The 522,388-nt window shown below is 42.5% G+C and overlaps 21 protein-coding genes, 3 long non-coding RNA genes and 2 other non-coding genes across 88 annotated transcripts; 11 read left to right on the plus strand and 15 right to left on the minus strand.

The window, feature by feature from the left end:
• Positions 1–1,226: 1,226 nt before the first annotated feature.
• On the minus strand, positions 1,227–3,796 carry KRTCAP2 (keratinocyte associated protein 2). Its single transcript, XM_014837052.2, is given in 6 exon segments — positions 1,227–1,379; positions 1,617–1,683; positions 3,018–3,081; positions 3,219–3,373; positions 3,698–3,743; positions 3,746–3,796. Coding segments are annotated over 6 exon segments (489 nt in total). The 5' UTR covers positions 3,782–3,796; the 3' UTR covers positions 1,227–1,258.
• A 557-nt stretch (positions 3,797–4,353) lies between these two features.
• TRIM46 (tripartite motif containing 46) lies at positions 4,354–14,092 on the plus strand. Of its 4 annotated transcripts, none has more exons than XM_014837050.3 (10): positions 4,354–4,531; positions 5,913–6,174; positions 6,409–6,752; positions 7,388–7,531; positions 7,642–7,737; positions 8,432–8,685; positions 8,955–9,076; positions 10,097–10,399; positions 11,272–11,569; positions 12,923–14,092. In XM_014837050.3, the coding sequence occupies exons 1-10, from the start codon at positions 4,469–4,471 to the stop codon at positions 13,314–13,316; spliced, it is 2,280 nt and encodes a 759-aa protein (XP_014692536.1). In that variant the 5' UTR covers positions 4,354–4,468; the 3' UTR covers positions 13,317–14,092. The 4 variants fall into 4 exon arrangements, with proteins under 4 accessions (XP_014692536.1, XP_070353713.1, XP_014692535.1 ...); XM_014837049.3 differs by lacking the exon at positions 4,354–4,531 and adding an exon at positions 4,765–5,147; XM_044758726.2 differs by lacking the exon at positions 4,354–4,531 and adding an exon at positions 5,296–5,436.
• Positions 14,093–15,005: 913 nt separating this feature from the next.
• Positions 15,006–20,356, minus strand: MUC1 (mucin 1, cell surface associated). Of its 3 annotated transcripts, none has more exons than XM_070497611.1 (8): positions 20,321–20,356; positions 19,481–19,553; positions 17,284–18,980; positions 17,136–17,191; positions 16,859–16,992; positions 16,589–16,710; positions 16,356–16,505; positions 15,006–15,385 (listed from the first exon to the last, which is right to left on the minus strand). In XM_070497611.1, exons 2-8 carry the CDS (start codon positions 19,539–19,541, stop codon positions 15,317–15,319), a joined length of 2,289 nt encoding a protein of 762 aa, XP_070353712.1. In that variant the 5' UTR covers positions 19,542–19,553; positions 20,321–20,356; the 3' UTR covers positions 15,006–15,316. The 3 variants fall into 3 exon arrangements, with proteins under 3 accessions (XP_070353712.1, XP_044614656.2, XP_014692534.3); XM_044758721.2 differs by lacking the exon at positions 20,321–20,356 and adding an exon at positions 19,725–20,065; XM_014837048.3 differs by lacking the exon at positions 20,321–20,356 and adding an exon at positions 19,715–19,733.
• A 1,672-nt stretch (positions 20,357–22,028) lies between these two features.
• On the minus strand, positions 22,029–32,479 carry THBS3 (thrombospondin 3). Of its 3 annotated transcripts, XM_014837046.3 has the most exons (23): positions 32,324–32,477; positions 31,097–31,303; positions 30,292–30,548; positions 30,084–30,186; positions 29,011–29,037; positions 28,720–28,802; positions 28,578–28,629; positions 28,303–28,451; positions 27,791–27,931; positions 27,474–27,551; positions 26,943–27,095; positions 26,617–26,727; positions 26,415–26,522; positions 25,947–26,106; positions 25,485–25,603; positions 25,295–25,347; positions 24,814–25,007; positions 24,446–24,624; positions 24,288–24,336; positions 23,913–24,109; positions 23,490–23,662; positions 22,433–22,572; positions 22,029–22,344 (listed from the first exon to the last, which is right to left on the minus strand). In XM_014837046.3, the coding sequence occupies exons 1-23, from the start codon at positions 32,400–32,402 to the stop codon at positions 22,286–22,288; spliced, it is 2,871 nt and encodes a 956-aa protein (XP_014692532.2). In that variant the 5' UTR covers positions 32,403–32,477; the 3' UTR covers positions 22,029–22,285. The 3 variants fall into 3 exon arrangements, with proteins under 3 accessions (XP_014692532.2, XP_070353710.1, XP_070353709.1); XM_070497609.1 differs by lacking the exon at positions 28,720–28,802 and having other exon boundaries at positions 22,031–22,344; positions 28,585–28,629; positions 32,324–32,479; XM_070497608.1 differs by lacking the exons at positions 31,097–31,303; positions 32,324–32,477 and having other exon boundaries at positions 22,031–22,344; positions 28,585–28,629; positions 30,292–30,346.
• On the plus strand, positions 24,911–30,400 carry LOC123280880 (uncharacterized). The gene is made up of 5 exons (XR_011498226.1): positions 24,911–25,045; positions 25,664–25,713; positions 27,849–27,956; positions 28,616–28,768; positions 30,262–30,400. It is a non-coding gene; the product is annotated as an uncharacterized lncRNA (long non-coding RNA).
• Positions 32,480–33,304: 825 nt separating the features above from the next.
• Positions 33,305–38,382, plus strand: MTX1 (metaxin 1). Its single transcript, XM_014837045.3, is given in 10 exon segments — positions 33,305–33,544; positions 33,546–33,672; positions 33,675–33,853; positions 34,868–34,937; positions 35,070–35,149; positions 36,694–36,786; positions 36,972–37,154; positions 37,282–37,358; positions 37,798–37,952; positions 38,048–38,382. Coding segments are annotated over 10 exon segments (1,404 nt in total). The 5' UTR covers positions 33,305–33,319; the 3' UTR covers positions 38,263–38,382.
• A 487-nt stretch (positions 38,383–38,869) lies between these two features.
• Positions 38,870–54,875, minus strand: GBA1 (glucosylceramidase beta 1). 7 transcript variants are annotated; one of them, XM_014837042.3, is made up of 12 exons: positions 54,692–54,875; positions 43,752–43,831; positions 43,280–43,367; positions 42,576–42,767; positions 42,306–42,452; positions 41,849–41,982; positions 41,458–41,630; positions 40,982–41,219; positions 40,215–40,439; positions 39,639–39,802; positions 39,130–39,246; positions 38,870–39,039 (listed from the first exon to the last, which is right to left on the minus strand). In XM_014837042.3, the coding sequence occupies exons 2-12, from the start codon at positions 43,776–43,778 to the stop codon at positions 38,934–38,936; spliced, it is 1,611 nt and encodes a 536-aa protein (XP_014692528.1). In that variant the 5' UTR covers positions 43,779–43,831; positions 54,692–54,875; the 3' UTR covers positions 38,870–38,933. The 7 variants fall into 7 exon arrangements, with proteins under 7 accessions (XP_014692528.1, XP_014692527.1, XP_014692530.1 ...); XM_014837041.3 differs by having other exon boundaries at positions 43,752–44,005; positions 54,692–54,873; XM_014837044.3 differs by having other exon boundaries at positions 54,681–54,864.
• On the plus strand, positions 43,976–45,294 carry LOC139042033 (uncharacterized). Its single transcript, XR_011498227.1, has 3 exons — positions 43,976–44,171; positions 44,253–44,298; positions 44,572–45,294. It is a non-coding gene; the product is annotated as an uncharacterized lncRNA (long non-coding RNA).
• Positions 54,876–57,273: 2,398 nt separating the features above from the next.
• Positions 57,274–63,465, minus strand: ENTREP3 (endosomal transmembrane epsin interactor 3). 4 transcript variants are annotated; one of them, XM_014837035.3, is made up of 12 exons: positions 62,341–63,465; positions 62,087–62,143; positions 61,780–61,890; positions 61,554–61,673; positions 61,286–61,393; positions 60,549–60,721; positions 60,320–60,419; positions 59,930–59,999; positions 59,125–59,673; positions 58,451–58,519; positions 58,095–58,348; positions 57,274–58,003 (listed from the first exon to the last, which is right to left on the minus strand). In XM_014837035.3, exons 1-12 carry the CDS (start codon positions 62,563–62,565, stop codon positions 57,830–57,832), a joined length of 2,010 nt encoding a protein of 669 aa, XP_014692521.1. In that variant the 5' UTR covers positions 62,566–63,465; the 3' UTR covers positions 57,274–57,829. The 4 variants fall into 4 exon arrangements, with proteins under 4 accessions (XP_014692521.1, XP_044613673.1, XP_070353914.1 ...); XM_044757738.2 differs by having other exon boundaries at positions 60,549–60,724; positions 62,341–63,420; XM_070497813.1 differs by lacking the exon at positions 62,087–62,143 and having other exon boundaries at positions 62,341–63,160.
• Positions 63,466–63,685: 220 nt separating this feature from the next.
• Positions 63,686–68,388, minus strand: SCAMP3 (secretory carrier membrane protein 3). The gene is made up of 9 exons (XM_014837039.3): positions 68,169–68,388; positions 67,757–67,834; positions 66,974–67,099; positions 66,768–66,888; positions 66,202–66,330; positions 65,601–65,760; positions 65,398–65,499; positions 64,443–64,560; positions 63,686–64,144 (listed from the first exon to the last, which is right to left on the minus strand). Exons 1-9 carry the CDS (start codon positions 68,232–68,234, stop codon positions 63,998–64,000), a joined length of 1,047 nt encoding a protein of 348 aa, XP_014692525.1. The 5' UTR covers positions 68,235–68,388; the 3' UTR covers positions 63,686–63,997.
• A 483-nt stretch (positions 68,389–68,871) lies between these two features.
• CLK2 (CDC like kinase 2) lies at positions 68,872–78,093 on the minus strand. 5 transcript variants are annotated; one of them, XM_014837036.3, is made up of 13 exons: positions 77,781–78,080; positions 75,709–75,878; positions 74,830–75,058; positions 74,053–74,137; positions 73,636–73,702; positions 73,343–73,459; positions 72,372–72,538; positions 71,497–71,591; positions 70,724–70,853; positions 70,534–70,616; positions 70,287–70,366; positions 70,018–70,108; positions 68,872–69,463 (listed from the first exon to the last, which is right to left on the minus strand). In XM_014837036.3, exons 2-13 carry the CDS (start codon positions 75,876–75,878, stop codon positions 69,278–69,280), a joined length of 1,500 nt encoding a protein of 499 aa, XP_014692522.1. In that variant the 5' UTR covers positions 77,781–78,080; the 3' UTR covers positions 68,872–69,277. The 5 variants fall into 5 exon arrangements, with proteins under 5 accessions (XP_014692522.1, XP_044613676.1, XP_014692524.1 ...); XM_044757741.2 differs by having other exon boundaries at positions 68,925–69,463; positions 74,053–74,140; positions 74,830–75,055; positions 77,781–78,093; XM_014837038.3 differs by having other exon boundaries at positions 68,925–69,463; positions 74,830–75,055; positions 77,781–78,078.
• A 2,181-nt stretch (positions 78,094–80,274) lies between these two features.
• HCN3 (hyperpolarization activated cyclic nucleotide gated potassium channel 3) lies at positions 80,275–90,018 on the plus strand. The gene is made up of 8 exons (XM_014837031.3): positions 80,275–80,759; positions 83,610–84,039; positions 84,959–85,120; positions 85,540–85,758; positions 86,177–86,323; positions 86,747–86,987; positions 87,820–87,984; positions 88,476–90,018. Exons 1-8 carry the CDS (start codon positions 80,476–80,478, stop codon positions 89,174–89,176), a joined length of 2,349 nt encoding a protein of 782 aa, XP_014692517.2. The 5' UTR covers positions 80,275–80,475; the 3' UTR covers positions 89,177–90,018.
• On the minus strand, positions 89,992–98,831 carry PKLR (pyruvate kinase L/R). Of its 2 annotated transcripts, none has more exons than XM_070497513.1 (11): positions 98,204–98,423; positions 97,409–97,591; positions 95,088–95,179; positions 94,859–94,990; positions 94,523–94,709; positions 93,882–94,152; positions 93,608–93,758; positions 93,172–93,324; positions 92,911–93,077; positions 91,988–92,169; positions 89,992–91,354 (listed from the first exon to the last, which is right to left on the minus strand). In XM_070497513.1, exons 1-11 carry the CDS (start codon positions 98,208–98,210, stop codon positions 91,248–91,250), a joined length of 1,632 nt encoding a protein of 543 aa, XP_070353614.1. In that variant the 5' UTR covers positions 98,211–98,423; the 3' UTR covers positions 89,992–91,247. The 2 variants fall into 2 exon arrangements, with proteins under 2 accessions (XP_070353614.1, XP_014692519.3); XM_014837033.3 differs by lacking the exon at positions 98,204–98,423 and adding an exon at positions 98,732–98,831 and having other exon boundaries at positions 89,994–91,354.
• A 6,330-nt stretch (positions 98,832–105,161) lies between these two features.
• Positions 105,162–123,529, plus strand: FDPS (farnesyl diphosphate synthase). Of its 3 annotated transcripts, none has more exons than XM_070497886.1 (11): positions 105,162–105,440; positions 113,728–113,978; positions 115,134–115,296; positions 116,600–116,740; positions 120,398–120,478; positions 120,627–120,749; positions 121,128–121,216; positions 121,303–121,375; positions 122,476–122,553; positions 122,658–122,792; positions 123,272–123,529. In XM_070497886.1, exons 3-11 carry the CDS (start codon positions 115,156–115,158, stop codon positions 123,470–123,472), a joined length of 1,062 nt encoding a protein of 353 aa, XP_070353987.1. In that variant the 5' UTR covers positions 105,162–105,440; positions 113,728–113,978; positions 115,134–115,155; the 3' UTR covers positions 123,473–123,529. The 3 variants fall into 3 exon arrangements, with proteins under 3 accessions (XP_070353987.1, XP_014692511.1, XP_014692508.1); XM_014837022.3 differs by lacking the exon at positions 105,162–105,440 and adding an exon at positions 114,843–115,058 and having other exon boundaries at positions 113,812–113,978; XM_014837025.3 differs by lacking the exon at positions 105,162–105,440 and having other exon boundaries at positions 113,767–113,978; positions 115,155–115,296.
• Positions 123,530–123,747: 218 nt separating this feature from the next.
• On the plus strand, positions 123,748–132,962 carry RUSC1 (RUN and SH3 domain containing 1). 6 transcript variants are annotated; one of them, XM_070497877.1, is made up of 11 exons: positions 123,748–123,884; positions 124,622–126,073; positions 126,351–126,761; positions 127,792–127,890; positions 128,025–128,107; positions 128,210–128,384; positions 128,470–128,575; positions 128,767–128,813; positions 129,447–129,996; positions 130,586–130,714; positions 132,230–132,962. In XM_070497877.1, exons 2-11 carry the CDS (start codon positions 124,708–124,710, stop codon positions 132,396–132,398), a joined length of 3,135 nt encoding a protein of 1,044 aa, XP_070353978.1. In that variant the 5' UTR covers positions 123,748–123,884; positions 124,622–124,707; the 3' UTR covers positions 132,399–132,962. The 6 variants fall into 6 exon arrangements, with proteins under 6 accessions (XP_070353978.1, XP_044614523.2, XP_070353979.1 ...); XM_044758588.2 differs by having other exon boundaries at positions 128,025–128,101; XM_070497878.1 differs by lacking the exon at positions 126,351–126,761.
• Positions 132,963–136,780: 3,818 nt separating this feature from the next.
• ASH1L (ASH1 like histone lysine methyltransferase) lies at positions 136,781–336,778 on the minus strand. 9 transcript variants are annotated; one of them, XM_070497868.1, is made up of 29 exons: positions 336,693–336,778; positions 325,041–325,194; positions 310,691–311,210; positions 273,389–277,952; positions 257,902–258,003; positions 245,240–245,978; positions 234,449–234,628; positions 199,483–199,577; positions 176,053–176,126; positions 174,492–174,537; positions 174,265–174,373; positions 168,868–169,074; positions 168,593–168,739; positions 153,120–153,228; positions 152,297–152,461; positions 152,044–152,138; positions 149,935–150,092; positions 148,572–148,724; positions 146,672–146,726; positions 146,457–146,589; positions 145,150–145,398; positions 144,206–144,292; positions 143,174–143,264; positions 142,591–142,729; positions 142,300–142,472; positions 140,549–140,715; positions 139,316–139,356; positions 138,101–138,402; positions 136,781–137,753 (listed from the first exon to the last, which is right to left on the minus strand). In XM_070497868.1, exons 3-29 carry the CDS (start codon positions 311,108–311,110, stop codon positions 137,662–137,664), a joined length of 8,892 nt encoding a protein of 2,963 aa, XP_070353969.1. In that variant the 5' UTR covers positions 311,111–311,210; positions 325,041–325,194; positions 336,693–336,778; the 3' UTR covers positions 136,781–137,661. The 9 variants fall into 9 exon arrangements, with proteins under 9 accessions (XP_070353969.1, XP_070353970.1, XP_070353967.1 ...); XM_070497869.1 differs by having other exon boundaries at positions 336,486–336,702; XM_070497866.1 differs by lacking the exon at positions 336,693–336,778 and adding an exon at positions 336,092–336,230.
• DAP3 (death associated protein 3) lies at positions 335,873–373,033 on the plus strand. Of its 12 annotated transcripts, none has more exons than XM_070497889.1 (15): positions 337,093–337,291; positions 345,018–345,075; positions 345,191–345,375; positions 355,370–355,451; positions 360,198–360,320; positions 361,806–361,907; positions 364,036–364,144; positions 364,278–364,370; positions 365,105–365,235; positions 365,906–365,986; positions 366,075–366,233; positions 366,817–366,876; positions 367,359–367,448; positions 370,133–370,250; positions 371,197–373,033. In XM_070497889.1, the coding sequence occupies exons 4-15, from the start codon at positions 355,410–355,412 to the stop codon at positions 371,280–371,282; spliced, it is 1,194 nt and encodes a 397-aa protein (XP_070353990.1). In that variant the 5' UTR covers positions 337,093–337,291; positions 345,018–345,075; positions 345,191–345,375; positions 355,370–355,409; the 3' UTR covers positions 371,283–373,033. The 12 variants fall into 12 exon arrangements, with proteins under 12 accessions (XP_070353989.1, XP_070353991.1, XP_044614528.1 ...); XM_070497892.1 differs by having other exon boundaries at positions 337,133–337,222; XM_070497887.1 differs by having other exon boundaries at positions 337,139–337,222; positions 366,808–366,876.
• Positions 373,034–381,508: 8,475 nt separating this feature from the next.
• MSTO1 (misato mitochondrial distribution and morphology regulator 1) lies at positions 381,509–385,911 on the plus strand. Of its 4 annotated transcripts, none has more exons than XM_070497883.1 (14): positions 381,509–381,703; positions 381,816–381,951; positions 382,406–382,475; positions 382,571–382,646; positions 382,903–382,957; positions 383,044–383,182; positions 383,336–383,453; positions 383,531–383,665; positions 383,773–383,925; positions 384,477–384,608; positions 384,682–384,866; positions 385,094–385,198; positions 385,286–385,398; positions 385,697–385,911. In XM_070497883.1, exons 1-14 carry the CDS (start codon positions 381,620–381,622, stop codon positions 385,909–385,911), a joined length of 1,716 nt encoding a protein of 571 aa, XP_070353984.1. In that variant the 5' UTR covers positions 381,509–381,619. The 4 variants fall into 4 exon arrangements, with proteins under 4 accessions (XP_070353984.1, XP_070353983.1, XP_070353985.1 ...); XM_070497882.1 differs by having other exon boundaries at positions 381,546–381,703; positions 382,903–383,017; positions 383,095–383,182; XM_070497884.1 differs by having other exon boundaries at positions 381,546–381,703; positions 383,095–383,182.
• GON4L (gon-4 like) lies at positions 385,483–453,134 on the minus strand. 10 transcript variants are annotated; one of them, XM_014837009.3, is made up of 34 exons: positions 451,670–451,793; positions 450,115–450,249; positions 449,251–449,781; positions 444,389–444,580; positions 430,626–430,819; positions 429,840–429,914; positions 429,593–429,643; positions 427,158–427,208; positions 426,738–426,833; positions 425,719–425,838; positions 424,953–425,123; positions 420,088–420,280; positions 412,557–412,658; positions 410,176–410,216; positions 409,472–409,575; positions 406,797–406,995; positions 405,904–405,990; positions 404,830–405,001; positions 403,213–403,357; positions 401,978–402,128; positions 397,334–397,450; positions 395,241–396,929; positions 394,420–394,675; positions 393,612–393,793; positions 392,489–392,686; positions 391,207–391,350; positions 390,499–390,642; positions 390,273–390,392; positions 388,973–389,086; positions 388,200–388,410; positions 387,111–387,738; positions 386,920–387,022; positions 386,347–386,492; positions 385,483–385,924 (listed from the first exon to the last, which is right to left on the minus strand). In XM_014837009.3, exons 2-34 carry the CDS (start codon positions 450,215–450,217, stop codon positions 385,918–385,920), a joined length of 6,837 nt encoding a protein of 2,278 aa, XP_014692495.1. In that variant the 5' UTR covers positions 450,218–450,249; positions 451,670–451,793; the 3' UTR covers positions 385,483–385,917. The 10 variants fall into 10 exon arrangements, 9 of the variants coding, with proteins under 9 accessions (XP_014692495.1, XP_014692494.1, XP_044614649.1 ...); XM_014837008.3 differs by having other exon boundaries at positions 393,612–393,796; XM_044758714.2 differs by having other exon boundaries at positions 393,612–393,796; positions 451,628–451,701.
• A 181-nt stretch (positions 453,135–453,315) lies between these two features.
• On the plus strand, positions 453,316–471,898 carry SYT11 (synaptotagmin 11). 2 transcript variants are annotated; one of them, XM_014837007.3, is made up of 4 exons: positions 453,316–453,636; positions 459,093–459,919; positions 467,790–467,913; positions 468,510–471,898. In XM_014837007.3, exons 1-4 carry the CDS (start codon positions 453,603–453,605, stop codon positions 468,818–468,820), a joined length of 1,296 nt encoding a protein of 431 aa, XP_014692493.1. In that variant the 5' UTR covers positions 453,316–453,602; the 3' UTR covers positions 468,821–471,898. The 2 variants fall into 2 exon arrangements, with proteins under 2 accessions (XP_014692493.1, XP_044614653.1); XM_044758718.2 differs by having other exon boundaries at positions 453,322–453,636; positions 467,790–467,910.
• Positions 460,943–466,623, minus strand: LOC139042080 (uncharacterized). Its single transcript, XR_011498301.1, has 3 exons — positions 466,519–466,623; positions 466,059–466,187; positions 460,943–463,197 (listed from the first exon to the last, which is right to left on the minus strand). It is a non-coding gene; the product is annotated as an uncharacterized lncRNA (long non-coding RNA).
• Positions 471,899–477,159: 5,261 nt separating the features above from the next.
• RIT1 (Ras like without CAAX 1) lies at positions 477,160–486,716 on the minus strand. Its single transcript, XM_070497895.1, has 6 exons — positions 486,580–486,716; positions 485,995–486,142; positions 485,772–485,828; positions 483,271–483,344; positions 482,857–483,048; positions 477,160–480,973 (listed from the first exon to the last, which is right to left on the minus strand). Exons 2-6 carry the CDS (start codon positions 486,098–486,100, stop codon positions 480,743–480,745), a joined length of 660 nt encoding a protein of 219 aa, XP_070353996.1. The 5' UTR covers positions 486,101–486,142; positions 486,580–486,716; the 3' UTR covers positions 477,160–480,742.
• A 1,030-nt stretch (positions 486,717–487,746) lies between these two features.
• KHDC4 (KH domain containing 4, pre-mRNA splicing factor) lies at positions 487,747–503,999 on the minus strand. Of its 3 annotated transcripts, none has more exons than XR_011498302.1 (14): positions 503,860–503,999; positions 503,201–503,417; positions 500,239–500,367; positions 499,807–499,886; positions 497,878–497,930; positions 497,458–497,621; positions 496,470–496,681; positions 495,605–495,665; positions 494,052–494,109; positions 493,576–493,829; positions 491,683–491,862; positions 490,686–490,770; positions 489,916–490,007; positions 487,747–489,020 (listed from the first exon to the last, which is right to left on the minus strand). XR_011498302.1 is itself a non-coding variant. In XM_044757709.2 (14 exons), the coding sequence occupies exons 1-14, from the start codon at positions 503,895–503,897 to the stop codon at positions 488,821–488,823; spliced, it is 1,851 nt and encodes a 616-aa protein (XP_044613644.2). In that variant the 5' UTR covers positions 503,898–503,999; the 3' UTR covers positions 487,747–488,820. The 3 variants fall into 3 exon arrangements, 2 of the variants coding, with proteins under 2 accessions (XP_044613644.2, XP_070353995.1); XM_044757709.2 differs by having other exon boundaries at positions 490,686–490,798; XM_070497894.1 differs by lacking the exon at positions 487,747–489,020 and having other exon boundaries at positions 489,871–490,007.
• LOC123280939 (small nucleolar RNA SNORA42/SNORA80 family) lies at positions 492,766–492,900 on the minus strand. The gene has a single exon (XR_006520240.1). It is a non-coding gene; the product is annotated as a small nucleolar RNA SNORA42/SNORA80 family (small nucleolar RNA).
• On the minus strand, positions 497,036–497,164 carry LOC123280941 (small Cajal body-specific RNA 4). Its single transcript, XR_006520242.1, has one exon. It is a non-coding gene; the product is annotated as a small Cajal body-specific RNA 4 (non-coding RNA).
• A 14,173-nt stretch (positions 504,000–518,172) lies between the features above and the next one.
• RXFP4 (relaxin family peptide/INSL5 receptor 4) lies at positions 518,173–519,777 on the plus strand. Its single transcript, XM_070497812.1, has one exon. It carries the CDS (start codon positions 518,297–518,299, stop codon positions 519,353–519,355), a length of 1,059 nt encoding a protein of 352 aa, XP_070353913.1. The 5' UTR covers positions 518,173–518,296; the 3' UTR covers positions 519,356–519,777.
• The last annotated feature ends 2,611 nt before the right edge of the window (positions 519,778–522,388 follow it).

Here is a 522,388-nt window from a genome sequence, read left to right on the forward strand (position 1 = left end):
CAAAGCTGACTAAGGCATTGTTCGTGCCCTAAAGCTCACACCATCCAGCAGGAGGGAGGGTGCCTAGGTGCCCCAGAGGACAGGTACTCTGGACAGAGGCGCTCCTCACGGCAGGGCATGGACAGAGTAGTTCCTGAGAAACCACATCCCTCATTTCCATCAAGGCTGGCTCAGGGGTTGGCCTTGTGCCTACTGTTTTATATACAGTCATGGACCACATAACGATGTTTCAGTCAACAACTGACCGCATATACTTAATCCCCTCAGATTAGTACCGTATAGCCTAGATTTGTAGTAGGCTGTACTATCTAGGTTTGTGTAAGTACACTCTACAATGTTTGCACAACAGAATCGCCTAATGACACATTTCTCAGAATGTATCCCCATCATTAAGCAATGCATGACTGTGCTTTGCTAAAAATTAGGAAGTTCCTAATCTCTACGAGACAGAGAAAAATGAAGCACCAGAACAAAGAAGATGACAGGGCAGTGATCAACCTTGGAGTTCTAAACACACGCATATGTCCGTGGTGGAGTAGAACAGATGCGTCCACGAGGGCAACATCAGTAGGGGATTCTCAGCCCCGGGCTTAGAGCAGAAGCGGCTCATTTGGTCATGGTGGGGTGGAGTAACAAAGCCCCCACAGGTGTAAATGGAACCCTATGGAAAGGTGTGGGGTGAGTGGCCCTTCCTTCCCTTCCTCCTCTCTTCCAAGGTCTACTTCAGTTCTGACGGGCAGGCCTTCCTGTAGTGAAAGGTCAAGACTGCAGACCATTCGTGCAATTTTATTCCACGATGAGGCTCTTACAGAAGCATATACCAGGGGCCGGTCCCGTGGCCGAGTGGTTAAGTTCACGCAGTCCGCTTCGGCGGCCCAGGGTGTTGCTGGTTCAAATCCTGGGCGTGGACATGGCACCGCTCATCAGGCCATACTGAAATGGCATCTCACATACCACAACTAGAAGGACCCACAACTAAAACATATATACAACTATGTACTAGGGAACTATGGGGAGAAAAAGGAAAAATGAAATCTTAAAAAAAGAAAAAAAAGCATATGCCAATCCTGTGCCTGGCACTGACAGCACTCGATAAATATTTGAAAAAATGAACCTTGCAGGAAGGAAAGCCCCACCACCCCCAAGGTACCCATCTGCCCTAGCATTCTGCACACCCATGCAGGCATTGGCAGAAGAGGCCCACAGCATGGCACAGCTCACAGAGCTACAAAGAAATCAACTTTATTGGACAGTCAGGTCAGTTTCTCTTTTTGCCCTTGCCCGTGACCTTGGCTGGTGTGAGGACTGGAGCTGTTGCCTGGTACAGAGTGGAGGAGATCTTGTTGATGTAGTACAGACCAACCATGGAGAAGATGAAGCTACCAGGTGAAGACAGAAAGGTCATGGCATCAGTGGGCATGCTATCAGCCTGGTGCCTCCTAGGGCAGACACCAGCATCAGGGAGAGAATCCAGGTTCAGGTTGAGGAAATGGGGACGGGGAAAGGAGGGAGAACAGAAGGGGACGGAGTTATGGGGAAGGTCTGGAACCACCACAGGAGGATCCAGTGTCAAAGAACAGGGTGCTGCACCCCTTACCCAGCTGTCAGACACATACCAGGTGGTGACACACACTCGGTGGATGAGGCCGGATGCAAACAGAGCCAACAGGAGGCAGAGGAGAACTGGGGAGGCAAGAGGGGACAAGAAGGGTGATGGTCAGAAGGGAAATACTAGGCATTCATATGTGGAGTCTAGAGAAATCTGGGGCCCTCTGAATCTTGGTGAACCATTGGAGTATGGCATGACAAGAACAAGAGGACGGCCTTAATGATGCCCAGGACACAGACGTAGGAGATGCATGTTCATTACTAGCTCCGCCCTAGGTAGCACTTAACTTCCCTCTCGTGGCTTTCCTCTGATAAAAAGGAAAAGGAAAGGTGATAGGAGAGTCTGAAGGGCATGGCTTGGGGAAGAGGGTCAATGCCTTTCCAACAGAAGCCAGCCAATGGGGATCAATTCATTAAACTGGCTGGCCAGTGGTGGAAGTTGAGGTCCTCACTCCCTGGACACAGGTTGGAGGGCAGTGTCTGGATATACACACCCAAGAGGGCAGGAAAGGGTCTCAGGATATCTAGAGTAGGACTGGAGAGAAGGTGAAAGGGCAGAAAGCAAAGGCAAGCCCCACCTGCCCAGTTGGGGAGGGCAGGCAAGGAGAGCCAAGAACCCCGCCCCGCAAAACATACGGAAACAAAATCTAACAGAGGGAAGTCCTGGGGCTGATGGAAGGAGCTCTGGAAGCCTGCAACAGGGCCAAGTGGAGAGAGCAAGCCCTGGAGGAGGGGAGAGAGTGGAGGACAAGGGTGACATGTCTTTGTTCCACCAGATGAAGACTTCACATGAGGTGGCATCTGCTGCCAATTTGAAGCATGTGGCATTCCTTAGGTGATCTGGCCTTGATGCCTAATTTGCTTTACGAAAATTCTCCATAAGTAACTAAATCATCAATTTTGATTACATGGAGCAAAAACAAGGATCCTTTCAAAGAGAAAACAACCTAACAGATACTCTATTTTGGCCAGGATTCCTGCTGACATAGAAATTTGGTGTATCTAATAGCTAGGCTCTTCACAATCATCTCAAATAAACAGAATTCTCTAATATTGGGTCAAGTTCACATCAGAACCCCTCAATGAACTCGGTCCTGCTGCTGCTTCTGGTGGGGAACAAAGAACGCCTCCCCAGAGACGTATACAAAATACGCCCAAACTTGTCTGTTCCTCTCAAAATTTCCCCAGAAACTGGCCAGAAAGTACTGAGCTTCTCACTTTCAGAGGCCTGCTCTTCCCGCTCCAATTCCAGGAGCTAGATAAGGTGCTGGATCCAAAAGAGTCATCTACCTCCAGACAGTTTTAGTAAATACATTTCCTTCTCCTAAACAACCTTTACCATGTAAGCACCTGGAAATTCAGTACCGTATCGGGGGAGGTCAAATACGCAACGCCCAGTTTTCACTTACTCTCTGGGAAAATCTTTGCTTGGAAGCCTTTGCCAAAGACAAGATTCTCCAGATTATTGAAGGCCTGGGTCGCGGGAGTTAAGGAGTGGGGCGTGCAATGGGAGCACGGTAATGTGGGTAATGGGAAGGGCACAAGCGTGCGTGGCCCTCCACCCTTCCTACCCTCAAACCCCTCTCCCCGCTCCACCGCAGGGAGGATACAGTGAGAGAGAAGACGAAAAGGCCGGAGCCAAGCAGGCCCCCCTGGATGGTGAGCCACTCGGTGGAGGCCAGCTGGCGGCTGTACATCTGCATCCCAGCGAAGAGCAGCAGGGACAGGAGGGAGGAGAGCGCCAGCGAGGTGCCCGTACCCACCACTGGAGGGGAGGAGAAAAGAGACGGAGAGTCAGGCCCGGCCCTCCCTCCAGGAGCCGCAGGCAGATTCGGCAGGTCCCCGAGCTCGACGGCCCGACATCTTCCAAGCACTCCGGGACGAAGCCACACTCTCCGACTCCCTACACCCCGCGGCGACCCCCAGGAATTCCTCAGTCCCAGAGGCCCTGAACCCTCCCGTCCCGTGGAAATGCCCGCCCGCTGCAACCCAGGACACGTCAGCTCTGTGGGGAGAGGACAGAGAAAGTTGGTCCGCCCCAACTCCGACGCCCACTACTCCGCCAGGGGAGATCCGCCGGTCCCGTTACCCATCCTGCCCAGCCCGCGAGTCCAGTCGGCGCCTGTGGCCAAGAAGAAGTGGAGCCGAACCGGGTGCAGCTGCCTGTGCGCATGCGTCGGCGCTCCTTGCGAACTTGCTTCCCTCAAGTCTTCCTCTTTCTCTCTCTTTCTCGGCGCCTGCACGCAGCGCCCTCTTCCGGCAGGGAGGAAATATTGTGTCTAAAACCATCCTTGGCCACCGCCCTGGTCCCCCACCCTTCCCCGCATCCCAAGCATCTGCTGCCTCTCGATGAAAGCTGCACTTAACTCTTCAAGTCACTGGGACCATGGCCCATAGCCTCTAGCCCACCACTGTCTTCTTTGCCATTTATGTCATCTCTAATGCCTGTTCCTCAGTCCTCCCTCTCCCATGATCATTGCCTCGACATCTCCCCGAGACTCTTGGCCAAACGAAAATTTAGTCCTCGCATCCTGGAACCTATCTTTCTCTGAAACTATCTTCCCGCTTTATATTAGTAAAATTAGGAGCCAATGAAGAATGTGAACATAAGAAGTGGCTCTCCCCTCAAATACCATTCCATGTTACCCAACCCCCAGACTGCCTTCTGAGAACCACGTGGGGAGAACTATTTCCCACCTCCCACCCCGACCGGCGCTGTTCGAGGCTGGTCCCTGGAGCATGCGCAGTGACATCTCACCCCCACCCCTCCCCACACCCCCATCGGGCTCCTGCATTAAGCCCCGGGTTCGCAGCCGCAGCCGAGATCAGGCACCCGGGGGCGGGCGGGCATGGTAGGGCCATGGCTGAGGGTGAGGATATGCAGACCTTCACTTCCATCATGGATGCACTGGTCCGCATCAGTGTGAGTTAAGGTGGGGTCGAGGGGAACGGGAGCGGGAGTATAGGGGTCCGGGCAGGCCCAGACCTTGAACAGGTGGGGATCTGGCAAGATGCTGGGATGTAGACAGGGGGCTAGTGATAGCAGAAAGGACTGGGAGGGTCAGGATGCAGGTATGAGAGGGTAATCCCTGAGGCAGCCCGGAGGTGAGTGCCGTGAAGGCGTCCATCTGCTGGGGCATGAGGAACAAGGAGCTGCCCGGACGCAGCGGGTGGGCTGGTGTAACCGCCAGCAGTGCACCAGGGCTGGGGCTGCAAGGCAATGGGGCTATGCTATGAGGAGGGGGCGTGTGTGAGCTTGGAAAATTTCCAAGAAAACCGAGGACAGGTGGGAGGCGATGAAGGAGTCGCCCCAGGGTGCAGTTCCCAATTTGGACCCCTCCGTGAGACCCCACCCCACCGCACCCCCACTCAGGGCTGCCTCCGAGCCTGTGGTTGTCATGGAAACCCGTGCCCGGCTCTCCCAGGGGCGGTGCCAACCCTGCTCCCCCCCACCACTTCCTTCCCCCTCCCTCCCTGTCCCTCCCTCCTTTGTGTCAGCTGCGCCCCTGACCGGGATGGCTGCGAAGAGAGGGACCAAGGTGAGGTGTGGGGGTGGGGCATAGCCTGAGGACCCCTGCCACCAAAAAAGGGAGGGGTACTTCCGGTGGGGAGGGGGAGAGTAGGCGGGGCGCTTGTTTCTCCCTTGATGGGGGAGCGGGTTGCGGCTAGCCAGGTTTCACCAAGGAAGGGAGCCGGATTGCCGGCTGGTAGGGGGCAAGGGGAATGGGCTAGTATCGGACGACAGGAGGAGACGGACGGAGAAGTGAAGATGGGGGATGGAGGCTGGGGGCGGCCGCAGGCCAGAGCCGCGGCAGGAGGACGGATGGGGTGAGCAGGAGGATGGAGAGCGAGCGGCGCCTGGCTATAGGGAGGAGTCACGCGGAGGGGGGCTGCAGAGGAGGACGTGGGGGTCCGCACCGAGCTGCAGAATGGGCGGTGTCCATGAGAGAAGTGCCAGGGGCAGGCTGCCCGGAGATTGGGGGATGGGGGCAATGGCCAGGTGAGAAGGACTGCAGGCCCTGCTGGGGCAGTGGGGGTGAAAGGGGTGGGGCTTGAGGCTGGGGGAGGCACAGCTCCAACCACCCCTCCTCCATAGACCTTTAGTTCTGCAGAAGGGAAACAGGCAAGAGACAGAGAGCTGAGAAGGTCTGTGAAACAGGCTGAGGCTGGTGTTGGGGAAAAGCCATAGATAGCTTGTCTTTCCCCATCCTGAGACCCCTTGGGTCTCTTAAGGGCAGCTGAGGGGCCTGTTGAGATGTGCCCAGGTGTCCAAGCTCTGACCCAACCTCCTGATCCCTCCACAGACGAGCATGAAGAACATGGAGAAGGAACTACTGTGCCCAGTGTGTCAAGAGATGTACAAGCAGCCACTAGTGCTGCCCTGTACCCACAACGTGTGCCAGGCCTGTGCCCGGGAGGTGCTGGGCCAGCAGGGCTACGTAGGCCATGGTGGGGACCCCAGCTCCGAGCCCACCTCTCCTGCCTCCACCCCTTCCACCCGAAGTCCTCGCCTCTCCCGAAGAACCCTCCCCAAGCCAGATCGTTTGGACCGGCTGCTTAAGTCAGGTGGGGCTGGGCCCTGTGGGGTGGGGGTGAGGAGGCTGGGATGTCCATCAGGAAGATGGAAGAGGTCCATCACTGGTCAGGGGCATCTGTCTTTCAGGGGCTGGAGATACTGCTCATCCAGGCTCTAGTGAGAGAAGAGCTCTGGCACAATAAAAATTAATTTTTAATTGAACCGATTTCCCCCACCCCAGACAGCTCTAATGTTCAGCTCTCTACCTCCTGGCCCATCCACAGGCTTTGGGACATACCCCGGGCGGAAGCGAGGTGCTTTGCACCCCCAGGTAATCATGTTCCCGTGCCCAGCCTGCCAGGGCGATGTGGAGCTTGGGGAGCGGGGCCTGGCAGGGCTGTTCCGGAATCTGACCCTGGAGCGAGTGGTGGAGAGGTACCGCCAGAGTGTGAGTGTGGGTGGTGCCATCCTGTGCCAACTGTGCAAGCCCCCGCCACTAGAAGCCACCAAGGGCTGCACCGAGTGCCGGGCCACCTTCTGCAATGAGTGCTTCAAGCTTTTCCACCCCTGGGGCACCCAGAAGGCCCAGCATGAGCCCACCCTGCCTACTCTCTCATTCCGCCCCAAGGTGAGCCAGCCCTTGCAGAACCTGGGAAGGGAGGGGCACAGTAGCGCTGGGTGGGTGGGAGTGCCTGGCATTGTGGGCTTCCAAAAGGAGATGGGCAGGGGTGCAGGCACTGGACAAATCTTTGAACACCTTTGAGCCTCCATCTCATCTGTTGAATGAGGATAATAACATCTGCCCTGCAATATCCATACCCGCAGGGTGGTTGAGAGATCACCTGAGATAATGTTTGTGAAAGTTATCTGTATACTAAAAAAGTCTGTATGCATTCATGCATTGAATTGAACAAATATTTATCAAGCACCTATGTGCCTGGTGCTATTTTAGGTGTTGGGATATGGCAGTAAACAAGGTGGGCAAGGTTAATTATTAGCCACGAGGCTAAGATTAATTATGATCCTTGTTATTGTTGTTACCACACATCTTGAGGTGGATGATGGGAGGAGCAAGGCCTGGAGAGTGCAGGAAAGGCTCTCTCTGATGCCAGTATGTACCACCAGGTGGCACTGTGTGACCAGCTGAACTCCCCTCCTCCCCCATCAAGCCAGGGGAGGGAGAGGACCAAACTGCTCCAGTAGTAGGTCAGCACCTTTACACCCAGCATTGGCTGACTATGTCATTGCTCCTTCTGTCCCGAGGGCCTGATGTGTCCAGACCACAAGGAAGAGGTGACCCACTACTGTAAGACGTGCCAACGGCTGGTATGCCAACTCTGCCGAGTGCGGCGCACTCACAGTGGGCACAAGATCACACCAGTACTCAGCGCCTACCAGGCCCTCAAGGTGAGAACCCCGCCTCACTCAGCCCCAGTGCTAACCCACACTTGCACCTGCTCTTGACTGCTGGCTTCTGCCGAGCCAGGCGTGATGCCCACCTCTTTCTTCCCCCTCAGGACAAGCTGACAAAGAGCCTGACATACATCCTGGGAAACCAGGACACAGTACAGACCCAGATCTGTGAGCTGGAGGAGACTGTGAGGCACACCGAGGTGAGGGAGGGCATGGAGGTGGGCCCTGGGCCCTGCCTGGGAGTGAAAGCAGGAAGAGGGTGTGGATGGGCATGGCCCAGTCACCTGGTTGCAAGCTCAGGAAGCCCGTGTGGGGCCCATGGATATGTTGAGGTTCTGGTTAAACCAGGTTGGCAGGAACATCAGTGCCCCAGGCCAGGCTGTACCTGGGGCTGCAGTGGAGACACCGTGGCTATGCCCAGGACAGGAAGAGCTTGAAAAGCCCCAGGGACATAGCTTAGATGCTCTCAGGCTCAGCTGCCTGCTGAGGATGGCACACATTCCTGGAGCTAGGGTGAGGTGGTGGCTCTGACACCTTCTGCCAGATTGCTTGAATCAGCTGACTTGGGGATGGGCAATAAGGATGGCATCAACGCTGGTGGACATTAGTGCAATCCAAGTGGACATTAGTGCAGTCATGGCCTCTTTTATTTGGGGGAGTCCTTAAGGGGTCAGGATTGTGGGGTGGGCATCCAGGAAGGTTGGCACAAATGGTCAGGAGTTGAGCCCATCTGGGTGTACAGGTGCTTTTGGAGCCATGAGCCTGGCCTTATTGGAACAGGTGGGTAGGATTTCCCCAGATCCTTTGTGATCCTAGCCCATGGTGTGGTGCCCCAGGAGGCTGGCACAAGTGCTGCCTTCAAAAAGAAGATAGTAAGTGTTGTTCTCTGGGCAGGTGAGTGGTCAGCAGGCCAAGGAGGAGGTGTCCCAGCTGGTGCGGGGGCTGGGGGCTGTGCTGGAGGAGAAGCGGGCATCACTGCTTCAGGCCATTGAGGAATGCCAGCAGGAGCGGCTGGCCCGTCTCAGCGCCCAGATCCAGGAGCACCGGAGCCTGCTAGATGGCTCAGGTCTGGTGGGCTACGCCCAGGAGGTTCTTAAGGAAACAGACCAGCCTTGCTTTGTGCAAGCAGCCAAGCAGCTGCACAACAGGTACTCAGGGGCATGGCGTAGGGGCACGGGCTCCTGGGGCCAGGGGTATCATGGGTTTAGCCAAGGTCCAAGACAATGTCTAGAGTACTGCCTGATGGAGAGCTGGGCCCTGAGGATTTTCACCAGGCCAAACTCATACCCAGCTTGCCTAAAGGATAAGGAAGAGACCCAAAGCAGATGCCAAGCCTCTAGGGGCAGGCAAGGCAGAATCAAGGGGAAAGGTGGCTGCCCAGATGGCAGAGCCTGACCCTTGGCTGCCCACATCCCAGGATTACCCGAGCTACGGAGGCCCTCCAGATGTTCCGACCAGCTGCTAGCTCTTCCTTCCGCCATTGCCAGCTGGACGTGGGGCGTGAGATGAAGCTGCTGACAGAGCTTAACTTCCTGCGAGGTAAGGAGATGGCCAGGCCCCATGCCCAATTAGAGCTTTCCTCCCTTCTTCCTCAGCAGCGGGCCCGGGGGGCAGTGCCCACCGGGGACCTCCCTGGCCTCCTGCCCAGCCTGGCCAGCCACCCCTCCCACCTAGCCCACCCGGCCACACCGTCCCATCGCGCTCAGCGCTGCTTCTCCCTCTCTTTGTTTGTAGGCCGTGGCCACCGCGGACTCTGCTCCGGAGCACCCCAGGCAAGTCAGCGGCCCTGCCCCGGGGGACCTGCCCCCCGCCGGGCCCCCTGCCCCAACCCTCCCTGCCGCTCCCACGCAGCTCAGCCACCCACTCATTGCCTCCTTCTCTGTCCTGCCCTGTCCAGACGCTCGGTCCTCCCCCGACCAGTGCCCTCCGTCTCTCTTCTACCTTCCTTAGATGCTTGCCTAATCCTTGCCCCTTTGACCTTTTGTCCCTGTGACCCTTGCCCTCTGGACTTCCTTTTCTTCCCCTTGCCTTTCGACCCCTGCTCTCAAGCTTTTGCTTGCCCTCTTTTGTCCCTCATTTTCTGTCTTACTGACTCTCATACCTATCTCCCTCCCGCTCTGTCCCCTCCTTCCTGTTCAGTGCCCTCTTGCCTGGGTTCCAGTGGCCTTTGCCTGCCTTTCCCTGGGGCTCCTCTTTATCCATAGAATAAAAAGGGTCAGAGAAAGAAGGGTCCCCGTCCTGTCTGATACCCTCGTTTGACAGAGGAGGAAACTGAGGTCCAGAAGGGGAAAGTGACTGACCCAAGGCCAGCGTGAGAGAGTGGCAGACCAGGACTAGCACGCAGGCCTCCTGCCTCCCGCCCAGTGCGCTCCTGCCTCTCTCCTTCTCCCCTGGGCTCTGCCCTGTCTGTCCCTGCCCAGCGCCCAGATAGGTCTTTTTCCCACTTCCCTCTCACCCACACTCACCCCCCCGGCTCCCGCTGCTTTCCCTTCTCCTGCCTGCCCTCCATGCCAGGCCAGCGGCCAGGCCCTGACTGATCCCCACTGTCTCTTCCAACAGTGCCCGAGGCTCCTGTCATTGATACCCAGCGCACCTTTGCCTACGACCAGATCTTCCTGTGCTGGCGGCTGCCCCCACACTCACCACCTGCCTGGCACTACACCATTGAGTTCCGGCGCACGGATGTGCCTGCCCAGCCGGGCCCCACCCGCTGGCAGCGGCGGGAGGAGGTGAGGGGCACCAGTGCCCTGCTCGAGAACCCTGACACTGGCTCTGTGTACGTGCTGCGTGTCCGTGGCTGCAACAAGGCCGGCTACGGCGAGTACAGTGAAGATGTGCACCTGCACACGCCCCCAGCACCTGGTGAGTGGGCAGGTGGGTGGGCACAGTGTGGCATGCCAAGCGCACAGCGTATGCTGGGAGCCAGGCACTAACAGCTGGTGCTGGGTGGACTGGAGAGACAGTATAACACAATGGGTTATGCTCACTAGCTCTGGGGCTAGACTGCCCGGGTTCAATCCCAGCTCTGCCTCTTGCCAAGTGGGTGGCTTTGGGCAAGTTATTCACCCTCTCGGATCTTCAAGTTCCCCTTCTGTAGGGATAATAACAACACTTACCTCATAGGGTTGCTGTGAGAATTGACACAGCAGCACTTGATAAGTGAGATGATACATGTAATGTCTTAACAGAGTTTCTGGCTCCTAGTAAGGGCTCAATAAATGTTACTAAAGTGACTCTCCAGAAAATAGTGTGGGGCATAACAGAGGAGGATGACCACCCCAGTAGGGGGCAGAAGAGTTAGGGGTTGGGTGTAAGTACCAGGTGTGAGCACCAGAGTGTGGGCTGGAAGGTGTAGGTAGATGGTGGTGGGAATGTCACCAGGTGGAACAGAATAGTGAGGATTGTCCACAGGGCCAGCATGGGAAAGGGGTTGGAGGAAGCACTATGAGTCAAGTGGGTCTGGGAGACCAGTTTCTGTGCCCACCAGTCATCACTGCAGTTCTTCCTGGGGTCCTCTGCCCATCTGGGATGCCCCTTCTGTTTTCTCTATGCCCCCATTCCAGTTCTCCAGGCCCTGTTCCCCAGAGCCCCCTGCCCAGCCCTTGGCAACGTGTTCCATGTTCTGAAATCTCCTAGTGTCTTGTGCTAACACCTCACAGTCGCCAGTGCCAGTGTTTGTCCCTGAAGTCCTTCCTTCTGTCCCTTCCTTCTGTCTCAACCCTCCCCAACTCCAGTGCTGCACTTCTTCCTCGATGGCCGCTGGGGTACAAGCCGAGAGCGGCTGGCCATCAGCAAGGACCAGCGAGCAGTGCGGAGTGTTCCAGGGCTGCCCCTGCTGCTGGCTGCTGAGCGGCTGCTGACTGGCTGCCACCTGAGCGTGGATGTGGTCCTGGGCGATGTGGCTGTGACCCAGGGCCGCAGCTACTGGGCCTGCGCCGTGGACCCAGCCTCCTACTTGGTCAAGGTGGGCGTTGGGCTGGAGAGCAAGCTTCAGGAAAGCTTCCAGGGCGCCCCTGATGTGATCAGCCCCAGGTCAGGCCTCTCTGGAAGGGAAGGGGTATGGGGACCCTGGGTGGGGGAGCTGGGAACAGGGTGGAGGTAGCAAAGAGAGCACAGACTTGCTGGGGGGGAGCTTGGGAGGAGATTGGGAGGAAGCAGTAGGAGCATGGGGGCCGGCTGGGGGGGCTTGGGGCCAGGGGAAATGTGGGCTCAGCGAACGGGCTTTGAGGATTGATTTTCAGAGTGAGTGGCTGGGGAAAGGGATAATAGAAGAGGGAGCCATCTCCACTTCCTTCCATCTGTCACTCAATACACCATCTCTCCAAGCCTCTGTGTCCTTTCTCCCTAATATCCCATTTCCAACATCCTTCCTCCACAAAACCTTTTCTCTCCAAACCTCCTTCACCCACATCTTTTCTGAACATCCTAATACTCTTCCCTTAAACTTTCCATCTCCATACCTTTTTATCCCCAGCATCCTATTTAACACCCTCCCACATATGCTTTTCTCCCTGAACCCCTTCTCCCCAGCACTCTATCCCCCAACACCTCATTTCTTCAAAATGCTTTCTCTCCAACACCAATTCTTCCTAAACCCTATCTTCCCCAAGCCTGCATCCCTCTAACATCCTTCATCAGTGACACCCATCCCCCTCATCTCTCTCCCAACATTCACCTTCCCAACATCCTTTCTCTGCTCTTCCCCTCTCCCCAGCCCCTCAGTCACCAACCCCTCGTTCTTCCAGCATTCCCTAACCCTCAAAACCCTCTCCTGGCGTGATATCTCCAATACCACTTTTCTCACCACCTTCCCATCTCGCTAAGAGCTGTGTTTTTCCCTTTTTTTTTTTTTTTGGAGGAAGATTAGCCCTGAGCTAACTACTGCCAATCTTCCTCTTTTTGCTGAGGAAGAATGGCCCTGAGCTAACATCCATGTCCATCTTCCTCTATTTTATACATGGGACACCTACCACAGCACGGCTTTTTGCCAAGTGGTGCCATGTCCGCACTGGGGATCAGAACCCACAAACCCTGGGCCACCAAGAAGCGGAACATGCAAACTTAACTGCTGCACCACCGGGTCAGCCCCTAAGCGCTGCTTTTCTTGAATCTCCTTTATCAATACCTTGTCTTTCTTCCCCTCCCCACACCTCTCTTGCCAATATGCTTTCCTCTCAATTCCCCTTTCCCACAAAACCAAACCCCCAACCCTATATTCTAACCTTTGTCTCTTCAACGTGTTTTCTCCTTAATACCCACATCAATCCTTTCAACCACTTGCTCCCCAATACTCCATGCTTCCAACATCTCAGCCCTCTGGTACCCCACCCCCCCACTCCCTTACTCACCCGTCAACTTCCTTCTACCCAATGCCGGCTCCTGCAGGTATGACCCGGACAGCGGACATGATAGCGGTGCTGAGGATGCCACAGTGGAGGCGTTGCCACCCTTCGCTTTCCTAACCATTGGCATGGGCAAGATCCTGCTGGGGTCTGGGGCCAACTCAAATGCAGGGCTGACAGGGAGGGATGGCCCTGCAGCGAGCTGCACAGTGCCCTTGCCGCCCCGCCTGGGCATCTGCCTGGACTACGAGCGGGGCCGGGTTTCCTTCCTAGACGCCGTGTCCTTCCGCGGGCTCCTGGAGTGCCCCCTGGACTGCTCCGGGCCTGTGTGCCCTGCCTTTTGCTTCATTGGGGGTGGGGCAGTACAGCTACAAGAGCCTGTGGGCACTAAGCCTGAGAGGAAGGTCACCATTGGGGGCTTTGCCAAGCTGGACTGACCCTTTCAGGCCTCTCCTGGACCCTGGGTTCCCAAGCCTCCTAGAGCCGGGTTATTCCTCCGGCAGCTTCTCCCCCAAACTCTTCCTACCATGTGGTCCTGTCCCTTACCCTATGTCTGTGTCTTCCCAGGGCCTTCTCTTGACCAAGGGACTCTCCTCTGCTCACCTCTCTGGATGTCCCCCATTCTCTCCATTGCCTGTTAATCCAGGCTCCCACCCTCACCAGGTCTCTGCCCCATGCCCTGCCCTTGGCATCTTACCCAGGTCATGGAGAGAGCCCCTTCCCCATCCCTGTCCTGTGCTCCTCCCCAGGCTGTTTGGGAGGGAAGGCACCTGGAACACTGGGCATGATCCCCAGCTCTACCCTCTGCCCTGCCAAGCTCCCTGCCCCAATGATGCTGAACTACAGCCTTGGGGCGGGCAGCCTCTTTGGCCAGACACTGCCCAGGCACTTCCTGGTGAGGGGAAGGGGACCCTATCATCCTGCTTTATTTATTTGGGTCCCCATACCCCTCAGCCGCATGCCTCTTATGTCCCCCTTCTCTCTTTTGCATGCTTTACCTGCCCCACACCCATGCCAACGTGCCAAGTCTCCCTTGGGACCCCAGCTGAGGTTGGGTGTCCCCGGTGGGTTGGGCCAGGCAAGGCCTCTGGTGCCGGCAGCTGCCCCCCTGTGGTGGGCACTGCTAGGCCTGTGCCAAGCAACAGCTATTACTTTCATGGTTTATAAACAATAAACTGTGATGGCAGGCACATCTCTGCCTTCCCTGAGCCTGACCATTCCTCTCAGTTTCTGTGATGGACGTGGCAGGTGGGAGGGATTCAGGGTCCTCTGCTATTGCTCAGAACAGGAGTGCCCGATGCATCTGCTGCCACAAGGAAGGAAGTCCCCAAGCCAGACGTTCCGGAGTCTCCTGCCACATCTGTAACCGGCCTAGACCCGACCATGGCCGCCAGGGGGCGCATCCCTCTGGTGGTTACTGGCGCCAACCCCTAGACGGGGAAACCTGCCGGCGACGCCCAGGTCCCAGGGGAATGTGGTTGAGGGAGCGGGCACCGTGCCTGGACCCAAAGGGGTCAGGGAACCAGAACCACTTCCCCATTCCAGGGTGCGGGGAAGCAGACCCCAGAGCCAACGGACGGGGGGCAGCCGGCGGCCAGGGAGGGGGCCGGGCCTGGCGCCAGTTCCCGGATCTGACACGGCACTTATCCCAGCCGTGTTGACTCTGCGGCTGTTATCGCTGCTTGAGGACTTGCCTCACACCCGGAAAGCTAAGAATAGAGCTGCCTGGGGCACCATGCCAAGGGGAGAGGAGGGGCGGGCCGCCACCAGCCCCCAGCCAGAGTGAAACCCAGGCCCCCAGGCCCAAGGAGAGGGGAGAGCTGCAAGAGCCGGGCAGGTGCGCAGGTGGAGTCGAGTCACGGTGGCCTGTGACCCGCAGAGCCGGCCTAGGTTTCGTTTCCTCCTACCTCCTGTGCAGCCATCGACGGGAGAGAGGTGACTCAAGTTCTTCCGCCAGCCACTCCTGCGCCCCAAGTCATCTCCATGCCTCCTGCTTCTCAAATGAACTCTGCTCCTCCTCGCTTTCTTTCCTCCCTGTCTCACCCCCAAAGGCCCCTTCCAGACTCCCTCACACACACATGCTGACTGCTCCTCTGTCTCTGAGTCACAGATGAAGGATCAGAAGTTGGTGGTCAGGGCAGAGGAGGCCCACGTTTTATTTAGCCACGTTCAAGCTCCCACTCCCATCTCGGGGCTTTCTGAAACAGTCCTCCTGGGAGCCACTGCTCCAGGCATGTCTCCAGGGGCTCAGATGGGCTCCACCAGGGCTAAGATGAGTCGGGATTTGGTGGGGCCTGGGAACTGTGCCAGCCCACCTGAACTTCCAGTTCACCAGCCCAGAAGGGGGTGGAGGGGTTTGGGGGGGGGTTCTGGCAGTGAAGAACCTGAGCGAGGCAACTGGCACTGGCTGGACAGACGCTCAGCAGGCAATGTGCCCCTACAAGTTAGCAGAAGTGGCTGCTGGGTTCGTGTAAGAGAGGCTGCTGCCACCGTTGCCTGAAGAAACCTAGGTGGGAAGAAAAGGGATCCAGGGTGAGGGCAGAAGCTTTCCTGGGAGGAGCTCCTTCCCCAGGGCCCCTGGAAGGTCCAAGAGCCTGGCAGGCTCTTAATGGGTTAATTCGGAGAGAGCACCTGCTGGGCACCAACAGCAGCCAGGTGACTGTAAACAGGGCCCAGGGCCGCTCCTCCTCCCTCAGCTCCCCTTCACCCCTCCTCTTGGCTCTAATCAGCCCCCTTGCCCTCTCCTCCTGCCCTTTCCCTCCTCCATTATCTGCTCCCCTAGCCCAAGGAGGTGTATGTATATCTGTGTAAAACTGGGAGAAGGAAGTCCCCAGGCGAAGGAAAAACAGGGTCAGTTAAAGGAAACTCCTCCCTCCCCCACCTGGAGTGGCGTTCCAGCCCTGGGTGGCCCAAGTAATTATTTACTAGGTCCTGGAGAGAAAGGCCAGGAGAGGAAAGAGGGAGGAGGGGTCCTTGCTTCCTCCAGACTCCCAAGAACTTCACGGGCACCCAGACTCACCTGGCTTGGTGAGACTTCTTCCTCCACCTCAGAGACCTCCCTCCTGCCAGCCTTTCACAATCTACCCTCCATTCTTAGAACTCCAGTGGGAGCACAGGTGCTCTTTCCCTGTGAGTCCTGCGTGAGGGCTCCCCTGGGCACAGTGCCCCACCCATTTCGCCTCTGGGCATCCCAGTGAGCGGCTGTGGCGCCAGTTCAGCTGAGCAGGGACTGCTGTTTTCGAAATGCTAGGAGTCTGGACACTCCCTCTTGAGGTCCTCTTTCTTCCGTGGTCTCCTCCCCAGCTCTTTCCCCGAGAACTCCTCTGACCTCCACCCCCATCCTTGCCAGGCCCTCCACCGCTTACTTCATGCTGCCTCTCACCTCTTCTAAGTTCTCCGGGCTTTCCAAGCACCCTTTCGGAACCCCTGCCCAGTCAAAGCTTCTGCCTCCCTCAGCCCATGGGGGCCATCCTCACCTCCTCATAGGGGCTACGTCTGGTACTGCCAGGGGGCACATAGCGCCCATGGGTGTGGTAGGTGGGGTACTCGCTCATAGGATGGTAGGCATCACGGGTTGGAAAGATGTCCAGCTGCCCATAGTTCTTTCGGCGGCACTGACACACAGCCTGGGGAGAGAGGAGGTTATGCGGGGCCATGGAGTTCCTTCTAGCAGGGGAACTCTGGGCAAGGCTAGAGACTGAGCACTTACCAGGGCAACGAGATAGATGATGGCCAACGCGACCAGAACACAGACCAGCACCAGCAGGGCGATGCCCCAGCCAGGTACCCCAGACCCAGACTGGGTAGAGGAAGGAAATGGCACATCATTCACTAAAAGGAAAAGCAGTGGTCAGGGCAGTCTCCCAAAGGAGGGACCCTCCTCCTACTAGCATCAAAGGGAAGTGCAGGAATCCAGATGCTGCAGACAGAGGGGCCCTGGCAGCATGGTGCTGGCCCACAGCTGGGGAAGTGGGCTCACCACTAACTCTTGAGATGTCCAGGTTATATCTGGCTGCTTCTGTTGCACCCTTATCAAACAGTGTCTTCACTTCCTGGGCATCAGTGGTACCCTCTTGGAAGGCCAAAGTTGATTCTACCACCACGGATCCTGGGCTGATCACAGGGAAATGGGCAGTTCAGCCACGGGTCCCAGCTTCTGGGTCAGCACTTCCCCCCAACCATGAATGCACCAGTCCCTCCCCACAGTCACGACAACATCCACCCACCCTACACAGAGTCCACACCCAGAACTGTACCTGAACTTCATAGCAGAGAGGCTCAGAAAATCCTCTTGTTTATAAATTTCCAAAAGCTGGGGTGAGAGGGAAAGGCTTGATGCAAGGGGTTCGAGCAGCTCCGAAGGCTGCTTCAGGGTGCTTGGTGGAGGAAAGGGCAGGTACTTACCAATTGAGAAATGTTTCTCTGCAGCTCCTGGTAGTAGTTGGTGCTGGGATCTTCCAGGGAAGAGTTAAACTGGAGGTTCGAAATGTAAAAGGACAGGAAGAAGAAGGAGGCCCTAACAGGAAAAGGATTGGAGGAGGTGGGAGATACTATGCTATGGTTAGTGCTACTGGCAGCAGTCCTGGTACTATGGCTGGCAGAGGTGGTGGGAGTATCAGAGTGGTGGCTGGGAACTGAGGATGGAGTGCCCTTGTTGACTGTAGTTGTGGTAGCCTTGGTAGAGGTGCTCTTGTGTGTCGGAGTGGCAGCTGAACTTGAGGCAGGGCTGGTGGCTGGGGCTGAGGTGACATGGTGGACGGGAGTGGTGGTCGAGCCTGGGGCAGGGCTGGTGGTCAAGGATGAGGTACCATGGTGTGCTGGAGTGGTGGCAGAGCCTGGGGCAGGGCTGGTGATCAGGGATGATGTGCCATTGGTGGCCAGGGCTGAGGTGACATTGTGGACTGCAGTAGTGGTCGAGCCTGGAGCAGGGCTGGTGATCAGGGATGATGTGCCATTGGGGGCCAGGGCTGAGGTGACATTGTGGACTGCAGTAGTGGTCGAGCCTGGAGCAGGGCTGGTGATCAGGGATGATGTGCCATTGGGGGCCAGGGCTGAGGTGACATTGTGGACTGCAGTGGTGGTCGAGCCTAGAGCAGGGCTGGTGATCAGGGATGATGTGCCATTGGGGGCCAGGGCTGAGGTGACATTGTGGACTGCAGTGGTGGTCGAGCCTAGAGCAGGGCTGGTGATCAGGGATGATGTGCCATTGGGGGCCAGGGCTGAGGTGACATTGTGGACTGCAGTAGTGGTCGAGCCTGGAGCAGGGCTGGTGGTCAAGGATGAGGTGCCATGGTGTGCTGGAGTAGTGGCCAAGCTTGAGCCAGGGCTGGTGGCTGGGGCTGAGGTGACATTGCGGACTAGAATGGTGGTTGAGCCTGGGGCAGTACTGGTGGTCAGGGATGAGGTGCCATGGTGTGCTGGAGTGGCGGCTGAGCTTGAGGCAGGGCTGGTGGTCAGGGATGAAGTGCCATTCGTGGGTGGGGCTGAGGTGACATGGTGGACTGGAGTGGTGGTCGAACCTGGAGCAGGGCTGGTGGCCAGGGATGAGGTACCATGGTGTGCTGGAGTGGCGGCTGAGCTTGAGGCAGGGCTGGTGGTCAGGGATGACGTGCCATTTGTGGCTGGGGCTGAAGTGACATGGTAGACTGGAGTGGTGGTCGAGCCTGGAGCAGGGCTGGTGGCCAGGGATGAGGTACCATGGTGTGCTGGAGTGGCGGCTAAACTTGAGGCAGGGCTGGTGGTCAGGGATGACGTGCCATTCGTGGCTGGGGCTGAGGTGACATGGTGGACTGGAGTGGTAATCAAGCCTGAAGCAGGGCTGGTGGTCAAGGATGAGGTGCCATGGTGTGCTGGAGTGGCGGCTGAGCTTGAGCCAGGGCTGGTGATCTGGGCTGAGCTGACATGGTAGACTGGAGTGGTGGTCGAGCCTGGAGCATGACTGGTGGTCAGGGATGACGTGTCATGGTGTGCTGGAGTGGCACCTGAACTAGAGCCAGGGCTGGTGGTCAGGGATAAAGTGCCATGGTCTGCTGAAGTCATGGTCCAGGTTGAGGCTGAGCTGGTGGCTAGGGTCGGGTTGACCTGGGAGGCTGTAGGGGCAGCTGTAAGAAGTTGAGGTTACAAGGTTGGGTGGAGGGACAAATCAGAACAAGGAGAAAATACATCTTCTGACATCTGGAGAAGTAATGCCAGGAGGATTTGTGGAGTGGACCCCTGGGTCAGCCTTCCTCCTCCTTCCCCACTGGCAGCCTCCCTCTCTCTTCCCACACCCCTCTGCTCCTGGCTTGTCTATTTCTCTATTCCTAAAGCTTCACCTCTCCTAACTCCCCCGCCACCGCCACCACTCCGACTTCTCTTCAGGACATCCACACACACACACACACACACACACACACACACCCGGCACCCGCTCTCCTGGGGTTGGGGGGGCATCTCCTCTCAGCCTGTCTTTAGCCTCTCTCCTTTATTCTGGCACAGACTGAGCCATCCCTGTCTGCAACGTCTGCCTCTTGGGGTGCCATCTGCCAGGAAACAAAACCCCCAGAAAGGCTGGGAAGATGACTCGAGAAGGGCAGCCCCCTCCCCACCTTGTGCCCCTCACCTGTAAGCACTAAGAACAGCAGCAGCAGGAGGAAGAAAGGGGCCTGGATGCCCAGTGTCATGGTGGTGGTGAACTGGGTGGGGAGGGGGCAGGACAGACTCAGGCAGGCACTGCGTGTGAGGTGGAGCAGGCACAGGCGCCTGCTGCTTTATACCGGTCCCCCGCCTGCCCGCCCTAGGCTCAGCCAGAGCAGGTGACAGGTGACAAAACCCCACCCCCTCCCCCTTTCCTTACCTTTTCTTACCTCTTCCTCCTCCTCCCCAACCACTCCTGGCCCCTCAGGTAGGGTACATGGGCTCCAATCACTCAACCCCCTGACAACCTGTTTGTTCTCCAGTTGGCCTCCCCCTTTCACCAACCACTTCCTGGCTCCAGAAGGCTGTGTGGGGGAGGGGTGAGGCTGGGGTGGGGGGCAGTCTGGGACCTGGCTCCCCATGACTCTAGTTTTAGCCTCAGGGCAACAGCCAAGGTGAGTAAAGGAACTGAGAAGTGGGCTAGGTTAAGGCCGGGAAGTTCAGCCTCAGGTCCCCCACTCCACCTCCCCATTCTCACTAGGTCCCTTGGAGCCGCACCCTGGGAGGCTGAGAAGAAATGGGAAGGCTTGCGAATGAGTGGTCTAGATGCTAGTTTTGGACCCCCTCCCCCCACCACTTCCCGGAATAGCCCCACCCTTCTAGCCGCTCCCTGTCCCGTTCCACCCGCAGTTCTACCCTGAAACCCACAGTCCCCGCCCCTGCTGGACTCCCTTGGCCTTCTCCCGAGAAGGGGACAAGGGAAGAAATTTCCGCTTAAACAAGGACGAAACCTGGGCTCCGCCCAACCCTAGGGTCTTTCCTCCACCTTGTAGCGGCGGCCAGCCGGCGTAGCTGGCGGGCTGTCCCGCCCTCTAGCGGTCACCCGGAGCCTCACAGGGCCTGCCCGAGCGGCTGAGGGGCTGCCCCGGTCGAGGGAGAGGGGGTTGGGCGGCGCTGCCAACGAGGGAGCAGATCGAGGCTGGGGAGGGCAGGACCCAGGCAAGAAGAGCCAGTGGCTTGGACAGAGAAGGGGAGCAACGCACTGTACCACGGATGGAGGGGCTGGGAGCTTTAAGAGGGGACTCTCAAGCGAGTGGGGGTGGTGTCTGGAGGAAATGGCGCTAAGTGGGTGGGGTCCTGAGGTACGTGGAAGGGGCACCGAGGTATGTGGGTGAGGACATCGGAATGTGGGAGGGATAATGGGGCACGTTAGTTACGTTTTTCACAAGGCAGAGAGTAGGCCCGGCGACAGAATGGTATTTGGGGGCACAGAATTATCCTTTGGGGAGCAGAGCGGTATTTGGGGCAGGTAGGCACATGGTTGGGAGGGGGTAAAACTGTATGTGAGGGTGAGTAATTTGGGGGGACCGAAAGGTATTTTGAAGGGCAGAAATATGTGGGAGCAGGGAAATATTTGGGGCCAGAGCGGCACATGGAGCATAGGGTATCGGACCCCATCCGGAGGTCCTGGGTTGAAGTCTAGGCCGACGGAAGCAGTTACATCCGCATTAGGAAAACAATTCTTAGCCCCGATGAATAAAGAATGAAGAAGGAACGCTAAAAACACTTCAGAGCGACGGGATTGGAGGGGAGCCGGGTCAGGGAGGGAGGCAGCCCTGCTCCCCTGCTCGCGCAGCTCCACCAGGTTAGCACGGCTTTGTGCGGCGGCCAGCGGGGGGCGGGCGCGGGGCGGGGCGGGGGCCGTTGACGTCAGCTTGTCCCGGCGCGCGGGCCGGAAGGCGGGGACGCCCCCCACCTGCAGCTAGTGAAAGCGCGAGTATCTAGGTGGGCGGCCCCACAACTTCAGCCCGGCGTTACCAGGCAACAGCCATTCATTTCGGTTGCTGGGACACGCGTCACCATGGCGACAGCTCCGCGCCGCGCAGTCTGAGTATTTAAAGAGCAAGCGCGCTCAACGCCCCGGCATCGGATAGCGACCTTCCGGGATCCCGCGGTCTCCCTTTCTCCCTGCCTCCCTCCCTTCCCCTTACCATCCCCTTCACCCTCTTCCGGACGCCAAGTCTCTCTGGCCTCCTAGGTGAACCCAACTCCCCAGCGAGCCCCGGGTTCTTGGGTTGGTCCGGCTTCAAGCAGTGGGGAGCGGGATCCCGGGCCCCGGGCGGGCGGGAGGGACGGGACGCGGTGCAGTGTTGTTCTTTCCCCCGCCAATATTGCACTCGTCCCGGCCTCCGGCCCCTTCGGCCCCCCGGCCTCCCCCTCACCCCGAGCGGGGCAGTCCCAGCCCTCCTGGCTCTCGATCCCGGCTGATCTAAGATAGACTGGAGTGTCGCCGCTGCCACCGTGAGTAAGAGGGACTGGGAGGACTTTAGTCATCCTCCGACCAGTACCTCATCCCTCACCTAACCCCTAGCCTTCACCTAACCCCCATCCAGCACCTTCCTCATCATGTCCCAAACTCAGCCAAACTTTCTGTAGATCTCTAACTACCATCCTACCAGTCCTCTCCCTTACCCCCCTCAGGTTCCTTCCTGCTCCCACTCTATCCCGGATTACCCCTAAAATAAGCAATTGCACTGGCTTAGAAAACAACTGGAACTTTATGGCAATGTGCTGTTATCTTTCGTGGGGTTAGTGCCTGAGAAATACCCCTTGAAAACTTCCCATCTCCTGAACAGTGGGGTCACCACCCCTCGGGAGCTGAACTCCTGGTGGGTGCCAGAGGAGGGTCTGTGTTTGGCTGAGGGGCTGTATATTAGACCCCAGGGTCTCCAGAATGGACCCCAAGGCCAAAGGGTCTAAAATCAGGATTCTGAGTCCGGTGGCCACATCTTCACACTCTTCCCTGGAGCAGCTGCCTCCGGAATGGCTCAAAATCCTCGGGCACTGTGTCTGAGGAAGGAGAAATGATTAAGGTCCGAAGATGTGGCTCTCCCAAGAGGGCATGAGAGGTCAGGCTGATCTCAGTCTAGAGCCTCACCATTGCATCGATACTGGAGATTGGACCAAATGATGTTTTCTTGGGAGAAGCAGAATACACCAAGACGCCCCCCTCGCATGGATGTGTCAATGATCACCCCAGAATCCGCCACTAGCTGGGGACCCTCATAGAGCTTCACCCTGTCCAGGATAGGGGTGTCCATTGGTGCTAGGGTGTCAGTGGGCACTGTGCCACCATGCCTGGCCCCTGTTCAACCCCAACCCCCCTTGAGCACACCAGGCCTGAGAGAGAAGGGAGGGGGGAAAAGGGAGGAAGGAAAGGGGAGGGAAGGGGGTGCTTTTCTCAGGCCTGGGGCCCCTGGCTCTTTGTCCATCTCCCTTTGCATCTCAAAGCACCAGCCACATTCCAAGCGAGGATTGGGTTGCCATGACGATGAGCACAATGGACTGGGGGGTGAAGTCACCCGCTTCCCAGGCTCTAGTCCACCCCCCCTTATCCCCTGCCCTGGCGCCCCCGCAGCCCCAGGCACCTTAAAGGGGAACCAACCCAAGTCCCTGGACTCGGCTCTTGGCCATTTCCCCTCCCTTCCCTGTCATCCCTACCAAGTAGGAAATGTGAAGTTTGGATAAAGTGCTGAACTGAGAGGCCTCAGCTCTGCGACTAAGAGGCGTGAAGTCTGGGGCTCAGTTTGCTCTTCTGTAAATGATGATCCCTTTGATGAGGCAAGTTCTGAGCTGTCCCCATGAAGGGGCTGGATGTGATGTGCCTCTCCACAGACTGGCCTGGGGTTTGGAGGTTCCCAGAGGTGCCCTCATTTGACAGAGGGGAAAACAGAGCACAGAAAATGAAGGACTTGCCCAACACTGCCTATAGGTCCTCGGCAGCACCAGCACCAGAGCCCAGGCTGCCTGATGTTAGGAGGAAAGCAGGGCTGAGGCAGCAGGTCTGTGGTGAGAGGGGAGATGGAGAGAAGTCCCAGTCCAGGCCCATGGCACCAAGGCACTGAGTAGAGGGGAGGTCACTGGTGAATCCCAGCTAAAAGCAAAGGACAGGCTGAGCCTGGGGTACCTCAGGAGGGCTCAGCCCCTCCCCTCACCGAATGTAGCCAACTTGAGGCCGGTGCAGCAGCTGCCAGCGGTAGGAGGTCTTGTCACGCCAGCCCACATTTCGTGGGTCAGTCCACAGCAGTCGTACCTGATCAGGGGTGTGGCCAGTATGCCACAGAGCATTCCGGAGGTGCTCACCTGGGCCAGACACTGATGTCACTGCCTGGGGGACAGTGGCAAAGACAGCCGGTCAACCACAGGACCCAAGTGAGGGGAGACAACAGGTTGATAAGTGCAGGTGGAAAAGGAAGTCTAGGTGGTCAGGAGAATGTTCTGGAACCCCAGGGAGCCAACCTCCAGGCCAGAAGTCTGGGTAAGAGGGTTCCCACTCAGGCAGCGGGGGAGGCCGTGGGGTTGCCGGGGGAGACTTTGGGAAAGGGCCCAGGATTGGGGAATCTGGGCAGCTGCGAGACCTTGAGCTGCAGCCCAGGCTGGGCCACAGCCCGGAAAGGTGTGGCCTGCCAGTAGGTCTGTTCCGTTTGTTTCCACATGACCACGTAGAAGCGGCCGCTGTCCTGATAGCTGAAGAGAAAGCCTGCATAGTCATCATCAGTCACTGTGTTCACATGGAAGGTGCCTTCAAAGTCCACACCATTGAAGGCTGTATATCCTAGGGGTGGGTGGGATCAAGGTCAGGGGCAGCAAAGCTACTGGTGGCCCATTGTGAGGTGGGGGTGGGAAGGGATGCCTGCTATATGTGTGGCCAGTTTGCTCCCCACCTACTCCCCTGGTAGGATTCCTTTGTTTAGAAATTACTGAAATTACTGAACTGGGTGTCCCTTACATACCAACTGCCAGGCCGGGATCACTATTCATGGTTTGAACGATTTCCATGCCCTGGTGGTGTGCAACAAAGAAGAAAGCCCTGATCCAGGTGCGCTACCCCACCAAGGCCCCACCTGGGAGTCTGGTCTGACAGCACCCGCCCAGCCCACTGCCCCAGTACCTGGTTGAGCACGACCCAGTTTGGGTCAATCTGAGCATCACCCTCAGGATCCAGGACGACGGTCTGATAGGCCCGAAAATCTGTGAGGGTTACCTCTGCACTTTCAGGGCACACATCCAGGGGGTCAACGACTGCATCATTGTCAAAGTCATCCTCACACACATCACCAACGCCATTGCCTGGGCAGAGTAAGGCTAGGCACTCAGAAAGGCCCTGGCCACTGGCATTAGCCAGCACTACCATCTCTTGGGCCTTGCATTCCTGACCTCTCTCCCCATTCTGCCTTTCCTCACTCCCCAGCAAGGCCTGTTACCCTTCCCTAAGCAAAGCCCACACCAGTCCAATCCTCTGTGGGACCCCAGGCTTACCATCTGAGTCCTTCTGATTTGGATTTGGTACCAGGCGACAGTTATCAGGACCAGGAGGCACATAATCTGGGACACCATCATTGTCATCGTCCACATCACACTCATCTCCAAGTCCGTCATTGTCTGAGTCCAGCTGGGAGCTGTTGGGCAGCTGTGGGCAGTTGTCCTTTGTGTCCTGATGTCCATCCCCATCGCTGTCCAGAAGAACAGGCACCAAATAAACACTCTAAAGGTACCACATCCTTCCCCCCTCTTCTGCTTAGGAGTCTTTCTGGGGTATGCCCTCCATTCAACCAGACCCCTTACAGTCAGCCAGATGAGGTGAAGGTCCAGCAATAAGAAAGTAGGGTAGACTATGGGAATGACTTCCTGTTCAATAGTAGTGGAGATTTAAGACTAAATCATAGAGGGAATTGAGAATATGCTAGAGGAAAGTAAAGGATCCCCTGTAAGACCTTCCATCTCTTGGCCAAGACCCTACCTGTCTTCATTGGTGTCACAGACATCCCCCACCAGGTCGCTGTCTGCATCTGTCTGAGAGAGAGGGGCCTGTTCTCACCATCTCTTCTTGATAATTCTGAAGAGGGTGACCTGACCACTTCCCGTCCAAAAGGCCGGGGCTTCATCCACTAGGCCCCCACCCCTTCCCTGCCCTCTCCATTCCCCTGTACCTGGGTAGGATTGCTCATTTCAGGGCAGCTGTCGCAGGCATCTCCCACCCCATCCTCATCCCTGTCTGTCTGTAGGGGATTGGGGACTTTAGGGCAATTGTCCAATCCATTGGGGATGCCTAGAAGACATGGGGGTAGCACAAGGTTGTCACTAGAACCTGTCACACTCCCTCTTCTAGGTTGGTGAAAGCCCCAATCTTTGCCTCCCATCCAGAGGACAGCTGGTCAGGTAATCTGCCTGTACTTGTCTCACCCTCTTACCCACTCCCTGCCTAACTTTACACATTACCTCACGTTCCCACCGACACCCGCCACAGTAATCTCTCACCTAGGCTGACTTCCCTAAGCACCGCCCTGCCCCCCCACCCCAATTCTCAGACTTCCTAGTCTCCCTGCTTCATTCCCGCCTGTATCCAAGTTCTGACAGGTCTCCCAGACACCCCCTCAACCCCAGGCCTGCACCATCCCCATCCACGTCGTTGTCACAGGCATCTCCTTCCCCATTGCCATCTGTGTCCTTCTGGTCATTGTTGGGAACATTGGGGCAGTTGTCACAGGCGTCACCAAATGAATCTGTATCTGAGTTTTGCTGGTCCTTGTTGGGGAACAGCCGGCAGTTGTCCTGGGGTGGGAGGGAAAGAGTCAGGCCTCCCTCGAACCACTGGCCACCTAGCACCCACCTTGTCCCTGTACCCTTGTCTACAATCACCTCCCCTGTGATGGTCCATGTGCTTAGTGCAGTCCCACCCATCCAACCTCCAGGTAGTCCACCTCATCCTGGGCACCAGGCTTATGCCTTTCTAATTTTGGAGCACTTGGGCTCTTCTGGGAGAGCTGCCCAGGGCCAAGAGTGGCAGGGTTATATGACAAGGCAACAGAGATGTGGAGGAGAACAGAGGAGCTAGAAGGGGCAGGATGTCTGGAAGCTACCTCAACATTCTTGATCCCATCCCCATCAGCATCATCATCACACTGGTCCCCCACACCATCATTATCAGCATCTTCCTGCCCAGAGTTGGGTGTCAAAAGGCAGTTGTCCTAAAGGTCATGGGGAAGAGGAGGATGGATGAATTTTGGCCTGCCCCAGCCTGGGGCGCCCTATCCTGTTCACTTGAGCACCTGCCCCCTGTACCTGTTTGCAGTGTTTGTTGTTGTCCATGCAGGGCAGCGCCTGGTCTGGGTAGCCATCAATGTCCGTGTCAGGCCCACACACGTTCCCATTCCCGGCCCAGCCCACATTACACTGGGGCAACACAAAGCGTGGGAGTTAGTGGTCTGGACTGGCTCCTCACACACACCCTTTTCCCTGCTTCAGGCTCTATTCTCACCAGCCAATTCCTGGGCCCAGGCCCACCTCCCTCTCCCGTGAAGGCCCCCATTCCAGCCCATAAACATGTTCACTAGCTCTGCACTAGCCCAGATTCTCCCTTTTCCTTCCAAGCCCCAGGCCTAGCTCACCGAGCAGGACACTGCACCATTGCGTTCAAAGAGACAGTGTGCGTGGACATGGCAGGGGCTGTGGGCTGGGCTGCGGCACGTCCGGGCTGGAAGGCAGCCCTGGCTCTGGTTGCCCACGAAGCCCAGGCGACAGGGACCACACTTGAAAGAGCCCTAGGAGTAGGGAAGCAGTGTCTGAGGAAGGAGGGTCAGCCCGCCAGGTCCCAGGACCAGCACTGTCCCCCTCGAGGTGTGTAAGATGGGCACTCACAGCTCTATGCCAGGTCTATCAGTTATCTCCTTTAGGTTCTCCTGACAACCTTTCAAGGTAGACAATGGCCCTATTTTTCAAGTGAGGATGCTGAGGCTCAGAAAAGCTAAATAACTCGCTAACAGTCACAGCTAGAAAGAGACAGAACCAGAACTCCAAATCAGGTCTGTGTGGAGCACCTACTATGTGCAGTGCCCTAGGAAAGGGCGAGGGGGAGCAGGGAATTTGAGGAGGGGGTTTCACATTCCCACCTCCCCAGACACACTCAGTACTCAGCTCACCACGGTATTGGTGCAGATGGAGTTTGGGTCACAGCCACCATTGTTACCATCATTGCATTCATCAACATCATTGCAGACCTGAAGGGGCAGACTTTGGGTAGAACCAGACCTATGGTGGGTCTCCTCAGATACAGGAGAGGGCACTGGTGTGGCCTTATCTGTGAACATTGACATGAAGCCCAGACCCAAACCAATGCAAAGCCAGCAGATGAGCCAGTAGCCTCATCCCATTTATCACAAAGACCCCAGGTCCAACCCAGAAGCCCCCAGCCCCTACAGGCCAAGATCTCTTGTCCACACCCTCTACCCAACCTGACCTGTTTGCTGGCCCGGGCGTAGTCAATGCCCACACCAGACACCCGGGTGCCTTTGTAGCCTCGAGGACAGGCCTCGCAGTGGAAGCCAGGCATGGTGTTGATGCAGCTGGAGCCCGGAAAACAAGGGTCAGCATGAGCACACTGGAGACCAGACGAGAAGGAAGAGGTCAGGCCTCTGCCTGTGATCTTAGGGTCACTGCTCCCGGTCTCCCTTGTTTGTGGCCCTCCCCCACCAACCTCGTTGTGCTCTGATCCCCACCCCAGCCTCCGTCCAGGTTCCCTCCTGGCTAGCTATCTCAAACTGCTCCTGTCACTCCCCCAGCTGTTTCCCTGTGTGGCCCTTCAGTCTTCACCCCAGGCCTCTGTCCCTTCCTTCTCACACTTCTTTTATGGTCTCCAACCTCTCCTAAACCCCAGGTTCCTCTGCTTCTGACCAACATTCACCCCACCTTGGGCCTCCTAACTCCCTCCCCGTAGCTTTCTGTGCCCTTCCAGATTCTGCCCTCCCCCACCTCATTGATGTCAGTGCAGTGGGTGCCGTTGCCCTGCAGGCCAGGGGGACAGGGCCCACAGCGGTAGCCGGGGTACTCATACACTTCCATGCAGTCCACGCCGCGGAAGCAGGGGTTGGGGCTGCAGTGGGAGCGCTGCTCGTGGAAGCCTGGGGGACGAGTACAATCAGAGCCACCCAGAAGTCACCATTCAAATCACCAGAAGTGGAGGCCAAAGCCATGGGGTGGGGAGCACAGTAATGCCACCTGGAGCCCTCCCTTACTCGCCCACTCACCGCACACCTGACACTCCATGATGGTGTTTCGGATCAAGGACATTTCCTTCACCTGGCAAACAGAAGGATGGGGAGGAGTCAGCTCTTGGCATCTGCCACTCCACCCCAGAATCAGTGCCACCCTTTGCTGGCCCACTCAAACCTGGTCTCGGATATCATCCCGCAGCTCCACCAGGATCTGGTTGAAGAGGGTAAGTTGGGTGACCAGCGCCTTGGTCTGCTCTCCTGTCAGGGCCCAGGGTGCAGAAGGGCTCAGAACTGGGGCATCAGCCCTCGTCTCTCTCTGGGTAGTGAGCCAGCTCCTGCCACTACTCCCCCCCCCCTTTAAACCCCACCCCATTCCCAGCTGAAGAGGACACAGTTTCAGGCAGCTGCCAAAGCCTGGTCCCCTCTCCACTCTCCTGCCCCTTCCACCTCATCGCAGCCTACTCACCGAGGATGGAATGGAGTGCATTGGTCACTAGAAAGAAGAAGAAAACACAGAGAGTGGAGATGTGAAGAGGGGCCTGGCTGGTGAAGAGGAGGAAGAAAAAGAGGGGTGGGACAAAGGGCTGGAGCCTTGAATAAAGATGGAGTGTTGGATAGTAGGGCGGCAGAGGTGACAGGCAAGCAGCACCAGCTCTTTCCACTAGGTGAGGGACCTTGTAAGGAAGTCGCCTCACAGACAGTCAAAACCCAAATCCTCCTGTTCCCCAGGCATGCTAGTGGCAGAAGGGATCCAAGTGAGAGGCAACCCAAAGCAGGGCCAGGGCCCCAGAACATTCCATTTCCACCCTCCTAAGCTTCTACTGCAAGAGCCCTTTCTCTGAAATATCTAGGAGAAGTGGCTGTTTTATTTAGGTAAGAGCGTCCAAACATCCCTGTCAGAGACCAGGCAGATGGGCAATGCTCAGAGAAACTGCTGCTAAGTGATAGCTGCCACAGGGAGCTAAAAAAGACCCAAGACCCTTATCCCAGGCAACCAAGACCAAGTAGTTAACTTCCTCACCCCCACTCAGAGTTCTTCAGAGTTATATTCTTCCCTTGGATCATTTTATTTTTCTGGCCACCCTGGTAGGCGGGATGACCTGAACAGGGAAATTTAAAAAAATTTTTTTTTATTTTTTTGCTGTGGAAGATTCACCCTGAGCTAACATCTATGGCAATCTTCCTCCATTTTATACATGGGTTGCCACCACAGCATGGCTGACAAGTAGTGTAGGTCCATGCCCGGGATCTGAACCTGTGAACCCCGGCCGCCAAAGCAGAGCACACCAAACTTGACTAGGCCATGGGGCTGGCCCCTGAACAGGGAAATTTTTTTGACCCACCTCCTGGGATGGCTGTATTATTTGGAGATTATAGAATCAGAGGTGAAGGAGATTTGGGTTAACAGGGTCAGAGGCCCCAGGAATAGGTGAGCCAAAGGAATGAGTGTTAGGGGGAGGGAGGTCAAGAGGATGAGAGTCACCAATTATCACAGGACCTGGGGTCCAGGATGTCAGCTAACAGAAGTCACTGTGTTACCTGCACTGTGGATGGATTCATCCCCCTGGAACGGACACTCACTCAGGGCTCCAACCCGGGCCATGGACCCACCCAGAATCATTTTCATAGATTCCACGAAGCCCTGGGGGGACAGGAGCAGAGAAGGGTGGAAGGACCTACCAACTCCTCCTCCCATTGGTGCAAATTGTTTTCACAGCAACTCAGAGGGTCTTCCCTTCCTGCTCACCTGCATCCTCAAATAAGCCTTCTGTCCAGTCCTAATCTCCAGCCCATCAACCTCCGCTGGAGGAATGGGGGCCAGTGCCGGAAGGCCAGCATGCTGGTCACCCAGTTTGCAGTCCACATAGAGCTGCAGGGCAGGGCTGGGGCGGGACGGGCCTCGGAGTCGCAGGAGAGCCGTGTGTGTGCGCCCGTCGGCCAGGCCTGCTTGCTGTAGGTTCACTGCATGGACTTTGCCATCCTCCCGCTGGTACCGCACCAGCACTGCCCAGGAGGGGAGGTCAGTATGGGCGCTGTCCCCCACCCCTGTCTCCCAGTTGAGGCTTGGATCAACTCTGCTGTGTACCACATCTCTGAAGCTGTCATCCCTTATTCAACTATGTATCTTTCAACATCTTGCACATAATAGGTACACAATAAATGTTTTTCAAATTGGTTTAGAGACTAGGACTTCTGAGTCTTCAGTGGCATCAGATCACTCTATCCCCTCCTAGGGTGGCAGCTGGTTCTGTACCCACTGAACTGTCCCAGGAGTCTGGGGACCTCTCTATACCACTGCTGGGGCACAGAGACATGCCTCTCCTCCCCCCAGGCATCCCCAAGTACAACACCTGGTCCCTACAAATACCAGGCATTATGCTATTGTTTGGGGCCTGGCCTCCTAAGACACCTCCTAAGCACCCCATAGCAGGTGCCCCTGGTGCCTGGGCACAGCCTGGTGGGTCCATGGTCCTTAAGAGGGATCTGGGAGTGGGGATGAGGGAGTGCTCAAGGGGGTCACTGCTGCAGGAAAGGAGATGCCCACCAGTCACCTTTGTTGATCTTGCCTACAACAGAGGCCTCCAGCCATCGTGTGTTGTCTTGGCGAGAGTAGAGGCCAAACAGGACACCACCCTGCTTGGGGGGCAGGCGGAAGGTGGACAAGAGGTAGATGTCCCCAGCGGTGAGCAGGGCTGTCCGGATCTTCTCCGCCACAGCTACCATCTGCCGGGACTCGCCCACAGTCAGCAGGTCAATCACTGGCCAGGATGATCAAGGTCAGAGAAAGAGGTCAAATGCTAAGGTCTGCTCTCTTCCCTGAGCCCTCAAGGGTGGGGCATCCTTCACCCCCCAACCCTCCCCAGACAGTATTAGTCACCTTTTCAAAATTCAACCCTTGTGCTGTTAGAGGACAAGGCATTGTGCCTTCCTTTCCCTAAATATTGCCTATTGCCAATCTGTGGGAACCGGCAGGCCAGAGGCTCGCTTGGGAATACAGAAACAGCATCCCACAAACTTGAGATGCTCCCACCAGGTGGCGCAAAGGAGTCACTGTGCTGATCCCAGGCAGGGGTAGCACCTGGTGCCCACAGCGCAGAAATGGGAAGGCAGTTTCTCTTTACACTGCTGAGTTTGGCTCATTCCACACCCTAGTGCCCCTCCTCCCATCCTGGGGGCTCAGCACACTCGCTCTGGATGGGAACAGCTGCCTACTGAAGGCTCTGACCCTCCCACTGTCTGGCTCTCTCCCACGGGAATGTGGGACCCAGCTCCTCTGCCTCCTGTGTCCTGGCCAATCTGTGGTTTCCCTTCCAGCCTGTAAAGAATCTGTGCCTGTGTCATCTCCTCCAACTACCTCTCCCACACCCACAGGCCCATCCCACCACCAGACCTCCAGGAGAGTCCAGACCTCTCCGTCCCCACCCCAGCCCTGTCCTTGGGCAGCCAGGAGCCCAGGAGTTGAAGAAGCCCACCTCCGAGCTGCTCTCCCAGACCCCAGGGTGCCTGTGGATGCTAAGACACCAACATAGCCAGGCAGCCCTAGCATCCAGCTCCCGAGTCCTCTGCCCTGGCCTCATGCTGACCCTGGCCAGTTCCCACTCACCCACCACCCTCTAGTGTCAACTCCTTCCCACAGGGCGGTAATTTCACCAACTCTTCCCTCCCACTTGATTTCAGGACTCTTCCCCTTTCCCCTTGCCCACATGTTCCCTGCTTCTAGCCTGGGGGCAAATGGGGAGGAGACAGAGAGGGGTCTAAGAGGATGGAGACAGGCTTACCCTGCAGGTCCTGACTGGCAGATGCGAAAGTGCAAAGGAGGAGAAGAGCCAGGGCCCCCCGAAGTTCCTGCGTCTCCATGCCGCTCAGCCGGCTCACTACCCCTGGCAGGCAGGCGGCTGGGAGGGGAAAAGGCTAGGCGGAGAGAACAGGAGCGGGGGGCGGAGGGACTGGAAGGGGGAGTTGAAGGGGGGGGCCAGCAGGCGGGTGAGGGGGGGCTGAAACAAAGAGCTGCCAATCACCCTAGAGGCATCCCCAGCTCCTGGAACCAGGGGCACCGGGAAGAGTCCTGGAGGCCTCTCTACCTCCTCCCTCTCCCTAATGGTCCTCTCCCCCAGGAGCCTCTCTCTCTCCTGGCATCTGGTTGTTGGGGGCCACTACCGAATGCTACTGTTTTCTGAAAGCCACAGTTGGGAAAGGCAGGAACCCCTGGCAGGGGCAGTGCCAGACAGGAGCATTATTCCACAGCTGGCATGAGAGGATGCCAAGGGAGTGGCCCAAACTAGCTCGCTATAGTGCCCAGGGGTTGTCCACATGGCATGAAATTTGTTGCTCTGACAGAGCAAGTGCGCTTTCTTAGGGTGGGGTGGGGGGTCCTTCACATGTGCCTGTGCCTCCATTTTCCCTCATTCCTAGGAAAACTTGGAGTATGGAAGCGTCCGATGGGAACTGGAGGGAGAGTCTAAAACAGTCGTCAGGTTAGAGTGAAGAAATCAGGCAAGAGGAAAGGGACACCAAGGGCAGTAGACCGGCGGACACGCCAGGGGCCGGGGGCCAGACTGGGAACACTGGGGGTACTGGTGGGCAGGCCGTGACCCGGATGAGGCGGAGGGGCGCCACAGTTCCCGTTACCAAGGCAACAGCCAGCGAGCCCCACCTCCCCTCCCCCACCCAGGCTCCAACCAGGCCTCGCTCCGGCCGCCGCCACCGCCCCTGTTTTGTTTCCATGGCGACAGGCGGCGCGGGGCCCGCTCCAAACATAACGCGCTGTGGAAAACATGCGGCTCGGGGGACCCCCCCCCCCCCGCAGCTCCCGCTCGGGGCTGAGCCCTGAGGGGCGCTGGAGCAGCCCAGGCCACGTGCAGATTTGCGAGAGCCCCCAGAGCCCGTCCAGGCGCACAAGACCCCCTTCCCGTTGGGCCTCCTTTGCCTTCGGGGGTTCGGGGCTCCCTCGGCCGAGGCGCCCTGACCGTCAGAGGCGCGCCTGGCCGAGAGCCCTCACCCCCCTTCGGGAGCCGCCTCTGGATCAGGCGGCTGCAGCCCTCCCCCGAAGCCCGCGGCTCCGCCCCGCGCCATCCGGCCGCCTCTCCGGCCGGGCGAAGCCGCGCCTCCCCGAGGGCCTCCCCCGGCCCCCGCCCGGAGCTCCCAAAGTGGCGGTGGCGGGAGGCGGGTCCGCGCCGGGGAGGGCAGAAGCGTGGAGGGAGGTGCTTCCGGGACAGAGGGCGGGCAAGATGGCGGCGCCCATGGAGCTGTTCTGCTGGTCTGGGGGCTGGGGGCTGCCGTCAGTGGACCTGGACAGCCTGGCCGTGCTGGTGAGGGGTGGCGCCAGCGCCCTCTGCTGCGCCCTGGAGGACTGGGGAGGGGGCCTGAACTAGCCGATCGTTCCGAATTTTGCCAGGGCGCCTCAGCACGGGTGCAGTGGGGAAAACTAAAGCCATCAAAGAACGTGCCTGGCCGGTACGGGCTCAGTGTCCTATGCTGTAGCAGCCTGGGGTTTGTGCAGCAATGGAAAGAGGTCTGGTCTGGGGTTCAGGAGATGTTGTTTTAGTCCTTGCACATCCATTTACTGGCTGTGTGACCTTGGGGCGATCTCTTCTCTGTGGGAGCTGTTTCTTTATCCGGAGGTTTACTAAAGCTGGACGATCTCAGGGTTCCCGGGCTTGGCATTCCTGTCTTCTTCTCAGCCTTCCTTTCCTCCTCCCCCTTTCCTCCTTCTCCTTATTGAGGTTATTGTTTATTGAACCAAAAAGCCCACAACCAGGTTCTATAGAAAGAATTTTGAAGTCAGACAGACTGTTTCCTTTCACTCATTCACTCCTTCATTTAAAAAGCATGTATTAGGCCTCTTCCAAATACCAAACATTGGCATGTAAAGATGAGTAAGACTTGGTCCCTCCCCAGAATTTGTTTATCAAAAGGTAGACGTGTAAGCAAATAAATGTAATAAAATGTTGAGGTGCTAAGATCTAAGTAGGAACAGGCCATGGAGGCTGCCAAAGAAGGGCATGGCCAGTGCTTCCAAGAGGGATATACTGGTTAGGAAAAACTTATGAGGATAGGTGTTCACCAGGTAGATGTCAGGAGAGGAGGCAGAGCGAAGGATTTTCTTGGCTGACCTGTAATCACGGATATGTCCATAATCTCTCTCTGAGCCCTGTGTTGCCCATTGTAAAATGGGAAAGGTAATGTCTACCTCTTTTTTTGGGAAGCAAGTACTAAATATAGAGCATAACAGGAAAGGTATTCAAAAAGTGTTACTTCTCTTCCTGATTCTCCTGTGGGGGCCATTTCCCTGGCCTCTCTGCCTTCTGCTTCCTTCCCTGCAGACCTATGCCAGATTTACTGGTGCCCCACTCAAGGTGCACAAGATCACCAACCCCTGGCGGAGCCCTTCAGGTACCCAGTGTCCCTGGGGAGTGAAGAAGGGAATGTACAAGGGGAGGAGCAGGAGACAGACAGGGATGTGGTGCAAATATGCATGGATAGGCAGCTAAGGGTCTGGTGGGCATACTTCTTTCTCAATGTCAGGAACTCTGCCTGCCCTTCGGACCAGTCATGGAGAGGTCATCTCGGTACCACACAAGATCATCACCCACCTTCGAAAAGAGGTAGGTGGCTCGGGTAGGGGGGCTGTCAGTGAGAGTTCAGTCAATTCAGTCAGTGCAACACACATTTATTGAGCACCAAGTACATGCCAAGCTAGACGCAGATGACCCAGAGCTTCAAGGAGCACAAAGCCTGATGGGAGAGACGCACACAATGTTGCTGTGAAGCAGGAAGCAGTAGGCAGAGATTAAGCTGGGGCACTGTCAGGGCATCTGGAAGCACAGTGCCCTCTGCCTGCTGGGCGGGGAGGGAGAAACGAATAGGCTGATGACACATGGAAGGGAAAGTGGAGTAGAAAAGAGCAGTTGGCTCAGATGATGCCCTCAAAGGTGGGACCAGAGAGGGACTTCTAAGGGCCATTGCCCTTTTTTTCAGGTTGGGCTGGATATGGGGCTCAGGATGGACAAGGCTTAGAACCAGGGTGGGGAAGTTTAAAGAGTATTACAAGAGGAATGGGGAGACCTAGGCTCTCCTCTTCATTCTGTTCTTGACTGTGTGACCAACTCACTTAACCTCTCAGAGCCTTAAGTTCCTTATTTTAAAAACTAGGGAGGCTCAGCTAGGATGCTTTCCAAAGGTTCTTCTAGCTTTCCTAGTTTGGTTCCAAAAGGGAACACCTTGTCAGAAGTGGGCCCTTCATCTTCATTTCTACTTTTCCAAAGGTGAAGGAGCTGGAGAATTAAGGCAAGCTTGAGAGGCATGGAGAGGGGATCCAGGTAAAAGCCAAAGTTCCTGGCAAGGACTAGGTCACTCTCTTGTTTCCTTATATGTGAACACAGCTTTTCCAGTTTCCAGAGTTTTCTCCTAACACAGCCACTTTGAGAGAAAAGAGACTATTACTTTCATTCCACAGGGGAGAAACTGAGGCTCAGAGAGATTTAAGGATCATGCTCAAGAGGTTATTTGGGGACAAAGCTTACTCAGGATGTAGACAGGGGTGCTGAGGAGCAGACGCTGGAGCCTAGGAAGGTGTGGCAGGCTGAGACATGGGGGTGCGGTTGGAATGTGTGTGTGGCGGTGGCGCCTGGGCCATGGAATGAAATAGAAGAAATAGCTAAGAGTTAGGCATTGAGAGAACAAGCCAGGGGCCCTGGGCATGGGTTCCCTGGGTCCTGGGAGCATGAGGATGGCGTCCCCTAGTTCCTGAGGCATGGACTGAGGCCCGAACTGCATCTGAGCTCTCCTCTGCTAGCTTTGTGGTGCCTGGATCGGGGAAGTTACAGTTAGAAAGTTGCCGTCAGCAGGCATGCTGCCAGCTTTCCGTGGAAACTCTGGGAGCTGCTCCTGGTTTGCGGCCGGGCCTTCCTTCCTCCCCCAACTGGGCGTGAGACCTTCACGGCCAGCAGGCTCCAAGACCCAGGCTTTCTGCCAACAGCAACAGGCTACTGGCTGGGCCCAGGCAAGGGGGCCTCAGTGGGAAAAGCTGCTTGCTCTACCTCTGCTACACTCAGAGGCCAGTGAGGGTGGTACCAGTCAGGATGCCTCCTCCTTGGGGAGGTGCCCCCGGAGTCCCCCGGCATCCACCTCATGGACATTTCCTCCACAGAAGTATAATGCTGATTATGATCTGTCAGCCCGGCAAGGGGCAGACACTTTGGCCTTCATGTCTCTGCTAGAGGAGAAGCTGCTCCCAGTGCTGGTGAGTGTGTCCAGCCCCCCCACCATTCATGGCCAGCAGGGGAGGGGGCCAGGCGCACACACACTGCCCATTCCCCACCCCCCCACCCAACAGGCTTGGAACAGCATGGGGATCAGAAGCCTCCTCTGAGTCAGGCAGGTGCACTGGCTCAGACCTGCCTCTTCCTTCCTACGTACCCAATCCAGATACATACTTTTTGGGTAGACACCAAGAACTATGTGGAAGTGACCCGGAAGTGGTATGCAGAGGCTATGCCCTTTCCCCTCAACTTCTTCCTGCCTGGTCGCATGCAGCGGCAGTACATGGAGCGGCTGCAGCTGCTGTGCGGGGAGCACAGGCCTGAGAATGAAGAAGAGCTGGAGAAGGAGGTACCTCTGGGACAGGGGGCTATTGTATGAAAGGAGCCCCAAGGATGATGGCCAGGACTGGGAGTGCCTAGGAGGGGAGGCAGCACTGTTCCCGCAGCCACAAGCCTACCTTGTGTCCTCCCTATAGCTGTACCAAGAGGCTCGGGAATGCCTGACCCTTCTCTCTCAGCGCCTGGGCTCTCAGAAATTCTTCTTTGGAGATGCGTGAGTCTGACTCCAGGGGAATAATAGGTGGCTTGGAAGAAGATACAGGTTCAGATGTAGCTGCAGGGGCTGGGGTGAGCTCAGGCTCTGGATAAGAGCTCCTCGGGACAGACACTAGGTCCGATGACAGTGGGGCTGTGTGTGGGGTCGGAGCCTCCTCAGTGGTGCAGGAGGGTGGGAGGGCCGCCAGGCACAGGAGGGGCCTGCAGGGCTGTGGGGCACTCAATGTGCCCTTTGTGCAGCCCTGGAATAGAGTCCCATTCAGGGCCAGGCTGGCGCCACCTGGGGAGCCCTTCCCACACCAGGTCCAGAACTGTGTGTCCTCTCTTCCCCTGGTGGCCCTCTGCTGCCCAGGGCCCCCCTTCCAGGGCCGACTCTTCCTCTGATTCTATCTCTACCCCTTCTGCCTCTCCATCCCACCCTTCTCTCTCTACTCCAGCCCCGCCTCCCTAGACGCCTTTGTCTTCAGCTACTTGGCCTTGCTGCTGCAGGCAAAGCTGCCCAGTGGGAAGCTGCAGGCCCACCTGAGGGGGCTGCACAACCTCTGTGCCTACTGCACCCACATCCTCAGCCTCTACTTCCCCTGGGATGGAGGTAAGGGGTAGATGGATGGTGGGCGCCAGCCTTGGGGAGAGTGGGCAGGGATCCAGGAACTAGCCCCCTGCCTACCTTCCTTCCTTTCCCCTCAGCTGGGGTGCCACCACCACGTCAGACACCAGCAGGCCCAGAGACTGAGGAGGAGCCATACCGGCGCCGGAACCAGATCCTATCTGTGCTGGCAGGGCTGGCAGCCATGGTGGGCTATGCCTTGCTCAGTGGCATTGTCTCTATCCAGCGGGCAACGCCTGCTCGGGCCCCAGGCACACGGGCCCTGGGCATGGCTGAGGAGGATGAAGAGGAATGAGTCATCCTCATGCTCCCAGGACTGATTTTTCTACTGTATGCATTCCCGAGGCCCCTGTGTCTCATTATTGGTACGGCCAGAAATGGGGTGCTACCCCCGGAATAAACCTGCTCACACTGACTAGGATCAGACATTCTCTCCTTTAAGGGGCTGCCATTTTTCCTAGCTGGTGCCAAGGGGGCCATCTGGGTGCTTGAGCCTACACACTGGTGCTTGGCTTCTGTAGCTGCCTGTGCCCTGATGCTGACATCTTCTGCAGAGGCCCAGTTCCGCATTGCCAAGAAAGACAAACAGTCCCCAGTTTTGGGTCCAGCTTTCCTAGTCTCTTCCTTTCCTTAACCTCCCCCCCACCCCCATCTTGTGCTTGAACAGACAGTGAGCTCACCCTGGGCCTGGGCCCACTTTCCACAGGCAACCAGCACAGAGCACACGCTCACACAAGCATGGGGGTGGGGGGCCACTGGGCTGCCTGATCCTTTCCCTAGGGGCCTCTAGCCCCTGGCACCAACTAGAGGGGAGAGTGAGTCACGCAAACCACTGCCCCTGGGCTTATGTCACTTAAGCTCACCCCAGCCCTGCTGTACCCTCTTTAGCCATAGACAGCATGTGAGCTGACTCTGTCCTTTTAATGCCCATGCTAAGCCCAGGCGCCTGCTTGGGTATCCACTTCATCACTGGCGACGCCACAGGTAGGTGTGAATGGAGTAGCCAGGTGAGACAGTCTCCAGGAATCCCACGGCAGGATCCTTGATGGTGAGAGGCACATCCTTAGAGGAGCTGGGGAGGGGGGAGGAGAAGCTGAGTGCGTGATCCTGCCAAGCCCACCATCTCATCTTCAGCCCAGTTCCCAGGCCCCGCTGCTCTCACCGGTTTAGCACGACCACAACTGCAGAGCCATCGGGATGCATCAGTGCCACTGTGTCCAAGTTGGTCTTCTCACTGGCATCCAGCCCCACTCTCTGGGAGCCCTCAGGAATGAACTTGCTGAAGTGGGAACAGGTATTGTTAGGGACCCCAGCCTAGCCCCTCTGGCCCTGAGGGCTGCTCCCATCAATCCCTCATCTAAGAAGTCACCCTTCCCATCGCCCACCCCTGAGAACCCTTGTGAGAGTTCTGCCCTAACTCTAAAGGCCTTGACCTGCGCTGCTGGGCATGCCCTGCCCACCTGTCTCCCAGCCCAGCATCGGGCATCCAGGGGTTGTCTGTGTCTTTGATGCCATCTAGTCACTTCCTGTCTAGATGGTGCAAGAGGGACAAATGTGCCTCTCCCAAGGTTCCCACCCTAAAGGCCTTCCTGCTCCCTCGTGTAGGGTGATGTAAGCCCAGTGCAGGAGATGCTAGGCCTGTGTGGAGCGGGGGGCCCACCCTGCACTCACCTGAAGTGGCCAAGGTGGTAGAACATGGGCTGTTTGTAAAACGTGTCCTTGGCGATGTCCACGATGATGGGGCTGTCGACAAAGTTGCGCACCCAGTTGGGTCCCCCTTCAGGGTTCAGGGCGAGGTTCCAGTCGGTCCAGCCAGCCACATGGTAGAGGAGGTTCTAGGATGGGAACAGGGCAGAGAGACAAAGGCTCAACCCTGGGTTCCCAGAGAATGTAGTTAAGGGTCACATGAGGGAGACGGGCTGTGGTGCCTCAGCCCTGTGAGAAGGGCGCTCTGTATCCTCCATATCTAAGGAGAGAGGGATTCTGAGGAGGAAGGCATCACAAGAGAAGCTGAGAAATCCGAGGCAGCTGTAACTGTCTGAGAGCCCAGCATTCGGAAAAAGGGTGATGGGGTCTGCAGATCTGTGAAGGGAAGGCAAGATAGGGAACCGTGATATCCCAGAATGTGCTCCAGCAAGCAAGCCGTCTGGGGAAAAGTTGGAGAGGAGGGCCTTCCGTCCGCCTTTGGTGAGAGCAGGAGGGGTCTGAGGTGGTCTGCTTTGGGGAAGGGGCACTGAGGTGGCTCACCGTGATGATGCTGTGGCTGTACTGCATCCCTCGATCCCAGGAGCCTAGGCGCACACTCTGCTCCCAGAACTTGGAGCCCACACAGGCCTCTGAGGCAAAGAGCATCATGTCAGGGAACAGGCGGTGTGTCTCCCCCAGGGTGGCTTTTGCTGGAGCCAGAAAGTCCAGATACCAGTGTACAGCAATGCCATGAACGTATTTGGCTGCCTCTGGGTCCGCCAGCACCTGTACAGGGAAGGGGAAGGACACTTGGGGAAAGGGAGCCACTGAAGTTGGGCCCTGCACGGAGAGTTCTGGAAGAGGCACTAGGGGACCTGAGACATGAGTGGAGGGATGAACACAACTAAAAGGGGTTAAAGTGACAATCGGGGATCCATGGGGTCCTGGAGATCCAGACTGGGTCCTTACCACCCCCAGCACCCCAGGGGTGGCACCAGGCCCCAGCCTGGGATGCTCTAGGAATCAAGAGTTGGGGCAGGATGGCCAGCCCAGTGGTGTAGTGGATCAGTTCACACACTCTGCTCCGGTGGCCTGGGGTTCATGGGTTCAGATCCCCAGCACAGACCTACACACCGCTCATCAAGCCATGCTGTGGTGGCATCCCACATACAAAATAGAGGAAGATTGTCACAGATGTTAGGTCAGGGACAATCTTCCTTCCTCCCCAAAAAAAGAATTGGGGCAGGAGAGGCATTCTGTTCGGGAGCAGTCATTTGGATGCTGGATTTGGAGGTCACTGGGGTACCCACAGAGGTCCTGAGCCTTACCACCTGGGCCCAGCGGGGCAGCAGCAGGCGTTGGTCATCCAGCATGAGCACACGGACATTGCGGTGCGTACTGTTGGCAAGGGTGGGACCCAGGTCACGGGCGATGAAGTCTCGCTGGTGTTCAGGGGTGAAGCCCAGGCACTGGAAGGGGTACCCACTAATGAGCCCTGCAGAAGGCTCGTTCTCAGTTGTTACCGCCCAGAACTGTAACTTGTGCTCAGCATAGGCATCCAGGAACCTGGCAGGAGGAAAGGTGTGAGTGATCATGGCCAAGAAAGGGGACCAAGACACTGGGGAATAGGAGGCCCAATAGGTGGGGGAAACCGAGGAGCCCAAGTCTGAAAGGCCCAGAAGGTAGAAAGATGAGCTGAGGAGAGTCAGATCTGGAGGCAAAACTAGGTTGAGGGTTGGGATATAGACCGGGGTGTCCAAAAGAGGAGGTTGATCCAGACCCCATGGCCTTGCTGCTCCCTTACTTGACAAAGTATTTGGCCCAGGTCTGGTGGTAGCGATCTCCCGGCTGACCCTTGAGTGACCCCTTCCCATTCACTGCCCCATTGGTCTTGAGCCAAGTGGGTGATGTCCAGGGACTGGCGAAGAGTGAGATGGGGCGCTGGGCCAACTCCAGGGCCTGGTGAATCAGGGGTATCTAGAAACAAAGGTAGTGAGGAGAGAGACACCCAGAGTTGGAACATAGACAGACTGGCCCAACCAGTGCATCAGGCCTAGCCATCAGCTCCTGCCCTCCCACACACAGGACAAAACAGCAGGGGGCAGATTCTATGTCTCTGCAGGTTGCTCTAGCATGAGGCTTCTCGACCAGCAGGCATCAATGCCACCACAGCCTGAGGCGGCCAGAGTGCCCACCTTGAGCTTGACATCTTCCTCTGGGAGGCTGAAGTTGTGCAACTGGAAGTCATCAGGGGTGTCGGCATAGGTGTATACACGAATGGAGAAGTCACAGCTGGCCATGGGTACCCGGATGATATTGTATTCGATTCCTGCAGAGAAAGAAGACCAAGATATGGGACTCTGAGTCAATAGGAGAATGTGGGACCTGGTCTACCACTTGCCAGTCCTGAATTACGTCCAAATCAGGACCAAAGGGAACTTGGACTTCTGGGTTGGGGCCTGTGGAGCCAGGCACATGGGTGAAGCACAGGCCTCTGAGCCTGAGAGTTCCCAAGACTCAGCAGAAGATGGGTAGGGCAATTTTATTCCACTGGGCATTAAGAAAGGACTCAAATGTTAGGAATGGGTGGAAGTCAGGGTCAAAGGAAAGGTCAGTGTCAACTGCACTATATCATCTTGCCCCCCTCCTCACCTTCTTCAGAGAAGTATGATTTGAGTAGCAAATTCCGGGCAGCAGGTGACAGGGCAAGGATGTTGAGAGCAGCAGCATCTGTCATGGCCCCTCCAAATCCCTTCACTTTTTGGAACTTCTGATCTGGCTGCAGGGTCAGTAGCAACCCTAAGGACATCCACAGGCAATAAAGGGTGTCAGCGCACAGGGGAGAAACTCTCTGATGGTCACTGGCACAATTCAGTTCCAGCAGGATCCCAGCCTGGCTCGGGGTGAGGAGGGTAGCGTTACCTGTGCCTGTGCGGTTGGCCTGGATGGTCCCCAGACTCAGCTCCATTCGGCGACCACTGCGTGTGCTCTCATAGCGGCTGAAGGTGCCAGGGGCAGGCAGGGTCAGGGGGTCAAGAGAGTCACAGTACGTGGCATTGCAGACACAGACCACCGAGCTGTAGCCAAAGCTTTTAGGGCTGCAGGGGCGGGCACCTGGCAGGGAGGATGCACAAGCAGAGGCAAGGGCTGAGGGATGAAGATGGGGAGGAGGGGCACACTGGTTGAAAGGAGAGACCTAACACTGGTTCCAAAAATCCTCTTGCATGGGGCTGGCCTTGTGGCCCAGCAGTTAAATTTGCACGTTCTGCTTCGGCGGCCCGGGGTTTGCTGGTTTGGGTCCCAGGTGGGGACACAGCACTGCTTGGCAAGCTATGCTGTGGCAGGTGTCCCACATATAAAGTGGAGGAAGATGGGCACAGATGTTAGCTCAGGACCAGTCTTCCTCAGCAAAAAGATGAGGATTGGCAGCAGATATTAGCTCTGGGCTAATCTTCCTCAAAAAAAAAAAACATCCTCCTGCTGTACCCTCACCCCAAGGTTGATCTCAGTCACTCCAAAGGGTTGACTGAACACCTGCTGAAGTCTGCCACCAGTATGCCAGAGGCTATCAAAGGACCATAAGGCAGAAGGGAGCCTCGGGCTACCTCCCTCCTTGACTCACTCACCTGATGCCCGTGATACTGCCTGAAGTAGAAGCAATCCCATGAGGCTGGCAGCCATGATGCCTACCCTGCCCGGGCACTTGAGACACCCCTGAGAACAGAATAAGAAGTGGCTAGAAGGCAAGTCCCTCTCCACCCTTCAGCTCCTCTCTTGGGCAAGGCTCGCTGCCTATGGGCACCCACAGCCTAGTCTCCATCTTTAATAGGGATGGAACAAGGCCCACAGACACCTGGGTGCAGCCCTCCCTCCAAGCCCTCTGCTAGTGACAGCTCTCTGCCCACCCCAACCAGGACCCTCCTCCACCCCTCTTCCCACCCATTTCTTCCCTGACCACCCCCTTATCTGTTCCTCCATTAAAGAGCCATGATGGCCTGGGTTCGAGGAGGGCCTGTCATTCATTGAATTCCAGAGCCTGGATGGCCAAGATTCCAGAAGCAGCGTGACAAGAGCAGCTGGGAGCCCTGGCCCACTTACCTCTCTGGAAGGACTTGAAAGCTCCATCACTAGATGAGAAGACTGCAGGGTTCTCAAGCCTCGGAGGGACAGAGGATCCACTAAATGAAAACAGATGCAAGCACCTGCGGTAGCTATAGACGCTGGGTTAGCCCTGCGGGTTAATCCGGCATAATGGAGTGGATGGGTCACATGATGACGACAGGAGAGTCACATGATACAGGAAATGAGGCAACTGCAACCATACTGGTAAAGGGCGACTGGCTTCTTCCGGGCTGTTGGCGATTATACACCCTGTGAAATTCTGGGAGGCGTGTGTGGATGACAACTTTAGGAAGAATCTAGATCAAAGATCTGAGTGGAGGATTGGGTAGAGGCTCCTGAATCTGAGAGGATGGAAACCACAGCAGGCACATTGCTTTCTTGAGAAAAAAATTTAAGGTGATACTAATAAAGGTGAACTAATAAAAGAGGTTCACTGTGCAAAACGCTGAGAGAATTAAGACAGTCTTTGTCCTACAGAGGCTCGTGAGGCGGGGGAGTCACACGCTTACACAGATAGTTACAGGTAAAGACAAAAACAGTAACAGGTGTGCATGGAGGGAGGCTGGCGGGGGCGGGGGGGGGGGGGGGGGGGGGGGGGGGAGCGGGGAGTTACCCTGGAAGTCTTCAAGGAGGAGAAGGGGCGGGGATTATTAACCAGCGAAATGCAGGGAGGATGGGCCCGGGGCAGAGGGACGGCAGGACTGAAGGGAGGGAGTCATCAACATGGCGCCTCTTGAGACCTCCCTTGTTTCATCATCACATGCAGATTGTAATAACTGTTCTTCGTTTCTCACAGGACAGGGAGGTTGTGTAAAGTAGTTCAGAAACTGGAAAGTGTTGTACAAAGCTGCATCCTCCAGGATGCGAGAAGAGGGTTGTCCACGGTGTTGCCTCATGGACCACATCGCATATGAGTTAGTGGGAGTGACACACGCACAGTTGTGACCTGACCAACTCCAGCTCTCTGAATCTGTTTCCTCACCTGTAAAACAGAGGCAGTCCCACAACCTCACGGGTCATTACTGGGATCTGAGATGAGCACAGTGCCGGGTGCATAGTAGGTGCTCAGGAACCACTTGTTTGTTGTTTGTGTCCCTTTGTTTTCTAAAATTATCTCAGTGAGTCTTTTCCAGACTCACTCCAGGCAAAATTGATCATCTCTTCTAGGTTCCTATAGCACTTAAGTATAGTCTCAGTGAGGGGCTGGCCCCGTGGCCGAGTGGTTAAGTTCGCATGCTCCGCTGCAGGCAGCCCGGTGTTTTGTTGGTTCGAATCCTGGGCGCGGACATGGCACTGCTCATCTAAACCACGCTGAGGCAGCGTCCCACATGCCACAACTAGAAGGACCCAGAACAAAGAATATACAACTATGTACTGGGGGCCTTTGGGGAGAAAAAGGAAAAAAATAAAATCTTAAAAAAAATAAAAATAAAAAAGTATAGTCTCAGTGAGACGAGCTGGGTTTGAATCCTGGCTCCACCATTCCCTGGCTGTTTGACCTTCAATAAATTAATCACTCTAAGCCTGTGTTTCTCATCTCTAAAAGGGAAGTGATGACTCCTACCTCCTAGAGTTGCTGTGACATTTGAGTGCGATAATGTGTGTATCTAGTACACTGCTTGGCACCAAATATTGCAACAAGTTAGGTCTGTGTTTACAGAGGGAGCTTGGACTTCCGTGAAGGAGTGTCTTACTCATTCTGTGCAGACAGCCTGGCACAGAATGGGTAGGTACCAAACTGCTGAACTGAAGTGAACCATCATCACCATGTCAGTATCTGCCCCACGCGGACTTCCTGTTTTCCCGGGAAAGGTGATACAGGGCTTGTTCTCGGCAGGTGGGCGGGCGGGTGAGACCCAGGACCTTACTTCCCTCTAGTTCGTCATTCCACAAGTATCTGTGAAGCACATACTACCTTTGCCCCTGCCTGTTCTGGTGGGTGGAGAGCCCCCATCCCTCTCTGTTTCGCTCTGCAGGCACAGAGTTTATGAGTCTTTTTTCTTCTGTTTAACCTTCAGTTTGCAAAAGGTTTTCCAGAGTGGATACCATCTCATGGTCCACATTTCTCTCACAATGTGATTTGCTTTTATATTTTGTTTTCTAAATAAAGTCGGTTACAATAAGGGCCAATACGTATTGAGTACTTATTCTGTGCTCTTTTATGTTCATTGTCTCATTTCATTCTCACAAGACAGATACTATTATTTTCCTCATTTTAGAGAGGAGCAACCTAAGACTCTGAAAGGTCATCAAATTGCCCGAAGTCCCTCAGCTATTCAGTGGCGGAACATGGATTCATATCCAGAGTCATGTGACACACATCATATATTTAATGAGTGTCTCCGGTGTGCCAAGTGCTGTGCTAGGTGCTGGTTATTTTCAAAAGCTGCTGTGCTGGTCTGCAGTGTCTGCTTTGTTTTAAAATCATCCCTTGTCTTTTATGGAGTGTTCTACCTGCCCCAGGTGAAGCCCAAGTTGGTTTGTTTTTTTTTTTTGAGGAAGATTAGCCCTGAGCTAACCGCTGCCAATCCTCCTCTTTTTGCTGAGGAAGACTGGCCCTGAGCTAACATCCACGCCCATCTTCCTCCACTTTATATATGGGACGCCTACCACAGCATGGTGTATCAAGTGGTGCCATGTCTGCACCCGGGATCCGAACCGGCGAACCCCGGGCTGCGGAAGCAGAATGTGCGCACATAACCTCTGGGCCACCAGGCCGGCCCCCCAAGTTGGCTTCTGAAGTGCGGGCTACGTGGCAACATTTCTGGATCCATGTTCTCCAAGGGTATTAGTCAGGGGATACCAACTGAATAATAAAACAAAATCAAGAACTCCCATGTTGGGCAAGAATGATTGATTTTCAGTTGGGGTGGGGTGGCCCTGACTCTGTCCCTGAGCTTCACTCTCCTCACCCTGGGAGAGCTCAGCCCAACAGCCCCAGTGCCCCCTTTTCATAAAAAGTATTTTCTAACATACTCTTTACTACCCTGAAATGAACGTATAGATGATATGACTTACCTACACACATAATTTAGAAGAATCAATACAGTTGCCTTAATTGGAATATAAAGGAAAAATAATAGGACTATTTTTTATAATAAAATATGTTTTCAATGAGTAAATGCTTAGGCATGATTACCTAGAAGACATAATGTAGTCAGATCTTACACTGACTTAAATAGAATAAATTAAGATTGAAAAGAAGCGAAAAAGGCCCATGAATTGATAAATAACTTCAATATGTCACTTTCACTATATGTAATTTTCACAATACGTAATTATCATTGTGCTGCAAAAACATAAAATATATGCTAAGTCAAAATGGTTAAAAGCCAGTCTTCATGAATAAGATTTAGTACATTCCACATGTCTCTACAAATTTAATACTTGATTCTAAGCCTTGGCAATTCAAAAAGGAAAAGGATAGTCTTTTCAACAAATGGTGCTCAGAAAACTGGATATTCACATGCAAAAAGATAAACTTAGACCCTTACCTCACTCCATAACCCAAAATTAAAGCAAAATAGATCATAGACAGAAATGTAAGCGTTAAAACTATAAAACTCTTGGAAGAAGGGCCAGCCCAGTGCTGTAGTGGTTAAGTTCGCACACTCTGCTTTGGCAGCCTGGGGTTTGCAGGTTTGGATCCCAGGTGCAGACCTACACACTGCTCATCAAGCCATGCTATGGTGGCAACCCATATACAAAATGGAAGAAGACTGGCACAGATGTTAGCTCAGCAACAATCTTCCTCAAGCAAAAAGAGGAAGATTGGCAAGAGACGTTAGCCCAGAGCCAATCTTCCTCACCAAACCCCCCCCCCCAAAAAAAACCCAAAAAGACTCCTGGAAGAAGCCATAGGCATAAATCTTTGTAACCTTGAAATAGGCAATGGTTTCTTTTTCTTTTTTTTAAACAACAACAAACATTTATCATCTCTCATAGTTTCTGTGGGTCAGGAATTCAGCAGTGGCTTAGCTGGACAGTTCATATTTGAGGTTTCTATGAGACTATAGCCAAGATATTGGTCAGGGCTGCAGTCATCTGTAGGCCTGACCGGGCCAAGGCTCTGCTTTCAAGATGAGCTGCTAACTAACATAGGTGGTCAACTGGGGCTGGCTGTTGGCAGGAGGCCTCAGTTCCTCACCACAAGGACTTATCCATAGGACCACTTGAGCATCCTCACAACATGCATGGCAGCTGGATTCCTCCAGAGTGAGTGACCTAAGAGAGAGCAAGGCAGAACCCACAACATCCCAGCCTCAAGAGTAGCACATCATCACTTCTACAATATCCTGTTGGTTACACAGATCTTCCCTATACAATGTGTGTGGGGTGGACTAAACAAAGGCGTGAAGACCAGGAGGTGGGGAGCATTTGGGGCCATCTAGGAGGCAATCTGCCACAGTCCACCCTCTGGCCCCCAATAAGTCATGTCCCTCCACATGTAAATACTCTTACTTCCTCCCAAGGTCCCCAAAAGTCTCATCTTATTATAGCTAAAGTCCAGAATCTCATTAGGCAATGGTTTCTTATATATAATTCCAAACCACAAGTGACAGGAGAAAAAAAAGATAAATTGGACTACACCAAAATAAAAAGTGTTTGTGCTTCAAAGGATGCCATCAAGAAAGTGAAAAGATGACCAGCCCAGAGAATAGGAGAAAATATTTGCAAATCACATATCTGATAAGGGCCTAGTATTCAAAATATAAGAACTCTTACAACTCAATAATAAAAAGATAACCTAATTTAAAAATGGGCAAAGTATTTGAATAGACATTTCTCCAAAGATAATGTACAAATGGCCAACTAGCACATGAAAAGATGCTCGACAACACTAGTCATTAAGGAAATGCAAATCAAAACCACCATATCACTTCACATGCCCTAGGATGGCTATAAGCAAAAAGACAGACAACAAGTGTTGACAGGATGTGAAGAAACTGGAATGCCCATATGTTACTGGTGGGAACGGACAATGGTGCAGCCACTTTGGAAGAGTTTGGAAGTTCCTTCAAAATGTCAAGCATAGTTACATATGACCCAGCAATTCCACTTCTAGGTATCTACTTAAGAGAAATGAAAATATATGTCCACACAAAGACTTGCACGTAAATGTTTATAGCAGCGTTATTCATGGAAACAACCTAAATGTTCATCAATTGGTGAATGAACAAACTGTGGTATTCTCATGCACTGGAATACTATGCAGCAATAAAAAGGAACAAAATATCGATACATGCAACAACTTGAATGAACCTCAAAAACATTATGCTTGGGGCTGGCCCTGTGGCTAAGTGGTTAAGTTTATGCGCTCTGCTTCGGCGGCCCAGGGTGTCGCTGGTTCAGATCCGGGGCACGGACATGGCACCACTCATTAGGCCATTCTGAGGCGGCATCCCACATGCCACAACTAGAAGGACCCACAACTAAAATATACAACTACGTACTGGGTGGCTTTGGGGAGAAAAAGCAGGAAAAAAAAACCCCATTACGCTAGGTGAAAGAAGCCAGACACAAAAGATCACATATTGTATGATTGCATTTATATGAAATACTAGCCTAGGCGAATCTAAAGGGACAGAAAATGGATTAGTGGTTGCCTGGGGCTGGGGTGAGAATGGAGATTAACTGTTGCGCAAATCAGTAAATTTACTAATAAATCATTGAACTGTACACTCAAAAGGACAGACTTTTATAGTATGCAAATTACACCTCAATTAAGCTAGTAAAAGACTTTATTACATATTTGCAGTTGATTCATTGCTTTTGCAGGACCTGCACTACTGCACTCTCCAACTAAATATATTACACAGTTGGAAATGCTCTACCACACGAAGTAGACGGATGCAATACTTTCAACGTATTTTTTTTATTTTTTATTTTTTATTTTTCCTTTTGCTCCCCAAAGCCCCCCGGTACGTAGTTTTGTATTTTTAGTTGTGGGTCCTTCTAGTTGTGGCATGTGGGGACGCTGCCTCGATGGCTTGATGAGCAATGCCATGTCCGCGCCCAGGATATGAACCGGCAAAACCCTGGGCTGCCGAAGCGCAGCGCGCGAACTTAACCACTCAGCCACGGGGCCGACCCCTCAATGTATTTTATTTAAGCTTCCTTGTCTATAATGATCTCCTAAATGATTGGGCTTTTTCAAAAACCAAGTTCTTGTAAAACTTTTCTGCATTATTATATATTAAAGTCCTGTTGATTTATGTTTGATTTTATATTTGCATATGTTATTGAGCAGAACATTCCAAAGTCAAATAGAATAAGGGACAATTCTTCCTTGTGCAGGACTGCCCTGCATGTTACAGAACATCTACCTTTCCTGCCCTTCATCCAGGAAATCCTCCAAGCGCTTCCTAATCGTAGCCTCCACTAAAGACACAAGTTCCAAAGATGCCCCCTAGGGGGCGACTGAGAACCACTGCCCTAGGGGCGTCACCTCAAACACCAGGCCTCGCTGCAGTGGCCACTAGGGGAGAAGTAGGTGGCCACAAACGCGTTCCTCTGTCTGCTTTGCACAGCACTTTTAAAAGACTTAGCTAGACACAAGAGGAGGACAACCGGGAAATAAATGTAAGCGAAACGCAGAAGTACGGAAATAGTTTGGCTGACCCAGCACAGGAGTTCTGATCCCACTTCAGCCAGCCCTGTGCCAGGCTGTAGGTTCCGCTCAGCAAACAGCAGCCCTGGAGACTGGCAAGTATCATGTCACAGGCTCCTTGCTCTAATTTAGGCCTCAGACCAACTCCCCAAGGAGGACGCCCCCTCCCAGTCCCACGGTCACCTCCACGGTCAAGTCAGAGAGACACTTTCTCATTCCATGCACAGCAAGGTAGGTGCTCAAAAAATACATACTAGATAAATGAATGAATAAACCTCACCAGCCAGCCTAGAGCCTGTCCTTTCAGCTGTGGTTTCTGATTTGAAGATACACCACTCCTGAATACTGACATAAAAATGACTTCCTCCTCCAGTGAGACCCTTCCATCCCTCAGGCACTAGGATGTGGCTCCACCATTGGAGTCATCTGATTAACCAACTCTTTTTTTTTTTTCCAGCTTTAGCAAGATATAACATTGTGTAAGTTTAAGGTGTATCATGTGATGATTTGATACGTGCATATATTGCAAAATGATTACCACAATAAGGTTAGTTTGATTAACTGACTCTTAAACAATAACCACAGCATTCACTGTAAAGCCCAGGGCAAATGGAAAGTACTTCTTCCTCGAATGCTATCCTATAATTTTTCTCAAGACAACAAGAGCCAATCTTTCATAAGTGCTAACTACATGCATTAGCCTGACAACTCCATGTTACAGATGAGAAAACTGAGACCTAGAGAAGTTAAGTGAGTGGCAGAGCCAAGCCTAAATTCAGATCTGTCCTACTTTGACATCTTACTCTTAACCATCTCGCCACACAGCCTCCCAGATATTTCAGTAATGTATTTTTAGTCTTCTTTAAAGGTTATAAACAATTGCAGGACAAATTTCATGGTTCCTATTTCTTTGAATCCTCAAAACTCTTCACTCAGAGGCAAGCAGCACAGAATCGGGGCTCCATGTTTGCCGAATGAATGAATGGGTTAAGTCATCAACGACACGCGGGTATTCAAGGCCCTGCTTCTCTGTTTCAGAGACTTCCTTGGTGTGGTTTGAAGCAGAGGAGTGGTGAACTTCAGGGGGAATGAGGTTAACTCTGAACACGACTATTAGAGCTAAAGTGAGACCTAATGGAGGGGACTTGGGTGCGGAGACAGGAAGTACGGATTCACATACTGAACACCTGTGAGCCTGCTCACACATTCCTTACTGTTTTGGGCCTTCCGTGCAGGGCGGTACTGAGGCTCACAGAAGACAATAATGTCTGTGAAGATGTTCCTTGTGAACTGGAAAGCTCCAGTAGATGGCAGGAATGATTACTGTTATTGTTATTCAGCCTTTCTCTCTTCCCTCCAGGTATAGTTGAAGGAGTCTTCTGGCCAATACCTCTACCTCCACCCTTGCCCCCTCCGGCCGCCGCCATTTCTCTCGTCCCCTTAAGGAGAGGCAATATGGAAGGATGTTTTAGCATGGACACCAGAGTGACTACACAGGATTTAAATCCTTGCTTCATTACTCACTAGTGCTGATTTATAGGGAAGTTACTTAACCTCTCAGAGCTTCAGTTTCCTCATCTCCAAAACTCTTGCCTCGGTTGCTATGAGGATTTAATGCAACAATGCATGTAACATTATTTAAAGTCAAACTTCTGGAATGAGTTGCTACACTTGATGAGTCCTCTCTCACACTTCCTACATTCCAAAGGCCACCTCTGGACCCTCTCTGCTCCAAAACTGCTCTTGCCAAGGTCAACAATGATCTCTTTGTCGCTAAGTGCAGGCGATAATGTGCAGTCCTTATCTGACTTGACTCTTTACCTCAGTTGACACAGGACCCCTCTCTTCTGTTTTCATGACTCCACACTCTGCTGGTTTGAGTGTCCTCCCACTTCTTTGGCTGTTCGTTCTCTTTTGTAGGCTTCCCCTCCTCTTTCTGTCTGTGGGTGTTCCTTTGGGTTTTGTCCCAGGCTGTCTCTTCTCATACATCATGCTCTCTCCGAAAAGACAACCCCATGGCTTGACTACCTTCTAGTTGCTTGTGGTTCCGAAATCTCCACCTCCAATCCCAATCCTTCTCCTGGGATTGCTTCTGTGACATGACTCTGCCCTCCAGACCTTTCCTCCAGGCGACTCACAGACACCTCAGCAGGATCATCCGGAGATCCTCACCTCCCCCAGCCCAAATCGCTCTTGCTCCTGTGTTCTCTCTCCCCATGAATGGAACCCCTTCCTCCCAGACCCTGGGACTCATCCTTGACTCTGTCCTCTCCCCATTATTTCTCTCCTAAACCACTGAAACATCTCTCTCTCGGTCCCCTAACCTCCACTTTTCTCCTCCAATCCATTCTCCAAGAACTGGATCTAACTAACATACAAATTCTGAAGCTACCACTCTCCATCCTAAAATCCTTCAATGGCTCTACACTGCCTTTATGATGGCTTATGGGACCTGGCATCTTTGTTCCACCTTCACATCTCACCTCTCCACTTGCACCACATGCTCCAGTCACATTTCCTCTAATAGGCTGCATTCCATCTTGCCTCTGCTCTCCCCTCTGCCATGAGTACTTTCTTCTCTTCCTCTCTTGAAAAAAATGAATAATTACTCTTGACAAATAGAAATGGCAAGCAATAGGATATATTGGAGTATATGAGGAAGCCATTTAGTGTAAACTTAATTCGGCCTGACTTTGTTTTTTCCAAAAAGGCCTGACATAGCCATCGAGCATGCACTGTATACCTGCTTCAAACATTTCCTATGGCAAGAACAAATGCCCTTGAGATAAAGGTGCAACTTCCCCCCACATTGGCATTTCCTTAAGGATAAGCATCTCTTCCTAGGCTAGGAACTGATTGCTGCTCTCACCTTTGACCACCCAGCTCACCTGTGACCACCCAGCTCAAGACAACAGACCTGCCACCCTGCTGTGTTCACCAAGACAGCAGACCTACCTGCTGTGTCCACCAATCGCTGTGCCGACAGAGCAGTCTCAAGACTATTGTAAAAAGGACATTTCAATCCTATGTGAAACATCCTCTCTGGGGGTATATAACCACTCTGTCCACCCCACTTCCTCGGTGCCCTTTCTTCCTTTAGCTCAGAATAAACTCATCCAAATTTTCATTTATAGATTGGTTATGGATTATTTTCATTGACACTCTTTTTCATCATTAAGGCCTCAACCTTAATGTCATTGTCATCAGGACCATTTTCCTGACACCCGCTTGCTATGTGCTCCCAAATTCACACATTCAACAAATAATAATTGAGTATCTACTATGTGCCAGGCACTATTCTATGTCCTGAGGATACAGCAATGAATAAGAGGATAAAGTCCTTGGCTGTACAGAACTTATGTTCTAGTGGGGGTAGTACACAGAAAACAGATAATTTCAGACGACCATGAGAACTATGAAGCAAAATAAAGGGGTAGGGCATGATGAAGAGAGCAAGTGAGGGGGAGAGTGTAAGATATGAGTTTGGAGAAAAAGGTCGGGGGCCAGATTCTGTAGGGCCTTGGTGGCCACAGTAAAGAGTCTGTATTTTGTTCTAAGATGGAAATTCACTGGAGAGTTTGGTGCAGGGAAGTGACAAGATGAGATTTATATTTTTAAAAGATCACTTTGGCTGCTGTGTAGAAATCAGACTATAGGGGGGAAGTGCCAAGCCAGGGAGAGCAGCTTCCAATTACAGTTGCCGGGGACTTGCCTTTTCTACATTCGTTCTGCCTCAGTCCTCGCAAAGGCTCTTCCTTCAGGATGCACCACTCTGCACCTCCATTTAGCCTGGCTAATGCATATTCATCTTTGAGAACTCAGCCCAGATGTCATCTTCTCCAAGAAATTATCTCCCTTCACACACACCCCTCCTGTAAGACAAGCTCATGGTCCTTACGTCTCCTTTGTAGCTCTTATCATAGTCGTGATTAATTGTACAAATAATGTCCGTTATAGTGTCCAGTGGCCTGCTAACTCGTTTGCTTGCTGATCTGTCAGTGCGTAAGCCCAGTAGCGTAGGGGCCAGTGTGTCCTGGCTCCCTGCCATATCCCCCGTGCGCTGGTCCCGTGCTCAGTGAAGGTTTGTCAAATGACTTAAGAATGGATAAATCATACAGACCTTCTTCCCACTCCACCCCTCAAAAAACCAAGTGGATAGTGGAAGATTTGAAAATTTTATCCCCTCTTCTTCATTAGTAAAATATGACCATCCATACAATTAATAACAATGATGATGAAAAGGTGAAGTGCAAACGCAGGGAGGGGAGAGTTAAGACCCAAACAGTGCAACATACATTACGCCTACCGTCAGCGAAGCGAAATAGCAGCCCCAACCGGAGGCAAAAGGAAATCCCCCAGCACCCTGCAAAGCGGAATGGGCGGGGCGAGAGCAGGGGCCCGGCGGAGCGACCGCGGAGCGAGGCTGCAGACCCCCGACGCGCAGCCGCGAGACGCGCAGCCAGAGCCGGCGGGGGCGGGGCCTCGCTCGGGCGGGGAGAGCGCTAATCGTCAGAAGGCGGGACGCAGGCCTCTTCCGCACGCCTTATTGGCCTTTCTGGGGACGGGCTGCTCTCTCTGACCAGCCACAGTCCAGATGGGGCGCAAGCGTATTCGGGGATCTTCCCGGGAAGAGGGCGCGGGAGTCGAGAAGCACGCATGCGCCTCGACGTACGCCCGGCCCCACACTGCAACGCGTTGGGGGAAATTGAATTCCCTGAATGAGTCCAGCCCACGGGGGCTGAGGTGGGTTCTTAAACTTTGTCCTTTGGGAGCCTCAGGATAGGGAACATTCAATGCCCAGAAACTTCCCCGTTGGGAATCCCAATCTCCACCCCCTCCTATCTCGTTTTGTCGTCTGGCCGCGCCCTAACCCTCCCTGAGACTAGGTTGTTATGATGGTGAATTATTCAAGAAGGCTTGCAGCCTGACGCCATCTCTGGGCAGTGCCCTTCCATCCTCCCTTCCTTCCCTGTAGCGCACCATGGCTCTCCCCAAAATCACAGGGTCCCGAAGCTGTTTACAAGGCCCTACTCTGCCACTTTAATAACTTCACGAGTTTGTTGAGGATCTACTGTTAGACCCAGTGAACTAAGCAAGTCCCTGCTCTTAGGAGCTGACATTCTATGGGACGACACAGACAAAAACAAAGGAGACAATTTTAGATAGTGATAAGTGCTGAAAACAACATGGCAATGTGATAGACCGACTGGGGAGTCCTCAGTGAGAAGGTGTGAATGGAACTAAGACCTCAATTAGGCAAAGGCAACAGCCATAGGGAAGACCGCGTCATGCTTGGGAAAAAGCAAGTGCAAAAGTTCTTATGTGAGGCGATTTGAAGCAGAGTGGACCAGATTGTATTTGACCATGGTCTTTTAAGGAGTTTGGAATTCTTCTAAATAAAATGGGAAGCCAGAAGGTTTAGGCAGAACCTTGATGTGATGTGATTTCTTATCACCTTGCTGAGTGGAGAATGGATTGTTCAGAAGTGTGGAAACAGATCAGTTCAGAGGCTGGAAGAGAGGGTGGTGGCTTGAACTAGGTAGCTGGTGAGACATGGATGAATTAAGGATAGAACTGGGTGTGTTGGATGAGGGAAAAGAAGAAATCAGGATGATTCCCAAGCTTCTGGAATGTGCAGCTGGGCAAATGGTGGTGCCATTTATTGAGATGGGAGCAGTGGAAGAGGAACAGGGGCCGGGGGCTGGGAATGAAGAGTTCAGTTGTGGCCATGTTGAGTCTGAGGTGCCCATTAGACACTGAAGCAGAGATGTCAAGTTGGAGGTTGGAGCTCATGGAGAGGTCAAGGAGGGAGTTATCCACGAACACATAAATGGCATTAAAGCCGTGCATTCTGGTAGGGCTACCTACAGGCCTAGTGGAGGCAGAAGAGAAGAGGGCCAAGGGGAGAGGCCTGAGGGCCTCCAGTGTAAAGTGATGCAGCAGAGGTGGAAAAGCTGGGAAAGGATACCGGGAGAGTGAAATAGGAGGAAAAATAGGAGAATATGATGTATTTAAGGCAAGAAAGGGAAAAAATTCAAGAGGAAAAATGCCGATTCTCTGGGTTAAATACTTCTTAGAGGTCAAGTGAGATGCAAGCCAAGAAATGGCCACTGGGTCTGATACCTTTTTGGTTACTGAAAACTTTGTCAAGAGCAGTGCCTGGAGAGAGGTAGGGGAAACAGCCTGATGGGAGTAGGTGAGGAGAGAATGGATGTTCAAGCAGAAGGAGGGAAGAGCAAATAGCTTGAAATAAAAAGGAACAGAGATACAGTGTGGTAGCTGGAAGTAAATAGGTGTCTTGCAAGAGTTTTTTTTTTTTAATTAAAGATTGGCTAACATCTGTTGCCAGTCTTTTTTTTTTTTCCTTTCTTCTCCCCAAAGCCCCCCAGCACGTAGTTGTATATTCTAGTTGTAGGTCCTTCTGGCTCTGCTATGTGGGATGTTGCCTCAGCATGGCCTGATGAACGGTGCCATGTCCATGCCCAGGATCCGAACCTGTGAAACCCTGGGCTGCCTAAGCGGAGTGCACGAACTTAACCGCTCGGCCTAGGACGGGCCTGCGAGAGTTTTCTTAACCATGAGAGATGCTAGAACAAATTTCTTTCTTTTTTTTTTAAAGATTTTATTTTTTTTTAAAGATTTTATTTTTCCTTCTTCTCCCCAAAGCCCCCAGTACATAGTTATGTATCTTCAGTTGTGGATCCTTCTAGTTGTGGCAGGTGGGACGCTGCCTCAGCGCGGCCTGATGAGTGGTGCTAGGTTCACACCCGGGATCTGAACTGGTGAAACCCTGAGCCACAGTAGCAGAGCTCACAAACTTAACCACTCGGCCACAGGGCCGGCCCCACTAGAACAAATTTCATTGATGATAAAGAATGATCCAGAAGAGAAGGGGAAAATTGAAATTTATTGAAGGCTTATTTAGTATGTTAAGAGCTTTACAAACATTCGTCCTCACAATGTTTTATGGATCAGGCAACTGAGGTTAAGTAACTTGCCCAAGGTCATGCAGCTAGAGGTAGCGGAGCTGAATGGCCACCCAGATCTTTCTCATTCTTCAAGCCTCACCACCCCATTGCACAGGCACACAGCCCCCTGAGCTTAAACACCCGAGACATGCCTTCGCCCTGGCCATAGTGCCCCTGGCAAATCAGTGCTCCTCTCGTGCTGGGGGTCAGGACTTTATCTTCCTTCTCAATGTTGTAAGCAGGGGCATCTCTCCCCACAGCCTGCATACCCATGCCGCACAGGACAGAAGCTCTCCCAGACCGAGGGGCAGAGGCAAGCAGCAGGAGCCCCTGGAGGTAGGAGGGAAAGGGATACTTCTGGGGGTGTTCAGCAGGTTTTTTGTGTCAGCCAGTGCAAGGGGCCGCTGGTCCCAACCAGCTGGTGCCTGTGGCCCCAGCATTCATCTGGATGTGTTCAGTGTGGCAAGAAGCCCAGGTCAGAGCCCAGTCTCCCGGCTGCCCCCATTGAGGCTGAGGCTGTGGGGGCGGGTACCACGCTCCAGCCGTCGGGCAGACAGGAGGCGCCGCAGGGAGGAGCCGGAGCTCAGATCGCCGCAGCTTCGAAGGTGGAGGCTCTCTCGGCCTGGTCGGCCCCACGGGCTCCGGGGCACCTACAGGGGGACACGGGAGAGGGCATCAGTGTGGCCCAACCTGAAGCTCCAGGCTTTCCTGGCTATCTTCCCAGGCTCCCCTAACTCCTACCTGTTTATGCCCATGGGCTCCAATCCCACTGGGGTCTGGGGCCTTCCTGGACATCTGGAGGAAACGCGTGACCAAGCCCCGGCCTGGCCAGCTGCCCTTCAGATCCCCCAGGGAGTGGGCAGGTGCAGGGCCAGAGGGCAGGGGGACCTTCTGGAAGGTGGGCACAGGGCGCCGTTTCTCGGCTGAGCGGGCACGCAGCAACTTGGGGGAAGGGCAGCGGGCTAGACGAAAGAGGCAGGCTTCAGAGCAGAGCCCTGGAGAGAGACAGAGAGGGAGAGTGGTGGAATGGGAGGTACAGAGAGGGCCCGGCAGCATTCCCCCAGCCCCGACCCCAGGGCACCAACCACACGCCTGACCTGTATCTGCAGAGGAAACGGAAGCAGCTTCTTCCTCAAGCACTTTGGTATAAAGGTCCCTGAAGTCAGCTGGGGAGAGAAAGGGACAGGGACTAAGTAGGAGAGCTCAGTGGACACGCCTGCCTATCCCATCACCCTCCTGTGAGATCTCAAGCCCAGAGGAGCTTTCACAGCTCCCACTCCCCATCCCCAACCAAGGGGGCATCATCTCTGCCCATATCTGCCAGCAACTAGACTGTACAATCCACTGAGACAGGGACAAGGCGGTATCCTTCACGGCTGCATGCACTCCAGGACCTGGCCCATCATGGTAATAGTGAGCACTCTCTGTGCCAGAGCTGAACACTTTACTTGCATGATCTCATTTCTCAGTAACTCTATGGTACCTCTGGTTTGGGTCCTATTATTATACCTGTTTTACAGGTGAGAATGAGGCTTGAAGAGGGCAGGTAACTAGCCCAAGCTGGGAGCTATGGAATTGGGTTTCAAAAAACAAATCCTCCTCTTTCAGCCACTAAGCTATTGCTGTGATTCTAGGAGGTGAGCATTCCAGAAGTGTCTCCTGCAAGAGTGAACTCACCCCTTCTTCCTCCTCAGGGACCTCAACAGTCACTGGCCCTCCAACTCCCAGTGCCTACCCTTTCCTGAACCTTGCGGGGGGAGGGGGTGCTCACCGGTGGCGCTGGAGGTGGTGATGCCTGGGTCACTGTGGGACCGTGGCAGCAGCAGCGGTGGCGGGGGAGCCGGATGAGGAGGCCGGTGCCCCGGTGGTGGGGTGAGGGAACCTGAGCTATCGCTGAAGCGGCGAGTGGGGGCTCGGGTGGGAGGGGCCGCAGCTGGCTGGCTGCCTCCCCGGGGGACCCGCCGCCTCAGCTCTGGGAAGCAGGGTCCCACCCAGGGTGGCCAGCCCTCCAGCCGGTGGCAGCTGCGGGCGGCTGTGGGGGTACCCAGTGTGGGTGGGGCCTCAGGGGCAGAGCAGGAATAGGAGCGGGCAGCCCGCGGGGGCCGCCGTGGCAGGGGGCTGTCCTCAAAGGGGCCCCGCAGGCCACAGTCCAGGCTGAGGCAGTAGCCGGCGCGGCTGCGCTGAATAGAGCGGAAGAGCACGTAGTCAACGGAGCGCACCGAGCCCTGCAGCTCCAGCAGGCACGAGTCCTCCGACGGGCTCGAGCCCCCGGGGAGGTCACCGATGGCTGACAGCACCAGGGACCCGCTGTCCATGGACACTGTGGGCGGCAGGGGGTGCTGGGTAGCACCAGCCTGGCCAGGCCCAGGCAGTTCCTCTTTTCTCAGGCCTAGCCGCTCAGGGGCCACTCTGTCTCCAGTTTTATCTTCAAGGAGACAGGTAAGTCCAGGGTCTAAGAAGCCAGAGCTCTCACTTGTCCCTAAACCATCAGCCTTGTCTTCCCCTTCTTTGCCCCCATCCAGCTCTGCTACCCCAGGTAGGCTGGCCCTTGTCCACACTCCCCACTTTCTGCTCACCGTCTACAATGGAGGCCACCCGCTCACAGATGCAGGAGCTGTCATGAAGCTGAGGGTCAAACAGAGTGGCCTGCAGAAGATACAAGGGTCGGGGGTCTAGCCCTGCACACTGATATAGTCAGACCCATGTGCTAGACGAGCTCTGGAGAGCTAGATTCCAGTCCAGCTTTGTCACTGATGTGGGCCTCAGTTGCCACATCTGTGACATAGAAATAATAGTTCCTACCCCACCCAGCTCACCAGGCTCTAGGGAAGATCAAAGATGACAGCAGATGTGCGACTGCTATAAAGCTCAGGAGAACTATTATTATCTCTCTCCAGTGACTGCAGCTCACTCAGCTTTTCGGGCTCTATCCCTGGCTCCCCAGCTCACACCAAGCCCTCTCTCACCTGGCTGTCTCCTCGTAGCCCCATGACGGCCTCATAAGAAGGGGGGCAATCAGTAGGGTACAAAGGCACCGGGCTGTCCATGGAGCCATTGTAGGTGATGCTGGCAGGACAAGGGAGAGAATCAAAGCCTGGAAAAGAACTCCTCCTCCACAAAGATCCCTCCCCAGCAAGCCAGGCCACAGCCGCAGTCCCCTCCTTAGTTCCCCTACAGGACTCTGCCAGGCCTCACCTCTGTGCGTCTGTTTCTGAGCTGCAGGTGTACTCTGGGGGATAGTAGGGTGGTGGGGGCACAGGCGGTACAAATTCCTCCAAGTCCAGCATGGTGTGTAGGAGAGGGGCTGGGGGCGATGATGTACAGCCCAGAGGCCCCAGTGGGCCTGACACTGAGCGCTCAGGGGCCAGCTGCTGAGGAGCAAGCAAGTCAACAAACCTGGTTTCTGGGAATACAGCTCCTTGGCTCCCAAACTCCTCTCTGGTCTGCATTTTTCTGGCCCCGTCCTCTCCAAGAAGCCCTTCCCACAGCCAGAACCAGCTCCTCCTCTAATCCTGCCCCCCACCCAGGATCTCCGGCTCTGACCCTGCCCATCTAGAAATTCCTCCTTTTTATGGCCCCATCTGCACCCAGAATTGTCCCCTGTTCTCTGTTCCCACCAGAACATCAACACTTTGTCCCCGTCCCCATCTAGGACCTTCTTGACTCTGCTCAACTTCCAGTCCCACTCTCTGATGCCCCCTCTTCTGGCCCCAGACTAGCATCACATACTTCTCTTACTCCTGTCATTCCCCTCCTCAGTCTTCCTTGGACCTCCTACCCATCCCTACAATAGACACATCTAATAGATGACCCACAGCCCCTGGTGCTCAGAAGCCAGCACTGTAGCTACCACCCCCTCAAGCCTAGTTTGAGCACACACACCCGTACCCTCCATCATCCTTCCTTGGCCGTGACCCCAGGTGCCCCCTCACCGTGTGAACGAGGTCCAGGGAGAAGATCTGGATGCAGCAGACAATAGCTGAGAGGGTACAGATTATAGCAGCACAAATGGTGAGCCCACAGACACTGAAGAGCAGGTTCTGGGGAAGGAAAGAGAGAAGAAGGATGTGACAGGGGTCTGGGGAGTGACAAAGCCCACATGTTCCGGGCCTGTGAGGACCCCAGGAGGGGAGGAAAGGGTGAGAATCAGGAGGATGGTGGGGGAGGAAGGAATGGCAGAGGTGGGAGGTGCATGCTTACCTTGAGGGCCCCTCGGGCTTCATCACAGGTGGAGTTAGGGGCAATTTTCAGTTCCTGCCCTGACTCTGGACAGGGCCGGAGTAGGGGAACAGAGGGGCAGCACACACAGACCTTTCCTTCCTGAGTGGGAGTGGAGAGGGTGAGGTAGCCCGAGTCAGGACAAACCCAGGTGTCCCGTACACCTCCCCCAACCAGTTCTTTCTGGCTCTGGCTCCTCAAATCTCACCATGGAGCAGTCTCGGAAGTCTCGGGCCAGCTGAGCATTCTTACAGGAGAGAACAGAGCCAGCCATGCTGAGCATGACACAAAGCACCGAAAGCAAGGAGAAGAAGGAGATCTGGGGAAACAGGGCGCAGACTCAGGGTTGGACCCTCAGGAGTACCCCTCTACCACGGATGGAGCCACCCTCCTTCAGACATTTGTGCCTGGCTGGCATAAACTGGAGAGCCAATTCCCTTCTTGAGGGCATAAATGGGCATCCCCTCAGGTGCTGGGCACCTGCCTCCCAGTGGGCACCAGACCCTGGCACCTACCACTAGAGTGAATGGCCGCTTCCAGGACACAATGCCAACCACCCCGGAGAACGCCAGCTGGGGACAGAGTGGGCACAGGCTCAGCCTGGCAGGGGAGGCACCTGAGTGAGCCCCTCACCACAGGGTGCACCCAGCCCTATAAGGAGGGAAAGGACCAGGAGAGGGAGGAGAGGCCAGGATTTGGACTGGCAGCTGGTGTGGAGGGGTGGGGCCCAAGGAGCCTCCCCCACCCAACGACTGTGCACCCAACTCACCGAGAATCCAGCCCAAGACGGGCAGGACCTCTTGATGCTCTCAGTGGTGGTGACGGAGGAGGCCACCATGCTGAAGGTGACTACCAGGATGCCCAGGAGCACCTGGGCCAGCCCCAGCGTGAGCAGGGCCTGCAGCCAGGGTCGGTGGAGGCGAAGGTGGGTAAGGCCCCGGGTGCTGGGCCGGCTGGTCAGCGAGCGGCTGGAGTCACTAGGCGAGGGCATCATGCCTGCCGCCCGGTTGCCTGAGCCTCGCTCGGCACCCTCTGGCGCTTGGGAGCATCTCAGAGGCGCCCAAGGCCCCGTCCTTCCTTCTCTCCACCCACCTCGCTCTAGAGCCCACCCTCTGGCTGGGTCCCCTGGGGCATGGCCCAGGGACTCCAGCTGCGGGGGGCCCCAAAAGAGGGGCGTCACGGAGGGGCCGCGGAATGCTCCCTCCCCACCACAGGCACTGGACGGGCACCGTGCCCGGGACGGCGAGGAGGACGCGGGGGCACCGGCTCATCGCATCTCCCTGGGGAAGAGGGGCACCGCCGAGAAGGGCCGGTTCGGGAGTGAGGAGAGGGCGGCGGTGCGGAACCCAGGGAAGGGTGGGGAAGGTAAAGGCGAGAATGATGGGAAAGAAGTCTAGAGAAGAGGGGAAGGGTCGGCGTGGGGTGACTCTAGAGGCGCGGTCGGTGTGCCCTCAGAGTGTCCAGTGGGATCCGAGGCCGCCTGGTGGGGAGAGGCCGCGGCGCCGCCGTCTTCTGGGTCGCCCGCCCTGGTCCCCTCCCCACCACGCTCCGCTCTCCCAGCTCGGGTTGCAGTAGGTCGGGGTCTGGAGGCGGGGGATGGCGATCTTGCGGGAGGAGGGGCGTGACGGCGGGGGAAGGCGCGGTGCACCTCGGGAGTTGTTGTCCGGGCCAGAGATTCCGTGGGGCGGGGAGCAGGGGTCGGCGGCAAGGCAAGCTGGCCTTCTCTTCCCATTTGGCGAGCGGTCCCCAGCCCCTGCCTCTCTCCGGATTCACACTCGAGTTAACAACCCTTTCGGCACCCCCTCGAGACCCACCCAGCTTCTCAGACCCCTGGGCCCGCTTCGTTCCCGGCAGAGGCAGCGGCTCTTTGCCCGTCATTAATGGAGAGGGTGGGGAGCACGGACAGCAGGCGGATCCCGATTCCACGACTTCCCTCCCACTTCCTGCGCCAGCCACTAGGCTCTGCTGCCCCGCCCTCAGCAGCTCTCAGCTTACGCCAAAGCCCAGTCCCACCTTCCCTCTGGTGTTCACATTCTGCTTCCACTCCAGTTTCCTCCACACTCTCCTTTTCTTCCGTAAGGCCTAGTTCCCAATAAAAATTTCAGAAACGGAGATTTGAGTTCCAGTTCCACTTTCTTTTTATTTAAATAACCGAAGCAACAGGCTTGGCACAGCAGAGGGAAGCTGGGTTGGGGCATGTGAGAGGGCAGCAGTGCAGCGTGATTCGGGGGTGGTAGGGGGAAGCAGTGACTAGGTCACAGTGGGCTCCACACACCCCTAAGTCAGTTTCAGCAGTCATGGCCCTGGGATTGGGAGCACTACGGAGGAGACATCAAGTAGTGATGTCTCACCAAGTCCCAAAGGCCTCAGGGATGGGGGCCAAGTCAGCTCCCTCAATGGCAAGGCCAGAGCATCCCAGTCAGGGATCACGGGGTCCGGAAGGCATTTTCGGCAGCCCCAGCGGCTGCATTGGCAGCTGCGGTTCGCACCGCAGGGTTGGAAAAGACACCAGCAGCAAATTCTTGCTGGGCCTTCTGAAAGCTGGCACCTGTGCGGCGGTACAAGGAGTGGATCTGCAAGTAGAGGGCAGAGATTACAGCATGTTCTGGCCCCTGTTACCCCACTCTGACCTAAAACCAGCACTACCACTCACCAGTCTGCTACTCTAGCTTTTCCTTTTTGGCTTCCTCTCAACACACACACACACACCACAAAACACACTCACCCGCCCCCCCCCCCCCCCAAGAGGTCCATTAGCTGAGAACCCGCCCATCAGCCTGGCTCTCCCCAGTTCCTCCTGAATGTTCCACCCAGGCCCCTAGGGACACATGATCTCATTCTCCTGGCCCCACCTTCCACATAGCCTCTCACCCGCTTTAGCATCACAATTCCCAGCACAGCGATGCCAGTGAAGAACAGGGCAACCAGCAGCATGAGCACAGCTACAGCTGGGTTGGGCCCCACCAACACCAGAGCAGAGATCCAGCCACTATCAGGAAGGGAAAGCATACAGCAGTGAAGAGGGGCTGCTCACAGCTGGGTCTCTGTCGTCCCAACTTCTCTATCAGTTATGTTGCAAACATGCCTGTTCCCACGCATCTCATCAGGGGTCGCTCCCCTGTCAGTCTGGCAGCTTTCCACGTACCCCAATCTCAAACTACGTCCACTCTCTTCATAGTTTAATTCTAGCTTCTGAACCATTAGCTCCTAGCTCTCCAAGCTCTTCCAGACATCCTCACTCCAAAGAGACCCTTCTAATCTTTTTTTTTTGAGGAAGATTGGCCCTAGGCTAACATCTGCTGCCAATCCTCCTCTTTTTTTTCCTTCTTTTTCTCCCCAAAGCCCCCCAGTACATAATTGTATATTCTAGCTGCAGGTCCTTTTGCTTGTGTTATATGGGACGCCACCTCAGCATGGCCTGATGAGTGGTGCCATATCCGCCCCCAGGATCTGAACTGATGAAACCCTGGGACGCCAAAGCAGAGTATGTGAACTTAGCCACTTGGCCACGGGGCCAGCCCCCCACAAAAAGACCTTTTTGTTGAGGATTCTCCCTCCCCTCTTCAACCACACTTACATATGCCTCCTCCAAAAGGCCTTCTCAGACTGACCACAGGCAGCCTTCTTCCCCTCAATCTACATCTCTCTAGAGTTCCGTCTGGGCTCTCTCCGCCCTAGAAGAACGTCCTGTCTCCGGTGCTAAACTAGCACCTCCCAAGAATAAAAACTGCATTTCCTTTCTCTGAACAACTTCTACCCCAGCATCCAGCGCTGACTTGGTCTAGAGCGGGAGGAAGGGGTGAGGGTAGACGGCAGCCTCACAGACCTGAACCCCCAACCTGGGATGCCAATGGCCTGCAGGACAAAGATCACATCCTGGACGAAGAAAATGAAGAAGAAAACGAAGAAATTGAATGAACTGTCACTCCTGCAAGGAGAAAAAATTGGGAGGGTGGGAGAAGAATTAGGGCTGGAGGAGCAGACGGGGGCCGGCCCAAGGTCCTGCTTCACCCCTGTCCCCCAACTTACCGGAAAGCCTTATACATGGGGCGGTACCAGCAGACGAAGGAGCAGGGAGTGAAAAGGAGGATCCAGAGGATAGAGAGTCCAAAGCCTGAGCCATTGCTGGTCTCCACACAGAAACTGGCCAGGCAGGCGAGGAAATTCAGGAGAAGAGCCAGAGTGCTGCCTAAGGAACAGAGGGACAGGCTGATGGGTCCTTCTGGACTGCAATGAAAGCTCCTTCCCACATAAGCCCACCCCACAATCCTCACTAAACATGGCAGAGTCAGGAAAGGAACACAGCTTCTGTCTTCACAGAATCTCAACTCAACAGGGGAGGCAGAGCGAGCAAATCTCAATCATGTGTGATCCCCTTTGCAGACATTTAAAGGATTCAGAATACATTTATGCATGAGGACAAGGAAAGGGGGAGAGGGCAAAAGACTGGAGGATAAGTCCTAAATACTATAAAAGGAGTAACCCAGGAAGATACCTGGAAGAATGAGCCTTAAACTCGAATGCTGAGAAGAGGTGAAGTGTCTGGTTCTGGGTGAGTGGGCTCCAGGGCAGGAAAGATGTACAAATTACTACCTGTGCTTTTCCTCCCAAAAGGCTTCTCACTACTCACATATCCAGAGGTAGTACATGGTGGATACTGTCTTCTGAAATTCGTGGGGGATCTCCATGGAGATGTCCTGGAAAAAGCACGGCTGAACTGGGCAAAACGAAGGTAGAGGGGGCCAATTGTTCTGTCGAGCTGTAAGGCACAAAGAGAGCAGGAGGACCCAGGAGTGAGGGAGAGACCAACAAAGGAATCACTCCCCATTCCTTCCACCCCCACGTCTTCTCTTCTATCTCCAATTCAGGTCTGAGGAGACAAAGGAGAGTGGCAAAAATAATACTGTTTATTATTATTTATAACTTTTAAGCACTGTGCCAAACACTTTGTATAGATGATCTTGTTTAACCCTCACAACAATCCTGTCAAACAGGTACAAACATTATTCTCATTTTACAAGCAAGGAAATTGAGGCACTCAAGATTAAGTAACTTGCCTAAGAGCTCACGGTTAGTAAGCAATAGCACCCAAATTGAAACCCAGCAATCTGGTTCCAGCACCCACGCTGTTAGGCCCTTTTATGCTCCTTTGAAACTGTCAGATGCCTTCCCCTACCCTACCAAGGATACACTTACGAGCTGCGCCCCCCAGGGCAGCATGCTGCAGCTCTCTCTCCCTCCGGTCCAACTCCTCTGCCTTCCGGTTGAGCTCCTCCTGCTTCTTTAGCAGCTCAGCTGTGGCTGCTGCAGCTGAAGCCTGCCCAGAATGAGCAGAAGGAGAAGTGAGTCCTGGGCCCCCAGGCTGGCCCCTCTCCCCAACCCCCACCAGACACCCCCTTTACCTGGGTGCTGTAGGAGCCGTAGTTCTTGGGTTCTGCGGGGCTGAGCTTTCTCGAGGATTGCAAGGAGGGAGCCACGGGTGGAGGCAGCGGGGCAGGGGCAGAAGAAGGCTCATAGGCTGGCGGTGGCTGTTGGGTTTGGAAAAGACCTTAGGGATCATCTAGCCCCTCTTAACACAGGGATCTGCAGTCTGCCGGAACACCTTTAGACGCACAACTTACTACCAAAGGCAGCAGCCTCTCCTCCAGTGGTTAGAAGCTAATTCTTGTGTTTAGTTTATAGCAGAGAACTTTTACCATCTGCAGCAGCCCTTATCACACCTTACGTCAAATTCCTTAGCCAGGACTCAAAACACTTCTACCCTATCTACCTCCTTAACTTTTAAAAACTCTTACCATTTTCTATTCCAGTAGGATAAAAAGGGCTAGCCGTCCTCATTCCTCATCTTCTAATTGCACACCTAGGCATAGTTTGTTTTCTCCTCAACTCCAACCAACCCCATCTTTTAATTTCTTTAAAGCAGCCTTCCCAGACAGGGTCTTGGTTCAGGCCCTGCCAGACTCCAGGTCTTCCTGGGACTGACATTTAGGACTCAAACCGGATGGATCGTTGGCTCTGCTGTCTTCAGAAGGATAAGGCATCCCATGGCAGACTAGCCACTCTCAGGGAGATAAAATCCTGGTGCTTCTCCCTTTGCATGCAGAACAGTCCCCTGTACTCCAACAGAGTGGGCTTCCTGACACACCCTACCCTTTCTTGCCCTCCTGTGCTCTCCAGAATCTCACCTCCCGGGTCTCAAAAGGGTTGTAGACGTCAAGCGTAGCATACTGCGGGCTGGGTCGGTGCTGGATCACAGCTGGGTCCTGCGGGGAGAGACCTGGGGCTCAGCTGGCACCTGGTGCCTCTGGGGGAACTCACAGGGGCCTCTTTCTAAATTGTTTGTGGCTCCAAGGACTGCATTTTGTGGGCCACGCTGTTGTCCCAACATTTGCCCCCAATCCTTCACCCCACACTATCAGTACCAGCTCCTTACAGGGGCAGGACCCGCCCCCCAGGGTGCTCACTGGTCTGGAGTGACCATCACCCCCACGTGGCTATCCTTCCTCGGATCGAATGTCACGAAAGGGAAAACAAGTTAGCCCGACCCTCCAGAACCGAGAAGAGTCAATCCAGCTGCCAAAGACTGGCGCAAGTCACCTGAAAGGGGTTGTCAAGCTCGCCAGGATCGGCGAAGGGGTTTCCACCGTCTCTGCTTTGAGCCATGTTACCAACTACGGCCCGGGCCGCCCCCTGCCCTCCACGCCCCTGCCGCGGCAGTGGCGGCAGCTCTCAGAGCTCCCTCCGCTCCTCTCGGTCCGCCCCGCTTCTCTCTGCAAGGATTGGTTATACCCACCGGAAGAGTCGCAAGGATCCCCGCAGCAGCAGCGGGTTGCGCCTGCGTCTTAGCTAAAGGCAAAGACGGAAGTGCTCCCTGTAACACCTCCAACTTCGTCCCCGTAGCCAAGTACCGCCCCTTCACCCCGTGACTTCCCTCCACCAGCGAACTACGCCTCCCAGCAAACCTCGCGTCAGAATCCCGCTCCGTCCTGTTTCCCGAGATGTACGACGGGAGTACTCCGGCCGGTAGCGGCAGCCTCCTAAGAGCCCAGTTGATGAAGTTTTTTTACCTAGCTTTCTGGCTCTATCCTGGGGCCTAATGCTATAGTAGTTGGACCTCTTTCCCAACCTCATTATTCCAGATCAGAGAAGTACCACCTTATAACCCTTCTCCACTCTAACCTGCAAGATATCCTATCCATCACTACCCTCTCCTGAGACAAACTGGACAGATAAACTGGTGGCCAGACTCTAATTTTGGAGGGTAAGATGGGACTCCCTTGATAACCAAACTCAGAAGGTTGCAAATCTTCTCATCCCTCCACCCCACCATCCCCAAACCTCAAACCCTAGGGATGGGGGTCAGATGAAGCACGTCATTTTATTTCACAAAGACTGTACAAAATTCCTTATAAAACATGGGATAGGTGCCACCTGGTTACCTCATTCTGCGCCCATCCAACTCAACTGTGAAGGGGCAGGTGAGGGTGGGAAGAGTGCAGGATGGAATAGCATTATGTACAAGGCAGGAGTTGAAGCGATAGGTACAAGTTCTTTCATATTTACACTATTTCACATATTCACAGGTATATAGGGAGCCAGGAGGAAGGAGCAGGCTCCGGCTCTGTTCTCTTGTATAAAAAAGCACCAGTGTCCTGGACTGGACACCCACTGCTGTTAGAGATGCAGGGGGGCCCAGGGCCTGATCGTCACCGACTGATATCCCGACTGGAGTCCCACAACTTGGCGCTGGGTGGCTCAGCCCGAAGGCGGGCGAAGAAAGGATGCTGAAGGGCTTCACCCAAGGTCAGTCGCTTAGCAGGCTCATACTCTAGCATGCTTTCAATCAGATCGAAGAGCTGGTGGTGTTCCTCTGCCTCTGAGGTCAGATATCGCTGGTGATGGAGGGCAGGAAAAAGGTGAGGCAGGATGCCTTACAAACCCTACCTTCTTCTTCAAGGCCCTAGCTTTCAATCGTGGAGGATCAAGGCTCTGCTTGCAACTATTATGAATGCTACCTTACCACGACCACACCGTGACCAACGTTTCTGATATTATAGCTCAACCTACCTTCCCACTAGCACAATTACTCCTTCATACTCTTTGAAAGTTCTTTCTACTTGTATATCCTTGTCAACTTCATGAATCTTCTTTAGCTCCTCATTAAAATGTAAGCTCTTCAAAGGTAGTTTATTCTTTTCTGTCTGACCTAAAGAATCCAGGACATTGCTTTGATCTCTGGTTGGCTGAGGAAAGACATGGCTGTCTAACCTCCTTCCCTCCACAAAATCACTTTTCTCTCTCTTCTATTAACAAAAGAAGTTTTCTTTCAGTTTTGACTCCCCTTGTTTCCTAACCCTCTGCTTGTGAAACGCATTCCAGGGGCAAAACACCTTCAGAAGGAGTGACCTCTGGGTGGTGGGCACTATTTATCCCCAGCTGGGCTCACCCGCAGTGGTTTGCAGTTTTCTCGAACGTAACGCCCAGCTGATGTGTTCTCATCCCAATCCAGGCGACCCCGATAAAAATATTTCTGCTTCCTAGAGGGGAAGGAGGAGTTGAGGAATCAGGAGGTTCCCCTTGTTGTGGGGTAATTCCCTTATTCCCTCATCTGAGAGTAGCTGGGGGAAGGGGAGGTGTCAAAGAAGAAAGAAAATAATGTGATAAAGGCCAATTTGTGGAAAGAAAAGGGTAAAGTCCCTCCCACTCAAGGTTCACCTTGTCTTTCGAATCATCCGGGAAGGGATAGGACCCAAGATCCTTTCCATCATGGCTAGATGCTCTCTGTTGTCATGGGTCTGAGAAACAAAGACAGAACTGAGCATGGGACTAGGAAGGGGATGCTGAGGACTAGCTGCCAGGAAGATAAGCAATGTGGAGAAGCAGGCAGGCACGTCCTGAGCAGACAACAATGAAATCAGGTACAAGAATGCCAGATGGTCACATAAGACAACCCACCACTTACTTGGAAGAGGGTGAAGCCAACATAGTACTCGAAGATGATGCAGCCTATGCTCCACACATCACAAGGCTGTGACCAGCCCAACTCTGGGTAGGAATGGGAGGGAAAAGGAATTTAGAGGCTTAGGAGAGGTCCCACCCTCACCACCATACCCCCTCACATACTTGGACAACCTTGTCCTCCCCCACCTTACCAAGGATGACCTCTGGTGCTCGGTAATGGCGAGTGGAAACAATGGTACTATGGTGTTCATGGTCAAAGGTGGCACTGCCAAAGTCTACCACCCGCACAGCTGTGCTCTTTACACTGCGCTCATCTCGCTTCTAGGAGCAAAGTAGGAAGAGAATGAACTTCTGCACCACACACTGAGATTCTACCACTATTTTCTAAAGTGCTTCTGAACCTTAAAAAAGCAATTCTGACCTCCTGCCTGCTCCCAAATATGCCGGAGAATCTCCTGCTTTACAGCCTCCCCCATACCCAGCAGAGTGCTTTAGCAGCTGGGAAGGAAGAGGATTAAGCAATAATTATGGCATAGCATGCAAGTCTCTATGTATCTGAAAACTATACCCAAGCGACTGGTGTACAGTTTTTCTGAAAATATCTAACAGGTATAGGAGGGGAAGGAGGGCTTCCTTAGCTGAGATCTCTAATATCTCCAGTTAGTCAAGGCAGCTGAGCTTTCTGTATAGAAAAAAGAAAGAAGACCAAACCAAGAACCTTAAAAGCATTTTCACTCTATTGGAAAGTTAACTGAGCTCTTTTTTCCCAGTTCTCTTCCAATTTAAGTCTTCTTAAATCTCTCCCTTTCAATCTATTCTGGTACTCTGGTTTTACTGAGTCGGAGCCAGAGTGGGAGAAAATGTGGAGAAAGTAGTAAAAGGGAGGACAGAAAGGGCTACGAGAAAGGCACAGCGGCACAGCTGCCTGCCCTCAGTGGCCAAGGGGTAGGCCTGTCCATCATACCTTCTCTAGGTTGTAGGTGAGCTCGTAGTCTGAATTCACAAACAGAATATTTTCAGGCTTGAGGTCCGTATGTGTCAGCTTGTTATCATGGAGGACTGCAGGGGAGAAGGCCAGGTCAGGGTTGGTCCAGGCAGCCAGGGCTAACTGGCACCAGCTGACCCCACGCTTCGTCACCTAGCACAAAGCTGGTGAGGAGGCAGGTCCAGAATCACTAGGCTGCTTTCCGTTCTACATCCAAATGAAATGCCTGGTCTAAAAAGCCCTGCGTTCACTAATGTAAGATACATGTATGTCGTTCTCCACTGAAGTAAAAGGATAGCTTGCTATGGGTTGTATTTTTGTACTAACTTTGACATATGTGTGTATCAGACATTCTGTGAAATCAACTCTGCGAAAGTGTACTGTGATGAAGACTCAAGAGGAATTATGTACTGGTCTGGATTCCCTAGTTGGCCCCTTGGCTGAACTAAATTCTCTGCTCCCACCTGCTGTGCTGGTAATGGAGAGCATCTCAGCTCAGACAAATGTCAACCTGTAGCTTGAAGAGTCCTTCTGTCTCTTTGTGCTTGCTACCTGACTTAGACTTTCCCAAGAAAGGGGAATGAAGAAAAAGAGAGGTAATTAAGTGCTTTGATTTCAAAAGCTTTCTCTTGCAGCTCCTGCTAGGTTGGATGCGGAGTAAAAGCAATCAGTGATGGTGAAGACATCAGTCAAGGAGTGAAGTCAGAAGAGGAGATGTCAACATGACAGTGAATAAAAGGACTGCAGATAATCGAGGTGACTGTTTAGGGGCTTCACCAGTGCACAGTTGAGACAGAAGAGGTCCAATGGAGGGAGGGGCTGCCCCAGAGTCCGCCTCGGCCCGCCCCACTCACACTTGACGGCCTGGCACAGCTGGAAGGCCATGTGGCGCACTTGGTGGATGGGGTAGGGCAGGTAGTTGTTGTCTTTGAGGAAATCGAAGGTGCTAAGGCCCAGAAGCTCAAAGGAGATACACATGTGGCCATGGTAGTCAAACCAGTCAAACATCTGGACACAGAGGCTGGGAAGAGAGATGGGGGAGGGAGATGTCTGATGAGCTCCCAATTGCCCACCACCCCTCCAACAAGGAGGACTGCATAGCTGTTGATTCCACATACTTGTGTAAAAACATGCCAGCTAGTATTAACAACAAAATTCAGTTCAGGTAAGGAATGGCCTTTCTGGCAGACCCAAGAAGAGAGGTATTATGTGCCAAGCTTCAAACCATTTTCCTGCAACATTTTAAATAGTTAAAAAAATTCCAATTTGTGAAGAGCTACTGAGTGCCAGGCTCTAGTGTGGACCCTCAATCATCAAAGTGTCACTCTTAAATCCCTACCCCAGCCCTCACTCCAGAAATTCACTCACCATCAGCAACCACTGGGTCCACTATACCTGTTGTCTTCTTTTGTCTTTGTTTAATGCTCTTATTCCGTATTTGGTTTATAAATGTGTGTGAACAGAAATGTTACATATAAATGGCTGTTTACATTAAATTACATATAAAAAACTCAATTAATTTTTTGATGAAAATGTTGATTCTCAGTCTCAGGGCCATTTCCCTGAGTATATCCCCACAAAGGCCATCCTGGGCTGGGGTCAAACTGCAGAGCAATCTAACTGCCCTGAAAACAAGGGGAATGGATTAGAGAATGTCACACAGCCTCCCTTCCTGCCCTAATGTTCTACTGCTCTAAGATGATGAACCAAAAAGGAATGAATGAGGAGGTCTAGGAATCTCCTGCCTGCCTAACCCAGGTCTGGAAGATTCTCCTGTGCAGGTGTGGAGCCTCTCAGACTCCCCCACACTCCTTTGCTTGCTTACTTCTTGTTGTCAGGGTCCTTCTCATTGATCTTCTCCAGCACGTTGATTTCAAGTCGAGCTGCTTCCTTGTACTTTTCCACATTCTTAATGATCTTTAGGGCAACTCGAGCGCCACCCCTGTAGGTTGGCAGAAAAGGCTTTTGCTGGGTTCTCAAGAACATCTCAAATTGAAAAGGGCTGTCTGGGGATTAAGAAATCCTACCTTTTGCTAATTAGCAAAAAAAACCTCCAGATAACCCTCACTACCTCTTCATGCCTAAGAGGTGTGGAGTAGAGAAGGGGCTGACAATTACCTGCGATGGTCGACACATTGTACAACTCGGCCAAAGGTCCCCTCTCCCAAGGTGCTTACAATTTCATCTGAAACGAAAAAGAGCAGGGTCGGGGAGAGGGAGGGAGAGAAGAAGGGGAATGAGCTGAGTTGGAAGAAGAAAGGGCACAGCAACCTGGGGTGAGATGAAGGAAGGGGGAACAGATACAGATGGTCACAGGGGAAGAAAACCCCTGTGTGATTCCCACCACCTTTAACCCAGGGGCCATGAGAGCTGGGAGTGGACAGCAGAGGTCAATTCTCAACAGCAACTCAAACCACCCAGATAAACAACACCACTGAGAAAAGGCAAAAGAGGCTGTGACTTGGGTTGGCTCGGGACGTTAGGATGGCTATGGGACCATTACAGGCTATAGGATTGTTACGATTTGGCTTGTACATCGCTCTTGTAGCCAGTCCCCGACGTGGTAGATGAGGTGGCCCTCAGCGTCGTCCTCTACACTCTTGGCTCTCCGGCTGCTGTGCTGCTGTCGGGGGGCGGGGGGGGTCGGAGCAAGCCAGGTGTCGGAGCGGGGGCCGGAGGGAGGCGGGGTGGGTGGTGGAGGGGTCACCGGTCACAGGCGCCCAGCCAGGGGGGACAGACGATGATGGGGGACAGTGGAAGGGAACACGTCAGATGCAGTAAGGCGGATTGGGGTGAGAAGAGAGAGCGGCGCATAATCCCAAGTCCCAAACCCAAAACAGGAACTGGGAGAGGCACGGGCAGAGCAGAGAAGTGGTGTCGTTGCGAATGTCACCCACAACCCCATGCTCTACACAATGCCCTTCCAGGCGGGCACAGATCTCCCCTTGCCCCCACCCAAGCCCACCTGCTGAGGGGGCCATGGAGCCCAGGGCTTGGGAGAGAAAGGCAGTTCACAAGCAAGGTCCCCATTAGAGTGGAGGCCTCTGGGGTGGAGGAGCTGCTCCCAACACAATAAGCCCAGCATGCCAGGGAGGGCACTGGGGTTCACGAATGCTCTGTGCCCGTCCATCTCCAAAGCAGATTCCAGGGCTCTCCAAGAGTTGGAGAGCTTCCAGGAGAGTAGACAGACTCAGTGCCCACCTCAGTGTTCATGCCCCAATGCTCAGCTGAGAACAAGGACGCCTCTCACTTACCAGGGTTCTAGAGGCCTGAAGGAGGGTGGGGAGAGGAAGGGCCTGGGCTGGCACTCACCGAAGATGAGCGGCTGAATGTCCGGCTGCGTCGCCTCCGCCGTCTGTGCTTCCTCCGGCTGCTGCGCTGGCTGCGGTAACTGCTGTTCTCCCGCTGATACTCGTAGGAATGCCGGTAGTCTGCATCATAGTAGGCTTCTCCCCGATCCCGGCTGTAGTCGTTGCGCCTGTAGCTGCCACAGTATCGCCGGTCATATGCCCTCCGGTCTGATGAACGGTCATCATAGCTGCTGTTGAACAACAAACACCCATTAGGTACATCTGTTCAGGCCACATTCCTTGCCACACCATGTGACAAGTCTTCCCTCAGTGAGGACAAGGAGTAATGCTAGAAAAACTGCTCTCAAACACTCATCAAGTTGCTCTGAGAGGACCAGAGAAATAACTAAGCACAGAGGAGGAACCCCACACCCGTGTGTCACCACAACCTCTGCAAAGAGATGTGCAAAACAACTCCCTCTAGGGCCTCCTCCTCCTCTCCAGTGATTCAGTCGAACAAAGAGCCATTTCTTTCTCGAGCCTTTCCCAACTGACATCCAGCTTTGCTCCCAACTATCCCTAGCCCATCCCTCCCACTGAACGTGCCCCTAAGTTATGAAAACCATGCAGACCTAACTTTGTCTTATTAGCTCATTAGCTCCCTCTGGCCCCAAGTCTTTTGCACTTGTTTTCCCTTTGCCTGGGACACTTCTTTGTGCTTCAGACAAGCTTAGATGTCATATTCCCTGGAAAGCTTTCCCTGAAGTACAAGTGGCTTATTTTGATATCCATCTGGAACATCCTCTTCACCCAGCTGCTTAGCATGTAACCACTAAATCTTTGCTAAACAAATGAATGAGTGAGTGACCCTGAGTATGAATTTCCCTTCCTGAGGCCTCACCTCCGGGAACGGACATGGTAGCTGTCTTCCCGCCGGCGCCGTCGTGTCCGGTCACTGCTACTTGACCAGGAGCGGCTTCTTCGTCTCTTATGCTTTCGGCTCCGATAGTGTTCATGGTAACTCCCCCGGCTGCCTCGCTCTGAGGAGTGGTACCTTCGGGGATGAGGCATCTGCAAGGGAAGGAAAAACAGAAATAGTGGGAAAAGCTGAGTTTTCACAAGTCCCCTCCAAGGACTGGCTGCTCCAGAGATGCTAAGCTGCTTTCTGCTTTCATTTATTTTTAAATTTTTTTTTAAAAAACTCAGAAAGTCTCATTTTTTTTGTTTTTAAAGATTTTATTTTTTCCTTTTTCTCCCCAAAGCCCCCTGGTACATAGTTGTATATTCTTCGTTGTGGGTCCTTCTAGTTGTGGCATGTGGGACGCTGCCTCAATGTGGTTTGATGACCAGTGCCATGTCCGCGCCCAGGATTCGAACCAACGAAACAGTGGGCCGCCTGCAGTGGAGCGCGCGAACTTAACCACTCGGCCACGGGGCCAGCCCCTCTGCTTTTATTTCTACCTCTTTTTACCACCCACAACGTCCTTCGTCTTCCTCTCTGCTTACAATTCCTGCTCAATGGACTACCTATCCAGGGTGAGTGAACCTACTCACTCTGGCAACAAACTCTGGGAAGCCTCCCTCTTGCCCCCAATCGCTAATTAACCCCCCCGACTCAGCTCACTGCTCTACTCTGATTTTCCTCAAACATGGCTCCAGGAAGACCTTCAGGTCTGGGTCACAGCTCATTACAGGTGAGACTGTGCAAGTGATGGAGACTGCTGGGATCTAAAATAGACTGCGCCATGTTGAGTTCTTCACAACGCAACAAAATAAAGCTTTAGTATACACTATTATGATACATGTTATCAGTCATTGAGTGTATATTATCTCCTCAACTAGACCATCTAGGTCCCGAGGGCAGGAATCCAGTTTACCAGGTCTCTACATATAGCAGTGAATACCAAATATAAGCAAAGCAAGTTCCAGGGATCTGGGTCTGGCCCTTCCAACTAACTTAATCATCCCTCACATCTCTGGCCAAATCCCCCTGGAGAGATTTTAATACAGCAGGCCCCAAGCTGCAGTCAGCTGCCCATCTGGCCTCTCCTCTCTTGTGCTTAGGAAGTACAGAATAACTGGTTTTTCATTAATGTCAGAACTATGTGGCTAAAAGCTGGCCACTTTCCAGTTATTGAATGGCATGGTGCACAAATCCTTTCTTCCCTTCAAAGAAAGAATCAAGAGAGAAATCACTGTCACAATCCAGGAAGATGAGAATAGGAGGACAGAATAAAATGAAACGGGGCCAGGGACAGACGTCTTGGTGAAGGCTGGTGAGAGGAGAAGGTGTGGAAAAGGCTTAATGACTCCCACATCTGGCTCCCATTCTGAGCTACTTCTTCCCAACCTCCTCAAACTGAGGAGGAGGGTGACATTTGATTCATTCCTGACCTAACAGCACACTAAGGAACCAAGGAAACGTAAGTACAAGATTCTCCCAGGTAATCTAACCTTGTCAAGCATAACCACATAAATGTCACCATATACATACTGCCACGGAAGTTCCTCACAGGCCTCTCCCCAATCCAAACCATCTCCAGCCTACATCCTTTCTCAACTTCCAAATCTTCTTTTCTCTTTCTCACTCAGAAAACCCAGAACTAACTCCTAGAGTCAAACTCTTGCCATAACCTCCAGGTGACACGGTGGTGTCTTCCCTCTCTCCAGCCTTAGTCCAACTTTGACATTCTGCTCTCTCTCATCTCTGGAGACACTCCTATCCCTACTCCATCACCCCTTCTCCTACTCCGATCCCTCCCAAGTTACCTATAGGTCTTCCGGACACATCTAAGGCAGGCCGATCTTCCACCTTATCTCCCCACTCCTCACCTCTGCTGCTTCACAGGTCTCAACCCTCCTCCTTTCCTAATCTCGCCCCAGTCCTTTGCCCCCAATCCAATCCTATCCCCGCCCGCCCCGCGGTCGCCATCTTTCCGCGCGGCCCCGCGGCCCGCCAGGCTGCGCGCTCACCGTTCTGGCGGCGAGGCCCGTGCGCTTGTCCCACAGGAAGTCCGTGATGGCGGCGGCACTGCGGCCGGAGTCCCGGCACCCCCGCGGCGACGAAGTGCGACTCCACCCCCTCAACCCGAGACCCTGGGACCTCCCGCCTCGTTCCCGGGCTCCGCTCCAGTCCCGCCCGCCCCGGCTCCGTCCCCGCCCCCAGGATCCGCTTGGCGCCACTCGCACCGCCCCCGCCCGGGGCCCGATCCCAGCTCGGTCTCCGGCTCTGGCCTCTCCGATCCGCCGCCGCCACCGTGAGCGAGCACGTACGTGCGCACGCACGTCCTGCGTCGCTTCCCAGCTACCCCCTGGGCTCCGCCTCCAGGGCCGCGCACGCCACCGCCGCGTTGCGTAGCTCGCGGGCGTCCTCGGGTGTGAGCGGAGGAGGTGCTGGGGGCGGAAGTTCATGAGGGTGGAGAGGCCGCCGCCGGGGCTCGCCAGGCCCTCTACGCCCCGCCTTGAGTCGTTCCCTATCGGTGAACTTTTTACCTTTTTCGTGGACTTCTGTGGCTTACTGAGTTAGGTTTGAAGATGTAAAAGAAAGTGGTGTCATTTATGGAGTGTCGCCGCTCCGCAAACCTTTTGAGGCTTGGCGCTGAGGTCTGACTCTCCTGCATAGCCTGTAAATGTCTAGTCCTTAAAACGGTTTGGCTGCCTAACCGCACCAAAGAGGGCCTTCCACCCTTTGTCCTGAACAAAAGCTATGCACATGTGGAGTCGGGGGCATAGCCATGGGGGGAAGATCTGGGAAATGGAGGGATGGAGATTCAAGTGCCAAAAAGGGGAAATCACTTGAGAACTGTATGTTATGTACTTACACGTGATATATGAGATGTGTAAGATGCTGAATTGGAAAAAAGGAGAGGAAAGAGAAGGAGACCTTCAGACAAACTGGGCAGAGTTAGAGACGCCATAGAAAGAATCGAGAAATAAAAAGGGAAATGAAAAAATAACCTGAGGCTAACTTTATTAAAGTCAGGGAATATCAGAAGGGAGCTGGGATGGAGGATAGTCAGATGGAGATTAGATCAGTTGGCTAGAAATTATTTAGGAGAAGTTCCCTAAAGTAGACGAGGAAGGGTAGTGAAGGGGTTGAGTGGAAAGAGTGGAGAGTTCACTTCTTCCTCCATGAACACTTTCGCAGGTCAGTGATTCATTCAACAAGCATTTACTGAATGTCCACTATGTGTCCAGCATTGAGCCAGGCGCACAGCTCCTATTCTTCAGAACTTCACAGTCTAATGGGAGAGAAAGAACTGTAACCAAATAGTGGCAGTCTATGTTAAAAGCTGTCATAAACAGTAGTGCCCTGGGCGCTGTAAGAAAGCTCTAGACTAGATCATAGCTGGGAAGAGGAGAGTTGGAAAGGCGTTTTTAGGTTTCCTAGAGGAGATGACATCTGAACCAACTGCTGGAAAGTGAATTGGAGGAGAATAATACCACGCAGAGAAAATATGTGCAAAGGACTGGAGACAAGGCAGAACAAAGCATTTCAGCATGATTGGAGTCCTGGCTTTCAAGAGAGAGACTATCAGAAGAGAGACTGTTGAAACTAGGTCCAAATTTTGCAAGACCTTGTACGTCATTCTAAGGGGCTTAAATGTAATCCTATAGAGGATGGGGAAGTTTAAATGACAGTGAGCAAGTGATTTAGTTACATTCAGATTTTAGGAAGGTAACTCTGGCAGACTATGGAAATAGAATTGACCTGGGAGAGTTTAGAGACCCTTTTAGAGGTTTCTGAAATAATCTAGGTGAAAAAATGCTGAGGGCTTGAAATAAGGCAGTGGCAATAAGAAAGGGAGATGAGGGGTAACTTTGAGATATTTAGGAACTTACAGCACTTAACATCACATAGCACTATAGTTTACCTGTTCTGTCTGTTTGCAGGCACAGACAAGCAGTGGCTTTATGGCTAGGAGTTTTGTATTCATCTTTGTATCCTCAGCGTCCATTCAGTGACAGGCAGTCGCACATGGTGAAGGTTAGCACAATGAATTCGTAAGTGAAGTACTAACAGGAGCAGTATGGAGATCAGAAGGAAGGAATACGCCTAGGAGAGTGCCGAGAGGGAGAAAGTGGAAAGCAGAAAGTCCATGAGCGAGAGTGGGGAAGAATCTCAAAAAAGCTATTCCCCACCTTTTCCCTTGGTCCCCAATCCCTTGCCTTCCCGATTCTTATGAGCTACAACCAGCGTCCGGTTTTCCCGCCCTTCGCCGGCGGCTCCACCTCCCTGGCGCTCAGTGGATAAAAGCCCATCAACTCTAGGCCACGCCCTCTCCATGGCTCTGGCTGTTTCCCCTCCTTCTTCTACACTTGGAGAACGTCCCGTATATGCTAAGCCACGCCCACCTCAGAGTCCTTCCAGGATACAGGCTTTGTTGGCCCTGCCCCCTCCCGGGATGGCTTTCGGACGGCCACGCCCCCGCCGGTCCTACCCAGCCTTCCCGCGGCCCTCGCCAGGGGGCGCAGCGCAAGCCGCCCGCTGCCCGCCGGAGTGTCTGTCGCACACACCCCCTCCGCCCCGCGCGCAGGCAGTTCCCAGCCGACTACGTCTCCGCTCTGAGCCCGAGGGGCTGCGCCGGCTCCGGCTCCGGGAGGGGTCGGGGGTCCCAGATGGCCGTGGTAGGGTCTGGGAGGCCAAGCGTGTAAGCTGGCGGGCGTCATGGAGGCGGAGCAAAGGCCGACCACCCCGGCCGGCGACGGGGCGACCCCTGGGCTGGAAGCGGCGCCTCCTGCTGCACCGGCGTCTGCGACCGCGGCCTCGGGTCCGACCCCTGGGTCTGGGTCCGGGCCCGAGCCCAAGAGGAGGCAGCTCGGGACGCTGCTCCAGCCCACGGTCAACAAGTTCTCCCTTCGCGTGTTCGGCAGCCACAAAGCAGTGGAAATCGAGCAGGAGAGGGTCAAGTCAGCAGGGGCCTGGATCATCCACCCCTACAGCGACTTCCGGTACTGGGGGCCCGGCAGAGAGGGCGGGGGACACAGATCCCACCTTCACGGGCAGCCACACGGGGGCTGGGTCCGCCGCCCCACCCTCCGCGGTCACTTCATTTCCGGCCCAGGGGTCCCTGGGTGGGGCGAGAAAGGCATTTCCCCCAACCTAGCCTGGGAATTCTTGGGCGAGGGATCCCCAGCCAGAGGTCCTCGGTGACTTCACAGGCTGGGGCTACCAGAAAGGACAAGCGGAGATCTGGATTTCCCGTTTCAGGAACCCGGCATCTCCCCATGGAACACAGGGACTACTGGAATTAGGAACCCCTGCCTTCTCCAGTCCTGCTTGCTGGGGATCTGGGAAATTATGTCATATTCCAAGGCTCGGAGTCAGCCTGAGGGGAAAACCGAGCCCCGCTATTTCCCCTCACCCCCCCCCCCCCCAGGACCTGCCTGGTTCAGCAGGGCAGGCTACCAGGAAAATTAGGGACGCTGGGAGGAGAGTGGGGGCGGGGGGCGGGTCTGGACAGTTCTGTCGCTGTCCACGGTGCTGAAGGCGGGATGCGGCGGGGCCGGGCCGAGACTCGGATTGAGGCAGCAACGCAGGGGCATGGCCACCGCCCAGGTGACTACCAGAGAGAAGGGACCGAGGGTGGGGGTGGGGCCATTTCATAGTCCCCATCAGGCTGTACCTCTATATCAAGGTCGCTAGGGGAGGAGAGCAGCCCTGTCCTTGGAGGAAATGAAGGACAGCTTTTGGATGAGGCAAGGATGTGTGTAAAACACCTAACCTGGGGAGAGAAATGAGCAGAAAGGATGAGGTGTGAATCAGGAGCCTGGAAACACAACTGGGGACCTAGACATCATTTTGAATCCACAGACATACACACTCCCTAAATGTTCCTCTTTCTCTCATTGTTCCTTCCACTCCCCTCTTCTTTATTGCCTCATTCCCACCCCACCAATGCACCTTTTCTAGTGTCCTGTGGATCTCCCTCCCCTCCCCCGTTTCACCCTCAGATGTATACCCTAGAAGCCTTGTATCCCCCTTATTATCGTGCTTTTTCTCCATCCTCTCTACTGCATCACCAGCCAGGCTTGTGACTGCCTGTGAGTCAGGCTGTGAAGATGCTGGATGGCTAGGCAAACCCTCTTTCCCTCTCCTCTCCCAACTCACACTACAGGATTTCTCCAGTGGCCCAGGAGTGAGAGCAAGAGTGGGTCGAGGATTTGTTGTTGATTGAAAGCACACAGTCCCAGGGCCTTCCTGGAGGCCTGGACTTGGGGACCATCAAGCTTCTTTCAGTGGCTGAAAGGATTGACTTTGTAGTCAGAGTCAGAAGGGATTGGGTCCTGGAGTCCTAACCCAGCTGGGTCGTGGGTTGATGCTGCAATTAGGTGTGTCCTGGAATTAAAACCATCATAGCTAATTAGGACCCTCAGATTGTCCAGTTATTTTCTCTGAATGAAGGCTTCACCTAGCTCCCTGCTGACCTCTTCTTTCCACAGCTTCCAGCACAGCAGTGCGACTTCCCCCTGCCCATGCCCTTGCCTGGTCTCAACCAGAGTCCCAGTGGGCACAGGGAGGCTAGAGGAGGAAAAGAGTGTAGAACTTCAAGCCTTGCCTCAGAATCTCCTATGGAGCATCTCTGTATGTGCAGCCCTGTTTGAGGTGCTGTGCAGGGGATGGGGGTATCCTTGAAAAGCTTAGTTCAAATGGGAGGCAGGACAGACCACCCCCACCCTGGGACACAGATGAGCAGATCCCAGCAGAGAAGCAGGAACCATGGGTCCAACTGTGCTGACGAGGAGAGATGGGGTGGGGAAGGCTGGGGAGGGCCTGAAGTCCTAGACTAAGAATGGGCAGAGAGCTGGAGATGGGAGAAGCAGCAACCTCTTCAGAAATCTGGGGATAAAGGGTGGGTGAGTCATAACACCAATTAGAACTTGTACAGCACTGTCACATCCATTGTCTCAGTGGCTATTTTTCAGCAACTCTGTGAGATTAGCACAGAGTACTTTATCTTTTTTTAACATTTAAAATATTTAATAATAGTGACATAGATCATACCATGTAAGAGAATTATGTATATATTTTATACATATTAAGAAGATACATATGTATATATAAAGTAGGGATAATTAGGATATATATTTACATGGTAGAGTGATATATAGTAGTATAGTATATAGCAGGCCATATATATATGAAAAAGTAATTATAAAGCAAACTCTCATGTAACAACTATCTAGGGTAAGAGAGACTACATTGCTGACACCCCAGAAACCTCCCCACAGCTCTCATATTCCTTTCCCAAACCCAGTACTCTAACTTTTCTGGAACTGATTTCCTGTTTCTGAACTCTGTACAAGTGGAATCATCCAGCATGTATCCTTTTGTTTCTTATTTCTTTTGCTCAACATTAAATTTGTGAGATTCATCCATACTGCGGCATGTAGCTGAAGTTGGGGGATTTCTCAGTTGTATAGTATTCCAGGGCATGAATACATCACAGTGTATCTAACTACTGTGTTTATCTTATTTATCTACGTTTTTCTACCGATGGACATTGGGCTTTCCAGATTTAATGCTGCTATTCCTGTATATATCTCCTGGAGCACATGTTTCCCATGAGTGTGTATATACCTAGGAAGGAGCTGCTGAGTTGCAGGGAATACAAATGTTTAACTTTACTAGATAATGCCAAACTATTTTCCCAAATAGTCTTCCCAATTTATACCTCCACCAGCTGCAAATGGTCATTCCATTATTCTGTATCCTTGCCCACTCTTGGCTGTGTCAGACTGCTGTTTAGAGGCTGGTGAAATATCATCGTGGTCTTATTCCCCATCCTATCCCCACCTTAGGTTTTACTGGGACCTGATCATGCTCCTGCTGATGGTGGGGAACCTCATTGTGCTGCCCGTGGGCATCACTTTCTTCAAGGAGGAAAACTCCCCTCCATGGATCGTCTTCAACGTCCTCTCTGACACTTTCTTCCTGCTGGATCTGGTGCTCAACTTCCGCACAGGCATCGTGGTAGAGGAGGGCGCTGAGATCCTGCTGGCACCACGGGCCATCCGCACACGCTACCTGCGCACCTGGTTCCTGGTTGACCTCATTTCCTCTATCCCTGTGGACTACATCTTCCTGGTGGTAGAGCTGGAGCCACGATTGGATGCCGAGGTCTACAAAACAGCGCGGGCTCTGCGCATCGTGCGCTTCACCAAGATCCTCAGCCTGCTGCGGCTGCTCCGCCTCTCTCGCCTCATCCGCTACATACACCAGTGGGAGGAGGTGGGGCGGGGAGGTGGGCAGGGGGGCTCGCACACTCCTCCAAGACAGGGATATGGGTGGCGCTTCTGGTGACTTTAGGGGGGCGCAGATGGGTGAGGCTTCTGAGGGTGGGCTCTCTCCAGAGCTGTTTGGGGAGAAGCAGAGACACAATAAGTGTTCAGGGAATAGGGTCCCAAGGTGAGAAGGGTGGTGCAGGAGGCTGGGGCGCAGCTGCTGGACAAATACTTAGCTGGACTCTGGGAGAAGATGTGGGAAGGGAGTTAAGAATTGCGGGGGGTGGGAGAGACTGGAATTTCAACTGCAGGGCAGCAGAGTTTAGTGGTTCAGAGTGTGGGCTCTGCAATTTCATTGCCTGTGGTCAGATCCCAGTTTTACTATTGACTATATGAGACTTGGTTTCCTCTTCTATAAAGTGGAAATGGTGAATATACTTGGGTGATAAGGATTAAAGGAGTAATACCTATAAAGCACTTAGAACAGCGCCTGGCTCACAGTATGTTCTCAGTGAATTACCTCTTGTTGTTATTATTGGAGAGGAAGAGGGCTGCCGGCATTACTCCTTAAACACATGCCCTGGGGACGTTACACTCTGAAATGCCCTCTCTCCTCTTTTCCAGGCTGCATCTGGGCAATTTGTACAGTAGACCTTTTTGAGTTTCTACTGTGACACTTACTGTGTGATTCTGAGTACATGATCTTGTCAATTTTCCTATCTATGAGAGTAGAAACACAACCTACTTGTGTTAGCTATGTATGTGCGCTGTAAAGCTCTATACAAATGAATAAGAGCCACATTTAAAAAACTCATGGGGGCTGGGGCTAGAGAGAAGTTCAGAGAGAGCATCTGCAAGGTTGGGAATGGAGGAGGACCGGCAGGGAGGGGTTCCTGTCCACAGTAGCCCCTCCTCGGACTCCTCAGATCTTTCACATGACCTATGACCTGGCCAGTGCCGTGGTTCGCATCTTCAACCTCATCGGGATGATGCTGCTGCTATGTCACTGGGATGGCTGTCTGCAGTTCCTGGTCCCCATGCTGCAGGACTTCCCTCCCGACTGCTGGGTCTCCATCAACCACATGGTGGTGAGCACTCCCCACGGCTCTGCCTCTCCTGGGCCTTCCAAGGGCTCTTCTGACCGAGTAGCAGGGATGACCACAGCGGGCAGGAGGTGGGAGATGATGGAGAGATGATCAAGAGAGAAGACAGGAGTGAGGAGGTGGGGAGGTAAGAGGAGAGGGGAAAGAGACTCAGGAGAAGTGTTTGTGTGTTGGAGGCAGCAGGCTGGAAAGGAAAGCTAGGCAGAAACTGAGGCCCTCCGAGCTGCAAAAGAGGCCCCTTCTGCCTCAGGCTCCCCAGAAGCAAACTTAAGTGTCTTCCTGCGAGGCAAGTCTGAAGAAGAAGGGGGCAGGTAGAAGGACTGAAAGAGAGAGAGAAGGGGGCAGAAGGACATCGAGGCTCTGAGGGGCCTATGCCCAGCTCTGCAATACACTCTGCCCCCTAGAACCACTCGTGGGGCCGCCAGTATTCCCATGCCCTGTTCAAGGCCATGAGCCACATGCTCTGCATTGGCTACGGGCAGCAGGCACCTGTTGGCATGCCCGACGTCTGGCTCACCATGCTCAGCATGATCGTGGGCGCCACGTGCTACGCCATGTTCATCGGCCACGCCACCGCCCTCATCCAGTCCCTGGACTCTTCCCGGCGTCAGTACCAGGAAAAGGTCAGCAGGGGCAGGAGAAGGAAGGGGTGGGCATGGAGGGAGCTGGAGGCTGGGTAGCTCAACTTGAGGCCCGTTCTGACACATGCCCCTGTTGGATCTCTGTGTCCTTTTTTGCCCCATGTCCATGTGTCCCGTGACCTTGTGTGTACTTTTCCTTGTTTGGACCTGTGCCCCTGTCCTTGGACCCCTCCTCTGCCCATTTCTGGGTTTTCCTGTGACTGTGCTCTGTGTCCTCCCTGTATCCACCGTTTTCCATGTGTCCCTCGGTGGCTGTGTGTATCCCCGTCTGTCTCCATGTTTCACCTCTCTGGGTTTGGCCCTTGTCTGTGATCTTCCTCCACATACACCCCACATGCTGTTCCTGCCCCACATCTGTCTCTGTGTCCCCTTGCCTGCTGGCCTTCGGCTGGCCCTCCAGTACAAGCAGGTGGAGCAGTACATGTCCTTCCACAAGCTGCCAGCTGACACCCGGCAGCGCATCCACGAGTACTATGAGCACCGCTACCAGGGCAAGATGTTTGATGAGGAGAGCATCCTGGGCGAGCTGAGCGAGCCGCTGCGGGAGGTGGGACTGGGCAGGGCCCTGGAGGGGGGCTCTTCAAGGACCTGGGCTTCTGGGATGCTGTGTAGGGTAGGGGCTATTGGTCAGCAGGTGCACCTATACAGAATGGGGCCTGCAGTGGGCCCCATGGGAGGCCAGGCCTTTGGGGGGCTTTTAGGGGCTAAGGTCTTTCTTGAAGCTCTTATGGGGGTGAAGTATACATGGGGAGGGGCTGCAGGGTTCTCTATTTGGGGGGGATGGTCCTGCAAGGGCTCACGGGAGAGCTCTGAGGTCAGGAGCTTAGGGATGGTCCCAGGCCCACTGGAGCATCCCCATCCTTTGGCAGATCATGACCCCAGGGGTGGGGCCTCTGGAGACAGATGAGCTCAATGGGGGCACCTCGGGGCAGGGGGCACAGCCTGCCTAACAGGCCCCTCCCCTGCCCAGGAGATCATTAACTTCACCTGCCGGGGCTTGGTGGCCCACATGCCGCTGTTTGCCCACGCCGACCCCAGCTTCGTCACGGCAGTGCTCACCAAGCTGCGCTTTGAGGTCTTCCAGCCAGGGGACCTGGTGGTGCGTGAGGGCTCCGTGGGCAGGAAGATGTACTTCATCCAGCATGGGCTGCTCAGTGTGCTGGCACGTGGCGCCCGGGACACCCGCCTCACTGACGGATCCTACTTTGGGGGTCAGCAGGCCTCAGGGCGGGTGGGGGGACTGGAGCAGAGGACAGAGGGCGACTGCTCCCCTGGATCAGGGTCCCTGCCTGGCTGTGCTGCAGAATCACAGAGTTCCAGCCCCTCCCCAGGCCTGCTTAATCAGAATCTCTGGGCCTGGGGCCTGGAGCTCCGTATTTATAAAAAGCTCCTTAAGGGATTCTAATGTACAGCCAGGTTGAAAATTTCTGGGCTAGTGGGCATTTTAGAACCCTTAAGCAGTGAAATCTGAGGATCCTATGAGATGAGGGAAAGATAGGAATAAAGCAGTGCTGTTCCAGGGGCTTGAGCTTGGTGGCTCCCTGGTGGGACCCAGCTTGTGGCAGTGGGGGCAGTTCTGCCAGCTGCTGCCCCAAGTGACTTGAGGCTCATATAATCTCTCAGTCCCCAAACCTCTGGCCCCCTCCAGCATCCCTATTGTGTTGCCCTTTGCCCTTTGGCATTACTTTTCTCTTGGGTTGCCCTTGGCATTCATTCAAAAGGGTGAGAGTTGAGAGTACATGCCCCAAGCCTACCCCTTGGGACAGAGCAGTGGAGGTGGGTGGGAATTAAAGTGCAGTAGGAGTGTGCGGCCAGCAAAACCTCCTGTTTGTCAGCTTCAGTATGGAGAGAGTGAGAAGGATGGTAATTGTGCGGGTCTGGAGAGGGACAATGCTTGGAGCATTTAAGGAGCCTGGGGTGGGTTGGTAGTCACTAATTTCCCCGTCTGGGGGGAGCCTGAGGAAGCTGGGTCAGCTGCCACAGGCCCAGTGAGAGGGAGCTCTGGGAACAGTGGTTCTGAAGGTCTCCTCCCAACTTGGGCAGAGATCTGTCTGCTGACTCGGGGCCGGCGCACGGCCAGCGTGCGGGCCGACACCTACTGCCGCCTCTACTCGCTCAGTGTGGACCATTTCAACGCGGTGCTCGAGGAGTTCCCCATGATGCGCCGCGCCTTCGAGACTGTGGCCATGGATCGGCTGCGCCGCATTGGTGAGGCCTGTCTACCCTGTCTGCTCTGGGTCCAGGCTGTGCCCTCACCCTATCTCCAGGGCAGGAAGCCCCCAGCGTCCCAGGGCCGAGGCTCTAGTACCTCAGCATCACACCCTAGTCCACCCCAGTCCCAGCAAATACCCCCAATAGGCCTTTCAACACTGCGGCTTGCTGTCCTCATCACTCAGTATCTCCTTCCCCTGGAGGTATCGCCCTGAGTCCCCATGCCCTGAGTCCTTCCTCCCTGAGTACCAGTCCATGACCCTCACCATCTCTGATACATACTCTCATCCCCAGACCCTCCTCCTCCAACCCCCATCTCCCAATCTCCATCCCCCAACCCCATCTCCATACTCTTGACTCCCATCCTCTACCCTCATCCCACCGCCATCCCTTCACTCCATCTTGTTCCCCTCACACTCTTTGATGTCCAACCTTCATGTTGGATTTCTTCCCTATGCTTAACTCCTCCCTCCTGGGAAAATTTCTAGGCAAGAAGAATTCCATACTACAGCGGAAGCGCTCTGAGCCGAGTCCTGGCAGCAGTGGGGGCATCATGGAGCAGCACTTGGTGCAACACGACAGGGACATGGCTCGGGGTGTTCGTGGCCTGGCCCCAGGCACAGGAGCTCGGCTCAGCGGAAAGCCAGTGCTGTGGGAGCCACTGGTGCACGCGCCCCTGCAGGCAGCCGCTGTGACGTCCAATGTGGCCATTGCCCTGACTCACCAGCGGAGCCCTCTGCCCCTCTCCCCCGACTCTCCAGCCACCTTCCTTGCTCGCTCTGCTCGACGCTCAGCAGGCTCCCCAGCCTCCCCTCTGGTGCCTGTCCGAGCTGGCCCTCTGCTGGCCGGGGGGCCATGGGCATCCACCTCCCGCCTGCCAGCCCCACCTGCTCGAACCCTCCATGCCAGCCTATCCCGGGCTGGGCGCTCCCAGGTGTCCCTGCTGGGGCCCCCCCCAGGAGGAGGTGGAAGGCGACTAGGACCTCGGGGTCGCCCACTCTCAGCCTCCCAACCTTCTCTGCCTCAGCGGGCAGCAGGTGATGGCTCTCCGGGGCGGAAGGGCTCAGGAAGTGAACGCCTGCCCCCCTCAGGGCTCTTAGCCAAGCCTCCAGGGACAGCCCAGCCCCCCAGGCCACCAGTGCCTGAGCCAGTCACCCCCCGGGGCCCCCAGCTCTCTGCCAACATGTGAAACCCTTGGGTGCGGTAGTGGGTGCCCGAGGGCAGGTGCCTCTTGGGGAAGGCTGAGGGGACCTGAAACAATGCCCTATGGGATATTTCCCCTTACTACTACGAAGATGGTCTCTGTCCTCAGCTCAGGCACCCTGCAGCCTGTTTGACATCCTCCTAATCCATTCACCCATCCATCAAATGTACTGAGCGCCTACTGTGTTCAAGGCACTGTGCCGAGTGCTGTATGTCTCCACTGCCAAGTAGAAGTGACTCCAAGCCCTTTGACAAGGGTGTTTCCTCGGCCATGGTCCTGCCAGGTGCAGGCCTGGACCCGTGATCCCACTTTACTAAGCACAAGTACTTGCCACCACCATCACTGCCAAGTAACTAGATGTCTCTGTTTCCCTGCCCATGACCCTGCAGGTTCTGCCTGGCACGGTTATCTTTCTGTCCCCCTAGCATAGCTGGGCACTGCCAATTACTTGTGCCCCCATTACTGTCAACAAATGTCATAAGTCCCCAGTATGGGCATCACCTTCACTGCCATGTGTGGACCCTCCCTGTCTATACCACCAGAGTGGAACACACATCTCCTGCCAAGTTCCCTGCGCTCTTTGTCTCTGTGGGAGAACTGTCTTTTTGTAAACTGGGAGCCACCTACTCCCTGTGCCCCATGCATGGGGATGGTTGGCACCTCCTTATTTAGTGTGCCAGCCTAGATCCCCCCGGGTGGGGAGCTGGTGGCTGAATCCTTAGATGGCTTTTTTTCTTTCCTTCCTCCTTTCCTCCTTATTTATTTATTCTTAATTGTTCAATCATTTAATAATTGTATTTATGTATTCATTTGCTAATTTAATTTATTATCCATTCATCTTATTCACTCATTCCTTTATTCATCCCTCCCCTCCCCTCCTGGTAAGGAGATAGGAAGGCACAGGGCCCCACCATGCCAGCTCTTGTGCTCCTTGCCCATTTCCATTGGCAGCAGTATTGGAATCCTCTCCCTATCTGGGTAGGGGTAGGACGGGCCCCCCAAGAGGGGGAGCAGGACTGTTTTTACTTTTAGGGTTTTTTTTCCCTACTGAGTTTGCTGGTGGTTCAGGAGGGCCCGAGCTATCCAAGCCTGGGGAAAGGCAGGCCAGCCAGCACCTCTGCCTTCTCAGGGACAAGAGAAATCCCTTACCACACCCTCTGTCCCCACACCTACTCCACAGCATCAGAGAACGTGGGGCCGGGATCCTAAATCTCCTTTTCTCCTGGGTGAGGAGTTCTGGGGTTCTGGGTGTGTGGGAGAAGTTTTATAATTGCTTCCAAACAGCTGGGTTTAAAAAGAAAAGAGAGACACTCATTTGGCTCCTGGTGTGTGTGTGGAACAAAGTGGGCACGAAGGAATTTCTGGGTGCAGGGGGAGGGAGCAGGGTGTCCAACCCAGCGAGGCATGAGGTGGGCATGACGGCAATCGGGGAGTGGCCTGCAGGCCCAGCAGAGGCTGTAAAGATAGTGACAAGATGAGTCCCCCACTCTCGGCTCTCCCAGGGTACATCTACCCTGGCTTTCCCAAAAGGGGGGTGCTTTGATGTCACTGTTAGTCACAACGAAGGAAGAGGTGGCACTCCTTGGGAGATGCGCAGTTTAGCATGAGGGCCACGTATGAGAACGTCAGACTGCCTGGAAATGGGATATTTTTAAAGTAGTGATTTTGTGGGGACTGTGGACAGGATCACTCCATTCCCCTCTCCCCGCCTCCCGCCAGGCGTGGGAAGCCTGGGGGAATAGAATTAACCAGTTTAGCTGAGATTAAAGGCTCAGAGCATCTTAGGGCTCAGCTGAGAGCATTGGGTGCAGGGAATCTACAGTTGGTGCAGCTGGATGGCCAGTGCTTAATTGGACACAGACTTTCAGGGCCTGTGTGAAATGGAGAGGGGGAAGGGGCGCCCTGGAATGGGGTTAGATGGCAGATGTGGCCTTGGGTAGGGAGAACTGGGGGTAGACAAGACTTAGATATGGGGCTGTAGGAGGGGTGTGAGGTGGAGGGAGTGGGTAGAAGGGATGGGATCCAGGGCTGGCTGGGTCAGAGGGGGAGGGGCATCTCAGGATATGCTCAGCACCCGCATGATGTTGGTATAGCCAGAGCCAGGCCGCCAGCCTGTCACCACAATCACCAGGTCCCCGACATGGAGGAAACCACGGAGTTTTCCTGGGATGGTAGGGGGAGAGGATGACAATCAGCCATTGAGAGACCCAGGCCAGCCCTGTAACAAGAACCAGCCACCACCCTCCATCTCCTTAAGGCCATTCTGTAGGGAATAAGGGGCCTGAGGCAAACCATACAAGGTGTCCCACAGGTCGCACCACAGGGAATGTGACCACGGCAGTATATTAGAGCAGCAGATTTGTGTGTGGGGTGGCATGGGGTGTGTTCCTAAGTAGCAAGTCTGTCCGCCTGTGTTGCTATCAGATAGGAAGGGGTGGGGTACAGTCATAGCCAGTTGTAAATTAAATTTTAGTTCCAGCTTCAGGGGACTGGGTCCCCCTTTCTCCTCTCACCTCTTGCTCCTTATGTCACACCAGGCTCTAACCACCTGGTGTAGACAGCAGGTGGGCTGACTTCTTAGGGATGACCCTGACCTCTCTCTGCCCTCCTCCCTCAGCATCCCCCACCCCCCCCGCCCCTAGAGGCCAAAATATCTCTGAGTCTTAGTGAATCTCACAGAGAAAATCTAGGACGAGAGGAGAGACGCAAGGCCCTTTTGAGGGGTGTGGGAAGTGGGATTGAGGGAGTCATGATACAAATCCAGGGGCGGGTTGGGAGGAAGTCTAGGTGGCTCACCACTTTCAATGCCAAATTGGACTCGGCGATCCACATCGTCTGCCCAGATGGCCTCTGGAGGTTCATGGTAGAGCAAGGGGAAGACTCCTCGGCATAGGTGGGCCTGGCGGGCAACCTGAGCGGAGCGGGTGACAGCAATGACTGCTGCCCGAGGTCGGTACCGAGACAGAAGCTGGGCTGAGCTGAAGGAGACACAGAAAGTCAGCCCAGAACAGAGAAAAGACTGTTGAACCAAGAAACAAGAGTTTGGGTTCTGGTTCAAGTGTCACCCACAAGCTGTGTGACCCTGGGTAAATCATCATCTTTTTCTGGGCCTTGGTTTCCTCACCTGTAAAATGGGTGTAAGAATGCCTGCCTTCTTACCACCCAGGAAGATATGAGATCATAAAGGATACATCAAATGAGATAATAAGAAACCTCCTTGAGAAACACAAAACCCTTCTGAGAATGTACCTTTACATAGTACTCAACTTACAAATGTCTCCTGTTAATCCTCACAGCCCCCTGAGGAAACACAGGAGGCTTACAGAGCTGGGCTGACTTAGCTAAGGGGTCATATCTAAGTTTCAGAGCAAAGACTTGAACTCAGACCTTCTGGGACCTTCGGCAGCACCTCAGCATTGTAAGGCTTTGTGGGCTAAACGCAGAGGACTTGCCTCTGAGCCTTAAGAGCCCAAATGGCCTGAAGCCAAAGCACGCAGTGATGCCGCCTTCTCCTTCCAACCCCCTAGAGCTCACCGGCACAATTCCTAGTGTGCTCTAAGACACGCCTCTCCTGGCCTCCAGCTCTCATAGCTACCTCTTCTCTCGTGCTAGAATGATACTCTTCATCGCTTATGACGAGACAAAACCCAAGCCTGTGGCCCATCCCAGCCTGCCCCTGACCCAAAGCCTTGTCTTAGTGTTCCCAGTATCCCCCTCACCGGCCAGTTGTGGTCAGGACAATGATGGCAGCAGCACAGCACTTGAAAGCAGCCTCCACAGCGCCGATGGCGACTACCTCAGTGGGATCACGGCTCAGGGGTGCTGCCCGGCGCAGCTCCTCAAACAGCTGCCGGTGGTACACTGCAGCCTCTGCCTCCCGGGCAATCTGCAGGCACCAGGAGGTCAGGCTGGGCAGGGGCCTTGGCATCTGGAAGGGGTTTGGTTTTCCGACCCAATTGCCTTGCATTCTGAGCTCCTACCGCATGCTGCATCTTTACGGCCTCCACAGGAAAGTTGCCCTTGGCAGTTTCCCCCGACAGCATGATGCAGTCAGCCCCATCCAGCACAGCATTGGCCACATCACTGGTCTCTGCCCGAGTTGGCCGGGACTTCGTGATCATGCTCTCCAGCATCTGGGGAACATCTGGATGTCAGAGCTGTAGGAGTCACACTCTGACAAGCTACTTCTCTGACATCCACACTCTCAGAGTGCCCTGAAAGCCAGAGTCACCGTCACAAACTGTGTGATCCTGGCTGTTCAGTTTCCTCATCTGAAAATGGGGGTCACGGTATTTCTTCCCAACTTTGTTGTTTGAGGACCAAACGCTGGACAGCAAGCCTGCTATAGGCCTAAGGTGGGGTATTCACCCTCAGGCGTCCCACAGAGGGCCCCAGCCCTGAGGGCTCACTCCAGACCTGTGTAGCACAGACAACAGGCTTGCCCGCCAAGTTGCAACGTCCGATTATCATCTTCTGAGCCAGGAAAACCTTCTCAGCTGGGATCTCGATGCCCAGGTCACCCCGTGCCACCATGATGCCGTCGCTCACCTCCAGGATTTCATCAAACCTGGGCGGTTGGGGGAGTCAGGGCTGGGGAAGAGCCAGAAGATGACAGGAAGAGGTAGGGGGAAGAAGAGGAGGAGCAGTGGGGATGGCTTAGGGCTTGATAGGGACAAAGACTGGGACTCACTTCTTCACTCCTTCGTGGTTCTCGATTTTGCTAATGATCTTGATGCCCTGTCCTTTTGGCCCCAGAGCAGCCCGGACGGCAACCACGTCGCTAGCTTTCCGCATAAAGGAGGCAAAGACGATGTCCACGCCATGCTCCACCCCAAAGCGCAGGTCTTGGACATCTTGCTCGGACAACCCAGGCAGGTCTACCTGGATGCCTGGCAAGTTCACGCCCTTCCGGCTGCCCAGAAGGCCACCACTCTCCACTTCAGTCTCCAGCCCCTTTGGGCCTGCGGGCATAGAAAGAGCCAGCCTAGGTCACGGGTGAGGCCTGGGGCATAATCGTGATAGAAGGAGCATGGGGCTTGGACCCTCAAGAGATCAGGAACCATGTCCTATTCGTCTCTTCACCCTTGGCCCGTGGTCTGCACCAAATAGCACTGGGTGGACATCTGTGGAAGAAACAACTAACCTGCCAGTCCAGCCCCAACTCAGGGTGAGCCTAGGAGTTGGGATGCTGGGGCTCTGGGGACCGAGATGGGTGGGGAAGGATGCTGGCCAGGGGAAGGTGTGGTGGATCTACAGGACAAGCGTGTGAGCCCAAGGGAAGAAAGTGCATTCAAGTTCTGTGCATGGCTAGGGTGAGAGGCGTATCCGCACCAATTTTCTTGACCCGTAGGGAGATGAGCCCGTCGTCAATGTAGATGTGGCTCCCCAGTGGCATGACCCGGACGATATTGGGGTAGTCCACCCACACGATGTTTGCGTTCCCCTGAATCTGGAATGCTGGGTCCACGGTCACCAGCACCTGGGAGCCCTTCACCAGCTCCACTTTTGATTCCAGGCCCTAGGGGCAGAGCCAGAGAAGTCTTGAGTTCTGCCCCATGCTGTCCTGGGTCAGCCTTTCCCCACACTCCCCGCACGGGCAATTGTCTCCGTGCTCTATCACCCCCTTCCTGATCCCCCAAGTGTGGCCCGGCCCGGCCTGCCTCTCACCCCCTGCAGGATCCCAGTGCGTATCTCTGGTCCCCTGGTGTCCAGAGCGATGGCCACGGGTCGGTAGCTGAGCGGAGAAGTTGCAAAGCTCTCTGCTGCCTTTCGGACATTGGCGATGGACTCAGCGTGGTACTGGGGGCAGGAACCCGAACAGGGATTTCAGGTGAAGTTGGCCAGGACCCTGGGGCATCCTCTAGCCCCGCCTGCCTCCCCTTGGCCCTGCCCCAACCTCATGGGAACCGTGAGAGAAGTTGAATCGTGCAATGTTCATCCCAGCTTTAATCATCTCCTTGATGAGCTCCACGGAGCGAGATGCTGGCCCTGGAAACACAGATCCCACTCAGACAACTTTCTCCCCAACCCTGAGAAAACCAAACCCATCACCACCCTCAGAGATGCCCCATACCACAGAAGTCCTGTTACCTGACCTTTATTCCTGACACAATCTCTGCTCACAGCTCAGAAACTCCGTTCTCCTCTCCAGCCAACACCTGCCTCCCTGGGGAGGCAACACTGGGGGGGTTTTGGAGGGGAGTGTCTTCAGCCAGGCCTGAGGTAACCTGGTTGGCAGTAAGTGCTGCAGTATAGGGGTAATCCGGAGGAGGTATGGCAGGGGATGGGTGCCAAGTGACAGCATTTGGGGTATGGGCTTTAGAGCTGGCAGGTGTCATGCTGACGGAGGAGAGCTGAGTTCTCTCCCATCCCTGCTCTGCCGATAGGGCAGCTGTGTAACTGAGAGCCAGCTGGCCAGCCTCTCCAGTCCCTCCCTAAAGCCAGTTCTTCCACTTGCGCGCTAGGTCTCCTTCTTACCCGCTCAGAGACAGAGTCAGCCATTCTCCAGTCCTCCGTGTTATCAATGTTTTCCTTTTTATTTGATCGTTCTCATCAATATGTCAACCTGCTGTTATTTCTTTCATCATAAAAAAATTCTCTTAATCCCAGTTCCCCCTCCAGCTGCAGTCCTATTTCTTTGCTCTCCTTTGCAGCAAAACTCATTGCAAGAATTGTCTGTGCTTGCTGCCTCCAGTTCTGCCCCCTTCCCATTCTCCGTTGTGTCCACTCCAGTCAGACATTGGCCTCCGTCTCTCTACTGCAGCTGTTCTTGTCAAGGTCACCAAGAACCTCAGTGTTGTTGCTAAATCTCATGGTCAGTTCTCAGTCCTCATCTTAGCAGGCCCCATGGCAGCATTGGACACACATCCTTGATGCACCTCATTACTCAGCCTCCGAGACGCCCCCCTCTCCCAGTTTACTCCTGTCTCGCTGGCTGTTCCTTCTCAGTCTCTCTTGCTCCTTCCTCCTCTTAACATTAGATGCCCCATTCTCTTCTCTGTCATCTTACCTTCACTCCCTTTGTGGTCTCAACCAGTCTCCTGGCTTTAAATACCATCTATGTGCTGACAGCTCCCAAATTTATATCTCCAGTTCAGACCTCTCTCCCAAACCCAGATCTGTGTGTCTGATTGCCTACTCTATATCATACTCAGATGTCTAGTATGCATCTCAAACTCAGCGTGCCCCAAACTGAACTCCTGATCTGCTCCCTGCCCCAAATCTTTCCACCACATCTTTCCTGCTCAGATGATAATGCATCCTTCTAGTTCCTCATGCCAAAAACCTTGGAGTCATCCTTCACTCCTTTCTTGCCCTCACCCCCATCCATATCCAATCCATCAGGAAATCCTGTCAGCTCTACCTTCAAGATACATTCAGAATCCGATCACTTCTCACCGCCTCCACTGCCACCGCCTGGTCTGAGCCAGCAATACCGTAGGAGCAGCATCTGCTCTTGCCTCTACCCTCACCCCCAACCTATGTTCAATACGGCAGTCAGGGTGGTTCTGTTAAAACACACATAAGAGTGTGTCATTCCCCCTGCTCAAAACTCTGCAGTGGTTTCCCATTTTTCAGGCAGGAAAACTCAACTCAAATTCTAAAAATGGCCTACTAAGGCCTCCATGATCTTCCATCCTCCCCAATCTCTTCATTTCTGCAATTCTTGCCTTTGATAGCTTCTGGCCATTCCAGCCTCCTTGACATAGGGCTTTTGCACTAACCATTCCTTCTGCCCAGAACTCTCTTCCCTGGACTTCTGCATGGCTTATTCTCTCATCCCCTTCAAGCCTTTGCTCATGTCTAATTTTCTGAATACTGGCTACCTTGACTCTCTATTTAGGACTACAACCTGCCTCCCACTCTCACATCCCTAATGCCCCTTACCATGATCTATTTTTCTTTTTTCCATAGTTCTCATCACTTTCTAACACACTAAATAACTTATTTATTTTTAATAATTTACTATGTTTATCATTTATTGTCCCAGCCAGCTAGATTGTCAGCTCCCCAAGCGTAAAGATCTTTGTTTATTTATGAATCTACTCCCAGGGCCCAAAACCTTGTCTACCAAGTGCTCAACAAATATCTGTTGAATGAATGACTCTGTCATATACGGAGGAGTCTCAAAAGAGACAAAAGATGGGGAAGCACCTTGAGAAGCACCCAAGAGGCCCTGTGGTGCTCTGGGTGGGGGGGGGGGTAGAGGCTGCTTACCGATGGTGGCAATGATGCTGGTACTGCGTGCGGCCAAGGGCTCGGAGTCAATGTCCAGCAGGCAGAGGTGCTCCAGGAAGGTGTCTGCCATAGCAGCTGGCAGCTGCTGCCTCTGGAAGAAGGCGGTGCCCAGCTCCTGGGTCAGCTGGGCCACGCTGGCCCGCCGCAGGTACCCCGCTTGTCCTGCAATAGAAGGTGGCTGCCTGGACCCCTACCTCTCCTCCCCATCCTTTCATCTCAGCACACCCTCTAGCCCTTCCCTCGGCTCTTCAGGTTTGTTGAGTCCTTCTTAGGAGCTGGGCATTATGCATACATTATCTTACTTAGTCACAAGGATCCTATGAAGCAGGTCCTGTTAAATGTTCTATAATTATTCCCATTTTATAGATAAGGAAACAGAGGCTGAGCAAGATTAAATAAATTGCCCAAGATCATACGGCTTCTAAGTAGCAGAGATGGGATTCACATCCATGTCTGACAAACTCTAGTTTCAAGTTCTCAACCATTCAGCCATCTGATCTCTCACAATTCCCGAACTTCTTGCCCTTCAGCTGCTGACTTCCCTCAGCCTCAGCCCCTATTTCTAGTCCACAGTGGCCCCTCATTATTCAGGCCCATAATCACCCAGTCCCCTCTCCTAAAGTCTCTGTTTTCTTCCTTCAAACCTCTGGCAATTGGCTGGACCTCCACCCTATCTCCTCTGAATTTCCCCATCCCCCTCAATGCTACTCCAGGTCCTGGGGTCCCTGTAGCTTGACCCAGGCCAGCCCAGAGGAACCCCACTTCCAGCCTCACCCTCCATGCCACTGCACGCCTGCCTGTCTCTGGGAGTCTGGTCCACACTGTCAGGCTGTCAGAGGCGTGAGGTCCACCTAGGCTGGGGATCAGTTCTGCGTACTGGTTAAAGTGTCACCAGTGTTTCCCCTGACACTGGAAGCCCTGTGCCTCAGGGGTCAGAGTCCAGGAACCACGGGAGTGCCCCATGGCTCCCATGCTGCAGGCTCCCCTCTGCTCCACCCCGTGGCCTCATGCTGCAGGCTCCCCTCTGCTCCACCCCGTGGCCTCATGCTGCAGGCTCCCCTCGGCTCCGCCCCGTGGCCTCATGCTGCAGGCTCCCCTCTGCCCTGTCTATAAGGGCTAGGAGAAGAGGCCCAGACCAGGGTCTACAACTTAACATGGGAGAACTCAGATGAACAGAGATCTTCCTCAAATGCCTCCTAGCCAGGAGCAGATATTGATCATTCGTACCCCCCCCCCCGCCCAACTCCTGATTCCCACCCTATATCCCCTCTACGTTCAATGGCTTCTGTTGCCCCTTCTTACCTCCTGGAGCCCCAGTCAGAATGGACTTTGCTAAGTCCCTTTGGGACTTAGAGATCCGTGACCAAGACTGCTGGAGTCGTTTGCTCCCCTTGGTTGACATGCTTTCAAAGTGTGGGACTGGGGCTGTGGCGACTGTGGAGAGAGGGGGAGAGGATAACAAAACTGCTGGTCTTATCTAAGGGAGCCAGACAAAAGGAAAGGGGCACACCCAGTAGGCTGCTTCTGTCCCCACACAGAGGCCCTCCCCCAGACCTGCTGGCTCTCTGCCCCTGTCTGTTGGCATTTTTCCTCTCTCATCCATTTTTCCTGATAAATTTTCAATCCATTCACATTGTCTGGTCATCAACCTAAATAGAGATTTTTTTTGCCGGTGATGCAGCCCCTTTTTCTTTGTACTTTACTGAAGTTAGTCCTGGGTGAAGCGAGGAAGCAGGGCATTTAGGGGAGAGCCTGGAGCCTGAAGAAATGGGATGGGGAGCACTTTGCCAGTGTGTGGGGATTCTCTGGAAGGACTGTGATAGCCTGACCATCATCATAACATTGGCTCCCATGCTCATTGACCGCTCTTCAATATTTATTGGGCACCTGCTGTGTGCCAGGTCCTGAGGATACAGTGGTGAGCAAAACAGATGGGACGTTTTCCCTTCTATGGAATTTACAGTGTGGTGGGGAGAGAGACTATAAACAAGCATCACACAAATAAATCTATAACTACAAACTTTGTAAGTGCTATTAAGGAATCGATCAAGGAGCTGGAACAGAGAAGCCAATGGGAAGAAGGGAAGGGAATATATTTTAGACGACGTAGTTGGGGAAGCCCTCTTTGAAGTGATCATATTTAAGTCGAGATTTCAAGGATGAAAAGGAACCAGTGGGGACAATTGGAAGCAAGGAGTTTTCCATGGGCTTGGAAATAATGCATGCCGAGGCTCTGAGGAAGAGAAAAGCCCGGTGGTAAGGAGAAGGAAAGCTGCCATGAGTCCATGTGCCCGGAGTAGAGGGGCCTGGTCTGTGGAGAAATTGGAGACTGAAGTAGGGCCATGCAGGACAGTGGGTTTGCCCAGGGAAGTGACAGCCAACTGATGCTTTTGAGCCCTGTGGCTGGCGGTAGAGGATGAGAGTAAGTGCAGGGAGACTGGTGAGAGGTTTCAGGAGTAATCTGGGTGGGAGGTTGATGGACTAGCACAGTGGCAGTGGAGAGAGGGAGGCGGATTTGAGATGTATTTGGAGAAGAGCAGACAGAGTGGAAGGACAGAGAGAAGTGGGGAGACGGAGAGGGAAGCTTCCATCCCCTGAATGGGGATGGCACTGAGGAGTCTGGCTTGAGCAGTTGGGCAGATGGTGCTGCTGCTCAGTGAGACTAGGGAAGAAATAGGTTTGCAGGGGGGATGGGGGACATGCAAGGGTTCAGCGTTAGACAGGCTAAGTTTGAGATGCTAACTAATCATTAAAATCAATAGGCAGACAGTAGGACCTGTTCATTGAGCATTTACCATATGCTGGAGCAGCATTCAATGCCTCATGTGCAGCCTTTGCTTTATCACCACGACAACCTAGAAGGAAGTTTGGCCTAATAGCCTGTTTTACAGCTGAGGGAACTGAGGCCAGCAGGGTGTGTGGGCATCTTCTGTTGCCACTCCAGATCCTTTCTCTACCCTTCTCCACTCTGCTTTGGGGCCAGGAGGCTGAAGGCCTTGCCCCACGGCCTCTGTAGGGCTTGGCCAGTGGAGACGGGCACCAATAGGAGATGAGACAGAGGAGAGGGAGGCTGGGCATTTGCCTGCCCCCTCCCCCGTCAGGTTGCTGTAGGCCCCAGCTCCTGCCTGGGGGCCCTCTCCAGATTCTAGGAACCATTCTCTCTCCATCCCCTGGGATCCCAAGGGTGGTAACTAAGCCCACTGTTCCTAGATCTGGAGTAAGGCCCCATCCCTTGTGGTTTAGTAACACCCTGCCCGCACCTTTGAATAGAATCCTGTTATGAAACACTCCTCAAATGATCTCATTTAAGAGAGCCCTCGGTTTCCTGACAAGCCCTGCCTGAGACGCTTGTCTGGGGCTAAAAATCTTGGTGGTGGTGGAGCTGGGATTTGGGCCCAGAGAGTGTGGTTCCAGAGCTTGAGCTGTAACCACCAAGCTCTATTCCTTCCTTCTCAGGACTGTTTCAGTGGAGGAGAAGAGGAGAAGCCTCAGGCTCTGCTTGGAAAAGAAAGAGGTTAGACAATAGGAAGGACTTCCCAAGGTAGAATGAGCTTGGGGTCCTAGGCTCTATGAATAAAAGTTGTAACCAGAAGGAACAAACTTCAGAGACTAGGGACTCAGGCATGGGGGTCGGAGAGGGACACGAGATGTTTAAGTTTGGCCTGGCAATTTTTTTTTTTTTTTAAAGATTTTATTTTTTCCTTTTTCTCCCCAAAGCCCCCCAGTACATAGTTGTATATTCTTCATTGTGGGTCCTTCTAGTTGTGGCATATGGGACGCTGCCTCAGTGTGGCCTGATGAGCAGTGCCATGTCCGTGCCCAGGATTCGAACCAACGAAACACTGGGCCGCCTGCAGCGGAGCACGCGAACTTAACCACTCGGCCACGGGGCCAGCCCCTGGCCTGGCAATTTTGAACTGACTCCAGGACCAGTTGGGCGAACAAGAATCCCAGAATCCCAAGTGGCCAACAGGAGGTGGAGGTTGGTGCCCCAGAGCAGCCCCTGTCCTAGCCAGCCAGGGACAGAAACTGACCAGAAATCAGGTCAAAGAGGAAGAGCAGTCTGGCTGACCCTGGGTCAGTGAGTGACCACGTGAGAGACGGTCTGCCCTTTGTCACAGGGTCAGGCGGCCCTGAGCAGGAGGCCTATGGGTGAGAAAACCGGGAGAGGGACAACAGGCTTCCAGGATCCAGACAGGACGAGAGTGTTCAGCTTTGTCAGGCGAGATCCCTCCCCAGCCCGGCAGATGCACACACTCCCAACCCTCCCGCACATACAGGGCCGCTCGCGGGACGTGGAACACACAAAGACACAGACGCAAGCATGGGTCGAGCCCCCACCGTGTGTTCTGTCCCATGCCGGACTCCGAGGGTGTGAGGTCACCAAGGTCGGGTCCCTGCTCAGACTGGGGAGAGACAGGACGGCCAGCAGTTAGGTTTAATAGAGTGTGTCGTGAGGGGGATGGAGTTGTGTTCAGGATACAGAGGGGCGCCAGGAGAGACTGAGCATTGTGCGTGAGGGACGCGGTCAGTGTGGCTTCACAGAGGCGGTGACACCAGAGCTGAACTGAGTCAAGGACACGGAGACTGCCCAGTGCTGGGACACGTGTACATGCACACTTGCACCACATGAGCGTGCACACACACTCCAGTTCCACCCATGCACACATCCCCTAACCCTAACACGAATACAGAGTCCACACTCACACCACAAGCACACACTCATACAACACACTCACACAATTAGACATAGACACTCCCGAACTTCACACACTTTTTCTCTCAGAGACACACACTCATGCACACACACGCACACAAAGTCCAGGCTCCGTCCCCCTTCTTAAGGCCACTGTATTCTGCAAGCCAGGGACCACCCTTCCCGCCTCGCACTGGGGAAAGGGCGGCTGGCAGGCCTGCGAGGGGCGCCCGCGGGCCGCTGGCCAGAGGGCGAGGGCGGGGCGGCTGCGCGGAGGAGGCGCCGCGGCACGCGGAAGCCGGGCGACCGGGAGAGGCACTCGGAGCGTCAGTTTCGTCATCTGCAGACCGAGATAACAAACCTTCGGGAGGAAGTAGTGCGATAATATACGTGGAAGTGCTGTGAGCGCTGCGGAATTGTGGTTGTTCTCCCGCGTGGATCGGTGACTCCTCTCTGACTTCAGTAACCAGAATATCGGGGCTGGGCCTCTGCATCTGTCTTTCCAAAAGTGCCATAGAATTTGTTCAAAATGTATTTACATTTATTTGAACAGATATTTGCATAATATACAAAATTCAGAGGTACAGACTGTGGGTGAAGAGTTTCTCCCTTCCCAGCTTCATCCTGCTTCCCAGACACTCAGTTCCCCCCAGCACGGGACTGAATTTTCTGTGTGTTCTCCCAGCAAAAGACAATGCAGACACAAGCAATATATAACCCTTCCCTTTTGAGGCAAATGTCAGCAGGTACTATACACACCTTCTGTACCCCCCCACCCCCGCTTTTCTATTCCACTTAGAGTAGATCTTGGACTCTGCATGTGAAGAGAGGCCTCGATTTTCCTCACAACTTTTGTAACGGACCCCCTGAAATCCATGTATGGAACCCTTCACTTGCAGGGGAGGAAACCAGCCAGAGAGGAGCCGGAGGGAGAGGCCAGTCTGGGCCCAGGTCTCTTTTTCTTTTTTTAAAAATTGTGGTAAAATATACATACGATAAAATTTACCATTTTAACCATTTTCAAATGTACAAGTCAGTGGCATTAAGTACATTCACAGTGTTGGGCAACCATCGCCACTATCTAAGTGAAATAAGCCAGTCACAAAAGACAAATTCTGTGTGAGTCTACTTACATGAGGCACCTAGAGTAGACAAATTCTTAGAGACACAAAGTAGAACAGAGGTTGCCAGCGGCTGAGGGTGTGGAGGGGGCACTGGGGAGTTACTGTTTAATGGTTATAGAGTTTCTGTTTGAGTTGATGAAAGAGCTCTGGAAATAGATAGTGGTGGGCTTTCTTGTCTCCTTCTGTTCAGTTAAATTTAAAATACTCATCAATAGCTACCAAAGCCATTAGATTTGGCACCACTAGAAGTGGACAACCGGGCCTGTGTGCCCCGATACCGTGCCACAGGAAGGACATGCCTCAGAAGAATTCCGATGCTAATGAAGCCTCAAACCTAACGACTGATTTACAGGAAACACAGGGAATAGATAAATGATTAAATGAAAACTGAGGATGCAATCAGCCAAATCCAGAATACGGGCAGTTCTATAAAAAAATGCCCTAGTTTCGTCAGCAATGAAATAGCATGAAAAAAAGGGGGAAGGAGGAACTGTTTATTTAAAAATTATTTAAGACACGTACCAACCAAATGCAACGTGTGGACCTGAATGAGATTCTGATTTGAACAAACCAATTGCAAAATACATTTTTAAGACAATCCAGGAAACTTGAACATGGATTGGACATTGGATAATATTAAAGAATTACTGTTAATTTTGTGTGTTGTGTTGAAAAAATTCCTTGTCTATTAAAGATATATCCTGAGATATTTATGGGTGTAGTGATATTGATGTTGGGGGTTTGATTGAAAATATTCCAGCAAAGGGGCTGGCCCAGTGGCACAGTGATTAAGTTCCTGGGCTCCACTTCGGCGGCCCGGAGTTCGCAGGTTGTGATCCCGGGCATGGACCCAGCACCGCTCATCAAGCCACGCTGTGGTGGCATCCCACATAAAATAGAGGAAGATTGGCATAGAGGTTAGCTCAGTGACAATCTTCCTCACACACACACAAAAGTTCCAGCAAAGAAAGAATGTGGTGTTTGGTGTGAGGAGAAGAAAAGGAGGGTAGTTTGATAAAATCAGATGAATAAAATGTTGACAATTGTGAAAGCCGGTTGACAGTTACATGGGGGTTCGTTAGAATAGTTCTCTACTTTTGGTATGTTATAAAAAACATCAAAACAAATTCCATACAAGTTTATTGTTGGGGTAGACCCTGTGCTGTGCTCTGGGTGACAACAACAAATATGTGTCCTGGTCCTCAAAAGGTCCCAAGTGGTGGAGAAGACAGGCAAGAATTCAGGGACTGTATTTAGTGATCAGGGTTACGATGGGGAGATATAGAGGGACACCTAAGTCAGTGAGAGAGGGTCTCCTAGAGAAGGACTCAGGCTTGGCCTCTGTAACAAGAGGTCACAGAATACAACAGCTTAAACTAGCCACTGTGCTAATGCTCTGGGGATGCAGCTGAAAGCTGTGATCGCTAGAACGTTGCTTGTACCATATGTGGGAGAATGCCTTCCATGACCCTTTGAGATGCATATTATCTCCATTTTAAGGAGGAGAAAAATGACGTTCAAAGAGGTTAGGGAGGGGGCTGGTGACTCAGCGGTTAAGTTCTTGCACTCTGCTTCAGCGGCCTGGGGTTTGCCAGTTTGGATCCTGGGCAGGGAACTAGCACCGCTCATCAAGCCATGCTGAGGTGGCGTCCCACACAGAAGAAGTGGAAGGACCTACAACTAGCATATACAACTATGTACTGGGGCTTTGGGAAGACCAAAAAAAAGAGGAAGATTGGCAACAGATGTTAGCTCACAGCCAATCTTCCTCATCAAAAAAAGAAAGAAAGCATAAAACAGTGGGCTAGTGGTCAGCCACCTTAAACAAAAAAAAAAGAAAAAGAGAGGCCGGCCCCGTGGCCGAGTGGTTAAGTTCGCGTGCTCCACTTCAGCGGCCCAGGGTTCAGATCCCGGGCGCAGACATGGCGCAGCTTGCTAGGCCATGTTGAGGTGGCGTCCCACATGCCACAACTGGAAGGACCTACAACTAGACTATACAAACTATGTATTGGGGGGATTTGGGGAGAAAAAAATTAAAAAAAAAAGGAAGATTGGCAACAGTTGTTAGCTCAGGTGCCAATCTTAAAAAAAAAAAAGAGGTTTGGTAATTAACCCCAAATCATACAACCAATAAGGATTTAAACCAGGTTTTGAACCCAGGACCGGTTGACTGCAAAGCTGTGTTTTTTCCGTGAGTACTTCCGTGAGGCTTCTCGGTGACTAGGGGAGGGCTGGCTGTGAGCACTTTCTCTCTTCCCAGGGACCTAGTGTGTTTAGGAGACCTAGGCCCCCCTTCCAAGTGTTTCCCGGTGGGGATTAGGCTGGGCAGAGGAGAGCCCAGGGACTGTTGTCCCAGCCAGACTGAGCCCAGATTGTCTCAAACTTCCTCTGAGTTCTGTTGGGAAGGTCACTTCCTGGAGGTCCCAGACCGGACTTGGAGAAGTGAGAGGGCTGTGGTTCTGGGAGACACTGCCTCGCCCGGATCAATCCTCTTTCCTTCAACCCCAGGTGACGTCCTCCATTTCCTTCACCTGGAGTTTGCAATGAGCGTGGATTACTAATTCCTTGGATTTAAATGAACTGAATATTTATAAAGACCTTTCCCCTACTTTGCCACTTTTGATTCTCAACTCTGCCCTATGAGTTAATTAGATCGGGCACACATTCATCCTTTGATTTGTTAAAAAAACACACAGAGGTCATCTAAGTATGCTAGTATCCTCAATTTGCATATTTGGAGTCCACTCAGAGCGGTCATGTGGCTTGTTGAAGTCCACCCAGGTGGCATTGAGACTTGAACCCAGGCAGCAACTAGGTCCAGGGAGTTCTACTTAGCTGGGCAAGGATGAAGAAGGACTGAGTCAACAATCAATTTCCCTTCCTGGCCTGTTTCAATTGCTCTTCTCTCTGGGGGTGAACTAGCTGCCAGCTGATCCCTGACTCCTATCAGACCACAGAAGACAAGCCAGGTGGATACTAAATCAGCTAGAAGCCCTTCTCTTGGCATTCTCACTCCTCCTTCGACCCATTACCTGGCAGTCTGTGCCCCTTCCTGAAGTGTCTTCCCCCAGTAGGCTTCCTGCTGCTCCTCTGCATGCCCCTTACCTGTATCCTTTGTTAATTCCCGCCCCCCCCAGCCCCACCCCCGCCCCCAGGCATTAAGTCAGAGAGAGAGAGCAGTGACCCAGGGCCTTGACAGATGGCAAAGGAAGGAAGAGGTGGGTCTGGGGGAAGAATGTACAGGCTCCCGTGGAGGTGTCGTTGCTGAGAAGATGATGTACAGACTTAAAGGCAGATGAAGTAGATTCTGGGTGTGGCTCTGATACTGAGCCTGGTATCAGTTTCCCCACATTAAACCCAGCATTTATGGGGTTAAAACCAAAACACTCATTCCCTGCTTACTCTCTGGCTTCCTGCCTCCAGAATCCGATAACCTCCATGGAGACAGACACCGTCAAGGACAAGCACCTGGACCATCTCCTCCCACAAAGAGATACGGGCTGGTGGGAAAGCTGCTGACCAGCAAGGTCACAAGCTCCCTCCTCTCTGCAAGTGTCTCAAGGCCAAAGACAGGCTGCTGGGAAAGCTCTGACCAGCAAGACCATATGCTCCCCCTCCCCTACCTAAAGCCCCAAATAAAAACCCTTCCTTTTAGCTTTTCGGGGAGTTTGGGATTTTAGCGTTAGCTGCCCTCTCTCCTTGCTCAGCGCTGTGCAAAAATAAAGTTCCTACTTTCTTCCACCACCCCCGGTGTCAGAGATTGGCTTGCTGCCAACGGGTGAGCGAACTCACTTCAGGTTTGGTAACAGCTCTGCCACTCGAGCTGCAAAGCTTTGACCTGGGCACTTAGGCCAAGTGGGAAATCGTACAGGCGAAAGTTTAATGAGATGATGTGTACATGAAACTGCAGATTTTAGGGTACAGGATGGGGAAACTGGAGTCAGAATTCCCTTTTCTTCAGCTTTGCGCCTTTCCCTAAGCTGTTTTCTAACACCCAAGGTGCTGAAGGCCTGATCTCTAAATTCCTTTGAGGTTTCTATTTTTCCTAATGGACTCCTTCCCCACGGTGGAGGCCGACTGACCTGGCAAACCCAACCCTGCCAAGTGACAGCAATGTCACACTCCCTCACCTGTATTGTCACTGATTGTACAATGACATTTTCCTGGACCTCTCTCTAGTTCCTCTCCAGGTAGGCACAATGACTTTTAGTTTTAATTTTTTTAATTGTAAAATATATATCACATAACATTTAACATTTTAACCATTTTTAAGTGTAAAGTGGCAGTAAGTACATTCACACTGTTGTATAACTACCACCAACTCCGTTTCTAGAACTTCTACAATTTTCTCAAACTGAAAGTCTATATCCATTAAACAATAATTCCGCATCCTCCCTGCCCTCAGCCCCTGGTAAGCACCATTCTGCTTTCTGTCTCTATGAATCTGAGGTACCTCATATTAGTGGAATCATACAGTTTTTGTTCTTTTGTGTCTGGCTTATTTCACTTAGCATAAAATCTTCAAGATCTATCCATGTGGTAGCATGTGTCAGAATTTCCTTCCTTTTTAAGGCTGAATAATATTTCACTTTATGTATATAAAACATTTCGTTTATCCTTTCTTCTGTTGGTGAATGCCTGGGTTGTTTCCACCTTTTGGCTATTGTGAATAATGCTGCAATGAACTTTGATGTACAAGTATTTGTTTCAGTCTGTATTTTCAATTCTTTGCGATATACACCCAGCATGGGAATTGCTGGGTGTATGGTAATTCTATGTCTAACATTTTGAGGAGTGGCCAAACTGTTTTCCACAGCGGCTGCACCATTTTTCCTTCCCACTAGCAAGATATGGGGATTCCAATTTCTCTACATCCTCACCAAGACTTGTTATTTTCAGGTTTTGTTTTTTTTACTATAGCCATCTTACTAAGTACAAAAGTGGTATCTCATTATGGTTTTGATTCTTTTTTCTGAGGAAGAGTATTCCTGAGCTAACATCTGCTGCCAATCCTCCTGTTTTTGCTGAGGAAGGCTGGCCCTGAGCTAACATCTGTGCCCATCTTCCTCCACTTTATATGTGGGACACCTATCACAGCACGGCTTGCCAAGTGGTGCCATGTCCACACCCGGGATCCGAACCGGCGAACCCCAGGCCGCTGAAGCCAAATGTGCGCACTTAACCACTGCGCCTCCAGGCCTGCCCTATGGTTTTGATTTTTATTTTCCTAATGACTAATGATGTTGAGCATCTTGTCATGGGCTTACTGGCCATTTGCACATTTTCTTTGGAGAAATGTCTACTCAAGTCCTTTGCCCATTTTCTTTTTCTTTTTTTTAAAATTACTTATTTATTTTTTTATTGAGTTAATGATAAGTTACAATCTTGTGTGATTTCAGTTGTACATTAATGTTTCTCATTTGTGTTGTAGGTGCACCATTTCACCCTTTGTGCCCACCCCCCACCCCACCTTTCCCCTGGTAGCCACTAATCTGTTCTCTTCGTTCACATTTTTAAATTCCTCTTATGAATGGAGTCATACAGAGATTATCCTTCTCTAACTGGCTTATTTCACTTAACATAATTCCCTCAAGGTCCATCCATGTTGTTGCAAATAGGATGATTTTGTTCTGTTTTGCAGCTGAGTAGTATTCCATTGTGTAGATATACCACATCTTCTTTATCCATTCATCTGTTGATGGGCACTTAGGTTGCTTCCATGTCTTGGCTATTGTAAATAATGCTGCAGTGAACATTGGGGTGCATAGGGCTTTTGGGATTGCTGACTTCAAGCTCTCTGGATAGATACCCAGTAGTGGAATGGCTGGATCGTATGGTTAGTTCTATTTTTAATTTTTTGAGGAGTCTCCATACTGTTTTCCATAGTGGCTGCACTAGTTTGCATTCCCACCAGCAGTGTATGAGGGTTCCATTCTCTCCACAACCTCTCCAACATTTGTTACTATTAGATTTAGATATTTTTGTCATTCTAATGGGTGTAAGGTGATATCTCAGTGTAGTTTTGATTTGCATTTCCCTGATGATCAGCGATGATGAACATCTTTCCATGTGCCTATTGGCCATCCGTATATCTTCTTTGGAGAAATGTCTGTTCATGTCTCCAGCCCATTTTTTGATCGGGTTGTGTGATTCTTTGTTGTTGAGTTGTGAGAGTTCTTTACATATTATGGATATTAAGCCTTTGTCAGATATATGACTTGCAAATATTTTTTCCCAGTTAGTGGGTTGTTTTTTGTTTCAATCCTGTTTTCATTTGCCTTGAAGAAGCTCTTTAGTCTGATGAAGTCCCATTTGTTTATTCTTTCTATTGTTTCCCTTCTCTGAGAAGACATGGTGTCCAAAAAGATCCTTTTAATACTGATGTCAAAGAGTGTACTGCCTACGTTTTCTTCTAGAAGCCTTATGGTTTCAGATCTCACCTTTAGGTCTTTGATCCATTTTGAGTTTATTTTGGTGAATGGTGAAAAAGAATGGTCAATTTTCATTCTTTTACATATGGCTTTCCAGTTTTCCCAGCACCATTTGTTGAAAAGACTTTCTTTTCTCCATTGTATGCCCTCAGCTCCTTTGTTAAAGATAAGCTGTCCATAGATGTGTGGTTTTATTTCTGGGCTTTCAGTTCTGTTCCATTGATCTGTGCTCCTGTTTTTGTACTGGTACCATGCTGTTTTGATTACTGTAGCTTTGTAGTGTGTTTTGAAGTCAGGGATTGTGATGCCTCCCATTTTGTTCTTTTTTCTCAGGATTGCTTTAGCAATTCGGGGTCTTTTGTTGCCCCATATGAATTTTAGGATTCTTTGTTCTAATTCTGTAAAGAATGTCATTGGGATTCTGATTGGGATAGCGTTGAATCTGTAGATTGCTTTAGGTAGAATGGGCATTTTAACTATGTTTATTCTTCCAATCCATGTACATGGAATGTCTTTCCATCTCCTTATGTCATCATCTAATTCTCTCAGAAAAGCCTTGTAATTTTCATTATATAGGTCCTTCACTTCCTTAGTTAAATTTACCCCAAGGTATTTTATTCTTTTTGTTGCGATTGTGAATGATATTGTGTTCTTGAGTTCTTTTTCTGTTAGTTCGTTGTTAGAATATAGAAATGCTACTGATTTATGCAAATTGATTTTATACCCTGCAACTTTGCTGTAGTTGTTGATTACGTCTAAGAGTTTTCCAATGGATTCTTTGGGGTTTTCTATATATAAGATCACGTCATCTGCAAACAGTGAGAGTTTCACTTCTTCCCTCCCTATTTGGATTCCTTTTATTCCTTTATCTTGCCTGATTGCTCTGGCTAGGACCTCCAGTACTATGTTAAATAAGAGTAGTGATAGAGGGCATCCTTGTCTCGTTCCTATTTTCAGGAGGATGGCACTCAGTTTTTGCCCATTGAGTATGATGTTGGCTTTGCGCTTTTCATATATGGCCTTTATTATGTTGAGGTAGTTCCTTTCTATGCCCATTTTGTTCAGAGTTTTTATCATAAATGGCTGTTGGATCTTGTCAAATGCTTTCTCTGCATCTATCGAGATGATCATGTGGTTTTTATTCCTCAGTTTGTTGATGTGGTGTATCACGTTGATTGATTTGCAGACGTTGAGCCATCCCTGTGTCCCTGGTATGAATCCCACTTGATCATGATGTATGATTCTTTTGATGAATTGCTGAATTCTGGTGGCCAAAATTTTGTTGAGAATTTTTGCATCTATGTTCATCACTGATATTGGCCTGTACTTTTTTGTGCTGTCCTTGTCTGGCTTTGGTATCAGTGTGATGTTGGCCTCATAGAATGTGTTAGGAAGTGTTCCATCCTCCCTAATTTTTTGGAATAGCTTGAAAAGGATAGGTATTAAATCCTCTCTGAAAGTTTGGTAGAATTCCCCAGGGAAGCCATCTGGTCCTGGGGTTTTATTCTTTGGCATGTTTTTGATTGCTGTTTCAATCTCTTTCCTTGTGATTAGTCTGTTCAAATTGTCTGCTTCTTGAGTGAGCTTTGGGAGATTGTAGGAGTCCAAGAATTTATCCATTTCCTCTAGGTTATCCATTCTGTTAGCATAGAGTTTTTCGTAGTATTCTCTTATAATGTGTTGTATTTCTGCAGAGTCTGTTGTTATTTCTCCTCTTTCATTTCTGATTTTGTTTATTTGAGCTTTCTCCCTTTTTTTCTTTGTAAGTCTGGCTAGGGGTTTGTCAATTTTATTTATCTTCTCAAAGAACCAGCTCTTTGTTTCACTCATCCTTTCTACCGCCTTTTTCGTTTCAATAGTATTTATTTCCGCTCTGATTTTTATTATTTCTCTCCTTCTGCTGACTTTGGGCTTTATTTGTTCTTCTTTCTCTAGTTCAGTTAGGTGTAGTTTAAGATTGCTTATTTGGGATTTTTCTTGTTTGTTAAGATGTCCTTTGCCCATTTTCTAACTGGGTTGGTTGTATTTTTGTTGTTGAGTTTTAGGAGTTTTTTAAAAATATATTCTGGATATTAAACCCCTGCAGATGTATGATTTGTGAATATTTTCTCCCATTCTGTAGGTTTTCTTTTCATTCTCCTAATAGTGTCCTTTAATGCACAAAAGTTTTAATTTTGATGAAGTCCAATTTATCTATTTTTTCTTTTGTTGTTTATGCTTTTTGTGTCGTATTTAAGGATCCATTGCCAAGTCCAAGGTATGAAGACTTACTCCTATGTTTTCTTCTAAGATTTTTGTGGTTTTAGCTTTTATATTTAGGTTGTAATCCATTTTGAGTTAATTTTTGAATATGGCATGAGGTAGGGGTCCAACTTCATTATTTTGCACATGGAAATCCAGTTTTCCTAGTACCATTTGTTGAAGAGACTGTTCTTTCCCTACTGAGTGGACTTAGTACTTTTGTCAAAATCCTATTGGCCGTGGATGTATGAGTTTATTTCTGGACTCTCAATTCTTTTCTTTTCTTTTCTTTTTTGAGGAAGATTAGCCCTGAGCTAACATCTGCTGCCAATCCTCCTCTTTTTGCTGAGGAAGACTGACCCTGAGCTAACATCTGTGCCCATCCTCCTCTACTTTGTATGTGGGACACCTGCCACAGCATGGCTTGCCATGTGGTGCCATGTCTGCACCCAAAATCCAGGCCCAAGAATCTGGGCAGCCAAAGTAGAACATGTGCACTTAACCACTGTGCCACCAGGCCGGCTCCTGGACCCTCAATTCTATTCCATTGGTCTACATGTCTATCTTTATGCCAGTACCACACGGTTTTGATTACTAGAGCTTTGTAGTAAGTTTTGAAATTGGGAAGTATGAGTCTTTCAATCTTGTTCTTCATCAAGATTATTCTAGCTATTCAGGGCCCCTTGCAATACCATATGAATTTGAGAATCAGCTTTTCCATTTCTTCCAAAAATTCTGTTGGAATTTTGATAAGGGACTACATTGAATCTATAGATTGCCTTGGGTGGTATTGACATCCTAACAATATATTAAGTCTTTCAACCCAAGAATGTGGGCTGTTTTCCATTTATTTAGGTTTTCTTTAATTTTTTTCAGCAATGTTTTATAGTTTTCACTGTATAAGTCTTTCACCTCCTTGGTTAAATTTTCTTCTTAGGTATTTTATTATTTTAGACATTATTGTAAATAGAATTGCTTTCTTCATTTCCTTTTTGAGATTGTTCATTGCAGGTGTATAGAAACACAACTGATTTTTGGATGTGGTTTTTGTACCCTGCAACTTTGCCGAGTTTATTAACTCCAGTAGCTTTCTTGTGGATTTTCTATATATAGGGTCATATCGTCTGTGAAATATAGATATTTTTACTTCTTCTTTTCCAATTTGGCTGTTTTTTATTTCTTTTCCTTGTCTCATAGCTCTGACTAGAACTTCCAGTACAACGTTGAAAAGTAGTGGTGAAAGTGAGCATTTTCCCACAATGATTTTTGTTCCATAAAAACAAAATCCACTTATGTCCTAGGTGGTTTGGAGTTCCAGGCATCTTTCCAGATGGGTCAAGTTACTACTGGGTTTTGGGAGGGTTAATGGAGAAAGAGTCGATGGGGTCGAGCCATGGTGGGCTCGTAAGCTCTGTGTGTGTAGGCCTGAGGCTTCTAGTTTCTGTTCTGAGTTTTATCTTTCTTGAGCCCTTAAAGCACTTTATATACATTGTCTCATGGTTTTATCCTCATTTAACAGACGAGGAAAGCCAGTTTCAAGGAAGTTAACTGAGGATCCGAGAAGTTAAATGATTTGCCTAAGTTAGAGAACCAATAAGTGGCTAAAGCTGGTCCCGCTGGGCTTTTACTAACACCCCATTCAGCAGCACAAGAAGATAAGGGAAACTGAAGTGTGTAGTAAAAATACGAGAATGGAGAACACGCCCAGCCCTCACTCTGCTGGTTCCAGCCCCACCCTCCGCCCACTCCCGCTTCTTCTAGGCTTTCTGCTCGGAGCGCAGCCCTTTCATTGGTTGTCCGTTACAGGGCACCATCCTCATACGATGGGAATCAGCCAATCAGCGCGGCTCGTCTCGGCCCAGCCAGCCCACGCTAGATTGCGTTTTCTTTGCCCTCCCAGTGTTATGTCGGGCATTGTAGTCTAATGAGGCATTTCAGCCTACGATGGAGGGATACTGAGAACTACTGGACCCAGCGAGCTGAGCGCGGCACAAGTGGCACGGCTTTTGGCAGCACCCCGCCAACAACCCGGAGCAAGAATTGACTGCAAGGAGCAGGTGAGAGAGGCGGCGGGCTGCGAATGGAGGCAGGGGTTAGAGACTTGGCCTTACCTCTGTAGCGATACTTTGAGGCACAGGTGGCCCCGTCTGTTGCGTCGGAATTCCCCCGTTTTAGGGGGTCAGTGGACAGCTGACCCTCTAGAAACTCCCGAGTGCGGAAACTCCCGAGCTCTGCCGTGTGCTTTCCTGGAAGCCACAATATGCCCGGACCCCAGTTTGCTCTTCTGCTGCAAACCCTCCCCACCCGCCCAGTGTTGCTCCGAGATTGTCTGCGCTCCCTGTGAAGCTCGGGACGCCCAGTCCCAAAGCCCCACGCCTGTCCGTAGTACCCAAGGGTTTCGGCTCCTATTCTTTTCCTCTTCTTGGGGCAGCTCAGAGGCTGCCCTCCCCTCTCCCCTCCTACGGGGGAGACCTGGGTTCTTGATTTGGTGCTGCCACTACCCACGTGTCTTCCTACTTCTAGAACCTCAATTTGACCTCTATAAAATAGGGTGATTTAAGGGTCCTCCCAGCCGCTAGTCCTGAAGTACTTTATTCTGGACATCTAGCTGTGCTTCAGGACTAGGGGGAAGAAGCCAAGAGTGTGGCAGTTCCAGATGCTCCCTGGAGGAGGAGTTGACAGTTGAGGAGGATGAAGTTAGGCGGCATTAAGTTCTAGCCATCTTATTTTAAGTGCAATCAGTTGAGTCTCAGTCACCCAGCAATACTTTTTGTTCCCTGCATCTTCTTCTTCCTGTAAATGCCCTCAAGCTCAGCCTAGAAGAGGGTGGGGCCTTCTGGGCCCGAGGTAAAAGTTTGGGGAGGTGGGGGTGACCTGGGGGGCTGCCACCATGCATCTGCCTGTGATGCTTGCCCCTGCAGGGAGTGCTTGGTGCCCCCTCCCTAGACCACCCCCGTGATGCCCCTGTCCCGCTGGCTGAGATCTGTGGGGGTCTTCTTGCTGCCAGTCCCCTGCTGGGCACCCCGGGAGAGGGGGCTGGGTCCCCTACGGCGGCCCTCCCTGGTGCACTGGTGCTCAGTCCTGGGGGCCTGGCATGGTGCCCGCTGCTGGTGCCAAGCATGGAAAGAGGAGCCTCGGTGAGTGTGGTGGGGTGAGGGGTCTTGGGAGGGGAACGGCTGGTCAGGTTTCTGACTTGTTCTCCCTCTTCTCAGAGCACTTTACTCCTCCCTCAGAATGAATGGAGACCAGAAATTGGATGTTTATGCTCAAGAAAAGCAGAATTTCATCCAGCACTTCTCCCAGATTGTCAAGGTGCTGACTGAGGATGACATGGAGCACCCAGAGAAAGGAGATGCTATTGCCCGGCTTAAGGAGGTGAGGGTCTTGCAACTTGAGAGAGTGAATCTTTGGTCACTCTGTCTATGTGTGGGGTGCAGCTGTGGCTTCTGGGGGACTTTTAACAGGTGCGGGAGGCGGCTTTTACCTGAGTGACGCTGGGTTGGCTCTGGGTGGGTTGGGCCCTGGGAGGCATACTTCCTCAGCCTGTCAGTCCTGCTCTGTGGCTCTGTTAGGCCATCCAGACTGCTTTGCATGGGGGTAGAGGCCCCCGGGGGGTGAAGGCCTTGAACCTAGTAAGTCTTTGATTTTGTTAAGAAAAGGGAATTAGGTGTCCATAAATCATGAGGTGCGGCCTGGGAGGAAGGCAGTCTAAGGAGGGCCTGAGTGAAGCTAGTGCATCGGCAGAAACTCCTGACCTAGGACAGGAGCTGATCCTGGGATAACTTAAGTTGCCTGATTTTTTTCATTCTTTTGGAGTATCTAGTAATTCTGTTTTATAAATGCTGCCTTATTTGTCTGAGGGGAACCGAGGAAAAGGAAGAGGTTTGTTTACACTTGGATGGAGGTCAAAAAGGAACTCTTCCCAGTGAATTAGATCTGATTGAGAGCGGGGCAGCAGAAGGCAAAATGAGAGGCCCCAGCAGGAGGAGTGGGAGATGGGTCACCCAATCTGGATCCCCTCCAAGCTCTCCTCTGGCCAACTTTGGGGCGGGGGGTGCGGAAAGAGCTGGTCTTTTTTTTTTTTTTTTTTTTTTTTGCTGAGGAAGCTTTACCCTGAGCTAACATTTGCTGCCAATCTTCCTCCTTTTGTATATGAGCTGACTCCATAGCATGGCTGGGCAGGGTGGGGAGAGGGTTTGTTTTTAATACAGTGAGAGAAGCTTTCCATTTGCACATAGGTTGAACTGTGGGTGGGAGGAGGTGGCTGGAAAATGAGGGATGGGTGAAGGGGAAATCTAGGAGTGGTGGGGATGGGGCAGGACCCTGAGATGGAGAGATCTGAACGTGCCAGCCGTTCCCACAGCGCATACAGAGTTTTCCCCAGGTTCAAGCCCTGTCCCGGCTTGGGAGCAGATTTTAATCTTTAGTGTAGAGCCTTTAAATTTACCAAGGAAGACAATGCGGAGAGAGCCTGGGGACTGGGGAACTCTTCGAGCTGTGCTCCAGGACTTAGGGGAAGAAGCCAAGAGAGTAGCAGTTCCAGAGGCTCCCTGGAGGAGGGGTCAGGTTGAGCAGGACAAAGTTAGGTCATGGTTGGAAGTGGGAGAGGGTGAGGTGAAATCTCAGAGTAGCAGCTTGGCAGACCTTGATGCCCTGTCGCTGTGCCCTTGCCCCACAGGTCCTGGAGTACAATGCCATTGGAGGCAAGTACCAGCGGGGTTTGACGGTGCTGATAGCGTTCCGGGAGCTGGTAGAGCCAAGGAAGCAGGATGCTGATAGTCTCCAGCGGGCCCTGACCGTGGGCTGGTGTGTGGAACTGGTGAGAGGGATGGGGGAAGGGCAGGAGAAGAAGTCCCCTAAATTTAACAAAGAAGAGATTTCACACAAATACCCAGATTTCTAACATCACTTGGAAAATTGCTAGATCTGGGTCCAGATTCCCAAGCAGCAACAATTGCCTGAAGTTGAATCGAGTCTCTCTCTTCTTTGCTCCAGTCCCCAAGTCTCCTTGTCTCCCATACCCAGCTCACTTGGCCCTTAAAGGTGTATGGTTTGCGGGCTTGGCCTAAAGGCTTCGTTAGTGACAGGGGGACAGGGTTCCGGGAGGGGTGCCAGGCCCTGAGGAGGATGGCAACGAGCCCAGAAGGGAAGACGCTCAGGACTTGGTGAATGATGGGTGATGCTGAGGCTGGTGTCCTGAGGAGAGTGGCAGCTGGCTCAAGGGAGGATGTGACGAGCTCAGAGTCAGCCATGCTGCATTCCTGGTTTGGGCAAAACAGGCAGAGCTGTCTGTCCCGTGGGTGTTGGGAATTCCAGTCTGGAGCCTGGTAAGCGAGATGAGGCTAGAGAAGAGGGATTTGCCTTCAGTGAGGTGAAGAGACGATGGCATCACTGACGGACAGAGCCCTGGGCGAGAGGAGTGCCACTGCAGCAAGTTAGGAGGGAAGGCAGAGGATGAGGGCAGAGCAGAGGAGCAGAGCTGTGAGGCCCAGGGCGATGAGAACTGGAGAGGCCAACACTTCCCTTGGCAGAATCAGCTGTTATTAACCCAGCTGCACCCTACATTCACCTAGGAGTGATTTTTTTTTTTTTTTTTTTAAGATGTGGCTGGAATGCTTTCACTTCCCCAGGATGCCGTTTGAGCTGCCCACCCTTGTTTTTACTTGGGTGACTTTTGTTATAATTTCTGCTTCTATCTTCTTTCTACTTCTGCCTCATCTCCTTCAACCTCTTATTTTTCTATTTCAGCATTTACCTCCTAAAAATAAGGACATTTGCGTCTATAACCACAATACCATTATCACATCTGTCTTAGTCTGTTTGGGCTCCTTCAACAAAATACTGCAGACTGGGTGGCTTATAAACAACAACATTTTTATTTCTCACAGTTCTGGAGGCTGGGAAGCCCAAGATCGAGGCACTAGCATGGTCGGATGAGCGCCGTCCTCCTGGTTCATAGCTGGCACCTTCTTGCTGTATCCTCCTGTGGTGGAAGGTGCTTGGAGTCCCTGTGGGGTCTCTTTTATAAGGGCACTAATCCATTCGTGAGGGTTCCACTCTCATGACTTAAGCCCCTCCCAAAGGCCCCACCTCCTAATACCATCATCTTTGAGGGTCAGGATTTCAACATAGGAATTTGGGGGCGATACCTTCAGGCAATAGCAACATCCAAGATGTTTAACATTGATACAATAATATTATCTAACATATATTCTGTGTTTAAATATTTCTAATGCTCCCCAAAATGTGCATTATAGGTATTGTTTTTAACATCCAGGATCCAATCAAGATGCATGGTATTTGTGAGCTTTTCTTCAATCTTTAATTCAGAATAGTCCCTCCATCATAGTTGACTCTTTAAGTTTCGGCCAGTTTGGTAGAGTGGCTGACAGTCCAATCTGGATTTGTCTGATTATTTCCTCATGATTACAGTCAGGCTAAACATTTTCGTAAGAATGCTACATAGGTAATGTGGTATATTTCCCATTACTTCCCACTATAGCACATAACTGGGAAAGTTATTTTTAAAAAACTCCAGTGTTGGGGCTGACCTGGGGGTGCAGCAGTTAAGTGCACCCGTTCTGCTTCAGCGGCCCGGGGTTCGCCGGTTTGGATCCCTGGTGTGGACATGGCACTGCTTGGCAAGCTATGCTATGGTAGGCGTCCCACATACCAAGCAGAGGAAGATGGGCACAGATGTTAGCTCAGGGCCAGTCTTCCTCAGAAAAAAAAAAAAACCCACCAAAAACACCTCTGTAGATTTCTCACTTAATTGATCTGGAATGGACTTTGGCCTTGGTATTTTTTTTTTTTTTCCCGAGGAAGATTAGCCCTGAGCTAACATCTGACACCAATCCTCCTCTTTTTTGCTGAGGAAGACTGGCCCTGAACTAACATCTGTGCCCATCTTCCTCTACTTTATATGTGGGATGCCTACCACAGCATGGCTTGATGAGCAGTGCTAGGTCCAAGCCTGGGATCTGAACCAGCGAACCCCGGGCCACTGAAGCAGAGCATGTGAACTTAACCACTGCGCCACCAGGCCAGCCCCAATGGCCTTGATATTTTTTTTTAAAGTTCCCCTAACAAATAGAAAATGCAGTTGGGTTAAGAATCCATGCTGGAGGGCAGAGGAAATTGAGGGAGGCCACAGAATGAGTGTGCTTTGGAGACAATCTTGGTCCGGGTTCAGAGGCAGTAGACTGGCAGCCTCAGGGGAGCCATGCCACCACAAATAAACACAATGTAAATAAAACACGTGCCTCCAGCGTGGAGAGCCCAGACCCCAGGCCAGGGCACGGCCAGAGGGAAAGGTGCACATGGACTCCTCCTTCCCCAAGAACTTTGCCTGGGACAACAGCCCCGATCACCATAGCGCTCTCCGCGCTGCCCACTCCTGGGCCCAGGGGCACTGTTGGGTGCTTACTCTGAGCAATACAGATCCACAAGAGCACACACACAAGATTTTAAAAAACCGTGTCTTGAAAAGCTGTTTTAAGGAACTAGAATGTGTAGCCTGACTCCAAGAAGTATGGTGGGGGACATTACAGTGTTTTTCTTTACTTATTAGGCAAGCGTTTATGACACACCCACTCTGAGACCAGCATGTGCGAGGCTGTGGGAATGCCAAGAGGCAAACATATCCAAACTCAAACTCCAAGGTGTTCACGGCTTAGAGGGAAAACCAACACGGTCAGGTGGCTTCAAGTAGGCTGGCACTCAGGACAGTAAGCCCTTTGCTGATGTTAAGAGTGTTTAGGGGGTCCGGCTCTGTGGCTGAGTGGCTGGGTTCGCGCGCTCTGCTTTAGAGGCCCAGGGTTTTGCCGGCTGGGATCCTGGGCACCGACCTAGCACCTCTCATCAGGCCATGCTGAGGCAGCCTCCCACATAGCAGAACTAGAAGGAAAAAAAAAGTGTTTAAAGATGTTTAAGACCCCTGGGTGAAAGTTACCACAGGTCAGACTTCTGTTGCATCCTATTAGACCTGCACCTCCAAATGAGCTCCCCCAGGTGGGGCTTTGTTCCTGGTCGTTGGAGGGTGTAGTAAGCAGTGCCCAGGAAGGGACGGGAACAGCCTTCTTTTGTTCAGAAGTCATGTAAAGTCAAGTTGCATGAAGAAATTTTACTTGAAGCGTTCACTGAAGGTTTTGGCAAGAGAAGAGAACAGTGTGTGAAGGCGTTTCATCATCTCTCCGTACCAGGATTATCTAGGGCAGCTTGTCTGGTGATGTCACAGATCTGTTGTAGTCTCTTACTCTGAAAACAAGAGTTTTAGTCCCATTTTGTAGTTGGGAAGCCTGAGCCGAAGAGATGATGTAACTTTCCAAAGGCCCAGGGCACAGAGCAGAAGTCCTCGGCTGCCCCATCTTGACCTTCCTTCCCGGCTCAGTGATTATCAAAAGCAGCCACTGTCACTGGTAGAAAGAACAGTAACTAGGAGCTCTGCGGTCTTATGCCGTCCTTCCTTCTCCTCCAGCTGCAAGCTTTCTTCCTGGTGTCAGACGACATCATGGATTCATCCCTAACCCGGCGCGGGCAGGTCTGCTGGTATCAGAAGGTAAAGTGGAGGGGAAGTAGCAATGGGCATGGGAACAAGCCACAGGGAGGTGGTTCCATATGGTCTATTGGGGTGTTCAGAGTGACCAGTTCTTGGTATGAGTCTAGGCCAGAGATTGATTACTTGTTTTTGTCTGTGTCCCTGACAGCCAGGCATAGGTTTGGATGCCATCAATGATGCTCTGCTTCTGGAAGCATGTATCTACCGCCTGCTGAAATTCTACTGCCGGGAGCAGCCCTATTACCTCAACCTGATCGAGCTCTTCCTGCAGGTGTGTTGCAGACCAGGGCTCAGTATTCAGAGGCTGCCCACAGTAGCCTTGGCCTTCATAGAGCACTGTCATCTAGCTGGTTTCAGAGCACAGGAGATAACTAGGTTTTCCTGGAAGGGGAAAAGAGTGAGGAAGGGTGTTGGGAAGGGGGGTGGTCATGGCAAGAAGGGCTTCTCTGTCCCTGTGTGATTGGAAGAAGGAGTGATAAAGGACTGTGTGTCTGTGTGAATATGGACCTGAGTTTTGGGGCCCTCTCTCCCTCCTGCTGCCTTTCTGACTCTGCCCACTTGTCAGCTGGTGGGGGCTGTGGGGCCCAGGATTTCAGAGTTGCCCAGCCCTGGAGAAAGCCCAGCTCATGGGCCATCTTCCTCTCTTTAGAGTTCCTATCAGACTGAGATCGGACAGACCCTGGACCTCATCACAGCCCCCCAGGGCAACACGGATCTTGGCAGATTCACGGAAAAGAGGTGAGAAACAGTGGGAACCAAATCTGGACAGTGAGGGAGGGCTCTGGGTGGGCATCGCCCATCTGAGTTTATCTTCTCCTGCTCAGGTACAAATCTATTGTCAAGTACAAGACAGCTTTCTATTCCTTCTACCTTCCTGTAGCTGCTGCCATGTACATGGTGAGTGAGCCTTCCCACCCCTTGTTGCCGGCTGATGTGGGCTTTTGGACAGAAAGGCACAGAGCAGACAGCTTTGGACAATCTTGTGCCCCCACTGAGTGGTTGTGTGACCTTGAGCAAGTTAGTCTCTCTGAGTCTATTTCCTCAGCTGTAAGATGAGGATAAAATCCCCACCTCATAGGATTACTGTAAAAATTAACCGAGGCAAGTGAAATGGAAGTGGTCAGCCCCTCATGGGGGAACAATAAATCCTCCATCTGAGTGTGGGTAGGAGTAGAGAGGAGGTAACTGAGGCCGAGTGGGGGAAGACTGGATTGGAAGGCAGCGGATGAACTGCCTACCCAGACCTTGCTTCTCCAAGTTCCCTTTTCCTCCTGAGAAAAGTTGGAAATGGCGAAAAGATTAGGGGGAGGGATTAGAGTGATGCAGGGACTAAGTCTCGTGAGAGAAGAGAGAGTCTGAGGGCCTGCAGGATGCATTCATCTCTGCTGTGACTCGCAGACGGCCTAGGTAAAAACAAGTGGGATAGAGGTTGGACCATCTACATCAGGGAAGCCAGGGATGTCTGAAAGGAGACAAGAGTGTTTTTTTGTTTTTTTGGTTTTTTTTTGAGGAAGATTAGCCCTGAGCTAACATCTGCTGCCAATCCTCCTCTTTTTGCTGAGGAAGACTGGCCCTGAGCTAACATCCACGCCCATCTTCCTCTACTTTATATGTGGGACGCCTGCCACAACATGGTTTTCTGAGCAGTGCCATGTCTGCACCTGGGATCCGAACTGGTGAACCCCGGGCTGCCCAAGCAGAATGTGTGCACTTAACTGCTGTGCCACTGGGCCAGCCCCAGACGAGAGATTTTGGGGCTGTAGTAGGGCAAGATTCCATGGGAGGAAGGCAGCCAGGAAGATGAAGCAACCTCTGGTGTTTGGCTTTTATTTTTTTTTCTTTTAAGATTGGCGCTTGAGATAACAGCTGTTGCCAATCTTCTGTTTTCTTTCTGCTTTTTTGCCCCAAATCCCTCCAGTGCATAGTTGTACATTTTAGTTGTGAGTCCTTCTAGCTGTGGCATGGTGTTTGGCTTATTAATCCCCTCTCCACCGTAGGCGGGCATTGATGGGGAGAAGGAGCATGCCAATGCCAAGAAGATCCTGCTGGAGATGGGCGAGTTCTTTCAGATTCAGGTAGGAAGGCCTGAGGCACTGGCAAAGGACAGGCTCCAACTTTCTTCCTTCCCTGCCTTGGGACTTCTGCAAGGAATTCCTTTTCTTCCTCTCCCCCCGCTCAGGATGATTACCTTGATCTCTTTGGGGACCCCAGTGTGACGGGCAAGATTGGCACTGACATCCAAGACAACAAATGCAGCTGGCTGGTGGTTCAGTGTCTGCAACGGGCCTCTCCAGAACAGCGCCAGATCCTGCAGGTGCCTGAGAGAGGGCTGTGGACCCCTGAGCGGAGAGAAAAGGAGAGCAGTGGTCCTCAAGGGGGGCGATTTTGCAACCTGGGGCATTTGGCAACGTCAGCAGACATTTTTTTGTTGTCTTGAGTTGATGTGTGTGCGTGTGCTACAGGTATCTCTCTAGTGGGTAGAGGCCAGGGATGCTGCCACACATCTTACAGTGCACAGAACAGCTTCTCACAAGTACCGGGCCCCAAATTTCAGTAGTGCCAAGGGTGAGAAACCCTGGGGCAAAGGAAGCTGAGGCCTGAGCCAGTATTTGAGCATTTGGGATGGGGAAGGGGAAGTTTAAGATCTTAGACACTCAGAGACTTGAAAGTGGAGTCAAGAATGGAGTGAATGATGTTGGAGACGTCCTGGAATATATGGATGAGGGGAGTGGAGCGAACCTGGTGGTACTGGGGGAAGGCTAAGCCTATTTTCCTGCCTCCAATCCCTTCCAGGAGAATTATGGGCAGAAGGAGGCCGAGAAGGTTGCGCGGGTGAAGGCAGTATATGAGGAGCTGAACCTGCCGGCTGTGTTCCTGCAGTATGAGGAAGACAGTTACAGCCGCCTTATGGGGCTCATCGAGCAGTACGCCACGCCCCTGCCCCCAGCCATCTTCCTGGGGCTAGCACAGAAGATCTACAAGCGGAAAAAGTGACCTAGAGACTGCGAGGGCGGGGAGGGGAGGTTCTCAATAAATTGTCTAACCTTCTTGTGGTTCTGTTCCTGTTTGTGCCAGCCTGGGGCGCAGCTCTCCAGAATGGGCAAGGTGGGAGGGTGGATGCACGGAAGCCGGGACTGTGGGCTTGGCTTCAGGACCCCTGGGGCCAAAAGCTTTGGACATATCAAAAGCTGCGAGGTAGGCCTAGGAGGGTGACACTAGCAAGACGTCAAGCGCTGGGGGCTGGGTCTGAGCCACGCCACGCCCATGCGTGAATGGGAGCGGCTGCGCAGAGCTAGCGGGCTGGCCGGTTGTCCTAGCGCCCCTCCCCTCCAGTCTGCGGGCCGGGCGGGGACCGTGAGAGCCGCGGAGGAGCCCAACGCAGGGGAGCGGTTGCTAGAGAACCCTGGTGAGGAGGGCTCGGGCCGGGGGTGTGGGTGGATGGATCCGGGCACGTGGGGTGGGGCAGGAGAAGGAGCAGTAAAGATGAATAGAGAAGGGGTGGGGTGGTGGCTGGATGATAGAGACAGTGCGGAGAGAATGGATAGACTCTGATATCCAGATAGGTTCCGAGCAGGATGAAGGTGCACCACGGCTGTAGGTTGGAGCCCGACAGGGTTTGTGTGGGGTCTGTCGGGCCGGCCTGCGATGCGGAGTTGACATGCTGACCGCTGCCCTGTCCTTCCTCCCACGCCCGCCCCTTTCAAGTATTAACCAGCCAGACGAGCCTCCTCCCTCACTCCCCCTTTTCAGAGCATCTGGGCGGGACCTCCCTCGTCCCTTTCGTCTGGGATGAGGGGCAGGCTAGGGGGCAGGGCCAGATTGCGGCAGTGAGGACTGGGTGCGCGCGGGGTGGGGGGTCTATTGTGGGCCCCATCCTTTTTCAAGCCCCCGCAGCTCCACAGAGATCCAGAGCGCAGCCGCATTCTCTGACCCTCCCCGCCCCATTCCCGGGGGGTTACGTTCGACTCCACCTGCAAACACTGCAGTGGAAACTAATGGCCAGTCTATAGCTATTTGCATCTCATTTAAATACTGTTCAAAGCAGCAGCGCCTTTCCAGGCCTGCTCCAGCCGTCAGTCACCTCGGTGTCCTTCCCGCAGCCCGCTCCCTCACTGGCTGGGTTTCACCATCCCTGTCTTCTAGGTCTGAATCTGCGGTTGCCAGGTAAGCGGATGTGAGAGGCCCAATCCTCCTGATTCTCTAGAGGTCATCCCGTCGTCGCCGGCACCATGCTGTCCCCTCAGAGGGCTTTACTCTGCAACCTCAACCACATCCACCTCCAGCACGTCTCTCTGGGCCTGCACTTGTCTCGTCGTCCCGAGCTACGGGAGGGGCCCTTGAGCACATCCCCTCCCCCAGGGGACACTGGGGGCAAGGAGAGCCGGGGCCCCTGCAGCGGGACCCTGGTAGATGCCAATTCCAACAGCCCAGCCGTGCCCTGCCGATGCTGCCAGGAGCACGGGCCAGGCCTAGAAAACCGACAGGACCCAGCACAGGAGGAAGAAGGGGCTGCCTCTCCCTCGGACCCGGGCTGCTCTTCCTCTCTCAGCTCCTGCTCAGATCTTAGTCCTGATGAGTCTCCCATCTCAGTCTACTCGCGGGACCTCCCTGGCGACGAGGATGTCCACCCTCAGCCCAGCATCATCCCCCTGGAGCAGGGCTCCCCACTGGGTTCTGCAGGCCCTGGCGCTTGCTCCCCCGACAGCTTCTGTTGCTCTCCTGATTCCTGCTCTGGAGCTTCCTCCCCACCGGACCCTTGCCTGGACTCCAACTGCAACGCCCTGACCACCTGCCAGGACCTCCCTTCCCCAGGGCTGGAGGAAGAGGACGAGGGTGGCGAGCAGGACCTCCCTACCTCCGAGCTCCCGGAAGCCGATGACGGGAAAATCGATACTGGGAAAACCGAACCCAGTTGGAAAATCAACCCCATCTGGAAAATTGACACAGAGAAAACTGAAGCTGCCTGGAAAATCACTGAGAACAATAACTCTGGTTGGAAAATTAATGGAAGTACTAACTCTAGCTGGACAACTGAACCTGGAAAACTCGACACCGGTAGGAAAACCTTCACAGGAATAATTGATTCTGGCTCGAAAACAGATGCAGGGAAAATTGATGGGGGATGGAGAAGTGACGTCAGCGAGGAGCCGGTGCCCCACCGGACAATCACGTCCTTCCACGAGCTGGCCCAGAAGCGCAAGCGGGGCCTGGGGCTGCCCCCCGTGCCGCAGGCCAAGAAAGACCGCAGTGACTGGCTCATAGTCTTCTCGCCCGACACTGAGCTGCCCCCCATCGGGTCGCTGGCCGGCTCCCCGGCGCCTCCCCGGGAAGTCACCACCTTCAAGGAACTCCGGTCCCGAAGCCGGGCCCCGCCCCCGCCAGTCCCGCCCCGAGACCCCCCAGCTGGCTGGGCCTTGGTCCCACCCCGGCCCCCACCCCCACCTGTTCCTCCTCGGAGGAAGAAGAACCGACCTGGGCTGCAGCCCATAGCGGAGGGGCAGCCCGAGGAGGGCAGGGCGGGCAGCCCCACGGCTGGCGAGGAGGCCCCAGCCGCGAAGGAGCCGGAGGAGCCCGGCGCGCAGGCCGGCCTTGAGGGTAAGAGGCCGCAGGACGAAGCGGGAGGAGGGCTGGGCTTCAGCCTCGCCCACGCCTCCAAAGCTTCCAACCCGGCCCCCTGTCTCCCCTCCATTCTGTGTCACCCATCCTCCCCGTCCCGTTCTACCAGGGAGCGCTCCGGGAAAGGGAAACTGGGTGGGTTATTGGGTTACAGGACTAACTCTTTGCTCCCTCTTTCTCCCGCCCCTCCTTGCCTGGCTGCCTGTCCCGCTGCCTTCCTTCCCCTCCGCACCTGCCCTGCCAATCCCGCCTGCAGCCAGTCCCCTCCTGCTCCCTCGGCCCCTGGTTTTCCGGTTCTCGGCCGACGGGCGCCCCCTGTTGGAGGGTGGGGGCGCTGGCGCAGCTGGGTCTCTGCTCCTGGCGCCTCTGGCCGGGTGGCCTGGCCCCGGGCTGCGGCTGCTGGGGGCGCCGAGTCCCCCAGAGGAGCAGCTGCTGCCTGCCCGCCTGTCCCCGGTGGGAGCCTATTCGCCTCCGGCTCGGGGGGCGCTGCCCTGCCTGGCCAGCCCTGAGCTGGCACTGCTGCTGTCCCCGCTCTTTCCCAGAAGTAGCACCTTCCCCGCCGCGGCTCCCCCACCCCGCCAGGTACCCGCCCCCCCGCTGCCACCGCCACCTCGTCCGCCGAAGGCCCCTCGCTGGACCAGGAGCCCACCGCCTCCGCCCAGGCTACGTAAGACGGACCCGGGCAAGCCCCGCAGGCCACGCCTCAGGCGGGGCCGCCCCACCCACTGTAGAGCCCCACCCATCCTCGCCCAGACCTCCGCTTTAGTTTTTTTCCCCCGGGTTACCCTGCTTGGCCCCGCCCTTCAACCTGGGCAGATGCCAAGCGAGTTCATTGGTACTGGGGAGTTTGGCCCTGCTCCCGGTGCTGGGGAAGGTTGCTGCTCTCCCCGCTGCGTGGCCCGGTCCCCCTCCCTCGAGGCCCAGGCGTAGTGGACGCGGGCTTATCAGGCTTCCACACACAGTTTAAGGGAGTCCCAGCATGTCCACTGTTAGGGACCTTGGGTCACACCCTCTGTGGAGTTCCCTGGCCAATGCGGTTCGAGCCTGACCCCCACCTTGCTCATTTGGGTGGAGGGTGAAGCTCCCTGAGCTCATTGGCTGAAGAGGTTCTGGTCATGCCTTCCCCACGAGGCCAGCCCCACGTGGGCTGCAGGGGGCGCCCTCCGCTGAGATGCTGGCGCGGGACCTGGGTTTCCCCTTTCCGGCGCCTTCCAGCCTCCCAATCCTTGGGTCTCCTCTCCCTCCGTCTCTCCTCCCATTCCCGTCTGTCCGTCTTTCCATTGGTCCTGGCTCCCCACGTGCTCCCCGGGTTTCTGTGGGCGGGCGCAAGGCTGCCCCTCCCTTCCCTCGCCCTGTCATCTCCCGCCCTACAGGCCCCAGCGGGGCGGGCGGGAGGTGAATGCGGCTATCCCGCTCCGGGGCTTCCGGGATCGAGGAGGTGGGAGCTGGGCCCCGAGGAAGGGAAATGAGAAGGAGGAAGGACAGGGAGAGGGGCGGCGAGTGCTGGGATGTGTGTAGGATTTCACTCTGGGGCGTCGTTCTAGCAGCCCCATGCTCCATCCAGCCCTGTGCCCCCGCTGCCAAGACTCCTCAGCGGCAGGGGCGCTGCAGACCCGCAGGAGATGACCTGTGCGGAAGCCAGAGCCCTCGGGGTAGCGCTTAGTAAGTGTCACCGCGTTCTTCCTCCCTTACCCCAGTGCGTAGTTCCTGGTCGTTCGCCGGTGTCCCCGGGGCCCAGCGACTGTGGATGGCAGAAGCCCAGAGTGGAACTGGCCAGCTGCAGGAGCAGAAAAAAGGTAGGACGCCCGGACTCTTGAGCCCTGACTTCTGAATCAACTGCCCCTCACTTCGACCCTCCTCTCTCAGGGTCAAACTGGGTATGCCCAGGGAGAGACAGGGCGCTTTGATGCCGCTTCCCTTCCCCTCCCAGGTCTCCTGATAGCTGTCAGCGCCTCAGTGGATAAAATCATCTCACACTTTGGGGCCGCCCGGAACTTGGTTCAGAAGGTGAAGGTGTCGTGGGGAGGGTGTTGGGGGTGAGGGGATGAATGTGGCTCTGGGGGCACAGGAACGTTGGAGGTATCTGTGGACCCATGCCCACTGTGCTGCCTCCAGGCCCAGTTGGGGGATAGCCGGCTGAGCCCAGATGTGGGGCACCTGGTGCTGACCACTCTCTGTCCGGCCCTCCATGCCCTGGTGGCCGATGGGCTGAAGCCTTTCCGGAAGGACCTCATCACTGGACAGCGCAGGAGCAGCCCCTGGAGTGTGGTGGAGGCCTCCGTGAAGCCAGGTGAAGGGGGAGAGTGTGGGACTGGGGGTGGAGGGTGGGGACTGGCACAGGGCTGGGGCCTGGCTGACGGTGCCCGTGTCCTCAGGCTCCGGCACCCGTTCCCTGGGAACCCTGTATAGTCAGATCAGCCATCTGGCGCCACTGAACAGCAGCCGTAGCCGATTCCACGCCTTCATCCTGGGCCTCCTCAAGTAAGTGGCTTTCTTTCTGGCGCCCCTCCCACGGCCTGGTGACCACAGGGGTGTCGTGGGTGGGACACAGTCGTGGTGCCCCATGTTCCCAGAGAAAGCTTCCCCACTTCCAATCTCATCTCCCGTCCCCCAGGCAGAGGCGCCTGGAGTCTTCACCGCCCTGAACTTCTGTTTCCTCCTTTCTCCCCCAGCACTAAGCAGTTGGAGCTGTGGTTTTCCAGTCTCCAGGAAGATGCAGGTCAGAGGCTCAAGTGGGAGAGGATGGGGTTGCTAGGCTCTGAGGGAGGGAGGAAAAGGGATCTCTTCTGTTGCTTCCCACTGATGCCAGAATGATCTTAATCCTGATCTACGATCTTATTACTCTCCTTCTTAAAACTCTTTCAAGGAGTCCCATTGCCCATAGGAGGAGAGACCCAAATTCTCACAGTAACCTCCCAAGTCTTGGTTGTCTGGCCTCTGCCTTCTTTCCCTGTCTCCAGGTCTGGGGATTTCCCTGGTTCTGCCACAGTCTTCCTTTCCAGTTTTTCCTGCCTCAGGGCCCAACTTTTGCTGTCTCTCCTGCCTTCTCATTACCTTTCCACCTTCTGACTAGGCTAACACCCACCCCCCATTTTGCTCCCATAGCCCTCATATCCTCCTTTCTGTTACTCAGTTTTTTGTCACCACGTGTTCTGCGGGCGTCTCCTTCTCTAGGCTGCGGTTCCACATAGGCAGGGATGTGTCAGCCTTGGACCCCATCACGTCCCCTTCTCTCTCTGCTCCAATGCCTGGCATAGAATGAGGCCTGAAAGTTTGTTGACTGGTAGGCTGATGCAGAGCGTCCTCTGGGACTAGGCCCGGCTGGGGCTCACGTTAGCCTGCTCTTTCCCAGGCCTGCTGTCCCTCCTGTACCTGCCCACCGGATTCTTCTCTCTGGCCCGGAGTGGCTGCCCCTCCCTGTCCACGGAGCTGCTGCTCCTGCTGCAGCCATTGTCGGTGCTCACCTTCCACCTGGACCTACTCTTTGAGCACCACCACCACCTGCCCCTGGGCCCGCCTCAGGCCCCTGCCCCCCACACCTCGCCTCCAGCCCTGCAGCAGACTATGCAAGCCATGCTGCACTGGGGGGGTCGGCTGGCCCAGAGCCTTCGGGGGGCTTCTGGGGAGACTCCTCCAGGCCCTTCAGCCTCCTCAAGCCCTCCTACACAAGGCAGCTGGTGGAAGCAGCTGACCCAGGCCTCCCGGGTCTACGCCTCTGGGGGCACCGAGGGCTTCCCTCTTCCCCGGTGGGGATCCAGGCGTCATGGGACTGCAGCTGAGGGTGCACAGGAGAGATCCCTGCCCGCGGAGGAAGCGGCGCCAGGCAGAGGCATATGGCTGGGGAGACTGTTTGGAGTGCCTGGGGGCCTCACCGAAACTGAGAGCGGAGCCCCAAAGTCCAGGTAATAGGGTACCTTGTCCCCCCTCCATGACCTCTGACCCCATCTCAAGAGTCCCCGGTCACCCCAATTTCAAATCTATAGTGATTCTTTAGCAGAGGCAGTCTGTTTTTCTACAGCTGGGAGCTAAAAATGGTTACTTTCTTAAGTAAGGTTATGTTATAATGCTTATATAAGTACGTACATAGTGTTCTGCATATTGCCTCTTGACCCTCAAAGCCAAAAATATTTACTATCTGGCTCTTCAGAAAAAGGAAAAAAATTGCTGACCCGTGCTCTAGGGTTTGACCATTGGTGGCTCTTTAATGGCTCAGGTACTCTCTAGCGAGCCTCTGGATCTCTCTGAGCCTGCTGGTTCCATAGGTCCCTTTGTAATTTTTGGTGTTGTAGACCTTTGTTGTTGCCACCTCCCTAATAACCCTAAAAGCACGTGTGTCCCACGACTGCCACTCTGTCCTCAGTGGTGACCAACTCCTTACCTTTTGAACCACAGTCAGGCCCCTCAGCCTCTTCCTCCCTTCAAAGCCCTGAGTTCTTGGGTTCTTTTTCTGGAGGTGGGGTGATCTCTGTGACCCTTCATCCTTTCTTCCAGGAGACCATCCAGCTGGCTGCCCCCGACAGTGAGTGTATTGACTCTGGTGAAGCGGGGGGCACCTCCCGAGACTCCCTCATCTCCTGAAGAGCTTGAGGCCTCAGCACCCAGCATGGTGCAGACCCACAGGTCAGGAGGATTGGGGAGCTTGCACTGGTGTGCATGTGTGTGTTACGTTTTCTATGTGTGTGTGTGTATTTCTGTCTTCGCAGAGTGGATGGGAGGTAGTGTAAAGGCCTTGGGCTCTAAAGTCAGACAGTGCTTAGCCTGCATTGCATCTTTGCTTTTTATTGATGTGACACTAATTTCTCTGGGTCTTAGTTTCTTTCTCTGTAAAAAGAAGATAATTTACACCTTTGTTATGGTTGTTGTGAAGACTAAAGATAGTTCTATAAAGGCATTTGGCACATAAGTACATGCCCGTTTAGTGGTAACTTTTATTACTGTGTGTGTACATGGGTGTGCCGAGGTGTGTCCACTGAGGGATTGTACTTCCCTTTAGTGGGGTCTTCTAATTTGCCACCAGGGGCTTCCTTTGGGTTTTCTCAGTCCACTGAATGAGACTTCTTGATTTTTCATTCATTCAGCAATATTTTGTAAGTGCTTATGCTTACTATGTGCCAAGCATTCTGCTAGGGGAGGGAATGCAAAGGTAAACATATTGGAGTCCCTGCCCTCGAGGAATTTGTAGCCGAGTGGAGATCCCAGTGAATAAATCAACAGTTACAATTCTGTACGGTAAAGACTAGGAAAAGAAGAGTGAGTCCTTTTGGGCCATACAGACAGGGCTTCTTCCTCAGGTTTGGGGACTCAGGGAAGGCCCAGTGATGGTGTGGGATGTGCCTCTGGCCCAAGGAACAGTCTGCAAAGGCAGTGAGGCCCAAATGTAGTAAGTTAGGAACTCTGGGTACATGATTGGCAGTGGCTGCAGTGGACGATGCTGGCAGCAGTGATGGGGAGGCTGGAGGCTTCACTGGCTGTAGGCCAGTGAAGGAACCTGGACTTCACTCTGAGGCAGTGGGAGCCATTAAAGAGTCTTAAGCCTGCAGTCATTCTTGCTTGTGTTTTAGAAGGATCTCTGACTGCTGTGTGGAGAATGCAGCTAGGGAGAGAGGCTAAGAGAGATTCAGGGAGACCAGTTGGATTATATGCAGTGGTCCAGAGAGAGAGGATGGAGATCTAAACTAGGATGGTGGCAGTGGGTGTTGAAGAGAGATAGATGGAGTAGTGGGAGATACGAACACCAAACAAGTTTTGGTGATTGATTGGATGTGAAGAGTGAGACACCCTGGTTTTTACCAGGAGCAAATGGGTGGAAGGTGGTGCTGTTTACTACTATAGGGGAGACAGAGGCTTTGGAGGGTTAAGATGAGTCATTTAGTTTGCATATGTCGAATCTGAAGCATCAGAGAAGTGCAAATCGTGTCAAATAAGCAGCTGAAGAGTGAGTTTGGAGCCCAGGAGAGGGCTGGGGCCCCAGATGAAATCAACATGTTGATAGATGGTCCCCGCATCTCTTCCAGAGCCCGGTGTTCACTGAGCTGAACCAAAAGGGATGCTTCACACAGTGGGAAAGTGTGGCCTGGGGACGGCTGGGCACCCCCACTTCACTTCACCCTAACATCTCCCTCTGGCTCCCCACAGGGCAGTCCGTGCTCTCTGTGACCACACAGCTGCAGGACCCGACCAGCTGAGCTTTCGGCGTGGGCAAGTGCTGCAAGTTATTACCACTGTGGATGAGGACTGGCTCCGCTGTGAGCGGGATGGAGTGGAGGGACTGGTGCCTGTCGGGTATACCTCTCTTGTTCTCTAGGCCTAGGATCTTTTCCTTTCCTGCATATCTCTCCCTTCTGTCATCTGGGAATGGAATGGCCTGTGAACACTAACCCGTGTAAACTGATCATCCTGGAAGCATTTTCCTTGTCTGCAAAATGACACTTTCCTCTCACGTCAATTTCTGCTAATACGTGAAATAAACTTTCCCTCCCACGCCCATCTGTAAGGTGAACTCTGCTCTTCTTCCAAATATATAAAAAGGAGTTTCCCTCCATGCACTCTCTTTCCTCACTCCCATTTGTATAAGAGACTGTCTCCCTTCCTATCTGCAAAATGGAAATCTAGCCCCCTTCTACCTTTTTCATCTCTAAGTGGACTGTGCCAGTACAGTGTATGCCTCAGTCCCCAAGACTGGAAGGGCCTCTAGTCTCCTTCCTGTGTATGGAATCTTCCCCCACTCCACCCATCCCACGTTGCCTGTATTTATTATGTATTCATGCTGTACTAGGTGCTGAAGTCTGGACACCCCTGGTGGGTGGGCCAGTGGTGTTGGTCTGCCTCCTTCCTCCTTTGTCCCAATAAAGTGTGGGAGTTGAATGTGTGTGTGTGTCACTGTCAGTTTCAGGACCTAGGCTGTGGGGGAGGGGAGGAAGGCCCCCACCCCCATGGGAAGCCCATCGGAGATGCTTCCTTCCTAGCCCAGGTTCAGTTCTTATTCCCTGAGAAACAGAGAAGTGGCCCGATTGGTGCCTGAATCTCAGAAGTGTGTCTCTATTCTGGGACTTGATTGCTTTGTTTTGTAAGACTGATATGGTAGAAGCCTGAGTAAATATGGGAGGGTAGGGAAGACTTACATGGCCCTTGAAATTGTACTCATTAGATTGATATCTGAGGTGAAGAGGAGGATTAAAGGGCTGCAAGAAGTGACACATTTTTTTCTATTTAATATCACCATTCCGTGGTGATATAATTTCAGAAAGTGAAATAACTTGACATCTATTACTTTACTAATGAGTTTCCTTTCAGTCTTTTGAAATGAGACTAGCTATGACGCTCTAGAGCTTTGAGGATGTTGTTGGAAATCACTATAAATGATTGCCTAGAGGAGAAAAGGTTAGAAGAATAGAAAACTATATTTGTAACCGGGCAACAGGAAAGTTAGGGGGAAGCTGAGAACTGAGGTGAAAACACAGGGGAAAGAAATCTGGAAGTTTTCCTGCAACTTTGGGAACTTGGCTGAAGAGCACAATGGGCTGATGACAGGAGAGGGGACTTGGGGAAATAAAAACCTCAGATCCAAAGCTTTGGAAATGCTCAGGAGCAGACTTGGTTACACTCAAATTTACTTTTGCCATTTTCTAAGGGTTAACATTCCACATTCCTGGCCAATTTGTTATTCGTCTGCTCCTTGCTTTAATTTTGCTTTTTGTGTTTGACTGCCCTCTCAACTTTAACCTGTTTGTATTTCAGGTGTTTTCTAGGGTCATGCTCCTCAAACTGGATTCTGAGGGCTATGGGGAATCCCTCATTAACAATCCCTCCTATTCTTAGGAGGCTGAGTACTCAAGTTTATGAAGCTTCTCCAATTGCAAATTATTATTGCAAAAGAAGTTTTTATTTTTATAATGTTTGACGTTTTAAAACAGATATGGAAGATTGCTATTATTTTGACTTTGGGACCAATATTTCTCAAAGTGAGATCTGCAGAGTAATCTTGGGGTGGCGCATGATTCCTAAAGTTCCAGAAATCTTACACTGACACAGAGCTTTCATTGCTCATGATTCAACCTGCCTTCTCCTTTTTCTAACTCCTCTCCCCACGTGCTTAGTTTTAGCACAGTCCTAGGATGATACCGTTAGAGCATAACCAGTGAGATCCAGCCTCAGGCACTATTTGCGGTCAGAGCCTGATGATGCTCAGGCTTGCGTAGGTGGTAACGGAGCAGTGGAACTTCCTTGCAGAACATCATGAAATAGACCAAGCGTTGATATAAAATTGTTTTGTACTTTTATTAGGTGTAGCAGATACCAAAAGGTTAAAAAACTTCAAGATAAAAAACAAGAAAAATTAACTAAAATTACTGTACTGTTTTGCAGCCATGAAGAGACTATTATGCAAGAGTAGGTGAACTCTTGTCCTTGTAGGAGTGGGATCGAGCTCTCACAGTCAGTTGTCTCAATGCTTCTGAGCAACTGTCTTCCAGCTGAACTCAAAGCCTAAACGTCCAAACCATGTCTGGAGCAAAATGCTGCTAGGTTTCTCAGTTGTTGGCAGGAGTGGATTTATCTTAGTAGGGTTACACTTTGGCTATTTCTGACACTTTCCTATTTGCGGATGAACATAAAGATTTTGGAGTTCTGGCTCCAACACTAGTTCCTGGGTGATCTCAGGCAAGTTACTGAACCTTCCTGAGCTTTGGTTTTCACTGCTACAAAATGAGAATAACAACTGCAGAGGGCTATTATGAGGATTAACTAACTAGCTATGTGATCTCGGGCAAGTTTCTTAACCTCTCTGTTGCTTCAGTTGCCTCACTTACAAAATTGGGTTTGGTCCCGACCTGAAGGGGCTGTTGTGAAGATTAATAAATAAATACATGTAAACTGCTTACGATGGAAATGGTCTAACACATGGTGGCCTAAAGTTACTATTGGCAAACTTGGAGGTTGCTAATGAATATTAAATAATGTATATATGTGCAAGAGATGGAGATACACATTATTATGTTGATCCATTAGGCTGGGCCCAGACCAAAAAGATCCTAGTATTGAGGAAAAGGCTTTATCCAATAGTCAATGGCAGTGAGTGTGCCCATGTGGGGACCAGGATGCTGATGATGTGGTTTTAAAAAGATCTCTTTGGAAATAGGATGGAGAAGACTGGAAGATAAATGGAGGATAGGAAAGGAGAAAAAAATAGCAAGCTCACCACTCTGCAGTTAGGAAAAGTTTTTTCCTTTTAATACTAGACTTTCAAGGATTGAGATGCAAGCTTTTTATGCAATTACATCCAATGTTAAAATTGGTAATACATAATTTACAAAGATTAACATCAAAACAATCATCTATTTAGATATGCTTTTGTAAAAAGGAAATATATTAGCAGCATTTATATTTTCCGCAATCACACAGCCTACAGACATGCAGACTAACTCTGTATCTATTTGCAGTGATGTAGTGCTTTGCCCCGCATTTCAAACACCAAAACCCACCTGGCAGCTAGGGGGTTCTTTTTGTTTCGTTATTATAAAATAACCGAAAAATAAAAAAAGGCATTAATTTCTACACCAGTAAGAAAAAACAAGTTTTTGCACTTACCTAACATTTGATTGTCTAAAAAACATTTCAGTTTTTAGTCTTTCAACAAAAGAAAGATAAAATGACAGAGCGTAGTGTCTTTTGCTTCTGTTCTCTCATTTTACAAAGTTTTTTTCTTTTTTTTTCTTTTTTAAAATTTTAGTGTTTAACACTATTAAAGGAAACATTGAGTTTTAATCTCTTTCTTGTCATTTTCCTGCTTTTGACTAAAAGGAGACCCCCAAAGTGCCCCTATTCCCACCTCCCTCCCACCCAGCTCCCTGCAATGAAAACCAAAAGAAATCACTCAAACGGGCTTGGACATGCGATTTTTCCAGCTCCACACGTGAGTATCTTATACCCAGGTCTCTTAGTAATGTACAGTGCTTCTCTACAGTAAGAAAATACTCCAAACTATTTTCTTAATTCTCTTTTTTCTTTAATAAAATATTTATTCTGCTTTTTCTCTGCTCAAGGGGATCTTTGGCATCCCCTGTCTCTTTTGTTTTGTTTTTTTTCCTCAAGATTGACACAGAAAGGAGAAAAAGAAAAAAAATTCAATGGAATGGAAGGTGGTCATTGTTTCTACCTAAACAAGTCAGAGCATCGTCATAAGGGGAAATGTACAATTAGGACAGCATTGGTCCAATATTAGAAAAAAGTAATGGGGACATGTTTACTATTGTATTGCTTACTAATTACGCAGCAGATATATATATATATATATATACATACATATATATATACACACACAACTTGGCACATTTAAAAACCATCTTTTCTCTTAAAGAACATCTAAAATGTATATGCATATGGATGTCTGAGAAGACAACAAAGCAAAGCTTTTTAAATTTTATTTTTAAAGAGACAGCCTTGTCTGGTAACTTCTGGTCAAGAGGATGGGAAGGAAAGAGACACCCTGGATATCCCTTCTGGTGATGAAAACATCAGGAGGGTGGAGGAAAGATGGGACTAGGGGTGGGGAGAACACACTGTCTCTTTAAGAGATGGACATTGAAAACTGTACAATTAAGAAAACAAGAGTAGTGTTTTCAATTGATAATCTACACTCACAACAAATACTCTGATAGGTGAATACTGCTCAACAGTTTATGTAGTGACTTTTGTTGGGGGGGGTTAGAGTTCATTTTTATGTAGGTTTTAGAATGATTTTATTTTGAAATGAATCTCCATTCGCACAGCACAGCAGACACACAAGAACCACAGCGCATACACAGCACATGTGCTGGCGGGGGCCTGGCCTTCTCATTAGAAAAAAATATGTTCGGCAGGTTATGAAGGTTAAAACAACAATAATTACAATAAGTACTATGCCCTTCTGACCCCATGGGGGCCTTCTCTATTCCATGATTCCATTTTGGGGAGGAGAAGTAGGGAGAGGGGCAACAGTTCCAAGTGCTTTGAGTTGTCAACTCACATTTTACTTTGACCTGGATGGGCAAGAAAGGAGAGAGAAACTTTCCTAGTCAGGGATCTGGAAAGAAGCCCCAGCTACTCTTTCTGTTTTAGGTTTCTGGGGGTAGCTCTTAGAGCCTATAGAGAACAGATGGGGTACGGGTGGGGATCCTGGCCCTATCCCTTTGGATTTTGAGTTTTTACCTGGGTATAGGAAGCAGCTTCTTAGCAGTGCCTGTGGCATCAGAGGATGACACAGAAAAACCCAAGCTGGGGGGAGGGGCAAGTGCTGTAAAGTACCAAAAGGTTCTGGTCATCCCCAATGTGCTCTGCCCTCCTCCCTACATTATTAACCCTCAGGGTAAAGCAATGGAGAGGAAAACAAGTTAAACTGAACTGTTTAGACAGATCCCGTTCCTCTTCCTCTCCACTAGCTCCAAGGTTTATTAAGTACCTAATGTCAACGACATGGCCCCATTCCCCTTGCTGGACGGACCCTTCCCACCCCTGTCTACACTCAGAGAACAGGAGGCAGGACTGTTAGCTCCACTGGATCCCAGATGCTTGAGGTTCTCATTCTTTGAGGTTCACTTCCGAAAGCTATTTTCTGGGATGAACAAAGTACGCCTTCGCAGTTTCCTGCCTGATCCTTCCTCTAGCAAGTAGGTCACATCGATGGCTGAAAAGAGAAACAAGGAGACTCCTCAAATACCACCCTCCCACCCCTTATTCCAGATCTGAGCTCTAAGGAGATCACAGGAGTTCAATGATTCCTTTTCTGACCTATAAGCAACTTAGGCCTTCATCTGGCCCTCGATGAAAAAAGTTGTTCTCTAGGGAGGAGATCCTCTCACCTCCCACAGTTTCATTCCCAAGATACAACTAAACGAAGGCCCATGAAAGAACTACACCATTTTCCTAGAATACTTTCTGTTCTGGGCAAGTAAGTAGAAGTTGTTTTTTCATTCTCTCTCCACTAATTTCCCATTTATCTTAAATCCTAGATATGAGCCTGATTCTTCTTACCATTTTTTCCAGGGATTTTTTCAAGGAGATTGAGCAAGATCTGGTTGAGTCGTTCCCGTTGGTTATGCCGTCTTTCTTCAGGGGTACAGGCTGGTTGGGGATCTTGACTGCTTTCCTCTGTTTTTTTTTCACCCTCACTGACTTCAGCAGTGGCCCTCTCCTGTTCTGGCTCTTCCAGGTTGGGCATCTCATTGGCTGCTTGCTCCTGACTGGCCAGTACCTCTTCAATCAAGGGCAGAGCATCATCCTCCTGGCCCAGGTCTTTTAGGGGTGGCTTTGAGCGCTCGGACTTCCAGGATGATCTGCCAGAAGGATATGTGAATTTAGAGCAAAGCTGAGCAGGGCACTTGGGGAAGAAAGGGGAATGAAGGGAAGAGACCTCAGATGGCTTGTGATCCTGGAGTCTAGCTGTTAGAGCTTGGCTCAAGAGGTAAGAACCTTGGCTCTGGTCTTCATTTTATTATTATTTGAACAAATCACTACCTTTCCCTGAAATTTAATTTCTATTTGTAAAATTCAATTTTTCTTCTTTCAGGAATCCAAGTAATCGATAAAATATACCAGAGCTGGTAAAATTGCTTAGTTAGTTCTCACTGATTGCTTCATGAGTACAGAGAAATATGGCACAACTATAATAAGTACTTAAATGGAGTTTTTACTTTGCTGGAATCTCTTTTCACATCTATTATCTAATATTTTTTCCCTTATGGTAAGCTATAGATGTAGGTAAAGCAGTTGTTATGCCACCATTCAAAAGAAAAGGAAATTCAAGTCAAGTCTTCAGTGCTCATTGTCCAAAAACATTCCTCATGTACAAAACAAGCAAAAATAAAAACTATAAACCCAAATTGTTCAGCTAAAACTGTGCACTTCTAGCTACTTCTGTTCCTTGAAAACAGAGGTCCCAAGAGCTGATATACTTTAGAGTAATGGGGAAAGTTTGCAGAAATCTAAAAAAGAGACCTTTATGAATCTGTCTAGAGTTCAGTTCCAAATCCTCTCTTCTTTACCTCAAATCTTTGCAAATTTCCCTCCCTGCCCCAATTAAGGCTCCATAATGAGACCACAGCTATTAAAGTCTAGTTCTTCCATATTACGGTTGGCTCTACAATGGGTTACTCTGTCAGAGAATCCCCAATCCTAGCAGTGGGGCTCTTGCTCCATTCAAGTTCTTGGTCAATCCTTTAGGCTCCTCACATTCCCCATGGGACTCACCGCCCTCCGTTCCTCTTGTAGTTGTCTGGGACATAATGAGGCTGCAGAGAAGAAAAGAAATGGTAAGTGCATTGCAGAAGCTGGCAAAGCTGGATCAGATGATCTGGGGCCAACTCAGGATAAGGGAAGTGGGGAGGTAAGGAGGTAAAGGAAGAAAAAATAGGGCTAAAGCCCTTACAGGCTGGGTGACTGTGTTTGAAGGTCAGAAGTTCAGTGCTTTTATTAATCTGTAGACCACAGTGGTTTTTAGCATTCTGTAAGCTTAGAATGACAGTAGAAGGGATAGGCTCATAATTCTCTTTGACTCATGTCAACTTTTAAGTAGTTAAGGTTGGGGTTTCAAAGCTAATCAGTGAGCTGCTGACTGCAAGCAAGACCAAGGAAGTCTAGATGAGAGGCAGGGCTTGGTGGCAGGCAGAGAGAACACAAAATAAATACTGTTAAGAGAAATCCAAAAATAACAGTAAGAAAAGTAGGGACATAAAGGTTTGGCTTTCTTGTTAGACCATTTCTAAGCATTCCAGGATGAGAACTATGAATTTTGATAGGCCCATTAAATAAAGACTCAAGGATGAGGAGCTTAGTCTAGGGTTTCATTATAGCAAATAGATGGATGGATGACCAAAACCTTTATGGAATGACGAATGGCACAAAATAATTGGAGGAGTATCTTCACAACAATTTCAAAGAAAAAATACAGGCTGAAAATGAAAATGTTAACTGATTATTTTCCAGGTAGTGGGATAATACACAATTTTTTCTTCTTAATGCATCTGTACTTTTCAAATTCTATATAATGATGATGTCTTACATTTCAAATCCAGGGATAAAAAGAAACAGCACTGAATTATTTTCACCAAAGGTTTCCTCAGGGTTCTTCCTATTCTTTCTACTTGCTTCTTAAAATTATGGGTGTGAAAAACAAAACAAAAACCTACAATATGGGGCTCAAGGACAAAGACTGAAAAGAAGGGGAGAGAGAAAAAAGAGGAAAACCTGATTAAAAAAGTGTAACCGAAATCAACAATTTCCTGAGACACAGCCCATGCCAGGAAATGCAGAATAAATGTATTCATGCTGTTCAAACATCCCAAATAGAGATGGAGATTTCCATAGTTTGGTATGGAAACAGGATGAAGAAGCAGAGAGCCACTTGAAAATTCTTATTCTATGAATTCCATCCATGAACTAGACTGTCCTGACACAGACAGTTAAGAGAGGAAGGAGACTTACTGAGAAATCTCTTTTGGGAGTGAGCTTCTTGGGGAAGTGATCAAAGGCATAGGGTTTGGTGCAGACAGGATAGCGGTTCCGGTGGATCTTGTAAAACAGGTGTGCTGACTTGTCAAGCCGATAATCACAGATGTACACATCTTGCTCCTTCACTCCTTTGGGTCTCCCTACGAGTCCAAACACTGTTAAAGAGTCCTCTGATTTTCCCTTCTCTCACCCTGAGCTGCCCAGAGACCACCACACACCATTGGGAGAGCAGCTAGACCTTTAAGAGGGAAACATTGTAGATTTTTTTTTTTGAGGAAGATTAGCTCTGAGCTAATATCTGCTGCCAATCCTCCTCTTTTTGCTGAGGAAGACTGGCCCTGAGCTAACATCCGTGCCCATCTTCCTCTACTTTATATGGGACGCCTACTACAGCATGGCTTGCCAAGCAGTGTGCATGTCCGCACCTGAGATTGAAACCGTTGAACCCTGGGCCACCGAAGTGGAACATGCAAACTTAACTGCTGTGCCACCGGGCTGGCACATTGTAGCTATTTTGAGAAGGAGAACAACTAAACATTTGGTGATTGCATAAAAAAGGAGTTCCGAGACACTAGTATCAGAAAAGGAGAAAGGGAATCTAAGAGTTGAAGGGCATATTATAGGATGGAAGGAAACCAGATATGCAAATTATTTGAGTGCTGCAGGGATTTTTGAGGGAACATTTTGAAGGGAAAACAGCAGATTATGGGGAAGTTATGAGAAAAGCATGGCAGTATAAATGAGGGAAGCACATTTGGAAATGGATACTTTATAACTGTGAGATGGAGGAGTCATCACTATCAAGGGGCTCCAAGCAGTTTTTGAATGAAATATATATTCTTCTGGACTATTTTGCTATGATACTAAGGGAGAGAGCTAGACAACTGAACTCTGCTTATCATGACAACTAACATACATTGAGCTTGTACTGTGAGCCATAAACTGGGCTAAGTGCTTTTGTAGATTATTTCATTTAATCTTTAAAAAACTCTCCAAAATAGATACTAATCCCTATTTTCAGTAGGTTAAGTAACTTGCCCAAGGGCACACAGGTAAAAGTGGTGGAGCTAAAAATTTGAAATTAGATTGCCTGACTCCACAGCCTACATCGTTAACTATGAAGCTTACAAAACTATTGTGCTTTTTTTGTTTGTTTAATGTATAGTATTGATGATCGCCTTAATGATTCTGGAATGGTGGGTGAAGGAACATATCTTCCCACAAATGCTAACAGAGCGCTAAGTACAAAGTATTAAAAATGTTGGTTAATTAAAAAAAGAGAATGAACACTTATTGAGTACCAAACACTAGGTAAAAGAAAGAAAAAAGACAGTATAGCTCTCTAAAGCTTCACAGCTGGCCTTGGATAATCTTTTTCTTTTTTGAGGAAGATTAGACCTGAGATAACATCTGCCGCCAATCCTCCTCTTTTTGCTGAGGAAGGCTGGCCCTGAGCTAACATCCGTGCCCATCTTCCTCTACTTTATATGTGGGACGTCTGCCACAGCATGGCTTGTCAAGTGGTGCCATGTCTGCACCTGGGATCCGAACCAGTGAACCCTGGGGCGCCGAAACGGACTGTAAGCACTCAATCGCTGCACCACTGGGCTGACCCCCCCTTGCATAATCTTTTATCAGATGGAGACAACAAGAATGGAATGGGCAATTGTAGACCAATGAATGGGGGATAGGAGGTCATTTCTTAACTAGCACAGATCACTTGCCTTTACAATACGTATAAAGGTCCAATACACAACAGGTCCCCACCACAGCCTCCAAGGGAATGATCTCATAGAGTGGCACCCGAAATAGTTCATTGTGATAGAACCGACGGGATGGAGAGTGGTGGGTTTCATGGGGACGGAAATAATGGTGACCAAAGGCAAACCGTTCCTCTCTAAAAAGAGAAAAAAAGAGAAGGGAGAGGTTTAGTTGATTTGCAAGATCCTAGTGAATATTCACTTTTTGCTGGTAGGGCACAGCTGGAAGAAAAGAGACAGGACCTCAACACATACTTTTCATTCTTCCAAAGCTTCTCAATGCGGAAGATGTCAAGTTTATCTCGGTTAATGTGAGATAACAGTCGATAGGACTGACGGACTGGGTGGCCATCAGGGGTGCGCCGACTGTCCCTCATCAGATACACACAGTCACCTAGGAAGGCAGAGAACACAGAAGAAAGTTAAAATGATTCCTATGTGAATTCTGTTAGGCATCCACTGGACTGACCCAAGGTCTACCTACATAGAAAGGACTTAAAATCTGAAACAATAAATACAGAGAGCTACAACCAACAGTCTAAATGTGATGGTAATTCTAGATTATGAGAATGACGTGAGAGACGTCTTCCATCTCTTAGACTTCCTATATGTCTTTCCCAGTCTTAAAATTAGCTTTATAATACTCTGGTCTGTCCAAATTAGTTTTATTTGGTGGAGGGGAAATGTATGCAAGTCTAAAGATTAAAGGATATAAAAACCTATATTCTATTGCTATTTAAGGTCATATGGAGAGAATGACTATTATGCAGATAGCAGATACCTCCTACTATTCAGAAAGGTCAGCTTTGAGACGCAGGGTCAGCTCCTGTGTACGCACCTTGACGAAGCAGCAAGTCATCTCGGAGCAAACAGATGAAGTAGACACAGCCAGGTTGGGCATAGTGGGGCCGAGGGATCATGGGTACCTCCTGATAAGAGCAGAAAGCCAATGGATAAGGCCTAGGACTACTACATCCAACCTACTGATCTCTATTCAAGAGGAAAAGAACTAAAACCTAAATTTCCCCACCAATTATGACTCATTGTTTAGTGATTTCAATACACCACCGATATAAAAAAAAGATGAAAGCAACCAGTTGTTAAACTTGGAAAATTGAAGGTAGGGGACAAAGGTGAGGGGCTAAATATCCCAAACTATATTCTATGAAGCACTAATTGTGTGGTCAGTCTGTGCCATCTAGGGGCATCTGAAAATACGTGAAGGGGGACTTTGATTGTTACAGTGATTGGGGGAGGGTACTAGCATTTAGTGTCCAAGAGCCAGGAAGGTCAAACTTTCTGGCATCCCTCACAACAAAGAGCTGTCCACTCAAAATGACAATAGCACCATTGTTAAGAAATATTGTCTAAATACTTCCTTTTATAGAGGTGACTTGCCCAAAATCACACATACAAATACAGGAGAACCAAGACAAAAACCCATTTAATAACCTGGGCAAGTTACCTAACCCACTGTCTCTCCTGGAAAGTGGGCCTAAGATGAACTTTTGTTGACTCTGAGTCTAGTGCTCCTTGCACTTAAACATTGCTTAACATATATGATACTTAAAGTACTCAAGTTCTGGACTTTACAAGCTACTTCTTTTATGGATAGTTGATAGTGTTTATAAAAAACATAGTTTATATAGATCCACTCCTTCCATAGATTTCTGAGTATTTTATTTTCCCTTTGATCACACTTCTGAGAAAAGGAAGGGCAGAATTTATGACTCTCAATGTAAAGTATAAGAAACTGAGGCCCAGAGAAATTGAGTAACTTATCAAAGGAAATTCAGTGCATCAGGAGCAGAGCAGGACATGTGCTACGTTTTCTACTTTTAGATCAGAATATTGTCAGAGGGCTGCTTACTCTGTCCACAGGCCTTGGATCACACTGCTCACAAAGGTAGTGCTCCACATCTGAATTCACTCCCATACAGTCACAGTGTTGCCACACCTGTAGAAAAAAAAGTGTGTGTGTGTGTGTGTGTGGGGGGGCACTGCTTAGATTTACTGAGACAAGCCCTCAGGGCTAAGAATAAAAACAATTAGCAATAGGACAGGGGAAAGGAAACAGGAACTAACGGATAAATGGGTGAGTGAGAAATTAGAGCTACATGGTAAAACAGGGGGAAAAAGAATAAGGACTTGTTTAAACACAAGTATATAGACTGGTTCATAATACATAGATCTGGGCAAATAAAATGGGGAGATAGAGAATAGGAAGATAAATGTATATAGTAGCTATTACTTGCTAAGTGACATACATCAATGATAGAACTATTGTGAAAGGCTTTACAGTTACAAAATGTTTTTATTTCCCTTATCTAATTATATCCTCCCAGCAATCCTATGTGTTACTCATATCTCTACTTTCTATATAAAGTAACAAGTTCAGATGTATCAAATGGGGATATTAGGGCTTAAATGCAGGCCTTGACTCCTTCATTAGGAGCTCTAAACATTGCATTTCATCTGTATTAATGCTACATAGATTATAGTACCTCTAATGTTTTTCACGATAAAGCACTATCCTAAACATTATCATTCTTCTTGATCCAGATTACTTAAGAGGTATGCAGTGGAAAGTGGGCAAAAAGAATGGGAGATAGAAAAAGAAAGGAAAGAGAAAATGAAACAGATATAAAAAACAAGAAAGACAGTATGGTGAACAGTGAAGGAGAAGAGAAACCAAGGCAACGTTAAAACTCATAAAAAGCCGTTAAGCGAAGCCAAAAGAGACATGGGCTGCTTCATGAATATGGTCACCATGTTCATCAGGACTAGGCATCGGCTTCATCTCCTGACCCTCACCATGCACTTGTCACACTGGATCATGAGGCCTTCATCCTTGTAGAGGCCACAGATACAGCGGATGACATCATCGTCCTTCTCATGCCCATTCTCCTTCTCAGAGACTGAGGTCTCACTGCTGTCTGCCTCACTTGCTGTCTCTCCCACAATCTCATCAATTTGGGCTGATGCCTCGTGCCGGGCATTGTAATAGGCCTTTCGTAGGCGGCAAACATCTCTCCCAATTGGGGATTTACGCCCGTAGTACTTCTGAAGAAAGCAGAAGAAAGAAATCATTTGGTTTTCTCAGTATGGCTTAAAAATATACCTGAAGAGATAGCAGGATTTTCTTTATCTTCCCATTATGGTTAACAGATTCTCAATACCATCAAATACAGTGCCAAAACAACTGAAAATGAACTAAAATGAATTAAAATTAGAATCTGCATGGTAATTTTTCCATTTGCTCTATTTGTTCTGTTATTCAATCCCTGTCACAGGATATATTGTCCACTAGATCAAATGCAAAATGACCATGGAATAAGAATTAATATTACAAGCACAATGTTGTGGAGAAGCTCTCCATTTACCTTTGTCTTGCAGGTATTAGGGACAGAGCTAAAAGTTTTAAATATATATGGAAGCTGGATTTCAGTACAAAGAATGTTATAATTCAAGTTTGCTCTAATTCTTCTCCCACTTGTCTGTGTTTCTCTCATTTCTTCTGTCTTCAACCTAAATTCTTCCTTCATCTGGTAGCCTCTTTTGTCCTTCAAACGCCTTTCCAAGGTATTTCAAAATCACCGAATAATCACCTCTCTTCTAGGCACCATATAACATTCCATCCTCTCCTTTAAATCAGTTCAAGGCCACCTTCTCTCCAATGAGCTTTACCTATACTACAACCCATTGGTGTAATACCTCTGAATTACATCCTTAAGGTGTATTTCTAACTATTTACCTACATGTATTTCATATGTACTTATTGTCTAGAGGAAAGAAACTACAGATATGACTTAAATGTAGTAAAATGTCTGTATTATGTAAATCTAAATGTTCAATATTAAATTAGGTTTTTACAAAAATTGTTTCTTTGGGAATATGATTTAACCTTCCATTCCAGTCACATCAATGTCTTCATTATACAAGATGGTACAATATTTAGTATACTGTAACCCTTACCCTAAGGGTACTCAATAAAAATTGTTGCCTTTCTTAGCCAGAAATACGAAGGTTGATAGGAGAAGAGGACAAAAATCTTAAACTTCTAGAATAGTTCTCTTCAGAACAAACTTCTTAAATTTGTGTTTGAAGTCAGTGAAAAATACCTCAGCATTCCGAAAGACCTTGAGCATATCAGCATCAAAAGCCTCCACTGTCTTATAATAACCAATGAGGATCTGCTTCTCTATGGTGACAAGATCTAGGGGATCAGAGATCTTCTCATAATAATCAGCATTCCTGGAACATAAAGCCAGGGTGTCAATCTGGTACATTTAGTACTTTTCTAAAGCTCAGATGATTCCCACCTATGTGAACTTACTTTTTCTTTGGGGGGAGGTTCAAAAGTGGTGCTGCCAGTGCTTGTTGGGAAGAATCTGCAAAAGAACGAAAGGTTTACTAAAAGCACAATAAGATGCAACAGAGGCAAATATTAACTCCTAACTGAAAAAGTAGAACCCTCAAAATTAAAAGTTAGAAAAAAAAAATCTAAGTTTTTTTTTGAGGCCTGTGAAAAATGCAAGGACTTTTCAGAAATGTGGGTAGTTAAAGGCAGGGATCAGAAGATACTTTCAGATTACCTACACTATGAAAGATATATATGTTTGAAATGGAACACAATGTTAGTTGAATATGAGAACTTTCTACAAGGAATCAGAGAGAGGAACTTATTGAGGTGGCTAGGCTGCTTAGGGCAAATTCCTGCTCAACAAATATTACTACAGCAAAGATCATCTCATCCAAAAAATGTTTTCTAGTTCTCATTAATGGCCCATAGTTAATATTACTCTTGGTTTGGATTCAATTACATTCCAGATAATAATGATTTAGTGTTGTAAATATTTTCTGGAATCTATTTTCTTGTAACAGTTACTTTGTGCCATGAAAGTAGAATTCATGCTGTGGGGATACTTCTTACTTGCTACTTTACTTACTTTCTAGTAACTTACTACAGAGAGAGAAGAAAGTCTGTTGTTTCATGCCCAGAATGTAGTGACATGCAGATACATCTACTGCAATTTCAAATTAGATCAGATGGGGATGGTTGAGAATGCAGAGTGTGATCTTTTGGGAATGTAAAGGCAATAGGTGCCACAAAACTTTACAACTTAGGACAGGCTGGTCCCCCCTTCCTTCTCTATCTCCTTAGGTTAACAAAACGGCAAAAAGCCACTAAAGTACAAAGATAAATAGCAGACAGAGAAAGAAAACCAAATTTCTCAGAATTTAGGGAAAGGAAGGGGGACAAGCCAAAGTTGATGACAAAAAGCTGCAATTATATGTTAAAATCTCTCATTTTAAATATCTCCAAATTTCCTGGTCAGAAAAAGTCATGTACATTACCGAACTACCTACCCCAAATTAAAAACTCTCTCCTTCCCCATCCTTACCCCCAACACACATCCAAAACACGTATCTTGGAAGAGGAGAGGAGTGGGGTAAAGGCGTTTGCACAAAAACACTTTTAAAGTAATTTTCTTGCAGCTTTATGTCTTTTTCCTTAATGCAGAGGTTAGGGCCTGTGAACCCTTCAAAATATATGCAAAATTTTGTATACACATTTTTCTGGGGAAAGAGTCCACAGCTTTGATTAGATTCTCAAAGATATCTGTCAATCAAAAAAGAACTACGGAAGTCATATGTTCATAATACTTTTTTCTTTCTTTCCTTTTTTTGCTGAGGAAGATTAGCCCTGAGCTAACATCTGTGCCAATCTTGCTTCATTTTATATGTGGGTTGCCTGTCACAGCACGGCTGATGAGCAGGTGTAGGTTCATACCTGGGTTCCAAACCCGTGAACCCGGGCCACCAAAGTGGAGTGTGCCGAACTCAGCTACTATGCCATGGGGCCAGCCCCCAATAATACTTTTTTCTTAAATTGCTAATTCACTGCCTCATTCAGGAAAATTATATCTAAGACAGAGACCTGCTTCTTTCTATCCTATAGCAAAAAAATGTGATTTCTAAATACAGTACTTAACTATAGTAAAATTCTAATAAATACAAAAAAACTGACATAATATCAAGAGATTTAAAAACAATAATCCCCCAAGACTACAATCAGTCCTATAATTCTTTACTCTGACAAAAGGAAGAACTAAGTAAACCTCCCAAATTCCTAATCTTAAACTGTCACTTGGTCTTGGATGTCTCAGGTGAGGCAAAGTGATATAATTTTTTTAAAAGGCTAAGGAGAATGAATTTGGGGTGGATATGGTTACCTTTATAAGAGATGATACCATCACAGATCTCTTTGAAGATCTGGGCTAGGCGGGCTGCCCGAGCCACTTCAATGTTTTCCTCTGCAGCTGCCAACCGTCTTGTTCGTACAGACCGAGCCGTCTGCAGGGCAGAGAACTGGGTCATGAAGACGTCTGGAAGGATAAAGTGAAAATTAGTTTCAGAAAAAGAAGAGTTCTATGTGGCTTTCTCTTCCCCAGTGGATTCCTGCCATTTGCTCTATTTTCCTTGAAATGATTTAAGTGGATTAGTGGTCATGGAGTTCTTTCTCTCCTCCTTAAAGAAAAATCTGGAAACACTAGAGTTTACCAGAGAGACAAATGCTGGAAGTTAGAGTTTCCTTATCTTAGTGGCAAAGTACTATACATTATAGTAGTTGCAAATTTGGGCTTCAAAACGAGTCTGTCTGCATTTGAATTTTGCCTGCACTAATGAGATGTATGATCTTGGGCAAGTTACTTAAACTCTCTGTGTCTCAGCTTCTCAATTATAAAATAGGATTAGTAGTAGTACTTCCCCCATGAGGTAATTGTGCAGATTAAATAAGATAATGCTTAATGTATTTATCCAATGCTCAATGTTTGACCACAATAAAGACTCAAGAAATAATAATTATTATTACCAGAAGATTTGACCTCAAAGAGATGTAAGTTCAGAGAATTTATGCCAATCAAATCACTGAGAGGATATAAGATTCTGGACAAACTTTGAAATCGATCTAGTTCTCACTCAGCATATTCCCTCATACATAACGCAGAATGATCCTATTTTTTAAGGAAAAGAATAAAAGAGAGTGTGAACTTTTGAACACTTTATTTTCAGTTAGAAAAGATGCTTGGACATGCTGGTTTCTCTGCTTCAGTCTGTTCTGGATAAAAGATCTGAACTCAGGAGTGCTGTTACATTATTTATTTATGAAGGTTAGAAAAAGGAAATCTGAAGGGTGTGTGTACAACACTGATGTGAATGTGGGCAAAAGAAGTCTTCAAATGAACACTGGTGTCATTTTTTCCTGCATTTGGCATAACTATTTACCCCGTCTGCAAGTTTCTTTCCAGGTAGGAAGGAACACAGAGGATCCACTACCTAGCTCACGTCTAGTGATTTTCGCTGTACGTAATGTTTGGGAGGCTGATGGAAGGGGTTTCTTCTGACTCCCTAGAGGAGAGGCAAAGAAGCTGAAGAGCTGGGATGGATAGGTTATCGCTGATTGATGCTTGTATGTCTGGATCTTAACTTTTTTGGTTCAGACTAGAAGGAATCTTTGAATAGACTGAAAGTAACTAAAATAATCACTTTGGAGACAATCTTATGGAATTAATAGGATCGTTTCTCAGGCCTTACCAGACTTGATGTTCCCATCATCTCGGCAGATGCCATTCCAGCGGGTATATAATGATGCTGAGTGAATATTATCACTGGTGTGCTTTACTTCTTCCTGTTTCTGCCGAATCTTCTCCCAGTTTCGGACCAGGAACACATGATGCTTTAATACAAAGTTCCTGAAAGGAAGGAAGAAGGAGTTCCTTTATTTATTAATTCAATAAGCATTTATTACATGTCTACTTTATGTCAGCCATTGTTAAGACGACATAAATGAATACTTATCAGTGAATTCAGCCATTGTAAAGAGAATTATATATGGGGAAACATTCAGTTTTGCATCCTGATTTTTTTTCACATAACAAAGAACACGTCCTTATATTATTTACAAATATCTGGCAAATAGCATCTAAAATCTGCAAAAATTTTGGTAATTGAAGCAGCCTGAATTGAAGGCAGAGCTTTATGGAGTATTTGTACAAATTGTAAAGGAAGTTGCCAAGATGAAGTATGGGCTTAGGGTCAGCTATAACAAGAAGAACTGGACTGGCAGATGAAGGCAAAGATATTTAAGATGGATATACACTGGGCACACTACATTAGGTGCAGTGTCTCCACATGGATCTCTAAACTTAAATGAGTTATGTGCATCTAGAGTGACCCTACACGATTCTGATGATTCCATAATTTGATTTTCACCCTAGTACATATACAAACAGATGTGATCTTGAGTAAGTCTCAAACCATGGGCATCAGGAATTGGAGATTCATTTTATAATTCCCGACTTTGGCTGCACACTGAAATCACCTGGGGAACTTTATAAACTATTGATGCCTGAGTTCCACCTCTGAAAATCCTGGTTTAAGGGGTCTGAGCTGTGGCCTGGGCATCACGAACTTTTAAAAGCTCCCTAGGCTAATACACAGCCAACTAGAAAACCACTGGACTAGATCATCTCTGTTTTACCAATGTTTAAAATTTCTATGACTTAAAGTGAAATAGGATGAAAGGGGCTAAAATTACAGTAAAGTTATAAATGAGGATGAAGATTTCTTTTTTTTTTTTTTTTAAGATTGGCACCTGAACTAACATCTGTTGCCAATATTCTTTTATTTATTTTTTTCATTCTTCTCCCCAAAGCCCCCCAGTACATAGTTGTACATTCTGGTTGTAGGTCCTTCTGATTCTGCTATATGGGACGGTGCCTCAGCATGGCTTGATGAGTGGTACTGGGTCCACAACAAGGATCCAAACCAGTGAAACTCTGGGCCACTGAAGCAGAGTGTGAGAACTTAACCATTTGGCCACAGGGCCAGCCCTGAGGATGAAGATTTCTAAAATACTAGAATGTATAGTCAGGGAAGATGTAGAATATGTCCCAAGACGATTTGAAAAATAGGACATAGATATTTACTTTGTTTGCTTCTGATGGACAAATCTTACCTGAGTATAGGGAAGACCAAAAATGACCACTAAAGATCCTTTTTATTGCTGTTAATACATCAACAAAGCAGGGATTCTTAACCTTTTAGTGCCATGGATTCTGTTGGCAGTCTGGTGAAGCCCATGTAACTCTTCTCTGAACAATGTCTTAAAAGTATTTTAAAATTCTTAAATTAATTAAAAATTTTAAGTAATTTTTAATATATAAGATTAAAAGGAAACTAAATATACTGAAATACACTTTCCTAAATATTAAAAAATACCCTGAAATTGTGATGTAGAAATAAACACAATTTTCAACACATGACAAGATCTAGAGATGGGTTTAATAGCCATAATAATTTTGAGGTAGAGATGAGTGTAAATATTTATAACACTGAAATATAATATAAAAATGTGAGTATTGGGGACAAAGTCATGGAAACTGTAAATACTACACATATGCTCACAAACATTTTTTTTTGCCTATAGTCACATTTGAAGGAAATGCTAAATTTCAGTTATAAATTAGGGAAAATAAACACATAATTTTTTCTCCCATCCAAGTTCACAGATCCCCTGAGTCCCTGGTTGAAGACCTCCTGCACAAAATAAGTGGCTCAACTCCACAGATGTTTAATAATTTTTAAACTGACAAGCAAAGCACATAATTTAAAGAGCTCAGGTAATAAAACCCCCTTTTTTACCTCTCTCGATTGGACATCGGCTTCATTTGCAACTGGGGTGTCAATCTTGTTGGAGTGTTGATGTTTTCACTGGGTTCCTCAGAGAGATGGCCTCTCTGAAAAACAGACAGATCAGATTGCAGGAAAAAAAAGACCAATCAGAAATCACCCTGAAGAATATTAAAACCACTCTAAAGATGTCACCCTTATTTCCCTCATTTCAGTAATTGCCTCTCAGCAGCTGTTTGGGGAAAGCCATGAGATCATTATTCACCCTTTTCTTCAGCTTGTGCTTAGACTTCCTCTTCTCTTTTGACCGTCCAGACTTTTTGTGTGTGGCCACAGGCTGGCTGCTTTTGCTACTGGTGAGTCCATTCATGCGTTGACTCTTGCCTCCAATGATTCCTCGACACTTCTCAAAGCCACACTTGCACAGTTGCTTTGAAGGGAAAGAGAATAATGCTTTTAGCCTGCAGTCTTTTTCCTTTTTTCTCCCCAAAGCCCCGTGCTACACAGTTGTATATTCTTAGTTGTGGGTCCTTCTAGTTGTGGCATGTGGGATGCCACCTCAGCGTGGCTCGATGAGCAGTGCCATGTCCGCGCCCAGGATTCGAAGTGATGAAACACTGGGCCGCCTGCAGCGGAGTGTGTGAACTTAACCACTTGACCACGGGGCCGGCACCCATAGCCTGCAGTCTTATTTACAAGTTCAAATAGGATGACTGAACCTCTGGACACTCAACAAGTTCGAATCAAGAAATTTTCATATAGAGGAAAATAACTGACTGAGAAAAAATAAATACAAATGAGTTTCCACTGTAGCAGAAAGGAAAGATTAAACGTTGGGAAAACTTCTTCATCAGAAAAGCTAAGAACTGACTGGAGACCAAAAATGATTTGGCAATCTCTTTCTACAGAGTTCTGAAAGAATAGCCGACCGAGACCTATGTATCTTAGATAAGTGGAGTAAAGAGTGAAAAACTGTATTTTCCAATGCACTTCTCAATGGCTACAAATCAGTAACGTTTACTGAAGGCCCATGTTACACAGAGCACTGTGACAAAGTTCAACCTCCCTCTTGGACTTATTATTCTTACCTGTTTTTCAACATTAAAGGAATGAAAGTTGTAATCGTAAGTGAGTTCGGTACCAGCTGGCATATCTTTAAGAGCATATAGTCCAATCCGGTACACTCCATTAACAGACCTATAGAGAAAGAAGCAGAGTTAAAGGCAGAGATTCTGAAAACTAGAAAAATTGGTACACTGATTACAAATTTGCCTTTGGTTCTGTATCCAATTCCTGGTCAGTATCTTCACTTTTAATCTGTCTTCTATTCTATCCAGCCTGTATAATACTGCCAGACTAATTGTCCTAAATCAGTTTTCTGGAAAGCATGCTCTATGTTGTCAGTAGAATAGGTCTTAACTTTCCCTGTTTGCTATTCAAAGTCCCTCTAAAATATGGCTTTAGTCTACTTATTAAATAAATGAAAATTACTTCCTCTAGCTTACCTACAAAAATCTTCTAGTTCCAACTGATCTCCATCTTTCTCGATTGTACATGAATATCTCTTTTGTTCTATTTTTTTTTTAAGATTGGCACCTGAGCTAACATCTGTTGCCAATCTTCTTTTTTCTTCTTCTTCTTCCCCGCAGTACACAGTTGTAGATTCTAGTTGTGAGTGCCTCTGGTTGTGCTATACGGGACGCGGCGTCAGCATGGCTTGATGAGCGGTGCCATGTCCGGCCCAGGATCTAAACTGATGAAACCCTGGGTCACTGAAGTGGAGCTCACTAACTTAACCACTTGGCCACAGGGCCGGTCCCTCTTTTGTTCTATTTCATGTAAATTATTAATGATTAATAATTCATGGTTATTAATTATGTACTCTTCTAGATGCTTTATATAATAAAATAATCATAGCTAACATTTATTGGATGCTTGTTAGCTTAATTATAGCATTTTGTTGTATTAAACCATTTAATCCTGTAACTGCATTAAAGGTACTATTTTGAGGCTGGAGCCATGGCCTGGTGGTTAAGTCTGGTGTGCTCCACTATGGCAGCTGGGGTTTGGTTCCTGGGCGCGGACCTACACCACTTATGGCAGCAACCCACATACAAAACAGGAAGATTGGAACAGATGTTAGCTCAGGGCAAACCTTCCTCAAGCAAAAAGAGGAAGACTGGCAACAGATGTTAGCTCAGGGTCAATCTTCTTCAGCAGGAAAAAAAAAAAGATACTATTTTTAGGTAATATTATAACCTTCATTTTCTAAATGAGAAAGCTGAGACACAGAGAGAGAAAACAACTTGTCCAAAGTCATACAGCTAATAACTAGGGGAATCAAGTTTCAAATCAAGGCAGTCTGGCTTCAAAATATTAACCACTATCACATACTGGTAATAGGTTATCTCATTAATCCTCAGAACAACCCTATGAGATAGGTGTTATGATCTCTATTTTACATATAAGGTCTATTTGTGGCTTAGAGAGTTTGCTCATGGTCATATATATAGCAATTAAGTTATACTCAAACCCAGGGCATTAAAATGGGCTGTTGGATTCCACAGCTTCTCTTCTTTTCCTTCTTGCCTCCATCAATTTGGAACATACCAAGGTTTAGCTTGGATATTATCCTACCAAATGTAAATTTCACTAACATCCTCAGTTTTTGGTACTCATTTTTCTCAATTTAGAAAGCATTTTTAGTCTATACCAGAGGTTGGCAAACTATGGCAGACAACCCTCCCATGTCTTTGTAAAATTTTTATTGGCACACAGCCACCCCTCAAAAGTTTGCTGAACCCTGGTCTACACCATAACATTGAAAATTTGACTGTATGCTGTATTGCATGAAAAAATTTTTTGGGGGGATGTAACTTACATGGAATAGAATACTAACTCTTTTATTTTCTTTTTTTAAAGATTTTTATTTTTTCCTTTTTCTCCCCAAAGCCCCCCAGTACATAGTTGTATATTCTTTGTTGTGGGTCCTTCTAGTTGTGGCATGAGGGACGCTGCCTCAGCGTGGTTTGATGAGCAGTGCCATGTCCGCGCCCAGGATTCGAACCAACGAAACACTGGGCCGCCTGCAGCTGAGCGCGCGAACTTAACCACTCGGCCACGGGGCCAGCCCCTAGAATACTAACTCTTAAGTAAGTGTATAGCTTGCTGAATTTTATGTGTCTATACACCTGTGCAGGCTCCCAGAAAGCTCCTTTCTCTCCTAGTCAGTACCCTCCCCACAAACGACTGCCATTATTCTACTATTCTGATCTCTATTACAATAGATTAGTTCTGTGTTAATCTCGAATAAATGGAATCATACAGAACATACTATGTATGTACAATTATGTGTCTAGCTGCTTTCACTCAATATTACACTGTAGTTGCAACTTATCTTTACACTCCTGTGCAACAGTCCATTATATTAGTATAGTACAATGTATATTCCTATTCTACAGTTGATAAACATGTGGATTGTTGCAGTTTTTAGCTATTAAAAAAAAGTTCTGTGGACATTCTTGCACATGTCTTTTGAACAGAAACACTCAGTTCTGTTGGGGATACACTGAAGAGCGGAGCTGCTGGGTTACTGGATATGTTTAGCTTCAGTAAGCACTGGCAAACATTTTTTGAAAGCAGTATACCAATTTACTCTCCCACCGCCATCTGAGAGCATTCATGTTGTGCTACAGCCTCGCAAACACCTGAACTGCTGTTTCTTGATTGCAGACATTTTGGAGGGTATATAGTGGTCTTTCAAGTTGGTTTAATTAATATTTCCTTCTGATAACTAAAGATACTAGCCACCTTTTTATATGTTTATTGACCATTTATATATTCTCTTTTGATATGCCTAGTCTTTTACCTTTTTAAAAAATTGGATTGTCTTTTTCTTATTGATTTGTAGATTCTGGATTTTATTCAGAAATAAGTCCTTCATCAGATAAACACATTGCAAATATCTTCTACCCAGCATACTGCTTGCTTTTACACTCTTTTAATGTTATCTTTTGATGAAGAGAAGTTGTTTACAGTGTTATTTATGTCCTATTTAAGATATCTTTACGTATCCGAGGTCTATAAAAATATTCTCTCACGTTTCCTTCTAGAAACTTGACTGTCTCAACTGTGCTATTTAGGTCCATGATCCATCTTAGATTAACTTTTGTGTGTGGACTGAGGTAGGAGACAACTGACTCAGCACTCATGGACTTATTACAAAATGCATCCTTTCCTCACTAATTTGCAGTGCAACCTCTGTCATAAATCAGGTGACATAACATTTACAGGTCTTTGCCAGGACTCTCCATTCTATCCCATTTGTCTATTAACATATCCCAAGCAAATACCTACTGTTTTAATTAGTGTACCTCTATAATAAGTCTTGAAATTTGGCAGTTTAAGCCCTTAAGTTTTATTCTTCTTCAAGATTATCTTGCCTTTTTTAGGTCCTTTGCAATTACATATATGTTTTAGAATCAGCTTGTCAATTTCCATAAAGATTGGATTTTGATTGAATTTGAATTTACAGATCACCTTGGTAAGATGTGACATCTCAAAAATATTGAAATTTCCAACCCATAAACATGGCATATTTCTCCATTAATTTAGAATGTCTTTTCTCCCAATAGTGTTTGGTGGTTTTCAGTATAGAGGTCCTACAAACTTTCATTAGATTTATTCCTAAGTGACAAATGTTTTATGAAGCTATTGTAAATTGTCTTTTAAATTTCATTTTCTACTTGGTTGTTGGTAATATATTGAAATACATTAAATATACTGACTTTACTTTGATGTTGTTTCTACCAATCTTGCTAAATTCACTTATTTATGGCAGTATGTAGATTTTTATTTCCATGTATACAATCATATCACCTGTGAGTAATGCTAATTTAGTTTTTTCATGTCTAATTCCTTTTCTTTTTGGAGAAAGATTAGCCCTGAGGTAACATCTGCTGCCAATCCTCCTCTTTTTGCTGAGGAAGACTGGCTCTGAGCTAACATCCGTGCCCATCTTCCTCTACTCTATACGTGGGACGCCTACCACAGCATGGCTTGCCAAGCAGTGCCATGTCCGCACCCAGGATCCAAATCGGTGAAGAACCCTGGGCCGCCGAAGCGGAACGTGCGAACTTAACCGCTGCGCCACTGGGCCGGCCCCACATGTCTAATCTTGATAGTTTATTTTTAAATTTTCCTAAGGCATTGGTTAGGATATCCAGTTCGAAGTGGTAATAGTGGACATTCCTATAGGTTTTTTATAGATTCCCTTTAGCAGACTGAGCCAGTTCTCTCTTATTCCTAGTTTGTTGAAAGTTTTTATTATGAATAGTGTTGAATTTTGTCAAATGCTTTTTCTGCCCCTATTGATATATGATTTTTTGCTTTTATTCTGTTAATGTAGTCAATTACATTGATTTTTGAATGTTCAACCAACCTCATTCCTGGAATAAACTCTCCATGGTCATGATGTATTAACCATTTTATATATTGCCAAATCTGATTTGTTAATATTTTATTTAGGAATTTTGTGTCTATATTCATGGAAGATATTGGCCTATATTTCTTCTTTCTTTTCTGTCAGGTTTTAGAGGAAAGTTATGCTAGCCTTACAAAATGAAAGAGTTTATATGAGATTGGTGGTACAGTTATTAGTTCTTAAGTATATGGAAGAATTACCAGTGAAGACATCTGAGCCTGGAGTTTCTTTTGTCAGAAAGTTTTAATTATAAATTCAATTTCTTTGGTAGACATCCAGATTTTCTATCTCTTCGTGTATCATTTTGGTAAGTTGTATTTTTCATGGAATTTGTTCATTTTATTTAACTTTTCAAACATAAGAAAGTTGTTTGGGAAAATGGATAAACAAACCAGTGAATTCATACAAAGGAACACTAATCCACAATAAAAATTAATAAACCACTGATGCACTCAACAACAGTGATAAAAAGCAAAAACATTATTGTAAGTGAAAGAAGCCAGACACAAAAGAGTATATATAGGGTGATATTCTACAATAGGCGAAACTAATCTGTAGTGACAGAAATCACATCATGGCTTTTTTTTTTTTTTGAGGAAGATTAGCCCTGAGCTAACTGCTGCCAATCCTCCTCTTTCTGCTGAGGAAGACTGGCCCTGAGCTAACATCCGTACCCATCTTCCTCTACTTTATACGTGGGACGCCTACCACAGTATGGCTTGCCAAGCGGTGCCACGTCTGCACCTGGGATCTAAACCAGCGAGCCCTGGGCCACCGAAGCATAATGTGCTATGCCACCGGGCTGGCCTCCACTGCTTGCTTTTGAGGTGGGGAGATTGAAGAGGCAGAAAGGAACTTTCTGAAATGATGGAAATTTTCTATATTTTTTGAGAGGTGTGGGTTATATGGATGTATACATTTGTAAAAATGGATGGAAATTTACATTTAAGATATGTATTTCTGTACCTGAATAATACCTAAATTAAAAGAAAATTACAAAAATGAATATTTTGTTCATATTATACTATTATCTTTTTTAAAATTCTGTTAAAATACACACAAAATTTACCATCTTACCCATTTTAAAGTGTACAGTTGGTGGTATTAAGTACATCCCCACTGTTGTGCAAGCAACACCAACATCCAACCCCACAACTCTACTCGTAAAACAAACTCAACTATTAAATAACAACTCCCTATTCCCCCTTCCGGCAGCCCCTGACAACCACCATTCTACTATCTCTATGATTTTGACTACTCTAAGTACTTCATATAGGTGGAATCATACAGTATTTGTCTTTTTGTGACTGGCTTATTTCACTTAGCATAATGTCCTCAAGGTCCATCCATGCTGTAGCATATTGCAAAATTTACTTCCTTTTTTAAGGCTAAATAATAATAATTCCACTGTATGTATATAACACATTTCGTTTATCCATTCATCCAATAATGGACACTTGGGTTGCCACCACATTTTAGGTATTACAAATAATGCCGCTACAAACGTGCAGTGCAGATATCTCTTTGAGACCTTGCTTTCAATTCTTTTGGGTGCAAACCCAAAATGGAATTGCTGGGTCATATGGTAATTCTATCTTTAATTTTTTGAGGAATCTCCATAGTGTTTTCCACAGTGGCTATATCATTTTACATTCCCAACAACAATGCACAAGAGTTCAATTTCTCCATACCTCATCAACGCTTGTTGTTTTCTGTTATTTTGATAGTAGCCATATTCTAACGGGTGTGAGGTAGTATCTCATTGTAGTGTTGATTTGCATTTCCTTAATGATTAGTAATGTTGAGTATCTTTTCATGTGTTTATTGGCCATTTGTATATTTTCTTTGGAAAAATGTCTATTCAAGTCCTTTGTCCACTTTTGAATTGGGCTATTTGTTTTTTGTTGTTGAGTTTTAGAGATTCTCTACATATTCTGGACATTAATACTTTATCAGATACATGATTTGTAAATATTTTCTCCCATTCTGTGGGTTGCCTTTTACTCTGTGGATAGTGTTTTTTGATGTACAGAATTTTAAAATTTTCATGCAGTCCAATTTGTCTATTTTTTCTTTGGTTACCTGTGCTGGTAGTATCATATCCAAAAAATAATTGCTAAGTCCAATGTTGTGAAGCTTTTGTTGTATGTTTTCGTCTATGATTTTTATTGTTTTAGGCCTTACATGAAGGTCCTTGATCTATTTAAGTTAATTTTGGTATATGGTGTTAGGTAAGGATCCAAGTTAATTCTTTTGCATGTGGATATCCACTTTTCCCAGCACCATTTCTCAACTATCTTTTCTCTATTGAACAGTCTTGGCATATTTACCAAAAATTATTTGACCATATATGTGAGGGTTTACTTCAAGGTTCTCTAGTTTATTCCATGGGTCTATACGTCTGCGTTTATGTCAATTCCACACTGTTTTCATTACTCTAGCTTTATAGTAAGTTTGGAAATCAGGAAGTGTGAGTCCTCCAGTTTTGTTCTTCTTTAGGATTGTTTTGGCTCTTCAGGGTCCTCTGAGATTCCATATGAATTTTAGGATGGGTTTTCTATTTCTGCAAAAAAAAGTTATTGGGATTTTGACAGGAATTGCATTGCACATGTAGATCTCTTTGGGTAATAATGACATTTAATAACATTATGTCTTCTAATCCATGAACATGGGATGTGTTTCCATTCATTTATGTCTTAAGTTCTTTCAGTAGTGTTTTGTAGTTTTCATTATACAATTCTTTCACCTCACTGGTTAATTTCTAAGTATTTTATTCATTTTGGTGCTATTGTAAATGGAAGTGTTTTTGTAATTTCCTTTTCAGATTGTTCATTGTTTGTGTACAGAAATACAACTGTTTTTGGGTGCTTGGCATCCTGCTACTTTGCTGAATTTATGAGCTCTAACAACTTGTCAAGTCTTTAGTATTTACTATGTATAAGACATATCACATACAAACAGATAATTTTACTTCTTCCTTTTCAATTTGGATGTCTTTTATATCTCTTTCTTGTTAACTTCTCTGGCTAGAACTTCCAATACTATGCTGAACAGAAGTGGTGAAAGGGGGCAGCCTTGTCGTGTTCCTGATCTTAGAGGAAAAGCTTTCAGTCTTTCACCATTGAGTATTGTTTGCTGTCAGTTTTCATATATGGCTTTTAACATGTTAAGGTAGTTTCCTTCTATTCTTATTTTGTTGATTGTTTTTACCAAGAAAGGATGTTGAGTTTTGTCAAATACTTTTTTTGTATCAATTGAGATAATCATGTGAATTTTTCCCCTTCATTCTGTTGACGTGGTATATATTACTCTGATTGATTTTCATATGTTGAACCATTCTTCCATTCCAGAAATAAACTCCACTCGGTCATAGTGCATAATTCTTATACTATGCTGCTCAATTCTGTTTGCTAGTATTTGGTTGAGGATTTTTGCATCAATGTTCATAAGGGATATTGGTCTGTAGTTGTCTTGAAGGGTCTTTGTCTGACTTTGGTAGCAGGGTTATGCTGACCTCAAAGAATGAGTTAAAAAGTAGTCCCTTCTCTTCAATTCTCTGGAAAAGTTTGAGAAGGATTGCTATGAGTTTGGTAGAATTCACCAGTGAAACCATCAGGTCCAGGGTTTTCTTTGTTGGAAGATTTTTGATTACTAAGTCATTTTCCTTACTAGTTATAGGTCTATTCAAAATTTCTGTTTCTTCATGATTTAGTATTGGTAGGTTTTGCATTTCTAGAAATTTATCCACTTCAACTAGGCTATTCAATTTTTTAGTGTACAATTGTTCATAGTACATTTTCATAATCCTTTTTTTCTGTAGAATTGGTAGTTAACGTCCCTACTTTCATTTCCAGTTTGAGTAATTTGAGTCTTCTTTTTTTCTTAGTCCATCTAGCTAAAGGTTTGATTTTGCTTACCTTTTCAAAGAACCAACTTTTGTTTTCACTGATTTTTTCTATTATTTTTTTATTCTCTACTTCTTTTATTTCTGCTCTGATCTTTATTATTTCCTTCCTTCTGTTAGCTTTGGGTTTAGGTCTAGTTTGCTCTTTTTCTAGTTCATTAAGTTGTCAAATTAGGTTGTTGATTTGAGATCTTTCTCAATTTTAATGTAAGCATTTATAGCTATAAACTTCACACTTAGCACTGCTTCGGCTGTGTCCCTAAGTTTTGGTACGCTATGCTGTCATTTGATTCATCTCTACATATTTTCTAATTTCCCTTGTGATTTCTTCTTTGATCAGTCTGTTGTTTAAAACTGTGCTGTTTAATTTCCACAGTTTTGTGAATTTTCCAGTTTCCTTTATGTTACTGATTTCTAACTTCATCCATTGTGGTCAGAGAGGATACTCTGCATGACATCCATGTTTTAAAATTTACTAAGACTTAATTTGTGGCCTAACATATGGTCTATCCTGGAAACTGTCCCATAATCACTTGAGAAGCATGCGTAGGCTATTGTTGGAGGGAGTGTTATGTACATGTCTTTTAGATCTAGTTGACTTATTGTTTTGTTTAAATCCTCTCTTGTTTACTTATCTTCTGTCTGGTTGTTCTATCTATTACTGTGAGTGGGGTTTGAAGTCTCCAACTATTATTGCAGAACTATTTATCCCTTCAATTCTGTCAGTTATTGCTTCATATGTTTTGATGGTCTGTCATCAGGTGTGTAAATTTTTTTTTTTTTAAAGATTTTTTTTCCCCTTTTTCTCCCCAAAGCCCCCCAGTACATAGTTGTATATTCTTCGTTGTGGGTCCTTCTAGTTGTGGCATGTGGGACACTGCCTCAGCGTGGTTGATGAGCAGTGCCATGTGTGTGCCCAGGATTCGAACCAACAAAACACTGGGCCGCCTGCAGTGGAGCGCACGAACTTAACTACTCGGCCACGGGGCCAGCCCCTAGTGTGTAAATGTTTACAACTGTTATATATCTTATCGCTGTACTGAGCCTCTTCTTAATATATAATGTCCTTCTTTGTCTCCTGTAACCTTTTTGGTTTAAAGTCTATTTTGTCTGATGTAAGTATAGCCACTCCTGCTCTCTTTTGGATACTATTTACATGGAATATCTTTTTCTATCCTTTCACTTTCAACCTGTTTGTTGATCTCAACTGAGTCTCTTGTAGACAGTATATAATTGGATTGTGCACTTTTCACTTAGTCTGCCAATCTTTGATATAGCTGACATATGACATTATATTAGTTTCAGGTGTAAAACATAATGATTCAGTATATGCATATATTGCAAAACAATCACCACAATAAGTCTCGTTAACATCCATCACCATACATAGTTATAGATTGTTTTCTGGTGATGAGATATTTTAAGATCGACTCTTTTAGCAAGTTTCAAATATTCAATACAGTAGTATTAACTATAGCCACTATACTGTACATTTCATTCTCAGGACTTATTTATTTACTTTAGACCACCTTCATGCATTTTGCCCGACCCCACCCCAAACTCCCAGCCTCTGGCAACCACTAACCTGTTCCCTGCATCTGAGTTGTTGTTTTTTTCTTCTTTTAAGATTCTGCATATAATTGAGATTATATGGTATTTGTCTCTCTGTCTGACTTAGCACAATGCCCTCAAGATCCATCCATGTTGTCACAAATGGCACGATTCCTTGTTTTTTTATGGCTGGATAATATTCCAATGTATATATACACCACATTTTCTTTAACCATTCATCCATCAATGGACACTTAGATTGTTTCTATGTCTCGGCTATTGTAAATAATGTTGCAATGAACAGGGGGTGCATATATATTTTCAAGTTAGTGTTTTTCTTTCCTTCTGATAAATACCCAGAAGTGGAATTGCTGGTTTACGGTAGTTCTATTTTTAATTTTTTGAGGAACCTCCATATGGTTTTCCATACGGCTGCATCAATTTATATTACCATCAACAGTGCACAAGTTCCTTTTTCTCCAAATCCTCACCAAGACTTGTTATTGTCTTTTTTAAAAAAGATTTTACTTTTCCATCTCCCCAAAGCCCCCCAGTACATAGTTGTATATTGTAGTTGTGGGTCCTTCTAGTTGTGGCACATGGGACACTGCCTCAGCATGGCCTGATGAATGCTGATAGGTCTGTGCCCAGGATTCGGACTGGTGAAACCCTGGGCTGCTGAAGCAGAGCGCGAGAACTCAGCCACTTGGCCATGTGGCTGGCCCCTTTCTTTTTGATAATAGCCATTCCAACAGGTGTGAGGTAATAGCTCAATCTGGTTTTGTTTTGCATTTCCCTGATGATTAGTCATGTTTAGCACCTTTTCATGTACGTGTTGGTCATCTGTATGTCTTCTTTGGAAAGATGTCTATTAAGATCATCTGTTCGTTTTTTAATTGGATTGTTTGGGTTTTTGTTCTTGTTTACCTGTATGAGTTCTTCACATATTTTGGATATTAATTCCTTATTAAATAAATGATTTTCAAATATTTTCTCCTATTTGTAGGCTGCCTTTTCATTTTGCTGATGGTTTCCTTAGCTGTGTAGAAGCTTTTTAGTTAGATTCAGTCCCACTTGTTTATTTTTGCTTTTGTTGCCTTTGCTTCTGGAGTCAAACTCAAAAAATCATTGCCAAGACTGATTTCAAGGAGCTTGCTCTCTCTGTTTTCTTCTACAAGTTTTATGATTTCAGGTCTTATATTTAAGTCTTTAATCCATTTTGAGTTGATTTTTGTGTATGCTGAAAGATCGTCTTCCAGTTTCATGTGGGTTTATTTCTGGGCTCTCTGTTCTGTTCCATTCATCTATGTGTCTGCTTTTATGCCAATACCATACTGTTTTAATTACTGTAGCTTTGTAATATAGTTCAAAATCAGGCAGCACAATGCCTCCAGCGTTCTTTCTCAAGATTGCTTTGGCTATTGGGGGTCTTTTTTGGTTCCACAGAAATTTCAGGATTGCTTGTTCTATTTCTGTTCAAAAATACCTTTGGAATTTTGATTTTTATTGTACTGAATTTATAGATTGCTTTGGGTAGAATGAAAATTTTAACAATATTAATTCTTCCAATCCATGACCATGGAATATCTTTCCATTTATTTGTGCCTTCTTTAATTTCCAGTGTCTTACAGTTTTCAGTCTACAGGTCTTTCACTTCCTAGGTTAAATTATTCCTAGGTATTTTATCATTTTTGATGCTATTGCAAATGGGACTATATTCTTAATTTCTGTGATAGTTTGTTATTAGTGCATAGAAACGCAAGCAACTTTAGTATTTTCATTTTGTATCCTGCAACTCTACTGAATTTGTTTATTATAACAGTTTTTTGGTGGAGTCTGTATGGTTTTCTATATATAACATCATGTCATCTTCAAATAGAGACAGTTTTACTTCTTCCCTTCTGATATGGATGCTGTTTCTTTCTTTTTCTTGCCTAAAAGCTCTGGCTAGGACTTCCAGTACTATGTTGAACACAAGTTGCAAGAGTGGGCATCCTCGTCTTGTTCTGATCTTAGAGAAAAGGCTTTCAATCTTTTACCATTGTATGATGTTAGCTGTGGGCTTGTCATATATGGCCTTTATTATGTTAAGGCACAATCCCTTACACTCACTTTGTTGAGAGTATATATATATATTTTTTTTCTGGGGAAGATTCGCCCTGAGCTAACATCTGTTTTCAATCTTCCTCTATTTTGTATGTGAGCTGCCATCACAGCATGGCCACTGGGAGATGAGTAGTGTAGGTCTACTCCTGGGAATCAAACCTGGGCCACTGAAGCAAAGCATGCCAAACCTAACAACTAGGCTGTTGGGGCTGGCCCATTGTTCAGAGTTTTTATAAATGGATGTTGAATTCTGTTCTTCATCTTTTGATTGGTGAGTTTAATTCATTTACCACTAAATTATTTACTGACAAGCAGGTAATTACTTACTTCTGTCATTGTGCTATTTGTTTCCTAGATGCCCTATAGTTTTGTTTTCTTTTCTTTTTGGTGAGGAAGATTATCCCTGAGCTAACATCTGTGCAATCTTCCTCTATTTTGTATGTGGGACACTATCAGCGTGGCTTGATGAGTGGTGTGTACATCTGTGCCCGGGATCCAAACCACTTAGTGCTTCACTAAGTGGCCCCAGGCCACTAAAGTGGAACGTGTGAACTTAACCACTATGCTACCGGGCCAATCCACCCTATAGCTTTTTTGTTGCTCATTTCCTGCTTTACTGTTTTCTATGGTACTAAGTTGATTTTTTGTAGTGAAATGTTTAAATTCTTTCTTAACTTCCTTTTGTGTATGTCTATAGCTGCTGTCTTTGTGGTTACCATGGGGATTGCATTTAACATCCTAAAGTTTTAACACTCTAATTTTAATTTATAGCAGCTTCACTGCAATAACATGTAAAGACTCTGCTTCTTTACAGCTCTGTCTCTACCCCTTTCGGGTGCTGACATCACAAAGTTACATCTTTATACATTACACGCAAAAAAATATAAACTAGTAATTCTTTGAAACGCATTAGTCTCCTAATTTAGAAAAAAAGATCTGGAATTATAAACCAAAGTTACCATAATCCTAGCTTTTGCACTAATAATTGCTTTTTTCCCATTAAAGGTATCAGTCTCTTAAATCATGGAGAAAACAAAAATTACAGTTACAAACCATTGTTACAATAATACTAGCTTTTATAGCTGCCTGTGTATTTATCTTTATTGAAACTTTTATCTAGTGTCTTTTCATTTCATTTTGTTGGACTCCCTTGAGCATTTCTTGCAGGGCAGGTCTAGTATTCACAAACTCTTTCAGCTTTTGTTTATTTAGGCATGTCTTGATTTCTTCCTCACTTTTGATGGACAGTTTTGCCAGTTACAGGAATCTCAACTGACAGTTTGTTTTAGCACTTTGAATATACTGGCCCTCTGTCTTCCAGCCTCCTAAGTTTCTGATAAGAAATTTGAAAATATTCTTATTGAGGATCTTCTGTAAGTGATGATTCACTTGTCTCTTGCTGCTGTCAAGATGTGCTCTTTGACTTTGTCTTTTGAAAGTTTGATTATAATGTGTTCTAGTATGTCTCTTTGAGTTTATCTTACCTAAAGTTCATTGGACTTCTTGGATGTTTATATTCATCTATTTCACCAAATTTGGGAAGTTTTCAACTATTATTTCTTCAAATATTCTGTCTCTTTTGCTGTCTCTTCTTCTGGGACGCCCATGATGCCTATGTTGTTTGGCTTAATGGTGTCCCAGAGGTCCCTTAGGGTCTGTTCTCTTTTCGTCAATCTTTTTTGCTTTTGTTCCTTAGGCTTGATAACTTCCATTGTCCTGTCTTCAAGTTCACTGATTCTTTCTTCTGCCTGCTCAAATCTGCCTTTGAATCCCTTTAGTAAATTTATCATTTCAAGTATAGTTGTCCCTCAGTATGCGTGGGGGATTGGCTCTAGAAACTCCAGTGGATACCAAAATCCATGGATGTTCAAGTCTCTTATATAAAATGGCATTGTATTTGCATAAACTATGCACACTCTCCCAGATACTTTAAATCATCTCTAGATCATTTATGATACCTAATACAACATAAATAGTTGATATATTGTATTGTTTAGGGAATAACGACAAGAAAAAAGTCTGTACATGTTCACTATAGACACAAGCAATGGAGGCATTTCAATCTGCGGGTGGTTGAATCTGCAGTGCAGAACTCATGGATATGGAGGGCTGGCCAACCATATTGTACTTTTTAGCTCCAGAATTTCTTTATGGTTTCTTTTTAGGTTGTCTCTTTATCGATATTTTCATTTTGTTCACATATAATTTTCATGACTTTCTAATCTTCCTTTAGTTCTTTGAGTATCTTTAGGGCAGTTATTTTAAAGACTGTGTCTAATATATCCATCTTTACATCATTTTAGGGACAGATTCTGCTGAATTATTGTTTTCCTTTGAATGGGCCATACTTTCTTATTTCTTTGTATTCCTTGTGATTTTTCGCTGAACACTGGACATTTCAATATAATAATGTAACTCTGGAAATTAGATTCTCCCCCTTCCCCAAGGTTTGCTGTTGTTATTGTTTTGTTGTAAGCTGTCTCTGTACTTAAGATCAGCCTGAGGTGTAAATTTAATGTCTTTTTTGAGCCTTTCCTTGGATATGTGCAGTCACTTTCTATTTTTCTGCATATATGCAGTTGTGTTTTTGAATGTCCTAGTTTTTAGCATCTGGCTCCCCAAAAGGGAAAAACAAAAAGTGAAAGGGGATAAAATGGGGCACCAGCCCTTTAAATCTCCTGGAAGTAACTTCAGCTGGAGGGAGAAGGGCTTGCAACAATGGTGGGAGGTGCAACAATGGCTGCCCACCTCTGCGGACCTCTGTGACTAGAAGCAGCAATCAGAGCATAGATCCCCAATATTTGAGGGATGGTTTTTTTTTTTTTACCTACCCAAGCTTCTGCAATCTGCGTGCAAGCTGTTCCAGGAACACTTGCACAGCTGCCTGCCATGTGGCTGTGGGTGGAGGATGGGCACCTACTTGTGTGCTAAGATCTCCAATTGACTGAAATGAATTGCAATTTACCATCTAAGCCTTCCCTTCTGGAAGTTGCAAGCCTTCAACAGATTCCAGAGTTCCAAAATAGTTGTATCACATTCTGCCAGTGCAACTCTCTAACAGGAAAGAGATTCCTGGTGCTTCCTACTCCACCATCGTCCCAGAATTCTCTCCTACTCTACTATCTTTTTCAAATTGTTTTTTAGGTGTAATTTTTTTCCTTCTCAATTAGGTTCTAATCTATTTCACTTATTTTTATGTCTCATTGTGAACAAATCCTGTGGGTATGCAATAAACGTGCTTAACGAACGGATATGAGAACCATGTAACACAGTTTGAAGTAAAAAAATGTTAAGTATTGTCATTATTATATATATTACATTTTTCTGCGAATGAGTGGCTAAGATGAAGTGAAAAAATAGCAGGAACTTACTCTCTGTCTGGAGGATATGGTATAATACGGAATTGCCTGAGCTGTTTTGTGTAAGCTGACTGACACTGTAGAAAGATCATTCCCTGTATGCCCTCAGTGCCGTCTGCTCTGTTGGATTCTTGGCTTCACCTTCCCCTGCTTCCTTACCATTTTTGCATTTCACAATTTGGGTCACAGCTGTGGTTGATGAACCGGGCCTCGTTTCCCATGCGGTAACTGTCAATCACCATTCCACTATCCAGGTTCAGACAATAGTGGTCACTGTGATTATGATACTGCTCAATCATTCTGTTCCTGAAGAGGAAAGAGATGATTGAAAGACAATTAATGAATAAGTTGAAAGTAAATTTCAGATCTTCCTTTTTCCATTCTAATCTGGTATCTTTGCCATTTTACTGGAGTATCATCATTTACCACTGTACCTGAACTCCTGTTCGCTGACAACCTCCCCTAGGTATTCAATGATGAACTGCCCAGCTTTTAGGGGTTCTTTGGTTCTGATTCCCCAACCTTTTTCCTCAGCTCGAAATCGTTCTAGACATTGCACCCACTCATGCCTCTGTATCCTCTGGTTACAGCATTGCTCACCACAGGGGCAAGTGTTGGGGGAACACTCAGCAAAGATCATTCTAGAAAAAAAAGGAATAATTGTATGTCAATTAACATTATATATGCCTTCATGAACCCATTTTTTTGTTTTATGGGATATTTTAAATGAATACATGAAATTAATTTTTATTTTAATACGGTCAGATTTGTTAACAAGGTAATAATTTCTAAGTTCAAAAATTAATAACACTGAAAATTTCCAAGTCAAGTTGCAAACACTGAGTGTTTCCTGTAGATTATTAAGCTAATTGTCCACTCAGCATCCTGGGTAAACACCACCATATTTAGCTCTAAGAATAAATGAACTGCAAGCCACAGAGGAATTAAGAATTTGATGATTATACACTGCACTCTTGTTTTGAAGTAGCTCATGGCCGTTCACGGATCTAAAAGAAAAATTGTGGTAGGTGCCAGCCCCGTAGCCGAGTGGTTAAGTTCGCACGCTCCACTGCAGGCGGCCCAATGTTTCGTTTGTTCAAATCCTGGGCGTGGACATTGTACTGCTCATCAAGCCATGCTGAAGCAGCGTTCCGCATGCCACAACTAGAAGGACCCACAACTAAGAATATACAACTATGTACCGGGGGACTTTGGGGAGATAAAGGAAAAAAATAAAATCTTAAAAAAAAAAAAATTGTGGTAAAATACACATAAAATTTACCATTGTAATCATTTTTAAGTGTACAGTTCAGTACATTCACACTGTTGTTGTTCTAGATAAATTTTGTATTTCATTAGTGTAAATGATATTTCCATATCGGAAATAATAGTCCTAGTCTATATGACTAGCTGAACCTATAATCTCTAGTGAATTAGTAAGTAAAAAATTCTGAACACAGTATACAAAAGTTGTTAGGCATATGTCATCTCACTGCTTTCTGTTTTTAAATTTCTAAGTCATTTATAGGAGCCATTTAGTTTTGGTGTATGGTGTGGAATCCCAACAAGGTTATCTAGCACGATTAAAACAAAAGAGGATCAAGAATAGAATGGTAGATCAATATCACATTACATTTAAAATCATAACTTACAAATCTTATAAAGAAAGTTTTCACTATTTTACAACTTAAAGTACTTTCAGAGTCATTTGATTTATTCATCAAAAAAATATTATGCTTATATAAAGGACAAAGAGTACAGAGTGACAAATCACATAAAGGAGCAGTAAGCAGAGAAAGTATCCACTGGATTATTCTTTAGCGTAAGACAATCGGCCAACTTGTGAAAAAGACACCGCCTTACTGTCAGGTTCCTCACCTCTATTCTTTCTTTTGTTGACTTCTTTGCCATATAAATACTGTTGAACACTCCTTGTGAAAATGCCCTCCTTTTCTGGGCTTTCTTTTTTTGCTGAGGAAGATTCTCCCTGAGCTAACATCTGTCCCAATCTTCCTCTATTTTGTATGTGGGTCACTGCCACAGTATGGCTGATGAGTGGTATAGGTCTGCACCAGCATCTAAACCCACGAAGCTGGGCCACTGAAGCAAAGTGCACCAAACTTAACCACTACACCACCAGGCTGGCACCTGGGCTTTCTTATCTTTCATGATAACAGATTTCCCACCTCTCCAATGAGAATTCCTGTCTCTTTTTTTTACAGGAATCCTTTTTTCCTCTCTACCTTCTGTGGCACATTTCTTGCTCCTCTTTTCTTTAGAAGGTTAATTCATTTTCACGGTTTTAATTGTAACCCCTTGTTCATAATACCCCCACCTACATTTCCATCATACATCATAACACACACAACAATAAACTTTAGGTGGATAAAAGAACTAAAACATATATAGCACGGAGTGCTGAGATGACAAAGATTTCAATTCTAAAAAATTTCTGCCAGAGAACAATCACCCAGAGGTCGCTAAAAATCTGTGGTTTCTAGAGGTGAAGGCATTTAAATATATTCCATTTGTTAATAAACAAGATAAACTCTTTAATTACATAAAAAGTAAAACATGGTTTTATTCATTGTATCTGGAAAACAAAATTGTAAACTTAACCAAAATCTGAAAGTAGATACTACAAACTAAGATGTGAAGTCTTTGTTTCAGCAATATAAATTGCCATTATCTTTAGGCAGATAATGCCTTTGAAAATCTAAGAGAATTTTTTCCCCTCTAAATATAGATCTAGACTGGAAAATTCTTTCAGATAGTGAGATTTAAGACTAAATAGTCATTGGGAAACGTACTAGTGTGATTGATTGACTTAACTAGCTGTGGAGGTCAGACCATTCCCTGTGAGTGAAGATGAGGTTTCATTTGAATGAAATGAATGTTCCCACTATGAATCACACCACGTCAGGAAGGCACAAGCCTTAGAGGCAGGGGAGAGGATCATCCCCACCTTTTGGGACCAAGAATCTGAGGACTTCTGGAGCAAAAGGCGAACTCTCCTAGAGGTTCTCATTGGTGGGCAAGTGGAAGTGAACTGCAATCAACAAAGAAGTATAGACAGGATCTAATAGGGAGTTAGACAAGGATCTTGATATTTATTTCAGGGCCTGTGAACTCAGAATAATCATCGTTGGTGGCATTATAAGTCTCACTAGGCAATACACTTGTATCTTTCCCTACGTATTCAGTTTTGTTATACACTATGTCTGTCCTTGTTGAGAGCTGAGGGAGTGTGCTCTGTACACGCTGTGAGCAAATGGGTATACGGTTAAAAGGCAGCTTGAAAAGAATCATAAGATTTTACGTTAGGGTATGAAGAATGTTCTGGAGAAATAATGGGTTTGATATGGTTGGTGTACGGAAACAAGAATCCACCATGGAAGATTTGTAGAATTTATAAACAATGTTACTCCTAGAAACAACGTGACTCCTAGAAATTGTTTGGAAGAGAGGAGGACAAGTTGTTAAAGTATTTATTTGAAGTAATTGTAAAAACTCATTACTTGTTTTTAAAAATAGGCCTAAATTAAGTTTTCCTCAGGCTACCTGCAAGTGAGTATAATTCTACCTGTGAGTCTTACATAAACATGAAGTGGATTATGCAGATACTTTAACTTTTCCCCCAAAATATTTACAAACCCTAGAATACAAAGACAGGCAAAACAACGCCACCCTACATTTTAGGTAGCACCATTTAAGCGAATCTTTATGTGGGTTACTTTTAAGTATATAAGGCAGCATTCATTATCATTATCACATCATTAGATGCACGACTATGTAATGATCATAGTCTCATCATATAAAGTTGGCAGGACTGTATCTGCAGATTTATTTTTTTCCTTATTTAGGGGTAAGTTTTTTGTGTTTTTGAAGAAAGGTAACACAATGGGAAGGAAAAATGTCACATCCATACTAACAAAAATGATACAAGACAACCAATGTGATTATGTAAAGGCAAATATCCCAATTTCAATTTTTAAGTGATTAAAAGACTAACTACTAATAAAAATAAGCAGTGTGGTACAGTGAAAAGAACATGTCTTTTGAATCAAACGCACGTGGGTTCAAATTCTGTCTCTGCTACCTAAGTGTTGTGTAATTTGGAGCACTTTACTATCCAAATTCCAGGTTCCTTCATCAATAAAGTGTAAATCATCTACCTCATTAAACTATTGTGAGAAAGAGAGGAACTAACCAATGAGGCAGCAACAATATTACATTATGATAATTTCACAGACAATAAAATATATTAAAAAATCACAATAATGTTAGCATCTAAAGAAATGCATTTTTAAACAACTTTAAGGATATGATACTCCTAAATATTAAACCAATGAAATATTAAAGCACCAAAAATGAAGCTAGATGTGAATATCTAAAGGATGTGGAACTATGGGGAAATAAGTATATTTATATATTGGTGGCGATACCAAAAATTAACTCAATACTTTACAAGAGCTATTGGATAGCATATAGTAAGAATTATATAAGTATTCATATAATTTGTGCAGGTAATTATTCTTCTGAGACTACATTCTAAGGGTTTAAAAAAAAAAAAAGAATCTACACAAAGAGTTCCACAGTAGCACCATTTTAATAACAAAACATTTGCAATAACTTGAATAATGAACAATAGGAGAATAGCAAACTATGGCGTATCAACCTTGTGGAAGACAGTATAGCTTCTAAAAATGATGAGCTTGTGGACCATGCTGATACATAAAAGTGTATACATAAAATATTTATGAGTGAAAAAAGTCAGTGCACAAAACACAGACTATCTACTGTATAAAACTATATGTGTGTATAATGACTAGAGACCAGGGAAGCAGTTGTCTTTGGCCAGGGAAACTATCTTGAACAGGAAGTATTGATGTAAAGTTCACTGTTTCTTCTTTGCCGTAAATTTGCTTACGCTACTAAAACCAACAAATTGTATCTCTTCTGTCTTTATTACAATTTCCATTTTGAAATCTCAATGTCATCTTAAACTCAATAGTCCCAAATCAAAATCATTATTTTTGTCTCCAAATTAGTTACATTCCACACTTCATATTTGTGGGCCACCAGCACCGCACGGCTGCTAACAGAGTGGTGTAGGTCTGCGCCCAGGAACTGAACCTGGGCTGCCAAAGTGGAGTGTGTTGAACTTAACCATTAGCACACCAGGGCTGGCTCAAGAAGGTACTTTTATTAGAGAGGTTAAATAACCTTCCTCAGGCCTCCTAAGTAAAAAAAGGATTTAAACCTGGGTATGCAAGATTCTAAATCCAATTCTTTTTCTATTATTCTCTTCAGCCTAAGTTTGTGTCCCTGTAAAATTCACAGTTGAAGCCCTAGCCCCCAGTGTGATGGTATTTGGAGTTAGGGCCTTTGAGAGGTAAACAGGTTTATATCAGGTCATCAGAGTGGGAAACTCATGATGGCATTATGGACCTTACAAGAGGAGGAAGATATCTTTCTCTCTCCATGAGTATACACTAAGGAAAGGCCATGTAAGCACATGGGGAGCAGGTGGCAGTCTATAATCCAGGAAGTGGGTCCTCGCCAGACAATGAATCTGTTGGCATCTTGATCTTGGACATCCCAGACTCCAGAACTGCGAGAAATAAGTTTCTGTTGTTTAAGCCACCCAGTCTACGGTTTTTTGTTATAGCAGCCCAAGCAGACCAAGATAACCCATCAATTAGGTTTTATAAATCTTAGTGCAACTTCTTGAGGGGATATGAAAGAGGCTATTTAACTTTTCCCTCCAAATGAAGTGTCATATATATCTTAAAGCCTATGCTTTTAGACGAATCAGTTTAGTACAGTACCTATTGAGGCAGTCATCCACACAGCCTTTCCTGGTATCATCATCTGGCTTCTTACAGTTACAGGTCGTAGCCTCATAACCAGAGAGAGGCTTGACATCAACGTAGACATCTTGAGAGAAGACAGAAAAGGAACATAAATGTAAATGTACACGATAATTTTTTAAGTGCCAGGCTAAGAAGAACATTAATGGTATGGAGATAGAAAAAATAGCTTCCAAGTTACTCACTTGAACGGATTTTTTTATATAGTGGAACATCTGGCTTTTTGTACAGCTAGAAAAAAAAAAGAAAAATCTTGATATAGCATTTAACTTCAAATGCCAGACAGCAGCAGCAATTACTAAAAACACAGAAAATTATCCATGTGCTCTGCTCATATGGAAATATTTACAAGACTTTCTGGGTTGGACACATTTGAGGAAAACTCTTGGTATGATCACTTTTTACCCTGAAATAAAAAGTGATTTATTAGATCAGGGTAAGAGAGAACTAAATTCAACAGAAGAAACATTAAATAAAGAAAATGCATTTTAAATTATACATTTCTTCAGCATGTTCTTAGATAGAATTAAATGAAAAATCACACCGCAGATCAAATCTATTCATTTGGATAAATTAAGATTGTATTTGCCTCCATGAAAAGAAAGGAAAATTTGCATAGGGCTTGTTTAGATGGTCTGGGTAGGTACACAAAATTAAAAAGATGAGTACTCTGGCTTTTTCAGGGTGGGTATTGTAGGAAAACACATTTCACATTTTAATTAAGGCAATTAAGTTAGTGAATAAAGGGGAGAAGGCAGGCAAGAAAACGGAGCTCTCACATTGCAATCAAGAATACATTTGAAAAAAAGAGAATGTATTAGAAGAGAGAAGTCAGTCGGCCAGTGGTTAACCATAGAAGACAGCACAAAAAATAGCAACTTGGTCTAAGCTGGAGTGCATTAATCTATAAGGATAATCCCTCCATCATTTTTCACTGGGTCTAGTCAAAGCAATGTCTCCATTGTCATGAACTCTCTGAGACAAATATCTAATATACTGATCCTCTAAAAATTCAAGAGAGGCCACTAGAGAAGAGAATGAAAAGGGGAACGTTCATTGCTTCTGGCTTTCTAAAATTAAATTGTGGTGGACTTTCGGCAAAACTCAGGATCCTATTCACCTTATTTGCATGATTACTTCTATTTCCCAATGGTTATTCTCAATATGGGGTCTGACGGCTATAGCCTAATACAAAAATTACTAGGGGAAACTTTGCAATTAAGGAAGCAAGAGAGAAAAACAGCACCCTGATTTTTAGTTCCCAATATATTTAAAGATGTTTTAAAAGTACAAGAGTGTTAAACATTTTCCCTGTTTCCTTTCATAGAAGAATCTCTTTCTTATGTGAAAACTAAATTCCAGACTGATGGGAAGGAGCCAACAAAAATAAAGCCCAAAATTTCTTAGTGCTGCTGGCAGTACATCTAAATTCTCCCGAGACCCGTATCAAACAGGATTCTTACAGAACAGAATTTTTCCTACCAAAATAAAAGTTCAGCACAATAACAGGAGGTTGCCTAGGGAAGCAGGATCTTACTGCTATTTTGAAGTATGAGTAAAGGCAAATAGGTCACATTAAATATGGATGCAAACTCATTTTTCTTAGTCTCTAACCTTCACAGGGACATTTTTCTATACTTCCTAAGATGACAGTGTAACATAACAAGGAGGCAGAGAAAGACCTGCATTCCTTCCCCTCCCCCCTTACCACTTCAGATGAAATGTGGTAAGATAGGCTCTTTGTACCTGATTATGTTTCCACTGCCAAAGGATGTCATAAGGAAGCTGGAAGTCAATTCTCTTCTGCCTTAGATACTTTCCTGAAACAAACAAACGAAAATACTATCAATTTCAATATCTACTCATACAAAAGGTCAAATAGCCACAGGATCTAATATGCACTGACTAGAAAAATAAAGATTTAATTTTTAATTTTATGGATTTTTCTACTACAAGTTTTTAATTTTAGCTACTCTTTTCCACAATGCTTCATGTGGTATATGCTAAAGGTCTATTTTAATAGTAACTTATATAAAACAACTAACACAGCAAATTTACTACCAAAAATACACAAAGTCATTACGAAGCAAACTAAATACTAAGAATTGTTCGATTATTAAAATTATTAACTAGAGCACCTGGTAGCTTCTCTCCATTACTGTACACAATCTAAGGTTGACTATAAAAAGGGGAAGAATAAGAGCTTCCTAAAACAGAAGTCCCTGATATTAGGGATAATAGAAGTAAAATATTTCAAGCGTATTTACACGCAAATTTATGATCTGTTAATGTTTCTTCACTACCAATTTAAATACTACTACTTTTTAAAGCCAATTTCCAAGCCCCGTTTCAACTGTAAAGTGGCCTCTTCAATTTCCTTACTCTAAATGACCTTGCTGTTCTTGAAGTGCTAGAATGCTAGACTTATTTCTTGCAGGACTTACACTTTTCTTTTTTAGCTGGATATCTGTCCTATCATTGTGTCTCTAGACCAGCAGGTCTGAAAGTGTGCTCTGCTAACCCCAGGGGGATATGAGAGATCAAAACTAGTTTACTAACACTACTAAGATGTTATATGCCATTTTCATTATGCTGTCATTTGTACTAATGGTGCAAAAGCAATGTTGGCTAAAACTGCTTGCACCTTAGTATGAATCAAGGCAAGTGGCACAAAATTGTACTAGTAGAATGAAATTAGTACAAATGAACTATGCCCGTATCGTTTAAGAATGCTCTTGGGGAGAAAGATAATCTGTGTATGACTCCACTCATATGAGGAATTTAAAATTATGGACTAAGAACAGTTTAGTGGATACCAGGGGAAAGGTGGGGTGGGGGGTGGGCACAAAGGGTGAAGTGGTACACCTACAACATGACTGACAAACATTAATGTACAATTGAAATTTCACAAGATTGTAACCTATCAATAACTCAATAAAAAAAAATTGGTATAGCAAAAAAAAAAAAAAAAAAAAAAGAATGCTCTTGGGGCCGGTCCTGTGGCGCAGCGGTTAAGTGCCCACGTTCCACTTCTGTGGCCCGGGGTTTGCTGGTTCAGATCCTGGGTGCAGACATGGCACTGCGTGGCAAGCCATGCTGTGGCAGACGTCCCACATATAAAGCAGAGGAAGATGGGCACGGATGTTAGCTTAGGGCCAGTCTTCCTCAGCAAAAAGAGGAGGATAAGCAGGACCTGTTAGCTCAGGGCTAATCTTCCTCAAAAAAAAAAACCCAGGAAAGCTCTTGATGAAGTAGCAAAAATTATATTAAATCTTGACCCACAAGTCAAAATTTTTAATATTCCGCATGACACAATGGAAGTACGCAGAAAGTACTTCTGCTGCGTACTGAGGTATGATGGTTGTCTCAAGGAATTGCACTTGTGCAAACATCTGAATAGTGAGTTGAACTAGTTGCTTTTTTCACAGAACACTATTTTTACTGGAAAGAACTGACAAACAACGATTATTTCAACTTAGGAACTGAAAATGAGTGAAGTGAAGAAACACAACTATGAAAATATGTTTGAGTTTAAAGCAACCATTGGAATTTTGGAAAACTTGTGTCCACTACCAAGAGATTCTCAGTTTCCCAATACTTAACTTGTTCTTATGAAATAAGTGGCAATATTAACAAAAGTGAGCTGTTTTGGATCCATAGAGGGATTGAAAGAACAATATAATTTAGTGAATCAGGATTTTTCAATGACCAATGCATGAAGGGATAAAATCACACATGAATAAAAAATGCATTTAAATTGCAAGAGAGACCAATGGATTTCAATGTAACAGAATACAAAAAGTTCATTGATTTCATACTGCACATTGCAATGCACCTTTAAGGAACTATTACATTTATGTTTTTGCTACAACACCAAAGAAGAATATCTACAATATATGAAATTATTAAAATATTCCTCTCTTTTACAACTTTTATCTGTGTGATGTCAGATTTCTTCATGTACTTAAACAAAGTAACACCTTAACAAAATAACACCACAACAAAATAACACCACAACAGATCGAATGCAAAAACAGATTAGAAAATCCAGCTGTCTTATATTAAGCCAGATATTAAAGAGATTTGGAAAAATGTAAACTAAAGTCACTTTTCTCATGAAAATTTTTTGGGGAAAGCTATTTTTCATTAAAAAAATGCTATTTATGTTAACACGTAATGTGTAATGAATTTATTCATTTGACAAATATGATGATACAGCAGCATGGATTACAAGTACATCTACAGAGAAATAACGTATGGAGCTAAAGTAATATAACAAGATTCTGGAGTACAGCTAATAGAAGACTAGAGGCCACTTGAGAGGGAATCAAAGGGAATCAAAGATAAATGTATAACTACAAAGTCTATAATGAAAATGTGGAAACAACTTAAAGCTTTAACCAATGAGGAAGTAAAGCTTTGGTACATTTAAATGATGAGATATGCAACTGTTAAAACAAAATGAGGCATACATTTACTTATATGGAAGCATATTTTCCAAGTTTACAGAATAATATTAAACTATGGGCTCACTTTTTAAACACTTAAAAAGATTAAATAGCTATATGGGGCTGGTCCCGTGGCGGAGTGGTTAAGTTCGCACGCTCCGCCGCAGGCGGCCCAGTGTTTCGTTGGTTTGAATCCTGGGCGTGGGCATGGCACTGCTCATCAAGCCACGCTGGGGCAGCGTCCCACATGCTACAACTAGAAGGACCCACAACGAAGAATATACAACTATGTACTGGGGGGCTTTGTGGAGAAAAAGGGAAAAAAAAAATCTAAAAAAAAAGAAGAAAAAAATTAAATAGCTATATATGGTGGGGTCTGACTGGGAAAGGGCATGAGGGAACTTTCTGGGGTGATGATAATGTTCTTGAGAAGAGTTTGGGTTACACAAGTTGTATGAAAATTTTGAAAAACTCAGCAAATGTACATTTAAGATTTGTGCATTTTATTGATCGTAAATTCACCTCAAAAGAAAAACCTATAGGGCTGGCCTGGTGGCACAGCAGTTAAGTGCACATGTTCTGCTTTGGTGGCCTGGCCCAGCAGATGTTAGCTCAGGGCTAATCTTCCTCAAAAACAGAATATTGAGGTTTTGCTTCTGATATGTATGCTGAAATGTTCAGGGGAAAGTATATCAATGACTGCAATTTACTTTGGAGTGCATCCAAAAATAAGATGGATTAACAGATGGATAGATATATGATAAATACATAAATCAAATAAAGTCAAATGTTATGGCAACATGTAGGTGATGTGATATTGTGTGTTCACTGTAAAGTTTTTCCAACATTCTGTATGCTAAAAAATTTCATAATAAAATATTGGGAAAAAACAGCTATCCATAGAGGAAAAAGTGTGAAAGGGTATATGCTAAACTATCATATCTCTGGGAAGGAACACACTTTCTTTTTTTTTTGAAGATTAGCCCTGAGCTAACTGCAGCCAATCCTCCTCTTCTTGCTGAGGAAGACTGGCCCTGAGCTAACATCCGTGCCCATCTTCCTCTACTTTATATGTGGGACGCCTACCACAGCATAGTGTACCAAGCGGTGCCATGTCCACACCCAGGATCCGAACCGGTGAACCGCAGGCTGCCAAAGTGGAATGTGCGCACTTAACTGCTGCGCCACCTGGCCGGCCCCTTTGTCATTCACTTTTGCCAGTTTCACTACTATATGCCTCGCAGTAGGTCCTTTTACATTGACATATTTAGGAGATCTGGTAGCCTCTCAACATAGATTTCCATCTCCTTCCCTAGGTTTGGGAAGTTCTCTGCTATTGTTTCTTTGAACAAGCTCTCAGCTCCATTCGCCTTTCTCTTCTCCTTCTTGAATACCTATAATTCTTATGTTGCATTTCCTAATTGAGCTGGATATTTCTCAGAGACTTTCTTCATTTCTTTTTAGTCTTAGTTCTCTCTCCCCCTCTATCTGGAGCACTTCAACATGTCTATCCTCAAGTATCCCAATTCACTCTTCTATGATGTCCGCTCCAGCATTCAGGGAATTGATATCTTGTTTTATTTCTTCCATTGTGCCTTTCACCTCTAATATTTCTGATTGCTTCTTCTGTATAATTTCAATCTCTTTTGTGAAGTAGCTCCTGAACTCGTTGAATTGTTTCTCTACATTCTTTTAACTTGAGTTCTTTTTGATGATAGCTATTTTGATTCTTTATCATTTAGATTACATATTTCTGTGTCTTCAGGACTGATATATGGGTACTTGTCATTTTCTCTCTGTTCTGGAGATCTAATATAATGTTTGATATTGCTAGTGGGAGTGGCTCTGTTTTTTCACATCCTGGTGTTATCTGGTTGCAGTTAACTCCTACCGCCACTGGGTGGGGGTCAAGAGCCATGTATTCTGAGCCCTCTGCCTTCAGCCCACATCCCAGGTGTGGGAGCTGGTGTTGGGTGGGCGGGGGGAGGGGTGCTTCTCCTGTGTAGTCCCAGGGTTTTCTCCCACTGCTCTTGCTATCTGCTCTCCTGGGGTGTTAGCTTGATCAGGTCAGCCCCAATGAGAGCTTCTGCCCTGGTAGAGGGCTTCCCTCTAGGCTGCCAGGGCCATTGGGGATCCTTGATGTTCCCGCAAACGAATGTCCGTCTCAATTCCTTCCCTCTTGCAGGCCACCCACGGCCCCTGGATCACAAAGTTTTCTCTTACCCTGTTCCACCTCCTCTGAGGGGGGCTCCAGCCTCTCTGCCCTCTGTTGTATGGCTGCATGTGTCTCTCCAATGTTTTTTTTTCCCTAAAGATTGGCACCTGAGCTAAAAACTGTTGCCAACCTTTTTTTTTCCTGCTTTTTCTCCCCAAATGCCCTCAGTACATAGCTGTATATTTTAGTTGTGGGTCCTTCTAGTTGTGGCATGTGGGATGCCACCTCAGCATGGCCTGACAAGTGGTGCCATGTCTGCGTCCTGGATCTGAACTGGTGAAACCCTGGGCCACCAAAGCAGAGCACGTGAACTTAACCACTCGGCCACGGGGCTGGCCCCTCTCCAACGTTTTTTGTGTTGTGGTTGGATGCCCTCTGTTGGGGTATGAATGTCCTTTTCATTGTATGTTGGAGGGGAGAGATTACTGGGAAAACTGACGTCACTCCTACTTTTTAAACTCTTTTGTTAAAAATTAAGACACAGACACACACATTAGCCTAGGCCTACATAGGGTGAGGACCATCAATATCACTGTCTTCCATCTCCACATCTTGTCCCACTGGAAGGTCTTCAAGGGCAATAACACACATGAAGCTGTCATCTCCTGTGATAACAATGCCTTGTTCTGGAATACCTCCTGAAGGACATGCCTGAGACTCTTCCTAAGGTTGTGTCCATTCTTTTCAGAAATATGTCCAAGGTGATTTGCTTAGCTTCTTTTTTTTTTCTCATAGACTTGCTTGTAAGCAGATAATACACCGTGAACATTCTGTTCTATTGATGAAAACCTCTTGGTATTGGGGTCTGTGTTTTCAAATTTTTTAAAGAGCTTGTTGAAGTCTGCAAAAGCTTCTGCCAAACCCTTTACTCTGAATTTTCTTGGGGATTTTTCTTCTTCCACAGTTTCCTTTTCTCTTGCCTCTTCTTCAGCCTTGTGTTCCTCTTCCAGCAAGAACTCCTCATTAATCAATACCTCAAGAACCACCTCTAGGAGCTCCTCAATGTCATCATCATCCACATCCAGGTTAAAGTTGTCTGCCATCTCAACCACAGCCTTGTTGATTTTTGCAATCTCCTCATCCTTGGTAAATCCTTTGAAGTTATGGATGGACCTCTTGAGTGTCTTCTTCCAGATGCCATTCATGCACTCCTTGGTGACATCACCCCAAGCCCAAGCAAGGTTTTTGATATACTCATAGATGTTGTAATCCCAGAAGTGCACTGGTGTCTTCCCAGTTTCTTCCTCAGTTGGAGCAACAGCCTGGGCAAAAGTCCTACTCAAGTAGCAGGCCTTAAAAGCTGCTATAATTCCTTGATCCACTAGTTGGTGTTTGGAAGGAGAAACACCACTTTAACATTGGGATGAAGATCACCAATAAAACAAGGATGTCTGGGAGCATTATCAACAATACGCAAAATCTTGAAAGGTATGTTATTCTCCCAACAGTAAGTCTTCATTTCGCTGGCAAAGCAACTCAGGAGGCATCTTGGAAAAGGAGCAATGACTTATTATTGCTCTTGTAGTACACTGGCAATGCTTGAAGGCCCTAGGGTTCTCACTATGCTAGATCACAAAGGTTTCAATGCAACACTGCCCCCAAATAAGACTGTTATCCTGTTGTTAAAAGCCTTGAAATCTGGCATTGACTTGGCCTTCTTATGGCTGAAAGTCTTTTCAGGCATCTATTTCCAGAATAGGGGGTTTTCATCCATATTGAATATTTGCTTTGGCAAGTAATTTTCCTCCACGATCAGCTTATCTAAGAGTTTCCAAAAATTCTTCAGCTGTCTTCACATCAACATTCACAGACTCACCACTTGCTTTCACATTATGTAATTAATAATTTTTGAATTGTTTAAACCACCTATAGCTAGCAGTAAATTCAATATTGTGGTCAGGGGCCAGACCCGTGGCCAAGTGGTTAAGTTTGCGCACTCTGCTTCAGTGGCCCAGGGTTTTGCTGGTTCGAATCCTGGACATGGACATGGCACCACTCATCAAGCCATACTGAGGCGGGGTCCCACATACCACAAGTAGAAGGACCCAAAACTAAAAATATACAACTATGTATCCGGGGGCTTTGGAGAGAAAAAGGAAAAATAGAATCTTTAAAACAACAACAACAACAAAAAACCCCATTCTGGTCAGGTCAGTCATTTTTTTCAACATTGCAAACAAATTTTCACTTTGGCCATGATAGTCATAGTGCTGAGAGGAATACGCTTCTGTGTCTGGTCTTCAATCCAGGTCATTACAAGTTTCTCATGTCTGATATAGGCTCTTCTCAAATTTTTGTTGGTCTCGTTGCCTTCAATGAAGCAGATGCTTTAACAGCTTCCATCACTTTGTTCTTGTTCTTCAAAATCACAGCTATGGTGAAATGAGACGTGCCTGACTGGCAAGCAATAACCATCATTGGTTTTCCACCTTCATAGTTCTTAATCACTTTTAATTGAGTTTCCAGGTCAAAAACTTGACATGGCCTGTTACTGGCAACATTAGCAGTGGATTTTGAATGCTTAGGGGCCATGATGAACAAAACAACACAAGATTAAATCAAGCACAAGAGAAAATGATGCAATCAAGAGGAGCAGTAACACGAGATGTACAAGGCTGCTACACATCTTCTGCTATCCATGCCATACCATTTCACAGCAACCTTTTTTTTATAAGTAGAAAGAGTACACTCTAAAACAACAATAGAAAGTATAGTATGGTAAATATATTAACTAGTAACATAGTCGTTCATTATCATTATCAAGCATTACACACTTACATAATTGTATGTGCTATACTTTTATTTTTTTGTGTGTATATTTTTGTGACAAGGAAGATTTGCCCTGTGCTAACATCTGTCACCAATCTACCCCCCTTCTTTTTTTTTCAGTTGAGGAAGATTAGCCGTGAGCTAACATCTGTGCCAATCTTCCTTTATTTTGTATGTGGGATGCTGCTGCAGCATGGCTGACAAGTGGTATAGGTCCACACCTGGGATCCAAACACATGAACTCGGACCGCTGAGGTGGAGCACGCTTTACTTTAACCACAATGCCACGGGGCCAGCCCTGTGCTATACTTTCATATGACCAGCAGGGCAGCAGGTTTGTTTATACCAGCATCACCACAAACATGTGAGTCATATATTGCACTATGATGTTACGACAGCTACAATGTCATTACACGATAGGAATTTTTCAGCTCCATTATAATCTTATGGGACCACTGTTGTATACGTGGTTCATCGTTGACTGAAATGTTCCATTATGTGGCCCAGGACTATACTTCATTTCTAAGAAGTGAGACTCACCTAAAGTGATTTCCTTGATCAAATTCTGGCAGAGATGATACCTCAAGGGAACCTATTCAGGAGTTCCTCATTTGGAAAAAATTATTCTTTAGCTAATCCTCATTTAAGAAATGGGATAAAAATCACTTTCTATCCATCTGAAAATCAGATGAAACCATATCTTCTGCAGATTTTTCTTATTGTGTGCTAGAATCTTGAGATCTCAAGGCCTGCCACTTATCACTAGGGAAGGAATAAAGAAATACTTTAATTTTCTCTTTGAAATAAAATTGAGGGGCCAGCTCAGTGGTATAGTGGTTAAGTTTGTGCCTTCCACTTTGGTGGCCTGGGGTTCAGAGGTTCGGATTCTGGGTGCAGACCTAGTACTGCTCATCAAGCCATGTTGTGGTGGCACCCCACAGAAAACGGAAGAAGACTGACACAGATGTTAGCTCAGCGACAATCTTCCTCAAGCAAAAGAGGAAGATTAGCAACAAATGTTAGCTCAGGGCCAATCTTCTTCACTCCCTCCAAAACAAAAGAAAAAGAAAAAAGAATTTATGGGCAACAAAGGCATTTTAAGGAAGAGACTACAGAAGTTCTAAGCTTATGTTGACCTTGAAAGTTAAAAGGAGAAAGTCCATGGCAATCTTCTTTCACAAAAAATCAATCCTAGAGGGCAGCCTGGTGGCGCAGCGGTTAAGTGCGCACGTTCTACTTTGGAGGCCTGGGGTTCACCAGTTCGGATCTCAGGTGTGGACATGGCACAGCTTGACAAACCTGGCTGTGGTAGGCATCCCACATATAAAGTAGAGGAAGAAGGGCACGGATGTTAGTTCAGGGCTAATCTTCCTCAAAAAAAAAAAAAAAATCCTAATATGCAGGGGAAACGAACAACAGGACTTGGAAGTGGAACATCTCTACAAAAACACTCTACAGTTAAACAGAGGCTAGGCAAATGAGGAAAACAAAGGAGAGGGAGGTACTCAACAAAAAGAAGAAATATAGCAATGGCTTTGTCTCTTTCCTTTTCAAGAAGATATATTAAAATCTGCCAAAAATTTTCCTTTTTTAAAAAGTAAGAGTAAGGTGACTGGCAATAAAAAGCTCAACTTGTTTATATATAATCTGAGTACTGCATTATAATATCACTCTACAAATAGACAGGAATTATTAATTTTCTCTTTGTTATTCTATGTAAATGCTGCCAATATGCCCCAAAGAAAAGCTGTAGTGGTAGTTCTTTGAGAGAAACTGGTAATGGTTGAATGAAATGCACGCCACCAAGGGAGTTATAATGATCAAAGACACTAAAATGAAACTGTTTAAATTTCAGTAAACAAAACACCAGTAGAATTCAGGTTTTTGGTTTTGTCAGCCTCAGGAAAAACAAGAGACCCCAAAAGAAAGGTACATTGTGATTTTTTCTGCCAGTGGAAGAATATCAGCTCCACAGAGGCAAGGATGTTCACCTATTTTGTTTATTGATGCATCCTGTATTCCAAGCATCTAGAAAACTGCCTGATCAAAGAGTGCGTATTGAATAAATATTTTCTGAATGAGTAAGTGGACGAAATATGTATTCCACGGGATAAGCTTTGAGGTACTCCACTTATTATTCTCTTTTAACCCTATTAAGCAATATCATCACCTTTTCTCACTATGTCTTTAATTCTACTCTTCCTAAGCACAATTTCTGGGTTTTTTTTTTTTGCTTGGTTTACTAGTTTATTTTCCCCTCAGTGTTACTGAGAAATAATTGACATACACCATTGTATAAGTTGAAAGTGTACAGCATAATGGTTTGACTTACATATATTGTGAAATGATTATTGCTGTAAGTTTAGTTAGCATCCATCATCTCTTATAGATACAATAAAAAGATAAAGCCAAAAAAGAATGTTTTTTCCCTTGTAATGAAAACTCAGGATTTTTACTCTCAACAATTTTCACACGTCATACAGCAATGTTATCTATAGTCATCACGCTATAGATTACATTCCTAGTACTTATCTTGTAACTGGAAGTTTGCACGTTTGACCACCTTTCTCCTACTCCCCCTTCCCCTCACCTCTGGTAACCACAGATGTGACCCCTTTTGCCATGAGTTTTTTTTTTTTTTAAGATTCCACATAGAGGTGAAATCACATAGTAGTTGTCTTTCTCTGTCTAACTTATTTCACTTAGCATAATGCCCTCAAGGTCCATTCGAATGGCAGGATTTCCTCATTTTTTAATGGTTGAATAATATTCCATTTTATATCTACCACAACTTCTTTCTCCATTCATCCCTCGATGGAGACTTGGGTTGTTTCCATGTCTTGGCTATTATAAATAATGCTGCTATGAACATGGGGGTGCAGATATTTTTTTGAGTTTGTGTTTTCATTTCTTGTGGATACATTCCCAGAAGCGGACTTGCTGGATCCTATGGTAGATTTATTTTTAATTTTTTGAGGATCCTCCATACTGTTACCTGTAACAGCTGTACCAGCACAGTTTGTAAACACAATCAGTTCCCTTCCATTTTTACATTCTCATGTGTCATTCTTCCCACCTAAAACTGAATCCTGTCCACCAAATTATGCCCTTTGATTCATTCTAAACCTTACTTAAAAATCTGTAATTTTACTGTAAACAACCACATTCAACCCTGATTACTAGAGCTGCTCTCTCCACTATGGTAGTTACTGTAATTAAATTTATCCACAGGATAAAGATATTCTCCTATTCACACACGTGAGAAGGAATTAATATCCAGAATACATAAAGAACTGCTAAAGCTCAAGAACAAAAGATAAATGACTCAATTAAAAAATGGAGGGTCTGGCCTGCTGTTGTAGTGTTTAAATTTGAATGGTCTGCTTCAGTGGCCTGGGGTTTGTGGGTTTGGACCACAGGCGTGTACCTACACACTGCTCATGAAGCCATACTGTGGTTGCACTCCACATACAAAACAGGAAGACTGGCACAGATGTTAGCTCAGTGATGATCTTCCTCAAGCAAAAACAGGATGACTAGCAACAGATGTTAGCTCAGGGGCCAATCTTCCCCACCAAAAAAAAAAAAAAAGAAAGAAAGAAAGAAAGAAAAAAGGACAAGGACTTGAATAGACATTTCACTAAAGAAGATATACAAATGGCCAACAAGCACACAAAGAGATGCTCGACACCACTTATCGCTAGGGAAAACCAAATTAAAACCACAATGTGACACTATTTCACACCTGTTAGGATGGCTATTAGGAAAAAAACAGAAAACAACAAGTGTTCTTGAGAATGTGGAGAAATTAAACCTTCAAGAATTGCTGGTGGGGATATAAAGTGGTGTAGCCACTGTGGAAAATAGTATAGCAGCTCCCCCAAAATTAAATATAGACTTATATGATCCGGCAATTCCACTTCTGGGTATAAACAAAGAATTGAAAGCAGGGCCCTCAACAGAAAATTGTAAACTAATGTTCATAGTAGCATCATTCACAATTAGAAAATGGTGGAAACAACAGAAATGTCCATCGATGGAAGAATGGATAAACAAAATGTGGAGCGTGTGCACGCGTGTGCCCGCGCGCACACACACACACAGGGGAATATTATTCAGCACTAAAAAGTAATGAAATTCTCATATATGCTACAACATGGAAGAACCCTAAAGATATTATGCTAAGTGAAATAAGGCAGACACAAAAGTGTAAATATTCTAAGATTCCACTACATGAGGCACCTCAAATAGTCAAATTCACCTAGATAGAAAGAAGAACAGTGGTTACCAGAGGCTGGTGGGAGGGATGAATGGGAAATTATTATTTAATGGGTACAGAGTTTCAAGTATGATGATGAAAAAGTTCTGGAGATGGACAGTGGTGACGGTTGCAAAACAATGTGAATGTACTTAAATGCCTTTATAACTTACACTTAAAAATGGTCAAAATGTAAATTTTAAGCTATGTATATTTTACCATGTTAAAAAAATTAATAATGTAATATACCAAAAACCCCTGTATGCTTTAAATGGGTGAACTGTAGGGTATGTGAATTATGCCTCATTAAGTTGTTAACAAAACAGCAGTGTTAACATTTTTTGCTACATCCATTAAAAAATTACGTAGAAGATTCAGAAGGGGAAGGAAAACCTATTGGATATGCCCATATTTTTGCTACTGTATTCTTTCTGCCTTCCTGATGTCCCAAGGTTCCTTCTCTTTCATTTCTTTTCTGATCAGAAAACTTCCTTTTCCTATAGGGTAGATCTGCTGACAACAAATTCTCTTAGTTATCTTTCATCTAAGAATGCTTTGATTCCCTCTTAATTCCTGAAGGATATTTTCACTGAGTATGGGACTCTGGTTTGACAGTTTTCATTTCAGCACTTAAAAAACGTTGTGCCATATAGAAGGAAAGTACCTCAACATAATAAAGGCCATACATGACAAACCCACAGCCAACATCATACTCAACGGACGAAAACTGAAAGCCATCCCTCTGAGAACAGGAACAAGACAAGGGTGCCCACTTTCACCTCTCCTATTCAACATAGTACTGGAGGTACTATGTATTATGAGATTCTGGATTTTATATAAATCTTCTATTTTGGCTGGCTTTTTCCAGAACTGTTTTAGCAGGAGAAGGGAGGAAGCTATCTTGTTATTGCCAGTTAGAATGTCCCACTCAGCCTGCAATGAAAGCTGAGTGTTGGTGGGTTGAGAGGGGCTCCTTCTTACTGCTAGGGGATGGTGGGAGTGGCCATGTTATTACTGGGTGATGGTAAAAGTCCTGACTCTCTACTAGACCTCCTCTAACACTACGCCAGTGGGTGGGGACGGGCGGACACCTTTTTACTGCTAGGTGGGATGGAAGTTGAAGCTCCCGACTTGGCATTTGCTGGTATGAGTGTGAGTAGGACAATCATTTTCTCTGTGACATTTGGCTAGAGTATGAAGGATACTGTCTAAAAGTTTTCTGTCTTGCTAAATTGCCCATTTCGTGGTCCTTTGGCTAGAAAAAGCAGGCTTTTCTTTGCTTGGTTTATGCCCAATGGCATTTCCACATTGCTAGCTGTTTTAGCTTCAAGTTTGGGATATGTGAGCCAAAAAGAAAATCCAGGGCACTCATCACCATGAAGTTCTTCAGTCCTGAGGTCCCTAGTTGGTTGGCTGCCTTCTCTCCGCCACTCAGTCTTACGTTTGTTAGGACATATAATATTTTAACACAACTTTTTGTTTTTACTCATACTTATCAGAACAGGGAAAAGTAACTCTACTTCATCTTCCCTGAAGCAGATGTATGTCAACTGTAAATATTGCTCCTTCTTACTGCTGGCTAATAGTCCGCTGTATGAATACACAACAGTTTGTTTACCATACATTCTTCTATTGGACACCTGGGCTATCTCTAGTTTACAGCTATTCTGAATGAAGCTTACAGACACATATACTAATTTCTCTTTTGTAGGTGTATGTTTAGTTTTACAAAAGCTGCCAGGGCTTTCAAAAAAGTTGTTAAACAATGTTACACTCCCAAAACTATTTATAAACATTCTGGTTGTGTCAACATTTGGTATTGTCTGTATTTTTAATTTTAGGCACTCTGTGGGTGTGTGGTATCTCATTGTGGTTTTAATTTGCATTTCCTTGATGAGTTATGATGCTGAGTTTTTTTTTCACGTGTTTACTAGCCATTTGTAGATTTTCTTTGGTGAAGTCTGTGTTCAAATCTTCATTTTAAAATTGGGTTGTCTTAAAAAAATTCATTTGTAGCCGTTCTTTATATATTCAGGATACATATAATTTGTGAATATTTTCTCCCAGTTTTTGCCCTATTTGTTTTTCTAACAGTGCCTTTTAATGAATACTTTCACATTTTGTCAAGGAATAATTTGTGAGTACTTTTTAAAATGGTTATTACTTTCTGTGTCCTATCTAAGAAACCTTTAATTACACACAGGTCTTGAAGATATTATCCTATGCTTTCTTTTAGAAGCTTTATAATTCTAGCATTTATGTTTAGATCTGTGACCCATGCCAAATCAAGTTTGTGTATGGTATGAGGTAGGTGTTAAAGTTTAGTTTCTTTTCATATGAACGTTTGACTGTTCAGCACCATTTGTTGAAAGGATGTTATTTTTCCCCATAGGCTGCTTTAGTGCCTGTGTACAAATCAAATGACCACAAAAGTGTCGGTCTATTTCTGGGCTATCTATCCTGTTTCATAGGTCAAGACTAATGCCAAAACCATAGTTTTGATCAAACTGCTTTATAGTAACTCTTTAAGTTAGATAATGTAAGTCTTCCAATCTTTTTATTTAAAGATCACTTTGAGTATTCTGGGTCCTTTGCATTTCCCTAAAAATTACAGAATCAGCATATCAATTTTTACAGAAAAGCCTGTTGGCAATATAATTTAGATTGCACTGAATATAACAAGAGGTTTCCAATCTCTGAACGTGGCATTTTTCTCCATTTATTTAAGGTCATCTTTAACTTCTCTGATAAATGTTTTAATTTTCAGTATAAAGGTCTTGCCTATTTTTGGATAAATTAAATTCTAATTACTTTAGTTTTTAAAAAACTAGACTTTATTTTTTAGAGCAGTTCTAGGTTCAAAGCAGTACTGAATAGAAGGTATAGAGATTTCCCATATACCTCGTGCCCCTAAACATGCATAGCCTACCCCATTATCAACATTGCCCACCAAAGTGGTACATTTGTTAAAAAATGATGAACCTAAATTGACACATCATTATTATCCAAAGTCCATATTTTATATTAAGATTCACTCGGTGTTGTATGTTCTATGGCTTTGGACAAATGTAAAATGACATGTATCCACTATTACAGTATCATATAGAATAGTTAGTTTCATTGCCCTAAAAATCCTCCATACTCTGCTGATTCATCCTTCCCTCCTCCAACCCCTGGCAACCACTGGTCTTATTAATATCCCCATAGTTTTGACTTTTCCAGAATGTCATATAGTTGGAATCATACCATATACAGCCTTATCAGATTGGTTTCTTTCACTTAGTACTATGAAGCTAAAGTTCCTCAATATCTTTTCATTGCTTGATAGCTCTCTTTTTTTTAGTATTGAATAATATTCCATTGTTTGGATGTCCCACAGTTTATCCATTTACCTAGTGAAGGACATCTTGACTGCTTCCAAGTTTTGGCAGTTATGAACAAAGCTGCTATAAACATCTGTGTGCACATTATTGCATAGGCACAAGTTTTCAATTTCTTTGGGTAAATACCAACGAGTGAAATTGTTGGATTGTATGCTAAGAGTATGTTTAGTTTTGTAAGCAAACAATTGATTTTTATATACTGATTTTGTTTCCAGTAACCTTACTACTAGTTGTAGCAGCTTTTTTGTGCACCTCTTTGGATTTCCCACATACATGATCATGTCATATGCAAACAGAAACAGTTTTATTTCTTCCTTCCTGATCTTTATGACTTTTATTCATCTTCTCGACTTACTACAATGGCTAGAACATCCAGAATAATGCCGAACATAAGTAGTGAGAGTGGACATTTTTATCTTCTTTTCAATTTTAGGAGGAAGCATTCAATAGTTCACCATTAAGTATGATGTTAACTGTAGACGCCTTTTATAAGACTGAGGAAATTTCCTTCTAGTGCTAAGAGTTTTTTGCCTATATGTTTATAATCAACTTTGTTCTGTAGTGGTTTTTTGCCCCTAATGTCTTAGTCAGGTTTTGTATCAGGGTTATACTAGCTTCATAAAAAGTGTTGGGAAGTGTTTTGCCCCTATTTTCTGAAAGTGTTTGCATGTTATGTCTTTCTCAAATATATAGCAGAGTTCACATTTAGCTCTGGAATTTTTTATGTAAAGGACTTGGTAAGGAACTCAGTTTCTTTAAATGATATAGATTATTCAGATGTTCTTTTTCATCTTGGATTAGTTTAAGTTGCATTTTTTAAGGAATCTGTGCATTTCATATACACTGTTAAATGTACTGGCATAAAGTTATTCATAATGTTCCTGTATTAGCCTCTTAATGACTGTAGGACCTATAGTAAGGATACTGGTAATTTTTGTCATCTCTTATTTTTTCTTATCAGTGCAGCTAGAGGTTACCAATTTTATTGCTCTTTTCAAACCTTTCTTTCCTTATTGTCTAACACTTTTATTTTTATTTTTTAAAGATTTTATTTTTTCCTTTTCTCCCCAAAGTCCCCTGGTACACAGTTGTATATTTTAGTTGTGGGTCCTTCTAGTTGTGGCATGTGGGACGCCGCCTCAATGTGGCCTGATGAGTGGTGCCATGTCCACGCCCAGGATCCGAACCGGCAAAACCCTGGGCTGCCGAAGCGGAGCGCATGAATTTAACCACTTGGCCACAGGGCTGGCCCCTGTTTAACATTTTATTGATTTATATTCTTTATTATTTCCTTCTTTCTACTTATACCTCAGTTTTCTAGAAATGAGTGGGATGGCTTTGCTCTTCTCACTGATATTGAGTACTTGGTTATAGTAAATCAAGGTGAAGGGGTATTCCCTCTGGAAGTACAAAATAAATATCACTTAATCCTCACAATTCAGATTGGAAATAGTCTCACTACATAGACGGAGATGCTGAGATGTAGAGACAATAAGTAACTTGTTCAAGACCATCCAGCTACAAGAGTGGAATGGGAAGAGGAGTCTCTATGTGTTTGATTCTAAGGTGTGTCAAGGGTCCCCAAGAACACCTTCAAGTTTAGTGACTCACAGGACTCAGCATATAGTCATACTCATGGCTATACTGTATAGCAGCAAAAGGATACAAAACAAAATCAGTAAAGGGAAAAACTGCATTGGGCAACATCTAGAGGAAACCAGGCACAAGCTTTCAAAAGTTCTCTCCTAGCAGAGTCACATAAGATGCAATCATTGGCAATGTACTGTGACAACACATGTGAAATACTGTCTATCAAGGAAGCTCATTAGAAACTCAGCGCCCAAGATTTTAATCAGCAGCTGATATATAGGTACTCTCTGCCTAGAATGTACCTAAATTCCAGACTCTTAGAATGAAAGCAGGTGTTCAGCTGAAACCATACAGTTTATACACAGTAGGCACAGTAAGACACTTTTACCATCTAAGGAAAGTTTTTCACCAATAGAGGGAATTGTTTAACTATTCAAGTTTCCAGATGCCAGCCAGTGGTCAACCTTGCAAGCAGGTCTTTCTAAGAATAGAAGTCTTAGGTCTGCTATTTTAATTCTTTTCTACACATAAGGATTATATTCTTGCCACTATATTAGGAAAAGCATTCAAGATTTGGCATAAGTCTGAATGACTGGCAGTGGCAACTGTCAAGAGCTATGCTGAGAAGGATTCTGAATTCTTTTCTGAGCTCAGCAGAAGAGGGTATCATGACAGATTTAACAATAAGTGCCAAAGTCAATAGAAGGAGCGTCTATGTACTATAATATTCTTGTTGACTGATAATCTACTGCAAAAACAACCTCAATTCAGCAACTGCCTTTTACTGAATGACTACTATGTGTTAGGTACTAGGTATTTTATATGCATTATTTTATTTAATATTTATGCTAATTTCTATTTTACAATAAAGAATCTCAGGACTTGAGATGTGTCAACATGTCCAAGGTCACATCAATAATACTTGGTGGAGATGAAATCTGAATCAAGGCCTGATTCCAGAAGCCAAATGTGAAAGACCACATCTTCCAATTTTTCAGTCCCATATTCCCCAGAAGAATTTTGAAAAACTATGAATCTCCTTATACATTTTCTTTTTATGGTGAGGAAGACTGACCCTGAGGTAAGATCTGTTGTCAAGCTTCCTCTTTTTGCTTGAGAAAGATTGTTGCTGAGCTAATATCTGTGTCAATCTTCTTCTATTTTATGTGGGATGCTGCCACAGCATGGCTTGACAAGTGGTGCTGGGTCCGCACCTGGGACCCAAACAGCCAAACCTGGGCCAGTGAAGCGGAGTGTGCAAACTTAACCACTATGCCACCGGGCCGGCCTCAATGACTTATGCATTTTTAAGTGTAAGTTTAAACAGATGCAAATAATGTAATATCTGGTTATATCATTTTAAAATGATGAATCTGCATATCATAAAGATTCAATACCATTATTCATTAAAAAAGGAATATTCTCTTCTTTATTTAGAGATTTAAATCATTTCTTTTTATCATTGAACATTATTTCTATTTCACTTATTCCAGAGAATTTTATCTTAATATATTTTTTGTTTGAAATTCCTTTATTGAATAATCTATCCTCCTACTACATAAAAAAGTGCTTAAATTAACATTGCAAAGTACCTGTGATCATGAGGCTCAAAGCATTAAAATTTTTCTTTTGCATTGTGTAATCATTATACTTCTTTTTGGAGGTGAGGGGGGAAGATTAGCCCTGAGCTAACATCTGCTGCCAATCCTCCTCTTTTTACTGAGACTGGCCCTGAGCTAACATCTGTGCCCATCTTCCTCCACTTTACATGTGGGACGCCTACCACAGCATGCATGGCTTTTGCCAAGTGGTGCCATGTCCACACCTGGGATCCTAACTGTCGAACCCCAAGCCACGGAGAAGCAGAACGTGTGAACTTAACCGCTGTGCCACTGGGCTGGCAAATTCACTTTTTCTAAGTGTACCATTCAGTGGGTTTTAGTATACAGAGTTGTGCAACCATCACCACCACAATGGTTCATTTATGTGCCAACGTGGCTAGGTCACAATACCCAGACATTTGGTCAAACATTATTATAGATGTGCCTGTAAAGATATTTTTTAGATGAGATTAACATTTAAATCAATAGATTCTGAGGTAAAGCAGATTATCCTCTATAACATGGGTGAGATTCATCCAACCAGCTGAAGGCCTTAATAGAAAAAAGACTGATTTCCCCAGAGAGAATTCTATCAGTAGACTGCCTTCAGACTCCTTGAGTTGTAACATTAACTCTTTCCTGGGTTTCCAGGCTGCTGGCCTACCCTGCATATTTTGGACTTGCTAGCCTCCACAACTGTGTGAGCCAAGTCCTTAAAATAAATCTGTCTCTATATATAGCTTATTGGTTGTTTCCTTGGAGACGTCTAACTAATAAAACCAACATCATTTCAGAACATTTTTGTCATCCCCAAAAGAAACCCTGTATCCATGAGCAGTCATTCCCCATTCTCCCCTACCCCCAGTCCCTGGAAACCATTAACCTACTTTGTGTTTCTATGTATTTGCCTATTCTGGACACTTCATATAAATGGAATCATATCCGAACATTTCATATAAATGGAATTATAAAACATGTGGCATTTTAAGACTGTCTTATTTCACATATTTGTGACTGTCTCCTTTAATATACTACAGTTTTTCATGGTTCACCCATGTTACTGCATGTCTCAGTACTTCAATTCTTGTTATTGCCAAATAACCTTCTATTGTATGGATACATCACATTTTATGTAGCCACTGATGGAATTTTGGGTTGCTTTGCTTCCACCTTTTAGCTATTATGAATATGACTGCTATGAACATCTGTGTGTAAGTTTTTGCGTGGATATATATTTTCAATTCTGTAGGGAATATACCTATCAGCAGAATTGGTAATATGGCAACTCTATGTTTAACTTTTTGAGGAACTGCCAAAATGTTTCCCAAAGAGGTTTATACCACTTCACATTCCCAGCAGCAATGTGTGAGGGTTCCAATTTGTTCACATTCTTGTCAATCCTTTAATTAAAGCCATTCTAGTGGGTGTGAAGTAGTATCTCATTATAGCTTTGATTTCTATTTCCCTAATGACTAATGATGATGAGCATCTTTTCATGTGCTTATTGGCCATTTGTCTATCTTTTTTGGAGAAATGTCTATTCAAATCATTTACCCATTTAAAAAATTGTATTGTTTATCTTCTCATTATTGAGCTTTAACAGTTCTTTATATGTGTGGATTTTTAGATACAGGTCTCTTACTTGATATATGATTTGCAAATGTTTCTCCCATTCTTTGGGTTGTTGAGTTTCTTGATGGTTCTCTTTGAAGCACAAAAGTTTTAAATATTGATGAAGTCCAGTTTGTCTCTTTTTTCTTTTGCTGCACATGATATAGCTAAGAAATTACAGTCTAATCCAAAGTCATGAAGATTTAATCCTATGTTTTCTTCTAAGAGTTTTATGATTTTAGCTCTTATATTTAGGTTAATGATACATTTTAATATTTTTATGTGGTGTGAGGCAGGGGTCCAACCTCATCCTTTTGTATGTGTATATCCAGTTATCAGAGAACCATCTGTTGAAAAGATCATGCTTTCCTCACTGAACCGTTGTGGCACTCTTGTCAAAAATCAATCTACTATAAATGTAAGGGTATCATAAAAAAATTTTATTTGACAAATAAGTATTATAAAAAAATTTTATTTGAAATGCATTTCTCTAATGAAATAAAGAAACTTGATTTCATTAGTTAAACATTTAAAAATAAACATTATTTTCCATTTACTGAATCTGAGTGACTCCATCAATGGTAAGATGCATTATTATTTTATTTATATAACTATTTTATTCACATAACTAATATAGCAAAGATAGAGATGAACCTAGGTCTGGCTGACTCAATGTCATCCTCTTTGTTTACAAGATACCAGAAGTGACCTGTTCAAAACAAATGACTGGCCTTCCCTCCCTATCCTAATCACAAAACATCATTTGAACACTAAAATAACACTGTCCAAAAAAAAAAATTCTATCCTGCAACAGCCTGATTTTAAGCCCTGTTTCACAGGAAAAAAGACCACTGCTTGGATAGGATTTCCCGTTATTTATTCACTCTGCAGACAGCTGAGTACAAATCAGTGTTAGTGAGAGACTAAAGTGGGGACTTAGAGATAAAATCTTTATTTAAATTAAGAGATTTCCATTCTAGACCTCTTAACCACTATTTATGCCAGAGATGTGACAGAAATATTGGCCTATCTATTATTCTTCCTGTCTCTCTTGGAATTAACTGACTCCTTTTTTTTCTTCTTTTTTGAGGAAGATTAGCCCTGAGCTAACTACTGCCAGTCCACCTCTTTTTGCTGAGGAAGCCTGGCCCTGAGCTAACATCCGTGCCCATCTTCCTCTACTTTATATGTGGGACACCTACCACAGCATGGCGTGCCAAGCGGTGCCATGTCCTCACCCGGGATCTGAACCGGTGAACCCCAGGCCGCTGAGAAGCGGAACGTGTGAACTTAACCGCTGTGCCACCAGGCAGGCCCCTAAATGACTCTTTCAATCCCCTTGAATAGTTAGAGCAACATTCCAAGATCTAAGTTAGCCAATTTCCCATCCAGGACAAAACCATAAGAGCAAAATGGTCATGTTTTCCTTTAAATGGGACTTTTAAGTTACCTCTTATTTTCAGTCTATTCATTAGTAGGTTCTAGGAAATAGCTAAATCTGCTGAGAATCTGCTCCCATTGCTATGACCTCACTAGTAAAAAGAAAGGCTCTTTCAAAAGAACTTTGGCACTAAGCCCAGAGAACATGGATTCTATTCTCACCTTCACTAAGTAAGCACTAGTACAGTTATCTAGGTGAGAATTAAACCCTGTAACTCTATGTTGTAGTTAAACCATTCTCCAGCCACCTGAAACAGAATAATTAAAGCAAAATAATCTTTATTGCAGAACTTATCTACACCTGCTGCTTTAAATACACCGCTGGTGCTGGGCCCTATAGGGAGAAAAAGGGGATTAGATAACCAGAACACAGAGAAGAGCCCCATAGTCAAGAGGGTCAAGAGAGTCATAGTTGAAGAGAATACGATAAAGCATAGGATCAATATCTACTACACAAATAAGTCGTTCCTGAGAAAAAAAACTGTCTTCTACATTCAATAATTTATTCTAAGTTCTCCTTTTCTTTCATTTGTATAACAAATATCTGCTAAATTCTATTACATACCAGGCACTGGAAAATCAAAAAGGAATAAGGAAGATAAATGATCCTGCATTCTTGGAGCTTATAATCTAATAGGGAGACAGATAACAAATGAGAAAACAAATATAGTAACTATAGATTACAGAAAGAAATGAACATGGTGCTGCAACATAGAATAAAGGGAGGGACCCTCTTTGGTGGGACAATCAGGAAAACGATTTTAAAGAAAATTATATTTAAGCTGATACTGACATTAAGCTCACCCTTAAAGGATAAGAAGAAACCAACCATGGGAAAAGAGTTTGAAGAGCTTTTCAGGCAATGGGAATAATAAGCATATTATTCTCTTGTGGGAAATAGCTTGGTATATTCTAGGATCTGAAAGAAGGGCACCACGACATAATACAGTGAATAAGGGAAAGATGGGCACAGATAGATGGGGAGTGATGGGGTAGTTAGGGATCACGTAATTCTTAAGAGTCAAGGTAAAGAGTTTATAGTTTACTCTAATGATACGCCACTGAAAGGTTTTAAGTATGATCTAGTTTAAATTATAAACTCACTTCTGTTTTTACTCTCTTTTTATTGTATGGAGAGTGGATTGGAAGGGAGCAAGAATGGAAGTGGATAGATATGTTAGGCTACTGCAGTAGTCTGAGCAAAAGACAACAGTGGCATGGACTTGAGTGATGGCAATGGAATTCGGAGAGAAGTAAGATATATTTCAAGAATGGAAATAACAGAACTTGGAGATGGATTGGATGAGGCACTGAAAGAAGGAGAGGAATCTAGGATGACTTCTAGGTACCTTTTACTTATCTGATAAGGTCAACAGTAGGATCCTAGAAGGTACTATTACCCACATGGTAAACCAAGCCTTGACATTTTTTTTCTAGAGTGAATAGAAAGATTAAACTTGCTCAAGCGGATAAATTTTCAAGCAGATAAATGATCAGGAAAAGCAGTGGGCCCCATTCCTTTGATTATTACATATCCATAAATCATCTCACTCCTTTTGAACATGGAAAACATTTGAAACTGAAGTGATGAATAGGTGGGTTTTCCTAGATGACATACTTACAGAATCAAATGCTACAGACAGCGTTGTTTATTTAAACTCTGCTGAATAAGGCTTATATCATTTTGACTCCTAGACAGCGAAGATTTTGCAGAATTCTTCAGATGAGTATAAATTTAATGGTAAAGAAAAGAGTTGACCCCACTGCAAATGTGGAAATAATAAGAGCACAAATACATTTCACCTACACTCAAGAAATACCATTTCTTGTCAGCAATATATTGTGTATACTGAGTACTCACCAACATGAATGGGGGCTGGGAATAATCCATATTCATGCTCTCCTGGAGTGTATTCCAGCTTCTCTTTCTTTAATTGGATCAAACGGCTCTTTGGGCTGTGGTCAGAAAAGAATTAAAAACAGTCAGAGGCAATGAAATTTCCTCCTGTGGTCAAATATAGAAAACAGATCACTCTATCAAGAGTATTTGTTTTATCAGTGACTTAAACCTTAAATGCCTATTTTTCGGGGGAGGGATACCAAGTACTTTCATATATTTTTAAAATTTACATTTCTGGAATTGCTTTTAGGAATTAGACATAAGAAAGAGCCTCATTAGCACTCTCTAGCAGTTTTGCAAAAGGAACCTAAATTTCAGATCTAATCATAATGATTACCTTAGATTTGGTTAATAATTTATAGATTAAAAAGTACTTTCACATATTATCATTTATAACAATCTGTGAAGCAGGTAAGAGGAAATGTTAGCTCTAGTTTACAGATTTGAAAACAGATGCTCTATGAGGTTAAGTGACTTGACTTAATTTTAGTGGCTGGTAAGGAGATTTAAGAAGAAAATCTCAGTTTCTTGTTCAACTCCTACTCACTCACTAGTCTATTTTATTTCACAATGTCCCTATAGGCTTACCTCTACCACTCTTCTTTCTTTTTTTTTTTGAGGAAGATTAGCCCTCAGCTAACTGCTGCCAATCCTCCTCTTTTCGCTGAGAAAGACTGGCCCTGAGCTAACATCTGGGCCCATCTTCCCCTACTTTATATGTGGGACGCCTACCACAGCATGGCGTGCCAAGCCGTGCCATGTCCACACCCGGGAACTGAACCAGCAAACTCTGGGCTGCTGAAGTGGAACGTGTGCACTTAACTGCTGTGCCACTGGGCCGGCCCCTCTACCACTCATTTTAGTGGTCTGTGTTCCTAATGTTTGGTATGAAATCAATCTCAGGAGATTTCACAAATATATACTAGGAAGGGGGAAAAAAAAGGAAAAAAGGAATTGAGAAAAACAAGGAAAGAAAAAAGGGCTTCAGGAGAGCCTCATTTAGTCTACTCTGATTTTATTTTGTTTAAAGCTCCAATAAATAAGGTAAGGCTGATATATTTCTTGTGTCTATGAATTACAGTATACTCCCTTTTAAAAAACAAGTCTAGTCTATTATATTTTGTAACAAATAGGTATACTAATATACATTTTGCAGATGAGAAAATTGAGGCCCAAAGAAGTAAGTTATTTGTAGAAACTCAAGTTCTTAAATTTGAAGACTGATTCTTTCTAGTGGATCATTCATTTATTTATTCAACAGTTACTGAGCACTCATTGAGTTCAGGTCGTGTTCTAAGTGCTAAGAAGCAGTGGGGAATAAGATAGTTTACATTCTACATGGGTAGACGGACAACAAGGAAATAAGAAAACAAAACAAAACAAAAATCAGAAAATAATAAATGCTGCGAAAATAATTAAAAAGTGATGAATAGAGAGTAATTTGGGAAGGTTTCTAAGGAAGCGACACTAAGCTAAGACATAATGTTACTGAGATATCAGTCATGAGAGGATCTGGGAAAGGAAGGAAGATCAGGCAGGGGAAATAGCTGGTATAAGATCAAAGTCAGAATGAGATTGGAGAATTAAGGAAAAGAAAATGAGGCTAAAGTAGTCCAGATGAAGTTGGAAACTAGGTCATGCAAAGTTTTTAAAGCAGTGGTAAAGAGTCTGGGAAATAGTTACAAAGAGGAAAAGGAAAGATAACAGATTGCTCTACTTATATCTAAAGACCACTTTTCTCATTTAAAAAAACTTACCCAAATAATCATTGTGAACAGAAAAACTTTTTAATCCAAGTAAAAGTTACATTTCTTCATTATCAGTCAAAGTCAAATAGATCAACAAAACAACTGTGTTTGGAACCAAGCACTCTGTATGAAAGAAAAGTTGGTCTATATCTTATTAGATTCAAGATTTACCCACACTAATTAAATAGAGAACATAAAAAGTTTCATTTAGCTAAACAGGAATGGAAGCAAAACTGACATTTTACTCTGTTGCTCTTAGGATAAGCAAGCACATAACAGTAGTCGAGGGAGAAAATACTTGGCACCATGAAGTGAATAAACACACAAAACCTAAAATTTAAGGTCAACTTGCATAGTTCTAGTCCCCAAAACAAATGAAACTTTGAATACATCCTATCAATTACTGACTGACTCCCTAACAAAACAATTTTATCCTTGACTTTGCAATGCTGATGTCTAAGATACATGATACCATATGGATATAATGATCATGTAAGAAATTGCTTTTTTAGTTCGTGGCCAAGTCTGATTTTGGTTTTCATTTAGGCATGGCTGTTTATTTCCCTGTTGGTGACAACAATATGGGAATCTCTCTCTTGTTTTTAATACTCTGTTCTTTGTGAGCTCTCTAGAGTGAGTGATTAACAGAGAGAATTTGGTTGTCTTTCTCAGTTTGTCTTGAAGCTTCTGAACACTCCTGGCATTTTCTGTGGCATTCACTTGCTTGTGTGCCACTTACTAGTTCAAATCACTCAGGAGAAAAATCTTCATACCTGCAGGAATGAAGAGTAGCCATTTCAGATACAGAACTGCCATAACTTATAGTAAGCCAGACAGCAGGTTTCTGTGATAGCTGTTTACTTTTGACCTATGGCTGAAGTTGCAAAAATGAGACTACTAGTTCTATGTATACATATATAAGTGAAAAAATCCTTTTGCTTTTCTTATTAAAAGAAGGTAAAGTTGCCTTTCATAATGTCCTATTTATAAGTAACCCATTCACTATTTGTGGCCAGCTTTCTTTCTCTTTGGTAGACTACTAGTTTTAATAATTTTATCATTTGGATGCAACACAGGGATATTTAATTCAAACACTGGTGGAAAATCCACCATCAAAAGGAGAAAAGTATATAACTATTTAAGAGAAAAATAGAAAAAGGTGAGGTTCCTAAGAATCATTGTTGATTGCTATTATGTTTATCTTAAAATATTGTCTATAACCATTTCTTGGCTTTAGGCATTTATCACTTTATTTTCAAATCTTGTCACCTATAACCTGGGCCCCAAACTCAAGATTATCAAGCAATTAAGATGTCTTCTATACTCAAACTATCTTTGAAGTTTCCCTGAGGGCTGCTGAGTCACAGCAAGGGCTTGCTCCCAAACTGTATAAAAAAGGAGGAAGGGGGGATTTCTGGTCACATTTTAATGAACATATCACTATTCTAAGAGCTGTCCTGTTTGTCAAACAAATAATACAAGGAATCTGTGAATCAAAAAGAAGTTCAAGTTCCCTAGGTTAATTAAATATAAAATATTTTCTTACTGTGAATACGTTTTAGCTATTGTGTACTTTTAAGGTTGGAGAAAAGCACAATAATGTTCCTATTAGTCCTAGTCCTACTGGACTGGAACAGAAACTGTCAAAAACTTTATCCTCTTTATCAAGGAAGAGTTTTCTTTTCTAGGTTTTAATATCCTTGTTAGTTGGTGATAATCATAACACACATTTTATTTGATGTATTAGAAGAATCTGGAGAATTGTCAGTCCCTTCTCTTTCTAGAATATGTTTTCATTCTCTGGTTAAATCTTTATGAATGATTATACAAAGACTCTTCTTCCATTCATTATAATATTATTGGTAATTATAATAGGTTAACCAAAGCTACTTATTCTTATCATCTAAAGGTGGTTTCTGATTTTTTCATACAATTCCCTAAAAGCCTCAACTACGAGCAAAATCTGAGAATGCTGGAAGAAACATCAAAAAGGCCTCAGTAAATGAGAAGCATGGGTACAGATCTCCCTGTATTAGCTGACACCATCACCTCAGACAACTGTTAGACTGTAAAGGTGAAAGAGAGAATTTTCAGGGAAAAGTAGATTGCTTAACTCAAGACCAGCAAAACAAGAATTAATTACCGAGGACTGAACAAACAGATTTAATTGTGGTAAACATTGTACTTTTAATGAGCGTATGATAAAGATCTTTTCTTTCTTCTTAATCTAGTTCTCCTCTACTATAAGTTTCTTTCCTGTGTGTCTTCCTTTACTTTTACACAGAACACCTCTGGTCAGCAAATATGAGGAGGTTTTTCCACACACCAAGCAATTCTCTGCAACACCAGCTGTGTGTCCTACAATTTAACTCAATTCTAACACCATCTACCTGGAGACAGTGTCAGATCACACAGGTTAAGGGCTGAGTCCCACAAGACTGCTCCCACTCTACTTCAGATGCCAATCGCAAGTATTAGGTCCCCAGGTTACCGACAACTTCTGTCCGATTTGGCTACAAATCCAAGATTCCCATGACACTCTCCTCAGGTTTGATTAATCTGCTAGAGTAGTTCACAGAACTCAGTGAAACACTTACTAACATTTGCCAGCTTATTAAAGGATGTGATAAAAGATGCAGATGAACATCCAGATGGAAGAAATGCATGGGGCAAGGTATGTGGGAAGGGGCGCAGAGTTTCCCTGCCCTCTGTAGGTATGTCCCTCTCCCTGTACCTTCAACTGTTCACCAACCTGTAAGCTCTCTGAATCCAGTATTACTGGGATTTTATGAAGGCTTCCTCACGTAGGCATCTTCAATTATTAACTCCAATTTCTAGACCCTCTCCCCTCTCTGGAGGATGGGGGTGGGGTGGGGCTGAAAATCCCAAGCTTCTAATCATGGCTTGGTCTTTCTAGTGACCAGCCCTCATCCAAGAGCTATTCAAGAATGCCTCATTAAAAGAAGAGATGCTCCTTGTGTTCTTATCACTTACAAAGTTGCAAGGGTTTTAGGAGCCCTGTGTCAGTGATGGAGTCAAAGACAAATATTAGAACAAGAGATGCTCCTTGTGTTTTTATTACACAGGAAATCAAGAGGGTTTTAGAAGCTCTGTGCCAGGAACTGGGGGCAGAGACCAATATATATATATTTTCTATCATCTCACAGTTCTTATACTTTTCATGACCATGTAGTTAATTATGTAGGTTCAATAAGATATATAATTGGATAAACTAAATTCATAACCATGTATAATCTTGTTTAATTTTGTATGACAAGATCTCCAATATGGAAAAGAAGTATACTTCACAAGCGTACATGACACCTGTAAAGTCCTCTAAGGAAACTGGCCTGCCATTTACTCTCTGGGTTATGAAATCCCACAAGTTAAAGGGAGTAAGTAACGTAACTTCTTAGCAGGTTCAGAACACTGACAAATCTGGAGACTTTAAAGAGGATTCCCCCACAGATATAGGTCCTCCATTTGAAACTTGATAGAGGTAAGTTGGAAGCTTTTTGGTTCCTGATCTTGGTAGGTGAGTTGATAAGGGCAATAAAATACTTTTTTTTTTGGTTTTGTTTGTTTTTTTTTGTGAGGAACATTGGCCCTGAGTTAACATCAGTGTGAATCTTCCTCTATTTTTTGTATGAGGGATGCTGCCACAGCATGGCTTGATGAGCAGTGTGTAGGTCCATGCCAGGGATCTGAACCTGTAAACCCCAGGCCACTAAAGTGGAGCACACGAACTTGACCACTATGCCACTGGGCTGGCCCATGAAATACTTTTGACACACAAAAGCAAATTAAAACTTTCATAAAGGTTTCCAAGCAAAAGTTGATTCTGAAGCCTCAGAAGTATGTTACTCTAGTTGTAGTAACCACAAAGACAAGGAGACCTTTGTGTATTAATCAACATTGTATATTAAATATATGTAAATAAAACTGGTCAAATAAACATCAAATTAATGATACTAGATCAGAAAATTAGTAAACAAATTCACCTTAGAGGTAGAGACTTAACTACAAAGAGGGACTGTGAAATTAAAATTACACCTTGTATGACAGCCATTTTGGATAGGTTACTGACTCCCTAGTAATTTTGTCCCTAATTTTTGCAATGCTGATGTCTGAAGAGATGTGATGCTATGAAATTTGTGAATATGATAATCAAGTGAGAAAACTGACGTTTTTTCCCACCAAGAACAGACAAATGTAAACATGGTATTCTTGTTTGTTTGTTTCACTGAAATACCTATTAAATTTTTCATATGAAGAGTACTTCTCTTAAAGCCTGGATTGACTTGCAACTTTTTTGGGAATTACATATTTTTTTCTTTTTCTTTGTCTCTAGTCTTCCTTGAACAAAGACAAGCTTTGGGCTGGCCCTGTGGCCGAGTGGTTAAGTTCGCGCCCTCCACTGTAGGCGGCCCAGTGTTTCGTTGGTTCGAATCCTGGGTGCGGACATGGCACTGCTCATCAAACCATGCAGAGGCAGCGTCCCACATGCCACAACTAGAAGGACCCACAACAAAGAATATACAACTATGTACCGGGGGGCTTTGGGGAGAAAAAGGAAAAAAATAAAATCTTAAAAACAAAAAAAGTTTCTATAGTAAAAAAACAAAGATAAGCTTTATTAAGCTTATGTCCTTTTTTTTTGTCGGTTGATTACAGAAACGAATCATAGAATAAGTTCTAAACACTAATGGATTAGCTAGACATTGCTCATAGTAAATGGTTGAGAAAGAACTTGGGAACAAATCTACAGATTAGGAGATGTACATAAAACTTTAAGCCACTATGGTGACAAAGGAAGTTTCTCAAGTGTAGTTGGAATTCAAAAAGCAAACGAAAGCCCCTTCCTAGCAATCTGTATATTTTCAGCTAATAGCCACTAAAATTCTGACTAGAATTATAAAGTCTTTGTTACATTAGCTAAAAGCAGAACTACTGAAACATTAAAACATAAAATCAAGCAGAGAAGACTTTTCATCAAAGACAAAATGGACAAAGATTAAATAAGGAAAATCAATTGCAAATTCCTAAATATAAACATCAGAAAGCTAAGAGATCAAAAGGGATACTTGTCATAATACCATTCACTGATAAATTTTGCTACCCATGTCAATAGTTATTCAAATATGAAAACTATAAACTAATCACTCAGATAAGAAAACTATGAGGTACAAGGCAATGAATGATATGTTATAAGGGTTATTCTGAATAAAAAAAAACAGGTGGATTTATAGGTGATCTTTAAGAAATAAAATATTGTTCTCATAATTCCTTGCACCTGGATTCATGGCATCTATCAGAAAATCATAGTACATGCTAATTTGGCTCTTTCTCATTTTACTCAAATGCTGTTTCCATACTAACTTGCAATAAAATTGGTTTGAACAGGATATTTCATGCTCATCTTGTGCTTTCCCTGACCCAACCTGAATCAGACATTCCTCCAAGGAGCTCTAGTGTACATTTTAGTGGGAAATGGTATTTAGCAACCAAACTCTAAATACTAAGTATGCTCACTACTAGTGGGTTATCACTGTCTCTAGTCTTTTTCAGTGAAGAGAGCTGGAGAAAAATGGGAATTTCATATGGTTCAATGATTAATAAACAAGCAAATAAATAAATAAAGGTATGTAGGGGTTCTGGTTCAAGATGGTGATAAAGGAAGATCCTGAACTCACTTCCTCCCACAGACACACCAAATCTACAGCTACATATGAAACAATTTCCTTTGAAAGAATGCTAAACTATCTGAGCAACTCCTGCACACTGGGCAAACAAGATAAAACTCACATCAAAACAGGTAGGAGACGTTGAGACACAACCTTACCACAAACCTCACTCTGGGAGCAGTAACCCACAATTGAGAGAGAACTCACAACTCTGAGCTTCTCCCTGAGGAGCAAAGAGTTTGAACCCAACAACTGGCACGCCAACTTTTAAGACCTGCACCTAAGAGATGGGCCCCTGAAATATCTAGCGCTGAAAGCCAGTGGGATTAGTGCCCATCAGACTCACAAGACCATAGCAAACTGAGAAACAGTTCTTCAAGGGCTCGCATGGACTCACTATGACTAAGCCCCCAGGGCACAGTGTAGAGGCAGCTGACTGAAACACACCCAGTCTTTCTGTGACAGTGGCCTATTTGCATATCTTAAAGCTTGGGCCTGAGGGACAGACATTTAATTTAACACACATCCAGGGGCAGATAGAAATACTCTCCAGACTGTGGAGTCTGGTGGGTGGCATCTTTGTGCACTTGATCTGCCTCTCTCCAGGTCAATGGTATCTCACAGAAAGGAGCTTGTGCACATATCTGGAGCCCTGTTCTTTGCAGCAGCTGATCAGGGGACACCTTTTGATCACCTGGCTCTGGTGGCCACTGGAGCTTAGGTTCACAGGCCCCAAAGGACTATAATAGAGAAACAGTTCTTAACAAGCTACTCTCCCATGCCACAACACAGAGGCAACAGACAGAAAGCTCAGTCTTTCCACGAAAGAGGCCTATTAACTTATCTTCATAAATGCAGCCTCAAGAGGTAGGCTTCTGATTAAACACACTTAAGTAAACTTAACAGACATACAGAAGATTCCATCCAAAAGCAACAGAATACACATTCTTCTCAAGTTCACATGAAACATACTCCAAGACAGATCATATGTTAGGCCACAAAACAAGGTAAATAAACTTAAGAAGGCTAGAAGCATATCAAGCATCTTTTCCAACCACAAAAAAATAATTACAAGAAGAAAGGTGGAAAATTCACAAACATGTAGAGATTAAACAACATGCTACTAAACAACCAGTGGGTCAATGAAGAAATCTCAACAGAAAATTCAAAAAAACATCTTGAAACAAATGAAAATTGAAATACAACCTATCAAAACTTACAGGATGCAGCAAAACCAGTTCTAAGAGGGAAGATCATAGTAATAAACACCTACATGAAGAAACAAGAAAGACCTCGAATAAACAACCTAATTTTATACCTCAAGGAGCTAGAAAAAGAACAAACAAAAGCCAAAGTCAGTAGAAGGAAAGAAATAACAAAGATTAGAAAGGAAACAAATAAAATAGAGACTATAAGGACAACAGAAAAGATGAATGAAACTAAGAGAGAGTTTTTTGAAAAGATGAACAAAACAAACCTTTAGCTAAACTCACCTAGAAAAAGAGAGGACTCAAACTCAGAAATGAAAGAGCAGACATTACAACTGATACCACAGAGACACAAAGGATGGTAAGATACTACTATGAACAATTAAACACCAATAAGTTGGAAAAGAAATGAATAAATTCCTATAAATTCCAACCTACCAAGACTGAATCATAAAGAAATAGAAAGTGTGAACAGCCTGATTACTAGTAAGGACATTGAACCACTAATCAAAACTTCCCAACAAACACCACAACTAGAAGCACCCACAACGAAAAATATACAACTACGTACTGGGGGGCTTTGGGGAGAAAAAAATAAAATCTTTAAAAAAAAAACAAAAAACTTCCCAACAAACAAAAGTCCAGGGCCAGATGGATTCACTGGTGAATTCTGCCCAACATTTAAAGAAGAATTAATACCAATCCTTCTCAAACACTTCCAAAAAACAGAAGGGGAGGGAAGACTTCCAAACTCATTTTACCAGGCCAGCATTACCCTGATATCAAAACCACATAAAGATACTACAAGAAAAGAAAATTACTGGCCAATATCCCTGATGAACATATATGCAAAAATCCTTAACAAAATATTAGCAAACCAAATTCGACAATATATTAAAAGACTCATACACCATGATCAAGCGGCATTTTTTCAGGGATGCAAACATGGTCCAACATCTGCAAAATCAATCAATGTAATATGTCCCAACAACAAAATGAAAGATAAAAATTATATGATCATACGACCCAGCCATCCCACTACTGGGTATCTATCCAAAGAACTTGAAATCAGCAATTCCAAAAGTCCCATGCACCCGTATGTTCATCGCAGCATTATTTACAATAGCCAAGATGTAGAAGCAACCTAAGTGCCCATCAACTGATGATTGGATAAAGAAGATATGGTATATACATACAACGGAATACTACTCTGCCATAAAAAAGGATAAAATCGTCCCATTCACAACAACATGGATGGACCTTGAGGGAATTATGTTAAGTGAAATAAGCCAGACAGAGAAAGATGAACTCTGTATGACTCCACTCATAGGTGGAAGTTAAACATATAGACAAAGAGAACCAGTTGGTGGTTACCAGGGGAAAGCGGGGATGGGGGGAAGGCACAAAGGGTGAAGTGGTGCACCTATAGCATGACTAACAATAATGTACAACTGAAATTTCACAAGGTTGTAAACTATCATAATCTTAATAAAGTTAACCCCCCCAAATTATATGATCATATCAATAGATGCAGAAAAAGCATCTGACAAAACTCAATATCCACTTATGATAAAAACTCTGAACAAAGTGGGTATAAGGCAATGTTCCTCAACATAATAAAGGTGATATATGACAAGCCTGCAGCTAACAGCATACTCAATGGTTAAAGACTGAAAGCTTTTCCTCTAAGATCAGGAACAAGACAAGGATGACCACTCTTGCCATTTTTATTCAACATAGTATTGGAAGTCCTAGCAAGAGCAATTAGTCAAGAAAAAGAAATAAAAAGCATCCAAATTGGACAGAAAGAAGTAGAATTTTCTCCATTTGCAGATGACATGACATTACATATAGAAAACCCTAAAGACACCAGCAAAAAAATGTTAGAACCAATAAATGAATTCAGTAGAGTTGCAGGATACAAAATCAAAATCAGTTGCATTTCTATACATTATACACACTATCAGAAGGAGAAAGTAAGAAAATAATCCCATTTGCAATAGCATCAAACAGGATAAAATGTCTAGGAATAAATTTAACCAAGGAGGTGAAAGACCTGTTCACGGAAAACTATAAGACACTGATGAAAGAAATTGAAGGAGGCACAAATAAATGGAAAGACTTTCCATGCTCATGGATTATAACAATTAATATCATTAAAATGTTCACACTATCTAAAGCAATCTACAAATTCAATCCAATAAAAATCAAACTTCCAATGGCATTTTTAGCAGAAATAGAACAAACAATCCTGAAATTTCTATGGAACCACAAAAGATCCCAACTAGCCAAAGCAATCTTGAGAAAGAAGAAAAAAGCTGCAGGCATCATGCTTTCTTAATTTCAAACTGTATTACAAAGTAATGATAATCAAAATAGTATGGTATTGGCATAAAAACAGACACATAGATGAATGGAACAGAACACAGAGCCCAGAAATAAAGCCATGCATGTATGGTCAATTAATTAATGAAAAAGGAATAAAGAAAATGCATTGGGGAAACGGCAGTCTCTTCAATAAACGGTGCTAGGGAAACTGAACAGCCACATGCAAAAGAATGAAACTGGATCACTATCTTTCAGCATACACAAAAATCAACTCAAAATGAATTAAGACTTAAATCCAGGACCTGAAATCATAAAACTTCTAGAAGAAAATAGAAACAGTAAGCTTCTTGACATCAGTCTTGGCAATGACTTTTCAGGTTTGACACCAGAAGCAAAGGGAACAAAAGCAAAACTAAGAGGGATGACATCAAACTAAAAAGCTTCTACACAGCAAAGGAAACCACTAACCAAATGAAAAGGCAACCTACAGAATGGGAGAAAATATTTGCAAATCATATCTGATAAGGGGTTAATATCCCAAATAGATAAAGAACTCATACCACTCAATAGTAAAAAGACTAACAATCTGATTTAAAAATGGACATCGGTTCTGAAAAGGCACCTTTCCAAAGAAGACATACAGAAGATCAGCGGGTACATGAAAAGGTGCTTAACATCATTAATCATCAGGGAAATGCAAATCAAAATCACAATGAAATATTATCTCACACCTGTTAGAATGGCTATTATTGAAAGACAAGAAATAACAAGTGTTGGCGGGGATGTAGAGAAAAGGGAATCCTTGTGCACTGCTGGTGGTAATGTAAATTGGTGTAGCCACGATGTAAAACCTTATGGAAGTTCCTCTAAATTAAAAACAGAACTACCATATGATCTAGCAATTCCACTTCTGAGTATTTATCCAAAGGAAATGAAAACACTACCTCCAAAAGATAGATTCACACCCATGTTCACTGAAACATTATTTACAATAACCAAGACATGGAAACAACCTAAGTGTCCATTGATGGATGAAAAAAGAAAATGTGTTATATATACATATATATGTATTATATATGTTATATGTGTTATATATGTATATATATACACACACAATGAAATATTATTTAGCCATAAAAAAGAAGGAAATCCTGTCATTTGTGACAACATGGATGGACCTTGAGGGCAATTACGCTAAGTGAGCTAAATCAAACAGAGACAGACAAATACCGTAGGTTCTCACATACATCTGGTATCTAAACAACCAACCAAAAAACCAAACTCAGATACACAGAACAGATTGGTGGTTGCAGGAGGTAGGGGAGAACAGGTGGGTAAAATGGGTGAAGATGGTCAGAAGGTATAAATGTCCAGTTATAAAATAAATAATTCCTGGGGATGTAATGTATAGCACATGGTGACTATAGCTAATAATACTATATTGCGTATTTAAAAGTTGATGAGAAAATTGATCTTAAATGTCTCATTACAATAAAAAAATTTTTAACTGTGTGGTGATGGATGTTAACTAGACTTATTGTGGTGATCATTTCACAACATATATAAATATCATATCATTATGTTGTACACTTGAAACTAATATAATGTTATGTCAACTATATCTCAATAAAAAACGTATATAAAACTTAGAAATTCAAAGTATACAAATTTATACTATACCTATAAGGTTAATCCAATGACACATTGTTTATTATTCATCTTCTCACATTCTGTATTTACCGTCTTTCAACAAAGAGAACTCTCCTGCCAACAGCATCAATGTATTTACTCATTTGCTCAAACTTACAAGACTCACAAAGTAGTTCCCTCTAGCCCTGGTGATTTCCTGCCAATATTTCTTGGTGAGCCTTTTCAAACACAGATGGAGTTTAAAATAACTGTACAACAAAAATCCTTGAATCCACCACCTAGAATTTATAATTAGAATTTTGCTTTATTGTATATCTCCACTCAAAATATCCCCTTCCCTTAACCATCCATCAATGATGACTTTATTGTTCTGAAAGGATGCCAGAAAGTAAGGAAGTGTTAAAAAATGATAGGACCAAACTTGAAAGGGCTGCTACTGGCCAAATCTGGGACAATATGAGCATGAAAATGAATAATGATAATAATGGATTATAATCCATTAAATAAAGTAAGAATCTGTGAGTTGATACTGACAATAACTAAGAGCGAAGACAAAGCTCTTCCTTGTACTAGAATTCCAATTAATAGAGGTATAAAGTGATAGAGGTAGAAAATAACCATTTTACAGTAATATCACAGTAATTACTGATTTAGACAAGAATCAATAATAGATGCTAAAACTATTGGGTAAAAGTTTGATAAGGAACAGGATATTTACATACATTCAAAGCATCTCTCCAAATATTACTTACTTTTATGTAGGACAAACTTTAACTTCACAATGAAAACCTCCTGGATGTCACAGTGACCAAAAAATCAAAGGTAATATCATCAACGGCAAAGTGATTATCATATGCTTACTGATGTGATTCACAGAGAAGAAAATATCACTTTTGTGGTATTCACACTAAAAATGCAGAATCTTAATCTATTCATGAAGGAATAGCAGGCAAACTCAAATCTAAGGCCCTTCTATGAAACAACTCATACACTCTTCATAAATGTCAGTATGATGAAAAACAAAAGCTAAGGAAGTACTCCAAATTAAAGGACAACAAAGAGACACGACAAGTAAATGCAATGCACAATCATATGCTGGATTCTAAATCATGAGAAATTGTTTTAAAGAACATTACTGACAATTAGTGAAAAGTTATTATGAACTGTGTATTAAATAATAGTATTGTAATGATGTTAAAGATCCTAAATTTAATATCTGTGCTCTGTTTATATAAGATAAATGTCCTTGTACTTAAGAAATATGTACTAAAATATTTACAAGCAAGAGTCAAAATGTCTACAGCTTTTTATCAAATAACTGAGAAAAAATACGTCTGTCTGTGAGAGAGAGGAGACAGGGAGGGAGGTAGAGAAAGAAATGTGGGAGAACACCAACATTTGATGAATCTGAGTGAAGAGTATATAGTGTTCTTGTATAATTTTGCAATCTTTTTTAAGTTATCATGGACTATGCATAAAAACAGACAATAAATATATGATATACTTGCAGAAAACAAACAAATTTACTTACTTTGGTAATAAGAATTTACTTAATGTTTAAATGAGAATAAAGTTCTTTAGCATCAGATAACCTCAGGAAAGATAGCCCCAAAATCATACTGAAAGGTAAAGAAAACCATATTGGCACTAAAACACTGTTCTAGCGAAAAACATAATAGAACATATTTGTAAACATTGTTGTGATTTGAATCCCTAACACTTTAGGACTATGACATAAATGGAATTAAACATAACTGACAAATGAGAACGTATGTAAAAGCTCTTTGTAAAAGTCAAGGGAGAGTCCAAATTGTAATAATAGTCGATCATAGAAACACTTTATTTTATACACACAAACATACCACAAACTTTTCAACACAAAATTTGGCATTTACTACATTTTAGAATGTCTTCCTTTGGTGAATATGAAAAGGATAAAGTGAAATAATAATTTCTTTTTTTTTTAAGATTTTATTTTTTTCCTTTTTCTCCCCAAAGCACCCCTGGTACATAGTTGTATATTCTTCGTTGTGGGTCCTTCTAGTTGTGGCATGTGGGACGCTGCCTCAGCGTGGTTTGACGAGCACTGCTATGTCCATGCCCAGGATTCGAACCAACGAAACACTGGGCCGCGTGCAGTGGAGCACGTGAACTTAACCAATCAGTCACGGGGCCAGCCTCAATAATTTCTTTATCTATTTGTTACCAAGTAAGAGTGCAGATGTTGCTCTTTGCATTTAAAAGTTTTCTAAGGAGATTTTAGGTCATATATTTTAGGAATTTAGGCAGTTGGTTCTCTTTCAAAAAATACAAAAAAGATTGCTAAGTTCTATAAGGCATACAAGACAAACAAAGCATATCCACGGCTAAAAGAAACTTATAGTGTGGTGGAAGAGCAGATGTATGCAAATTTCCCTAGACCACATATTAAAATGTGATAAAACTCATAAGATGCCATTAAGCTTTAAAAATGGAAAAAGAAAAGTAAAGTTAATTTCAGCTAGAGGAGAATTAAGGAAACTTTTTTTAAACGAAGGAACATTATAGATTTTGAATAAGGTTTGAAAGGAGGAGTGGGATTTGGCAAGTAAAAGGGAAATGGGAAGGTAGCTTTTACCACTTAGAGCAAACACCTAGGACAAGCATCAAGAAGAAAGTGTAGGATGGAGAAACTGGGGAAAACGATGAGAAATTGTAGCTAAAGGAATTAATATGTAAGGAGTATAATTAAAGATAAGACTAAAAAAATAGCTTACACTAGATCACAGTGGGTCTTAAATATTATTTAAGAATTTTGGATGTTATTATGTAGGAACTAACTGTATCTCAAAAAAAATCTGAGAGCGATGTAAGCAACATGGCAGAGTTAGCTGTTCCCTTTGTCTCTCCCCAATTGAACTACAACTAAATGGACATTCACTGATCAACAGAGGATACTCACACAGTACACAAGGCCAGAGAGATCCACGCAGCTATACATCCGAAGGGGGATGGACTACCCCTAGGGAGGTGGTGGAGATAGGTGAGCATTCTCTGGCCCCTGAGCAGGCCTGTGCATGCATGTGACTGCTCTCTTGGCTAGAGTGTCCACAGTACCACTGCAGCCTCAAGGGTGGGAGTGTGCCTCAGCGCAACTGAGGGAACAGGTGACAGCAACCCTGAGCCCCCATATGATCGCTTTCCCATCAGTGGGAGAACACACAGAGCTGCTGTGATCCCAAGGAGTGGCCCAGGCTCAGACACAGTGGAGAGGCCCCACCCACCAAGCACAACGGCCACTACAACCTAACAGGAGGCGGCAGTGGATCTGCATGCACAAGGGAAGAAGTTCTCGGGTGCTGCAAAGCCCCTAGTACTGCTGGGGATCTGAAGGTGGAAGGGTGTCTAGGTGGAACTGTGGGAGAAGGTGGCAGAAGGCCTGAGATCCCACGCGATCGCTTTCCTGTGGGGTGGGAGAGCCCACAGTGCCGCCGTTGTCCCAAGGAGTGGCCGAGGCTCAGACCTAGTGGGCAGGCCATGCTCACCAAACACAACAGCTAGCGTGACTTAGGAAGGGGTGGTGGTGAATCTGCGTGCCTAGGTGAACTATTTCCTGGCTGCCAAGAATTCCCACAGTACCACTGGAGCCCTGAAGGTGGGAGCCTTGGCGGGACTGTGGGAGCAGGCAGTGGTAGCCCTGAGCCCCCATGTGATTGCTTTCCCATTTGGTGGGAGAGCCCACAGTACTGCTGTGGTCCCAAGGAGTGGCCCAGGCTCCGACAAGCACAGCTGCCAGGGATCATGGTGGGTTCAGAATACACAGTTCCTGGCCCCTCCCCCCCAGTGGCAGCAGGTGGAATCTGCTACCACATACTATCACTATACAAAGGCATAAATCCACCCCATCAAATAGTATGAAGAAGTATATTAATACTCCAGACCAGAAGGAAAAAGATATACACTCAGAAATCAATCCTGAAGACAGAAATTTACAGTCTAAATGACAGACATTTCAAAATAACTATCATTAAAAAAACTCAACAAGTTACCAGGAAACTCAGAAAGACAGTTCAATGACATCAGGAATAAAATTAATGAATAGAGGGAATTATTCACAAAAGAGATTGAAACTATAAAGACAAACTAATTAGAAACGCTGGAGATGAAAAACACAATGAAGGAGGTAAAGAAAAATCTGAAGTCCTTAAATAACAGAGCTGATATTATGGAGGAGAGAATTAGCAATCTAGAGGACATAAATATATAAATGCTTCAGATGGAGGAGGAGAGAGAACTAAGACTAAAAAGAAATGAAGAAATTCTCCAAGAATTATCTGACTCAATTAGGAAATGCAACATAAGGATTATAGGTATTCCAGAAGGAGAAGGCAGGGAGAAAGGAGCAGAGAGCTCATTCAAAGAAACAATAGGTGAGAAATTCCCAAACCTGGCAAAGGAGCTGGAATTACAAGTAAAAGAAGCTAACTAAACTCCTAATTACATAAATGTAAAGAGACCATCTCCAAGGCATATGTTACTAAGAACAAATATGAAGGGCAGGAAGGCAGAAGAAAATAATCAAGAAAGGAACCCCATCAGGCTTTCAGCAGACTTCTCAGCAGAAACCTTACAGGTCAGGGGAGAGTGGAATGATATATTCAAAATTCTGAAAGACAAAAACTGTGAGCAAAAATACCTTTACAGCAAAAATATCCTTCAGATATGATGAAGTAGTAAAAACATTCCCAGATAAACAAAAGATGAGGGAGTTCATAGCCACAAGACCCCTCCCTACAAGAAATGATCAAGAAGGCTCTCATAGTTGAAAAAAAAAGAAAGGGTTTACAAAGCCTTGAGCAAGGAGATAAATAGGCAGAGAAAATCAGAAAATTGCAACTCTCTATCAGAAAAAGTTAGCTAACAATTACAACATTAAAGATAAAGGGAAGGAAAACATCAAGAACAAATATAATCACTTCATTTTAACCACAAACTCACAACACAAAACAGAGTAAGTTGTGAGAACAACGACTTAGATGGGGAAGAGGAAAGGGATGGAACATGCTTAGATTGAGGAAATAAGAGGCTATCAGAAAATGGACTATCTCATATACAAGATCTTTTATACAAACCTCATGGTAACCACTAAAGAAAAAATAAGAATAGAGAATCAAATGATAAGCAAAGAGAAAACCATCACAGAGAGACATCAAACTGCACTGGCCGTCCAAAATACATGTGATGAGAAACAGGGAAATAGAGAACAACCGAAAAACAAGTGATAAAATGGCAGCATTAAGCCCTCATATATCAATAATCATTCTAAATGTAAATGGATTAAATTCTGCAATCAAGATACAGAGTAGCTGGATGGATTAAAAAACAAGACCCAACAATAAGCTGCCTCCAGGAAACATCTTAGTTCTAATGACAAACACAAGCTTAGAGTGAAGACATGGAAGACAATACTCTAACCTAATGGCAAATAAAAGAAAGCAGGTGCTGCCATACTAATATCAGACAAAGCAAACTTTAAGATGAAAAAGGCAGAGAGAGACAAAGAGGAGCAGTACACAATGATAAAAGGGACACTCCACCAAGAGCACATAACAGTTATAAATATATATGCAACTAGCACAGGAGCCCCAAAGTACAGAGAACAACTATTAACTGACCTAATAGAAGATATTAAGAGGAATACAATAATAGCAGGGGACCTTAAGACCCTACTTAACTTACATCAATGGACAGACCATACAGACAGAAAGTCAAAAAGGAAATAGTGGATTTAAACGAAAAGCTAGACCAGATGTACTTAAGAGATACATAAAAACACTCCATTCAAGATCAGAATACGCATTCTTCTAAAGTGCACATGGAACCTTCTCAAAGATAGACCATATGTTGGGACACAAGGCAAGCCTCAATAAATTTAAGAAGATTGCAATCATCTCAAGCATTTTTTCTGATCACAATGCTATGAAACTAGAAATCAACTACACGAAAAAAGCTGGGAAACTGACAAACACATGGAGACTAAACAACATGCTACTGAACTACCAATGAATCATTGAAGAAATTAAAGGAGAAAACAAAAAATACCTGGAGACAAATGAAAATGAAAATACACCATGCCAACTCATATGGGATGCAGCAAAAGCGGTCCTAAGAGGGAAATTCATAGCAATATAGGACCACCTTAACAAACAAGAAAAATTTAAAATAAGCAATCTTAAACTACACAGAAGAGAATAAGAAAAAGAACAAACAAAGCCTAAAGTCAGCAGAAGGAGGGAAATGATAAAAATCAGAGCAGAAATAAATGAAACTGAAACCAGAACAAACAGTAGACAGGATCAATGAAACTAAGAGCTGGTTCTTTGAGAAGATAAGCAAAATTCACAAACACTTAGCATGAGTCACTAAGAAAAAAAGAGAGAAGGGTTCAATAAAGTTAGAAATGAAACAGAAGAAATTACAATGGATACCACAGAAATACAAAGGATTAGAAGAGAATACTATGAAGAAGTAAATGCCAACAAATTGGACAATCAAGAAATAAATGGATAAATTCTTCGACTCATACAACCTCCCAAAACTAAATCAAGAAGAAACACAGAATCTGAATACACCAATGACAAGCAAAGAGATTGAAACAATAATCAAAAACCTCCCAAAAAGTAAAAGTCCAAGACGAGGCAGCTTCTCTGGAGAATTCTCCCAAACATTTAAAGAAGATTTAATACCTAAGCTTCTCAAACTAGTTCAAAAAACTGAAGAAAAAGGAACACCTCCTAACCATTGTAAGAGGGCAACATCACCATGACCCAAAGCCAGACAATAACAAGACAAAGAAGGAAAATCTACAGGCCAATATCACTGATGAACACAGATGCAAAAATCCTCAACAAAATAGTGGCAAACCAAATACACCAATACATTAACAGGATCACACACCATGATCAAGAGGGATTTATACCAGGGATGCAGGGTTGGTTCAACATCAACAAATCAAAGTGACACAACACATCAACAAAATGAGGAATAAAGACCACATGATTATTTCAAGAGAGGCAAAGAAAGCATTTGACAAGATTCGACATCCATTTATAACAAAAACTCTCAATAAAATGGTTATAGAAGGAAAGTACCTCAACATAATAAAGGCCAAATATGACAAACCCACAGCCTACATCATACTCAATGGGGAAAAAGTGAAAACCATGTCTCTGAGAACAGGAATAAGACAAGGGTGCCAACTCTCACCATTCTTATTCAACATAGTACTGGAGGTTTTGGCCAGAGCAATTAGGCAAGGAAAAAAAAGGTATCCAAATTGGCAAAAAGAAGTGAAATTCTCACTGTTTTCAGATGACAGGATTTTATATATAGAAAACCCTAAAGAATTCATTAAAAACCTAATAGAAATAATCAACAACCAGCAAAGTTGCAGGGTACAAAATCAACTTATGAAAATCAATTGCATTTCTATACTCTAATAATGAACTAACAGAAAGAGTACTCAAGATTACAATCTTATTTACAATCGCAACAAAAAGAATAAAATATCTAGGAATAAATTTAAACAAGGAGGTAAAAGACCTATACAATGAAAACTATATTATTGAACGAAAGGCATTATTGAACAAAATCGATGACGACATAAAGAAATGGAAAGATATTCCATGCACACGTATTGGGAGAATAAACATAGTTGAAATGTCCACACTATTTAAAACAATCTACAGATTCAATGCAATCCCGATCAGAATCCCAATGACATTCTTCATGGAAATAGAACAAAGAATTCTAAAATTCATATGGGGCAACTTACATGATTTTAGCATAATCAACTACACAGGGAGAGATGGTCTAGAATCATATTCTTTCCCTGACCCTCTAAAACCATCTTACCTCAAAATTTAAAACCTTTGAGGAGCATCAGAGTTTTAGATAAAATTAAAAGTTAAGATTATCATTTTCAGATTACTACATTAACTTTATCAGCCCTCATGTTTTATCTTATAAAATATGTAAAAATATACATCTTTATCTAGAGTGAGCATCCTACCTAAAGTAAAAATCAAATGTTCTAGACAAGTCAGCCATTTTTTGCAATCAAATGGTATTTAAGTACCTTAGAGGCACAGTAAATTGGTGAAAAGCATGAATGTTGCAACCAACTACTGCCTGCATTCAAATATTAACTACGCCACTTACCAGCTGTGTAACTAAACTCTGGAGAAATCAATCTCTTCCAGCCTTAGCTTCTTCAGTAACAGTACCTGGTGTCTCACAGGGTAGCTGAATAGATTAAATGAGATAATCTATATTTTAAAAAGTGCTTAGCACAGTAACTGGAACTTAGTGGGCACTCAGTAAGTATTAGCTCTCTTCTTCAGTTTAGCCAATGAGTATAGCCTAGCCTAATACTATATACCAGAATAAATTCCAAATAGATCAGGGAAATAGATGTGAAAACTGAAGCCAAACAATTACTAGAAGAAAACAAGGCTGAATTCGTTTGTTTGTTTTTCAGGAAGATTAGCCCTGAGCTAACTACTGCCAATCCTCCTCTTTTTGCTGAGGAAGACTGGCCCTGAGCTAACATCCACGCCCATCTTCCTCTACTTTATACATGGGATGCCTTCCACAGCATGGCTTGCCAAGTGGTGCCATGTCCACACCTGGGATCTGAACCAGCGAACCCCAGGCCGCTGAGAAGCCAAACGTGTCAACTTAACCCCTGTACCACTGGGCTGGCCCAAGGCTGAATTTCTTAATTCCTTTAAAACCTGGTTGGGGGGAAGTGTTTCTAAAAATGACTCAAAATTCAGAAACATGATTAAAAAACCCCTCAAAACTATAACTGACTACATGAAAATATGGATATTTGCATGACAAAAATAATTACCAAAAGCTAAGTTCAGAGACAAATGACAGAATTCATTAAAAGACCATTAGGACTAATAATTGAGTTTAACAAGGCTGTGTGATACAAGATCAATATACAACAATCAATTGTATTTCTATACACCCCTTCACCCTTTGTGCCCATGCTCCATCCCCCCTTTTCCCTGGTAGCCACTAATCTGTTCTTTGTCCACAGGTTTAAATTCCTCATATGAGTGGAGTCATACAGAGATTGTCTTTCTCTCACTGGCTTATTTCACTTAACATAATTCCCTCAAGGTCCATCCATGCTGTTGCAAATGGGACAATTTTGTTCTTTTTTATGGCTGAGTAGTATTCCATTGTACATATATACACCACTTCTTCTTTATCCAATCATCTGTTGATGGGCACTTAGATTGCTTCCATGTCTTGGCTATTGTAAATAATGCTGCAATAAACATTGGGGTGCATGGGACTTTTGGAATTGCTGACTTCAAGCTCTTTGGATAGATACCCAGTAGTGGGAGGGCTGGGTCATAAGGTATTTCTGTTTTTAATTTTTTGAGAAATCTCCATACTGTTTTCCAAAGTGGCTGCACCAGTTTGCATTCCCACCAGCAGTGTATGAGGGTTCCTTTTTCTCCACAACCTCTCCAACATTTGTTACTATTTATTTTAGTTATTTTTGTCATTCTAATGGGTGTAAGGTGATATCTTAGTGTAGTTTTGATTTGCATTTCCCTGATGATCAGTGATGATGAACATCTTTTCATGTGCCTACTGGCCATCCGTATATCTTCTTTGGAGAAATGTTTGTTCATGTCTCCTGCCCATTTTTTGATCGGGTTGCTTAATTTCTTGTTGAGTTGGGAGAGTTCTTTATATATTATGGATATTAAGCCTTTGTCGGATGTATTACTTGCAAATATTTTTTCCCAGTTAGTGGGTTGTTTTTTTGTTTCAATCCTGTTTTCCCTTGCCTTGAAAATAAAATTTTAAAAATTCCACTTGCAATAGCATCAAAAGAATAAAACGCTTAGGAATATGCTTAACAAATGAAGTATAAGACATACACTGAAAACTAAAAAACATCGTAAAAAGAAAGTTTAAAATATTAAATAACTAGCAAAACATCCCATGTTCACGGATCAGAATACTTAATATTGTTAGGATGGTAAAACTCCCCATAATCAATCTATAAATTTTTTTCAAAATCTCAGTTTTCTTTTTGCAGAAATCAACAAGCTGATCCTAAAATTCATTTGGAAATAGCAAGGAACCTAAAATTAGCCAAACAAAGTTAGAAGAACCCAGAATAGCCAAAGTTAGAGGCATCCTATTTCCTGATTTGAAACTTACTACAAAGCTACAGTGTTAACACAGTGTGCTACTGCAATCACAACAGACACACGGTCAATCAACACAAAAGACAAACTGACAAAAAATATTTGCAATTTATTCCACAAATAAAGAGCAAATCTCCTCGATATATAAGAAACTTTTAAAAATCTACGGGAAAAAAAGACTAACAACTTCATAGAAAATTGGGAAAAAATATGTAAAACCACAGGAAAAGACAATTAAATGGCCCGTACACATAGGAAAAGATGCTCCACAGTTTCCCTAATGAGAAAATAGGCCACAAGGGAAGTGGGCTAGATAATTTCTAAGATATGTTCGAGTTGGCAACTGCTAATATTGTGCTCTTACCAACAAAAAAGTGACTACAGATCTACTAAAAAGTATTTTTAAAAACTATTATAAGGATTTAACTTCCTAAATTTCTAGATTACAATGCCATCAGTACTATAGTAGTGATGATGACATCATTAAAATTTCTATACTTTATTTAAGATACGTTAATTCCCAATTTCCATCACAAAACTGTATTTTCCTACGTCTTCCTTGAATTCTTATAGAATTTACAGTTTGAGACACATGCTTCCTGAGGAAGGGCATAGAAATCTTTATTTTTAAAAGGATCCCCAGCTGGTCCTTATGTTGACAGTGCGAAAACATTAAATACCATTATACGTAAGGATCCTTTTAGAATTTTAAACAACTAAAGTTTTTGAGGAGAAAGATCTTGTCCCCACTGCTGCCACTGTTCTGTGAAGTACCTAGAACAAAGTTAGGTAACCTTATAGCATGGAATAAGTTCTCATTAAACTGACTTCTAGAATTTATGGAAGGAACTTTCTTTTTTACTATTTTATTTTGTTTTACCTCTAGGGGATAGTTAAGGACCAGTAAAAAACTGAGCTAGGATGCAAGAGATATTACACAGGCTCTGATAAATTCCTTTTTGTTTCACTATGTCCTATTCAGAAATTCCTTCTGGGCTGATATACGAATGTTATCTCGATCAACTCCCATCTATTAACACCAAAAACAATTATAGCTTCTGAGTTAGGCTATATCATTTTCCAGTCTAAATAACAGGTTAGAGGGATATCTCACAGGTTGAGGTGATGGCTCTTTCCCCAAAGTTCAGATATATATTTTTTAAATTAGTTACTTAAAAAAATTGTGGTAAAATAAATACAACATAAATTTATCATTTTAATATTTTTTTGTGTGCGTGAGGAAGATTGGCCCTGAGCTAACATCTGTGCCAATCTTCCTCTATTTTGTATTTGGGATGCTGCCATAGTGTGGCTTGATGAGTTGAGTTGTGTGTACGTTCATGCCTACGATCCAAACCCACGAACCCTGGGGTGCTGAAGCAGAGCACGCGAACTTAACCATTATGCCATCGGGCCAGCTCCTTAATAATCTTTAATTGTCCATTTCAGTAGCATTAAGTACATTCACACTGTTGTACAACCACCCTTATCATCCATCTAGAGAATACTATTCATCTTGTAAAACTGAAACTCTGTACCCATTAAAAAATAACTGCCACCAGCTCCTGGCAACTACCATTCTCTGTTCTATCTATCTATTCATCCCTTCAATGAATCTCACTATTCTAGGTACCTCATATAAGTGGAATCAAACAATATCTGTCTTTTTGTGACTGGCTCACTTCACTTAGTATAATGTTTTCAAAGTTCATTCATATTGTAAGAGGTGTTCAAATTTTCGTCCTTTTTAAGGCTGAATAATACTCCATTGTTATGTATGGGATACAATTTTTTGAAGTATCTTAAATCTTGTTATCTATTAAGCCCATCAGACCTGGATTAAAGAATAGCCAAGTCAGAAATACTAATTGCTAATAAAGCACTTTATTATCACTAGAGGGGGCTAGAGCAACACAGTTGCTGCCTATTCAACATCAACTACAAACACATTTTCCTTACATAAAACTGGACATGGCCAAGCTTCTATAACATATAAGACAGATTGTAAATGTGATTATAGACTCACTCCAAATCCTTTTGCATTCCTAAGTGGCAGACTGAGCTTTCATAAATCATGATTCATAATTCCTGAGAACATACACAGTGACGGCCTGATACATTTTACTCCACATTAGGAGCCACATAACATGTTTACAGTTCTTTAATCATCTCTGTTAATGCAATCTTATTTGCTCCTTTTATAAAAACAAGCTACTCCTGGATGTGGTTGTTGACAAGTATCATTTATTATTATTAATAATTTTTGTTTTTTTCTAGGAAAAAAGAGGCAAAAGGTTCTTATAAAATTCAATCATGGGGCTGGCCCCGTGGCCGAGTGGTTAAGTTCGCGTGCTCTGCTGCAGGCGGCCCAGTGTTTCATTGGTTCGAATCCTTGGCGCGGACATGGCACTGCTCATCAAACCACGCTGAGGCAACGTCCCACATGCCACAACTAGAAGGACCCGCAACGAAGAATATACAACTGTGCACTGGGGGGCTTTGGGGAGAAAAAGGAAAAAATAAAATCTTTAAAAAAAAAAATTTCAATCATGATGGGTGACTGCAGAGAAAAGAAGATCAAAAACAGGATTTAAAAGACAAATGCATAAAAAGTAATTATGAATGTATGTTTTCAGGCACACAATGAATTAACAAATAAATAAATAATTTACAACATCAATAACATAAAAGGGGGTATGGAGCTTTTTAGGAATAGTTTTTGTATGTGATTAGTTAAGTTGGTATCAATTCAAATTACATAGTTATATCTTTAGGAAGTTATGTGTAATTTCCATGGTAACCACAGAGAAAATAGCTATAGAATACACACAAAAGGAAATAAGAAAGGAAGCAAAACGTGTTACTACAAAAAAGATCAACTAAGCACAAAAGAAGGCAGTAATGGAGGAAATGAGGGACAAAAAGCTCTAAGACATATGGAAAACAAATAACAAAATGGCAAGTGTAAGTCTTTCCTTACCTGTTATTACTTTAAATGTAAATGGATGAAACAATAGTCAAAAGGCAGAGAGGAGCAAAATGGATAAAAAACATGATGTAACTATGTGCTGGCTACAACAGACTCACTTTAGATCCAAAGACACAAACAGGTTGAAAGCGAAAGAATGGAAAAAGATATTCCACATAAAAAGTAACAAAAAGAGAGGTGTGGAGGCCATACTCATATCACAAAAAGATGCTTTAAGTAAAAAACCGTTAGAAGAGACAAAGAAGGACAATAAATATTGACAAAAGAGTCCATTTACCAAGATGCTATAACAATTATAAACAAATGTTCACCAAAAATAAATGAAGGAAACATGGACAGAACTGAAGGGAGAAATAGACAGTCGTACAATAATAGTTGGAGACTTCAATGTACCAATTTCAATAATGGTTAGCATGACCACACAGAAGATCAATAAGGATTTGAACAACAATATAAACCAATTAGATATAACAGAAATATAAAAACCACTCCACTCCAAAACAGCAGATTACATAATTTTCTCAAGTGTACGTGGAACATTCTCCAAAAGAGACCATATGGTTAGGCCACATAATAAGTCTTAATAAATTTAAAAAGACTGAAATCATACAAAATATCTTTTATGATCGCAAAGGAATGAAACTAGGTATGAATAACAGAAGGAAAACTAGAAATTCACAAATATGTGGAAATGAAGCAACATACTCTTAAAAAACCAATAGCTCAAATAAGAAATCAAAAGGGAAATTGGAAAATACCTTGAAATGAATGAGAATGAAAACACCACAAAACCAAACTTATGTGATGCACTTTTTAAAAGCAGTGCTAAGAGAGAAATTTATAGGTAAAAACACATACATTAAAAGAGAAGAAAAGATCTCAAATCAATAATTTAATTGCACAATGAATAGTCACTGATACAGCCACTGTGGAAAAGTTTGGTGGTTCTTTAAAAAGCTAAACATAGAATTACCACATGATCTAGCAATTCCACTCCTAAGTATCAACACAAAGGACTGAAAGCAGGGACCTGAACAGATAAATGTATGCTGCTGTTCACTGAAGCATTATTAACGACAGCCAAAATGTAGAAACAACCCAAGTGTCCACCAACAGATGAATAAACAAAATGTGGTGTATATATACAATGGAATATTATTCAGCCACAAAAAGGAATGAAGTTCTGATTCATGCTACAACATGAATGAATGTTGAAGACAATATGTTAAATGAAATACTCTAAAAAAGAAGCACAAGTATTGCATGATTTCACTCACCTGGGGTACCTAGAATAGGCAAATTCATAGAAACTAAAAGTACATTAGACATTATTAGGGGCTGGGGGTGTAGGAGTGGGGAGTTATTGATTAATGGTTAGAGTTTCTGTTTGTGGTAATGAAAATTTTAGGAAATATATAGTGGTAATGGTTGCACAATGTTGTAAATGTAATTAATGCCACTGAATTTTACATGTAAAAATGACTAAAATGGCAAATTTTGTTACATATATTTTATCACAATTAAAAAAAATAATGTAATATACCAAAAACTACTGACTTGTACACCTGAAATAGGTTAATTGTATACTATGTGAATTACATCTCAAACTTTTTTACAGAATAAAAAAGAGTATAGGGAATGTCCTTTGGGAGATAGGAAACAACTCTTTGGGAGAGTGAAATGCAGAAGAAACTACTAAGATTTATTCTGAGTGCATATTGTATGCCAGTCATTTTAAATATGCCATTTCATTTACGTACAAGTGTATGAGAGACTAGAATTCATGCTTTGGAAATAAAACAATGTAGTTTGGGATGATGAAAAAGTTCTGGAGACGGACAGTAGTGATGGTTGCACAACAAGATAATGTACTTAATGCTACTGAATGGTGCCCTTAAAAGAATTTAAATAATAAATTTTATGTCACGTCTATTTAACCACAGTACTAATTAATTTAAAAAACATTGAAACATGAAGCTACTGTATTCGTTTTAAAAACTTTACTTGAGCCGTTCGTCTTGACAATGATTTTTTTGGATTTGACACCAAATGCAAAGGCAACAAAAGCAAAAATAAACAAGTGGGACTACATCAAACTAAAACGCTTTTGCACAGCAAAGGAAACCATCAACAAAATGAAAAGGCAAACTACTGAACACGAGAAAATATTTGCAAATCCTAAATTTAAAAGGGGGTTAATATCTAAAATATATAAAGAACTCACACGACTCGAGCAAAAAAAGAAACAATCTGATTAAAAAATGGGCAGAAGATCCAAACATTTTTCCAAAGAAGACATACAGAAGGCCAACAGGTACATGAAAAGATGCTCAACATCACTAATCATCAGGGAAATGCAAATTAAAACCACAGAGAGATCATCTCATTAACCTGTTAGAATGGCTCTAACAGGTTAACTCTAACATGTTAGAATGGTTATTATCAAAAAGACAAGAAATAACAAGCGTTGGCAAGGAGGTGGAGAAAAGGGAACCTTTGTGCACTGTTGGTGGGAATATAAATTGGTGCAGCCCCTAAATAAAACCTTATGGAGGGTCCTCAAAAAATTAAAAATAGAATTACCATATAATTCACCAATTCCAATTCTGGGTATTTATCCAAAGGAAAAGAAAATACTACTCAAAAAGATATATGCACCCCCATGTTCACTGCAGCATTATTTACAATAGACAAGATATGGAAACAACCTGTGTCCATTGATGAATGAATGGATAAAGAAAATGTGGTATATACACACAATAGAATATTGTTCAGCCATAAAAAAGAATAAAATTTTGCCATTTGTGACAACATGAACCTTGAGGGCATTATGCTAAGCGAAATAAGTCAGACACAGAAAGACAAATGCCACACGATCTCACATTATACGTGTAATCTAAAACAAACTGGAAAAAACCCACTAAAAACCAAGCTTATAAATATAGAGAACAGATTGGTGGTTGCCAGAGGCAGGGTGGGGGGGTGAGGGTAGGGATAGGGTGCTAAATGGATAAAGAGAGTCAAAAGGTACAAATTTCCAGTTATAAAGTAAATAAGTCATAGGGATATAATGTAATGTACAGCATAGAGACGACAGTTAATAATACTGTATTGAATATTTGAAATTTGCTAAGTGAGTAAATCTTTAAAGTTTTCATTACAAGAAAAAAATTCTGTAACTATACATGGTGACGGATATTAACTAGACTTACTATGCTCATCATTTTGCAATATATACAAATATCAAATCATTATGTTGTACACCCGAAACTAATATAATATTGAATGCCAATTATACCTCAATTTAAAAAAACTAAACTAAACAGAAATGATTAAAAATAAACTTTACTCAGGTTATTTTCATTTTCTTAGTGATTGACATACGAATCAGATAAACTGAAGTCTTAACTGGTTTAGCTAAAAATGATCTGTGTGACTTGAACAAGTCATTTAACCTTCTATTAGCTTCAGTTTTCCCATCTGTCAAATGAAGGATTAGGTTTACCAGAAGTGAGGGAGGTTGTGTGGGGGTGGGGAAAAGGGGTGTATGGAAATCTCTATACTTTCTGCTCAATTTTGCTGTGAATCTAAACTGCTCTACAAAAGAATATTTATTAATTAAAACAAATAAAAATCAAAATCTACTTCATACAGGTAATGGTGTAAGCTTTACCACTCATCCAGTCCACACTCCTACATTTAAACTGAATTCAGAGCCTAGAATATTCCTAAGGCATTTCAGGTGAAAGTAAACCATATTCTGGTATTTAATCCTACTGTAGCCATTAGACTATCTAAAGATAATCTAAAGAAGGAATTTTAATTCATCATCCTCACTCTCCGAAAAGCAGCAGGATTCAGTGGTAAAACAACAGCAGTGGGACCTCTAAATGCTCAAGACTCCAGTATTGATTTCAACAGCAAATTTTGTAAACTTAGGCAAATTCTTAACCTTTCTGCGTCAGTTTCTTAAGAAGTAGATAGTAACCACCTGCTATACCATTTCCCATAGATTTAATATGAAAGCATTCTCAAAATTTAAACGATAGATCAAATGTAAGATGGTACCATGCTTTTATTTCCAAAGACACATATTATTTTGAGGAAATGACAGCTAAGTGTAAACACTATGTATTATATATAATATGAATAATAATATAATAAATATTATATAACATTATAGAACGAGTAAATCTATTTTATATATATGATTGGCATGAAAATAAGCAATATTCTGGAAGCGTTAAAATTAGTTAACCTATTTTCTGTAACAGATTCAGTACTCAAAAGTAGCCTATGAATCAAATTAAGTGCATGAGGAGAGTTTCTTATTTTATAAAACCTAAAAGTCAGAGTATTTGACAGCTAGGATAGTCTTAAGGTTACAGCTATATAGTACAACAGCTTCATTTTATACATTAAGCTTCATTTTTATGATTCCCAGAGAAACTAAGTAATTTGCCCAAATGTTACACGACAGTGATGGACCTAAAAGTAGAACCCAAGGCTCCTGTCAAAGGTAGTGTTAATTTTTCCATACTATGCTGTTTCACCGTAATATATACTCTAAAGTCTAAAGTTCACCCTTCAATTCACCTGATATATATTTGATATTCTATATTCTTTTAAACTCTTTTTAGATAAAATGAAATGTAAAATTCAGAAGTAATACAGCATTTTTATAACTTCAAGCAATAAAGATAAACATAAAATAAGAAATGGAAACCTCACTTCTCCATTGCAAACCCTATAACCCAGAAGGATATAGTCGTCACAATAATATCCGTGGGGGGGGAGGGGGGGATTATTCTGGATTATCTGGGTGGGCCCAATGTAATCACAAGGGTCCTTATAAGTGGAAGAGGGATATAAAAGAGGGAGAGACAGTGAAAACAGAACGAAGGCTGAAGTGATGCAATGTGAGGACTCAACCAGTCATTGCTGGTTTTGAAGACAGAAGGGGCCTCAAGCCAAGGAAGGCAGGTAGCCTCTTGAAGCTGGAAAGGCAAGGAAAAGAATTCTATCCCAGAACCTCCAGAAGGAATGCAGCCTTAACAACACCTTGATTTTAGCGTGGAGACACTCATTTTGGGCTTCTGAACTCAGGAACTACAAAATGATAAGTTTATGTTGCTTTAAGCAACTTAGTGATTTGTTATAGCAGGCATAGAAAACTAATATACAGGTTAACCTCTGTTAATAGTTTGGAGACTATATTACTAGACATTTTTTGGTGGCTATATAAACATATATTACTAATAGAGGTTTTCTTAAACCTAGGAACACTGGCTGTACCACTTTTATCTGGTATGTTAGCTAATGATATCATCATAAACTCAGGAATACAAAATAAAACACTGGGATATCATTGACTCTAGCCCTGTCCTATACTCATCCAATCAGCCTATAATTCCTTTCAATTTTTTTTTATTGAGGTAACACTGACTTATAACATTATAAAAACTTCAGGTGTACATCACTGTATTTTGACTTCTGTATAGACTACATCATGTTAACTGCCAAAAGTCTAGTTTCTATCTGTTACCATACAAATGTCTCCCATTACCCCTTTCACCCTCACCCAACTCCTTTTCCCCTCTGGTAAGCACCAATCTGTTCTCCTTATCTATGTGTGTGTTTTTTGTTGTTGTTTTATCTTACACATATACGTGAAATCATACAGTATTTGTCTTTCTCTGCCTGACTTTCATTTAGTGTAATACCCTCAAGGTCCATCTATATTGTTGCAAATGGCAAGATTTCGTTTTTGATGGCTGAGTAATATTCCATTGTGTATGTGTGTGTGTACGTATGTATATAGTGCAGGATGTCAATACATATATATATATATGTATACACACACACACACACAGACATATACCACATCTTCTTTATCCATTCATCTGTTGATGGGCACTTAGGTTGTTTCCAAGTCTTGGCTATTGTAAACAATGCTGCAACGAACAATCTTTTCAAATTAGTGTTTTTGTGTTCTTTGGATAAATACCCAGAAGTCGAATAGCTGAATCATATGGTAGGTTCTATTTTTAAGTTTTTGAGGAATCTCCATACTATTTTGCAAAGTGGCTGCACCAAATTTACATTCCCACCAGCAGTGTACGAGGGTTTAATTTGTTTCAGTTTAAATGTCAAAAATTTTCAAGAGTCCACTCTTTCCAACATTCTACTGCTGCTATCACCTTAGTTCACGACATTACTTCTATTCTGGAAAAGTGCACAGGTGTCCTCCTTCCTGTCTTCTAACTTCTAATACTTCCTCGTCTAATTCATTTTCCATACTGATACTGTGGTTTTGTCTTGATCTAATTTTGATTCAATCCCCTCATGGCTTCTTAAAATCTATAATGATTTATATACAAAAGAATAACCTTGTGATTTCTTTGTATCATTCTGTGGCCCAAAAAAACAAACTGCCAGAGCACGGAGAATTTTTAGGGCAGTGAAACCACTCTGTGTGGTACTACAATGGTGGATATATGTTATTATACATTTATCAAAAGCCATAGAACGTACAACACCAAAAGAGAACCCTAATGTCAACTCTGGACTTCGGGTGATAACGACATGTCAATGTAGGTTCAGTGATTGTAATAAACGTACCACCATAGTGCAGGATGTCGATAGTAGAGGAGGCTGTGCATGCCTGAGGAGAGGGCATTTATGTGAACTTGCTGTTGTTTCCATCAATTTTGCCATGAACCTAAAACTGCTCTAAATATTATCATTTATTAATTAAAAAAACAAAACAAACAAAAAAACAAAATTGCTACCAACAAAAAACAATCAGCCCACAAAAATATACTGGCTTCACAGCTTGCAAGAACGTATACATGTATTAATCTGATCAATGTTGTTAAAAATATTCCAGAATAAACTGTTTTCTTCCTATTTATTTCTATGAGATGAAGAGCTAGTTCTAACATAAACAAGGTGATATTCAGTCCATTTTCAGAGCAAAAGACTTTTGTCTGACTAAAGATATTTTTAAAACATTGATATGTTTGATGATACTGATCTCTTGATGTACAATCTGACTATTAATCTCCCATTTTTAGGGATTTAATCCAGAAAAAGCACACTGGTAAAGACAGAAGTAAAATTTGAACTTAATTTTTTTAGCAGAAAACTTAATAAATAAATATATCTGCTTTCTCTATTCAGCATCTCCCCAAAATGCATTTCCATTTTCTCATTTGTAGAGACAGGATGCTAATTTTTTTCTAGGTATTGTCATGTGGAATAATTACAATTATTTCCCAGCCTTCTCTTTGGCTGAAGTGTGGTTACATGACTATGTTCGGCCAGTGACTATAAAATGAGGTTTTGAAGTTTCCTTTCTTAATTGGGCTGCTATAACAAATTACCATAGACTGGGTGGCTTAAACAACAAATATTTATTTCTCACTATTCTGGAGGCTAGCAAGCCCAAGATCAGGGTTGGGTTCTGGTGAGAGTGCTCTTTCTAGCTTTCCAATGCTGGCTTCTTGTTGTATCCTCCTCACACGGTGGAGAGAGAGATCATTTCTCTCAGTGTCTCTTCTTGTAAGGGCGCTAATCCCATTCATGAGGGCTCCATCCTCATGACCTAATTACCTCCCAAAGGCTTCACCTCAAAATACCATCACATTGGAGATTAGGGTCTCAACACACAAATTTTGAGGTGCGTACATGCAGTCCATAGTGTTTCCTTACAAAGAAAGTGGATGCTTTTTACTCCCTTTCCTCTTTTCTGCTCTCTGTAACGAAGACCTTATGGCTAGGCTCTAGTAGCTATATCAGAATAAGAAGTAACCATAATGCAAGCCTAGTGTTGAAATGGAAGAACAGAAAAGAAAAGTAGTCCAAGATATCCTATTAACCCTGAAGTGTGTACTACACAACTTATTTTAATTGAAAGGAAAATAAATGTCTATTTTTTCAGTCTTGGTTATTTGAGAGGATTTCCTATTATTGGCAGCTGAAACTAAGCTTAACTAATAAAACATTTTTAGGATACAAGAAGCATGAATACAGTACAAAGAGTTTATGTGATATCTACCTCAGTGGCATAACTATGAAAAATATTTTCAATGCAAAATAAAGTGCTGTGGTTTACCTGTTGATCACTTTAACCACACCAATTCCATGATCTCTAAAATCTAACTGCTCCTCTTTGAATTTCACTTTCTTGCCTAAATTCAGACCCTTATGACCTTTTGATGGATACTGTGAGTTTCTGCCAGTACTAACTCTCTCATTCATTTTCTACTCTCTTGCCAGAGTTATCATCTTAAAACACAAACTTGCACTTTTCTCTTCCTTTCTTAAAAATATCATTTTGAATTTCCTATAGCGTAATGGGATAAATATCTTAAAGCAGTAAAGTTAATCATTTTGTGGTCCCTATTATATAACGCTTATTTTCCACACTACCATTACATTTCAGAAACATTGAAATTTTGAGTTGTTCTAATGTATGAAAAATCTTTGCATCCTAGTACGTGCCTTCGTACATGCTATTCTCTCCAACTAGAATGTCCTTCTCCATCTTGCAAACTACTACTGAACCTCCAAAACCTAACTCAACTATAATCTATGAAATACTTACTCAATGATATAGTTAGTTGATATCTCTTTGGGGTTTAAAAAATTCTCAATTAGAATGCTTATCAAGCCGTACTTTCCCAAGAGAACTTGACGTTCTTCAAAGTAAGGACTATTTTACTCATCTGGAAAAGTTTTCGGAACACAGAAAGCATTCAATCAGTGAGGAATGAATGCAGAAAATCATCAAGATCATTTTAGATACACACATAGTGCCATTTTTCTTATTTTTACCTAAGAGAAAAGCCACCATCAGAATCCAAACTATAGATACATAATCTAGAAAGGCAGGGAAAAGATAAAGATCGGGAAGATAATTAGCCCCTAACAAATAGTGCAGTATCATGGGTACAGTGAACACTGAGGTGTTTATGATGGGATTCATATTTGTCTATATCATATTTGTATTGTGTTTTTGGATAGTCAAAGTATTTTTTCAAACGTGGAAGAATAACAGGTCTTTAAAGGATGTCAGCTGATAGGTACTATTACTTACTCTGTAGTTTTGTAAACGTCAGAATACAGCCCTGCTTTCTGAAACTTCTTCTTTGGGGGACGTGGGGCCTTCTTTTCCCTTGGGATGAGAGAAAGCACAGGCTGCAAGGTACTTTCAGGTTCGGGAGGTTTGGCTGGGGTTTCAGGAGGACTGGGAATCTCAACTGCTGCTTCAGTAAAGCTAGAAAGAGAAGTTTAAAGATAATTTTATGGTGAAAAAAAAATTTTCCTACAAATGATTGTCTATTTAAAAAAACATCACAGCAATTAAAAAAAGAAAGATAAGGACTTCCTCATCTGGCCATGCTGGAGTAACAGATACCAGACTTGTCCTCCTGACAGAAACTAACAGAAATATAGTAAACTACTATAAACGTGGAGAAGTTTACAAAATAATTACCTGACATTGGACAACAGTGTAGCACTGTGATCCTTGAGAAAATTGAAAAAGAAAAAGAAATGAGATGAGTCCTACAACCACTTTGCCTTTCTAAGAAGGACTGTCATGGAAGGAGTGGAACCAAAGCAAGAGAATGCCCAATGTGATGAGCTGAAAAGAGAAAAATCAGACTACGGAGAGGCTGAGGTAGCTGGAATTCATGGAGCAGAGTGTTTAGAAAAATAAATCTAGAAATCTTTGTATGGGGCTCTTCTAGTATATTGCTATGTACTAGGTTGTGCATGTACAGGGTGAACTTTCATAAGGCTGGACAAAGAACCACCAGAGTACTGCAATCTGAACAATTCTCAGAGCTCACACATAATGGTAGATATTCAGATTCCACTAGGCAGAGTAGAAAGACATTGCCTAACACTGGGGGCATTTGATAGAGATCCGAAAGGGTAATTTTACCCATTTTTGAAGGGCTCAGCTATCCCCGGAAAAAAGACCAGCTCTAATAAAGCTTAAAAACAATCTTAAAAAGAATCCAAAGGGCCAACCCTGTGGCCTAGTGGTTAAGTTCACACACTCTGCTTCGGCAGCCCAGGTACGTGGGTTTGGATCCTGGGCATGCACCTACACCACTCATCAGCCAAGCTCTGGCGGTGATCTACATACAACATGGAGGAGGACCGGCAACATATGTTAGCTCTGGGCTAATCTTCTTCAGAAAAAAAAAAATCCAAGCTGATCCATGAACAACTTAACTGCCTACCAAAATAAAATTAAACACTTGAAAAAGAACAAAACCAGACCACAATAACGTGACATTCACAATGTAAAAAAAAAATTCATCATGAAAAAGAATTTAAAGACTAATGGCCAAAATTTTTCCAATTTGATAAAAAGTATAAACTCAAAGTGCCAGGAAACTAAACAAACCATAAGCAATATAAACTCAAATAAAATAAGTAAGGCATATGATAATAAACTTGCTGAAAACTATTGATGAAGAAAATAAAAGGAGCCAGAGAAAAAATACAAATTTCTACACAAGAATACAAAAACAAGAATGAGTGCAGACAGATTTCATGTTTGAAACAATGCAAGTCAGAAGGCAAGGAAATAACATCTATAAGTGCTAAGGGTCGGGGGTGCGGGGAGCCTATCACAATAGAATTCTAAATCAATCAAAAACATCTTTAAAAATTAAGGTGATTCCAGGTCCAGCTCTATTCCAGGCAAAGCTGAAATAGACACTTCTACCTATCCTCCCACGAAGTACAACTAAAAACCCTAGAAATTATATATAAAATAAACATAAGCAAACAGACTGGCTTGGGACCTTGGGACCTAAGTAATGACACAGTAGAGAATTTCCTAGATTTTCTTTTTGCCTCATACTTAATGACGAAAGACTGAAAACAGTTGCTCTAATATCATGAGAAAGGCAAACATCTATTCTCATCACTTATATTCAAAATGACAGTAAACGTCCCAGCCAGTGTAAAATGGCAAGAAAAAGAAAAAAATCTGAAAGTGTGAGCCCTTGAATTTTGTTCTTTTTCAAGATTATTTTGGCTATTTGGGATCCCTTGAGATTCCTTATGAATTTTAGGATGGATATTTCTATTTCTGCAAAAAACGTCAATGGGATTTTGATAGGGAACTGCACTGCATCTCTGGATCACTTTGGGTAGTACTGATACTTAACAATATTAAGTCATCCAATCTGTGAACACAGGCTGTCTTTCCATTTAAGTCTTCTTTAATTTTGTTTAACAATCTTTTGTAGTTTTCAATGTACAAGTCTTTTGCTTTCCTAAGTTTATTCTTAAGTACTTCATTATTTTTGATGTTATTGTAAATGGAATTGTTTTCTTAACTCCCTTTTTGGAAAACTGTTCGTGTACAGAAATGCAACTGATTTTTGCATGTTGATTTTGTACCCACAAATTTGCTGAATTCCTTTAACAGCTTTTTGTATTGAATCTTTAGGTTTTCTACATATAAGATCATAGCATCTGTGAACAGAGCTAACTTTACTTTTTCCTTTACAATTTGGACGCTATTTACCTCTTTTTCTTGCTTAATTGCTCTGGTTAGGAATTTCAATACTATGTTGAACTGAAGTGGCAAAAGTGGGGGTCCCTTCCTTATTCCTGATATTAGGAGAAAAGCTCTCAGACTTTCACCACTAAAGTAGTTAGCTTTGTGTTTTTTATATATATACAGCCTTTATTATGTTGAGGTAGTTTCTTTCTATTTCTAGATTGTTGAGGGTCTTTTTGGTTGCTTTTTTTTTTTTTTTTGAGGAAGATTAGCCCTGAGCTAACTGCTGCCAATCTTCCCCTTTTCGCTGAGGAAGACTGGCCCTGAGCTGACATCCATGCCCATCTTCGTCTACTTTATATGCGGGATGCCTACCACAGCATGGTGTGCCAAGCGGTGTCATGTCTGCACCCAGGATCCGAACCAGCGACCCCCAGGCTGCTGAGAAGCAGAACGTGCAAACTTAACTGCTGCGCCACCGGGATGGCCCCTAGATTTCTGAGTTTTTATCATGAACATGTGTTAGATTTTGTCCAATTCTTTTTCTGCATTTATAGATAGGATCATGTGGTTTTTCTTCTGTAGTCTGTTGATGTGACTAACTGATTTCTGAATGTTGAATAAGTCTTGCATAACTAGGATAAATCTTACTTGGTCATGGAATTAATCTATAATTTTAAAAAATTATTTATTTATTTAACCATTTATTATATATATATTTTTACTGTTCTCCCTACCAGCCATATTCATTTCTACTTCTGTGCCTTATCTTATATTTCTTTCTCCCGCAATCAAACATGTTTTCTGGGGGCCAGCCCAGTGGTGCATTGGTTAAGTTTGCATGTTCCGCTTCGGCAGCCCGGGGTTCACTGGTTCGGATCCCAGGTGCGGATCTACGCACCACTTGTCAAGCCATGGTGTGGCAGGCATCCCACATATAAAGTAGAGGAAGATGGGCATGGATGTTAGCTCAGGCCAGTCTTCCTCAGCAAAAAGAGGAGGATAGGCGGCAGGTGTTAGCTCAGGGCTAATCTTCTTCTTAAAAAAAAAACGTTTTCTGCTTTCCTGCTTATCCTCTACATGTATAAATTCTCTAAGTGCCATGTTTCTCCAAGTGCTGTTCATACACCATATACATGAGAATCACCTTGGGGGCTTATAAGAAATGCAAATGCCTACTCAGGGAATTTTAAAAATTCCAATTAAAGAGGTCTGGGATGGACACCTTCCTAATCTTGCTGATCCCTGATACCTCAAACTGGGTACTCTCTTCACAAGAACATCTTTCTCATCCTACTTGGGCTGTGACACCCTAGGCTGGTTGATACTCTCTCCCCCTTCCCCAGGGCCCAACTCCTCACCCCATTAAGGCTCCAACATCTAGCTTGGGTGACCATGGTTTCCATACCCCAGGTGGACACCTACCTAATGGCTTTAAGATTGAATTTTTCAGGAAAGAAAAGAGGAAGACGTGAGGCATTTTAAAACATGGCTTTATGATATATTTATCTACACCAATACAATACTTTGTTTAGTTTCTGCTGGTTTATTTTTGCTTTATAAAAATAGTGTCAGGCAATATATCATTTTTAGGGACTTGTTTCTTTCACTTCATGTTATATTTCTAAGACTCATTCATTATTATTGTGTGTCAACTGTAATTCATTAATTTTATTACCATATCATATTCAGTAGTGTGAAAAAATACAATATATTCATTCCTTTTCCTGTTAATCATGGATATTTCTAGTTTTTACATATTATAAGCAATCTTGTTATTACCTTTCCAAAAAGTGTTTTCTGGTGTCCACTGGGTAAGAGTTTTTCCAAGCTATCTAAAAGGGCATGGCTAGATTACATAGGGTTGATTTGTAACGCTTTTTTGGTTATATATTCTGGATACCAAAAACATATACGTGATATGCATTATAAATTCTTCTCCCACTTTGTAGCAAGTCTTCGTGTTTGTCAGGATGATGTTTGGTAAACAGAAGTTCGTAGTTTTAATATAATCCAGAATATCAATCTTTACCTGTATGGTTATTGTATTTGATATCCTGTTGATGAGATCCTTTCTGACAACAAGGTGATAAAGTTTTTCTCTCTCCTATTAGTCTTTAAAAATTTAAAGTTTTGCTTTTTACACTTAGGTATTTAATCAATTGGGAATTAATTTTTGTATGTGGGATAAGACAGAATCCAATTTCATTCCCATTCCTATGCAGTATCAACTTCTGGGGCACAATTTATTGACTACTATTTTTTTTTCCCTATTGATATGCAGTGTCACCTTTGTTACACAGCAAGCTCTCATACAAGAATGGATCTGTTTCTCTTGGATTTACTCAGCCCATACTAGCTTAATATACCATAGCTTGAAATGAAGCCTTGGGACAAATCCATTGCTTTATACGGTAATTCCATTCCTGGGTATTTACCCTAGAGAAATTAGTGCCCATATCCAACAGCAGACATTAGAGTGTATTAAGAGTAGCATTTTTGGATAACAGTACCAAACTGGAAATAACGTAGCAGTGAAATGGAAAGACTGTATTATATACAAACGATGGATTACCACACAATAATGAAAAGGAAGCAACTACAGCAACATGCAACAACACAGATGGTTTAACGTGTATGTTTTTTAAGATTTTATTTTTTCTTTTTTATCCCCAAAGCCTACTGGTACATAGTTGTGTATTTTTAATTGTGGGTCCTTCTAGTTGTGGCATGTGGGACATTGCCTCAGCATGGCTTGATGAGTGGTGCCATGTCCACGCCCAGGATCCGAACTGGTGAAACCCTAGGCCGCTGAAGCGGAGCATGCAAACTTAACCACTCAGCCATGGGGATGGCCCCCTAACATGTGTATGTTGAGCAAAAAAGGTTAAGACACAGGTGCGCTGGCATAGCAGTTGAGTTCATGCACTCCACTTTGGAGGCCTGGGGTTTGCCGGTTTGGACCCTGGGCACAGACCTACGCACCACATATCAAGCCATGCTATGGCAGGTGTCCCACTATGAAATAGAGGAAGATGGGCACAAATGTGAGCTCAGGGCCACTCTTTCTCAGCAAAAGGAGGACTGGCAGCGGATGTCAGCTCAGGGCTAACCTTCCTCAAAAAAAAAAAAAAAAGCAATACACAAAAGCATATGTCTTGTATAGTTTCACTTCAATAAAGTTCAGGAAGGCTGAACTAAATTGTATTGTCTAGGCTTGCATAGTTAAATGGTTAAAAGAAAAAAAAGGTAAAGATGTGGTTACTTCAAAAGTCAGGAGATTGATTATAGCTAGTGGTGAGGAAGCAGTTTATGATTGGGAAGGCATATGTGATGCTAGCAATGTTCTATACGTCCACTTGTTCTATATCTACATGGGTGTCAATTTTATCAAAATTTTTTAAACTGATTATTTATGTTTATATACTGTCTGTATGTGTATTCCCTCCCCCGCCACTCCCCTCACATTCTCTAAAGAGTTTTAATGAGGGTCGGCCTGGCGGCGCAGCGGTTAAGTTCGCACGTTCTGCTTCTCGGCGGCCCGGGGTTCACTGGTTTGGATCCCGGGTGCGGACACGGCACCACTTGGCAAATGCCATGCTGTGGTAGGCGTCCCACGTATAAAGTAGAGGAAGATGGGCACGGATGTTAGCTCAGGGCTAGTCTTCCTCAGCAAAAAGAGGAGAATTGGCCGCAGGTGTTAGCTCAGGGCTAATCTTCCTCCAAAAAAAAAAAGAAAAAAGTTTTAATGCGACTGGAATGATCTTTTTCTTTACAGCGTGGTAGAACTCTCTTTTAAGCCATCTGGTGCTTTCTTTATGGCAAGATTTGAAATTATAGATTTAATTTACATAACAGAATCACTCTATTTCTTCTTGAGCAGGGTTTTTTCCTAGGAATTCATATACTTCAACGAAGTTTTCCAATTTGTTGGGCATAAAGTTCTTATAGTAGTGACTTTTAATCTCTCAAATACAGCTTATCTCCTTTTCAATTCTTAATGTTATTATTCTCTTTCTCTTTCTTTATTGATCAACCTTAGCAAAAGTTTGTATATTTTATTAGTTTTCAAGGAACTAACTTTGGTCTTCAGTGATTCTCTCTTTTGTACCTTCACTTTCTTTTGTTAATGTATGTTTTATCTCCTTCCTTTACCATTTTGAAGCTTATTCTCTTGTTTTTCTAATTTCTTACTTGGACTCTTGGTTCATAAATTTTTGGCATTTAAAAAAATAATGTAAGGGGGCCGGCAGCATAGTGGTTAAATTCATGCGCTCTGCTTCAGTAGCCTGAGGTTTGCAGGTTTGGATCCCAGGCACAGAGCTAGCACTGCTCACCAAGCCACACTGTAGCAACATCCCACATAAAAAATAGAGGAAGACTGGCACTGATGTTAGCTCAGGGCTGATCTTCCTCACACACACACACACAAAATATACATATATAAAAGCACTAAAGGCTATGAATCTCCCTCTGGGTACCTCTTTGGATACATCCTACAAGTTTCAATATGTAGCACAGTATTTATTCAGTTGTGGATTTTTTTTTTTTTTGAGGGAGATTAGCCCTGAGCTAAATGCTGCCAATCCTCCTCTTTTTGCTGAGGAAGACTGGTCCTGAGCTAACATCCATGCCCACCTTCCTCTACTTTATATGTGGGACGTCTACCACGTGTGGCCCGCCAAGTGGTGCCACATCTGCACCCGGGATCCGAACTGGCAAACCCCAGGCCACCGAAGCCAAACTTGGCACTCTCTGCTGCACCACTGGGCTGACCCCAGTTCTGAATATTTTTAATATGACTTTATTTTTTACATGAGTTTTAAAAAGTTATTTTTTTTCCTTTTAGAACTAGGATTTGAATCCAGGTTTTTCTGAATATAGAACTCAGCTCAGAACCATCACACTATTCTTTTGCATTCTGGTTTGTAATTAATCAACAAATAGTGACCAAACTCTTTCACATGGTATACAAGGCCCTGTGCATGATCTGGCCACCACAACCTTTTCTCTTGATTCATTTGACACCAAACTACTCTAATTCACTCTGTGTTTAAGCCACACAGGCTTTCTTTCACTTCCCTCAACCTGCCATGCCTTTTCATTCTCATCAGCCTATAATGTTTACAGTAGCCCTCCTCCTATAAATAACAGATGAAATCTGTTCTTCAGATTTTATCTTAGACATTACACTCATGGGGAAACTAAGCCAGTTACCACTCTGATATATTCTCATAATCCTAAAGAACTCTTCATAATAGCATTTAGACAGTAAGATCCACAAGGACACGGAATCTATATTTGCTTACCACTGTATCTATCCTAGGCACATGGACTAAATAATTTTGCAAGAAATACTTATTGAATAAATGAACAAACTCCTGCTACATAACAAGTATTATAGTAGATTCTAGTTAGAGAAAGGCAGAAATTTGTTGCTCTCTCTAGGAACTCACTGTGTGATGTCCTTTCTTGTACCATCTCTTGATGGTAGAAACTGTATCTTTCTCTTCATAATCTCTTCAAATTGCAGAATATAACTTTGTGGAAAATAAGTGTTTAATGCTGACTAAGATACTAGAATTTGCTGGAACAGAAAGGCTTATCTGAAATAAAGCCTCTACTCTGAAGCTTGCTTTTTCTGTGCGTAAGGAAGACTGGCCCTGAGCTAACATCTATTACCAATCTTCCTCGTTTTACTTGATGAAGATCATCACTGAGCTAACATCTGTGCCAATCTTCCTCTACTTTATGTGGGATGCTGCCACAGCATGGCTTGATGAGTGGTGCTAGGTCCCCACCCAGGATCTGAACCTGAGAATCCTGGGCAGCCAAAGCAGAGTGCATGAAGTTCACCACCACACCACCAGGCCACCCTCTGAAGCATATTTTTAAGGTCACCCTTCCTAAAGCGAATGGTCAAGATGTCACAAACTGTCACTTTCTTACTACACTGAAGGCAGAACTCATTCTCTTCTTAGGTATTTTAAAGCCTTAGTAATTAAGACAGAATAAAACTGATATCAAAACAGACTGATGAGAATAAAAATATTAAAAAAGACCCTAATACCCAAAGATACATAAGAATTTAGTATATGATAAAGGTATCATTTCAAATAAGTAAGGAAAGGATAAATTAATAAATAATGGTAAGACTACCATTTAAAAATTGAAAAACATTAAATATCTCTTTTTAAAATTTTTTCTCATCCCAAAAGTTAAAAAAAAAAAAAACCTTTACTAAAATGCAGTGAGACTATAAATTACAGAAACTACATAAAAACAGCCATGCTTACAAATCTGCAACCTTGATAAATGACTGGCCATAAATATATCACTAACTCACACCTTATAGAAAAGTAAATTTCAACTGATTTAAAGACCTATAAGTAAAAAGTTACGTAATCCATCAAAGAATAATTCAATAAATTATGATATATTCTTAGCACGGACTAAGATAATTGTATGTGTACTAATGGGAAAATCTCCAAGATACACGAAAAGAAAAAGTTAAGTTACAAAATTAAACATAGTATGTTACCACTTACATAAAATAGCTTTGCATATGCACATACTTGTAAATGCATAAGAAAATGTAACAAAGGATAAAGAATATACTGTTAACAGTCTTATCCATGAAAAGAAGAAAAAAATTTGAGAGGAAATGAGATCTTGTGAAGAGACTTTGTACCTTTTGAATCAGTAAACTGTTAGTTTCACTGATTTATTTACAAGCACGCGTTACTCAAGAAAATTTTTAAATTCCATATATTCTGTAGAAAAACCTATTTTTCTTTTGTAAAGATTTTATTTTTCTGTCTTCTCCCCGAAGCCCCCGGGTACATAGTTGCCTATTTTTAGTTGTGGGTCCTTCTAGTTGTGGCACGTGGGATGCCGCCTCAGCATGGCTTGGTGAGTGGTGCCATGTCCACACGCAGGATTCGATCCGGCAAAACCCTGGGCCACTGAAGCAGAGCGCTCGAACTTAACCACTCAGCCACAGGGCCAGCCCCAAAACCTATTTTTTTAATAGATACAAAAAAAACCTCTCTACATAGGATTCACCAAAGGCAGGCAATAGAGAAAAAGACTGATACATTTTAACTGTTCTGTTGATGTATGGCAAGAAAATATAAAGAAAATCAAATACCAAACAACAAACATGAAGGGTTAATATTCTAAATATATATAATGAGCACTTAAAAAATAACAGGAAAAATAGATAAGAAACATAAACAAATACTAATCTCCAATATGCAAATAAGTGTAAATTAAAAAAGTAGGAAGTAACATTTAGGAAGTATATTTCACCTATGTCAGATTGATAAAGATTAAAGACAAAGAAAACTTTCTGGGCCTGCCCTTGTGGCCTTGTGGTTAAGTTTGCCATGCTCCACTACAGCAGCCCAGGTTCAGTTCCTAGGTGTGGACCTACACTGTTCTGTTAGCAGCCATGCTGTGCTAGCAGCCCACATACTGAAAAATAGAGGAAGATTGGTAAGGATGTTAGCTCAGGGTGAATCTTCCTCAGGAAAAAAAAAAGAAAATAAAAGAAAAAGATAATTTCCAAAGAAGATAAGGGTGGGGTAAATTGTATACAACTATTACTGTGATTGCTGTCATTAGTAAAAGTATACGTAAACAGGTGTGTCTTTTAAGAGGAAAATTTTACAATATATATCAATTTGACAATATATGTCAAAAGGCTTAAAAGATATCTAGCAGTTTTAATGTGTATTTCTCTAGCTATGAACAAAGGTTGCAATATGAATGAGACTGAGTATGCTATATTTAGTAAAGAAAAAGCCATTTGCAAATGGTGGATACTGTATCGATTCATTTAAAAATATCAGATCTATCTTCAAGGAAAGAATCTGGTTAGATACATAACAAAAGGATTAAATGCTCTTTTTTTTGTGGTGATTCTTGGCTTTCTGCTCCACATTTCTTGGGGAAAAAGTAAACACAGTAAAAGGAAATTACAGAGAAAATAAATCTAACATGCAAGAAGACTTAAAAATGTGGGATGAAGTTTAGTGCACAAAGAAGATATTGTGATAGTAAAAATAATTCCACTCACATAGCTATACACTGAATAAAATATATAATCTCTCTGGGCCTTGATTACCTCATCTGTAAAGTGAGGGGCTTGGACTGGACTGTTACATCCCCTTTGCTTCTTAATTACTTATAATTTTGGACAGCTATAAATAAGAACAATTTTAAATTGAACCAAATAGAACAGGCCTTATATAGTGAAAGGCTGTAAGATTAAATGAATAATTTAGCTGCATATATGGTACTTTTGTACAAAAGCTAGTTTCCTCTACTCAGATAAAATACAAAACAAGGAATTACCTTTCAGTATTCTCTTGTTCTTCTTCTGGGAATGGCTTCTGCTTTTTCTTGTTCTGTTCTTCCAACAGCCAACTTTTCCTCTTCAGTCCCTTCTTAAGTTCTGGATTCAGGTTTACACTCTGAACAACAGCCTCAATGACATCTGTAACTGTATCAGGACCGAAGTGCAGTGCTGCTGCTTCTTCACCTTCATTCAGTTCTGGGCTGACAAACTGGGCAGCCTGGAATGCTTGCATTGATACCACAGCCTGGAGGGGACATTTCCGAGGTCGACCTGGTCTGCGTTTCACAAAGTTATTCCCTGTCCTGGCCTGTCTTTGAAGTTTTTTGGCTTTTAAAATCTTATTGACATGGTCCAGGTTTTTCTTGGTGGCCAAGATTTTGTCATAATTGCACATTTTCCGAGCTTGGCGCTGCATAGCTTCCACTACACTTCTCTTGATATGATGGGGAGAACAGTTGCTTGGCAACTTTTCAGAAAGGAGTGACATGCTATTACTGCAAGAGTCACTGGGGACGGCAGGCACTAGAAGGCTATCTGGTTTTCCCAGGATTCGCTCCTTGCTGTGGCCATGGCCTGGACTGGAGGAAGGTGGCACAGACGCAGATGCAATCACAGCATCAATATTTTTCTCCAGGGGCTCTTGGTCCTCATGTTGTACAATCCGCTGCAGCAGACTATCCACAGTGTCATCCCCAGAAGCAACCAATCTTGGACTTCGAGAAGGAACTCCGTTCACTACATAAAACCATAAATCACACATAAGATAAAAATTGAACACAGCTAGTAATTTAAATAACTTTTTACACAGAATAAAAGACAAGGAATACTTCTCTATTTTTTACAGTAAGATCAAACATCATATCATATATGCATTTGTCTTTTACAGGCAAGTTGACAGTTTACTTTCCTGAATAAGGTACATTACAGTAACCATAATAAATTCAAAATTGGCCCGTGTGTCCCTAATAATATACAGATTAAAAAGCAACAATTCTTACTCTCTGAGAAGCAGAAAGAATTACAGTTTATTTCTTCAAAAATGAAGGTCCAGTTAAGTTAAGGGACCGGACAGTTAAGTGTTGGATAAAGAGCTAAACTTTAAATATAGATGATATGTCTAGGTCAGTGCTTTTTTTCTGACAATGTTTTAAGTGCAAAGGAATAGAAGTGAAACCCTCTTCTTGGGAAAAACTTTAAAATTAGAATAGAAAACATCTGTATAACCTAGTTCGGAAAGAATATACACCGGCGGGAAGATTAGAAAATAAGTGGTCTTAGATAAGCCTTGTTATCTTAGTGGCCCAATGATCTGGTGATCTTTGTTTCTTCAGATACCACTCAGCAACTTTTTATGACTATATGTGAGAAGTGCTCAACTTCCTTTGGCAAGCTATGTTAGTTTTACAATATTATAAAAATTAGATCATAATACATCACTTCCCAAGATGCCTAGTTTACTACAAACAATCATAGGTCATACTTTTCCAAAGTTAATCAATGGACTTCTTATCTATATGACATTAAAATGTGATAGTATTTTATTTATTTATTTATTTGGAGGAAGACTAGCCCTGAGCTAACACCTGCCGCCAATCCTCCTTTTGCTCAAGACTGGCCCTGAGCTAACATTCATGCCCATCTTCCTCTACTTTATATGTGGGATGCCTACCACAGCATGGTTTGCCAAGCGGTGCCATGTCCACACCTGGAATTCAAACCAGCGAATCCCCCAGGCAGCCGAAGGGGAACGTGCGAACTTAACCACTGCACCACCAGGCCGGCCCCTGTGATAGTATTTTAGATACTCCTTTATAGGCCCCAGGCATTCTAGATTCCAATCTCATCAGATTACACTGAAATTTTCCTCAAATTACTAATAACTTGATTCAAATATATCCAATGGTCTTACTTAAAATTCAATATTTTTAGAATTTCAAACTTTCAGCTATAATTTATATCACTCCTCTTTAAAATCCTGCCTCCACTGTTTCTACAATAGTACTCTTTGATTATCTTCCAATTACTTGCAACTCTACTAAATTCAACTGTAGAGATCCTTATTCCCCCATACTTACTTACTTTCCCACTGGGAACATGTTTATTTTCATAGTTTCAATTATCATTAGAATATATATCAATTATCAAAATGAAAACTGATCCCTTCCTCTTCCCCAACCTTTAAATGCCAGTTTCTCAATCTCTCTAGTACAAGACCTTTTCTTGTTTCAACTCTACACTCTCTCTTTGACAATTCACTCAACTACTATCTGTATTCTGATGACTGCCGAATCTCTATTTCCTGAATAGAATTTTCTTCTAACTCTCTACTTTTCCATGTTTCATAGATTTTTCAAACTCATATTCACAACTAATTATCTCTTCCTTCAAACTTGCTCCTCCTCCATATTACCTGTCTCAGTGAATGATACTATAAAGCCAACTATCCAACACTATATATACTGAGCACCAATCATGTGGCAAGAATTTTATTATCCAAGCTGAGGCCAAATGATCAATTATTTCTCCTTTATCCTCACCACGAACCATAACACGTTGTTTTATGTTAGTTTGCTCTCTTGAACCTATCTACTTTTCCTCATTCTACTACAGCAATTCAAGACTAAGCTAACCTTATCTCCCTGACCTAAAGCGATAAATAGCCTAACTCTTACAGTGCTATTAAAACACTACACAAATCTTTTGATGCTTCTCCTATCAAACGGTGGTACCTAACTCCCCTTCCGTTGAATACCAGCTGCCCTTAGTGAGTTGCTTCTAGTAAAGACAGTACAATGGAAATAAGAATGTGCTGATTTCCAAAGTTAGACTAGAAAACGCAAGCACAGCTTCCACCTAGGTCTCTCTCAGGACACTTGCCCTTGGAACCTAGCTTCCACATTGTAAGGAAGTCGATGCAATATACTGACAAGCTGCCCAATAGATCCTACTAAGGTCATAGCCAACAGCCAGCATCAACCACCAGATACGTGAATGTGGAAGCCTTTAAGATGATGCCAGTCCTGCCACCATCTGGTTATAATCACAAAAAAGACCTTGAGAAACTGCCTAGATGAAGAGATTCATCAAGAACTTTGAGATAAGTGATTATTATTGTTTGATATCAGTAAGTTTAGGGTGGTCTGTTATTCAGCAATAGGTAAGTAGAACATTGTTCTTGCTACTTCCACTCTTGCTTCCCTGCAACCCATTCTTCACAGAGTAGCCTAAGTGATCTTTAAAAAAAAACCCACAAATTTTATCAGGTTTCTGCTTCTGCTTAAGATTCTTAAGCTTAGAGCTACATTAAAACAGCTTTGAATTATCACCTTTTCCTTCAGCCTCATGTCTTATTAACACTCTATCTTGAACCCTCTATTCCAGTAATAATGAACTTCAATGCCTCAAACTTAACATGTTCTTTGTTGACTCAAGGCCTTTGAATATGTTATCTCTGCCCGAACAATGTTTGCTCACAAATTTTTCTGCTTAATTACTGTTCACTCTTTAGTTTACAGCAAGGATATCACTTCTTTAAGGAACATTTCGCTGACTAGGCCCCCCACACCCTATTAAGAATTATCGTAATACTTTCTCCTTTCCTACTACTAATCACACATCTAATTAGTGGCTTAATGTATGTAATTCTTAAAAAGGTACAGTTCATAAAGGCTGTGATGATATTCATCAAATTCACTTTGTGTCTTCAATGACCAGAATACAATTAGTTAATACGTAGTTGAAGAATGAATCTTGGGCTCAAAATCTTGGAAATTATTTTTGTCTCCTCTTTCCCTTCCTCAACAGCCCAGAGCTACCAAATGTTTTTTAATTCATGAGTATATATTTAAAACAGAATCCTAAAACGGGTACCTTGTTTGAAGCCTCATTCCTGAGCCACTCACTTAGGGCTACCTCACACTTGATTTTCTGAATTGTTCCCATCTTCCTAAATTCTAGTCTGCCAATTTTTCTTTTTAGGTAGTCTGCTCTATGACATGATTTTGTTTGTCTGTTTGTTTGTTTCCAGAGATTGATTTTATCCTGCAGTACAGAAATCATTTGGAGTCATTTTGAAACAGACATTGAAGTAGAGGCTCTCTCTAATCAATACTGCATTACAGCTTGGTCTCCTGAAGAAGCCACACCTGGGATACAAAAGAGCATCATGTCTAGGACACAATGCTGGGCACTATCTTTTAGATGTAATAACTTATTTTGCAAATTAACTTTTTTGAAATAAAATATTGCATAAAATTAAATGCACTTTTATGTATGTATTTTTATGAGTTTTGACAAACTTACCATGTAACCAACATCATAACAAAGATATAAAGTATTTCCCATCCTAAAAAGTTCCCTTATGCCCCTTCCAAGACAATCGGCCTGCCAACCACAGCCCCACGGAAGAAACCATGCATTTGCTTTCTCTCACTATTGATTAACATTGCTTTTCTAAAAATTCCTATAAATAGTAAAACAGAGAACTATTCTATTGTTGTCTGGCTTCTTTCACACAGCACATTTTTTTGATTAATTCTTCTTGTTATATTCCCTTTTACTGTTCCTATTTCCATATTCCATTTTACCGCTGAATTGTATGAATATACCACAATTTGTTCACACATTACATTCATCTGGACATTTGAGTTGTTTTCAGTTTCCGGCCATAAAGAATAAAGCTCCTATGAATATTTGCGTATGTGAGGTTTTGTTTGGACATATGTTTTCATATCTCTTGGGTCAATACCTAAGACTGGAATTACGAGATCGAACTAAGTATATGTTTAATTGACAAACTCTTGCAAAGTGACTACTATTTTAGAGTACCATCAGTAATGATTGAGAGTTCAAGATGCTATGTATCATCACCAAGACTTGGTATAATCATTCTTTTCTTTTTTTTTAAAGACTGGCACCTGACCTAACAACTGTTACCAATCTTCTTTTTTTTTTCTTTTTCTCCCCAAATACCCCCAGTACATAGTTGTATATTTTAGTTGTGGGTCCTTCTAGTTGTGGCATTATACTCAGTCACTTTAGTTTTAATCATTCTAATGGATATGGAATGACATCACATCATGGATTTAATTTGAATTTCCCTGATATTAAGAATATTTTAATATGCTTAGTGGCAATTCATTTGCATTCTTTTGAGAAGATTCTAGTCAAATCTTTTTTTTTGTTTTGAGGAAGATTAGCCCTGAGCTAAGTGCTGCCAATCCTCTTCTTTCTGCTGAGGAAGACTGGCCCTGAGCTAACATCCGTGCCCATCTTCCTCTACTTTATATGTGGGATGCCTACTACAGCATGGCTTGCCAAGAGGTGCCATGTCTGCTCCTGGAATCCGAACCGGTGAACCCCAGGCCGCCGAAGCAGAATGTGCAAACTTAACTGCTGAGCCACTGGGCCGGCCCCCAGCCCCTTGATTATTTTTACTGGGTACTTTCACTCTGTGGTTTGCTTTTTCATTTTCTTCTCTTTTTTAAAAAAATTTTTATTGAGATATAATTGACATATAACATTATATTAGTTTTAGGTGTGTAAAATAATGATTCCATATTTGTATATACTGCAAAAAGATCACCATGGTAAGTCTAATAAACATCCATCACAACACAGTTACAAATTTCTTTCCACGTGCTTTTTCATTTTCTTAATAACGTCTTTTGAAGACCAAAAGTTTTAAAATTTGAGGAAGTCCAATTTATCTTTTTGTTGCTTTTATGGTCCGTACTTTTCTTTTTCTTTTTTTTTGAGGAAGATTAGCCCTAAGCTAACTACTGCCAGTCCTCCTCTTTTTGCTGAGGAAGCTTGGCCCTGAGCTAACATCCGTGCCCGTCTTCCTCTGCTTTATATGTGGGACGCCTACCACAGCACGGCGTGCAAAGCAGTGGCATGTCTGCACCCAGGATCCAAACCGGTGAACCCCCGGCCGCCGAGAAGCAGAATGTGAGAACCTATCTGCTGCGCCACTGGGCCGGCCCTGGTCCGTACTTTTTAACCTATTTAAGAAATCTTTGAATATCCCAAGGTGATGAAGATTTTCTCCTATGTATATTTCTAAAAGTTTATAGTTTCAGAAATTAGATATATGTTCTATTTCAAGGTAAATTCTGTATAGGCTATGAGATATCCAGTAGTTCCTACATCACTTGAAAAAGACTATCCCTGTCTCATTGAAATACATTCATATTTGCTGAAAATCAATTAAAATAAAAAATATATATGAAAGTGCCTATTTCTGAACTGTCAATTCTGTTCCACTGAACAATATATGTATCTTTTCACCAATAATACACTATCTTGATTACCATAGTTTATAGTTTGTCTTCATATCAGTCAGTGGAAGTCTTCTAATTTTGTTCACAAAAAGAAAAATATTTTGACTTTTTAAGATTACATATTTTTGTATACATTTTGGAATCGTTATTTTATATAAAAACACCAGCTGGAATTCTGACTAAGATCTATTAAATCTACGGATTGAATTTGGAGAGAACTGACGTCGTAAAAATATTTTTTGTTTTTAATTTTTTAATTTATTTTTTTAGCTGTGGGTCCTTCTAGTTGTGTCATGTGGGATGTCGCCTCAACATGGCATGATGAGCGGTGCCATGTCTGCGCCCAGGATCCAAACCAGCAAAACCCTGGGCCACCAAAGCGGAGCAGGCGAACTTAACCACTCGGCCACGGGGTCAGCCCCATCTTAACGACATTGACTCTTCCAAACAAACAATGAATCTAGAGGATCTCTCCACCTATTCATTCTTTAATTTTTCTCAATAATGTTTCACATTTTGCATCATATAGATCCTGCACATATTCTGCTAAATTTACCCCTAAGTATTTATGGCTTTTAATATAATTGTAAATGGTATTTTGATAATATTTCAAATACTAATTTCATTGTGAGTATAGAGAAATATGATCTCTTTACGTTTTGCTTATATCTTTTTCTTAAACTCATTTGTTAGGTTCAGTAGCTTTTTCTGACAGATTCCATAGGAATTTTCCTGTAGATCATACCATCTGTAAATGAAGACCTTTTTTTCACTTCTTCCTTTCCTATCTGTATGGTTTTTATTGCTCAGAATTGGGTTTTTAAAAAATCATGAACGGATGTTAGATTTTGTCAAATGTTTTCTCTTAATCTACTTATATAACTAGGATTTTCTCGTTTATTGTTAATTTCATAAAACACATTAACTGATTTTCTAATGTTAAACTAACCTTGTATTCCTGAAATAAACCCAAATGGTCATGGTATGTGATCCACTCAACACACCAGATTCAATCTGCTAATGTTTTGTGCCTTCTGCATTCATGCTCAGAAACAATACTGCTCTGTAGTTTTCTTATAATGTGTTGCTTGGTTTCAGGATCAGGGTAATATGGGCTTCATAAAATGAGGTGGGAAATGCTCCTATTTTCTGGAAGACTTCGTGTGTAACTAGCATTATTTTTTTCTTAAATATCTTAGTGTAATACATGATTGAAGCTAGTTGGGCTTTGAGTTTTCATTGAAGAAAGGCTTTTAACTACAAGTTCAATTTTTTAAATAGACATAGAGCTATTTAGGTTACTTATTCTTGAGCTTTAGTAGTTCATGGTTTTCAAAGAATGTGTCTCTTTCATCAAATTTATTGGTCTAAAATTTTTCATAGTGTTCTTTTATTGTTCTTTTAAGGTAAGTGGGAATTAGTGATGTCTTCACTTTCCTTCCTGATATTGCTAATTTGAATTTCATTTTTGGCTAGAGTTACCTTTTTTTTTTTTGTAATTTTCTATACAGCAGTATAAGCTTTCATTGATTTCTCTCTGTTTTCCATTTATTTCTGCTCTAATATTTATGATTCTCTTCCTTCTAATTTGGGTTTAACTTGTTCTACTTTTTCCAGCTTCCTAAATGTGAGTGCCTGGGCTATAGATTTAGACTTTGGTTGTTTAACAATGTAACTCCTTAAAGTTAAAAATACAACCTTAATTGTAGCCTACACATTTTTACATTTTCATTTTTATCTAATTTAAAATATTTTCCAATTTCGCTTGTGAATTCCTTTTTGACTTATGAGCTATTTAGAAGTGTGTTGTTAAATTCTCACATATTTGGGAAATTTCACGATATCCTGGGTATTGAATTCTAATTTAATTCCATTGCATTCTTAAAATATATTCTGTATGATTTCAATCTTTTTAAGTTTATTAAGATGTTTTATGGCCCAGAAAATTGATGGTATCTTGGTATAATTCCACATGTACTCCAAAAGAGTATAGGAAAAAGTGTTTTATATTTGTCTATTTACTGAAAATTTCTGGAACTTCCTTTGGTAGATTTATATTTTTATCAAGTATGATTTCCTTTTTGTTTGAAGAACATTTCTACTACTGTAGGTCTGCAGGCAACAAATTCTTTAAGCTTCTTTTTCTGATAATATTTACTTTGCCTTCATTTTGAAGGATATTTCACTGGTTAAAGAATTTTAAGTTGACAGCATTTTAAAGATATTCCTTTCAGTATTTTAGACATCGTTTCATTGTCTTCTGTCTTACAACATTTCTGACAATATATCTGCTGTAATTCGTTGCCTTGTTCCTCTGTATACTATGTGTTTTGTCCCTTTGTTTTTGCTGGTAAACTTGAAGATTTTCTCTTTATCATTGGTTTTCAGAAATTTGATAATGATGTCCCTTGACTTCTGTATCTTTCTGTGTATGTGTGTACTTATCCTGCTTGGGATTTGTGGAACTTCATGGATCTATGGGTTTATAGCTTTCACTAAATGTGAAAAAAGTATTTAGGATTATTTTCTCAAATGTTTTTTATTCCTACTCCTTATGAGACTCCAATCTTTTGTACGTTAGCCTTCTTGATATTGTACCACAGGTCACTGAAATGCCATTGATTTTATATCAGTCTTTTTCTCCCCCCTCCTCTGTACTTCATTTTGGATAGATTTTACTAGTATTTTTTCAAGTTCAATGATCTTTTCTAGTGTCTAATCTGCTGTTATTTCGTTCAGTGAAATTCCCATTTAAGATATTTATCATCAAAAGAAGTTACATTTTATTTTTTTATATCTTTTATTTCTCCTTCACCATGTTCATGTTTTCCTTTAAATTCTCAAAGATAGCTCTTTTAATATACTTGTCTGTTAATTCAATCACATATTATTTCTGTGGCAGTTCCCACTGACTGATTTTTATTCTGCTGAGTTATACTTTCTTGCTTCTTGGCACATCTATTAATTTTTGATTGGATGCTAAACACTGCAATATTACACTAACTATTCAGATTTTGTTGTCTTTCTTTAAAAAAGGTTGAAGTTGGAGAAACTGGAACCTTGTGCACTACTGGTGGGAACGTAAAATGGTGGAGCTGCTACAGAAAATAACATGCCAGTTCCTTAAAAAATTTAAAAATAGGGCCGGCCCAGAGGCGCAGCGGTTAAGTTCTCACGTTCCGCTTCAGCAGCCTGGGGCTTCACCAGTTCGGATCCCAGGTGCGGACACGGCACTGCTTCACACGCCATGCTGTGGCAGGCATCCCACATATAAAGTAGAGGAAGATGGGGATGGATGTTAGCTCAGGGCCAGTCTTCCTCAGCAAAAAGAGGAGGATTGGCAGCAGTTAGCTCAGGGCTAATCTTCCTCAAAAAAAATAAAAATAAAAATAGAATTACTATATAATCCAGAAATTCTACTTTTGGGTACAGAAGAATTGCAAGCAGAGTTTTGAAGAGATATTTGTACACTCATGTTCACAGCACTATTTCACAAATAGCCAAAAGGTAGAAGCAACTCAAGGGTCCATCAATGGATGGATAAAAAACAAAATGTGGTATAAACATACATGGAATACTATTCAGACTTAAAAAGGAAGGGAATTCTGATACATGTATAAACTTTGAGAACATTATGCTAAGTGAAGAAAGCCAGTCACAAAAGGACAAATACTATATGATACCACCTATTACTTTGGCGCTTTACTCTCTTCCACAAGACAAGCAACATTGCAGATAGAGACTGCTCTGTCAGACAGAATGCTGGAGGAAAGACAACATGGAGTAGACCCATGATGGTCACGTAGCATGAACAAAGTATAAGCCTTTATTGTTTTAAGACACTGAAATTTTGGGATTTTCTTAGCACTGCAAAATCTAGCCTATTCTGATTGATACAATGTATCAAATAATTATCTTCCCTGTTCAAAATTCTTTGATGGGTCCCAACTGCATCTACAATAATGTCTCAACTCCTTTAAGTGAAAAAAACATACCACATGTGACATAGTCTATTATCACTTATACAGCTTCATTCTGAATCACAAAATACCCTTTGGATACTACTAATATAAAAAAAATACTCTTCTGCTTTATGGTTTTGTGCCTTTCTTTGGACATGCTGTTCTCACTGTGTTAAATACATTCTTATCCTTTGTCACACCTATCGACTCATATTATAGTACTATATGTGTCACATCTTCAGGAATGTCTTCTTTAGTCAACCTCAGTGGTTAGTGCTTGACTTCCTCTGTATGTCATAACATTTTGTACACTGGTCTGTTACAGAATTTAACATACTTTTTATTGCTGAGTATGTCTAAATCCTTGAGGGCAGGAACTTTATCTTATTCATGTTTGTATCCCCAATGCTCAGTACTCACAGTAATCCTTAATAAATATTTATTTGAATGAATAAAATGGTTTTATGGTAAGAGAAAGTTTATGGATTTAGATATTATTTCTTTTCTTTACTAACATGAAATATTTTGGTGATTTTCTTCATAGACACGTCTCTTACAAAATCTCATTCATTTATTTCAGGGGTTAGCAGACTTTTTTTCCATAAAAGGCTAGATAGAAAATATGTTAGGCTTTCAAAACCACATAACAATGTCTCACACATCATTTTTTTCCTTCTATTTTTTATGAGTTTTTAAATTAAGAAAATTTTTTTTTTAAATACTGGCACCTGAGCTAACATCTGTTGCCAATCTTCTCTTTTTTATTTCTTTTTCTTCTCCCGAAAGCCCCCCAGTACACAGTTGTATATTTCAGTTGTAGGTCCTTCTGGTTGTGCTATGTGGAACACCGCCTCAGCATGGCTTGATGAGCTGTGCCATGTCTGTGTGCAGGATCCGACCAGCAAAACCCTGGGCTGCTAAAGCACAGCAGGCGAGCTTAACCACTCGGCCATGGGGCCAGCCTCTTCTCTTTTATTTCTTAACCCATCTTAAAAAAATGTAAAAACAAGGACCAGTCCAGTGGTGTAGTGGTTAACCTTGTGCACTATGCTTCGGTGGCCCAGGGTGTGCTGGTTCAGATCCTGGGTGTGGATCCACACATGTTCATCAAGTCAGACTGTGGCAGTGTCCTACATACAAAATAGAACGATTGGCACAGATATTAGCTCAGGGCCAATCTTTCTCACCAAAAAAAAAAAAAGAGTCAAAATAATTCTTAGCTTGAGGGCTGCACAAAAAGAGGCCTTGGACCATAGTTGGTTCCACAGGCTATGGTTCGCTGAACCCTGGTCTAGGTCAATAACATCAAAGTTAGCAACTCATTGTTAAAGCGTTAAAATGTTTCCCTGAAGTAGTGTAAAGACAAAGCACTATGAAAGACAAAACTATCACTGCTGTTTGAATTCCACTGTACCTCTGGCACAATGATACTAATAAAAAGCTTCAAATATGTTAATCATCGAATAAATTCAACAAATACCATATTGACACAATTTGACAGTGAGGCCTTGTACAGATGAAGAAATTAAATTTTCTGACTATAAGTCACAGTGATATCCTAATCAAAAACACATGGATAGAAAGCTAAGAAATGATAATGTCACTTCCTTGCTTAAAACTTTCAACGGCTTCTAAGTGTTATTAATAAGGCTCTCCATGACTGGTCCCTAACTACTTTTCCAGCCTCACATTCAGTCTAACCACACAGCCTCTTTTATTTAGTTTCTTGAAGTCACTGTTCTCCCTTTTACATATATGACTTCATACTCTCCAGTCCTCAGTAAAGGTAGAAGACAGATATATACCATCCTTTGTTTTTTTTTTCTTGTAAACATGTACTATCAGTAAAAAGAAAATTGAAAGCATAACCTAAATCTATGTATAAATTATACAAACGTGTTATACTGTATTAAGAGATTCTTATCTCCTCATAAATTATTTTGCATATCTGAGATTTGTGAGAGCTTCTTTGAAAAGTATTATTCTACTAAACAATTTTATATATATCTAGTTTTTATTTAATAGCTTCAATCCACATCCCCCTATTACACTACATACTCTTTCACCTCAACCCAGCTTTTAAAATCTCTATTTTTGTGGCTGCCTATTCTTGTACTAATTTTGAATTGTTCCCTGTGAACTACATCAAAATCACTGCACCTCATGGAGTGTACCTAACTGGACATAAAAAGGGGTAAAAGGGGAAGACTATTATATTGTTTCATTGTACATTATTATTAAGTCTCACATTCCAGGATCACTTTTGTTTTGTCTACAATATTATATAATAAATCAGTATAAATTGTAATTTATATTCTAAGTCTATTCCAAGTCTACAGTATTATATTGTAAGTCTGTTCACAAGTAACAGATGGAAAATTATCTTCCAAGTCTCATAAAACAAAGAGTACTTACCTGTTGAAGATGTACTCTCAGATAAAGACCTCTTCCTGGTGGGGCTACTGTTTGTGCTCTCTGATGGTCGCTGGGAAGACTTCTCTGAGGTTGGTTGGGAACCTGGAAAGACAAGAAAAGAGAGAATTCATAGGAAAATTCAAGTCTGAAAATAATGCTAAACCATTTTGTGTTAGAACTGTGATATTTTAGTTGTTGCCACTGCCATTCCCTGCAATAATATGACTTTTAAGCGAATAAAAATAGGACAATTAACAGAGGACAAACCACACTAGATGTTGCCGACAGAATTTCTCAGGTCTCATATACATAATTTCTCCTGTTACATTAACAGAGGGAAAACTAATTTTAGTGGAAGAATGAACAGAAAACATGATTTAGTTTTTATGTATTATTACTATGAAACATATTACTAATATAGTTATTGATAAAAATCACTAGCAATATTCTAACCAAATCTGATCCTGCTTATTGATTCAAATTCACCATATAAACTGACAAACAAAACTTACGATGCAATTAATTAGAAATGATTGACATGAGAAAAGCAGGTCCAACCTAAGCATTTCATTTAATAGAATCAGAGATGAAAATTCAAGAGTCGGACCTTAAATCTATACATTCTATCTAATCCACAGATATCATTTTCATAGTCTATGTTTTTCCTCTGTAGCATATTCTGGAAGAACTGGTGATTAATTTATCCATGGACTAGAATGAATCTCCTTTAAAGCTGTACACTTAAGGTTCGTTGGTTATATACATAAAAGCTCATGAAGATAAGAAACTCAATTTCCTTTCAAAAAGTCTCACGCTTTTACCAAAACCCCCAATCAATGCAGCATAATTTAACACATTTCTTACTCAAGAGAAAAGTATGTCATTCAGGAAAGATTATTTTCCTGAATAAAATATACTTGGTTCTGATACTGGATTCCTTATATCTTAAAAAGCCAGCTGTTGAGAATACATAATGAATGTCCATCTCAAGTTTGTCAAAAAACTAGTAGCACTTTGAAATGTTCATTTTTAAGTTGAAAAAAAAATTACCAAAAAAAGGCTTGAACGTAATTGGAGGCACAAAAGGACAAGAAATAAATACTTCAAGATGAGATTTTTAAGATCTTCCTCTAAATGAGAGCTAACTCCTTAATGAAGAAGTGACTAATTCACTGAAAGACAACTTGGGGACAAGAAGAACTGAATGGAGCTAAATTTCTAATATTTCCCTTTCTCTAAGAGAAATAGTAAACCATGAGCTTTGTTTTAATTACATAGTATCTTTAATGACATCACTGTACAAACTCTTTTAGCAGGGTCTTTAAGCATTGTCCAGGTGATATATAAGAATGTGTGTTGCCTTTCAAGAGTAATAAGTTAGATTTTTGGGAAATTAATGTTATGATAGTACATCCTACTTTGGAAACACAGTGATGACTAACGTAAGATCTAATCAAGAAGCAAAACTGTTTACTATTGAATTTTAAAAACAGATACAAAGGGATTTCAAAAACCAACAGTACAATAAATCCCCCTAGAGTATGGTTCAGATAAGATAAGACTTCCATTAAAGAGGTAAATACCACAATAAAATATCTAAGAAGTAAAAGCCCAGGCATCAGTGAAGATATAACTTTAAGTATTAATACTGAAAAAATTCATATACTGGACAGATAAGTATTTCCTACTCAGACACACAGCCAAGACAGAAGACAACAGTGGCCAAGAAGCTTGAGACATCATTGAACTCTCTTTATCACTATTCTCCTGATGAATGGGCAAACAATCTTAGATTGAGTACTAGGGAAAGGGCTTGGAGAGCACTTTTTATAAAGTCTTCTCTCTCAGTCATAAACTAACATTTTTTGAATATAGTTTATATGCTTGGTACTATGCTAGACAGTGTACAGGTGGCGGGGAGAGATATAAAAATGCCCTCTAGGAGCTTTTTACTGTCTTGTATGTCATCATGTATTACATTTCAGGTGGCATTTGTGCCATCCATTCTTGAGCTCCGTCTTCAGTTTCTAGGCTATTTGGTAACGTTTCCCAAATTTCTTGGTCATCTTCAAGAAAGTCTTGATGAAGGCTTCAACTATACCTTTGATCATCAGGATATCCTGAGAATCACCCTGCCTGGCCTCACCCACCTCAGGGTAAAAGAGGGTACAGGCACTTTCTTCAAAGCTCCTTCTTTTGGTGGCATCTGGAGCTGCAGAGGAGGCAGTGGGAGGTGGAATGGGGGTCAGATCCCCGGAGATCGTTATTGGCAGCATTGTACAGCAATTCCTGAGAAACTGAAACAATTGAGAGAGAGATGGCTTAGCTCACTTAGCTTCTGAGCCATTTTTCATTTCCTGAAAGTAATGGAGGCCAGCAGCCTATTCTTAGGATTAACAGGAGACTGGAATAAAACTTCATTCAGGAAGGTTCTCATTTTTCATTTTTAAGAGTCTGTTTGAATTCTCTGTTCTCTGCTGTTAAGAACAGAGCAGAGCTGTTCTTAACAATATTCCACATTCAAGAGGAGTAAGGTTGTATCCCTGAGATATAGATCTCTAGGGATGGTACTCAGATGTAGACCCTTATTTCATTTAAATATATTGCTTATGGGAGCAGTAAGAGGATGAGGATGTCTGAAAAAAAAATCACCTAATGATGTAAAGCAACCAAGTTTAAGATTGGAAAATGATGATATAAACTTATGTGTGTTAAAGACATTCAAAAGCATGTTAAAACTGTCCTAATAGCAGGAATAATGAGATCTGCAAATATTATCTCCAATAGTGCCAGAAATATACTGTTTTATAACTGCCCTCATGCAATTGGGTGGCTAGGGAAGAGCAAGACACGGTTCAGAGAGAACTAGCATGTCCATTTCAAAAGAGACCAATATATCTACGTTTCAAAAACTAAAACAGAATGCAATGCAAAGTTGAGTGTAATATAGTGTTAGGTACATGGACTATGGAGTAAGGCATCCTGAGTTTGATTGCTGGCTCTGCTATGAATTATACTGTAAGATCTAGGCAAGTAAATACACTTGAATGTTGGTTTAAGGAAGCACTCTAACTCACATGGTTATTGTGAGTTCCAAAACGAGATCATGTAAAAAATTCAAAGGATTTTTATAAAAGTTATACTATTATACGTAAATTGGCTCCTTAGGTTTATCCATAGAATTTTTAGACCCTAAATACTTAACATTATCACTGACATGTGTAGGCAGCCATTCAATATTAAAATAAAAATTAAAGAGCAGGGACTTATGACCAATTAGGAACTGGAACTAATCTAGAATATCAAGCATTTATCTTAAATATAAAGAAGTACTAGTAAAATAAGTACCTCCAATTAAGAAGTACTAGTAAGATGGGTACCTCCAAGCTGGTAGGTAACTGCAAGGTTGGAAAAAGCTCCTCTGAAGCAAATCTTCTAATTCACTGACTCTTCACCATAGCTTCTCCAGGGTTGGGATTATGCTCTGGATCACATCAATAAAACCAGATGTGCCCCAAGGATGAGTCAGAACCAGAAGGTGTCTGGCTTTCTGTTCAGCTCTGTACCAGGAAAGAAAGTAGTTTTCTGCTTCCCCTGCTTGGTTCTTTGGTTCTTCTAAATCATGGGTGATTTTTTAAGGGAGTTACTGCTTTGTTGCTGTCTCCATAATGTGATGAATGAATGTTCATTTCTCATCAGTGGTCATTTTAAGTATGCCTGGAGGGATATGTGAAGACTCTCCACTCTTCACGGGACAAGAGGTTTGTATGTATTCAGTTCAAGAAAATCTGATACTTCCTCAAAGACTACACATGGAGACCACATATAATTTTAGATATCACAGACTTCCCAGCATTTCTCATTTCAATATAGTATAAAGCTGAATAATTAAGTACTTCAGAAGCAAACAGAATATAAACAGGAAGTCCTCAATTCACAAAACTATTGGGTAGAAACACTACTGAGTGTGTCATTATTGAGACGACAGCTTCAGAAATATGTTTAGAAATTCTACACACATAAACGAAGGAAGCAGAAATTATAGATAAATCACAAAGGAAGCACCTAAATAAAATCAGACTTAAACATAAACGTAAGTTGATTAGCACAAGTAAATTCTTTTTCTTTGGTTGGGAAAACAGAGGCCTTCATGTAAAAAAGAAGGCAGACTACAACTAAGGAGGGAAACAGGAAGAAGAAACTACCATAAATTGGGATAATAAAGAAGGAATTAAGAATTACAAAGTTGGAAATGTGAGTGAGCCCTGGAAGTGGTTTTGATTGTAGGATCTCTGGATTTTATTTGGTCATTATTCAATGAGCTTTTAAAGATAAAGACAGGTTTTCAAGAAACATCTGTGTCAAATTAGACAAAAAGGGGAATAAGATGGTACTGTTATAGCAAAACCATAAGATGAAATCATGGATAAGAATGCCAGAAATTTGAGAAAACAAAAAAAGAACAAAATTGGATTTTAAAGGGATAAGAATCTGGAAATCTTTATATTCTACACAAAAATGGGTAGAAACCAAGAAGCTGTTCTGAAGTTGATTTGTCACAAGAGATCTTTGATGTCTACACAGGAGGAACTGAAAGAAAGCGAAGACAAAAAAGGAACACTACATTTACACACGCCTGGGTGTGAGGAGAGAGTCAAAGAGACAAAGACATCAGAAAATTCCTGATGATAACAGTGTCTGGGGGGGTGAGAGGAAGCATCACAAAGAAAACACTAGAATAAAGAGTCAACCTAACTGCTTCATTGAAATCCTGAAAACCCTAGGCAAAAAAAGGAGGAATTTCCAAATGTAAATTAACAAAAGAACACAGTGAATGAAACCAACCACTAGTTAGGTAAAATGTGTATTTCTTTAGTCTAAATCCACTATTAAAACTTTCACAACGTAATATGAATTTTGGTCACACTCCGTTGGGAGTTGAACACTAAAGACCCAAGTAACTGGGGAATAGCTTGAATGAACAGATTGATGTTTCCAATGCTAGAAATATCTTTGGGTAAGCAATGGAAAAAGAGATTAAGTGTGCCAGATTTGCAAGGATACTATGCAGTAGTCAGTTCACAGATGATATAAATTTATTTTAAAATAACATGCTTAGGGTCTGGCCCCATGGCCTAGTGGTTAAGTTTGGTGTGCTCTACTTCAGCAGCCCAGGTTCGGTTCCTGAGTGTGGACCTACACCACCTAGTGGCGGCCATGCTGTGGTGGTGACCCACATACAAAATAGAGGAAGACTGGCACAGATGTTAGCTCAGGGTGAATCTTCCTCAGCAAAAGAAAAAAAAGAGTAACATACTTAAAACTATTTTCTAACATTTAAATCACTCCTTCCCACCCAAACGAAAGCATGCTATGAAATTTTAATTTTAAGAAAGAAATTCCTCTTTTCTTATTATTTGTAAGTCAAAGCTATTGGCAATATTTGTTAAAGAGTGACTGAATCAAAACCGGTTATAATAAAAATGGACACCACAGTAAAATATTATGAACATAAAAATACCAAACTATTTAGAAACCTCTGATCAAGTTCTTTTGTTCCCAAATTCAAGTTCTGAATCCTCTGCTATGGCTCACAGTTCATAGAAGCCCTGGAAGCTTCTTTTGAATGAGTTGAATGCTGAGATAAGAGCTGGTTCCACAATAAAAACAGCTGTTTCCAATTGTGGGAAATACATTTACTGAAAGCAATACATTTCATCTGACTCACCAATTAAGTGCACTTCAAGAGAGAATGATTCAGAGCCTGTGCTGGTGATTTTTAAGCTAAAAAGTCTGTGTTTTTCTCCCTCTAATTAGGCTATTTCTTATAATGCCCAAATCAGATCACTCACTGCAATGGAATTCCTCTGGAAATTCCCAGAACTGCACTAACCACCACAATCAATTTTCTGATTTCATCTCCACATGTTCACACTTCACTTACGGGTGTACCATATATATCATGCTAGAAAAACTGTCAGAAATCAGAAAATTCTGATGAATGCTTATATTCTTCAGTTAAAAAAGAAAACAAAACTCAATACACTTTGCTTCAACTATTATGATTTTATAGTAAATACACTTTTTCCAAACAAAAGGAAAATTTAGCCCTAATTTATTCTTGGGAGACAAAATAGTTACTGATACCTACAATAATGTCCCATTGCCTGCTTATTCTATAATTTGTAAGCTGTAAATGCAAAATACACCATGCTGCTGTTCTTCCCCCTTTTCAGGTTGCAGGTTCTGGCATGTGCAGCCAGCCATGAGTTGGAAATGTTGAAAAACAGGGATGGAATATCTGATACTTCAGGTCCAAAACCCTCGCTACGCCTATTTCATGTCCACCTAACGTAGATACTTACTTAAATAGAATTATTTATCAGGATTGGGTGAAACCAGAAAACCTGGCCTCACTGAAGTATATAATTTCACTACAATTTCATTTGCATCAAACTGTAGACTGTTAATAAACAAGTGAGAAGAGTAGTATATAAGTTAAAAAATAAATAAGCTAACCACCACACCACATCATTATAAAATGACTAGACCTGTTCTTTTTAAAGCTTTATGAGATTTAACGTTTAGTCTAAAACTGCTCAAGTGATTAAGCTAGTTTGAGTCTCCATCTATAAAACAAAGAAAAGGTCAAATGCCTTGCTCCAGACTACATATGAAGGACTACCATTCCTGCCTGTGCCCCTGATCTGATTTCACTTATTTTTCCTAAAATTTACATCAACATAGTTTATCAGATATGCCTTTTTATTCCAAGTAACACTTATGATAAATCTACTTAATACAAATAGTAAAGAATCTTTTCTATTTTTTCCTTAATCAGTTATCAGTTTGAGATAAGCTTCACTGGACAATTAGTACTCTGCTTTTTAAACAAACTAAAATGGTTGGGAATAATTTTAAATTTACAGAAAAGTTGCAAAGACAGTACAGAGTGAGAATTCTCATATATCCTTTATCCAACTTCCCCTAATGTTAACATTGCACATAACTATGGTACATTTGTCAAAACTATGAAATTAACATTGGTATAATTTATGTCTTTTTCCTGTTCTAGGGTCCAATCTAGGATATCGTAATATATTTAGTTGTCATGTCTCCTTAATCTCCTCTGATATGTGAGTTTCTCAATCTTTCCTTGTTTTTTCTCAGATCCTTGATACTTTTGAGGAAGTATTTTGCACAATGTCCTTTGTTTTTTTTTTTTGATGTTTCCTTATTACTAGACTGGCGTTATGAGTTTTTGGAAAGAATACCACAGGAATGAAGTTCCCTTCTAATCACATTATATCACAGAGTATGTATTACCATCATGACTTATCACTGGTGAAATTAACCTTGCACTCAGTTAAGTGCCGTCTGCTAGGACTCTTCACTGTAAAGTTACTATTCTTCCCTTTCCATATTCTGCTCTTTGGAATGACTTAGGTCACTAAGTCCAGCCCATATTCAAGAAGAGGAGAATTAAGCTCCAACTACTCGAAGGGGATAGTCGATATATATTGATATTCCTCTGTAAGGAAAATTTGTCCCTTTCCTCCATTTATTTATTTAATCAATCATTTATTCATATCAGCATGGACTCATGGATATTTATTATTTAGGTTACAATCCAATACTGTCATTATTTATTTTGCTGCTTAAACTGTTCCAGCTTTGGCCACTGGGAGCTGTCTCAGGATAATAATGTAGATAATTGACAATTTTGTAATACATGGTATAGTAAGTACTTTTTTGGACATTTTAACAGGATAACAATTAATGTATAATGAATCTATCTCCAAGTCATATATGGGAAAAAAATCAACTAATGACTGAGGTCAATCTAAAATAACATGAAGTTTAGTATGTTCTTTTTATACTTTAAGAAGAAAAACTATGTGACACTAAACAATCACAGACAGAGAAGATGTAATTATTTCCTTGACAGAATATGTAATTATAAGGAAAAAGTAGGGACCAGCCCTCTGGCTGAGTGGTTAAGTTCACATGCTCCACTTCGGTGCCTCAGGGTTGACCGGTTCAGATCCTGGGCGCAGACCTACACACTGCGGCAGCATCCCACATACAGCAACTTGAATGACTTGCAACTAGGATATGCAACTATATACTGGGGCTTTGGGGAGGGGAAAAAAAAAAAGGAAAAAATAAATAAACCCGTCCTAACTGCTACAAAATTTAAAGCTATAAAAATTTTAATTATCTGCATTTCCTCATTTCCCATTTATTCCTTAACCTCCAGAAACGTAACATTTGCCACTCAGAAACCATGCTTAGATTACAAAAGATAATCTGCCAAAGCAAACTGTCTACTTTCAGTCCTTATCTAACTGATCTCTGTAGCATCTGACACTCCTTACTAAAAACTCCCTTAGGAAACCCAATGTGTTCACCCTATATATTATCATTCCTTCTCATGGCTTCAACAATCACTTACCTAAAACTTTTATCTTCAAGTTTGATTTCTCTTTTGAGCTGCAGATCCATATATCCCACTAAATAGCGTAAAACCCAAAACCATTTCCTATCTCCAGCCTTCTCCTTTTGCATACCTCCTTTCACTTAATCACATCACCATTCAAACAACTGCCTAGGGGAGGTATCTCAGAGACATTCTAAAATCTTCCCTCCTTTCCTTACCTCTTTTTTTATCTATTCCTTTTGAATATGTCTTCTCTGTTACTACCTTAGTTCAGTCCTCCAAAATATTCTGCTGGGACAATTTCCAAACTGTCCATCTGATCCTATTTCTCTAATCTGTCTGTCACAGTACTAACAATATAATCTCAGCAAATCATTCTTCTGCTTTAAAACTCTTAACTTCCCATTGCCTATAAGCAAACTCCAAACTCTTTGATATCTTAATATAAACAAGAGACTTTATGATCTGTCCCCTGCCTATCTTTCCAGTCTCATCTCCTGGGTCCCATATCTGACTACTTACAGTTACCCAAGCACAGTATCATGACTCCAAGACCCTGAAAAGCTTATTTCTCTATAAGAAAGTCTTCACCCTTTCTTCTCTAAGCTCAAAACGTCTTCCTATCTGCTCCTTTTTTGTTGTTGTTGTTTTGTTGGTGAGGAAGATTGGCCCTGAGCTAACATCTGTTGCCAATCATTCTTTTTTTTTCTCTCCAAAGCCCCAGTACATACTTGTGTATCTTAGTTGTAGGTCATTCACTCTAGTTCTTCTAAGTGGGACACTGTCACATCATGGCCTGACAAGTGGTGTGTAGGTTCCTGCCCAGGATCCAAACTGGTGAACCCCTGGGCGGTGAAGTGGAGTGAGAGAACTTAACCACTCAGCCATTGGGCTGGCCCCTTCCTAGCTCCTTTTAAGTAAGTCCCTCTCTTCACCGCTCCCCAAAAGTTGTGCATATCTCAATTTTAGGAACTATCAATAATTATTTGTATACATGTCTATGTTCTCCGCTGAACTGTAAATTTCTTGAGGGCAGAAATTATATCTTATTCACATTTGTTGTTTGCACCTGGTAAACAACAGACACAAAATATCTGCTGAAACGGGGCTGGCCTGGTGGCACAGTGGTTAAATTTGTGTGCTCTGCTTCACCAGCCTGGGGTTCGCACGTTTAGATCCTGGGTGCGGACCCAGCACCACTCATCAAGCCATGCTGTGGCGGCATCCCACAAAAAAACTGCTGAAGGGACAACTACCATCATAATAGTTAAGATTAAAAAAAATCAAATACATAAAGCTTTGCCTAAACCAAACAAATTCTGATTTTCAAAGTGATCAAATTAAAAGATATCCTATGCTTTAGTACTTTTTCTGTGTGAGGAAAATTGTTGCTGAGCTAACATCTGTGTCAATCTTCCTCTATTTTATGTGGCATGCTGCCACAGTGTGGCTTGACAAGTGGTACTAGGTCCTTGTCTGGGATCCAAACCTGTGAACCCCGGGCTGCCAAAGTGGAGCAGGTGAACTTAACTGCTGCACCACCAGGCCAGCCCCCTATTTAGTACTTTTTTTCTTATTACTTTCCTTAACTAAAAATCTTTTTCTCAACTGGTTTCAAGAGGATACATAAACCAGTTTTCATATCTACCTGGAAAAAGTTCCTATTAGAAAATCAAGTCACATTTCTATCCACTTATCAAAAGAGTAATTGTGAATAAGATGGAGAGATTCCAAGATACAGACCAATTAACAGAATTTAGACCTGTGATATAATAAAGAATACATCTGTTCTTCATCTCTGATTTCTGGCACAGAACTTCAAAAACCCTTGGAATTTCCTCAGTGATATGAACATCTTTGTTACGCCAAAGAGGTGACTTAAGGTGGACCCTGAGATAGCTTCAGGATGGGGGCTGGTCACTAGAAAGACCAATCACATGATTAGAAGTGAAACAGCACATAAAACATTGACCAGCTTAAACTGCTTCCTTAAAACAGGTAATAGATTAATCAAACCTCGCTCAATAACAGAGACCCATGTGTCAGGTGGGAACCCATAGCCCCAGGATGACCCTGGAACCAAGAATCTTCAGAAGTATTGCCACCATAGCCCTTTATATGAAGCAAGAAACCCTTCAGTAAGGAAAATACAGCTTCCAACAGCCCAAGTAGCTTGATTACCACATACGGACTGATTTGAGACTAACCAATCAACTTACATGGGCCCAGCTGCAGCTCAGTAGCCCTAACTCCTTAAATTTCGCCCCAAATCTTGGATTGGAGAGACAGATTTGAGAGCCTTGCCTCCTGTCTCCTTGTCAGTCAACCTCACAATGAAGCTCTCTCTCTTCTCAAAAGGTGGTGCCATTGTACTGGCTTATATGCGTTTTGGGTAGCAAGATCAACAGAAGATTAAAACTTTGGGCCAGCCCATCTACAGTGGATGGAGGAGGTCTAGAGACTGAGCTCAACCATATGGCCAACGATTTAATCAGTCCTGCCTATGTAATGAAGCTCCAATCAAAACTCTGGACACTAAGACCTGGTGGAGCTTCTTGGTTGGTAAACACAATGACATCTTGGGCGGGAGACACACTCAGATTCCAAAGAAGGGCATGGAAGCTCTGTCCCCTTCCCTGCCCTAGACATTGGCCTATACCTCTCTTCAATTTCTGATCTGTGTCCTTCATAATAAAATTGTAATCATAAGTATAGTGGTTTCAGTAAGTTCTGTGAATCATTCTACCAAATTATCAAAACAGAGAGATTGCAAGAAGCCCCAAATTTGTCACAGGCTGGGCAGAAGGTGGGTGGACTGGGGAGACTGAAATTTGCAGTTGGCATCTTAAGTGGGGGTAGTCTTTGAAGTTCTTTGCCCTTAACTTGTGGAGTCTTCCTTAACTCCAGGTAGTTAATAGCAGAACTGAATTGAATTGTAAAACACACAGTTGGGACAGAGAACTGGCATCAGAACACTGACTTCAGAGATGTCTGAATTTTTTTTAATGTTATTTTTTTTAAAGGAAAGAAAAAGATAAGTTTTATTCTTAAAGCAGATATTTTGCATGTTAGACTTCCCTGCTATCCTATTCCCTGAAGACCCTGAAACCAGGCTCACATTCATCCTTTCCACTCCAGCTCATATACTTGGCTTCTTGGGTGACTTTAATATCCATGTAGATGACACATTCAAAAATCTAACCTGTCATCTTATCTCATCTTCACCTTAATTTCCTCACCTGTTACAAGCTCTTCTCACAACTCTTAAATTAGGGGCCTCAGATTCAAATGTTCCTTGGAGCCAGATGCATTGCTTACATAGCTGAATTGGGCCAGACATAACACACAGCAGGAAACTGTCAGGACTGAGGCAAACTGAAGAAAGCCCCCCAAGTAAAGGGGGGCCTACCACTATTGAGACTCAGCCTTCGAGGTCATTCAAGAAATGTGGTTTAATTGTTTCCAGGTGTTCTGAATTGTTTTTTAAAGAGAAGCAGAATACTGAACTTTTATGTGAAATCTACAGATTTTTAAATTTTAGCAATTAATTTTTTAAAAACTATAGAGATCACCACAAAGGATCACATATAAGCCAAAGGCTGATGGTTTTTAACCACTACTTTAATTATTGCAGTTGCTCAGAGCTGTCCAAGACTCTCTTCTTTTCTCACTCTATATTCTCTCCTTAGGGAAATATCACACACAATGATAGATGGATGGATGGATGGATAGATAGACAGACAGATGATTCATATACGCATAGTCTGTTTTGTTAGTGTTTCTGTAGAGTGAAACAGCTTATGTACAACTGATAAATAAAATACCAGGATAACATGGAAGTTGTGTGAGTTCATACACGATTTTTCAAAGCACAGTAAATTTTTTTTTTTTTTAAAGATTGGCACCTGAGCTAACAACTGTTGCCAATCTTCTTTCTTTTTTGTTTCTGCTTTATCTCCCCAAACTCCCCCGTACATAGCTGTATATCTTAGTTGCAGGTCCTTCTAGTTGTGGAATGTGGGATGCTGCCTCAACGTGGCCTGACAAGTGGTGCCATGTCCGCGCCCAGGATCCGAACCAGCGAAACAGCAGAGCGCGTGAACTTAACCACTTGGCCACCGGGCTGGCCCCAAGCACAGTAATGTTTTTAAGCACCAAGCCAACAGCTGAACAAAGAGTACATACACTAACACAAACTAAATGCAGTAAACCATGGAGCCATGCAGTTCTGTTCAAAATGCCCATTCATTCCATTCTTCCTCTTGGCTCCAACTCGTCACAGACTTTCCTACAAGTGCTTATTATGTGGTTTCCCTGAACTTCATGCAAAAGAAACAAACAAGGACAATAAACCAGAACCAGCTATATCTGGCATCACTTCATTTATCTGCCAATGATAAACTTTTGTGTCTACAACTGAGCAGCTTCAACCTTTCTTTATATCCTTCTATCAAGCTACCTCCATCTTTTCCTAAAAAGTTAAGTCCTATATTTATTGTAGTATTTATTTATTTATTAAACAGCTTAGCATGCCTTTTTAAATGCTGTTGCTATTTCTAGAATTATTATTTTTCTTGGTGCTCTGGTTACAAAGTTGTATAGGTTTTGAGAATCTGCTCCAAACTCCATCTTTCCCAGAACCTCTTTTATTTTTAGTGAATGATATTGCCAAAATTTTTCAATACCTCCTCGTGAAATGCCCTATCTCCAGCCCAAACATCTCTATCGAGCTCCAGAACTAGCTATTCAGCTGCCTGCTCATCACCTCCACTTGAATGTTCTAAAGGCATCTCAAAGTTTACATAAATTAAAAAGCAAACTTGTGCTTTTGCTAAACCTGCTCCTCCTCCACTTGTCTCCGTATCACGGCATGGCACCACGAATCTCCCAAAGTTCATAGAAAAGTCTGCCACCACCATCATCTAAGCACCATCATATCATCTAGACTATGCAATTGCCTACTAATTGGTTTCCCTATAACTGCTCGTCTTCTATAATTCAATGTTCACACACGAGCCAGAATGATCTTTTAAAAATGCAAATCTAAAATCAATACTCCTCTGTCTTTTGCTCTTAGTATAAAATCCAAAATCTTTAACATATAGTCTGGGTTCTTTCTTTCTTCACAACTCTCTCACCCTTCTCTCTTATGTATTCCCTCTCCTACCACAATGAACCTTTTTTTTTTCCATTGACTTTTTCTAGTATCTAAACTCCTTCCCAGTTCAAGATCCTCAAACACGTTCTTCACTCAATCCTCAGCTTGAGAACCCTGTGGCTTCTCATCCTTCAAGTTTCAACTTTTTATCTTCAGGCCCTAACTAATAACTCTATCTAAATAGGTAACTCCCTCCCCTAAATTATCCATCCTAACACCGTTATATTAACTTGACAGAACTTTTCTCAATTATGCCATTATTTATGTGCTTACCACTCTATTGTTTGTCTTCCTTCACAAAGCTGAATGTTACTGAGGTCAGATATCATGTCTTTACTCTCTACTATATGCCAGCGATTAGAATAGTGCTAGATGTTTTAGAATTCAATAAATAAACGAATGAGTGAATGAATAAACGAACAAGTAGAATTTGTTTACCCAGCTAACTGCTGCTCCTTCATCAGGTGACAGTTTAGAATCACATTCTCAAGGAAGCCTTGCTGAGTTAGGCTTCCATTTCATGTTCTACAGTACTTTATCTTTTTTTATATATACCCTCTAATCAAAATTTTAATGACATTTAATGTGTAATTTTTTTGTTTATTACCCATCTCTTTCACTATAAGTCCCATGAGAATAGTGAACCTGTGTGCCTTATTCCTTATTTTATCACAAGGGTCCACAAAGTAGAATGCCTGGCAGATAGTATTCAATAACTGTTGCTGATTAAATATTTGTCAAAAATTTGTTGAATGAACCTAATTAAAGTTTAGGATTTTTTTCCCTCTTTATTACATTGTTAAAAACTAAAGAATCCTAAGCTTCTCCACTAAGATAGCTTTTATTTTTCAAAAGTTCACGAATTATGAAAATCAGGAGCAAAAACTCTTGTCTTTGAGGGCTTTATCATGTCCTCCAATGCACAAGTTTTTAATCTTTTAGGGGAATTATAATGCCAATTAATATCTGTGTTCTTACTATATGCAAATCACTTTGATAAACACTATAATCTCATTTACCTCTCATAACAACCCTACTAATCCCATTTTATAGGAAGAGATATTGAAGCTTAGAGAGTTTACTTAGGGAATCTGATGTAATGTATGGACTTTCTCCTGAAAAATATATACAAGCCTGCATTTCCATAATTTTACTTACAACATGAGAGGTTTTACGGATTTCCTAGAGTTAATTTACAAACCTTAGAGTTGAAATCTCTGATAAAGCACTCACGACTTAGAGATATCTTCCAAATGAATGGGCAATGCTTCTTATTTCTTGTTTCCTACCTTCTTTTCAAGTCTTAAAAGACACTTTCTAGATCTTACAAATACATTATGTAGATCTGTTTCATGTCATTTTACACCTAATTGTAGCAGCTTTTACGAAGATACCTGAAGGTACCTTGCAAAATGAACTCCCTCTGAATAGTAAAATTTTATGAAGTTGATCATTTTGAATGTCTAAATTTTTATTATGAGACATACAGGGTTAACAACATATTCTTCCTGTAACACAGAAGCATTTATAATTACTGAATTAGTATATATTAAAAATCCTGCATAGCCACCAGCAAGTATCTATGAGCCATTTCTTACTAAAGAAATGGTGTAATGGCCTTTTTGCATAAGAAAGACAAATAACTTTTCCTAGTTTCCAAACCTCGAGTGTTATTTGTTCTGATCTCTTCTCAAAATTCAAAATTAATGCAAAGACAGGCCTTCTCACATATATTGAAAATGAAAACTCTGAAGATAACATTTCGAAGTACGTTTATAAAAACAAAATAACAGCAGATTAAAAGTTCAGATATATGTATCAGGCAATCAGTGGGCAAAATAATCCTATATCTCTAACACAAATAACAAGCAACAAAATAACCCTCTTACCTGTCAAGGTCTGTACTGCCCTTTCGCTGGAAGGCAGCGTCTCCTTTCTGTGAGGCCGATTTAGTGAAGTGTCCTGTGCAGAAAACAGTCCAGGGCTGTCAGTTAATTTCTTCCGGCCACTGGAGTTAGGGTTTGAAACTCTGCAGCTGCCTATTGCACTTGTGAAAAGGTTTGTATGTTCATCACTGCTGGCTGGATCAGAGTTGGGAGTGAATCCTCCAAGGGATAAACTTGGAGAACTTTCTGAACAGTCAATCTGTAAAGGTGTCTGCAATCCCAAGGCCAATGGACTAGACTCTGAAGGCTCTCGGTGGACCCACTGTTCTTCTCTGTTTATTAAGTTTTTTGAAGGAGAGAGATGAGGGCAAGACATATGACAACGGTGCTTTTCCTTATGTTTATATCGCTCTCCAACAGTATCCTTTCCAAATCGATAGCGCTTCAAAGACTCCAGGACGGATCTGGAAGAGCCAGCGTCCATGGAAACCTGGGGTTGCTCAGAAGAACGGTGTTCTCTGTGTTTGTGACGGTGCCTGTGTTTGTGCTCCACCATCCAACCATAGGCCATCTCAGGAGGGACACTAGGGTAGGTACTCATGGAAAGAAGGGGAGTCCTGCTGGTTGTAAGAAAGGCCTCCTGCCGAAGTAGCTTATGCTTTTTCTTATGGTATTTCGTGGGATTGAGAAGTAAATGACCAGCATGCATATAGGAAGGAGGTGGAAGTGGAGTGGTGAAAGAAGGAGATGGAGGAGGTGGATAAAGAGTGGGAGGATACCTTCCATAGTAACCTAATCCTATGGGAGCAGCTGTAAGGGGCGAGGGAGAGTAAGGCATGCCATAAGACGGATAGAATCCAGTACTAGAAAGAGGAAAACTAAGGCTATGCATAAAAGGCATTTCAGCCATTGCCTCCCTCATCTTAGGGGGTCTCCCTCTCTTCTTTTTTAAGTCAGGTTTTCGAATGTAGTGCAAAGGGTCTAAGGGGAAAGAAGGATGTGTATAGAAACTATTAAAGTTGATTCGAAAAATAGTTGGCAGAAGGTCTCGGGGGATAAAATGATGACTTCGATGGGTAATTCGAATTTCACTGAGACGACTTATTAATTCCTCCAGATCTGCAATGAAGTCTGGATCCTGTCTATTTCGGAGTTGTGGATATTTCTTTTTCCGTTTTCGTTTCTGCCTTTTCATCTTGTCATAGCTGAGGTAATCATGATTTCTGCGCTTACATTTATGTTTATGCTTTTCTTTAAGACTGCTTAGGACTGTAGAGGTTTCAGGGGGAATCAGAGAAACATGCTCAAAAGAATGCCGCCTCTTTTTTTGCCCACAAAATTTCTCTGCCCTGTCTGATGTGCTATTATTATCTGTTCCAATTCCACTATCACTGGGAATGGTCTCATCACTATGAGACTCACTAATGGGAGAAGGAGTAGCTTCTTTCAGAGATGTGAGTTCACTCAAGTGAGAAGGCGAATTTGGCAACAAAGTAGGAGGAGATAATCGCCTCCTCCCCTTTGAGGCCTTCTTCATTGCAAGAGTCTGAATCATACTGCCCTGTCTGGAGTGTAAATGCAAATACGGCACTGAACTGGGTTCAACAAAGCCTGCATCACTACTTACAGGGCTCTGACCTCCACTAGTCCCAGAAGACTGAGAGCAAATAGGTGATGGAAGAATCTCAGAACTACTAGCAGATGAAGGCAGTAAAGGGGGAAGGATCTGTCCTAATGCTGACCCAGCTGCCTGCTGAGCTGTTTGCTCAAGAACAGCAAGGCTGGTAGGGCTACCAGAAAGAATGCCATTTAAGACAGTTTTTGGTTTTCGACCCCTCCTTTTTCCTATGTAAATGGTTCCTTTCTTGCTGACATTTATCTGTTGGCCCAATTTAGAGCCAAATGTGGCGGCAAGACTTGACACTGTATTATGGAGTTTAGATTGCACTTTCCCTTTATTACTTGATTCTACAGAGCTTGAAAGAATCTGATTCAACAGTTTCTTTCTTTTTAAAGTCTTCATTTTATTTATTTTGCGGATAATTGTTTTCATTAATTGTCCATTGTTTCTCTTGGTAATTTTTTTATCTGGTTCCATCTCAAGGTCACTCATACTACAGACAGTTGGCCTATGACTGTCATCTAGATCATCTGGATCCTGAAGTTGATCCTCACTCTCAAAGAAATCACTGCTACTTCTATGGTGATCACTTTCAGACTCCAGCTTGCTTGGACTTTCGGTGGCAACAAACGGAGCCACTGATAGTACAGGTGGCTTCATCTTGACTGGAGACCTCATTTGCCTCTTAGGTCTGCCTCTCTTTTTTGGAAAAGGAGACACAGACAGACTTTGTTTGAAGGAAGGAATTTCAATTTCTGGCTGTAAAATTGGGGGTTCTTGTTCTTCCTTAGACTGCAAAGAAAAAACTTTAGAGGCAGGGATTTTTAAAGTCCTTTTAGGTGGACCTTCCAATTGAGGCATCTCCTTGGATTTAGGTCTTCCTCTTTTGGGCTTATAAATATCAGACAAAAGGTCACTAGAGACACACATACTGGAGGATAGTTTGTGAGTAGCAAAAGATTTATGAGATGGTTTTTCACTATCAGTTAAGAGAGCAAGAGATGGAGTTGTGGATTTGCTCAGCTTTGGCAATCGGCGTTTAAGGAAGTCATGATCTACAAATGAAGATGGTCCAATGTTTTTCATAAACTTGGCTGGCTCAGAATTACTATTTGACAGTGAGCTACATGAAACATTTTTAAAAAGCTCTGATCTTTCTAATTCTAGCCCTTTTGGAGACCGGCATGCACTTCTTGCCACCACTTTAGTCCACCGAGGTTTTCTTCCTTTCCTTTTTTTTAATGGCTTGGACTGCAAACTAGTGCTTAGGCTTTCAGCAACTTGGCAGTGTTTGTCGGATGCAGTTACTGCACCAAGTTTTAGAAAGGGCTTATTACTAAATAAACTAGTGAAGTTAACAACTGAAGGGGTAATTGTATGAATACTGGATTCAGAACTCAAACTTGGCTTTTTTCCCAGAGAAGAGCTTATTCTTGGAATATCTATATGTGTAGTTTTTGAATCACTTAGCTCTTTATCAATCCCTTTACATTCAATATTCATGCTATGACCCACGGACCTATGACCAATGTTCAAGTGGGTACTTTCAGAAGAAAACTGGTTCTTTCCAAGAGATTCAGAAATTTCTTCCATCAGTTCTGTGGTAGGACTTAAAAGTAATGGATTAGGAGCCAACTGTGAAGAAGTTTCAGGGGAACTTCTGGTTAAAGGATTAACAGACACAGTAGGTGATGGGGAAGGGAGATTGCTTTCTCCTACTGCACTAAAAGGGGATTTAGCTGCAGATGCATCAGAAGCACCTCCCATTTGAAAGTCCGGAGAAGTGCAATATACGGGAGGTTGCTTTTCATGCTTTGAGGTTTCATAAGACCCCCTTTCACTGGACGAGAAACTGTCTTGCTGAATACAAGTTCCTTCATTAAATATTTCTTTCTCCAAATTAATGATTTCTTTTCGAACTGAGAACTTTTCCAATAGGCTTTCTTTACTCTGCCGTATGACATTCTTCTCAAAAGTTTTGCTGGTGGCATTGTCTTTCAGGGATTCAGACAGTTCCTGACTTTCAAGACTATTGATGTTTGTACTACAAGAAGCCTTAAGTGGTTCCTGAGTGGGGAGCAGTGCTTCGGCTTTAAGGTTTATGGCATCTTTACTGACCAGTCCTGCCATAGGACAACTCACTAGTTTCTTTCCAATGTCCTTATTAACTAATCCCATTGTTGAATTTGTTACAATCTTCTTTGCACAGTCCTTAGCCACTAGGCCAACAGTAGAACCCAGTTTCTTTCCCAAGTCTTTATTAACCAGTCCAACAACAGTGCCAAGTCCTAACTTCTTTCCAGATTCCTTATTCACTAAACCTGGAACAATACCAATTCCTAGCTTCTTTCCTGAATCCTTGCTCAGCAGTCCTACTGTAGTGATAGTCCCTGGCTTTTTGCCTAAGTCTTTATTAATGAATACTGCTGTAGTGCCAGTTCCTAGTTTTTTCACAGAGTCCTTACTGACCAATCCTACTGCTGCATTAAACACTGGCTTTTTCCCAGGATCTTTAGTTACCAATCCAACTGCTGTGCTGATAGCTGGTTTTTTAATTAAGTCCTTATGTATTATTCCAGCTACAGAGCCAACGCTTGCTTTCCTGATCAAATCTTTACTAACCAATCCCGCAGTAGTGCCAGTTCCTAACTTCTTCGGTTTTGTCTTGGAAGACTTGGAGGGAGGACAAGTTGCAATGAGCTGTGCCAACTTTTCTGTTACACTCGTTCCTCCATTAAGTAATGCTCTGTCCTTTAAATCAGGATCCCGGCTACCAACAAGAGTAGATGATGTTGCATTAAGGTAATCTGTCATTTCTGAGTGTACTGGAGAAAGCTTCTTAGACAAAGGATTGTTTTCTCCCTGTGAATGAAGATGGATGCTTTCTTCAGATTGGCATTCAATGGCTGCAACATCACCTGCTTTCTTGTACAACTTTGAAGGATCCTAAAATTTGAACAAGAAAAAGGTTTCAGAGAGAGTAAACCTTATACCACTTTAGTTTAGCATTACAATCGAACAAACTAATTGATCACATATCAGATATAAGCCAGGCAATAGTGCTTTTCTAAAAAAACCTAACTAATGTTACACTAATGTCACAGTATGTTAGCTCCTCTGCTGCTATATCAGAGACTATCACGATGTTATCTTTGTTGACTTTCAACCATAGAAACCTATATATTACTGGGTATTTAAAAATATCCCTATGGTATTTTTTGACATTGTTTTAAAGAGGCAAATTAATAGCCTACTTTCACCTTACTTTAGACCAACTAAATACATATTCATATACGAATATACTGTTTTTGAAAAGAGAAATATTGTTAGGTACAATATCCCATGGTCTTCTTTTAAAATAATGCTTCATTGCCTACCTCCTTCATTGATTTCAATGATTTCAAACCAATATAGGACAATCCCTGACCTACTTCCACTCCATTAACTTACTCTCTCTTGAGTGAGCAGTCAAGTTCTCTCTTAATGTGAGACGAATAGAAAAGACAATAAAATACATTCATAGTTTCTTTAAAATGTGTTTTTATATAAAATCTTAGAGTTGAAAGTAACTTTTAAGTCATTAATGTAAACTGCTATGTAATGCATGAATCCTCACTAAATATTTTACAAATGAACTCATTACTTCACACAAAAGTGTGTTTCAGATAACAAAGTGCTTTTTTCTTTGTTTCAGGATAGATTTTTCTTTTCTTTTCTTTTCTTTTTTTTTTATGATTTTATTTTCCTTTTTCTCCCAAAGCCCCCAGGTACACAGCTGTATATTTTTAGTTGTGGGTCCTTCTAGTTGCGGCATGGGGGACGCTGCCTCAGCATGGCTTGATGAGCGGTGCCATGTCCGCACCCAGGATTCGAACCGGCAAAACCCTGGGCCACTGAGGCAGGGCGCACGAACTTAACCACTCAGCCACGGGGGTGGCCCCTCAGGATAGATTATTTTTATTTAAGTATAACTGACATAGAGTTCTTAACTATAAAATACAAATGAAACACATGAATAAATGTAAAGATATACTATGTATGTGGATAGGAAGACATAAAGATAAGAATGTTCCCTAGCAAATTTGTAAATTTAATGCAATCCCAATAAAAATACCACCAAGATCTCTTTCTGGAATAAGAAAAATTTAACATTCATTGGAAAAAATAGACAAGCAAGAATAGCTAGCAAAATCTAAAAAGAAGAAAAGCAAGGGAATAATCTTTAATATCAAACATTAAATTATTTTTTAAAGCCTCTAATTATTAAAACAGATTGGAACTAACACATGAAAAGACAAAAGAACCAATGGAACAGGAAAGAAAACCCTAAAACAAATTCAAGCATATATGGAAATGTACTGTATGTAAAATGACATAATCCCTACCGAAGGGAAATTGGTAATAACTAGAAAAATGCCACATGAATTTAACCACACCTTTTACCAAGGAATCCCAGTTTTAAGAGATCTATCCTGAGATACGCTGGCAAAAAAATAATGTCTGCAGAAAGCTATAAAGAATAAAAATGAACCACTATTTTAATAGCAAACCCTAAAATAATCCAAATGATTATAGGGGACTGGCTAAATAAACCAAAGCATATCTGTACAATGGAGCACTATGAAACTACAAAAAAAAAATCAGTATCAACGTATTGCTATGGAATGATCTTCAGGTTATACTGTTGAATGAAAAAAGCAAGAATTAGAACAGTGGTTATAATACGCTACCTTTTGTATAAGAACATGGGGATGGAAGAATATGAATATATATATCTGATTATATTAAAAATGGAAAAATGGATGAAAGATTAATGAAAATAGTGACATACAATGGAGGAAACAGGTCTAGAAGTTAGATTTCTATGCATCTGCTTTATGGTTCTGACTTTGCAATTAAGTGTTTTACATATTTAAGAAACAAAATATCACAAAGAAATTTCTAAATTATGAAAACAATGGAAATACATCTATCAATTAATTATATAACTATATAAAAATAATTTTTAATTACTTTAGTATTTAGACTGTATGTTCTAAAGACAAAAAGATTGCCCATAAAGAAATCTTACATTGCATCCAGGAAGCATGATATTAGTGGTAATACCAGTATAGTTATTTTAAACCTAGATAGATGACTGATAGATATATAGATCAAGTAAGTTACTGTGTGAATGTCATTAGGAACCAAAATTTTGGAAGAAAAAGATGCAATATAAAACCAAAGAAGTAAAAACTCCATAATTTTAAGTTGAAATTAGAAATATATGAAGTCTTTAACACACACATTCATATTTTTTCCTCCTACCTCTATCCAGTAAAACACCTCTATCGAATGAAAAATAAATGACAACCAAGTAGCAACGAACACCTCTAACACTCAAGACTGTGGTCGCTGAATACTTCTTCCCATTAAAATGAATCAGGGCTCCTTGTAGAATGGACTGTTTCCAAATGTTAAATAGGAAATGCACAAGATGATGGGTGTGTATCTCTAGTCTCTTCACTTTGGACAAGTCACTCTACTTTTTTATTTGAATTTTATCATAATAAAATGTTTATTTAAAAAAAATAAATTCTTCCTAAAAGTGAAGTAAAATCTGCCTTTCCATAATTTTCATTTACTGGTTTGAGTCTCACTTTCTTAATTCACACAGAGTAAGTCTAATGTCTCTTCTTCCCAACAGGTTTCCATACATTTGAACTTAGTCAATATATTCAACCTTTAGCCCCAAGCAGTTTCACTTCTTCCTGGTCATTTCCTGACGGACATGTTTCAGCTTGTCAATATTCCTCTTTACATATGACAACTAAAGCAGAACACAATACAACCAAATACTTGATCAACTCAGAATTAAGAGAAGTATCTCTTCTTCTGGATTGGACTCTTACAATTTTGCCCAAGAGGAAACTGGCTTTCTGACAGTCTCACATACAACTGACCTACATTAAGTTTGTAATTAAAGAAATCCTTACATTTTCTTCCCGTCCTATTAAAGAAACAATACTCCCACTTTGTACTTTTACAGTTACTTTCTAAAACTTAAAAATTAAAAGGATTTGTTAAAGTACATTTATATCTGAAAATTATAAATTCCAATTTTAAAACTTACCTTTAAAACTCTGTCTAAACAAATTATGACTATGCACAATAACATGGATAAAGCCCACAAACAACATTGAGTAAAAGGAGCCAGAACCAAACTGTATACTATATAACTCCTTCATATTCAGTTTACAAACAGGCATAACTAATAATCATATTAAAAGTCAGGAAAATGGTCACCCCTGGTGTACGGTAGTAATGGGAAAGGAGTACAAGGAGGTCTTAACGGGTGCTGGTAATGTTCTATTTCTTAAACTGAATGTTAATTACATGGAGTGGTTGAGTTTGTGAAGATTTACTGAGCTGCTACATTTATTTATACACGTTATACTTCAATAAAAGGTTATTTAAAAAATTCTGTCTAAAACAAAAATAGAAACATACCTAGCTCCCTTAACCTGCTAAAGGACTGTACTCAAATCTGGTTTTTGACCTTTGTCAGAAATAAAAATCTCAGATTAACTAAAATCAGCCTAAAACAGAGTTAGTTTCCCACAGTAAATGGTCTGTGATTAAAGAAAAAGAAAGACATACACAGATAATTTGGTTTTGGTTTCAAAGATCTTTTCTTCCAAATCCTGACATGAGATAAACTGAGAAAATGAGCTAATATTAACAAGATGTTGAAAACTACATGTGGTACTGGTGATATTATTCTCTTACATCTCGAAGAACCCCTTAAAATGACAAATAGTAGTAAGAGATATCATTTTTAAGAGAGCATATTATATATTAGTCAATGAGAAAATATCGTATTAAAACATCCTACTAGGCATATAATTTTTTTCAACATGAAAATAGCTTTATTCCAAATATAAAAGTATGTTCATTAAAAAAAAAACGGCAATACTATCATCCATGGAAAAATATTTTTACATGTCAGATATTTCATCAAAAAGGCAGAAATATACTTACTTACATTCTTTTACAAAAATGGAGCCAAAAACACTTGCTGTTTTGTAGCCCACTAAAATTAAACAATACAAAGAAGACACCTTTCTATGTAAATAAATCAAGAGATAAGACTATCAATTCAACGGTTTCATAATAGTCCATAACTCATAAAATCAACCTCCTTTTGGCTGCTTTTTAAATGGTTTCCAGTGACTTCTTACTATAAATAACACAATGATGAACACTCAATTATATAAATCTTTGCCTACTTGTCCAATTATTTCCTTCAGATAAATTTCTAAAGGTAGAATTGCTACATCAAAGGGTATACACAATAGTTACACATGTTGAACAGGTGTGCACCAAGAAAGATTTTTTTGATGGAAAAAAAGTTTATTATAAAAATCCAGACGGTATAAACACATTTCTGTAACCCAAGATAATACTTTATGACTTGTGATATTCTATATTGTTAGGCAATGATTCTTATGGCAGAAATAACAATAACTTCTGACAATCTTGATTCTGGTAATTTTGAAAGTAAACATTAGACTAACAGTATTCATGTTCATCTTGATGTTGCCAAACCTTGATAATTTGGGGGATGTGGTTATAGCTATCTTCAGAAAATTTACTAGCTCCTGTTTACTGTTCCAATAAACTCGAGTTTTCATTTCAAATGCTATTATTTCTGAGATTACTATTTAGTTCATTTTCAAATGCACTTGTTACTGTCCTGTTTTTATCAAATGGGTATCTGTTTTTGCCCATTTTAAACATTTAAATATTTCAGATGGTTTCAATATTTTCAGTTCTTTGGTTGTAAAGTCTATGTTCATCTATTGACTCTTTCCTTACTGATGGCTTGTATTCTTGTATGGCTTGTAATGTTTTCATATTAAGGTATGTGAGTTTTTTTGGTGAGAGGTAAATGTTCTAGATGTGAAGAAAAGACTTTTTATTCCCATTGTCAGTGTTTAAGATTTCACAACCTATAGACTTATTTTTCTTGCATTTCTGTTTAGATTTCATTTATTACCTTTAGTTTGGAATGTCTTGTCACACAATTTTGCTGGCCATGTATATTTCTTCAGCAGTAAAAGAGCTGTTCAAGGTCTTGGTCCACAATATTTTTCTAATTGTGGAGTCTATCATTTCCAATTCAGAAGAGCCCTTAATATCTTAGAAATAACAGTTCTTTGTTTTTCTCATGTTTCACATATTTTCCCCAATTCCTTAGGTGTCTTTCCACTTCCTATTATTTTTCTTAAAAAGAAGTTAAAATCTTTTACGTTTTCAAGTACACATGAAAAACTGTACAGGTACCTCACATATTCTATCATTTAATCCTCACAACAACCACATGATGCAGTTACTATAATTATCCTCATTAAATAGATTTTAAAAAGTAATTTAGATATTAGATTACCTGCCCATGGTCACTTAACCAGTAAGTGATTGAGGTATGATTTAAACCTAGTCTGACTTCACAGCCAAAACTCTTAACCATTATATTAGATAAAATAGTCTCTTTAGCTTTACAGTTCTGTTTTCATAGCATACTTGGAAAGATAATATCCTCCTAAAGATGACAACTTTCACCACATTTTCAATGAATGCTTTTACTGATTCATTTTGGTTTTCACTTTAAATTATGTATCTATCTTGAATTTGTAAAATATAATCCGTGGGTAGACAAGTAGTTTTTACCTAAAATTTTGTCCATTGTTATGAGTTTCTCCATTACTCCTTTCATCTTCACTGATTTGAAGCACATTTATCACATACTTCTATTCATATCTGGGTCATTCTCTAAGCTCTCCATTTTGCTTCATTCATATTTATGTTTATTCCTGAGCCTAATACAATATACTGATAGTATAACTTTATATGTTTAATACTTGAAATAACTTTTTCCTTTCTGTATTCCTATAGAAATTCCTTGATTATTTTATTTATAACATTATTGGGACACATTACATACCATAAAATTGCCTTTTAGAGCACAAATTCAATGGTTTTTTATATACTCACAGTCATACAACCATAACCACTAATTCTAGAACATTTCATAAAGCTCCCTGGTTATTTCTGCATATGTATACTTCCAGATGACCTCAAGATCTATTTGAAGTTTTAAAAAACTCCAAATGGCTTTAACTTTGTATATTAATATAGAGAAAAAAGATATCTCAACATTAACTTTAGCTCTACAATAACAAAGTAAATTTATCTATTAAGTCAAGGTTTTTGGTGTTACTGGATATTTATAATTTTATTCATATAGATACTAAACACTTGCTGTCAAGTTTCTTTCTATTTGATAAATCCTGCTGTTACTTCTGCAAATAAATTTTGTTATATCTTCTAACTCTAAACTGATAGCATTCAAGAATACTAATTTTTTTTTTTAAAGATTTTATTTTTTTCCTTTTTCTCCCCAAAGCCCCCCAGTACATAGTTGTATCTTCTCAGTTGTGGGTCCTTCTAGTTGTGGCATGTGGGACGCCACCTCAGCATGGCTGGATGAATGGTGCCATGTCCGTGCCCAGGATTCGAACCAACGAAACACTGGGCCACCTGCAGCGGAGTGTGCGAACTTAACCACTCGGCCACAGGGCCGGCCCCACTAATTTTTTTTTTTGAGGAAGATTACCCCTGAGCTAACATCTGCTGCCAATCCTCCTTTTGTGCTGAGGAAGACTGGCCCAGAGCTAACCTCCATACCCACTTTCCTTTACTTTTATGTGTGGGACACCTGCCACAGCACGTCTTGACAAGTGGTACATATGTCCACACCTGGGATCTGAACCAGCGAACCCTGGGGCTGCCGAAGCTGAACATGTGAACTTAACCACTGAGCCACCGGAGGGCCCCTGCTAATGATTTTATTTACTTTATAATCTTGAATTCTTGCTTCATGAGGAATTCACTTTTTCAGCAATTAGTTAAGCACCTACTGTTTAAGTACTAAAATAACACCAGTGGGGGAAAAACAATCTCTTTCACCATGGAGATTTCATTCTAATGCAAGAGAGGGGTAGAGGCAATCAAAAGATAAGCAAAATATTCAGTACATCAGATGGTGAAACATGCTATGGAGAAAATCAGAGCATGGAAAGAGAAGAGGAAAAACCAGGGCTGGAAAGGTTGACAATATTAAGACAGATTGTCAGAAAAGTCCTGATTGAGAAGATTATATATGTGCTCACAGAACCGCAGGGAAACAGAGAAATGGGGGTCAGAGCTAGAAGATAAAGTGGAATCAAAGTAGGGTTTTTTTAAATGTGGAAAACAATGGCATCTTTTTATTCTCAAAAGAAATACAGCAGGGAAAGATGATGAAATGCCACATACTCCTGAAGTTTAATACATGTGTGTATGTAAATGTATAAGATCTAGACAGCCACCCGATTCTAATGGAATTTATTGAATCATTCACCCTCTGATGTGAAATGCTATATTTCTCATGTACTAAATTCTCATACATACTTGGTTGGGTCTATTGCTAGATACTCCATTCTGAGTCATTGATTTTCTGTCTAGCTGTGTACCACTACCACAATTTTCTAATAATTTCAACTTTCTTTTATTATCCAATGAGTCTGATTCCTATATATTATTGTTCTTTTCAGAAATGTCTTGGCTACTCTTGCTTATTTTTCCATATAAACTTTACAAGAAACTTATCTAGTGCCAAAAAATATCTATTATTTTAATTTTGATTGTTAAATCTGGAAATACACTAAAGGAGTGAAAGGAAGGACTTGAACAGATATTTGTACACTGATGTTCACAGCAGCATTATTCACAAATAGCCAAAAGGTGGAAGCAGATGAATGGTAAACAAAATGTGGTATATACACACAATGGAGTATTATTCAGCCTTAAAAAGAAAGAAAACTTTGAAACATGATACAACATGGATGAACCTCAAGGAGATTATGCTAAATGAAATAACCCAATCACAAAAAAGACAAATATTATATGATTCTACTTATATGAGGTACCTAGAATAATCAAATTCATAGAGACAGAAAATAGAATGGTGGTTGCCAGGGGCTGTGGGGAGAAAGTAACAGGGAGTCACTGTTTAATGAGTATAGAATTACAGTTGGGGAAGACTGAAAATGTTCTGGAGATGGATAATGATGACAGTTTCACAACAATGTGAATGTACTTAATGTCCACAGAACTGTACATGTAAAAATGTTTAAAAAGGTAAATTTGATATTATGAATATTTTACCTAAATAAAAAAATTCAGGGGTAAGTTTTGGCAGAATTGACATCTTCACGATGCCTTCTTATTCAAAAACATTTTAGGCTTTTCTATTTGCTCAAGACTCAGTAGTGCCTTGAAGCCTTCTTCATATAGATATTAAGCCTGATAGTAAAGTTTATTTCCAGTTATTTCTTCTCTTTCATAATGGAATCTCTTCTTGCATTTTATCTTCTAGTTATTTGTATATTATATGAAGTCTACTGATGTCTCATTTATTCTCTGTCAATCACCTCACTGAATTCTCAAAAGTTTTTTGACTGATTCTCTTGGGATTTCAAGGTAAACAGCATCATTTGCAAATAACAATAATCTTAATTACTTTTTCTATTTTTATCCTCTTAATTTCATTAACTAGTAACTACCATTATTAAATAACGGCGATGACAAAGGGCATCCTTTTCATCAGCTACATTCTCATGAGAATGCCCTGATGTCCCGTCCTCAAGCGTTATACATATATGTATACAAATATGTACGTACACACACTCATCGATATTTTTACATACATTACATATTTGCACATATTTATATTTTACACATTAAGGAAATATCTATTTATTTTCTTTTTTTAACTATCAGTATAACTAACTATGGTAACAGATTTCCTAGAATTGTATTCCCTTGGATTCCTGGGGGGAAAACACAATTCATAATGGCACATAGCTCACAGTCAAGATACAGAACAGTTCCATCACGAAGAGATCGCCTCTGTTGTCCATTTATAATGCACAGTTCTCTTAATGTGCTGCTGAGATCATATGCTGATATTTAGCATTTTGCATCATTACGCCTAAGTATGAGGATAAGAAAATTTTAAATCCATATTCTTTAACTCAAAAAAGTATAACTGAAGTCAGAGATTGCCAGCCTTAGCTATCGGTTGTTAATGACGCGAATACCTTAAGAAAACAAGCACAGAGCTATCATGACATTCTGCAAAGTGAGTATTTACAAACTTATTTCCATAAAATGTAAAGCAAATCTATTCTGTATCTTGCCAAATTACATTGAGATACACTTAAACCTTTTCACTAAGACAAGCAAAAGACTTTGTTTTGACATTCAAACATTTACTAGTTCCAAGGATTGATTTGTAACCTTAAGACTAAAATGAAGTCATTATAGAACTGTTTACTTACATAAAAGGTAAGTTCTTACAACTAAAAATTATAAATGTTTATTCTTGATTAGTGGTATCAATAATAGTAATATACCATTGATTAATTCAACAAATATAAAAAAGACTGTGTGTAGTCCTCCTTGTATATGTATTTAAAAGTTAGCAAAGTGAACCGTACCCATATTCAGAAGAATTTGAATTTTTGCTCAAGTAAGATTATTTTGTAGTTTCCCTTCTTTGTGCTATCTTTGTTAAGGCTTTAGGATTAACATAATGCTTGCTTTCCTTCCTTTCCGATGCTCTGAAAACATTTACATAATTTTGAAATGATCTGTTTCCTGAAGGTTTTACAGAATTAAACCAAAGCCATTTGGACGAGGATTTGGGGGCAATACCTAGTGGCTTTTGAGAGACTTCTCTATTATATTTATGATGACTGGTCAGTTAAAATTTGCTATGGGGGCTGGCCCCGTAGCCGAGTGGTTAAGTTTGCGCGCTCTGCTTCGGCGGCCTGCAGTTTGGTCAGTTTGGATCCTGGGCAAGGACATGGCAGTGCTCATCAGGTCACGCTGAGGTGGCGTCCCACATGCCACAACTAGAAGGATCCACAACTAAAATATACAACTATGTACCGGGGGGATTTGTGGAAAATGAAGGAAAAATAAAATCTTTAAAATGACTCTGCACTGAGAAATCAAAGAATTAAATATTAAAGATTATTATAGTTAAAGAAAATTATTTTTTTTTGGAAGATTAGCCCTGAGCTAACATCTGCTACCAATTCTCCTCTTTTTGCTGAGAAAGATTGGTTCTGAACTAACATCTGTGCCCATCTTCCTCTACTTTATAGGTGTGACGCCTGCCATAGCATGGCTTGATAAGCAGGTCCACAGGTGGGATCCAAACTGGTGAACCCCACGCCGCCAAAGCAGAGCACATAAACTTCACCACTGTGCCACTGGGCCAGCCCCTAATGAAAATGATCTTTTCTTTAAAAGAATAACTTTCACCCATGTTTTCATACTTATTTGAATATAATTGAGCAGATGAATTTCTTATGACTTTCTTTGAACTTCTACTGTATCTGGAGTAATTTGCCCTTTAGCACTAATTATTTTGCATATTCTTTTTTTTTTTTTTTAAAGATTGGCACCTGGGCTAACAACTGTTGCCAATCTTCCTTTTTTATTTTTTTATTTTTTATTTTTTTTAAGGATTGGCACCTGGGCTAACAACTGTTGCTAATCTTTTTTTTTGGTTTTTTTCTGCTTTATCTACCCAAACACCCCTCCCTGCCCCCGTACACAGCTGTATATCTTAGTTGCAGGTCCTTCTAGTTGTGGGACGCCGCCTCAACGTGGCCTGACGAGCAGTGCCATGTCCGCGCCCAGGATCCGAACCCTGGGCCGACGCAGCAGAGCATGCGAACTTAACTACTCGGCCACGGAGCTGGCCCCTATTTTGCATATTCTTGTTTTCTCTCATTTTTCTCTATTTCTAGGTTGGACTTGTTAATAAATGAAATTTTATGTTTCATTTTCCCCCCCAAAGAACTACTCTTTGTATAGCTATTGCCTTTGTTTTCTACTTCATTTCCGCCTTCAGGTTTCTCAAACACTCAGGATTATTTTGTTCTCTTGCTAACTACTGAGTTGAATGATTTATTCCATTTGTTTTCATTCTTTCCCTTTTAATAAATATTTAAAAGTATCATCCCTTTAAATATAGCTTTACCTGAGAACTAAAAATTATTTTATTTTCTAGAAATTCTGAGATTCCAGAAATTTCCAGAATGTAATGTCTTTTTGTTGTCTGCTTTAATTAGTTTCTAGTTTTACTGCACTGTAATCAGAGAATATTGTTTTTACTTTTTCTGGTAGCTTACTGTATGTTCAATTTTTGTGAGCATCCATGAATTGTGTACCCTTCAAATTCAAATGTTGAAGCCCTAACCTTTAATGGGACTGTATTTGCAGACAGGGCAATGAGGTCATAAAGGTAACAGTCCTAATCCAATAAAAATAAACTCCAAATAAGAAGAGGAAAAGAGCCCAGAGACCTCTTTTTCTGCACACACAGAGAAGAGGCCTTGTGAGGACACAGCAAGAAAGCGGCTGTCTCTAAGCCAGGAAGAGAGCCCTCACCAAAAACCAAGCCTGATGGCACACTGATCTTGGATTTCTAGACTCCAGAATCGTGACAAAATAAATTTGTTTTTAGACCACCTGGTCTGTGATATTTTGTTATGGAAACTCTAGTAGCATAACACACCATGATATTTTGTTACACTTTGACCTTTCACAGCCTAAACAATTTTTTTTCCTATGTGGACTGTGCTTATTTTTTTGTTACATCTAAAAATCTGGAACATGCATATACCTATTCTAGAGAAATACAAAGAACAACTTACAATATACTTAGTCTTCAGTATTCGCTGATTCTCTACTATTAGCAGTAATTAAATTAGCACACTCTTCTTGTCCCTGCCTCACCATCCAATTATATTTATCAATTTTTTTACTGTATTATATGTTTTATCAACTTTAAATGACACTGTCTGACCCCCACTATAATAAATGAAGAAATCAATATATAAACTACTCCATTTTCTCCTCATTTCCCCAATTTTTATTATTTTACAAAATCAGTAACAGTCCTTTTGTTTTAGTCATTCCATTCATCTTCCGGTTGGCTAACAAAAAGATTGAAGATTGTCATCGGGAGTTTCTTGAACAATGAGAAACATACTCTCTGAATTCAAGTGTTCAAAAACATTTGTCAACACGATTTTGGTACAGATGAACTGTCTAATTTGATGACATTAAAGACATTGGTCCACTGTTTTTTGGTTCTGAATTTTGATGCTGAGAACATCTTGAATTTAACCCTCCAGAGGTGACTCAATTCTTTGACCTGGCTCACAAAGAGATTCTTAGCAAAGTCTAATAATGTAACTATTGTTTCTAGGACAAACATTCTATATCAACATTATATGGGACCTTGGGGCCAGCCCCGTGGCCCAGTGGTTAAGTTTGTGCGCTCTGTTTTGGCGGCCAAAGGTTTTGATGGTTTGGATCCTGGGTGTGGACGTGGCATCACTCATCAGGCTATGCTGAGGTGGCATCCCACATGCCACAACAAGAAGGACCCACAACTAAGTACCAGGGGGCTTTGGGGAGAAAAAGGAAAAATAAAATCTTAAAAAAAAAAAACTACATGGGACCTAATGAGCCCTTTCAATCTATATACTGACATTTTCTATTGTTTCTGAAAATGTCCTTACATTATGCCTTTAAAAGTTGGTCTAAATCAAACTTTCTGCCTTCCTCTTTGAAGATACCAATTATACACATGTTGTATTTCTCTCCCTTTTTCCCATATATATCACACCGCTCCCATCCTTTTGAACTTTGTTCATTTCCACTTTGTTCCTTTTCCCCCACTTTTTCACATGTGCTTTTAATTTCACTTTTATGTGACTTTTTTTCTCCTACTTGTCTCCCAGGGTGCCTTCAGATGTCTCATCTGTTTTCTGTGCTGTTGTATTGTTGTTTCATCCTTAATTCTTTTTATAAAGGTGACTGTCTTTATAATTTCCAGCAAAATATTTGAAAACAGTATCTTTGTCACACTTGCAATCCATTCTGCTAAAACATGTCACATGTCACTGTTCAAAACAGCACTTCCTGAATTGACAGTTATTTTCTTTCAGCATGTGAGGATATAATTCTTTTATTTCCTAACCTTTCTTTGGTTATGTTTAACGACCTAATATTTGTTTAACTGTCATTCCTTTGTCTAATTCTCACTGTTTTAGATTTTTTCTTTGATATTCTACAGATTCACTAAGATGTGTCTCAGTGCAGACACAGCTTTATCAATCCGTCTCCAAACTTGTCCTTCATGAATAATAAATTCTGGAAAATTAACCTTCACATGTTACATCTCCTCAATTATTCTTTGGAACTCCAATTAGAACATACTGGACCTCCTATTATGATCCTTTATCTTCTTTGATTCTTTCCAGCAAATAATATTTGACATCTCTGGCTTTGCTACATTCTAGGTAGTTTTCTCGATGCTCTTTTCCAGTACACTATTCTTTCCACAGCTGTGTCTAAATGGAATGCTCAAACTATTATTCACTGGGCTTTTGCATGCGTGTGAGGGAGATTTGCCCTGAGCTAACATCCATCGCCGATCTTCCTCTTTTTTTTTTCCTTTAACTTGAGGAAGGTTAGCCCTGAGCTACCCATCTGTGCCAATCTTCCTCTATTTTGTATGTGGGATGCCTCCACAGCAAGGCTGATGAGCGGAGTAGGTCTGTGCCCAGGATCCGAACCCGCGAACCTGGGCTGCCAAAGCAGAGTGTGAAGAACTTTAACCACATGGCCACAGGGCTGGCCCTGCACTGGGTTTTTAAATGTCAGTGAATACATTTTTCATCAAGAAAATATACTTTTCATATCTAGAAAGTATATTTCATTGACTTCTTTTGAAAATCTGTCAGGTCATTTTTTAAAAGCTTGTTCTTAAAGACTCCTTTAAGTCTTTAATCATTTCAAATACAGTTACTTTATATCCTTTATCCAACAGTTGTATTATGTGAAATTCTTGTAGAATTTAATACTGCTATTAGTCATATTTGCTGACTGCTGTTGCTCATGATGGATAATTTTCTTGTTTTTTTTACTTTTAATTCTGAGGGGTTTGTTTTGTTTGTTTTCTTGCTGAGGAAGACTTGCCCTGAGCTAACAGCTGTACCAATATTCCTCTACTTTGTATGTGGGTTGCTGCCACAACATCACCACCAATGAGTGGTATAGGTCCTTGGCCAGGAACCAAATCCAGGTTACTAATGCGGAGCACACTAAATTTAACTAACAGGCCACAGGGCCAGCCCCTCTGAGCTCTTCTTAATAGGTGCTTCACTGAGGGTAGAGACCCTGAAGAATTCTAGTTCCAACTTCCTACCTTCTGTGGGCTTAGAGTAAAATGTAGGTAAGTTTTACATTATTCTCTGGATAGGGGTAATTTTTCTGGGAGAAAAGTAACAAGAAATATAAAAAGAAAATACTTGAGATGTAGCTTTTAAAAAATAACAAAAAGAAAAAAATCTCAAAATAAACATGAGCAAATCTATAAACAGAATTCAAATCAGAGAACAGCAGAACAAGAAAAAAATGTTCAAACTCAATAGTAAGGGAAAAAATATATGTTCAAAAATAGGAATTTCATATTTTGCCATTATTATGAGTGATTGCCAAGAAGTGCAGGAGAATAAAGAAAATAAATGAGATCTCTCTAAATATATTCACAGAATCCAATGAAAAGACAAGCTACAAACAGGGAGAAAGGAAAAAAATAAAAATTACTAAAATATTTTTAAATATCTCCTTTTAAAAGATATTATGAATTATACTTGAAGGCAGATTTTTACCAAGTCTGGCTTCAGTCTCAGGAAAGCCCAACAACTAAATGCTTACTTCCATGTTATTTCTGGTATCACAAAACTTGTGAGTAATCAACATGATAGAATAGATTTCTACCAATTATAATCAGTTTAACATTGTCAGTAATGCAAATAAAGCATCTCACTTGGATTTACGGTATTATTTGAATATTCACTTTCGAATAATGGTAAGCATTCTACTTGAAACATGAAGAATTTCCTTATGAGCAAGATGTGTTGACATTTAATAAATAAGTTGAGGTACATGTATTAATGCATAAGTGAAATGCTGAAATAGTTCTTATAAAAGCTGTTAATTTCATGTTCTAAAACAAGAACTATCAAATAGTTAAATAATCAGGAAACAGACTGATAATATAAATACTAACAGTCTGTTACCTAGATTAGTATGAACATTATCTGAAGATGAAGTAAACAAATGCTAATAAAATTTAAATAATCATATAAGACAGAATAACAAGAACTGCATTTATATCATAATTCTAACCTTTTAGTACACTAAGCTAAATAACATTAAACATACCTGTAAGTGAAATATTGTACTCTCTTTAATCCTTGAGTTTTTCAAGAAAATTCCTATTTGAGAATTCTTAACCTTGTGTGAAAATTAATTAAAAGCAAAATGTCAACTTAAATCAAAATTTCACAAGAGAGAAACTGCACAATACACCATCTTTATCCAAAGTAAATCAACTTTGATCTGGACATAATAAGGAATAGTATAAAAAAGGAAGAAAAAGTTAGAGGAAAACAAAACATCTAAAACAAGAGCTGTTCTGACTCCACACAAAAAAATTAAATGCCTTAAGATGTCTTTATGGATATAATTCGTGAGGTCTAAAATTTGAATAAGCTTTCTGAAGTGTTTCTACAGACTGCCAATCCTTTTCAGTAGCTGATGACAAAAAATTTTTGAGATTTGCCCAAGTTACAAAGTTCCTTTGAGAAAACATTTTACTGAAAAACTTGTTTGTAAATCTCATTCTGCTGTGAAAATGTTAACGATATGATTAAGTATGCTACTTCTGTATCTTGCACATCAGACATTTATATATATAAAAACATGCATGCTTGACAGCACAGGCTGATAAACAAATTTACAGTTCTCCTTTGACTGTTTGCCAAAAGATTCCTGCATCTCACACTCCCTAAGAGAATGCATCTGGCTGAAAAACACTGTATAGAATGGAAAAACAGTAAATAAAAGAAATATAAGTTAAATGATTGTTTAATTGATACTGACAGCAGAACAAACATAGTGAAGACTATGAGTGATTTGGGAATCATAAGAATAGTATGTTTTGCTCAAACTTGGTGTTTAGAGAATTATAACATAGAATTTCAGTTATAGAATTACTCTCTGTAAACAGAAATACCATAGGCTATTTTCATCATTCTTGTTATACTAGAGATTTTTGAAATTAACTTTCCATGTACTTAAATTAATGACACAGGGAGGGCTGGCCTTATTACATGTTTTTTTTTTTTTTAAAGAATGCTTGGACAAAGGAAAGCTTCAACGTTACACTATAGAAAACAATACTGACACAGGAAAACTCACTCAAATTAGTTTACTGGAACCCAGTGGAACAGTGATATGCCTTAGGAGTACATATATTCTCTACATGATACCTGCTGGAAAGTTCCTCCTATCCTTCTATTATGTAGCAGATATTGCAACTAGTGTACATGCAATGAAAGCTGAGATGCAGATGGAAGTTCTCAGACAACTTCATCATCTTGTAAGCCAATTACCCACTCCTTCACTGTGATGTTTGTAGATAAAAGGTTTATGGAGAAGCTTGGAGGTTGCCACTCCATCCTGACAAGTAAAAAGCTGAACAAACTGAAAAATCAACAACTCTTCTCAGATGCATAATAGAAGTGAGGTCACAGCACAAACTACCACCCTCAAAACTGGAGTGATTGACAGAGAATCACAATTTACCAAAGAAACCCATGAGCTGAAACCTTGGTGGGAACCAGGGCCAGGGCAGGGAAGCCTGAACTGTAACCGACAAATTGCTGCAGGCTCAGTGTAGACAAGTCTTGAGAATTGAAAACTCCAGGAGGACTTGGTCACTGGGATCCCCCACACTTTTCTGAGTTTTAGTTCCCAGATCTCTATCAGGTTCTCACAATGAGAAAAATCCCTCCTTGCTTCCAGCAGGTGGAGAAGAAAAGGAACCATTTTGAACTATGTCAGACCATTCTGTTCTTACACAATGTCTGCCCTCAGGGGAAACTATTAACCAGAGCCTAAACTGCTGGGATTTAACAAAGCCTAACTGATCTAGGGGAAGACAAATATCCAACCCACATAAGAAGGGAGGGGGAAACTGAGAAGCATTTGTGAAATTCACAGTCTAGAGATACAGGCTCACTAAAAGACTGAGACCTAATCACAGCACTAAGAGAACACTTTCCCTCCTCTCATACCTTATCACCATGGTACTACAGGTCTATTTATAGCAGTTCTTTTTACCTAGTACATTATGACCAGCTATCAAGAAAAAATTACAAGACATACTAAAAGACAAAAAATGCAATTTGTAGAGACAGAGAAATCATTAAATCCAGACAGATATGATAGGGATGTTAAAAGTATCAGAATGGAAATTTATAATAATTATGATTAATATGCTAATGGATAAAGTAGACAGCATGTAAGAACAGACGGGCAATGTAAGCAGAGAGGTGGTAATTCTAAGAAGGAACCAAAAAGAAATGCTAAAGATCAAAAACACCTGGGCTGGCCCTGTGGCCGAGCGATTAAGTGTGTGTACTCCACTTTGGCAACCCAGGGTTTCACAGGTTTGGATCCTGGGTGCAGACATGGCACCACTCATCAAGCCATGCTGACACAGGGTCCTACATAGCACAACCAGAGGCCCTCACAATTAGAATATACAACTATGTGCTGGGGGGCTTTGGGGAGAAGAAGAAGAAGGGGAAAAAAAAATCAAATATTGGCAACAGATGTTAGCTCAGGTGCCAATCTTTAAAAAAAAATTCACAAATGAAGAATGCTATTGATGGGCTTATTAGCAGACTGGACACAGCTGAGGAAAGAATCTCTGAGTTTGAGGATATCTCAAAGGAAACCTCCAAAACTGAAAAGCAAAGAGAAAAAAATTGAAAAAACAGAAGAGAATAACCAAGAACTATGGAACAACAAATGGTGTTAACATCACACAATGGAATACCAGAAGGAGAAGAAAGAGAGAAAGAAACAGAAGAACTATTTGAAATAATGACTGAGAATTTCCCCATACTAATGTCAGACACCAAACCCACACACCCAGAAAGCTCACAGAATACTAAGCAGAATAAATGCAAACAAAACAAACCACAAAACTACACCTACACATATCATTTTCTAACTACAGCAAATCAAAGATAAAGAAAAAATCCTGAAAGAAGCCAGAAGAAAAAAACAATTAGAGAAGAGCAAAGATCAGAATTACATCCAACTTCTCAGAAACCACACAAGCAAGAAGGGAGTGGAGTGAAACATTTAAAGTGTTGAAAGAAAAAAACCACCAAGCTAGAATTCTGTACCCTGTAAAATTATCTTTTAAAAGTGAAGGAGAAATAAAGACTTTCTCTGACTATGAAAATTGAGGGAATTTGTTGCCAGTAGACATGGCCTTGCAAGATATTACAAGTTCTTTGCAGAGAAGGACAATTATATAGGTCAGAAATTGGGATGTACATAAAGAAAGGAAGACCACTGGAGAAGGAAAAGGTGAAGGCAAAAGAAAAAAATTCTGGGGCCGGCCCGGTGGTGCAGTGGTTAAGTTCGCACGTTCTGCTTCTCGGTGGCCCAGGGTTCACCGGTTTGGATCCCAGTTGCAGACACGGTACTGCCTGGCAAAAGCCATGCTGTGGTAGGCATCCCATGTATAAAACAGAGGAAGACGGGCATGGATGTCAGCTCAGGGCCAGTCTTCCTCAGCAAAAAGAGGAAGATTGGCAGTAGTTGGCTCAGGGCTAATCTTCCTCAAAAAGAAAAAGAAAGAAAAAGAAAGAAAAAGAAAGAAAAAGAAAGAAAAAGAAAAAAATTCTGTTTTTCTTATTCTTAACTGATCTAATACATAAGTTTGTTTAAAATAATAATAGCAACAATGTATTTGATAATGTATGATTATGTATGTGTGTGTGTGTGTGTGTGTGTGTGTGTCTGTATATCCTTATGTGTAAGTGAAATGAACAACAGCAATGATATAAGGGACAAGAGAGGAGAGGGAGGAATTTGGATTATTTTGTTGTTACTATAAGGTACAGTGTTATTTGAAAATGGACTTGGATTAGTTGTAAATGTATACTGCTAGGACAACCACTAAAATATGTAAAGAAAAAGTTTGTGGACAAATGTTTCCCAAATGATTGTATGAAACATAAGTTACTCACAAAACTATGTTGAAACTAGAAACATAAGGCAAGAATCTTAAGTCTGCTTCTGAAAATACTGAGAAAACATCTTCAAGAAATGTATAAAGCTTCATTTTGTGGCACATAATCAAAAGAGAACCAAAACATATGAGAACAGGTGGAGAAAATCCCTAAACGAAAATATTAAAGAAAATTTGACATATGGATAATTAAGTCAACCATTTTAATAGAAAATTACCAAATATTTTCTTTGCAAAAACAGACTACTATGGTCTTTTCTTAAATTACAAAACCATTAGGTGCAGCACTTGAACTGTATATTCCGGATTGAAGCCCAAACTCTAAGCTCATTCTCATTATACAATATTGCCCCTCTTATGGTCAAGAGTCAACCAAAACATGTTACTAGAAGTTGTTTAATTCCTTCAGAGAATCTTATGATAAAAGAATAGCAATATAACATGGAAATTATTATGTGATGCGAACTCTCACCAGCAAAGAGCTCTTCCTGCCATTTAATATAATTTAAGGAACAATCATAAAACGCCAATCTGTCCCAGGTATCAACAGCAGAGGAAGTCTTTAGAGTCTTCTTTATACCGATTTTACTCCTTAAGTGAAAAAATCACCACCATGGCACATATCCAACTTAATCTATAGTCTTTCTCTTGGGATTTCTCCCCCTAAATCCCTGACTAATTGGGAAAGAGGTGAAATTTAGAACTACATATCAAGTGATTTTGACTCACAAAGTGACGTCAAACAGGAAACTTCTCTTTCATCATGTATTCAACCATTTCTCCCTATTACTGAAGTTCCATATAAGCTCCAGGTTTTGTCATTTCAACATCTGGAGACTTGAATTCTGTCTCCCCAAGTCTTCATCCATTTCTATGCAGCTGTATCTCAGAATTAATTAGCAATGTGCACTTATGGAGCAGTCTGTATGTGCCCATCTCTGGAGTGATTTACAGTCATTAGAATGAAATAACAGATAAGAACAGACAACTATAAAAAGCAGCATGTGAATTAGCAAGTCAACATAATGATATTTAAGCTTAATTCTCTGGGACTAAGGAAGCCATGCCTTCTATCAATTTGATTCAATAATGACTTTTTCCATTAGTAAGATCAAAATGAAATGAGATACATTCACATTCACTATACCTCATTATGTATCTTCACTATACCTCATTATGTACACAATTACAACAAACCACAATGCAGACTCAAGCAGATATCCCTAACATTCTATACTTTGAGAAAAAGTGAAGTGCTCAGTCAGCCAAATGCAGCACTGACTGCAGAAGTTTTTACTACAAATGAAAGCAAGAATTGAGGATGAACCTGATGAAACTAATTATGGTAGTTTTAATCTTCCTAGTACATTCATAGCAGGGGCTGCACAGTGCAATAGAAGGGATCTGCTTTTCCCCTCCATTTATGGGAGCATATGCTTCCATAATGGACATTATTTTAGGAAGAGTGGCACCTTGTTTTGTCTCTAAGGCTTGGGAGAGATTGTGGCTGCCCCCTTAGCTATCTGTTTAGTGTATGAAAAGGGAGAAAAGAAGGCTTTACTGAAATGTGAAGATCCAGGAGAATTTGCATAATAACTACTTCCAAGGAGAGGCTGGGCTCTGTGCCAACTGTTCTCTTCTTCTCTACTACCAAATAACTCTAGCTCAAGCAGCTTCCAAAGTAAACAATATGAAAGTAAAACAACAGAACTCCATTCAAAGCAGGACCTGGAGATACCTATATACCATCAGGTCTTCCTGCTTGAACAACGTTTGCCAATAAGAACATGGGAGTGGAAAGATAGCAGTAGGATAACGAGCACTTGCACACTGGACCTTTTCATAAGTTGGTATAAGAATGACTACACTAATAGATGGCACTCAGCCCTTAAAGTACAGGTAAGATGAGAGAATGCAACCATCTTCTACTATTTAGCAAGTCTCAAATTCTCTAGTTAAAGATAGGGAACCTAAACACAAAAATTTGGTTAAAAAAAAAGACACTGGGATAAACATATTACCTACTGCACAGCAGTAACAATAAGACAGTTTCACTTAGGCTCATCTAGTACCACCTTTTAGTGGATGAGTTACTAAGTGTTAAATGCTTTCAAAAGGTGTTTGACATCTAAAAATGTTTTCTTAAACTAAGAACCTAATGTGGGGTTGTTTTTAAATGGAGATACTATAGACAGCCTAGCTTACCACTCCATGTTATGACAAAATACTTAAAGGAAAGTTTTTGCTCGACCTATTATAAGATGAATGGGAGTTCTAGGAAGAGTCACCAAAGTTGTCCTTTACCACGAAATTCTTGGAACAGCCACAGGTAATAGCATTACCACCGATAACACTAATTTCTTAAAAGTAGCAAACTATAGATTGTTTGAAATAGACCTAAAAGTTTTAATATAAATTTTTAGTAAATGAGAAAAGAGAAAATATATATGAATAGTTCATTTACGAAAGCATATGCAAAAGCACCATCTTAGGGCTAAGGAAACAAATCCTCTTATTCCTAAGCTATATTTTCAGGGCTGTATTTTTCATGGTGGTAGTGGTGGTATTTTTTTATGCTTACAGATCTTAACCCACAGTCCATAACCTTATTGAGCTATTTTTAAATCATGTTGTGTTGATCATGAAATGCAAAAACTAAATAGATCACAGTGACACTCAAGGAGCATTCACTAGAAAAAGACGAATAAATTAATAATTACAATACAATGTTATATATGTTAAAAACAGAGAAACATATGCAATAGAAGCACAGAGGTTAGAGTAACTAACTCTGCCTGGGGGATTCAGGAAACATTTCACAGAATTGGGGGACATTTGAGCTGAGTCTTTCCACTCCTTCATCCTCCTTTTGTCTATTGCATACTGACTTTTTTATTTTTTGCTTTTTATTCAGGAACTTAGTAAACTTACACTTATTTTTCTAATTTTTCGTTTTTATCTTAGAAAATTTACCTCTTGAGGTTGAAATAAACAGAAGAAAAACATGTCACCAAGTATGCTTAAGAGAATTTCCACTTGTTTGATAATTCCTAACAGTCATAATCAGCAAACAGCTTAAAAAGAAAAGTTACCAAGCTCTCCTGTCTTTGGCTTGTAATTTTCAGTATTTACCTGTCATTTCTTCAGTAGTCTTCTGTAGTGCCCTACCCATGCAATCAAGGACTAGACAAGGAACTACAGAAGAATCACTCAGCAATTTTGCCAAAAAATTAAAAGGTAGGGTTCAGAAGCAGGTTCCATCTTGTTTCACTGTCTTTACTGTGAAAGTTACTACTTGAATCCTGCAATTGTTAGGATCATCTTTCTGTTTTCACATATATTCTCAGATGTTACTAATTCTATGTAGCTTGGCTAAAAATAGCTAAAATATTCTAGTGTATATATCTACCATCTGTGCAATTGTGTCAAAATGCTTGTGCATACCTCCTAAACTCTGATTTCTTAATACAGTAGCATAACTTTGTATTGCAAACATGTATACTTGACTATAAGATGTTTTCCAAAAATGAAGTTAAAATACACATAGCAGATCAGGACTTGGCTGTTAAAAAATAAAGAGTAGAAAAAGACCAAATTTAATAGTTCAGAACCTATTTTGTTTTAAAGAGTGAGTTCTAGTTACTATTACACTTTAATAAAACATCATTGCTGACATTGTCCTCTTTTGCTCATCTGTATTCTCTCAATTATGATAATAGATTTTGGAAAAACTAAAGCCTTAGGAACACCATAAATTCAGCTTTAAGAGAGACCCATCGGGACCAGCCCGGTCGCAAAGCAGTTAAGTTTGTGTGCTCCACTTTGGCGACCCGGGATTGGACAGTTTGGATCCCAGGCGCAGACCTATGCACCACTCATCAAGCCATGCTGTGGCAGGCATCCCACATATAAAATAGAGGAAGATGGGCACAGACGTTAGCTCAGGGCCAATCTTCCTCAGCAAAAAAAACCAGACAGACAGACGGACCCATACTTATATTATGAGGTTCCAAGAAACCACAGTTAATATGCAAACTACCACCCCCTTCCCTGATACGCCTTTACTCAATCATATATACCTCTCTTACCTCCCGACATTAGGTACTTGCTGGTGCAAGTGATAACTCATTTATAACAAAAAGAGAAAGGTTATTAAATAGATCCTGAATGACACCCTCATATTTCTCTACCTATTAGTTAGACAGGGGAGAGGATGTTAGGCATGCAACAAAAGTTTCCTTTTTTTCTTGGAAGAGAATTCTTAATTGCCAGATTTTGAAGCAGTTGTTTAAAAAAAATACACATATACCTACAGATCATCTTTAAACAGACCAACAACCCCCAAGGGTCATGCTGAGCTTTGGCAGCTATCCCCTGAACCCCCAATACACTTCATTTCCCTTCCCCCTTTAATAGTTAAAGCCTTGCAATTCATTCTTAAACCTGATCTCTAATGCCACCTGCTGTTGTAGTTCTGTGTTCTCAAGAAGCTCTACCACTCTGTCCCAATACTATTCCTGCTGGACTTTCACTCCTCCATGAAGAACAAGGCAGTTCGCTATTAACAGATTTGTAAAATAAAATTCAGATAATCTATCTTTGGTAAGATTTAAAATTACACTTATAAATGATAGGGCTCCTACTTACTACAAGTTATCTCAAATTTCTCAAGTAGAAAAACTTGCCAAAAAAGCAACTTTAACTTCAAAATGTTTCCTCTTTCTAAGAGGAATACTAATATAAAGTAGGAAGACAAACTTCAAAAACAAAGGAAAAATCCTAAAAACAACCAGATATAGTCAGACAATTTTTATTTTAAAATTTTATAATGTTAAAAGCAACACTATATATTTTGAAAATTAAAACGCACTTTGTAGTCAGAAGAGAGAAGAAACTTCAACAAGATATGTTAAGAAGAAAAAGTAGACAAAAACTGAAGCATAGGTTCCCTAAGTTTTTGAGTGCAACACAAAAAGTTGATTATATAAGTATCCCACTTGTCCTCCATTTTTAATATTTTCTTAGTACTTACCTATATGAAAGGGCTGTCAAATTTTTTTGTTTTATAGCACAAGAGACAAACATCTGGGAGACATGCTAAGTGTGCCTTTGCCCTTTATTATTTACTTTGCCCACAAAACACTTTTCTTTCCAGCAAATTCTAACAAAGATGTTAACACCTAACTTTAAATATGAGCTCCTCTGTAAAGCTTTCCTTGCATATTCTCCCGCTCACCACCTTCTCCCAACAATTCTGCGATTTCATAGGTACTCTGTATGTATTTCTATTATAGAAGTTATCACATTAATCATAATTATTTGTTTACTGCACAGGATAGGTACTCAAATATTTTATGAAGGAATAAATAAATCAAAGAATGCTATGAGTTTACAGACTAGAGATTATGTTTAAAATTAAGTGATACAAAACTTGATCCTCCTTTGTGAAAAGTACAAAGTAAAATATTAGTCCTTTGATTGGTTATCTTAAAGTGCAACAGACGATAATAATATACATTTAGGGCAATGAAAACGTCCCGAAATTAGATAGTGGTGATGGCTGCACAACTACGTATGTAGCTAATATACTGAATATACTAAAAACCACTGGACTGTACACTTTGAGTCAATTTTATGGTATTTGAACTATATTTCAATAAAGAATATATACAGTTTATCTAAAACCAACCTAATCTAATACAGGGTACAATTTAAAGGAACTTCTACACGTAGAAAACCTAACATACTATTCCTATCTCACAGAAATGCCAAAGAAAGAAAAGCTAAAATCTAGGTAATATCAAATCCATTTTTTCGCTCAACATTTCATTTCAAAACAATTGGAATTTGTGTGCAGTAACTGAAAAACTGCTAGGCAAATTACCTATATTGAGCAAGAGCTGAGATACTCATTATCCATATAATTTCTTATTAAAGAAAATATATTAATCTATCTGTTCTATAATAAAATCTCAGGCCAAGAGGTCTTAATTAGAATATTTTGATTCATGTGGGTTTTAATGATTCTCCATAAAAATCACTTCACAGACATTCAAAATTACATCTCCAATGAACTATTTCTTAAATAATCTATTAAGTTGGCATAGGCATTTCTTTTCTAAACAGAAAACTATCTTTTGGACTGGAAATTATAATTATGGCTGTAAATTCTGTTTATAATTCTTGTGCTCATTAGATCCACTCAACTAGGCTAAACTGACATCAAATAAACTATTCACCGGGGCCAGCCAGGTGGTACAGTGGTTAAGTTCACACGATCTGCTTTGGTGGTCTAGGATTCACCCGTTTGGATCCTGGGTGTGAACCTACGCACCACTTAGCAAGCCATGTTGTGGCAGGCATACCATATATAAAGTGAAGGAAGATGGGCATGGATGTTAGCTCAGGGCCAATCTTCCTCAGCCAAAAAAAAAAAAAGAGGATTGGTAGCAGATATTAGCTCAGAGCCAATCTTCCTCAAAAATAAATAAACAAATAAATAAATGAATAAACTAGTCACTGACAAAATGTTAGCCAACATAGCACCAAATTTCAATGCTATTTGACCTAATTTGTAACTAGTACATAGTGGTGTTGAAATATCCCCCAACCCCTTTCTGCTCACACAAGTTTCACTTTTTAATCACCTGCTACAGCTACAAGAAACAGATATCTTGGTTATTTTTTATTTGTCATAAAAGCACTGTGGGGTTTTTTGCTTAACATCCTAAATAAACTAAGATCATGCATACCTAGCATTGCTGCACAATTCCAAAACTGGAATTTTGTTTAAATGCTAGAAAGGAATGTACCATTGCCTCTTCTCCTTTAAGTTACTGTGTGATAAATATAAGTAAATATTATGACTTCCATCTCTACTTTCACTTTCTAAAATACTGCTATAGAAGAATGACTATACCATTCTGACAACTTATGAAATGACACAGACACCCCATGAAGTTGGAAGACAGCCAAACCCAAATTTTTTCAAGAAATTTAGAAGAAAATTTTTCTTTCCATTATAGAAAAACAAAAATGAGACAGGAAAATCTGCTATAAAATTAATAATGAATCTATTTCTTATAAAACAATCAGGTGATTTCCACTCTAGCCATATGGCAGGCTAAATACCCTGAAGATTGTTCTATTACAACAAAGTAACTCAATCCAGCATTAAGATGTAATGTTTGTTGCACTGTTGGCCTCATAGAAAGTGAGAAAAATCTCCAAGGCTACCAAAAGGAGGCTGACCTAAGTAGGCACAGTTGCCCAGAGGGTAAATGAACCAAGCCATAGCATAGAGGCAAAGTGGGGATCCCAGGAAAGATGTTAGTAACACACCCTAATTTCTGGCAAAGCAAACTGAGAGCTTCTTAAGGAAATCATCCTCCAATTAGCTTCCAAGTTCAACCACAGATAATGATGAGAAAATATGAACTTTATAAGTAACTGGAGAAGTTTCAGAAAAAAATTCTATTTTTATTGAAATCATACTAAGTTTATAAATTAACATGCAAGAATGCAAAGAGCACTTTAAAATATGAGTAATGAGGAGGGATTACCCCTACGAGATATAAAACATAATTAAAACTATCATGCTGGCAAATAAACAGAGACAACAATGACACAAAAATGGAAAATCAGACCAGACCCAAGTACATACAGAAATTCAGTGTACGGTAAAGTTAGTGTCTCAAATCTGAGAAGTAAATAGGACTTCCTAATAAAAGTGTCCGGATAACCTGTAACTATTTGGAAAAAGATAAAGTTGGATCCACAACTCATATTGCGTATCATGATAAACTTGAAATAAATCAAAGATTTATATATTAAAAATGAAACTAAAAGAGTCCTACAAAAAGTACAAGTAGATCTTTTATAAACTCGGAGTGAAAAACACCTTTCTAATGCTATGTCAAACTCTAGAAGCCATTAAGGAAAGATTTATTAATTGAATTAGATTTTAAAACTAAAGACTTCTGTGTGGCAAAATAAAATAAGCAAGGTCTAAAGACAAATGACAAACTGGAAAAAAAAAAAAAATACCTGTAACTCATATTTCAAAGGGCCAAAGAAGCTCTCCTAGTTTTTGTATGGAAAAATCTCCAGAATATACTATTTAAGGGGAAAAAAGCATGATGCAGAATATGGGTACAGTATGCTACTGTTTATATTACTATTTATATTTTTAATTGGGGGGGCATGTACTTGCTTGTATATACATAATATATTTGTAGGGGATATCAAAGACACCAATGTTGGAGTTACTTTCCTGGAAGTTTCTTTGCACCAATTTTGGCTCCAAACAATTTGTTCTTAATGTGGTATTATTTTCCAAGTAAGTATAACCTAAAAGCACAGTCAATATACAGAACAGTCTTCTTCATTTTAGTTGAGAATTGGTTGTTCTGCTTAATCAGTTACCATAGTTACTGGGGGTTATCATACGATTACCCAAAGGGGATTCCAAGATGGATTTTCTCAGAGGCAGGAGAAGGGTAATGATGGTAACAATATTTCATTGTTTCCTTTTTTAGCTTTCAAATTCTGAATCATAGGTGTGTATTACCTAATCAAAATATTTCCTGGCCCAATATCGATATTCTTGTACATTAAATAACAGTTTCCCATGTCCAACGTATCCCTTGCTATCTTAATCAGTTTCTGAATTCAGAGAGCAAGTTCAGGGTGACAGCAATACCTGAAAATCTCTCAAAAATCTAAATATAAGAGCTAAAACTGTAAAACCCTTAGGAAAAACACAGGCAAAATTCTTCATGACACTGGATTTGGCAGTGATTTCTTGAATATGACACCAAAAGCACACGCAATAGAAGAAAAAATAGACAAACTGGAGTTCACCAAAATTGAAAACCTTTGTGCATCAGAGAACACTATCAAGAGAATGAAAAGACAACCCAGAGAATGTGACAAAATATTCCCAAGTCTTACATACAGTCATGTGCCACATAACGATGTTTCAGTCCACAATGGACTGCATATACAACAGTGGTCCCATAAGATTATTACCATATTAGCAGAGTAGGCTCTACCGTCTAGGTTTGTGCAAGTACACTCTATAATGTTTGTACAATGACAAAATCACCTAACACATTTCTCAGAACGTATCCCAATTGTTAAGCAACACATGACTGTACAGAATACATAAATAACCCTGAAGACTCAGCAACAAAAAAACAAAATTCAAAAATACTCAAAAGATTTGAATAGAGGGGCTGGCCCCGTGGCCGAGTGGTTAAGTCCGTGCGCTCCGCTGCAGGCGGCCCAGTGTTTCGTTGGTTCGAATCCTGGGCACGGACATGGCACTGCTCATCAAACCACGCTGAGGCAGCGTCCCACATGCCACAACTAGAAGGACCCACAACGAAGAATATACAACTATGTACTGGGGGGGCTTTGGGGAGAAAAAGGAAAAAATAAAATCTTTAAAAAAAAAAAATCAGACCAGTAGGGAGACTGGTATTTAAATAAAAAAAAAAAAAAAAAGATTTGAATAGGTATTTCTCCAAAGAAGACATACAAATGGCCAACAAACACAAGAAAAGGTACTCAACATCATTAGTCATCAAGGAAATGCAAATCAAGACCACAGTGAGATAACAATTTCATAACGCGTAGGACAGCTATAGTAAAAAACAAACAAAACCTGAAAATAACAAGTGTTGATCAGGATTTGGAGAAATTGGAACCCCCTGTATTACTAGTAGGAATATGAAATGGTGCAGCTGCTATGGAAAACAGTTTGGCAGTTTCTCAAAAAGCTAAACATAGACTTACCATATGACCCAGCAATTCCACTCCTAAGTACACACCCAAAGGAAGTGAAAGCAGGAATTCAAACAGCTATCTGTACACCAATGTTCACTACAGCATGATTCACAATAGCCAAAAGGTGGAAGCAATCCAAGTGTCCATAGATGATGAATGGATAAACAAAATGTGGCATATGCATATAATGGAATATTATTTAGCCATAAAAAGGAAGAACAACTGAGACATGCTACAACATGGATGAACCCTGAAGACATTAGGCTAAGTGAAATAAGCCAGACACTAAAGGACAAATATTATATGATTCCACTTACATGAAGTACATAGAATAGGTAAATTCATAAAGACAGAAAGCAGATTAGAGATTACCAGGGGCTTAGGGGAGGAGCAATGAGGAGTTATTGCTTAATGGTTACAGAGTTTCGGTTTGGGGTGATGAAAAGGTTTTGGAAATAGACAGTGGTGATGACTGCACAACACTGTGAATTAATGTCACTGAATTTATACTTAAGAGCTGTCAAAATGGGAAATTTTATATTAAATATATTTTACCACAATTTTAAAAAATAATGTAATATAGCCAAAGACCACTGAACTATACACTGTATGGTATGTGAATTTCACCTCAATAAAGATATTAAAACAAATAGTCAGACATACCAAATCAGAATCAGCAAGAAAGCATCAGAAATGTATACTTTTAACAAATACTTTGTACATATATGTTGGTGTATACTTGCAAGTATCTCTATAAGACAGTTTCTTAGAAGTGACACTGTGGGATCAAGGAATTGCCCATTTTTCATTGTGACAGATATGAGCAAACTATTCTCAAAAAGCACTAAACCAATTTACCCTTCACCAACAGCATATGAGAGTGCTTGTTTCCCCTATATTCTTGCCAACACTGAATGTTACAAAATTTTTTTGGTTTCGCCAAATTTTAATACAGAAACATAAGTCATAAAATTAATTAAAAATAAACCAAACACACCTTAAACTTACACAGTGCTGTATGTCAAGTATATTTCAATAAAACTGTAAAAAATACATTTAAAAAACAAAAACAAAATTAGGACCTTTAAAATCTATAACTAATATTACTTTAAATAAAAGACATTTAGAGTAGTTACCTCCTAATATTTTCTCAAAGGAATGAATTAAACTTTAAACTTTACTTATTAATGTGCCACTAAACTGTGAATTGAAATTTTTAAAAAATAAATGACATATTTGAATCACTCTAAATGAGAGTCCAAAATTTAACAATATATAACATAATTCAAGAAAGAGAAAATTTCACTCACAGAACTGAACTTGAGTTTTGCTTTTAAAAACTACATCAACAGTTAACAATCATTCAATACTATGACAGCAAATAATTCATTTATTTTTCAGAGGGTCTTGTTTTTGCCCTCTGAACACTGCTGAAAGAAAAATTCTATTAAGTGAGAAAATATATGATCTATCTTTCTATGTTTTTACTAGAAATTTAAGGCCTAATATTTGCTTTAAAAGCAGCACTGACAAAAATTCCATTACTTTGGAAGAATCGAGGTGGGGGGGAATGTTTGGGTTGTGTTTGGTAAAGCCTTGCTTTAAGATAAACAAAACAAAATCCCCAACCTTTCTTAGACTACCAACATGCCTCATAATAGTCCATCTTTCCCTCCTTAACAACTGATGCTTAATCTTTCTGGAGTCAGGAATGACTTCTTTTGAGAAGCTGGTGAGAGCTATGTAAAAATATATCCAAACAAAGACACAGAATTTGGCACAGACTATCATATTCTGAGGGCAACCACACACACCCAAACCTTCCAAAGATCCCAGGTTGTGAAGCCCTACCGTAGGCTGTAAGAAAGGAAAAGAGAACATTCACAAGAACCTATCACATGCCAAATACTATACATAAATTTAATTATTTATATAACCATTTAAGAAAGTCATTAATAGTCTCATGTTATGAATGAGAAAACCACAGCCCAGTAAGATAAACCAAACTGCCTGTGTCCAGTTATTAAGCAAAGATCTGAATTTGGTTCTGACCCCATAACCCATGCTCTTTCTGTTATTTTTGAAGAACTAATTTAGACGGTAGTAATATATTCAATATCCTATGCTAAAGTAGCTGTTGGAAAAATAAATAGTTATCACCAGCAGTTTTTTAAGTACACAGATACCTTCCCTCAGAAACCACAGACTGTATTCTACTACAAACAAGATATGTGGGACATAAACTATTTATATATTGAGAGTAAGTACATGTTGTGGTTGAAATCTTTTCAGTACAAAACCTCATCATTAGCACTATTTTTAAAAACCCTATAGAAAGATTACTTAAGACAATTATCCTGGAGCCCTTTACAAGTTAGCTGTGCAAGATAAGCTCTAACATTGTTTCAAGTAAAAAGGTCTAGATAAAAATCTTTTTCAATCAACCTTCTGAAAATTCTTGAGGTCAGCAGGAACAGGTATCTTCATTTCAGAGATGAAGAAAATTAAGGCTCAGGGAAGGTTACTCAACTTAACTAAGACTCATTCAGTTATTTTTTTTGAAGAACTGGTATAATATTCATTTTCTCCTTTCTTATAATCTAACTCATTCACAGCTCATTTTATCAATAAAACACCCCAAGCTACCTTACGTTTCTATGATCTTATACAGAATGGCAACTATTGAAAATTTCTGGATGTCACAGCAATTTGGAAAAGAACACAGAGCTTGCAACATTATGGTTTCCGGTAATATGTAAAAAGCACATGAATTTGATATTAAGGAATTAACAGTAAAAATCAAGTTATTTCACACAGTCAGGAATATTCCAAAATTTCAGTCAAAACGTTAAGCTAATTATTTCTGCCTAGCTCCACTGTTTTACTAACGTACTCAAAAAATTAACAACTGAGTGTGGGCACACATGGTGCCTACAGCCTGAAATTAGATATTGTTATAGAGTGACTAAAACTTGTGGCCAACACATGGTCTAAAACAAATTTATTATCTTTACTAGACAGAGTAAGCAGAGTTAAGAAAAATTAGTTTTATATTTGGATAGCTGGCGGGAAATGGGACAATTTTTAAACTTGCCTTATGAGGAACAACAGAATGAATGTTTTATACAATTAATGAATTGTATAAAACAATTCATTTAACAAAAGTTTTCAACATACGTTAGCAAACTGGATCCTTAGAACCATCCTGAAAGGTAGGCGATATCACAATCATTTAACATCTTTGAGCCTTAGTTTCTTCTCTGTTAATTTGTCTATAGTCACGCTGTTAGTAAATAGGAAGGCAAGATTCAAATCTAGGTTTCCTAACTACAAATACAGTATTCTTTCCACTATGCCACACAGGAGCAGCAATCTTATAGCGCATTTAAAATGTTTGCCATAATTTTACAAATACATACATGGTTATACTATCACTCACATCTCTGACAAGCCTCAAAGCCTATTTTAGGCTCACAAAACAGACTATTTGGAAATAACATATAAAGATTCAAATCAAACTTCCTGCAATATGTATGTGGGTTAGATAAAAATAGAGAAACCCAAATATTGTCAACGATCACATATTGTTGGGAATTCTACTTACTCGTTTTGAAGGACAGTGTTCATTCTTTTCATCTGTCATCTTCCCACTTTTAAGTGCTTTCCTTGGGTGCTTAATAGTTGTTTTTATGGCAGGTCGACATACATAGTTCTCCAAGTTCTTTGGAGGTTTTTTAGTTCTCTTAGCCTGAAGGCCAATTTTCAATTTTAAATTTCCCTCTGAAAAGTTTGTTTCTTTCACTGAAAACTGTTGCTGTGCATCAGTCAAACCATCATCTTTCCCCGTTTCAATGTTTCTTTCTCGATTCCACTTGCGAACATCCTCTTCCTCCTTTGTGTTGTTTTCTAGCTCTACTTCTCTCTTGCTGACCAGTGAACCAGTACTGATGGCAGAGGGACTCTTTCTTGAAAATCCTTCGGAATCAGAACCCAATCCTAACATAGCAGTATTTCTAGGGTCCATCACAAGCGTATGTTATTGCCAAGGAACTTAGGAAAATTTTACAGAACTGTGTTCCATAAAAAACAGGAATCTCCAAAACTTGCAACCAGCATCTCTTTCTCTGCAGAACAGATCATAACAAGAATTTATCAGAATAGAACTAACTACTGATTAACATGAGAAATGGGTATGGGGATAGAGACAAGGAGATCAGGAAGAACCCAAAATCACAGTTTAAAAGAAATCAGTGTTGTTCAAAATAAATTTAAATTCATTTAATTATAAATGAATTTAAAATTTCAGAATAAGTTTATCATTCTACAGATATCATAAACAAGCTGTAGTGGTAGGGTGCAAATCAACATTTAAGAACCACTGTTATAACTCAACCAAGAAGCTTCTGCAACTGATGGTCAAGTAAACACAGCCTAAGATAAAAATAATTTCATATATTTTAGCACTTCTCAGTTTCAAAGAAATTTATTTCTCACATTAGTTGAATAAAATCAGTTTCAATGAAGGTAAAGAATCATATTTGGGGCTGGTTTCAGTGCTCCAACCTATTATAAGAGGTCAGGTTTTTAGGGTCAGGACTCTTGGGCTGGCTCTGTTGCTAGTGTACATTTCAACTCTGAATTCATTCACTCATTCATTCATTCATTCAAAAATATTTCTGAGCACCTATCAAGCGCCAGGCATTATGCAACACCCCGGAAATACAATATTCAGCAAAACAGATCCAGTTCCTAAACTTACAAGCCTCATACTTTAGCGAGAAAGACAAATATTAAACAAATAATTAGACAAATGATTTATAACAACTGTTACGAAAATCTTGAAAACCAGAAATTTATTTTTACAAATTTTCCTAATAGCAAAGTCAGTTGGCATGCTTCAATTCCCCAAAGCCATAAATTATGTTTAAATCAGCAAGCCAATTTATTATTTTACAATAGGTAGTACACGTCACCTGAGAATCTGAATAATCTACACAAGGAAATCCCCTTCTCATAAATAAAGATCCTCAGGAAACCAGATTACCATATAATCAGAAAGATGACTAGTGAATATAATTATCAAAACAAAACAATTCACTATTCTTGAGGACTGGTAGACTAGTCTTTACTTCAAGCATGTATCTGAATCAAGATCCAGGACTGGTATCTGCAAACAGAAGAACATCCTATCCCTTAGCAAGTTCCACTTATAAAGAAGAATATTTCATAGTTTAAACTATGCACCTTAAGACTTTTCTTTCCAACAAAATTATAAGATTCTCAAGAACAAAGACATTTGATACAATTGTTTTACAACTCCTACAAGGAATGCAAATAAAATGCACAGCCCCATGATGGCACATAGCAAAAGCTCGATAAAATGCTTCAACAATTTATTATTATTACTGGTAATAGTAGTAGCAGCAGAATTTTAAACAGTTACTCCAAAAATACTGGTCAACTGACTAAACTCTTCAGTTTGTTCCCATCCTATTCATTCACGCTAACAGCTACTCTTCCAATCAGTTGACTCTGACAATTCTTGCTATCCACCACTTTGTAAAATAATACTTCATTATGACATTCAAGGCTTTTTATAATCTGGCTTTAACTATTCAAACTTGTTTATCCTTACTTCCCAACACACATCCCCTATAATTTAGTCAATTCAGTTTTCTTATTGTCCCTAACAAATCACGTTCATTTCTGCTTCTGTGCCATGTGCTTTCTTTCTCTTTACAAGTACAGTCCTGTCTTCTCCATGATATGTTCACAATCTTGAAATTCAACACTCTGGAAACCAAAAGTATTTTCATAACTCACTAGTGACAAAACGTTACTTGACCTGATCTGGGTCCATTTTCGTCTTAATTACAACAATTTCTGTGAATAGTCATACATTTCAATGCAGAAGTATTCATGATTAAGAAGTGTTACTCTAAGCACCAGGGTGGAAGCAACCCAATCTACATTATATTATCTTTCTAAAAGCAAAAAACAAACAAATTTTTGGATGATGAATTGCCGACTTATGTTCTCAGACCTACATTTAAGCCTGCACTGACCTGATCCTTCTCTGAATAGCTATTATTCATGTAGGATCACAATCTGGGTAACCAATTTTTTTTTCTTGCTCTACATTTGTCAGCTACATCCCCGAATAGACTACCATAATTAAAATGTAAGCAAGGCCACAATTGAAATTTCACAAGATTGTAACCTATCAATAACTCAATAAAAATAAATAAATAAATAAAAAATAAATTAAAAAAAAAAATGTAAGCAAGGCCAGCCCGGAGGCGTAGTAGTTAAGTTTGGGTGCTCTGCTTTGGCACCCTGGGATCTGCAGGTTCAGATCCCGGGCGCGGTGCATCCCATATAAAATAGAGGAAGACTGCCACAGATGTTAGCTCAGCAACAATCTTCCTCAAGCAAAAAGAGGAAAATTGGCAACAGATGTTAGCTCAGGGCCAATCTTCCTCACAAAACAAAACAAAATGTAAGCTTCATGAGGGTAGGGACTTCTTCTGGCTTGTTTACCACTACATTCCCAGCACCTGGGACAATGAATAGCACATATTATAGTACCCAATAAATAGTTGAATGAATGAATGAATTTTAAGGCCCCTATAGCTTCTAACATAATGTCTAGCATGTAGAAAATGTGTCTGTTCTTTTTTACATGACTTATCTTGTGTTAGAAACCCATATACACGTTTTTTCTTATTATTTGTTGATTGTATTTCATAGAGGTGGTTTTCTGTAAACTTACTAAAATATCTTAATTGCACTAGTAACAGCTTTCAAATCAGATACCTCTTCTGTCTCTGTACTATCAAAGATGGTCTAAGAAGAACAATCATGCTTCACTGATCTCACTTTATATTCCTGACCACTAACCTCAAGTGGACCCTTAGTAACACATTTCCCTAATCTATTCACCTCATCACTCTCCTAAACAACTATTTCGTATCATCTCCACTCTCACTGACTCTGCCTCTAATCTGATGACGGCAGCAGAAACAATCAGAACACTGCCACAAGCTCCTACCATGTATCTACTCACCTGTGTCTGTATCTACCGCCTGTGTCTGTGTTCCTATAGATTCTGCCTTCCTTCCTATTATAATATATAAATTGTCTCTACTTCCAACCTCTCCACTTGAGGACTAAATCCTATCCTTGTTGCCTTCTCAAGAGCATTATTCAGGCAACTATCCTCTTTCTCCCTCACATCATCCATTTCTCACCTTTCCTCTGGATAATGTCAATTAGCATGAAAACATACTACAATTTTTCTCATCTAAGGAAACTCCTCTTGACTCCATATCCTCCACCAGCTTCCCATTTCTCTGTTCCCCCATACAACAAAATTTCTTGAAAGGGTTGTCGATACTCCCCATCTCCAAATCCTCATCTTTTCTTTTTTTCTTGAACACATCAATCCACTTTCACCACCTCTCCACAGAAACTGCCAGTCAAGGTCACCAATGTACTCTACATTGCTGAGTACAATGATCAATTCTCAGTCCTCTCATCTTACTTGACCTATCAACAGAATTTGACACAGCTAAAGTTCACTTGACTTCCAGGATTCCTCTCCGGTTTGTTCTCCCTTGCTGGCTAGTCAACCTCAGTCTTCTTCACTGATTCTTCCTTTTCTCCTAAAGATTGAACTCTAAACACTGAGGTGCCCCAGGACACATACTTTCCTTTTCTGTCTATACTCACTTCCTAAATGACCAGAGTCAGTCTTTTGGCTTTAAATTCCATCTAACATTGATGATTCACAAATTTCTATCTCCAGACAGAGACCAGTTGAGACTTCTTCCTGGAACTCCAGACTCGTATATCTAAATGCCTACTTGACACACTGACTGGATATCTAACAATTAGGTCCTCTACATCTAACATGTGTAAAATCAATTCATCTTCGCCAAACTCCCCAATCTGTTCTTCTCACAGGCTTCCTCATCTCAATAAATGCGACTCCAACCAGAAATATTTAGGCCCAAGATTTCTAATCATCCTTGATTCCTTTCTTTTCTAATGCCCAACTTGTCCTCTGGGTCAGCAAAGTCTTCTTTACCTTCAAAATATATGCGGAATCTATTTCTCACTAATTTGACACTTACCAATCAGATCCCAGTGATAATATCTGACCCAGACTATTGCAATAGCTTCCTAACCAGTTCCTTGCTTCAGCCCCTGTATCTCTTTACAGGCTTCTCAACTCAGAAGCAGGGTGATCCTTTTAAAGCCTGTGTCATACCATGTCACTCCTCTGCTCAAAACCCTTTCAGTGGCTTCTCATCTTACTCAAAGTAGAAGCCAAAGTCCTTACAATGTTTTAAAGGCCCTATTTAATCTGCCCCATGATCCCCTCTACCTCTCTTCCATCATGTATCAGTTTTCTCACTTAGTTCCAAGAAGGGAAGACACAGATCTGCTCCTTCTGTTTCTCAAACACAAGAGAAATACTCCTACCTGAAGGCCTTTGCACTTATTATTCTGGCTGAGTAGAACACCCTTTCCTCTAATAATTACATGGCCTGCTCTTTCATTTCCTTCATGCCTTTTGCTATATATAACGTTATAGAATAGGCATTCCCTGATAATTCTTTATAAAACAGAAAAACACCCATCCCACCATCATCTTCTCGCACTCTATCCTGCTTTATTTCTCTTCATTGCTCTTCTCATCATCTCATGTATAATGTATTTATTTAGGGTCTATATCATTCCACTGGAATGTAAAGTCCACCAGGAAATGGATTTTTGTCAGGTTAGTTCAATGTAGTATCCCAGCACCTAGAACAGTACCTGGCACACAGAAGATGTTCAATAAATATTTGAATTAATTCCATGCCTTATATGGGTTATATTTTATTGGCTTCAATTTGTTCCTTTTCTATTTCCCCCCCTCTTTCTTATTTGTTTCTTAATTTCTAATGCCCATCCTGGGTTTCACATTATTAATGAACTGATGGACCTGCCATCAAGCTTTTTTGTTAGTTATTAAAACAAATCATTTCTGGAATAAAAACAAATAATAATTTACAAATTATTACAAAGTTACAAAAACAACTGCTTTTATACTACTCACAAGTACACACATTTTTAAATTTCCCCACAATTTTTATTTTTCATAATGAAAGAATTCCAAGTGTTACTATATACTTATAAAAGTAAAGCAGAATTTCAGTATTTCTTCCAAAGAACTTAAAGCATTTTTTACCAGCACTTATTCATTTTCAAAACATTCCACAGAAGGGTCTGGAAGAGCACGATTCTCTTCATTTTAAAAATGGAAAAAACTGAATCCAAGTGACACAGATTATTACATAAATAGGAGAATATCAATAAAGTGAAAATGAATTAATTTGAAAACACTGACCACTAACCTAGAAATGTACATAAGAATAGAGAAATATTATGTTTCCCTATCCAGGAGGAAAAAGAACAGTTATGTCTAAGGGCATATTCTTTGAATCCATTTAGACAGTGAGACTGGAAAATCATGACTGGCAAACCCCACATACCAAATTTAAGTGTTTCTAGTAAAGATAAATCCAAATTCTGAAGCTACTTCACAACAAAGAATGCTTTTTATCTGCTAAATGTAAACTGCTTGAAAAGCAGTCCCTATAGCAGCTGCCAGAACGCTGTTTTTGAACTTTCAAAGCAATGTTCTTTGTGAATGATACTCTTTCAGCTTTTGGAAGGATATCTATACAAGACTGATATTCTTTCAGCTTTTGGAAAGACATCTATACAATCTAAGTTTTCCATCCAGGGGCAAAAGAATGCCATGTTGTTACACAACTTATTCTGGTTCTACTACAGTACATTCAATTTAAAATACAGTTCCAAGGAGAAACACAGAACTAAGACTGCTAGAATCTCTTTGCTCAAAGAAGCAAATTTAACATTCATCTCACATGCAACTTCTGGATTTATAGTATGTTTTTAAATCACTGAAACAATTCAGAACAGTCTAGTCCAAATTCAAGGGAAACTAACACTAAATCTATAGCACGAAGCCCTTTCGCTCAAGATCATTTTAGCTATGAACAAAGCTTTTAGAAAATTACTAATTATATTAATAGCATACATACATTATATCAACACAAATTATGATAATCTAACATGTTAGATACTACTTATAAATTTACAAAATAAATCACAATTCATAGTGATTTATGAATGTCGCTCACTGTATATTCTCCAATATGCCACTAAATATCCGTGCAAGCAATACAAATATAAAATTTTCGAAAACTGCTCAAACTTGTTTTTCACCTCCATACCCTATTCCTACTATAAAGTAAAGACCACTCCCCACCCCACACCTCCCATAATAATCTCACATCCAAGTAACAAACAATGACTATGATAAAAAGAAACAATTCACTGTTGATACAGCGCTCTAGTCAGTGAGATACCACACCACTCTGGAAAACAATTCATCTATGTTTAGAGACCATTTTGTAAGCTACCCTGTCTATCATAAGGGGTGGGAACGGAATCAACACACTTTGATAGAACTCTATTTAGCAAGGCAATATAAAATCAACTATACATATTTTTAAGTACTATAAACAATGAGTCTTTAGAGTGGGTTCAACATTAGCAAAAGTAATAAAAATGCCTAAAATTTACTGAGCTCTTAATATGTGCAAAGCTCTATGCTAAATGTTTTGCATAGATTATCTCATTTAAGCCTCACACACCATGAGGTAGTTACTATTATTATTCCCTTTTAGAGATGAAAAAACAGGTTAATAGCCAACAAAAGGTAGAGCCCAGGTCTGGCTGGCTCCTCTTAAACACTATGTTATGCTGCCTCACAAAGATCATTTTTAGTCCTGATCTTATTACTCCTCTGTGCCACACTTGGCATATTTGCTACTTGAACCTCTCCCTTGGTCTCTGTGATGACACATTCTACTGGCTCTCCAAATACCTCTCTAACCATTCTATCATCTCCTTTATGGATTCATCATTCTTAACCTACCCTTTCATTCATTCAATAAATATTTTGAAAGCCTCAAAATACATTTTGAGACTTGGACACTGTAGATACAGTCATAAGTAATACAAATATGGTCCGTGGTCTCATGAACTTTAAATTTTAGAAGGGGAGGCAAATAAATGACTAATTATAAAATATGTAATTGTAACTTATAACAAATGTGAAGGTACTACTATACAAGGTAGTATATCAAGGGAACTTGGAGGGATAGGGAACATATCTTAGAAAGACATTTAATTTTAAGCTGAGACCCAGTCTAAGTAGGAAACAGCCAGGCAAAACGTGGAGGTGACAATGATCCAAAAATAGGGAACAGTATGTGTAAAAAGCCCCTGAGACTGTAAAGATAGACAGTAGATAAACCAAAGGGGAAATAATACAAAATGAAAATGGAAAGATAAATGAAAATAGCTTGCAAAGGGCCTTTCTGAGCTATATTAAAGATTTGGATCCAAAAAGAAGCTCTGAGTAGGGGAGTATGAAGATACAATTTACATTTTTTAAAAAAAACCTCTCTGGTTGCTGTGAAAGAATGATTAGAAAGACAGGAAATGTTGATTCTGGAATACCATCATAAGACTGACAGATTAGGTTGTTAGCACTGGAAATAAAGAAAAATGGATAGATTGAGAGGTATTTAACTGACATGATTTGTCAATAAGATGAAGGAGGGGAGAGAAAGAAAACGTGAAGACATGAGCAACTGGTGAACTGTATGGTGGTACCATTTACACACTCCTTCAACAAATATTTATTGAGTGCCCACTATGTAACAGGAACTGGGGATAGAGCAGTGTAAAAAAACACAAAAATCCTGGCCCTCAAGGGGCTGACATTCTAGAAGTTGTTTGCCAGGATAAGACAGAAAGGGGAGATCAAGAGTTCAGTAATAGAGATGTTAAATTTTAGATGACTATGAAACATTTAAGTGGAAAGGTCAAGCAGACAGCTGGAAATATATGAGCACGATATATACAGAGGAATGTCATAACTTTATGACAATAAAGTTAGTGAAGTCATAAGTTTTAACTTGGTAAGAAAGGTAATCTATATTATTAACTTTCTCTAATATGTAAGAATAACTTTTTTCTTTTTGGATAAGTATACTTATCTAAAATTACCACATTGCAGACAACAATGCTGGCAGATTTTTAGCTTAAAATAAGTAAAATCTAGCTTGTCTCATCTGTGATAAATTTTTCTTTGTGATCTTTATCAAACAGAGACTGTAATCACTGTTGTACTTCTCAACATTAAAAACTGGATATAAATTAACTATATAAAACTTAAAAAGTTTTTTAGCACATAACGCTCTTTAAAATTCTTATAGATGACCATTTATATTTCTCAGAATATATCATACTAGCTAAGTAATCATAGTACTACCAGATGCTCAACTCAGAAACCTGGCAGTCATCCCTGATTCCCTCATTCCCTTATTTTCAACCTTCAACCTAACACCAAAACTTGTGACTACCACATAAATAATTTTTGATTACATCCAGTTCTAATTTCACTGCCACTGACTAGTCCAAAAAACAATTCTTGCATAGAATACAGCATTAGCCTTCTAATTTCTTTGTATATCCAACTAGCTCTCCTCCAGTCCCTACTCCAAGATGCAGTCAGAAAGATGATTTAAAAAAACAATCTGATTGGGGCTGGCCCCGTGGCCGAGTGGTTAAGTCTGTGCGCTCCGCTGCAGGTGGCCCAGTGTTTTGTTGGTTCGAATCCTGGGCACGGACATGGCACTGCTCATCAAACCACGCTGAGGCAGCGTCCCACATGCTACAACTAGAAGGACCCACAACGAAGAATATACAACTATGTACTGGGGGGCTTTGGGGAGAAAAGGGAAAAAATAAAATCTTAAAAAAAAAAAACAATCTGATTGTGTCATTTCCTTGCTTAAAACCTTTCGATGGTTTCATATTAGACTTCAGATATAAAAGTCCCCAATCCTAATCATAACTTATAACTTAGATCTGCAGTATGGTACAGCAGTTAAGGACACAAACTCTGGATCCAGAATGCATAGCTTAGATACCAGTTCTACTATATCAATTTTGGGCAAGGCACTCCATGCCTCAGTTCTCCCATCCGCAAATAGAAACTGTTGTTAGGGTTCAATGAACTAATATATGAAAAGTATTTAGAACAATACTTCACACACTTTATCAGTGTTTACTTTTTTATTGTTGTTATTATCTGCTCCTACCTACCTTTTGTATCACCATTTCTTACTTGGCTATGAGCAGAGCAGGGGCAAATAACAACCAAAAAGAGCAAAAACTTGGGGCCAGCCCCATGGCCGAGTGGTTAGGTTCGTACGCTCTGCTTTGGTAGCCCAGGGTTTTGCCAGTTTGAATCCTGGGCGCGGACATGGCACCACTCATCAAGCCATGCTGAGGCGGCATCCCACATGCCACAACTAGTGGGACTCACAACTAAAAATACACAACTCTGTAGCGGGGGGCTTGGGGAGAAAAAGGAAAAACATAATCCTTTAAAAAAAAAAAAAGCAAAAACTGATATATGTGTGACCCAAGTGTTTTAACTACTTTTCAGTTCCTCAAACGTCTCTGTCTTCCTTCCTCTAGGAGAACACACAATTAGTTCCCTCTGCCTGGAACTCTCTTCCACCCCCTTCCTGGATGACTTCTACTCACCCTTTCCACCTCAGCTTAAAGGTCACTTCATTAGGGAGACACTTCCTAACCGTCTAGACCAGGGGAGATCTTCCTGTTAAGTGCTCATGTAGCATACTGTAAATCTCCTAACATTCATCATACCAGTAAGTTATATGCTTAATATCCATTATTTTCCACTAGACCATTTGTTCCATGAGAATAACAACCCTGTCTGCCTTATTCACTGCTATATCCTTAGCAAAGTGCTTGGAACATAAAAGGTATTCTACAATATCTACTGACTAAATAAACATACATATTATTATATTTTTGATCATGTATATAAAGACTAAAAGAGAATAGACAATGAAAATAAAAAATTAAAGAATTCATATTTTTCTTTAATCTCATACTGTTTTTACAATTTAAAAAATAAGCACTATGTATACCATCATGTAATTTGCTCTTCAAAAGTAAAAGAGCAAGCAGTGTCCTAACTGGTTTAAGATGTTTTACATTAAACCACTCAATCACATATATTACATAAATCACTGAAATCACAAAAAACTACAATATCTTCATGAAGATACAAACAAAATTTGAATGATGTTCCTAAATAATTTATACAACATAAACTACACTTGCAAAGTTGGAGAAACTAAGATTTTTTACTCAACTACAGAACAATCCTTCATTTAAAAGACAGTGACAATCACCAGAAATTCCTAATTTTCAAAGTACTAATCACCAATAAATCTAGTTATTTTCATGTTTATGTACTGTATATATTCCTTCAAGTCCAAGATGCCACTGATTTTACGAGGCTTCATGAATCAATGACCACATTTTCAGGAGAAAAATTTTTAGAAACCACTACCACATTAAATGTAATTATCAATTGTGTTATTTCCTAATTTCAGAAACTTTAACTCAGAGGAAAGAATTTGTCTCGTGACCAAAGAAACACCATATTACACCAACAAACTACTACTAGAAGTTTAGAACAGGAAAGTAAAATAGCAGAAATAATTTACAATTAGTAAGCCATAAGAGGAAAATACATAAAGCATTCACAAAGCTAAATCCTAAGGAAAAAATTATACTTATTGACTGTTAAATAATCTCATCAAACTTTGCTTAGCTCTTCCTGAGAAGCAAAGTTAACATGGATCAAATATCTAACTTCATTTCTGTTTTTTTAAAAAAGGTGGGATGGGACTGTGGTTGCAAGGAATGTACAGGGACACTGATCTCTAACCTAGAGAATTCTAAAATGGCAACAGGAGGGAAGTAGAAGTTACATAAGAAAGATTATCCCATTAACGAATTATTGTATTTTGACAAGGGTTAGGGGCTGTCAACTCAGGGCCAATGCACATGGTTGTAAACTAAACAAAAGAGCCACTTCCAAGAGGGCATGATTCACACTGTAAATATCTTACATTTGTTTTTTACAAAATTTTTCTGTGGAGAAATTGGAGTAGGAATGTAAAATGGTGCAGTAGCTTTGGAAGACAGTCTGGCAGTTCCTCAAAAGGTTAAACAGAGTTACCATACGACCTGACAATTTCACTCCTAGATATATACCCAAGAGAAATGAAAACATATGTCCACACAAAAACTTGTACACAAATGTTCATAGCAATGTTATCCGTACAATGGAATGTTATTCATCAATAAAAAGGAATGAAGTATTGATACATGCTATAATACAGATGAACCTTGAAAACATTATGATAAATGAAAGTAGTCAGCTCCAAAAGACAACATACTGTATGATCCCATTTATATGAAATGTCCAGAAAACACAAATCTATACAGAAAGAAAGATTAGTGGTTACCTAGGGCTAGGGGAGAGGAGGAATGCCAGAGATGGAGAGTGACAGCTAACTGGTACCAAGATGAAATGTTCTAAAATTAGATAGTGGTGATGGTTGCCTAACTATCTGAATATACTAAAAATCACTGAAGTACACACTTTAAATTAGTGAATTGCATAGTACATGAATTATATCTCAATAAAGTCGTTTAAAAATTTTCTTGCAGATCAAAATAAAGCATGTTGAGGAAGGGGGTTCCTTTCCTACTTTGCATAAAGAATATAGGTTAGTGGTAGTCCTGTGAAAACTTTTTTCAATTAATTTCAATATGGAAAGAAGCTGATTTAGTTAATATATTTTATTGCATGGTGACCTAATTGGCTATCCATTTGGAGAAAACAAAGATTCATCCTTCACGTTATATACAAAAATAATGTCCTCATGGATTTAAGAGCTATATGCAAACATAAAAGTACTTGCAAAATATCTGTGAATATTTCTATAGCCTATGGTGGAGAATCTTTCTTAAGCAAACCAGGAAACGAGAAGCCACCAAAAAATACTGATAGATTTGATTATATAAAAGCATTATGTATCTGTATGGTAAGACATTGTAAACAAAATTAAAAGACAAACAATAGATGGGGAGAAAACACGAAAAACGTTTAATCTCTCTAATATACACAGTTATTCTATAAACTAGTAAATAAGAAAAGACATACAAGAGATATACACATGCAATTACAGAAGAGAGAAATGATCAATTAGGAACATAAAAACTACAACCTCACTAGTAGTCAGGAGGGTGTGAATTAAGCAAGATATTTTCACTCATCAGTTTGGTTGAAATTTAGAAGTCTGATAACTAATACTGGCAGAGTGTGAGAAAATGGGCACTAATGGCCACCATCATTTTGGAAAGTAATATTTACAGTATCTACTACAATTTTAAATTTTACATACTCTTTGACTTCAACAGCAATTCTACTTTTGAGACTCTATCACAGAAAAATAAGAGCATCAATAAACGGAGATTTATTACAGCACTCCTTAATGTGGCCACAAAAAAAAAGTTAAATATATATATATATATATACATAAACACACACATACAAAATACAGATAGCCATGTCTGCTATTTTTAAGTAAAAAAGCAAGTATAATCTCCTATTTGTAAAGAGTAGGAAAAAAATACATGTATTTATACACGCATAGTATGGATGATTATATACTAATTGATAGCACTGATTATTTAAGGGGAAAGGTTTGGAAGTAAAAACAAAAAAACCTTTATATAATATTTTTTCTTGATCTATTACAGAATTTGTATTAGCTTTATACTTAAACAAAAATCCAATGAAAACATATTTTTTTTTTTAAAGTTTTTATTTTTTCCTTTTTCTCTCCAAAGCCCCCCAGTACATAGTTGCATATTCTTCGTTGTGGGTCTTTCTAGTTGTAGCATGTGGGACGCTGCCTCAGCGTGGTCTGATGAGCAGTGCCATGTCCGTGCCCAGGATTCGAACCAACGAAACACTGGGCCGCCTGCAGCGGAGCGCACAGACTTAACCACTCGGCCACGGGGCCAGCCCCAGTGAAAACATATTTTTAAAAGATTTGAAAAATATGTAGCTACCATATGCACACATCTCTCAAAATCTTTTTTTTTTAATTTCTACACAAAATTGAGAAAACTAACCCAATAAGTTCTGAACATACTTTCTAACTCCATTATTCTAGTACTGACTAGCTCTTTTCTCAATAGATTCCTCTCCTCTTTGTTTCTATTCAATAGACTACCACCTATTACATACCTTTTTATCTTTTTATTTATTTTATTTTATTGTGGTAAGAACACTTAACATGAGATCTACCCTCTTAATAAATTAAGTGCACAACACAGCACTGCTGATGAAGTTGTAGAGATGTCTAGAGCTTATTTATCTTGCTTGACTGAAATTTTATGCCTGTTGTTAAGTAATTCTCCATTTCCCCTATCCCAACTACATAGCTCTTTAAACTAGATCACCATCCTTTTTTTAAGGGAAAAAAAGACAAACTGGACTTTATCAAAAATAAGAACTTCTGTTTGTCAAAAGACACCACCAAGAGAGGGGAAAAAGCAAGCCACATATTAGATGATGATATTCACAATGAATATATGATAAAGGAATTGCATTCAGAATACATATTAAGACCAGGTACTTTATAAAAGAGGAAGTCCAAATGTCCAACGAACACCTAAAAAGATGTTCAATCTCAACAGTCATCAGGAAAATGCAAATCAATACCACAATGAAATACTATAACCCACCAGAATGGCTAAAATTAAAAAGAATGACAACACCAAATGTTGGTGAGGATGTGGAGCAACTGAAATACCTATACATTCCTGGTAGAGTTAGAAAGTCATACAATCAATCTGGAAAACTGTTTGAAAGTATTTACTAAAGATAAAAATATGCTTACCCTGTAGCCCAGCAATTCCACTCCTAGGTATATGCCAAAGAGAAATGAATGCATATTGTTCACCAAAAGAGAAGAGGTGGCCAGGTAAAGCTTCACAGCATCAACTTGAACTTTGTCTCAGAAGATGGGTAGGTGTTTTCTAAGCAGCCAGGCACTGGGAGGAACATGAAAGTCATGGAGATATAAACGAACTGTATTTGGGAATGGTGGCAGTTCCAAACAGCTGGAGCACAGGGTAAGAGGCCCAGTGGGACACAAAGCTGAAGAGGTAGGCAGGAACTTGGAGAAAGTGCAAAACAATCCCTTCTGCCAAGGGATATAGTCAGGTTGGGATTTAGAAACTGTACTCAGAGAGGTATGTGGGATGTAGCTAGGGAGGCTAGGTAATTGTGGGCAGAAAGCCAATCAGGGTGGGCCATAGATAAATAATTATCACTTTGCTGCCATTTTACTGATTCTGGACAAGAATTACTTTTCTTATACCCAGCCTGCCATTCTAACATTGGTATGTTGCTTTATAACTGATGATTCTCCAGAAATTATTGCATTACCAAAATGGTGAAGGGGAAAGGAAGGTGGACAGATGACAGACAGTCCAGCAAAGATTTACTTAAACCACCATCCAACCATCACCGTCCTTACATGAGTTTATTTCCATTTTTAAGAGCAGTTTCTGTTGAAGAATAGGTAAAGAATGCAACTGTCATTTCATAACACTCATAATTAAGATGCTTATGAAACAAGGGATATTAACCTACAATCAAAATCGCCTATGAACTCCCAAAAATAATGTACCAAAAATTTTATGTGCATATGTGCACTTTTCAGGAAAGGGCACAAAGGTTTCATTACATACTTAATAGGGCCCATGACTACTACCACCACTACCACCACCACAAAGAGTTATGACGTTCTGTTTTCAAGGCCAGTTTCTAAGGTAAGGTACAGCAGAACGGATGCCCATGAAACTAGGGGGTGGCCATTTTTAACCATCTTCTAAGCCTCAGTGAACAGTTTCCAGATTTTTGTAGAATATATTCATCTAGAAATATTTTTAGAGCCTTATCTGAATTCCAAATCACATCACTATCTTAAACATCTCAGTTCTACTTAAGAAGATCATCTGCAAACTATCTGGAAATTTTGGGGTAATGTTTTCTTAACACACCATTTGCCTGGAAGAGAAAGGCTCTAATGCACACAAACCAATGATTCTCACTTTGACTTGGGAAAAAGAAATCATCCATGATATGGATCCTTAGTTCTCTGGTGATTTCTATAAAATAGCAACAAGAGGCCAGATAAACCCTGGGGAATACATTGTTCCCCTCAATGTTCTGGAATTAATTTCTCTACCTGGACTGACAAAGTCCAAAACTACTGGTCTTATTTAGGCATAGTCCCAGTTCAACAGATGCGCCCTACATTTTCCTAATGGTAGACGTGGATTGGCAAGTGTGAATTCATGTACTCAAGCAACAGTATCTGTTTCATGCATTAGCTAAGAGGACTTCCGACACATTTTTAAATCAACAATAAATAATCTATATGCTGTGACTGCCTTTATTGTCTGTTATTTCTATTTGTTTCAATTTCTAACACCTCAAATACATTTAAATAAATCCTTACCTACACCCAGGAAATATGTTCCAAAATATGCAGCAAGTCAACCTAAACAATATTAAGCCCCTAATATTCACAAGTATTAGATCCTACACATGTATCCAGGATATTCGATGTTTTGACTCATTAAGTCCACAGATGAAAAACCAGCTTCTTTAAAGGAAAGTTTAACAATGCCCAATGATAGACTAAATAAGTAATTAGAAGGCAGTTTGATCTCACTTTTATTCTGTAAATTTTCAAAGCTAGAAATGGTTATCATGTTAATGGGTAAGGAGCTTCATGTCTTTTGATACCTCATTCATCATTTTATAAACTTGTATTTATTTGTTTTACCTTATGTTGCCGTTCACAATGGATATCTAGGAAGATAATGAGCAATCTTTTCAGAGTAAGCAAGCAGAAATAGGCACTCTGGTTCTAAATTTCGTATAACATGAGTGTTCTGATCTCTGCGACACAAACAGCTGACAGATAAAAAATAGCAATTTGTTGATCAACCACTTTATTATTATCTCTATGTCTTGACTAGTTAGTACTTGTTAGGTTTTCTTAGTCAGGAAGCTATTCTTAAAATTATCAAAAGATTCTTTAAACCTAGTATTCTTGATTAAATTTCTCTAAGTGTCAAGAATACCCACAACTGAGTCCAAAACCTTCAACCCTTCTCTATCTACATTCTCTCTCCAGGTTATCTCATCAAATCCCATGGCTCTAAATAGCATTTCTACACAGATCAACACCCAAATTTATATTTGCCCTGACCTCAAGACTTATACATCCAACTGCCTACTCAATATCTCAACCTGAAACACTTAATAGAAAACTCAAAGTCAGTATAGCAAACCAAATTCTTAATTTCTGCACTCCCACAATCTGCTTCTTCCGATGTTCCTCATCTCAGCAAACGGCATCAAATTATTGAGGCCATCATTGGAGTCATTCTTGACTACTCTTTTACTCAAACCCCACATGCAACCTAAGTTATCGTCCCCACTACTTTCAAAATATATCCCAAATCCATCTCCCAAATCCATCTCCCTGATAACACTCTAGGTTCAACTCCCAATCATCTCTTGCCTCAAATATTACAATGGGCTCCTAAGTGGTCACTCTGGTTACACCACTCTTGCATTTCAAAGTGCATATATTAGATTAAGTCACTTCCCTGCTCAAAACTTTCCAATAGCTTCCTGTCAAATCCAGAATAAAACCTAGACACTTAGCCAAGTCTTGTAAGCTCCTACATTATCTAGCCCCTGGCTACCTCTTCTACCTAACCTCTTCTTTCCTATTATTCTTCCCTGCCTTGTTTACTCTGTTCCAGCCCCTTCCTATTTCTTAAACACACCAAACACACTACTGTCTCAGGGCTTATGCTCATGCCCCAGAGAGCTGCATGGGGTCCTTCATATCATTCAAGTCTCTGCTCAAATACCACTGCCTCAAAGGACTTCTCTAACCACCTAACATCCCCTTACCCTATTTACATTCCCTGTACAACATTTATCACTGAAATGCTATGACATCGTATCCATTTATTTAATATTTTACTCAATAGAAAGTGAGCACCATGAGGGCAGTAACTTTTCACTGTTTTATTCACTGCTGTATCCCTTGGGCTTAGAGAAGTACTTGGTATAAAGCATATAATTAATATTTGTTGAATGAAAGAATGAATATCCCTTCTGTTAGAAGGCACAGGATGCAGAATGCTAGTTTTTATCTGACTCTAAACAAAGGTCTTAACCCACTGATATCCCAAGGGACTAAGTGTCCAATAGATTGCCTGGATAAAACGTAAGCACACAATAAAGATTTCTCAAGAGGAAGAGATTTCTGGCCTAGAATTGATTTGCTCTGGCATAAAACAATCATATCCCAAGACATTCCTTCAGAAATCTCTAGTATACCTTAAGAACAAAAGTCTTGCTTGAACCACATGTAACATGACGAGAGCAGTATGTTAAAGCAGTACTGAAAGATCTTGTCCTGGAAAAAGAAAATGAAAATGGCCAAGGACCTTATTTTGTTCAGCACTGTATCCTAGTGCCTGGCACATAATAAGCACTCAATAAATACATGTTGATCTTGTTTCTGAATCAAATGAGATTGTTTAGTGAAAGAGCTGGGTTCCACTTTAGAAGAAGAATGCACTGAGCTCCTAAAACTCAAAGGAAATACTGATAAGCTTTAAAAAAGGAACTGTCAAAACCCAACCCACTTCAATTCAAAGACTTAAGGTTGTCCACGCCTATAGATCTAAGATATATCCCTGTTCACTTTGGAGACAAATTCTTGATTTGGTAAGAAGGTAAAAAGAAGCCAACACAAAAGCCTAGTCTCAAGTTAAGTGGGAATTACTTTCATATTCAAAAGTAAAATTCACATGTGAGGAAAATAAGATAAATTGAGAATTAGAAAAAGCATGTACACATGTAAGGAAGTTGTTTACATATACTTTCAAAAATGTATTTTGCATTAATTTTTCCTCTCATAGGAAATATATATATATAAGGGAGGTAATTTGTTTTGCTAAAAAAATTTCTCTTTTCAGAAAATGAAGAGGAGAAATAAGGGCAAATTTGTATTCTGCACTTGCTACATGAATACATTATGCTAAGCACTTTACACATATTATCTCGCACAATCCCTCAACAACCCTACACTGTAAGTATTGTCGTCATTTTACAGTCAAAGAAATCAAAAAACATAAGTATTTTGCTAAAGATTATACAGTCAGTAAGTAGCAAAACTGGGATCTGAGCCTAGTCAATTTGATTTCAGAGTCCATGATCTTAATCACAATTTGGGATTTTCAACAAATTGTGGGGAAACATACCAATGTGGAGGCTCAGAGATTTGTTCGTTATTAAGAAAAGCAATTATACGTTTATTTTATTTGGCTGGATATCTATTATAATCAAGGCTTGATTAACAAATGCTGAAGGAATGAGGTGTATTGCAGTAAAAATTTTCTGAGTAAAACATAACCAATTATTTTCTTGATTTTAATCTTTGTTAGAAGCTATCTTTAACTGCAACAATATACTATTTTGTCTAAGTAGAGTGTATTGAACATGGTTCATCTTTATTTTGTTGATGATCTCTAAGTACAAAGGCCTTTACAGAGCAGTGAAGACAAAGGAACTCACAGGAGAATGGGTGGAAAGTATACTGATCCAAACTACAGTCCCCTGAACTAATTCTGCTGTTATACTCAATTTCATACCTTTGCAGATGATCTTCCTTTACCCAGAATGCCCTCTCTAAGCCTTACCGAATAACTCATATTTATCCTTTAAAACCTGATTCTTCCCACTTGTAGGAAGCCATCCCTAACCTTTCCTTTTTCCTCACAGATTTAAGAACTTCCTCCCCTCTCTACATGTATTACACTGTATATTGTAATACGTTTGTGAACATGATTCCTCTTACTAGATTCACAACTCTCTGAGGCAAAAAAAAATCATGTCTTTTTCCCCAACACCTAAGCATAGAAATGGGAATGGAATAAGCATTAGAAAAATGTTAGTTGGCTGAATGATGAATGATGAATGAATGAATGAATGAACAAACAGAAGAAATATCTGTTAAACCAAACTAAGCCCTAATCTTGTTTTATATTTGAAGTTTTTTCTCAAGTTAAACACACAAATGCAAATAAAATTAACTTAAATCTCTAACTCATTGCAGTGTCAAAGTGATTACTGTCTTTTTCTTCGATATGCTTCTGCATCTAAACTTTAACTTCCCAACCTGTATTATCATTTAGCTTGATGGAATCTCTACTTGAGATTTATATCCTCCAATCTCCTTTGAAGACCCTTCTACCACATATAATATTCACTCAATAATTATTATACATGACTGATTCACTCCCCTCTTTCCTCAAATGTCAGAGTTAGCAGTTTCTTCGTCCAAAGACAATCTTTTAAATTCTCTCCATTCGGCCCTGTTAGGCTTCTTATATCAGTAAATATTTAAACTCTGGAGCCTAAGAAACCTTATAATAAGGAACATCTCCACATTCTAAATACTGTCATTTACACCAAGAATCCAGGATATAGCTACTTTATGATCTGACACATGGCCCACCTGTGGTCTTAGGACAAATAAAACTGAATGGGAACAGCGATTTGGTATCAAGTGTGAAAAAGATAGAATAAAATGTAAAACAAGAAGAGTAAGTCAAAGATTCATGATTTATTTACTGTAGGACTATAACATAAGATATAACAAAAGATAAGTTAACCAAACTTTCACTAATGATGGAACTCACATTCATCTGAATTATAATATAACTGTCAGCCTACTGCAGAAGGAAAGGATATCTATCTAAATTCTACTTTACTAGCAACCACTTCAAATCTCTATACTCTGATTCATCTTTGTAACTCAAAAGGAGTATTTACTTTCTTTTCTACAATGTTTCTACTCATTATGATAATTATCCTTTGTAACATACTTCTTATTTAGCAACTTAAGATATGGTATGGATTTTCAAATGTCCACAATTAGAATTTCAAAATTCAAAACAATGTACATTTCATTCTCTTTTAATAGCAAGTTGATTTTAGATCAATTTCAGCTCCTGTTCAACATCACTAGTATTATCTGATTTTTTGTGGTACGTGGATCCAGTTAGAAAATGAAAAGGCACTAAGAGAAACTAGAGAATGTTTTTAGGATCTTGTCACTATGACTAAAAAAACCAAAACAATAACAAGTAAGAGACATTATTTCTTACTTGTGTGTTTGAAAAAAGCTAATAAGCTTTTCTAGCAAACACAGGAACTAACTGTTTGCATTTTTTAATGAAAACATCTAAAAGCAGTGAGGTGAATTTCTATTCAGCTCATTCCTTCTTAGTTTGTAAAGGGAAATCCTATTAACAGGTAATGCATAACAGAAGAATTTGGTATAATTAGTTTAGTTCCAACTATCATCAGATACTTTACTTAAAAAGTTCATAAACCTAACTATGGAGAAATAATTCCTCATTTAAGAGTGAAAAGAATGTATACACTTAAGTATTTATGGATGAAATGAGATAATGTCTGGAAGATTTGCTTCAAAATAAGCAAAGAGGGGTGAGGAAGAGAGGGTAGTAGATGCAGATATAGCGTGATAACTGGGTGTTGATAACCGTTGAAGCTGATGTTGAGTACACGAGAATTATTATATTATTCTCTTCATTTCTGTATGCTGGAAATTTTCTATTTAAAAAATGACCAAAATTAAAATAAAAAAGTGTATAATCTTGCCATCAACTTGGCATATATCTGAGAGCAAACGACTAAAAACTATGCAAAGCAAAAACAATTAATGCCGAAAATAAAATCTTACAGATTCTTCAAACATAAAAAAAGTTAGATGTTCAATGAAGGAAATACAACTCTAAAAGAGCAGTAAGGTTATTCGTTAAATTTCTGTCATCACTTGAAGTCATAACTTATTCATTATGTTATGTCAACATTACACTGCCATTAACACCCCCAAAGAGGTAGTAACTAAAAAAGTGATTTCTAAAACATGAAATATAAGATTAACAGTTTTCATTAACTAAGATGACAAATTGTAAATATGAAGATCTAACCTCTCCATACAAAAGAATATAAACAAAAAGAATTACAAGAAATTTAAAGAAAAATTATATTTTTAAAAAACCCTAGCAATATAGCTCAAAACAAAACAAAAACTACTTCCACTACCCTCTCTTATGGCGGCCAAGTTTAAGACATCTCATGTTTCTGGAAAGGCTGGCACAAAAGTAGACCTCACAGCAGATTTCGGTAAGGCTGTATATTACCTTTAAAAGACTTAGACCAACACACATAACTCAAATAGCAACATGAAATTATTTAACTAGAGATGCACCACCTACACATATGGAAAACTTTACTGTGTGCAGGCAGACCATTTTGGGCAGGATTGAACGTGACCAATTCTTTATTCACAAGGTACAGAAGACGACTTAGAATAAAGCCTCAAGTAGCACCGCTAATACTGTAAAGACACAGTGCCTAGCAAGATATAGGTAAGTTATGCTCCGCATTTTAGAATACAACTCAAGAATAGGACATGAAAATCACTTTCCATTCTTGATCCGTAAAGATCCTGAATAATTTCTTGTGATTATTACAAGCATTATTTTTTAAATTATGGACTATCTCACACATAAAAGCGACTATACACATATGTGTTTACAGGCACAAATATATACACACTACACACATATATAACATGTTGTAAAAAGGAAAAAAACCCATGAACCTACTACCCAAGTTAAAAATTAGAGAAAATATTAAACTTTTCACAAAGTTATATGACACTTTTACACAGAGGACATGACAATAAAGAGAAGAGACAATCAGACCATTTTTCTCAGGATCTCTCCACTATCTTACTGAATCCTGTCCTATTAAAACACCTTTCTGAATTTCTTCTTCTTTTAAAAATGCAGTAATTACTTTTAATTCCCAGTACTAGATTCATGGGCAGTCTGTCAAGTAGCTACTGGATTGTACCCCAGAAGTGTTTTCTAGATACACATATATTCAAAAATGACATTAAGATCTTTTTACATAAACTCACTATAGAAATACATCCAAAACAAGATAAGGAATGTAACCAATGTTTGCCTCCTTTTCAAACCAGAGTTCCTTCATCCAAAAACATCAGATGATACCAAAAAACACTTTTTAGCTACAAAGTTGCATACAGAGTGTGAAGAATTTATAGCTTCCTAAGAATAAGTAATGGCAAGAACTCTCAGCTATTAAGTCATGAAACCTCATCTTCTACTCCTCTTTGTCCTTCTGAAAGCTCCTGCCATCACACAATTCATAGCTTCAACTGGATTAAAATCTCTTCAAGGACAGAGGTCATATATTTTATTATCCATCTTTGTGTCCCCCACATAGAATTAACTCAATAATGTTTGTTATAACTACGATAAACTCCAGGAAATGAGTTTTAGAAGACCTCAGTCCCAATGCAAAACTGGAAAGAGATGTTTCAGAATAAAAAAAAAATGAAAAAGAATAAAGCTATAACATTTGTGCCATATTATATTCTCTCATCACTTAATTCAGAATGAGGTACTAACACTGCAGAAATAAGTTCGCAAAGAATAAAGAATAAAATAAAAAATAAAAAACACGGATCTTAAAATTCTCCTTACTGTCAGCATGCTCAAATACTGGCAAAGAACCTTTCATCTTAAACTCACATCAACAACTCCACTCTCAAACTATATATATGTTTTTAAAAGCCTTTCAAAAGAGACCTGAATATAAACTGGTTCTACTTCATTAGAATTTAAGTTCCTGAAATTGTACGCACAATTTGTGTGATTGTGCTTATGTTCATTTTCCACAGTGAGGGTCTTTCATCAGATTCTCAGAAGAATAAGTGACGCCAAAAAACCTTAAGAACCACTAATCTAGCATATCAAAAATATTCCATTTTCCAGAAAAATAAAGTTAAGTTGGCTTAGTTCAAATATTCTTCCTTCATATTCATAGAGGGGATCCTTATTACAAAATTAGTCTTTCGAAGAATTCCTTCAGCCCAGCCAACAACTTCCAATATTCACAGGCACATAGATCAACAATTCCCAGATCCCAAAAACAGTTTACACATATATGCCAAAAGAAAATGCAAAACAAGGCACACTCTATCACAAACTGGCCATCCTGTTAGATTCTTAAATACACTTGTATCGTTCCATATTAAAATGTCTGGAAGATCTAAATTCCCTCCAAACTGAAAAGACTTTTGAGGAAGGTCTTCTAGTTTCAATTCCACCCTGACTTGTCTATCTCGCTCGATTTAATATATTATCACTGTCGAGACAGGCCCCCTCATATGTACCCAGACTGTTTCAATAGGGTCACCTTGATTATTCTCACCCCAAAGCAGGAACTGTTTATTGAGTATTCAATAAATATTTGTTGCACGAATGAAAGAAGATCCTTCTTCCCATACATTTAAAGTTAAGCTGTCAGCCCCTGTGCAGTTGCTCTGGTATAAGTTAAACTATGGAAGACATCCCTTCCTCAAACACACCAGCTCAAGTGTCAGAAATGCTCTGCTTCCTTCATAAACAACAAATAACATAATCATGCCACCTGGCAAGGACAACCTGCGTTCCACATACAGGTCTGACATAACTGATTTCTACCAAATACAATCCAACCAGTCACATATGCCGTTATCTTTCCAGTAGACTCAGATTTGCCTGACAAAGACCTCCTGAGGCAGCAGGGAATGGTGAACAGACTACTGGACTAGCAGTCAAAACATCTGAGTTACAGTTCCAAGTTTGTCACCAATTTAACGTGTGACCTTGGAAAAATTATCTCTTTATGCCTCAATTTCCTATTTTGTAAAATGGGAGAAAACACCTATTCTACCATTTTCACAGAAATTTAGAATTACAAAGAAACTGAAAGAGGACTGTGAAAAATACAAAAGCATTATTCTATCATAAAACGTTAATATAAACTCAGGTCAACAAAAAGGCCATCTGTTCTTTACACTCTCATAGTAATTATTCCGTTAAAGATATTCTGGGCCTTCACATTTACACAATTCTCTCTGTTCAAAAGAACAAACTATTCTTAAGACCCTAAGTGGCTTAAGTTTCTCCCACATACATACGCTACACTGTCTAAATATTGCCGTCACTTCTCTTTTCCAACAAGTAATACGGCGCTCCCAATCCCTAAAAGACACACACACATCAACCAACAGGGAATATCCCAAGTTTTATTTTAAAAATAAGCTAACTTATAAGGGGAACTCCATTACACTTACACAAATACAAGCAAACTCTTCCGGAACACTTTCCTGCCTTGCATACACACACAAACACAGCCGCTATACACCAAGAGACCATCTGTCTTCCAGACTAAAAACATGTCTTTCCATGTACAAACTAAACAGTAACATTTATTAAACTTCTAACACTGAGATCATTCTGTCTTTCCTACATACAGTTCAGCATGTCAGGGACGCCACAGACCTGATCGTACAGGTAGACTACTCTCAGAAGATCACCCCTCCTGCCACTCTTATCCCTTAACCAGACACAGTCTGGACTATGGGGGATGCTCCAATCGTGTCTACACAACACACAAACTAACCTGTCAGGGGCACAGCCGACTCCGCCTCCACTCGCTTACTTTCCCGCCCCCTCCCCCAAGCCAGGAGCCCGCCTGTCAGGGACACCCCTTCAGCCCCGCCAGGAGGGACTTCCCGGTAAGCTCAGGATCCCCTGCCCTCCTCTCCCCTCCCCCATCCTTACCACCGCTCTCCCGGAGGTTCAGGTCCGGGAGATGACAGTAGCTCGCAGGAAGCCACGGACTGAGTCGCGGAGGGAGTACTTAGGCCCAAAGGCCTCCCCTGGCGGTTCTACTCACCGTGTCAGAGGCCGAGGCCGAGAGAGATGAGAGTGCAGGGAAGTGGGGAAGAGGGGGCGGCCGCCGCCAGGCTCCTCCGCTTCCCTTGGTCCACAGCGGATCCCTCCCGCTTGTCAGGAGGCGGCCAGCGGGTGAGCGGACTGGCGGAAATGCGAGAGAGGAGAAGGGAAAGGCGTGGGGCTAAGCAGGCGAAACTGAGGGGAGGCGGGTCCCGCAACCGAGACGGGGATCGTCTCCCCCTCCGCAAAGCGAACCCAAAATGGCGGCGGGAGCGGCGGCGGCAGAGCGGCGGCGGCGGCAGCTCCTCGGGAGGGAGGGAGCGAAGGGCGCCTCGTGCCCCCCCACCACCCACTCCTCCCTCCTCGCGTTCTCCCCCTCCGTCCTCCCCCCTCACCCGACTGGGGCGACGGAGCGCGCACGCCCGCCCGCACGCGCCGGAGTGTATCCGGGCTCGTCGCTCGCTGCTCCCACCAACCACCGCCTTCGGCCGCCTTGCGCGCCCGCCAGCCCGTACGCGCTGGCTCAGGGGCGCCTCCTCGCACGGTCCCCCACGTCCCCTCGGCCCCTGTCAACCGGCTCTGGCGCGGGCCCTCACGCGTACCTTCAGCGGCGGGAGCCCAAGCCTCCTCCTCCACCTCCTCTTCTTTCCTCCCCCCCTTCCCCACCCCCACGGCCACGAACCGCCGCCACGGCCGCCGCCGCCTCCGGCCCCCCCCACATACCCTCCACCCCTCGCGCGTGCGCCTCCCACAATCCCCCCCGCGGGACTGTTCCATTCCCGTCGGCTGCAGGAGCGGGGGCGGAAAAGACAGGCAAAAGCGGGCCGAGCTTGCCGCTAAGACTGGCATTACCCGAGTGGCGGGCAGAGACCTATGGCTGCTTACCTTCCTGGCCGCGGCGCCGCGGCGCCGCGGCTCGCTTCGCCCCTCGCCGCGGCCAGCGGCGAGCGGGCCGGGGGCGGCCTAGCCCCCCTCCTCTGGCGGGCGGTTGGAGGCCGCGGCGGCTGCGCGCTGAGTAGCTTCCTGCTGTACGACCCGAGCTCGCTTCTCTGCGGCGGGACGAGCTCTGTGGAGCAGGCTTGTGACCGTGTCTGCTGTTCACTGCGTCAGAAGCCCTGATCCGCGGCTCTCGGTGAGGGAGTGGACCGGCCCGGGGGTTGGACCCATGAGGGAAAGGAGCGGGACCCCGAACCTCCATGAGGTAGGGAGTGAGGCCGGTAGGGCCGGCGACCCTCCGCGGGGGCTTTTTTCCGGGTTCTGTGTTGCGGACTTGGGACCCCAGGAAGAACCCGCGCGGTGGTCGGCTTTCTTTTTTTCCCACTTTCAGCTCAGCTTAGATTTCTCGAATTTCGCACTACTGTCTATACGTGATGATGTTTCTGTGCACTTTTACTCGCTCCTCATGGATGACTGCTACATCTTCGACCTCATTAGGGAGCCTGATGTTAAGAGAATAAAGAACCATGTATTTCTGGTTGAGTTCTGGACTCGATCTCCCATGTCTTGTGTGTCCTTCGGAAAGTTGTTTTCCTTAATTCCCTGGCAAGAAGAAACGAAAAACTGGGCATAGAAATTAGTTACCTCTAAATCTGCCTGCAGGGTTGGCGTGTGAAATAAGATAATATATGTAGAATTAGCCCCTAGGCACAGGGAAAGTGCAGAGTATTATGTTATTGGTCACGGTACTGTTGATGTTGATAAGGTTTGTGGGTGTGATTGGTAGTTTGTGTCTATTGTAACCAAATCGTTAATAAAACAATGCAAAACTAGGCCTATAGGATTTCTATGGTTATTGGTACTTGTTTCTCAGAATTCCGAATGAGCATTTACTTGATGATGGAATTCAGGAGAACTATGGACTAGTAAAATCCACATATCCCAAAATTGATCTAATCTACTAGTTTTTCATTTCACTCAAACAGTAAAGCAGAATAAATTAGGGAAGGGATCTACCTGGGTTTCCCTTTCCTTCACATCTGTGGATTTCTGGGGATCCAGGGAATAGTTTGAAAATCACTGTATTAGATTGATCTCAAAGGTCTAGTCAAGCTCTGAAATTCAAGTAGACACTTCTAAATTTCCCCCTTACCGTATTTCAATATATGGATCAGGTTTTGTTTGCTTGCTTTGTTTTTTTAAGGTAAACAGGAATTCAGCCTTAATTACCTCACTGTATATTTGCTTTTCCTAACCATATTTAAGTCCTAAATCTTAATGGAGTCCATTGGGGTTTTACATTAATCTTTCCTTAATTATGTCATGTATGCAAGTATGTTACCCTATCAACAACGTTTTTAATTTGAGGGCAAGGACTATGGGTAACATTTTTTTTATAGTCTAGTGCAAAGCAAGTCATAACAATGTTGAGCGCTCACTTTGGCAACACATATACTAAAAAAATGTTGAAATGAATGTTAGATACTTAAAATATGAGAAGGGAAAGAGAGTTAACGTTTGTGGAATACTGTATCAGAAGAACATGTGTTTGTTTTTTATCCTTATAATAAACACTTTGAGATGGTTCATCTTATTCACATTTTACACATGAGAAGCCTGAGGCTCAGAGAAGTCTGGCAATTTTATTTTTAGACTTCGGTTTGCCTGTCTCTTAAAAACCTAAGTTTTTCATTATACCACATTGCCTTCATGTAAAATTTCTCATCAGCCACATAATTCTATATGCTACAAAGAAAAAACACTTTTTTTTTTTTGAGGAAGATTAGCCCTGAGCTAACTGTTGCCAATCCTCCTCTTTTTGCTGAGGAAGACTGGCCCCCTGAGCTAACATCCGTGCCCATCTTCCTCCACTTTATACGTGGGACGCCTACCACAGCATGGCTTGCCAAACAGTGCCATGTCCGCACCCGGGATCTGAACCCGGGAAGCCCAGGCTGCTGAAGCAGAACGTGTGCACTTAACCTCTGCGCCACCAGGCTGGCCCTAGAAAAAACACTTTTAATGGAATTCCACTACACCAGTATATAAAGAAAGTTACTTACTTATAGTCTCTGCCTTCAACTAGCTGTCAGTAACTGTACTGATTTATGAATTGTCAGCCGGGTATAGGCAAATAAGATAGCATCCTGTTCGTTTGTGTATGCCCCAGTGCCTACCAGAGACTAAAATATATTAAGTGCTCAATAAAATGACCTTATTGAATGAATGAACACTGAATTATTTGAACCAAGAAAGGCAGGGAAGATGGAGTAATGGTTCCCCCATTACTCCAAAGATGTCCATGTCCTAATCTATCCCTAGAACCGGTGAATATGTTATTACATGGCAAGAGGGAATTAAGGATGCAGATGGAATTAAGGTTGCTAATCAGCTAACCTTAAAATAGGGAGATTATCCTGGATTAGCTGATAGGCCCACTGTAATTACAGGAGTTTTGAAAAGATGGAGGAGGGAGACAGAAGAGTCAGTGTCAGAGTGATGCAGTATGACAGACTTGACTGGCTGTTGCAGGGTTTAAAGATGAAAGGGCAGCCTCTAAAAACTGGAAAAGTCACAAAAACAGATTCTCTACTAGAGCCTCCGGAAAGAACACAACCCTGCAGAGACTGGTTTTTTGGGGTTTTTTTTTTTCAGGAAGATCAGCCCAGAGCTAACATCTGCTGCCAATCCTCCTCTTTTTGCTGAGGAAGACGGGCCCTGAGCTAACTTCGTGCCCATCTTCCTCTACTTTATATGTGGGACGCCTACCACAGCATGGCTTGCCCCGCGGTGCCATGTCTGCACCCGGGATCTGGGCCGGCAAACCCTGGGCCGCTGAACTAGAATGTGTGCACTTAACCGCTGCACCACCAGGCCGGCCCTCCTGCAGACACTTTGACTGGGACTTCTAAACACAGAGCTCTAAGATAACAAATTTATGTTGTTTTATGCCACTAAGTTTGTGGTTATTTGTTACAGCAGCTGTAGGAAACTAATACAGAAAGGAGAGTCAAATCATTACTAACCTCCAAAGTACTCTGTCTTGGATTGTGGTTTGTGCTTTAAGTTAAATGGGTGTGTGGGATAACTGAAACTTTTCTTTAAGCAAAGTGATAGGCACTCAACAAAACTGCCTAGATTTCCAGTATTTCCCTACTGCTCTGCTTCTCCTGGCATCAGTTTTCAAGCTGTAAATGGACAGCTGGGCTCTATGATATTGCTGTATAGCAGCAGTCTTAGCTAAGCTGCCCTCGGATTTCCGCACTGGAATAGAAGTAAGTAAACATTTCTTTCATGGTGCTTCTTTGCTGGGATGTTGTCTAAATGCAATATGGATAAACAGGAGAAGCTCTTCAATATAAACTTTTAAAATAAGGTTTCAAATGTTAAAAGAAATTTTTAAAGATAAAACTTACTAGAATATCATCAGGATTGACTTTACATTTGACGAGTTATGGGTAAGAATAAGCATAATAGTCTAAATAATTTTCTATTTAACAAGGGAAGAACTCTGAAATTTTTGTTTGGGTACCAAGATTTTAAACTCATGCTTCAGGTGATTGATTGCCTTTTAGCAAAGTAGAAATGTACACTTCAGACTGCCTGTGTTCAAAGCCTAGCTCTGCTACTTGGTAACTGTGTAAACTTGGGTAGACACTTAGGAGTAGTAAGAAACAGATAATTTATATATCATTTAATCCTTATAACAACCCTATGTTTAGATACTACCATTATCTCCATTTTAGCAATGAAGAAACAGAGACAAAGTTTAAGTAATTTGCTCAAGGTTACACAGCTATTAGGTAGGAGAGCCAGGTTTCAAATCCCAGCAGTTAAATTGTAGAGTCCATTCTTTTAACCATTCTCCACATTTGCCACTCTTTCCTTGTCTGCAAATTGGAGATAATATTAGCTACATCATAGGATCGTTGTGAAGATAAAATTAGTTAATACACATAAAGCACTTACAACAGTGCCTGGCGTGTTCAAAGTGTTCAGTAAATGTTAACTGTTGGTATCGTGGTTGCTTGAGGTCTTTGAAGCCTTGGGCTTTTTCTGATGTGCTGCAGTAGCTGGCAGAAAGGAAACATTGAGGGAGGTGCTCCTTACTCCTACCTTTAGCAGCACAGCCCCTTTATCTCTTTTATATGTTAATAGTATAAATTGCTCTTAGCTTGGTAAAAGTTCTTTTACCAGAGAGGGGGAGAAAATATCTAGCAAACTACTCTGGTTCATGCCCTTGTTTTACAGATACAAAACCTGGTCTCAGGAAGAAAAAAGACTTTTACAAACTTAGAACAATGTTATTTTTTCCTGTAGAGAATGTTATGTGAAGGATACTCATCTGAGAAACCAGAGTTTATCAGATGTTCCCGAGATAGATTTAGATGTGTTGTCTGGATGGGGACCCACTGTTTTAAATTGTCTTCAATCTTAGCCTAACACTATTTGTTGCATCGGGGTTCCCTATATAGAGAAATATAATTCATACAGAATAATTATTTGTTAGTTTTAAAGGATTCCCTAGGGGGTTGTTGTTTTAGTTTTTTAAAATTTACTCTTTGTGTGGGTAATAGCAACATGGTTCAGAATTCAAAAAGTACCAAAGACACCACTCTTCCTCTTTTCCTGCACTTACAGAAACCCATTTCCTCTCCCTGAAGGCAACCAATATTATTATTTTTTGTATATCACTCAAAATATTTACCTTTTTATGAACAAATTGGATCTATTTTTCCCTTTTGTATATAGCAGTGATAGCTTGCTATATACATTGTTCTGCGCTTTGTTGTTATTTCTCACTTAATACGTATTGGAGATTCTTCCTCATTTGTAGGCAGAGAGCTTCTGAGGTTGTTTTGTTTTTAAACAGCTGCATGGTGTCTGTTGTATGGATTTGCTGCCTATCCCCTGTTGACAGATATTTAAGTTCTTTCCATATTAGAAACTGTTGCAATTGAATAATCTTATATATGTAGAGATCCCTATGTTTTTATTATGTCATTATAAAAATGGTTTTCGGCCTGGGGTTCGCCAGTTCAGATCCTGGGTGCGGACGTGGCGCTGCTTGGCAAGCCATGCTGTGGTAGGCGTCCCACATATAAAGTAGAGGAAGATGGGCACGGATGTTAGCTCAGGGCCAGCCTTCCTCAGCAAAAAGAGGAGGATTGGCAGCAGATGTTAGCTCAGGGCTAATCTTCCTCAAAAAAAGAAAAAGGTTTTGCCTAGGTCTCATAAAAACCTTTTTTTAACATGTGCACCTTACAGCAGTTTGGACAGTTTTTATTGCATATGCAATATTATGAATATTGCTAATTATCGTTAATAACATTAGAAATAAAAATCAGGAAAGAGAATTACCTGCAACATTGCACCACAATAGATCAGATTGTTTTGTATTATTTTTCTTTAAGTTTTTATCTTTATGCATCTCTACTTCAGAACTTAATCTAAATGTACAGTTGGATTGAAGTCAGTATAACTATACCACTGAGCCCTAAAATTCTAGGGTGTTAAGATTGGGCATGTGTGGGCTGGCCCCAGTGGCCTAGTGGTTAAGTTTGGTGTGTTCTGCTCCAGTGGCCCAGGTTCAGATCCCAGACACTGACCTACACCACTCATCTGTTAGCAGCCATGCTGTGGCAGCGGCTCACATAAAAAGGAAAAAAAGAGGAAGATTGGCAACAGATGTTAGCTCAGAGTAAATCTTCCTCAGCAAAAAAAAAAAAAGGAAAAAAAAAAGATTGGCTATGCATATACACTTAACATGTCTTTTGTGACGCTATTAGAGACCTCTCCGATGTTTCACCAGTCTGGAGTCAGTTTGTTGAGGAATTTTGTAGGTTCAGTTTGTTGAGGCATATCCAGAATATTCTCTAGCTTAGGAAGCAATCATAGTCCCTTCCATTTCCTTCCTTCCTTTGCTTTCTCCATTAGAAGTAGGTGTACATCCAGGGGAAAGGTGGGGTGGGAGGTGGGCACAAAGGGTGAAGTGGTGCACCTACAACATGACTGACAAACATTAATGTACAACTGAAATTTCACAAGATTGTAACCTATCAATAACTCAATAAAAAAAAAAAAGAAGTAGGTGTACATCGCATCATCACTTGCTCCCCTATCATTTGGAGACAAGGTGTGTATTGTTTCTAGCAATAACACCTGGAGGTACAAGACTGAGAACTTGAAGAGGTTTGCACTCTTGAAGTTCGTCATAATCAGTGTTTCAAGAGCTTCAGAGAAACTCCTTTACTTCGGTAGTCCTAATGCTGCTCTGGGACTCCAAACTTGGGGAAACAGATATAATCAGGATTGGAGAATGCAGCATAACAAATTCTCTTTTTCCTAACTGAAATTATGAAAGCAATGAGATTAGTCTCCATGAACCTGATTTTTCCTGTAGGACTCAGGATTTAGAAGAATCTTTCTCAACTTCAGCTCTATTGACATTTGAAGCTGGATAATTCTTTGTTACGGGAGCCTCTCCTCTGCATTGCAGGATGTTTAGCAGAATCTTTAGCCTCTCCTCACTAGATGCTAGTAGCACCACTCTCCCAAGTTGTGACAACCGAAAATGCTTCCAGACATTGTCAGATGTCCCCTGGGGGGCAAAATTGCCCCAGTTGAGAACCACTGATTTAGAAAACAATTACTGATCATGAGGATTTCAGTCTAGTTTCAGTGGAGAAAAAGTCTGGCAGACTAATACATCTTTCTGTCAGAATTCTTAGAATGGTAAATCAAAATAATGCGGTTATGTATATTATGTCTTCATTAAAATAAGGCATTTGACAGTATCATTATGGCTTTTTGGAGAATATATGTACTGAATGTTTAACTGATTGAATAACCATACCCAAAGACTACATGTTAGTTAAATGGGTTGAAATTCCCTTAACCATTGACATCTATTCAGTGGTTCTCACTCTTAGCTGCACATTGGAATCAGAGGGGAACTTTAAAAAATACCAATGTCTGAGTCTCACTACCAGAGATTGTGATTTAATTGATCTGAGATAGAATCTGGACTTCAGAAGTTTTAATAATGCTTAGGTGATTCTAATGTGCAGCCGAGATTGAGAACCAATGATCTAGACTATGCTGCAGAACTCTTCAGGCAACTGTATCCTATTAAATTGTTACTTGTATGAGATCACTGAGGATATATTTTTCAAATTTATAATTTTCACAAAATTTTTCAAGGATAGGTAATGTGTTGGTAATAGATTTAGAAAAACAAAAAGATCTCCATAAGTGGGATCCTGGATTGGATCCTGTCATAGAAAGAGGCATTAGCAGAAGAGTTGGGGAAATCCAAATAAAGTCTGTAGTTTAGTTAATAGTATTGTAACAATGTTAATTTCTTGATTTTGATAACTATACTATGGTTATGTAAGATGTTAACGTTAGAGGAAGCTGGATGAAGGGTATAAGGAAGCTGTTTGTACTATCTTTGCAATTCTGTTAAAGCTTTTAACTAAACGTTAAAAATTTTGAACTTGGGGCCAGCCCTTTGGTGTAGTGGTTGAGTTCAGCACACTCCGCTTTGGTGGCCTGGATTCACATCCCAGGCACGGACCTACACCACTCGTCAGCCATGCTGTGGCAGCAACCCACATATAAAGTTAAGGAAGATTGGCACAGATGTTAACTCAAGGCTAATCTTCCTCAAGGAAAAAAAAAGAGGAAGATTGGCAACAGGTGTTAACTTGGGGCTAATCTTCCTCAGCAAAAAAAAAAAGAAAGAAAGAAAGAACTTATGAAAAATGTTATTAGTAAAAGAAGATATTGGCAAACTGAAGTAACATTCAAAATTAATAAAATGAATTTTAATAATTCATTTATTCTTAGCTAGGTTCAAAGTTAACAGATAGCTGCACAAATAAAAGATTCAGGCCACCTAGGAAGAAATATGATGTAGTGATGAGGAATGTGGGCTGTTAAGTCCAATAAGCACATTTACATCCAAACTTCTCCATTTTTTTTAACAGTACCGTGGCTTCCACGTGTGAGAAAAATTGTGATTTTTGCAGTTCCTCCCATAAAGTGGTAAAGTCTGTTTCCCATGCTTTGAATCTGGGTTGGCCTATATAGGCTGCAAGAGAATGTGACAGAACACTGTGCTGGTTCTGAGCCAGGTTTGAACAAGTCTTAAATGTTTCAGCTCTTTTCGACCTTTGCCACTGCTATGACAAGAAGTCCAGGTCACACTGCTGGAGGATGAGAGACAATGACCCAGCTGAGGCCAACCTTGACCAGCCAGCCAACCTCAGAAGCTTGAGGAAGCCCTACAGAAATAGGCAAACCTGGCCCAGAGCAAAAGAACTAACAGCCTATAGCCATAGACTTGTGAGCAATTATAAGTAGTTATTGTTTTAAGCCACTGCATTTTGGGGTGGTTTGTTATGCAGCAACAGTGGATGCAATGCTTCAGAGGATGCTATGATGATAAAATAACATAAAGCATGTAATGTATATAACACATTGTCTGGCCCATAGTAGTTAATCTGTGCATGTTAGTTTCTGCTATTGCTGTATTGTTTTAATATGGCTAAATAGCAACATTTTTTAATAACAGCTTTATTGAGATTTACATACCATAAAATTCAATATCTTTAAAGTATACAATTCAGTGAGTTTTTAGTATATTCACAGAGTTGTGTGACCATTACCACTATCTAATTTTAGAACATTTTTATCACCCCAAAAATAACCCATCAGTAGGCACTCTCCATTCTTCCCTCTCCCAGCCCCTGGCAACCACTAATCTAATTTTGGCTCAATAGATTTGTCTATTGTGGACATTTCATATAATTTGAATTATACTACATGTGGTCTTTTGTGACAGACTTCTTTCCCTTTGTTTAAAGATTCATCCATGTTGTAGCAGGTATCAGAACTTCATTTCTTGTTATTGCTGGATAATACTCCATTGTATAGCTACACCACATTTTGTTTATCCATTCATCAGTTGATGGACATTTGAATTGTTTCCACATTTTGGCTCTTATGAATGCTGCTGCTGTGAGCATTTGTGCACAAGTTTTTGTGTGTACATATGTTTTCATTTCTCTTGGGTATATAAACAGGAGTCGAATTGCTGGGTCATTTGGTAACTCCATGTTTCATCTTTTGAGGAACTGCCAAACTGTTTCCCAAAGTGGTTGCACCATTTTACATTCCAGACAGCAGTATATGAGGATTCCAGTTTTTCTGCATCCTCCTGAACACTTGTTATCATCTGTCCTTTTGATTTTAGCTATCCTTGTGAGTTAAAAGTGGTATCATGTTGTGTTTTTGATTTGCATTTTCCTAATCACTAATGGTATTGAGCCTCCTTTCATGGCTATTGGCCATTGTATATCTTCGTTGGAGAAATGTCTGTTTAAATCTTTTGCCTATTTTTGAGTTTTGTTTTTTTTATTATTGAATTATAAAGAGTTCTTTATATATTAAGGATACAAGTCCTTTATCAGACATGTAATTTGCAAGTATTTTCTCCCATTCTGTCGGTTGTGTTTTACTTTCTTGATGGTACCCTTTGAAGCAGAAGTTTTCAATTTTGATGAAGTCTAAGCATCTATTTTTATTTATGTCACTTGAGCTTTTGGCATCATTAAGAAACCATTGCCTAATCCAAGGTCACAAAGATTTACTCTTGTGTTTCTTCTAAGAGTTTTATAGTTTTAGCACTTCCATTTAGGTCTGTGATCTATTTTGAGTTAATTTTTGTGTGTGATGTGAGGTAGGAGTCCAGTTTCATTCTTTTACATGTGGATATCCAGTTGTCCCAGCACCATTTGTTGAAGAGACTGTTCTTTCCCTCATTGAATTGTCTTGGCACTTATGTTAAAAATCAACTGACTGTGATGTAAGAGTTTATTTCTGAACTCTCAACTCTATTCCATTGATCTATAGACATACGGATCAGACATCTGTGATCTATAGACATATGCTAATACCACACTGTTCTGATTACTGTAGCTTTGTAGTAAGACTTGAAATCTGGAAATGTGAGCCCTCCAACTTCTTTTCAAGGTTATTGGGCCATTCTGGGTCCATTGCATTTCCATATGAAGTTTGAGATCAGCTTGACAATTTCCGTAAAAAAGGTTGCCGGGATTTTGATAGGTAACAGTATTTGTTTAAAAAAAAAAAGGAACTGATAATTTTAGTGAACTGTGTTCTAAATGAAACAATAGGGGCTGGCCCCATGGCTGAGTGGTTAAGTTCCCGCGCTCCGCTTCGGCGGCCCAGGGTTTCACCAGTTCAAATCCTGGGCACAGACATGGCACCGCTCATCAGGCCATGCTGAGGCGACATCCCACATGCCACAACTAGAAGGACCCACCACTAAAAATACATGACTATGTACCAGGGGGCTTTGGGGAGAAAAAGGAAAACTAAAATCTTAAAAAAAATAAAAATAAGTGAAACAGTAGTGTGATAGAGTTACAAAAGAGTTACTCTTGTAAATATAAAATCTAAGAATAATAGATCATACTTGCAGAGTATTGATAAGTAATATAGAGAAGGGACTTGTGTGGTGATTACTTTAAAAAACGAAGACATTTACCCAGAAGAAAAAAGAGGACATAACTATCTTCAATTTATTGTTTGGAAGATGGCTTGTAAAACCCTAGAGAAAGACTGGGACAGTGAATGGAAGCTACAGGGAGACATTTCACCAGTGTGAGATAACTTCCCATAAAAGCTGTCTGAAAACCGTATGGACTGCCCTGTGAGTTCCCATCAGTAGAAATATTCAGGCCCTTGATGACTGACAGTATAGTATGTGCAATGGCTAATGAGAAAGGCTGCAGAGTCATAGGCTTGAATTCTGAAACTGCCAATTTTAGACTGTATACCCTTAGGCACGCTATTTAGTCTATCCATCCCTATTTTCACCTGGGTATAATAATGTCTACTCCATAGTATTTTTGTGAGGTAAAGCCTATAAATTGCTTTTAGAGCCTGTTTCTGCAAAATACTGAGTGATTATTATTAAGATCATTGTAGTACTAAATCAGTTCTGAACTAGTTCTGAAGAGTTCCGTTCTTGAACTGAATCATTTAACCTGATTCTCTTCACAGAAAAACCTGTACACAAATGTTCATAGCAGCTTTGTTCGTAATAGGCCAAAACTAGAAGCAACCCAGATGTCCTTCAACGGATGAATGATTAAACAAGCAGGCACATCCATACTGTGGAATAGAACCCAAGATTAAAAGAACGAACTTTCGATACATAGAACACGAAGCCCAGATGAATCTCCAGAAAATTATGAGTGAAAAAAAAGCCAGTATCAAAAGGTTACATGACATTCTAGAAATGACAGATTATAGAAATGAAGATGAGATTAGTGATTGTCAGGGGTTGAGGAATGGGAGGAGTTAAGTGAGGTGGGCCCTGGGAGAGGCTATAAAAGAGCAACCTGAGAGATCCTTGAAGTGATGGAAATGTTCTGTATTTTGACTGATATCAGTGTCACTCCCACAGTGGTGATAGTGTACTATAGTTCTGCAAGATATTGCCATTGGGGAGAACTGGGTAAAGGGTACATAGGACAATATATTATTTCGTTCAACTGCATGTGAATCTACAATTATAACCATAGTAAAAATTTAATTAAAAAAAAAAAAGCCTATGATTTTTGTGACCACTGAAGTCTTAGCATATAGTCTTTGGGATACCTTTCTTTTTTCTTTTTTTTTTTAATTTAATTTTTATTGAGTTAATGATAGGTTGCAATCTTGTGAAATTTCAGTTGTACATTACTGTTTGTCAGTCATGTTGTAGGTGCACCCCTTCACCCTTTGTGCCCACCCCCCACCGCACCTTTCCCCTGGTAGCCACTAATCTGTTCTCTTTGTCTACATTTTTAAATTCCTCATATGAGTGGAGTCATACAGAGATTGTCCTTCTCTACCTGGCATATTTCACTTAACATGATTCCCTCAAGGTCCATCCATGTTGCAAATGGGACTATTTTGTTCTTTTTTATGGCTGAGTAGTATTCCATTGTGTATGTATACCACCTCTTCTTTATCCAGTCATCTGTTGATGGACACTTAGGTTGCTTCCATGTCTTGGCTATTGTAGATAATGATGCAGAAAACATTGGGGTGCATGGGACTTTTGGAATTGCTGACTTCAAGCTCTTTGGATAGATACCCAGTAGTGGGATAGCTAGATCGTATGGTAGTTCTATTTTTAATTTTTTAAGGAATCTCCATACTGTTTTCCGTAGTGGCTGCACCAGTTTGCATTCCCACCAGCAGTGTATGAGGGTTCCTTTTTCTCCACAACCTCTCCAACATTTGTTACTATTTGTTTTAGTTATTTTTATCATTCTAATGGGTGTAAGGTGATATCTTAGTGTAGTTTTGATTTGCATTTCCCTGATGATCAGCGATGATGAACATCTTTCCATGTGCCTATTGGCCATCCGTATATCTTCTTTGGAGAAATGTCTGTTCATGTCTCCAGCCCATTTTTTGATCGGGTTGTGTGATTCTTTGTTGTTGAGTTGTGAGAGTTCTTTACATATTATGGATATTAAGCCTTTGTCAGATATATGACTTGCAAATATTTTTTCCCAGTTAGTGGGTTGTTTTTTGTTTCAATCCTGTTTTCATTTGCCTTGAAGAAGCTCTTTAGTCCGATGAAGTCCCATTTGTTTATTCTTTCTATCGTTTCCCTTCTCTGAGAAGACATGGTGTCCGAAAAGGTCCTTTTAATACTGATGTCAAAGAGTGTACTGCCTACGTTTTCTTCTAGAAGCCTTATGGTTTCAGGTCTCACCTTTAGGTCTTTGATCCATTTTGAGTTTATTTTGGTGAATGGTGAGAAAGAATGGTCAATTTTCATTCTTTTACATATGGCTTTCCAGTTTTCCCAGCACCATTTGTTGAAAAGACTTTCTTTTCTCCATTATATGCCCTCAGCTCCTTTGTTGAAGATAAGCTGTCCATAGATGTGTGGTTTTATTTCTGGGCTTTCAATTCTGTTCCATTGATCTGTGCACCTGTTTTTGTACCAGTACCATGCTGTTTTGATAACTGTAGCTTTGTAGTGTGTTTTGAAGTCAGGGATTGTGATGCCTCCCATTTTGTTCTTTTTTCTCAGGATTGCTTTAGCAATTCGGGGTCTTTTGTTGCCCCATATGAATTTTAGGATTCTTTGTTCTAATTCTGTAAAGAATGTCATTGGGATTCTGATTGGGATAGCGTTGAATCTGTAGATTGCTTTAGGTAGAACGGACATTTTAACTATGTTTATTCTTCCAATCCATGTACATGGAATGTCTTTCCATCTCCTTATGTCATCATCCAATTCTCTCAGAAAGGCCTTGTAATTTTCATTATATAGGTCCTTCACTTCCTTAGTTAAATTTACCCCAAGGTATTTTATTCTTTTTGTTGCGATTGTGAATGGTATTGTGTTCTTGAGTTCTTTTTCTGTTAGTTCGTTGTTAGAATATAGAAATGCTACTGATTTATGCAAATTGATTTTATACCCTGCAACTTTGCTGTAGTTGTTGATTACGTCTAAGAGTTTTCCAGTGGATTCTTTGGGGTTTTCTATATATAAGATCATGTCGTCTGCAAACAGCGAGAGTTTCACTTCTTCCCTCCCTATTTGGATTCCTTTTATTCCTTTTTCTTACCTGATTGCTCTGGCCAGGACCTCCAGTACTATGTTAAATAAGAGTGGTGATAGAGGGCATCCTTGTCTCGTTCCTATTTTCAGGGGGATGGTGCTCAGTTTTTGCCCATTGAGTATGTTGGCTGTGGGTTTGTCATATATGGCCTTTATTATGTTGAGGTAGTTCCTTTCTATGCACATTTTGTTCAGAGTTTTTTTTTTTTATCATAAATGGCTGTTGGATCTTGTCAAATGCTTTCTCTGCATCTATTGAGATGATCGTGTGGTTTTTATTCCTCAGTTTGTTGATGTGGTATATCACGTTGATTGATTTGCAGATGTTGAACCATCCCTGTGTCCCTGGTATGAATCCCACTTGATCATGATGTATGATCCTTTTGATGAATTGCTGTATTCGGGTTGCCAAAATTTTGTTGAGAATTTTTGCATCTATGTTCATCACTGATATTGGCCTGTAGTTTTTTGTGCTGTCCTTGTCAGGCTTTGGTATCAGTGTGATGTTGGCCTCATAGAATGTGTTAGGAAGTGTTCCGTCCTCCCTAATTTTTTGGAATAGCTTGAAAAGGATAGGTATTAAATCCTCTCTGAAAGTTTGGTAGAATTCCCCAGGAAAGCCCTCTGGTCCTGGGGTTTTATTCTTTGAGATGCTTTTGATTGCTGTTTCAGTCTCTTTCCTTGTGATTGGTCTGTTCACATTGTCTGCTGCTTCTTGACTAAGCTTTAGGAGATTGTAGGAGTCAAAGAATTTATCCATTTCCTCTAGGTTATCCATTTTGTTGGCATATAGTTTTTCATATTATTCTCTTATAATCCATTGTGTTTCTGCAGAGTCTGTTGTTATTTCTCTTCTTTCATTTCTGATTTTTTTTATTTGAGCTTTCTTTTTTTCTTTGTAAGTCTGGCTAGGGGTTTGTCAATTTTATTTATCTTCTCAAAGAACCAGCTCTTTGTTTCATTGATCCTTTCTACTGCCTTTTTTGTTTCAATAGCATTTATTTCTGCTCTGATTTTTATTATTTCTCTCCTTCTGCTGACTTTGGGCTTTATTTGTTCTTCTTTCTCTAGTTCAGTTAGGTGTAGTTTAAGATTGCCTATTTGGGATTTTTCTTGTTTGTTAAGATGTGCCTGTATTGCGATGAATTTTCTTCTTAATACAGCTTTTGCTGTATCCCATATGAGTTGGTATGGCATGTTATCATTTTCATTTGTCTCCAGGTATTTTTTTTATTTCTTCTTTAATTTTTTCCGTGATCCATTGCTTGTTTAATAGCATATTGTTTAGTCTCTACATCTTTATGCCTTTCTCAGCTTTTTTCTTGTAATTAATTTCTAGCTTCATAGCGTTATGATCTGAGAAGATGCTTGTTATTATTTCAATTTTTTTAAATTTGTAGAGGCTTGCCTTGTTTCCCAACATATGGTCTACCCTTGAGAATGTTCCATGCACACTTGAGAAGAATGTGTATTCTGCTTTTTTTGGATGAAGCACTCTATATATGTCTATTAAGGCCAACTGTTTTATCTTTTCGTTTAGCTCCACTGTTTCCTTGTTGATTTTCTGTCTGGATGATCTGTCCATTGATGTGAGTGGGGTGTTGAGGTCCCCTACTATTATTGTGTTATTTTTGGTATCTTCTTTTAGGTTTGTTAATAGTTGCTTTATGAACTTTGGTGCTCTTGTGTTGGGTGCATAGATATTTATAAGCGTTACTTCTTCTTGATGAAGTGTCCCTTTGATCATTATATATTGGCCCTCTATGTCTCTCTTTACCTGCCTTATCTTGAATCTATTTTGTCTGATATAAGTATTGTGACACCTGCTTTCTTTTGTTTGCCATCAGCTTGGAGTATTGTCTTCCACCCCTTCACTCTGAGCCTGTGTTTGTCCTTGGAGCTGAGGTGTGTTTCCTGGAGGCAACAAATTTGTTGGATCTTGTTCTTTAATCCATTTTGCTACTCTGTGTCTTTTTATTGGAGAGTTCAATCCGTTTACATTGAGGGTGATTATTGATGCATGAGGGCTTAATGCTGTCCTTCTGTTGCTCGTTTTCTGGTTTTCCTACATTTCCTTTGTTTCTCATCCTGTGTGTTTTAGCCTACCCATTGACTTCTGCAATTTCTTATGCTGGGTTTCCTAGAACTTTCCTTATTTATGTTTTGTGTCTCTGTTCTGTTTTTCAGTTTAGTGGCTACCCTGAAGTTTGTATTCAGAATCTCGTGCATAACATAGTCCATTTTCTGGTGGTCTCTTACTTCCTTGGCCTAAACTGATTCAGTCCCTTTCCTCCTCCCGTCCAAAATTATTATTTTCATCTCTTATTCCAACTTGTGTTGTGAGTTTGTGCTTAGAGTGATAGGATTGTCTTTGCTTTAGTGATTTCCTTCCCTTTCTCCTAATGCTATAGTTGAATATTTGCTATCTTGTTCTGATTCTATTTGTCTCCCTACTCTGTGTTTTGTGACACCTTTCTCCCTTTTTTTCTTTTTTCAGGTGTGAGGGCCTTCTTGAGGATTTCTTGTAGTAGAGGTCTTGTGGCTACAAATTCCCTTAGCTTTTGTTTGGAAAAGCTTTAATTTCTCCCTTGTATCTGAAGGATATTTTTTCTGGATAGAGTATTCTTGGCTGAAGATTTTTATCCTTTAAGGTTTTGAATATGTCATTCCAATCTCTCCTAGCTTATACGGTTTCTGTAGAGAAATCCGCTGAAAGTCTGATGGGGTTCCTTTGTAGGTTATTTTCTTCTGCCTTGCTGCCCTGAGTATTCTTTCTTTGTCATTCATTTTTGCCATTTTTACTACTATATGTCTTGCAGTAGGTCTTTTTACATTGACAAATCTAGGAGATCTGAAACCTTCCTCCACACACATTTCTCTCTCAATCCCTAGATTTGGGAAGTTCTCTGCTATTATGTCGTTGAGCACACTTTCTGCTCCATTTTCCTTTTCCACGCCCTCAGGAATTCCGATGATTCTTAAGTTGCATTTTCTCATTGAGTCTGCTATTTCTCGGAGATTTTCTTCAGTTTTTTTAATTCTTACTTCTCTTTCTTCCTCTGTCTGGAGCCATTCAACCTGTCTATCTTTGATTATGCTAATTTGCTCCTCTATGGTGTCTGCATGGGCATTCCAGGAATCTGTATTCTGTTTTATCTTATCCATTGTATTTTTCATCTCTACTATTTCTGATTGATTCTTCTTTATAGTTTCAATCTCTTTTGTGAAGTAATTCCAGAACTTGTTGACTTGTTTCTCTATATTTCCCTTTACCGCGTTGAGTTTTTTGATGATAGCTATTCTGAATTCATTTTAACTTAGTTTACCTATTTCCAAGTCCTCAGGACATAATTCTGTGATTTTTTGTTTTCCTTTTGGTCTGGAGCTTTTATAAATTGCTGGATGGTAGAGGAGTAGTTTTTGCACATAATGCTACTATTTGGTTGCAGTTAGAGCCTGTCGCCGCTAGATGGGGGTCAAGAACAGCACATTCTGAGCCCTCCACCTTCAGCACTGATGGCGGCGCACAGCGTGGGTTGGGGAGGAGAGGCACTTTCTCTCATGTGGAGACCTGGATTCCGATCAGCTCTCGCTTTCTGGTTTCCTGGGGCCTTGGCTTGATGGGGTTCCCCCACGTGAAAGCTTTCCCCCATTAAAGGATTTCCACTACACCTGTCTGTGGGAGTCCTGGATGATCTCCCAGACGTGCAGCCCCTCCCCCGCTCCTTCCCTCACCCGCGGCACCAATCCCAGTCTCTAGGGGAGGGAGTGAAGATCTCTTACCCCGTTCCAGCTACTCCAAGGGCGGCTCCGGCCTCTCCGCCCTCTGTCATTTGGCTGCTGTGGGTCTCTGATGATCTCTGTGTTATTACGAGTTTTTGATTGGAAAGTAGTTGCTCCTTTTGGTTGTAATTTGGAGGGGAGAGAGTCCCCTGCGGGCTCACTCCACCATGTTGCTCACGTCACTCCCTTTTTCTTTTTTTTTCAAAGATTGGCACCTGAGCTAACATCTGTTGCCAACCTTCTCTTTTTGCTTGAGGAAGATAGTCTCTGAGCTAACATCTGTGCCCATCTTCCTCTATTTTGTATGTGGGACACTGCCACAGCATGGCTTGATGAACCGTGTGCAAGTCTGTGCCCAGGATCTGAACTGGCAAACCCTGGGCCACGAAAGCAGAGTGCACAAACCTAACCTCTACACCACCAGGCTAGTGGTGTTTTTACAGTTTTTAGTAATTCATTCTCTACAACTGTGAACATTGTTATATGTATTTCCCAGTGTACATTTATGAGTGATCTTCTAGAATAAATACCAAGGAGTAGAATACTTGGGTCATAGACTTGTACATTTTCAACTTTACAAGATAATGCCAAATTTGTATTTACACTCCCATTGACAGTGTGTGAAAGTTCCCAACACTTCATAGCCTCTTTAATGTTTGCTATTTTCTGACTTTTTCATTTTTCCCAATATGGTTGTGAATGGTATCTCATTGTGGAGGTTTTAGTTTACATTTCCTTGATTTGTAATGAGGATGAAAATCTTTTCTTGGGTTTACTAGCCATTTGTATTTCCTTTTCTGTGAAATGTCTGTTTGTGTCTTCTCATTTTTTTATCAATTTGTAGGTATTCTTTATTTAGTCTAGATACTAATCCATTGTGCAAATATCTTTTCCCAGTTCTGGCTTGCCTTTTCACTTCTTTTGAGAGTGCAGGACAATGCTGAAAGGAATGACAAGACTTATCTCCAGGGTCCATAAGGTGAGTCCTAACTGACCTGAATGCTTTGTGCAAACTGTCTTTAGGTGGCTTTCTTGTTTTTAGATGGATTCATTGTATCCAGAGTAAAACTCTCTGGAGAGCTTCAGCTGACTAGTGTGTTAATTTACAAGTTTACACTCAAAAGAACAGTCACAATTCCATTCTTCTGCCCATAAATTTGACCCCCAGCTGCCCTAAAAATCTTCAAATAATAGGTCTCAGTAGAATAGTTGTGCTTGAGAATTTACCAGCCCTAGGAGAATTAACATTTTAAAAAAATAGATAAGCTTGATTGCCATTATCTATATTAACTTTTATTATTCTCTAGTTGGATTAATGATTATCATCCCTTCATGAATTATTTAAAAGAAAAATAGGAGCTGGCCCTGTGGTTGAGTGGTTAAGTTCACGCGCTCCGCTGCAGGCGGCCCAGTGTTTTGTTGGTTCATATCCTGGGCACAGACATGGCACTGCTCATCAGGCCAGGCTGAGGCAGCGTCCCGCATGCCACAACTAGAAGGACCCACAATGAAGAATATACAACTATGTACCAGGGGGCTTTGGGGAGAGAAAGGAAAAAAATAAAATCTTTTAAAAAATAAATACATAAATAAAAATAAATAAATAAATAAATAAAAATAAGTTGCCAGTGTAGACCTTTAACGTCTATCTGATAGGTTAATAAAATAATAAAATCATATATTAAAAAAGACCATTCTGTTGCTTTACTTCGTTCTTTCATGTATTTTAGCAAATACCTTCAGTACCTTCCATATGGCAGGTACTCAGGTTTCTAAGATGACTCATTTTACTAGTAATGGTTACTAATTGTTGGGTATTCATTATGTGCCAGGCACTGTGCTAAGTGCTTTATTTCTTTTAATCCTCATGACCAACTCCTGAAGTAGATAATATCTTTGTTTCACAAATTCAGAAGCTGAGGATTAGAACGGCTAAGTAACCTGCCTAAAGCAACACATTAGGAAGTTGTAGAGCCCACACTAGATGCCGGATCTGTCTGACTTCAAAGCATGTGGCCTTAACCACTGTGCTCACAATAGTGCGCGTTATGGTCCACGTTCTCCAGGACCTCAAGGTCCAGTAGTGCAATCATGAATAAATAGTCGTTATAGTATGGTACTGTTACAGCACCCAGGAGGAGCACCTAACCTGGATTAAGTAGGATCCAGAGGAAATCCTCTCAGAGTTAGTCCTGAAGGATGAGAAGTGAGCCAGAGGGCTTAGTCACTTCCATCTGATCATTTAATTATAGATTAGATTGTCTAGAAAAGGAGCCCTTCCTCCCATAGGATTTATCTTTTTTCCAGGGGTTCATGATAAACTTATGTACATAAAATAACCCATAATTATAAAATAAAATGAAAATAAAAGCAAGGATCAACAGAGGGATGGATTCTGCCCTCACATAATTACATTAAAGGCTGAAATTTCTTCCTTAATAGCAGATAAGAAAGACCTGAATTGAAACTGCAGAAAGGTGTCAGTGAGAAGAATTTTGTGCTTTTTGTAGATTGGTTTAGAGTAACCTTGACTGGCTCATGAATGCTGTTCTTTCAGGAACTGCATGATTTTCATTCTGAAACTGTGCAGAGGCAATTGTACATATGGTTGTTTTCCTTGGAAATAAGAGACTAGCTCGGTGATGCCATATATCACACCATAAGAAGGAAGGAATCCATTTTGCTAGCTTTTAATTTGCTGCAAAAAGCATTTAACTAAAAAGTTATAGGATTCTTATAGAAATAGCACCACCTTGTGGCCCTTGAATATCTTTAATTTTCCACTTGGCTGCTACTTTTTTTAAAGACGTGGTGTTTTCTCTCCAGTTGAATTGAGAAAATTGAGTAGTATCAGTACTGGGGTGTATTATTCAGATTGCTATGCTGAGGTAACACCCTGAATTCTCATTGGCTTAACACAATAAATGATATTATTTGTGTTGTGTGTATATGTTTTGTTTTGTTTTGTTCTTACTGTTACAATATTTCCAAAATGGTTTGCAGGCAAATGTGGGAGGGGGTAGACATAGGGAGAAGGTTCATCATCTTGGGATGTCATCTCAGCATGTAGATTTTAAGATTGCCATAGCAGGGGAAAAAAGAATTTATACCCACTCTTAACTGGCTCTGACTAGAATTTTTTTTGGTTTTTTTTTTTGAGGAAGATTAGTGCTGAGCTAACATCTGCTGCCAATCCTCCTCTTTTTGCTGAGGAAGACTGGCCCTGAGCTAACATCTGTGCCCATCTTCCTCTGCTTTATATGTGGGATGCCTGCCACAGCATGGCTTGCCAAGCGGTGCCATGTCCACACCCAGGATCGGAACCGGCGAACCCTGGGCCACTGAAGCAGAACATGTGAACTTAACCACTGTGCCACCAGGCCAGCCCCTCTGACTAGAATTGATACAAGTTATTTCCATTTACAGCTCATTAGCCAGAAATAATCACATGACCCCGATCTATCTGCAAGGGAGGCTGGAAATGTACAGTATTTAGGTGTTTGATAAACATTGCTCTCTCTGCCATTCTCCAACAAAGTTGGAGCAACTTTATTATTACTTTACCCTTTTACTTCATATTAAATATACAAGTTCTGGTTCAGTGGTTTCTGGGTGCAGTTCACTGAGTTGCATGTAGTACGATTTACTTTCACTTAGTTGGCTGCTTCACACGCTCCCCCATTATGTGTCCTTAATGAAAGATTCTTTATTCCAGGGCACAAGTATGAAGTATTTGTGGTGTGTTAGGTATTTGGAGAAGGAGCTACAGAGAGGAATAAAATCTGATCCCTTCTCTTCCAAGTGTGTGTGGACTAGAATGGGAGACAAACTTATGTGCAAGATAACATGATATAATAAAAAGAATAGAGATTTTGGTGTTAGACGAACTTTGATTTGAATTCTGATTTTACCACCTACCAACTCTGTGACCTTAGGTAAAATTACTTAACTTCCCTGAACCGCGGTTTCCCCCATCATAAAACAGGCATAATATTCAACCTATATTCTAGGATTCTTGACTCAAAAATAATGGCTGTAAAACACTGTATTGCCTGGCATGTAATAGGTACTGAGTTAACAAAAGCCATGAATGCAGTTCAAGGCAGAGTAAAAATGCCATGCAATACAAAGAAAGTGCTATCAGCAGAGAGGGAAAGATAATTACTTTTGGCTGGAGGTGTCTAGCAAATCTTCACAGAGGATGTGACATTTGAGATGAACCTTAAAGGATAAGTAAGGTTTAAACAGAGAGAGAGGGAAGTTGAAGTAGAATGAGCAGAAGCATAGAAACATAAAAGTGAATAATGTTTTAGCATATGAATAGAGTATAGAGTTCATGACGGGATGAGACTGGAAAGGTAGATTGAAGTCATCACATCGGCCTTGATAATCATGCTAAGGCCTTCGAGACTTATTTTGACATTAGTCAGGAACCATTCAAGCTTTTTGATTAGCTGAAGATTAAACCTATTATTTGGGAGGACAAATCTTTAGACTATGAAAGATGAAGAGTCAAAGATTTAGAGGTAAAGATACCAGTTAGAATGTCGTTATGGAGTTTAAGATCCTCTTATAAAATGGGTATAAGAGTTATGAGGGGTGGTATAAAAATAGTATACATTGCTGCACTCGTGAAGCTGCATGGTGAGACTGAATATAACCTACAGGCAGCTTTCACATTACCTATTGATTTACCAAGCAACTTCCTTAATTCAGCAAGCTCTCACATCCTCATTCTGCTTCTGCTGGCTTCTAATCTTTCCCTTGTAATGGGCATCTTTTCACTTCTACATGAGGTCTGTTATCACTAAGCTCAGCTTGGGGGTTCTCCACTTAGCACTTTTTCAGATTTGTTTCTTGAAATCTCATCCTCTCCCTCGACTCCTCCCCACTTCAGAGGCTTCCGTGTGCAGTTCACTGACTTGCCCGTAGAGCAGTTTATTTTCACTTAGTTGGATGCTTTACACACTCCCTCGTTACATGTCCTTAATGAAAGATTCTTTATCCCAGGGCACAGCTAGCATTATTGTGGGGAGTGTAATTATACCTATCAAATAGCAACATTGCACCGATCCCCTAGTAACTGAGGTGACTGTGATTGCTAAACAGCTGAGGATCATACCGTACTGGCCACCATTCATTACTGTGGGCAAGAGCATTAAACGGAGTCTCCTGCTTTAGGTTGTTAATAGCTATGCTCTGCTCCAGAACAATCTCTAACAGAATCGTTTGTTTCCATATGGAACAGAGCCATGACACAGCAACACAACACATTCAGAATATGAATAATGTGATTGGACTTAGAGAATTATAAATAATAACAAGGATTTGTTTTACACAAAACTAAAATGTATGGTAGTGACATTTTTCCCTGTTGCAGACATGGCTTAAAACCTCATTGTTGGGGCCGGCCCCGTGGCCAAGTGGTTGGGTTCGCGTGCTCTGCTTCAGCAGCCCAGGGTTTCGCCAGTTCAAATCCTGGGTGTGGACATGGCACTGCTCATTGGTCCATGTCGAGGTGGTGTCCCACATACCACAACTAGAAGGACCCACAACTAAAATATACAACTATGTACTGGGGTGATTTGGGGGAAAAAAGCAGGAAAAAAGTAGATTGGCAGTTGTTAGCTCAGACGCCAATCTTTAAAAAAAGAAAAACCTTATTGTTGTAGCAAGCATAAAAAACCTGATAATTCCAGAACACTAAAGTGGTTTCTTTTTTTAGTTGGACGCTGGACATTTTTTGCACACGGGGAGCCAGGCACCCCAAAACGTTGCTGCTCATCTGGATAATCAGGTTCCAGTTGAGAGTCCCAGAGCTGTTTCCCGCACCAGTGAGAGTGACCCGGTGAGTTGCTGATGTATATTTGGATTTTTTTCAGGGCATATAATTTGTGTTGCTGTCATTTTACGTATCAGGAAAACTGAAACCCAAAGAAGCTAAGCAGGTTTACATATAGTCAGACAAGACACACGAGACAGCATTCTGGAACCCACATCTTCCCCTTCCCTGCCTGATACTGTGGTAACATCAAACACTCAGGCAAGTCAGTCCCTATCTGCTCTGATTTAATCCCTACTATTAAACTGACCTCCTGCCAAAGGATTTGTTGGGCATAGATTAGGTACATAGTACCTTAAGTAATTAAGGTATTAAGTCAATTCCTTAGAAGTTAAATGTAGCAGTTATTATTGATCTTTTCTGTATGATTGGTCAGCAAACTTTTCCTTAAAGGACCAGACAGTAAATATTTTAGGCTTAGGAGCCAAAGTGGTCTCTGTCACAACTACTTAGCTCTGCCATAAACAAATGGCTATGACTGTGTTGCGTAAAACTTTATTTACAGAAACGGGTAGCCAGCCATAGTTTACCAACCCTGGTAGGGAGAAGCCTAAAGAAAGCAACTTACTTGCCCGACATCACATAGCAGAGCAGGTACAGAACCCAGTTTTCCTGATAACCAATCTGGTACTATTTTCTACCTTTCTAAGTGGATTTCCTAGTGTCTTGAGAGGGCACTAACTTGATTTATTGAGAAGAGCAGCATTTAAAGTGAAGTTTGTCAGCAGAAGCCAGGATTCCAGCAGTATCCAGTGTTGCATTTTCTACTTCAGGTCCCATTAGGCTAGATGTTGATTTCTTTTCTCCTTCCGCATTATTACTGCTGCCTCTCATAAATGAAATTAGTTGTGTGGTCTGTGCTTAAATGTGAAGGGAACCAATAGCTTTTTTCTCTCTTTTTGTCCCTACCCCTACCCTCTGAGTCTCCCCATCTTAACATATGCTGTGCATGTGGGAGGGAAAAAAATAACTCATTACCCAAAACACCATCTCAGCAGGGTGTGTTTTATTTACATCTCTAGCATTCACCTACTTTCACAAGCACAAAATGAAATAGACTAAGTGAATGAAGTCATTGAAGTGTCTTTCAGCTTTCCCTGTAATTGTAGTCCCTTTATCTGCCAGTTCCTCTGGGGTTTCTATGGGAACAGGGGCATGCAGATGATCTTGTCACATGACTGGAGCATCTCTATACACAGCACAGAAGAATCCAGATGGCAAGAATTGTCTTTGCTCCCTTCATATCTAGGGTTTATGTTGCTGAGCAACTGGCTTCATCATTCAGGCCAACACCAGCTTTATATACACATTGTGAATTTGGGGACAACAACCAGTATTTTTTTGTCTGCGATAAGAAATGAAAGATATCTTTTCTAGCTCTGAGAGATGAATGTTTCCTCAATATGGCCTAGCAGGCCCCTTCCACTTGTTCAAAGTCTTTGCCACTTTGTCTGTGACCCCATTATACCTGTTTGCATTTTTGTTTCATAGGCCAAGCATGGGGAGCAGCATGAGGGTCAGCACTACAACATACCTCTCCAGGATCTGAAGGCTGTATTCCCCCATGGCCTGCCACCTCGCTTTGTAATGCAGGTGCTCAAAACAGGGGAAGGAATGGGAGGGAGCCCAGAACACAAGCTGTTAATAGCAGAGGGGTGGGATTAAATGAGAAGAAAACTATAAAAGATGAAATTTGAATCTAAAAAAAAAGGTAAATTCAGCTATTGATTATCTTTTATAAATAGTGCTGTTACTATAATTACTTGAAGCCAGTGTTTATCTGCGGTTAACCTCTTTAAATCCTTTTTGGAGCCAGGCAAACTATTCTTAAAGAAACAAACAATATATTGCTATTTTCCTTGTGTTAATCAACAGATTTCTAGAAACTTTGGCATTCAAATAATTTTTAAAAATAAATTTAATATTTGCCTTAGCAAAATATCATAAAAATACTTAACGTGCTGTAGAAAAACAAAATCATAATATATTCCTGAGCCAAATAGAAGTGATATTTGGATTAGATGCATCTTTGTTGTTCTTCAGTCTCACAGATTTTCAGAAAATGTAGTTTTGTGGTCATAACTTCAACCCAAAGAGTGTAATCTTGGGTGCTTTATAGCCATTGAAAGAATTCATGATTAAATGTAACCATACTTTATTGGTATAATTGGTTCTTTTGACTAACTCCTGCTGAATTATTGTCAGCCTCAGAAATTATTCTTTCTTAACGAAATATCAAACTTGACCATGCAGCTGATTTTTAGCCCAAGAGCCAGAGGATGTCATTTCTTCACCATGCTTTATTTTAAGAAGTTAAATGAGACACCAATAAGGAGCTAATTCTAGACATAGACAGCTTTGTCATCAAGAATTTTGGTAGGGGCCAGCCCCGTGGCCGAGTGGTTAGGTTCGCGCACTCTGCTAGGGCAGCCCAGGGTTTCCCAGTTTGGATCCTGGGCGTGGACCTAACACCGCTCATCAAGCCACGCTGAGGCAGCATCCCACATGCCACAACTAGAAAGACCCACAACTAAAAATATACAGCTATGTACTGGGGGGTGTTGGGGAGAAGAAGGAAAAATCAAAAATTTAAAATAAAAAAAAGAATCTTGTTAAGTTTGGAAATAGGACACAACCAGAAGAAATAATCTGTAATGGCACTTTAAACTGTTCCAAGACATTCATAGTACAATCTCTAGCTTCAGGGTTGTGGGGGCCTAACTTTAATTAACCATTCAGGTTGCTTTCAGAATGGCTTAACCACCAGTGTTTTGGAGAGAATTACTCATACATTCTTTCCATAATTTCCGTTTACGTAAAGGCCAACTCCCTTACCATTGTTTGTGTATTTTAGTACTGTCATATTACCTAATATGGCATTTCTGTTTTAATATCTGTAGCGTGTTTTTGAAGGTTTCACTTTCCATTGAGTTTGCACTAACTTGTCAAGTCCTTCTCCAATCCAGTTGTTTGCTTACGATTTCTTTAAAAAATACATTATTTTAATCCTTATCTGATATGCTTGCAAATAGTATTTGTTAGATATTTATTCTTACCATAGACATGATTAAATATTTTATTTGCAAATCACTTTTACACATATCAGTGCTTCCCAAATTTTTCCACCAAAGTATTCCCAGAGGCAAAAAGGGAATAAACTTTATGTGTCAATTCTCTGGTGTGTCTGTGTGCTGGTAGTGTCTAGCCTCACAGCTCTGGGGCAGTTGGTCACACCTGCCCTGAGCTGCCATGTGTGTAGTTCTAGAGAAGAGTCTAAATGGTTATAGTAGTAAGAATTAGCTAAAAATAAATTTCAAGGAATTAATATTTATTCAGTGTTTACCATGTGTCAGATACTTTGTTAAGCATTTTACGTGCTTTTAATATTGACATCAGCCCTAAGTGGTATACATAGTTATGTTATGAGATGTCTGGATTATTTGTGGATTTCAACCAGCTGATGTAATATCTGTGCTGCTTTTACAGAAACAATCAAAAGCTCACTGTTACGTTACTTGGTGTGGGATAATGTGCTTCAGTTTTTAGATCAATTATATGGACAGATTTTCAAATTCAATACCAACCCAACCTCTCCTATCTGAATAAATGAAAAATATGCAATTTGGTGCTCTGGTTGCTATATTAGCCTCAGTCTATATACTAAGAACTGTCTAGAAGTCCCACACCCCACCCTCTCCTTCCTCCTTCCCTATTTTGTTAGGTGAAGACATTCAATGAAGCTTGCCTGATGGTAAGGAAACCAGCGCTAGAGCTTCTGCATTACCTGAAAAATACCAATTTTGCTCATCCAGCTGTACGATATGTTCTCTGTATCCTTTCCTGCCTGCCTGGGCTGTCTTGAGCCAACGCTTTCCTCAAATGAGGCAAAAGAAGAAATGCAAGAGCACTACTTGTTGACAGAAGTGTCCCTGCTGGTGATGTTTTCTTTAACAAGTGCTTTAGATGGGGAGAAGGGAACAGGAAAAACCCTCAGTCTTTGCCATATTATTCATTTCTGTGCAAAACAGGACTGGCTGATACTGCATATTCCAGATGGTAAGACTTCCTATCTTCACTCTGTCAGGGTTAGTTATCCTGTTACTGTGGTAGGTTGTGGCTTTAATTTTCTGACAGGGCTCTGCTGGCTAAGGGAAAGGCCTTTGCTCCAGGTGCAGAGTGGTCTGAGCTAATTCATCATGATTTTTTCATACTACTGACAAGCAGGTTGCAAGGTGAAGTAAACGCAACAAGAGGAAATTCAGCTAAAAGCTTCCTGGAGGGTTTTGATGATAATAATGAAAGATTTTGGCCCAACAGCCCCTACTTTGATATGTAATGCCCAAGAGCATAAACTCCCACCTTAGAGGTCATCACAGGCTTTAGTATCATCAGTCAACAATTTTGAGTACCCACAGAGCCTTTGACATGGTACTGTTTTTCAGCATTCTAGAGTTGTCAGCATGGATCTTAAAAATTTAAACTCCCATACTTTGCATATATCCCTCCTTGTTTTGTTCAATGTTGTGTGCATCTACATTTTCTAACTATCTTTGTAAACTGCCAGGAAGCTGAAGTGACCTTTAATCCACCTGGTATGCCTTGTGTATTCATTGTAATGATAATGTTTAATCTAAGATGGACCAGACAAAAAAGTAAACCTCTGAAACAAGAGGGCTTTAAGAAAAATATATGAGAATCTAAAGTCATTTCCTATAACCTAAAAAGGCTTAGAGTATTTTGAGTTAAATACAGTCAGTTCCTGCCTGGTTTGTTTTCTTGTGCCCTTTTAGCACATCTTTGGGTGAAAAACTGCCGGAATCTTCTACAGTCCACCTACAACAAACAGCGTTTGGATCAACCTTTAGAGGCTTCGATCTGGCTGAAGAATTTCAAAACTGCAAATGAGCGTTTCTTGAGTCAGGTGACTAAACTCCCAGAAGTTTAGTGACGGACATTCTTTAAATAGATTTTAATCTTTGTGCCCTGAGTACCCGTAAACTGTGGAGAACTAGTATTGTAGTTGGGAATAACTGTACCATTTGGGGTTTTTTTCCCCCGCACATTTTACTCACAGAGAGCTCACAACCTGAAACTCATTTATCCATGTGAAATAATGAGGCAGCAATAATTCTCATCTTGTGGGTACAAAAGTGGAGAACAGATTGATTCATTGACTTTTCCAAGGTCACAGCCTCCAATCCTCTAAAACAAATTTTCAACTGTATAATTTTCTCCACATAAGATCTTTTTCGGAACCAGAATTGTATTGGTAAAATTGTTTAACAGTGCCTGGATACGCTCTCTAAGCCAGGGGTTTTCAACTCTGGATATAAATCAGAATCACCTAGGAGCTTGTTAAAAATGCGGATGCCAAGGCCTCATCCTGGACCTTTTTAGTCAGACTCTCTTTTTAAGCTCTGGGCATAAAGGGGCTAGAAAGCTTTCACTTCCATACTGAGGTCTCTTACAGAGCTTGAAAAATAGATTAAAAAATGGCTCCTAACAACCTTAGCCTCCTACCTTCTCAGCTAGGGATGGGTTCATCCTTAGGCTGAGTAGCCTTTTTTGATTTTTATTTTGTTTGTTTTTAGATAAAAGTTCAAGAGAAGTATGTCTGGAATAAGCGAGAAAGCACTGAGAAAGGCAGTCCTCTGGGAGAAGTAGTTGAACAGGTATAAAAAAGACACTGAATGTGTACTGCGTCATAACCAGAGAAGGCCTCTGCTAGGACTATAAGCCACCGTCTCTCTTTCCCTACAGGGCATAACGCGAGTGAGGAACGCCACAGATGCAGTTGGGATTGTGCTCAAAGAGCTAAAGAGGCAAAGTTCTTCGGGTATTTTTCACCTCCTGGTGGCAGTGGATGGAGTCAATGCTCTCTGGGGAAGGACCACCCTGAAAAGAGAAGATAAAAGCCCAGTAGGAAAACTTGAGTTTCTCTATTCTGGTTTCTCTGATTTCTGATACCATCATGTATGTAGGCTAGGATGTAGCCTTGTAGACCATTCAATCAATATATTTTCTTCCCTGAGGAGTATTTGAATTAAGATGTATAGTGAAAATAGCATCAGAAGGAGAAGGTGATGCCGAGTTCCACCATCCATTGAAAACTAAGGGAGAGTATTTTGAAAAGAGCATGAAGCTACGTATTCTTTCTTTGTCAATTTTTTCTTCCTGTTTTCTTTTCAAAATGAGGCTATGTGATCTGAGTGGAAAAGATCAGAAGCTTCAAGGAAGGGGGTGGTTTGGGGCAGTGGGTGTTTTCTCCCGGGGTGACTGTTTTTAATCTGCAGAAGCATGGCAGTTTCAGGGCCGGTGGCTAGGTAGCTTGTCTCAGAGGTTGTACCTTCAGGCACTAAGTAGTAGTTGAGGATTTTTCAGTTGTTGTCAATTCATTTGTCTCAGGGGAGCATCCAGGCAAAGCAAGTAATGATCTCTTCTCCCCCTGTCCCTGTCTCTCCCGGCCCTCTCTCCTCTGTTGTACACACTGACGGACGTGCAGATTGCCCCAGAGGAACTAGCGCTCATCTACAACCTGAGGAAAATGGTGAAGAATGATTGGGTGAGTGCGTATGCCTAACACATTTCAGAAGGAAATGGATTTTCATTTTAAAGACATTCAGCACCTTGCTAATGCTTTCCAGCCCCTAATTTTAGGGACAGAAAGTTCTTATATCTTATTTAATTCCCATAACTGTACCAAGATGGAAATCTATGTATTTGGTTTCTCATCTTTCCATTTGACTGCAGTAAGCATATTCAAAACCATTTTATTTAAATTTTGGCATAATTTTATTTTACCTGCAATTGTTCAAAGTGTTTTTATATCTTCTTATCAACTTTGGAAAAGATTTTCATAAATTTTAGATCATGTAGCAATTTATTGTCAGAGCCAAATCTAGAAGTAATAACCAACGCAGTTGACATTTAACTGTGCTAGGCCACACCGCCATACCAGTGCATGGCAAAAAAAATCTACAGATGATCAAAATACATTCTTCTATCTTTTTCAGCTTTTTCTAATTTGGCTTTTCCTCATTTCAGCACGGAGGCGCCATTGTGTTGACTTTGAGCCAGACTGGATCTGTCTTTAAGCCTCGGAAAGCCTTTCTGCCCCAGGAGTTGCTGGGAAAGGTCAGATCATTGGAAAATTGGTTTCCCCTTAGTCATTTTGTCTAAAGAGAGACTTTTTCTTTTTTTTTGACATAATTTCAGATTTTGAGAAAAATAGTATTTCTGTATGACTTCACCCAGATTCCTAAAATGTTAAGACTTTACCATATTTGCTTTCTTTCTTTCCCCCGACCCCAAGAAGGTTAGCCATGAGCTTACATCTGCCAATCCTCCTCTTTTTCCTGAGGAAGACTGGCCCTGAGCTAACATCCGTGCACATCTTCCTCCTCTTTATACGTGGGACACCTGTCACAGCATGGCTTGTCAAGTGGTGCCATGCCTGCACCCGGGATCCAAACCAGGGAACCCTGGGCCGCCGAAGCGGAACGTGCGCACTTAACCGCTGCGCCACCAGGCCGGCCCACCATATTTGCTTTATTTTTCTCTCGCTCTCCATCTTTTTTCCTGAATTATGTGACAGTAACCTGAGACATGATGCCTGTTTTTCTCTTAAAAATGTCTATTTCCTAAAATCAAAGATATTCTAACATATCACCACAACACAATTATCAGGATATTGACATCAATATAATACTGTTACCTAATCTATGAACCTTATTCTTATTTTTCCAGGTATCCCAATATCCTTTACAGAAAAAGAAAGTCCTGGATAATGCATTGCATTCATTTGTCATGTCTCCTCAGTCTCCTTTAATCTGGACCCTTCCTCAGTCCTTGTCTTTTATAACTTTTGTATTTCTATTTTTGAAGAGTACAGGCCAGTTATCTTATGGATTATTGTATGGAGTTGTCTCATTTTTTTCCTAATTATATATGATGTTAGAAGTGATGTTGTATCTTCTCAGTGCATAATATCAGGAGGCACAGAAAACCTATTTCTCCTATTACTGACAGTGTTAACTTGGAACACTTAGTTCAGGTGGGGTCCACCTGTTATCTTCTCAGTAAAGTTACTATTTTCCTTTTGTAAGGAGTAAGTATCTTATGGAGATATACTTTGAGACTAGGTAAATATCCTGTTACTCCTCAAACTTACCATTATTAGTTTTAGTATCCATTGGTTATTCAGTTATTCTAAATCAGTTATTATGATAATTGTAAAATGGGTATTTCCTCGCTCCATCATTTCTTCTAAATATATCAGTTGGCTTTCTATTATATGCAAGAACTTTCCTTTATCCCTTATGTATTGATTTGTTTTGGCGTAGACATGTGGATTCTTATTTAATGGGTTCCAAACCTTTACTATCATTATTTATTTTGGTATTTAAATTATCCCAGATTTGGCTAGTAGGAGCCCCTTCAAGCTGGCTTCTGTGTCCTTTTAACATGTCCCCATCATTCTTTAAGCACTTCTTAATTTTGGCACAACAGCATGTTCCAGACTCATCTTGTACTTTGCACGCCCCAGTCCTAGAATCAGCCATTTCTCCAAGGAGCGTTGGTTCATTTAGAGGATAGTGGTATTTAGAAACCAAGAGCTGAGTGTAGGTGGACTCATTGCTGCTAGGGTGCCACTTCTTCTAGGCCCTCGAGCAGAGTCAGTAAATAGATGCATGTGACACTCATACATGCGTGCCTGCGTGTATGCGCGTGTGTGTGTGCTGTATGCATATGTTTATATATGTACGTCCATACACATCTATGTCTGTTTCTCTACTTATATTAAAAACTATGAGTTCATACTGATACTTCAAGGCTAGCATCACAGTATTCACTATATCCTTCCCCCTTTCCATATTTGTCACCCTCATCTCCAACAATAAGAAATCTGCCTGTTATCCACGCTATATTTACTTATTAGCTCAATCTTAGATTACAGCAGAAGTAGTTTCAGAATTGCTAACCCTTCACTCTATAAAAAAGAACCGTGAACGACAGCGTAGTATCTGTTTAGTTTTTGTCTTTAGCCTAAGGCTTTCTAGTCCAGATACTCCATTCACAAGTTAACTTGGGTTAGTTTCCCCCTCCCTTCACTGTTGTGTTTGGAATTTGAAATACAGTTTGATTGATTCAATTGTTTCAGTTTGTGTTCCATTTAGGGCCTTTTCCCCCATCCTTGTTAATTTTATTTATTTTCTGTTTTTGAGTATATGAACTGTTGGAACTGTTGTTGACTGTGGAAGTCAGAACCGTAAGAAAAATCAGAATATATATATGCATGTGTTTATGTATATACACATTCAGATAAGTGGCATCCTCCCCTCAAGCATTATTTCTTTTTTAAATATAATGTTTGTGGCCATAGAGAGCAACAGTAGCCAGCTGCTCTGTGCAGAGCCCTGTACTTACAAGGCAGGGTAGCTGGAGAGTGAGAAGTAGAGTAGAATAGAAAAAAAGTGAAGACCTTGCCATCAAAATGTTGAGATAGGGCAGCCTGGTTGCGCAGAGGTTAAGTGCGCACGTTCTGCTTTGGCAGCCCGGGGTTCACCAGTTCGGATCCCAGGTGCAGACATGGCACCACTTGACAAGCCATGCTGTGGTAGGCGTCCCACATATAAAGTAGAGGAATATGGGCACAGATGTTAGCTCAGGGCCAGTCTTCCTCAGCAAAAAGAAGAGGATTGGCGGCAGATGTTAGCTCAGGGCTAATCTTCCTCAAAAAAAAAAAAAAAAGTTGAAATAACATTGGTCTCTCTGCTGATTTGTCGCTTAACAAATACTCTATCGTTTTTCTTCTCCAGGAAGGATTTGATACCCTGGATCCCTTTATTCCCATCCTGGTTTCCAACTATAACCCAAAGGAATTTGAAAGTTGTATTCAGTATTATTTGGAGAACAGTTGGCTTCAACATGAGAAAGGTCAGTTGTTTAATTTTTTCCTATCAGGGCTTTGTGCTCACAGAAGAGTCCCACTGAGTCAGAGCCTTCATTTCTTCTTCCCTCAGCAGAAGCCAGTAATTTGTATTTCATCTTTTTTCTTTTTATCTTGACTTCTTTCTGGCTGATTAGATGGTACAGAAAGGTATAGGGATGGGGGGTGGTTAAGGTTTAATTTACAAAAAACGTTGTAACTCTCCCTGAATTCTCATATTACTCTGGAATAAGATACTCATGCTAAAAGAGGAGGCCAGGCTAAGCCCAGCCACTGGCAGTTTCCAGATGTTTGGGTTGCTGTCATAGTCCAGCATCGTTGCACTTATTCATCATTCAACAAACTTTGGTTGAGAGACTAATGTGCTAGGACACAGAATAATTGATACTGTGTGAGAGGCTACCCCAGCACCAAACCAAATCCTTGCTATACCTGTCCTAGTATCTGTTTATGAAGGCATTCCAGCTGTTCATTTTACCCTTACTTTGACCGGGGGTGGGGAGGCTAGGGGGCATGCAGAGGAACAGTAAGACTGCACTATCACTAGGTAATAGAGAATTAACTGCCATTGGAGTAAGTTAATATTGGCCTGGAGGGCAGAGTGTAAAGCAGCTGCAGCATGGTGGGCTGGGAGGCACAGGGGGGAGATTCCTAAGGGGGCTGGAAGATTTGACAAAGTCCTAAATTCAAGAAGATATTCTTGGAACAGAGGGAGAGAAAGATGCTGGATTGGAGGAATAGAGACAGTAAAGGAAATTATCCATAGAAAAATTAATAATAGTTTATTGGGATAAAGGATGTAAAAGTGAGGTCTCTTGGGAGTGCTAATTACATCAGAATGTAATGTGGATAATGTAGCCTCTGTCTACAGAACGTTCTGGGTAACACCATGCTGCAGGGAAAAACTGCCAATTGTCTTTGACTCCTTTTTAGCTCATACGGAAGATGGGAAAAAGGAGCTACTATTCCTAAGTAATACGAATCCCGGGCAGCTGGAGCGGCTCTGTGCCTACCTCTAAGCCATGGTCACGTGTGCAAGACGACGGACATATCCTTTAAGAGACCCAGGCCCAAAAAGATGGGACAGTGCCACAGTACACAGGAAGAGCAGCCGTGCCCCTCGTCACGGGCCCGGACAGCACTGCAGCCAGCTCCCAGCCTTCATTGAAATGCTTCCTTATGAAGTGACTGTAATGGCACGAAGACATCCTCTTGTTCCTGAAACTATTATCAGTTTATTAGATGTGGTTTTCACATTTTTAAATAATCATGGATCTTTTCCTTAAAAATTAAATTATCTTTCTTAAAGTTTTGTGTTAGATATATAAGATGGAAAGAGCCTTCACACTGGCCACGTTGAATTTCTCTGGCATTCTGCTCCTTGGGGGTCTGAAGAGACTAAATTCTACCGAAATTTCCAGTAGTTGTGTTTTCCAGACTTTATTCAATTCAGGAGATTGAGATTCACAGCTTAACTTCTCCCCTGAGACACGGACCATTCACTTCCTATTTATAATTTTATTGATAGCAGCTGAGAACCTCACTGACACACCGGCCGAGCCTGGCAGCTTTGTATGGTACAGCCCCTTCTACAGGTTCCTGAAGAATTAAGTACTAAACCCCTACAGCGTACAGTGTATGTCATGAATGAACTTATCTTTGATGCATGTAGAGTAGTACTATCTGTGTACCATCTTTGGGAGATTTGAGAAAATAGTGGCTCAACCCAATTCCAGTAGAGTTAAACTCTCTCACTGTACCCACGTTGTTGGTGTCGAGTCAGAAGTTGGATTCCCAGATCTGCCACTTTATTAGCTTTCTGTCTTAGGGTCTCTCAGCCTATTTCCTTCTTTAATTTCACTTTATCTCTATTTTACCTTATCTAATGGTGATGATAATGTCCAACTTTCAGGGGTTTTGTGAGAATTAAATCACATAATATACGTAAAGTACCTCACACATAGTAGGTACCCATTAAACAGTAGGTAGTTACCATTTGTAACTTGGATTTTATAATGCTTTATTTGGAAAATTACTGTGAAGGAGACAGTCTGTGAATGTATATCTGCTTCCTCTCTAGAGAGCCAGCTTCCTCTACCCCTAAATCGCCTCCTCGAGGATTCCTTATCAGAAATAGAACTTCTGCCCCTGACCCAATCCCCAGTCAGTTTAGCTGGACTGTGTTCTAGCATCAGACTCAGACAACAGCCTTACAGAGATGGCTTAACCAGCTCCCAAAGTGGAACGCTTGAACCCATTTAACAATCGCTCTTAATATGGTTCTGCTTCTCTGATTGAACTCTGATTGATACACCTCGCCATATGGTTAGTCAAGCCTTTAGATTTATCTTTTCAATAGCTCAGACTTTCCTCCTCTTCATCCTCACTTCCAGTGCCATCGTAACCGCGCCTCTTCTTGTTTGAGTTACTGTAATCATTTGCTAGTTTGTTTCTCTGCCCCCACCCCTTCTTGGCTCCTCCCTCCAGTCCATCTTTCACAGGACTGCCTAGTGAGCTTTCTAAACACAACCTATCACACAGTTCCCTTAGTTGATGTCATTCAGTGGCTTCACTATGCCTTTTTTCCAATTATTTGTGCCATGTATATGTTTAAAAGTTCAAATTATACATAAACATATGTCATGGAAAATCAGGTCCTTTCCTTACTCTCAGCTCCCTTTTCTAGAGGCAACTTCTGTTCCAAATTCCAGAGACAAAATTCTATACAAAAAATAAGCATGTTTTTAAAATAAAAGTGTACTATTCTATACTTGGTGTTTCCACATATCTTGGAAATTGTATCTATCAGGATTCTTTCTTGTCAATTGAGTGCCTGCTCTAACTAATTTAAAAAGAAAAGGAATTAAGTAGCACACAGAACCTTTAAGAGGGACAGTCTCAGAAGCTCAGCAGCCACAGACAAATCCTGACCACAACAGGGGGGAGAGGTGCTATGATAATGTCACCAGTGCCACTTATAAACATCAACACTGCAACCTATGCTAATGACAGCAGCAGCTAGATCCCAGAAACTCCAGTGCTGCTGCCTCCCAAAAACAGCAAGATGCTGCTTACCAGAAGGTGTTCACTGGCCAGGACCTGCATCTAATTGGCAAACCTGATCCTTGGCTGCAAATGAGGTTGGGAAATTGGCTTCCAGCTTTGGAAGGCTAAACTCATATAATCAGTGTGCCTCATTCTCTTAACTGAATATGGAATAGTAAGTTGTATGACTACACCATCAATATATACAAAGTCCTTACTAAAGAATTACCTAATTACTTTTGTAATTTGCTAAATATGGATTCTTAATTTTTTTCCAAACACTCTATCATAATCTACCCTATCCAGTCCTCTGTTTTTCTTTTCTTTTAAAGATTGGCACCTGAGCTAGCTGTTGCCAATCTTTTTTTTTTTTCCCCTGGTTTATCTCCCCAAATCCCCCCGGTACATAGTTGTATATTTTTACTTGTGGGTCCTTCCAGTTGTGGCATGAGGGACGCCACCTCAGCATGGCTGGATGAGCGGTGCCATGTCTGCGCCCAGGATGCAAACCGGTGAAACCCTGGGCCGCCAAAGCAGAGTGCGAGAACTTAACCACTCAGCCACGGGGCCAGCCCCAGATTTCTTAATATATGACACCAAAGATGTGATCTATACAAGAAAAACCTGATAAATTGGACTTCATCCAAACTTAAAATTTACTCTACAAAAGAGACCATTAAGAAAATGAAAAAGACAAGCCATAGACTGGGAAAAAATATCCGTAAATCATATGTCTGATAAAGGACTTGTATCCAGAATATATAAAGAACTCCTATTACTCGTTAATAAGAAGATAAACAATTTAAAAATAGGTAAACAATTTGAATAGACATTTCTCTAAAGAAGACATATAAATGGCTGATAAGATGATGAGAAGATGCTCAACATCACTAGTGATTAGGAAAATGCAAATCAAAACTACAATAAGATACCACTTCACATGTACTAGAATGGCTAAAAGTCAAAAAGAAGACAACCAGTGTGGGGAGGATGTGGAGAAACAGGAATCTTCACACATGGCTAATGGAAATGGAAAATGGACATAGAAATTTTCCAAAATGTTTCCACTTTGGAAAAACAGTTTGGCAGTTCCTCAGAATGTTAAACCAAGTTATCACATGACCCAGCAATTGCACCACAAGGTGTCGACCCTGGTGAAATGAGACCATGTCCACATGGGCTTGTGTGCAAGCAGCATGAGACTGTTCATAGCAACATCATTCATAACTAAAAAGTGGAAATAATCCAAATATCCATCAACTTGTAAATGGATAACCAAAAGGGAACAAAATACTAATACATGCCACAACGTGGGGAAGCTCAGAACCCTTATGCTAAGACTCCAGACACAAAAGAACACATACTGCATGACCATGTCCAGAAATGGCAAGTCTATACAGGCAAGAGTAGGTTAGTGACTGCCTAGTGTTAGGGGGCAGCAATAGGGTTGAACTGTAATCACACAGGAAGAATCTTTTGGAGATGATGGAAACGTTTTAAAACTGAACTGTGGGGGGCTGGCTCCATGGCCAAGTGGTTAAGTTCGCACACTCTGCTTCAGCGGCTCAGGGTTTCACTGGTTCGGATCCTGGGCGCGGACATGGCACCGCTCATCAAACCATGCGGGGGCAGCGTCCCACATGCCACAACTAGAAAGACCCACAACTAAAAATATGCAACTATGTACAGGGGGGCTTTGGGGAGAAAAGGGAAAAATAAAATCTTTAAAAAAAATAAAATAAAATCTTTAAAACTGAATTGTGGTAATGATTGCACAACTGTGTATATTGACAAAATCACTGTACACTTAAAATGGTTGTAAATGGATATGAATGATACCTCAATAAGGGTGTTTAAAATAAAACCTACAGAGCCAGCCCTGATGGCCTAGTACTTAAAAGTTAGCACTCTCACCACTTCAGCATCCCAGATTCGGTTCCCAGTCGCCGAACCACACCACCTGTCTGTCAGTTGCCATGCTGTGGTGGTGTCTCACATAGAAGAACTAGAAGGACTTACAACTAGAATATACAACTATGGACTGGGGCTTTGGGGAGAAAACAAAAGAGGAAGATTGGCAACAGATGTCAGCTCAGGGGAAATCTCAGAAGAAGAAAAAAAAACTGCAGTCAGACGTCTTCTTTCCCTCTACTCCTCGAAGGGTTCATACCCTCATCGTGGTCTGATGGCTCTCCCAGCCTCCTCTGGTTTCGCCCCAATATTCCCTCACAGCTATTTGTCTGATAAAGCACTTGCATGTATGATCCCATCTTGCTGTTTGCTTCTGGTGTATGCTGCCTTCAAGAGAAATCTAAAGTTGCAAGGATAAAGTCAAGAAAGATATACTATGCAAACACTAACCAAAAGAAAGCTGGTTCATCTATGTGACTATCAAAGTACAGTAAACATTAAGGTAGAACAGCATTACTAGAGAAGAAGGAATATTTTATTTATTGGTGAAGTTCAATTCATCAGAAAGATAAAACAATTGTAAAGTAGCATGCCCTTATAACAGCCTCAGAAAATAAAAACTAACAAAATACAAGGAGAAATAGACAATCATACTGGAAGAATTAATATACTTCATTAATTGATAGAAGAGACAAAAGAATCAATAAGAATATAGAAGGGATTTTTATAATTTTTTTTTTCTTTGAGGAAGATTAGCCCAGAGCTAACATCTGCTGCCAATCCTCCTCTTTTTGCTGAGGAAGACTGGCCCTGAGCTAACATCCATGCCCATCTTCCTCTGCTTTATCTGTGGGATGCCTGCCACAGCATGGCTTGACAAGCAGTGCCATGTCTGCACCCGGGATCTGAACTGGCGAACCCCAGGCCGCCGAAGCAGAACATGCGAACTTAACCACTGGGCTGACCCTAGAATGTAGAAGATTTGACTATCATGATTAATAAACTTGTCCTAATGAAAGTACTATTTTTAATTAAACCAAAAACCTTCTGAATATACATTCTTTTTAAGCACACATACAACATGTTCAAAAATTAACTATTGCTGAACCATAAAAGAAATCAACAAGTTTCAAAGAATTTAAATATGTTCTCTGATCTCAATGCAATTTAAGCTACAAATCAATAACAAAAAGATACATATAGAAAATCCCCCTGTGTTTGGAAATTAAGAAATACTTTTCTGGGGGCTGGCCTCGTGGTATACTGGTTAAGTTTGTGCTCTCCACTTCAGCAACTCAGGGTTTGCAGGTTCGGATCCCAGGTGCAGACCTACATGCTGCTCATCAAGCCATGCTATGGTGGCATCCCACATACAAAATAAAGGCAGACTGGCACAGATCTTAGCTCAGGGCCAATCTTCCTCACCAAAAAAAAAAAAAAAAAAAAACGAATGAAAGAAATACTTTTCTGATGTGCCCATCAGTCAGAGAAAAAAATCAGAATGGAAATAAGAAAGTAATTCAAACTAAACGATTATGAAAATGCTAAACTCAAAACTTGAAAAGTTAGTTCTTAGAAAATACTATTAAGGAGCTGGCCTGGTGGAATATTGGTTAAGTTCGTGCACTCCGCTTCAGCAACCCAGGGTTCAAAGGTTCAGATCCTGGGTGTGGACACCGCTCATCAAGCCATGCTGAGGCAGCACCCCACTAGCAAAATGGAGGGAGATTGGCACAGAGGTCAGCTCAGGGCCAATCTTCTTCACCAAAAAAAGATAATAATAAAAAGAAAATATTAATAAAATTATCTTTTTAAAAAAACCCTCTCGTGAGAATATTCAAGAGAAAAAGTAAGAGTAACTTTTTACCTGTAAAAGAAGCAATATCAGAAATTAGAAAGGAGAGGCCAGCCCAGAGGCGCAGCAGTTAAGTGCGCACGTTCTGCTTCGGTGGCTGGTTCGATCCCGGGTGCAGACATGGCACCGCTTGGCAAGCCATGCTGTGGCAGGTGTCCCACAGATAAAGCAGAGGAAGATGGGCACGGATGTTAGCTCAGGGTCAGACTTCCTCAGCAAAAAGAGGAGGATTGGCAGCAGTTGGCTCAGGGCTAATCTTCCTCAAAAAAAAAAAAAAAAGAAATGATAAAGGATATCAATACAGATCTTGCAGACATTAACAAGATTAAATGGGTATATTATGAACAATTTGATGACAATAACTCTGAATTTGAAGATTAAATGGACAAAATTCCTAATAACCTATCAAAATTGACATAGGAAGAAATAATTTAAATAGTCCTATAACTATTATAGAAGTCATAATCGGAAACTGTTCTACAAAGAACACCAGGTCCACTTGACTTCACCAGTAAATTCCACCAAACATTTATGGAAGAAATAATGCCAATCTCCTACAAACTCTTGTGGAAAACAGAAAAAAGAGACATACTTTGCAACTTGTTTTTTGAGGCCAATATTACTCTGATATCAAAACCTGACAAGAACATTACAAAAAAGGGAAATTACAGGCCAATCTCATAAACATGAATACAAAAAATCCCAAACAAAATATGAGTAAATCAGATCCAACATTTTAAAGGCATAACAACATAAATGAGTCAAGGTTTATTGCAGGAATGCAAATTAAGATTATATACAAAAGTCAAACTATGTAATTTATGCAATTAGCAAAGCAAAGGAAGGATAAGATGAGTATCTTACTTCAGAGCAAATATTTTTCAATTCCAAATCCATTCATGATCAAAACTCTTAGCAAACCAGAAATAGCAGACAACTTCCAGAAACTGACAAGGAGTATCTACAAAATTCGTCAGCCCATGTCATACTTAGAAGTGAAATGGTGACAGCATCCCTTTGAGATAAGAAGCAAGACATGGCTGTCTACTTTTACCATTTCTATTCCACACTGTACTTGAGGTCCTAGTCAGTGTGCTGTGGAAAGGAAAACAAAGTTATGTATAAGATTTGGAAAGAGATAAAAAACAACCATCATTATTTGTGGATAAGTTTATGTAGAAACCCAAGAGTCTACAGATAAATTACTAAAATTAATAAATGGGCATAGCAGGGGCCGGTCCTGTGGCCGAGTGGTTTAAGTTCGCGCGTTCTGCTTCAGAGGCGCAGGGTTTCTCCGGTTCGGATCCTGAGAGCGGACATGGCACTGCTCATCAAGCCATGCTGAGGCGGCGTCCCACATGCCACAACTAGAAGGACCCGCAACTAAAAATATACCACTATGCACCAGGGGAGGATTTGGGGAGAAGAAGGAAAAATAAAATCTAAAAAGAAAAAAATAATAAAATAAATGGGCATAGTAGTGTTGCTGGTTAGGTCAGTATGCAAATCAGTTGTATTTCTGTATATCAACAGAAAATAAAATTTTAAAAGATTTCATTACAATAGCAACAAAAATATAAAAAACATAAGAATAAATATGGTAAAAGATGTATATGACATTTATATAGAAAACTAGAAAATATTATTGAAAAAAAATTTAAAGACCTCAATAAATGGTAGAATACAAATTGGAAAATTTAATAATACAAAGGAATTAATTCTCCCCAAACTGATCTATCGAGATGCAATGCTATCCCATTCAAAATACCTATAGGTTTTAAATTTTTTTGTGGAACTTGACAAATTGATTCTAAAATATATGTGGACATAGAAAGAGCCAAATAGGGGCCAACCCGGTGGCGCAGTGGTTAAGTTCGCACGTTCCACTTCTCAGTGGCCTGGGGTTTGCCTGTTCAGATCCCAGGTGTGGACATGGCACCACCTGGGAAAAGCCATGCTGTGGTAGGCGTCCCAGGTACAACGTAGAGGAAAATGGGCATAGATGTTAGCTCAGGGCCAGTCTTCCTCAGCAAAAAGAGGAGGATTGGCAGGAGTTAGCTCAGGGCTAATCTTCCTCAAAAAAAGTAAAAAGAAAGAAAGAGCCCAGAATAGATAAGACTTAATTCTAATCTTCTATTTTGAAAAATTTCAAACCTACTGGAATGATGAGTAGCTCGAAAGAACACCATATAACCTTCACTTAGATCCAATTGTTAACATTTTGTCTCATATTCTCTTTCTACATATTTATTTACTTTGTGACACCATTTGAAAGTAAATTACAGATAAGTATTTCATCACATACCTCCTAAGAACAGAATATTCTCTTGTATAATCAGAATATCATTATCACACCAAAGAAACTCATCATCAATATAATAATATTATCTAATATATGGTCTATTTTCAAATTTCTCCAGTTATCCCAACAATGTCTTTATGGCTCCCCCCACCCCACCCCCTCACAATCCAGGTTCCAATTAAGGATCATATACTACATTTAAGCTGAAATATCTCTTCAATATACTTTATCGTCACTAGATCTTCTGGTTTTTCATTTGACATTTTTGAGGACACCAGGCCAGTTGTTTTATACACTGTCCCACATTCTGGATTTGTCAAATTGTGTCCCCCAGATCCGACACAGGTTAAAGGCTTTTGGCAAGCCTAACACATAGGTGATATTTTGTATTTGCCACACTATCACGTCATTTCAGTTTGTTCCATTATCAGTGATACTAAGTTTGATCACTGGTTAATCTGGCATCCGTCACTGTAAAAGAACACTTTCCCCGAGGTCATTAATAAGTTATTTGTGAAGAGTTACTTTGAAATCCTGAAACCATCTGTTTTCCAACAAATTATCACTCAATGGTTTTAACATCATTGATGATTCTCACCTGAATCTTAAATTGATCACTGCAATCTAAATTTAAAGTCTATTGGGGCCAGCCTGGTGGCACAGCAGTTAAGTTCGCATGTTCCGCTTTGACGGCCCGGGGTTCACCTGTTCGGATCCCGGGTGCGGACCTAACAGATAATCTTCCTCAAAAAAAAATAATTAAAAAATAGACAAATGTAAAGCCTATCATGTATTAGCTGCCATTCTTCTGTCACCCCTAACACTCACCCTCCCCTCTCCTTTTCTTGGTCTCTGTGGACTCAGGGATCTGAGACTTTTTTAAAAAAAACAGTGTTTAGAGACTGTGAAATTGGAACAGACCAAAGGAACAGGATCAAGAGCCCAGAACGTAATATTAAAAGCATTAGTAATACTTGAAAAGATTAATAAATGTGACTACATTTTTAAAAATGAAAGACAAATCTCTTCAAAAGACCCCCCTTTAAGGAAATGAAAAGGCAACCTGAGTGGGAGAAGATATTTCCAACGCATAAAACTGACAAAGGGCTTGTATCCAGAATAAAGTTCTTACTCCTACAAATCAGTAAGAGACAACCCAAAAGAAACATGGGCAAGAGACCTGAACATGTGCTTCGTAAAAGTGGATATCCAAACAGCTGATAAACTTATGAAAAGGTGCTCTCAACCTCATTAGTAACCAGGAAAATTAAGATCAGTGATAAGGACTAGAATTTTACAATGTTGGTAGGGCTATGGAATATCAACTGAAAACCCCCCTGCACTGGTGATGGAATTCGAAATTGGTAGAGAAATTTAGAAAACAGCTTGGTGTTATTTACCAAGTTTCCAACATGCCCATCCTTCAACCCAACAATTACACTCCTAGATATACACCCAACAGAAATGTGTGTACATGCACAAGAATGTTAACTGCAGCACCTAACAGCCAAAAGCTGGAAGCAATCCCAAAGCCTATAATCAGCAGAGGTCATTTGTGGTATATTCATACCATGGACTACTATTCTGAAGCAATGAAAATGAACTATAAATACATGCAAGAATAGTAAAGAATTTCACAAACGATGTCGAGCGAAAGGCAGACGCAGAAAAATACGTAATCCGATTTATTTACATAACGTAACACATACGCCAGTCCACAGGATTAGAAGTCAGGAAGGCTTTGACTTTGGGAGGGGAAGGAGAGGGCGCCTGGGAGGTTTTATGGGGGCGTCTACTTTTCTGGCAAGGTTTTATTTTTGCCTGAAGCGCTAATGGCCAGCAGAAGTATCCTGTGAAAGTAAAAAAGCTGCAACAGAAGGAATAGGGTGGGAGAACCTCCCGTGAACCGCCCTAGGGACGCCGTGCGAGATGTAAAAGAAACAGCGGCAACCGTGCTCGGGCAGGGTACAGCGGCTCCGGCGCCCACAACTTCCGGCGAGGGCCGTGGGGCCCCGCCCCTCGACGACCCCCAGGAGTAAGCAGGACTGGTCCACGCCCGGAAGAGGAGGGAAATGATGACCGTGTCTCTAAAGCCCAACGAATTGTTTAACCTTTGGGAGAGGATGTGTTCGTAGACCAATAGGACACAGAAAATGAGGCCCCGCCCACAAGCCTCCCAACCAATCGGCTAGGAGCAGCGAGTGGGCCGGCTGGGGCTGTGCCATCCGGCGGAGCCGCGCAGTATGGCGGGCGGGGCCCGCGAGGTGCTCACGTTGCAGTTGGGACATTTTGCGGGTTTCGTGGGAGCGCACTGGTGGAACCAGCAGGTGAGGTCTTTGGACGGCTGCCCCAGCGGACCCTTTCGGGATCTCCAGCCCTTACTTCCGGCCTGTCGCTCTCACCACCCCTGAGTTCAGTCCTTCCTCTGTGCTTCCCCAGGATGCTGCGCTGTACCGACCGACGGATGCCAAGGAGCCGCCGGGGGAGCTGTGCCCCGACGTCCTGTACCGGACGGGCCGGACGCTGCACGGCCAGGAGACGTACACGCCGAGACTCATCCTCATGGATCTGAAGGGTGAGGCGGTGGTAGGGGTCAGCCAATGCCCAGTTTTCCCCTTCGCGTGCGGAGTCTTTAGCAACACGGCAGGAGACAGAGGGAGAGCTAACTATAGTATGCCAACACCGGAGGGACGCAAAAAGGCAAAACTTTATTTTGTTCAAGAGCCATCTCTGGAATGGGCAACTTGCCTCTCGAGACAGTGAGATGTTGAACTGTGGCACTCCTGTAGGACCGTTGGGTGTGGTCTTTGTCCCTGGTCCCCCAGCTAATGACTAGGCTGGGAATGAAGGATGGAACCTAGATTCTCCTAAGCAGGGTCTTTTTCCAACTCATGTGTATTCAAGAAAGCTTGGAAGAGCCGAGTGCCAGAGGGATGGCGAGAGCAGGTTGTCAGGTGATCAGAGGAAGATTAGCTGAAGCCGGGGAGGGACTAGGATTTGACCTAACGTTGCCTGTTATTTTTGTACAGGTAGTCTGAGCTCCCTGAAACAAGAAGGTGGACTCTACAGGGACACACACCTGGATGCTGCAATAGCATGGTATCTGTGATGTTTGGAGAGGAGTGGGGAACGTGCCCAGGAAGCTGGAGAACTCCGGGAAACTGCCACTCTGATGGATCTCCACTTTGTTTCAGGCAGGGGAAACTCACCACACACAAAGAGGAACTCTATCCCAAGAACCCTTATCTCCAGGACTTTCTGAGTGCAGAGGTGAGGGCCTCTGCCCTGAACTTTTAAACCCAGTGCTACAACCAGAGTGCCTCTACTGGGGCACAGAAAAAGAGGATTTAATCATCTTAAATGCCTCAGAATAGCATTTAGGAAAAAGCACTTTTTCCCCCTAAAGGACCATGACTAGGTGAATAGAAAGGAGGCTGTGGGGTGTGGCCAACAAAATCAAGAAGATAAATCAACTTTTGCCTCAAGACTGCCTGGAACTAAATATCCTTTGTCTCATCCCTCCCAGGGAGTGCTGAATAGTGATGGTATCTGGAGGGTCAAATCCATTCCCAATGGCAAAGGTGAGGCTTCTCCAGATACTGCAGGATGGGGAACTGGGCAGAGCAGGAACATGGAGAAAGGTACATTCCTTCTGCGTTTTCTTCAGGTCCCCCCCTACTCACCACTGCTACAACTCCAAAACCACTTATCCCCACAGAGGGCAGCATCCGAGTCTGGTCAGACTTCCTCAGAGTCCATCTTCATCCCCGGAGCATCTGTATGATTCAGAAGTACAACCATGATGGGTATGGGGGGCCCCAGAGGCTGTGAGGCAAGAAACTGAGTCCCTACCAATGTTACAGGAGGCTCTTGAAGCCATCTTCCCTGCCCTCCCCTAAACTAAGAGGGGCGGAAATGGGGGAGTCCTGAAAGCCCTGGATTGTGTTTATGCACGGCAGGGAGGCAGGTCGCCTGGAGGCTTTTGGCCAAGGGGAGAGCATCCTGAAGGAGCCCAGGTACCTGGAAGAGCTCGAGGACAGGCTGCACTTCTACGTGGAGGAGTGCGACTACCTGCAGGTAGCTGTGTGGCACAGTGGCCACTGGGGTAGAAACTCTTTTCATCCTACTATCTTTCATTATTCACTTCTCTCCAGGGCTTCCAGATCCTGTGTGACCTGCACAATGGCTTCTCTGGGGTAGGCGCTAAGGCCACAGAGCTGCTAAAAGACGAGTATTCAGGGCGGGGAATAATAACCTGGGGCCTTCTCCCTGGTCCCTACAGTCTCGGGGTGAGTAGAACTTGGGGGAACAAACAGTCACAGTGTAGGGAGGGAGAAATGAAGGAATGAGACCCCAGTGAGGAAGTTGCTTAAACAACTCTCCTTTCTTTCACCAGGAGCCCCAGAAAGACATCTATCGTCTGTTAAACACAGCTTTCGGTCTGGTGCACCTGTCTGCTCACAGCTCTCTGGTCTGCCCCTTATCACTGGGTGGGAGCCTGGGGCTGCGACCTGAGCCACCTGTCCACTTTCCTCACCTGCGTTATGATGTAAGGTTCAAAGCTCTTGTTCTGACTGCAGCTAGTGATCAGGCAGCCCTCACACTCGCCGCGTCAGCCTTTATCTGTTACTGGCTCTATTTTTTTTTTTTTTTTTTTTGAGGAAGATTAGCCCTGAGCCAACATCTGCTGCCAATCCTCCTCTTTTTGCTGAGGAAGACTGGCCCTGAGCTAACATCCGTGCCCATCTTCCTCTATTTTATGTGGGACGCCTGCCACAGCGTGGCTTGACAAGTGGTGCCTAGGTCTGCACCTGGGAGCCAAACCAGCGAACCCCAGGCTGCTGAAGTGGAACATGTGCACTTAACCCCTGCACCACCAGGCTGGCCCCTGTTAATGGCTCTATTCTTGAAGCCTCAGCTTAAACTCAGCTGTGATGTGGCCTCTTAGATCACACTGTCCTGTGCTTGTCCAGCCTTGGGCAAACACACTCCTGGCTTTGTGCTAAAGTACCTGGACCTTTCTGCCATTACTATTCTCCTGCCACACGCTTTTTTCCAGACTTGAAAGGCCAAGTGCTCTTCTCGGTATCCTCTTTACAGGCCACTCTGCCCTTCCACTGTAGTGCCATCCTGGCTACAGCCCTGGATACAGTTACTGTTCCTTACCGCCTACGGTCCTCACCAGTTTCCATGGTTCATCTGGCTGATATGCTGAACTTCTCTGGGAAAAAGGTATGAAGCTTTGTGAGGGTTTGGGTGAGAGCTGAGGAAAAGCTCTGTAACTTGATCTCTTCCTTACCTTTAGGTGGTGACAGCAGGCGCAACCATCCCCTTCCCCTTGGTTCCAAACCAGTCCCTTCCTGATACCCTGGTGCAGCTTGGAGGGGTCACCCCATGGACCCCACTGTCTGCATGTGGGGACCCTTCTGGAATACGCTGCTTTGCCCAATCAGTGGTGCTGAGGGGTCTAGACAAGGCATGCCACACAAGGTGAGGACTGGTGGTCCTTAGGAGCCCTTGTCAGACTTTTCTTTCATGTCCTTTTCTCTCTAATACCTCTGGACATTCTAATGGCATTGCCCCTCTCTTCTTCCCTCTTCCCTACTTAAAAAAAAAGACAGCATCCTGATTCAGCCGATGGCCTGAGAACGTAAGAATTCTTAGCTTCTTATTCATGTTGCCACCAATTAAAGGTGGTTTTGGCTTTGTTCTGGCAGTCAGCTCACCCCAGGGACACCTCTGCCCTCCCCGCTCCACGCGTGTACCACTGGGGAAGAAGTCCTGGCCCAGTATCTACAACAGCAGCAGCCTAGCGTCAGGAGGTCAGTATAACGCTTGCTCCTACCCTTCTCCCAGACCTCACACCTCCCTTGGCTTTTTTTCACTCAACTGTTCTCTTGCTCCCACAGTTCTTCCCATCTGCTGCGGACTCCCTGCAAGGTGGTTCCTCCTTACCCCTACCTCTTCTCCTCAAGCCTCAGCCAGCAGGGTTTGCTTCTGGATGGTCCCCCAACTGGGGCAGGTATGTAGGAGGTCAAGAAAACCAAGATTTCAAACGTGGGAAATGTTTTTCTATATGCCTTCCTGAATAAAGGTACTTAAAAAGTTGAGAGTTAAACATTCCTTTATTCACTCTATGGGTCCTGACAGAAGTGTTCTTCCTCTAGAGTACTGGTATACTAAGGGGACAGTACACAAAATTTATGGAGTTTTCTTTACAGTCAAGTCTACCAAAGGCCCAGACTCCCCTATCTGTACCACAGAGTCCGGGGGCAGAATAACAGTCCATTTACAAGCCTCCTCTTTCTCTCCCTCCGCAGCAGTGGAGAGCATCCCAGTGCTTGGGGCCCTCTGCTCCTCTTCATCCTTGAACAAAACCCTGGGAGACTTGGCCAAAGAGCTCACCAAACTCAACCTGCGGCGCTGGGCCAGCTTCTTGGATGCTGGAGTGGAACAGGATGACCTAGAGGAGGTGCTGCAGGAGCTGTGCAGTCTGGCCCAGTGCTACCAGGGTGGTGACAGCCTCATGGGCTAAAGTTCCTCACGGACTAAAGAAAAGGAAAGAGCTAGTTTACAATAAAAACTGCTGGATGCAGGAGCTCAGTGTCTTGGGACTGGCTACACCAACATATGCATTTATTACATTTAGAAACATTGTGATTAGATCACAGAACAATAAATATGTACCATCAGACCAAAGAAAAAGGTGGGGAGGAAGAAAAGGAGCTGAGCCCCACTCTCCCTTGGTGCTATTTACAAAGTTACAAAGTCCATTTCTAACGTCTTCATAAAAGACCTTGAAGGACAGACAGGATGGCAGAGCCCCAGCCTGCCTTTGTCTTTGTCCTAGGCCCCTGCTCCTCCAGCTCTGTATACTGAGGTCGTGGGTTGTACAAGCAAAGTACAACCACCCTCTCCCTCATCAGGGCGCCTGTTGGGCTTCATCCACCCACAGCTCCCGGAGTCTCACTCATCTAGCTCCTCCTCAGACAGAAGATCTCCGTGGTCAGACAGCTGGTCTGTGTTGCTGGTGCTGGTTGCGTCATCCTCATCCTCGGAGCTGGCCTCGCAGGCGGTATGGAAGAGCTGCATGAGTTCCCGAAAACGGTGGGAAACCTAGGAGGAGAGGCGAGGACTGCATTCCCTGTTCCTATGTTACTAACGTCTAACGCTTAGTAAGCACTGTGTACCCATTTGAACAATCTTATTTGTTCCACACAATAAGGTTGTGAGGGCTGTGTCCTCCTTACAGATAAGGAAACTCAGGTTAAGAGACTAAATATTTTGCCCAAGTCAAATTCCTCCTAAAAACAAAATTAGAATGGGATTTCTGGGGCTTCTACCTCAAAATCCAGTGCCCCTTTCCCTTCTAGAACCACTACCAACCCCCCTGACGAGTCAAGCCCTTCCTCAGGGCAGACCTTTACAATCACCGTTGGTGTCTTGTCTTCTATCTCCTAGTTGACCAACCCATCCTCTTCTCACCAGCTCCTCTCCTTGGTTCTTCTGTGCCTGCAGCTCTAGCAGGACTTCCTCCACTTACCTCGGTAGGGGTCTTATTTCCCAGCTGCTGGGAGATGATGCTAAAAGTCTGCGGCTGGGCTCCTTGCTCCTGGCACATGGTGAGAATCACACGGTCAGCTTCCCTGTAACCCACACGTCATGGTTAACCCTCGGTAACGTGGATGTGTTCCATGCACTTTCCAAATACACACACCATCCATCCCTACTTACCTTGTCCACAGGACAACCTTTTCCCCAGTGGAGCTGACCTTGCTGTTGTTGGCACACACTGTAGCTTCTGTGGCCTTTGGCTGCTGCTCCCCCACTGGACCCTTGCCTTGTATTCCACTGTCTTTAGTCAAACCTCCTCTAGTGGCTTTGAGAGAAGTCTCTGAGGTGTTGATTCCTGATGAAGAAGATTCACGGACAGGGGACAGTCTGTCTGCTGTCTTCACTCCAGCTCTGTTTGAAGGCAGCCAGCTCTCCTGAGTATCCGGCGTCCTAGACACCTGTCTTCTCTCTAAGTCTTTGTTCACTGAGGAAATGGGACTTGGGAAGGAAGCAGGGGGTTCAACAGTTCCAGGCAATTTCTCAGTTTCTGAAGCATCCCAAGCTAGCATGGAAGCCTCTGACTCACTCATTGCCTTGTGGCCCTCCCCCTCATTCTGAAGTCTGGGGGAGGCCTTGGGGCAGGAGAGAGCCTCCGGCCCAGCCTGGCTTCTCCTAACGGTGTATAGCACAGCTCCAGTTTTGGAGGGACGCTGAGGAGTCTCTGGTGAGTAGGGTGATGGGCCATCCAGGGGGAGCCGGTCTGTAAGAGTCACTTCTTGGGACAACAAATTGCTCCCCACTGCCAATCCTGTTTAGGAGGAAAATAAAGATCTAAGGATATGGACAAGGTCAAGATGCACGTAAGGACTATGAATTACCACAGGATAAAATTCTAATCTAAGAGTGTGAGGTGGGGGTGGGGGACTAAAGTCACTTATATAAAGATATAAAAGTCTGACTGCCAAAGCAGAGAATGGCTGAGACTTTAGAATGTGGATCACAGAGATCTAGAGCTAAGGGGAAGGGAATCAGGAATGGGAACACAAGAAGAGAATGCTGAGTCATGTTGATTTTGTAGCACTCAATTCTGCAAGAGGACTGAGGCCACAAGAGAGAAAATTAACACTGCACAGAGAAGGGTTTCCTATTGGTGTATTAGTGAAAGGGAAAGACTGTTATTTATCCAGACTCAAAGACGTTCTTGCTTGAAGTATGTGAGACTGAGACAAATGAAGGGAGACCAGCTGGGCTGGCAGTCGGATCACTCACCTGGAACAGGCATCTCTCCCTTTCGGGTACTCCTGCCAGTCCTGCTCTGGGTTGCCTCCAAGCTTTCTCGCTCCTCTGGAGCTTCCTCTTCCATCACGTCCTTGCCCTGCCCAGCTTCCTTAGCACCAGGCATAGGACTGGCCTCTCTGTGGGGACTGCTGCCCACCAACTCATGGGGCTCCTTGCTCTTGTAGGATTTGCTGTCACAGACCTGCAGGGATGGCCTTCTGGGTCAAGAGTCTCCTGACCTCCTTTTGTCTTAGGGGCCAACCAAAGGAAGAAGCCCTGCCATGCTTCTTGCTCAGCAAGTCAACCAACATGCATGCCTGCTCCAACGATTTTAAAGGGCCCAGAATAGAGAAGTGGATTCTCCCACTCCTTCTCTAACCAAGGACTGTATTTTTGCTGCCAACCGACCCTAGAGAACTAGCATTACCTTCAAGGGTCTGTTTTCCTGACCCAGGTTTATTTCATTAAAAAAAAAATCTAAGAGGTAAATATTTGCACTGGTTGACTTTTTTCCAATTCTAAAAGCTTTACCCACAGGATTCTCTTTAAAAAGCAAAATCCATTATATATTTTTAAAAGATTCTACTTATTTTGCACACACACACTAATGTGTGTGTGTACTGCATATTATTTATATATGCGTAACGTTTTTCCGAATTCAATAAGGGACACATCTGTGGTAGCAAACAATACCCACACAGTAAGGCAAGCTGGGGGTTGCCCTAGGCAGCTGTGACACCGCTCAGTACCAGCTCCCTCCTCACCTTACTGCTGCAGTGGCTGCAATTTCTCCTTTTGCTCTTTTTCAGCTTGGAATCAGGACCTCCTTCATGGCAGGAACAGGCACAGTCCTTGGCCCCATCTGGCCACTCAGCCTCCTAGGAGATACCTGGGCTTGGTTAGCTGCCAAGCATTTTTGGTACCAAGAGAAGAAGCTAAGTTGTGAGCCATCTGAATAATCCCACCCCCTGACGCCCACCCTCATCCTTTCTCTTTTATTATAGACCATCTCTTCACATTTCCTGGGAAATCAATGCTCAAACTTGATGACAGCCTATTATGAATCCCTGAAACAATCCTTATATGACCCCAAGACTGACATATCCCAATTGCCCAGATGTTTCAGGAAATATTTAAGTCAAATACAATCTGAGGCAAAGTCACTGGAGAGCTCCATCATGAGATACAATCTACTCACTCGTCTGTGTTTGTTTCTGTCTCCCTGTGCCTTGAGCTCTCCCCTCTCTTCCAATCCCCTTGAGAGAGGGCTTTGTACATATGGAAGGCTCACTCAATGATACTCTCTGTTCAATAAACCCGAGACATAAGTACCATTATTAACCCCATTGATGATGAAGAAACTGAAAGAGAGAGAGATTAAATAAGTTGCTCAAGGTCATTCAGCTATTAAGAAGCAGTTTCTCCCCAAGAAAGAGTAAAAGACATGTAGAAAAGGGACATGGATTAAAAAGGCTACTTGAAGAGCAGTCGAGAGCAGTGCATACAAGGCTCTGGAACCAGATTACCTGGGTTCATATCCTAGCACTGCCACTTATTAAACATGAGACCCTGGCAATGGCCTCTCTCTGCACTTCAGTTTCCTCTTCTGTAAAATGCAAATAAGAGCAATCCCTTCACAGGATTAGTGTGGGAATTAAATGAGTGAAGAAACTATGTAAAAGACTTCCAAGAGATACATGATACTTTGTAACACAGCTAAGTATTAGCTGTTACCATTACTATTAAAATGGGAAATCTTGGTTCTCTCTCTTTACATGAAGAGAAAGGAAGAAGACCCAAGAGCAAGAAAAACAGCTCTGAGCTATAGAGAAGAGGAGGAAACGGATCCCTCTAATGAGGCGGCCAGGGGTGGGGCCTCTTCAGCAACTGCACTTTTCTTCCCATGGCCTCTGCGTGTCCGTCAGCAGCCTGACCTCTGGTTCCTGCTCTGTGACTGCCTCAGACCCCAGAGGCTTTGAACCACACTAAGCCACAGAAACATTTAGACAGAAAATTCAAGGCTTTATTCATGAAAAATGGATCATCCCCAACAACCTGCTGTACCTTATCATGATTTTGGACCCCAATTTCTTTCCTTCTTTTGTTCTTTGAGGCTGTGGGAATCTTGGGAGGTTCCTCTTCCTCTTCCACATCAGGCAGTGCCACTTCTTCAAAGCCATCAAACTGGGGAGGAGTTGGTGCCACTCAACAGAGACTCTGGGGCAGGTATCATCCCTCCTAGACATGGCATTCCCCCTTCAAAACCCTACTGTAGCCTCGGGGCCTGTACCTCATACTCCTTCTCCTCAGTCCAATTGATCTCTTCAAAGTCACCCATCCGGCTAGCTGCTGGGCGCAGGTGGTCAAAGAAGATAGAGAACTCATCCTGCAGGTGGTCGTGGCCCTTGAGGAGCTGCCACATCTGTGTCTTGAGCTAGGGGAAGTTGTGGAGGGAAAGAAGTCTCTTACGCCTCTCCAAGCCACCACTCCAAATCAATCCCATATACTTCCAAGTTCTACTTCCCAAGTCAGCTGGGAGACACATAGAAGCCTCTCTTTCATAGCTAAGAGTTCTTAAACTCCCGTTCCCTCCTTGCTTGCCTACACAGGAGGGGTATTAATACTAGGTTTCATTCCTAATGACAATACTCTTTACCGCTGCCCTACTCAGCTCCAGTTCAGGTATTAACTCAAGCAGAGCAAGGAGGCACCCCCTCCTGGGCCCTATCACCTCCTTTCTTGAACTTCCTTTCCAGGGTACCGATGGCATTCCTGAGCCTGTGAAGATCAGTCAGACTCTGGTTTCATGTGGCAACCACCTCTATTCTAGTGCTTTATGCTTTAGGCAAGTCTAAAAAGTCCTTGCCTTCTTCATCCCCTCCTGGAAGTCCACGGTACCCCCAGAAGCAAGAGGATATGGAATAGGTTAGGGAAAGGGAGACGGGAAGGGCCTAAGGCCCAAATGACAATGGGAAGGAAGCAGGACAGGACAGAATACCTCAGTGATTTCTTGGGGCAGGCAGTCTGCACAGCTTTGGAGGACCTTGATAATCTTCTGGTGGTGTGAGGGATTCTCTGCAAAGCAAATTTCCAGCTGCCGAAGAAACTTGCGACTCTTCTCAAAAGCCTGCTGCTCCTCAAACTGCCGGAGTGGAAAGAGGGCAAAAGAGGAGTCACCCATACAGGTAGAGAAGGACTTGAGGAATCTACGCATAGGAACCGAGAAAAATGAGCTGGGGGTACGGGGCATGACAGGACTCTAGTTTACAACTGTGAGATCTTTTTAAGACCCTAGCTTTGATCCACCTTGGGTCACTGGGGTCTACCAACCCAAGATAACCAAGATGTGGATGAAAGATCCAAGAGACACACATATCTCAAGTTGTTTATTGTTTCATGGACTGTAAAATTAGACACTCAAACTCATGTGGCATTTCACGATTTACGAAGAATTTTCACATATACACTCACTTGATCCTCATAAGAATACAGGAAGAGAAGATTGGCATGATATGCCTATCACCCCATTACCATTTAACTGCCTTAAGGCTATCAGGATAACCTCACTACAACTATTATTCCCGTGTTCATCAGTCATGACAAGAAACCCAGAACTACTAGGATATCCCCCATGTTTAGACCCTTATTCTCCACCATTCCAAAAGTCACCTTACCACAGTGACCTTCCCAGACCACCAGGTACAAAACTGCCACACCCTACCCCTCACCTATTTTACCTACAACTCACTATCCCCCTTGCCTGCTTTATTTTTCTATAAAGCATTATATACTATGTATTTTACTAATTATAACTATTTTATAATTTTTATAATATATATATATTTACAATATATATATTTTACTATTTATCATCTGACTTTGCCCCTGAGAATGTAAGATCCATGAGGGCAAGGATTTTAGTCTTTTATAATTACAATATTCCTAGTACCTGGAAAGCTGCCTCACACACAGGAGGCGCTCAATAAACATCTGTTGAACGAACGCCTGTTTTACAACAGTGAGGAGCCAAGGACACAGGACTTACCTACAGTCTTCACCGGCAACTAAAGGTAAACCCCTCATACCACTTGTAAAGAAAATGGGAGAACAGGGGTTGGGAAGCTCACCCCTTGGAAAGAAGGAGGCTCTCATCACCGTGGACGGGGGAGGCTACCTCACTGGGAGCAGTCGGGAGCCTAGAACAGTATGAGTCAACTCTCTTCAACCCCCACCTTGCTCTGACTCAGGAATCCTGGTGTGCTCTTTGCCCATCTACTTACTAATCCACAGGCCAGAGCCTGCTCGGGCAACAGGAAAGCAGCAAAGTCCTTCAAGAGCTGAGGCCAGTCTTGGAGCAGGATTTTCAGGCTTTTGTAAAGATCCACAGCTGTCTGCCTCTGCGTACTTGACTCAAATTCATAGATGACCTGAAGGAAGTCCTCATACTTGCCAGGGATATGTTGCAGGGCTTCTCGTACCTATACAAGAATACTTTCAATCATCAATACCCTTTCTTTGGGCCCCAACAAGAAACAATGGCACAGAGGGAGGAGGAGGAGATATTGTTAGAGAGATCCAAGAATTATCCTTCAGACACTACTCCTCTGAGAGGTCCTAAGATCTGACTGTTAATGGAAGACACAGAGCAATGGGCAAGGTACAGCTCCTTTTCTGATAGCAGGCAACTGAAAACCTTCATTTTCCGGGGACCACAGCCCTACCCACAAAACTAGGTAAGCTCTTCTCTAGTTCAAAGCCCTAGCCTCTCCTTCCTGATTTATTTGCATATTGAAATAGATAAGGAGTGTTTGGCACATATATTTCAGCAGGGTATCATCTGAGCTCAAATAATACATAAATTAGGAATGTCAGTAAAATATTAGAGGACAAGAAAAAGCCGTGACTATCACTGCTGGTGGATAAAGGAACCTTGCTGGAGAGATAAAGGAACCAGCTGGTTACCCGAAGAACAAGAGAGTGACCCAGGACAACTACCAGAACAGGGCAGTTCATGTCTCTAAAGATCAAGGTGCTTCCCTGAGATCCGCTCTCTGGCCAGGGTACCAAAGGTCTTTCTTCTCAAGCCAAGGGCTCAGGAAAGGTCCTTATTAGGCTACCCAGTGAAGTCACAGACTCTCCCTAATGATGGTATCATCTTCCCAATTTCTGGGCAATAGAGGAGTGATGCTAAGGTACTAACAATAAACCTACTATGACTGAACTCTGTCTCCTCGTGGTTCTCTCACACAGATTTTTTTCGGTAATTCTAGGAAAGCAAAGGCAGAGGCATACAAGACTGTTGTGGAGCCTGAAAAGCAGACTTTATTTTAAAAACACCTCCCTTGAAGGAGAAGCAGCCTCATTCAGAGGGACTGGCAGTAAGAAGCAGCAGGATTTGCCTACCCTGGTCAGATAAGCCTGAGCAAAGGCCAGATCCTTCTGCTCCCTGAGTGGATCCCGCTCGAGAATGTCCTCATCATACAGCAACAGCAGCTTGGAGGTGTCCTTGCTGGCCCGGGCCCGACTGCCCCGCTTGTTGCGAGCTCGATGATTGCTCCGGCCCTTTCCAGCAGCTTTGATGCTCTCTGCTTAGAGTACATGTGAAAAAGACTGTTTCTCTGTCCCGGCAACCCCTACTCTTCCCATCCCATCACACGCACCCAACCCTCAAAATCCTAATCCATGTTATGGAGCAAATCAGGAGAAAAGCTGTTGGGAAAATGGTACGAGAAGCATGTCTGTTTTTGTTAAATTAGCTCTATGCAGAGCCGGCAGCATAACTGCATTAACTGGGGAGATAATGAGATACTTAGCTACCACATACTGAGAAAGGAAGTCTAAAGAGTGAGTATGGCCTTATGTTGGGCTCTCAAAGGACAGCGTCCTGCTGAGGAACAAGCAGTGTTTTCTGAAATAAACATAGCTCTTAGCCTCATGAGTGACAGATGAATTAAGAACCAGGATTAAAACTTGGGTGAACCTAACACAAATCTAGTAGCTGATGAGAGCCAAATTCAAAATTTCTGAGCATCTCTTCTCTGCAAAGGCACCAGGTTAATCATCTGTTTGGGGGAAGGGAGACTGCAGGAGAGATCCAGAGGATTTCCCTGGAAACTCGCCACCTGGTTTCACAAACTAGTCACTCTGCACATGTCCTTTAGACAATGAGGCCAACTGAGCCCTGCCCCTCATACAGGCTTGCTGAACTCACCTGGTGGGGTCCTGCTGGTCTCCACTTCAGGAACAGTCTTGGGTGATGCAAAGGTGGTAGGAGGCTTCTCAGCACGATCTCCAATTGCTTCATCTGTTATTTCATCCTCTTTCTGCAGGCTTTCTATTCCTTCTGCTTCTTCTTCCTCTTCTTCTTCAGGCTCGGAGTTCTCTTCCTGGGAGTTCTCCTCCTCAGACTCACCCTCCTGACTCATGCGCCTTTCAGATGCGAGCCAAGTCAATTTCTCCATTGTTTCCTGCAAAACCACCCCAAAGAGTGTTCAGAAGAGCTCAGAATGGCTCACTAAATGCCGACTGCACGCAGTTTATTAGGAGGACTGAGGTTAATCAATTGAGGTGAGTGTGTGCATATGTGTGCGTGGTGGGGGCGTGGTGGGGGGTAACCACAACTATCAGAAGCCTGGTTCTCTGAGTCATGGAATCACAGGGACAGCTGGATTGCTGCCTGACAGCAGGAAGGAGAAGAAGATGCATTTTAAAAGGTTCTTCTCTACCTGAAGAGAGGTTTCCTTTGCCACAGTCCATACTTACGGTCTATTGTTTTGGCATTTAAATTGTGCTCAAGTGATTCAATTTAACATTTAAATGAGTTTAAGTCAAACATAGTAAGTAAATAAAATTTCACCCTTTCCCTCTCCTCCCACCTCAACCCCAAAATTATGTCCCATCGTGCATTAAAAAATCAAATAAAAATGATTTGAGGACTATCTATACTGCAGCAAGCAAGCAGGCGGCCCACAAATGGTAAATTAAACATATTAGTGAGTCCACAAAATATCTGAGAATATTGCAAGCTCTCACCTGCAGTTCTGGGACAGACAGCACAGACTCCTCAGAAGCTGATGACATCTCATCTTCCTCATCTTGGGTAAGGTCATCAAAGTCTTCTTCTTCTTCTTCCTCTGGCCCATCCTTCTCTCCTCCAGTTTCAGGCCCAGCTGGTGTCCCCACTGACTGACCATCAACACTGGACAGGTCTTCGGGCTTCCCTGGGGGGCTGCTAAGCACCAATTCAGGGTCAGTGGAGGATGACACATTCTTTGGAGATCCTTTACTCACATCTCCTGAGTGTCCTTCATCAGGAGGCTCCTGAGAAGCTGAAAGGGTTTTAGCTGGTTGACTCCTCTCCTCCTTTTGTAAGACCGTCTGTTTCTTCACCTCTCTAGCACCGCTTAATTCCTCACTCGGGAAGCCAGGGTCCAATTCCACCGAGTGTTCTTCTTTGATTTCATCATAAACGTCTTGCTTTGGGGATCCACTGGAGATTTCTTCCCCAGGATCTTTAGGTTCCATCTTGACAATTTCCTCTAAATCCCCAGGGGGAGAGTTTAGAGATTCTTGGAAGCCCTGAGGCAGTGGATCTAAAGCTTGCCTCCCCTCCTCTGTTTTCACAATAGTCCAGCCATATGCATTGTTCTCTGACAAGTCTTCCTGGCACACCCTACCTAACGGTGGAGGCCCTGGGCTGTGCTCCTCTTTGGGGAAGACAGTAGCACAGAGAGGAGATAGTTCCTGGGGTTCTAATTTGGGTTCTAGGCTTTGAAAGGCATTTTTCCCTTCAGCCAAAGGACAACCAATATCCACATTCACTTGAACCTTATCTTCAGGGGTAGATGGTACAGGAAGATTCACAGAGTTGCCAGAAACAATTAAGGGTGGGATAGAGGAGGCCACAAGGGGCTGGTTCAATGGACAGGAGAAGGAAGTAGGGTTAACCAAGAGGGTGGTGATGGGAATGGTCTGAGAACTCTGGGCCACAGTTGCGTTGACAGGCTGGATCATGTTGCAGCCAGTGCCAAGGCTCACAACCTTCACAGTGGTGGCAGGAACAGTGAAGATGACAGGTGCAGGGTGGATGAGGGGGGCAGGCTTGAGACAAAGAGAGGCCTTAGCCCCCTTTCTCTTTGAGGTTCTCCGTTTCACACATGGCTTTCGAAACTTAGAAGGGGCAAGTGAGGGCAGCATTACCTTGGGTACAGGGGCAGAGGAGAGCTCAGACAGAGGGAAGCTGGGCCTGGTCTCAGGGGGCATAGCAGGCAGTGCTGCTGGACACTCAAAATTATCACCCCCCGTGACCCCCAGTGGAGGGACACCTGGCACTGTCTGTAAAACAGTGGCTGGCTGGATCATGTGAGGAATCCGGACCACCATTTTGCTTGGAGGGGCTTCTGACTGAGTTGACCTGGCTGGTGTTTTCCCAGAGTTGGAGCTAGGCTGGAGAGAGGGGCTGGGTCTGATAAGGAGGGGCTTCAGGACTGATGACCGCTTCTGTCTCCAGGCCTTCCTGGAAAAACGGTTGGCAACTGGCTTCAGTTTCAGGACTACACCCTTAGGCAACAGCAGTGGGTATGGCGTTTCACTCCCCAATTCTGAGCTGCCTTTTCCTAGGCCTGGGTCTGAGTTGATCTCAGTGGTTCCAGTCACATTTCCTACCTCTCTGGCACCATCAGCTATGTGCCGCAGTTCCTCCTGGATGGATGGCAGACTGGCCTATTGGGAATAAGAACACTCTGATCCAGCACATGTCAGAATCTGGTAAAAAGAGTAGGGCTTTCTAGATTTTAGGGACCCTTCTAGGACAATCTCAACACATGTTTTCAAGAAGGATTTTTCTGCATGATATCAAATTTCTACGAAGACTACATTTCAGTTCTATACTCTAGAAACTCGCCTCTGAATTTCCTTTAAGAAACTATGATTCTACTCACTATTTTTAAAAGGTTGTAGAATCACCTGGCGGGGAGGGTAGTGAGGTAAGAGGAAGGGTGAATAAAGAAGATTCCTTAAGACCTGGTTCTACAACTAAAGCAGTAGAGGTGTAAAGTAGCCTGAGGTTTCTTCCTGGTTTTTAGTGACCTTCTGCCTCTGACATACTTTGACGGGGAGGGTTGTACCTTTAACCAGAATGGAAGCCGGTGTTCTTCCCTCTCTACAGGGGGCTTCCACTGATGTGGCTGGATCTCTTCACAGCACTTCCCTAGGATGGGCAGCTGTTTGGTCTTCTTGTAAAACTGAGCATGAAAAAATAAAGCATGAGTTACACTCCTTCCAGAAACATGGCCCTCTGTCAGGCTGGGGAGTGGGGGGGCAGTGGTTTGAGATAGACACACATACACACATACATGCACACACATCCATATATACATAAACAGCATATGCCAAATGCTTCTGCATCTCAAATTAAGCTAATCCTACAATTACTCAATATCTTCTGACTATCTCCATTCTGGTCACCAGGAAGGGAAAAGTTTAGGTCACAGAGAAAAGGAAGCAGATGGTCAGAGTAACCTTATTTAAAATTTGCTCCTGCTCAACAACGGCAATGATAGTGCTTTAACCCTCATCTTGGACACAACAAGGCAAATAATGGTGCGAAGGACATTAGAAGAGAAGGAGAGGAATAGAGACTGAGATAGTTCAGTTTTAAGAGTAAATGAAGAGGGAAATTGAACTTCAATGGACAATAAGCATGCATTCACTCAACATTTGGTGAATGCCATTCTATGTGCCAGGTCCTGTGCTAAAGCTGAGCAGACAAAGAAGAGAAGCAAGTCCTGCTCTCAAAGAGCTTACAGATTAGTGGGAAAGCCAGACCAGCAGACCAATAATAGCATTCTGTGTAAAAAAAGAAAAGTACAAAGATGTGCACGAAAAATGACACACAACTCAAACTTGAACAATAACGATTTTTCTGGAGCAGGTCCAAATACAGATGAATCTTCATGGAACTGAGTTTGCTACATGAGGCAGGGGAAGGCAGAGCAGACTTCACGTTCAAAATCATGAACATGTTTAAGGAATCACACAGACTGGTCTGGCTACAACTAAAGGAATGTAGAGAGACTTCAGGAGACAAGTCAGAGGTAGGCAGGGTAGGCCTTCTGTGCCATGCCACACAGTCTGACCTCTACCCTGAAGGATTAGAGGTGGCTACGACATCAATGCGAAGGACAGAATAAATGGAGCCAGAATTAGAGACACCAGTTAGAAAACTACTGCATTAACAAAGGTGTAACAAAGGCCTGAACTAAGGCACTGGGCAACAGTAATAGGAAAGAGAGTAAAAAAATGGATGACTTGGTGACTGACAGACATACGATAGTGATCAAGCAGGTGGAGTGGAAGATACTCCCAGGGTTATAGATTGAGAAAATGGCTAGTCAGTAATGTTATACCCAGAGACACAGATCACAGAAGGGGTAAGTTGGGGCTGGGAAGTCTGCTGTTGGTGGTGGTAGCAGTGGCAACAACCAGAGGGTGCAGAGGGAGACATAAGTTCATTTTGAGAAGTCAGCGAGGCAACCAAGTTAAGAATTCCTTTAAACAGTTCACTACACTATGATAGAGCTCAGGAGAGAAATTTGGACCAAAGATACAGATTTGAAAATCATGAGGAGAGAAAGAATACCAAAAATCATGAATTTGGATGAGACCACACACTGAATTTACTGTGGAACACTGACATTTAAGGGTAGAGCAGGGGAAGAAGAGTTCCTGAAGATACAGCCCAAGGTAAGAGTCCTGATATCACAGAAGACAGAAGAATAGGAAGTCTGAAGAAGGAATGAATGAACTATAGTATCAACTGCAAAGCTAAACAGGATAAGAACAGAAAAGTATCTGATGGATAGCCAACTGGGAAATAAACTGAGATCTCTGAGGGGATGATCTCCACACTTTCATAGGTTAAAGAGCTAAGGAGAAACTCACTGTTAAAACAGGCAGATTAAACACATCCATTTGGCTTTGTTCCCTCTTGAAACCCCATGAAAACAACAGAAAGGAATTTTTTTAAGGTAAAAGCATAGAAGGAGAGAGAGAATGAGAGAAAAAGTAAAAGTAACAAAATTTTCAAAGCTAAAAAGCAGATGGATGAGTGGTAACTAACAGAGGAGAATGAAGAAAAGCAAACCTGTGGAGAAAAGTTAAGGGCCAACTAAATTTCTGTCAAAGACTGGCAAAAGGAGAAGACACCAGATACTTCTACAAGTGGAGATAAAGCTGGAATTACAAACAAGTAAAGATGAGGAGGACAGGTCAAATCTGTCGAAGAGGAGCTTGGACGCCAAATCCCCTCTGCCGTTTGGCGTAGACAGGTGACAGCCTCGTCCCCTACCCTGGCAGGAGCGTTGCTGGAGAGGATGATCAGTCAGGCACAGCTGAGAGCAGGCGTACCATGCTGATTGAACTGGGAAGAGAAAACTCCAGCCTTCTTCCTCTCTTGCTTTCCCACGCTCCCTCTGCCATTTGCTATTAAAAAATATTCAATGAACAAAAAAAAGCTTTTGGAAATTAAAAATATGATAGAAGAAATAAAGAACTGAACGCAGCAGAAAGGTTAGGAAAAAAAGCTGAAGTCACATCCCAGAAAGTACAACAGAAAGAAAGTGACGGGAAACAAGAAGAAAGACAAGATGGGAAGAGCCGCCTGAGAGGCCTAACGTCTGCCTCTGGGCACCGCAGACAGAGACGACAGACCAAATGAAGAGGGGGAACCAACACAACAAAATTCAAGAAAACTTCCCAAGCCTGGAACATAAGAGTTTCCAAAGTAAAGTTTATCAAGTGCCATGCATAGGTAATAAAATCAGACGCACACGAAGGTACATTATCATGAAATTTCAAAACACTGGAGAAAAGGGAAAATTCTACATGCTGCCAGAGGGAGGGGAAAAACAGGTATCACACAAAGGTTGAAGAGTCAAAATGGCATCACGTTTCTAAACAGCCAGCACCAGAAACTAGAAGGAAACGGAGCAAGGCCCCTGAAAATTTCTGATGAAAAGGATATCTAACCTAGAATTCTGGATCCACTAAAGGGAGAGAGTAGAGACATAATTTTAAAGTTTTTATTTTGAATAACTATAGATTTGCAAGAAGTTACAAAAATAGTACAGAGAGGTCTTATGTACCTTTCACCCAGTTTCCCCCAATGGAAAGATCTTATGTTACAGAGTAACAATAGTTAGATATACAAACTGGGTATACAGTACAATAGCAAAACTAGGAAATCGACATTGGTACAATCCATAGACCATGAATACAGGGAGTTTAAATCTAAAAATTTGTTTCTCAAAGCACTCTTCCTTAGAATGCTATTAGGATGTGCTCCACTAAAACAAGGAAGTAAAGGAAAAAAGATGTGAGATTCAGGAAATAAGAGGATCCAACACAAGTAAAAGGCAAAAGGAATCCCCAGGATGATGCTAAGAAAAAGCCACAGACAACATTAGTGCAGCAAGCCGAGAGAGTCACATGTTTAGCGCAGAACAGCATCACACAGCTCAGGGAGAGATTTCTCCAGGAAGATGAAAGTGAGAGAACATCTAAAATGTTTGAACACACTGACAAGAGATTTATAAAACTGAAGTAAACTTTAGTGTTGAACTGGTAATAAATACATAATAAAACAAGCGCCACCCACCCCCCCAAAATACATTTATTAACTTCAGGAGAAACAAAATGTTCAGCAGTAAAAGCAAAGTAATCCTGATATACTACATAGCTCAGCTGTGAGGAGCATTTTACATAGTGTTTATAATGCTTATAATGTAAATCCTGAATACAATCTAACCAAAATTGTGATATAATTATAGTGAGAAAATTGGAGGATAGAAGATACGCTTGTTTGTGGTGGGACAACGGGAGAGTGGAGAGAGCTAAGTCTTCATCTTCCATAACTGAAGTTTAATAAATAAGACCTAAATCCAAAACATGAAGTGGCAGTGATTATAAGCATGCTAGATATGGAGGCAAATGCGCCGTCTCCACAAAAACCTTGGTTAGCAGGAAATAGGGAGAAAAACATTGCTTTTCATGACAAGCCTCATAGAACTATTTGACTTTTTAAGCCATTTAAATCATTTGCCTCTTTCAAGTATATACTTTACAACTTTGTTATAAATACCCAAATAAAAAGAGTTATCGAGAAGGATGTAAGTGGAGTGTCATCTACCCTTTCAAGAAGGTTAGAGTGAAAGAAAGAGAGAATGAAAGGCTAGAGGAAAACACAGATTCAAAAAATATTTTAAGGGGCTGACCCGGTGGCCTAATGGTTAAGTTCAGCATGCTGTGCTTTCGGGGCCTGGGCTCAGTTCCTTGGCACCGACCTACACCACTTGTCAGCTGCCAAGCTGTGGTGGCAACCCACATACAAAATAGAGGAAGACTGGCAACAGGTGTTAGCTCAGGGCAAATCTTCCTTAAGCAAAAAGAGGAAGATTGGCAAGATATGTTATCTCAGGGCAAATCTTCCTCAACGACAAAAAAAATTTTCATTAAAAGAATTTTTTTTAATATTTTAAGACTTGAACAATTTTATATTTAGGAGAAATATCCATAACAGAGGAAGATGAAACTCCAGAAGAAAATAATGGATCAGTGTCCCTGGAAAGGTAAGAGGGGAATGAACCTAGTGCACAAATGGGAAGAATAAGCCTTAGAAAAAACAGCACTCTCTTCCTTGAGACTAAGCAGAAGAAAAAAGAACGGCTTCACACAGGCATGGTCCCCAGGTGGAGGGTGCAGGAAGCACTTACTTTAATGATGTTGTCAGGTGCTCTGTTCATGTTGAGGTTCTTGATTCTCACCGTCAGTTGGTAGGCAGTCTTGCAGGTTAGAAGGTACTTGCTAATTAGAGGCTTAGGAAACTCAGTCCCTTCAAAGTGCTTCAGTCCTAAAGCTAACAAACTGAGAAAGGAGCAATGAGACTAAATCTCATTTCACAATCCATTCTGCTAAAAAGCCTCCCCAGACTAACTCCACATTTTACAACCCACTTTTTCTACATGTAATTCTTGCACAAGTTAATGGCTACTCAACAGACATTTTCAGATTTTTACTGGGTGCTAATAAGTTCTATGAATAAGATTCAATCAGGAGCTCACAATCAAGTGGGAAGAAGAAAAACTAGGCATAAATCACTAATAAATGTCAGATCATGATGAGGTTTATACTAATAGTATAAACAAAGTTCAAATGAATACAAAGGAAAGAGAATCGTTCTCATAAAACAAATGGAAAATGAATAATGGGCACCATGTTAGACATATTAAATCAGCACCAACACCACCTCCCAACACGACATATTCAATTATGGCTACCTATGTACATATTTGCTGATGGCAGTGGGGAAATATGTATCAGGAGCCATAAAAATGTTCATAACCCTTATCGAATAATCTCACTCTTGGGAATTTAGCCAAAGATTTTCAAAAGCTCTATGCACTAAGATCCCTGGTGAAGCCTCACTTATAATAACAAAACAAGAAAGGGAAAAAATAAAAACAAAAAACCGTGGCAAATAAAAGGACTATCATAAGGCCATTAAATATTGCTTTAAAAGATAATATACAGAAACAAAAAAAAGGAGGATGTTACTGTATAGAGCATAGAAAAATAAGTTCAAGAAGATGTTAGGTTAAAAAAACCAAAACTATATAAGAAATGCAAAAAGAAAAATCATTGTCTTAGGGTGGTTAGGATAATGGATAAAATTTTTTTTTCCTTTGAACAATTTCCTTTAATAGTATTACTAGATTGGTTTTTACAATAAATTAAAGACAAAAAGCAATTTAAAATGTTTCCAAAGTGCTCAAGTCATTCCCTAGAAACACCAGTACAGAACTACGCCCATCTACACAGCTGTTCTTCTTGTCTTCTGTGTCCGTGTCTTACTGTCCATGACTTATTTCCCCTAAGCTCCTCAAGAGAAAGAACTGGGTCTTCTCCTCGGGATATTTTCTGCTCTTGTTCCCCAACAGTAAACGCTTACTTGTCCTCAGCCTTCGTGAACAAAATCTTATCCTGGGGGTTCTTTGCCTTCAGAGAACACACTGGAAGTAGCTCTGGATACATGAAAACCTTGTTTGTGGCCAGGATCCAAGCTACTTGCTTTGGCAAACAGGGAAATTCATAGGCTGTAAGAAAAAAAAAAATCTGTGATAAATGAAATTCTAGAACAAAAGAGGGCTTCACAAAAGCTGCTGAACGCATTTTTGCGTTTAAATAGAGCTGACCCTAACCTAACTTGATGCCCTCCCACCCAGATACCCTCCCCCCTAAGTTTCCACAATCTTTCTCAGCCTACCCTATGCCTAAAGGAAGTCCCATCCAATGTTATTAAAAGTTGATTCTCTTTCTCTATCCTGTGTGGAACACTTAACACGCTGAGTAACAGAGACACTTAAAAAGTACCTAGTAACACCTGGCACATAGTGTATGCTCAAAAAGTTTTTACCTCCTTCCCCCTTCAAATCCTTGACAGATAAGTGACCTTCAACAATGCTTTCTTTCTTCCAGGATAAGATTCCAACTTCTTTAATCTCCCTCACAAATCTGGTATTCCAAATTTTATTTTATTTGATTCTTACTTAACTTTAAGTTCTCCCAGATTCCTCCTGAGGTTGGGAACAAAAAAACCATAAAAGGAATGAGACAATTCAGTCTCATCCATTTCTGTCTTGCTGTCTAAGCCTCTCAATTCCAGGCACTTCTGCCTTTCCAGAGACAAGCACTACTACATCCATTATTTCTTCTTCCGTAAATGCTATTTTTATATCCCGGGAAGAAAAACACAGGACACTATATTGTAAGTTATTACTGGAGTTTAGTGTTAAATTAAGTTTTCATTACCAACATATAGCTACTAAAGTAGTTTGAGGTCAGTGTCTATGATAGAATGCACTTAATTTCAACTCTATTCAATTTAACTGTAAGAGTCAGGGATTCAAAATCAAATCCAAAGACAAATCCAAATCCAGAGCAAACCACAACTAATTTGCTAAACCAAGAAACAAATCAGAAGCAAACATCTGGTTTAAGGGAACAGCAAATATTTTCTCAAAAAATACTAAATGAATGCAAGATAAAAACCAAACCTGCAAATTTCTTTAAAATATCGAACATGGCAAATGTCCAACACCTCTAATTTGTGCCTAACTCCCAAATTAGCACTTCATTCAAATTGGAGGAGCCACTACAATTATTATGGGAAATAAAATGATCTTAATGAAGAGAGTAAAAAGATAAACACAACCCAACTTTACCACTTGACTTTCTTCTTTACCAAATTCCAGTTTGCCTTGATCCCACTCCTAACGCTTACTCTCATATCCTTTTAAGTCCAGTTCTTGGCATTAGTCCCAAATCTCTACTCCCTACAATCCTGTCCTGTCCACTGTCTCCATCTCTTACATAAGCCCAAATATTATGATGGAAGTCTAGAACTTAGACAATGAGTACAAAGGGAAGATAAAAGAAAGAAGCAAGAAGTTACAAATATCTTGTCTCCTCCAACCCTGGGAAATTATCGCTAGGAAATTATCTCTGGGCTAAGACTCCCACCGCTCATTGCAAATAAAAACTTGAAGTGGACACATCTGTCCCCTACCGGTCTTCTTGACAGTTTTACGAGGACTCCAGTCAATGCTGACATGTGTGTTGAAGTCTTCAATGAGCTGCACAGCTCCCATCAGGTTACAGGGTTGGAACAAGGTCTGAAACTTGGGGTTGAACTGATGGTGAAGGGCGATGGAGCTTTGAGCAAAGGTTCCCAGCTCTTTCTGGGAAAACAGGACACAAAGATGATCTGAGTTCCAAACAATTAGCACTAGTAGCCCTTAGCCTCTGAGTTAAAAAGTGTCCTTCCTACTATAGGATAAAAACCGGTAAAAATCATCACAAAGGCTTTCACAATTAACATTATTCCATTAAGACTCTTTTGCTGAGTCCTCAGATATTCAAGGAGTGTGTTTGGGATATACTCATTTGCTCTTGTTTTATTCTTAGACTGAGTGTTCCTCAGCCTTTTGAATGTATGGTCCATCTCCCGGGCTAGAATTACGGTTCTCAAGAATGACAGCCATTACTTCTTAAATGTTTTGTCTTTTGGTTTCTCTAAATAACAAAGCACTTCTCATGACCCCTCTGAACACAGTAAGAGGTGAATACACCCTGTTGACTACCAAGGAAACTTGGAATACTAGCCACTATACTACTCAAACTCCAAAAACTTACCCAAGAAGCAAAGAATATCATCATTACCTGCCCAAAAGTTCAGGGGCAATTTTTATAGGGTTTAAATTTTCAAAATTAAAAGCCCTTCCTCCAAAATACTTCAAAATGTCATGAACAAAATCAATTTTATACACAAAACACTGATATTGAACCTAATTAATGGATAATGAATTCGGGAAAGTAGTACAAAAACCTATTAAAGATGAGGAAGAGGATCCAACTAAAAAGTCAGAGGAACAGCCTTAAGAAAACTGAATACACTCTGTCCTTTCAGGGGAATCAGTGGTTATGTTCTCTCAGCAAACACAGGAAGCCACAGAAACAGCTACCAAAACATGCAGGAGAGAAGAAAAAATGTAGATTATGGTGAGTGAATATCCGTGAGAAATGACTTGCCAAGCTAACTGCATACTCAAGTCTTTACAATCAGGGACATTTGGAACCTTACAAGAAATATCCTCGTGGTGCTGGCCTCCGAATTGAGATTGGGGTTGGAGGTGGCGAGGAGGTGAATTTGTGTCAAGAGCTGAACATGCTGGGGAGGGAAAGAAAATAATACAGTGACATGTTATGATGTTGTCATTTCAGGAACCCAGAAGACCCTACCAAGATGTCTGCAACCTTATCATATATGTTTTGCTTTCCAGAGACTCTAAGAACACCACTGCATCTTACTATGAATTTCTCAGATACGTTCCCCTTGAGCAAAATGACAGAGCCAGAGGAAGTTTAACCTCAAACCAGAAGGACTGAGATTAGAAAGAAGAAAAAACTACTCTGGCAGTAAGGCTATTAAATTCAGAATGGAGGGGCCGGCCCTGTGGCCGAGTGGTTAAGTTCGCGCGTTCCGCTGCGGCGGCCCAGGGTTCGGATCCTGGGCGCGGACATGGCACTGCTCATCAGGTCACATTGAGGTAGCGTCCCACATGCCACAACTAGAAGGACCCACAACTAAGATATACAACTATGTACGGGACGGGGGTTTGAGGAGATAAAGCAGAAAAAAAAAAAAGATTGGCAACAGTTGTTAGCTCAGGTGCCAATCTTTAAAAAAAAAAAAAGGAAAAAAATAAATAAATAAATTCAGAATAGATTACCAAGGATTCTTTGAAATCTATGATTCTGAATACTATCAAGGTCCTTACAAGCATTCTCGCCTGAGCCATGAGGACACAAACATGATGACCTTTCAAGGTCCCAACTGATGTGAAGATCCTGTGGTCCTATGGTTTCAGGGCGTATCAAGGCACCTATTTCTGACTTTAACAAAGCTGCTAATCTTTGGCTTCAGTGTCAGGCCATGGAATGATCCAATATTAACATTAACAAGAAGAGTCTTACCTGCTGCATCTGCTGCTGGAGTCTCTTCCTCTGTGCTGGGTCTAGAATCAGAGTCTGCTGAACTTTCTCACTCTGGGGCTTAACCCTCTCTACCTCCTGCTGCTGTTTGGCTGAAGATTTCTTCATCTTCACCTGTTCGAGCAGCTCCTTCACTGTGCGATGTTGCTCATTTAGCAAGTTGGCCAGTGGTTCCTCAAACCTATCCCCAACAGGGAGATGAGTGAATTTGAACATTTCCCTTGTCTGCAACAAGTCCAGTTCCTTCTAATGGTGGGCTAACAGAGTGGATAACTTCCATCTACTGCTAATCCTCAAATCCCACTGTAGCCAAGAGGCAGACTCCTAGCCTATCCAAATCGTTTCCCAAAGTTGTTACCACAGATTCGAAGAAGATGGTTTTGAATTGCCACCCCCGATTCTTCTACAATCAGTTCTCCAAGTGATATACAAATGAAGGAGAAATTAAACAAAAGTCCAGGAGCAGAGAAACATCTGGACAATAAAGCAGTCAGGGAGCTAATGGGAATTTGTCATTCTTGCGTCATACTGACATCCACATTAAGCTGCGACTTGTTTTTAATGGTGATACAGAATCTTCTCAAAGTACAACACTTGTTCTCTAATTTACCCAATACTCCCATCCCAGGTCTAGCTGCTCCCATTCTCCCACTCCTATCCATTCAGGCTGCCCTGCCTTCCTTTCTTAAAATGTCCGACTTTCTAGGATGAAGCAAAAAGGTAATACACTAAAATACATGGTAGTTTAGATAAATAATGAGAAGGTGGTTCAAGTACTACCCTCCCACTTTCCATGAAAATAGCTTCTTTTAGCCCTCTGATTTCCTCCTCCAAGTTTTCTAATCCCACCCTTCTACCCCTAGAGAGACTTGTCCAGGGCTGAAGAAAGACTCCAAATACCCAGCATGCTAGTTCTAAGGTAGAAGCAGAACAACACACTTAAGTGATTAGTCACTAGCTGATACCCATGCAATCAGGAGAAGACCTGCTCCAGGAGCTCTGGCTTGCAGGTTATCATATTTCAAAAAATCTTTTATACTGTAGCAATAGTTAAATGATAACTTTTTTCAATAGCCTCCGGGGATAAAGATTATGTTTCCATTTACAGTATTTACTGCACGTGTGCGTAGGCACACGGTAAAAACCTAAAGACATGGGACTGTCCTCTGTACAGTCTTTACTGAGAACTAAAAACTCCTGATTACCTGCGCCACTAGCAGAGAAACAGAACAGAAGGATAAAAAAGAGTAGATAACGCAAAAATAGCCTACAGCTGATTTTAACAAGCATTACTTGGATAGTTGGTAGGGGAAGCACAAACAACACACTTTCCTCACGATATTTAGTCAAAGATTAAACCAGGTTTGCATTTCCAACTGAAAGAGAAGCAGCAGCCCAGACAGATCAACTGAATACCAGAAAGTAACTGAAGTAGTTATATAATTCCAAAATTTTAAAAATTCATACACAGACTTGATTAGTGGAACTGAAATATATTTACAGATCAAATCCCATTATAATACATTCCCAGGAGGAATGGTTCCATTCTGCTATAACAGAACTTTGTTCTACGAACTATGGCTTGAAATAAGTGGGTCAAATACACACTCTTAGAAACCTTGAAAATGTTCTCGAAAAAAAAAAGTGAGGTGATAGAAGTGTTAACTTGGGGGAAATCTTTTCACAAGGTATAGATATATCAAATCATCACATTGTACACTTTCAGTATCTTACAACTGTATTTGTCAATTATACCTCAATAAAGCTGAAAAAAATGAAAATCTTGAGTTTTGTTGTAGTTATATTATGGTATTTATTAACAATGGAATATGACTGATATTTCTGGCTTTTGCAAATTGGTTAGTATACTCTGTCTTTTTCACTAAATTGCAAGTTCCCCGAAGGTCTCACTTTCAGATGGATCCCAAGTTCTCTAATTAGGTAACGCTGTTAATTAAAACACAGGGCTAATTAGACGCCATGGCTCTCTTTGCTTTGCTTTGTTCCACCCATGGCACAAACCATACCCTGACCTCTAGCCAGTCATGTAACAACTGTATGCCACTGTTCAGAATGGATAACAACAGATTAAAGTACAGATGGGTTATGAAAACCCATCACAAAAATAGGGGGAAAAATTAAAGCCTCTACTTTCTGGGGGGGAGCAACAGAAGTATCATCTTTATGTGAAGATGGCAGTACACGTATTTCAGACTTCAGAGCACTACAGCAGGTGCTTCATGGTTTGCTCAATTAATGCCTAGGCGATTAACAAACTTTAACATTTACCAGATGCTAATGGCGAAGAAGGAGAACAAAAGGGACATAACACATACTACAATTTGAGGCAGTTTCTGTGGCTGGCCACATGGAGTCCTACCCACCTCTCCAGCACCGCTCATCTGGAGAAGCTGCTATGGATGCCAGCTACTGTTTTTTCTCCCTTCCCAAACAGATACAGCTTGGTCTATAGCTGCACTGCCCCATAATAAGGAGACTTATTCACTTGATACCTAACACCTCCACAGGGCTCTGCATCCTTAGATCAGTAACAGCAGGTAGCTAGGGACGGTAACTTATTAAATGAAATATCTGAAAACCTTTTCAGACACACACTCATCCTCCATTCTAAGCCTCAAGGTCTTTGGGTGGCCTACCGTAGGACTTGAGGGGTGTTGAAGTTAGGCCGAGGCTCAGCCACACGCTCCTCTTCCTCTGGGCCATCATCTTCCATGTTGGAGAATCCCATCTCATCTTGGAACTGAGGGCAAAGGAAAAGGAGGATTTGCCTGAGGAATGGGCATGCGAAAGTCACTCCAGCAGTGAGAAGGGAAAGTGAAGACTACAGTTTACAGAACTTTAACAATGCTGCACCACGAAAGAGCTTGCATCAGAACCTTTCTCACTTCAGGGCTCCCACCATCCCACACATGAGATAACTATTAGGTCAGGAAAAAAGTCTCTTAATCAGCCAACTTGTAATGGTTAAGGACAGAGCACGGATAACTCAAAATGGTAAGAAATATCTTTCAAGAGACAAATTTATGCAAAAGGTAACTATCTATGCTCAGAATAATCTACAACTATTTTGCAATCTGTAAGCCCATACCAAATGATAACTGGGGAGGCCATCCAAAAGTTTGCAAGGAAAATTTTACTAAGAACAACCTACATATGGATAATTAAAGTTTATTTATTAGCAAAATTCTCCTGCCACTATATTCTCTCCTGGGTAGAATGAAAGGGGAATTGACTTGGTCAGAGCACCCTTCTAGAGGGAGGAGCCCTGGGACCAAAGGACAGAGCTTGCTGGAGAATCCACTTTTACCATCTGAGTTCTCGTTCAAGGATCATTACTTACAGTTTCAAACAACTCTTCCATCAGTTCATTCACTTCCTTTTCTGCAAAAAAGCCAAACAGTATGTTTTTGGCAGAAGCTAAGTTTCATTTTGCAACAAGGGAGAATTCCAAGACCACCTATTATGTTATTTTCAGCAAGGTATTTGACAAAATCCTCATATTTATCATTCTTTCATTCAAAAACATTTACTGAACACGAACTAAGCCTCAATCCATGTTCTAGATGCTTGGGATACAAGACACAACTAAACAGTCTTACCCTCATGAAGCTTAAATTCTAGTGGGAAGACACACATAAAATGTGAGCTAGATGATTTTACAATATGGTAAATTCATAGTTTGTTGGTCTAGCGTACTGAATGGAGTCAAGAGAGAAGTCTCCAGCAGTGTGTCATAAGACCCTGGCTTTGGACCTGAACTATTCAGCAACTCCATCAGTGACCCAGAAGACCTAGAAAACACACTTATCAATCTGTAAATGATATAAAACTGGAAGGGATTGCCACATCAACTGATGACAGATTCAAAATTCTATGTTTTTTCAAATTAATTGGATGGAACATAATGGGGATAAATTTAAAGTCATTTCATTTACTCATTGAATGGTACATTTCAGATATGAGTAATACATTTTGTATAAATTTATTTAAAAAAGAGAAACTGTAAACAACTATTGAGCTCTAATTAATGATATGCATGCTGAAATGTTTAGGAGTGAATTATACTGATACCTACAATTCACTTTGAAACGCATCAAAAAAACCCCCAAAACATGGATTCATAGATGAATAGGGAGATAGATGGATAGACGCATGATAAAGGATATATACCAAAAGTTAACTATAGAAACTAGATGGTGCGTATATGGGTGTGCACTGTACAATTCTTTCAACTTTTCTACGTGTTTTACTGTTTCATAATAAAATATAATGGGGAAATTTTTTTTTAAATACAAGCTAGAATCCAAAGGAGGGTACCTTGGGTGTGAAAGGTCTGGAAACTGCGGCATTTAAAGAACTGAAGAAACTTGGTTTGTTTGGCATAAGAAAGAAAAAACTTAGGAAAAGAAACATCTTTTACGATGCACACTTGGGAGTAAATTACATTTTTTGCAATAGAGGCCAATACAAATATTAACGGTAGATTTAGGTTCAAAAAGGAAAATGTTAATTGAAGAGGTGTTCAAGATCAGAACACACTATCTGCAGAATTGATGAGCTCCCTGTCACTCGAGGTATCCAAACAGAGACTAAAGGCCACATCAGAGAAGCTGAAACAAACTCCAGGGAGAAGAAAAAATGTGACCACGTGAAGCTTTTCAAATTCTGTGATTCTATGCTTTTTTATTTTAAATTTTTGTCATCCATGTAAGGATAAGTCCTCATAAAGGGATTACAATTAAATATGATAACATCAGACATAAGAAGACAAGGGGCAGGAACAAAATGAAAATCCTCTCCCAGTTTTCACTTATGATCACAGACCTCTATGACTAGAAAGGATGGCCCTTCATTCAGGCATCCCAGAAAAGTTCACTATTTGACTGGCAAGTGTTCCCAGAACTGTGCGAAATACCAGCTCTATGTTAATCAATAATACAAAGTCCATGAGAAAGTAACAAACAAAAGGGGAAGCAAGTGTATTCCAGGTCCAGAGCTGAATTGAAATGAGATCTACTTTTCTGCTTCAAGCAGAAAATGTTTCATTACCAGCACGTGACACTGTGGACCAGTCATTCCCTCTGGAAAGACCTGTCCCTTGGTTTCTGACACTTGACTATCCTGGTTTTCCTCTTACTTTCCTAGACTCTCCTTCAGTTTTCGCCAAGCCTAAATCCTCAAGCCTTTTCATTCTACACTTTCTCCTTGCTCCCTGTTCCTTTCCTTTCAACGTTTCCTCTAATCTTATTTGTCAAACGTACCAAAATAAACAGAAGATCTTCATAAAGAAAATGGCTCACTCCTCCCACCCTACTCCATACCATACACTAGGAGATTACAACCTCTTTTAGGCCACTAGCAAACCTTAAACACAACCTATCACAATCCCTACCACTTTGTATTATAACTTTTTCTGTTTGTGTCCCCCTACTAAGCTGACATCCTGCAGGGCAGAGGCCAGTCTTATTCATTGTGGTATCCTAAGTACAATCTGTGCCAAATATTGGACTCAATACATGACTGTGGAATTGTATAAATGAATGACTGATAGGCTTCCTGAACATATACATAAATTTAAAGAATTATAGAAATAAATGGGTAGAGGAAGCTTCAATGTCTTAACTTAAATGGGCTGCAAACTTCACCCTCAAAAGTCTACAAAGTAAACAAAGGCAGATTACGGAGCAGTCAAGAGCAGGACTCTAGTAAACACAGACTCACTGGTGATTCTCACTGCCCGGTCAGTGCGGAAGTCCTCTGTGTCTGGTTCATCAAGGTCTTCCAGGAAATTGTACTCAGGATCATCATCATCATCTGCTTCATCTAAGAAAAAACATGTTTCAGACACTTATTCCCAACTCTGAACTCAAATCTCTAGTGAAAACTTAAAGATTTTCAGCACTATAAGAATCTGTTCCGGGCCAGCCCGGCGGCACAGCGGTTAACTGCACACGTTCCTCTTTGGCAGCCCCAGGTTTGCATCCCAGGTGTGGACATGGCACCGCCTGGCAAGCCATGCTGTGGTAGGTGTCCCACATATAAAATGGAGAAAGATGGGCACAGATGTTAGCTCAGGGCCAGTCTCCTCAGCAAAAAGAGGATTGGCAGCAGATGTTAGCTCAGGGCTAATCTTCCTCAAAAAAAAAAGAATCTGTTCCAAGGGCTGGCCCTGCGGCTTAGTGGTTAAGTTCAACACGCTCCGCTTTGGTTCCTGGGCACAGACCTACACCACTCATGGGCAGCCATGTTGTGGGAGCAACCCACATACAAAATAGAGGAAGATTAGCACAGATGTTAGCTCAGGGCGAATCTTCCTCAGAAAAAAAAAAAAAGAATCTTTTCCAATAAAGTATATTCTTAAGTTTTTAAATAACTTATTCTTTTTTTCCACAGATCATTTCCCACGGCTAACTCTCATCCTACCTCTTCTTTCCAATAAGCCAAGTTCCTTCTTTCCTTCAAATAAGACTTAAATCTCTCAAAATGCAGCAAAAGCCAGAAAATTGAACATATAATTTATCTCAGTAATCCCACTTTCAGTAGTGTATCTCATGAAAATAATACTTTTGTAAAACTATTTACACAAAGGCACTGATAATGAAAAAAGGAATGACTCTAATTCCCAATAATCAGGGAATGACTATAATTATGATGTCCTAGTCTACAATAGTAAATACATAGAAAATGCAAACATGTAACCATTCTATAAATGTCCGATATATGCATGACAAAAGTGCGACACAATGTAACACACACATAATAATCATAAGTATAAAAAATTATATCCCTACAATAAGACTCAGAAATAACTAAAAATATACAAAAATAATAGATATTTGTTACATTAGGGCATAGGAATATGGGTGTTTTCCTCCCTCATAATTTTCTCTAATGTTGATGCTATGATATCTTTACGATTCCTCAATAAAAATTGTGAAAGAGGCATTGAATTATGGAATTGTTATATTAAGGTGATATTTTTCCCTAGACAACTTTAGATCAGTCCCATCTAAGAGAACTTTCTGCAAGGATAGAAATGTTCTACATATGCATTGTACAATAATGGTAGCCACTGGCCACATGCAGCGATTGAGAACTTGAAATGCGGCTAGTGCCACTGAGGAACTAAATTAAAACAAAAAACAAACAACTACTACAATGAGAATACAGTAGTCCTCCCTTATGCGCAAGGGATCCGTTCCAAGAACGCCAGTGGAAACTGTGGATAGTACCAAACCCTATATATGCTATGTTTTTTCCTATACATACATACCTACGATAAAGTTTAATTTATAAATTAGGCACAGCAAGAGATTAACAATAACTACTGATAAAATAGAACAATTATAACAATATACTGTAATAAAAGTTACCATAGATCTTAGCAACCTCAGCATATGATTTTTTTCCTTTACTTAAGTCAAGAACTTTCACCTTTTCACTTAAAGGACGCACTTTACAGCTTCTTTTTAGCATATCCAAATTGCCAGCATGACCACTCTTGTGCTTCGAGGCCATTATTAAGTAAAATCAGGGTTACTTGAACACAAGCACTGCAATACTGCTACAGTAGATCTGATAACAGAGCTGGCTACTAAGTGACTAACGGGCACGTAGCATATACAGTGTGGACATGCTGGACAAAGGGATGATTCAAGTTGCAGCAGGACAGAGCAGGTTGGCGCAGACCTGCACACTGCTCATCAAACTATGCTGTGGCGGCATCCCATATACAAAATAGAGGAAGACTGGCACAGGTGTTAGCTCAGGTACAATCTTCCTCAAGCAAAACAAAGGAAGATTGGCAACAGATGTTAGTTCAGGGCCAATCTTCCTCACCAAAAAAAAGAGAGAGAGAGAGAGAACACAAAGCCAATAACTAGGATAGGTGTGGATCCTCAGATCTACTAGCTGAATTTACTGAGTGCTGATAAGTAGGAAATGATGCTAGAAATAGATCCCAGTACCAATACCCAGTAGGTCACGCTACTCACAATGGAGCTGAATTTAAAATTTATGAATTATTTCTGGAATTTTCCATTTAATATTTTCAGATTGTGGTTGGTGTGGGTAACTGAAACTGTGGAAAGTGAAACCACAGATAAATGGACTACTGTAACTAAATTCCTCACTATCTAGCCACTAAACAGAGAGGGAGATGTCTACGTATTACAATGGAAAACATCTAAATTATATTGCTAAGTGAAAGAAGTTGCAAATGCAGAACAATATGTATAGTATGCTTCCTTTTGTGGAAAAAATATTATCTCAAATATGTACTTGATTGAACATACAGAAAATATCTAGGAAGTATTATTAAAGATTAAAGAATAGAACTCTCACTTTTCTCTCTGTACCCTTCCATAAATGTTTAATTTTTCATAAAAAATATCTTTCATTAAAAATAAAGATATATACACACACATTTTTGACCCACAATCATTGGAAAATCTGTACTGATTACCCCGAATATAACCTGATATTCTTTACTCAACACTTATACTCAGTTTATAATATATTAATTTGCATTGTTTATACATAGCTATTTAAATGTCAAGTCTCTTTCATCCATTTGTGGGTTTATCTCCCCAATAAAAATTCTTTAAATCTTTAGGAATGGAATCCTGTCTTCCTAATCTCTATACTATTTTCGATATAAGTCTCTTCAGAAACAGTGGTTTATAAACATTGCTGAACAATGAAAGCTCTGGGAAAAGCCTGTAACATATGGGTAGTGTGTGCAGGTTTGGACCCCAATCTGTTTGGGTGCAAAAAGTGCAAAAGAGCTTCTGCCCACACCACACAAATGGGTCAGCCAGTATTCGCGGATCGCTCATTTGGCAAACATGGTGAAAAGTCATTTAGGAAGGTCTTTTCTGAGTTCAGCTTAGCTTTTAATACCTTGGTCATAGAATCTGCCCTCTGGGTCTAATAACCTTTTTAACTGATTAACAACGTCAGCATCTACCCAGCTGATCTCAGTTTGGTGTACTCCTACAGTGCAGCCTCTTAATTATTTTTTGCAAATAAGACTTTTACTTTTAATAACATGTAGATCAGACAGTACTAGGAACATGTGAAAATAGCCACATAAAGCTACAAAAATAGATCAGCATATGGCAAAAGTTTGGTACTAGGATCTATATCTAGCATCATTTCCTATTTATCAGCACTCATTAAATTCAGCTAGTAGATCTGAGGATCCACACCTATCCTCGTCATTGGCTTTGTGGGGTGTTTTTTTTTTTTTTTTTTTGGTGAGGAAGACTGGTCCTGAACTAACACCTGTTGCCAATCTTCCTGTTTTGCTTGAGGAAGATGTTCCTGAGCTAACAGCTGTGCCAGTCTTCCTCTATTTCATATGTGGGATGCCACCACAGCATGGATTAATGAGCGGTGTGTAGGTCCTCACCAGGATCTGACCCTGTGAACCCTGGGCCACCAAAGCAGAGCATGTGAACTTAACCACTATACCATTGGGCCAGCCCCTGTGTTCTCTTTTTTAATCCGTCCTCATAAGAAAACAAAAAAAGCACTGAGTTTTAAAGAAAGAAGATTTTCACCCTCCCGATCAACCATTATTCCATTTCCTCAATCAACCCCTATCATACACTCTTACTTCTCCCAGACCAGTAGCTTACAATCTTTAGGATACATAAGAATGAGATCCCTAGACCATATCTATTAGAGATTCTGACTCAGTAGACACCGGGTGAGGCCCTGGAATCTGTATCTTTACTTAACAACACCCAACATACATCCTTTCACTCCCTGATTCTGACTCAAGTTCTAGAGACCATATTATGAGAAACATTGCCCTAAACTCCCCAAATCCTGATAGCTGACTGCCTGGCTTTTCCTCCTCAAGAGCTACCATCTTAGCTCTTTCAACCAAGGTGATGAAAATCAGGGGACCAAAGCTGCTGCCAATGATAAAGCTATGAGAAGCTGACTTAATTACTGTTTATATTTTGTCTCAGCTTAGGTCTAAGGGCAAAATGCAGAGCTTACTTATGAAGAGTCATATCCACTTTAAAAATGCTTTAATATACCGTGAGACTTCTTTGATTGAGACATGTTCCTAGAATTTTAAAATGGGTTTGAATCCTAGCAGTATAACAAATTGGTTCTGTAACACTAAGTGACACAATGAATTTCTCTGAGATTTCTACAAAATGGCAGATCTTATCTTTGTCCCTGTTCATTCCTATCTGCAGAGATTTTGAGCCTTGGTGTCATGGACCTTGAGGTAGGTTGGTAGAAAAAGGAAGTGTCAATAAATGAACTTCAAAAGATTTATAAATCCAAAAAAAATCACAGGAAAAAAATTTCATGTATGCAGATATGTACATTTTTCTGGGGAGTGGCTGTATAGTTTTCATCAGACTCTCAAAGGAGTGAGTAATGGAAAAGCCAGAAGCTTAAAGTCCTAACAGAAAAACTAATGGGATAATATATCAGTCGTTGATTATTAAGGAACTGATTCTCTAGTTTCTATGTCAACGACTCAGCTTCAAATTTCATCTTTCTCTCCTTCATACAAGTTTATGCATTTTGTTGCTTATTAGCACTTCTGCCATAGAGGGTGGGTGGAAAAGAAAAATGCTAAGATTCAAACCAATTTGCTTCTTGTTGTCTGTCTTTTTAAAATTCTTCCTATTGCCACATTAACGTGGAAAACCAAAAGGTAGCTTCATATTTGAAAACTCTCCAGAGATGCACATCAAACTATTATCAGTGATCACTCTGCGGCATGAAACTGTCATCAGGGAGAAGGGCTTTTTTTTTTTAAAGATTGGCACCTGAGCTAACACCTGGTGCCAATCTTTTTTTTTTCTTCTTCTCCTCCCCAAAGCCACCCCCTCCCCCCGTACATACTTGTATATTCTAGTTGTGAGTGCCTCTGGTTGTGCTATGTGGGATGTTGCCTCAGCATGGCTTGATGAGCAGTACCATGTCTGCGCCCAGGATCCGAACCGGCGAAACCTTGGGGCGCTGAAGCAGAGCACGCAAACTTAACCACTCGGCCATGGGGCCAGCCCCGGTGGGAGGAGCTTTAATAGTTTTCTTTATACGATATATTAGATTTCTTTACACCAAGCATGTCTTACTCTTAGAGTTCTAATAGAGAAAATAAGAGAAAACTCCTGGAAGGATATATCCTACAGAACCCACGTACATATTATGTCATGTCACTTTCACAGATCTGTCTCCTCTCACTGTCACTCTTGTCAAATATCTTTCAAAGGTCCATCTCAATTACCACTTCTTTCATATAGCTGTCTCTGATGATCCTAAACGAGAACTTTTTCTCTCTTCTAAAACCTTAGAACAGCATTTATGCCACTTTTATGACGTATCTGAGTTCATTCAACTTCATTCATCTGAAATGAACTGCAGGGGCCGGCCAGGTGGTGCAGTGGTTAAGTTTGCACATTCCACTTCAGTGGCCCAGGGTTCGCCGGTTGAGATCCCAGGTGCGGACACGGCACCATTTGTCAAGCCATGCTGTGGTAGGCGTCCCACATACAAAGCAGAGGAAGACGGGCACGGATGTCAGCTCAGGGCCAGTCTTCCTCAGCCAAAAGAAAGAGGAGGATTGGTGGCAGATGTTAGCTAAAGGCTAATATTCCTCAAAACAAAACACATCAAGTGTATTGCACATCTAACAATGGACCAGGCACCATTCACACATTTTACTCCATGACAAAATGCTTATGCTCCTGTATCTCTCATAGAGCCTAGCACAATGCCTTTGTAAAAGGAAAGTACTCAATAAATATTTGCCAAATGACATACAATATAATTATTAATAGCTTTATGAGGTACACTCAAGGACTTATTTTCTTTCATTCACTTATCCTGACTTATACCTAGCCTTACCTACCCAAACATTTACTCAGTCTATTTCCATCCAAACTATATGTGCCCTTATTTATCTTAAAGAACTATTCCTTTCAACACATAAAACTTATGGTAGTTCTTCTTAGGAGACAGGGAAAAGAATAAAGATGTTCTCTCTAGGTTGTCTATAATTAGATTTGATAGGACACGATCTGATCTAGAAATAGGAGCAATCAATTTGGCTACAGACAAAAGCGAGATAGTGGATGATTCTGTTCAGATAAAAATGCAAGTAAAACCTTGACCTTGGTTCAGTTATACATACATTTTTTTTTTTTAAAGTGTGAGTCTTCCACAACACAACTATTAGGAATATTCTGGTCACTCCCCATTGAAGAGAGTCAAAAGAAAACAACAATAATAACAACATTGCCCTGATTCCATCAAAAGAATGTGACATCATCTGGAAGCACTACAAACTAAGTCAATCTCTTATACCTCTAAATCTACAGAAATTTACTGCACAAAATGATGAATGAAGCCTGATTTCCACTACAGTACACTTTAAAAAAAAAAAATCACCAAAGACAACTTTAATCTTTATTTCACTGTATTAAAGTAAGAACTTTTACTTATATTCTAAAAGAAGTAAGAGTCACAGTAGGGATTCTTACACAATGCATGCCTGTAGTCAACATCGTTTTTTGTCTGTTCAATACTCCTTCCCCACTTCTGGAACCATTATCACCTCTTTTGGGTAACAGCCTACTCCAAGCACATTGTTCTATGAGGTGCTGCCAATCACAGGACTCCATGCTGAAACAGTCTCCTTATCAATCCCATGCAACATCAAGAGAGTGGGCATGTGATCAAACCAAGCCAATCAGATTTTTTCCCCTGGATTTTTCAAACTGGAGTCTGTAGAAGACAGTCCTTTTGATGTTGGGACAAAGCAAGAGTAAATGGTGTGCTTAGGACCATCGTTCCAGCCTTGTAGAAAAAGACAGGTTTGTCGATGGAGTTGACTGACAAAAAGAAGTAGAGCTGTCAGCTGGAGAGAGAGAAGGAGGACCTTAACAGGGCCTCAATTCCACTGCAGACTTTTCTGCCCTTCCCAAAGCCTGACCTTCAGGAAGCGGCAGTTAGGATTCTTTCACTTGCATCATAAAGAACCTTAACTAACACAATAGTCCTTAAGTGAGTCAGTGCACTCTCATGAAATTAGGGGAGGACTCTCAGCACTCAAAAGATTCTTAACCAAAAAAAAATTAACTATTGACTTAAATTGTCAGTTAAATACAACATTAAATTCAATTAACCAAAAACACCCCTTGAGTAAGCTTCTAATAACGAAAATTTTACCACAGAGATAATACAGTACATGATAAATGCAAACAAAACCACTTACCTTCATTGCCCACATCATCATTCATGAGTCCCCCCAGCCACATCTTCCAGTCCTCATCATCTGCTGTATTGGGGTCATACATGTCTGGGGTGATGTCTGGAGCTCGGAGCTCTGCCTCTAGTTGCCCCAGGGGGACATCTTTCAGAGGCATCTTAGAGCGGGTTCGAAATGCAATGAGACTGTCATCCATGGGCTAGACAATTGAGAAGGATAAAAACATGTCACAGAACACAGTGCTTCCAAATTCTCCAGACCTCATCACATCCCACGTGCTTCTCTTCTTAGCTAAAACCACAAGGTCTCTTCTCTAAACAATTTGGGCTTATTATTCTTTGTCTGAGGAACTTTAAGGACAATGACATCAGTTTTAAAACCAACATTTCAGGAACATTTATAACAGCTTTACTGAGATATAATTTACATACCATAAAATTCACCCATTTAAGGTGTATAATTGAGTGGATTTTACTATATTCAGAACTGTGTGACCATCACTACTATTTAATTCTAGAAGATTTTCATCACCCCAAAAAGATAGCCCATTCTCATTAACAATCACCCCCTATTCTATTTTCCCTAATCTACTCAATTCTACTCCCTAACCTATTTTCTATCTCTATGGATTTGCTTACATTGTACATTCTATATAAATGGAATTATACAATGCGTGATCTTTTGTCTCTGGCTTCTTTTACTTACCATGTTTTCAAAGTTCTTACATCTTACAGCATATATCAGTACTTCATTCCTTCTACTGCACAATAATACTCCACTATATGGATACACCACAGTTGGTTTACCTACTTAGTAGTTTATGAAAATTTGGGTTGTTTCCACTTTGGGGCTATTATGAACAATGCTGCTATGAACATTTTTGTACACATTTTCACAAGGATACATGTCTTCAGTTCTCTTGGAGTGGAATTGCTGGGTCATATGGTAATTATGTCTAACTTTTTGAGGAACCACCAAACCATTTTCCCAAGTGGCTGCACCATTTTATGTTCCACCAGCAATATATGAGAATTCTACATTTCTCCACATCCTTGCTAACACTTGTTAACATCCACCACAAAAAGATGTATTATATAATATATGTATTTTACATATATATATATATATATCATAGCCATCCTAGTAGGTGTGAAATGGTATCTCATTATAGTTTTGATTTGCATTTTCCTAATGAGTAATGATTTTGAGCATCTTTTCATGTGCTTATTGGCCATTTGTTTATCTTCTGTGGAGAAATGTCTATTCATATCCTTTGCCCATTTTTGAATTAGGTTGTCTTTTTTTTTAAGATTTTATTTTTCCTTTTTCTCCCCAAAGTCCTCTGGTACATAGTTGGATAATTTTAGTTGTGGGTCCCTCTAGTTGTGGCATGTGGGATGCCACATCAGCATGGCTTGATGAGTGGTGCCATGTCCGCGCCCACAATCCGAATCCGCGAGACTCTGGGCCGCCGAAGCAGAGTGCCCGAACTTAACCACTTGGCCATGGGGCCAGCCCCCAGGTTGTCTTTTGGTAGTTGAGTTACAAGAGTTCATTATATGTTATGGATTCAATTCCCTTGTCAGATATGTGATTTGCAATTATTTTCTCCCATTCCATGGATTGTCTTCACTTTTTTGACGGTATCCTTTGAAGCACAAAAGTGTTTCACTGATGAGGTCCAATGTATCTATCTTTTCTCCTGTTGCTTGTGTTTTTAGTGTTTTATCTAAGAAACCATTGCCTAATCAAAGGTCACAAAGATTTCCTCCTATGTTTTCTTCTAAAAGTTTTATCTCATATTTAGGTCAATTCACCTATTTTGAGTTAATTTTTGTGTGTGATATGAGGTAAGGGTCCAACTTTATATTTTTGCATGTGGATTTCTAGTTGTCCCAGCCCATGTGTTGAAGACTATTCTTTCCCCCATCAATTGGTCTTGGCATGCTTGTCAAAAATCAACTGACCATAAATGTAAGGGTTTATTTCTGGACTCTCAGTTCTGATCCATTGATCTATATGTCTATTCTTATGCCAGTACCAGAGTGTCTTGATTACTGTAACTCTGTAATAAGTTTTGAAATCAGAAAGTGTAGGGGCCGGCCCAATGGCACAGTGGTTATGTGTGCACGTTCTGCTTCGGCAGCCTGGGGCTCGCCGGTTTGGATCCCAGGTGTGGACATGGCACCACTTGGCAAGCCATGCTGCGGTAGGCGTCCCATATATAAAAAGTAGAGGAAGATGGGCATGGGTGTTAGCTCAGGGCCAGTATTCCTCAGCAAAAAAAGAGAAGGATGGGCAGCAGACGTTAGCTCAGGGCTAGTATTCCTCAAAAAAAAAAGAAAGTGTAGACCTCCAACTTTATTCTGTTTCAAGATTGTTTAGGCTTTCTGGGTCCCTAGCATTTCCATATGAATTTTAGGATAAGCTTGTCAATTTCTGTGAAAAAAGCACCTGGGATCTGGCTAGGGATTGTATTGAATCTGTATATCCATTTAGGAAGTTCTCCCCACACCACTGCAACAATCTCCTAACAGTTTTCTCTGTTTCCTCTCTTGCTCTCCTATAGCTCATTTCCCACACCTTTACCCAAAGGATTTCCCACACCTTAACCAAAGAGAAATTTTTAACATTCATCAGAAAATACCACAAAAAGCTTTCTGACATGTTAAAATCTAAACTCCTTATGATGGTTTTCTAAGACCCTCGTTATCTAGCTCTTGTCCAGCTTTCTGACCTCATCCCTACTACTCTCTCCCATGATTCCTACACTTCAGCTATTTTCTGTCCTTTGAACATGCCAAGAGTGTTCTCATCTTAGGGACTTTGAATGTGCTGTTCCTCTGTAGGGAAGACTCTTTTCCCAGATCTTTTAGATGTCTGGCTCGTTCTCTTTCAGATCTCACTCAATTGTCACTTCCTCAAGGAGGCCTTTTGGATCATCCTATGTAAAGCACTGATAGGCACCACCTTATTTCCTTGTTCTTATTACTTCACAGCACTTACCACTATCTGAAATTATTTATGTGCTTAGAGTCTCTCTCTCTCCAATGGACTATAAGCTCCAAGAGGAAAAACCTTTTCCATCTTGTACACTGTTATTCCCCAACTTCAATCATTCAGTATGTGTATGAATAAAGGGCCATATAAAACACTATTACCTCTCAACACTACTACTTATTCATTCCAAAGCAGAGTGATTGAATTAAATGACCGTTTCAGAGCTGTTCCATTCAATATTCTGTTTTTAAATTCAAGGACAGACATATTTTTCATTGACCTACAAGACTAGTGGGGAAAACTTGGAACATTAAAAAGAACTGGCTAAATGATGGAATTTAGAAAGTCATCATTTGACAATGACCATAGTGAAACTGGCCTAACACAAGGCTGACATAAGGGAAGCCATATTGTAGAAAAGAGACCATGTCGTAACTTTGAACGACCTCTGACTGACTAACCCAGCTGGAGTTGCATCCTCCAGGAGATCTACCTGCCCTATAGAGTTTATGACCCCTGCTAGTGCAGATACCTCCCAGCTGCGATAAGACAATAACTTTGTTCTTTTGAGTTCCTTAAGAATGTGATGACCCCCCAAACAGAATCTATGCTGATAGCTATCATCAGTGAAAACTGAAAGACCTGCTGTGGCGACTCCCAGTCTGTCACACCAGAGGGTCAACGTTCCTAACCCCCTCCCTTATAACCTACTGGCCTATACAACTGCTTCAAGATTCTGTGCCCCCTTAAGATGGTTCTTTTGGACTTTAGTCGGCCATCTTCCCTCTTGCTAGCACGCTGTAATAAAACGCCCTTTCTCTGCCACCATTTTGCCTCTTGACGATTGGCTTTTGTCTCACCGCAAGCAGACTGTGCCATTCGAGCAGTAACAATACGAATGACTGTTTCAAGCAATAAGCAATGGATGCTAAAATTAGTGGGCAAAAAGATGTTTGGCCTCAAAGTATATCCACATAAGATACATATTAATTAATTTAGAAATGAAAAAATAATTTTACAGTGAGGAAATCAAGTAAATACCATCTTAACCAAAATTAACATGACAAATGTCATGTGCCTCCTGATATATTCACCGAAAAAGACACATCAGTTCTGTGGTATTTGTGCCAAAAGTACATAACTTGAATCTAAGGATGAGGAAATATGAGAAAAATCGAAATTGAGGAACATTCTATAAAATAACTGGTCTACCTGCTTCAAAAATGTCAGGTTACAAAAGACAAAGACAGACTGAGGAACTGTTCCAGATTAAAAGAGACTAAGAGACAAGATAACTAAATATAACACACAATCCTGGATTGGATCCCAAATCAGGAAACAAACTTTTTTCTTTTGCTATAAAAAAACATTATTAGGACAAGTAGTAAAATCTAAATAAGGACTTTAATAGATTAGATATTATTACTGTATCCTTATTTTCATAACCAAATATCCTAATTTTTAGGAAATACTAAAGTAGGGCTACAAGAGCATCATGACTGTAACATACTCTAAAGTGATTCGGGAACAAAAAATATGTGTATAGGGACCTATGAGAAACAGGGAAAGAAGAACAAAGCAATTGTGGTAAAGGTTAATATTTGGGGGAATTGGGTCAAGTTTGTTCCTATAGCCCACATTTTAAAATGCTCTCACATACCTTATAGCTTCCTTAGGAGCTGCCATTCTTACAATAAAATAGCACAAACCAGAGTTACCAAAGATCTACAATTTCATGACTCTTTTTTTTTTTTTTTGACTCTTAGTTATTAAATCAGAATTTAATATCTTCCCCTCTCCCTCTCCAACCTGAGCAACAACTAAGAGTACTCCAATTAACTTTCTGAGAGATTTAGAGTTATAACGTTTACCTGGAAAGAATCCATGCAGACTGGACTGGAAGCCAGCTCCTCATCTACTGCATGCAACTTCTCCATGAAAGTGCTATCCTTGGTCTGTTTGGGCTTTGGTGGGGGCGGGGGCCCCATGGGCACTACCTCAGCACTGATGTGCCTGACGGCAGGTGTGGTGACTTTCTCAGCCTGATTAAAAGAGGCAACTACATTAACAAATGAAAGAGAGAGAGGGAGAGAAGAAAGAGAAAAAAAAGTGGGGAAAAAGAGGCAAGTTTTTCACACGCTGGTGATCTTTCTCTTCGCCTCTAGACAGAGGTAAGTAAAAACAAAGCCACTATCAAGTATTATTAATCTAATTAGGTTTTATCCTATTTCCAGTGAAGCCAATAGGATACCACCTACGTTACCAAAAGTGGGAAATACAATAAAAATGGCTTTAAGACAATACTAGAAAACAGGTATGAAAGAAGAGTAGAAGAAAAGAAAGAAACTCTGCTAGTCACTCATATTTGGCCCCTTAATGAGAACTCAGAAGCTCCTGCCCTATCACTGAGTTCCAGTTTTCTCTTAACTGTTCACTGACTTAAGAGACTTTAAAATCTGAACAGTTATAACCAGTCACAATCACCAGGGAGATAATGGCACGATTACTGATCTTGAATCATGTTTGGCAACGGGTGACAACTCAGAATCACCATGGATAAATAATTTACTTATACAGTTAAATAATCTACCTATACAGTTATCTCTAACTTATCTTCTTTGTATGATGCATATTTACCTCTGATAATATGCTACTCTCCTCATCTGTTTCAGTCATCTCAGAAGACTGCCTCAATCTGGATTTCTTTGCCCCACGTGGAGACGAAGCAGTGCTTTCAACATCGCTTTCCAATAAACTCTACAAAACAAATCCAGTTCACTTTTATATTTATGCCCCTACCTCATTCCACTGAGTTTGAAGTACCTCAAGAGAAGAATCACAAAATATCAACACGCAGTCAGAGTAGGAGAAAAATAAAATTTAAATAGAAGCTTAATATCCTGAAGGTGTGCAGAGAGATCAGATCACTATCCTCATCAGCACTGCCATTTTGTAAAATTGTAAGGCACTGGTTCAAAATCCTTTTACAAAGACGTTAAAGAACACATCAATAAATAGAGTATTACACAGTGATAAAAATGAACAAACTCTAGCTATAAGCAACAGTATAGATGAATCTCAAAGGACTAATGTTGAACCAAAAACAAAAAAAGCCAGACACAAAAGAATACTACATACACTATGGGTCCATTTATACAAGGTTTAGAAACAGTAAAAAATTGAACTATAGCATGCAGACCTGCATATTTAGGTGATATAATCATAAAGAAGAGCGAGGAAGTAATTACCAAAAAGTCAGGACAGTGGTTATCTTTAGCAGGCGAGAGGTGAATGTGATCAGGAAGAGCGCATGAGGAGTGTCCTGGCAATGTTATATTTAACGACTTTGAAGAAAGTTTCATGAGGAGGAGCTTTATAATTATCTAAGCTGTATATTTTTATTTTTATTCTATGCCAAGTTCTGTATGTTATTATGTGTATTATATTTCGTAACACAAGATGTGAAAAAAGTAAGGGAGTATGAAAAGGAGAAAACACCTCTCACAGTCCTGGATTTACACAAAGAAATGGGTAGAAAAAAGACCTGTGTCTCAATCCTCTCTACAGAATAGGTGACATTACTAAGGACACTCTGCCTTATTAAGCGAAATTTTTTTCTTTACTATCAACTAACACTCACAAGGGTAACCACTGACCTCTTCAGCAGTCTCATCTTCTTCTTCATCATCTGGCTGGTACTCTTCATCTGAGGAATCATCTTCTTCGAGGTGGATATCCACAAACTGAGGAGGCTACGTAAGTACAATTATAGAAAGAAATGAAGCAATAGGAAACACAAATCCTAGGCATTTGGAAAATAAGAGTAAGAAAGCAAAGCAGGAAAAAAAATTCCTAAGAGCTCAGTGAGCTGCTAAAGCAAGTAACAAGAGGCAGGGGTTAAAGAGATTCCTAGCATGAGAATCAAACCTAAGAGTAATGGAAGGGAAAAAACAAAGCTGGGATTAAAGCAAGAAGATAGGTCCAAAAAAAGTTAACCGATAGAAAGGAAGTACTTAGGTTTCAAAACTAAAGAAGTCTTTCTGGAAAAGAATAAGAATTCTCTCTTCCAAGTTTACCTTAATTTCATTGGCCTTCTTAATTGGCGAAATATTCCATGTTGGAATTACCTACCAATAAAGAACATAAATAATTAAGTTCTCTTAACAAAACAGACTTTCATTTTTACTTCCTCTTTACCATCACAAAGAGTCATCTACCCAACATGTAGCTGCAGTGCTCTAGGGATATTGATTATCCCTGAGGATATACTCTCAAATATTTGTCAGAGTATGACAGAAGGAAAGGAGAGAAGAATCTATTTCTGTCATTAGCAATTCTGCCTCAAACCTAGTAAGAACCCATATTATCCACAAATGGGACCGTGTGTCTTGCCTGCTTTATATCACAGCTTGGGTTCACATGGAATAATGAATGTGAAAACTATTTGTAAACGACAATAGTACACAAACATAAGATGCTATATTGATAGTAGCTTTTTGACTTCAGTCTTTTTTAATCAATTACATAATCTACCATAAGTATGCCTCCAAAAAGGCCAGCCATGAAAAGTTTTTATGGAAGGATTTAGGGGAGAAGTGTCAAGTTTTCCACAACTTATTTTCAAATAGTACAGGAAAACACAATAGACAGATATAGATATTGAGAGATATAAAGCAATAATGGCAACATTTTACAATTGTTAATTCTAGACAGAATCTGGATTCACTGTAAAATTCTTTCAACTTTTTGTATGTTTTAAAACAATAGAGTTTGGGGGGAAAGTTTTTTAAGGAATTTTTTAAAAGCTCTTACCTACTGCTCACAAACTGCCATTGGAGTGTATAATTTGACCATTTAACTGTGATTCAATCAAAATCATCTTATGAACAAAATCCAACAGGCCAGTAGGTTCTGCCTCTACAAACAGCCTTAGGTTCTCCACATCTCTGCAGCCCTGCTGTGTTCTGGCCACTTATCTAGGTCTGTGTAGCTAGTCCCACTACGGGGTAAAGGGAACAATGTGATTCAGGTCCACACCTTTTCCCATGTTTGTTTCTGAACCAATCAGTTTCCCTACTGCCAAACCCATTAGGAAGGTAAGGCAGCATCCAGAAGTGTGTTGGAGTCAGTCTATTATTAAGAAGCAAGAAACGCGGACTCTAACCCTTGCTCTCCCACATAAACTGTAGTGTTGGGTTGTCCAACTTCTCTATACCTATTCATGATTGGTAAGCATAATCCAGAGCCTGATTTTGATCCCCTTAGGTTTTTTTTCCAAATGAAATACGAAATTAATGTTAATTAAATTCTATATGTCAGGCAGACTTCATAGAACTTCCATCTCACTGACGGCTGCTTTCATCGTAGTGACCCCATGTTCATTTGTGATTACTCCTCGGAGAAAGATGAAATTTCACTTTATACAACCAGTTACTCAATTAGACAAGAAAACTTGATGTGGCTGTCAAAAAAAGCCAACGCAACCTTAGGCTACATTAAGAGAAATATGGTATCTGGAACACTGAGAGGATAACCTAACTTTAATCTGTACTACGTAAACCACATCTGGAGCAGCAGATTCTACTTTAGGCATATGTTTAAAAGGAGACGGACAAACTAGGCACATTCAGAAGAAAAGGATCAGACTGGTGAAGGTACTCAAAGCCTTGTTACATGAAAATAAATAAAAAATTGGGGGACATTAGCAAGAAAAGAATGTTACAAAAAGACATATGAGTTTTCTTCAACTAGACGAAAGGTCATGTGGAAAAAAACCAGACTTATTTCTGCTGCGGGGCTGCAAGGAACAGAACTGGACAGACGAAAACTACAATATGCATTTGGGGTCCATAAGGCAAATCTTCATTACTATCAGAGATAGAATGGACTCCCTCAGGACTATCAGCTGCCGTGTCACAGAAAGTAAGCACAAAGTGGACAAGTCCTTGTTAAGCAGGCTATAACATGGTTCCAAGAATCAAAGAGCTTGTTGTACCAGAAGACTTCAAGTGGCTCTCACATTTAGTGTGCAAAAGAATAAACTGTTGTGTTTTTAACAATGCATATTCCCAGGACCTAGCCATGAGTCCTGACTCCTCGGTCTGAGGTGAGCCCAAGAATGTGCATTTTTAATAAGCACTCCTGAGGGACCCCTCACCTGGGTGATCTTGATGCAAGTGTCCCTGGAACACACTTTGAAAAGTATCACTCTAAACACTTTGCCACATACCTTATCACGTGAATAGAAAAACTGACCTCACTCGTTGCTTTTCTAAACGGTCATCTATCTAGCGCGTCCCAGAAAGGAAATACTTCCACATCAACTAAAATAAAAATAAACTAGGATAATGATTTCATACATTAGGTCTCTACATGTCTTGTACAAAGATTTCTTTAAGGAGGTAAACCCAGACTACAATAAATCTTTCCTATATTTTTTGCTGCATAAGTAACTTGGAGTTTGATCTTTATTTACCAAGATAAATAAACAGTAAAGAAAAAAAACACCCACCACTCCTTTTTCCACCACTTCCTTCAGTTTAGACCGTGTCATTTTGGGCTCCTAAGCAGGGGAAAACAACAAGAAAACAGTCAATAAAAATCATCATGGGATTCTTGGGTTTTGAGAGGCTAACTTTGCCCCTTACTGTCAGACTATTTACAAACTCCCAGGTGACCTCCTACACTTAGCCAGTTTACAAGACAGTTACAGATAGCTCTCTTCCATGACATTAAAAGAATGACAATCAACTACTCACAAACATTGGCATATCTTCTGTCTCACTGATGGCTGCTTTCATCATTGCTACCACATGTTCATTTGTGATTACTTCCTGGAGAAAGATGAAATTTCACTTTATGCAACAAAGATGTGTCATCTAGATAATGCTCATCTCTCTGTAACTCTGCTAGACATATGTATAGGGTAAATGAGAGCTAGATATGCAAATGCCTTCAGATTGGGGTAAAGCAAGGCAACTGAAAGCAAAGAAGCAAGTTTGGGACAGAAGCACGAGCTTCTAACAAGGTAGCACAAACGGACCAATCTAATTAGCTGCTACTGGGAACAAGAATGGCTCACATAAAAAGAGATTCTGAAATAACCAAGAATATGCTTAAGGGAAACAGTAATAAACAACAAAGGCTTGTAAATAGCTGCTTTGCTACATTTCAAAGAATAGTATTTGCATATGTGCAAAGTTCTTTAAACTGTTAGCTGGGCATCTTTTCAGACATATCACCCCACAAGAGTAAATCCACTGTGAACCTTATCATCTTCCAATCTGCTAAACAATACAATAAACAATCAATCAGTGGAAGGAAGCAGAGGAATAGTTTATCTTCCCAATTAAGTTCTTCTTTAACATGTGTTCAGATTTCAAACTTGTACTGAGCACAAAGAGAAAGCTATCTTGACATGTAATATTTTTTGCCACAGGTAACTCAGAAAATTAGTAATTCACAAACCAAGAGTCAAGAACTTCTTGAGTATTCTTATTTGCTTTCCATGAAAAATCTCCATTTCAATTATACAGCTCACTCACATGAAGGATGTTTCGCACATTGACTGCTGTTAGGTTGTGCTGCTTGGCGCCATCCTCTAAGGTACGGTCGAGCATGTCATCTAGCTTCAGGTCATAAGCCAAAGTCCCTTCTTCTTGACCCCTTCCATCTCGTTTCCTCTTGGTACCCTTTTTCTTTTTTCGCCTTTTCTCACTTTCTTCATTGTCTTGCTCTTCTGCAAACAAACCAAGAACATGACCAGAATCTCTAAAACAACTGTTTCCAGAACTTAACCCAAAAAGTCAGCAGTAAAAGAAAAACCAAGCTGCCAGCTGTCAGACCCTGGAAATCAAAGACTGTGATGTGGTAGTGGTGGTAATGGTGGAGGTGGTGGTACTGTCACAGTGATAATATCCAACATTCACTGAATATTCATTTTATGTCAGGCATTCTTCTACACACCTTACACACAATAATTCATTTACTCCTCATAACAACACTATGAGGTAGGGACTATCATTTTTCCCACTGACCAGATGAAGACACTGAAGCAGAGAGATTAAGAAACTTTCCCAAGAGCTGGTAACGACAGAGCCATGTTTTGAAGCCAAGCACTCTAGCTCTAGAATCTGCAATCTTTTTTTTTCTGCTTTTTCTCCCCAAATCCCCCCAGCACACAGTTGTATACATTTTAGTTGTAGGTCCTTCTATTTGTGGCATGTGGGACGCCGCCTCAGCGTGGGCTGACGAGCGATCCCAAGTCCACAACCAGGATCCAAACCAGCAAAAACATGGGCCGCCAAAGTGGAGTGCGCGAACTTACCCACTTGGCCATGGGGCCAGCCCCCGTAGAATCTGTAGTCTTAATTATTACTTTATACTACCCAGATAATGCATCAAAAACTCTGGGTTTATGTCCTAGTTCTACAATTTAACTGGGTTACCTTGGCAATAGAGTCTCATTTTTTTCCTTTGTAAAACACAGGTATCTGCCCATCAGGGATGCCAAGCAGATTAAGTGAAATATATATCAAGGTGAGACCAATGAAATATTATACAAATGCAGCTTACCATTATTATTATTTTATTCAGTCTAGAAAAGAGAAAAACAAGGAGCAAACCAATAAAAAATCCACTCTGAACTATACAAAAAAGGGGGGGGCGGACGACAAAGTACCTCTATTTTGCAAGAAAGGAGCACATATATAACCAAACAAAAGGAAAAACTTCTTGATTGTTAGAATCTGGTAAGTCTTGAAGTAGTAGATTACCATCAACACCACAGTGAGGTCCCCACCTCTCTGATACTTTTGGCCTGCTACTGTCGAGAACAAGGGATTGGAGAAGATTAACACCAAGACAACCTTCCATTTAAAAAGATTTTATGACCTTCAACCCGAGCCCTGGTAGTATTTACTCAGTGAAAAATTCTTAGTAACTTCAAACAATTGCTTTTGCACTTGTGAATACATATCAAGAATGTGACAAATGTTTACAAGATTCAGTTTAATAATTCTTCTTCTTAAGGAAATAATTAGACATGCAAAGACTAGTAATCAAGTTATTCATTCTAATCTTAATTATTTTAGTGAAAACATGAAAAGTACCTAAAAGTCCAATATTAAATGAATGGTTAAATGAACACTGGTACATCTATACACGCGACTGTAGCCGAGCCATTAAAAATTGTCTCTTTAACCAAGAAGGGAGAGGGACAAGTAAAAAATGTCTACAAAGAGATTCTAATGACACGGAAATTTTTCTGATAACGATTTTTAAGAAAAAATAATTAGAATTCAAACATATACATCTTACATTCATGTAACCTAAACAAAAATGGGCTGCCTTGAGGTGTATCTCAACAAGGTGATAGATGTAAAACAAATATGAAATTTCAAAAGGTATCAAAAAAATGATAAAGCTCTTTATTACTGGTGTTTTGAGAAAGCAGCAAAAAGGGAATTACATAGCATAACATACAACAAAACTTTCTAAAAACCTTTGTAAACATATCTTTTCCCAAAGTTTTTCTTCTCACCTCATTTACCCCTTTTCTCAATAAACTCCAAAACTCTTTCTCTTCACCACCCTTAGATCTCCTTTCTTTGCCCTTCCCTTCTCTCTTGCATCCTTTCTCACAGAGACCAATCTAGCCAGTTCTTGGCTTCCAATGTCCACCTTTCCTTCTCATCTTATCAGCATTTTACCAATGACCTGGCAGTTGCAGAACAAGAAAAGGATTTCTGACACCTGAGGAAGTTTTGCTTCAGCTTTATACTCATATCCATCATGTTATTAGGAACACTGTTAACTGCAAAACTGATCCAGGAAAAAAAAAGTTTGAAAGACACAAATCAGAACTATTAATATTATAGTAGAAATAATAAAGTTTGTTATTAATTTAAAAAAGTAAAATCTCCTTCACAAAATTTAGATCTCCAAAATGAATCAAAATTCATAGAAATAAAGGCCAAAAAAGGAAACTTAGAATGGAAGCAGCTAAAATTCATAAAAGTTTATATAGATATAGTTGATGAGAAATCAAATTGACAAATCAAATAAAGTCTTCAAGACTGTTTTTCAAACTATATGTGATGAAGAACTAGTCTTGAACAACCCATCGCAGACACACACTTTTATAAAATAAAATAAGAATGTAGCCATGACGTCAAATGTTACAACATTTCTAAACTTTTACTCTCAGTTCCCATAAATTATTTTGTTTCAAACCAGTAACAAACAGTTCTCAAACTAGCACTGGTTCTCAGACCACACTTCAAGTAGCGCTTTAAAATATACACTGAAAAACGTTTAGTCCCCATAAAAATACAGTAAAACTGAACTATAAAAAATAATTTAAATGAATTGTGAAGAAAACATCACAAAATTAAAGTGGAAATAAAATTCATTGCAGAAAATATTTTTTCACGGAAAAATCAACAGTATAATTCCATTTAGAATGGTTATCTTATAGACTCAAAGCAATCACTGTGGGGTTAAACCATTTCAATTGGCTAAATTACATCACACATATTTCTCTGATTTTAATGCTGAATTTATTAGGGAATATTTATTTGTATGGAAAATCTAATACATTCAAATTCCAACACATTACACAGACTAAAAAAGAACAGACAATTCAACTATTTCTTATTCTGTTTTAGAACTAATCATTTACCTTACTTTTAAAATATTGGGATACCAGTGACTCTAAGAATTCTTCTTTTTTTTTTTCCTTCTTCTCCCCAAAGCTCCCTAGTACCTAGTTGTACACTCTAGTTGTAAGCGCTTCTAGTTCTGCTATGTGGGACACCACCTCAGCACGGCTTGATGAGCGGTGCCACGTCCACACCCAAGATCCAAACCAGCAAAGCCCTAGGCCACAGAAACAGAGCAAGCGAACTTAAGCACTCGGCCACAGGGCCGGCCCCTAAGAGCGCTAAAGAGTTGAAATAAAAAAGGAAGCCACTCTATAAAGATCAGACTCGAAAAAATAAAGAAGAAAATCTAATTTTGCCTTCCATGAGAAAGGTGGAAGGTGGCTAAAAACTAGATATTTCCTGAGAAGTAGATCTAATGATGTAACCAATAAATCGAAAGTAAAATGCACTTTAAATGCATTGTAAAGTAGGTGAAGTCAGTAAAAATATAAAAACAGATGCTTCACAGTCCTGTCAAAATCACACCAGGACAATATGTTATCAAATGAAACCTTCCCACCAAAAACAACTGTAAAACCACATAAAACTATATTAAAGTGGGATAAAATATATACAACAGTCTGAAGGCGCTGGAGAACAACCCTCCCCCACACACAGAAAGGATTTAAGGGGTCGTGATCCTTTAGAAAAAGGAAGCACATAAAAAAACCCAAGTTGAAAGCAGCAGTCTTGCATGGCTAAGAAGCCAGAGATTTGGGGCTGCCAAAGCAGCTGAAATTGAGGGATAAAATTCTGCAGAGGAAACCAAGAAAAAAATGAGCCAAAAAAGTCTCTGTTCAAACTTCTCTTAAGACTCTGCTTGACTCTTAGGCTGTGCACACACGAGATGAAACTCCAAGAAACTCAGCAGGAGAGAGAGTGGTGAGGAGGCTAAAGACCAAATGCAGAAATTTCTCACTCCACAGTGTTGGCAAGACAAGAGGTTATAGCTGAAATCTTGCAAAGGAGGGAAGGTCTCCATAAATACTACAAGCTTTCTTAGCAGTACTGAAACCCCAGAAGAACCACACACTAGGAATACAGGCCACAGTCTCGGAATAAGAAGAAAGTTGAAACAGACTAGCCTTAACATAGCATAAAACCAATGCTAAGCAGAATTTAAGTGATCCTCTAAAATTTCTGCCTGCCAGAAGAAAACATAACCCTTTAGATGAAGATAACACCAAACCCTCTAGAATTTTTCATCCACAATGGCCAGCATCCAATCAAAAATTATAACATGCTAAAAACAGAACCAAAATGCCAAAACAAGGGAGAGGGGGAAGAAGACAATTTTAAAAAAAACTACTGGTGAGTCAGATATTGGATAAAAGATTTTTAAATAATTATGATTAATACAATTCAAGAAAATAAAGAAAAAGGTAATTTCACCAAAGACATAGAACCCATTGTTCTAAACTTGTATTAAAAATTAACAGATGGGTTTAACAGATCAGACAAAGCAAAATAGAGAATTAGTGAACTGGACTACAGAACAGCAGAAACCGAAGCATAAAGAGAAAAAATAAAAAGAAAATACAGAAAAAAAATTATACATATGGGACAGGGTGAAAGATCTAACATACACGTAATTGGAATGCCAGAAGAAAAGGAGAATGGGACAGAAGTGATATCTAAAGAAATACTAACAAGAACTTTTTAAACTGACGGAAGATATCAAATCTCAGATTCAAGCAGACAAAAAGAGAAAACCAAACTAGACACATAATAGTCAAAAGCTGAAAAACAACCCAGAAGAATACTAAAAGCAGCCAAAGAAAAAAAGACACACTATCAAAGTGACGACAAAATTAACAGCTCACTTCGCAACAGAAACAATAGAAACCAGAATACAACAGAATACATACGTTTTAAAGTGCTAGGGGAAAAACTGCAACCTAAAATTCTATACCCAGTGAAAATAATCTTTAAAAATGAAGGCAAAACTAAGATTTTTCCAAACAAAAGCTGAGATAATTCACTGACAAGAGACCAGGTCCACAAGAAATACTAAAGGAAGTTCTTCAAGATGAAAACAATGATCCCAGATGAAAGCAAAGCAAAGAAGAACTTCAGGATGAATCAAGAGTATCAAAAAGGTTAATGATGTGATAAATATAAATGAATATTGACTGGTTAAAATAGTAACAATAGGGGCCGGCCCCACAGCCAAGCGGTTAAGTTTGTGCACTCCACTCCGGCAGCCCAGGGTTTCACCAGTTCAGATCCTGGGTGCAGACAAGGCACTGCTCAGCAGGCCATGCTGAGGTGGTGTCCCACATAGTACAACCAGAGGCACTCACAACTAGAATATACAACTATGTACGAGGAGGCTTTGGGGAGAAGAAGGAAAAAAAAAAAAAAGACTGGCAAGAGTTGTTAGCTCAGGTGCCCCCCCCAAAAACAAACAGTAACAATAATAATAATGTCTTGTGGGGGTTAAAACATGTGAAGAAGTAAAATATAACATCAATAGCACAAAAGGCAGGAACAGATTTATGGAGTGAAACTGTTGTAAAGTTCTTGCATTATCTGGGAAGTGGTAAAAGTACTAATTTAAGGTAGATTGTAATAATTTCAAAGATGCATATTGTTATTCTATAAGGTAACATGTAAAAGAAAAAATATAAAACTAAAAAGCTAATAAATGAAAATAAAAGTACTTAACCCAAAAGAAAGAGAAATAAAGGGAAAAAGAAGAGACAGGAAAATAGACCATATCAATTACATCAGAAGTTACATTAAATATAAACGAAGCATACAATCTAATTAAAAGGAAAGATAATCAGAGAAGGCGTTTTAAAAATTCTATATGCTACCTATAAGAGATACACTTTAATATAAAGATGCAAAGAAGGTTGAAAGCAAAAGAATATAAATATTTATCCCAAGTATACACTAATATCAGATAAGCAGACTTTAAGGCAAGAATATAGAGATAAACAAAAACATTTCACGCTAAACGAGTCAATTCAACAGAAAGAGATAATTCTAAATTTGTATGTAACTGATAATACAGCTTAAATATATAAAACAAAAGTTGACAAGAACAAAAAAGAAGAAAGATACAATCACAGTTGGAGATTTTAAGAAAGGTCAATCAGTAACAGCAGACAAAGAAATCAGTACAGACATAAAAGATCTGAACAACATAATTTACAAACTTAACCGTACAAGCATATATAGAACATTACACTTCACCTAAATGATATATTTAAAACACCCACAAAATATATATTCTTTTTTTTTCTTTTTTGCCAGGGAAGATTAGCCCAGAGCTAATAACTGTCCCAATCTTCTTCAACTTTATATGTGGGTCGCCACCACAGAATGGCTGACAAGTGGTGTAGGTCTGCACCTAGATGAACGTGGGTTGTCGAAGCAGGGTGTGCAGAACTTAACCACTATGCCACGGGGCCAGCCCTCCTGTTGTTTTTAAAGGCATGTGAAACAGACCATATGCTAAAAAAGTCTCAACAATCTTCAAAGGTCTGGAATCACACAGAATATGTTCTTTGACCACAATGGAATTAAAGTAGAAATAAATAAAGAAACATAACTAGGAAGACGCTCAAATGTTTGGAAATTAAGCAACATATCACTAAATAATCCATAGGTCAAAGAAGAAATCATAATGGAAATTAGAAATATATTAAGATGGGGCCGGCCCCGTGGCCAAATGGTTAAGTTTGTGCACTCTGCTTTGGCAGCCCAGGGTTTAGCTGGTTTGGATCCAGGGCGTGGACATGGCACCACTCATCAAGCCATGCTGAGGCGGCATCGCACATGCCACACCTAAGGACCCACAACTAAAAATACACAACTATGTACTGGGGGGCTTGGGGAGAAAAAGGAAAAATAAAATCTTAAGAAAAAAAAGAAAATATATTAAGATGAGTGAACACAAAAATATGACATATCAAAACTTGTAGAATACAGTTAAAGCAATGCTTAGAGGGCAAGTTATAACTTTAAATGTATATAGTAGAAAAGAAAAAAAGGACTGAAAATCTTACAAGAAGCTGGAAAAGAACAAATCAAACCCAAGGTAAGTTTCAGGAAGAAAATAATAAAGAAAAGAAATTAATGAAATTGAAAACAAAAATAGAAAAAACAGTAAAGAAAGCCTAAAGCTGGTTCTTGGGAAAGATTAATAAAATTGATAAACCTCTAGGCATAGTTATCAACAAAAAAGCCCCACACAGACTTCCAATCAGAAATTTTAAAAAGGACATCATTAAAAATCTTAGAAATCCCAAAATAAGAATATTATCAACAACGTTGTATCAACAAACTTGACAATTTAGAGAAAATGTACAAATTCCTTGAAAAACACAACTTACCAAAACTGACACAAAAAGAAACAAGAAATCTGAACAGTTCTATAATTATTTAAAAATTTAATCCATAATTTAAAAGTCTTTGACAAAGAAAACTCCAGGCCTAGATAGCTTCCTTGGTGAATTTTTAAAAGCATTTAAGAAACAATACCAGTCTCACATAAACTCCTCCAGAGAAGAGACAAGGATGGAAAACTTCCCAATTCATTCTATAAGGCCGGTAAAACCCTGATACTGACACACGAAAAAGACCTTCTAAGAATGGAAAACTAAAGCCAATATCTCTCATAAACAAAGGCACAAAAACCTTAAATAACATATTAGGAAACGGAATCCAACAGTATACAGAAAGTCTAATATATCATGACCAAATAGGTTTATCTCAGAAATGCAAGTTTGCTTTAACATTCAAAACCCAATCAATGTATGTTATGAGGCGTATGCAACTACAAACAGTTTTAAAATACGTAGAGTTAAAACTGTTAGAACTGAAAGGAAATATAGACAAATCCACAATTAAACTTGGAGACTTCAATATCCCTTTCAATTGATGAAATAAACCAAAAAAAAAGAACATCAGTAGAAACAGAGAAGACCTGAACAATGCTATCAACCAACTTGACCTAACTGACATTTACAGAACAGTGTGCCTCAAACAGAGTACATATTCTTTTCAAATATATATGGAGGAGCTACCAATAAAGATTATATTCTGGGCCATGAAATAAACTTCAATAAATATGAAAGGACTGACATCACACAAAGTATGGTCTGAACTCAAGGGAATTAAATTAGAAATCAGTAACAAAAAGATGGCTGGAAAATCTCCAAATATTTGGAAATGAAACAACACACTTCTAAATAACTCACAGGTCAAAGAAGATATCCCAAAGGAAATTAGAAAATACTGTCAACTGAAGTTAATGAAATACAACATATCAAAATTTGTGGGGCACAGCTAACACAGTATTTAAAGACAAAGTGATACATTAAATACTATTTGTAGAAAATGAGAAAAGTCTAAAATCAGTAATCTAAGCTTCCACTTTAAGAAACTAGAAAAAGACCAAATTAAACTCAACTCAAGTAGACAGAAGAAAATAAGAGATAACAGCAAAAATGAATGAATGAAACCAAAAGCTTCTCCTTTGAAAAGACCAAGATCAAAAAATCTCTAGCCTGAATGATTAAGAAAAAGACACAAGTTACAGTATCAGGAATAAAAGAAGGGACATCATTACAGATCCTACAGAATTAAGAAGATAACAAAGGGGGGCTAGCCCAGTAGCATAATGCTTAAGTTTGCACGCTTCACTTTGGTGGCCCAGAGTTCATGGGTTCAGATCCCAAGCATGGACCTACACACTGCTCATCAAGCCATGCTGTGGCGGCATCCCACACACAAAACAGAGGAAGACTACCACAGATGTTAGAACAGCAACAATCTTCCTTAAGCAAAAAGAGGGAGACTGGCCATAGGTGTTAGCTCAGGGCCAATCTTCCTCACCAAAAAAAAAAAAAAAGAGTATCATGAAAAACTTTATGCCAATAAATTTGAAAATTTGGATGGAACAGACAAATACCTTGACAGACTTCAATTGTCAAAGCTCACTCAAGAACAAATAGATAATTGAATAGCCTTATATATGTTAAAAGAAATCGAATTTACAGTTAAAAATGCCCTACAAAGAAAACTCCAGACCCACAGAGCTTCATTGGTGCATTCAACAAAACATTTAAGGAAAAAATAATGCCAATTCATACAAATTCTTCCAAAGGAAAAAAAAAAAAAAACACAGAAGAGGAGGGAACACCTCCAAACTCATTGTATGAGGTCAGCATTACCCTAACACCAAAACCAGACTACGGCATTACAAGAAAAGAAAACTACAGACCACAGACACAAAAATTCTTCACAAAATATTAGCAAATCAAATCCAGCAATATATAAAATGGGTAACATATTACAATCAAAAGGAGTGTTTACCCCAGAAATGCAAAATTGCTTTGAAATCAATCAACAGAATTCACCATATCAACAGACTAAAAGCAAAAACAAAAACAAAAGATAATCTCAATAAATGCAGAAAAAGCTTTTCACAAAACCCAACATCAATCCATGATAAAAACTCCCAGCAACTAGGAATAGCAGAAAACTTCCTCAATCTGATAAACCACCTACAGCTTAATGGGGAAACAATAAACGCATTTCCCCCAACAGATCAGGGACAAAGGAAAGATGGCAGTTGTCACCACTCCTCTTCAACACTGTACTAAAGGTCCTAGCCAGTGCACAGCAAGATGGGACTGACAGATGGAGAAGGAGAAAGAGGGAAAAGGAGACAGAAAAGATACAAGAAAAAGAATTAATTCACAGATGACATAAGTATCTAAGTAAGAAACTTCTAAAAAATCTACAGAAAAGCATACAGAGCTAATAAGTGAATTTATAGCAAGGTCACAAGATACACCAATACCAAAATCTACTATATTTCTACATATTAGCAATGAACAATTGGAAATTGAAAAGAAAATCTGACATTAGCATAAAAAAAGAAATACTTAGGTGTTTCATAAATCTAAGAAAATATGTGAAAAATGTATATGCTAAAAACCAGAAAATATTGCTGAGACAAATTTTAAAAGACCTAAATAGAGAGATACAGCTTGTTCATGGATTAGATTCAATATTGTTAAGATGGTAACTTTCCTAAATTGATCCACAGATTCAGTATCAATCAATATTCCAGCAGGTATTTTTGAGGGAAATAACAAGCCAATGCTAAAATTTATATAGAAATGCAAAGGATGTAGGACAGCCCAAAGATCCTGTTAAAAAAAACGAACACAGCTGGAAGACTCAGATTACCTGATTTCAAGACTTACTATAAAGTTATGGTAATCAAGGTGGCGTGGTATTGGTGAAAGGTCAGACACATAGATCAACAGAACAGAATAGAGAGTCCAGAAAAGACCCAAATATGGCCACGTGACTTTTTTTCACAGAGTTGCAAAGGTAATTTAATGGAGAAAGGAATCTTTTCAACAACTAGTGCTGAAACAACTGGACACCCATATGCAAAAAAAGAATTTCAAATATAACTCACACATTATACAAAAATTAACTCAAAATGGATCATATACCTCAATGTAACATGTAAAACTATGCAACTTCTAGAAGAAAACAGAAAAAAACCTTTGTGACCTTGGACTAGGCAAAGAGTTCCTTGATATGACACCAAAAGCATAATCCATAAAAGTAAAACCTGGAGTGGCTCCCCATGGCCAACGTCAAAACAATTTGAGCAAAAGAAATAATGATAGTATAGCACAATAACTCAAATAAAATAAATATACATGAGTCCATACTCACATAAGAATTGAATAAATAAATAAGTGAGGGAGAAGGGACAGCTCTTCTTTACAGAACAATGCCAATTAATAAATGCAGAAGTAATGAGAAAAACAGAAAATCACCATTAGAATAAGACAGTAATAATCATTGCAGGCGATCCACCAATGGATGCTAAGCTTAGTGGGCAAAAGTTTGAGGAGAAACAAGATATATGCATAATTTCAAAGTATCTCCTGCCAGATATGTAGTAATTACAAAAGAAACAAAGGCAAACAACAGAATAATGAACAAGTATTTCCACAAAAAAGAGCTACAAATGACCAATAAACACATGAAAATATGCTCTATATTCATTAGGGAAATGTAAGTTTAAACCACAAGGAAATATACCTACTAGAATAGAAAAAATTTAAGAGTCTGACAACTGGCAGGATGAGGATCAATTACAAATGCATCACACTGGCAAGGATGTGGATCAATTATAAATCTCATACAATGCTCGTGGGAATGCAAAATGGTACAGCCACTTTGGAAAACAGTTTAACAGTTTCTTATAAAGTCAAACATACATTTATCATACGACCCAGCAATGCCACTCCTACTTATATACTCAAGAAAAATGAAAACTTATGTCTATCAAAGACCCATATGTGAATGTTTCTAACAGCTTTAGTCATAACAGGCAAAAACAAGAAACAACTCAAGTGTCCATCAACTGGTCAACAGATAAACTGTGGTACATCTATGCAATAGAATACTACTCAACAATGAAAAGGAACAAATGTGAATGAATCTCAAAAGCATTACACTAAATGAAAGATAACAGATGCAAAAGGTTACATACTGTGTAACATCATATATAGAGCATTGTGGAAAATGCAAAACTGTAAGAATAGAAATGAGATCAGCAGTGGTTGCCAAAGGTTGAGAATGGAGGACTGCAAAGGGGAACAAGGAAACTCTGGGGGTGAGGGAAATGTTCCATATACTGATTGTGGTGGTAGTTACATAACTATATACATTTTTCAAAACTCACTGAACAAATTTCATTGTATGTAAATTATATCTCAATAAACCTGACATTAAAAAAGAATCAATCTTGCCAATTCTATAAGGTAAGTCTAATCTGTAGAGACAGAGAGCAGAGTAATATTTGCCTGGAGCAGAAGGTAGGGAGAAGAGATTGACTGAAAAGGGGTCAAGTAAACCTTTTGGAAGTCATGGAAACATTCTACATCTTGATTGTATTTGCTGTAACACAGCTGTATACATTTCCCAAATCTCATCAAACTATACACTTAGAATGAGGGCATTTTACTGTTTGCAATTTATGCCTCAATCAGGTTGATTTAAAGAAGAAATAATTACCTAAGGTATTTGTTGTTGTTGCATTATCTTATCTTTCCATCTCTTCTTTGGCCACAATTGTTTATATAAATAAAAAATTAAGTTCACTATCTTCAAAAAAAAAAAAAAAAGAATCAATCTAACTCTCCAACAGAATAAAGGAGAAAACCATAAGATCATCTTAACAGAGATTAAATAAAGCATTTGACAAAATTCAATATATGATAAAACTCTCTTGGGGCCAGCCCAGTGGGCAGCGGTTAAATGTGCACGTCGTGCTTCAGCGGTCCTGGGTTTACGGGTTCAGATCCCAGGTGTGGACACTGAACTGCTTGTCAAGCCATGCTGCTGGAGGCGTCCCACATATAAAGTGGAGGAAGATGGGCATGGATGTTAGTTCAGGGCCAGTCTTCCTCAGCAAAAAGAGGAGGACTGGCAGCAGATGTTAGCTCAGGGCTAATCTTCCTCAAAAAAACCCAGAACACTAGGAAAAGAAAATAATGTCCTTAATCTGATACAATATATCTATAAAAAGCCTACAACTATTGTCTTACATAATGGAGGAATACTGAATACCTTCCTCCAAGTTCAGAAACAAGACATGGATGTCCACTATCATTACTTCTAACTTATACAGTAATGAAGGTTCAGTATTTGCAATAAGAAAAAGAAATCCCAGGGGCCGGCCGCGTGGCTGAGTGGTTAAGTTCACACGCTCTGCTTTGGCGGCCCAGGGTTTTGCTGGTTCGGATCCTGGGTGTGGACATGGCATCACTCATCAAGCCATGCTGAGGTGGCATCCCACGTGCCACAACTAGAAGGACCGACAACTAAAAATATACAACTATGTACTGGGGGGCTTTGGGGAGAAAATGGAAAAAAAAAGAAATCACAGGTGTTCACTTTAAAACCATTTAAGTTGAATAAAGAAGTCTTTATTCACTTGCATGTGTTATATTTCACAATAAAAATTAAAATATTTAAAAAAATGTTTAAGGCCTAATTCTATGACTTAGCAATTCCACCCAACCAAAATTAAGTGCATATGTTCACCAAAAGATTTAGAGGAGAATGTTCACAGCAGCATCACCCAGAGTAGCCTACAACTGGAAAACTATCCAAACGCCCATTAGGTGTTGAACAGATAAAATGTAGAAGATCCAAACAATAGAATACTATACAGCAATGAAAATGAACAATCTACAAGTATATGCAGCAACGTGAACCAATTTCATAAACATAATGTTGAATGGAAAAAGGCAGTCATGAAACCTACATATGATTCCATTCATATAAAGTACAAAACAGGTGAACTAATCTATGCTGCTAGCAATCAGGATAATGGTTACCCATGGGTAGGGTGTTGGTAATAACTGAGAGAGAGGACTTCTGAGTACTGGTAATATTGTTTCTTGATCTGCTTGCTGGTTACATGGGTGTATTCAATCTTTGAAAATTCAGTGAACTTGGATATGTTAGGATATGTGCAGTTTTCTGCATATTGTACTTCAGTAAAGAGAGATTTTTAAATTAAAAAAAAAGAAAAGAAAAAGAAAGCCTACCCATTGGAATAAAGAGTCCACCATCCTCTATCTCTTCTTCAGCGTGGTGAGCTAGAGTCCTGAGTGGCTTTTCTTGAAAAGAGACAGAGACATCTGGCTGAGATGATTTCCTAGGCTGGGCCCCTGGTTTTGCAGAGTGGCTGCCTGATGGCAGTGAAGGCATCTCCCCTCCAGAATGCATTTGAGGTTTTCCTAGAAAAATCACAAATATTGCTCCACACTTTGGCCATTCTCAATCACACACTGTTGTAGAAATATGCATCTCAATATAAAGTCCTTTTTAGTTAGTTTACTTCATTAATGATGCACATTAATGTTAATACAGGCATTCCTCTCTCTTAAAGACAGTATCTTAGGAAAAATATCGAGATCAAAGCTCAGATCCAATTCACTTATCTGTACTGTCAGGAAATTGAACTAGATAATTGCTGAGGTCTTTCTAGTTCTAAAACACTTTGAGCTATGCATTTTTTTTCCTATGGAAAAATCAGATTTATAATTGGGGGGGTATATTCCTGATTATAAAGGGACATTTTATATAGATAACCATTAATACCACATTTAATCAATTATAAATGATAGACATTATAAAATGTCCTGAACTTTCTGACTTTGTAAATCAATTTTACAGAGCATTAGAGTAAAAATCACCATAAAATTACAAATATATGGTTCTGCAGTTCATTAGACAACTTTCTCCTTTCTCACCTCAACTCTTAACGAGTGCAAGCTTTCTTTTTTGGGGAGGAGGGTAATTAAAAAGGCAAACATTCATACATATCAAAAGCAAACCGAATCAAGTTGTCATCGGAAAAAGAATACATACAGGCTTGTGCATACGCAGACTATCTCTAGAATGCACACAGGGAACTGTTAAACAGTGACTGTTTCTGAGAAGAGAACGTGAGGAACAAGAGGACAGGGTGAAAGGCTCCCTAACTTCATTGCGTACTTTCTGTATTTACAAATTTTTTTCCATGTTTATCTTACTACATAGTCAAAAAACTTTTTTTCAAAAAGAGATCAAGTTATTTGTCACTGAGCTCCATTCAAAATAGATAGCCTTTATACTTTTTTGAACTGCTAGCTCATGAACATGAGCAGTTTCAACTGGCATAAACACGATTTTAAATTGGAGGACACTCTCGCCCAACAAAGAAAAAAAGCCTTTTTTAAAAATAAAGCATGAATCCATCCTTAACTGTATTTACTCTCAATCTTACTGCCCATGATTATTCCAAAATGTCAAAAAGCCTAAAGGGGGCTGGGCCAGTGGCACAGTGGTTAAGTTTGCACGTTCCACTTCGGGAGCCCAGGGTTCGCCGGTTCAGATCCTGGGTGCGGACATGGCACTGCTTGGCAAGTCATGCTGTGGTAGGCATCCCACATATAAAGAAGAAGATGGGCACCGATGTTAGCTCAGGGCCAGTTTTCCTCCACAAAAAGAGGATTGGAAGCAGATGTTAGCTCAGGGCTAATCTTCCTCCAAAAAAAAAAAAAAAGCCTAAAGGCTTTGGCTTTAACAGGGACTGTACAACAAGGAGTTGAATCCTAAATCCATCAAATCAAAATTCCTCTCAGCCTAGTTTCTTTTTTGTTTGTTTGTTTTGAGGAACATTAGCCCTGAGCTAACATCTGCTGCCAATCCTCCTCTTTTTGCTGCAGAAGACTGGCCCTGAGCTAACCCATCTTCCTCTACTTTCTATGTGGGACGCCTATCACAGCATGGCTTGATAAGCAGTGTGTAGGTACGCACCCGGGATCTGTAACAGCGAACCCGGGGCCACCAAAGCGGAACGTGCGCACTTAACCGCTGTGCCACCGGGCCGGCTCCTCAGCCTAATTTATTAGAAGAAGGAACTTTTAATCAAGAGCACAGCCTAGCTTTCCCATTTAATCAACAGTCTTTACTAATTTTTAGAATTAATGATGATGTCTAACATTTTAAAAGCTGAACTGACACAAATGACTTCTCAAACAAAAATACCAGAATCTTTACATCCAAGCGAAATGCAGAAGTTCACTTTGGGAGGTGGAGCTTCCACTGATACTCGTACTACCTAACGCATATTTGGAACTACTCTAAAACTGTTCCTACAGTTTATCAGCAGCCCCATACTCCACACAGAGAAAATGTGCCTTTTCTCTGCAACCTTTTTTTCTCTGACTCCATCACATTGCTTCTCAATTTAACTCCCCTTCAAAAAACCCCTCTGGATCCCACTCTTCCTTTCCTCTATCAATGTGCTAGATGCTGAAAGACAGAAAGAGAAGTCAAGAAGGGAAGAGAGAGAAGAAAAAGCCTAATTCAGAGTATATCTGTAACTTGTCTACTGCCAGCCTAAGAACTGCAAATTGATAACATGAAAATAATTAGGTGAGAACTGTATAAACCAACTAATTATAAGCTGAACTCTCCCTAAGTTAATCATTTTTAGAAGACATAGAAATAAAAAAAGCCTAAGTAGAAATTATGGTATGTAAATCAATTTTTTGTGTGTGTGTGAGGAAGACTGGCCCTGCGCTAACATCCGTTGCCAATCTTCCTCTTTTTGCTTGAGGAAGATTGTCACTGAGCTAACATCTGTGCCAATCTTCCTTTACTTTGTATGTGGGACAGTGCCACAGCATGGCTTGATGAGTGGGGTGTAGGTCCAAGCCCAGGATCCAAACCTGAGAACCCTGGGCCACTGAGGCAGAGTGTGTGAACTTAACAATTATGCCACCAGGCTGGCCCCGTAAATCAATTTTAAAACAATTAAAATTCTATTAGAATAAACACCGATACAGAGAAAAGTTTAACCACTAGCACCTGCAGTCTAGAAACATGATTTAACAGTATGTCAACTGTAACAAAATGCTGATACTTCAAAATAATCCAGATGTTTTTTCTGGGGTTTTCTTTCTACATAATCAGAAAACTGTTACTTAAAAGAAAGCAAACCAGGGGCTGGCCCCGTGGCTGAGTGGTTAAGTTTGCGCGCTCCGCTGCAGGCGGCCCAGTGTTTCGTTGGTTTGAATCCTGGGCGCGGACATGGCACTGCTCATCAGACCACGCTGAGGCAGCGTCCCACATGCCACAACTAGAAGAACCCACAACGAAGAATACACAACTATGTACCGGGGGGCTTTGGGGAGAAAAAGGAAAAAATAAAATCTTAAAAAAAAAAAAAAAAGAAAGCAAACCAAAGAGAATATGTACTAAACTTTAATAGAAATTAATCTGAGTAGTAAGATTATGGGTGATCTTTATTTTCTTCTTTAAAGTTTTCAGTATTTTCCAAAATGCACGTATATGAATTTTCAATCTTCCTTCTTTCTTCCTTTGTTTTGTATGTTACATTTCTATTTAGCAAAAAAAAGTTACTTGGGGGAAAAAAGGATTCTGGATAATCATAATGTACTTCTTTTACTGGTATTACTTGTATATACAGATAATTAAAGTGCAAAGTGGTAGAATCAACTTTCAATTATCCAGCTTATTGAAAGGGAGTAGTCTTACAGATAATCCTAAACCATTAATGTTTATTTTACTTATCTACACTTGGATATGTGTACACTGACCATTAAAAATATCTCTAGATCCCACTCCTCAATAGCTGAGTGACTTTGAACCCCTACTTAATTATCCACTCCTTCTCCAGAACTTTAATCTTGTCTTTTCCTCCACTTCCTCCTGTCTTCATGTCACAAATACAACCTAGCTTGAAGAAAAAAATTCAAGAATCTTGCTGCCTCCTCAAGCTATTTCCCACTGCAAAAATCATCACTGGTGCTTGCATCCCTCCGTCTTTAATTCCATCATCTGATGGCCTTCTCTCAAAAAACTCTCCTAAATCTACTCTCAAAGATCATCACATTTCAAGTGTAACCTTTTCTCAGGCATCATTATCCTTTTCTCTCCTATTCCCATCCTTTATAAGGTCTTAAGGAGATAACAGCAAGGCTCTGGGTAACATGGACCTACCCGTTCTATGTGAAGCCCTGCCACACTCCCACACAAACCCAGCACTTCTACATGTTTGCAGAATATACTAGTCTACTTCCACTCTTTCCCCACAATCTATCAAATCCTATCAATTTGTCAAGTTCCAATTTCAAAAATCCTAATTACCTGTACCACACACTCTAGCACTTAATCATATATTGTCTTAAACTGCTCCAAATGAATTAAGTGTTTATGTCTTGTCTTCCAAACTAGACTATATGAGCTTCCTGAGGTAGAAATATGCCTTATGCTTCTTATAGGAAAGAACGCTAAGGACTATCCATTATTAACTGGCTATCACCTATAGGAAAAGTTCATCCTGAGCATGAGAAACAAAGTCTTTTACAATCTAAACACAATGCACCACTCTGAAGTCATCTCTCACCACTTCTTCCAACATCTATGTCACCATCCTCTTCTGCCTCTGCGCACACTGTTCTTGGCCTATGCCACCCTATGCCACCATTCTGTCAAACTAACCCCTCCTTCAAGTCCTAAGGGTTGTGTCAACTCTGTAGAGCCTTACCCAATGTCCCAGGCAGTAGTCTTTCACTTTAAGCTTCTGCTCCTCCTCCACAAGCCCCACTTCCTGGATACCCACCAAATCACAAAAGCCATACACAGTTCATCCCTCTAGAATGAAAGGACAAGACAAAGGAAAGAAAAGGATACAGACGAGGATCTAGAGAATGGGACGGGAGAAGACAGTCTCCATCCATTCATAAAGTTCACTGCCGACCCTTATGAGCACCACAGTTCCAGTTCCACACCAATATCCCCTTTCAGAAACTGCAGAGTGCAATGACAACGGCAAAAGCAATGGCAAACTGGTACTGACAAGGAAAATGGAGCCTAAAGACCTTTCACATCTTACCTCCTTCTTCCTCAACTTCCTCACTAAGCTCTCCTGAAAAAGACTCCTTTGTGACAGGATGATCACCTCTGTCTTCTTGGGTAACTGGCCCAGGCCTGAGTGTAACCTTCTTCCCTCTCTTTGAGCCAGTGGCCTGGAGTTTTCCTCTACCAATGTGTACATTAAGGGGTTGGGAAGTGTCCAAGGAAGGCAGAGTGACTCCCTGAGAGGCGGCCACATCAACAGCCTCTAGAAGTGGTGCATTTGCGTCCTGGGTGAGCACCCTAGAGCTTGAAGATGGGTCCTCCATATCAAGCTGATTTCCTGCATCCTGCACAGACTGTACTTCGAGGCCAGCAGCTCTGCCATGATTTGGACCCCAGGATGGCGACACTGACCCCAGGTCTTTAACCTGTTCAGATGCTGGTTTAACAGCTGACTCTAGGTCTAAGTCATCTTCCTCCTGGCTGCCTTGATGCTGTGGGGACTCCGTCACTGCAGTTCTTCTCTTCTTACAGGGCAACATTTTAAAAGGCCCACTTCTGTTCCATCCTGAAAAGATAAAAGCAAGTTGTTATCAACTTCATATTAATTAATGATAACATTTCCTCAAATATCTTTTCACTTATTCATGTTCCATCATGAACACAGTACTTTACACCAAATGTACACTCTCCCATCAGGTGGGAGATGAGAGAGAGTGGTTAGAGGCCACAGCTCAAATCCTAAGTCTACTACTGATTAGTGTGTTATCTTGGTTGAGTGACTTAACCTCTCTTAACTTCAGTTTCCTCAACTATAAAAAATAATAATTGTTCATAACTCATACATTTGTTATAAGAATGAAATAGTAAGTGATTAGTAAGTGTTAGTCATTATTATTACCATCAGGGAGGTAGACTAGCATGATGCTGAGAGCAAACTGTGGAGTCAAACTGTCTGGATTTGTTTCCCAAGTCAGCTTCTCTCCAGTTTTGTGACCTTGCATAAGTTACTTAACCTGAATCTCAGTTTCTTCAGCTATAAAATGAAATAAAAATAGCACCTACGTCATTACATAATAATTTATTAGATCAATAAATGTTCGCTATTATTGTTTTCATAAACAGGTATTTCCATTAACAGAAGCAATCCAAAAGCAAAGCTTGGTTGTTTAAAAAGCTTAGTGATGTTAACAGAAATTTTGTGTTGAAAACAAGAGAGATTCCCACTGTTCTCTATATTATGTTACTTCTAGATTCTTGGCTTCAATTCCAGTTATCACATTTTAAGGGCGACACTAACCTAAACTGGAGAGTACCTTCTTTTATATTTTTAATAGCACCTGTTCATAAACTTCTTTTACAGTACTTATCACTTTTGTGACTGCCTCTTGTCTGTCTCCTTCCCATCTTCCTCCCCCTAAACCTATGTGCTTTTGAGGAAAAGGACTCTTTCTACTAGTACCCCTAGTACTCAGCAGTATCTGCCCTTTTGGAGATACTCAACAAATGTTCCCTAAACAAATGAACAAATAAAAGAGAGCATGAACTTCCTATTCTGTGCTTATTCTGTGCAGCTTCTGGACCAAAAGTTAAACATTATATGGAAAGTGACTGCATCTTTCCACCCAGAAAAAATTTTACTCTCAATAAAATAGGTCCAAGAATAGAATAAGTTGCCTTGTGTTACAGTGAATTCTTCACCACCAACGATGTCCAAGCAAAGTCTAAATGCCCATCCATCAGGACACTAGATGAAGGCTTGGACTAGAGGACTGCAAAATAAAGTTCTCTCTAATTTTAAGAGTCTGAACTATAAGGTCAGTTTTAAACCACCACAATTCAGTTTCTCCAGGACACTAGGAGAGATTCCTTTCCCACCCCAAATCAACTGATGTCCTTATCTTGGTTATTAAAGTTCAATAAACACGTTAAGATTCCGTTGATCCCTGTGAAGGAGGGTAGTGAGTAGGTAAGAAGTGCAGTAGTAGTAGTTTAGGGGAGCCCCATATTTCACAGAAGAATTACTGAGGTCCAGGAAAGAAAGAGAAAAGAAAGAGAAAGAAAGAAAAAAAGAAAGAAAGAAAGGCAAGCAGCAAGTAGAGCGCGAGGGATCGGCCCCAGGCACTTCAAACACAGCAGCAGCTCTAAAGAGGCCCCCGCTTTGGGAACTGGAGTCAGACCAACAGGGTGAATGAAGCGAATCCGGAGGCAGCCCCAGGGCGGGCCTCTCCTGGGAAAAGACTGCAAAAAGGGGTCCTCACTGGGCTTTTCACCTCGGCGCCGAGAGCTGGCCCAAGTCCCCACTCCCAGCTAGACACCTTCACACCCCTGCCTTCCGTCAATGCACCCCACGCCAGCGCTCAGACCCAACCCCCTCAGCCTGGACATCCTTTGCCCGGACACCCAGCTCCCACCTGCCTCTCCCCGCCCCAGGGCACGCAACGCAGGAGCCTCACCAGCCGACCCGATCCCGCGGAAACTCAGCTCCAGTACCACCGGAAGTCAGCCAACGGCAGCGACTGACGTGCGCGCCCCCGTTCGCGGTGCGCGGCGTCAGGGCGTCAAGGAGCATGCGCTAAGCTCTAGGCGCCATCTTGTTTTAGGGCGGAATGAAGCCACAGGGCTAGTAAGTCAATTGTTGGCAAAAAAATTTAAAGGCATTATCTCGCTTTCTCTGTCCGCGGAGCTATCCTGCTCAAAACAAAACTCGGGGATGAGATGCAGCGGTTTACTTCGACATTTGATCCTTCTAGCCGCGAGACACGCGGAATACGGAATCAAGGAAATGGAGAATTCATAAAATTTCGGAAAAAGGAATCCCTGGGTTACAAATAGTGAGGTTTCCTGAATAAAACTAAGGCAGTCTTGGACTCAATCCGTAGTAATTATTCATATCCATATAATACTCTGTATTTTACAAAATGCTTGTACTTACGTTACTATATATGACTTGATCTTCACAATAACCCCTATAGGACAATGGATATTATTACACCTTCTAATTTGCACAGGACAAATTTCTGGCTCAACTGGGTAGGTGATTTCACAAAGATACACAGCTGTCAAGGGGAATCAGGTATCCTAACTCAAGCTGCTAATGCGTTAATCCTGTGCCCAGGGAGGTGCCTGGGGCATAGTCAATGTTCAATAATTCAATACATGTGTTTTGAATGAATAAATGACTCCTAGAACCATGTTGTTTCCACTTTTCTAGAAGGACAGAATGTCAAGGCTGGAAAAATACATTCAATTCTCCCATTTTACAGGTGAGCCGGCAACAAATATTTATGTATTTAAATAATCTGTTTGACCTGATCCTATCTGTACACAGAATCCCACAGGATAAAGTATCCACAGCCAAAATGAAGGGTGAAATTGATGCAATCATGGAGATAACCGCCAACAGTCTGACTCTAACCTGAATCACCCCAGCTCTCCCAAATGCCAAGGAAGTCTCTAGAAGCTTGGAGTTTCCTTCGAGTCCTGCTTTTGCACCTACAGAATACACAGATCTGTTGGTTTGCGCGCTTTCTCACTCTCCTAAGCAGCCTTAAGCACTTGAAGCTTTTGGAAGAGAAATATTCAACACTGATTAACTTTGGCACTCTTCATTAATCTTTTATTTAAGAAAGCTTTAATTTACACACCATAAAATCCATCTGTTTTACTTGTACAATTAAATCATTTTCAGCAAATTTTCAGAGTTGTGCAACCATCACCGGGTTTGGTCTTTAATCAGAGCTTCTGATGTTTAAGTTTCCATAATAACCTTTAGTGGTTGCAGAAATGCCTAACATAACGGCAATTGATACTGAAATGCAGGCAGTACAGAATTTTGTTTTTTCAAAATCCTGAGCTCCCTCTCACACAGAACATTCTGCTTCTATATTAAGCCGAGGGAACCGAAATCACAGGATCTATAGTACCTCATATGATAATACGCCTACGTTCTCCTTACTCAGGCCTCGGAGTTTTCGCCTAACAGACCCAGAGCCCGTCAGTGGGCGGAGTCTGATTCTCGGGAAATCTCGGCGATGGGAGGGGTCCCCTCCCGGAGATCCTCCGGAAAGGGGCGAGGCCTGCCTTCCGGAACTTTTCGGACAGAGGCGGAGTCTTCTGCCGAGGGCCGTTCGGAAGAAGGCGGGGCCTACCTCGCATCAGGACCAGTCTGGCTGCACCTGCATCCTTAGCTCAGAGCATCCCTGGAGCATCTTAAGAAGCGACCGCAGCTGGCAACCAGGGACCAGACCGTCGCAGGAGGCGTCCGCCAGATACCTTCCCCCTCCCCTGACCTAGCGCTCTACAGCAGCGGCCTCAGTACTGACCGGGGGTTCCCAGAGTTGTCCGACCACTGCAAAAGCATTTATAGCAATAGCCTCTGACTACGACATGGCTGAGATCACCAATATCCGACCTAGCTTTGGTAAGTAGAGTCGGGCAAACTAAGCCTGGGGTGGTCGGAACCGTTGCAAAGCCAAGGGAGCCCAGCAGCTGGGCAGGGCCTTCAAGTGCCAGCCCCACTAGAATCGGGCCTGTGGTGGTGGGTGGTGGGTGGTGGGTGGTGGGTGGTGGGTGGTGGGTAGCAGGCAGTGGACAGAGTCTGAACTTGAGCTATGGGCTGCGGAGGCCGGCAAGGCCAGAGCCACACCGAGGGTGGGGAGGTCCAGGATGCTAAAACCTTGTATGGTGCACTGTCAGCGCTGCTGGAGGTGAGAAACAGCAAGCTTGCAGAGGACGTGAACCCCTCCTTCTGGGAAGAGAGGTGCGGTAGGCCGAGCCCTCCCCCTTGGGGCACGCAGGGCGGTGCCCCTTCCTCCCCCTCCCACTCCTCAAAGCTGCGGGGGAGGAAGGTGGCAAGGGGGATGGGCATCAAGATGGCAGCTTGGAGACTGTGGGCTGTGTGGCTGGCAGCCAGGGGAGGCGGCGGCCTCCAGGGAAAGAGAGGTGCGGGGGTGGGGAGCAAAAAGGAAGCCACTCCTTAAGCCGGTCGGCTGGATGCTGGGGCTGGAGGAAACGTGAGCCCTGCAAGTTCTATTCTGCATCGTAATGGTGGGGTCTGTCTGATGCTACCAAATGGCGCTTGGCGCTGCTGGGCTGGGGGATGACGTGATGTCTATTTCTGGGCCTCCTGGCAGCGCCTAGGCTCTTCTTCCCAGGCCTTTGTTCCCTGTTTCCCTGGGCTGGCTTTTCAAAAAGGGGGACTCACCCGCGCTGGAGCTGGCGGGGGCCCGATCCCGGCCGGAGGGGGAGGGGCGAGAGAGGCCGAGCCGGGGGGAGGCCGCTTTGTGTACCAGAGACAGCATTACGTCATCTCAGAGCGGCTGGTCCCCGACCCAGCCCTGTGGGCTTCAAGATCAGTTACACTCCCTGGAGCAGAGTGGAGTGAAAAATAGGGATGAAGATGGGAAAGAAGAGCTCGAGAAGCAAGTTTTTTTCCCTCTTTGGGGATTCCTCCAGAATGTGCTAGGGTAGCAAACTTCCTGTGCTATGCTTTCCTGGTCTAAAAATAAAAAAGAATTGCCCTGCTTCTCCCTCAGTTCTACTCGTTTGGATGGGAGAAGCCAGGGAAAGTTGCTCTCAGCCTAGGGTCCCTTCATATCCCTTAAGAGATTCTATCCCTCAGACAATCCAGGTTTGAGCATCCAGACTCTAGTGTTTAGGGTGGGGCCACAATTCAACTAGGAAATGGCTTTTCTCACTACCGCAGTAGGAGGCTCATGGAAATGAGTAGAACCCAATGTGCTCTATCCTTACTATATCAGGTGGAAGACAGCAGATCAGGAAAGTATCCAGACAACACATCACACCCATTAACTAGTGTTCCCACTGACTCCCCAAGGGTAAATCTCGACTGTATTTTTTTTCTTCCACTTCACCTTCTGCATCTCTATTCTTTGAGTCCTGAATTTCCAAAGTAGATGTCCCTTTTGTCATCACGAGCACCCCAAGTTTTTCTTCCTGCTCTTTCTTTTTCTTATGCCTTCTGTCCAACATATTCTTTTGCCTAATTCTTTGGAAAGTGAGACGGTGTGGAGCATAATACAGTGATTTCCTTTAGAAGAAATATTTGGAAGAGAGAAAAGAAATTGTATCAGCCTTTTACATACATTTTATTTAATCCTTACAAATACTCTCCCGTGCAGGCATTATGGTATATATTTGCCGGATGAGGAAACTGAGGCTCAGGGAGATAAAATAACTTGGCTAAAGTAAAACAAACTAGTGAGGGTAGTGCTAGAATTTAAACCAGCGTCCAGTTGATGCCGAAGTTCACTCTTGTTTCACTGTGTCACACTGGCCTGATTGACAGGGAAAGGCGATTTTAGTAAAGGAAGTGTCAGTAAGCAGGTCTGGTCAGAGGCGGAGAGAGTTGGGCATAGCCCAGATGTGTCTTGCAGGTCTTTAGACCTGTACAGAGGGTCTCCTACATAGAGAACTGCCACTTCCGACTTTTTCACATCTCATAGAGTCCTTCATTTCAAATGCCATAGCCCTTCGGAGATACACCAAGCCAACACTCAATTATCCATGACCTTGGAGGACAAAAGGAGCAAGCAACACAAGTCACTGCAATTTACAACTACTTTAAAACACTCTTTCAGCCATTAATTCCAACTTCCTTTTCCCACCAAGCTTTTGACTAAAGCAAGACAGGGGGTTCTGAGTTTCAACATTTCTGATTTTTCTAGTTCACTGCCTTGAGTGTAGGGGAGAAAGGCAGGGGTTAACAAATACGAAAATGAAGAAGAAGTAGAGCAAAAGTGGGAAACAAGATAGAGGAGAGCACTAGATAATCCACAAATGGATGCCTCTGTTTCTCTTCTTTTCCTTCTCTATCCTCCTGAAAGATGAGAATCCTTCATCTTCTCTGTTACCCACCCCCACTCCCATTTTCTAACAGTAAAAGCTGAGGCATTTTCAGGAGCACTAGGTTCCTTCAAGATCACCTCGTAAATCTGTGGTAGAGCCAAAAGGATCACTCAGATGTCTCCCAAGCTGGGCCTTTAGATCTACCCTTCGAATTATTCTTGAAAATATACCTGTCTTGGTAGTTCCCTACTTTCCTCTTCTCATAGAGACAAGCAATGTTCAGTTTCACTAATCACTAGCAAAGAATTTTCCAGAAATACCCTTATTGGTGAATGAACAACCACTTTTTCAGATTGTGCCCATTCTGATTGATGACTGAATCCAATCACTTGTTCAAACAAATATTTACTGAACTCCTTTTAGATGCAAGAGACTCAAGGATTCAAAGATGAACAGAATGTTACTTCTGCCTGTTCTCAGGGAGCTTACCACCAAGGCTGCCCGCGTTTTGTGAAACCTCTCCTAACAACTCTTATTTCACATAATATCTGAGACTAAACACTATTATTATTCAGTATGGCCATGGCCATAGCCATGGCCGTGGTCACCTTGACTTATTTTGTTAATGGCTTTACTCCTTGTCTATATTATTTTAAAATGTAACCCCTTCTTTTCTTACCTGGTCCCAGCTTTTGTAGAACCATGGGATGTTTGAGGCAGAAAGACCTTCAGAGACATTTAGTCCAATCCCCATTCAAGAAATCCTTTTAGAATAAGTCTGACCATTGGGGATCGAACCTTTGTTTAAAAGTTTGAATTGGAGATTCACTGCCTCATGAAGCAATCTCGGCCAGTGTGAGGCAGTTCTAATAATAATTTGATTCTTTTGTTGCGTCAAAATCTGTCTTCCTGTAACCTGTACGCATTCCTGCTAGACCTGCCCTCCAGAGTAAAATCAGATCAGAACTTCTTCCATCAAAATGCCTTAAATAATTGAAGAAATGTATTATTCTTAGACTTCAGCTCCAGTTCCTTCAATTTTTCCTCACATGATATGATTTCCAGGTCTTTTACTATCCTGATTATCCGTTATGTAGAGACATTCTGGTGTCAGGCAGAGCAGGGTTTAAACTCTTTGCTGCCATTTGCTACTATGTGGCCTAAAGGCAGATTTGAGTCCCCGGGTTCCTCAGCTGTAAAGTGGGAATATTAATAGCACCTATTCAATAAGTTCTTTGATTCAGAGAGAGAAAGCTCTAGCAAAATGCCCAGCAGGGACATAATAAATGTACACAAAAAATAGCAGTTTTTATTCTTGTCAGTGCTAGACAGAACATTCCATGTGCGTTGTGACCAGTGCAGATGAAATTATACTACCCCTCCTGTGATCTGGACACCTTACTCGTAGTATAAACAAACATTAGCCTGATTAGTCTGCAAGCTTGTCATCATCCAAACTACTAAGTTATTTTTGCTCAAATTTGTCAAGTAAGGTCTCCCGTTGCCTATCAATAGATTTTGAAAGCCAAATAGAATTTCACATGTATCCCTAATATCAGCAATCATATTGACCTCTCCTCTCTCTCCAGTCTGTGGGGGCTGTTTGGGATTCACTAATTCATTTGTTCACTGAAGACTTGTTATGTACCACATGGTTCTAGGACCTGGGGATACAGAGGTGGACAAAACAGACAGTCACTATTCTTACTAACTTATCTGGTGAGGGAAGACAGACGCATAAATATATGTTAGAGATCATCAGTCCTATGAAGAAAAATAAAGCAGGGTAATGGGGATATTATGTCACTTGAGGCGTCTCTGATAAGGTGAGGTTTGAACAGAGACCTGCAGTGAGTGAGGCAGTGAGCCAGGCAGACACGTGGTGGATGTTCCAGGAAGAATCTGGAATATGCTGGAATCACATTTATTTCCTCAGTTCTTCCTGTCCTACCCAACTATTCCCCTAAAAATAATGTAGAAAACTAGAGGCCTTATCTAGACCTTTAAGGCCTAAACCCAACTTGGTTTCAATGAACTTAAGTGGGAAAAAAAAAAATCCCAAACCTAATTATATAAGTCAGGGGTCCACCTTGTATGGGAAAAGACAAGACTAGAGGAAGGGAAGGAAAAACTCTTTTCTCTTTTAGTGCTGGGGATACAGAAATGAACAAAACAGACAAAATCATTGTCCTCTTAAAACTTACATTCTAGTGAAGATAGACAATAAATAGTAAAATTACATATTTGTGTGTGTGAGAGAGAGAGAGAGAATGACAAGATATATAGAGAAAAGGAACAGGGCTATAAAATAGGAGTCTTGGAGATGAAGAAAGTGGCACTGTTAACAAGGGTGGTCAGGGAAGACCTTATTAAGAAGGTGACATTTAAGCAAAGATCTGATATTTTCACAGTCCCTATTTCTTCCTACTTAAAATATTTGTATTTTAAATACTTGGGAGCTGAAATTTGGAACCTATTTTTAAGGTACTTATACCCAGAGTTCTTTTTACCACTCTTGAGCACCTTACTGAAACCATCCAAAGTCAGCACCACATCCTCCCAACCCGGCTGCCGGTCAGTCAGTCACCCCAGGCCCATTGCTTGCAAATCCTGTACTGGATGCTGTGGAATGTCCTCCTGAAACCAGACACAGCTTATGCCCTTGTGTAACAGTTGAGGTGAATGGGTTCCCATGTAAAAAGGTGACCTTATAACTCTTACAGGGCAGCTTTATGTGAAACACAAATCAATATGAGCAAACCAAGTCCACAAGTGCTCAGGGAAGGCCAAGAAAAGAACAGGGAGTCAGGTGGGGCACTTCGTGTAAGCCTTTCTGGAGAAGATAAATATTTCATCCAGGTTTGGTGGAAAGGAAGAGCCATGGATTGGTTGGAGAGGATAGGTGAAGGTGTCTCTAAGAGAAAGAAGCTCATAAGCCCAGATGAGCAAATTTTGCTTTGAAGGCTGGGTTACAGATTAGCTTGGCTCCAACAGAGGCACTAAGCAAGGGAGCTCTGGACAGGGGTTGAGGTCTACCTGCCTTGACACATCTCTGGTCTCTACCTTCAGATGTGTCACCAGTGGTGGCTGGCCTCATTGGGGCCTCTGTGCTGGTGGTGTGTGTCTCGGTGACTGTCTTTGTCTGGACATGCTGCCACCAGCAGGCAGAGAAGAAGCACAAGACTCCACCATACAAGTTTATTCACATGCTCAAAGGCATCAGCATATACCCAGAGACTCTTAGCAACAAAAAGAAAATCATCAAAGTGCGGAGAGACAAAGATGGCCCTGGGAGGGAAGGGGGACGCGGGAACCTGTTGGTGGATGCAGCAGAGGCTGGCCTGCTGGGCCAAGACAAGGGTCCCGGGGGACCTAGCTCTGGATCTTGTATAGACCAATTACCCATCAAAGTGGACTATGGGGAAGAACTGAGGAGCCCCATTGCGAGCCTGACCCCAGGGGAGAGCAAAACCACTTCTCCGTCATCTCCAGAGGAGGATGTCATGCTAGGATCCCTCACCTTCTCAGTGGACTATAACTTCCCGAAAAAAGCCCTGGTGGTGACAATCCAGGAGGCCCATGGGCTGCCAGTGATGGATGACCAGACCCAGGGCTCTGACCCCTACATCAAAATGACCATCCTTCCTGACAAGCGGCATCGGGTGAAGACCAGAGTGCTGAGGAAGACCCTGGACCCTGTGTTTGACGAGACCTTCACCTTCTATGGCATCCCGTACAGCCAGCTGCAGGACCTGGTGCTGCACTTCCTTGTCCTCAGCTTTGACCGCTTCTCTCGGGACGACGTTATCGGGGAGGTCATGGTGCCATTGGCTGGAGTGGACCCCAGCACAGGCAAGGTACAGCTGACCAGGGACATCATCAAAAGGAACATCCAGGTGAGGAGGAAGAGTGTGTTGGGGAGGGATGGTAGGTTGGGGGAGGTGAGATCTCAGGGGACAAATGGAAGGGGAAGCGGGTGAGAGGGATGGCAAAGAGGGGCTGTAGGAAGGAAGCTCTTGGCTATCAAGAAAAAGCTGTGGTCAAAGTAAGATGGAGGGCATGGCAGGTTAGGTCTCCTCCAAGAAGCAACTTCCTGAGGAAAGAAGGGCAGGTAGCTTCTGAAATTTCACCGAGTGGTTGGCATCCTGACGCTGCATCCAGCTTGCTTGGAGCAGGCTGGTCCACCAGTCCTAGGCCCTCATCGCATCAGGGACATGAGGCCCAATTTCTTCTCCAAAATAATGTGTGATCTTCCTCTAGTGAACTTATTTTCCACAGTTGAGAAACCATGAAAGTGGTTTGGTAATTTTCCCCTCAATTTCCCTTTCCCAACCCAAACCTAGGGGGTGTACATAGTGTGTCATATATGTCTTTTAATAACCATTTTATAAATGCAATTAAATGAATTGCTTCACCCTCGAGCCCCTCACCCAGGCCCAAACCTTTGCCACAGATCCTTCTCCCCTCTCCATTCCTCCTCTCCTTCCTCTTTGCCTTAGAAGGGGAATGAGAGCCCATCATCCTGCCTTCTCCCCATTGGGCCAGCATTTTCTCTTGAGTTGTAATTTCAGAGCCCCCATTGATTCATTTCTTCCACAACTGGGAGGCAGTGTATTTCCACAATTAGGACGCGGGCTCTGGAGTCGGACTGCCTGGCTTCACATTCCGGCTCACCACTTTCCAGCTGTGATGTGGGTGCATGAGTTACTTAACCTCGCTAAACTATTTCCCCATCTGTAAAATGGAGCTGATCCTGTTGCGTTCCTTACAGGGTTATGAAAATCAAATGAGATAATACACCTGGCATATTATTGCCCTTGCCGAGCTTTTACCTTAGTGGAGGAGAAAGACAAACCGTCTTGGCTATTACCGGATAGTGAGTGTGGGAGGTGCCATGAAAGAAGCTGTTGACATTTTAAACTTAGAGTTTCATTTATTTTTCAGGATGTAACATAAGTGGTTAATAACAAGGACTTTGAAGTCAGACCTGAGTTCGAATCCAGATTTCACCAGCTAACTGACCTTGAGCAAGCTGCTTAGCTTCTCTAAGTCTCAGTTTCTAATAGGAATTAAGATGCTGCATTTACATAGTCCCTAGCACAGTGAACCTTCAATAAATTGTAACCATTATTATTGTTACTATTATTTCTGTATTATTAATAAAGTTTGATCCCTGGGAGGTATATGTAGTTTGTAGATATTGACGTTTTCTTTTGACAAAGTGAAGAAAGACAAGGGAAGCCTGAATCAGTGGAGAAGGGGGTAGAAGGTTCAGAAAGGATATCAGGGCTACTGAGAACAACTGCGCATCTCCCAGAAAGAGCCCTGCCTGTAGGTGCCAGACTTCTCTCTTGATGCCTTTTCCACCTGCAAGCCCAGGCTGGACTCAGTAGGGAGGCAAGAGGCTCAGATCTGGACAGAAAAGGCTTCCACGCCAGCAGGGGTTGAGTGTGCGTTGAGCTCCTGGGTATAAGGTTTGTCCACTGAAGAAGCGCACTGTGCCAGGTTGGAGGGGGTGGAGGGGGCTGTTCCCCTTGGAGATACGTTCCTACCTTCTCTGCTGTGTACCAGGCACCTGTGCCACTGCAGCCAGCCCAGTCATGCCATTGCCTGAAGAACTGCTGCCACGTTACACACTTAGCTCTGCCTCACAGGGGCCAGGGAAGTCCAGACATTTTGAAGAATATTAGAGGCATTTGGTCAGGGCATAAACACTGGTCCAATGCCAGGATACAATGAGACATCCTGGAGTCCAGCACAGCAGGGGTTCTTGTATCTGCTGAGGTTGGAGTCAAAAGACATGGACAGAAACAGGCAGCAGTGCAGGTTCATGTCTCCCCATCCTTTCCCCTCTCACCCATTTCTTTTCCTTAGGGTTCTGCCAGCCCCCTCGCTGTTTCCTGACTCCCCTTTACAGCAGCTCCAGTACTCCACTCCCTCCTTCATTCACCTCTCCTCACCCAGACTCCTTGCCCAGAGTTGGGGATCCTTTCCAACATAGCCTACCCTGTAGCCCCAACCTTGGTAAAGCCACCAACTAGCTGGGCTCTTCCAGACGGCTCATGCACTCGTAGCCCACGGCTGAAAGTGGAGGATGGCTCTGTGCCAAGCTGCAGCTGGGACGAGACTGGCAAGGAAAGGGACTGATGTGGGCTGGAAACAAAACAGCCTCAAATCCAGGACACTGGGCAGGGAGCACAGACAATGGCATTTGCTAAACTGCCCGGGGATCTTGGCAAGAGCCAAGTTTCTTTCCACTTTATTAACTCCGTTTAGGAGGGATAAGCCAGGGCTGGGATCCTGAGCAACACGTCCTCTGGGAGAGGCCCCAGACAGGACGCCCAGAGCCTGTGCAGCCCTACAACAGAGCCTTCCAGCCTCCCAGACCTCCTAAGCCTGTTTTCCCCAACCAGTGCCTGTGGGCAGGGCTGTGTTCCATCCTGAGCCTTGGCTGTCATCTCCCCCCTGTCACTTGTCCCCATGATTCCCTAGCAGTGCAGACTCTAAATGTCTACCCCAAATCCTCCCTACTGTAGCTGAGTCTGCCCTTTCTGGATCACCCCTTGGCTCATCAGTTAGAGCTGCTCTGGAGTATTCCACACTGTCTGTAAAGAGCTTTTTCTGGTCTGTGTAAAGCATTCCCTTATAATATGAGCCAAATTATCTTCCTCCAAAGATTCCTGGGTGGAGACTTGGGAGAATTGCATTTCTCTAGACAACCCCGCCCCCACCCCTAACTGCATTTCCTGACCTTCAGCAGAAAATTCATCTCTTGTCCTTTCCATTATTATGGTGCGGTCCAGATGAAGAAGCCCAGGACTGGTCATCATTTCTGACTCTGTCCGTTTCACAGCCTAACTCTGGGCAAGAAGTTATCTTCTCTGGGCTTCAGTCTTCCTCGAGGCTGGATCATGAAGGCTAATGTGGTCACTTTGTGAGGGTACTCTCAGCTCTTATTAATATACAGAAAGCTATGAAACGCATTAAAAATTAACCCTTGAGGGGCCAGCCCGGTGGCGCAGTGGTTAAGTGTGCACGTTCCACTTCGGTGGCCTGGGATTTGCCGGTTCGGATCCCAGTTGCAGACATAGCACCGCTTGTCAAGCCATGCTGTGGTAGGCGTCCCATGTATAAAGTAGAGGGAGATGGGCACAGATGTTCGCTCAGGGCTAGTCTTCCTCAAAAAAAAAAAAAAAATTAACTCTTGAGTATTAGTGAAAGAAGGTCACCGTATAAATTCTACAATGCCCAAAATCTCTGGACTTTGGAACTAGACTTTTTTTTTGCATGGCAGCTTTTTTTTTTCAAATATTTTATTCAGATAGAAGTTAAAGTGAATTTACATTCCCATAATAAAAGCCCCACAAAGAGAAGGGAGGCAGTGCAGAGAGGGCTGGGGGATGAAGAAGAGACAGTGGGAAAGCAGTGATTTACAAGGTGGATAATAGAGAGTTGTTAGACTCCTAATTTCTTCAGGTCATTGTTTTCCAAACTGTTTCCTGTCTTTCTACTGCCAGATCTGGTGTTGATGATTTGGGACAGTGGTCATGGGAATGAGAGGATTCTGAAAATCTCAGATTTACAAGCGACCTTAGAGGTCACCCAGTGTAGCCAAAAGGGACTGAGAAGAGAAAAAGAAAAAGGAATGTCGATTTTCCAGGAACAATAAAGAAATAAGCAATAAAGAAAGTTGCTATGTATATATATTGAGGAGAAGACAAGGGGCATGTGGTTGAATGTTAAGGTTTTTGTTTCTTTTGTTTTCCCATGATTGTGATTTATGTGGAGGTGGCCCTTAGGACTTCCAGCCCCAATAAATGTTTATTGAGGACGCCTGAGTCCACCGAGTGCAGAGTGGCTAGCACATCATTCTGGAAGGGGCTCTGCTAGTTATAGGAAATAAACTTATCCCTCACCTAAGTGTTTCCTTCATCTGAACATCTTTAGGACCACTGCTTCTGTTTGTCTTTTCCATTGGAGGAAAACGGAGCCCACTGTCTGAGAGCAGAGCCTCCCAGCTCTGTCAGGCATGGATAAAAGCCTTTCTCCGCCTTGTCCGTCTGCTTGCCTGCCCCCAACAGGGTCTTTGCCTCACTAGGCCAAGGGGCTGGGAAACAGAGCTCACTCCCAGCCCTTGACAAAGAGCCCTTGAGAAAGAGCCATTGACAAGGCTACTTGGAATGGGAATTGGGTGGAAAGAGATGGGGAGGGGAGTGAGGGGACGTGAAATTCTGGCCTTCAATGCAGAATGGAATGGCATTCAGGTGGTGTTGTGGCTGCAGACTTGGACTTGGGCATCACAAAGGGGCAGCTGAATGGGGATGGGCTTTCCGCCCATGTGAAATGGCCAAAGGTGAAGGGAGGATCAGACGGAGAACAGTTGCCTGAGGAGTGATTTTAAGAGAGAAAATGATTAAAAGGGTAACCAGAAGTTGTCTGCTTTCCCAGAGAACTAGGGAAGGGGCATGGGGATTTAGATTAGGAAGATTTTGCTATAATGGGTGATTTAGGAAACAGAGTTTTAAACAAATAATAGGGAAACCTAAGCTATCTGGTAATCAATGTTACTTTTACAAATAAAACTCTGTTTTTTAAATGAAATTTCCCCTTTTCCCCACCTATCCTTCTTCTGTATATAAAGTTAGAATTGTATTTAAAGATTGCATATTTAATATTTAGATGCTAGTATTCAAGGATGGTTCCAGAAATAGATATCAATTCTAGTTAACATTTCATTATTCAGGGAAATGGAGGGGAGAGGAGGCCCAAATAATCCAAAAGTCCTTTCCAGATCAACACTGTTCACTGGAACTTTCTACAATGATGGAAATGTTCTGTATCTGCACTGCCCGATATGGTAGCCACTAGCCACCTGTGGCTACTGAGCACTTGAAATGCTGCTAGGGTGACTGAGGAACTGAATTTCTAATTTGATTTAATTTTAATGAATTAAAATTTAAATAGACACGTGTAGCTAGTGGCTACTGTATTGGATAACTCAGTTCTGGATATTTTGGAAGGCATATGATTTTCTCCTTCATGAGGGATTACTTTCCTGATGCCATTTGGCTGTGGTTAATAGTGAAAATGAGTTTGCATTCTCTGATTGTGTTCTGACTCATGTCACAAGGAAGGAGCCCAAAAGTATACTGGTTGGCAAGAGCAACCAGTCTCTGATTTTAAACTGGCTGAGAGTACTTCCCGTGGATATATTCAAGAGCAGATGATATGTACGTTATGGGAAAGGAAAAAATGTGAGGCTTTAATCTAGCAGAGAAAAACCATGGAAATCTTTTTAAAGTCTATTCTGTTTTGTATTTCAATTTCAAAAGCTAAAGGCTAAGTTTAACTTTTGGTTAGCCATGTTGTATGCCCTATGAAAGACCTTTCCAGATACTACTGGTATGGTATAGGGACTCAAGAAATTTTTTAAACCATGTGAAATATTATCACAGTTTCATTCCTTGAGATGAGGTAAGGCTTATCATCAAAGCACAAACTGCTAGGTTTTTCCCTGTTTTTCATTGACGAGCTACTTAAATCATTTACTGCTGCTGGTCTTTCCTGCACCAGACACACCTGAGCAGGTAGCGCACCAGCCTGTGAGCCTCTTGAGGGTAGGGTTCCTCATTGTCCGTCTTTTCAGCCCAGCTGCTAGCAGAGTGCATGGCACTTAGTAAATGCACACTAAGTCATTTTGCTGGGGACGTAGTGTATGTAAGGCTGGTGGTCAGTATGGTCTGCTTTTGCTCAATCTAAGGAGAATTCCTGGAGTAGGTGACATTTATTTGTGGCCATGAAGAATACAAGAAATAAGATCTGATAGTGGGGGAATGATTTTGTCCCAAATTTAAAATATGTCCTAAATTCCTCAAATTCCACCTCTTTCGTTTTCCTTATCCCAGCCTCATCCCCACTTTCTAAGCTAGAAACACAGGAAATCCTCCTCCATCTCTTCCCCCTCCCCTCTGTTTATATCTAGTTAGCCACCCAAACCTAGAAAATCTTGGCAGTTCTTCCTGAGATGCATCTTACCCCATGTCCATCTCCTCTGCTATAGCTCTGGTTCCAGGCTGCATCATTTCTTCCTTCGCCTGTTGCAGCAGCCTCTTCACAAGTTTTCTGACTGATCTCTCTCCACTTTAGTCTCTTCTCCAGCTTTCACTAGAATAATAATGTTATTAACATATGAACAACATTAGCAATCACTTTGTCCCTCCCATACCTATGGAGTTCCTCCTGCCTGTGTGCTGCTGCTGACTCTGCTGTTTGGTTAGAGTCCCCCACTGCCCTTCATGCTCGCCTGACCCACCTCTCCCGGTTCCCGGCCCATCCCCCCTGCCCAGCTCCCCAGCATCTGGCACACTCACTTCTCACCATTCTCTGAACACAGTGTACCATCTCAGGACCCAATGCCTTTGTACCAGCCATTCCTGCCACTCTGCCTGACATGCACATTGTCTCTCTGCACGTTGCCTCATGGTCTCTTACTCACCCTTCATGAAGTCAGCCCAGCCGTAAGCTGGCAGAGGCTTCCCCGAATCTCCCAGCAGTACTTAGTTCTTACTTCCCTGACAAGCACGTGTTCATTTGCATCTCTGTCTCTTCTGCATGATAAGCTCCTTGGGAGGAAGAACTGAGTCCTCTCAGCTCTAGATCCCCAGCACCTGGCTTGTAGTAAGTATCCAAATGTCATTTAAAATGTTAGAGGACTAGAGTTGTTTGTTTTTCCCCAAGCTTGAAATAGAGCCTAGAATAAAATATAAAGATGGGGAAACAAAGATGTGAGCATGGAGGAGGAAGCCGACTTGGCTAGAGAAGACAGTCTGAAGGGCGTACACTGAGGCTGGCAGAGCAGGTGTGGATATTCACCTTGTGACATGGAGGAACAGGCTCCAGAAAGTTCAGGGACTTGCCCAAGCCCAGGTGGTGAGTAAATGGCAAAGTTAAGACTCAGACCTGAGTTTCCTGCCTCCCACTCTACAGACTTCAAAACCTTTTTATCATAAAAACCAAATGAAAGAATAGGAGAGAATGCACTCCTGTAGTGTGTTCTGTGTGCCAGGCACTGTGGTGGTTTACAAATTTTAACTTATTTAATCCTATTAATAATCCTACGAGGTAGGTACTGTTTTTAATCTCCTTTTTTTTTTTGAGGAAGATTAGCTCTGAGCTAACATCTGCAGCCAATCCTCCTCTTTTCGCTGAGGAAGACTGGCCCTGAGCTAACATCCGTGCCCATCTTCCTCTACTTTATATTTGGGACACCTGCCACAGCATGGCTTGCCAAGTGGTGCCAGGTCTGCACCCGGGATCCAAACTGGCGAACCCCAGGCTGCCAAAGCAGAACGTGCAAACTTAACCACTGTGCCACCGGGCCGGACCCTTATCTCCATTTTATAGATGAAGAAACTGAAATGCAGAGATGTCAAGTAACTTGTCCCAGGGCTCACAGATAAGAAGTAGCAGTCAGGATTTGAGTGCAGGCCAGTCTGGCTTCAGAGTCTGTGATCTTAACGACGAGGCTGTGCTGCCTCTCCATGCAAATGATCTCATTTAGTATCAGGGTTTCAGTGAGAACATTTCCTTTTTTCCCTCTATTAAATGTGATGGTAACATGTTTGCGAGGACGACCACGTTCTACACAGCCTTCTCATCCCGGAGTGGCTTCTCCAGCCTCTCTTTCCACTCTTCTGCACACTTTCCATGCCCTGCCCTGCCCTGCCCCCTCTGCCAGGATTCTCATCTGCTGTTTCTTCTTCACAGAAGTGCATTAGCAGAGGGGAGCTCCAGGTGTCTCTGTCATATCAGCCTGTGGCGCAGAGAATGACAGTGGTGGTCCTCAAAGCCAGACACTTGCCGAAGATGGATATCACCGGTCTCTCAGGTAGCAGCTATTTACTCCAACTTCTCTCTCATTTCTGAATAACCCCCTCCCCCTTGCTACCTTGCCTGTGGCCCAGACACACCCCCACATTTCAGCACCCCTTGCATCTCTCACTTTCCACCTGTTCCTCAACCTTTCTACATTCTCTTCCTGATGAATATCTGGGTTATAGATTTCCCTAGCCAGGGAGGTGTTTTGGGTGAGCAAATGGGGTTTTTCCATTCGGCAAGGTATCCTAAATGATATGCGTGCTAGCGGCTGAGCCCTTGCTCCAGTTGAGACTTCTCAAAAAGATAGCAGGCATTTGTTAGTCCCTGTGCCCTTGGAAATGCTTCTTGGTGTCGTGGGTTTCTTCAAACCTGACTTGAGGAAGTTATTCTGTCTATTCCCACTTGGTTTCCTTGGCCCCTTGTCCAGGAAGGCAGACTCCCATATAATCCACGTGCATTTGTTGTGCAATTACTAAAGACTGTGTGGGGGTGGCTGTGAAAGAGATGAACAACGGAACCCCCTCCTTCCCAACTTGAGGCCGCCATTATATGGGAGAGGACTGTGTCACAGGCCCGTCTCCCTTTTTCTTGTGTCTTTGGGGGCCGCAGATCCTTATGTCAAGGTGAATGTCTACTACGGCAGAAAGCGCATCGCCAAGAAGAAAACCCACGTGAAGAAGTGCACTTTGAACCCAGTCTTCAATGAGTCTTTCATCTATGACATCCCCGCTGACCTCCTGCCTGACATCAGCATCGAGTTCCTTGTCATCGACTTCGATCGCACCACCAAGAACGAGGTGGTGGGGAGGCTGATCCTGGGGGCGCACAGTGTCACAGCCAGCGGTGCGGAACACTGGAGAGAGGTCTGCGAGAGCCCCCGCAAGCCTGTGGCCAAGTGGCACAGTCTGAGCGAGTACTAATCCTGTCCTCCTCGCCTCTAACCCCGGGGGCCAGGCTGGGCAGGGACGTGGCGGGGAGGGAGATGACAGAGAGAAGCGGACTCAAAACCTCATTTTAGTTGTAGAAGAAAATTTCTTACAAAACAAACCCCACAAGGAACACCCTACAAGACCACAGCTGCAGATGAGTTCTTAGCGATGATGATTTTTCTCCTTTGCAAGGCACTAGAAATTCTTTTCTTTTTATTAATGGGGGAAAAAAGAGAAGAAAAGACCTCTACAAGTCTATATATAACAATGTAACCTTATATTTGCATGTCTAATACAAACTGAAGAAATTAGCCTAACTGCCAATATCAAGTTACAGATTTTAATCCATGAAAATTGTGTTTTGTGCCGAATTGTATTTGCTGATTACCTGAAATTGGCCTCTTTTTATTGGGCTTCTCTGGAGAGTTACTCTCACTCCCCACCTCTGCGGAAGAATATTTTGCTCTTGTAAAACCTCATATTTTCATCATCCCCATCTTTTCTCCCTATCACCTCTTACATCTCTGCTCTTTGATTGAGCTCAAGGTCCAGAGGTCTGTGGTAAGCCAAGAAACAAAGGTAGAATGGATAAGGCAGGGTTTGTAGGAGAAGGGATATTTGAGAAATGTGGTATTTTTGCTGTCAGGGCTCCTGCTATGAAGGGGTAAAAGGCAGTCTCTGATTAATCTGTGATGAAGCACATGAACACATCAGACTTACTAGGTAGAATTTGGGTTTACAAAACTCAATGACTTCTCTAAAAAGAGCTTTGGAGACCTCAAACTGAGATATAGGATAGTCCCAATGAACGCATTCAGCTGATCCCAAACGCTGTGTGCAGGCCTGAGGACAAGGAGAGGAGAAACGAGATGACTGCCTTCCCCCTTTGCCGCTCTGTATGGGAGTGACAGCCATTTGTTGGTCGATGGGTTAGAAGTCATCAGAGGTCTGAAGGATTAAATTGGACTTTGTTTTTCCAGAATTGCTGACCCCTGAGAAGCTTGAGAGTCTTCTCAAGTAGCTTAGATGAAGTTAGTTTTGCTTCATAAGGAAAAGGGCCTTCATAAATTATTCTTTCTCCTTAAATTTTTCAATAAGCCCTCTTAAAAATAACTAAATGATTAAAATGAGTAAATGTGACTAAATGAGTAATAAAGGTAAATTGGATTTGTCCAGAACATCCTTTCCCTCAAAACGAAAATGCTTAATTTTTAGAACTTATGAGTCTCAAAACAAGGTGAAGGGATGGGGGAACCGCTGAGTTTAATGCTCCTGCTGCCAGTGGGAGATAGAAGTTGAGAGAGACTCGGCGTCTTGCTGAGATTAGAATTCACTTCTCCTTACTCCTAGTCCAGCTGTGTCTCTAACGCTGAGACTTTTCGGATGGCGGAGATTTCATCGACTATAAGTAAGCTTGCATAGGCAGTAGATATTTCTCTGAGCCTGAAGAGGAGCTCAGACAAGCAGCAGTGTGAACCAAGGCCTGAAAGATTAGCCAGGACGGAAGGTCCACATCCACTCAAGAACATCACTTTCTAGTTTGCTTCTGAGAAGGGAGTCGAAAAGCTGAGTCTCTATGGAGAGAGTGGCGATGTTGCCTTTGATGTTCCCTCAACTCTTGTGGATTTAAGACCAATCTGCTTCCCCGGTCCTTTTGTTGTTGTTTTAAGCCTGGATGCTTGACAATGCAGAGCAGTTCTGAGCGGGTACAAAGCCCACTCTCAGTTCTTGTCCCTGTCAGCCTCCACCCCCCATAATCTGACTCACCGTCTCACCATCAGTTGGATTCACCCCACCAGTCTCTATCCTATACTCCATGGAATGTAAATACTGTATCATACGTAGAAGAAAATAATTTTTGTTTTCTAAAAATGCATTTTGAGATAGTTTAATGTAAATCTGACAGGAGCATTCTGAAGCCCCATTAGGAAAAACTTTAAATGGTTCCTCTTCATCGCCTTAATGTCTAAAGATCAGAAATCGCTGAGCAACCCGCTTTTGTTTCCTTCCCAGAAACAAGGCAAAGCAACAGGTGGAGGTAGTCCGGTCTTTGCCCTGCTGTGTGTGCCTCTGTAGCTCCTCCTGACGGAAGTCTGGGAAAACAACCTCACCCCACCCCTCTCTCCCCCATCTCCTCTCTCCCCCATCTCCTCTCTCCCCCATCTCCTCTCTCCCCCATCTCCTTGTAGCTTTATTCCCTGCATTCTTTGGGTCCACTGAGCCGTGGGTGGCGAGGTGATGGGGTGGGAACCAGTAGTTCTGCAGCCCAGGAGCTGCCTTGGTGTCTTTCTCAGAAAAAGGCAAAGAGGCAGACGGTACAGGTTTCCTCCCTCCTACCTCAGGCCTGATCCATCATGCCCTTGACTTTGCTGTCCCAAAGTTTTCTAGCTGACTTTGGCTTTCACATTTGTTCTTCCCAGAGCTGACTGATAAGGGTGGAGGAGGCACGCCTCCTCCTAAGATTCAGTTGAAAGACAAGAGAGTCACATCCTAGCTTTTGCACAAGGCACTCATGGTCAGGAATAGGTTAGGGAATGGTCACTTCTGATTTTCCAAGAGTCAGTCCTTCTCTGCTGATATCTTGATTCCTTTGGGAAGACAAGAGTTTTTCTTAATAACAAAAGTCCCTTTATGAGTTATTTCTTCTTTCAGTTCTTGTCAGTGGAGCACAGCCAAGATGTACATGTTGATGAACAGTGCTCTAGATATGAAAACAGATAGAACTGGTTTGTGGGACAGGGGCGGCTTGCTCAGGAGAGGGAATAATGCGAGTCTTTTTTTCTTGGAAGGCATCTGTTATGGCCATGACAGTGACATTGCCCTCGCCGTGATCCTTCTCTGACGTGGTCGTCTTTCTTTACCTTGTGTCTTCTCTTGTAAAAATGAAACTCAAAAATAAAATAAGCGTGTCAAATTTGAAAAAAAGAAAAAACTGAAGAAGCTAACATGAATTGTGTGAAACTGCATAATGCTGTAACGCTAACCTACAATATGTAATGCAATCTTGTATGTTGAATTTGTTAATGCACCACACAAGTGCAAAATAAAGACTGATTCACATTAAATAGACACAGTGATGTCAGCATGATTCTCTTGGCAGCTGGATGATGATGATGAAGTTAATACTCAGACTCCAATGGGATGTTCTAGGGCGTGTTTTCCAAAGTATGGTCCCAGACCACCTGACTCAGAATCATCTGGGGCACTTGTTTAAAAATGCAGCTTCCAGGCTCCAGTCCTAGAGACTGTCATTTGATCGGTGACCTGGTTTGCTGCTTGTTCTACTCCTTTTTCTAATCTTTCTGTTTTCCTCTCAAAATGTAATATCTAAGACCATAAACACCAGAGGGAGAGATATGGTTTTTAGTGCTGAGAATTAGTCTGCCCCCTTAATTGGAAATATTTATTCCAGAAAGCAATGCTGAGACTGGTCAATTCTGTTATCTCATTCATTTGTTAGTCAACAAATATTTATTTACTGAGTGTCTACTGTATGCCACGTACTGGAAATACAATACATTGATAATCAAGAGTCCTGTTCTTGTAGAGCTTAGCAGAGGACAAGCAGTAGTCAAATAATCACACTAATAAATATATAATTAGAAACTGAGAAGTGCTCTTAAAGAAAAGGAACACAGGTTAATGCAACACTCTGGGGTCATATATGGGATGAAATAACCATTGCAACTGCTCTTTATGGCTTTCTCTGCATGCCTTAAGGTCAGGAATGATTCCCTTTTCCTATTTTCTGTTCTGTGTAAATTATCTGCCCTGTGCATAGATGCTAGAGGTGGAAAGAAAGGAAGCAAGAGAAAAAGTCTCTGCTCTTTTAAAGTTTTCAGTGATGGAACTAAAAAACATTTTTAAATTACTAAACTAATAAGCATATTATAAGAAAATTGGAAAATAGAAAAGAGGGGAAAAAAATCAGTTAGGATACCAAATCATTTTGTTGTCTTCTCTTATTTCCTGTGTATTTTTTCCCCTGATATATCCCTCAGGCTCATTGTAGAAAAAATGAAAAATAAAGTGTAAGTTCATAGAAACAGGAAAAAAATCCACCTACAGACAAACATTACTAAATTTGGGCACATCTCCTTCCAATTTGTTTGAACCATCTTATTGCAATCATGGCATGTATATCATTTTTCTAGGTGATAGTCTTAAAAAGTAACATGACAATGTAACGACAATGGTAAGAGTCATTGGCTCTTACCTTCACTGAGTCCTGGCACTCAGTTAGGATGCTTTTGGCTACAATTAATAGGAAACCCAATTCAAATTGGTTTAAACATTAAGAAAATGTATGGGTTCACCTAACCCGATGTCCAAAGCGGGGGCAGTCTTCAGAGTTGATTCTGGCGAAAGGTCGCTGATACTATCAGGCACCCAGGTTTTCTGTGGGCCCACTCTGACATTCAGTGTTAACTTAACCCTGAGGCTTTCGTGATGCTTAGAGAACCACTTCCAGGGCCCCATGCTTCCCCATTCACTTCCAGGGGAAAGAGGAGATTGCTACAGGACTTCTCCTGTAGCAAAAATAAGGTTGGCCATTCCCAGAAGCCTCTAGCTATTCTCTCCTCTAATCTTGCTGGCCCAAAATGTTTCACGTGGTCATTTCTGAACCAATCACAGGCAAGGAGGATAGGATTATCTTCAGGCCATTTAGGACTGCCCTGGAACTGAGTATGGGAAATGGGTGGATTCTTGAACAAAATGTCATTTCCTTTGGAAGGAGGAATGGATGCTGGGTGGGCAGCGAACAAAGGACACCACATTGTTTGCTATTGTACCTCTCAGTCCAAGGTATTTTCTCCTGTGACCTCCTTATAACAAACTCTCAGAAAGGAGTCGCCAACCTGCTAACCGCCTCACATTCTGATCTCATCCCTCCCCGACACCTGTGCTTTGAAAAAAAGCCTAGTGCTTGGTGTCTTCCTCAAATAATTCAAGAGCAACAGAAGTTTAGCCATAGGGCATATTTTTCAGAAAGCTGAGGACATTATTCTTAATGAGTATAACTTTTATAAGCTAGTAAACTGAGGAGTGTCCCAAGTGCCTAATACCACACTATGTTAAATACTACCTTCTGAGCACCGCTAAGAAATGCTCAAAACTCTGCTTGGCATTCAGGAACAAACTCCTAGAGGAGGTGTTAAGGCTCAGGAGGCCCAGGAATAGATGTGCTAACAGAAAAATCTGGATAAAAGCCTGGGAACTCATTAACTGCTCTTGTGTTCAAGCCTTTGGAGCTGGTAATTCACCTCAAATGTTATATTAAACCTCAATTTAATTGAATAGCTCTGAGAGGGCCATAAAAAGGGACTCACTTTCTTTTTAATAATAATAGCAACAATAGCTAACATGATTGAATGTTTACCAATGCTGGGCACTGTTTTAAGCACTTTATACCTTTAAAACTCATTTAATCCTTCCAACAACCCTGCTGGATATGTGCTATTATTATCCTCATTTAACAGATGAGAAAACTAAAGTCCAGAGAGTTTAAATGACTTGTTTCAAGTTACACAGCTCATAAGCAATGGAGCCTGGATGCATGTGCACTGTGGCAGTCTAACTCCAGAACCTATATTTTTCTACCATCGCTACCGGTGGAGACTTCAAAGAAAGATGCAAACAGAGCTTAATGGGAAGTAATGCAAATTAGAATGTGTTTATGATCTTGAGGCCAATGTCCTCAAGAATGTTTTAGGGCCAGCCCGGTGGTGCAGCGGTTAAGTGTGCATGTTCTGCTTCTTGGCGGCCCGGGGTTCACCGGTTTGGATCCCGGGTGCGGACATGGCACTGCATGGCACGCCATGCTGTGGTAGGCGTCCCATGTATAAAATAGAGGAAGATGGGCACGGATGTTAGCTCAGGGCCAGCCTTCCTCAGCAAAAAGAGGAGGATTGGCAGTAGTTAGCTCAGGGCTAATCTTCCTCAAAAAAAAAAAAGTTTGAGGGTCATTTGCAATAATAATATGAAACTGGACATTTTCATGATTTCATTCACTCACATCAAATCGGCCTCTTCTCAGGAATGTTTCCAAGTTAACACTTAATTGTTTACAAAGTAGTTGAAATTTTCACTTGTCCTTTACCCCATCTCACTCTCTCGTCATTTGATCCAAACCTCTGATGTGAGATTTTGCACATTAGAATTAGAGGCGCCCAAAGAACAGAACTGAGACTCCAGGAACTGTGTGCTTGTTTTTATTCACTGTTGAATTCCCAACACCCAACACAATACCTGGCAAGCATCAGGCACTCAATAAAGATTTGTTGACAGCAGACAGACAGGCAGGAACAAAATATTGTCCAGGAAGCAGACCTAGAGCAAACATGGAAAGACTTCGCCTCTTCTTCCTACTTATTCTGAGTCAGAGTTTCAAAAGAAGTTTGGTCTAGAGTTGTTTTGTTTTTGTTATTGTTTTTTGGGTGGTGGCAGTGGTGGGTGGGTATTAGCTGCAACTAGACCCATAGATTCTTTTGAGGAGTCTAAGGATATGAAAATAAGAGTGGCTATAATGTTTTGGGTGGGACTGTGCCAATTATTTCTGACTAAATTGATGTGCATGCATGCCTTCCCGGACCAGCAGAGATTTTATGTTGGATTACGCTGTGTTTGAGCACATATTTGGACTCACCTTCATATAAACCCCCAGTTTCTCTGCCTCCACTCCCTCACCTACACACTCCTCTGCAAGGAAACTAGGGAAAGCATCTGGCGGGGGATGTTTCTGGAGCGACTTTCTTCTGGCTCAGAGCAAACTGTAATAAACTCTAGCAATAACCAGCTCTGGGAAGGGCAGGAAATGACACATGTCCCCACCCCAGCAGCTTTTGTTAAAAAAACTGGGTGACTTAACAATACGATCATGTGTGCTGAGGAATGTACACTCTGAACCCAAAGCTGCTCATCACAGTTTTGGGGTTTTTTTTAAAGCAAGGTCTATTAGACAAAGCTAAAACATTTCAGTAATTTTGTCTCAAGGCCAAGTCATGTTTAAAAGTTGACTGGAAATTTCAGAATATCCCAAACATTAAGACCTAACAGTTCTTTGTTCTATCCGGTGGTTTCCTTCATAACAAGGCATGAGTTTATTTTTCTTGTCCCCACAGCTGAATCCCTTGTTTCCTTAGTTGTGAACTATTACAGCATCCTTCTTGTTGCTTACTCCCAGCTGCTCCCCAGCCCCACACCATTCTGTCCATAGCCACCAGAATTTCCCCCACCTGTTAACTACAACCTATCATTGCTTTACAGTCCTCCAGCGATCTCCCCAGACACTGCCACACCATCCAGCTCGGTGATTCCTGATCTAGGAACAGCTACACTCAGAAGCACCTGGGGAGGTTTTTGTTTTAATATAGATTCCTGGGTCCTATCAGAGATCAAATCAAAATTTCCAGGGGCTGAGAAAATGAAAAGCAAAACAACTCCCCAGCTGTTTCTGATCCCGAGCGACCAGGTATCTGGGAACCATGCACACCTCTGGCTGGCCTTCACAGCTTTCCACCCAATTAGTCCTGCCCTATTGGTCTCTTGCTATATCCCAGCTCTTACCCTTTAACCTCAAGCTTGCTTCTTGATGCTCATTCCATGTACAACACGATAGTCTTGACTTTCCCAGTCTCAAATCTTGGCTCAGTTGTCTTACAGACATGACTCTTAAGACTTTCCTCGTTTCACGTCACACTTTTCCTCCTCTCCAAACTACAATTTTGAGAAATCTTCATGGTCTAATTCCACCTATCAATTTAATCCTAGATCTTTCAATGTATTCTTTTAATAACTCAATGTAATGTCTTTGCTTTTATGTTGCCTACTTATTGCCCTGTCCTCCCAATTAATGATAACCCCCCAGGAGCAGAACCCATGTGTTAGAAGTCCTTAGTTAACTAACTCATTTTAGCCTAAGGAAGCTGGCCACACTCCAGCCCTGACCATGCGGACAGTGAAGGGAAACGGGTCTGCAGGGCTCTATAGATGGGTTGACCCGCTTATGCTGTCTGACCCCATTTCCTAAACTAAAATCCATCCTGGTTCCTCCAGGCCACACGTGGTCCTCTGCTCCTACATAGTGACACCAAGTGGGAGGCAAGTCAATTCAGTTCAACTCCTCAAAGGAGAATGTGCTTTCTGCAGACAAGAGCTAAGCCAGCTCTGGCTTTCTTTGTGGATATGGGTGCAGTCTAGACAAACAGGTGCATAGCACACCACTGAAACACAGTTAACCAATAAACCACGGAAGAATAGCAACAGACTCATCTCCCAACTTTCACTGAAAAAACTGTCAAAACTTCTGAGTAAAATAAAAATACAGTTGCCATTTTCTTAATTTATTTATTATAATTTATGCTATACCTAATTAATTCACAGCAATTCTTAGTGGGGAAAAAGGGGAGAAAGACAAAATTAATTCGTGCAGTGAGAACATTTAGAGCACAGGGTGATACTCTTTTTAGTCAGAGAACTAGGATTTCCAACTACTTCCCTGTATGGTAATACCACCTAAGTTTCAGTTCCAGCTGAGCTGCTGAAATGTGGGAAGAACAATTTGAAAATAAACTTTAATTTGAAGCTTGAGCAAATCCAGGATTACTGCAAATCTATTTTCAGTATTGAACCATCTTTTAAAGCCAAGTGCTTGTCAAAGTTAATAAGGACTCATAAAAAATAAGACTTCAAATTTTTCTACATCTCACCCTTCTCAAGATTGAGTTTGGAAAAAGTACAAGACTACGAGTATTTACCAGGAGCTTTAGCTCCCATTAGCTACTCGAGTCAGCTCCAGCCATACTAATTCCTTCCCTCTCTGAATTCCTACAACATTCCCAGTCTGAAGCACATAATCTACTACCTTAAGATTGACCTCCAGTTGTTTTGTATATGCAAATTCTACCAGAGCTCACGAGCAGGGATATTTTATATTTCCTCCATTGCCCATTTCAATGGTGGACCACACTGACAGTTACTGACCCACTCAATAAATGTTAAATAATGAAGACACAAAAATACATTCCCTTAATGTCCAAACTAAGTCCTCTCTACCAACACTGATGCCCATTTACAGTAGTGATGAAAAAGAAATGACTTTCACAGAAAAAATTATTCCTCATTCTCTCACATTTAGTACACAGACTTCAAACATTAACTCTTGATCAGGTGGCAAATGGGCTATCATTTTCAATGAGTTTTTCCTGTCTCTCCACCAAAGAGGTAACCTCTGAACGAAGGGGCATTCCATGGCCTGCTCCCCACCACTTGACAAGGGTGTTCTGTACATGCTGGGCATTCAATTTTTTTAAATCAGTATTTTCCAGAATATAAAATCTCATGGTATTAAATTTTTTTCTTAAAATGATCCTTTGCGATGATTCCAAACATTTCTACCCAGACATAGGTAAGTAAAGGAAAAGCCCAACAAGTTGTTTAAAAGTTTTGTATTGTGTCATACAAACCATCTTCATATACAAGTGCATAAGGGAAAAACTTTTCTCTCCCCTCTCCTCCCCAAACATCACAGTAGACCAATTTTTGCTAATATATCACGAAGTTAAGACATATATCCCTTTCTGAATTCTAAACAGCTAATTCTAAAGGCTAGCTTCTAAATTTTGCAATTTACCAATCTAGTATGGACATGAACAGTTCCAGTGCTTTTCAACTTGTCCCTGAATTTTTCTCTTCAAAGTTCCAGGCAGTAATTGATTTTAATGCCCTCAAATTGGATAAAGCTGACTACTTAGAGCTTATAAATTACATACACCATATGATCACTAAGAATAGAGCTATGACTTAGACATTTTATACCCCTCAAACTATTTAGCACCACGAATAGAATTCTTAATACTAATTAATGGGCTAATTAATCCAACAATCAAATATATGACAGTGATAGTCTTAAAAACACTAATTTGTTATTTTTCTTATATACAATACAAATTCCCTCCTGTCTTACAGATCTTTCCTTCTAGCAATGTTGTCTGCTGCCTTGACTATCTCAAATAATGATATAGCTGTCAACTTCCTGCTTGATGCTAATAACAATTCCGTAGGTCACTAGTAATGAGAAGTTAAGGCATTAAACTTAAAAGGCTCCAAGCTAGTTTAAATGTGGTGAAATACTGTTAAAACAGAATTGCACTGTATTTCTTTTCATGCTTCTCCAAAGTGCTTTGATTCCTGCAAGATTTTTGTCCTGCATAGATTCAAATTCTGGGCCTTTCACTTCTGGATGGCTTGAGTACCATAAAACTTGATTTATTTGGTAGCAAAAACATTTCCAGGAGTTTGAAAAGGGACCACTACTCAGCTAAGAGTTACAACCATCACTTTTCTTTAAACCTAGGACATATACCATTGATTATAAGGAAAAACATTAACAACCCTGTCCTTCTGCCTGTAATAAAAATGGAAAACAGTAAGTTGAGCTGTGCCCTTTTAAGAGGTGCTACACAGTCATGTTCTTAGAGTTTAAAGTGGACACAAACACTGCTTTAGTGACACACATTACTCTTAGCACTTTTGCACTTAATCTCCACATATAACAAGTTCAGATATCAAAACAATCCTGATTCTAGAAGAGAGAGCTTACCACCAATATTTAAAGCTGTTTCTTCCCAGGACAACAGTTTCTCAACTACGCACAGGTACTGAAGTGGTATTCTCTTAGGCTAAGCTTTGTTAAGGCTCAGACAACCCTGAGGTGAACTCAGCAATGTCTTTGTAAAGAAATCTTCAATGAGAAACTCAACATATGGGAATTTTAAAGCTTCAAGACTGGCTCATTAAACAGAAATACCAAGGGCTTTCTTAGAGCACTGAGTCTAGTGATTGTCAACATCAAGGAGGCACATACACAATTACTCAAACTCCTGATGTCTCTTCCATGTGGAAAATGCAGTCAGTCTGACAAAGGGTCTAAAAACCATTCTGCCAGGGCTATATCTTCAAAGGAGCACAGGGAAGCTCAGGGAAAGCACGAGGAAGCAATTATTGTAAATGTATTGATGCATGCATATCCAGGGAAAAGATAAACCTGTACAAGGCAATGGCTGTTCCAACCAGGGATTTAGATTAAACAAGAGTTTAGTAATCCAGTAAGAGTTCCCAAAGTGTTTACCTTTGAAGCTAAAGAAAGGCAAAGCCTGAAAGGAGGAGTAAAATAACCTCATAGGAGAAACCTTCATTACATTTGATATGCTTCTGTTTGTCTTATCCATCCCAGTGCATTTGGGTCAAATGTGCACTTCTTAGAAAAGCCAGGTTCGTACTGGGAACACTGTTCTGATCCTACCTTTTTCTAGCCAAGTTCCTGCAAACATACAGCCTGATCTCCCCAGATCTCATCACTCTACAATCTGCAACAGGAGTCAGTTCCACAGCTATTTGCTGAACGTTAACACCAATCTCTTTAGCATGGATTTCCCTACAGGGTTTTTGTTCTGTCTCTAGGAAGCACAGTGTGAATAGAAAAGACTGAGGTCCTTCTCTGGGATAGTCCCAGGAAACTGGAGTTGAAAGATAACATGGAGTAGTGCACGGCAAAAAATTCCTCTTGTGAGCTTAGTCAAACACATATGGCATACATATTCCCCTGGGTATAAACAATTTACATTAACTAATTAATATCAGCAACAGAACCCAAAACATGGGTGATCAAATTCTAATGAGACAATTTAAAAGTAGACAGTGCTCCACCGGGTTAATAAATCAGAATTAGCTAAGAGACAATATTTTAAATACCACATCATTGAAAACCTCTAGTAGGCATGTCCCCTTCATCAGTTACTTTTAAAATAACGGTCCTAACAGGAGAAAGAGCAAGCATCACGCTCACTAACGCAGGTTACTGGACTGCTCTGATCAGGCAGTGCAGGTCACAGATAAACACTCCACAGCTTCCCTTCAAGTTACAGAATCTTTCTTCTTCCGGAAGGGTGATTTCAGTCTCCTCCATACACTGTTTTTGGGTTTCGATTTTTTCTCCATGGCCAGTACTGCCTCCTTTTCTTTCCTACGTATCTCCCGCACAAGGGCATGGAATACATCATCAATGTAGTAGCGGTAGGCAGCAGAGGTCTCAAAAAAGGGACAGCTGAATTCCCGGGCCAAAGCCAATCCTTCTTCCTTGGTGACCTTTAAAAATGTACACATGAGAAAATTTATAGTGGTAACAGTGGAAAACAATTACAATTGTCCCCAAAAATGAAAGGGCTACCTTAAAAGGAAGACAGCTCCTCAACTCTGGAGGTGTTCAAGTAGAGTGTAGTGATTTTTGTAATGCTGGGTCGGGGGGAGAGGCTGGATTACATAACTTCTAAGATTTCTTCTGCCTTCAAATTATGTGATTCTATTTCTTGTCTATTTTAAAGATAACTTTTTGGGACAGGGAATAGTTACAGATATCAAATACGCCGTTTTTAAAGATACATGCACCCCTATGTTCCTTGCAGCATTATTCACAATAGCCAAGACTTGGAAGCAACCTAGGTGCCCATCAAGGGACAAACGGATAAAGAAGATGCGGTGTGTATATACACAATGGAATACTACTCAGCCATAAGAAGTGATGAAATCCGGCCATTTGTGATAACATGGATGGACCCTGAGGGTATTATGCTAAGTGAAATAAGTCAAGTCAGAGGAAGAAAGTCAAATACCATATGATCTCACTCATAAGTAGAAGATAAAAATGATGACGAACAAACACAGAGCAACAGAGATTGGATGGGTGGTAACCAGAGGGGAAGGGGGGAGACGGGAAGGGGGGAGGGAGGAGGGCGAAAGGGGTAACTAGGCACATGTGTATGGTGATGGATTGTAATTAGTCTTTGGGTGGTGAACATGATGTAATCTACACAGAATTTGAAATATATTATGATGTACACTTGAAAGTCAGACAATGTTATAATCCAATGTTACTGAAAAAAACGCCAAATATGCCATTTTCATTTTCTTCATACTTTTCATTTTACTTATTTACTTGCTTTTGAGGAAGATTAGCCCTGAGCTAACATCTGCCAGCAATCCTCTTTTTTTTTTTGCTGAGGAAGATTGACCTTGAGCTAACATCTGTGCCCATCTTCCTCTACTTTATATGTGGGATGCCTGCCACAGCATGGCTTGCTAAGAGGTGCATAGATCTGCATCCGGGATCTGAACTGGCGAACCCTGGACCGCCAAAGTGGAGCATGCAAACTTAACTGCTGCACCACTGGGCCAGCCCCCTCATACTTTTCCTTTTAAGAAAGGAAAACACAGGCAAAGAAATACATACTTAAACTATAATGCTAAAAACTATAAGGAACCTAAAAACTGATATAACCAATTATGGAAATACCATAATTTCTCTTAATTTGTACATTTAGATTCTTTTCCAATCTTCTGCTACCATAAATAACCTGGCAACAAATATTTTATACGTAAATCCCTGAATAGATTTTTCAAATGGGGATTAACTGAGAAGCATTATGAATTTAACTACTGTCCAACTACTTCCAAAAAGGTTTGCACCATTCATTGCTTTCAGGAGTAGTTATGAAATGTGCCCATTTCACTCCACCTTTAAGTTTACACCAAACAGCAAAATTTTAAACAATGTCACTAACTTGAAAGGTATCAGTTATTCCAAAATCCTCTGCAATTTCTCTTATTCTCCCCTTCCAGGGCTCATAATCCTCACCAACAGGAAGTACATCTTGAAGTCTAACCAAAGTTTCTCCTGACATAAACAGATTTATTTCTGAGGTTTTGGGAATTGAATATTCTATCATCTGTCACTTAATGGGTATTCTATTTGTCATGTGATTACTATCCTGTGGATTTTGTCCTGAAAACTGATTGCTAAAATCTAAATTTTATCCAAAATAACAAAAAAATTAGTAGATATAGGGAAATTTTCAAGGTTAGGGAGAAGCTAATTTTGAATTTTTATTTTAAGGCAAAGGACTCTATAAACAGAGAAACAAAAATGACTAATCCCACAAGATGACAGACAGCATTTTCAACTCTATCCTTACCTGTCTTAGCTGCTTTAGGTCAGACTTGTTTCCCACAAGAACCACAGGTGTATCATCAGTCCGACGAACTCGATAAATAAGCTGTTTAAACTCCCGAACTTCATGGAAACTTCGACGATCAGTGATAGAATAACAGATGATAAACCCTTCTCCTGCCCTCATATACTGATCTCGCATAGCTGTAAACTCTGCCTGGAGGGAAACAAGGTCATCAATGTATTGGTGCAACCTAGAACTACACACAGATGAGCAATCATTTCAGATTAAAGAAGAGAGATGCTGATTACCTGCTATCCTGAGTCAGAGTGCATGAAAAATTAAAAGAGATGAACTAGTGATCTTCTCTGCATAAGCCTTCCTGCCCCTTCACTAGAGGGAAAAGACTCTTACTCAGAGCATTCTAAGATTTAATACCTGTCCAGCCGTATCCAAAATGTCCAGATTGGCAGGCTCATCATCAATACGGATCCGGATTTTATAAGCATCTTCTACAGGAGGGAAGAAAGGTGTCTATAAACTCATAAACACAGGAATATGCAACCTTATTTTAAAATCTGTCTCATGGAAAAGCAGTTCTTTAAGTGCCCAAATTTTCTCAGGAAACATGCTAAATCCATTGAGATAAATAAATTAGGTCTTCAACTAAGGTTTTTATTATTTTTTTCACATAAGCGATGATGTATGTAAGTTTATCCACAGCTTAATAAGACTCCACCTACAATTCTAAGCTAAAAAAAGGATTCTGAGAGATCTTTTTTAAAATATTAGGCCAGAAAAGTAACTTTACCATTTATTAAACAGTTATTAGATGCCAGGCATTATACTAAGTAATTTATATACATTAACTCATTCACTAGTCATAATAATCCAGTGAAGTAGGCATTATTATCTTCATTTTAAACATGAAGAAAATTAAACTCTAAAACACTAAATGTGTTCCCCATATTACACAGTTAATTAATGATATAACCAGAATTAAAACCAAGGGCTGCTTGACTCAAAGCCTTACGTACTTAACCATATGCTATAATTCCTCCTAATTTTAATACTATAGAAAAGAGAAAAATCATAACTTACTTTACTATTTTCTAAATAATCCATATTGTCATAATTTCTCCTCTATGAAAGCAAATTTCTTTATGCATATTATTATAGTAACCTTGGAAAATACAGGAAAGTAAAAAAAAAAGAGAGAGAAAAAGCCCACTCAATATTTTCATCATTAGAACAACTGCTGCTTACATCCTGATGTATTTCCTGTTAACATTTTTTCTTGAACCCTTGCTTCTGACTCTTCCTCAAAGATGAAGGGCCCACTATATCAATGTTTCCCAAACTACAGGTCATGATCCATTAGGATTAGTGAGCTGTGAATGATTTTAATGGGTTTGGACCAGCATTAAAACAAACAAGCAGAAACCTAAACCAAAAGAGAAGAAACCAGAGTGCACCACAAACCATAAGCAGTGAGGTAACTATAGTTTGACGATATGTTAATTACCTACACATATGTGCACCTCTATACATACAGGCACACACATGCTTAAATGTGTACTGGTTACAATGTAAAGTTTCTCTTCTTGGAGTTAGTAGCCAAAGTTTGAAACAAAAAGCACTAGGTTATAAACCCAATGAGAGCAGACACCATCTTTTTCCTCACCACTGTACCCCCCAGGGCCTACCACAGTGCTTGGCACATAATAGAAACTCAAGAGACACAGTATTTGCTGTTGAATCAGATAATATTGTCAGGAGAGTAGCTGATTTGGAAAAAAAAAAATCAATAGATTCAAAAAAGTAACTCAGGAGACACAGTATATGAGTCTTACTTTAAAGAAGAGATATTTCTGGAGCTCTAAGTAAATTATCCTAAGCCCTAAATTGATTTTATTCCTAGAATTCCCACCATAGTTTGAATCTCTGAACAATGTTCTAAATTTAATACAGTAAATGAAAAACAAGACCTGTTTCTATTTCCCCTAATCCACAGAAGCATCTACTATATAAAATAACCACACCCAAAGCTGGGTTAGCACAGAACGCTCACTGGCTTTGTGGAAAACAGAGCAGCAGAGGCCTGACCCAATGGAAATCCTTTTTGGAGATTTGTTGAGAGAAAGTGTCACATCCTGAAAACACCAGCAGTATGGCAGACCTTCTGTGTCCTCCCCTTTCCCCACACCCATTTTTCTTTTATCCTGGGATACGACCCCTTAGAATCAAACCTGCTTCCTTATGGTTCAGGAAGGATGGTAACCTTCTTAGTCTTTGTAGAGAACAGCAATTAAAAATCTTTTAAAAGGCAAAACAAAACTACTTTTTACTTTAATAGTGTTTTGCCAACAATAAAGCGTTAAGGATTATAAAAGACACGAGGGAAGACTTTGCCATGTAATGAACCCAAGGTATAAGGAAGTAATGAAGGGCTCTGAGTAGAAAAAGTCCGGGCTCTGCAAGTCTGGGTTGTAAGAGTTCAGCAGGCTGGCTCTACTTGTTTTTCTGCTTCCTTTTGTGGAAGTTCAAACCAGCTGACTCATAGTTACAGAGTCAGTCTCAAGTCAGACCCTTAGAGAAGTGACAGCAAAAGGCTTCTGTTAAGTTGTCTTTAAACTTTTCCTTTAATCTGGCAATACAGTACACCAACCATAAGAATATGACAAAGAAAGTGTCCCATTAATGTTCAATAAAAGACAGACACTAAAGATGGCTTATGTACATATAAAGTTAAGGAGACATATAGGAAAAAGAAATAGTCATTTGTTTACCAACTGCTATGATACTCTTGTTGTTAAATAAATCCTGAATCAGACAGCAAAAGAGGCTCAAAATATAAATAGTTTAAAACTGTTTCAAAAATTGACACTAGAAGACTTTTATGGGGTTTCTTTGGAAACCTAAGTGATCATCTGACTTACCAATGGTGGGGTCATGATCTTCTGGGAATCGGTGGCTGATGAACTGCATGGTCATGGCTTCGAAACAAGAAATGAAAGTTAGAATCTACACAAAAGTGACCCACAGAGAGAATTTTCAGTATCAACATTGCATGATAACCAGTCTCCCAATTGGTTTGGGTGGAGGTCATTGTTTTGAGTACTTTTAGTCCTTCTTGTAAAATGGAAGAAAAATGTCACCTACCACTTTTCCCCACACCACCGGCGCCCAGCATCACTAGCTTGTATTCGCGTGAGAGTCCTGCAGGGCTGCTACAGCAGCTCCCACCTGGGCGACTTCCAGAATCCATTGTCCTCTTGGAGAAGCTTGGGCTGCCCCGAGGAAAAGGCACCTTGAGAAAGAAGAAAATATTTAATCCAGGTTGGAGACACCGTGACGACAGTCCGCAGCCAGTGCCCCACCTTCTCAGACTCGGGTCCGTGACGCCTGCTCCCTACTGCCGCCTTTCTGGCGGCCCTAACAAACCCCACATGCTCCCCTTCTCTGCAGGACACTTCAGTCCTGTAACACATCACAGGTTTCCCGAATTACTACTTTTTCCCGAGAGAAGAAGAAAGAAGAGACAAAGAAATTCAGAATTTCTTTTCAGACTGGGGCACCGGCACAGCAGGGAGAAAGCTGAGGTTTGGGGACCAAAGGAACTGCCCTGAGGCCGCAGGGGTCCTCTCACGCCCGCGGCACCCGGAGGTTCCGCCCCCTCCTTCTCCTCCGCGACAGCTCCCCTCCCCCAGCGCACCTCAGCCCGCCACCGAGCCCCCCTCCTCCTACCCGTCGGGACGTGACCGCCACGGCCGGTCAGAGCTCCCACTCCGTCCTCCTTCCCTCGCCGCGAGGCTCCGGCACTGACCTGCGACCCCTCCCGCAGCCGGGAAGATGGCGCCACCGGCCGGAGGGGCGGGGCCGCCCCGTGACGCCCGCCACCGGCCCCGCCCCTCCGGGGACGGCCGGCTCCCTCCAGGTCTCCAGACCCAGCCAGGCGACTCTTACAAAAGGCCCTTTGGTAGAGGCCCATACTCGGGGGATGCACACACACACAAAGAAGTTAAAACGTACATTATGAAACAACTATTTACACACAAGAAAGGAGGAAGTGATAAGGGACACATGGAGGACCGGTAAAGTGAGTAACAATTTACTCAAGGCTGTTTACTGTTTGTGATAAACTAATTTGGCCAAATCTAATGAGGAAACCAGGAAACGGGCACCTACCAAATCCTCCCCCAAAACAGGACTATCAATGATGTTCACCACTTAATAGCAGAAAGAGCAAATTTTATTAAACGAATAGCTACAATGACTTGGGCTCTTGAAAACAGGATCCGTTCTCAAAGACTAGATGTTACCAACATTCGAGTTAATTAATTAGAGTTCCGTATGTATTTTAAACATAAGTGAATAAAAGATATTTAAAAACTAGGTTGTTTTGTTTTAAACAAATGTACTACTCTCTGGACAGGAAATGCTAAAATTCAAAAGTTTTCAGGTGGCCTTGAATTAAATACAGAAATAAATGAAGGTACTATCACTATACTCCTCTATTTAGGCAGTAGACACAGGCACTAGAAGAAACTTTACACTGGGAAATTTTTCTGTTGAAACTTCTGTCCACTGTTCTTTTTGAAGAATGTTTTTCCAAATATAATTTGTATTTCTTTTAAAAATACGTTTCATTCACACATTCCTTTTAACCATGTTCAATAAAGGAGAGCTAGAATACGAAATTGGAAAACATCCAGCGTAATAATCCTTTGTTTTCATCTGGACTTTTAAGGGTTGACTTTGGAAAGTCATAAATCTCTCGGAACTGCCTGAAAACTTTTAGGTCCACATGTGCATTTTTCTGATGGGGTTATAATTTCATTATACTATGAGTAAAAAAGTTTATGAATTTTAGTGTAGGGTGGGTTGTGGAAGGAAAAACAGAAACCACAGGCAGAATATTTATACATTTATTTATAATGAAATTATGGTCTAAATATTTACAACATATAGGAAACCAGAGGATAAGTTTGTACAAAGCCAGCCTGCAAAGTATTCAAATGTGCAAAAATGACAGTTCAGTATCTCAAACTACTCCTGGTTCAGCAGACTAGCTCCTTCACTTTCACACATCAATATTTGATACAAAAAAGTTCTTTTGGCAAAACCTGTAATGCCAAGAAAAAGGACAAGTTGCAATTTCAGTCACTAAGTCCACCATCCTATTGCGAGCAGTCAAATCTCTCTATTTTAGCTGCAACCAGTTCTGAGAGAGACAGACCACTGTGTTTCGTTTCTGTGATGAGTTCTGACCAGCCTTTGAGCAGGTAGTTTTCTCTGACCCAGTTGAAGACAAGGAGCTTAGAAGAGCAATAAAAACAGCAATGGCTATCTGAGACAAGTGTGCCTGGAAGTGCCAGCTTTGGATCATCCCAATAAAAAGACACAATAAAAAAAATAACTTCATTTTCCTACCCAGGATCCAGCTATATCCAATAGTTTTAAATTAGTAAAACTGCATTTTCCAAAACAGAAAGAATCCAAAAATGAAATAGGGATGAGTTCTTAGTACTGAAAGGAAAAGGGTCTTAAAATCTTTTCCCCACTAATAAATAGTAAGGCTTTGTTTATAACCAGTTATTATCAAAATTCACCAAACAGTAATAAAATACAAATAAAACTTTATGTCAGAATAGGGGTGATTCATTTGGAAAAGGCTGGACCAGGTCAAATGTATACTGGAAGGACCCTGTTGGGATGCTTTGTTGAACAAGCACATTTCACCAACTGTTAAAAAGCTTCTGAGACAAATTTGTGATTCTAAGTAAATTTTAACAGATGCTATGCCACTGCAGAAATAAGGATGTTTTAAAAAGAATGGAACTCCTTTAAGAAAGAGGACACGGCATCCCTAACTTCTGCAAAGGTCCAAGATGTTCCCAGTACTGGCCCCAGAGTCTTCTTAAATCAAATGCATGCATTATTGCTAAAGAAGAGTCACCGAGGGTCAAAACTCTGTTCCACTCCTTCCTACGGGGCCATCCAGAATGGCATCTGTTGTTTAGCTCGTGGTTGTGATGAAGGGTATTGATATCCCAAACTCCAGCCCTGTGGAAAACTACTTGCATTTTTATGACCTCCGTGTTCCTCCTCTTCATCAGATGAATCTGCAGCATAAGCCACCAAGCCAAATCCCTTTTCTGTAGTTTTCATCTTCTTGACCGGATAATCTAGAATAGAGAAAAACAACCCCAACCCCATTCCCCACCAAGGAAAAAAAAAAAAGATAATACCATAAATTCGTTAATAAAAAAAAGATGTTAATTGTAAGTGGTTAGTTGGACACCATTTTGAGGTCACAGGGTCATGGTCACCCAAAAACGTTGAAGATCACACGAAAAACAGCACCAGCATCAGCAAATGTGAATCCACCAGAACCATGTAAGAAAACAGAGAAAGAAAAAAGAAACACAAAAAAAAAAAGAAAAAAGAAAAAAAAGGAAAGTTAGCAAGTGAGTCTCTGGAGGCTATTTCACCTTTTAAAGAGTTAAAAGAAAAGAAGTTAAGAAAAGAAAAAAACTTATTTTCTTCTGTTCGTTTTTATGACGACTATGGGCAAAGAACAAAAACAATCCCATGTACCTCTACAGGAATTAGAGTTCTGGGGTACGAGTAAGCAACATTTTTTATAACAGCCACAGGCTGACCATTCCCGACGAATAGAGCTATGAAGGGAGACAGGGCTCAGCTCCCAACACAAAGAAAAATCCGTATTTATTAAGTCTGTATCAGATTACCTCCAGGTATTCAGACAACAAAGACAACAAAATTTTGAAATGACCTACCAATCATTAGTATTTCCTAGGTTTTTAATGTCACTGATGCTACGTATAAAATATAAGTCGACTGACTCTTTTCTAGACACACGTCGGTTGAAAATATAAGGCTGTGTAACTATATGCTGTCCATATAAATAAAAAAAAGGTATTCTCATTAGCCAGTACATTATAGAGGTTGGATTAAACACGTGAATGAGTCAGACCTAAATGAACATCAGATTAGAAAACTAATAGCTTAAGACCAGTCTTAGCCACTCCCTTGTTCCCCCAGCTACACCTTACTCACCATGGCTCCCCGTTAAGGTCCCAGATCCATTCCTTTCATCAGACTCTGTTTTTATTCCAGTCACTGGAAAGGCTGGTGGAGGCATCAACTGCCTGTTAGAATAAAAAAAATGAAGTAGTCTTTCAGACAAATTCAATCAATCTTTAATTTCTCCAGTAGATAAGAAGTAGGATAAACAATACAGTCTACAGATAATCTTTCGAGTTTTTTAACCATTAATTTCAACTCTTTGCACCAGACCCCCTACCCTTCAAGCTATTATCAAGTTATAAGATCACAAGTCCTGTCCACAGAGCCAGGCCATGCCAAAAATAGAATGAACCGTAGTGGAAGTCAGCTCCCTCTTATGAAGTCTAATATTATAATATAGGAAAGGAGAATTCATTGGATGGCAGGCTGAACTCCCATTCAAGTACCCCCATCCATGATATTCTATGATTCTAAGTAGCAAAAATGGCTTGATTGTGTAACACTTCTGTTACTGCCTACCCTTAGGAAAATGGCCAAGAGGCAAACAATGAGAGTAAAGGAAGATGCCTGACTAAGCATGTTGTGAATTATCCAAAGCTGAATGTAACTCCTCCTAAGACTGTGAAAGGCAGATCGTTACATTTTCCATTACTGCATCAATTATAACAAACAGGGGCTTGTTTGATCCAAATGATTTCACTTTAGTTTTAGAACATGGAAGCTCATAGCAATGATCATTATTCCCACTAATGGTGCAAATATTTGAATATACTCATATAATTATGTTTCAATCAACTCACCTGTCCCTCTCTCGCTCTTTGCCTGAGGAACTTGCCGGCTTCGATCCTGCACCTTCAATCTCATTCTGACTGGAGAAGCCTGTACCTAAATTAGTCATATGAATGGGTCCATGCTATGAGCAGAAAAATACAGTGGCATTAGCAAATCTACAACTGCTGTATTGACTTTAGCTCCTTAATGTAACTGACAAGTGCCTCATCTTTCTGATACACTGCAGTAAGCTGCACTACATAGCTCTTTGGGATCTGGAGTATAACTATAGCTGAAGTAGAGATGATTTTTCTCTGGAGGACTTGGTCAGGGATGTTATGATTCATTATGCTATGTCTATTTTCAACTATCCATAATCGGTTGGAATAAACCTACTATAAACTACAAAAATGTTTCAAAGTTTATTTCAAAGAATGCTTCAAGGATTCTAGCAAAAAGTAAAGATGCTTTCCCAGTGAAATAAAACTGCATCAAAACTACACGCTTTAATAATCTTTAAAAAACTCTAGTGAATGACTGTGTTTATTATTATGTCTAAGCACAGAATCATTCCATTTCTGGCCGCCTTTTTTTGGAGGGGAAAAGAGAACAGTAAATTGAAAGCCAAGGTTTTCAATACAAACCATATATTGGTAGAATATTAGCTTTTGGTGAGATGTGTAGGGAAGTAAGAACTATCAGAGGCTTTCAAGAGTCTGTTGTATGAATGAGAGGAAGTGCAGAACTCTACAGAACTCCTTCCAGATGCTGGTCATAGGAGATTCTCTCTAGGTGAAAGCTTTGTATTTTCTTATCACTCTGACCCCAAAGACAAAACCCACCCAAAGGGAATCACTCTCGTTTCCAATTAATCCCCCAAGGATAAAAACCTAATCTAAATGGATTCCAGAAGGCAGAAATCCTAGCACTGGGAGGACAGTTGATATAGATGTGAATTTATCTTTCTTTAAAGGGAGAATATAGTAGGATAAGATGAGGAAAGTAAGACAGGGTATTTTATTTAACCTGGTATCCAAGAAGTCCAGATTCTCGTTCATCTGGTAGCTCCTCTGTGAATCGCCTCTTCTGTGCCTGGGGTTGAGTTGGGAGTGGGGGCTGGGGCTGGGGCGGGGGCTGGGGCTGGGGGCCAGCAGGCAAGGCAGTTTTGACAGGAGCAGCAGGAATAAAAGGCCCACTCATCGGACTCTGGGACCAAAACAAACCAAAGGGAAAAAGGTGTGAGAACGTCCAACTAATGAATAAGTAAACAATGATTACAATATACTCTAATGATCAGTATGTATCAGACGAATCTTTCATCCTCCAGTCCTTAGTTTCCTCTATACATAATTTGGTAACAGTATCGCCTAGCCTTCCCACCCTCATGGGAGGGAAACATGAAATTGACAATCTCTACAGTGCTTTGAACTCTCAGGAAAAACCGGTTGTGCATTTGGGCTCTTAGGAGCAAACACGACCATTAACAAACAATAAAAACTCCAGCCACTTACTTAGTTCAGAAGTTATCAAGCAAGAACATTCTCTTATTTAAAGCCCTTAAATCAATGTGATTAGCTCTTTTGGGGATCACAAATCCTGCTAATGTTTGTGGCAAAGGCAACTTCATCTACCACTTCCATGGATAAGCTGTTAAGTCAAAAGCAAGGCTGTCTAATGTTTCAAGAGGTTGTTCCAAAAAGGAATAAGGGGTGACCAAAAGACAATATATATTAGAGAAGACAAGCACTTCTAAAAGGAAAACTCTTATTACCAACAGCTAATACTTATGACTGCTTGGATCATTTTACTTAACCCTTGCAACTCTTTCAGATATTATCATTATGCCCATTTTATATCTAAAGAAAACCAAAGCCTGGATAGGTTAAGTTATATCCCAAGATCATACAGCTCAAAAATGGGAAAGCATGACAAACCCTGGCAGTCTATCTCTAAACCCCAACTCTTAACCACTCTGCTATATTGCTTCCAAATTACAAAACAGTGTGGCTCAAAGCTGGAGAACTATAGCTCTGCCTAAATATAAAAAGTAAAATAAGTATGACTAGGGACCACAAACAGAATTTAGTTCACCAGCCCTTCTTCATTTCACACTGTACAACCCTCTTCAGTGCTCACAGCCCACAGATAAGGAGGCTGGGCAATGGTTCGAGGCTGCAGTTTACTCTTGCATGGGTACACTATGAGAGGCCCACAGAAGGGCCTGCCATAAATCCATTACCATGCTCTCTGCCTTGTCTCTAAGGACTGTATATAATCTACCTAGATGACCCGGCCACCAACTGTTTTCCTAAAATTCTAATTTCTTTTATACTAGCTTTCATGATCCTTAAGTTTGGAAAGTTCACATCTCTTGGCCTAGGAACACCTGTACATAGTATAATATTTCTAAGACTAGTGTCTCAGTCCCAATCATTTAGAGGTGTGGAATAGGCCAGCGCCCTTGAGCCAGACACAGGCAAATGATGGCCCAGAGTACGGCCAACTATGATTCTGGCCTGCCACCTGTTTTTGTAAATCAAGTTCTACTGGAACACAGCCATTCATTTGGTATTGTCCACGGCTGCTTTTGTGCTCCGATAGAGTGCAGTAGTTATAGCAGACTGTACAGCCCACAAAGCCTAAAATATTTACCATCTAGCTCTTTATAGAAAGTTTACCAACTCCTGCTGCTATTCGGTGTCAAGACTTGTGAAACCAACCGTAAACTTCAGGATGAATACGCACATGTACACCCTATCTCAAGGAATTCAGGTGGTTTGGTGGTGGGAACACAGGAAGACAATATAAAATACCTCACATTACATATCATTTCTGAATACCACCACCACATTCCCACCCCTTGCCTGCCCCAGTTTTTCCTAATTCAAAGGCATCATGTTTCATATCCTTGCATCCTACCTGTCCAGTGCTAGCAGGAGGCTGCACTTGTGTTATCGGGTATTGTGTTGGCACAGGGGGGACTCCAGTAGGTAATGCTGGCAAGACTCCAGGTGCCAATGAAACAGCTGGTGGCACTATGCTTGGTACTCCATAAGGAGGTTGAACTGGCTGCTGAGGAGGGGGAACAACAGGGTAACCAGACTGATAGCCATTGGATGGATAATATGGTGGTTGAGGAGGGACACTACTTATAGCAGAGGGTTGTGTATAGCCTGAGGGGGAAGAAAAAAAGTGTTTAATCAGCTGCAGCAGAATGAGACATTTTAGCTGAATATTAAACTTAATCTCTAGGGAAGAATAACACTGAGGCATGAATTACCCTAAGTTGAAGGGAACATTATTAGTGCCCTGGCACAGTTAGGCTAGCCTCAAGTATATTTTATGCATAAATCTCACTACCAAAACATTTTTTAAACACTTCAAGATACACCCACCTGGTAAAGGTACAGCAGTATTAATCTGATTCACAAATCTAGAGTATTCACCATGAACCTGAAAGAGAAGGGACAAAATTAATATGAGACAGTCCCAATGCACTGAGTATTTATAAAGATCCAATTCTACAATTCAGGACCAAAGCAATTAGGAATTGAAATATTTCCATCGATGTTTCTATCAAATTCAGACTTGTTTGATCTAAATTTTAATATGGCACACCTATAAATTAAGCCAGGTTTCGGGAATCAGGAGCATGGACATCAGGAGCATCCTAAATCCTCCAAACTAGATCCAATTCTGGGGTACAAATCATTCAGAGTGCCACAGAAACTAAGCAGTTACGCAATTTCTAAGTTGTCAGTGTAACTGTTGAGAATTCATTCATTCTTTTATCTGCTGGGTGACTTGTTCTCAAGGAGCTCATGGTTTAATAACGGTTTAGCACGGCCCCTCTCCAGTTCTTCATTATTAGCATCTTACTAAGTCCATAACTTCAAGTAGCAACAAAGAAACAGATGGGGAATGGTCAGGGAAGTTATCTGGTATAAGAGATAGTAAATTAGGTTATCTCACAAAAGCAAAGTAAACAACAGCTTCCCAAAAGGGCACCATTAAATACCAAATAACACAAGGTTGAACATATTCAACTCCCAAACCTGATATCCTTTAGGTGATATATAAACAACCCTATGATTTAATTTTTGGTTATTTGATTACAGAATGAAAAGAATGAATAATCAAATAAGCAAGTATCCCAAAGGCAATGCTAACTGGTTTAAACTATTACAGCTCTAGCTTTACTTTAGCTAAAGCTAATATTAAAAAGAATTTGAAATGCCCATCATAAATGACTTGACCAGGATTAAAAGTAATATTTAAACAGCTGAAAACGTTAAGATTTTATGATACTAATGTAATATAGATTTCAAAATTGCATATTGAAACAGCGCCTGAAGAAATGCATACCAACTGTGACTCTGGCTAGGGGAGTTTGACTTCCTTATAGAGAATGGTAGTTGCTGTAATGGTGTAGTGGTTTGAGTAGTGTCCCCCTCAAAACTCACGTCTTCCCAGAACCTCAGAATGTGACCTTATATATTTTGGAAACAAGGTCTTTGCAGATGTAAGCAGTTAAGATGAGGTCATACTGGATTAGGGTGGCCCCTAAATCCAACAACTGGTACCCTTAGAAAAGGAGACAGACACAGAATTACAGGGAAGGCCAGATGAAGATGACAGCAGAGATTGAAGTCATGTTGATACAAGGCAAGGCAAGGACTGCAGGCAATCACAAGAAGCCAGGACACAGGCATGGGATGGCTGTTCCCTCACAGCCTCCAGAAGAAATCAACCCGGCCCACACCTTGATTTCGGACTTCTTGTTCCCCAAACTGTGAGAAAGTAAATTTTTGTTGTGTAAGTCACCCAAGTAGCAGTAAATTTGTATGGCAGCCTAGGAAACTAATATAGGTGGGAAAAATAGCTAAGACACAATCCAAAATGGCAGCAGCTCTTCTGAATGAGTATCAGACAGACAAATATAACTCACTGTTTGCAAGAGATTCTCACAGAGCTTCTTGGCAGCAGCCAGACCTTCTGGTTTGGGATGACTGCAAAGAAAAAAGAAACAAAAATTCAAAGAGGAGAAAAATAAAAGCTAAAGAATTCTACTTTCATTTTGCATGCAGTTTTATAAATTGAATATAGTCAATGCAGCACAAATCTAAGCTTCTGAAAATCACAAAATAGGAACACAAAATGTCAGAGAAGTCCTTTAAGATATAACTGGTATCATCACCACAAATATTTTCTTGGTCTTTTTCTGAATAGTGATACTTCTTGATATAAAGAGAAGATATTTTAAAATAGTGTCATAGGTTTAAACGAAAATTATTTTAGGCTCATCACAGCTCATTTTAGGATCACACACTTGCGTAAAACCCAAGGACTTGAATACTAAAAAGAGAGAATTCCACCTTCTACTTCAACAATTTTTAAATAGCTTTTTTTTTTCTTTTTGAGGAAGATTAGCCCTGAGCTAACACCTGCTGCCAATCCTCCACTTTTGGCTGAGGAAGACTGGCCCTGAGCTAACATCCGTGCCCATCTTCCTCTACTTTATATGTGGGACGCCTACCACACCATAGCTTGCCAAGCGGTGCCATGTCTGCACCTGGGATCCGAACCGGCAAACCCCAGGCTGCCAAAGTGGAATGTGCGAAGTTAACCACTGCGCTACCGGGCCAGCCCTAATTCAACAATTTTTATTAACTAATCATAAAGTGATTAAGTGTTTACCTTAGTTCCTTATGTTACTACTGATTAAGCCCATTTTCTCTTACTCCTGAATCATTCCTGCCTGTACTGGTAAGTTGAACAAGGATTCAAACGTCTTCAGCCCCATCCATTCATACCTGATGTAAATATACATAGGTTCAAAAGCTTCTCGGCCAGATGCTGGCTCAATGCAGCCTGAACCTTTGCCTCGTAGGAAGACTTTGGCACCTGTTTCAATCTGAATGTGCTGCAAATAGGAGCAGCCTGGACCTTCCACTTTCTCCTTCACATTAAAAGTGGGCACAGCATGTTCTAGACCCACGAACAACTTATCTTGAACATAATGCATCTGTAGAAGAACAGAATAGCCCAGATTAAACAGAGAACACGTAATTAAATCCTAATCTTGATATTAAGCAAAACACTTTAATCTTCCAGATACTTTTAATAGCTTCCAGAATAAGGACCCCTATAATTTCTACCAAGAGTCCATAGACATAAACACTACTAAGAAGCTTAATTTAAGCAAAAACTACATATTCCACGTACCTACCTACAACACTAACACCTTACTCTGTTCAGCAAAATCTATTTAAGAGAGAAAAACCCAAGATCAAACAATGAGTAAGCATACCCACTTCCCTCGACTAATTTACGTTAATAAGAAATCATGGCAAAGACAGTCTCCTGTAAAACTGGAGTGGAGTGTTGGGTAGTACAGTCAGCCCTGTGATACTCTCCAATAAGGGCTGCTCTCTCCAACCCCTTTTTCTAGGAGGATTGTATCAGCCGAGTCTTGCTTCATCAGACTCAGCCTTCTTAGTCCTCCAGCTGCCATCAAGTTTGCAAGTATAAATTCAGACCACTAACTTCAAAATGTACAATGTGCATACTCTTTGATCTATCAATCCTCTTCCTAGTGGATATCACTATAAAGAGATGTGCGCTCAGCTGTTCATTACATCTTGGAAACCTAAATGGTCCCTTAACAAGATAGCAACAGCGGGTAACTTTCAGATTGGAATTTCAGGATTTTATTATTTTCTTCATACTTTCTGTATTACTTGGCACACATCATTTTTACAGAAATGATAAAGCACTTAATAATCTCTCCACAAAACATACCCCTGACTGGAAGGGAGGCTTCTGGCTAACAGCTGGAGACAGCTGTGCAATAGGCGCTGGCTGGTGATAGACAGTGACTGTTGCCCCATTAAAAGTTGGACTCGTCCCTGTGGCAGCCTTGACCACCCCATTGGTGATGATTTCTTTGATTCGGTTTACAGCTCCTACGGAAAAACACAGATAGGAAGATACTATACCAAAGAATTGAATGAACTGATTAGTACCCAGTGATAAATGCAAGCCAACGCTCAAGCATTAACTCATTTTATAGATCACCCAAGTATTTCGCTCCCCATGCATATCCATGAGTAGTTCATAAATAAGAGGAAAACATTCAGGAACAGCCTGCTAATTTATTACATACAGGTCTCTACTTTGCCCTTCACAAAAAGCGATATGTGAGCCAAAAACATTACTTACTGTCCACTAACTCCCGTGTCTGGCCCTGAACGTGAAGATATAATGGACGATCCCTATAAAGAGAAATATAAAGATGATCTCAAACTGGTCCTAACCAAAAGAGCCAAATGGGTCTTCAAATGTAATTTGCAACGTTTAAAGTTTCCAAACAAGTAAAAGGGACTATATACGTAATAACAGCTATTGCTAGTTAATTTCTAAGACCATGGTTTTACAGCGGGTAAATAAATAAAATTTTCTGGTTATCCATTCATGTGAGCCTAAAGTTAACTGGCTCACTTATGGATCAAATCTGTTCTTATGGGCTCATGAACATTAATACCCAGTCAGAGGAGAAAACCAGTGTTTGAGAACAGAATTCCCTTTTGTTAGTTATCTAATAGGTTATGGGTAAATCGGCTCTTGGCTGCCCAAATTAATGGGTCCAGAGTGATGGTGGTGGGGCTGGCCCGGTGGCGCAGCAGTTAAGCGTGCATATTCCGCTTCTTGGCGGCCCAGGGTTCACCGGCTTGGATCCTGGGTGCGGACATGGCACTGCTTGGCAAAAAGCCACGCTGTGGTAGGCATCCCACGTATAAAATAGAGGAAGACTGGCAGTAGTTAGCTCAGGACTAATCTTCCTCAAAAAAAAAAAAAAGCGATGGTGGCATATAGATAAATTTCTTTAACGGCCTACACCAACTGAGAAGACTCTTTAGATTCTAAATGTAAAGTAGCTTAGATTCAGATTTTTTTTTTTAAAAGATTTTATTTTTTCCTTTTTCTCCCCAAAGCCCCCCAGTACAAAGTTGTATATTTCTCATTGTGGGTTCTTCTAGTTGTGGTATGTGGGATGCTGCCTCAGCCTGGTTTGATGAGCAGTGCCATGTCCGCGCCCAGGATCCGAACCAACGAAACACTGGGCCGCCTGCAGCGGAGTGCGCAAACTTAACCACTCGGCCACGGGGCCAGCCCCGCTTAGATTCAGATTTTGATTATAATAGAGAAAGTGATCAATAACCATACAGTAAATAAAAAGCTGTACGTAGAAAATAACTCTTTAAAGACAAAAATGTTCAAAACAGCAACTAGCACATACACAAAGTTGAAATACACTCTTGGTTTGGGGAGCAAATTTTGGCTCCTAATTATATTCGGTTTAAGCCAATGTTAAAAACGTTGCATTACCTCAAGTACCTTTCCTCAAAAACTAAATAATGGAAGCGATGAAACTAAATTGAGATGAAATCTTTACATGGATAACCTATAACCATCATAGAGGCATTAAGGAGCTTGATTAAAAAAATTTTTCTACAGGGAGATGACAACAAAACATGAGCCCATTTCTTGAAAGAAATATTTCCAGATATTCAGAAATATACTCATTAAATATTCAGAGTTCAGAAGTATACTCATTAAATGTTAACATTTGGGGCAGGCCCGGTGGCACAGCAGTTAAGTTCGTGCGTTCCGCTTCGGCAGCCTGGTGTTCACCGGTTCAGATCCCGGGTGTGGACCTACACACTGCTTGTTGAGCCAAGCTGTGGCAGGCATCCCACATGTAAAAAGTAGAGAAAGATGGCCACGGATGTTGGCTCAGGGCCAGTCTTCCTCAGAAAAAGAAGAGGATTAGCGGCAGATATTAGCTCAGGGCTAATCTTCCTCAAAAAAAAAAAGTTAATTATCATCTTCTTTTACACTTCATGTAATCTGTTTCCTCTAATAAAACCATTAATTGTGAAATAAAAAACCAAAGAACAATAGGATAAATAGCTGCCAACACTTCTTACATCTGTTGGAGATGTCCCAAATTCTGCAATAAAGCATATATACACACACACACATATATATATGAAGCTACTAACCAAACATTTACACATATGCTCTAAGAGTGAAAAATATGAAACATACGTCCAATCCTTCTTCAAGGCAGAGGACATGCATACATACCCTGGTCCTACTTTGGCCTTCTCCTCAGTTGTCATGAACCTCCCTCGAGTTGACACTGCAGCCCCACTAAGTCGGCTGATCTAAAAAGCAAACATCTTATTAAAACGATGATGTGGCAATTGACTGATTTCAATGACAGGTAACAGGATAGATTTTCCCTATTCATTCACTCCACCAATAAAGCAGGAGTGAGTTCTCGCCCCTATCTGAAATTTCAGTTCCATTGCTTCCTACTCAAACCAACCCAGGTCTCTTCACCTTCACTAAGATGTTCCTCTGCAATTAAATTAAACCCAATCCTGACTTTGGAGACTATGACCCACCCAAACCCACTAATAAATATCTGACTCTTGTTTGTCTGTTTAGAGGTCTTGTCCTCCCGAAACTACACCCACCCACCACCTTCCCCAAAGAGGCCCAACATCTTCACACCTCATCTTGGGTCTGTCCTCGAGTCAGCAAGTTCCTACACGTGAGAGGCACATCATTGATCTCTACTTCAGCGACCACCAGGTCATCCTTGCTTTTATTGCTAGTTAGGCCTTTGCCAGGGGCCTGAAGCTACAAAAAGAGAAATCAGATTAAAAAGTTTAGAAGACGAAATATCTTTTTTTTGTCTAATTTGTTGTCAAACGCCCTTTCCCATGTACCACCGCCTCCCTACCTTTCCTTTTACCTGTCTGCAAACATACTTGGAAATACTCCTTGGTCATTCTTCGTAAGTGAGATAACAAGCAAAGAAAACCTCACTAAAATGACACCCGGTAGTCAACTTACTTGAAGGCCATCATTAGATTTCTCTATAACCGTGGCTGTGTACGCATTTTTATGATCATATAATTACACGAACTCTATGGACCAGAACCTGCAATCCCCAAAGGGAAAGCTAAAGGGTCGAGTTATGACCCTTTACAACTCAATCAGCTAGCTGTATGTGTAGTAAAATACAGGGTAGAGCTAACACTCAGTGCAGAGTCCAAGAGGCCATACATCTCATTCAGGCAAGAGAAAGCCGCCTTTGTGCCAACACTATCGTCACAACACATCAAATTCAACTAATTCCATCCTTGCAACGATCTCAAAAACCCTTCAATTGTATCTAATTAACATCTTATTACTCCCTTTATTAAGGAAGAACAAACAGAATAGACAGACAGCCAGGTAAGATCCCAAAATCTGATCTAGTTTTTCTCAACTTAAACTACAGGCAATTCCAGATAGCTGGATTTGAGTGCTACCTGAAAAAAATCTTAATCTCAAAATGGCCTTCTTCCACCCTTAGCTACCCTGGACCAATGTCTAGCAAATCTGCTCAAGGAAGGTAAAACACAGTTTCTTTGTGCATTAGGTGCATTTTTAAAATGAGAAGGCAAACTAAATAGACTTGACATCATCTCCTTACTTCTGCTTAGCCCTTTACAGTACGCATTTACACATCTTATCTCACTGAATCCTTTCTTTTCTGAGGAAGATCAGCCCTGAGCTAACATCTGCTGCCAAGCCTCCTCTTTTTGCTGAGGAAGACTGGCCCTGAGCTAACATCCGTGCCCACCTTCCTCCACTTTATATGTGGGATGCCTGCCACAGCATGGCTTGATAGGTGGTGGCTAGGTCCGCACCGGGCATCTGAACCAGTGAACCCTGGGCCAGCGAAGTGGAGTGCACAAACTTAACTGCTGTGCCACTGGGCCAGCCCCACACTGAATCGTTATGGTCACCTTTAAAGTCATATATTAGTGTTGTCCTACAAAACTTTCTTTGATGACATAAGCATTCTCTATCTGGCAGCCCAACATGTGTGCCACTAGCCACATGTTCACTAAGCACTTGAAATGTGGCTAATGTGACTGAGAAACTAAATTTTAAATTTTACTTTTAATTCAATAGCCACATGTGGCTAGTATCCACTGTACCGGACTGCACAGGTAATTATTACTATCAATTCCATTACAGATGAGGACAGAGACTAAAGATGTCAAAGCCACACAAACAATCCCTGGGGATTCTGGGTTTCAAACCTAGGTATTCTGATTCTAAACCCAGCATTTATGTACCATGCTGCCTCCTGCTGAGTTTACTATTTTAGACTACCTTTTAGAGGAAAAGAGTAAGTCTAAGTGGTTAACACCAGTAGGAAGGGTTTTAATATTTAAGGAGCATTCCATCTCCATCAGTGTGCTTTTAATATTTCCTTGTAGACCTTAGAAACGGACACGTGACTCACACAACTTTGCAAACTACAAAACTACTATGAACAATGAACTTCCAATTCACTAAAAGTTCTCACTAATTCTGCAGAACTTGAATATTTAAGCATCCAGACAGGTTATGGCCTACTGATAAACATTCTGCTGATGTTGTCTACTAATGAACCGGAAGGCCTGTAAAGAACTTCGTTTTCTTTCTTTCAGCTCTGATGAGGTATAATCAACAAGAATTATACATATTTAAGGTGTATAACTTGATGTTTTGATACACGTACACACAGTGAATTGAACATATCCATCATCTCACATGAACTGCATTTTCAAACACAGGAACTTGTCACTTCATAGGTACCATGGAAGGCAAATTTTAACTTAAGCCAAAAGAATTTTTTTCAAATAATAATTACAATGGAATGGGCTGCCTTGGAACACAAGGAATCCTCTGAATCTACAGGCTTTCAAGGAAAAGCTGAACACCCAAGTGTCTGAGCTGACTCTGAAGTCAGATCTGTGCCTACCATTTATAGACCTTGGACAAGTTACTTTACATTCACGACCCTAATTTTCCTCATCTGTAAACTACTGACAATAATCCATTCCACAGCATTGCTGTAAGGATTTTAAGCGCAAAGCATGCATTCTAGCAGTAAAAACAGCCACTGTACTCATTATCCTGTAGGAAGATTCTTGCATTCTATGAAATGACCAAATAATTTCCTCAAATAATGTGAAAACAGCAAAACAACCCATATATAAATTATTCACTTTAGTTCATGTTTAATTGTACTTTAGTTAGGCAGTCACTAAAAATCTGAATCTATAGATTCTAATTAAAGTCCATGTTTTAAAGCTCGCTTGCTTTACCTGAACTTCTCTTTTGACTTCAGGGAGGTCATGTATCAAAAACGATTATTACACCATTGCTTTCAATGATTATATAGATAGAACCTGGGCTGAACTAAGAGACAAAATGAGCCATTTGGTCCAGAAATGTAATCAGTCCAATCAAAATTGCCTCCTAAAAACAACTGGGAAACTATCATCTGATATATTCCAAAACTAAGTGATGTTGAAGTTACTGTATCCCCCGTTTTCTCCTTCATTAACACAACGATTGTCAGATTACAGAATTACAAAATAACCTGAATTAAATGAGCAATTAGCAGAGTCCCTTTAACTCCAAATACCTTCTCAGCAGCATTCTGAGTTGGTTTCAGCTTTCCTTTGGCCATGAGCATGGCATTGATCTTGGCAGCCACAGCAGCCGCAGCATCCAAGGCTCCGGAGGGAGCAGCTGTGGAGCCCCCAGGGCTTCCCCCACTGCTGGTAACCTCCCCACCTGGGGCCGCCGGTGGGAGGAAGAGAAGGGGGGCTGGAGCTGGTTGGTCCCATTTGCTGCGGCGCCTACAGGAAGTAAAAGGAAAATATTGGGACCCAAAGCTTTTATTTATATTATTTTCCCTTAATACACCTTAGCACCCCATCTCCTTAAATAGATAATTCCTGCACTATTTCCCCAAATGTTCCCTTCTTTCAACCCTTTTCCAGAATCTACTTCCTTTCTACTCCACCATCTCTATCAGAAGACCCCACTCGTCCCTCATGACCTCGTTTTCGCCTTCGCCTTGGCTCGGCCTTCCGAAAGTCCCTGCTTTCCTCCGCCCTCTGATCCCCGTCGGCCGTTTTCAGGGCCCCAGGCCTGTCACCATCCTTCTCCCCAAAACTCCGGCCTTCCAGTATGTACACTTGCCACTGAAGCGCCCCGCCACCCATGCGCATCTTCCCATGGTCCCTCCGCACCCCCGCGCCCCATGCTCGCTGCGAGGCCCTCGCCGAGAAGCTTTACCCGCCGGCTCCAGGATGTGTCGCGCTCCCCGCGGACATGGCGACCGACTCTGCTCAACCACCCGCCAACTACCCCACTACCACCTTACCGTCACTTCCGCCCCCAACGCCCTTACGCACAGCCTCTTCCGGTCGTGAGGCAGGGCGCTTCCGGTGAGAACGTCTATTCCGATTGGACTCTCGTTGATTTCAAGGCGTCTGGCGTTCTCGGAGACAGGCAGGGTGTGATCTTCCTGCTTGCGCCTTGCCCTAGAGGAAGATGGCTGCTAAGTCTCATATCAAGGCGGAACGGCGCGAGGACAATCCATTTTTGTTATGGGCAAGTCGGTAGCCTAGAAGACAATACGCATGAGTCAGGGAGTTAAGCAGGTTTTTCCCCAAATTCAGCTACGTTCCTTTGGAGTCCCAGCCTCTGATCGGGGAGAGAGCTTTTCTGCGACTTTTGCCCACTTCAGGTTACAGTTACCTATTTAGGAAAAGGGAAATGATTCGTCCCAAAGGTCATTTGAAGAGTTTCTCTTTTTTTTTCATTCCTCTGCGCCAAGCACTGTTTGAAGAGCAGGGCATATAAGGATGTAAAGATAAATAAGCCGCGGGTCCTGCCTTTCTGGCACTCACACTGTGGCGGGGTAGGCACGCGGGCAAATACATATAATAGGGTTGTATAATAAGCAAAGGTGAAGAAGATGAAATGTTCAACTTGGTGGGGCTTTAGACGCAGGGATTTGAAAGAAACGAAGCTGAACAGGCTGGATGAGGGCTGGAGAAGTGGTGATCCAGAGTAAGTTATGAAACATCCTGCTTTGGGATCTACGTACTTCGAGTTGGACTGGCTAGAGTGTAGGGGCCAGATCACGAAAAGCCTTCGCCCTGAATGCTGAGGTGTGTTCGAGGTGCTTGTGAAAGCCAGCGATTTCCAACATATGGGGTTTCTGGTAGCTGCAAGGAGTATCTAGATCGAATAAATAAAACACGATGCTATTTTTCAAATAAGTTTACATTCTGATATGATTAATAGAATACAAATTCATTAAAAACCGAATTTATAGTGTTTTCCTTTCGGCATTTAATAAATTTCCATACAAATGCCACGTTTATCATAGAGGAAACGATGTGTGTATAAATATATATAAAATATATTTCTTCATTCTTTTCTGTTGCATTGATCTATTTGTTCCTTTGCTATACTGTTTTTATTACAATAATTCTACATTTTAATATTTTAATAGCTGTTAGGGCGAGGCAATTCTCATTCTTCTTCTGTATTTCCTTGCCTATTCTGACAAGTGTACTTTTCAAATGAATTTTAGATTAAGCAGCATTGTTTTTCTTTTGCTTCATCTCCCCAAAACACAACGCTGTTGGGATTCTGATTGAAAATACATTGTGTTTATTTTTTCCTTTTTTTAAAATTGAGATATAATTAATATACCATAAAAGTTACTCTTTTTAGAAGGTTACTTTAAGTGTACAGTTCACTGGGTTTTAGGGTATTCACAAGGTTGTGAACCATCACCATTATCTAATTCTAGATCATTTTCATTACCCCCAAAACAACCCTGCACCCATAGGCAGGCAGTTCCCATTTCCCCCTGCCACCAGCCACTGGCAAACTCTAATTTACTTTCTGTCTCTATGTATTTGTCTATTCTGGACATTTCGTATAAATGGAATCATAGACTATGTGACCTTTTGTATCTGGCTTCTTTCACTTAACATGTTGTAGCATCCATGTTGTAGCATGTATCAGTACTTCATTCCTTTTTATGGCCAAATAATATTCCATGGTATGGATATACCACAATTTGTTTCTAGATATTTGGATTGTTTCCACTTTTTGGCTGTTATGAATAATGCTGCTATGAACATTCGTGTACAGGTTTTTGTGGGAATACATATAGTTTCAGTTCTTTTGGGTATATAACTAGGAATGGAATTGCTGAGTCATATGGTAAATTTGTGTTTAACTTTTTGAGGAACCGCCAGACCATTTTCTAAAGTGGCTGCACCATTTTACATTCCCACCAGCACTGTATGAGTGTTTCTATTTCTCACATCCTCGACAACACTTGTTATCGTTCATCTTTTTGATTATGGCCTAGCCATCCTAGAGGGTGTGAAGTGTTATCACATCGTGATTTTTATTTGCATTTCTTTAATAACTAATGATATTGAGCATCTTTTCACGTGCTTATTTGACATTTCTCTATTTCCTTTGAAGAAATGCCTACTCAAATCCTTTGCCCACTTTTAAATTGGGTTGTCTTTTTATTGTCGAGTTGTAAGAGTTCATTATTTTTGGAGGATACAAGTCCCTTCAGATATGTGATTTGCAAATATTTTCACCCATTGTATGGGTTATCTTTTCACTTTCTTTTTTTTTATAAATTGAACTTTTTTTTTAAAGACTTTATGTTTGCTTTTCCTGCCCAAAGCCCCCCGGTACATAGTTGTGTATTTTTAGTTGTGGATCCTTCTAGTTGTGACATATGGGATGCCGCCTCAGCATGGCCTGATGAGTGGTGCCATGTCCGTGCCCAGGATTCGAACCAGCAAAACCCTGGTCCGCTGAAGCAGAGCGTGAGAACTTAACCACTTGGCCATGGGGCTGGCTCCTCCCTTTCTTGATAGTGTATTTTGAAGCACAAACATTTTAAATTTTTGATTAAGCATTTTCTTTATTTTTAAACTTGGAGAGTATTGACAAGTTCACCATAATGATTCTTCCCACACAGGAATGTTGTATGATTTTCCATTTTTTGGAGTCTTGTGTTATGGCTTTCAGTAAATCTTACAGTGTTTTTCATCTGGATTTTGCTTCCTTTCTTTTTGAGTACATTCATAGGTATTTAAAATTTTTGACTTCTATTTTGAAAGACATTTAAATTGTTTTTTTAAACAAGTTACTCTTGGTATAAAAGAAATCTGCTTTTTTTTAAAAAAAAAGATTTTATTTTTTCCTTTTTCTCTCCAAAGCTCCCGGAACACAGTTGTGCATTTTCAGTTGTGGGTCCTTTTATCTGTGGCATGTGGGGTGCCTCCTCAGCATGGCCTGAGGAGTGGTGCCATGTCTGCACCCAGGATTCGAACTGGCAAAACCCTAAGCCGCTGAAGCAGAGCTCGAGAACTTAACCACTCGGCCACATGGCCAGCCCCTCTACTTATTTTTATATATCTAGCCACCTTGCTAAACTCTAAATAGTTTTAATAATTTTGTAGCCAGATCTCATGGACTGATAAAATATTATAGTGGACAAAGGCACATACTGCCTATGTTCAAATCCCAAAATCACCACTGATTTACCTGTGTGACCTTGACTTCATTTCTTTAACTTCTCTGCCTCAATTTCCTTATCATTAAAAGGAATATAATAATAGTGCTTACCTCACAGAGTTGTTATGATGGCTATATGAATTAATATATAAAAAGTTCTAAAAATGCTATAGATATGTGTTTCCAATTATTATTTTCTAGATTTAAAGTATAAGTTACAAGGAATGTAAAATTAATCTCTTCATTGATAATGTTTGTACCATTTAATTTTTCTTGGGTTATTTTTTTTGCATTATCAAAGTAAATGGTGAAAAATAGTGGTGAGTGAACAGTGAACATTCCTATTTTGTTTCTGACTTTAATTCCACTTTCTTTTCATTTTACGTTGTTTTTTATTTTCAATTAAAAAAGCATAGTGTTGATTGCCTTAACATACAGTTTAGGTCCTAGGGGATCTTACTTTCTCTGCTCCTGTTGTCCTCCCACCACCCTTCGCAGAGGCAGCAGTGTCATGAATTTGTTGTGGGTTCTGCTTTTTGTGTTGTGGGTCCATGTTTTTATATTGTTACAACACTGTACAGATACATAAACGATATACAGTATAGTATTGTTTGTGTATGTTTTTTTCAATTGAGGTGAAATTCACATAACTTAAAATTAACCATTTTAAAGTACACAAGTGAGTGGCATTTAGTGCATTCACAGTGTTGTGCAACAATCACCTGTCTCCAGTTTCAAAACCGTTCCTCACCCCAGAAGAATACCCTGTGTGCAATAAGCAATCACTCCCCCTTCCTCCCTGTCCCCCATTCTCTGGTAACTGTCAATCTGCTTGGTGTCTCTGTGGATTTACCTACTTCATGTATTTCATAGTCATACAGTATGGGATCTTTTGTGGCTGTTTTCTTTCACTTAGCATAACGTTTTCGAGGCTCGTCCCAGTTGTAGCATGTATCAGTACTTCATTGCTTTATATGGCTGAATAATAATCCATTGGATGTATATACCACAATTTATTTATCCATTCATCAGTTGATGAACATTTGGGTTGTTTCCATCTCTTGGCTATTGCAAATAGTGCTGCTATGAACATTCATGAACAAGTTTTGTTTTGTTTTGTTTTTGAGGAAGATTAGCCCGAAGCTAACTACTGACAATCCTCCTCTTTTCACTGAGGAAGACTGGCCTTGAGCTAACAGCCGTGCCCATCTTCCTCTACTTTATATGTGGGACGCCTACCACAGCATGACTCGCCAAATGATGCCATGTCCACACCTGGGATCCGAACCGGCGAACCCTGGGCTGCTGAAGCAGAACGCGCGCTTAACCACTGCGCCACCAGGCCAGCCCCCAAGTTGTTTTTTTTTTTTTAAGATTTTATTTTTCCTTCTTTTGCCCAAAGCACCCCAGTACATAGGTGTACATTTTAGTTGTGGGTCCTTCTAGTTGTGGCATGTGGGACGCTGCCACAGCATGGCCCAATGAGCAGTGCTAGGTCCACACCCAGAATCTGAACTGGTGAAACCCTGAGCTGCTGAAGCAGAGCGTGTGAACTTAACCACTCGGCCACAGGGCCAGCCCATGAACAAGTATTTAAGTACCTGTTTTTAATTCTTTAGGGTTTATACCTAGGAGTAGAATTGCTGGGTCATATAGTAATTCTAGATCGAACTTTTGTGGAACCACCAACCCAAGCAGCTGCACCAATTTCCATGAGGGTCTCATGACCTGCCTCAGAGGAAGATCAGAAAGTCCCTCCTGCACCTGCTGTTTCTCAAATTCCTTCAGCTTAAAATATTCAACATGCCACAGTGCTGTCTTTTGTGGTAGTGTGTCCTGAACCCCATCACTGACATTCTGTTTATGAGTTTTGCATCTGTATTCATAGGTGACATCTCGGTACTTTAAAAAATCAAGTTGCAGGTTTATTCCAGTTTTGAAAAACTAATTGACAACCTTTTCATTTTTTCTCCTGTGCTCTAAAACACTTTGAATAATTTAGGAATTATTGTTTCCTTGAAGGTTGGACTGAACTTCCTTATAAAAGCATCTGGATCTGGAAGCTTTTTAGTGATAGATATTTGAAAACCTTTTCAATTTCTTATGTGGTTATTCATCTGATCCGGATTCTATTTTTTCTTGAGTTAATTTTAGTCATTTAAACTTTCATAAAAAATCATCCATTTTACCTAGAATTTTAAATGTTGTGCATAAAATTTCGCTAAAAGTCTCTTATTCTTTTAATCTCATTTGTACGGCTGTTTCTTTCTCTTCTCTCTTTTTTCTTTTCTCTTTATTTTCCTTAGCCTTGCCAGGGTCTCATCTGTTTGTTTACCTTTATGAAGAACCCAGGATGTAGTTTTATTCATCAATATGTTCATTGATTCATCAATAGCATATTAATTTGAGGTTTTGTTTTTATTAATTATCTTCTCCTTTTGGGATTTCTTTTGTTTGGTGTGTTTTCTAGTTTCTTAAGTCAAATGCTTAATTCATTTATTTACAATTCTCTTAGAAAGTCTGAATTTCCCCAATAACATTCTCTATTCATACTACCAAGTCTGGTTTTCTAAACTCCATTCAACGACACTTTGTTATATTGCTAATTGAAAAAGTCTCTCTAAAGTGAAAGAGGTTAGGCTGAGGTCATTTTTCCTTCCTGTTTCATGCAGGGTAAAGAAATTTACGTAAGAATCCCAATGACTGTGCATTTCCTAGTGCTCATCTGGGTATTATTAGGCCATCTACTACCAACTGTAAAGCAGTGACAGCTTGGAAATCATATCAAACTCATGTGACTGGGCCCATATGTAACCTCTCTCAGTATCCTCTCCTGCCCCCGGAGACTTGTCACTCTCTCGTTGTTTCAGTGGTGCTTTCTGTCTACAATTCAGTCTCTTCTTCTCCAGATCGTAGTGCTATACACCCCTGAATCCATTTAGATCAGCCCAAACTTGGAAAATGCTAGACTGGGTCTTGCTGTTTTGCCCCAATATCCTCACCCATAGCAGTGGGAGTTGTGACGGGGAAACAAGAGAAGATGGAGAGTGGGCTTTCACAAGGCCTCCAGCATACTCACCATCCCGCTTTGGGGTACCACCTTCTATCTCAAGCGCTTATTGAGTAATTTTTCCAAACAAAGGAATTTCCTATGAGGAATCCTGCTGTCACCTCTAAAAATAGCTTTATAATTTTTTTTCATATTCTTAGAAGGGGAAATCTGTCAAGAAAGAGAAGAATGGAGCAGCTGTTCAAAAAGAAGTAGGGCATATAGCCCCAGGTCCAACCTCTGTGAGGCCTGACTATACCAAGTGCTATGTCCTCGGGCAGCCAGGAGGAGTCCCAATGTAGCTTTATTTATTTATTTATTTATTTATTTTAAAAAAAGATTTTATTTTTTCCTTTTTCTCCCCAAAGCCCCCTGGTACATAGTTGTATATTCTTCGTTGTGGGTCCTTCTAGTTGTGGCACATGAGACGCCACCTCAGCGTGGTTTGATGAGCAGTGCCATGTCCGCGACCAGGATTCGAACACAACGAAACACTGGGCTGCCTGCAGCGGAGCACGCGAACTTAACCACTCGGCCACGGGGTCAGCCCCCCAATGTAGCTTTAAAATGCAATTCCTGTCGCCATCTCACTCACTTGAGCTCAGTCAGCCTTGGCTATTTGTACAAGTAGGAAAGAAACTGATAACTAAGAGTGGGTTTTCAAACGACACACTCTCAGTGGAACTGTGGAATTGGCAGGTATTGATTAAATCATTCGTGACTGAGAAGTCAGCGGTGACAGCCAAACTAGAAGACAGGGTGAAGCTCTGGAGGCCCTGTTAGCAAAATGGGGGGATACTACAGTGTGTTGATTATTCTTTAGAGCCTTAGGAAAAGCACAGTCCCAAAAGAGATCAACAGTTTGTTCCAGGTTTCTCTAATGAAAAGGCGTAGAAAAAAAAAAAAACAGTGCAGTTATGTAATCCTGTTAGAGAAAACTTTCTCCCTGCAGTCTGGAACTACTTAAGTCCAGGTTGAGGAAAATCAATGCTTTTCTTGTCAAATTTTAGGCCATACCAAATTCTTTGCCATACTAGATTTTTGTGACTAAAGTTAATGCACTGATTGGCCATGACTAGGCTCTTGACAATTGGAATGTGGATTTCTGGGAGAGCCAGAAGAGATGGGGAAACCCCTAACATCTGGGCTGCTCAAAAACACTTCTCAGGGCCGGCCTGGTGGTGCAGCGGTTAAGTTCTCACATTCCACTTCGGCAGCCCGGGGTTTGCAGGTTGGGATCCCGGGTGTGGACATGGCACCACTTGGCACACCATGCTGTGGTTGGCGTCCCACATATAAAGAAGAGGAAGATGGGCATGGATGTTAGCTCAGGGCCAGTCTTCCTCAGCAAAAAAAGAAGGATTGGCAGCAGATGTTAGCTCAGGGCAAATCTTCCTCAAAAAAAAAAGTTAACATTTGGGGAATCTGGGTAAAGGGGATACAAAAATTCCTTGTACTATTCTTGTAGTTTCCTCTCAGTCTGAAATTATGTCAAAATAAAAAAAAGAAAAAATACTAAAAGTAAAAAAAAGAAGAAAAAGAAAACGGCTGTAACAACAGTAAAACAACAAGAACAGCGACAATATGGCACCCTTAAAAGTGAAAAAGGGGAAGCAACCCACTAAAGTCCTGTGGGAACTGAACTGCCAGAAATACACCAAGTTGGATCCTGTGTCTGACTGAAATCAACATGGCAAGGCAGCTCAGCTTCTCCAGCAATTCTTAATCCCAACCACAAAGGATAACAGAAGAACCGTTTTAGTTCTTCTGTTCCATTAGAGGAAATTTTTGTCAATGACCATCTCAGGGATGATCTGAAAACCAATGGTAAAAGGAAAACTTCCCAATAAGCAAAAACTGATGTGATCAAATTTTCTGACCAAAGAACTCACTCCGCTTCTAAGGATGTGAGTCAGCAAACTGGTTCCGGGAATTCACTCTTGTGTCATATACATTGTCCCCCCGCCCGCCCTGGGCTAACCCTACAGTATCAGTGGAGGGCTTGCCTTACAAAGCTGGAGCGGTATGTTGAGGGCTGTGAAATAACCGTGATGACTGGACTGATATATAGAGCTGATCTGGAGGAGTCATTCTATTTTCTCCCTTTTAATTAAGAATTTCTTGTAGTTGCCTTGTGTTTTCCTCTAATATTGTACATCAGATGTCTGTGGGCTTGTTTTCTAAAAGGTGTAAGGTGTCAACGGATCATACCTGGAACCAATTACAATCAAACTAGAAAAGAATGGACGTCACTCAGGAATTATAGAGTGATTAAAGGGGCCCCATTACATTGCCTCTGAATGCAATAGTTAGACTTGGCTTTGGATAGTTTTTGTTTGTTGAGAGGGTGGGTGTATTTATGTTTTTTATGAATAGTGGATTGTGTTAGTGGAGGAGGAGTCTTTAGAAATATATGTTTGAAAAGAAGGGGCTATGTGCACGGTAGGCAGAGTAGTCTGTGCTAGCTATGCTTCATTGGCTGTCCCATGTGCAGCCTCTTCTGCAGAGCCTACCCCTCCCACAGTCTCTAGAAAGAACAGTCCTGCATATTTAATGACTTGGTGGCCACAGCTGATTAAACAAAGGGTACACACTTGACTAGACTCAGGACTGAAAAAATACTCTTTCACAAGGATTTTCAGAACCAGAGAACTATGGTTGGTTAATGGTAGCCACTGGTGCTAGGAGGTCATGCTGGTGTGTCAGGGCTGAGGTGTCTGTCTTAGGTTCTGCCCAAGAGGAGCAGGCAGAGTTGCTAATCTGCAAAGAGAAGCAGGAGAATGGAGCAGATGTGCTGAGAGAAGCAGGAACAGGGACCAACTGAAAAGCAAAAAGCATGAAACCTGCTTCCTGAGGGCTGCACTATTCTATCTTCCCATTACCTCACTTGAATCCATTCAGATCTACTAAAACTCTAAAAATGCAGTCTTAGCCCTAGTCTTTCATGCCAACATTCCCACCCACCGCAGCGAAAGAAGGAAAGAGAAGGCACAGATGGGCAGGCAAAAAGGTGAGGATTTTCCAAGGACTCTGGCATAATCAACATCATCCTGTCATTGGATATCTGTTTCATCACTAGAAGCAGCTCAAGGGGATTTCTGTTCCTTGCAATAAAAGAGACAGTGTAGGAAAGCCAAGAGGAAGGGAATGACTGAATGGAGCAGGATCTGTGAAGAGAATCGTTTAAGACACAGATGTAGAGATTGGTCTTGGCCAGGAAGATGGATACTTCTTCCTGAGAATTAAAAAAAAATCCCACAAACTTGGAAAAAAACCATGATATGAGTATTCTGTAGCCATGGCAACAAGTAGCCTTCAGAACCTATTTTAAACCAGTTGAATCAATCAACAACTTGCCTAAGTGAAAATCATCCAATCAGCGTCAGCCTTTCGCTTCTCAACGTCAAACAGTCTCCAGTGAACTGGCCTTGGAGTGCCAGCCAATCAAATACAGTCTCACCAGGGCTATCGTCTTCTAGAGATGATGTCTATCTACTCATGCCTCTGAAAATCTGCCAGTCCCTGAAGCCAAAACCGTAGAGGTAGAAGATTACAGTCTGCCCTGCTCAGAGATGATACCTCACCAACATAGCTCTGTCTTACGATAGTAAGCAATAAATTTAGTAAACATTTCTGGCTCCTTCTGCCCTAAAAAATACTATTCACTAATCTTACATCCCGTTCTGGCTTGAGACCCAGGATGCTTCTCATCACAAGTAACAGAAAAGATAACTCAAAATGGCTTAAACAATAATAAATGTATTCTCCCTCATAACTAGAAGTCCAAAGATAGCGTATGCTCAGCTTGTCTACTCTGCCTGCCTCCACAAGACTTTGTCCTTAGACTGGCTTCTTTTGTGGTGACAAGATGATTGCCAAAATCAACACATGCTTCTGAATTTAGATCCAATGGGAGAAAGAAATCCTCCCTGCCACTCACAGAATAAAAATCTTACCCCCACTTCAGTCTGATTGGACCAACCTGTGGACTAACAACACTCATCAGGGTAACGTCACATATTGATTAGCTTAAGCCTTGGCTCTTGAAAAAAAATTACCGTCAAGAGGGATGGTTATAGTGTGATTGACTTAAAATAATCAGCATCCACCCCTAGAGCTGGGGATGGAGTTAGCTTCCTCCAAGTCATCTGGACTCTGTAGTGGAGAAGTGGATACTGGAACAAAATTAGGTTCTTTAGAAAGGAGGAGGGGGACGTGGATGCTGTGAAAGCAACCAGCAGAGTTCACAGGGCTACTGGACCTTTTCTTCCATGGGTTTACCCATCACCACCTTCCACTGAAGGACTTCCAAGTCCAGATCTTCAAGACCAGATAGTCAACTGCCTATTGGATCACCACCCCTAGATGGTTCACACATTTTTCAGCCTGTATTTTCTAATGCTGTATATGGTGCTACCATACATCTATCCAGCCATCCATTCATGTAATCTCCATGCACTTAAGTCCCCGAGCCTATAAACTGGTGGTCATTCTTAATTCCTCCCTCTTCTTAACAGTTTTACATCCCCAGTCATTTGATTCTATGTCCTAAATATAACCCACACTCCTCCTCTCCTCTACTTCCTGACTGTCCCAGCCCATTTACAAAACTCTCCTAATTTATATTTCTCCTGCCATTTTCAGCCCCCTTGAGTGGTTCTTCACATTGTCAACAGATAGACAATCCTAAAAAATAAATCTGATTCTGTCACTGCGTAGATTAAAAGCTTTCAGTGGCTTCTCATTCTATAGGATAGAATCTAAGTTCCCTTGCCTGCTTCAGGTCCTCCATAACCTCATGATTGCCTCCCGCTCCCACGCTTCCTGGTCTTTTCCTTGGTACACACACTATTGTGCCAGCCATGCTGACGCTTGCATTTCCCCAGATGCATGCCCCCGTGTCTTTGATCGTACTGTTCCCATCACCTGAAATGCCCTTTCCCTGGACAAACATCTACTGATTTTTCAAGGTTCAGTTTAAAAATAATCTCTGTGACTATCTCAGGTAAAATTAAACAGTTCTTTCCTCAGATTTATCCCTAAGATTTTTGTTTTTATTTTTGAGGCCCTTCCATTTTTATTTTAATGTGGAAAATAAAAGAGATGGGTCACTCTCACTGACTTTGCAATTTTTCTGTAAATCTAAAACTATTCCAAAATGTAAAGATGAGAGAGAGAGACTGATGTGGAGCTTGCCCTTGAGCGTTGGAGCTGCCCATACCCCTTCCCGAGACTGGGGGATCTTCTCCAGGAGGTCTGGCAGGCGTGTGAGGGGCTGGAGATGTGGCTGTTTGGGTTGATATGAGGTTGGAGATTTGGATTAGGGCCAGGTCTCCTACTTCTGCCATTTTTGGTCCCCCAAGGGGCTAGTCTCTGTCTCTTCTGCCACAAATGCACAGCTTCCTTCTCTTTATGCTCTGCAGAAAGATGACTCTGTTCCTCCTGCCTCCTCCCCCAATTCCGCTTTGTCTGGGTTTGGAGAGCAGGGACGGGGATGTGGCCTGGGTAAATGTGGGCTGCCATGGATATTCAGGTGCCTGAGGGGAAGGCCTGGTCATTATAAATCCTTTTTATGTAAGGCAGACACGATAATCTACCACACAGGTCCTTGGACTCTAATTGAGATAGAAAATTGGGCTGGTAAAGTGTGGCTCCAGAGGAATAGGAACAAGAGGGATGGCAAAATCACTCTTGTTGGATCCAGTTCCTCCTCATTTCCCAGCAGCTGTGAATGAAGACCATCTAGAGAGGAGCCGTCCCTGTCCCTCTGTCCACATCCTGCTCCTGTTTCCCTTGGCAGCCTAGGAGCTTCCCAAGGGCAAGGACCGGCGCTTCTGGTACTCAGCGAGGGGGAAGAGACTATAGGTGGAAAGAAATACCAAAAGGGTTTTATGATGTAGCAGAAAGAGCCAGATTCTAGGAGTCAAGAGACTTTTATCTTAAATCCTGACTCTGCCACCATTTCCCTGGTGGCCTTAGACAAGTCACTTTCACTCCCTATAAAATGAGAAGTTGAACTAGATGATCTTAAAGATCCCATCCATCTTGAAAAAGTTTATTACATTTCATGAGGAGAGGGACCATATTTTATTTGTTTTTGTCTCCCCAGCATATGGCACAATGACTGGCACATAATTAGCGTTCTCAGGAAATGCTCTGATTAGAGTGAACGAATGAATGAACTACTAGAAAAAGGTAAGGGCCCAAAGCGAAGTTCTTAGACTTGGCCAGCTGGTGGCATCACCTCTCTGCATAACCATAAGGGGATGTTAGTCTCAGACCAAGGGAAATGATTTGGATTAGAAATGAGTAGAGGTAAAAAAAGGAATGATTAGAGGACCAGATATTTCAAATGGATAGCAGAACCCTGGAGTTCTGACCCAACTTCCTTTTTCCAAGCCAAGAGAAAATAAATCTAATGCATTAAACAGACATCTTCACTGCCAGATTGGCAAGGTGACGCCGGATGGGTGGAAGAGTAAACATGGCCCGGAGGCGGAGGAACTGGTACGAAGTCACACAGGAGCAGTCCAGGAGGTCAGGAGGTAGCCCATCTGACTCAGCTGAACTTGGACTGGCCACACTCCTTCTGCCACCCCTTTCACACCCATTCCTTGCTGAAAAACCCAAACATCCCGGCACCCAATCTGGATCTCTGGGTGTCTTCCATAGGGTTCATCAAACACACTGCTGATTGATTGTCCCGAGGGCCCCTCTCCTCCCCCAGCACTCCAAGGGAACTGAACACCAAACATCTCAGAGGGCAGGAAGGTGTTGAATATTTTGGAATCCTTGAAAAAGCCTCACTCTTTTATCTACCCACCTCCCACCTTCTCTTTTTCCCTATCACAGCAAATTCTGCAAAGCATAGGGATATGGGCATAAAAGGGGAGGACCCAATGAGGCATTTTTTCCAGTGAGGGCTGAGATCATGGGGAGACAGGATGAGGTGTGGTGAGGATGTATCTCAGGGTCCACAGCTCTGGAATGGGGTTTGGGGACTGGAGGAGAGAGTGGGGGTGCTGTTGACCTCTGACTCCACGGACTAGAGCAGGAAAGGGTGAAATGGCAGTGGGAGTGATAGAGGTTAGCAGGACTACTTCATGCTCGGGAGCAGGAACAGAACTGCGGGCATGCCCCAGGTCCACTCAGGTCTTCACGGGCCATGTTCCCAGTGAGGAGGGAACAGGAAGCTGTGACTTCCTCTCCCCTTTCCTCCCCGTCCTTAGCCTCAAGGTCACTTGTTGCTGCAATGAATTCCAACCTGTGTTTTAGTTGGCGCTGTTCCCTGGGCATGGTGATAATAGCTGCTCGGTACCCTGCTCCCTTTCACTACAGACACCCCAAACTTTTCCTTTGAGATAATAATCATTTATGAAAAACAGTAACATACAAAGTGCTTTTTCACATGTATTATCTCATCACACCAATCCTGTGACGCTGTGATATTATCTGAAAATTTTAAGCAACGAAACTGAGTCTCAGGGGAGTAAAGTAACTCACCCAAAGTCACACAGCTAGTGAGTAGCAGATCTGGGACTCCAGAACCTCTGCTCTCTCTCTCAGACATGCATTCTGGGTCCCTGCCTCTAGCCCCCTTCCAGGCCCCTTCCCCTGGCCCCAAGGAGCACTTTCTGCAGAGAAGGGGGCCCCTGCACACTGTTAGGAGTAGAGGGGGCTCCAGTTTAGTTCCTGTCATCCCTGAGATGGGGTATCTCTGGCCCTCTCCCCAGAGTGCAGGCTTGGTGCTGCTCTCCATAGTTAACTCCCCTTTCTCCCCTCCCTTTCTGCCACATAGAGCCCTTCCTACACACACACACACACACACACACACGCGCGCACACACACACACGCACACACGCACGCAGGCACACATTTATGTTTGGGCCCTCCCTTACCCTGCCCCACCCACCACCCAACAGGGAAGAGGCAGGTTGTCCCATCCACACCCCTCCCTCTGAGGTGTGGGCGTGGGCCAGGGCTCCTGGCAGCTTGAGGCCCTGAGAGAAGCACTCAGATCTAGAGGCTCCTGCTGAGAGCTGTAGGTGGCCCTGCCAGTCTGGCAGGCACTTGCTGGCCCCTCTGCCTGGCACCACTGACTTTGGATGCCCTGCGATGCCCACACCCAATACTTCTGCCCCGCTGCCTGCATTCCGGGGCAACACCTCTGGAGGCAGCGTGCTGAGTACTGATGATGCTGCGATGCCTGTTGAATTCCCAGCCCTGAGGGTTGTGGTTGCCCTGGCCTATGGGCTTGTGGGGGCTGTCGGCTTGCTGGGAAACTTGGCCGTGCTGTGGGTGCTGGGTAACTGTGCTCGGCGAGTTCCTTCCGACACTTTTGTCTTCAACCTGGCTCTGGCAGACCTGGGGATGGCACTTACTCTCCCCTTCTGGGCAGCTGAGTCAGCACTGGACCTCCACTGGCCCTTCGGAGGTGCCCTCTGCAAGATGGTCCTGACGGCCACTGTCCTCAACGTCTATGCCAGCATCTTCCTCATCACGGCGCTGAGTGTTGCCCGATACTGGGTGGTGGCCATGGCTACAGGACCAGGCACCCACCTATCACTCTTCTGGGCCCGTATGGCCACCCTGGCAGTGTGGATGGCAGCTGCCCTGGTGACAGTGCCCACGGCTGTCTTTGGGGCTGAGAGTGAGGTGTGTGGCGTGCGTCTGTGCCTAATGCGCTTCCCCAGCAAGTATTGGCTGGGAGCCTACCAGCTTCAGAGGGTGGTGCTGGCCTTCATGGTGCCCCTGGGCATCATCACCACCAGCTATCTGCTGTTGCTGGCCTTCCTGCGGCAGCGGCGACGGCGTCGGCAGGACAGCAGGGTTGTAGCCCGCTCTGTCCGCATCCTGGTGGCCTCCTTCTTCCTCTGCTGGTTCCCCAACCATGTGGTCACTCTCTGGGGCATCCTGGTGAAGTTTGACCTGGTACCCTGGGACAGCACTTTCTACATCATCCATTCCCAAGTCTCCCATGTCACCACCTGCCTGGCACACAGCAACATCTGCCTCAACCCTGTGCTGTACTGTCTCCTAAGGCGGGAGCCACGAAGGGCCCTGGCAGACACCTTCAGGGATCTGCGAGCAAGACTGTGGCCCCAGGGCCGAGGCTGGGTGGAACAGGTGGCCCTAAACGAGGTAGGCAGGAGGTGGGTTGGAAGTACCCCCTAGGAGAGTTGCCCTTTTACTATGCTGCTCACCAAATTAGACAAAAGGACACCTGAGTGATGGGTGCAAGCTAAACACTCTCCTCCTTCTGGGGTCTGCCAGGTGCAGGATGCTCACCTTATAGGGAGAAGGGGGCCTGCCTCTCTACCTGGCTGCGTTGCCTGAGGGAATGTCTGCTCCTTGATCTCACTGTGGGTGTGTGGTGGAGTGGGAGAGGCCTGGGCCCAGGTCACTCTGGGTATGACAAAGCTTGTCTCCATTTGGAGGTGGGAAAGAAGAGGATCTGAGAATAAACCTCTGGATCATTCACAAATTGTCTTGACCCTTAATCCCAGTTCCACCTCCAGTTAATGTGGACAAAAGGATTCTTTGCCCCATTTCTGCCTCCTGTGAGAATTCCCAGGAAATTTTCCCAAGGTTTCTAGACTCACGGATCAGAGGTCAGTACCTATCTCCCTCTGTCTGTCCCCTCCCCATCCCCTCACCTCAAACGGGGTGTGCTCTTGTCCTCCTCTGGTGCCAGGGCCCAAAATGCTCTCCTCTCCTGGCCATCTCCACCTTTTTACCATCTCAGTGGTTCCTACAGAAACTTGGTGCTTACAGACCTCAGCTGCAAAAGCTGTAGTCCCCTTGCTGGGAGAAGGCACATGGGGTCTTGTTGGATCCCTGGCATCAGCCAAGCCCCAAGTGTAGAACCCTGGTCCTGGCTGGGAGGACCTGTGTGTCTCTCTTTAAATCAAGATTTGGAGGGAAAAGTGAAGATAAGCCAAGGGTGTGAGTGGGGCATAGGGAGGTGAGAGATGGGGAAGGGAGTTGGGAGAAGAGGAGGCTGAAGGTGCAGCCAAAGAAGTGGACACCACAGAAAGTCTTCCTCTCCACCCCAAGTGCTTAGCTCAGAGTATCAGAGCTAAAGGTGTCAGAGCACCTGGATTCACATGCCAGCTCTGACACTAACTGGCTGAGGGACCTCAGTAAATTGCTTTACTTCTGTTTTCTCATCTGTAAAATGGGCTGTTGAGAACTCGGCAGTGCCTGAAATAGAGTATTAGCTGTTATTCTCACACATCATGTAAAATGGAGACAAAAAGGAAGAGGAGGAAATAAGGTGGCAGCTGGGAGACGGGGACAGGGAGCCAAAAAGGTCTTGTCTGGAATTATTGTTACACGCTCTAGAGTGAAATGAGTTTTACTTAAAGGAGTGAGTGAGGGGTTGGCCCCTCAAGCCCCTCTTGAAAGTGTGTTCTCCAGGGCAGGGGGCTCCCCTTTGGTTTCTGTGTCCGTAGAGACCCAGCAATGACAAAGCTTAGCGATTAGAATGGACTTTCTTGGGGGGCGGCCCCTGGCAAGGAGGGAGGTATAGAGGGAAGATGGGGTGAAGCTCCCACTCACATTGCCCTCCCGCTGCCCCAACGTGCCTTAGAGCCCAGAACAACTCAGGCCACTCAGGATCCCAGAGCAACAGCTGGGAGCTGCACCTGAGCGGTGAAGCCTCGGGCGGGGGTGGGGGGGGTGGGGGGGGTGGGGGGGGAGGGAGGTGGGGTGGCGGGCGGCCTGCAGGCGCCCTCTGCCCCAGCTCCATCCAGTTGCTGAGCAGAAGAGGCTCTAAACAACCACCCAATTCACAACACATTAAGCAATGTTAAAGACATTTAATTAGCCTCTTGATGTTTAATTTCCTTTTTTTTGATAATGTTTAAACTGGTTCCAAAACTCCAGGTCTGTACCCAGCCAATTCAGGATGGAAAATCCCCCCCAGCTAGGTATCCCTCTTGCCACCCCCTGCAGTTCCTCCGATGGCCTTGCTAGGCTCCGGATATTGGCTCCTCTGGGAGCATTTCTGCTTTATGGGACCCAGAGGTCAATATTGACAAAGTTTAAAGAGGTCCAAGTCAGAGATGAACCAATGCACGCAGATCTCCTCTTGGAGAGGGGTAGGAGAGGTGGGGGAGGGTGCAATGGAGGAGAGCTGGGCCTGGCAGGCTTGGAGCTCCTCTCGGACGGGAAAGAAGGCATTGTTGTGGCGAGAAGCTGGGCCCTGGCTTCCTGGAGCATGAAGCCAGAGAGCTTTGAAACGGCGGCAGAAGGGATAGAGTTTCCGAAAATGGGATTAGAGGGGACAATGGATAGAATGGTGAAAGATGTGAGGGGCTAATCTCAGAACAGCCATGTCAGAGAAATGTGTGACCTAAGTTTCAGGGCCAAGGATGAGGACAGGTTTTGGTCAAGGGGCAGCAGGAGGGACAGCACGGCTCTCCCACGTGCTGTGGGCTTCTCCACACCTGCACCGTGCGCTTCGTGTCTTCCCTGGATCTGTGTGAGAAAGCTGGGGAGCCTGCATTCCCCTTTCTTGGTGGTCTTCGGATGCTGATACCCCACTCCCACCCCCTGCACCGCCTTTACAGCTTCAGGTCCCAGCCGCTTCCAGCTGACAAGGCAGACAGCTGCTGAGCCGTGTGTCAGTGCGTTTGCAACTTGTTCTGGTATTTTTAGGCAAAGCAGCCGAGGAGGGGAAGTGGAGGACTGTTGCGAGGAGAGCTGGCCCCTTCCTGGCTCACCTCTCCGGGCCTGGCAACCTTTCTGCACCTAGGTTTCTCTGCAAAATGAGAACAAACTCCTACCTCACACGTCCCGTAATGGATGAGAAAGCACTTTGTAAAGGCCAGTGCTGGTGGACGAGAAGTACAGGGGTGCAGGGTGCTGGCTGCTCCCCCAAGCCTGCCCCCTCACGTGATTTCGATTCCTCTTTCCAGCTGAGGTCTTGAGCCCCATTCTTCTCTTCTTACCCCATGGGCTCCAACAGAGACATGTGTATGCATGCCAGCATTTATTCAACTCTAGACTCTCACCTCCTCCCTCCCCCCACAGCCCCAGAGTAGGGTATTAACCAGAAACAGGAAGCAAAATGAACCAAAACCAAGAACTGAAACCAACCTAATCTCTCACTACCTCTCCAAGAGGCAGAGAGCAAACGAGCAGCTCCTCTGAGGGGAACTGTCTTAAAGAGGTTACCCCAGGACCCTGACACTGGGAAGAACC

This window comes from Equus asinus, chromosome 25 (assembly GCF_041296235.1).
Source record: "Equus asinus isolate D_3611 breed Donkey chromosome 25, EquAss-T2T_v2, whole genome shotgun sequence".
NCBI classification, from domain to species: Eukaryota; Metazoa; Chordata; class Mammalia; order Perissodactyla; family Equidae; genus Equus; species Equus asinus.

Excerpts from the sequence above, each read along its gene's own strand:
- MUC1 (XM_044758721.2), bottom strand. The coding sequence starts at position 19,916 with ATGGGGAGCCAGGTCCCAGACTGCCCCCCACCCCAGCCTCACCCCTCC. Across the intron at positions 16,711-16,858 it reads GGACATCTCAAGAGTTAGTG|TGAATGATGTGCCATTTCCT; the intron begins GTGAGCCCACTT and ends TTTTCCTTTTAG. Across the intron at positions 15,386-16,355 it reads GACGTAGCCCCTATGAGGAG|GTTTCTTCAGGCAACGGTGG; the intron begins GTGAGGATGGCC and ends CTTCCCACCTAG.
- RIT1 (XM_070497895.1), bottom strand. The coding sequence starts at position 486,100 with ATGGATTCTGGAAGTCGCCCAGGTGGGAGCTGCTGTAGCAGCCCTGCA. Across the intron at positions 485,829-485,994 it reads CGGTGGTGTGGGGAAAAGTG|CCATGACCATGCAGTTCATC; the intron begins GTAGGTGACATT and ends CTTGTTTCGAAG. Across the intron at positions 480,974-482,856 it reads ACCTAAAGCAGCTAAGACAG|GTCACCAAGGAAGAAGGATT; the intron begins GTAAGGATAGAG and ends ACATTTTTAAAG.
- DAP3 (XM_070497888.1), top strand. The coding sequence starts at position 355,410 with ATGCTGAAAGGAATGACAAGACTTATCTCCAGGGTCCATAAG. Across the intron at positions 355,452-360,197 it reads TTATCTCCAGGGTCCATAAG|TTGGACGCTGGACATTTTTT; the intron begins GTGAGTCCTAAC and ends TTCTTTTTTTAG. Across the intron at positions 365,987-366,074 it reads TGGGAGAAGTAGTTGAACAG|GGCATAACGCGAGTGAGGAA; the intron begins GTATAAAAAAGA and ends CTTTCCCTACAG.
- ASH1L (XM_070497868.1), bottom strand. The coding sequence starts at position 311,110 with ATGGACCCTAGAAATACTGCTATGTTAGGATTGGGTTCTGATTCCGAA. Across the intron at positions 245,979-257,901 it reads TGAGAGTACATCTTCAACAG|TGAACGGAGTTCCTTCTCGA; the intron begins GTAAGTACTCTT and ends GGTTTTATGTAG. Across the intron at positions 143,265-144,205 it reads ATCCAAGGCCTGTGGACAGA|GAGGTACCCATGATCCCTCG; the intron begins GTAAGCAGCCCT and ends TGCTCTTATCAG.
- RXFP4 (XM_070497812.1), top strand. The coding sequence starts at position 518,297 with ATGCCCACACCCAATACTTCTGCCCCGCTGCCTGCATTCCGGGGCAAC.
- RUSC1 (XM_070497877.1), top strand. The coding sequence starts at position 124,708 with ATGCTGTCCCCTCAGAGGGCTTTACTCTGCAACCTCAACCACATCCAC. Across the intron at positions 128,385-128,469 it reads GGAGGCCTCCGTGAAGCCAG|GCTCCGGCACCCGTTCCCTG; the intron begins GTGAAGGGGGAG and ends CCGTGTCCTCAG. Across the intron at positions 129,997-130,585 it reads AGCGGAGCCCCAAAGTCCAG|GAGACCATCCAGCTGGCTGC; the intron begins GTAATAGGGTAC and ends CCTTTCTTCCAG.
- SYT11 (XM_014837007.3), top strand. The coding sequence starts at position 453,603 with ATGGCTGAGATCACCAATATCCGACCTAGCTTTG. Across the intron at positions 453,637-459,092 it reads CAATATCCGACCTAGCTTTG|ATGTGTCACCAGTGGTGGCT; the intron begins GTAAGTAGAGTC and ends CTCTACCTTCAG. Across the intron at positions 459,920-467,789 it reads TCATCAAAAGGAACATCCAG|AAGTGCATTAGCAGAGGGGA; the intron begins GTGAGGAGGAAG and ends TCTTCTTCACAG.
- GON4L (XM_014837008.3), bottom strand. The coding sequence starts at position 450,217 with ATGCAAGGTCACAAAACTGGAGAGAAGCTGACTTGGGAAACAAATCCA. Across the intron at positions 427,209-429,592 it reads AAGTGGTGGAAAAAGGAGTG|GTAATTCCAACATGGAATAT; the intron begins GTGGGTGTTTTT and ends CTTTATTGGTAG. Across the intron at positions 405,002-405,903 it reads GCACCACGAGGATATTTCTT|AAAGAGCTGGGAACCTTTGC; the intron begins GTAAGGTTCCAA and ends CTGTTTTCCCAG.
- TRIM46 (XM_014837049.3), top strand. The coding sequence starts at position 4,905 with ATGAAGGAGTCGCCCCAGGGTGCAGTTCCCAATTTGGACCCCTCCGTG. Across the intron at positions 5,148-5,912 it reads CTGCGAAGAGAGGGACCAAG|ACGAGCATGAAGAACATGGA; the intron begins GTGAGGTGTGGG and ends ATCCCTCCACAG. Across the intron at positions 8,686-8,954 it reads GCCAAGCAGCTGCACAACAG|GATTACCCGAGCTACGGAGG; the intron begins GTACTCAGGGGC and ends CCCACATCCCAG.
- KHDC4 (XM_044757709.2), bottom strand. The coding sequence starts at position 503,897 with ATGTCCGCGGGGAGCGCGACACATCCTGGAGCCGGCGG. Across the intron at positions 500,368-503,200 it reads CTCAGAATGCTGCTGAGAAG|CTTCAGGCCCCTGGCAAAGG; the intron begins GTATTTGGAGTT and ends CTCTTTTTGTAG. Across the intron at positions 490,799-491,682 it reads CTGGACTTCTTGGATACCAG|CATGGACCCATTCATATGAC; the intron begins GTTAAATAAAAT and ends TTCTGCTCATAG.
- PKLR (XM_014837033.3), bottom strand. The coding sequence starts at position 98,831 with ATGTCAACCAAGGGGAGCAAACGACTCCAGCAGTCTTGGTCACGGATC. Across the intron at positions 95,180-97,408 it reads CAGCATCATTGCCACCATCG|GGCCAGCATCTCGCTCCGTG; the intron begins GTAAGCAGCCTC and ends CTGTGTTTCCAG. Across the intron at positions 92,170-92,910 it reads GTCCTGACCACAACTGGCCG|CTCAGCCCAGCTTCTGTCTC; the intron begins GTGAGGGGGATA and ends TGTCTCCTTCAG.
- FDPS (XM_014837022.3), top strand. The coding sequence starts at position 114,880 with ATGCCCCTGTCCCGCTGGCTGAGATCTGTGGGGGTCTTCTTGCTGCCA. Across the intron at positions 116,741-120,397 it reads TGGGCTGGTGTGTGGAACTG|CTGCAAGCTTTCTTCCTGGT; the intron begins GTGAGAGGGATG and ends CTTCTCCTCCAG. Across the intron at positions 121,376-122,475 it reads TAGCTGCTGCCATGTACATG|GCGGGCATTGATGGGGAGAA; the intron begins GTGAGTGAGCCT and ends TCTCCACCGTAG.
- CLK2 (XM_044757740.2), bottom strand. The coding sequence starts at position 75,878 with ATGCCTCATCCCCGAAGGTACCACTCCTCAGAGCGAGGCAGCCGGGGG. Across the intron at positions 75,059-75,708 it reads TACCATGTCCGTTCCCGGAG|CAGCTATGATGACCGTTCAT; the intron begins GTGAGGCCTCAG and ends GTTGTTCAACAG. Across the intron at positions 70,617-70,723 it reads AGCACCAGAGGTCATCCTTG|AGTTGGGCTGGTCACAGCCT; the intron begins GTAAGGTGGGGG and ends ATTCCTACCCAG.
- SCAMP3 (XM_014837039.3), bottom strand. The coding sequence starts at position 68,234 with ATGGCTCAAAGCAGAGACGGTGGAAACCCCTTCGCCGATCCTGGCGAG. Across the intron at positions 66,331-66,767 it reads TGCCCTGGGGGGCGCAGCTC|CTCGACAGAACAATTGGCCC; the intron begins GTAAGTGTATCC and ends TGTGCCTTACAG. Across the intron at positions 64,145-64,442 it reads GAATTGTGATGCTAAAGCGG|ATCCACTCCTTGTACCGCCG; the intron begins GTGAGAGGCTAT and ends CTCTACTTGCAG.
- HCN3 (XM_014837031.3), top strand. The coding sequence starts at position 80,476 with ATGGAGGCGGAGCAAAGGCCGACCACCCCGGCCGGCGACGGGGCGACC. Across the intron at positions 84,040-84,958 it reads ACATACACCAGTGGGAGGAG|ATCTTTCACATGACCTATGA; the intron begins GTGGGGCGGGGA and ends CGGACTCCTCAG. Across the intron at positions 85,759-86,176 it reads GGCGTCAGTACCAGGAAAAG|TACAAGCAGGTGGAGCAGTA; the intron begins GTCAGCAGGGGC and ends CTGGCCCTCCAG.
- THBS3 (XM_014837046.3), bottom strand. The coding sequence starts at position 32,402 with ATGGAGACGCAGGAACTTCGGGGGGCCCTGGCTCTTCTCCTCCTTTGC. Across the intron at positions 28,630-28,719 it reads GGGATGATATCCGAGACCAG|GTGAAGGAAATGTCCTTGAT; the intron begins GTTTGAGTGGGC and ends TCTGTTTGCCAG. Across the intron at positions 26,728-26,942 it reads ATGGTGCAGTGTCCTGCTCG|TGTAATGTGGGCTGGGCCGG; the intron begins GTGAGCTAGGCC and ends GTGTTGCCCCAG.
- MSTO1 (XM_070497882.1), top strand. The coding sequence starts at position 381,620 with ATGGCGGGCGGGGCCCGCGAGGTGCTCACGTTGCAGTTGGGACATTTT. Across the intron at positions 382,476-382,570 it reads CTGGATGCTGCAATAGCATG|GCAGGGGAAACTCACCACAC; the intron begins GTATCTGTGATG and ends ACTTTGTTTCAG. Across the intron at positions 383,018-383,094 it reads GAGCAGGAACATGGAGAAAG|AGGGCAGCATCCGAGTCTGG; the intron begins GTACATTCCTTC and ends TTATCCCCACAG.
- ENTREP3 (XM_044757738.2), bottom strand. The coding sequence starts at position 62,565 with ATGATGCCCTCGCCTAGTGACTCCAGCCGCTCGCTGACCAGCCGGCCC. Across the intron at positions 60,000-60,319 it reads GGCTACGAGGAGACAGCCAG|GCCACTCTGTTTGACCCTCA; the intron begins GTGAGAGAGGGC and ends TATCTTCTGCAG. Across the intron at positions 58,004-58,094 it reads GAGCCCATGGGCATAAACAG|GTGCCCCGGAGCCCGTGGGG; the intron begins GTAGGAGTTAGG and ends GTCCCCCTGTAG.
- GBA1 (XM_014837042.3), bottom strand. The coding sequence starts at position 43,778 with ATGGAGCTTTCAAGTCCTTCCAGAGAG. Across the intron at positions 41,220-41,457 it reads TGGGCCAAATACTTTGTCAA|GTTCCTGGATGCCTATGCTG; the intron begins GTAAGGGAGCAG and ends TCCTCCTGCCAG. Across the intron at positions 39,247-39,638 it reads TACCACCTTGGCCACTTCAG|CAAGTTCATTCCTGAGGGCT; the intron begins GTGAGTGCAGGG and ends TTCCCACTTCAG.